The 576,716-nt window shown below is 35.0% G+C and overlaps 19 protein-coding genes and 1 long non-coding RNA gene across 57 annotated transcripts in view; 8 read left to right on the top strand and 12 right to left on the bottom strand.

The window, feature by feature from the left end:
• The window catches only part of LOC128868709 (protein Atossa), a 251,576-nt gene extending 65,920 nt beyond the window's left edge, over window positions 1-185,656 (bottom strand). The window contains exons 1-4 of one of the 3 annotated variants that reach the window (XM_054111130.1): window positions 185,497-185,656; window positions 184,243-184,906; window positions 120,795-120,870; window positions 23,739-23,804 (exon numbers count right to left, since the gene is read on the bottom strand). The gene's annotated coding sequence lies outside the window, so the exon portion shown is untranslated. Of the gene's footprint in view, window positions 1-23,738; window positions 23,805-32,713; window positions 32,892-34,745; window positions 34,820-120,794; window positions 120,871-184,242 lie in introns of those variants that run through there. The other 2 variants (XM_054111129.1, XM_054111131.1) reach the window with 2 other exon arrangements.
• LOC128868711 (putative nuclease HARBI1) lies at window positions 108,879-110,596 on the bottom strand. The gene is made up of 4 exons (XM_054111134.1): window positions 110,275-110,596; window positions 109,921-110,214; window positions 109,747-109,862; window positions 108,879-109,686 (listed from the first exon to the last, which is right to left on the bottom strand). Exons 1-4 carry the CDS (start codon window positions 110,378-110,380, stop codon window positions 108,931-108,933), a joined length of 1,272 nt encoding a protein of 423 aa, XP_053967109.1. The 5' UTR covers window positions 110,381-110,596; the 3' UTR covers window positions 108,879-108,930.
• Window positions 116,564-118,202, bottom strand: LOC128868712 (tigger transposable element-derived protein 4-like). The gene is made up of 2 exons (XM_054111135.1): window positions 116,694-118,202; window positions 116,564-116,636 (listed from the first exon to the last, which is right to left on the bottom strand). The coding sequence occupies exon 1, from the start codon at window positions 117,799-117,801 to the stop codon at window positions 116,851-116,853; it is 951 nt and encodes a 316-aa protein (XP_053967110.1). The 5' UTR covers window positions 117,802-118,202; the 3' UTR covers window positions 116,564-116,636; window positions 116,694-116,850.
• LOC128868710 (UDP-glycosyltransferase UGT5-like) lies at window positions 156,022-161,474 on the top strand. Of its 2 annotated transcripts, none has more exons than XM_054111133.1 (6): window positions 156,022-156,173; window positions 156,832-157,103; window positions 159,066-159,283; window positions 159,412-159,564; window positions 159,633-160,271; window positions 160,341-161,474. In XM_054111133.1, the coding sequence occupies exons 2-6, from the start codon at window positions 156,834-156,836 to the stop codon at window positions 160,615-160,617; spliced, it is 1,557 nt and encodes a 518-aa protein (XP_053967108.1). In that variant the 5' UTR covers window positions 156,022-156,173; window positions 156,832-156,833; the 3' UTR covers window positions 160,618-161,474. The 2 variants fall into 2 exon arrangements, with proteins under 2 accessions (XP_053967108.1, XP_053967107.1); XM_054111132.1 differs by having other exon boundaries at window positions 156,022-156,180.
• On the bottom strand, window positions 180,081-180,673 carry LOC128867078 (uncharacterized). Its single transcript, XM_054108174.1, has 2 exons — window positions 180,290-180,673; window positions 180,081-180,227 (listed from the first exon to the last, which is right to left on the bottom strand). Exons 1-2 carry the CDS (start codon window positions 180,671-180,673, stop codon window positions 180,207-180,209), a joined length of 405 nt encoding a protein of 134 aa, XP_053964149.1. The 3' UTR covers window positions 180,081-180,206.
• Window positions 185,657-206,610: 20,954 nt separating the features above from the next.
• LOC128866930 (F-box/LRR-repeat protein 20) lies at window positions 206,611-351,843 on the bottom strand. The gene is made up of 11 exons (XM_054107983.1): window positions 349,812-351,843; window positions 303,259-303,511; window positions 294,811-296,260; window positions 277,708-277,824; window positions 224,543-224,626; window positions 224,348-224,442; window positions 224,071-224,248; window positions 214,269-214,457; window positions 213,895-214,188; window positions 213,601-213,813; window positions 206,611-211,731 (listed from the first exon to the last, which is right to left on the bottom strand). The coding sequence occupies exons 3-11, from the start codon at window positions 295,951-295,953 to the stop codon at window positions 211,624-211,626; spliced, it is 2,421 nt and encodes an 806-aa protein (XP_053963958.1). The 5' UTR covers window positions 295,954-296,260; window positions 303,259-303,511; window positions 349,812-351,843; the 3' UTR covers window positions 206,611-211,623.
• Window positions 351,844-354,143: 2,300 nt separating this feature from the next.
• Window positions 354,144-357,334, top strand: LOC128867688 (myosin-2 essential light chain). Of its 2 annotated transcripts, XM_054109131.1 has the most exons (3): window positions 354,144-354,254; window positions 354,317-354,344; window positions 356,478-357,334. In XM_054109131.1, exons 1-3 carry the CDS (start codon window positions 354,252-354,254, stop codon window positions 356,888-356,890), a joined length of 444 nt encoding a protein of 147 aa, XP_053965106.1. In that variant the 5' UTR covers window positions 354,144-354,251; the 3' UTR covers window positions 356,891-357,334. The 2 variants fall into 2 exon arrangements, with proteins under 2 accessions (XP_053965106.1, XP_053965105.1); XM_054109130.1 differs by lacking the exons at window positions 354,144-354,254; window positions 354,317-354,344 and adding an exon at window positions 356,228-356,389.
• Window positions 357,335-361,705: 4,371 nt separating this feature from the next.
• On the bottom strand, window positions 361,706-368,115 carry LOC128867590 (alanine--glyoxylate aminotransferase). Its single transcript, XM_054108957.1, has 3 exons — window positions 367,534-368,115; window positions 362,036-362,898; window positions 361,706-361,965 (listed from the first exon to the last, which is right to left on the bottom strand). Exons 1-3 carry the CDS (start codon window positions 367,681-367,683, stop codon window positions 361,803-361,805), a joined length of 1,176 nt encoding a protein of 391 aa, XP_053964932.1. The 5' UTR covers window positions 367,684-368,115; the 3' UTR covers window positions 361,706-361,802.
• Window positions 368,116-393,196: 25,081 nt separating this feature from the next.
• Window positions 393,197-395,415, top strand: LOC128868188 (NADPH:adrenodoxin oxidoreductase, mitochondrial). The gene is made up of 5 exons (XM_054110011.1): window positions 393,197-393,509; window positions 393,992-394,364; window positions 394,437-394,608; window positions 394,684-395,004; window positions 395,087-395,415. Exons 1-5 carry the CDS (start codon window positions 393,283-393,285, stop codon window positions 395,413-395,415), a joined length of 1,422 nt encoding a protein of 473 aa, XP_053965986.1. The 5' UTR covers window positions 393,197-393,282.
• A 267-nt stretch (window positions 395,416-395,682) lies between these two features.
• On the top strand, window positions 395,683-397,364 carry LOC128868190 (UPF0605 protein GA14893). Its single transcript, XM_054110013.1, has 4 exons — window positions 395,683-395,773; window positions 395,837-396,251; window positions 396,320-396,482; window positions 396,940-397,364. Exons 1-4 carry the CDS (start codon window positions 395,733-395,735, stop codon window positions 397,245-397,247), a joined length of 927 nt encoding a protein of 308 aa, XP_053965988.1. The 5' UTR covers window positions 395,683-395,732; the 3' UTR covers window positions 397,248-397,364.
• LOC128868191 (uncharacterized) lies at window positions 397,301-399,674 on the bottom strand. Of its 2 annotated transcripts, XM_054110015.1 has the most exons (5): window positions 399,334-399,674; window positions 398,633-398,778; window positions 398,262-398,564; window positions 398,014-398,189; window positions 397,301-397,529 (listed from the first exon to the last, which is right to left on the bottom strand). In XM_054110015.1, the coding sequence occupies exons 1-5, from the start codon at window positions 399,356-399,358 to the stop codon at window positions 397,409-397,411; spliced, it is 771 nt and encodes a 256-aa protein (XP_053965990.1). In that variant the 5' UTR covers window positions 399,359-399,674; the 3' UTR covers window positions 397,301-397,408. The 2 variants fall into 2 exon arrangements, with proteins under 2 accessions (XP_053965990.1, XP_053965991.1); XM_054110016.1 differs by lacking the exon at window positions 398,633-398,778 and having other exon boundaries at window positions 397,303-397,529; window positions 399,334-399,673.
• Window positions 398,964-406,763, top strand: LOC128868184 (uncharacterized). Of its 17 annotated transcripts, none has more exons than XM_054109996.1 (12): window positions 398,964-399,360; window positions 400,950-401,004; window positions 402,743-402,865; window positions 403,047-404,223; window positions 404,283-404,648; window positions 404,707-404,917; window positions 404,993-405,162; window positions 405,225-405,365; window positions 405,574-405,741; window positions 405,811-406,043; window positions 406,108-406,242; window positions 406,305-406,763. In XM_054109996.1, the coding sequence occupies exons 4-12, from the start codon at window positions 403,087-403,089 to the stop codon at window positions 406,627-406,629; spliced, it is 2,886 nt and encodes a 961-aa protein (XP_053965971.1). In that variant the 5' UTR covers window positions 398,964-399,360; window positions 400,950-401,004; window positions 402,743-402,865; window positions 403,047-403,086; the 3' UTR covers window positions 406,630-406,763. The 17 variants fall into 17 exon arrangements, with proteins under 17 accessions (XP_053965971.1, XP_053965973.1, XP_053965980.1 ...); XM_054109998.1 differs by having other exon boundaries at window positions 398,964-399,386; XM_054110009.1 differs by lacking the exons at window positions 398,964-399,360; window positions 400,950-401,004 and adding an exon at window positions 402,370-402,617 and having other exon boundaries at window positions 402,676-402,865; window positions 403,047-403,492; window positions 403,559-404,223.
• A 1,788-nt stretch (window positions 406,764-408,551) lies between these two features.
• LOC128868189 (putative serine/threonine-protein kinase STE20-like) lies at window positions 408,552-411,768 on the bottom strand. The gene is made up of 4 exons (XM_054110012.1): window positions 411,320-411,768; window positions 410,823-411,260; window positions 410,507-410,746; window positions 408,552-410,413 (listed from the first exon to the last, which is right to left on the bottom strand). The coding sequence occupies exons 1-4, from the start codon at window positions 411,633-411,635 to the stop codon at window positions 410,340-410,342; spliced, it is 1,068 nt and encodes a 355-aa protein (XP_053965987.1). The 5' UTR covers window positions 411,636-411,768; the 3' UTR covers window positions 408,552-410,339.
• A 68-nt stretch (window positions 411,769-411,836) lies between these two features.
• LOC128868186 (N6-adenosine-methyltransferase MT-A70-like protein) lies at window positions 411,837-414,545 on the top strand. Its single transcript, XM_054110010.1, has 7 exons — window positions 411,837-412,160; window positions 412,219-412,527; window positions 412,581-412,708; window positions 412,774-413,366; window positions 413,427-413,650; window positions 413,736-413,859; window positions 413,926-414,545. The coding sequence occupies exons 1-7, from the start codon at window positions 411,998-412,000 to the stop codon at window positions 414,374-414,376; spliced, it is 1,992 nt and encodes a 663-aa protein (XP_053965985.1). The 5' UTR covers window positions 411,837-411,997; the 3' UTR covers window positions 414,377-414,545.
• Window positions 414,546-419,493: 4,948 nt separating this feature from the next.
• Window positions 419,494-429,641, bottom strand: LOC128866716 (mitochondrial Rho GTPase). 7 transcript variants are annotated; one of them, XM_054107645.1, is made up of 9 exons: window positions 429,474-429,489; window positions 429,321-429,408; window positions 428,168-428,560; window positions 427,873-428,084; window positions 427,658-427,810; window positions 426,599-427,450; window positions 426,180-426,529; window positions 423,442-423,504; window positions 419,494-420,720 (listed from the first exon to the last, which is right to left on the bottom strand). In XM_054107645.1, exons 3-9 carry the CDS (start codon window positions 428,364-428,366, stop codon window positions 420,582-420,584), a joined length of 1,968 nt encoding a protein of 655 aa, XP_053963620.1. In that variant the 5' UTR covers window positions 428,367-428,560; window positions 429,321-429,408; window positions 429,474-429,489; the 3' UTR covers window positions 419,494-420,581. The 7 variants fall into 7 exon arrangements, with proteins under 7 accessions (XP_053963620.1, XP_053963617.1, XP_053963623.1 ...); XM_054107642.1 differs by lacking the exons at window positions 429,321-429,408; window positions 429,474-429,489 and adding an exon at window positions 429,572-429,641; XM_054107648.1 differs by lacking the exons at window positions 429,321-429,408; window positions 429,474-429,489 and adding an exon at window positions 429,572-429,641 and having other exon boundaries at window positions 423,466-423,504.
• Window positions 429,642-432,529: 2,888 nt separating this feature from the next.
• LOC128866717 (D-aspartate oxidase) lies at window positions 432,530-438,442 on the top strand. 2 transcript variants are annotated; one of them, XM_054107651.1, is made up of 6 exons: window positions 432,530-432,596; window positions 435,076-435,381; window positions 435,435-435,558; window positions 435,813-435,958; window positions 437,760-438,150; window positions 438,226-438,442. In XM_054107651.1, the coding sequence occupies exons 2-6, from the start codon at window positions 435,194-435,196 to the stop codon at window positions 438,385-438,387; spliced, it is 1,011 nt and encodes a 336-aa protein (XP_053963626.1). In that variant the 5' UTR covers window positions 432,530-432,596; window positions 435,076-435,193; the 3' UTR covers window positions 438,388-438,442. The 2 variants fall into 2 exon arrangements, with proteins under 2 accessions (XP_053963626.1, XP_053963625.1); XM_054107650.1 differs by having other exon boundaries at window positions 432,565-432,611.
• A 593-nt stretch (window positions 438,443-439,035) lies between these two features.
• LOC128866718 (ubiquitin-conjugating enzyme E2 W) lies at window positions 439,036-522,578 on the top strand. 7 transcript variants are annotated; one of them, XM_054107656.1, is made up of 6 exons: window positions 455,601-455,708; window positions 503,060-503,367; window positions 516,682-516,773; window positions 516,852-516,954; window positions 517,022-517,253; window positions 520,548-522,578. In XM_054107656.1, exons 2-6 carry the CDS (start codon window positions 503,236-503,238, stop codon window positions 520,559-520,561), a joined length of 573 nt encoding a protein of 190 aa, XP_053963631.1. In that variant the 5' UTR covers window positions 455,601-455,708; window positions 503,060-503,235; the 3' UTR covers window positions 520,562-522,578. The 7 variants fall into 7 exon arrangements, with proteins under 7 accessions (XP_053963632.1, XP_053963631.1, XP_053963629.1 ...); XM_054107654.1 differs by lacking the exon at window positions 455,601-455,708 and adding an exon at window positions 472,514-472,671; XM_054107652.1 differs by lacking the exon at window positions 455,601-455,708 and adding an exon at window positions 472,514-472,687.
• On the bottom strand, window positions 454,090-455,543 carry LOC128866719 (uncharacterized). The gene is made up of 3 exons (XR_008454950.1): window positions 455,355-455,543; window positions 454,569-454,743; window positions 454,090-454,504 (listed from the first exon to the last, which is right to left on the bottom strand). It is a non-coding gene; the product is annotated as an uncharacterized LOC128866719 (long non-coding RNA).
• A 3,308-nt stretch (window positions 522,579-525,886) lies between the features above and the next one.
• LOC128866051 (CDK-activating kinase assembly factor MAT1) lies at window positions 525,887-527,190 on the bottom strand. The gene has a single exon (XM_054106530.1). It carries the CDS (start codon window positions 527,063-527,065, stop codon window positions 526,115-526,117), a length of 951 nt encoding a protein of 316 aa, XP_053962505.1. The 5' UTR covers window positions 527,066-527,190; the 3' UTR covers window positions 525,887-526,114.
• Window positions 527,191-535,723: 8,533 nt separating this feature from the next.
• On the bottom strand, window positions 535,724-543,041 carry LOC128866979 (probable E3 ubiquitin-protein ligase RNF144A). 4 transcript variants are annotated; one of them, XR_008454975.1, is made up of 6 exons: window positions 542,882-543,041; window positions 542,538-542,770; window positions 542,201-542,404; window positions 541,798-542,048; window positions 538,844-539,318; window positions 535,724-537,009 (listed from the first exon to the last, which is right to left on the bottom strand). XR_008454975.1 is itself a non-coding variant. In XM_054108061.1 (5 exons), the coding sequence occupies exons 1-5, from the start codon at window positions 543,039-543,041 to the stop codon at window positions 539,312-539,314; spliced, it is 855 nt and encodes a 284-aa protein (XP_053964036.1). In that variant the 3' UTR covers window positions 535,724-539,311. The 4 variants fall into 4 exon arrangements, 1 of the variants encoding a protein (XP_053964036.1); XR_008454976.1 differs by having other exon boundaries at window positions 538,851-539,318; XR_008454977.1 differs by having other exon boundaries at window positions 538,886-539,318.
• Between the last annotated feature and the right edge of the window lie 33,675 nt (window positions 543,042-576,716).

Raw genomic sequence — 576,716 nt, 5'->3', positions numbered from 1 at the left:
ATTTAAAAAAATATATTTTTTCAGGTTTCACTATTTTTATTCAAAATACGGCTCTTCGCAATTGTATGTGAAAAATCACATCATCATACGAGAATTAAAATCAGCAAGGATTCGATTACTTATTTTTGCATTGAGTTTAGCAATTTCAATCCGAATGTTGTGTTTCAGCTCTGGAATTGTTGTTGGCTTATTCACATATGTAGATTTTACTTTGCAATAAACTGTAGTCTGGACTGCCAGTTCTTTTTCTATCCTCGATAGTACCCGTTTCCGGACATTTTTCACCAACTCATTCGGACGATTGTTTCCACAAAAAATTAGAATTTTGTTCTTAAAGATCGGCCATTTTCATAAAAAGTTTCAATAATTTTACCGCAGTTATTCTATCGCGTAAAATTATACATCTGTTTACTTGGCAAATTATGAGTGAGGTGGTGTGATTTCACAAATGATGCAAAATGGATTAATAAAAACAGGAGAAAAAAATTAGACCCATACTTTAGTTCGTTTCACGCTTTTTTATGGAGATATTTTGTCATCAGTGCCACTAACGGCTTTTTCATACTACTCATGGAACATAGCCATTAAACACAAACAATTTTCAGCCAACACTGCGTTTGAAGTTTTTTTTCATTCAGCGATACCTGCGTATCAATCAACCCATAAAAGGCCGCGGCACACTCGAGCTCTGCGTCGCCTTTACTGTGGCCGAATTCACGGACCTGAGTGGAGTAAAATTCGGATCCTTCTGGTACACAGAAATTTGTATACCCAAGGTGGCGCAAAATTAATCATTCAATTTTGTTTTTGAATAACTTTATTACTAAATAATAAAAAATGATTTTGAGCGATGTAAATCTTTATTTTGAGCTTTAAGTGATCCATTGCTTGTCTGTTTGTTTAATGCAGCTGTCTAGTTCACAAGTTCAAATATGATTAAAATGACCTTTGGACCTTAGGGATTGCCACATGGCTTTAAAAGACATCCATCCACGAAGAGCCGGTCTACATCTTCCGGAACTTTAACACCTTGAATGCTATTATCGAAAGTTAGGCACCACTTACCACGAAGATGGTGGCAGCCGGTTCCCGACCAAGGGCTGCCGCCCCAGTAAACTAGCCCTGCCTATTGAACAGTCTCTTAGTCTATCAAGATGGTGTAACGCCTTTCTAAAATTACGTTACTAACACAACTGCGCGCTTTGGATATTGTAGTAGATTATGCTACAAGTACAGTAAGCACTAGCTAAACCGACTACTTTATTAATCCTTAATCCAACTCATTGAATTTACGAAATAAGCTAAATTTACAATACTTAGTAATGATACTACAACAACAAACATCACAACAATATCTTTAGTTGGTTTGACGTATTATGCATATATGCATGTATGTCCACTTATAGATAAATGATTACATATGCAAAGGGGCACGCCAAGCACTAAATGCACTGGAGTATGAATGATTGCCTATGAAGGAGGGTTTAATTAAATTCTAATTTTTATAGGAGAAAAAACAAACAACAACCAGTATATATGTACATATGTATGTATATACACAAATGCAATGCATTCGCCAGAAGCAAGTATTTCATCGAATTAATACCTCACACCACACCTCGCACCCTGTTGATCATTCACTGAAACAACATTAGCTATCGCATGCAATTTGCTTTCTTTGAATCGAATGACAAACTGCGCAAAATACTGGATGAATATACTTATCAATATGTACAGGACCACATACATAGGAACATAATATGCAGAGCAAGTATACATACCTAGGTATTAAAATATACCTAAGAAGTAGTCTAAGACTACACAAACAAGGATACACTATAAATTACAGAGCTTTTATTAATTAGACCAGAGGTTCCCAAGCTTTTTTGTGCTGCGACAAACTTTACAGAATTATTTGTTTCGACGGTATGAAAATATACGAGTATTAACATCTGAATGTTGCTACAGCGGACGTTAAGATGATTTTGACATTTGAACAGAACTCTTAAAGATTTCAAAATTATTGTTACATTATTATTACAGGCGTTTTCACTTCGCTAATCGTTAGCAGGAGGCGAATAGATGAAGCAACTGATATAAATAAATAAACATACATATGTTGGTATAAATGGAAAAGAGCTGCCAAAAACTACATTCGTTTGGAAACACTTAACGCGTATTAATCAGACCGAGTTCCAGGGAAATATTTGTTGTTTTTCCAACTCGTTACTTGTGATGTTCGTGCATCAAAACCCTTTATGTTCTAGTTCTCTTCAATGATGTTGTTGACTGTAGACCAAACTGAACAATTGCCCTTCGTGAACAGGACGGACAACACCAAGAGAGAATTCGCAAAGCTAAATCAACAACAGTTTCCCTGTATAAATGCGATCAAATGAAACTCTCTTGAAAGAGAGTTGGCAGCATTGAAAATAGTGAGTCAGTATTATGAGGTACAACTACGCTCGTTAATGTGGATCTTGTTAGATAAATTTTCTATTGCTTTCACATGCAAGTGTTTTGTCAATCACAGCAGAGCCCAAACATAGCGAACAGAGAAGAGGCGAATCTCAGGCGCTTTATAAATCAGTTCTTTATATTATAATTGGAGCGCTAATGTTGCCCTTTGCGGCTGTGCAAAATTTTTATTATTAATTTAGAAAAAATAACAGTAAAATCCATCCAAATTGATTTGTGACCAGTATTTTTAATAGGTTACTGCAAATGCAGAAGTATGCGTTCCATACAAGTCACGGCACAGCAAAAGGCAAAAGCTTAGAGACTTTCAATGCTGCGGTACGGAGTGCTAGATATTCTCAGCAAATAATGCTCCAAAGTTAAGCCGAGTCGTAGAGCAATTGTATCAATAGTTCCAATAGAACTTATTTGCTCCATTGCTGTATGTGTAGATGGAAACGGTCTTACCAACGACGGGTCACTCATCCATTAATATCGACAGAGATCTTATGCTGCTCGCTGTCAACTAATAAACTGTATCATTATTATAAGGGAATTTAGCACTACGGCCTGAAAGATCTTGTGTGCCCTCTTCATGGATTCAGTGACTTTCTCTGAGAAATTAATAAACTTTCAGTCATTCGAAAGAAGAACACTTCAGTTTGGCCTGGTTTGGGATTGAGATTACTCGAGAATGTTCCTCACAGAATTTTACGCTTTTAACTACCGTCTTATCTTGACACAGAGCTAAGCATTATTTGTTAGCTTCAATCTTTAGAGCGCTGCCGGAATTTAATAATCTCACCAGAGTTGAAGTTGAATTTTCAACATATTCAGGTTTAAATCGTTTTATTCTTAGGCAAAGCTATCAAATGATTTCTAATATAATCTTTAAGAATTAGGCTAAGCTTAACTTATTCAATAGGTAACTTTGTACTCTAGTCTGTAAGGCTTTCTGAAATAAAGTTGAAATGAAATGAAAAATGGGTACTTCATGCGAAAAGTGCAAATTCGATCCCAGAACAGAACAGATTTTTCTTGCAAGAAGTATTTCAAAGTAGGAAAGAGGTAAATATTTCTTTCAGTTTCCTCTTCTATTTCCCGTTTTGACAATATCAACTTATCGTATTCCCCTTAAGCAATTTGTTAATAAATTTTCGCTAAAGATAATATTGTTGTTGTAGGCCCTCTCTGCATGATAACATTTTTAAAATATACGCCAAGCATCCTTGACCAGTTAGGGAACCCCTGAGTTTGACAATGTAAGACTCACAGCTAGCATATAATATATGTAAGTATGTATGTGTGTTGATAAGTACGAAGCAAGAATGAAAAGTGCATTTATCTAATATATTATAAATTAATAGAAAATAGAAGCAGTGAGGAAACTAAGTACATTTACGCAACTAAGAGGAATTATTATAAATTACTATGAGATATATATAAGTGGAATTGCATGCGTCGCCGTATTGATCTAATAATGTAAAAGGTGATTCTAGCAGACAAGCACTTATAGGATGAGACATAACTTTATACTACTTATATATTTTGCTTATTAGTAGAGATTTGCATTTGTATTATAACAATGTAAAAACTCAATTTTGCAGAATTTTGAGTTGTGCCACTTATGAAGAATATGTGATGTATGTGTAAATTGAATGAGAGTAAAAAACAGCAAAGGTTTACAAGTAATTTATAATTTTTCTGCCCAAGAAACAGACCAACCAATTCATGTGTAAAATAGGTCGCTGAGTTTCCAAATTCACTTATTTTTCATCATGTGGTTTACGAGATATCGCCAACTAAAGGCTAGATTAAAGAATTCGATTCTATGTTGGTCACTTAACAAATTTTACTTAACAAGGTCAATGGAAAAATTAATACTTTTGTTCTCATGCGCATAATTTTTATATTTAATGAAGAATTTTTCCCCCATTTATATCTTAAACTAACATATCGCACCCTAAATACAAAAGGGTCACAACTCAAAATGTACTTCTGCTCAAATATGAACGAGACGTTATCAATAAAACGGTCCGCGGATGACATATGGCAAAAATAAATTTTTTGTTTTTTGGTAGGACTGTTATAAGCTTACATGGCAAATTTCAGCGTGATATGTCACATAGTTTGTTTTCTGTGCTACTGTAAACAAGTCAAGCTCGAGTGTGGAAAATTTTGAGTTGTGACCCTTTTGTATTTAGGGTGCGATATGTTTTGGGAAATGATTTTCAAAAATCGTTTTCTCATATATTTATTTCATATAATATAAGCCGAAAATTTTCATATTTTCGCTTCACTTTGTAAATATCTGGAAAACTTTTGATTTTAATGAAACTTGAAGCAGGAACCAAAGATGGCTAATTTCATTACCTTTAATTAAATATGTCACTCGTTTTTATCAGTTAACGGATTTGTGATCTAGATTTTTTTCTACACGTGTATTTTCGGACTCAGCGAACTATTTGGTTAATTTGACTTCAAACTAGTGTTCAACTAGTCGACAATCGTGGACAACTCTCAATGCAAAACACACAGAATCTCTGCTAAGCCAAAATAAGCGTCGTCCTAGTACGCCGATTTCTGTTATAACCGGGCACAGCCTAATAGGCTGTCCAGACGAGATTTACTATTCTATGTAGAAAATTTATTTTATTTATTAGAAAATCTCAGCTCGGTAGAAATCAGAGACCTTCTAAAGGCTCTGAACTGTTCACATTGGTTTTAGGAAAAATAAGGACATGTTCCACACGCGAAATCAAAATGGGATATGAGCCTGAGTGTGTCACTTAATGGACAACCGCCACAACCTAACCTAAAATTTAAGCAAATTTTAATTTTTCTTCATTTCCTATGATAGTCGGTGGCATCGTTACCAAAACTATCGGGATTTATATCCGGGCAAGGACTACTACTTCAGCGGCATTCCTCAAATAACAACAAAAACGATCATTTTTTTCTCAAACACTAGTACACTGCCATTTATTTAAAAATCAAACGCATTTTAAAAGTTTGAGTTTCATGAGTTTCAGGCATGTGATACTATGTTAGTATTATCAGCCTTATCGTGAATTCTATATGAAAAATAAATTTTAATACGAATTGTATTGTATAGCAATTTATGGAAATATTTGCTCACATGATACGATAAGGCCGATTATTTGCAAAGATAGTTTAAAAACTTTTCCTAAAATAGACATTATAAATTTATCTGACATTTCCGCTTCGTTGTGCCTTTTCTTTAAAATGTAAAACTACATTCATATGTACATACGGATTTCCAAGTAGACATTCAAGGATAATTCTAAGCCAAACACACTTCATATCGCTTGCCTTCGCCTACGAGCTGATAATGTCATAAGGACACGCCCTTGATAGCTGAACTAGCTACCCAACCAGTACCTTTCACTGTCATCCATCACACACACATACACCTCCCCATCCACGCGACCGCCTCGTTGAAGGACATACACGCGCTGAGTGACCTTGAAGTATTTTTTTCTCTTTTTCTTCTCTTTATTTGTTCGTAAAAATGCATAGGGCGATTATTTTTGTAGGCTCATTGTGCACACCTTGCACTTTGGGGCGCATTTTTTTATTATTGACTTTTATTGTTAAACTGCTGCAGTAAGCACAGCAATAGAAAGAAAGTGTGGGGAAAAGTGGCGCAGAGAAAAAGTGGAAAAGTAAAGCAAAGAAATATGAAAAAATGGAAACACCCGCATTATTATTATATTTTTTATGAAAAAGCAAACAAGCAGAAGTGCGCTTATAATTAAAAATGAGGTAAACAGTGGAATTATTAAGAAACAATGAGTGCATGTGTGCATGTAAATGTGCATCCATACATACATATATCGATAATGAATATGTTGCACATGTCAGCCCAACCCTACTCATGGTCAATCGTTAAAAAAGTAAAAAATTATATTAAAAAAAAGGTAAAGGAAAAGCAAAAACGGCAGCCAATGTCTGCTTCCGCCAATGTTGCACGTTTAACCGACGCATTCATCGGCTGCAGTCATGTTTGCGCAAATAGTGCATACGCAAGCATTGAGCTTTCAAGTGCATATTTTAGCATGCGGTTAATATTAAATGGGAAATAAAATAATAAATAAATAAATAAACACAAATGTATGCAGATAAACACCTGTGCATACAAGGTGGCGCAAAATTAATCATCCAATTTTGTTTTGATCAACTTTTTACTAACTAAAAAATTTGATTCTGAGTGGTGAAAATCTTTATTTTGATCTTTACGCGCTCCATTGCCTGTTTGTTTGTATAGTGCACTTGTCTAGTCTAAAAGTGTCAAATATACAATGTAACCTCTTTTAGATGGAAACTTCCCTTGAGCCGGCATTTTTTCCTATACAAATTACCGTCTCATGAGTGGACATCTCTTTTTGGCGGACATCTTTTCGACTGACGCTAAGTGCGCACTCAAGGGAGGTTTCACTGTATGCATATAAGAGCAGTAATTCTATTCACAGTCCTATATCTGTTTGAATGTATAACCCACATGTAGAATACGAAACTAGTCAGAAAAAAAACTAGTCTGCAACTAGAATTGAAAAAGTACGAAATTGAAGTAGTACGAAAAACACCAGATTTGTAGCGATTACAAAACTTTATTTGACTTCAACCTCATAATTCATTGACATGACCATTAAATTGAGTGCATATTCAATTAAGAATATTTTAAGTATTTCGCCCTATGCTCTACACAGGAATAAAAGAATCAAATATACTTATATATATGTATATGGTCGCTTTGCCAACAAAAACATATTTAATATTATTGGAAAAGATAAAAAAAAAAATTTTATTAACTGTACCATAAATCTTTGGCTTTTGATAACCTGCAGTGAAAACTGCTTTGATTTAATCTTCGGAATGATACCAATTTTGAAGTATTTATGTATTGCTTTTTCCTTTCTATCAATATGTAGAACATTTAAGACTAATAAATATTTAATAATATTTAATTTAATCTAATATTTTAAATTATATTATAAATATAATTGGCGCTTACACCCATTTTGGGCGTTTGACCGAGCTCCTCCTCCTATTTGTGGTGTGCGACTTGATTATGTTCCACAAATAATTATAGAATGGCAAATATATTATATTAAATTATACTTAATAAGAAGGTTGCTATTGTGTATTCATGAATTTATTTTATTTTTTAGTTACCCTTTGAAACTTAAATAAGTGGTTTTGGCCCAGAATTGGACTAGTATTTTTTTGTCTATTTTGAACGAATATGAGACTGGTTGTATATTTCTGATAGAAATTCGAAAATTGACATCTCGTAGAACATTGCCATGTAAAGAATACCATTTGCTTGCATCAAAAAAAATACAGTTGCTTGACTAGTTGGATCTGCGACACATACACCCATACATTTGACTACAGTGTAGTTAACTCACGTAGCATACCTGCTCGTTGCCTCACGCACTCGCCGCTCACACACTTTATGCTATTTTTTTCGATCAATCTACCTGCTGTTTATCTGTACATTTATTTGTTTCATGTTTTACACGTTTTTTTTCTGCGAAGGTAACTATGTACGTGCAAAGTTCAAACCACTTCCGTGCAGGTACTGCAGTATATTTTTTCTTATTCCCTTCCCACATCAACACTTGCTGGCATAATACATCATCGCCGTAGTTGCAGTGGAGCTGATGACTATTACCTTCAATTGTACCAATAACCCACACACTTATTTATAGCCAAATGCATCATTTGTGTGTTTGTAAGCGCGAGTTAAAGGGTAATAGCGACTTATATAAAAGTAAAAAGAAGTTTCTCAGTTTCAGCTTAGTCATATAATGATCAACAAAAACAATTATTATTCGCATAGAAATAAAGTGTTGTTTTATATGTATGTATGGCGGTATATCGCTATTTTTAAACCTGAATATGGATGGTGCAACGCAAGTTTTCCAAAATATTTCATATACACTTACTTTGATCCTTAAGGTAATTTCTTACTCGAGTGGGTTAATAAGTGCCGGAAAATTAGAGCAAATGTGATTGCCTCATCCAACCCAATCGGGCTTATCGTGAATTCCATGTGAACAAATTGTTCTCATAAACGTTAGAGCGACAATGGACCTAGCTAGGTCATAGCCATGTACAATTTGCCAGTTTCTTATGCTGAAAAGGGAAGCTCAGCGAACTAGTCATTGCTCTAAATTGACAAGAAGCAAAGTGGTGCAATACGAGTGAGTTTCCCTACAAGGCGCTGACGTAGAACTTTAAGTAAGATAAAAAAAAGAGCTTTTCAAAAGCATGAAAAGTGGAAGAGTGCATTTAACAAAGTAATTATTTTTCGAAATAAAAGTCAAAACTGTCACACTCACACACTTTGCTATCTCATTGAAAGTCTAAAGAGCTTAGCTTTATCACTTTGCATATTTTTTCTATTCAACGCCTCTGGCATTAACAGCAACGACTTCTTATTTGTAGTTCAAGGTTAGCTTTGTTGCAGTGGGAATAAGCGCCCATAAAAAAAGCATAGTACATACGTACATACATATATGCATAATACGTTCTGCTGAGATATATGTACATACCAATGTATCTGCATGTGATTCCCAATTCTAATTCACTCTCATAATAATTGTGTTTCCAACATTACTTACATAAATATTTTGGAATAAGCGAAATTATTTCATATCCCAAAATATTTATTTATAGTCAACTTGCGCACCAAACCAAGGCCAACTGGTGCCATTCACATTGATTGCGACTATGCTCCCAGCAATTATGATGATGAGGCAGCAGGGAGAGCTGCTAATACACTTTCAAAATGGAACTTAATTATGCCGATGACCGTTAATTTGTATGTGATTCGCAAGTCGGAGTTGCCAGCACAAGACTACACAAATGCATGTAAGATTTTTCTCTGAAAATTTATACGAACTGTGGTGTATGGCATGCAGTCGGAGAAAAAGTTGTGAAAAAAATGTTTTTAAAAAATATCTGATTGGCAATTATTTTTCATATTATTAGCAAATACTTGCCCTAAGCGCTATGAATTCGTAACCCACCATATACAAATTTAGATTCTTTCAGGTTTTACTGTTTTTATTCAAAATAGGGCTCTTAAAAAAAATACATGTAGGTAAAATTCGCCAAACAGGCAATGCCGAGATATAAATATTGAAGGTTGTTCAGCAGCACTTTGCACTACAACAGCTATACTCTCTCAACAAAGTTCTGCCAGTTCTTTTCCTTTTCTCGACAGAATTAGTTTCTTGGAATTTCTTCACCATTCTTTGAATTGTCAGCAACGAATTTTGGGATATGTTTTTCTTGAAGATCGACACTCTTCATAATAAATTTCAATCATTCTAACGCATTAAATTGTACATCTGTCTACTTGACAAATGTCAAAGCTGACATAAAAAAGGTACCGTCCAGAAATTATTCACTACTGACATCTAGGCGTCACTTTTGAAAGACTCTTTATACACATACATCATACAACATGCAAATACAGAAATAAGTACAGTCATTATAAAATACATAAAAGAACAAAATTTCAAAAATTTAAATTTTAATGAAGTTATCAAGCATTGAAAGACAAAAATCATGAAGGCGAAAAAACCATTATTTAAAAGAATATGTAAGAAATATTGCACTTTTGAAACATAAAGCAAAAAGTGGGCGACAAACAAATTAACAAAAATAACTTAGAAAATTAGTTTTTTTCCGTAAAATATCACAAATTAAAGAGATCAAAATTCAATTATCTTCTTCTCCTCATTCGGGAAGTTGAAAATTCATTGTCCCCCCACGCAGCCTCGAGCTCGCTTATTCTTTACTTTTGACTTTTTCTTGCTGAAAAAACAGTATTACAATAAAATGTATTAGCTTAAACACCAACCTTGCACTAACTAACTTTAATATTTACCCTTCTCATTCTTATTTTTCTGTCTCTCTTATTTGAATATAATTTCCTGCATTTATTTAAATTAATTGTTTCTGGCAGCCCACCATTTCGTCCATCAGCTGTTCATTAGCATAGAGATTAACAGCGCTGGCAAGCACTTACATGACTTTTTGGGCGCACTCTCACATAAAATGAGAGAGTTTCGCATCTAGTCATCTATGCCCAAGATTTCGTTACATATACAGTGTCGGACAAAACATATTGGACTGATACCTATTAGTGAAGCTATTTCTTTTTACTCTTGCAAATATTATTTTAAATAAGAAAAAATATCACAGAAATGAAAAGCAACCAGTTGTTATGTGAAAACATAAAAAATATTCTCTAAGATAAGACTGTTGCATTATTTGCGAAAAAGGCAAACATATACAATATCAAGTGCGATAAAACATATTGGACTCGTCTCAGTTTATCGAAGTAGGCGACCAAAATTCCGTTATTTTTTTGCTACTGTACAAGCCATGTATACTAAGATATTTTTTTTTATTGTGATCAATGTGAGCGTTGGAATAAGAGTCAATAGTAGTTTCCTATTGAAAATTCTATAATGCTGTCCTTTTATTAAAAAAACGTGCTAATGGCGGGAAAAAAACATTCAGTTCAATTGAAAAAACTAATTATAAACGACTACAAGCTCGGTTTATCGCAAAAGGATATTTGTCAAAAGTTCGCAATGAAAAAATCAACAGTTAGTTTCATTACAAAAAAATTCCCAGAAACTGGAAGTGTTGAAACTCTTCACCGTGGAGGACGACCCAAAGGTACTATACAGCACGAAGACTCGAAAACATTGATAGAATTTAAGAAAAAACCAGAGAAGTCGGCAGCAAGTATAGTTAAAGAGCTGAGCTTAAAGATTAGCAGCCGAACTGTACAACGCAGAGCATCTGTAGGTGGACTGAACAGTTATAGAGCAGCAAAAAAGCTATTTATTTCCAAAAAAATTCGGCTAAAGCGGTTGAAATTCGCTCGGGAGCACATTAACTGGTCATTGAAACGACCAACCTGAAATACTCAGTCGGAATGAGAAGAGTTCGCCGGCCAAAAAATAAACGTTTAGATCCTCGATACTGCAAAGGTACGGTTAAGCATGGCGGAGGTGGTATTATGGTGTGGGGTTGTTTTTCCATTTAATAGATGGAATTATGGATAGGTTTGTATACCAAAATATACTAGAGAGCGTGATGCTTCCCCATGATGAGTGGAATAAGCCACTTTCGTGGTCGTTCCAACAAGATAACGATCCAAAGCACACCCCGAAGTTGGTAGCAAATTGGATCGCATGGGAAAAAATCAATGTGCTCGAGTGGTCAGCACAATCTCCGGACCTCAATCCAATTGAGTACTTTTGGGAGATACTCAATAGGATAGAAAGGCAAGGAGTAAATGGGGACAAAAAGAAGATATTTGAAGCTGCCAAACAAGCCTGGTTGAATATTCCACTCGACGTTATCAACAATCTAATAGCTTCCATGCCAAAAAGATGTAGTGAAGTTATAAAAAATAATGGTTATGCTATAAAATATTAGTTAATTATTGTTGTATTGTTCCAATATGTTTTGTCGCTCTGAATATCGCATATGCTTTGTTTTGAGTGCATATAATTTTATGAAGTAAACTATTTGTTAAGTTTTTTTTTATGCTTTCAAGAAATAAATAGTTCGTCTTAATTTCTGGATATTTAATTTATATTTAAAATAAGATTTCACGTTAGGAAAATGTACATACATCGAAGTATGAATGCGTTCAATATGTTTTGTCCGACACTGCAGATGTTTTAAACTTTGCTCAAAACTTTTGCTTCCAAGTAAACATTTTTTTATATATTTATATATTTTTTTCAATATGTGAATGCAGTGTTGAAATATGGTAGCGCAAAATTAATAATCCATCAACTTCAAAGAATTCTAATGAAGACAGTGGACAGCCAATAGCAGCTCAAGGTTAAGCAGCTAGCGTTTTTGCCCTCCTCTTCATCTCAGCATGCCTGTTTTGCTTTTCGTTAGGCCCTTTTTTGTTTGCTTTTGCCACAAAAGCAATTTTGATTTTCAAATTTTAGCATTCTTCGCTCGTACCGTCAGTAAAAGCAAACAAAATATCACTGTAAGTGTGTGTGTATTAGATGTAAACTTGTTAGAAACTGCGTCAAATAAAACATTTCATGTAGGCGAAGTCTCACACCAACACATACACTTACATGTACTGTGCGATCTCTGTCATTATCGTTGTGTTTGGCTTGCCTGTCTCGTCGATCAGCTGTTAGAGCGACGCGCTCACTGCGCTGCCTGTATCTGTCCATATACTCGCTATCAAAGCTTCTACTTTTACTGCTTTGTTTGCTTCTCTATTGTTTGTTGCTTATTTTTTATTACCCGTTTAGTGGGTTTGGTTCTTTCTCCTACCCACCCCCCCGCTATTCCGTCGCCTGTTATTCTATTCTAACTGGCTGTCACTTGCGTTGCGCAGTCATTAAATAGAAGAAAAACAGGCATACCGCTGCTACAGCTGTGTGGGACTGACGTTGCCCTAACAGCTGATCGCCACGGGCACACAGAAATATTTAGTACCCTCATTTGTTTTTGCATACCTGTATACGTATGTATGTACGCATATGTATATACAAAAAGCTACAAATTCAGCACATCCAATGTGGGAGAATGCATTTGTATAATCGATATTTGCTGGCAAAATATATTTCACGTTTTACTATAGATTTTTGGTACACACGATTAGCTTGGGGCTATTACATTTAAAATGCGCGATTTTTTCTTATTATATTTTCTTCTGGGCTGACAGGCTCAGCTCAAAACAGAAACCCTCAACCCTCTTAATGACTACACAGTGTATAAAAATATTTATTTTTGCTTCCTTGATTCAGCCAATAATTCATGGATTTTTATTTCGTTCATATCCGGAAACCAGCGATAAAGTCTGAAATACCTAGCTTTAGAATTTTAATGATATCTTGGGTATGTTTTCTCATTATCGGTCTACAACCTTATCGGTCTTCACTTTCTAACGTGAAATGAACCATAAAACGTAGTGAAACGAAAAAAAACACTTTCGACCCATGAAACAAACTTTAAAATGTTTGTTTATAAAAAAAAGGAATTTCTATAATTTCTCAAATTTATTCATTCTTATTTTGCCAGAAAAACAAACTTCGGCCTAATTCACAAAAGACCTGACAAAGAGAAAGAAGCTAACTCACTCTCGCAAAGACACTCTCAGTCATAAGTATTTTGCGTAAGGGAACTCTGTTCCAGCAAATCCTATAAAAACTGCAAATTTGTCCAGTAGAGAAACAAAACAAACAAAACTAATGTATTGTAAAAAGCTGCAAGATAATTAGATGTAGTCAAGATGTCAAAATGTAATGTGTAATAATTATCATTATTTAGTCAAAATACTCCGCAACTTCTGATTTGATCTATTGTGCTTGACTGAGGGTATATAATTAAGACTTCTGATGAATCTGAGCACCTGCTCAGGTTTTTTGTTCCATATAACTAGTGAACTTACAGTCGCACCACTTAGAAGTGTACGTCGTCTTCGTCTCGCAAGAGCTGCATATTAGCAAAGAATATAACCTGAAGATCCATTCACCAGTTGATAAAAACGGCAGACGCTTGTTTCTACAAATTATAGTTCCCTGAAATACGAATTTAAGAATCTATTTGATGCTCTTCTCGAGGTAAGAATAAACTATTTTGAATGCCACTGTCTTGGACTTTTCGTTCAGTGTCGCGTGAATCCTCTGTTTTTAAGTCAACTTTAGCGAGTCTACAAAAGGATTCTGGTCCGTGGAATAACTCTAATTAAGAAGAATCTTAACAGGGGAGCCTGATTTAGAGGCTTCAAAAAATCGATTTTATTGTTTTTGCATAAATGTCTTCCCAAACTATACAAGAATGGGTCTCAAAATTTTAGAAGCAAATTCAAAATATTTTCGCAGTTACAGAAGAAATTGTGAGCAAGCGTCGAGCAGGTTACGAGCGGATTTTTTATATATTGTACAAAAACTTTGACGCGCGATTTCTCGGTTTTTTATTTTTACGATTTTTCCTAATTGGCGAGAAAGATAGGGAAAAAATTAAACGACCTATCGAAACGAGATAACATTGATTGTATTCGGAATTAAATTCTCTTCTACTTGAACCTAAAAAACCCTAAGAAAGTTATGATTAACGCACTTTTTAAACAATCTAAAATGAATTTGTTTTTCCGAAAAAAATGAATTTTTGTTTTAATTAGCGAAAAATTGTTGAATTTCCCACTTTTTGTTTAATTTTCTTGGTTTAACTAGAAGTTATACTATACTAAAATAAAAATTTGTTTGGGTTTTTGGTTTCAGATGAAAATTGCGACCTGCATCTTTCCCGTCGCACGACACATGCCACACACGAGGCGCCTCGGCAAAATGTTTGTACCAAGCAAAATATGACATATATTTTAATGAAAAACTGTTGAGAAGACTGCTGAAATATATAACAATAACACCTGAAAGTTTCGTTTCAATCGAATATTTCTTTCCTTCCCAAAAAAATCCACGAAAAAATTGATTTTTTGAAGCCTCTAAAGTAGGCTCCCCCCTTAAGAAAAAAAGGAGCCCGAAGAGAATTTAGAATCGAATCGTCATTCAAATGGTGAGCTTTTTTTCGATCTATTCTGTTACTCTGTGAATTTTTTATCGATGTTAAAATGCAAAATGTACAAAACTTTACATAGGCAAGCTCACGCGGTGATATGATTTAAAATTTATTTAAAAATCGGTTACAACTAATTCGCCCAAGGAGTGCATAGCTTTGTTGTCGAGAAAAATTTAGCCAAAACATAGTTTTCTTGACGCATAACACAATAATTTTACAACTAATTTCAAATAATATTTAGACACTTGTCAGGTATCTAGGCAGGTCTGGCATAGAATGGACGGAAACAGAACAAGGACCACGTTTCCACGACAGTCGGTTCTACGTTACCGAAACGACTCGGATTTATATCCGGCCAAGGACTGTTACTCCAGAAGCATTCCCCGTATTTAAGTATGGGGAATGTTTATGCTGCTACAACAACAATAACAACAAGATCTTCCTTACCAATCTCGACAGACCTTTCCGGTTAAAGCCACCAGGAAACTATCTAATCGGAACACATGGGGAAACATATGGAGTTTCTTTCTAATGACTTCCGTCGCAGCTGAAGGAACAAAGTGGAGGTGGAAAGCATTGACACTGATATCTTAAACTCTCACTTCTTTGAAAATGTGGCAAAGTTAGAATCCGCAACAACCCACAAAATTTGCTCATTTATTAGAAAAACGTAATGTTTAAATTGAGGATTTGAAAAGGAACTTATAGAAGCTGAAATAGTTCTATCACAATGGGCCTAGGAGGACTCTCTACACTCTTATGGAGAGTGGCAACCCCATTCAATGGTAAGTGTGGTATTATCGTATATCCGAAAGTTTTTAACGGTTAAATGTTCAGAGGGCTTGACATCACAATTATTTTAACTGTAAAAAAATACAAAATTAAGCTCCATAAATATGGCGACCTCGGTAGTCTAGCGTAAGTACACTAGCCTGCCATCTCAGAGGTTGTGGGTTCAAATCCCACGTAAAGCACGGTCCTGGCACCTTCCACATTTACTGAGTCTTGTCGAGGCCCTATGCTCCCGAGAGGAGTGAACAAGGAAAACAAAATATGTTCTTAGCCATTTGAGCTATACGACATAGCGAATTTTTGAATTGTTTATACAAGGTGGCGCTTAATTAATCATGAAATTAAATTTTTGAATACAATTTTTACTAAATGAAAAAAAAACCGATTTTGAGTGATTCTAATCCTTATTTTGACGTTTACGCGCTTCATTGCTTGCCGGTTTATATACTACAGCTGTCTAGTTCTAAAGTATCAAATATATAATATAATTGATGTACGACGCCATTTGCAAAAAGTATAAATCTTACAAGAGGGTGATTAATTTTGTGCCACCTTGTATGTGGAAGAGACAATTATTTAGATACTAAAATTAAATGAAAATCATGTGATACTACGTCTTAGATATTATTATATCCCATTTTATCTTTCCTAACCAATAAAGTAGGCTCTGCTAACTGAGCCGTTAAACTATTCCTACTTAGAAGCGCTCTTTAACGATATTGCTTTCCTCAAGATAGATACATTTGCAAGATCTGAAACTGCGGCTTACAAAACGCAAAAAAACAAAAACAAAACATATGCAACTATGCACTTCGATCATCTCAATTAATTACCTTATCGAAGCAGATAAAAAATTGCATTACAAATTCACAACATTTTAAAGCCACTTTAAACGCGAAACTCCAATTCGCTCTGCAAAAAAATGCTGAAAGTTAAATGACAGATAAATATTGTACAATATTAAAAGCTTAGTGGCGCGTGTTGCATTTGATATAAATTATATGACAATGTCGAGGCGACCTTCACACACAAAAAAAGCAAACACGCAAATGCAACAAAACGTGTTTCAAAAGGTTAAACGAGAAAAACAAATATTTCCATGGAACAAGAGCAATGAATGTTTCCAAAGGCGATTAACAATTCTCACAGTGTAACGACGAAGCGATGTAATGAATGTGAGAATTGAGCGCTGAAAATTCATACACTTTGATGCACATACATACATACATATAAATGCGTAATAAAAGTAATACTTAGCATGAATGTATAATAAGTTGTAATGATTTGAGTTGCCTTTGAACGAATTAACCGAATTAACTGTGGTTTGCGTACTCAAATACCGAGTACTTGAACAATTGTAAGTATGATTTGCTACGCTGTCTGTCTATACTGCTCATGTGCAGCATTTTATATATTTAAAGGGTTTTCCAATAACAGGTGTTATTTAGATTAGATTAGACATGATTAACAATTTTTTATGGCCGGAATTGGATGGTATTGATCTGGACTACGTTTATTTGCAACAAGACGGCGCTACGTGCCACACAAGCAACGAAACCATTAATCTTTTACGGGAAAAGTTTCCGGACCGTGTTATCTCTCGAAGAGGTGATAACAATTGGCCACCGAGATCTTGTGATTTAACACCTTGTGACTTTTTTCTTTGCGGCCACGTGAAAGAGATGGTCTACGCCAACAGCCCAGGGTCGATTTAAAACCTCAAAGGTGGAGTTCGTGAGGCTATCGAGGACATAGGGCAGCCACTTTGCCTTTCAGTTATGGAAAATTTCATTAAAAGGATATGTAATCATGGTCGTGGTGGTTATTTGCCTGATATTATTTTCCACTTTTAACGGCATACCTTCCTCTTTATAATGAAATAAACATCCGATCATTTATATTAAAAAATAGCTTTTTTTTTAATATCAAAATAACACCTCTTATTGGAAAACCCTTATATACATCAAATGTGTGCTTTGTAAGTATACTTATAAGTACCTATGTGTAAAAGTGATTGCATTTTTCCGATTACACAATGGAAGTTTATCTAAATCGCATACCTATTTAGACAGACGTCTACTGTTGGTTACTTTTGCTGCTCATTTGTTGTTATACTGCCAGCCAATGTACGCGGGCGTTAAGAAAATTTTGTAAATATCTCGTCTGACTATTTGTAAGATAAATTGTAGTTCTTCATTGAATTTCGTATTTTTTATGCATACACAGACAACTTTTATTTTTCTTCACATGTAGATATGTATGCCTGTTTAAACTCTACTCATGTAGTTGTGTGCAAGTGTGTGCCAATTCTGTCAAATGATTTATGCCTTATGTGGAGATACGCCACTAACTGGGTGTATTGGCCCTACCAGAGCAGTGTAGACGACCTTCGCACAAGCTTAAGAATAGAACAAAAGAGAACACCAAAAATGAGCAAAATCCGAAAAGGTACAACAGGAAATTCTTTGGCACATGCAAAGAAATCAATACATATGTACATGTGGATATACTAATGTATGTATGTATGTATGTCTGTATGTATGTAAGTATACATGTACCCGTATATGCATGATGTGAGTGTTGATTTCAATTTCGAGAAACGAGTGTTTGCTGATGAGATTGTTAATGAATGATATAAATTAGCCATTCCATATATCAATTTAATTAAATTGAATAGACCATTGAGGGGTTTTATTAATACAAGAATAAAATAAATAAAACCATTGCCAAATGAATGCAAAAAGTACACAAAATCAGATAAAAATAAAGAGTACAAGAAGGTGGAAAAAATAAATCTTAATTAAATATAACAAAATAAAAAAATATGCATACATATAAAAGAATAAAAAATAATTGAAAAAATTAAACAATACTTGAATATAAAATAAAATAAAACAAACTAAAATAAAATAAGTTTTATTTATTTGAATAAAGTAGAAGAAAAAATAAATGCAGCGAAAATAAAGCATAACAAAATAAAACGAAAAAAGAAAAAAAATATAAAAAAATAAATATAAAATAAATTCATCAATTCCTTTTGTTTCGAGTAGAACATAGGATCTCAAAATAAATTAAGTCAATTCAAATAATATTAAATCAAATAGAATTATATAAAATAAAATAAAACAAAACAAATAAAATAATACGAAATAAAGTAAAAGAAATAAACAATAAATAAATACATAAAAAGAAACAAAATAAAATGAAGAAATAAGTAAAATAATACATATGAAATGTAGTAAAAAAATAAAATCAATGAAACAACTAACTTAAATTGAATAACGCAAAAGCAACATCCAATGAGGCGTCACTTGAAGTGTTTGAGAGAAAGATTTTGCAGAAAATTGTTGGACCTGTGCACCCTGGCGACGGCGAATATCGCAGGCGATGGAACGATGAAGTGTATGAGCTTTATAACGCCATAGACATAGCACTGCGAATAAAGATCCAGCGGCTGCGTTGGCTGGGTTATGTCGTCTGAATATAAATAAACGCTGTGGCTCTTGAACAATGACTTTGCATGTAGCCAGATCTTATAAAAAATAGTTTTAAAGCCTTGTAAAAGTAAAAATGTCTCAGACGAAGGATTTTAAGAGTTCTAAAAAAACCATAGAATACTCGCGAGAGTTTGCCTTGATTATTTTCCTAAATACATATATTCTTCTGCAATATTAGGTAGGTAGGCAGGTATAGTGTTTGTCGGTTGACACACCTAGGCCTGTTGTAGGCTGTCCCCTCCCCTCTACATTGTCCTCATTGAACCAACCTGTAGCTTTAATATATCTAACAAGACTTGTTATTTTTATATTGGCTACTTCTACCAATTTATTCAGGGAACTTTTTCCACCCGCATAGAAAGTGTTCTGTAGTCTCTTATTCTTCAATGTCGTTACAGCTTTTGCAATAGTCGTTATAGGGCGCTAAAACACCATATGTCATGATAGGCCATACCACTGCTGTATATAGCCAGTGTACTGTTCTTGGGGTTAGATCCCATTTTGCCCCCACAATTCTTTTGCATGTATAGGATGATGTGGCTGATTTTTTTAGTCTATCATTAATCGTTTGTTTCCACGAGAGCTTCCTATCTAATACTAGTTCGCCTCTTCCCCAATTGGCAGTGTGATTCCCTCAAAGGTAGGGGGGTTTAGAACAGGTATCCTGTATTTCCTGGTGAACATGATTAGTTCTGCTTTGTTGGGATAAGCATTCTGCATTATGTTGCAGAGGGTATCTGGGAATTTCCCTCTTATTAATATTGCAACATCGTCTGTGTAGTTCACTACGTGTAACCTCCTTTCCTCTAGATTCTTTAACAATTGAATCATTGCAAGAATCTACAGCAGAGGAAAAAGGACACCGCTCTGAGGGGTGCCCTCTTGACGGATCTGCGTATCGTCGGGAGGCCCAACGTCGAAATTACGAACCTGCCTGTCTGCAGTGCTAAAATCGTTGCTAATTTATACATATGTATGTAGAGGGTGCTCCCTAGCAGCGGACTTTAGAATGGAAAAGAGCGTACTACACCATATATAACATGGAATTAGAACAACACTTCCGAAGACGATAAAAGTAGCGCACAATTAAAAGAAAGTAATGTTTTAAGGATTGATTGTGTTCGGACAATCTGAAAGTGCTGTCGATCACAATACCAAAGTACCTAAAGCATTCGCCATTTCAATGTTGAAACAATTTGCACTTTATTTGTGGTTGGAATTGTAAGTAACCTCAGAGATGTTGAAAAGACAATTGTTTCTATGGAGACAGTGTCTTCTACAACCTAAAGAATGAAAAATAATATCTGCTTTTAGTGGATCCTTCTTCGGTAAAATTAAAAAAAAAAAAAAAACATAGGCTTTGTTTTCCCGCTAATAATCAGTTTATGTATGTTCTGCAAACCAAATGCTCATTAGTTGTACATCATGATTCATCTCAACTACCAGCTCAAAGTTATAATAAGTGCTATAGTTGATTGGACACATCATCCGCAAAAGCGGTAACCTTACCCACGAAGGTAGTGAGTGAGAAAATCGATCTTATATATATTAAAAATAGTATAGGACTAAGAACAGAGCTTTTGTAGGTCACCTAGGTGAATAGACCTAATAGCACTGAGCTTACCAGACATTTTGACTTTTTGAGCTATTTTCGATAAACAAGATTTGAACCAAATGTGAATAAATAACCGAAATCCCAAGGCGTATAGCTTTTCTGCAAAAATTTGTCTATCGATCATATCAAATGCCTTTGTGATATAACAAATAAGGCATAATTCTTAGCAGAGTAAACTTTAAATATTTGGAAGCTTATGTTTGTATATGTATACGTATTACACATAGTTGTAGTTGTAACATGTGTATGTAGCTTAAGTACTCCATGCGCCAGAGCATAAGAATTTCTATGCTACGCCCTAATGCCTCTGACCACAAAACAAAAAAAGCAAAAAAGCAACAAAAAAACAACAATAGTTAAACCGAATACTAAATAAAAGCAAACATAATAAGAAAACTGAAAAACATTTGAACACGAACGCGTGCGCGCGGCAATGAGGAAATTGCCAAGTTTTTATTAAAGCTACTGGGCGCTTGTGGCATTACGTCATTTAATTGGCAGCAGTGAATGAGCCAACAACAACGCGCGCATCCCGAACTATTCTCCTCCTCGCTCACACACACACACACACACACACACACATCAATTTGTATAATGTATATATGTAAGTACCAATGTATATAAATTTATCACGCCCTCATAACGTGCCCTCCACAACGAATACTAAATGCGGAGTAGAACACAAAGTTTGCATGCGCCTTAGTTCTATTTTGTTTTATAAACAAAAAGCAACAAAAATAAAAGAGAAATCAGCTGTGAACCTTACATACAGTACGCATGAATGAATGGAAATATATATAAAAATACGACATATTATATAAATAAATACATACAAACATAGATATTTAATGAAAGAGAACTAAATCAACAGCCGTGAATGTCTTTTTTGGCAGCAATACCAAAAGCCAAAGAAAGCTCAATAAAAATATATTTTTAAGGTGAAATTTACACATATCCTCATATGTTCATATGTATGTATGTATATACTGCATATGAATGTAAGTAAATAAATATCGTAAATTCATCATTTATGAAATTCATCATCATATGCGTGTAATATTAAGGTATGTACAGTGAGTCAATAAAGTTTAAGTACACACATCAGTCAGATAAAAAAATTCATATGTTTCATTCAATTTACATAAAAATTTATTAGAGCTTGTATATTTCACATTGTAAATAAAGTAAGGAACATAAAATCATTCTTTTCAATTCATTACATACTAGCTTTAAAAAATAATAAACAAAAAACTTTGCACTATCGTGATTTCACATAAAAAAAGTTTAAGTACACTTTATAAATAATATAAAAAAAGAACAAAAACAAAAAACGTGGAATAAATTAATATTTTGTTGGTCCTCCACCTGCATCGATAACAGCTTGTAAGCGTCTACGCATGCTTCTCACTAACCGTTTAGAGTCATTTTCTGCGATTTTGCCCCACTCCTCTGATAACGCATTTTTAAGCGATCCCTTTGAGGTTATATTATGTTTCCGAATTCTTTTTTCTAACAAATCCCAGACATGTTTAATGGGATTTAGGTCCGATGATTGTGGGGGAGTATGCAGTTGTTTGCAGTTGTAAAGGAGCCATTCCTTAACTAAATATGACGTGTGCTTGGGGTCGTTATCCTGCTGAAAATGAAATGTATTTTCATCGAGCCCCAATTGCGTTGCACTTTGCTTAAGGTTGCTGCGTAAAATGCTTAGATATGAATGCTTATCCATAGTAGTTTCAATAAAGACCATTTTACCCACACCAGCTGCCGCCATACACCACCAAATCATTATGTTACCGCCACCGTGTTTGACAGTCGGTATTAAATTTTTTATCTGCATCTCCTCATTAGGCTTTCTCCATACTTTTGTCGCTCCATCCGGTCCATAAATATTATATTTAGATTAATCGCTAAATAATACGTTATCCCAAAAGGAATCTGGCTTTTCTAAGTGCTCCTTTGCAAAATCCAAACGTTTTTTTTATTAATAGATGATATTAGAGGTTTTCTACGTGGAACTCTTTCATTGTAACCTGCTTTATGAAGTACATTTCTAATGGCCTGAGAATTGACGCTTGTTGCAGTTCCTTGTAGCAATTCATCACGTATTTTTGGAGCAGATTTTTTGGGATCAGCTTTGATGGCATTCAAAATATATCTCTCTTCCCGTTCGGAAATTTTTTTTGGGCGACCAGAACGTGGTTTTTTTTACACATTTCCATTGCTGTTGTGAAAGTTAATAATATTTTGTACGCTAGAATGTGTTTTTCCAACAATTCTTCCAATTTCACGCAATGATTTTTTTTCCAAATACAATTTGATGATCAGTTTTCTTATTTCCATCGATATTTCTTTACCTTTTCCCATTTCGTCCACTTTGAACTAGCGCCTGTATCCAAATGTACAAATTATCAATAATAAAATGCTTCAAACGCATTTCTACACTTGTTTGCTAAAACCCAAACAAATTTAAATCCGTTATTTTTACAAAAACAACAACGCAACAATACATATTTGCGTGTTGTACTTAAACTTTTTTTGCGTAATTTTAGCGCTCATTGGGGTTATTTTACGTATGCATCTAAAATGTATAACGGGAACAACAAAAAAACCGGTTTTCATGACAACAATGTACTCTTTTAATGATACAAAGATATTGCATAAAGTTTTTTTTACATAACTATGATAATTCTTAGTGTTTGAAAGAAATAACAAGGTGTACTTAAACTTTATTGACTCACTGTATGTATGTAGGTCTCGCTTACCCGTTAGATGTTGTTAATGCAAAACGCCATGTTGTATGGAAATTTGCTCCAAAATTATAAATAAAACTGCAACGAGAAGAAGAAATCAAATAAATTCATTTTCATTCATTAGCGCGAAGTGTGAAAAATCAAATATTGCATTGAAAATCGATTAATGCAGAAATACAGTTATAGTTAAAATAGTGTAAGCAAATGGATTTTAGCGTTTCTACTAAATCAACTCGTAGATATGAGAAAATTTTCTAATTTTTGGGGTTTCTTATACTCCCAAGTTGTCAAAACCTAGACACATTTGACAAGTGAACGAAAAACACGGAATTTAGGATTTCAAAAATTACAACAGTAGTTGAGAAAGAGATATTTGAGCAGAGGCTTCATTTTATCAGAGGTTTATTTTTTTTAGTAGTCCTTTATTTTTTGACCCACTCAGTGATAACTGTCTAAAGGCCTTAAATCTTATTATCAGAAAAGGGGGTTTTTGGAAACATCAATTGAATTCAGGCTTATACTTTAATTTTTTTATGAAATTAAGTACTTTGAAAGGAGTCATGCTCCCTATTTTAGATGTAATTATATGTAACTATTACTTATGGTCTGAAGAGCCCATCTTACCAAGTCGATATCTATAACTTAATACTTGTCAAGCAACCTCTTAGAGTTGTTAGACCCTCTTAGTGACCTTCAAATCTACATCGGGACCAGCGCTGCGAACGGCAAGCTAAGGTGTCGATGTATGTATGTTTGCATGTATTTGTAGATTAGATATGTCGAAGAATGACTACATACGTAACCCCTAGGTGTTGTTTGATTTCATTTTAATTCAAAAACCAGACTCTTTGCCATTAAACCTTTTTGCACAGAACCCATCGAAATATTACGCCAATATAAAAGCCTATTGGTTCAGAACCTTTGCAATTTTCTAAAAGCCATTTATTTTTCTTGAAAACTTTGCTTATTTTAAGGGGACAGATACCTGTAAAATTTCGAAAAAAAATTTTTTGTTTCATAAAATGGTAATCCTTTAAGATATGTGAAAAAATGTTTAGACCGTAAATTTAAGTATTTCTTATATTATAGATCGCCAACCGTGACGACTCTATTCTTTCATTGAATTTTCATGTATCCAAACTTTATACGCGTTTTTCTCAAAACTATATTTTTCGAATTGACGTAACGATAACTCGAAAAGTTATTGACCGCTCTCCCTGAAATTTTGCACACATCTTTTTTATGATATCACTATCACTGTGATATCACTATTCTATGTAAATTTACAAGTTTGGAAAATTGTTCGAAAAAATAATTTTTTCGAAGCAAAAATAGTAGGAAAATTCGACCCAAAATTCATTTTTTTTAAGCATTTTATTCCGCGATTGGCCGTTTGCAGGTATCTGTCCCCTTAAACAATAAATTATCGTTTTTCCACTAGAAAATTAGGGTGTAAGTTTTTAGAAAATGCCAATTTGTTAATTTTCAAAATAAAAACTTTTATGAAGTAGATACGACGTTTCCACGACAAGGTTCTACACGTTATCGGATCAACACGGTAGCAGCATTCCCCAAAAATGCATGGGGAATGTTTAATGCTGGTATAACAACATTAAATACTAGATTTACTAAGGAACTTTCTTTGTTTGATAGATTTCTACCGTCAGCCCAATGCACTGCATATGAGCAGGTCCAACAAAGTTGCCTATAAATTGGGCCAAAACTACTTTTTTTTTAAGTCAAGAGATGTCACGCTAAAACTTTAACAACATTATACAGGTGGCTCAAACTTAGTCATCCAATTTTGTTTTTGAATCAAGTTTTCATACTTAGTAAAAAAATGATTATGAGTGAGGAAATCTTTATTTGGAACTTTGCGCACTCCATTGCTTGTCTGTTTGCATACTGGAACTGTCTAGTTCGGAAACGTCAAATATGTTTGACGTACGACGCCATTTGCAAAAATTATAAATCTTCCGATGGGGTGATTAATTTTGCACCACGGCTTACAATAACTTCGTGTTATTAGCTTTTTAAAATAAATCAAATTAAAGGCAAAAAATGTTACAAAAAATAGTGATTTGTTCATGCCACTTACTACTACTAACCTCTTAACACGCATCAGTTACTGGCAAAAAATGACAACTTAACGAAACAACATAAAAAAAATAAAATAAAACAAAAAAAAAACAAATAAAAAATAAACGAAAAATTTAATAATATATAAGTAATAAAAAACGGAAAAGTTAGAGAAGTCTGTATATTTGTAGAAAACAAATCAGTGGAAAAATATATACAAAATATTATATAAAAAATATTCATAGTGTACCACATATTTCACTCAAAATAAGCGATGTTGTGATCAAAATGGCACAAGGGACTGATGCGTGTTAAAGAAATAAACCAGAAATTTCACATGAAAACCTATCATAAACAAACTCAAACCCCCAACAGTGAAAAAATCAACGTAACAGTAGGTACATACACACAAACCAATGTCAATCATACGTGCATACATACATATGTGCACATACATATAACTGCAAGCCAATACGATCTCAACATACAAAATGTTATCTATCACTGCGCAAAAGACGGCATGGCAAAAGGGTGTTGGGCAAAGACCAGCCGTAAAGAGAGAACACACCTAACAAAACAGAGAAACCAGAAGGAAGACCGAGAGCAAAAACGATGGCAAGTAAAAGCAAACAAATTGCAAAGTAAAACCAGAAATCAGAAATCAGAATCATAAACAAAATATGTAAACGCAAACACACGCATACAAAGGTCTGGATTTTATAATAAACGTGAAAAGCATTAAAAAACAAAATACACACAAAAGTTAAACAGACGGCACAGAGAGGCAAATAGCCAAAACAAGTCAAGCAAAATGTAAACTGAAAGACAAGGAAAAGCAAGATACAAACAAAAAAAGAAAACTTTGCGAGGGTAGGCAAATACAAAACGAGTCTTTCAAGTCAAGAGCCGTCATACATACTCATACCCACTAGCCACATACAGATTTGGTATATTTGTATGCTACATTAGCAGTTGCCCAGACCAACCGAAACTTATGTATGTAGGAATAAATATATACATACATATGTGTGTACATCTGCGTAAATTTGTAGACCGACTCACACCTCAACCATGGACGACGAATGTGTGTCAATTATTTCGAATTTTCCACTTAAAACTGCCTTCTCATACTTGGTGGCCGAACAGGCAGACAGGCAGATAGATTTGTATGTATGTAAGTAGTTGGCTGATGTTAAGAGTAAAAGGATGGATAGGCCTATCGGAGCGCGAATGTAAGGGCATAAACAAATGAAGTGTGATATATGTATGAACAAAGGCAATTTGATAAGACCTTTGAAGACCAGTACGAATAATTTGAAGTTATTAGCTGATAATTGTAAGGACCATTAAAGGCTTAAATCGGCAATCTAGAGGGACTTTGAATTGGGGAACATGCATTCAAATGACATTGTTCTTATGTTTAGGACACTTGTACAGGGTGGTTCAACTAGCGTCTGGAAATTAAACTATAGACTCGTTTTACTTTAATCGCTAAAATAACATTGGGAATATATCAGAAATTTAATTTATGATTACACATTTATGAAATGGGTCGCTTTTGAGTTGAGTTGAGGAGCTGAGCAAAGTTGGTAAATATTAAACTACAATAATCAGCCGGAACAGTGATATTAATTGGCCGCCTGCAATTTGCTTGCGTTAGACTATTTTTCTGGAGCGATAATAGGGGCAACCTGTTACGTCTACCATGCAAACATGAACGACCCGGATTTATATCCGTCGCGCTGGACTATCGTTCCAGCAACATTCCTCAAACACCATATAATACTACTCCCCTATCTCGACGTTAGCGATTTTGAAGTTTTTAAAATTTAAATTTTGTACTCAGATAAGAAAAATTGAGTATAGCTAAGCACGACAAGAACTCTAAACTGGTTTTATCTCTACAAGCGTGCTAATGCTCATAGAGATTACTTCTTCAGGACAGAGAGATCTACGCTATTAGGACAGCTTGTAGTACTACCCGGCAAAACAAAGGATTGCCAGTTTAATATTGTCTAAACACTCGTTATTACGTTAGCGAAACGGGAATATTTTATGTTGTTACAGCAACAATAACTACAGGGTTTCCTCCTATTCGACGGACCCATCTGGCAACCCTGTATCTTTTGACAGAGACGTCAGATCGCTTAATGACATACCGCGTTGGAAGCGTCAGTCCAAGCAGATTTTTATCATGGAACAGTACACGCCACGCGAGCGCTTCCAAATTGTTGAAATTTACATTCAACAAAAGAAGTCAATTGTGAAAACTTAACGTGCGTATAAAAAATTAAATAATGTGAAAAGTGCACCTTCTAAGAACACCATTAAACGTTTTTATGAAAGGTGTTCGACTGGTGATGCTCTTTCTAATCCAAAGAGGCCAAATCAAAACCGACCAAGGCGATCGCATGAGAATATTGCATTTGTACGGGCCAGTGTTGAGACGTCGCCAAGGACATCCCAAATTATTGTTGCCTGCGGACAAGCCTCGTCGATTGGAATGGGCCCAAAGAGTCATCGAAATGGCTGAAGATGACGAGCAATTTCAGCCGAAATAGTAGCTAAAACTATGGGAAATGCTGCAAAACGGGCACAATACGCGGTACAGGCTCAAGGCGGCCATTTGAGAGATATCATATTCAAAAAGTGATGTCAACAAATCTACTTGAACCAAATAAAATGATTAAAAATTGTGTTTTTCTTTGATTTAAAAAAAAAAAACACATGGGTCCGTCGAATATGGGCAATCCAGTATTGATACTTCAACAGCGTTCTCCAAAACTTATTGGCAGTATTTGTACTACCACAGTAACAGAGCAATGAGCGAAAGTGATTTTTTACCCCACATCCAAACCTATAGTATGTTAAAAAAGCTCTGTTAAAACAGAAACGTTAGGTGGAACCGCAAATTTCCACTGTTAAAACATATCTGCCTTATCGAATTTCTTGTCTGCACTGTCTTAATATCAGCTGTCATTCCGTAGTTTGCCAATTCAGTTTTAATTTTACCGCGCCATTTGCATTACTTCCTATGGTTCCAAAGAGGAACAAAGGACCACCACCATACAATTTTGAAAATGAAATGCAAAGGCAGCAAAAAGGGACCAAGTCACATTTAGTGGAAGGTGTAGATGCTTCGTTAGACAAAACATTTTCCATCTCAAAATCACGATTTAAATACTTATCGTCCTCCCCATACTCTACATTTCAATTATCTACAGAAAATATTTTTGTTTAAGACAATGACTGTAAAAAGATAATTGTTTGCAACTTTTCGCCAGCTGCTGATAATAAAATCTGAATACAAAGCTACAAAGCATAATTGCTCTCAAAGCAGTCGTATATATTTTCAGGTCGCCTACAGAAGGAAAAACAGGACGAAGAGGAAACATAGAAGTAGAAACAAACAAAAATAAAGTTAAATGGACTGTATTTTTTCTTTTCCTTTGATATCTATCTTTTTTTTTGCTTTCTGTTGTTTTATTACTCATTGGTCAGAATGTGCTTTGTACTCTCTATTATCAAAGCAAATAATACATACAAACTGTATACCAAACCTATACATATAAATATGTATTTTTATGCCTATAGCTGACCATTATTGTTATCAGCGAAAAAGCATAGAAAAGATAAAGGAAAAAAGAATGCTAAACAAAAATGTACGTAAAAGATTTTTACAAAATAATACAGCAGCTGTTCGGATGGAAAACTTGATGAGCATAGAAGAAAGAGTAGGCTATTGAAGGAGAGTAGCTTGGAATGGAGTAAATAATAATAATGACATGGAGCAGAAGTAATTATTGTATGTGGTGCGCGTGCGAAAGGTCAAAAAAGGAAAAGCGAAAAAGGAAGCATTCAAAGCTTGAAAATTTAATGTGGCCAGAACGCTTTTAACGAACAGAAAATGTTGGGGATTACAAGTAAGATGGGTGCAATAAGTAATTAAAGCGCATAAGTAATGTCGAAACGAGCACACTTAAAAAGGGTTAGAAGTGTTGTGTAACCTGATTGGGGATGTGTGGTGAATGAGAGAATGGCAAAAATATGAAATAAAGAAAGGAAAGATTTGAAGGTTAACTATCGGTAGCAGCACCTCATATTTAAAAAATTGCAATTAAAAATAAAAACAGGCGATAGATAGGTAAGACGGTTCCCCTGACCGTTGGTTCTACGTTACCGAAACGATACGTACTCATGTCCTATCCCATAAATTTATAGGGAATGTTTTATGCTATTACAACAAGAAATCCACCAACAACACCTTTATTGTTAGGTAGTTAGAGCGTATTTTTGACAAAAAAAAGTAGTTTCAAGAAATATAATACTACTACAGTATGGCCAAAACTAAAGCAAAGCACGCCCCTTGCAGGATTTCTAATAATGCCAAATAATTCGATAAAAACCATTAATTATATTAATAAAACAAAGCAAAAATTGTTCAACACTTTTAATATAATATAAAAAACTAAAATTGAAAATATCCACAGTACTCAAAAATTAAATGGTCAAAACTCAAGCACCCCCAATTTTTTTTTTACCGCTCGGTTTTGTTGTTAGTTAGTTGAATTCTCTTCTTAACGGTGCTTAAAACTGCATGTGAGTAGCTGTGATATAGTTTTTCCAAGAATTTGGGAATTTAGTATTGTAGAACAGCCAGAAGAAAGACACATACGCTCAATCCAACCTAGCTTAATCCGGAGTTTAATAAGGGAACTGAGTCTGAATGAGGTACTGTGATGAGTAGAGGGCGCAAAAGACCATGACGCCGAAGTGCTAATCTCATAAAGCATATATCTATAGTAGAACAGTGCATACGAGTAACGCAATGAATTAAAAATAAAATAACAAGTCAATATTTTTCCCTTTTTGATTTTTAACTTCGGGCATGAAACATCGAAAATTTGAAAAATTCCGTTTTTCAAAGTATATTCATATGAAACATTTAAATCAAATAAAAAAAATCCCATTGCCGTTTGAAAGTGTCATAAAACCATGGTCTCTATATTTGTGGAAAAAAATCAATTCACACACATTGAATTGCAGGATAAACGCACACTTGTGAAGGTTGCATTATGTTCTATGTTCTTTTTTTGTAAGCTTCTTGCATAGAAAGAACCTCTGACATTAGAAGAACTGATTTGGCAAGTCTTTTTTGTTTCTTGTTCACTCCTCTCGAGAGCATAGGGCCTCGACAAGACATTTGCCTTGCGTGGGTTACGTTAATCTATTTGATTTGATAAGTCCTACTACCTTTTAATTTAGCAATAGTTGGGCTTTAAAGTAGTGGAAATGTATTTAAAAAATCAGTATTTTGGAAAAAATGATAACGAGAACGTTTAGTCACAAGCGCCACTAAAATATGGTATAGTACTAAAAAAAATATTCGTTGATGAATATCATGTGATTGGACGCCTTCGGACAATTTTTCTCAGACTGATTGAAGTAATTTTTAACTCTTTCATCTCCAATGGCATAAAAATGTTACCACAAATTAACTAATTTATTTGTCAAAAGCGAAAACTCAGCAAAATTTGGACATCTAATAAAAAAAATCAAGACTCTTAGATACAACATAAAAAAAAATGCAGAGAAGGCATAATAAGAATCAAGCAAGAAACGGAAGTAGAAAAGAGATTAAGTTCGAAAGATGAACAAAAAAAAAATAGAAATGTGAAATTAAAAAGAACATATCATCTTTCTGCACCAAAACTTTTCACGACTCTCAAAAATACATAGCTTTCAAGTACATATCCATGCCCATACGATCCAAAGAATTCTTTGTATTTTTAAATCGACTTGATTGAACTAATAACTCGGAAAAGTACTGCATTCGTGCAAAAAACACTAAAACTCAACTTGAACCGACTCGAAAGGCTATTACTGTTAAAACAACAACAACAAACTAAAGGCCAGGATTTATCGTGTGGAGCACCACAACTGTTTACACAACTGTAGCTGTATATGTATGTGTTAATTAATTATTAATTGGTTTAGTCCTTTGATTATTCTGAGTATTATTTGTACGGGCGATCTGATGGCAGGCACTAAGGTGAAGAATTATTTGGTAAAACAAAGCATTTAAAACACAGAGGAGCATCAGACATGGTTTGGTGATATAAAATTGGGCCCCTTCACATTTTGATGTAAAATATAAAAAATTAAATACTTTAAATTTTGTTATTAAATACTTTAAATTTTATCACGACAAGCACAGATAGCTCAAATGGCTGTGGGTAAGAAGTTGGCTGCTATATTTGGCAATTATAGCCCTACAGTGAAAGAGACCCCAACGAGAAGCTCAAGAACGTTCCCATGACAGTCGGTTCTGCGTAATCGGAACGACCCGGATTTATATCCGGCCAAGGACTGTCACTTCAGCAACATTCCTCGTAAATGCGCGGGGAATGTTTATGCTGCTACAACAACAACAAGAGAAGGTCAAGAACACACTTCAGGAAATTTGAGAAAAAAGGCGTACCTCTGAATGTTGGTCGAAGTTTAGTGCAAAGTATTCCAAAAAGACTGTAGGATGTTGAAAAATAAAAAGTACATTCAACAAGGTACTAAACTAAATTAAGTATGTCAACCAAACACAACATGAGTACATCTTTGGCTGACTTTCATTTCAAGGTTACCTTTCACATCACGAATTCTGTTTTTGTTGTTAATTCTTGTCTTATAATTTACTTTATACAAAAACTAACACTTTTGAGGAAAAAACTTTAGTCACGATACTCAAAAATTACATAGAAGTTAAAATATAATCTACAAACATTTGTCCGTCTTTGAGTGAGCGGCCAGGTTTGGCCAAGACCTGCCAAGATTGCACTTATATGTGTTAGTTAAATGTTTTGCATCGAAGTACTGCTTTAAAAAAAAGTAGTGTAACAAATAAATATACACACCGGTGATTGATGTTGTTGTTGTAAGAAATTTGTTTTAACACACAATTTTTAAAATATATACTTTTAATTTATTTCACTTTCGTATTAAAGCAAATTTAACAGCTGCCATTAAACACGCAGATATGATTTTGTTGTTGTTGCTTGCGCACATATGATCGTAATTGGCGATTTGTGTTTTCTATTGCATCACATGAAAAAAATTGATAAACAGGTATATACATAAGTACGTACAAATTTTCGAAAAAAAAACGAAAATCACGAACACAGAACGCTTTAAAAATAAACTCTCAAATATTGTTGAACGTTTAGGCGAAACAAGTACACTCTTCAAATATGTATGTGATCGCATTGAAGGGTACTACAAAGTATTTTCAATTGTTTCTGTTGCAGCAGAGATTTAAGTTTGCTATTTCCCCAAGTACTTTGACAAGTCTTGATTTTTATGTTGTACGAAGTTTTGTAATTTAGTAATTTATAGGATTTATTGGCACCTGAAATGATTTTTTGATTGTTGTAGTTGTTTTTATAGTAATTGAAACACCTTTGAGTACTTCTTAATCTAAACTTTTCCTTCGATTTTTGACACAAGTAAATTTCCATTAGTTTTTTGCTTGCAAAGCCAACTTCGTAGGAGACAACACAACTCGACTGTCTCAAAGTATGTATGTACGTATGTATGTAAGTAACCGAACGGCTGACTGAATTCACTGTCAGATGAGCGAACTGCCAGATAGGTCAGCTGTTGAATATTTTATTTGAATTTTACTCCACTATAAATATTTTTTCGATCAAAGCCAACACGCGACTGAACGTCTAAACGTCAACTGATGTTTGAACTGCCACAAAGCGAATGCTTCTGCTCTATGTGCACAATTTGTAGCCAAGCAAACTGGCAAATTGACGAACGAGCGGCGAGCGACGAATAGTGAGCTATTGGCAAACTTGACTGACCGTCAGGCTAAAAATGACAGCGGAAAGGCAGACAAATCACAAGAAACATATGTATACTGTACACTCACGAACTCACGAACGCTTGCACACACGTTCGCGTGTCGTTAAATTTTACACAAACAAAACTGGTCTACCCGTATGCTGCTGATCGCGCTGCTGCCCGCTAAGTCCTAGGCGAAGCTGTTGAGTGTTGGTTTACAAATTAGTGGTGTATGCGTTAATGGCGATTTTCAATGTTTTCAGCAATTTTATTATAATTTTTTTTATGGTTTCAAAATGACTTTTCACTCATTTAGGCATTTATACATAAAACTCAGCTGCAATGCTTGGGACACACCCCCCTCAAGAACGAATAGAAGTATGCCTCTCACTCAACACACATGTATATACATACACACAAATACGGTGCTGCACTGCTCTATCGACTTTACTTCACTGCACTGCACTTTATTGCTCTTAGGTATTACTGCTACCGTTGCTAGTGTTCACTGAACTAAAATTTGCTTGCCAACTGAAATTGTGTCGCACTAAATTGCGATTAAATTTTTCTACGTTTTCAACGATTTCCTTCCAAACGTATCAAAATCAAAATTGAGAAAATGTATCTGCCACACGTAACCAACTAAAACTCGCTCACTCACTCAATTGTCTAAGAGTTGTGTGTTGTTTGGTGGCGTATTACTTTTTGCGTTTGTGAATTTGCTGTTGTTGTATGGCCAAGTTAGCAGTAAGGGGGTGCAAGTGGAGTAGAGAAGATGGCGAATAAATGAATTCACGTAGCAAAATTATTGTAGAAGATGAGCTGCTGCTGTGCAGGCACTTTTTTAAATCCAGCAATCAACCGACCGTCGAACTGATTGTATATCTGTCTGTCTTTTGTACGAATTTTGTATGTGTGCTGGCTGATGTATGAATTCTCAACAGCAAACTCCTAGCGCTGTACAAAAGACTCTTCCTGCTGATACTGCACACAAACACACCTCCACTCACTCCGATCTCCTATTCCGATTCCAACTCTGCACTTCTCCTACAACACAACACAACACAAAAAGCACTGCACTGCACTGTTCTGTTCACTCACTGCAAACACTGCTATTGCTTTTCCACTACTCTGTTCAATGATGTTGTCACTTGCGGTGTTTCTGTTCGACTGAATTCCAAACGCAACGAATTGACTTTCTAAACAGCTGAGCGTACCCAGAGCCAAAGCAAGTAGGAACATTTACTTATATGTTCATATATTTATAAATGAATGTACATGAAAACGACGCAATAAATGTATATAACACTTGAAAATATATATGTGCAGACAAGTAGAAAAGTAAATCCAAACGCAATTACAATAACAAATAAGCCAATAAGCGACCGTAGGTTTTGTGGAAATCTTTTCATACAACTCGCAGACGCAGAGAGACTTGCTTTGTAAGAGATATGCTATATAAGAGGATTGAGAGCGAAAGAGGGAGCCACTCTCTATGAGTACAACAGTAAATCGTAAAATCAGGTAAATAATAAAAGATGACATTTTGAGATGACAGTGGCGCGGAACAGCTTACAAATATGAGAAATCTTTGAACATGTTAAAACATTATAAAAATGTTAGAACATAATAAAAATTGTATATGGAATTAACAAATTAGTTTAACTTATTCAGATATATTCAAATATTTTGCAATGCTATTCTATAACAGAGTTGTAACCAATAGTACAGAGAAACTAAAATAAGAAAGAAAATGTGAAAAAGTTAATCCTTTTATTTGTGGTAAGGTCTCAGAGGATTTTTCCAACATCCTATTCGTATTCCAAAGAAAGTGTGCTAGAGTGAAAACTGAGCTACAACTGATTATGAGAGGGAATTAGTGAGTAAGCCTGATATGTATGTATGCATAACAAGCCTACTTATTTTTTCTTTAAGCTGCTTTGCCATGCCATTTATCAGATATGTATATCTTTACGCGATGTAGAGAATACAGAAGGTGTCGCCTTTTGAAATTGTTTTTGATTCTTTGATTTCCACTCATTTTCATGTATTCTCCCTTTTCTCTTTGTTTGTTTATTTTCTATCACAGCATATGAGAATGCGTAAACTTGAATTCCATCATTCTTGCCCAAAAACCATAGAAAAAATACTATATATAATACTAATATAAATATCTATACTATATTCACAAGCCTGTCGTAAGTATCGCATTGTTGAATGTCATACACTTTAAACAGCTAAGAATATATTTAGTGAATTCGTAAAGCGCCGTGCAAGTAATATAATGAAATTTCAGGCAGTTAGAAGATAGTTGGCTGAGATTTCAAATTCTCTAAAATTATTATCTATTTAACTATTAAACACTTTAATATACAAGACAATGTGACACCAACGACAGCTTTTAATCCATAAAATTGATTTTTTCCGCAAAAGCATATGCATATGTACTACATATATATAGCTCAACCTGGGGGCTAACTATCTGGCTGGCGGAATAGTTGCAGTATTTATCTGAACAGAGTCAAAACAAATACACAAACTTTAACTAATCTTGGAAGTCCAAGAAGGATCTAGTGAATCAAACCTCTTCTTGATTGATTATTATTATTAGGATACTAGAGATCTATTGTGCTAAGCCAGCTGAGGTACCCTACATTTTAAGGGGTTTTTTTTAGCACATTGTAAATTTTATTGTTCCATAATTTATATGATATACGGCTACACCTATTCTGCTGAGTGAAAATCCTCTGCCTGGCGTTAGGAATTGTTTCGCTTGTCGCTGACAGATAGAATTTCGCACCACTATCTGCGAAATTCCTTAATTTGACTCTTTGCCAGTCTATATAAAGGGTCTATACCCATTCGAGGCATGTTTGCCCCTTTTTTAGCTAGATTGTTGTTGGCTATTTCATTTCATTTCCCTAGTGTTCAAGAACCCAACCTAATAATACTGTGTTGATGTTCTTTAACATGTTGAGTAATCTCAATAAGTTATATATGTACTATTTTTGAGGTGATTATATTGATAGAAGGACTTTCCAGGACAGAAAATATGTATGTAAATGTGGGCTCTCCCGCATACATATTTCAATGGCATGTATCATATATCTGCCTGGAAGAATGTTGAGTAAAAACCCATTGGAATCGATTGCTGAAATTTGGGTCCACGGGTTCCCGCCCCTGTTCAGCTATCTTTCTAATTTCGACCCATTACTAAACAAAATCTGGAATCCAGGTTTAAGGTGATACAATTATTTTCCCAGCCGTACGTTCATGAATAAGAACTTGAAAGTTCCAGAAGGAATTGGTTTTGGGAAATCATGTATCAACCCTAAAAGAATAGGAGTTTGTCGGCAGTCTTCTAAGGCCTTTAAATGCCTTTTCATATCTCGACATTTTAGATCGGAAAAGCCGGAACAAACGAACATCTGATATCGAGTTCCCATTTCAATTGACCGAAAAAACAGCAAATATACCACAGAACATAATAATAATATCTGAAAAATAATAAGTCAGCAGTTATATATTCGACTATTTAAAGCAGAATTAGTGCAAAAGTTGCGAACGACGCAATTCGAGTCGACGAAGAAACAATAACCCCATTTAACAAGTATCCAAATAAAACACAGCATATCTATGGGTAAAGAACATAAGAGAGCAAATATAAGAAAACTGAGCAGAAGAGAGATCAAAAACCTAGAGCAATAAATAACCCAACTACATATACACTCATATACATATGTATAGGTAGCAAATCAAAATCACACAACGGAATAATAAGGAAATGCAAGCAACATGTTGCTCAGTAGCAACGAAAAGCCAGTCCGAGAGAGAGAGAGCCCGAGAGACTGATAGACTGATAGACAGTAAGGGGTAAGTATACACATCTAAGTGCATATACATACATGTTGATAAGCTACATATATTGCGTGGCAGGAGGTTTTGATAGATAAGCCAACAAGGCAGGCACGATGTACCCAAATGAAATAAACACAAATCATATGGTTTCTTCACACATATACACATGTATACGATATGTGGATGGTGACGTTATGCATATAGATATTACTTTAAGGTTTTTAGTGCGAAATCGAAAGCTAATTTATTTGTTGAAGACCATCGATTTTTAACGATTTATTTTACTTTTTTCCTTTGTAATCTAAGCGAGATTACTGCTTGAAGACACTGTAGTAGCGACAATGAAATCAGAGTAAAGGGGTTACGAACAAAGGCAAAGTCAGCAAGTCACATACATATCTCTCTCAATTTATATAAAACTTAAACTTGAAGAGCAAGTTTTCCTCAATCAATGGCAGTGCTACCATTTGGATGCGTTTATTTCATAAACTCATATAAATATCACGTACAATTTTTGACTAGATCTTTACACACATGATACTAGATCTGCATACATGTATTTGCACTAGTGCAATATCTGTATCTTTGTTTTTAACTTGTATAATTTTTCTTCATTTCGTATTTGATGTGTTATAGTTTGTTCATGGTATATGTGTAAATAGTGGCTATAAAGGGTCAAGGACCCTAGTTACGCCAAAATATAACAACAAAAACGCAACTTTGAAAAAATGCAAAAAAGCGTTGCGATCAAAAATCAACTTATCTGCATAAAAATCAAAAAACATCAGAAAAGGAGCGAGCTACAAGCTACAACAAATAAATTCTATATAATAATAAAAGAAATATGCGAAAATATTAATGATTATTTTTATCCTAGGCTACTTTGTTTAATACGTCACATGTCATAGTTTGGGTCATATAATTGCGCCATTTATTTCTAGCAATCATTTAAAGAAAAAAAAACTTTATTGGTTTCTGTAAAGCAGTGATGAAACACTTTCATATAAAATATAAACAAATTCTAACAATTTAAAGGCGTTGAATTAAATTCCACGACACATTGCGTCAACATTTGTTTTTAGTTAAATGAATTTAAATTTTGACGACCGATGGAAACCCATAAACCACGGATAGATTCATTCAGATTTTTCAGTGTGAATGCCTCACATTACAAATAATATGATACAGAGTTCTGCGCCAAATATTCGAGGACGTGTACAATCAAGGCTGTATCGCTGGAAAAGCTGGTTAGAAAAACCGAAAATTTGCATTTGTTATTGGCATTCTAAGCAGCTCAATGGGTCTCAATGATTACCAAATGAAGCATTTCGAAGAGTTCGTTAATCAAACTTAACCCAACATGTTCATAGTCTTAAAAAATTAGTACGAACATGTATGTATGTATATGCATTAGTTTTTTCATTAAAACGGCAATGCTGTTTAGATGGCAAAGTCTGAGTAATCAGAGAGAACTTTGTATCACTAAGAGAGAGACTGCGAGAGCAAGACAAACCAAAATAGTATCATATGTTGACATTGCTTTTGCTTTTGCTTTTACATTAATTTTGCCTTTTACTTTTCTAACTGCATTAGTGGTGGTATGTAATGTTTGTTGAACGACAACAATTTTTCACCCCGCACAGCTGATTCGTTCGGTTGATTAGTGTGCGAGTCAGCAACAAAAATAACATCTACAAATGAACAAGCAAACGGATGGTTGGATAGATAGACTTACGGAAAACCAGTCACGCAGTTTGATGGTTTTTTTGTTCTTTTTGTTTTTGTTACCGAGTTTTCAAATGTTACCCGTTATGGCAAAGTCCAGCTGTGCTTTGGCCATGTACCTGCAAATGTATGTACATGTACATATGTACGTATGTACATGCCTTCAAATGTAAGAAAGTCCACGAACTTCTTTTATACTATATGTGTGCACACATACACACACATTGCTTGAGTACCTCGGCTTGTGGAATAATTTTATCACTTTTATGCGACTCAACACAACAACCAAGTACGCATGTGCTCAACCATTTGTTGTATGTATATACAAACAACTTTTAAGGCAGAGTCAGCAGAGTGCTAAACAGAAAATTGTTGACAGAGACGACTTCGACGTCGACGTTGGCAGCTCAGTAGTTCGGATTACACAGCTGATGCGACTGAAAAACAAAGGAACAAAATTCAAAAGCAAAAAAAAATTGTATATACGAAAAATAAATAATTTTGTACATTTAGGGTGAACCAATGACGAGAATCGTTTTAAGAAATTTGTTACAACAAAAACGTCATGCAATATTTTTTAATTGAGCGAAAGTTAAATGACTGCCTCGGTCTACCCTGTATTAGTCCATCCTGTTGATTATTGCTGGTTTCTGATCCAAAGTCTAAAGTAAAGATTTCAATATTTTCAAACTTTGTTCAAGTGCAACGAATTACTTCTGAGTTTCTGTCACTTTTTTGTGGGCTAAATAGCGACTAGTGCCATAGTAGCAAGTGATTTAAAAAGTAATCAACTCATGGTACACCCTTTATTAAAGGAAAGAAGCAAATGTACTTATAACTTGTAAATAAAGCTCCAAAATGCACAGCCAAGTGCATCGAAATACAAATACAATATGAAGTTTTACCTCGCCATTGCATCTACTCGCTTTAACTAATGTATAAAGGAGCGTAATTCAGAGAGCGAAACAGAGCTATAATTACTTATATATGTATGGTAGGTATGTATATCCATTTAGAAACATTCCACATATTTTAGTATGTAAATACCGATAAATAGTGAAAAAAGTAATAATTTGAGAAAATAATGAAAGTTTGGATGAAAATTTTCTTGCCAACACTGAATGCTTTCACTCGCGTGCTGGTTTCCAAATTCGAGTTTTTTATACGTACGTACACATGGATGAATGTCCATATGAGTATATGGGTACGTACATACCTCCCTAAATAAGGGTCCATGAATTTTGTGCTAATATGTATGCAAGTGCTGATGTGTAGGTAAATAAAACCATGTAAATGTGATATAGACTGAAGGGTTTAATTATGTGGTGTGTATGGGTCAACAAAGGCAGTGCGTTTGCAAAGTTGCGTGTTAATGACCTGTATAAAGTCGTGGCTTGAGTGAATCAAGACGACAAGACAAAGGACAAAAGAAACCAACTTATACACTGGTTAACAAAAGACGGGCACACATTTTTTACATATGAAGTTGTGTAGCAACTGTATGGATTAATGGGTATATCGTACGCATATAGCACAGCAAAGAGAGAATAGAGCAAACAATTCTTGTCAAAGGGATGCACAAGATAAAATTGTTCCAAACAAATAATACGTTGTTTCATTACTTAATGCGAAGTCTTAAAAAATGGTTCATCTTATAGATTGGCCTTAAATTTATACCTTGCGACGCTTCTTTATTAATAGTTTTTGAGTGTGGGGCCATTTACTTTGCGCAAATATGGCAAAATTCATCATTACGCATAGTCACTCCTTATAACCGGACAACTTCACTAGCCGGACAAATTTCGTGCACACAGATTTTGCACTAATTTTTCTATACAGATATCATCCCAATAGCCGCATACTCCAATAAGCGGACGTGGACACTATGTTTCAAAACCATTGAGATAAAAAAACCTTTTGCTTCTTTATATTTTTGTTTTTTTCTACACGCCTTTGTACAGAGCCTTCCCGATTTGAATCCAGAAGATGGCATTCCACTAACAATCTATGGTAAATTTAAGAGGTTACGTGGGTTTCGTCGGGTAAAAAAGGCCTATTTTCAATCATTTTTTCTATGTAAAAAATTATTTATTTAATTCAAACTTTTTTCTGCCCTATAGATACATATTTAAAGAATAATTTCTGAAATTTTCAAAAAAAAAAAATTAAAACTCCTCCATTGTGACATCACTTCCGGTGATACCTCGAAAAAAGGTGCGTACGCGTTGTCAGCGTAACTACTGACAGGATCATCAAAAATGAAAAAACAAAAATAAGTGTTTTAGTTAAGACCATGAGCTCGTTCTTGAACGAAGGAAAGAAAAAAAAGTAAAAATTTCAATTTTGGCAGACATTTTTCCAAAAAAAAATGAAAATTTCGGTAAAATTTGCTTGACATTTTTTTTTTTTTTAAATAGTTGTAATTGAAAAAAAAAAACAAAGCACGAGTAAATTGTATCTCGAACACCTGTGTAAAAATTTCATCAAGATCGGTTGAGTAGCAAAAAAAAAAAAAAATAGATTTTTTGAACCCACGAAACCCATGTAACCTCTTAAGAAGAAATCGATTTGGCGCATGGCGCATCGACGGCTTTCCACAAATTGATTTATATGTTTGCACCAAAGACAACAATACAGAAATTTAATTTGAAGAACAAAGCAATATTATGACCTTACATGCTGACTTATTTAGGAGACTTTCTTGAACGATATAAGGAGTTACTCTAAAACTATCTCACTTTGACTCTTCAGGCGTAGTCTATAAACTGTAGTTTTTCAGTACAATAAAAAAATGGGATCTATAAGGGATGTGTTATCCGTGCTGAGAGCATGAGAGGCTGCAAAGGGCACGCATCATTTTCATTTTCCGAATTCTAATATATTTAAAACATAATTTCAGTGAAATATTAAGATTCCTTAAGTTATTTGTGCAAAAAATACGCTTTGGACGTTCGACAACTAATTTTTTTCACGATATATTCGTAACCTCATCTTGTGATACTTCAAATAAATTGATAAAGTGTGTAGATATGTATGTACCCACATACTCAATCAATTCTACTTTCAACAGAAGGGCAAGCTAATAAATGTATCTGTACAAACAACAAGTAAACTCTGTTGCTCAAGGCCTTTTTCATTGCTCTAGCAACACAAAAATCAAATAAAAGTGCAAAAGCAAAACAAAGTGGAATAAAAATGTAGAAGAGCGCCCAGAGAAGTGCATGAAAATCACTCCAAATGTATTGCGCATTAGTGTGGGTATGTTACGCGCAGGCCCTCTCATTTTCACACACACGCACACATTCACACCTATACATACCTACAAACTAAGTGATTAAAGCTTATTTATAAATTGTTTGCCTCAATCAGCTGTTTTGATAATTCATTTCAGACATTACGAAACTGACGGACGTATGACGTTGACAAGAACTTGAGACAGAGAGAGGGAGAGAGAGAGGGATGAAGAGAAGTCATAGCTAAAGAGAGATAGGGCGAGGAAATTGCACATTGAATATTGTGTAAATATTACACATTTTATAAAAAAGTCATTTTATAAGGGGATATAATGAAATATAAGTGCAGACCTCAGAAAAGTAAAAAACAAAAAAAAAAAATAAATTTCAGTTACACAATGCATAATAAGCAAAGTAAACGAAAGGTGACAACGAAAAAATTTTTCGCAATGAACAAATGGGCATTCAGCAATATGTTTGTCAGAGTTTATGAATTGTTTATCTTTATGTCCATATGTATTTATGTATATATGTATGCATGTGTGCCGATATGCGCACTTATTAAATTGTATACATACTATATATACAGTAAGCAAAATCCTTATTCACACGCCCTTAATTAAAAATTAGAAAACTAAATCATTTTTTGTACGTTATCTTGTAGAGATGGTCTCAAATCCGAGTTTCCTTTTTAACAGTTTGAGTGTCTGTTTTGATAGTAACCACAGTGCAATGGCGTCTCTTTTGGCCGATTTCAAGTTTAAAATCTACTTCCTAAAGTTTTCTAAAGTTGAAATATGTTCGAGAACCGTGTAAAACTAATTATCAGGTCAGTCCACAAGTTCGTGCGTCTTTTAAAGGTGGTTTTAAAATAAATAAAAAAGATATATTTTCCTTCATTATTTACAATGCCTTCCCAACGTTTACGCAAATTTTAAATTCCCTGCTCAAAAAATTGTTTGTTCTTGGAGCCAAAATACGCTTCGATATCCCTTTTTATATCGCCTTTTGAGGAGTAGTTCTTGTTACTCATATGGGATTGAAGTCCACGGAAAAGGTGATAATCACAAGGTGCAATATCCGGAGAGTATGGTGGATGCGGCATTAGCTCCCATCCGAGCTCGTTCAGCTGGCCTAATATTTGCCTTGCGGTAGGAGGTCTTGCGTTGTCGTGGTGAAACAAAACTTTGCGTCCATTCACTAAAGACAGTCGATTTTTTTAAGTGCCTCATTCAGTTTTGTTAGCTGATGGGAATAATAATCAGCAGTTATCGTCTGGTTTGCTTCCAGAAGTTCATAATAATCAATACCGGTCATATTCCACTAAATAGACAGGATAATCTTCTTGGGGTGAAGGACATCTCTAGGGGTTGGTTCTGGTGTTTCATCTTTATCTAACCATTGGCGTTTGCGAACAGGATTATTGTAAAGGACCCATTTTTCATCACCAATAGCGATACGGTTCAAAAAACTTTCATTTTCCAGCCGTTGCAGCAGCTGAGAACAGACATTCACTCTCTGCTGAAGGTTACCGACGGAAACTCTATGCGGAACCCATTTTCCAAGCTTTGAAACCTTTCCCAACTGAACCAGGTGCCTGTGAACTGTTCCATGCGATGATTTTAACCTCGGAGCTATCATATCGGCTGTCAAATTTGGCTCAGCTTCCACGAGTTTGAGCAAGGCGTCGGAGTTAAAGACTTCAGGACGACCAGCGCGCGGGACATCCTCTACGTCGCAGTTACCACTACGGAATTTTGAAAACCACTTTTGCGCAGTCCTTACACTCACGGTATTTCCTCCGTGAACAGTGTTTATTTCTGCGTTCGAAGATTCCATTTTATTTTTAAACAACACGTGCTTCTATCCGCGATTAAAATCACTTGTTGAATGCCCAATATATCAAAGAAAATATAAATATGTAGTTCCGTTATATTCCGCGAATTTTTTGTATGCAAAAATCGTACAAAAGTGAAATTATGGATAAAATACGCACGAACTTAGGGACTGACCTGATACATATGTACATATTGAATTAATTATTAAAATAACGGGTGGGCCATATAGCATTTGCTTTTTGAACCACCTATTCTTTTGAGAATGGTAACACAAATGACATGTCAAATGTGTTCATAATTTACTTAAAGGTTTGACATTTACGAAATGCGACGCTATACGCTTGAACAAAATTGGGAAATATTGAAAACCTATTTCCAAAGTGGTGAGTCTTCTTCTTCTTTTCTGATTTGGGGCTCAGAAAATCCACACGTTACTGTAGAGAAGCAAATGTATCCACAACGAGTCACTGTTTGGTGCGGTTTTTGGTCTGGCGGCATCGTCGGGCCATTTTTTTTTCGAAAATGAGCAAGGAGCAGTAAATGGCGAGTATTACCGTGCCATGCTCAACGAGTTTTTGTTTCCAAAAATTGAAGAGTATGACATGGACGACATTCGGTTTCAATAGGACGGTGCAACTTGTCACACTGCCAAAGTTACACTCGAACTTTTGGCTACCGTTTTTGAATTCCGATATCAATTGGCCGCCTCGGAGCTGTGATTTAAGCCCGTTGGACAATTTTTTGTGGCCGTTAAGGACAAATGCTATGCGAACCATCCAGAGACGATTGATGCTTTAAAACACGAAATCGAAGTTGCCATTCATGAAATTGGAGCCCAAACAATCGAAAATGTGCTTAAAAATTGGGTTGATCGAATGGCCTACTGTAAAGCCAGTCGTGGCAGTCATTTGAACGATATTATTTTTCATTCATAAATGACAATGTTCAATCTTCAAAATAAAAAGAAAAAGTTCGAAAAAATATTGATTAGTTTTTTTTTATAGCCGATTCAAAAGACAAATTTTACATGGCCCACCCTATATATGCTACCGATTACCAATGCAATTTAGATTTTCCACTACAAAGTAAATAATAATAAAATATACAATATATTAGTAAATTTATTGGCTTTTGATTGGAGATTGGAGGTATTTTAAATTTTATAAATTTATTTCCATATTTTATGACTTCGTGACGGTTTTGTCGATTTCAAATGTTATTAGACTACAGTATTTAAATTGTATGCTTCAAGATGGAGTTGCATCGCTTTGACGACCCACTTTCGGCCAGTTAATTGGAGGTCAAATTTATGTCATGCCCCATAAACGCTGAAAACATTTTTCTATACCTACACACATAAATACATCTATTAGATTACAAGCAAAAACTGGCATGAGTTGGAGCACACGAACACACATACATATGTATGTACAAACATATACATATGTATATATTTTGCATGTTCACTCTCCATTGCATGGCATGAAAGTAATTTAAAACTTGAAAGGCTTATCAGAGGGCAACTAGAGTGAGTACCATGCACCCGAAAATATGTAAAGCAAATGATTTTCTTTTCAACTTAGTATGAGTATATGTATGTATGTAGTTATATATGCACATAGAAATGTATGCATATGGAAATATATATTCAGACAGTCATACATATATTTTATACCTATGCATAGACATGGAAAGTAGGCTTCAAAGCAAGTGGATTGGGCGTTGTTGGTTATATTTTTCTACACGCTGAGACGACAATCTACAAACGAGCTGGGGGTTTTACATACAACATACTATATACACTTACATACATACATACATACATACATATGTAACCATATCACAGTGGAATTGAGTAGAGGTAGCGCCGCAGCACTGCTTTTATTGATTATATGAATTTTACATGCAAATACGCTGAGCTTAATAGTGTTTATATACATACATACATATGTGTGTATGCAGTTACATAGAGGTCTGAGGGAAACCACAGTGTAGATGATATTATGGAAATGGGGAAATCTCTAACATTTATGGAAAAATTGCAATGAAATAAATTTACTAAATATATACACATATACAAGGCCATACATAGAAACATGAAAACATACATATGTATGTACACTTGGGCGGTAAGTTATACCAGTTTCAAGATTTCATATTAGAAACTATTTTTGTGACTCGAGTCTACAGGGTCCGGCACTCGAGGTGTAACCAACTTCAGACCGCTCGCGCAGCTGATGCACAGACATCAACTGGCTATTGGTTGGCTAAATGACAGTTCAAAGTATTGTTGACAAGCGCGCGGAAGCATTTTGCCGTGAGTAAATGCGAAAAAAGCAAATCAGTAATGGATTTCAAACCTAATAGTGTGATTGCATTATATTTGGCTGGAAAATCACAACCAGCGATTGTTCGTGAGCTCGAGCACCTTAAAGTAAATAAAGCTTTTGTTTATCGCACCATTACCCGTTACAATGAATCCGAATGCATCCCGAAAACGTCATGGAGGTGGTCATCAAAAATCTGCAACGTCACGTGAAAAGGTTCAAAAAGTGAAGAAGCGACTTGAGTGAAATCTCCGAGGAAGCGTCAATCAAATATCGAAAGAACTGAAAATATCTGACCGTAGCATCCGCCACATACTGAAAAATTATCTCAAAGTCAAGCCTGTAAGATCCAAAAGGCTCATGATCTCACACCAAAGCAGCACCAAGTCAGACTTGAGAGAGCGAAGGAGTTGCTTCGCTTGGTCGAAAGCGGTCAATTTCCCAACATTGTGTTTTCTGACGAGACAATTTTTCAAATTGAGCAGTTCGTGAACTCGCAAAACGATAGGGTTTCTTTGACCGACCGTTCATACGAGAATTTGAGTCATCGATTGGCCACCAGGAGGCAGCACCCGCTACAGGCAATGGTTTGGGCCGTTGTAACCGCAAAAGGGCACTCAATCGTTTCCATCGAGCCTGGAGTCAAGGTAAATGCGAAAATTACCGGGAAAGTATTCTGGAGGTTGCTTTGAAGCCGTGGACAGACAAACATTTCGGTGGCAGACAATGGACGTTTGAACAGGACTCGAGACCATCTCACAAAGCTCGAGTGAACCAAGAATCGCTAAAAACAACGGTCCGAATTTCATAACGTCCACACAATGGCTTTTAAATTCAGCAGACGCTAATCCGATGGATTATTCTCTTTGGGCCATTTTTGAGAGCAAGGTCCGAACCAAAAGATTTACCAGTCTCGAGGCGCTGAAAAAAAGTCACAAAAAAAGTCGGGCAGCTTGCGATTCGTTTCTGGACCGTCTCAAGGCCATAGTTAAGGCTAAACGTGGTCATATCGAGCAGAAGTAAATTGATTTTTAATTTTTTATTATTTTCACACATTTTTTACCTTGAATTGCATAAAAGTAATTTCCCAAACTAAATGTATGGCTTTTTAATTGGTTACACTTCGAGTGCCGGACCTTATGGTATGCCTTAAGGTTCACGTACTCATGGCACATACAGCTGCGAATACGCAAATAGCAGTACCAAAAAATATATAAGATTTAAACATAAAAAAAAATATTTCAATTTATAATGTGATTAGAAAGTTTTTATTATTATTTTGAAATATTAGAGTGTTTCAGGTCATTCACCGGAATGCCCTTCAGGATGCCTTTCGGATGACCTCTACGGACCCAAAACGTTTTCCTTTCATGACCAAATACAATTTTCCGGATAGGTAGAAGACACAGGGAGCCATATCAGGTGAGTACGGTGAGTGATTAAAGGTTAAAATGCGATTTCTAGTCAAACAATTTGTCACAAGAGTGGATCGATGTGATGGTGCATTAACATGCAATAAGTGCTAGCTTCCTCCTTCGCAGTATTCAGGTCGAATTCGACGAATGCGTTGCAACAAACGCTTCAAAACGCCAAGATAGAAAATTTCATTGACGATATTATTGGCTCACAAGCTTACTTGCGATGATATTGCACCAAATTATCCATCAAAACTAAATATGGGAGAATTTCTGACAAAAGCACAAATTATTTCGTTATAATGTTTATCATGTTCACCTTGTTTTGCATCCTTGCCAGTATTATCTATTATCGAAACTGCATTTGGCGAAGAGAGGAAAACGTCATGAATCGATTGAAGTGCCGTCTCGTGCCCATAGATGAGAATCAACTTGAATTTCGGCATGACCCAAAAACAAAGTTTGAGAATTGTTTTGAGAATTGGAAAGAACATGCATAACTGTATATCGATCCTGCTTATTATGTATATATGTATGTAGGTAGGAGTTGTTTTGCGCAGCGTCAAGTTGGCGAGATGGCGATCTTTAGTTTGAGCCACGGAACGAGAAAAAATTTGTAAAAATATGAGTTTACTTGGACAGCCGCTTTTATATACCATATGTACATACATGGTACGTACATATATTCATATACATACATACATAGTGTATATTATATATTACAATACTATCGAAAGTATGAACTTAGGGCCGCTCCTATCTCAGGGTTCTAATATACGAAAAAATATGACAAAACAATTTCACAACAATTTTGAACTAAAAATAACAATTCTCCAAACAATTTCATTTCAAAAGCATATTTAATTCAAAAAAAGTAAAAAAAGTTATAAAAATATAAAAAAGATACAACAATATTTCACTTAGAAAGTCTGTACCGAAATCTTCAAGACTCAATAAATCACAAAATTTAAAAACTTTTTTAAATTCTTAAGCATACAAATAAACCAATTTTTAGAGGAATTGATAACAATGTCCAAAATACTCGGATCACTTCACATGAAATTGTTTATCGTTTAAAAAATACATCCGTTATTTCTAAAGTCGTATTTTAACTTACTGCTTGTGTTATTTTTATGCGCTTCTATTTTGTATAAAATTAGCATTTTATATCAACTTTGCTTTACTCATTTATTTTTAAAATTATGTACAAGGTGGCGCACAAAGCATCACCCGATTGTCTTTTGCTGTAATTCTAAAAATAATTAAAAATGTTATTGGTTTAAAGCATTATTTTTTTTTTATTATTATTATTATTTTTATTATTAAGAAGGAATTTAGCACTGTGACCTGAAATATCTATTGTGCCCCTTTTTATCAGCCCAACTTCCTCAATAAATTTTATCATTTGTCTTATTTTATTGAGTTGGATTTCATTTTCTGGTAAAATATGTTTGTGCCGCTTATGCATGAGTGCTGCTCACGATTCCACCATATGTTTAGCGGTTTCATCTTCCTCCCTACAAAATCTGCAAGTTCCATTGGAGTATATTCTCAGGTTAGTTAAATGATAATTCAAACTAGAATGAATTTCTGAAGTGATTCTAAATTTATTCTTGTTTAATTCCATACGACCTTTAAACCGGTTTCGTTTAAAGCGAAAAATTAATCGCTCAATTGTGTTTTTGATTATCTTTTTATTAAATGAAAAAGCATGATTCTGGTTCAAATAGAGCGATACTTTTTGCACCACCTTGTATTTCTATTGCTATTTCGATTAATTTATTCATTTATTATTATTTCTTTATGTATGTATATCTATAGTAAATATGTTTTGTGCTTTTTCTGCTGCGCATTTTTATGTAGTCTTTTTTCAACCTCTTCTCCTCATATTTTTGCCTTTGCTTCTTCTTCGTTTTTTATGTTTTAAAATACTCCATTTGTACGGAAACGTGTTTTATGAATTTATAAACACATTTTTTCGCCAATTTTGTTGCTTTTGCCCCCATCATTTCTCACTATTTTCAGTTACTTTTGGTTTCATGGCTATTGTTGCCGCTTATGTTGTTGCTGTTTGCAGTTTGCTGTTGGCTCTCTGTTATTGTTTACTGTTTGCTGTTGTAGTGCTTTTGCCGAAGCATAAACACGTTATTCACGCATACACGCATACGTATGTATGTCTGTATAGTGAGCGAGTGTTTCACTTGCCTTCATTCACGTGTCACACGCAGCGCTCAGACAGCAACAAAAGCAAACGTAATGAAAAAACATAAACCAAAAAACAAAACAACAAAAACAAAAAAAAAACAAAAAAAGCGGTAGCGCTACAAGTGCGTAGAAGTTCAACTCGCATGCCAAATTGAAATACTATACAGTCACATGTACAAATACACATCGTGTATGTGCGCTTCAAATAGACATGAAGGTGTGCACGCTTTTGACTGACAGAGCGCCCTTTTCGGACATTTTTAGCGGCGTATAATTTTAATAACCCATTTTATACAATAAAGTGGCCGAAATTTCCGTAATTAAAACGAGTTTTCCTTGTTTTTTTTTATAAAGATTTCGTTGCTACAATGTCGTTTCTTGCTGCTATGCACTGAAAGCTGCGAGTGTACCTTAAATACTTCAATTAAATTAAAAGATTAATGGATTTCTTATTTCAAGGAAAATTAAAACAAAAAAACGATCGTTTACTTTTTTTTTTCAAACAGTCCAAACTTGAGACATCATGTTAGGCGTTTTTTAATAGGTGTAACTTCAAGTAGCCAAACCAGGCGGATTTATCATTAAAAAAACAAAAGTAAAAAAAAATCGTGAGGTATTTAATGCCAATACTCATGTGCAAGAGCTTAAATCAATAAAATAAATTTTAATATGAAAACAAATTCTTGAGAAAAAAGTGAATTAACTTTTTAAGTGTACAGGTGGTACAAAATTAATCACCCTTTCGGAAGATTTATAATTTTTGCAGATAACGTCGCACATCAATCATATTTCACACTTCTAAAGTAGTCAGCTGCAGTATACAAACAGACACGAAAGGAGCGCGTAAAGGTCCGAATAAAGATTTCCATCACTCAAAATCGTTTAGTTTTATTTAGTAAAAAAGCTATTCACAAACAAAATTGGATGACGATTTATATTATATTATACAATAACGAAATGAAAATAAATACCCACTGTTATGTTGACTGATAGCGGAATTGCGGTTCGCCAATGTCACCACTTTCTGTAACCTTTCCATTGCGAACTGCGTGATAAACTCATCAGGTTTCAACAGCCCCGAATATACCACATTTAGCTGGTCCCATCATACGCACTACACAACAAGAGTTTCCAGCTATGAATATATGGTTTTCCTGACGATGTTGATGCATATCCATGGGCCGCTTACAACTTTTCATCGCCAGTTATAAAAGTCATTGCGAAAATCGGTTTTTGTTTTGCCTCTCTATTCCCTTGTTTTCAAATTAAGTCCAAATCTTTCGAAGGATTGCAAATATATTTTTGAGTCACGCCTAAAGAATCTGCAAGTTCTTATTGCGTCTAGCATTTATTCCTATCCAGTACCACCAATAATTCCGCCTCTGATATCGGTTGATATGCTGTTTGTTTCCTGTTTCACCAATAAAAGCCACCACACTAAGTAGGTCCCCCGGGTTACCTCAACAGCCGATGTTTTTGAACTCAAGGCAAATTAAACAAAATTAGCTTAAACGTCAACGTTTTCGCACAAGGAAACTAAAAAAATTATATAACGATTATAAAAACTTACAAGTGCAATGATGAATAGTTGCTTAGAGAGGTTTTGGTTTATCATGTGATGCGTATTTAGCTCCAAAAGCATCTGCTAAGAAACGCTTTTATGACATTCATATCTCTATTTGATTCAGGTGCAGTACGCCACATTTTTACCGAATTCGACAGGGCATGTCAGTCCTTTCAGCAGAGAGGATATTTTGCTCTTCGTCTGCCGCAAAGGATGGTGGATTTCTATTCACCATGGTCTGTCGCCACCTGCAGGCACCGTATCGAACACTGTCAGGGTTGAGTCCCTTGTTTTCATTTCTACGACATGACTGTGTCAGCGGGGCCTCTGGATCTACATATCGACCTACATATGTTCGCGGCACTATATGTATGTATCTATGTATGTATGTATGCATGTACGTTGCGGGAAATCTACTACAGCTCCTTAAGCTCATTGTGTCATCGTCTGCAATTATCGGCGTAAAGATACTTAAATCCTACATACAGTTCATTTCTATCGAATAGAAAAAAAACGTAACTTGTTGAATGATTTCATATTTTTTCATATTTTGGCTTGTGTTCGTAAACATTTCGCTTTTTACAGTTGATCAAAAGTAGGCCTTTGCAAAACGTCCCCGATTTTTTATTTTTCGTTTCTTTATACTCTTTCTTTTGACTTTCTGTAGCGAATTTTAAACAGATCAAGCGAAACCTCAACATTCAACTACATAAATGAAGTAGTACTTTTAAAAGAAGAAAAAAAAACAAAACAAAAAAATTCAAAAATGGCACATACATATGTATGTACATATATATGCACACACATACAAATGTGTGATGTGCGTAAGCTTAACAGAACGATGGCTAAATAAATATTATTTGTACGTAAGTATGTTTATCTGTGGTCAATATTTTCAACACAATTAATAGTAGCGATTGGCAATAAACGCAAAAAGTATTTTTTTTCTAGTTTTCTTTTTTCCTCCTTTTTTGGTTTTTGCTATCTAATCTCTTCTCTATACGATTTAAGGTTTTTTGTCGTTAAACGCCAACGGCTGCAGCTAACCTTAATTGAGTTCAACATTTTTTTAACTTTTTGCCTTTGTTTTGTTGAAAGTGTGAATTTTTTTTATTAAAAAAAAAAAAAAAAAAAAAATTCTTATTCCACAAATTTTTGCATAATCTTTAATGACCTATTTAAAGTTTCTTTTCTTTTTAAAGGAATTTCTAAAAAAGAAATTTACTGTCAGAATTTAACAATCAATCTTCAATCAATCAACATTTTACGCACATCAATTTAATTCTTTAAATTTATACCATTTACATGCAAAATCACTTAATACGAGAGCGCTCAATCTTACCATTTTGTGAAATTCTTCAATGTAATCAGGGGGGCCCGAAATGACTTTCGGGACTAAATATTACTCACCAAAAATGCACACCAATTTTCTAATCACTTTTGCCTCCCAGCAGTGAATATCTCTAAAAGGAGCTGTTTAAATTTTCAACAGCTTCTTCAAGCGTTGAAAAATGTTGACCTTGCATTTTATTTTTGTTATTCGGGAGGAAAAGAAATCATTAGGTGCCAATCAAGGCTGTAAGGCGAATGACCCATTAATTCGATCTTTTAGGTGCGCAAAACTTTCTTGTGAGAGTCTATTCGTAAGAGCTCGCATTATCTTGGTGAATAAGGATTCGTCTTCGGCGGTTGATTTTCCTTAATTTTCCGAAAATATCTGCAAGCAAGTGATGGTGTACCACTCCGCATTTACTGTTTTAAGTCTCTCTACGTGGTACGGTTGGGAATTTTTTGAAAAAAAAAAACAACTAGGCGACCATTTGCTTTGAGGTGCTTTTTTCACGAAAATTTTTTGTTGGATTAAGCTCATCTAGGAAAAATCATACTATCGATTATTGTTTCGTTTCGAACTCATATTTATAGCTGCAAGATTCGCCGTCTGTTACGATACGTCTAGTCTATGACGTGCTTTAAACTAGGGACGTGCAGCAGCGTGGCACGCTCGCAGCAGAGCGTGCTAGCAAAGTGCTAGATGGGGGGGCGACAAACTTACATCAGAAGGGTAAGCAATAGGTGTGTACGTATATTAATCACTTCTGAGCAACGCATATGTGTTTGTAAAAAAGAGAGTGAAGCTTTGCCAATAGCAAAGTTACCAGATAAGGGGACTTCATTCCATGTTAAGTTATTTCGAAGTGTTGATCGTTCATATTAAATAATAAAATGCTTTTGGTTTTTTTTTTATTTGAAACGCTTCTTTGAATATTAACATCATCTTTGCAAATTTCTATTTTATTTACTTTTATAATTTTTGTAACCAAGAAGCATAGGCGATTTTATAATCAAGAAGTTTGAACATTCGCATGTCAAAGTTTCATAGTTGCTAAACTATGTGGAGATAAATTTGTACTGACAAACCGGTGTATATTTTTCTGAATGAAAAAATTGTCTTCGTTTACATATAAGTATGTATGTAGTTAATATATATCGTATGTTTTTATGTTAGTGCATTTTTTTTTAAAGAATGCTGGTCACAACAGCGAACAGTAATCTTATTTAAACAATGGATGTTATACATTTTATTTTGTTAAAAAGGACAATTTATACATGTTTTTATTAAAAAAATAAGTGATTTTTTCAAAAAACATTGAGGAAATTATCATAGCAGAGTGGGTATTCTTGGTGAGTACTTAGTTGCTCTCAAATTCAAATCACACGCATATGGCAATGCGCACAGTATGACAAAGTACACAAAAATGATTAGAGAAATTTGTTTGCATCCGCGCATGGATTTCGCACCATCGGTGGCAACGCAAACCACTTTTCGCCATGATACACCCATACGTACATTCATTAACACATTGAAATAAATCTTCACCTTTAGTCATCCCTGTCATTGGAATAATGTCCAAAAGTTCTTCACATATATTTAGGTGGGCATCAACTCCTCGGATAAAAATCGCTAATTGGGCTATGTCGCTAATATGGGCACACGTTTTTCACATACAAGGCATTGTGATTCTCCGTCTACATATTTGCATAAAAAAGTTACACTCCACTTCGGATTCAAATTTAACAATGTTCTTTTATTTGAGGTCATGCTGAACCAAATGTTTTATATTTAATATTTTATTTAACTTTGTTTATCTAAATTAAAAGTTAAAACCGAGTAATATATTACACATTAGAAATAAATTTATGTTTTTGTCGGCAGTTGAACACTGTGCACTTTGTTTTGACGTTCGCCGTTTCAAATTTTTAAATAGAATTTTCAACACTTTCACTGCATCCACACCATACAAATACACTTAATATTAGTGGTTTTTTATGCGACAATAATATGTAACTCACGGTCTCAAAAAATATCGTCGAAAAATGAAGAAATCACGAAAAAACTGATTTTATTTATGAAATGTCAAAACTTATGAGTAAGAGTTGCCGCAGTTGTTAAATGTGGGAATCAATTTTGGGCATTGTTGATTTTATTATTCATAATTTATATACATAAGTATATACTCTTGGTTGTTTATTTTTATTTGCAGTTGTGCATATCAGAGTGTATTGAATTTAGATGGGCGAAATTAGTTATCAATCACGTCCACTTTTTATGAAAAATAAGAGAAAAAATGGTATCATTCAGTAGCTAAAAATTCTGAAACATTCGAAAAACTTCGGTAGCTGAAGAGAGTTTGCAGTTTTATAAAGTAATTTGCTAAAATAATTGATTTTCTGGATTTCTTAGCTCAATTTAAACAAATATATCCGATCTCAAAAACCATTTAAGTAATCATAAGATAAGTGTGAATAATTTACAGATTCGTCAGTATATGCAGTGATCAATATTATTGAAGATTTAACTGGCATTGCTTTCCAATATGTAAGATTTTAATTTAATCTCAAATTAAATATTTTCAGACGTCTTAATTTTCTTTACATCTAGCAATTAAAAAACAGTATTGTTGTTCATTATCTTAATTCATTATTATAATAGAAAGTGTAATATGTATTAAATTTAGTTATTGAAGAAAAATGTACCAAAAAACCTATTTTTTAGAAATTTGTTGATATGAAGTTAAAAGTTGTCATCCCTGGTAAGAATTCATGAATAATTGCTCTCTCATTCAGGATACAAACACAGACACAACTCGCTCAATTTTTCTGTTTCTTCCCTGTGCTTTGTTATCCCCCTTCACCTAGCACTTTTACGCACGCAGAAGCACACGCTGCTGCACAGTGCAAATGTGCTGAGTTTGCCCATCACTACTTTAAACCAAAGCAACTGAATTTCTTCAGCATTTCTTTACATGAATCCACACGGGCCCTTATTTTATTATTTTATATACATACATAAATTTTATTTCATATTTTATATTCAAAATATGCGCCGAAAATTGTAACAAAATCATTGACTGAAAATTTTCACGAGTAAATTCCAACTTTTGGGCGAGATGAATTTCTCAACTCACTGAGATAAGAACAAATAAATATCTTGAACGAAAATGTTATATGTAAGTGTATGCCAAAAATATCAAACTTTTCGATATAAATATTGAATTACAGCTGAATAAACGTAGTGTTGCAAAGGCGACCCTGATAAACGTTTTATTTCTTTCTTCAAAGTATGAAACAAATGCCTAACCAGCAAGAAGACCAATTTACAGAATTTTCGAAATTAGATATTTTTCTCTCAAAAAAAGTTGTTCGAATTGCGAAAGATGTACAAGGGTCATAGGGTCATTTGAAAAGTCCGTCCAAAAATAAAAACTACTTAATTGTTTAGGGTAAACCATTTTTATTTCCTACGCTTTAACATAGTTTGCGCAGTCTGCAGTGGCCTCCCGTGGTCTCACGTGAGCATTCTCAGATTATCCTTGGACAGGGTTATAAGTTTTTTAAACCTCTTTTGATTGTACCCTCCCAGTTAGAACCTCCCTTAGCCTAGCTCTTCACTTCTGAGCTTCTCCTCTCTTGCCAATGCGTCCGCTACTTTGTTTCCAGTTACACCCCTGAGTCCTGGAACCCAAATTAGCCGATTGCAAATTGTAGATTTCAAGTAGATTAAGTTTCTCGATACACTCAAGTACCAGTGAGAATTCGAACTCACAGGACGATAGAGCCATGAGTGCCGCCTTACTGTGACTAAGAGTTTATCTCTGCATATAGACAAATTACATACATCTCCGCTTGGAAGATGATTGGAAAACTGCCCATTGGCACAGATCGTTTAGTTCTGGGTCCATAAATCTCAGCGTAGGGCATAACCTTCTGGGGTCTTCGAACTATCTGCGTACCAGTGCAAATGTAGGTCTACTTCAGTTCAACTTATTGTTTAGTTTAATTCTGAACTTATTTTCAAATTTTATCACCTTAGTGATATCATCTCTGGGTAGCTGGGTGAGTGAGTTTTTCCTCTACCAAAACTTTCCCTAGTAATGTTCAGCAGTGTATGCTTGGTTAATTGCTGAATGACTATATGGAACTGTGTTAGCTCGAGCATCAAATTCAACGCAGCTGTAGGACAAGTCCGAATCGCTCCTGTGATGCACACGCATCTCACTGTCCAGAGAGTGACTCTCGATGCCCAAGCGACCGCTCCATATGTCACCATTGGTCTTGTCCATCCATCTCGTATTCTTGGGTTACAGCCTTAAAATTTTCCTCCTAGACGTTTGCAGATCATGAGAGCGTTTGTTGACTTGGACAGGGTCAGAAATTAGAATATGAGAATTAAACGTGTTCAAAGGATTGAACAAAGGTTAGGTTAGGTTAGGTTGACCTGTCCATCACATAGACCTATTGGTAATTAGTGATACCAGATGGAACTAGACCCTTACGTTTCTTTGTAGTAGGCTTCTTGTAATCAGCCTGCGTCTTTTGTCTATCTAAGTAAGCTCTGAAGTTCTAACACCGAGAGACATTCTAACCTCTCATATTGTAGAGCTCCTAAACATTTCATTCTGGTTCTAGCTAATGCAGGGCAAGAACACAGAAGGTGTTCAAGAGTTTCCCTCTCTTCTAGTTCATTGAAAAATGTGCAGCTACCATTGTTTGTGATTCATATCTCGTATGCGTGGGCCGCTAACAAATTTTGGCCAGTCAGCATACCTATCATAGTTCTGCTTTCCTTTCTAGACAGGGTTAGTACGAATCTGGCGTATTTATCTGCATTCTGTATACATATACATGATTTTCTGCAAGTGGCTAGATTATTCCACCTCCTGTCTATCCGTGTTTTCATGTCCTTGCATACCGTATTTAAAGGTCTCAGTATGTCGTTTTCTTGTTCGAAGGGTTTATATATAAACAGCGCTTTTGGCCATCTCATGTACAATTTCGATTCCTGCAATGCCCTTATGTCCGAGTACTCTATAGATGCGTAACCGTCTGTCTACGGCTAATCTCTCTATGGCTTCCCTGCTTTTTAGAACATTTTTATATGAAATTTCTAATGAGTTTATTGCTTTTATCTCAGCTTGGCTGTCAACGTATATATTTATTTTGGAGTTGCTTGATGTCTTTGCGAATGCTATTTCCGCAGCCTTACCTACCGCAAAGACTTCTGCTTGAAAGATACTACAGTGGCAGCTTAAATGGCTGCCTGATGCCTGGCTCTGTGCAATAGATCCCTCCCCCTACTCCGTCTAACTTTTTCGAGCCATCAGTAAATATATTAAGAGTACTTGGATTAGGTTTCATTTGTTTTTTCCATCCCTCTTCTTCTATTGTTGTTCGGAATTTCTTCCCCAATTGCATTTCAGAGTCATATAGTCCATATAATCCAATAGAAGTGTAACCGACTGTCTGCGGCTAATCTCTCTGTGGTTTCCCTGCTTTTTAGAACATTTTTAGATGAATTTTCATATGATTTTACTGCCTCTGTTGGCAACGTATATATTTATGTTGAAATTGCTCGATGTCTTTGCTAGTTTTCTACCGCAAAGACTCCTGCTTGAAAAATCATGCAGTGGTCAGGGAGCTTAATTGGCCGCTTGATGTCTACTCTGCGCAATAAATATCTGCAACTACTCCGTCCATCATTTTCGAGCCGTCAGTAAATATATTAAGCATATTGGCACTAGGGTTGCGTACTTCTTTTCCACCCTTCTTCTTCTAAGGATTGGACAAAGCTTTAATTAAAAGTATTTGTGCACGGTGTTGTCACCTAGACCTGTGTTCAAAATAATAAGAGCGGGACGAACTATCAAGTTTCAAATTTTTTTTATACTTAATTGTTTTCTTTATTTTTTATTAAATTATACTGCATTTCACTCAAAGCCCCACATTTTTTACCAAATTCACAAAAATTTAACAAATAAAAATAAAAAATGAACCAAAAGTTCCAACTCTTTATAAAAAAAATGCTGGGTATTTTATAGCACAGTGCAAGTTTGAAGTGGCTCGTCGTTCTATTTTCAAATTTTGTTTTTCACTGATTTCATTACACTAAAATTGAGTGGGTTCTGATTAATTGGAAATTTTGATGTATTTTTTAAGAAAATAAAAAAATTTATTATAAACTTTAATTTCAACTACACCAATGCTGTTTTATATTCACTGTCTCTCTCAGCCAAGTTTGTCCTGAATTTGTAAAAATACTTTACACCCAATTTTCTCTATAAAAGAATTTCTTTTTTGACTACGACCAAAAATTTCAAAATTTTCTTCATTTATATTATAAAATTTATAGCGAAGTAAATGAGCATATTGCCGTTATTTTTGGCTTTTTTCGTGGCGTAAAAGTAAAGCAACTAAAATGAAATGGATGAAAGCGCCAATTGGGTGGAAAATTACAAAGACAAAGAGCTAAATATTTACGTATGTATGTATGTAAATACATCCCAATGCATGTTCAGCTATGTAATATAATACAAAAACAAGAAACAAAAAAGCAATCATTGTATAAAGGATAAATATAAAAAAGAAACCAATGCGGAAACTCAGAACCCGACAGTTTAAGGTCGATTTTTTCTCTATTCAATGTCTGCTTGATAATTGTTTCTACAAATGAGATAATCTCATCGTTTTCCGTGGGGAATTTTTTACGAGAAGCTTTTCAAGGTGCAAATGCATGAAGAGCTGCATGCATAGAATCCACGTTTTAGGGATGAGTTACATGGACGGATCAAAAAATATATGAAAAGTGATAGTCAAATAAGGCTTTTCAGTATATCGCTATTCTTTTCTTCTAAAATAGAAAAAATTAGAATTGTGATTCCAAGTTTTTCAAATTCGCTAGATGAATATTAGTTCTTAAGCAGTTTATGTATATATTTTTCTGAGGAGATATCACTGCTCGACGTGTTTCAAAAAGATGTTTTAAATGCGGAAAATCGGCTGGCAAATGACATCTCCGCATGGGCAGCTGACTCACGAAACAGATAATATACATACCTACATGCAAATATATAATTACATATGTATGTATGTGCATATTTGCTCAGCGAAAATGACACTCTCAAGATGTTGCAACATCAAGCCAAATGAGGAAATGCGCAATGCGTGCATTGGCATTAGAAATATTGTAAAAATGTTGAATAAGTATAAACATGTGCGTATGTATGTATTAGTGGTGTCAATATTAGCTGTAATTGCTAATCTCGGAATTTCGGGATTCATCTCGAGATAAAACTTTCGTAGCTTCAGTTAAAATGTAAAAAGCTTTTTGGTTTTTGCTAAAAACTAAAAGAATTTTAACATGCATATAAATGCACATTAGGGTGGGTTGACTTGTTTGGAATGATTTTCTTCGAAATCGTTAATAACAGTTTCGGATGGTATATTAAATTATAAGAAAAAAGCACATTTGAGCATAGCTGCCCATTTGAGCATAGCTCGTATTTAATGGACCTGGTTCACCTGGCAGGCTCCAACTTTTTCGACGCTTAGGGTTACAATAACAGATATATTATGATGGTTTCAGATGGTTTAAGGATCCGCCAGTGATGGTTTTAGATGGTTTAAGGAGTTCATAATAAAGGGTTTTCCAATAAGAGGTGTTATTACCGTAAAAGATCAATGGTTTCGATACTTGTGTGGCACGTAGCGCCGTCTTGTTGAAAATAAACGTTGTTCAGATCAATACCATCCAATTCCGGCCATAAAAAATCGTTAATCATCTCTCGATAGCGGAATCCATTCACCGTAACTGTTGCTCCAGCTTCATTTTCGAAAAAGTAAGGTCCAATGACTCCACCGGACCATAAACCGCACCAAATAGTCACACGTTGAGGATTTTCTGAGCCCCAGATCCGACAATTTTGCTTGTTGACGAAGCCACCGAGGTGGAAATGGGACTCATCACTCAAGATGATTTTTCGATGGAATTCCGGATCATTTTCATACATTTCAACGACCCAATCAGCAAAGACACGTCGTTGTTAATGATCGGCCGGCTTGAGTTCTTGTGTTAACTGGACTTTATAAGTCTTAAGACCCAAATCTTTATGCAAAATACGGTGTAATGACGTTTGTGGAATGCCTAATTTCAAAGAACGACGAGGAATGGACAATCGTGGGTTTTCTTCAACACTTTCGGCTACAACAGCAATATTTTCGGCTGTTCTTGAGCGACGTGCTCGGGTTTTATTCTTCACATCACTAACTTAACAGTTCGAATTTGTTCACCGATTTCTGTGTATTGCGGTCCGACAAGGTGCTTCACGATGACCTAAAAATTTTCGAGTTTTACGAACCATCTCTGCCAATTTTCACCATTTTTATAGTAAATTTTAATAATTGCAGTGCGTTGTTTTAGCATGTATCGTTCCATATTCATTAATGGCGTAGTTTCTTCTTGTCAAATATCAAAAAATGACAGCTTCAAAAGTGGCATCTACATCTACCGAAATAGCGGGCTATTAAAAACAACACCTGTTATTGGAAAACCCTTTAGATGGTACCCTTCTAATCTCACCAGATGCACAACATAACCTTTGAAGCATGAATATTTTTTTCACTGTCGATGGACCCGGTTCACCTGGCAGGCTCCAATTTTTTTGACGCTTAGGGTTACCATAATAGATACATTTTTCTCTCAGATACGATGTGATGCAGAAGACCGTTTCTCTTTCTGCGTGCAAACGTTTACCGACGGTTGATCAGTCAACATCTAACTCTTTAGACATATCATCAAGGGTTCGACATGTGTCTTCAACCAATAATTGTTGTAGTTGAGTATCTTCGAATTTTTTCGGTGCCCGTTGGCGATCTTTACCACTCACGTCGAAATTGCCACTTTGGAAGTGTCGAAATCACTCTTTACAAGTTGATGGATGATTTGATGGAGCTCGATTACCGTAAAGACTGATCAATATACGATACGCTTCAGCTGCACTTTTCTTTAAAAGGTAATAATGAAGCATGACTTCCCGGAAACGCTGTTTTTTCGGGAGGAACGTAGACATTTTTGACGTCAGATAAAGGATTTTTACGCTTCAAACGAATGTCAACTACTGCGATTTAGACCTTACATATACACCTTCAAATCGCCAGTATATTAATAGAGCGAGCACAAAAATAGTATCAGCAGCGACATCTCTCTTACGAGGCCGGAAACTTATTCCCATACCCAAGAAACCTCAATTATTTTACGTTTTTCCCCCTGATTTTAGTTTGATTTCTTCTTCTTCTTAATAGGAGCGATAACCGATCACGCGATTTTGGCCGAGTTTAACAAAGCGCGCCAGTCCTTTCTTTCTCGTGCTAACCGGCGCCAATTGGACACACCAAGTGAAGCCAAGTCCTTCTCCACCTGATCTTTACAACGGAGAGGAGGCATTCCTCTTCCTCTGCTACCACCAGTTGGTACCGCATCGAATACTTTCAAAGCCGGAGCGTTTGTATCCATTCGGACGACATGACCCAGCCAACATAGCCGCTGGATCTTTATTCGCTCCGCTATGTCTATGTCGTCGTAAAGCTCATACAGCTTATCGTTCCATCGTCTGCGATATTCGCTGTTGCCAACGTGCAAAGCTCCAAAAATCTTACACAGAGTCTTTCTCTCGAACACTCCAAGCGTCGCTTCATCGGATGTTCTTATTGTGCACGCTTCTGCGCCATATAATAGGACGGGAATGATTAGAGCCTTATAGAGTGTTAGTTTTGTTTCTACGTTTCAAGGCTGACATTGTTATCGGTGTTAACCTGGTTTCTAAATATACGAAATCTTTTACAACCTCGAAATTATAACTGTCTACAGTGACGTGGGTTCCGATACGCGAGTGCGCCGACTGTTTGTTTGAAGACGGGAGGTACTTCGTTTGTCCTCGTTCACCACCAGACCCGTTCGCTTTGCCTCTTTATCCAGTTTTGAAAAGGCAGAACTAAAAGCGAAGTTATTAAGACCAATGATGTCAATATGATCGGCATCCGCAAACAATTGTAAGATCTTATAAAAAATTGTGCCTGAGCGATTAAGTTCTGCGGCTCGTATGCTCTTCTCCAATATCAGGTTAAAGAAGTCACACGACAGCGAGTCACCCTGTCTGAAACCTCGTTTGGTATCAAACGGCTCGAAGAGCTCCTTCCCAATTCTGACGGCGCTGCTGGTGTTGAGCATTTTTTAAATAGTATTTAATTAATTGTAGGTATGCTTCCCAAGGGCAACCCCATTTACGTTATTCGCTATTCAATTACTATTGTATTAAATTATTTTGTTTACACGTTTTGACAGTTTTTCGTCTTGTTCTATTTCTTTAAATTTTTTTCCAAGGCGAGTGATGATTTCAAATTTTATAAAGGTTTACTTTCGTCCAGAGCCGCTACTGCTTTTTCTGAAGATGGAATTCCCCGTAACACAATTTGAGCTGAAATTTCAATTTTTTCGTTACAGGGAAAAAATATGAAACTATTTCGGGATTTCCAAAACTTTACAAACGCCCAAATCCCGTTTGCCCAGAAACTCAGGATTGCCACACCTAGTATGTAAATATGTATGTATGTGTGTACATGAAAAAAGAAAATGCAATTTCATAATTGAATAGGAAAAATGCAAAACAAAACAGAAAAACGCAACGCCAATCAATGGAAAATTGTTAAAAGTATAAACAAAATTGTTGAAAATGAAGGAAAATGAGATTGAACTCGACGGCATAAAACAAAGAAAGAAAATCGCAATTAACTCAATATATTGGGAGGCGAAACACAGTAGCGATGCTACAACGATCCACTGGCAGCCATGTAATTGAACAACACACACCCAGTGCTTGTCGGCACGCCCGCTTATATTGCGCATATCGGGGCGGCAATGAAATCGAGATTGTTACGCCGATCAACACCAAACCGTGTACATACAAACAACTATTGGCTAAACAATGTGGGCTTGGGCGAGGACAAAACCAAGAAAAATAGAGCTAATTAAAATAAGATGATTAAAATATGAAACATTTTTTTTCATTTATAAATAAATTTCTAGCTACATACCTATTATCTTTGTAAATATGTATCTTTGTTTATATAGAAGAAGGCCAGTCTATTTTTTGTTATATAATTTTACAATTTCATTTTCCAAATTGGTTGTGGCACATTTTTGAGTAGGAAACCCTTATTTAGGTATTAGAAGTATTTATTAACCAAATTAAGCAAATTGCTTGCGTGGGACTCGGTCAAAAGAGCTGACTAGGCCAAAGCAGCAACAAAATACAGTAGAAATAAAAGTATCACTTTTTATGGTAGCTCATCTCCTATTCTTCTTCTCTTTTAACCTATGAAGATTCCTGCTCCGCCTAGGCCAAAGCAGAGAAATGAGCTGTATAACCTTCAATGAATATGAATATGCAAAGTTACCATCGAGTTATGCCATCAGTTCCGTGTCTTCATACTTTTTCGGTTTCCCAAAACGTTTCTTGTGTTTCCCACGAAAACCACTATCTTGAAATCAGTTCAGTTCAGAATGATCTATCAGTTGGAGCATAATCCTTCATAAGCAATCGCTGATCTACAGCCTACCTTTTTTAAATTTAAACTGATTTTTAAGTTGTATGGAAGACCCTGGGGTTAGGCCGATTTTTCAGTTAAATTTTAAGCTATGCAATTTCGAAATGAGATGAATAAAAAAATTGAATATGAATCATGTAAGGGAAGATGAACTCACGATCATACATATGTCAAAGATAATTATGTCAATTCTAAATCATTAAATTTCTTTCGGATCAAAGAAAGGTTATACCGAAAGCAGCTTTAATAAATATGAGTTCACAACAGCCCAACAGGGACGTCAATGCAGCCTTCCCCAGTCCAGATGTGCAAGCAAAAGAGGTTGGTCTAGAAGGGAATCAGAACAAAACAAAGTACGTTTGGACGAAATTACAAGGACATACAAGAATGTATACTTAAGAATGACTACAAGTAATCAAAAACAACGACAGCCTTGACATCAAGCAAGTCGTTTTTCACTTTAACATACTGCAAAAAACCCTAGAAGTATTCCAGTAAACTATGCCATGAGAGCTCGGACACTGTTCGCATGGGTCATGGACACCGAAATAGTTGGGATGGTAAAAGGTGCGAGCTTTATAATGACATGGGCGTTGTAAGACAATGCAATTAGTGCGTTGGATTGACCAAACCATACCTGTGGATAGTGATGCTTCGAAAAACAGACCTTTCGGTAAACAACCGATTGGATAGGAAGCAATAATGACAGCGCTTACAAAAAGCGTGACAAAATTGCTTGTTTAAGGTAAATATCAATAATAAGCGCAACTTCGTAAGAAAAAAAGGCAACACGCAAAGCTTTTTCATCCCAAACCAGCAGGGGGTTGTATTCTGCAGGCTATGAATGTGTGCAAGGAGACATACAATTTATTAATCAGATTATTGACCAGGCTTATATTATGGATTTCTGTAAAACTTGTAAAGAGTTAAGTCATATTTATACGAGGTAAAGATGGTAGGTATTCGAATTGTGCAGACCTTCGATGCTCCATTTTTTGTGAGCTGTTGGTAGACATTTCCCCAACAAAAGTTAACAAGGGATGCCAATACTAGCGGGAAACGTTGATCATGTGATTCCAGTGTTTTGAACGCACTAAACCGGCGTTTTGATACCATTATGAGACCTCCAACAGGCAGATATCTACAACCAGCTAGAGCTGTTGATATAACGGAGAAGACTGTTGGCATTTAGGTTGGCGCACTGCCGCAGGCTGTCGAAGAAAGGAGTACTCAGTGACCTTAATCGTCTAGCTGCCAAACCCGGACATTTACAGAGAAAGTGCTCAACAGTATCCTTGTCTGAAAGGTCCCCACAGCTTTTGCAATGGGGGTTAAATGGTAACCCTAGATTTTCCGCTTGTTTGCCGATTGTACAGTGATCTGTAAACACAGCTACGAGTTTGGAATTTGAATGGCGAGGATTCCAAACGACTTTCTGAGTCCTTCGTATATTGTACTGGGGCAAAGGGTTTTCGAAATAGCACATGAAGAAATGGAGCTCCATCTTTTCTTCGCTTACCGGAGAAATAATTTGTGCAGTTCCCCTTTAACAACTTTCAGGGGGATATCGATGACCGGGTAGAACGCCTCTGAGGCCAATTCAGTCCCCTTTCTGGCAAGCTCATCAGAAAACTCATTTCCCTCTATGTTACAATGTCCTGGAACCAAGATTAGAGAAATGCTACCTGCACACCCAAGAGATTTTATCTCCTCTTTACAGGAGTTTACTAATTTCGCAGTTTAAAGAGATAGATAAATTGGCTGATTTAGAGAAAAGCCCTGCTCCGACTCCCGATTCCATCTTGCAACCGTCAGTGAAGACAGAGCTACAAGGATCGATACAGATTTTCCCCACGCACCAATCCTGCCTATTTGGAAAGGTTGCCTTACCACGATCCTCAAATTCTAGTTTGCGGATAGAGAGATCTGTTCGAAGTTCAGAGAAATACGGTGTTAACTGCCAGAAAATGCTACCATGTCCCTTGGGAGATTGCCTCCAGAGGCCAACCTCCTTTAATTTGATTGCACTTTGAGCTGCGATGGAAATAACGGAAAAGTCGATGGGATGTAAGGAGGCAAGTTTTATATGCTCCGGTGATGCCAATGCATGCAGTCCTTTTCACCCTTCTCAGTTTAGTGATATTATAGCTCTTCCGAAGAGCTTCCCACCAAACCAGGCATCCGTACGTTAAAATTGGCAAAACCACTGCGTTGTACATCCACAGCACGACCTGTGGTTTAGTCCCCATTTTTTACCGAACATAGATTTGCAGGAGTAGAAGGCTATACTGGCCTTCTTTACCCAAGTATCACTCCAAGATACCTTACTCCCGATGAAAGCGAGAGAACGTGGTTATTTAATTTGGGAAGTCGAAAGGGTGGAGGTTTATATTTTCTGGTAAATATAGCAAGAGCTCCGTTTTGTCAGAGTTGACTCGGAGGCCCAGCGACTGAGTACAGCCAGTGACCTTTCCAAAATCTCAGCCATGACTGAGGGAAACCGTCCCGGTCAATAGGACCTAGTCATCGGCGTATGCTACTATCTTACCCCTACCCTTATTTAGCATTATCAGAACTTCGACAATAGCAACTAGCCAAAGTAGGGGCGAAAAGACACCACCCTGCGGCGTCCCACTGTGAACGAATCTAGTGACTTTAGCCGCTCTTGCCACCGCATTAACTTCCCTGTAGCCAAGCAGGGACGAGATCCAGAGACAGATAGGTCTTTCCACCTCTAGTCTATCTAACACAGTGACAATTGATTTCGCCCTGATGTTATTAAAAGCCTATGAAGGCCGCCAAAGTGAATTGGTTGCCTTCTAAAAATTTTTCCACAGACCCTACGACCTCGTGTAAGGCTGATTCCGTGGATTTCCCTTTGAAATACAATAAAAACTTTTAAAATTTAAGAAACATTTATTATAAGAATCTCATCATTTTGTAGTGTGTTTTGATCTCGGTGCAACTTAGGTTAAGATTCTCCATTTTGATTGGCAGCTGCCTTCTCCAGGTATGAGCTGGTATATCCTGTACGGCTGCTGCCTTGTGGGTTCCATATAATGGCTCTTCTAGCAATTTCGTCGGGTGATTTACGTAGCGTATGACTAATCCAATTCCCCTTACGCTTTTACAATTTCTGTATTGATCGGTTGCTGTTGTGTTAAGTGCCACAGGTTGTCATTTGCCCCAGCTTACACACAAGTAAATACTTTGTTTACATTTGATTTATAAATTTTTTTAAATATGAATATATTGTGAATAAAAATAATAAATAAATAAATATGAATAAGAATAAATAAATGTATGCGTTGATTTACAAATACAAAGGCTACTCGTGCGTCGGTGTGCTTTCGCTATAGAAAAAATGGATAATGGAATCTGTTTTCTTTTTCGGCCAAAGCAACATCGTAGGCATACTCAGCGATTGTTCTCACCAAAACCTGGCTACGGCGGTCACTTGCTGAATTTTAGTGTGGGTTTTCTGGCTTTAATAGCGTAACTTTTGCTATTCAACATCACTTGGAAGTTATTTTCCTATGATGGTTTGGTTGTCTTTTAAAACACTTCCATTTCCCTCTTTTTCAGCAACTAAGTGGATTATTGAAGTTCTTTGCTTGCTTCCTTTTTTCTGCTAGAACTTTCGGTCTGCCTTCCCCGTCTGCCAATCCCTCAAGTTGCTCCCACTGCAGGCAATTTGGTTTGCCTTCTTCTCTTCTTTTTGAAATATATTTTCTAATCCCACATCTTCCGTTGACATCACCGCAGCTGACTGCAACTACTTTCTTATAATCTAAATATAAGGCAGAGTACGCTTCTAAGAGTACGCTACTCATCACAAATCGGTAAGTTGCCAATCATTGCAGTTCAAATGAGTACCGACACTGAACAAAGTGAAGTGAAATACAAAAATTTGATTCTTATCAATTGGCGATAACATCGTGTTGCTTCTCATCAAAGATTAAGAGTGCTGCAGGTGGCTAAACTACGAGCAGCTGGGGCTATGGTACATCAGCTACGACCGGATACCCTCGGTTGTATTTGGATGGAGATGGATGAAATAAAGACCGCATCACTCGAAGAGCTCGAGACAACACCAAAAAACGACCAGAGGTGGTCACAATAATAACACAACGACATTTTGCAAAGTTTTGACTAATTATTTATTTATTAAATTTTTTTTTTTGGTAAAAATGTTGGTTACAATAAAACCCATATACCTCAAAGTTTCACACTTTGTACAACATTTTATAATTTCTAAAAATGCTTATCAAAACCTCAAACTTTTTAGCCAGAATCTATAGAAGAAGTGAATTATTTTCTTCAATATAACGAATGCACGAAATTTTTTATTAGAAGAATGGGAAGAAGTGCTCGCTCAAGTATATTATTTGCAGCTTAATGAATGATTACTTTGAAGGGGAGATAATAGATATTGATAAGTAAATAAATAGTTTTCGGTAAAAGCAAGAAAGCCAGTTGGTGTTATTTTTTTAACAAACCTCTAGCCTTGCCGGGCCAGCTCAAGCATTTCTGGGCGAAATGAGCTCGCAAACATTTTTTCATGCACACTTTTACGCTTTTGTTACACTGTACGTGTATAGCTTCTCAACAGGGTAACAGGGTCTGGTGGAAGTAGCTATTTCGTCGTACCTTCAACTACTGGTGGGTTTGTGCAAATTACACAAAAGTGTGAGTCTGTCAGAAACGCATTTCGCGTGTACAACGCAAATGCAAACAAATAGTATGTATGTATGTATATGTGCATACAGCTGAGGACAAAATAAAAGTAGCTCGACCAGATGATAACCAAAACGGGAAATGCAATGTGGCGCAAAATTAATCATTGAATTTTGTTTTTGAACAACTTTTTTAGTAAATATTGTACAAAAATAGGATTTTATGTGATGGAAGTCTTCATTTTAAGCTTTACGCGTTCCATTGCTTGTCGCTCTGTATACTCCAGCTGTCCATTTCACAAGTGTCAAATATGATTGACGTACGACGCCTTTTGCCAAAATTATAAATCTTCCATAGGGTGATTAAATTTATGCTACCTTTAACCAGTATTAAAGTAAAAATGAAGTTTTAAAAGAAATTTTGACTAGCCGTCTGACGAATCGTCACGACTGATGGTATACAGTGGAACTCATAAGAAAGCACGGCATAAAAAGTGTGGCACTGAACGTTTGCTAATTATAAGAGCTACTATTTTTTCTGTTTACCCGCAACTGTACGTGCTTATTCAGCCTTAATTATATGTATGTATGTAAATATTTTTAGATTTATTTACTTTTTTTCTATCTAACTAATTTTGCTTTATTTTCTCAATATTTAGTGAAAGTAGAAATTTAATAGTCTAACCGCACAGCAGCAGCAATTGACAACATGCAAACAGGCAACAAGCTGGATTCAGCTTTCAATATGCAACATAAAGGTGGCATTTACATACATACATACATACATAAATATGTGGCTATATGACTATGCGGCTATGCGGCTATGTGGCTATGTGCATATGTAGATTATAATAACTAAATATTGCAGCTGCTGTCGATAGCTGTGGCCTGTGGCATGCAGCACCAGCCGAACGAAAACAAAATTGTCGGAAAAACTAAATTAGCCACTGTTTGCCTCACTTTCTTTCTTTTTCAGTCATGCCTTACTATTTTTCCTTTTGTGCCATTTTTTGTTGAATTCATCTCTCTCTCCTTGCACGGCAACACGTGGAAATGTTAGCCACGCAGATTGACACTGCTGTGCTTTGGATTTTATTACTTCTGACCTGTAGTTAAACTTTTATGTAATTGTCATTTTTCACTCTAACTAACTGTGCAATAACGAGCCAAATTGGCACTGTTGAACTGTTTATTAATGCAAATTTGAAAATGCTGAAAATACAATACATAGCCAACGCCATAAATCGTCTTAACATTTTTGGAAATACTTAAATATCAACAAACAAGAGAAAAAGCGAAAGGTTTTTCAGCAATTTTCTATAATAAGGTTGCCATCAGAGGAAACGAAGCCTGTCAAATTGAAGAATTTTGGAAAATATCTGGTGCTGTTTTTGAAAGCAAATATTTATTTCGAGAAAGTGGCTTACAGATCAACTTTCTGTAAACCTAGTTTGGCTGTTCACACAATCAACGTGTTCCCCTTTTTAATTAGCCCTACTAGCCTGGAAATGAGGTCACAACACCAACTCGACACAAATCGCGATAAATAGGTTTAAAATTAAAAAAATTAATCTTGAGATAATTCATTTTTATTTAAGAAATTTTAAGTCTACTTCAAAATGACATCACTATGATTTGTAAGATCACAATCAAAGATTAAGAACGTGAAAATAAATACTCCATGAAATGAAAAAGGCGAGTCCAGAAACACTCAGACTAAAAAGCCCATTGTATTCAAAGCTCTGGAAAGTAAAAGAGTTGATAGTCAAGGAGGAAAGGAGAGAAGAGACAGAGAAAAAGAGATAGGATAGAATAAAGACAGATACAGAGATAGCTCGTGCTGTGAGAATTTCCCGGATTCTTTGGCAAATCTGAAAATATCCTTCAGTTTGAGAGAACGAATTTCGCTCTCATGACATCGGAACACAAAATTCGTAGCCTTGCTCTAGCAAAGGCAGGACACTCACAAAGAAAATGTTCAGTGCTATCCGGCTCCTCTAAGCAAGACAGGCAAATCGGGTTCTCAATGATTCCAATAGTAATTACATGCTGAGCTCATGAGTTGTGTCCTGTATTAATATCGACCATCAACGGAACGTCTTTTTCACCAAGTTTTCTGTTCGGGCTTGTCACAAAACACTTTGCAGTTTTTCAGCGTTCTAGACCGAACTATCTCTCTTTATGTAAATTGCATACATAATCGCTGATCCCATCCACGATTCCTGTAGAACAGATTTCGACTATTGGCACTGATCCCTGTGGGATATCGGCTGATCCGCAGTTTGCACATTCATCGGCAATTTCATTTCCTTGAAAACCGGCGTGCCCTGGAACCCATATAAGTACAAGCTTATTCCGTCTTATAACAGGATTAAGCTTCTTCTTACATTCTTAGACAATCTTTAAGGTTTGCTTTGCGTTCTCCAGGGCCTTCAGTGCAGCATGACGGTCAGTAAGGACTACAATCTATTTCCCGCTCCATCTCCTCTCAATTATCCATTCTGCTACTTTCAGAATGGCAAAAATTTCCATTTGTAAAACAGTTGCTGGGTATTAAGTAAATGGGTTTCAAGTGAAGCATTAATAAATATGCATTCTTATGAAAAATAAATTGATGCCGATGAAGGTTATTGCGAATACAATGCGAAAAAAAAGAAAGAGTTTTCCGAACAGAAAGCCACACATTTTTTTTTGAAAAGCTTGCAGAAAGTTCTGATGGTTGTGAGAATATAGAAAATATTCCTCCATTAAATTTCATTATAATAAAGTGCTAGTTTGAGGTCGCTTAAAATGTTCGATGATTTTTGATGTTTTTTTTCGCCGTTGTTGCGCATTTTCTTCATATAAAGTTGAAATTTTGATGAAAATTTTTCAACAACACGACAAAGTGGCGGCTCAATTTTCATTCATCGTACACGAATTTTGGGCGAAACAAAAGATTTGAAACCGATATCGTCTTTTGCATTCCTTCTTTATTTCCCAAAATGAAGTCGCACTTAAAGGAATCATGTGGCGGCATAGAGGAGGGTAAAGAGGCTGTTACGGTGGTGATGAACGGGTTAACTGCGGAGGATTAACAAGATGTATACAGGGGCTCTACTGGATCTAAGTTCGAGTAAGAATGGACTTCCAATGGGGATGTTAGAAGTTCAACAATATACACACATATGTATGTATGTACACGCATGCTCGAAAATGTACACTCTCAAAACTACATATGCAGATGTAAATTGTTCGCAATATTCTGATTTTCCAACTTAGTGCCGAAATATAGAAAAAAAGCTTTGTATACGAAACTAAATGAAATAAATTTACAACATAATCGCGCCTCATTATAAACTACGATGGATGCGGTTAAAGACAGCCAAATGAAAATAAAAATTGAAGAAAATGAGGAAGAGATCAGCAAATAAACATTGGGAATTGGGTTAAAATGCATATCGTAACGCATATGGAAAAATCAAAAACGAAACCGATCGTGCTAATGAGATCATATGCCAACGTATGTGTATATGTGTGCGCATGTGTGTGCATATGTGTTTAAATTTAAACGACTTACATCTTTGCATTGGCAGTTTTTTTTGGTTTGCTTTATATTTCTAATAAACATCAGTGAAGCAGCTGCCGCTCGTTTACTAAATGTTTACTTTGGAACCGACCCAAAAAGCATATTTGAAAGACTGACACATATATGTATGTATGTATGTATGTATGTATGTAATTTCATTACAAGCAGCCTACAGGTAAATTTCCTGATACCGAACTGATGTATGATACTTCCAGGGGATCTAAAACTATGATTAGTTGGGGCTTTCGGTGCAATGAATTATTTTTTTCATTGACTGTGTGTCCAATAATTAGAAAAAAAATGATTTTGTGTGATGGAAATCTTTACTTTTTAACTGCAGCTGTCTAGTTCACAAATCTCAAATATGATTGGGGTACAACGCCGTTTGCATTGTTCGCATATCTCGATATCGCATTCATTGAATTGTATTTTCGAAGCAAAATGACCCAATGACACTACCAGTTACCGTCCCAACCAGTAACTTAAAAGGAATGAAAAGGCTACTCAAAATGTTGCCGTAGCTTTTCCTAAGCACAAATGCCTAAATTCTGTTTATTTACGTACCCTTTCAAATGGACAAGAACTTCGTCTCGGAATATGATTTCATATAATTCAGTAAAAACCTTTCTCTTGAATGGGATTAGCGAATTGTCGACGCTGCCGATGGTCGTAAGCATTCCAGGGCTAATGGCGCTCACACTCACCAACGTAAACGAATGCCCGTATGCCCATATCAACTGGCACGATGAAACAACGATCCACGATACTACGGAACGGAACTGTGGGGAGAATTCATTTACATGGGGCTCGCATTACTTTCATCGTGTCAGCTGATACGGGCGTACGTTTATGATGGTGAGTGTGAGCACCATAAAGACTTAATTTTGATCTTTCTTCATGTTTCTTATTAAAGTAGAGAAATTTTCAAATGAACGGTCGGGGCCAGCGGACGTACACCTCGCGACAAAATGATAGCACATCAACATTGAACCAATTTGAACTATTGCTTTTTTTTCGAGTGTTCATGTACGACATTTTTTACAATAAATGGAAAAAATACGCAACACCGTCAAGAACGAAAATTATCAATAAAGAACCGGATTTTTCAGCAACTTAAAATGTTCATTTTATTATAAGTAGGATCTTAAATATTGGTTCCTGCTTCTGGCTAGAGCATGTGCAAAAAAGGTGTTGAATTGCTTCCAACTCCTCCTCATTTCTGCAGCTACGACAGAAATCATGCATGTAAACGACTAATCTCCTTGCATGATTTCCTATGAGACAATGACCTGTGACGGCCCCTACTAAGGTCCTAATTTGAAGTCTACTCAATTTTATAATATTCATGGACAGACGTAGATTTAGCCATGTTTGCCTAGCAATTTCACAGGTATTGAGACTAATCCATCTTTGATATACAGAGTTGATTAGTGCGTCCTTAACAAGAAGCCATAAACTGCACACGAAATTTTTTTCCAGAAATTCAACTTCATGGAATTAGGAGTAAAAGTTTACGGAATTTTTCTAATTTTTGTACAATATAAAATTTGAAAATTGGATTAATATGGTGTTTGTTAGGCAGTGAATTGTGTCTTTATTCAAACATACTGAGTATACAAAAAACGAGTCCAAACTGGCTAAAATGTTGCCAAGCTATCATTTTGTCGCAGGGTGTATGTATATCTTGTACCGTACTCAAATTTATTGAGTAACTGGTCATGGTGCAGAACGAAATTGGTATTATAAACTCCTGTAAGGAGGAGATCAAATCTCTTGGAGATGGAGCTCCATTTCTTCATGTGCTATTTCGAAAATCCTTTGGCCCCAGTACAATATACGAAAGACTCAGAAAGTCGTTTGCATTCCTCGCCATTCAATTTCCAAACTCGTAGCAGTGTTTATCGGTCATTGGACGATCGGCACAAACGCGAAAAACTAGGGTTACCATTTAACCCCCATTGCAGAAGCTGTGGGGACCTTTCATCCATTATATCAAAAGCTCTGGCTGGCTGTAGATATCGGCCTGTTGGAAGTCTCAAAATGGTATCTAAACGCGCTTCAGTGTTACTTGAGAAGTGTCGGACTGGCACTTCAACCATTTCACCACCTACCCAGACATTTACAATGTTTAAAAATATCCATAATGTTACGAAATATGTTAAGGGAAATCGAACTCATTTTATTAAATATTAGATTTTCTATATTACTTGACATCTATTCAAAGCGACGCCAACGAACTGCGACAACTGTTAAAACAAAGTACTACTAAATAAGAAATTGAAACTTGTAGGACCCTGCAAATGTATGCACAAGTATGCGCATACATATATGCACGCTTTTGTATTGAGAATTTTATTAAAATGCACTAAAGTTATGGTGTTGAAATTTTTAGTTCGAAAGAAGTCCATAAAACTCACACAAATAATGAGCTGCGAAGAAATACAAAAGTTGCAAAAGTTTTCACGACAATGTTTATGAGCCAAGGGAACATATTAAAGTCTTATTTGTATGTATGTATGTATTTTTCTGATTCAAAAATGAGTCAAATTTGATAACTAGGAACACCTTAAAATGCGTATACTTATATGGGCGTCTGGGCGTATGTTTGTAAGCTTCAAATTAGTGAATGCCTATTTATAGGCAAATTTCTTCGTGTTTGATGTGTTTTTGTTTTTCTTGACAAGCCTTATCGCAGATAGTAAAATTTTAATACCTTGCTGTGACCCAAATTTTTTGAATCAGAAAGTAAACAGCCAACAACCTTGAGAAAGTGGATTTACGCATATTTAATTATGTTAATAATATCCAATAATTACATTTGTACATTTGGCGCATACTTAAGCAGGAGATACAACTAAAATAAAATTTCAAAAACTGGATATAGAGTCTGTCTAATAGAAGCATGACTGGCAAATTCAAACTTAGAGTTCCATTATAAAAATAACTGTTAAATAGACGTTTCCTTTATGCGTTGTGTCATTCGTTACTTTTGTGAGAAATTGAGGAAGCGTAGGTTGTTTTTACAAAATAAGTTGCACGCATGAAACACGATTTGAAGCAGTGTTGCTATGTACACACCCTAGAGGTCGAAAAATGTGACGTGCATCTGCAATAAAATGTTTGAAGATGTCGAAGATGTGCATAAACAAATCGATATGTTCACGACAAAAAAAAAAAATACCACTCAAAAACAAGATCAGAAGATCATTAACTTGTTTGTGACAAAGTCGTACTTATCGTTGAGAGAAGCTGAGTGTTAATGTAACCAAAGTGTAATAAGAAGTCAACGATCCCAAGCATTGAAGTCGAGTTTCACTCTAGAATTCTTCTGAAATTGTAATTTTGGATTGGCCTTCACAGTCGCCTGATGCCAATCCTATTGAAAATGTTTTGGCAATAGTTAAGCAAAAACTTAAAGGAAAACAAATTCGACTGATTTAGAGCTGATTACTTTCACAACTTGCGCAGAAATTAACACAAAGTATGACTCGACGATATAAAGCCATTATAGCCAACGGAGGTGACTATACATTTTATTGAATATATTGTACTTAATAAATATTATAAGTCCACTGGTCAAATAGAATTCCGTCTGTTCTACATGCGCATGCTTGGTGAAAGGCTAAGAGGACGGCCGCGGAAACGGTGGTTAGACGACATTGTGGACGATTTCAGAAGCATAGGAGTGACCAACTCTCGTAGTCTGGCTATGGATCGAGATGCATGGAGAAGAATTGTGGAGGAAGCTAAGGCTCACAACGAGCTGTAATGCTATGAATGATGATGATTGGTCAAATGGTTTCCAATTTATCGCGGTCACACTTCAATAAGGCAGACTGTAAATCTCCTGTTTTAATTTCTCCTTCCAAATGTGCAAACAAATAATACTATATGCTTTATTTAAAAAAAAAGATATATATATATATATATTTACTATTTCGTAGGGACCTTGAAAAACCCAGAAAATTAAAAAAATGACTTAAACAAAAACAAAAAATTTAGAGTATTGTCTGGATATAGTGAGCACTGAACTTTTTTACAAGGAGTAGGGGAGGGGGCCCAGTTGTGACGCGGGTTTTGAAAAAAATTAAAATTTTTTCCTCAGTTCCGCAAATTGAAAAATGAAGAAGTTTAACATTTAACTATTAACCAAACGCAACTTTTCTCCAAAGAAAGTATGTTTATTTGAGTTACTCAAAAAATTTTGGAACAAATTTTTTCAGGATAACTTTTTTTAGGACAAAAAAAAAAGTGGCCAAGTTGTGACGCACCTCAAGAAATTTACTGGAAATGAGAAAATATGAAAGGAATGTCACACCAATTGTTGTGATTTAATGATTTATTTATTTTGAAGGCTTTCAATGGCAAAAATAATGAAAAATACAAAAGAAAATGTCCTTCAATGGCCATAAATGACAACGATTTTTATTCATCATCGTCATCTAAATATTCCTAGTCGTCGTCCACGTCACTTTCGCAGTGTTTGCAAGTGAAATAACTTGCCTGCATGTTGGCGCACTTCAAATGAACTGGACGCTTGCATACGTTGCAATTGATCGAGTTGGCAGTTGGTTTTTTTTAAACAACAACAAAAATGTAGGAATTCGGCAGTTCTATATGATCGTAGTGCAAAAAAAAGGTGCGTCATTACTGGGCCACCCGCTGAGTCACAACCGGGTCACGATGCTATTTTGTGTATGACAAGCAAGTTTTTTATAGACACCACATAATCACATAAATCCATATAGAATCACAAAATATACGGCAAATACAATATTTTGATGCATTACACTCGCCTTTTCACTGTTAATTTCACAAAATTTTGGTACTTTGAAAAAAATCAAAATAACTTTTTCGCACGATTTTCAACACGATGTTTGGTGCTTGTATACACAATGCGACTACTAACGTTGGTGTCTGCACAAAAACTGCTGAACGTCAAACGAACATGATTGGCAGGGCTCAAACTGTCATTTTCATACCGCATGTCAAAAATATTTAGCTGCGTCACAACTGGGCCTGCGTCACAACTGGGCCCCCTCCCCTACTCTAAATAAAAAAAATGAATAAAATACGCTAAATAAATCGAAATGAAAGCAGGTATTCCCCTAAATTGTAATTTGGTTGTTGATTCGACTGCTTCTTTGGTTTTTTTTGTCGAATGCAAACAATTTAGAGGTGGAAATGTGCTGTTTTACGAATATTTAATAGGTTCAGAATGCTAGTGTCAACTTGTCTTCAAGGAAATTCCTTTTCTTAAAGGAAATATTTGAAATCATTGAAAAAATTGGAAAGCCCGTCAGCTTTGGCAAAAAGTATTTGGGGTAGGTAAATCAGCAACTTCTGAAATAAACAAAAAGAGACGTAATACTATCTCTCACCTGACAATTTTAGCATCTAAGAGGAAGACTCTTAGAAAAAACGAATATTTGTTCTAATGATTTTTTGCATTTATGTATGTTTACAAACGCGTTTGGTTGTTTTCATTATGGTTTTTGTTTTTTATGCCTATGGAAGTTTTGTTCGTAGTGTAGATGTTGGTGGCGATGGTGTAAGTCGTGATATTGTTGGGGGTGCTGTTGCTGGAAGTACAGTTGTAGGTGGAGTTGTTTTGGGTATGGGAATAAGTTTCCGTCCTTTCTTAGCCAAAGTTACGAATTATTCAAACAATTAAATAATACACGATATTATGTGAAGTTTGTGTCATTGGAAGCTACAACTTTACTCCATCTTTCAGGCGGCATACGGATTCCTCTGACGAAAAATTCGAGTTCTTTTGACTTGATCCACTCATTGAGCCAGTTTGCGGTGCTCTAGTAAGAAGTGAACCGCTCTCCAATAAGGATTGATCGGAGAGCGGAACAGATGGTAATCCGAACGTGCAATGTCTGGGGAATACGGCAGGTGGGTCAAGATTTCCCAATTAAGTCCCTCTAAATATTTCTGGACCGATTTAGCAACGTATGGTCTGACGTTGTCATGTAGCAAAATCTGTTTGGTCTACCGTCTCATTCCGGCCACTTTTATTTGAGAGCTCGATTCAAACGTATTAGCAGCAGTTGGTAACGATCGCCAGTGATATTTTAGAACTTCTTTTGATCCCGCCAGATGCACAACATAACTTTGAAGCATGAATATTTTTTTTCGCTGTGGATTGACCTGGTTCACCTGAAGCATGGCTTCCAGCAAATGCTGTTTTTTCGGTCGAATGTTTGACATCAGATAAAAACGGATATTTACCCCACATACACACCTTCAAATCACCAGTATATTACTAGAGCGAACACAAAAATAGTATCAGCAGCGACACCTCTTTTACGAGGGCGGCAACTTATTCCCATATCAATGTATTAATAAATGACGAATTCGTAACCGAACTCATCCGGGCTCATACTCTCCGTTTTCTTATCAGATCCACTTTTTTGCGGAGGTCTATATTGTATATGGGTATTATACATTAACCACTTCTTCTTACTTCGCACTGAATGAGAGTTTCTCGGCTCTGAACACGAGTACAGGAGTGTCTCCTGCCAGGCTTAACTTGGCTTAGCCTCCAATTCTCTAACTAGTATCTAAAACTGTATGTTAGTATTTTTTTTATACTGAAATAAGCACTATTCAATACTACAAGACAAATATTTCTTGAAATTTCTTTGTTATATTCCATTTTTTGAAGAGTCCTTGACAACAATGACAAAATTATTTTCGTTTCAATTTGACATAACTCTTCGTTGTTTTGCCTACTATTCGTTATAGGAAATGTTATTTATGTTATTTTCTTACTTTATAGCCACCTACGAATCAACTGTTTTCGCATAGTTTTGTAATCGAATTTTGGAATCCAAGCAGACGAATAATACGACTTTGACTCGAAGTGAACATACGCTTCGCAATCGAGAAATACGGCGTTAGTTGAATATAACCAGACACGACGGTATATTTATTACTTTTTTTTTATTTTTGGCCTAAGAAATTCTTAATAACAAGAACGTATATTGATATGTTGGTTTTAAATGTTTTTGAAATTGGTTAAACAATTTATTCCTGATATTTAATAACTTTTTTTCTTACCTAAAAAATTAAAGTTTTTTCCATCCTACCTTATAAAAGTTCAAAAAACAAACTGACTTTCTTTTTTCTCTGACTTTCTTTCTTGAGAGCAAGCCCCTGTGAATAGGCTCAATTTTTCACTTAAAGGGATGCAAGTGCGGGGTTCCCCACTTATAGGTACATACATACATATGTTTGTAATTGATATACCGTTTTCACGCTCTCGAACTCATAAACGATGTAAATCTAACATGAACTTTAACATATTATTTTTCCTCCCCTCAATATTCATACTCAACAAAGTTATCAATTATTAAACAAAGAAACACTTGGCTGTTTATTAGTTCATCGCTTTAACAATTCTATTATTATTACCTCCAGCGATCTGAAGAGCTTCAAGTTTGTTTAAGCAGATCTCTTAAATTTATTAAGCAACGAATGGAAAATAAATGTAATTTAAGGAGACACAAATACATACATACATATATATACATATAAATATGTACTTGTATTCATATTCATGTGAATTAGCACGCTTTACTGGCAAGCGAAGCGAATGAGCGGTAAGCGCAATGACATCAAATAAACCGAAGCTCCGCTCCAATACGTCAGCCCAGTATGGCTGTAGCTGCTGGGGGCGAAGCTCGTCAGAGTGCCGTCATTAATGCTGTCATTTCATTGCCGTTGGTGCCTCTGTGAATGACCGAATGCCGTGCGTTGTTGTGTCGTGTCATGTCACATGATGTAATTGAGCGTGTGACGACGAATTTTACTTCCCTAAACCAATGTTAAGTATACATACATACATATATAAATATATATTTGCATGTACTTATTTGAGGATGTGCACATATGGTAGTATATATGTATGTATATAGAATATATTACTATATGTACATATGTACTTACAAATAGTATATAATTTATATTGGCTCTGTTAGAAGTACCCGTAATACCCGCTACTTTCCGCCTTTACTACTGAATAAGTAGTGAACTTCTTGTATGTACATATGTATGTACCCATATATTCATATTTGTCAGAAACAAACCCATGTAATGACTGTTACACACCTCCGCAATCAGATGATGTATCTCTGCCTTTGTACAGTCAGCGGCAAAACGATAGCAACTGAACATTTTTACTAGTTTTGACTTCGTTTTTTTTTGTTGTTTGGTGAATGTTCATAGTGTTTTCTTTCTAAAACTATAGCTCATTGTTTTACAAAAACCACATAAATCCAAATGACAAATTTCATACAAAAATTGCAAAAATTCCACACATTTTTCATCACAGTTTTTAATTAGAATGTATAGAAAAAATGTTGGTATGCAGTTTTATAACCTATAAAATTTGAGTACAATAAGTGTAAGCTTGAAGTTGCTAAAAACCCCGTTGATTTTTTATAATATATTCCTTGATAGGTGAAAATGTTAAGGTGCTATCGTTGTGTCGCGGGCTGTACATATTCTGTGTTTTTCATAGTAGATTTAAGCTGTGCACAAACGGACAAAAAATCCAAACAATCGGTGGAAATTTCAACAGATTGATGCGTGCGTGTGGCGCAGTAGGCAAACCGATCGAACATTGACGATTTTCCCTTCGGACTTTGCAATCGGGCGCGTACCCAAACCTCACGATTTTTCTCATTTCTTTTGAAATTTTGAAGTGTGCACAGGAGCGGACAAATGACAACATGTATAGATATACAGTTAGAGTTTTCAAAAAATCGATTTTGACGTGATAACGTCTTATAATTCGATTTAGCCGGCTGCCGGCTTACTCATTTGTCGTTACCTTGCTCATTGCCGTTACCTTGAATGAACTGCAAGCGAAAGCGCGGAACGAACGACAAAGCAAACAAAGCAAATGAACGGCAACGTTCGACATCTTGCTCTCTCCTACTTAAGTGAGCGTATATATGTATGTATATGCGCATTTGTATATAAATTCACATATTTGTATTTGCATATGCCTTCTTCCTGTGTGCATGGTAATGAACCATATCTCTGTTGAGAATAGGACGATGATAGAAATAGTAGGAAATGAAAGGGAGTGTTTCGAGTGTAAAGTGTCTTGAAAAAGGCAAATCGATGATGGTGCCACTTAGTGTTTTTGACTTATTAACGTCTGATGCACAATCGAAATTGAAGATATCTTTCATGAATTTGATAAATGTTTCGTCATTTTTCACGTTTGTGTAAATGTAACTTGACCTATTCCATTGCAATTCCATTTATCTCCTCCTCTTTATCCATACAAAATATCTATCAAACAAATAAAATTAAAGTTTTGTTTTGAAAATTGCAACCATTCCATCAATATTTTCTTATGACGTTGTCACGTTAAACTATCGTCAGTAAACCGACTTTACAGACAACCTCTTTTTTTATATTATTTTCTTAATGTACATACATATATTTAAGAATACACACAGAAAATGTAATATCGTTCCGGTGAATATTTTCGAAGTTACACGCAAATTTAAAAAGGCGTTTCAGAGTGCTTGAAAGTACAACGCGTTAAGTTAAACGCGCTTTTCTCAAAATGGTATTTTCAAAGTCGGTGACCAACATTACTCGAAAACGGCTAAATCGATATTTTAGTAATTAATCGAAGCTTTTTCTCACCGATAAATATTTTTTTTATTAACAATTTAAGGGGGAAATTTGGGTCAAAAATCGATTTTTGTTTTTGTGAAATCGCCATGGTCAAAAACATTCTTTTTGCTCTCCTCTTTGGGTGCTTGGCCGAGCTCCTCCTCCTATTTGTGGTGTGCGTCTTGATGTTGCTCCACAAATGGACGGACCTACAGATTTAAGCCGACTTCGAACGGCAGATATTTTTATGAGGAGCTTTTTCATGGCAGAAATACACTCGGAGGTTTGCCATTGCCTGCCGAGGGGAAACCGCTATTAGAAAAACTGTTTTTCTTAATTTTGGTGTTTCACCGAGACTCGAACCTACGTTCTCCCGTTGAATTCCGAATGGTAGTCACGCACGGCGGCCACCGTGTTTTTCGATTAATTACTATATTTAACATTACTTTAACGAAATCTGTTTGGGTTTCAAATTTCAGAGAAACTAGTTCAGAGATGTTTTGAGAGGAGCTCCCGGAGATCAGCTGTAGCTCCTTTCCAAATAAATATTTTTGCTAATACTAATTCTTAAAATACAGTTAAAAGATAACATAACATGTGTACAAATTTTTAGATCAATAAATTTAAAAGTTTTCTCACAAAAAATTTTGGAAAATTCGATTTTTTTCGGCCTTCTAACTGTAGCCTTACTTAGCCTTAAGGGGTTATACGCAGTTATGAAGCAAATAAAAGACGGGTTGTCAAGGATTTATCCTGAAGAAACTTCAGAATATTTTAATTTGAAAATTTTTGGCGGTTATAAAATCATCCTTCAAGAACGTAACAAAATTTTTTATTTATGAAAATGTTGATTATAGAGCGCGCTGCAGGCGATTTCTGGAACCTCCTTTAAAAAAAGACGATTTACGGTGTACATCGTAACTCAGGATTGGATTATCTGAAATCAAAAAACCAAACAAATTTTGTTAATATATGTATTAGATTATCTAGTAATTAATCGTTCGGCTAATCAAAATAGTGAATTTTCACAAAATGGCAGCTTTTAAAAGAAATGATTTCGATTTTTATGTTAAAATTTGGTCGTAAATTGATTATAAAATGGAAAATAAGTATCAGATTTACAAAAGGAACTATTAATTACTAGAAAATCTTTAAAGATTGAGTTAAAACGGTTGACCGATCAAACAAGCCGTTTTCGAGATATCGTGTACACCGACTTGAAAAATGCCGTTTTGAAAAAAACACGTTTAAAGTTTCAATACCGGTTGACATCTCTACCGAGGCATCTCTACATATTTATGTAGGTATAACTCCGAAAGTATAGCTTAGATCTACTTCAAATTTCGTGCGTATATACATATATGTATGTATGTACATTACAAAAATGCAATAAAAAAAATCGATTTTTTTGAAAGTCATAACTGCGTATAACCCCTTAAGCAACACATTCAGGAGGCACTTATCTACTGGTGCCTTTCGTAATTATTCATAATTATTCCTCTAATAAATAAATAATTTATTAAGGAATTCAAAGATCTGTTAAAATAAGAGCATTCAATATAAAGACAGAAATATAAAATTCAAATCGTGGAAAATTTTATTAGACAAATATAAAGAAGTCAACAAATCCACACGCGTATGGCAAAATGAGTTTCAACCGATTGTTTGGATTAGTTTTCCGTCTGTGCCCAGTTTTACACTGACAACGATAGACTATGTTGTTGTTGTTTTAACCAAATTATTTGTTCACTTGAGTAAAACACTTGTTTTCGTATCACGCTTGAATGGTCTGTTCTTATGTACATGCATACATACATACAAATGTACATATATATGTACATGTAAACATTTGCTGTTATTAAGACTTAATCGCTTAAACAAACATTTCTCATTCACTCTTACTGATTACAATATAAATAAATATAAATATTATGCATAATTTTCTGTCAGACAACACAAAAATTTACAGTTAGCCATTTACAAGTGTTAAGAGATAGTCAGCAAAAAAAATTTAAGGGGATGGGAAGTTGTTAAATTGCCTTGACTGAATCCAGGACCTACAATACATAACTCAAAAGTCATGGAATATAAGCCAATAAGTTTTATTAACTGATTCAAGCTTTGTGATTCTGGTAAGACTTGACCAAATATAGACAAAGCCATGCTACTGACGAAATCAAATCTAGTTAAGGAATGATTTCATTCACAAATAATAAATAAAAATAGTTAAGTAAATTCTAAGTATCACCATGCAGGGCTGAACAAGTCCAAACATATTTTAAGAATACCAAAAGATAAACATATTGTAAGAAAAACAAGAGATAAATATGTTTTTCCTAAACAGGAAACAAAGAAACTACTATACATGTCGTGTACCTGAAACAGTAAGTTGATGTATAAGTATAAATACGACTGTCAAATGCATTGGCAGTCAGTCCAGTATTAAGAAAGTGTTAAGAACTACCCTAAAATTAAATTCATAAAAATAAATGTTTATATTTTTCCAAAGACAAGCAAGTCTTTAACTATCTTCCAAGTCTTTAACTAGCTCTGGGCAGCGTTAATAAAGTTTTGGGTGTGTCTTCCATTCACATATGTATGTATGTATATTATGTATGTATATATATGTACATACATATGTATAACAATGCAAATTAAAATATTCAATAAACAAACAAGCAAGTTATATCTGAGGATTTGAACCTGATCTGTCATACTTTATCGATAGATTTATGTACATATTTATCAAAGAAGTTGCTTCTCAGAGTGCACTAAAGGTGAGGGAACTTTGATATTGACTTTGGCTCTGAAAGGATATGTGAGTGGTTCCATGTCAAGTGATACAAATATTTAGGGCATTTCCTTGAATTCTTCTGATAATAAGTTTATATGTAAGCTTAAGTAGAATAAGGGAGTCGTATAAGCTTCCAGATCACAGCAGTGCATTCCAAGCTGAGCTTTTCGCAATTGGAAAGGCAGCAGTACTAGCTTGTGATACTATTGGGACAAACTCCATGGTTAACTTTTACTTAGTCAGGCAGCCTTTGAAGCAATTACATCGTTTAGTATAACGTCCAAGATCGTTCTTCAGAGCACGGAAACAGTAGAAAGGTTGACAGCGAATTGTAATGTTTCTATTGAGTCCCAAGCCATAAGATAGGGAACGAGATAGTAGACGATATATAGAAAAATGAGGTGTCTCTACCTTCGGATTCTATTAATGAAAGACCAAGGTCAATACGAACATTATACAACGAACTAAATGAAAACTGTAAAAAAATGCAGGACAAGATGGGAGAGTTTGCCCACTTGCAGCAATGCTAAGATCAAGTGTAAACATGATGATCACAGTCATACTGGATTTATAATATCACTAACGAGAAGGGTTTGTAGAACTAGGAACGCTTAAAATATCTGGGCACCATAGTTTGATTGCTTGGAAGATATCTCAGCAGTGGGTTGGAAATTTCACCTTAAATTCGCAATAGAAACAGGCGCCATGCCGGTGAGGTATTTCAGAACGCATAGCTAATGAATTACCAGTCACCGGTCTATGCGTGACTGCAAGTCGATCAGTTCAACCTAACCTATGTAAGTAGAATAAACTGAAAAAAAAAAATTGAAAAAATTATAATTTTGGTATGTATAAAGATTTTTAAACTGAAATATCTGCGGTTCTTTTTAACATTAATTTTCCTCCGTTTTGATTCTTTAGGATAAATTACTTTTTCAAAAAAAAAAATACATTGTATTTTTGTTAAAAATTGCAGGCAAAGTTTTTTTTATAATTTTTGAAAAAACACATAAAAAAAGTGGTTTCGAGACAAACGCTAAAAAAGAATCATAATAATTGTTAAATCTTTACTTATCAAATATTCCTTCGAATATTATTTGTAGGATGCTGTTGTTTTAAGTAAAATAATAAAAAAATCGAAAAATAAACATTTTACTGTGGAAAACCAATACATTTTCACACCTCAGTGTATGTATGTGTGCATGTATTACAAGGATTTGCTGCTTAGTGAAAACAAAGACAATTTTAAGTAAATTTGCATGAGATTTGCAAGAAAATTCAATATTTGCATTTCTTAAACTCAAAACTACTCAGAAATTGTAAAATCTAAAGCAGAAAGTGCGAAATGTTTACTCTGCAAGTGCAAACCAAAAGTATGTTTACATTCAAGTAGACATCAGGAACATTACCCTCGCATACATATGTACATATGTGCGTATATATATACATACAGAAATTGCTTGCTGCTGCAACTTTATTTACAAAAGATGGATTTATCGCTGAAAAACAAATAACCTACAAAGATATGCGTGACTAAGTAAAACTCCCAGCAGACGCAAAATTAAAGACACTAAAGACAGATACTAGGAGAACGCCGCTATAAATACTACAAACTTGTATATGTAGGTATGTATGTATGTACTTGCGGATGTGCAAGCAATTGAGTGCGAACTGCAAAAAACAAACTCCATGAAGGTAGACAAAATTGTGTGACTACAAAAGTTGCAATGGAGTCGATGTATGTATGTAGACACAACCAACTGTGAGGTGCTAATGTTGGGACAAAGGCAATGAACATTTTCTATAGACAGCAGACACAAAGGAAATGCAGTTAGTACAGTTCTTGCTGTAGGGCATAGAATGCTGAAGGCCACCACAAAAGTTGCTGACGAGATGTCAGATCGACGACGCTGGAAATGAAGTGTTGGTCAAGGGATAGATGACGGCTTTCGTTCTTTTTTTGCTGTGCGTCTACTGAAGGTACATATAAAGATAAAGCGAAGGACAATGCAATGAGTTGATTAGATGTTTCTACATACATATATACATATGTATGTATGTACATGTGTATGTAAATACTTCGAAAACACAATATTTGCTAGGTCGCGTACACGATACTGACGCTTAGTTGAACGTACAGCTGTGGACGAGGAGTTGTAGAAACTACAAAGTGGCAGACAACAAAAGATTTTTAGATTTGTATTTTTTTTGGCTGGAGCACAGCTGACTTCGATGCACAACGATTCGATGAGCTGGACGACAAAGGAAATGCGTACAGCGAGATTGTAATGGATGGTAGCTAGATGCGTTTCATATGTGCATACGTATGTATGTGTGAACGGTTGTTAATGACCCCCAAAACGTTTGTTTGTCGGCGCGCACAGGTCAAAAATCCTAGGCGGAACTCCTAAGGGTATGTACATATGTATGTAGCTACAAGATGTGCAGTAACTATTTACATATTTACGTGCGTATGTATGTACATACATACATACATATATATTTATGCATACCTACATTCATATGTACATCTGTGCATATATACAGTACGAGTCATTCATATTCGGGTTGTATTGACATGAAAATTCATATTGACAAAAAATATTTTAAGTGCTTCATATCGGGTGTTTTTTTAACAACTTGAGAATTTAAAATTATAACACAAAACAGAAACTTTGTTGAAATCTATTATTTATTATTATAATTTCGCAGATAATTTCATAGAATTTATTTTTTAAATATGATATCCGGCATATGCCCGGCCGCGTCTAAGAGTTACTTGGTCCATTCGGTCAATTCAATTTTTGACTACCTTTTCCAATAAATCTGGTCGTATGACGTCAATGGTGGCTTGCATTTTGACTTCCAGTGCTTCACGAGCTGCTGGTTTGTCGGCATAAACCAATGACTTTCCATACCCCATAAAAAGGATGAGGATGCCAGAACCCCTTCTGGAAAGAAAGTTGACGCCAAATTGATTTTGCAATAAATTGATTTTTAAACGAGCTGTATGACAAAACGAAGTGCTCTATGAACTTCACGAACATACATATGTATAAATTTTTTTCATATGAAATTTCCACAGTTTGGAGGCGTTTTCTGGCATTAAACGGTTCATGATAACTTGCCAAATCTTAGTATAGAATTCTGCCCGCTCGTCTCACACATACGTTTCATTCTATAGGGTGCACACGGTATTTGAGGACAAGTGTATACAGTGGCTCACAGCTTATTTCATGCAGTTTCAGTTTATGAATTTAAATTATTGCAGAATGAAAAATATTCGCAATTTAAAAAAAATGTAATGTCAATATTTAGTTAAATGATCTGCTAACATATAGAGCAGAATTCGTGGAAATATAGGCCCACTCACACTACGGGATGAAGTGCACCCACAATGCGGTATCTTTGCTCACAACTTATTTCATACAAGCACCTGTTTATGTTGAGGGGGCAGCTAGTCGCTTGGTTAACGGTATTTTGAATTTCTAGTTTATGTCACTAGTGCACAGTTATTGTTATATGCAATTTTTAGTATGTTTGTGACCGCCAAGTGGACAATATAAAAATATTTAAAAAATGGGCCGACGTACTACGATTGAACAGCGAAAACTGGTCATCAAGCATTTTCAAAGCGGAAAGTCGCAGCGACAAATTACGGAAATAATTTGTTTGAGTAGTGCTACAGTACAAAGTATCTTTGAACGCTTCGTCATGAAAATCGGGTGCAAAATAAAGGCCAATGTGCCCTAAATAAATTTTTGACGAACGTGATGAGCGTTTAATTGTTCGAAAAATAAAAGAAAACCCAATGCTACCGGCTTCAAAACTGCTAAACGATATTCAGCAGGAAGTGGGCAAATCATGTTGCGTCGAAACAGTGCGAAGGGTACTAAGTGAAAGGGACTTTAATGGCCGAGTAGCACGAAAGAAGCCATTCATAATTAAAAAAAAAATCAATTGAGCCGAGTTGCCTTCGCCAGAGAGCTCGAAATTAAAGATTTTGATTTCTGGAAAACAGTAATATTTTCTGACGAGCCCTAATTTAACATAATCGGTTCAGATAGAATGCCTTACGTCTGGCGGAAACCTAATACAGAGCACCACAAAAGCAACAAAACCGATTGTGAAACATGGTGGCGGCAGTGTAATGGCATGGGCATGTATGCCAGCAGCCGGAGTAGGAAATTTAGTGTTTGTCGATGGTATTATGGACAAAACAATGTACCTCAATATTCCCAAAGATATTCTATTCCAAAGTGCTGCGAAACTTGGAATACCTCAAGATTTCCGTTTCTACTAGGACAATGACCCAATGGCGGAAATCGTGCAGACATGGCTCATATGGAACTGTCCACATTTAATGCAACCATCGGCTCAATCACCTGACATGAACGTCATCGATAATCGCAGAAGTCAGTTAATGTCGGAGCAAATATGAAAATAATGAGTTATCTGAGCGAAACGCCGTCTAAACAAAATTAAACATCCTGAAGCGCCTGAGATGTTATGATTTTTATGCCTACCAAACTCAAAAGTTAAGTTTCCAGCTTCTGTATGCCTCTTAAAAAAATCAGGTATAGTTAGTTATTTTACTAAATCCAACTTTTTTCGCGAGGGCTGTAGCTTTCGCGACGTAAAGTTAAAAATTTACATTTTATGGTTAAGCTTTTTTCCACCTCTTTCACGACTTACTTACATATTCAAATAATTGCTCGAATAATGACAAAAAAAGATATGTGAACTAAGTGTCATAAAAAATGTCGATCCTACTAGATTCCGTTATGATTTAACTGTAGTTGATCGCCACACAAGTGTCCGGATTTCCGTCTTTGCTACTGTAAATCATTCTTTTTCCAGGCAATATGTTCCTAAAGATCTGTGGCGTGTTTCCTTGCTTAGCGAGAAACTTAACCACGGCACGGAAATCAATTTTCTTCGTAGTTGACGTTTCCTGCCCGATTGTTTTTTCATCCAGCGATATCTCTAAGGTTGCTTAACTAATTTCACTGAAGCTTAATTCTATTTATATTTCTGTTGAGTCGCTAAAGTAAAGCAAAGTCCCGCCTCAATTCTCCCACCCCAATAGTCTGCGAATCTTTTGACCTCCGGTCGCATAGAAATAAAATACTTTTCTCATAAAAGGACATACATTTTTTGAAATCCTCTTCCTCGAATTCTCTTTGCCGTTAAATTAAATGTGCTTTATTATAAAAAAAAACGTTTAAAACGCCTACCGCAGATTTTATTTTTAATTTCATAAGAAGTTGTATGTATGGCAGTTTGATGATTTATGCGGCCAGCCACAGAATCTTTTTTGTTCATGCAACGCATTTTGGTTCGCCCACTAAAGTGCCGGCGGTTACTTTACTTGATTGGTGGTGTATTATCGGTGACTCTTTGGACTATATTAATGGTTGAGGAGCTGCTTTCTTTCATCTCTTCCATTCACTCCATTTATGCTGCCTCATTGAGCGGTTTTACCACGCTTTATAACACACAAGTAAAGCGGATTTTTTTCACAGGGGAAAGTTGTGCAAAAATTGTATTGACTTTCACATAGGCAGACAGACAGCCAGACGCACAGACGGACAGCAATAGAATGTACCACAGTGTTGATGAAAGCGTAGCCAACTACAAAAGATGCTCAATCTTAAAACTGAGCTGAGTAAGAGCAAACGCAAAAGAAAACGACAATAGCATAAAAGGGAAGGCGAGTGGGGACGAGAATGATGACAGTATCCAAACCAAAACCCTACACGCATGGGCCAATAATCACTTACAATGGTCACTTAACGACAGACAGATGGGAAATTTCACGACACAAAGAAAGCAGCTACCCAAAGACACTGAGCTCTGCTGGATGCGCTTGTAAAGCTGCTGTGGTTGGTGTTTGGACATTTGTTACTACCCACTCCATGTGTTCTGTTAGCGAAAGACGTTCGAATTCTTTGTCAATGTTGAACTCTTAGTTTCGCCTCTTTGTTCTTTTCCGCAGTTGCTTAAATTATTCATGTAGCTGTGAAGTTCTTTATCTTTCGAGATTTTTTTGATAAAGAAAATAGTTGCTTACTGAATTTAAAGGAAATCTTCCAATGATCCTTCAGTCAGAGCTTATTTCTACCATGAAAAAGCCCCTCAAAAAACATCTGCCGGTCGGAGGGCATAAAACTAACAGGTTCCTCCATTTATGTAAGAACATCAAGACGCACAACATAGATTGGAGGAGGAGCTTCCACCAAAAGCTAAATGTATCAATTATATCCATATTATGGACATAGTTAATTCAAAACTTTATCAGACAGCCCTTTTTAGCTCTTAGCGAAAAAGTCGTATCCTTAAACTAAAAAAAAATGAACATACAAGCGAAACAAATATTTTATCAAAACAATCTCTAAAATTGAGTATTTCGAAAACGGTTAAAATTAGGGCATTTTGTCAAGAAATAAAAAATATTTATCTTAAGTATTTAGAACCATGGTGAAACGAATTCAGAAGCTGTGGCCAACATCAGACCGTTGACAGGCTCTCAGCGAATTTGAAAGAATCAGCTGATTGGCTGACATGACCGGGGTATGGCTGCGGTATTTGTAGGAAAACAAAAACTGAGATTGTGTTGGTTATATACGAAAACATCAAATCAGCCTTCACTCATAGTACGTCGTTGCCGTCGTTCGGTGTGAAATGGGCGGACAGCCGAAGCTACTCTCACAATTTTGCTTCGTATGGTCAAACTTTGTAATCTATCATCCTTGGTAATCTATCATCCTTGTTTAAGACGACTTTTCGGTAACTTTGTATATACGTACATATATAAGGAGAAAAATCCATGACAGGATAATCGGCATATACCACCGCTTCATCGATTTTAAAGCCGCTTTCGGCAACGGCCACACTACACTTTTCGGAAAGTTTTTGAAATACTGAATCCGGATCTATACTCAGAATAACTCCAGAACTTAGATTTTCAAGGTACTATAGCTTAAAGTGCAAAAATTGTTATATTTGAAAAGACATGCAAAATTAGTCATCCAATTTTGCTTTTGAATAAGTGTTATTCAATATGAAAAATGATTTTGAGTGATGGGAGCCTTTCTTTTAACCTTTACGCGCGCCATTGCTTGCCGGTTTCTACACTGCAGCTGTCTCAGCACCGACGTACCACGCCATTTGCAAAATTATAAATCTTATGATAGGATGATTAATTTTGCGCCACCATGTGTAAAGATTTGTTTACACACGAATGTAGACTTAAAAAGGATATATTATTCTGCCTTAAAAAAATATCACCCGATTTTACATAACCTCAAATATACCCAACACCTCCATTTATTACACTTTTAAACCAGTACACCTCGAAAAATGTCGCGCAAAAGTCAATCTGCCATCAAGTTCATCATCAGCACCATAAGCGTCCACGAAAAATTATAGTCTAGTTCTTGGTTTTGAAAGCCAATTAAATTTTGAGGCTAGTGTTATTATTTCCGTGCCGGAATTTTCAGAGAAATAATAACGACTCACCCACAAGAATTCGTCAACTCAATTAACTGGTAATTTAAGCAGCAGAAAAATCTAATTGATTATTCAAAGGTCAATGATTTTTTACTGCCCAGGAAATGATTAATCAAGAACCATCTCTTTCTCAACAATTTAAAAATAAAAATACTGTGCTTTCTTCTTCTCCTTACTAAGTGAGGAAATGTTGCTTATTTTAACACTTGCGGCAGAAAAAAAAAATCCACCACAAATGAGCTTCTTTTATTTTGCTTATTCAAGTGGGCTCACTCGTCTTGCTTTTTGCGCCATTTAAATTCAACATTTCGTCATAAATCAGCGTAATCAGCTTTAAATGCCTGTCGCGTAGGTTATGAAAGTAATGGATTTTGCAGAATCAAATACATACATGCATATATATGTATGTGCGTACGTGCATATGGACATACATATATACATTTTTCCAGTAGATTCTTGGACTTATTTTGAGGCTGTGCTTTTTAATATTTATTTCAACTCTAAACATATAAATATAGGTAAATTGTATGATTCCTCCGAATGTTTCAACGATTGATGAATCCATTACGTTTTATGTGGACGCATTGAAATTCAAGCAAGGAATTGCATTAACGTTCAAAGTTACCTTAATCTATAACACGCCCAAGTAACTTAAAGCGAAACTCGTGCACTAAACTAATAACAATTTATTTCCTTATACAGGGTTTGATTGAAAAGTAATGAGCCTTCCCGCGCCGAGCGTCTGCCAAGCGATCAACCGAATCGGCTGGTGGGGGAAAATGATCGTTGGACCTTCCCCTTCCACTAGAAACTGGTCCCAGTTCGCTGGCAACAGCGGTGCAGTCAACATCGCTCCGCGCGTGAAAGCTGTTTTAAAAGTGTGTTAGGATTTTGCAGTGGCGAAAATGCAGCGATCGTTGGAGCAACGTTACTCGATCAAATTTTGCGTAAAGCTAAACAAAACGAGTACCGAAACCATTGGGCTACTCAAGGAGGCACAAGTCGTTCAAGGAAGGCCGGGAGGACGTCGAAGACGACCAGCGATCTGGAAGGCCTTCGACGACGCAAACAGACGAAGATGTGAACCGCCTTCCTCTGCACCTCTGCATTGGTCAAGATGGGGGTTCCGGTGCTTCTCCAACCTCCCTACAGCCCAGACCTTTCCCCTTCGGACTTCTTCTTGTTCCCGCGCCTGAAAAGAAAGCTGAAGGGGAGGCGTTTCGACTCCATCGAGGCGATCGAAAAAACTGTGACAGCCGAATTGAACGCGATTCCGGCGAATGAGTTTAAAAAATGTTTCCTGCAGTGGAAGGACCGCTACCAGCGGTGTATTGACGCTCAAGGGTCCTATTTTGAAGAATATTAGTTGTATAAGTCAAATAATAATAATTTAATAAAACTGCTTAAAAAAAATAAGGCTCATTACTTTTCAATCAAACCCTGTAAGTTGGAAACAAACGAGAATTCGAACAAATAAATATTATATGATATTTATATGATTTTATTACACTACTTACTAACATACTTCGATAATGGACTGAAACAAATTTTGGTATATAAATTTATAAAATATCAGCGAAATATGACCACTCTCAAAATCAAATAAAACTCATACAGTTGCAATCTGTTGTATAATCTCTGTTCTATTGGCAGTTCAGATTGACAGGAGCTTGAACTAAGAACTCACAATGTACAGAAGGCTCGCAGCGATTTTATGTTAAAAGGAGTACTCAATTCTCAAAAGAAGCTCTACCGAAGTACTCGATTCTTAACAGTTCTCACAATTACCATTTGGAAGACCTAGACAGCTGGAGTATACAAACAGATAAGCAATGCAGCTCGTGAAGGTAAAAATAAATAATTCCATCACTCAAAATCATTCTATTTTATTTAATAAAAAAGTTATTCAAAAACAAACTCGGATGATTAATTTTGCGCCACCTGTTATAACTAGGAAAATATGGTTTTATTGGTCACTCAAAAAATATTCAAAGTGAAAAAAATTCGATTTCATGGATTTTCAAAGCGAACACCTCATCGTTCCCATGACAGTCGGTTCTACGTAACCGGAACGACCCGGATTTATATTCGGCCAAGGACTGTCACTTCAGCAGCATTCCCATAGAGAATGTTTATGCTGCTAGAACAACAACAGAACAACTCATATTTATTAAATCTATGAAAGCATTCTATTGCCAGCAATCGTCTTGAGCTTTTAATTTGTATGAATTTCCATATCAAAAAAGTGGTAAAAAGCAAAAAATCAACAGAAGTTAAATGATCTTAATACTTAAAAAAGCGCGTGTCTCGCAACGTCACCGCCACGAGAGTTTAGAATAAGAAGCCAACAAGAATCTGCTCCAGACGATGTTAAAAAACCTAAAAACTTCTGGCAAAAGTTTCAAATTTTTGCCGTTAAACTGACCAACGGATCTGAATGGCAGCATAACATAAAGGCAGCAAAATTCATACGCATGCACATGTATACATGTATTTATAGAGATACGTATGTATGTATTGTAAGCTCCTTCAAAAGTAAAAATACCTAAAACTAAAAACAATACAAACAATAGTGCGCAGAATCTTTAAAAAGTAAGTTAAACTAATAACAGAGAGCAAATAAAATCATTAAAAAATGGTCTGCGTAAACACAAAAAAGTCAGTTGCGCAGCACCAAAACAAAAGCGTGAAAGATGTGCGCTGCTCCTGCTCTTGGCGCTCGCTCGCTTCCTCAGTCTGGTTCATATGTAGTCGGAGCGGCGGCCACAGCCAATTTGAGTCAGTTTGTGCAAAGCCATTCAACCTAACCGAAAGGTCAGTGTGCTCAATGCAACAAAAACAAAAACAGAAATGTTAAGCTGCTCCTGCTGACGTCGCGGTCGCTGCTATCATCACTCAACACAGTTGTCAGGAATACTGTAAACATGTCGCACGCCAAAAGCAATTTTTGTTTTTTTTGGACTTTTTGTGTGATTTCTGATTTTCGCTTTGCAAATAAGACAAAATCAAATGAGGCAATAAAAAATTATTTGCATATCCACAACTCTTTTGATTGAATGGAAATGTGTAATGTATGTACATATGTATACATAGTACATACATACATATTATATTTAAGTACATACATATGTATACACTAAAAAACTACTAAAAACTGGATTTGAGTCACAAAAAGCGCCAATCAAAATATGAACGGGATACTAATTGAAGCAAACACTTTTGATAATTAATCACAAAACTTGATTAAAAAATGTTGGTCCTAAAGAAAGAAAAATATACTCTCCAGGATATAAGTTTAAAATTAGGATTAGATAACCTAAAACCAACAAACATCGTGAAAATCTATGTCTTTAATTTCACTGTTGACCAAAATGTCATTTCCAGTGGCATTTTCAAAGAAAAATGGAGCAATGATGCTATCGCTCTAAAATCTGCACCAAATTCTCACTCCCTGGGGATACATTGTCTTCTCGACGATCACTTGCGAGGTTTTTAATCTGCATTAGGATTTTTAATATAACCGCAAAGATGGAAATGCGTCAGAAATGACGATTTTGACTTATTTTCAATAAACGCACATTGACTTAGGAAATGAGTTCGTAATATTTTCCTACAGTATTGGAAATAATTCATCGTTAAGCCATTCATATCGTTCGCCGGAGATGTGACACTAAATTTCTGACAAGATTTCCAGCGGGAATGAGAAGTAGCTGTCCTGTAACACATAAGTAAAAAAACCGCTGCTGTAAAGGTAATATCAACGAAATTTGTCCAAAAAAAAAATTCGGGGGAAGCTCCAAAGGATGGTTATTTGATAGCTCAGCGTGCTGTCACAAAGCCACTTCCTTCACATTTTCAAAATTATTTTTTCAGGTGAGCCCAAATTTAACCGTTTTGATTCGACCTGTTCGCCATTCCGTTACACAAGTTCATACGCATATAATCTACAATTACCTTTCCTTTTTAAGTGCTATACAGTTGACCCTAATAGGTCGAACAGTGAGTGTCATGCTTGCGAAAATTTTCAGCCGATAAATTGGAGTGCCCTTTTCATAGGCAAATGATCTTATCCGCGATTCGGCGTCCAGTTATCGTGTCAAATTGGTAAGTATGCATAGGGTTTTCTGATAGGGACAGGTCAATGTTGGCAGATCGATTGACGGCCATTTTTTTTAAGCAACATCTACCAAATCTATTGTTTAGCCATAACAAGTTCCACAATGCGCAGATACAAATTTATTATGAACGATTTGAAGGTACCCTTAATTCTCGCGGAGCTGTCATGGTTGAATTCCCATTTTTTTAGTGGGGTTCTTCTGAACTCCTAAGTGATTGTCAGTAACCTGGAATCGACTATTGTCCTCAAAGTCAACATAAGCCAGACCATTGCTAAAATTCAGTCTAATCTATTCAGCCGAATCATTCAAAAATGTATCTTCCAAATCCGCGCCATTCCCACGCGCCGCTTGTTGTATTCCATTTCGACCCGCACTTATTCGAAAACCCTGTATAATCTTAAAGCTTTTCTACAAAAACAGCATAAACCAAAAATATTCTGAAAAATTTTTTTCGAACCATCTTTTCAAAAAAGTATCAAAACATTTGCATGTGAAATAGAAATTTGCTAAATTTTTTATTATTTTTAGTTAAATGCATGTAAATAAAACTAATACATTTGTATATTCGATTTTAAAAGCCAAAGTGCTTTACGGCAACGTAATTCTTCGGTAAACAAAATAAACACAAAATATTTTTATTTGCTTCCTTCAAAATATAAAGAAATAAAAATATTAAATTTTTTATAAATAAACAAAATAGGCTATTGAGCTTTTTTCAGACCCACATCAAGAGGGCCGTCGAACTTTAAGTTTGACTGGTAAAAAATGTGGTATGCACACAAGTATGTACATACATGCATATGTACATAAAAATAATATACATACGTATGGGCAGGCACATATGCACGTACAAATATAAACGAGTATATTTTAAGACAGATGGAAATATTTTTACAAGCAATTAGGCAATCTGCACAAATAGGCTTACGAGCATTCATACATATGTGTGTACATATATAAATAAATAAAAAATAAACAATTCGCGTATACCTTCTGTTAGGTGTTTGGCAGAGCTCAAATGGAGGGACCTACAGTTTTAAGCCGACTCCGAACGGCAAATATTTTTATGAGGAGCTTTGTCATAGCAGAAATACACTCAGATATTCGCCATTGGTTGCCTAGTAGAAAATACTTTTTTCAGCAGTTTGGTGTTTCATGCACGGAGATTTGATCCTACGCACATCCGAATGGTAGCCACGCACCAACCTGATTCGGCTACGTCGGCCGCTAAACATATGTGTCTTTATGCATATAGGTATTATATACATTAGGGTAGGTAAAATTATTCGAAAGAAAATTTTTCGGTATTTGCGGATTCTATAGATAATTCTAAGAGAAAGTATAGAATAAACTTGGTATTGCTTTTGGTACTGTGGACTATCCTAGTTTTCTTCGATTGTTACATTCGTCTAAAACAAAGTAGTGGTTTTCAAAAGGTGACACCTTCTGTATTCTCTACAACGTACGGGTATTGCTATATGGTTTTCGAATTCTACGGGGGTTATCTTTTAACAGGGTATCCTTTGCAACACTACATGTGATGAGGTGCAATTAGGTATTTGTCGAAGAGTTCAGTATTTTTGGAACAACATCAAGACGCACACCACAAACAGGATGAGGAGCTCGGCCAAACACCCAAAAAGGTACACCCTTTAAATATATATATAATAGTATTTTTGGCATAGATTTACATATAACGTTTTTTCAGTGAGTTGAAAAAGTCATCTCGTCCAAACTATGGAATTAACTCATGACAATTTTCGTGCGATAACTTATTACGATTTTCGACGTGGATTATAGAGATAGGAGTGCATAGACCAACTAACTTTGTCACTTCGACTTAGTCATTATAAAATGTTGGTACAACTAGTTCCAACGTGACCGTCAATCCTTGCTAAATGAATTTCGTGAAGGCCGTCCAAAAACGGTTGTTGTGCCCAAACTGTCAATGATATCGCACATTCAATATTCACTATAGAAACTAAAATCATTAAATTCTGAGTTGTAGACAACCATTTTTTATTAGACGTTTTCGGAACAATAAAGCTTTGATTCTTTTCGCTAATAAAAAATGGAAACGAAGGCTTAAACGTGAAAAACCTCTAAATTTAAACTAATAAATTAACAAAAATCAGTTAAAAGTATGAATTGCATTTTACTGGGGATTAACATAAATTATTTGTTGTAACAAAACTCCACAAAAATTGCTCGCTAGTATATGTATGTAATGCTATACTAGTTGCAATGAAAATACTAAAAACAAGATGTTTTTGGAGAATCACCAGCCGCCGAAAACGAATAATTTTTCACCAAGACAATGTGAACCTTCACGCATCGGCTCATACAATAAAGCTTTTGAGCACTCAAAAGTTCGAATAAATGGAGCATCCGCCTTACAGATATGACTATTAATAAAAGTCCAAAGAAGTATTTTTCCGAGAGTAAATGCGAAAAAAGAAAATCAAAAATGGATTTCAAACGTAATGGTGTCATTGCGTTATATTTGGCTGGGAAATCACAACCAGCGATTGTTCGTGAGCTCGAGCACTTCAAAGTAGACCAAGATTTTGTTTATCGCACCATCACTCGTTACAATGAATCCGAATGCATCCCGAAAACGTCATGGAGGCAGTGTTGCCAATTTAGCGACTTTGTCGCTAGAATTGGCGACTTTTGCTTGAGTCTTGGCGACAAAAAAAAAGTTTTGACGACAAAAATGATTTAGCGACTTATCTGGCGACTTTCGGAGAGCAAATCAAAACCGTTTTGGGCAATAGATACTTTTCTGTCAACTTGATTACCCGTGAATGCCCTTTACCTTCCATACTCTAGCGTAACAATTCACTGACTATAGATAAAATAACGCACTACCTATTGGTTGAGAATTTTGATTTTCAATCCGTCGCCATTTTTTTTCAAATGAAAATTTTCGAAATTCCGTACTTACAACGATAACTACATTTATACAAATTAACAAGCAATTTCAATTTTTAATTCCAGATGATCCGGTTTTGAGTAATCGATGCGACCATGGAGGAGGAAATGATCCACGAGAATGTTTATAACTTTTTTTTTAATTAATATTTTCCATAAAAATTTAGGATGACAGTCTTTAATGGACACTTAACAAAATAAAAAAAATCCGATCCACAAATTCCTTCATTTTTCCCCTAAAAAAATCACTTATTTCTTTGGCTGTCACAGTGGTGACAGCGTAGCTTTTATATGCCACTTTTTCTTTACTATGCTTAAATATATTTTATAAATCCATTTCAAGACTTTAATTAATAATAATATAGTAAATTGTTGTATGATTTGCCTGGTTTTATTATAAAAACGTAATAGTTAATATTATCAATTTTATAAATTTTCAAATTTCCATTTGAAGCCTGTACTGGATCAACTTCGTAAATAACTTTTTCAACATTTCTTGAATCACTCATGCTTTCCAATGATATTTTAAAGACACAAATGTTTTTCAGACACAAATTAACAAAGCGTTAGAAAATTTTGTAGATTTATCGAATCATAATAAAAAAACCAGTATTTCAGGAGATTGAAACTAACTTCCGTTGATCTCAAATTTCAGTAGAGTTGGTATTACTGGTTTAATTATTATTCATCTAAAAATTTTAAGTCCGCAGCTCGCCTCTTGTGCACCTCTCAGAATGAAATTTAGGATCCGCCCCTGATGGAGTTAGCGACTTTCTAGCGACTTTTGATATTGGCCCTAGCGACTAAGATTTATTGGCGTTGGCAACAGTGCATGGAGGTGGTCATCAAAAGACTGCAACGTCACATGAAGTGGTTCAAGAAGAAGAAGAAGCGACTTGAGCAAAATCCACGACGAAGTGCCAATCAAATGGCAAAAGAACTGAAAATATCTGACCGTAGCATCCGCCGCATACTGAAAAATGATCTTAAAACCAAGCCTTACAAAATCTAAAAGGCGCTTGATCTCACACCAAAGCAGCAACAAGTCAGACTTGAGAGAGCGAAGTAGTTGCTTCGCTTGGCCAAAAGCGGTCAATTTTCGAACATTGAGTTTTCTGACGAGAAAATTTTTCAAGTAGAGCAATTCGAAAACTCCTAAAACGATAGAGCTTATTATACGAGAATTTGAGTCATCGATTGGCCACCAGGAGGCAGCACCCGCCGTAGGTAATGGTTTGGGCCGCTGTAACCGCAGATGGGCGATCTCAAATCGCTTTTATTGAGCCTGGCCATAAGGTAAGTGCGCTATATTATCGGGAAAGTATTCTGCAGGTTACTTTGAAGCCGTGACAGAAAAACATATCGGTGACAGGCCATGAACGTTTTAACAGTTCTCGGCACCGTATCTCAAAGCTCGAGTGAACCAAGTTCAGCAGACGCGAGATCAAGATCTAAGCTAAAAGATGTACCAGTTTCGACGCGTTGAAAAAAGCCATTGTCCGCGAGTGGGGCAAAATACCTGCAAGTCACATTCCGGCAGCTTGCGATTCGTTTCTGGGCCGTCTCAAGGTCATAGTCATGGCAAAAGGTGATAATATCGAGCAAAAGTAAATTAATTCTTAATTTTATATTTATTTCACAGCTTTTTTACTTTAAAGTGAATATAAGTAATTTTTCAAACTAAATTTATAGCCTTTTTAATTGGTTACACTTCGAGTGCCGAACCCTGTTCCCTGTACCCTTGAGTGGCAAAAGTGCTTTGAAAATTGGTTCAGGCGAATGCAGAAATGTATTCCAAGGAGAATATTTTGAAAAACACTAAACCAATTTTCATTATTATTTTGCCGGGTTTTCATCACTGACCGCAAAATGTAAAATACCACCCTTATATTTTGTTATTCTCGCTATATTTTCTGGTTCGTGATTCTTGTACCTCGGTTAATTACTGCGCCGTTAACACGCATCTTATTTTCGTTCTGAACTACCCACATATACTTGAAGATAAATATATATAGCATATTACAAAAATATCAATCCAACATCAATGTGCTTTCGTTATTAATTTCCCGCACTAAATACACAAAATAATATTTTTTTCTAATATGCACTGGTATGTATTTTTATTTGACTAAAATGATAAATCTATAAATTAATATATTGTATTATGTAAATATACGATATATATTTATATGTACAATATATATGTACATATGTATGTATGTGAATAGCTTTTCCAACCTGAATACCCTGGGGAAATAATGGGCATCTTTATTTTTAACTTTCAAAATACAGAGAGATGAGAGATGTACACTTGTGTTCCAAATAATACACTTCTAATATTCTACTATGTATAGTACATTAGGATGGAAAGCATTTGAAAAACGTTTTGCTTTTTCTTCTATATTAGCAACAGCAGCCTGGCCATTCGAAAACGAAGATTTGGGGGCATTACTTACTAAAGACTCGCACCAAGTAAACCTTACTGAATAGTTGAGAGTAACTTCTTCTTCTTCTTCTTCTTAATTGGCGCGATAACCGCTTACGCGATTTTAGCCGAGTTTAACAAAGCGCGCCAGTCGTTTCTTTCTCGTGTTAACCGGCGCCAATTGGACACACCAAGTGAAGCCAACTCCTTCTCCACCTGATCTTTCCAACGCAGAGGAGGCCGCCCTCTTCCTCTGCTACCACCAGCTGGTACCGCACCGAATACTTTCAAAGCCGGAGCGTTTGTATCCATTCGGACGACATGACCCAGCCAACGTAGCCGCTGGATCTTTATTCGCTGCGCTATGTCTATGTCGTCGTAAAGCTCATACTGCTCATCGTTCCATCGTCTGCGATATTCGCCGTTGCCAACGTGCAAAGGTCCAAAAATCTTACGCAGAATCTTTCTCTCAAACACTCCAAGTGCTGTCTCATCGAATGTTGTTATTGTCCACGCTTCTGTGCCATACGTTAGGACGGGCATGATGAGAGTCTTGTGGAGTGTTAGTTTTGTTCGTCGAGAGAGGACTTTACTGCTCAGTTGCCTACTTAGTCCAAAGTAGCACTTGTTGGCAAGAGAGATTCTACGTTGGATTTCAAGGCTGACATTGTTATCGGTGTTAATGCTGGTTCCTAAATAAACGAAGACTTAGATATGTGAAGTAGCCAAATATTTATGGTGCGAAGGTGATTTTATCACGGGCTAATTGCATCTTCAACAATTGATTCTTTAGTGGGAATGATTTGTAAAAAAACGCAAATTTTTCCATCAGGACAACATTCGGCCTCTGAATTTCCCTTTCATGTGCAAATATATTTTTTGGAATACATCAAGGCATCAAGAATTGGTTTAATTCGACATATTTCGATATCACAAAAGATGTATTTTGATCACAAAAGATGAATGGTTTGTTTTGTTTAGCAATATATTAGCCAGCTACCAGAGAGCTGACATAAAATTACTTCGAAAAATGCACTCAGTGACGTTTAGTGGATATAAAGCCATATTTTTCCATTCTTGAGTGCTTTTTTCTTCCAAATTCACAGGCTACATAGTGGCACCTGCACCTAACATGCCTCGCGAAGAATGGCTGTAAACTAATGTAAGCTGTACTTTTAACTGGAATCATGAAAATATTGATTAATTATCTTAAGAATATAAATATAAAATAAGAAAAAATTAAGATAAAATTCCGCAGTTGAAGCTTGGACGAAGATATTGTATCATGACTGTCATTAGGCTGGATGTCTCAGCGTTCCCTAAAATAGCGTTGCCAAATATTTATTAAATATTCCAAAAATTTCATTGGACTATCTCAATTCTCTGTTACTAACGCACCATTCACGCATTAAGAAAATATACTAATTCTCGCCAACATGCAATCAGTGAGTCAACAATTGTGTATGTTGCTTAAATAAACATTCACTTTACAATTATGATAAAAGGAATTAGCGAACAAAAGATTGATAAAGACATTTGTGTAGAAAAATTATGGTAACAGATGTGAAAAGTTACATCAACAAATTATCATTGACACAAAATGGTGAATTATATCTGAAAGTACATTAACAAAAGCAAGAAAAACACAAAGTACATATGTATAAGAAAGCTCACACTCAATGGGACAACAAAGAGCATTCAGCAACAGCTGACAAAGTGATGCAGCAACTAATGCTATTTCAACGACGCCGAGAAAAAGACACAAAAAAACAAAAAATAATCATCATCGTCGAAAGCCAAAACAAGTCAACGCACCGCAAAGCAAAGACAGGAATTTGCTCAGCCATAAACTGGGGTAAAGGTGTAATGGCCTCAATTGACGCTACTAGTGGCGGTGGTACGTAGCGTTAAGCGGCCATCACTCAGCCAGCAAGCGGATGTGTTAGGAGCATAGTGGGGAAGCGTAGGCAAATAAATGAAACACAACAACAATAATAGAAGCCTCAGTAGCACTAACCTACACAGAATGGGGATCAATTTTTTGCGGGCATGGCCTAAGCCAGAAGGAAACGGATGAAGAGAAAATTGTTAAGTGAAGAGATTGGAGTGTAGATTAGAACGAGTGAGTCCACCTGGTTGATTTAACAGCAAAGTAATTGGCTCTAAGTAGATAGTTTGGTTGGTTTGGTGAGACAATCGATAAATGAAATCCGAAACTAAGAAATAAATGAGTGCGATTGATTGATTATAATTATTCCTACATTTAACAAATTCTAACAGTTATATTGGTTAGTCTAATAGTTTGTTAAATCGATACAAGTAGTACAGTGTTACAATCTGCTAGTAATGTATTATTTTCAATATTCATAAATACATATTAGAGTGTCTTACCCATAAAAACGGCCCTTTCTCCACCGCAAATTAAAGTTATATTTTAAAATTTCCATTTTTCTCATAAGCTGGACCGATTTAAAAATATCTCCAAAAATAGAGTTTTTTATTAATAACACTACTTTTTAAAAATAAAAATTCCACAAAGTGAAAAGTGTTAACTCAAAAATTAAAAGAAAATATTTAAAAACTTTATCAACGGTATCAAAATAGTGAAGTTTTTGATCCTATTTTTGACTTTTTGAAAAATGGGTTTAAAGAAAAATTTCGACCACTTCGTCTTCTTAAAATTAACCGATTTGCGTCAAAATAACATTTTTTTATAAACATTTTGCACAATTTCATAACCTCTCTTTATAAACTCTTTTATAAATCAGTCACCTGAAACTTACACTCATTATACTAAAATCCAATGGGCTATAAAACTCCATATGGGGATAAATTCTAAAAATGCTGGTTAAAATTTTTATTGTGTACAAAGTTGAAAATTTTGCGTTATATGATTTTTATTGTATTATAAATTATATTAAAAACAAAAAAAAACAAAAAAATTGTGGTGGCCCAAATTAATAGTGGTTAGAGCAAGAACATATAGAGGGGTTAAACTAGGGAATGGAGATGATCTGAATATGTAAACAAATGCACATATAAGGCGAAGTAAATAAAAAACAAAACAGCTGATTTTACTCATTGGCATTACCAGCCTTGAAAACACTTTTTTTACCGGCAACCTTGCAATAGCTCGCAGCCAACAAATTATATTCAAAGGCAACTTTTAGTGTTTAACCGATCAGTTAGAACACTGAGCTGCATTGCCACTAACTATTAGGTCGCTCAGAAGGTTTCATTGTCTTATGTTCCAAAGCTTTTAACGGTAAAATAAATATTTTGAAGACTTGAAACCGCAACCAACTATTTTTTAATAGTCCGAAAATTGATAATATATCTTTTACGGTACCTTGCGAACTCCCTAAAAACATATTCTTAGCCGTTTAAAGTCCACGATTATTGTAAGTCGTCACTTGTGACATTATTGTGAATACTCTACATATACATACATACGTACAGATATCCTTTAACATATCAACACTGGCTACGCCAGCTTGATCTTGGTTCTCTGTTTGACTTTGAAATCCCCCTTTTGGAAAAATCTGTGCCAATTGGTTGACACGATTCAACTTTTACAAGTCAACTGAAATAAATACTTCAAAGAGTTTAAGTTTTTTTCAAATTTCAAAATTTCACTAAATAGTCGAAATTCGAAAACAGTTAGTTTTGTGTCAAACGATAGCGACACATTTTCGAAGTATTTTTTGTAAATTCAAGCCAATCTATTCATAGTTTTTTGAGTTATTATATACATATGTAGTCAGTCAGTTGTAAAAACGTCGGAATGTTCATGATTGTGTGAATCGAACGGCGACTTATAGTTTTTGAAGGCTATACGCGAACTAATGCGTATTCCAGGAAATACTTGTCAAGGTATGCTTCTAAAATTTTCTCGAATCGAAAAAAATTCCGTTTTCTAAACTTTAAGGTAGAAGACCTCTCTAAGAAAGAGGGGATACATAATTATCGATTGTGGCACTAGTCTTGAACTATCGAAAAAAGTATGCACACCACACTGGGTAAAGTCATCGAATTTATTTACGAATTATCGAGCCAATGGACACTTTCAATGACATACGCCATTTGCTTAAATGGAAGAGAAAACTAACCATGTAGTCACAATTTCAAATTCACTATATATATATGAATGTATGCATGTGTATGCATGAAATTTCTATTTGCTTGCTTGTTTTCTTCGTACTGCTTGTCCTTTGTACTTTGGTTATCGATACCAGTAACCACAACAATAATCGTACAACCTCATGTGCATATTCGTATTATACGTAAATACATATAATCATGAGTGCACAAAAACTTAGCCGGAGAATCTGTCGAGATCGATAATATGCCATTTACGGTCAGTTAGCTTACTGATAATGCACGTACATATGTAGCTACCACAGGATTAGGCTCCGATTCGATGGCCACTCTGGATATGAAACATTAAATTATGGAAAGTATTTTTTTTCAGTACAAGTTTCTCCCGAATGTATTTCTGCTATGGTAAAACTTCGCAAGAAACAAACAAGAAATAGCAAAAAACCATCTGCCTTTCAGAGGCGGACTCCAGACTTATATCATAAAATTGAGGGAAGCTCAACCACATACACAAATAAATATATATTTGCTCATGCAAATAAATTGAGAGAAAATTTATTTTATTTTATTTATTTCTAAACATTTGTACAATAATAAATTATTTAACAAATAACTGCTTAGACCCCATTTACACGATGTCTCCACTGGAAGGGAAACATTTTGTTCGGGGGTGAAGGACGGCCGCGGAAGAGAGAAGGGAATTTGTCTCCTGTACTGGCGACACGCTTTGTGCTTCTTATTCGTATTTCCAATTGTGAAGTTGGCTGCAAAACAATTTTTGACAGTTGCTTCATTCGTTTTCTTGTTTTGTGGTAGAAAGTGCTTTAATATAAACCTATTTTCAAAATGGAGTGCAAGTGGAGCCGTATAAATATAGAAAAGTTAATTGTGTATATTCAGGAAAATGCTTGTTTATACAGCATAAGATGTACTGACTATATGAACCGAGCCAAAAAAGCTATGGCATTTGCAGAAATCCAAAAAAAAATGGCAACAGAAATGGTTGGAGTTACACAAAACGACATCCAAAAAAAATGGAAAAACCTCCGTAGCCAATATATGAGGGAGCTACGGTTGATAAAAAATTCGAAGAAAAGTGGAAGCGGCATCAATGAGGTGTACCAAACAAAGCTTTGGTGCTTTGATCAGCTCTCATTTTTAGAAGGCCATGTAGCCACTAGACAGAGCCAAGACAATATTGAGGTAATATTAAAATGCAATGCAATACAAATTGCGGTATCGTCAGACGTATACTATATAACTGATATGAAAGAATAATTAACTTACGTCTCAATTTTTTTTTTTTTTCAGATGCCTTCTTCTTCAACTACCTCAACGTATACGGGTGCAGAAAATAGTAGCTCGAGCGTTAGCGACGAGCCATCGAAAAAACCAAAAAAGGTACATAACATTACGATTAATAAAAAAATATATCATATAATTGTTTTTTTTTTTATAGAAAAGTAAGCAGTATAATCAAATGCATCAGGAGTTCTCTCAATTTGAACAAATGATGCATAAAAAGAAGAGCTCCCGAAAATACGCCTGGTTGGGCACTTTGGTTGCTAATAAAATGGAGGAAATAGACAACGACAAACAACACAGCGCTGCTTTGGAAGTACAGACGGTTTTGCAAAGATTTATTGATGAATCCAATCAGCGCACTCCTCCATCATTAGCAACTGCATCATCATCAGGCAAGGACTTATTGCAGCTGTCTATGCAAGGAGTTTTTGACGAGGATGATTTTTGCTAGCAAAGTAGGTATAATTCATAAAACCTATGAGACATGTTTATGTTAACTTCCACTTTTTTCCGTTTCTAGATACTTGACCGCCAAAAAAGGGAGACTGCATTAAAAGCCACCAAATATGGAAACCAAAGGATTTGATTAATATTTTAAGTGAAGTATTTTTACATGAAGTATATTTTTTTTATTTTTTTTTTAATGAAACCAAAGTGCCTATTAAATATAAGACTGTGTAATATATTTAGGTTAAGACAAAAGGATTTAATTAATATTTTAAGTGAAGTATTTATACATGAAGTATATTTTTTTTATTTTTTTTTTAATGAAACCAAAGTGCCTATTAAATATAAGACTGTGTAATATATTTAGGTTAAGACAAAAGGATTTAATTAATTTTTTAAGTAAAGTATTTATACATGAAGTATATTTTATTTAATTTTTTTTTTTAATGAAGTACAAAATCTTACATACCAATATACATTTAAAAAAATTTAAAATCCAAATGAATTTAAAAAAAGGAACTAAAAAATATGAGACTGTGTTATAGGTCATAATTAATAATATAAAATTATAATAATAAATTATATTTTATTTCATTTTTTTTAATGAAGCACAAAAGCTTATATACCTATATACATTTACGTTAATAAAAATAAAAGAAATTATTTATTATTTAACCAATCCAGTTTGCCTTCTTCATTGAAATATTTAAGAAATTTTTGACGAACATTCTCCGCTTCGCCTTTTCTCGGATTATATAATATATTCGATCCAGTTGGGCAGTTATTGTTTACAGTTTCTACATTTCCGCTACCATCAGTGTATGTTTCGCCATTTTCAATTAGATAATTATGTAAAGTACAGCACGTTAGTACAATTTTCTCTACAGTGGCCACATTTAGATTTATAGGAGCAAGAAAAACGCGAAATCGGTTCGACAAAATTCCAAATGCATGTTCCACTACATGCCTTGCCCGGGAGAGTCTTCGATTGAACATTTGTTTTTCTTGACATTGCGTGTGGTAAGGATATGGCTTCATTAAATGCACCTGCAGAGGAAATGCATCGTCTCCGACTACAACATACGGAACGCTTCGATTGTTTCCAATTAAAGCTGCTTTTGGTATTTCTTTCTCATCTTGAAGAACAGTACTTAATTTGCTTTGTAGAAAAACTCCAGCATCATTACTGCGACCGTTGCAACCCACGTCAACGAAAATAAATTTACAATTAGCATCCACCAGGGCTAATAAAATTATGCTGTTAGTGCCTTTGTAATTATAATAAAAAGCTCCGTCAGTGCGTGAGGGACGGAAAGTTATATGCTTTCCATCTAATGCGCCAATGCAATTGGGGAATTGCCACTTAACCGCGAATTCTGTTGCTATAGCCTCCCATTCAGATTTGCTGCTCGGAAACTGCGAAAAAATTTGTTATTAATTGCGAAATATTTATTATAATATAAAATGTATCCATACCTTTAAATATGACGATTTTAATTTGTTAAACAAAGCACTGCATACCTCGGGAACTATCTTGCAAATTGAGGATTTGGATATTCGCGTCTGGTAATCCAAACTGACGTAAGACTCCCCTGAAAATAAATAACTTCTTATAACAATACTACATATATCACCATCTCTTTAACTCACCAGTGCTGAGAAACCGCAGCGTCATTGCCAATTTTTCTGCTGCGGGAATCGCGCTTCTCATTGAAGTATCAGAACGTTGAATATCATCTGCAATTAGCGATAGCAAGTAATGAAATTGGCCATTTGACATCCGTAGAAAATTCTTATAGCTCTGCTCATCGTGCACCAGCAACTCTTTGTTTAAAAAAGCGAACGAGCTGTGATCGCATCTTTTTTTTCGCCATTCTTTTACCCATTGCCGCTTGGTCCTCTTGATAGGTAACAATGAAACTTTTTTGCCCAAATTTGCTAATCCTAATTGGAGTATACTTTAACAATTTAATGCGCACATTTTACAAGCATGTAGATGCTTACCTAAAAGTATTTCTTCTTTATCGCTGTCGTCAGAGTCTAATTCCGCAGCCTCACCAATGCATTCCCATATGCTTTTAATCAGTTCACTTTTTTCTTCGTAATCCATATTTAATCGCAATAAACTAATATATTTCTTCACAATATAAAATTCAAACAAATCACGGCTATACGAATGAGAGAAACGTCAAAATATGCTAACGATTGTTGCCGAAAACATTTCTGCCCGTGTGCCCGCGAATGAGACATGAAAAGAGAATTTCCAGTGTTTCCCTTCCAGTGGAGACATCGTGTAAATGGGGTGTTAGCAGCGCTAGCAACAAATTCCTTCGGTTGCCTCTAAATTAATAGTAGGTTTATAATAGATTAGTGATTGAATATTATATTCGTCTTAACAGATCAGTCTCTTTCAGAAACTTATACAGCTTATTAATGTTTCCAGTGGTTGTCTCTCTCAGAAGATTGAGAGGGTCGATTGCGCCAAAGATTTCGTGTCGGAGTGTGTCAATGTTTTAACATTCTACCAATATGTGTATTATCGAGCCATACTCATGGCAAAATGGGTATTTGCTAGGAAGGGCACGTAGAAAAATATGCCCATGTGTTAAAATGGTGTGTCCGAGACGTAGACGGATGAAAGACTTTATCTTTGGAATAAGAATGTCAGTGGGAAGACTGAGTTTTGTTCTGAATGGATTGATATCAGAATAGTGATGTTTGTAAGTTTTCCAGTCGTCAATTATCTGTCTGTATCTCTCCCTTGCAATTGCAGCGAAGATATATTTTTTTGTTGTGTAAGTGAACATTGCAGATGGAGTCATCGCAGCGCTTTTGGCGGTAGTGTCAGCATTCTCGTTGCCTTTGATTCCCACGTGTCCAGGAGTCCACATCAGTCTGATTTTTCTGGGAGAGGCTAATAGTGTATTGCGGATAATATTTATTTCATTTTCATCATTGAGTTGAGATTCAATACCTTCAATGTATGAGGGAAAAGGAATAGGTAATACACACCAAAACTCGCCAACGATCTAAGAAAAATTCCTGAGGGCAAAGAAAGAGAACAAAGGAACTCGCTCATAAGGGCATCTAAGCTGTATTTGGGTGTATTTTCCTCAGAAGTATATATAACTATTTCTCAAATAAAGCACACAAATGCATGCTTGAATTTGCCGATATTTTTGCTTTTCAAATTTTATGGCATTTAGTGTTTACAAATAATTTCAGCCGGCTAGTCTAAGTTTATTCTGGTTTATCAGCATCGGTTTATGAGTATCGGCGTAAACCAGTGCCTTCAATAGCTCACATGACCTAGACGGTCAAGTAGCAGACTTATTTCTTGAGCTGATTCGGCCACAAAAAATTCATCCCACTAAAACGATGGTTGCATGCGCTGTATGGCTTTTGGAAATGGCATTTTTTTGACCATTGAAGTTGATGGTAACGTGGGCTCGATCTTCAGTTTTCAAAGAGAGTGGGCCACTAAAGTCAATGAACTAAAAATGAGCCCCATGACTAACTGCAGTTGATATGATGGTCAAAGTGATCTGCGAATATTTTCTACTGCATAATAATTTTCGTAATAACGATTTTTAAACACTGTACGAATATGAACTGCCAGAATATGAACCGAAAATTGCACAGAAAACTCAAATGGGGGCTGGTAGCGAATTGTAATTGTAGACACGATATGAGCATCAAAGTAAATCCTTATGTTTGTATGTATGTATGTAATACATATGCAACGAGTATTTTCAGTACCAGAGAGTGAAGCACGCTGAGTGCTGAAATAATTGAATTCATGAAACCAAATTCCGCCTGTGAAATGGGAAATGCGAAATAAGGACAAACGAATTGCTAGCTGCATATATATGCATGTATGTGGATTAGGGCGGCTCAATTTGTTTTCCAAAAAAAAGAATCAACTTTACTTCGGCGATTCAAGTATTCTACTGGCAACTCTGAACAAAAAAATCCATGGAAGCAGAACTCTAAAATGGATTTCGAGCTTCCTTAATTTTTAATTTCACTTATTAATCCCTAATCAACTTTTTGAATTGTTTTAAATTTGTTTGGAAGAAAATATATGTACGTAGCTTTTGGGTGCGAGAAACTAATTTTTGTTGTTAATTTGCACTAAGCCCTCCGCTAGAGTGTAAAACATGGCAAAGTTGATTCAATTTGAACATTTTTAAAGAAAAAACAACGATTTCCATACTTTCAAATAAAAGAACTATTTGTTGCAATTTTTATATTTCTAATTATTAAAAAATATTTAAAAGCATAAAAGTATTTTATAATAAATAAGCTACAGCAGTAGAATGTTCTAGAGATAATTCTATTCATCACATTTTTCACTATAATATTACGTTGTATGAACGGCAGCCGCCGTAGCCGAATGCGTTGGTGCGTGACTACCATTCGGAATTCAGAGAGGACGTAGGTTCGAATCTCGGTGAAAGATCAAAATGAAGAAAACGGTTGTTTTCTAATATCGGTCGCCCCTCGGCAGGCAATGGCAAACCTGCGAGTCTATTTCTGCCATGAAAAAGCTGCTCGTAAAAAATATCTGATGTTCCCTCCATTTGTGGAACAACACCAAGACGCACGCCACAAATAGGAGGAGGATCTCGACCAAACACCCAAAAAAAAAGGGTGTAAGCGCCAATTATATATATATATATATGAATATGTATTTTTATTTTTTCAGGCTTGATCAAGTAGAGAAAAACTTCAAACAACGAACTTTCAATTGATCCTCAAAACCTGGGTTCAGGGTCAAAAACCACTTTTTCAAAAGATGAAACATATATAGGATGTTTTTGTAGCTGCATGAGAACTATCGATATCGATAGCCAGTTTGGTAGCTGAGAATGGCAAACTGTGTTGACATTTCTGTTCAGTAAGGTTTCGCAAGTCATCATGAATTGTTTAACGCCAGAAACAAATTACTTTGATTAAATATAAAATAAATCTGTTCGCGTATTGTTGAAAAAGTCGTCAAAATGGCAATTCGACAGTTGCAGTATAATCCAAGTTGGCGTAAAATTGATCATCCAATTTTGTTTTTGAATAACTTTATTAATAAACAAAACATATGGTTTAGAGCCATGGAAATCTTTATTCTGACCTTTTCGGCCTCCTGTGCTAGTCCGTTTATATACTGCAGCTATCTTGTTCACAAGTGAAATATGATTGACGTACGACACCATTTGTAAAAATTATAAATCTCCCGGTAGGGTCACGGAAACAAAGTAGAGGAAAAATTTGGCGCCCCCTAATGAACATACCTATGTTCAGTTTACATACAATTATGTACATACAGACATGTGTTTCCGAACTGTTGAAATACATATACAGTTTCTAATTTGTTGTGAACAGTCAGTCAGGCTACATTTAGGCACTAAATTTTGCAAATGAATTATCCTAGTTTCCTTTGGATTTATTCTGATTGATTGATAAAAACTCTCTAGTCACCTCTATTTTATATATTTAACAAAAGTACCAAGAAACTATTTTTATTAAAAAAAGTATTATATAAAAATAAAACTGTTTACTTTTCTCATGGTATTAAATATGTGAATATTACAATATTAATTTGGTATATACTACTATTACAATGATTTCGAAATAGGAACAGAATAATACCTCTTGGAGATGTGGCACTTATCACCTTTGATTATTCCCTACGGAGTGAAAAATCTAATTTAAATTCCTGTTAATCAATTTTAGTAATTTTTTAAACTTTAGTTTATTGCCTACAACTCCTACTAATACATTTTTTTCTGGGGCCAATAGATTTCGAGATAAAAGTTCCTGAAAAAAGATGACGCAAGTTTTATTAGCGATAGCGTTACGTCTATGGTCTCAAAAGATATGACCACATGCCTATAAGCTACCCTGGGTTTTGTGCACATTCTCTTTTAAAGAAGTTATCGAAAATCTCCGTACATTTACACGACGGGTTTTTTGGGGCTTTTCTTGCGTGTTTTTTGACATTTAAGCTGACAATTTTCTTTGGTCATTCTCTTGAATATTGGTGCACCCAGGGTCACTATGTAAGTTGGATCTAGGTTATGTTAGGTTATGTTAGGGTTCCAGACCACAGAAATATACCAGGGAACTGTAGGGCAGACCAACTTGCAAGAGAAGGTACCTGTATGCCAAACATAAGCAATTTTATGGAGATACCTCTCGCAACTTGTCAGTTCTGCAAATCAAAGATGGATTAGCGTTAACACCTGTGAAATTGCTAGGCAATCATGGTCAAGGCTAAATTTACGTCTGTCTAAGAGTTTTATAAAATTGAGTAGGCTTCAAATCAGGATCTTAGTAGGGGCTTTCCCAGGACATTGTCTCATAGGCAATCATGCAAGGAGATTAGGCGTTTACACGCCTGATTTCTGTCGTAGCTGCAGAAATGAGGAGGAGTTGGTAACAATTCATCACCTTTTTTGCATATGCTCAACTCTAGCCAGAAGCAGGCACCGATTTTTAAATTCCCACTTCTTAACGAATATAGATAATCTATACACTTTAGGTATCTAGAACCTTTTACGCTTTGTCAAAAAATGAGGATGGTTCAATATGGAGAGGGAAATGTAGCCCAGCCCCCGCGGGTCATAACGGACCCATTTCGTGGTCTAAGTGGCATCGTTGTCTCTATGGGCGATGCGGTTGCCTAACCTAACCTAACCTAAGTTGGATCTAACAGTAACCGATTTTTTGCAAATAAGATTAGTTTTTTAAAAATATTTTCCATAAAAAAGCACTTCAGTTGATAAAAAGTTGAAAAGGCCTGCATAAAAATGTTTAAAAATTAGATCAACGGAATTTAAATCAAAAATTTTGAATGAATATAAATAGAAGACGTCAAGTGAAATTTTTTGGAAAAGGCCTCTAACGGCCTTTCAAACATAAAGGGTATTTCAAAAGTGACGCTTAGATGCCAGTAGTGAATCATTTTTATACGGTACCATTTTATATCACCTTTGATATTTGTCAAGTAGACAGTCGATAGAACAACGTGTTAAAATTATTCAAAGGTATTGTGAAAATGATCGATCTTTAATATCGATCTTCATATCGCGAAATTCGTGATCTTTTTGGTGGAAATAATCGTCTGAACGAGTCACCCATTCAAAGGTTGGTGAAAAAAAAAGATACTGGTTCTGTAGAGAATAGAAAAAGGACTGGCGGATCAAAAACGGGGCGTTCTATCGAGAATATTGCTGCTGTAGCTCAAAGTGTTGCTGAACAAACTCCAACATAGATATCTCGACGTTCTCAACATTTCTTTGTGGGAAAACGAAATTCTAGGGCGCAACGTGTTTAATTATCTGGCAACTGGAAATTTTATATTTATGTATATTATAAGCTAATGGAATTCAAAACTCTCAAATGCCTTTAAAAGAAATTAGAATTTATGAGATCTAATAGACATCAACGTCTGATTTTCCCCAAATATTCTTACTTGTCTTCATCAGGGCTATTCTTCATTTATGCTGATACTCAATGTTGGCTCAGAAATTCAATTCCTGAATCGGTCAAGGTTGTGAAGGGTAGGAGTGAGTAGTAGTAATTTTTACTATCACCAGGTACCTATGTATGGTAATCCTCATCCTATTTATGTGTCTGACTATTCCTATATTCATCTCTAAGTTTATTTTAATTTCAATTAAAAAGTATGCATACATACATATGCAGTTAAATGTACTGTTATTATTCTCTAAATTATTAGTTATAAGTTTGCATTATATACAAAATAATTGATTTTGAATTGTATAACTTCCAACCCGTTGATGCAGAAAAGCTGTAAAAGGCTTACATATACAGCCTTATTTTTTAATAAATAAAATAAAAAAATAACTTGTAAAAATATTAAATTTCCCAAACCCGTTTCGAACACTTCAAATACAATTTATTACTACAAAAAAAATGGCTGCAACAAAATTTCAAATTGAAATTGAAAGCTCGCGAACAGATGGACTATCCCTTATGTGACTGAGAAAACTGTGATGAAACTTACGGGACTAAAAAAAATACAGTCGAACTTCCATATAGTGAATTCGCACGGGACCTGAAAATCACTTCACTATATAGAAACTTCATTATAAAGAAACATTGATTTTTTATGTAATTTTATTTAAAATAATCAGTGAGTTTGGTTTGAATTACAGTCTTCCATTTTTCATTTTCAATAAAAGCTTCCAAATCATGTAGAGAGTTGAAAACATTAATCGGCACGTCACTCCTCATTTCCACAAAGGCTCTAATTACGCTAATAGATGAAGCAGCTTGTATCAACGTAGGTAATGCCTCCTCAGTTTCTGCCAATTCTTCAACGGTCAAATCGTGTTCATCGTTATCTGAAATAATATTTACATATTAAATTTTTGTTTGACTATAAAAAGATAAATGCTTACCAGGTTCAGCTGGAACTCCGCGACTTTCAAAAATGCTGTTGAGAATATCTTCTTCGGATGGTTTGTCCCAAGTCTGCACACCATTATCAACATTTACGTAGTCATCAAACGATGCTTCGATATTTGCTACTTTTTTAAATGAAGACTGTAAAGCAGCCTAATCCGATATTGAAAGAAGGTCCTCTTCATCCCAATGCTCAAATGGAATCTGCATAACATCTTTTGAAAATCCAGCCTTTTTAAAACAGTTGGCAACTGTTTCTGGTTTAACATAGACATTCCATATATTGCTAAGATTTCGAACTGCTTGCAGCAAGTCTATGGCCATAACAGAATTTCCCTCATCCACTTGAGTCAGTATATTCGTTAAAATTCGTTTTCTGTAATGTTGTTTCATGTTGTAGATAATGCCTTGGTCCATTGGTTGCAGTAACGAAGTCATGTTGGGAGGAAAATAAGCGATATGAATGTGTCTCAACTTGTCTCTCACATCTTTAGGGTGGGCAGTGCAGTTATCAACAAAAAACAACACCTTTCTGTTTTGATCACAAAATTTTTTGTCGAGTTTTACAATCCATTTCGTAGAAATCTCACTGGTCATCCATGCTTTTTTGTTAAACTCATAATCGACACCTAAAGATTTTATTCCCTTGAAGTACCTCGGATTTTTGGCCTTTCCGATTACCAGCAATTTTAGCTTTTCTGATCCAGTCATATTGCTTCCCACCAGGACAGTTATTCTCTCCTTGCTTTGCTTCCCACCAAAGCATTTTTCATTTTTGAATGCCAGTGTTTTAGTTGGCAAGCATTTGAAAAACAAAGCAGTCTCGTCGGCATTAAAAATGTCGTTAATGTTGTAATTTTCAATTAATTTCGGTAAGACGTTCGTTACCCATTCATCACGGTTTTCTATGTTGGCGTCAGCACTTTCCCCACATAATGTCTTTTGAATAACGCCATGCCGACTTTTGAACTTGTCTAACCAACCTGTACTTGCCTCAAATTCGTGGTGTCCTAGTGCTTCCGCAAAATCTTTGGCCTTTTGCTTCAATAATGGTCCAGATAAAGGGAGATTCTTACCACGTGCAACGAGTAACCATTTCAGCATTGCTTCGTCAATATCCTCAAAATGACAAGGTCGAAGTCTTTTGCGTTTGGTATTTACTGCCAAATCCTCCGCATTTTTTAAAATCACTTCCTTATTTTTTAAAATATTTGATTAAGTGCTGGGAAGAACTCCGAATTCATTGGCAATATCTTTTTTTTTTCTTTCCTTCATTAACTTTGTTAATCATTAATAACTTTTTTTCAAGCGAAATGCTGCTTCGATGCATCATTTTAATTTCAATCACTGAATAAAACTGTAATAGCTCAGCTCTTTCTGTTTTAATTTCCACATCTAACTGTAATTTTTTGCAACAGAAAACTTTTGAAAAAATTCACTATATGGAGACAAAAACTTAGTTCGCTTGAATTTCCAGCTGTAAAATTTGTTCATTATATAGAAAACTTCACTATATAGAAATTCATTATAAGGAGACAAAAATACACCGAAAGTAGAACGAAAAAGCAGTGTCTTCGAAACCAGTTCATTATAAGGAGAGCTTCATTATATGGAAGTTCACTGTAGAGAAGTTCGACTGTATTAAATTTCACAGATTCAGTGGGCGTGTTATCGCACTGCAGTTGGCAGGTATTTCCTGCTCTTGCCGTACCGAAAGGTTTGTTGCGTGACTACCCTTCGGTAGTGCCCAGATTGGAAACCTCGGGCATGAGACACCCAACGATAAACAGTTTTTTCTAATAGCAGCCGCCACTCGGCAGGCAATGACAAACCTCCGAATGTATTTCTGCACGAAAAAGCTCCTCATAAAAAACCATCTGCCTTTCGGAGGCGGCATAAAACTGTAGATCCCTCCATTGGTGGAAAACCATCAAGACGCATACCACAAATAGGAGGAGGCACCCAAATACCAATTATATATATAAAAGGACACTTTTGTTGTGTTCCTTTTTTGATACGTTACCAAAGGAGTACTCTTCTCTGCGTGGAAACATCGAATAAGGGAAGTATTTAGTTCGGCAGAGGTACATTCATAGGTACTATATATTTATAGAAGTTTTAAATATTAACGAATTTATATTAATATCTGGCCCCAAAAAAAACCCACACACTTTATAAATAGAAATAGCCGGTGTATATTTTCTAAGGAATATTTCTTAGGAATCAATATATTCGCCTTCTGTTTCGATGCACGATTTCGCACGGTTTTCCAAGGCCCAGTCTTCTTCAGGGCTGTTATTTGGTATGGCAAAAACAGTGGTTTTAATCACGATGGAGAGAACTAAGAAGGTGTAGCCAACATCAGATCATTAACCGACTCTCAGCGATTTTGAGGGAATCAGCTGATTTTTTAACGTAACATGGGATGTGCCAGTGGTTTGTTTACGACAAAACTGAGATTGTGTTGGTGATACATATATGAAGAAAACAGCACAACCTTCCTTATTCATGATATTTATCTTGTCTATTCTAATTAAAATGTAATTTTGTAAAATATACATTTTTTAAAACTTAGTTGAATATTTCACTCAATTTTATTTAGCTTTGCTTTTTTTAACATATGGCCACATTGGCCGCGATTGCGGTTATTGTTGATGTTCTTCTCCTTTCAGCAGTCAAATCGCTCTCTCGCTACTGCAGTGTTGCCTAGCTTTGGATATAAAAACGCACTAAAATGCCCATTCAAAGTAAATAAAATACCAATTTAAAAAAAAATAAAATTTTTAATTACTTAAAGAACTTTGTATGCGTGATAAATTGTCTTTACAATGTGCTTTTTTTAAAATAAATGTGTTATACTTATGTAGAATTTAATTTATGAGTGTTTTTTTGTTAAGCGAGTCTATTTTGTTAAGGGAACGACTTATTTGCTATATTTGAGGTTATGAAACTAACTAGACAAGGTACTCTTTTTGTAAAAATGTCAGTATGGTTTCTTTAGTATTTTCTGGTATTTTGTAGCTTAGTTTTACAATGAATACACCTCTTAATACCCTGACCGGAAGAAACGATTACACCTCTATGGTTTTAATTCGCATTCAGTAAATTCAAACGCTTTTTAAAATGTGTAAAAAGGTTTTCATTTGTGGAACAACATCAAGACGCACACCACAAATAGGAGGAGGAGCTCGGCCAAACACCTAACGGAAGTGTACGCGCCAATTATTTATTTATTTTGTAAAAACGTTTTCAATGTTAAGAAGAGTTGAAAGAAGAAGATTTATTTTTTTTGCATAACCTTAAAAGGAGCAAAAAATTAAATTTGAGCTTTCAAAATATCAAATTTTATAAGAATCAACAAATTTGCATTAGCACTAAAATCTTCTCAGAGTCACCTTTTTAATCTTCTTTTGTTTGATAATACAGTTTTTATAACTTAAAGTTTCGGTAGCTTTAAATTAAAATAAAGAAACAAACACCAAACTTGACAAATTTGGCATTTTGGGTATAAAAAAGCATTAAATTTATTGCGAGGAGCAAATGGTTGGCAACACTGCACAACTCAGCTAATGTGACGTCAGGCACTGTCTGATGGACTCAATCTTGTTTCTATCATTCTTGATAAACGCCTGCATTAGTTTATTGGACGTCTGGGTGGTTTATTATAATGCAGAATTCAAGCAAGGAAGCCGTGCCTGCTTAGAAGTGGCATTTGAATATCAAATGTTTTTTGTATATAAAAAATAAACAGATGACAAGGAATAAATGTTGCAGAAAAAAGAACTAGCCATGTCTCCGAAACCGTTAGTTTGCGGACCCATGTTTATTAACATTTTTTTGCTTCTTTTGGTCTATATTATTATCTCCTGAAATGATTTAGATTACTTTATTAACACCCTGTATTACTGGCACGACCCATGTTTATATCCGCCCAAGGAGTGGCACATTCCCTCAAAACGCCTCTTTTACGCTGTTACGTAATCCCTTTATTTTGTATTAACTGGTTGTGAATTAGTAATTTTACATACATAAATACATTGAAATTTCCATTATTTGGATTTTATCCCACAAATCGTGCATTCGTCATCTCAAATTACCTAAGAAAAATTTCCTGCTGCATCCATCTCGCTCACTTGGCTTGCTTCGGTCAGTCGCTCGACGCGTCAGTAAAGTCTAAAAATAATGAAATTTAAAAATATGTTTTACAAAAGTAAACCAACGCATTTTAAATGAGAATGGCGCAAGCACAGTGGATATACCAATGAAAAATTAAAAATAAAAATAAGACATGAAGAAATCAGCGAGGCAGATGGAAAAGAGGCAAATATGCGAAAAAGAGTACGGAATAGAAATTGAAATTGCAGTACATGAGCAATATTGTTGCTAATACTTTTCCATTTTTTTGTTTTCATTTGAGTTTTTTCTCATTTTCTTTTTTAGATTTGCTGTTTTTTTATTGAATATCGAAGTCGGCTAAAATAATAACAAACTCATTAAAACAAAAAAACATGTGAAGGAAACGCAATAATGAAAACAAACTGAATAATGAACTCAAGTACAATGATCCGATAAGCAACAACAACAAATGAAAACAATAATAGCAATAACAGTCAGGAGGGTAAAATCTGAGGGAGGCAGTGGTGGCAGAGACTCCTCAGCACGCGAACAGCGAGCGGGCAACAACGTGCAGCCTGGTGCAGCAGACATACATCTGTAAATACATATGTATGCGCATATATGTGCATATATAAATGTAGTGAGTCAGTGCAGGATGATGGTGGCAAGCGATGGAAGTGATGGCAACCGCTGCAGACGGAAATGTGAAGGTGCATCGGCGATTGGACGGACAGATACATATATACATATAGTAGGCATACATACACACAATTGTATACACACGCTCAGACACATACATACATACATGCAAATAAATTTCATAGCCACGTTGCACGCTTCTTTGGTCAACTTGCAGCTCATCCGTGGCCAGTGGTAGAGTTGCTGAAGCATTGCAATCGGCAGGAGAGGCGTAACAGAAATGTTAACGTGACAAGTTGGAATGCAAACAGAAACAGCAAAAATAAAGGAAGTAGAAGTAAACGAAAGCAAAGAAAGAAGAGGAGAATGAAATCAAAAATCGAAATAGAAACAAAAAAACTAAAACTTTTGCCACATGCGGCACAAGTGGACCTTCGCTTGCTCCTTTCGTTTCTACATACATATGCACATACATAAATGCTATCTGCGCAGGCAGCATGCTGCATATACGTACATACATACATACATATTTACATATGTAGGTGATGAATATCTCCTGCAACGCATCGTTGCTGATCGAAAAGTGGCTATAAGAATCATTTAGTTATCGGCGACTCTGAGAAAAATAATTGACCTCATGTCGGATTTCAATCCAAAACGAGGCATCCAGAAAATGATCGCAAATCAGCGTGAATGAGTATGTACATACATATTTATATGTACATTGTAAGTACATTAGGGTGCCTCACCAAAAAAAGTTGCGGATCTTCCATCGGAATTATAAAATGCATTATATTTTAAAGCTTCTGCCAAACTATTTCCGAAAAATACTAAGTTTTACGCAAGTTACACCGATGTGAAAATAATAATAATCGTGTTTTCATAAATAAAATTATTTTTTAAAACTACTACATTTTTCCCAAAAAACACCTCACATGATGAAAATAAAAAAAACCTGCATAAAACTGTTTAAAAATTGTATCAACGGAATCAAAGTCAAAATTTGTTGGAGATATGACTTCAATCCATGATTCAATTATTAAAGGTTTGCTCACTAGTGACATTCGATTTTTGACACTCCCTTACAAAAGGTTGTATTTAAGAAGGTGAATAAAGGGGAACAAATTAAATACTTTTTGGTAAAAATGGTAGCAAAAAAGTTTTTTTTTACTTTAATGGAAGCAAACAACGAACGGTTTAAAAAATAAATTTTAATTAATTTTTGAATTTACATAATGGTACAAATAGAAGCCATTAGCGGAAATTGCCAAATCTGATATTAAAACAAGAAACTATTTCACTAAAACCAAGATTTTATTTTGTGAATTAATTTTTAAATTTAAAACCGATAGCGAAGTTGTAAAGTTTCGCCAATATGAAACTATTTCATTAAAAATAAATAAATAATTGGCGGGTTCAATTCTGTCAGGGGTTTGGCCGAGATCCTCCTCCTATTTGTGACATGCGTCTTGATGTTGTTCCACAAATGGAGAGACCTACAGTTTTAAGCTGAATCCGAACGGCAGTACTACGCTAAGCCTCTTCTGGACACTTCATCCATCCATTGAAAACAAGTTCCGTCAATATCAACTTTCTTATAATCAGGTCTCAAATGTTATCGATTCCGTCGGCACTATCCCATTATTCTCCCTGTCGTAGCTCTTTGGGAAATGCTCTTTTCAAAACATGAATTCCTTCTAAATCACCACATAATAAGAAATAAAGCTTTTTAAATTCTCCTTTTATCGATCTCGGATTGCCTCAATTACACTACCATGTCCTGACTTAAGCGGCATGTATTCCATGTCATACTACCATAGTCCTTGACATACCGATAAAAACTCTTTAGCGGGTTGTTGCTCGTAAGCAGACTATTTTGAAAATGAAATGTTTTTGTATAAATTTTACTTTTCCTCCGCTTTTACTCAAAATTTCTAGAGCTAGCAACCCAGTGTCCTTTTATTATTGAATCATGACTTCAATCATACTGTATCTGTGTGAGTACCTGGATATATATATATATATATATATAACGCAGATACAGTATATACAGGGTTGGCCATATTAAACTGACCCATGTGATTATTAAAAAAATATGGAAAAAGAAACATTTTTTTGTGTTTCATTGTGAAAAACATTTAATTTAGTTCAAGGAGATTCGTTTACATCACTTTTTGAATATGATATCGCGCAAGTGGTCGCCCTTAGCTCGTATAGCGTAATGTGCCCGTTTTTCGGCGTTTTCCATAGTTTTGGCCAGCGTCTCGGCCGATATGGCGGCTATTTCCCGTCGCATATTGGCCTTAAGTGCGCCTAGTGTCTTTGGCTTGTTGACGTAAACCTTAGATTTCAAATAGCCCCAAAGAAAAAAGTCCGGTGGCGTCAAATCCGGTGATCGTGGCGGCCAGTCAAAATCGCCGCTGTTTGATATCAAACGGCCAGGGAACAAAGTCTTCAATAAGTTGACGGTGGCTCGTGCTGTGTGTGGTGGTGCGCCATCTTGCTGAAACCAGAAGTGCTCCATACCATTTTCACGAACAATCGGCATCACAAAATCGGTTATCATGGCCCGATAACGCTCTTGATTGACGGTCAATGGTTGGTGTTGACCATTTTCAAAGAAGAACGGCCCAATGACCATATCAGCGCAAATGCCACACCAGACTGTAACTTTTTGGTCGTGGAGAGGTACCTCTTCAATAATTTGAGGGTTTTCAGTGGCGTAGGAACGGCAATTTTGCTTATTTACGGTTCCGTTCAAGGAGAAATGGGCCTCATCACTCATAATGATTTGATGCCAAAAATCCTCATCAGTTTGGGCCATTCGGACGAAAAAATTGGCATATTCCAAGCGACGAGGCTTATCGGCCGGCAACAGTTGTTGATTTAGTTGTATTTTGTACCGGAATATCCCCAAATCCAAACGAATGATACGTCGTAGAGTGGTCCGAGGGATGTCCAACTGAGCAGAACGACGATTACCTGACGTTCGCGGCGATGACTCGATACTGGCTCGTACGGCCGCGATATTTTCGTTAGATCGTCTTGGCCGCTTTTTATTTGGACGTCGGGTATTAGCCACAGTGCCGGAAGACAAAAATCTTTTGTGCATTTGCTGGATTGCGTTCTTTGACGGCGCACTTTTCACTTTATTTTTTTTTCTCCACGCACGTTGCGTTTTTACAATCGAGAAGGAATTTTTAATGTACAGCTGAACAATTTCAGCGCGTTCTATTGGGGTGTACAGTTTCATGGTATAAATCTCCTTCGACTGACGCTTCCAACGCGGTATGTCATTAGCTGATCTGAAATTACAGTAAAAAGTTATAGGGTTACTCAATGGGTCAGTTTAATATGGCCAACCCTGTATATATTATATAATAATTGGCGCGTACACCCTTTTCGGGTGTTTGGCCGAGCTCCTCCTCCTATTTGTGGTGTGCGTCTTGATGTTGTTCCACAAATGGAGGGACCTACAGTTTCAAGCCGACTTCGAACAGCAGATATTTTTTATGAGGAGCTTTTTCATGGCAGAAATACACTCGGAGGTTTGCCATTGCCTACCGAGGGACGACCGCTATTAGAAAAATGCTTTTCTTATTTTTGGTGTTTCACCGAGATTCGAACCTACGTTATGTGAATTCTGTATGGTAGTCACGCACCAACACATTCGGCTACCGCGGCCATAAACCTGGGATAGTTTACCTAAAAATATAGTTTCTTTCATTAGCATTTATGTCGCGAATGAACAGAACTAAATTGTGATCAGATTAGAGGTACTTTTTCCAATACATAGAGTCCTTTTTGAAAGATCACGCGTGACTACTGTCAAATTTAATACATCATTTGTTTCAGTATTCATTAACATAACAGTGAATGGCGAACGCTAAGGTGACATGATAAACGACTTTTTGATACCGAAAATTGAAGCTCATGATCTCCACAATATTTGGTTCTAGCAAGACGGCGCTACTTACCATAAAGCCCGTGAAATAATGGCTTTACTGCGTCGTCGTTTCGGTCAATTTATTTCTCGTCTCGGACCAAATGATTGGCCACCAAGACCGTGTGAGATCACACCTTTGGACTTTTATTTGTTGAAGGTATGCAAGGTCTAAATACTTTGTGGATAAACCAGCTTAGATTGAGGTATTGCAAGTCAACATTTCTAAAGTTATCAACGAGATACCGTCCGAAGTCCTTCATCTAGTCATTCAAAAGTAGGGTTTACGGATGCTGAATTACGGCGCAACATTTGGAAGGGATTATCTTAAAAAAATAAATGCCATGAATGGTTCTTCACAAAAATAATAAAGATTGCCCAATTAATTTGAATATTCGTTGTTTTATTTCAATTTAAAATCCAATACCTCTAAATTGATTATCCAATTTTAAGTCACTTTTTTATTTTATTGTTTGTAGACTTTTTCGTTGTTCGTATAAAGCTTTTGCGTGAGAAGAAGCCTAGTAAAATTTTTTGGAAAATCATTTCCTGAACAAGTTTAACCCTTAAACGGCCTTCCAAACATGAAAGGTCTTTCAAAAGGGATTCCCAGATGTCAGAAGTGAATAATTTCTAGACGGTACCTTGTTCAGCTTGATTTGATATCACGAAAGCCCCAAAATGGATGTGGGCAAATTTAATAATGATTGGTTATGTTATTGTTTAGCCATTTCTTATGTCAACCTCTTATCGGTTTCATTTAATTATGGCGCTTAAATAAAAGTTGCTTTGGAAAATTCGAATCCGGAAGTATGGCCCACAGAAAGTCCTTCTTTATATCATTAATCTACTAATCTTAAGGCTCAATGAGCTAAAATTTGGCCTGATATCACTTATCATTGTGCTGCAGACTTTTCTTTCAATACTTTATATGTAACGTTTATCGCATATTTCTCTTGTATTTTTTTATTGAATTGATTTTTCTTTAAATGTTTGGTATATCTTTATTCGAATTACTGTTTTGATTGCCAAACTGCCGACCTTGTACGAGTAGTGATAACCTGAATACGATGAGAAAATTTCAAATCGAGGCAAACCACCAGCGCACAACAGCAACAAAAACAAGATAAAAACAAATAGTAAAAGCAAAACAAAGACAAGACAAAACAAAAACCAGAACAAAAAACCAAAAAACAAAGTACAATACAAACAATAAAAATTCAGCAAAAATAAAAGTCATTCAAATCCAAAAATAAATATAGGATTAAATAAGAATCCAACAAAAAGATGTTCAACCCAGCAATAAAAACAAGTCTGCCCATACGAGTACATACATACATACACATACAGTGGATCGCAGCTCAAATGATACAGTAGTCGATGTGAAATTTAAATCGCATTATTTTCTTAATTATGTTGAAAAAACTCTATATTATAGACAGACGGATTTACTATAAGTAAAGAACCGTATTTATTTCACAAAATTTTTAATTTTTTTTGTGATAGTCTATTGTCTTAAGAGCCTGGATTCTAGTTGACATTGACTTGCCTGGATTTTATTTGTGGTCTTTCGAGCGATTTTCTGCGTTTCCTCGAATAGTTCTCCCTTTAACTCCTTTTTTCTCGAAATTTCGTATCTTCAAATTTTTTTGTCTAATAGAGCTCACACAATTTCAATAGCGTTTACATCAGGAGACTGTGACTCTTTTAGTAAAATAGTTTGAAGAATATCAAGATACGTAGTCTTGCGCGTTACCATTCATTAAACACAAAGATTCCTAAGCCGGCTGCGGACCCAAACCATTACACTTTCTCACACAGGTTATCTTTAAATTTAGTAACCATCCTTGGTTGTTTGTTGTTGTTTTTTTTTTTTGGTAGAGTAGAATTCGGTAAGATAGGTCATTTTTTTTTGGAGAGCTCTTGCTACGGTGTTTTTTCATTGATTTTGAAAAATAAGCAAGATTTTGAAAGGTTATTTATCTGCTAACATTTTGGTTATACTGACTTATGTTTGGCTAAATATTTTGGAAGCTGCATTCAATAAGACAAAGGTACTTTTTTTCGATATTTTCAAAATCGGGGGGCACGATAGGTCACTATATGTGAGGGGAAAAGAACGATGTACATGGCTTGGAAATTAGCGTTTTAACTTTTATTTATGAGTGTGAACACTGCACATGTTATAAAAGTTAGGAATTTTTCTTTAATTCATCACGCGAGCACGTAATGTTTCGAACGGAATTTTAAATTGTTTAGAGGCTGATCGAACACTAGCGCCATCTCGGACTGCCGCGATTGCGTTTTTTACGTCCTCTTCACTTTGTTTCGGCGTTTTTTGCACATAATTACGCACCATTTTGCTGCAAAAACAATTAAAATTTATTTTATTCAATTAAAAGTAGTGACCTATAATGCCCCCAGACGGCTGACCTATAGTGCCCCCAAGCCAATTTTTTTTGTTAGTGTCGATATTTTTTTTAAAAACAAAAATATCAAAAAACTAACACATTATTCGTGTTCAGCATTATTTTCTACTTAAAATAAAACTCACCTGATAAATATTTACATACATTAAATGCACTGCACCGTAGAATAAAAAAAATGCTATGTCGGAGAAAAGCTCACAAAAAACTAAACGACGCCAGAACTAGGATAACTAATCAATGGTGACGGCCGAAATGACAGTCGCCAACGTTGTTTCCCACCACGTATTCAATTCACATAAGACGAGTGACCTCTGCAAAAACAGTGCGACGAAAATCCCACCTACCTATTGTGCCCCCATACCTATCTTACCCCATTCTACTCTATTTGTAAAAGACGGTCTCGTACTCTTTACGAAGCGTGTGATGACGGATCCTGTCAGCACTGCATGTTTTCCTAATTCCTGTTTATCATCGACCGTTAAATTTCGGCCCGATAATTTGGGATTCATTCTAAGTTTTTGAAAAATATAAGTGCGGTCGGAGTCAACAAAAATTTTGTCGGGACACTTTTACCCTTATTTTCGACTCGATTTTCAAGTAAAAATCGCTCAATAATATATAGCTAAATAAAGCCACTACAGCCAAGACGTCGGAAGAGTTTCCTGCGCCGAAAAATTTCTGTATCAAACAAGACCCCATTTACACGATGTCTCCACTGGAAGGGAAACATTTTGTTCGGTGGTGAAGGACGGCCGCGGAAGAGAGAAGGGAATTTGTCTCCTGTACTGGCGACACGCTTTGTGCTTCTTATTCGTATTTCCAATCTTAAAGCAATTTTTGACAGTTGCTTCATTCGTTTTCTTCTTTCGTGGAAGAAAGTTCTAAGTTATGTGTTGGTTTTCAAGCAAACGGAAGATAACAACGATGACAAACATACAAACGCTGCTTGGGAAATGCACAATTATTTTTGCTAGTAAAGTAGTATAATTTAAAATAGTTATGGGACATGTTTATGTTGATTTCTAATTTTTCCCTGCATTTCTAGATACTCAGTTTAATTTTAAGTTAATTATTTACATATGAAGTATTTTTAATTTAATTTTTTTTATTCAAGTATAAGAATTTATAAATATATTTCAATAAAAAAACCAACAAATTATTTATTATTTAACCAGTTTGCATTTTTCATTCATATATTTAAGAAACTGTTGTCGAACGCTCTCTGCTTTACATGTAAGCGCGTGCTAGAATACATCCGAATCAGACGATGCTAAAGTATTAAATGTCAAAATGTCGCCGAAAACATTTCTGCCCGTGTGCCCGCGAATGAGACATGAAAAGAGAATTTCCAGTGTTTCCCTTCCAGTGGAGACATCGTGTAAATGGGGTGCAAGCTGTGACCAACATTTTAACGTCGTAGTTGCGATTCCACACTTCCAATGCAAATGCATATAGAAAATGAAGATATGTTGAGGGTAACATGTCAGACAGAAATGGGGTTTAAAACTTGAATTAAAACCCTTCCAGTATTTATTTTAGTTGATAAATGTTTCAATTTAAATTTCACATCGTGTACTGTATCAAACAAGCTGTGAGCCACTGTATTTGTATGTACATACAAACGCACATAACCAAGCGAAGAAGTAGAATGAAAAATGTACAAAAAATATTATAAGAAAACGCGAGCCCACAAAACGAAGCAAACATTTATAAACAATAAAAATATTATGTAGCAAAAAAGTAAACAGCAAAGCGAGATGCGACAACACAAGCAAATGAATTGCATATTCCCAGTAGAACATCGAGTGAGATCTTCAAAAGTGAGAAATAAAAGTGATCATCTTTTGACATGATTTTTGACATGACCCAGTTTTGTTGATTTTTTACTCAGCTCTTATTCGTTCTGAATCAGAAAAAGAAATACCCCCACACTTGTTCCTTAGAGTGCAACTTTCAGGGAAGGGTATTTTTAGAAAAATTTGGCCTGTTCCAGAAGTTTTTGTTTAGTAATACATAAAATTATAATCCGGATAAATGCTGCAAAAACTGTACCTATGTGTGATAAGCAAAACCAATTCGCCGAGATTTTATGGGGTATTGGTTTGTTCTAATAAAAATTTTCTTTTGAGATGCTTTGAAAGCCGACAAAATGATTATGAAAAGACTTTACATAAGTTTTTGCAGGAGCACACATAAAGAGAAAAAATTTAATAATTAATTAAGTAAATGAATTAAGAAATTTAAATTTTTGGCATCTTATTATACGAAAATTTGTAGAATTGGTATCCTACACGTTTAGGTGGTCTGCGGCATGATTCTTCTGGGAGCACTGCCCCTTTGCTCGGTTAAGAGCTTAAAATGAAGGAATAATTTCGAAGCAGTGGTCACGGTCAGACGTTTACGTTTCTATTACAGTCGGTTATACGTTACCGAAACGGCCCGGATTTATATCCGGCCAAGGACTGTCACTCCAGCAGCATTCCCCGTATGTAAGTAAGGGGAATGTTTATGATGCTACAACAACAACAACATCAGACCGTTATCCGGCTCTTGACGAATTTGACAAAATAAGCTGATTGGCTGGCGTCACCGGGGTCATAAAAGTGTTTTTTGTTTTATGAAAAAAATTGAGATTGCATTTGTGATATACAATTTTGTGCTCGTACAATTTTGTGTTTCACCATAGCAGATTTGCCAAACCTGGTAATCTACAATATCATCCTTGATTACTCCACTAAAAATAAAATGTAGGTTCTTTACTCACGTTCAAAGGGCAAACAAAATTTATGGAATAATATACAACAGAAGAATATGGAGCAATGTAGAGTAATCGTTCTGGTATACACGCAAGGGAGTAATCCGCAAAGATTCCAAGTTGTACTGGGTTATTTTACAGTACACCAAGCATGCTTTCACAGGGGGAAATAGGTAGGTTAGGTTAGATTAGCCTGCTGTGGTCTGGCAGGCTGCCTTATCCCTAGTTTTGAGCCCAATCCGTCTAAAGTTTTAGAGCCGTCTGAATAGATGTTAAAAGTCCTATGGCCAGACTTCATGCCTTTGTGACATAAGTAAGTACTAGATATGTTGATCTCGAAAATGCCAGTATCCCCGCAGATCGGGGCTTTATATTTCAATAACAGAATTTTCGTGATTTTTTTTAACAAAGTTCTAGACTAAACTAGGCACTCCAGTGTCAGGATCAATAATCATAGAGGGTATTATACTGAAAGGTGGATGGATATATGGATATGGGTTGTATGGTTTATTATGGTTTTTTTTTTTTCAAATGAGTTAAATGCTCAATCTGGTTTGGATTTATGTTAGAGAAAGGACTTCGTCACGAAAATTCCAGAGGTCGCTCAATTTGAAGAATCTTTGAGACTTTTCACCGAATATGTTATATTATACTGTTATAATTTATGTATTAATATTTTTTACACAGAACTGATGGAAATTTTTGCACACTTATCAATTTTCGCACTTACCGATTTTCTAAAATGTTCCATATTATGCCACTTCTGCAGCAAATAGGCGATATGAGCCCATGTTGTGAAGGAGAAAATGTTCACGTAGCGCTCATGCAATTTGGTCTCCTTGTACATCCGTTGCTCAATGGAATTAAGGTCTGGACTCTGTGGAGAATGTGGCAGCAATTTTTTAACGCCGGTAATTTATTACGGCGGAATGTTTTAGGACATCACAACACCTAAAACCATAACAGTGACTGGAAACTTCGTGTGCATGACAACAGGAACCTATGTAGGATAGGAACATAGCCATCTGTCATATTGGTCATTTCAGCGATTGGACTTTGTGAACATTTTTTTTTTGTCAGAAAAAGAACCAAAGCATCTCAGCCGCTTTAGCGTGTTTAACTATGTTTAACTCGCTGTTTTCGGGTTTGCTTCGATATAAACTGTCTTCTGCGCATAACGTAGGATGTACACTGGAGGTCCTCATGTACAACTCGACAGATAACTCGACTCTCACAAATAATAAGCTCCCTCGCATTGATTTTGAAGGGTCCTCGTCGATGATCGCTTCCACTTGTTGAATCAATACTGCAGATCGAACAGTATCAGAAAGTTCCTTGTATTTTTTGCGTTTTGCAACAGATTCTGATACGCTGAATTCCAAACCTTATAAGCAACTAGCGCTGCAAAAAATTACATTTGTTCATAAAAATAGCGAGTTATACAGTTTTATGGGATATAACTATACTTGTTAGCGGCGAATCTTGCGCGAGAAATAGCGTGCAGAGAAGGGGCCGGTCGAAGAAGCCTATATGCATGCCCTCAACTACCGTATGCACCCTGTATATATATTTAGCACATATGGTGTATTTTACCAGCTGTTGCTGTTTTAGCAAAGTGGAATGGTATCAACAATTAAAAGTTAACCCCAATTTTCGCAAAAACTATAAGTTTACCGGTAAGTTCATCAAAAAATATACATTTATTTTATTGCAAACCACTTCTAATTTAATAAGGAACTAATAATTTTAATGATAAACGTTTGAAGAATTTTCTTTACTATTTCCCCTGTTGCTCTTACCATTTTTCGTCTAAATGATGGTCAATTGACTTTTTTATTATAAATAAATTCCTAAATAAAACACATACATATATTTTGTTTTACAAGAACGAAGCAAATTGTATGAGGTTCCAAATGTTTGAAGCGGTATACATTTTTTGCTTATGAATTTAGCAAAACAGTTTAAGAGAAAGTTTTTATCAATTCGAATTAGTTGAGATTGATGAAATAAAAAAGGAATTTTAACTACATATGTGAAAACGACTGCGGAGCTCAAAATAACATAAATATAGAACTCCTCAAGACTAGAACAATGGCATATTTTAATCGGATCTCAAAAAATCAAATTATATTACAAAAACCATTTCATTGGTTTTTAGAAGGATGAATATTTTTATACAGAGCCACAATCTTCTCAACGCAAGCTTTAAATACAGGAGTGAATAGTTTTTTCGACCCAGTCCAATGTACTCGTATGCTATATGTACACGCCAAAAAGTTGGTATGGTTTACAGAAGATTCAAAACGTATCTCTGAAAAAAAACAAAGGCGCCTATCTTAAGACAGACTTTTGGATTTTTGCTTGATATGTAGTATAAAAGCTTTTTGTTCTGTGTTATGATGGGATTAAGTCCAAAACATAACAATCGGAATCCTTAACATATATTTTGGCTGTCACAAAGTGTGGAATACCCGAGAGTACAAATAACAATACGTTGTAAGGGCGTGATGAGTGGGCAATTATAGATGTAATTTATTGAATGTAGCACTAGTTGGAAACTAATATAAAGAGTACAAGTTTTCATCTGTCAAATTTAGTACACGTTCCGAACTTTCGAAAAAACGGATGATCTTCTACATAAGCATTTATCCGTTTTTCTGAGTATGTTTGTTACTGCTAAACTAAAAAATGGCCGAGCGATTGAGTTCAAACTCACTGGATAAGTTCGCCTTCAAGACCATTAGAAGAAAAGCGCATAATTTTCCGATAGATGGCACTGTCAGATTTGGGTTAAATTCGTAATATACATTAACTACTCAAACGGAAAATTCGCAAAATTAGCTTGATAGGTGGCGCTGGATTGGGAATATTTCTATTTCGGTACTAAATATTCGCTCCCACAACAGTCGGTCCTGTGTTACCTCCAAGACCCGGCTTTACTACCGGCCAAGGCCTGTCTAGCTAGCAGCATTCTGGAAGATTATGGGGACTACGATTGTGATATTACAAGAAATACAGCAAAGTTGAATTGAATGGTACGTTTTCTTAACGAAGTTATGCAATAGAATGCTTTTATTTAATTTTCCACTAATTTTATATCAGAGTGAACCGCAGCAACGTTCAAATATATTTACAAGACATCATCGTGTAAAATCTATCAGTTGCTTTTAAGGAAACGTCATATCATATTTTTAAATTCATAAGAAGGCCACCTGCGCCGTACTAACGAATTTTCCTGCAGGGTCATGTGGACGAGTATATGTAGGTAAGACAAATATTATCTCGAATTCGAAGTAGTGGGTATATACATATGTATACATATGTATACATACATATGTATATATGTATATTCAAGTTGAAAATATTAGCGCAATAACTGCGTCTAACTGCTCATTGGTAGCTGATAACATTGCCTTCTGCTCTTAAAGATTTCATTACTCATTTTATTAATGCAGAATGAAAGTAAACATTTCAAAATTTAACTACAAAGTAGAAATATTTCAATAGATTGATTAATTTATTATGTAACAGTAACAATTGCTGGCTTTTTATTTCATTTCGCATACTGCCACGCCCATTTTATAGACTCCTTTAAATTATGTTAAAATTAACATTCGCAGATAGCCAAAGTTTAAAACACAAAGAAATACTTGTACACTAGAGCATTCTGTGCGAAATTTTTACTTTACATTGTACATTACGTTTTGTATATCGGGACTTTATTTTATAAGATGTTTGGAAACATAACTATGGATATTTCTAAAAAAGAATGCGTTTATATTAAAAAGATTGTTCCACAATTGGATGAGCCTACTGTTTCAAGCCGACTCCAAACGGCAGATATTTTTATGAGGAGCTTTTTCATGGCAGAAATACACTCGGAGGCTTTCCATTGCCTGCCAAGGGGTGACCGCTATTAGAAAAATGTTTTTCTTAATTTTGGCCGATATTCGAACCTACGTTCTCTCTGTGAATTCCGAACGGTAGTCACGCACCAACCCATTCAGCTACGGCGGCCGCCTACACTGCTACTACTACAGCTACTACATCAAGTTAGACTTAAAAATATTCGGTAGTCCCAAGTTCTTCTACCTAAAATATATACTGATATTGACATCCCAAGCAAGTATAAACTTTCTCTGACGCGAACTAGCTTCCTCTAATTCTTCACCACCAACTGTTATACGGCTACTAATGTGTTGGCTTTCACCTACAATGACAAGCAATTATTACAATTATTGTATTTCGTTTTATGCGACTATTTGTGACGAGTGATTTCATCCTCCCTAGCGCTGCTGCTTATTTTTTCCGATTCATATGCTTGCGGTTCGTTGTTCGATTTATTGACTGAATTTGACCTTTACTTTTCACATTTTACGGATGTGTACTTACAGTATTTACTACTTGCGTGGCGTGGCTTGTCGAGTTGTCCGACTGCACTTTGCGGTGACTTCTCTCTTCCTATTCTAAGCATTTTGTTTGGTGCTTGTTATTGTTTTGCGTTGCCACCAGCTGTTTATTTATTTATTACATTGCAATTAGAATTAAAAACGAGCCGCTGGAAAACATGACTATGGCTATGGTTACGGCTATGGATCAACATTGGCGTACCGATTCAGCGAATTAGTCTCCAAAGCGTTGGCCATTTTTTTTTTTTATTTGTTGGTTATTGATGACTTGCCATTTTGCAAGTGGCACGTTTCGGCAAAAGCATACATATGTACATATGTGATTGTATGCATACATATAAACAAGCATATCTATGCACATCTATGAATATACATATGTATAAGAAGAAAATGCAGTGAAATAAAAAGTAAAAACGCGATAAGGCAAAAAATATATGTATATTCCTACATTGAGGAAACATGAGACGAGACACGTGCATTATGCAGAAAGGTAAATATTTTTTTGTAGCCATACCTTCTTCTTGAGGATGTTTGTTTAACACTCGGTACTCAGTAGAGATGGCACGTTAAACATTCCAGGTGGGAAAACAATTCTAAAACCAAGTCGGTTTCAAACCAATAATATTCATGGCTGTTGGATGTAGGTATGTACATACAATATATCCAAATACGTACATACATATGCATACTAGTGAAGCGACGTTTTTTTTAATTGTAATACTTGTTTTTTTTTTTGTTTTTATAAAAGCTTCGTGTATTCTACAACTTAAAGCTCTAAACTTTGTAAAAAATTTAGAAAAATTTTACAAATTTCAAAAAATTCTCATAAAAACTTTCAACTTTTTAATTGGAATCCTTAGAAAACCTAAAAGTATCCAGTTTTTTAGCCTATTTAATTTTAGTATAATAAGGTGTACTACGTTGAAATTCGTTGATTTTTGAAAATTTTTGTTGATAATTTCGCTTAACATCTCAGCGAAATAAAAGGTTAAAAATCAGTGAGAATTTAGAGCTACTTAAAAATGTAATGTCCCATAGAAGAGAATACCCAGAATTTTTCTAAAATCTCCAAAATTTACTAAAAAACAATTTTCTTAAGTTTTCCAAAAAAATAAAAAGTTGGAAGTTGTGATAATTTTTTTTTATAATTTGTATAACTTTTGGAGCTTTGTATTTATATGGTTTTTATTGTCGAATACACTATACTAATACACAGAGAAGAAAATTACTTACAACCAAATGCTTAAAACTTGGAATTAAAAAAATATTATATTTTAAGACTTCACCAATAAATTTTTCTGAAAAATATTTAAATTTAAGGTGAATCAGCTTGTAAAACCTCCAAAAATTTCTTTTTTTTTGGAAATAATATTAGTTTGTAAACACTTTTTTCTCTAAAACATTTCATAGCTCGATGTTTCATCTTAAAAGGCCTGCATAAAAATGTTTAAAAATTGTGCCAACAGAAAATAAGACTTTCTACGCTATTTTGGCTTGTTTTGGAAGATAGTTTGACGGAAAACTTTAATAAGTCGCCAATTTTGAGCGATTTAGATTTCTAAGATATCATTGGGAGTGTATTCTCTCACGCTTTTCACTATTTTTAAATTAAGTTATTTGCGTATAAATTTTTTCTTCGCATATATCACTATTTTTATTTCCATTTGCGGCGCAACAATTGCACTTTGCTGAAAAATACATACTCTGCGTTGAGGAATTCACGTGGGTAGTATTATACAAGGAGCGCACAATCAAACAACCTATCAGAAGGTTTATAATTTTTGCCAATGGCGTCCTTGGTCAATCATATTTGACAATTGTGAACTAGACAGCTGCAGTACTCAAACAGATAAGCGCGTGAAGGTCAAAATAGCGATCTCCATCACCAAAAATCATTTTCACTCACTTGAATTTCTGTGCTCCTACATTAATTGTAATATTTTGTTTATTTTTCTCCTAAAACACCCATAAATCAAAGTTTCAAACTTCCTTCAAATTTAAAAACAAAATTCAAAAAATGTTCATCAAAATTTCAAACTTTTTTGTGAGAAAAGCAACATTTTGAGCTTGCATTTTTATAGTCCATTGAATTTTGGCATAATAAAAAGCAAGTTTTAAATGGCTCAAAATGCATTTTGTTTTTGTTTTTTTTTTAAATATTTTTTTTTTCATCTACCCAATTTTAAATATTACCCGGCATAAATCGAGTTATCAGATGGGCACTCTGACTTCCAGAGTGAACACCAACACACTCAATATATGTCTACACAAGTAAAATATGTGTAAATTGTACTCAACGCTTTAATAAATTGAGACATGCATTGCATACAACAAAAATCTCGAAAGAAACAACAAAAAAGTTCTAAATCTATTTCCCCTCCTAAGTGGGCAAATAATGCAACTCACCATACAAAGTTTAATTAAAACAAAAGCTATTATATTAAATAATATAATTATATTGTGTAATTGTATATCTGTATGTGTAGTAAGTATTAACGGAAGAAAGCATCCACTGACGCAAAGTAAATGAAAACGTTGAGAGAAAATAGCAAAATAGCTTAAAGCAAACGGCTCGAGAGAAAGCAATAAAATCAATTGAAATGTGTGTCAGAAATCGCTGCGCAATTGAAGCCCCCCTTTGTTAATTTATACGACATTGTATATACGTATGTGGGTATACATATTTCCCAGTTAGCAAAAGAGGCGGACTGTGTGCGGAAAAATTGAAACATTTCGTAATAAATTCGAATTCCTTACGGTGACGTAAGTACCTGTTTGACAAAAGTAAGACCACGAAGACATTTCTGATGAAATCCTCTTCATAAGGTGAACACGCGTCCGACCAGTGCATCCATATCCATTTAATAACGGGGAATTATTGAGAATTTTTGACAATTCATTTGTTCCTTATTTAATTTTAATAATTTTTAAATATAACGGATGCTCCATATTTTATTTATGTATATAGAAGAAAATAACTAATACCGGCACAAAAATTAATGTGTCACTTGAAACTTGCGCTTTGGCCTAAAAAAGAGCATTATTTAAAAGTTTGAAATTTTAATGAAAATTTGTTGAAGCTTTTTTTGGAATTTGCACAAAGTTTAGAATTTGGATTTATATTCTGAAATATACATAGCTACTGGGATCCTGTGATATTTTGCAATTTTGGCTTCTTTTTATTGCAGTAAAGTAGTGGATACGCAGCACAAAGCCCAGATATTAATCTAATAGAAAATTTGTGGGCATATTTAAAGAAAAAAGTTACAAAAAACACCCATAAGCAGAGCTCAAAAATGTTATTTTCGAGGAATGGCACAAGATAACACAGGACTATAAAGTTCAAAAACTCATTTATTTTATGAGAAGCAGAGTACAAGGTGGCCACCGTAGCCGAATGGGTTGGTGCGAGACTACCATTCGGAATTCACAGAGAGAAGAGAAGAGAGTAGGTTCGAATCTCGGTGAACACCAAAATTAAGAAAAACATTTTTATAATAGCGTTCGTCCTTCCGCATGCAATGGCAAATCTCCGAGTGTATTTCTGACATGAAAAAGGTCTTCATAAAAAATATCTGTCGTTCGGAGTCGGCTTGAAACTGTAGGTCCCTTCATTTGTGGAACAACATCAAGACACACACCACAAATAGGAGGAGGAGCTCGGCCAAACACCCAAAAAGGGTTACGCGCCAATTATATATACAGGGTGGCTGATGAAAGCCGCTACCAAAAAAAAATTGAATAACTTTTTTTCTTTTTAGGTTATCTGTTCCATTTTTGTTTTAATTTGCAGATTGATCTTTAAAATTTATTAAAATGGATAACTGGGACACGCAAACAAGAATTTGGATAGTCCGCCGCTATCACGCACTGGAGTCCGTAGTTTTGGTACAGAGAGAGTACAGGCGGATGTTTGGCGGCGATCCCCCGAGCAGATGGACCATAATGAGACTGGTGAATAATTTTGCTGAGCAAGGAACAGTCGCAAGAAGGCCTTATCATCGAAACCCACCAGTTCGGACGGAGGAAACGATCGCTGCTGTAGCTGCAGCTATACAAAGCAATCCAAGGGTTTCAACAAGAAGCTTATCTGCTCAACTTGGTGTCAGCCGACAGTCTTTGCAAGCAATAATGCACAAAGATTTAGACTTATTTCCCTACAAAATTCAAATGGTTAACAAACTGAATGCAGCAGACTTGCCGATTCGCTTGGAATTTTGCCAGAAGATCCTGCAAATGGTGGAAGAAGCCCAAAACATGTTAAACTGCCTTTTCATGTCTGATGAGGCCCATTTCGATTTAAACGGCAATGTGAACAAACAAAATTGTCGAATATGGAGTACTTCTAACCCACAGATACTCCACGAGACGGAATTGCATCCTCTTCGCGTGACAGTGTGGTGTGCGGTTTCTTCACGCTGTATTGTCGGGCCTTATTTTTTTGAAGAAAATGGTCACACCGTTACGGTTACTGGAGACCGTTATTTGAAAATGCTGAAAGAATTTTTCTATCCAGAACTACGCCGAAAGAGAATTCCTTTCAACTCTGTGTGGTTTCAACAAGATGGGGCAACGTCTCACATAGCCCAGACTGTTATGACAGAGTTGCGACGAAAATTTCACAATAAACTGATTTCAAGAAACTCCGAATTTCGTTGGCCCCCCAGGTCGCCTGACCTTACTGCACCTGACTTTTTCTTGTGGGGTTTATGTAAACAAGAAGTTTATAAAACAAAGCCAACAAATTTGGATGAACTAAAACAATCCATTCGGGCAACAATTGCGGCTATTCCTGTCGCAACTCTCAAAGCAGCAATGAACAACTTTTTACTAAGATGCCGCACTTGTGTCAACGAGCATGGGGGGCATTTAAATTCAATTATTTTTAAAACTAGTTAAGCTACATTTAATAAAATTTAATGACCTTCAACTTGAAAAAAAAATAAATGAATTCCATACACTAAAAAAAAAGTTATTTGAGTTTCTTAATGTAGCAAAATTCATCAGCCACCCTGTATATATATATATATATATATAGAGTACAAGGTGTTCTATGGTAGATGCTCAGGTTAGTCATAAAAAGTATGTATCAATATTTCATTTTTTTAAACATATAACTTAAAGAGAGACAAAACATGTCAATAAGCCCCTGTGCTGAGGTTATTTAACGCGTTGCATTGTAGAAGAATACCAAAGCGGTTTAATGCAGGTCTAAACAAATATCATTTCCAATTTCGTTAGCTTTTGCATAGTGGGTAATACAAATCGATTGAGTGTAAATAAAGATAAAAATTCAACTTGTTAGCACGTACCCCTTTTCCGCATCCGTCCACACCCAATTAATTGTGTATGCAATTCGCAATCAATACAGATGACACTTCTGCCATGTTAAACAGTTGCACTTTGTTTCTATTTTAATAATAGAACGCATACCACATATTAAGGTGATCCACAAAAAAAAAAAGTCGAAGTACTGAATATTCGTACGAAATCCCCAGAATGTTTCTACATCGAAAACGAAAATACACGTATTTTTATAATTTTAAGGGGTTAAGGGTAATCAGAATTTTCAAAAAATTTAATTCTTTTTTGCATTTTCTTAAAAATATTGTGTGAAAATTTGGCAACTACTTTTCGAGTTATTCAACAATTAAGAAAGGGCGCTCGCGCGCTCCGGATCATAATACACTTTAAATGCGTTTTTCTCAAAACTAATATATGTTTTTTGAACTGGTGATCACTGTAACTTGAAAACCGCTTGGTAGATGGTAAAATTTATACTGCTTTTGAAAACATAAAAAACTCGTGCCTGATCGAAGGATTTTTTTTTTAATTTCGATTTTTTTAATCAATTAACTGTCATTTTTTTCTTCTCGAAAATCTGGAATTGGTAATTTTGAAATAATTGCGATCTGGGCAACCCAGTATTATTAAAATTAATTTCTCTTGTCCGATTAATTTTGGATGAATATCCAAGGAATTGTGATGATCACCGCAAAAGACTTCTGGACAAACGGGCTTTACACAAACAGCGATAACTTTTACAATTAATAATTTTTTTTTTTAATTTTGCTAAAGTCAAGTCGAAACATGATGTATTTATTAATGCTATGTTTTTATTTTTGTAAAATAAAGCAATTGACTAGCAAAAAAAAATTATTGAAAATCATCAATTTTTCGGGCCTCTGACTACCCCTAACCCCTTAAATAGGTTGATATATAATGGAGCCGCAGAGACTATGTATATAAAATCGCTAAAAATTGTCTATTTCAATGGCTTAACACTTTGACCGCTTTGTCAGTCGCCGGTGACTGACACTGAACTGTTCCAATGAAGCCGTGTCAATCACCGATGACTGACACTATATGACTACTTTTATCTTTTTATTTTGCGGAAAAATGCATCGAAATAAATAAAAATATTTATATTCTTAAATATCCTATTAAATAAAACCTAAAAATAAGTTTATTTTCTTTTTTGACATTTTACTAAAACCCCCATTGACGTTCAAAGTGTTAAGGATATTTCTCTTCACATGTTTTTAAATTATTTGGCAAGTATTTATCAATTAAGGGGGAGCCTCACAAAGAAGCCTCGAAAAATCGATTTTTTTGTATCTTATTTTTTACATTTTTTATAGGTTCATCCTTTCCGTTAATATCTTATAAAAAATCCAATTTAAATTTTTTGTTTCAGATCGATAAATTAAGAGTGATAAATAGAGCAGTTTGGGACCTCGCGCCGTAGGTAGCCGACAAGAAATGATCCTGAGCCGCCATTTTGGAAAAAAAAAAAATGAAAAAAAAAATTTTTTTGTACTCTCGAAAGGTTAAATAAAGTTGTGTTAGAGCTTCAAAATAATATAATTATTTTATCACCTTTAAAAATATGTTTAAAAAATAACCGATTTTGAGGCTTCTACATGAGGCTTCCCCCTTAAGTTATAGCACATATTTGTTTACAGAGCAACAAAGTAAGCCCATAAATGGGAGGAGGGGAGAGAGAAAATAGTTGTCTTTCTAAGAATATTTGTTGTTATATTTTCCAATTTTTTATTGAAGTGCATTATCGTTTGTTTATAGAAAAATATAAATTTTTAGAGATTTTACATCAAATTTGCGAAACATGTGAAACTTTAGTGGATTTGCAGCAAAACTTATTATGAACCGATTTCTTTTAAAACAATACAATTATACAATATAAGGACCACCCTAACACATGCACACATATACATATATTTAAAAAAATAAGAGACAAAGTTAAAAGTGGTAAATAAGAGGAAAACATATATTTAAAGCCAAGCATTAGATAAACTAATCACAAAAAAATTAAAACCGAAAAAAAAAATGTTTAAATAGATAAGAAAATAAATAGAATAAAATTACAAATGATGAAAAACAACTCAAATATAATACAGCAAAATAAATTAAAATAAAATAAAATATTGGGTATGGGAATAGGTTTCCGTCTTTTCTTAGCCAAAGCTACGAATTATTTAAACAATTAAATAATACACGATATTATGTGAAGTTTGTGTCATTGGAAGCTACAACTTTACTCCATCTTTCAGGCGGCATACGGATTCCTCTGACGAAAAATTCGAGTTCTTTTGACTTGATCCATTCATTGAGCCAGTTCGCGATGTTCTCGTAAGAAGTGAACCGCTCTCCAATAAGGGCTGGCTGCATTGATCGGAGAGCGGAACAGGTGGTAATCCGAAGATGCAGTGTCTGGGGTATGCGGCAGGTGGGTCAAGATTTCCCAATTCAGTCCCTCTAAATATTTCAGGACCGATTTAGCAGTGTGTGGCTTAGCGTTGTCATGCAGCAAAATCATGTCATGTCTACCGTCCCATTCCGGCCGCTTTTCTTTCAGAGCTCGATTCAAACGTATTAGCTGCAGTCGGTAACGATCACCAGTGATGGTTCCAGATGGTTTAAGGAGCTCATAATAGATGGCACCCTTCTGATTCTGAAGCATGAATCGTTTTTTTCGCTGTTGATGGACCTGGTTCACTTGACAGGTTTCAACATTTTCGACGCTTAGGGTTATCATAATAGATCAATTTTTCATCGCCAGTGACGATGCGATACAGAAAACCTTTTCTTTTCTGCCGTTCAAGAAGCATCTCATACATCACCAAACGTCTCTCGATATCCCTCAACTTCGATTGATGTGGCACCCAGTTACCTGCTTTCTGGACCATTCTGGTGCAAACGTTTACCGACGGTTGATCTGTCAACATCCAACTCTTTAGGCAAATCATCAAGGGTTCGAATCTTCGAATTTTTTCGGTGTCCCTTCGTGATCTTTATCTCTCACGTCGAAATTGCCACTTTGGAAGCGTCAAAACCACTTCTAAAAAATTGTTTTTGATGGAGCGTGATTACCGTAAATATTGATCAAAATACGACACGTTTCAGCTGCACATTTTTTAAAAGGTAATATTGAGGCATGAAGATGAACGTCGACTTTTTTGACGTCAGAGAAAAAGGAACTTTACGCTTCAAACAAATGTCAACTACAGCACTCGAGACCTCACATACACATCTTCCAATCAACAGTATATTACTAGAGCGAGCACAAAAATAGTATCAGCAGCGACACCTCTTTTACGAGGTTTTATTCCCTTACCCATTTTTTTTTTTTTTTTTTTTTTGTTTTTGTCGGGACAACTAGCAAGTGCAGCACTCAGACATTAATTGAGTCCATTGTACTACACTTGGATTCCCTTTTAATTTTCTTTAAATCTACCCGATCTCCGAAGAAATCTGAGTAGATCTTGTGGTGCCAAGGAGCCAAGATGGTCGCTTCTTAACACATCAGTGCCAAAGACCTCAAACCTGATTCGAGCGAAGGCGGGGCAGACACACAGGAAGTGGTCCGCCGTCTCATCCTCCTCTTCACAAGCTGGGCAGAGTACACTGTCTGAGATGCCCAACCTTTCCATGTGCTTTGCCCACAGAAAGTGGCCCGTCATCAGTCCAACCAGCCGTCTGCACTCCCCTCTGCTTAATGACAGAAGGGTTTGCGACAGTCGATCGGACATGACAGGTAACATCAGTTTTGTCCATCTGCAGCCTCTCTCAGCCTGCCAAGCTCGCCGTGATGGCCGCAGAGGGGAGTGGCAAAGCGGGCTCTGGGCCAAAGAAGTTGACCTCAGAGTCCATCTTAGCTAAGGAGTCAGAGGTCTCGTTACCCGCGATATCCACGTGTCCCGGGACCCATGTTAGCATCAGGCTATTATGTCTACCGACATAGTTCAGCCTGGATTTACAGGACTTCACTACCCCTGATGTGGTTTGAGGGCTGTCTAAGGCCATAAGCGCTGCTTGGCTGTCACACATATAGATCTGCCTCTCCATCATTTTTCCACAACAAAGTTCATCGCTTCTTGAACTGCATACACCTCCGCTTGAATCACAAATGCATGCATTCCAAGAGTAAAGTGCAGTTTTGTCCCGCTGGATTCCACGTAGACTCCAGAGCCGGAGCCATGCTCGGTCCTGGAGCCATCCGTAAAAATGCGAAAACAGTGTTTGCCGAGCTCATTTTCTGAGTCTCCCCACAACTGAGCCTCTGGTAGCACTGAGCCTCGATGTCCATGCCTTCTCTGTGTTCCAATGCCGGACAAGGGCCGTACCAGTTCCCACTGTGTTTCAGTCTGCAGATGGCCTTCAAGGCCTCTCCTCGGATGAAAGCATCAAGTGGTGGTAAACCAATCACAGCATCTAGTGCCGGGCCTGAAGTAGTCGGAAAAGCTCCGGTGCAACAGATGGCCACAGTGCGTTGTAGTCTCGATAAGGTCCTCCTGACTCCCACTAGGGAGAGTCTACTCATCCAGACCACTGATGCATAGGTGATAATGGGTCTTATCATAGCCGTGTAGATCCATAGGACCTTGCTAGGAGAGAGACCCCACGTTTTCTCAAAGACACCTTTGCACTGCCAGAAAGCTGTCAGCGCTTTGGATGCCTTTGTCTCAACGTGTGATTTCCATAGGAGCTTACTATCGAGGATTACTCCAAGATATTTAATTTCCTTGGATAGCTGGATTGTGACTCCTTTTAGCTTTGGCAGAACGAGTCCATCAAGCTTCCTCCTTCTGGTAAAGAGGACAATACCAGTCTTGGCGGGATTTGCCGACAGCCCGTTCGCACAGCACCAAGTGTCAATCCGATCTAGAGTTTTCTGCACTTTCCTTACCCAATAATATAAATCAAAACAATATAAAACAATTGAATGAAAAAAAGTAAAACAAAATATAATACAATAAAATGCAATTAAATAAAATAACCTAAAATATGATATAATGCAAAAAAAAAATGGGAGTAGTTAAGAGATTATATAATGTGTATACTTATAATTAAAATCCGGGATGCGCAAAATTAATTTTCCAGTTTTGTTTCTGAATAACATTTTTACTAAATAAAAATAAACAAAAATTTAGTTTTGAGTGATGAAAGTTTTTTTTTTTACCAGTACGCGCTCCCTTCCATTGCATGTATCTTTTTATACTGGAGTTATCCAGTTCAAAATTGTCAAATATGATTGACGCACGACGCCATTAGCAAAAATTAAAAATATTCCGACAGGTTAATAAATTTTGCATCAACTTCTAGAATAGAATAAACTACAATATAATTAAAATAAAAGTGCAATAAAATATATTTGAAAAATTAATACAATAAAGCAAATCGAATCAAATATAGAAGCACAAAAAAAAAAGAAAAAAAGCGAAATAAAAAATATAAAAAGTAACAAAATATAAAAATAATAAACAAACGAGAAACTAAAACCAAAAACAAAAAAACACAAAAAAAGAATTAAATGTCTTAAAATAGAAATGTGAAAGAATCTTAGAATATATCCTAGGCAGATAGTCTATTATAGCACTGACAGGCGACGGCGGATTACTAGAGCAGTTAATCTAATTAAAATTGTGGTGTTACACACGGTTGTTACACGTATTAGTTAACAGCTTATTTTTTTATTGAATAGTTTTGTCAGTAAAAGATAGATTGCAGGCAACAATTCCGGGTATTACTAAAAAAGGACCCTGATACAAAAAAACAACCATTTATTGAAAACAACTCTTAAATTTGCTATTACTGAAACTGCTCCGAAATATCAAAACAATCAATGAAATTTTGAAAGTGTTAGTGCAAACGTAGCCGAATGGGTTGGTGCGGGACTACCATCCGGAATTCAGAGAAAGAACGTAGGTTCGAATCTCGGTGACACACCAAAATTAAGAAAAACATTTTTCTAATAGCGGTCGCCCCTCGGCAGGCAATGGCAAACCTCCGAGTGTATTTCTGCCATAAAAACCTCCTCAAAAAAATACCTGCCGTTCGAAGTCGGCTTGAAACTGTAGGTCCCTCCATTTGTGGAACAACATCAAGACGCACACCACAAATAGGAGGAGGAGCTCGGCCAAACCCCCAAAAAGGGTGTAAGCGCCAATTATATATATATACTATAGTCCAGACTTACATGACATCCATACTATACCGGGAAAGAGAACGAGAAATCTGGAAAATTGCAAGTTTAATTTATATATACATATATATATAATTTATAGGGTTCTTAATTCATATTATGGAATTATGCTATAAAATAAATAGTCCTGTTTGTGCTCATCATATATGCTTGTTCTTCTTTTTAAAATTTTGGTTATTTTTCATTCACAATTATCATCGAAAATTCCCCTAAGCCGCTTAAATTATAGTAGTGGGAATTAGTTCCTCTTAATTCCTGATATATGTAGTTCCGAATTAAGTCGATAATCCCGATTAACGCCACCGTTTGCCAATGATATTAGTGAATCACAACGACATTAAATCAACCGCAAACAAACTCAGCACTGAATATATCAAATTAAATAGTAAAAACGAATATGCAAATAAAAACCACATATATTCGTAATCGAATCAACAAAACAACAATTGTAAATTGAAAACTGTTGCCGCACTGATAAACATTATCGCGCATACAAAGCAACTCCTGCCTGTTTATCGAAAAAAAAAAGAAACGCAGAACTGTCCCCCAGCGAACACAAGGGAAATCAATCAGCGATACTTCTTGTTATTGACAATTTAATCAAATTATCGGTCAGTCATTGCAATAGCTGATGTACGTACAGTGACTCAAACGCTTGATCGTTTATACTCACTGTTTCACACTAAAACAGGAGTTCGAAAATGTAAGTTAATTGAATTTCGAAAGAAGCATTTTTGTCATTTGTGCCTTTAATTATGAAAGTGGTCTAAGTCATATATTTTTTGTTTCGAGATATTTAGTGAATTGCATTTGAACGAGTTAAAAAATATTTTTATATTATGCGACATTTTAATTTATAATTTTCTTAGTCTTGATTAATAGAAATTTATTATCAATATGAAATTTTGTATGAATGTCATACGAAATCGTGGTTTTCAAAGCTCTAATTGACTTAGACGATGTCTGAATTTGGTATCCCCACAAAACTAATACGGCTATGCAAGATGACGTTGCTCAACACCAGCAGCGCCGTCAGAATTGGTAAGGATCTCTCCGAGCTTTCAGACAGGGTGACTCGCTGTCGTGTGACTTCTTTAACCTGATGTTGGAGAGCATCGTACGAGGGGGCAGAACTTAATCGCTCAGGCACAATATTTTATAAGAGCGTACAATTACTGGCGTATGCCGATGATATTGACATCATCGGCCTTAACAACCGCGCTGTTAGTTCTGCCTTCTCCAATCTGGATAAAGAGGCAAGGCGAATGGGTCTGGTGGTGAACGAGGACAAAACGAAGTACCTCCTGTTTTCAAACAAACAGTCGGCGCACTTGCGTATCGGCACCCATGTCACCTTTGACAGTTATAATTTCGAGGCTGTAAAAGACTTCGTGTATTTAGGATTAGCATTAACACCGATAACAATGTCAGCCTTGAAATCCAACGCAGAATCTCTCTTGCCTTCAAGTGCTACTTTGGACTAAGTAGGCAGCTGAGCAGTAAAGTCCTCTCTCGATGAACAAAACTAACACTCTACAAGGCTCTCATCATGCCCGTCCTAACGTATGGCGCAGAAGCGTGGACGATGACAACATCCGATGAAGCGACGCTTGGAGTGTTTGAGTGAAAGATCCTGCGGAAGATTTTTGGACCTTTGCACGTTGGCAACGGCGAATATCGCAGACGATGGAACGATGAGCTGTTTGAGCTTTACGTCGACATAGACATAGCGGAGCGAATAAAGATTCAGCGGCTACGTTGGCTTGGTCATGTCGACCTAATGGATACAAACGCTCCGGCTCTGAAAGTATTCGATGCGGTACCAGCTGGTGGTAGTAGGAAGAGGAAGGCCTCCTCTGCGTTGGAAAGATCAGGTGGAGAAGGACTTGACGTCACTTGGTGTGTCCAATTGGCGCCGGTTAGCACAACGTTAGAAACGACTGGCGCGCTTTGTTAAACTCGGCCAAAATCTCGTAAGCGGTTATCGCGCCAATTAAGACGAAGAAGAAGGCATCATGATTTCTCTAAGATGTAATTTCTCTTCCTCATTATTGCGAGCGTTGGATTTTTCCATTCAGTAAATCTAAATTATATGTAATTTCTTCCAATTTTTGACTTGGACCGCTTTAATAATTAGCATTAAATGAATTCCGTATAACGTTGAAACTACACCACCTATCTACAGGTTCGTTTTTGACGATATCGTGAAAATTACATTAAATACATATAGTTTAAGATAATGTGGATATGAAATAATTGAGAAATTTGCAATTTTGAGTTAGACCACTTTCATAATTATGGGCACATTTATTTGGAGTATACTCCATTTATTCACATACATTAATTACATTTACATCAAAAATTTTTATACCGAGAAATAAAAATTAAAAAATCATAGAACTCTTGCCAAAACAAAATTGTCGTACAAAATTGTATGTTCTTGAAATAGTATTAGACATAACTCCCATATCAGTATTTAGTGGGTTTTGTTCAGTATATTCCCGATTTCTCTAAAAGTGCTCTCCTCTTCATACAATTTCACAATCAAATGGCGTTACTCTTTAGTTATCCGTTTTCCTGACGGAGACATTGTGCAACAACAATGTTTATAACTTCTAGACTGTTTGGGAAACTAGAAAATGTAACGCTTTTTATGAAATTTAATGCGCACATTGACCGCGCGAATTTTTTTGTACTTTAGCAAAAGGGTCCTTAAAAAAGAAAAGCAGATATTTAACTAGAAGCTCTCAGAAACAGACTGATTTTATTATTTAACTTTAGGTTCAATCAAAGCTTACAAATGTGTACATATTTGCTTACTCGGTATATTTTACAATTCTACATTTAAATGTTTACTTAACATATTATATGTATTCCTCAATAATGAAATGCTTATTTCATAAAATGCTTACTTATCGGATTCGGTGAAATATTGGAAAATCAGCGGAAATAGTGTCATATTGATTTTTATGGATTTCCTTGTTATGGATTTCCTGTTGTCTAAATCATTTGACTGATAAATTCTGCAAACTTATAATTTTCTTTTACCTGTCTATGTGTATGTGCAAATCGCGTTTGAAATATAAAGGGGTATCTGTCGCATCCTATTTATATATAATTACTCTGCCATGAATTACGATTACCTTTGTCATGAATTCTCTGAGTTTTATTATTATTATTACCCAGTTCAAAAATGTTGAATGTTATTTTAATTTGTATACCTGTTTAAATTGAGTAGACTATAAATCAATAAAAAACATGTTTTTTCGAAATAAAATTAATTCGTCGTTTCTGTTGTCAAAATCTGTTTTAAAGTTGAACGCGGAGTATGTACGATTAAGTGTTTGAGCCACTGTGTGCACATATTAAATGTACGTATAATATTTACATACAGTGGTGGGCATAAAACAATTCAGATAGTAGCATTTGACATCCTTAATGTATGTCGCTTTGCAATCGAGCAATGTTGCAAATGCAACTTCTGTAAACCTTAACAATGGAATATGTTCTTAATAGCAACCATTACGTAGTCGATACGCAAGGAAAAGTAAACGGCACAGGACTAAATTATCTAACGCAATTCGTAAACAATGCCTGCCGAATCGGAAAGGTTACTTCTTCTTCTTAATTGGCGCGATAACCGCTTCCTCTGCTACCACCAGTTGGTACCGCATCGAATACTTTCAAAGCCGGAGCGTTTGTATCCATTCGGACGACATGACCCAGCCAACGTAGCCGCTGGATCTTTATTCGCTGCGCTATGTCTATGTCGTCGTAAAGCTCAAACAGCTCATCGTTCCATCGTCTGCGATATTCGCCGTTGCCAACGTGCAAAGGTACAAAAATCTTCCGCAGGATCTTTCTCTCAAACACTCCAAGCGTCACTTCATCGGATGTTGTCATCGTCGCTTCTGCTCAGCTGCCTACTTAGTCCAAAGTAGCACTTGTTGGCAGGAGAGATTCTACGTTAGATTTCAAGGCTGACATTGTTATCGGTGTTAATGCTGGTTCCTAAATAAATGAAGTCCTTTACAACCTCGATATTATAACTGTCAACAGTGACGTGGGTGCCGATACGCGAGTGCGAAGACTGTTTGTTTGAAGACAGGAGGTACTTCGTTTTGTCCTCGTTCACCACCAGACCCATTCGCTTTGCCTCTTTATCCAGTTTGGAGAAGGCAGAACTAACACTACTTATTATAAATTGATAGATTCACTTAAAATTTCTCATTCAGTGGACATTTTACTTATGGCTTTCATAAAGGCTTAGTTCTTTTGAAATTTCTTTTCTGAACACACTTTCATACTGCCGAAGATATTAGCAGAGAATTCATAGAAAATGGTGGCACCAAAATTTTTCCGAGAACAATTCGTCAAATAACTCAAAATACTGTTTTAAATGTAGTCAACGAAAATGTAGCAAAAACGTTTCCAGTGAGTCGACAAAACTGAAATTGCACTATATTTGATTAGAAGTGATTTTTTCAGACAAACTCATGCATAAGAAAAAAACGCGAAAGAAAACTTCACAACCTAGAAGTAAGTTCGGAGTACATACAATAGACAAGGTGTTAGCTAAATGGTCTGTAGGGGAGATTTTTCTAATATAATTAGCGAGTAGCTGACGCTAGGGAATGCAATAGTAATTGAAGGACATTTCATTCACAAACCAATTACCTCGTCTTTCTAGACAATTCTGTGCCTTGATCCTGTGTCAAAATGGTAAGTAAAGCCTCGACATTCTTTTAAGAGAAAATTACTTTGAAATTTTCAATAATCAGCATATTTTTCTTTTTCAAACTAAAAATAATTTATCAGAAATATGAATTTTGACAACTCAGCAGCCTGTTAATAGACTGCCCTCAACCTTTTATATAACCTGAAGTACAACAAATGAGAAAGAGGAGACTACAGACTTAGCGTGAGTTAAAATACATATAGAGAATTTTGGTATAACGAATTGGAAGAAATATTTTCCAAATTCAATTAAAACTAAAGAAAGCTCGAAAACATATTAACCAAACATTTTTTTAGAATATCTTATGTGGTCATTAATTTATAATTACATATATAATTTATCAAATGAGATATTCGTCCCTAATCATTTCCAACACCAGTAGTATATTTTTGCAACGAAAAAACTTCTCATAAAAAAAGGTGTGCCCAACATCAAACCTTAATCGGTTCTGGGAGAATTTGAAGGAATCAGCTGATTTCCTGACGTAATGACGAATATGGCAGCGGTGTGATTAGAAAAGGGGTAGCTAAAAACTGAGATTGTGTTGGTGATATACGGAAAAGTGAACGCAGCGACTACCCCCCAGTTACTCATGATGGAGAGAATAATGAGATGGCGCCTTTCATGGTGCAGTTACTTTGCTTTCAGCGAATTTGACAATGACTGACGACACAATTGGTAACCGATATGGCCAGATTATCATTTTGGTTTTTGTTATTTTAGCATTTAGCATTTTTTTGTTATTTAGTTTCGGAGATTTAGTTCTTTCCTCATGGCATTTTTCTAGCCTGTTCTAATTAAAATGTAATGTTTTTAATTTTGTAAAATATACATATTTTAAAAATTAGTTCAACAATTTACTAAATTTTATGCAGCTTTTTAACATCTGGCCACATTGCGATTGCAGTCAATACAATAAAACAATTCAAAAACACTGGATTTTATTGCTTTGAAATATTTTTCTGAGCATAAAACAGAAGAAAATGTTCCCAGAAAAAAGAAAGCACGTAAGTCTACTAGACAGATTGATAGGCTGATCGTTAGATTGTCCAAACAGGATCCCAGAAAGAGTGCTGCTGAAATCCATTGAGTAATTTTTGTTCACCTGGAAAAGCCAATAACGAAAAGAACAGTTGCGCTTCGATTGGCACGGAAGAAGGCATTGGTAACAGCATTGGTAATCGCAACGAGAACACCGAATTGAGTTTGCTCAAGAGCACATATTCTGGACTCAAAATCAGTGGCGTTATATTTTATTCAGCGAAGAAAAAAAAATAATTGAGTTGGTCTAGATGATAGGAAGTACGTACGGCGGCCGAAACGTGCAGCATTCGGCCCCAAGTTCGTCTCAAAAATCATAAGCACGGGAGAATCTCAATAATGGTGTGGGCTGTTTTTCCTCGAACGGTGTCACCCCATTTCATCGTGTTCTGGGGTATTACCTCATCGTATTGAAGGTATTGCCTAGATGCAGTCAAGTACGTTCAGTCACTTAAAAAGGTAATGCTACTTTATGCGGAAGAGAATTAACCAGTGATTTGGAAATTTCCACAAGACAATGATCTGAAGCATACTTCTCGTGCTGCACAAAAGTTTTTCGAAGACAATTCGATCACTCTTCTTGATTGCGCATTTTCGAGTGCCGACTTAAATTCAATAGAATATCTTTGGAACGACATAAAAAATGCACTCAGTGCTCAGAGTATCAAAAATTGGGATCAGGCCATGGCAGCATTGGAATCCATTTCTATTGAATGTTTTAGAAGTTTAATAATGTCAATGCAAAGGCGCTGTGCAACAGTAATAAAGCAAAAAGGATTTTCAACAAATTATTATTGTATTGATAATTTGAGATTTCGGTTGTATGTTTTATGATTTGGCTATTATTTTGCTTCGTTCTTATGTATTTGTCTATTTTTCGAAATGTATCATCTTCTGCTCATGTCTCAAAGTTATTTCACGCAAAGAACTGACATGCATTATACGCACATACCCTGCAGGAAAGTGATTAAGCACCAGCACCACCTATTTCACCCACCGCGATAATTCAATATACGTACATATGTGGTTTGGTTGATTATGTCAATAATTAATTACTCCATTTATATACAGCTCGCATTTTTTGTTTTTTTTTTGCATATACTGCGGATTGTACCAGTTACATTTTTGCTAACCAATAAAAATATTTTCCATACTTGAGCAAAACCCTGCAGAAAGTCCGAGACTTAAAAACAAAAATCACAGAAAATTAAAAAATAAGAGTTTCCGCTGACAACCTTCCGCATTTTTTCCGTAGAAAGATTATCTCAGTAGATAGAAAATTAAATAAGCTCAAAATCTGTTTATCCGAAAAATTTATAAAAAATTTTATACTTTTTTTATGTAAATTTTAATGGAGTTACGCCGACTTTTTCTAAGTGTTCCTAAGTGACTCGCACTGTTTTCGTTAGAATACGAATTATATTTTTGTATTACCAAAATTATATGCATCGGGTTACAGAAAGAAATAATAAAAATAACCTTTCTTTGCCTTCCGAGAAATCCCACTTAAGATCTCATAAATGGCACGATAATGTTTCGTCCTATCAAATATTGTAGCAGTAAAATCAGAGCGCAATATAAATATGAAATGGAAAATTTAATATTGGTTAGGAACATCGAACTACTGAAAAGGGAATCTAGAGGAGGACAATTAATTATATATAATTATTAATATGGAAAAGAAAAGGATGAATGCTAAATTCACTTGAAGCGTACCAATTTGGTGCTAATGAATTTCCCTACAGGGTAACATTGAGAATGCTTGTAGGTGTGTGCTCACACTATCGTTAGGGACAACATGCTGGCCAACTACAAGCAAATAAAATAAGAAACTAAACCAAAACAAAATTGGTGTCAAGTGCTTCCGAGATAGGCCATACAGCCACGGAATAAAGTTGATGATTGATGGGCTAACTTTTACAAATAATTCACTTTGCAAAAGAAAATTATAGAAGAGTCACTCAAGTTAGACTCTTTGGAGTGAAATGATGGTTTTTGATTGGCAGTTCTCCCCTTTGTTGGATTGAGTGGAATTGAATCTCTATTTTGTGGTAAACTAGATAGATAATATTTTCTTGAAAAGGAAAGTGCAAAGGAGGACGAAGAAAGCGAATCAGACGGCATAAAGAGAGCTTACTGCAACTGCTAACAGAAGGAGACGAAATTGTATTAGATATAATATTTTACTCTTTAAAATACCGAGTGCCTGCATGTCTCTGTCTAATTGTTTTCTTTGCGTGGTGTTTTCACCAGATCAGAGCTCTATAATTAAGGAAGATAGCCGGAAGTACACTTTTGCGACCCAAATTGGGGGACATCAGAATTCGTTTTAGAGGTATGGTTCCTTCGGCAAAGTTTGTTATTTTGATCCCTAAAATATGATTTTCACAGAGCAATGGGCGATTTTTTTATCTCCCCACAAATCGACCCGGTCTAATACACAGCAATAATCGTGCTAAAGAAAATGTTTGAAATGGAAAAAAGTGACAAAGAAGGATTCGCAAACTTATTATAGGGGGCAGATATCTCTATAAAACTACCTTTTAGCGATTTTATGAGGGAGAGGTAGAATGGGTTTTACTTTTTTTCGCAGCAGCAAAGCGACTTTAAGCTTATACCATGGTTTTTAACTAGAATTTCTAGAAAAATTCTCAGTATGCAGTTTTATACCTATGAAATTCTAGCACAGTAAGGTAGACCTTAGTTGGTAAAAAGTTCCATATAATTAAAAAAATTTCGTGCATTTGTTATATGGAGACAAAGGACAATAACGACAGGGAAAAAATTATATAAAATCATCCCCTAATCGATCTTTTGCGTGTTTGTTATCTCGGAGATGTCAATTGGTTGCCTGCCGTTCGATTCAGATCCTCAAGACGAATATCAGCCGGGCCATTCGTGCCATTCGTTCTTTTAGTTCGATTATAGTCACGTCAGATTTGGTTGACAGGATTTGCTGCTCAAGTCATCATTCGAATGAATTTATACTCCATAATTCATCGGAAGGTCTACTCTTTTTAATAAAGCAAAGATTAATGAAAAATATTTTAAGGTGTATTTCATTAAGCAAATCTTAAAAAAGGAAACCAACCCTTTACATAAAAAATTGTTTACTAACTTTTTATAAAAAAAATCCGCGCAGTTTTCATGGTGCTTACAACGTATAAAACAGAGTTCATTGAAAAATATTGAAGGGTTTTTTTTTTATTGCAGAGCCAACCGAGGCAGTTGTTTGGATGGGGTCGTACCTATCTCAAAATTAGTCGGAAATCAAGAGTCAATGAAAAATATTTATGGTTTTTTTTATTAAAATTTTCTTTTTAGTATAAATTAACCGATGAGTCATCCCTTATGTGACATTTTTTTTATAACTTTTTATACAAAACAATCCGTTTTTCATTTGTACATCCCCCTTTTTAATTAAATATCATTGGAAAATATTTGTCGAAAAGCAAATTAGTCGGAAAAATCCGCGTATTTTTCGCTTGTATATCCCCTATGAAAACAATTATGTAAAAAAATCACTTTTAGCCCAGTTGCAACTCACCGAACTAGGCAAGATAACAAAAAACATAATTTTTTTGGAGCGAAAATTATTATCCAACAACTAACAACTTTCACTAGGGTGTACGGTAAAACTGCTGACGATCGCCTAGCACGAGCACAACAGCAAAAGTATGCACATGCGAACAAACACATACACACATATGTAACTGCACATTTGCGAGCATGCTAGTGCTTTTTAGCCGGCAATGCCTTAACATATTCAGTCGTCGAAGAAAGCTGCAGCAAATCGGTTCGGTTAGAAGCAGAGTTTGGTCGCTGTTCATAGTTTATTTCCATTGTTTTCGTTTTTTAAATTGATAGTACTTTTACTAATCGCATTTGAGAACTTTGCGCAAAGTGAGTGGTGCGTATTTTCTTGTTATGATTTGTCAAAAAAGCTACAAATTAAATTAGGATGTTTATTCAGCCACTTATTTGTTATATTTGATAAGATAATTTTGTCGTATCATCAGTGATTGATGAGCGAGTGAACTAGGAATGATGAAGCAAATTTATGTGAACAAATATCAACAACAAAGTTAAGGGACCAGCCACCAAGCAATTGTAGCAAAATCGACAACATTGTGCGAAGTGAAAAATATGGCTCCTTACATACATACATACATGCAAACAGATGCACATATTTAATGAGTCGCCAAAGCCGGTATAGACGTGTTATGTGTGTGTAGTGATTTTTGCGCTACATTTATCTAAAGCATTTCTTTTGCTACTATTTACTGATCGTAACTGTCAATTGTAATCGGCGCAGCTGTATTACATCATATGGCGAATTGTGGCCATAAAAGAAATTAATGTTTTACATAATACATAGTATTGGCAATCTTTCACCTCTTAAGCACCACTTTATATTTTCGTAAATTCGTATTTTTGCGATGAAAAAATAAATTGGAATACAATATATATATATATATATATATTTAAATTTTAATTAGTTTTAAATTTGTTTTTTATTTTTCTTTTTTATTTGCATAACCGACTTTCCACTTTACTACAGAAATGGCGACGCTAACGGCTGGCCACTTGTTGCTGCTGCTTGGGCTCTGTTGTACCCTGGTGCAAGCCAGCTACCCGCTTAAGATACTCGGCCTATTTCCTCACCCCGGCATTAGCCATTTTCAATTTTTCCACCCAATTATGCGTGCATTGGCTGAGAAAGGTCACGATGTAACGGTGATAAGTCATTTTCCGGATAAAAGTCCACCGGCACGGTACAGAGATTTGCCGCTGAAAGGTCATGCAACTTTGATGAATAGTTTGGATTTGAAGGTATGTAAAAATGTATTAATAAGACGTTGTGCAGAATTTTTATTACAAACTCTTAATTTCGTACTCAAAAAATCGGTTAGCCTAATTGGCAGCACACATTATTGACCAAGTTCGGCAGTTTTGCTTTTGTTTGGGAATATTGTTTTTTTGACGATTAATATAAACCGAAAAGCGAGTTCTATGACTGGTGTGATACGAATATGTACAGACAACTGATACAGATAGACGCGCATAAAGATTTTCTGAAAGCGTTCATAGTTTGCTACGAAATTCAAAGTCGTCTCTGAGACATAATGAGCCCACTGTACGTTATGCTTTCTCTAAGTTTTGTATCCTGACTTTTTATGAGTAAAGTTATTCACAAGATAATATTTTTTCTCTTAGCAACTCGATCTGTTACCCATTTTCTGTTTTTTACGTTTGAGCTTTTTATCAACTAATGCAATTAAAAAAATCGCGTTTCCGCGACAGTTGGTTCTACGTTACCGGAACGATCCGGATGTATAACCGGCCAAAGAGTGTCACTCCAACGGTATTCCCTGTGCATGTGTAAGAGTACAACAACAAAAATTCGAACATGAATGATAGTCTAGACCAACACACTGACCAAAACTTGAAATTTTTGACTGTCATTCAAGTCCGTCATTCTGTCGTGTAAGTCCGTCACTACATAAGATGAAAAAAAAGCGACAAAGCGACACAAAAAATATATCCCAAATGGAAGTTGCAAAAATTGAGTCTATGCGACCACCAAGTTCTCCAAATGAGTTTTTATACACAAAAAAACTTCAAACACTCGCGGTTAGGGTGGGCCAATTTGTCGGGAACACTTTTTTTCGATATTTGGTTTCTACATCAAATTCTAAGAAATTGTAAAAGAAGTTATATATCTTTAATTAACCCGAAAGATACTAAAGAAGAAAAATCACACCTCCTGTTGAAAGTAAAAAGGATCTAAAACCAAAGTAATTGTCAATAAGTTATTAATTGTAAAAAAAAATAAATAATAATGTGTAGAAAAAGGTTTTTCATACAATTAAATCGGTTTTGGTTTTTTACAAATTCTTTATAAAAAAAATTGCATAATAACTTTTCCTATTACAATATTAAAAAAATATGTACATATAATTTGATTTAACCTTCATATTAACTTCGTACTAATTTAATATGCATATCTTCTTTTAATTGAAGACTATGTTTTAATATACTTTCTTTCGTTGAATGTGGAATCCGAATCTGCTAGGAACGATATCGAAATAAAAATTAGTGCGCCCTAATGTAGGTGCTAAACAATTATTAGTTCAACCAAAAACAAATTTTTCATACAGGATTTCCAGTAAATTTTTCTGTATGCAGTTATAACCAATTCCATTTTAGTATGTATGTACTTATGTAATAAGTAGCGAGTCTGAAGTGGCTAAAAATGTGTATTAATTTTTTTTGTCGAAAATGTCGCGCCTTTTCGTCAACAAAAAAAAGTATCATAGATAGTCGTGTATTGGAAAGCTGGAGTGCATGAGATGCCACTAGCGACGAATTTGTATTCGCATTTCGGCAGAAAGCTTGCGAAATTTTTAATTTCCACTCTACTAAAGCTTCATTTGCTTTCTTCTCCTTTTGCTACTGAAAATCTTTTCAAACCAGTAAAGTGCGAGCGAGTACTAAGTTTACAATTAATAGTTTTTGAAATTGGATATGTATCCACGTATTTACGGTATCCTTGTTACTAATTCATGTCTTTCTGAGAATTGTTTACAAATTTGTTGTAGTAATTGACACTATTATTATATGTAAGCTTATTTTCATTTTCTTACGAAGTCCACTACCCAATACATATATGTATACACGCACCACTCCCACATTACCATTGAACTTGCAGGCGCAGCCTTTCAGCGAAGTGAACATAAATCTTCACATCTTGAATTTTTGCTATTGTTCTAATGTTGAATTCTTTTCTTGTAGTTCTTCGAAAGCCCGCCTTTCTATAGTCATTTCGCGGAATTCTTTTTGCTTCATGAATGGGGGAAAGACGCCTGCAATCACACTTTGCGTTCCGATGCTTTGGCACAGGTGTTGCGACAACGGCAACGTTTCGATGTAATCATCATGGAGCAATTCAACAGCGATTGCATGGTGGCCGTGGCACATCAGCTGAAAGCGCCATTCATAGCGCTGAGTAGGTGAGTGAGACCGATGGAGATGTACATATGTAGTATTTCATTTGTTTTGAATAACGCCGCTAATTGCATTTTTAATAATTCAAATACATACATATTTATGCTTTCCATTGTTATTCGTAAAAATGTAGTTGCGCCATGATGCCTTGGCATTACGAGCGTATGGGTGTGCCCATTGTCACATCTTCCGTACCAGCACTTTTTATGGGACAATCAGAATCGATGAACTTCAGTGCTCGACTTGCCAATTGGTTCACCTTCCACGCTATGCGTTGGCTTTATGAGTAAGTAGCTAGCGGATCCTTGAATATTTGGATTTTTCTCTATAAATTTTTCTCTTCCCGCTTAATAGTATTTACAGCACAAGAGCCGCCGATGCAATGGTTCGTTACAAATTTGGTCATGATCTTCCCTCTGTTGCAGAATTGGCAAAAGAAACTTCATTGTACTTTGTGAATCAGCACTTTTCACTGAGCGGCGTTAAGTCACTACCACCATCCGTTATCGAACTGGGCGGTATACATATACAGAAAGCCAAACCTTTGGATCCTGAGTTGCAAAAGTTTATTGACAACGCCGAACACGGCGTGGTTTTCATCAGCTGGGGTTCCATGATACGCGCCGAGACTTTGCCAGCTGCCAAACGTGAGGCCATTTTGCGCGCTGTAAAACGTCTGAAACAGCGCGTCATTTGGAAATGGGAGAATACGACATTGGATAACAAACCAGACAATTTATACATTAGCAAATGGTTGCCACAACGCGATATACTCTGTCATCCCAATGTGAAGGTATTTATGTCGCATAGCGGATTGATGGGTACCTCAGAGGCAGCTTATTGTGGTGTCCCCATTGTAGCTACACCCATATATGGTGATCAGTTCTTGAATGCGGCGGCGATAGCACACCGTGGTATGGGTGTAATATTGCACTTTCACGCTTTCACGGAGAATTCAGTGCTCAGATCGATTAGGGAGGTGCTAAAGAAACAGTAAGTTTAACCGCATGTATGTTTAACTACATGGAAGTTTCAACATATTTCTTTTATTTTTATTTTTAGATATATGGACAACGCCAAAGCGGTATCCTTTTCCTATAAGCATCGTCCCCAAACCGCGCTTGAAACAGCCGTCTGGTGGGTGGAATATGTTGGCAAAACTGAGGGTGCTCCACTTACTAAAGCCGATGCGGTATATTTATCACGCTTTGTCTATCACTCGCTGGATGTTTATCTATTCATCGGCTTCATTTTGTTCGTTTCGGTACTAAGCTGGAGTTTTATTTGTGGCAAACTTTGCGCACGCCGCCCCAAATCAGAGAAACGAAAGACTGATTAAGCACATCGCTGAGTTTTGTGATATTTTTGTGGTTGTGTATAGAACTTCACAACGGCGAAATATGAACATTTTTAAACTATTGTAGATAAATTTTAGCGTACTAACTGTAGTCATATGCAACTTCTTGGATATAATACTAGCAATCTGCACTTGTTTCACACAGGTTTATCATAAAAAAGTTTATTATACTGAATTAAAATATAAAAAAAAAATGATTTGTTAGAACATTTTGAAACGATGACTCAAACGATTGAATTAGATGAACTCCAATATATGGTTAAAAAAACTCTCGAAAGTGACTCCTAGATGTCAGTAGTGAATAATTCCTAGAGGGTAGACTTTTTTTATGTCATCTTTGACATTTGTGAAGTAAACAGATGTACAATTTTACACAACTCATCAAATTTGAACAAAATTATTTAAACTTATCGATCTTTAAGAACAACAAATCGATAAATTAGTGATTTTTTGGTTGGTGAAAAAATTTCAAAGACTACTTCTGTCGAGGACCTCGGAAAAGGGCCTTGTTCGAGCTTCGATCACAACCGCAGTGTTGTATGATTTGTGATAGCATCACGTTCGAAGTGTCAAAAATTCGACAAATGTTTCGCGCCAATACAAATAAATCGGCATCAAAAATTTTTTGTTTGCCGAACATCAGAAAAGTATCAGTTGAGCAATTGCAACAGTGTTGCCCAAGGACTGGCAACTCAAAAACTGGACGAACAATTAGGCATTAATGAGTAGGCTGCTTGGCGGATTTTACCCATGTGCCCATTTAAATGATGCAATTTTTTACATATAATTGTTAAAAGCCGTATTTTGAATAAAAATAGTGAAACATGAAAGAATCTAAATTTTTACATCTTTTATTTTAAAACAACATCTAGGCGCGTTATATAAAAAAAAATCGAGCGTGCGTTAAATGCAGAAAATGCACAAGGCTGCCAGCAAGAAAAAAAGTCAATGCGATTTTTGAACTCGAAACTTGCACTTTATTGTACCAAAATTCTGTATACATGGATTTTATTCAAAGATTATTAGTAAAAAGTTTGATGAAAATGATATTACATGGTTTTTGTTGTAGTATAATAAAATAATCAAAAATTGTCAATGTATAGCGTACATTTTCTTTTATCGCTGACATCATATTCAAGTTACTTTTACTGACTACATAGTCCCGATGGTAACATTCAATAGGAATTTTGCCACTCTCTTTCTATCTAAAGAAGAATGGAAGAAGGGATTCTCTCTAAACAACATCGGCACTACAGTCTACACAGATGGCAGTGAAATGGATTGTGGTGATGGAGCTGGTATATAATATATTCTCACAGACTTAAAATTAAGAAATCTGTGCGTCGCCATAATACCAGCAGTGTCTTCCAGGAAGTACTGGCAATTGGGGAAGCCTGTAGGCTACTAATCGCAGATTTCTCTTTTAAGGGCAATGTCGCTATTCTTTCGGATAGCCAAGCTGCAATCCAAGCACAGGGTTCGGCTACAACAACCTTTCAAGTGGTGGAACACAGTAGGAATAGCCTTATCATCTTGAGTGAAAACCTTAAAGTTACCTTAATCTGGGTCCCGGGACATCGGAACATTTAAGGTAACCCAAAAAGCAGATGAACTGGCAAGAGGGCGATCTGACATGAATAACGCTCTTGCAGAATCGGTATTCACACCATTAGGTGCAGTCAAGTGTGCGATTTCCCTAAAATACCTCCGAATCGCAGATTGTAGATGGAAAGACCAGACGAAATGCAAAATTAGCAGAATGTTATGGCCCACCTACAACCTCAAGCAATCGTCGACATTGATAAACATGAAACGACGGGACGCCTGGAGACTAACGGCAGTCATAACTGGCTTTTGGTCTGTGCAGTTGGGTTCTGGTAATAATTTTTGTAACAAGCTGGTGTACCATCCGTGTAGGTTTAACGAACTTATCCTGATGGTCTGTTTGATAGTACGTATGCGCATGTTTCCAATCATAAAATCTAGTCGTTCTAATCTACTTGCCTGTTTCTCGGCAACACTAAGACTACTCGAGCTATTTATACAGCTGAATGAAATAATTTCTGAACCCTCAGCTCTAAATAATTTTACTTATAACACAATAGAATAGTGTATAACAAAATAGCCGGTAACCCTTCTAGCCATCTCTCCTCTGCCCTCGGCCCATACTCTTTCTAAGCTCAACAATTAGCTCTTAATGATTTTCAAGTTCAACTCACATCCCATTTACTCGCATAGGAAGCAAAGTGCAGTATTTATTATATTATAAAAAAAAGATAATTCGGATGAAACGTCACGCAAAGTGCGCACAAATGATCGCTCGCATAGAAAGTACACCAAAAATAAAATAATTCATTGGCGCGTACACTTCTGTTAGGTGTTTGGCCGAGCTCCTATTCCTGTTTGTGACGACCATTTTGATGTTGTTCAAAAGTTTTAAGGCGACTCTGAACAGCAAAAGGATTTTTATGAGGAATTTTTTCATAGCAGAAATTTTCTCGGAGGTTTGCCTTTGCCTGCCGAGGGGCGACCGGTCTTAGAAACAACTTTTTCTATCATTTTGATGTTTCGTGTGCGGAGACTCGAACCTACGCAGTCCCGAATGCTAATCACGCACCAACCCATTCGGCTATGGCATCGAAAGTGCACATAAAAAGTTTAAAAACGTAAAACACTAATTAACAAAAATTTTAAGATGCCAAATTAATTGCGGATTTTTTTTCAACTCTTGCGAGAGCCAATAGAATATGTAGATACAAGTTGTCTATGATCATAGATTTTAATCTAAAGATTTTGTATGTAAGCTTTGTATGGCTTTTGTTCGTAGCATGTGAAGCATTAGAAGAAGATTTTTGTTTTCGAATGACTCGATTACTCTAAGCATTTCATATAATATTCTAAAGGCAAAAAGTTGATAAGCTCTATATTTCTTTTCGAGAATATATATACTCGTATTGTATTTGAAAATTCTTGGCACGACTTCTAATTATATTTACAACCGTGGATAATGAAACAGATGTGCAACATTTTCCCCAGTTTTGGCTATTTTACTTTTCTATTAATTTTTAATAAAACTTTAACTCATTATATAAATGCAGCAAAACCCATATAAGTTGCTTTTTTAAACTGTTTTTTGCAACTTTTAATTAAAATTTCAAACTTTTTTTAACAGAATTTTCAGAGTAATTTTTGGCATGCAGTTTTATAGCCCATTCAATTTCAGTATAATAAAGTGCTACCGCCGTAGCCGAATGGATTGGTGCGTAACTACCATTCGGGAGTGCGTAGGTTCGAATCTGCGTGCATTAACATCAAATAATAGACAAAGTTTTTTCTAATAGCGGTCGCCCCTCGGCAGGCAATGGCATACTTCCGGGTATATTTCTGCTTTGAAAAAGCTTCTCATAAAAAACCATTTGCCGTTCGGAATCGTCCTAAACCTTTAGGACCCTCCATTTGTGGCACAACATCAAGACTCACAGCACAAATAGGAGGAGGAGCTCGGTCAAATATCTAACAGGGGTTTACGCGTTAATTATTATTTTTTTTATGCGCACGTTGCAGGTGTCTATAAATTACCGTTGATTTTTACCGCTGATTTTTGCTGACGATGCTAGCCAATTTCTTCCATATACAAGAAATTGTCGAGCGTACTTTGAAGCAATTCCTTGCAGACTAGTGTAGTTTATTCTATATATTTATCAACATCCACTAAGATAAATACTTTGCGGATATCTCTTGCATTCCAATTAATTAAGAGAAAAATATTGAATGTAACGTAAATAGGGAATTAGATAATTAATTTATAAACTAATAATTAATATGCATTTTTTCAAAGATGGGTCGTGCGCAGCATTGCACAGTTGAGGAGTGGAGTCTTGTTGTCTATCTTCAAGAACTAAACAAAATCTTATAAATTTATCCCTGAGTACCTTGGACGGTTCAAAATTTTTGTTGTATATGCCCTTAAACCAAAAAATCTGCAGTATGACGTGGTGGCAAAAAGAAAACTACTTGTATTTCTGATAATTAATTTGTTACTCTTACCAAGAGGGATCCTCTTAAGTCATCAAAGGCCATTGCAGCCGCCTAACATAGGTGGTCCGCAAGGAGAGAGGAGACTACTCATATCGACTGTGATGGACTCTATCGTATTATATGCGGCGCCGATATGGGCTGAGGCTAAACATAGCCATATGCGTGAGGTAGTTCGCACCCACAGAAGCAGCGCACTACGTACTGCATGCGCTTATAGACCGGTATCAGACGACGCAATATACGTTGTTGCTAGCAAGGTACAAGTTGATATTCATGCAATGGAGTTGTATGATACAACATGAACCTACTAAGTAGGATAGCTCGTAAAGTTCCTCTGATGAAACAAGCAAATTTAAGGAGGAAAAAAATTCTGCTCACGAGCACAAGTCATGGTGTGGGCCAGAGGGTATGAAAAAATGGTATAACAAACTTTCGAGCGATGAAAATAAAATAAATTTATATGGAAATGGCATGTCCAGTGGGACATTTGCGACATTTCTTCAAAGAAATAATCGTCCAGATATGTGGCAAGGCTTCTTTAAAGTGCAGCTAATCACAGAGTTTTATTACCGACTCGCTTTCGTTAAAAAAGCAGAAAAATGTACGAACATTTTACACCGAATTTTCTTATTGATTCGACGCTGATTTCAAACGAGGATTTCAACAGATTTTAGCAAAGACAGAGCCCTACGACCCCATATGTATGGAAGTCTTTTAGTTCATAAATTTTACAAATTTTAAATATACAAAATTAAATTATTTAATAATTTAATTTTCATACCACTCCCGAAGACTTTCTGGCAGACGTTCTCACAGCAGTCGGTTCTACGTGACAAGAACGGGCTGGATTATATCGGGCCAAGGACACGTACATGTATGGGTAATATTTATGCTGCTACAACAATTAAAAGAAGAACTTTCTGGCAGTGGGCCTTGAATAATCAGTCAGTGCGGTGACTGGATATCTGGGTATTGGATTCTTGGAGTGTTATTACATTAGGTAAACTTATTCCTTTTGAATTATTCCCAAATAAATAGTGTTTCTTATTTATACCAATTACTTTTCGGGTCCACCCTACATAAATTCGAAACGGCATAATTTTGGTATGAAAATGCAATAAACAAATATTGAATAACAATTGCATATGTATGTATGTACATATGATACATCATAGGTGGGAAAATACTATATAAACAATGATATAAAAACTCGACTACTTTAAAAACCTATTGTTTAATAATGCAAGAAAAACTAATAAATCAACATTCAATGACGAAGTAAAAAAGGAAACACTAAATAAATAAACAAAAAATCGCCAAATAAGCACGAACTAAGTGTGAAGCCGAAACCGCCAATTAAAATATTAAATAATTAACTACAATGGCATTGTAAGTAATTGAGGAAGAAGAAGAGCTTTGATGTAATTGAATGCAATTAATTCAGTAGCAATCAAAGTTAATTAAATTTAAGCTTAAACCGAGGGAGGAGACTTGTAAACCACAAAAACCAAAAACACAAAAACACAAAAAAAAAACAAAAAACAAAAAAAAAATAAAAATTAAAAGGAAAACACAAAAATGCAAAAACCACAGTTGGCAGCAATGAAAAACGAATGCGCTGTAAAATTCGATTTGTCCGCAAGCCTTTAACACTAGAAAGACTGAAAGTTAGTATATACCTATATTGCCCAAATGCAGCCAAAATGGCTGAATTATGAAAAAATGACTAATTTGTAAAGAAATTTGTTTAAAGGTAATTTTTAATATTTTTTATATTATTTAGTACAATACATATTAACAAAAAAAAATTTACTTCACTTGGAAAAAAAAAAAATTTATTAATTTTTATTTGTACAGGGTGACTGATGAAAGCCGCTACCAAAAAAAAATTGAATAACTTTTTTTCTTTTTAAGTTATCTGTTCCATTTTTGTTTTAATTTGCAGATTGATCTTTAAAATTTATTAAAATGGATAACTGGGACACGCAAACAAGAATTTGGATAGTCCGCCGCTATCACGCACTGGGGTCCGTAGTTTTGGTACAGAGAGAGTACAGGCGGATGTTTGGCGGCGATCCCCCGAGCAGATGGACCATAATGAGACTGGTGAATAATTTTGCTGAGCAAGGAACAGTCGCAAGAAGGCCTTATCATCGAAACCCACCAGTTCGGACGGAGGAAACGATCGCTGCTGTAGCTGCAGCTATACAAAGCAATCCAAGGGTTTCAACAAGAAGCTTATCTGCTCAACTTGGTGTCAGCCGACAGTCTTTGCAAACAATAATGCACAAAGATTTAGACGTATTTCCCTACAAAATTCAAATGGTTAACAAACTGAATGCAGCAGACTTGCCGATTCGCTTGGAATTTTGCCAGAAGATCCTGCAAATGGTGGAAGAAGACCAAAACATGTTAAACTGCCTTTTCATGTCTGATGAGGCTCATTTCGATTTAAACGGCAATGTTAGCAAACAAAATTGTCGAATATGGAGTACTTCTAACCCACAGATACTCCACGAGACGGAATTGCATCCTCTTCGCGTGACAGTGTGGTGTGCGGTTTCTTCACGCTGTATTGTCGGGCCTTATTTTTTTGAAGAAAATGGTCACACCGTTACGGTTACTGGAGACCGTTATTTGAAAATGCTGAAAGAATTTTTCTATCCAGAACTACGCCGAAAGAGAATTCCTTTCAACTCTGTGTGGTTTCAACAAGATGGGGCAACGTCTCACATAGCCCAGACTGTTATGACAGAGTTGCGACGAAAATTTCCCAATAAACTGATTTCAAGAAACTCCGAATTTCGTTGGCCCCCCAGGTCGCCTGACCTTACTGCACCTGACTTTTTCTTGTGGGGTTTATGTAAGCAAGAAGTTTATAAAACAAAGCCAACAAATTTGGATGAACTAAAACAATCCATTCGGGCAACAATTGCGGCTATTCCTGTCGCAACTCTCAAAGCAGCAATGAACAACTTTTTACTAAGATGCCGCACTTGTGTCAACGAGCATGGGGGCATTTAAATTCAATTATTTTTAAAACTAGTTAAGCTACATTTAATAAAATTTAATGACCTTCAACTTGAAAAAAAATAAATGAATTCCATACACTAAAAACAAAGTTATTTGAGTTTCTTAATGTAGCAAAATTCATCAGCCACCCTGTACATTTTATGCAAATCAAGGTGGAAATCTTTTTATGTGTACATCTTCCGCACACATATTTTTGACATTTTGCCCATATACAATATTATTTGTTTTGTTGTTGTGTCAAAGTCGTATTTGACAAATAATGCAACCCATTATGCATTTGATGATTTTGCAGTTGATCTTTTTGGGTCTTCATGCTCTGATGAATTTTTCTCTCTTGCAGCTCTGTATTCAGTGGAAAACTGTTCTGCCAATTGAAACAAGAACTCTTTTTCTTGTATTTGTATTCCTGTCGTTTCTTTGTAAAGGATCCAAGCATTTATTGCAACCAAATCTAAAATATTGAAAAATATTTGGAGGGGCCATCTACGAGAACTAGATTTTACTGTGTATTTTCTGGTCATTTGATCTATCATATCAAATCCACATTTTGTGCTGTTATAAAATTGTATAGATTCCGGTAACATTTTTTTATTACTTTTATCAATTTACACAAATTTATGCTTAGAACTTAGAACAGCTACTCTTTTATTTAGTTTGTGTAAGTGTAAGAACACAATTCTCTGATTTATATAGCAGAGTGGAAAAACGAGACATCTTATCCTTCCTTTGTTTGGCTGCTTTGGGTAGTTCTCTTTTGTTTGCTCTAATATTTCCAACTAGAGTTGTTTTTTTGGCCAATCATTTTGTCGCGTGTGACAAGCTAGTGAAAAAGTTATCGGTCGTGATATTTCTTCCACAGTTTGTACATATATGGCCCGACAAGTTTCAGCATTGACGATGGTCGTTGTTCATCTTTCCCCAAATAAGGAAAACCATTTAAAATATATTTGCTACTAACATCTGATGCAAGCCAGAATTTGATGCTAAATTTGTTGGGTTTATCAGGCATATACTGGATAAACCTGCACCTGGCTTTTGACGGAAATAATTGCTCGTCAACTGTTATATTTTGCCCTGGTTGATAGCAAGTTTGACTATTTTCAATGAACTTGTCCCATATTTCCGAAACCAAGGCAAATTTATTTGTTTGTAGGCGTCTACTTCTTTCGCTTCTTCTGTCAAACCGAATAAATCATAGGATTTGCTTGAACTTTTCTCTGGCCATAGTTTTTCTAACGTGACAACGTCATAAGAAAATATTGATAGAATGGTTGCAATTTTCAAAACAAAATTTTAATTTTATTTGTTTGATAGATATTTTGTATGGATATAGAGAAGGAGGTAAATGGAATCGCAATGGAATAGGTCAAGTTACATTTACACAAACGTGAAAAATGACAAAACATTTATCAAATTCATGAAAGATATCTTCAATTTCGATTGTGCATCAGACGTTAATAAGTCAAAAACACTAAGAGGCACTATCATCGATTTGCTTTTTTCAAGACACTTTACACTCGAAACACTCCCTTTCATTTCCTACTATTTCTATCATCGTCCTATTCTCAACAGAGATATGGTTCATTACCATGCACACAGGAAGAAGGCATATGCAAATACAAATATGTGAATTTATATACCTACATATGCGCATATACATACATATATGCTCACTCAAGTAGGAGAGAGCAAGATGTCGAACGTTGCCGTTCGTTTGCTTTGTTCGTTCCGCGCTTTCGCTTGCAGTTCATTCAAGGTAACGACAAATGAGCAAGGTAACTACAAATAAGCAAGGTAACGACAAATGAGCAAGGTAACACTAATGAGCAAGGTAACGACACATTTTTTCGTGCGTGCAGCCGGCTAAATCGATTTATAAGACGTTATCACGTCAAAATCGGGACCCCACTTTGCTGACCATAAATAAGTCAGCTTTAAATTTTTTTGCTTCGTAAGCTCCACGAGCATATAAAATCCCAATAAATGCAAATCCCGGTAATGATGTTGTCCAATCGTTCCTCGAATTTCGGCGGCCTTCTTCTTCTGTGCACTTTTTTATACTATGATTGATAATATAGTTATCTGTTATCAACGAGAATGCACTGATAGGATTATCTGCCATAATGTTCCTTTTTGCGTAGCCTGTTGGGCCTTTTACAGCCTTGAAAATACAAGCAGATGGTAACCTTCCAGGAATACCACATTCGTGAAATTTTGACCACACAGTACCATCGGCAGCTGTTTCAATCTCCTGAAAGATATTTTCAGTTTTTTCATCAAAGTCTGCACTATTTAACACCCTACACCTTTTCCTGGGCATATTGATGACACTTTTATTTTCATCGTTGGTGATCGACTCTTCATCACTATCGTCAGTGTCAGATGTTTCACTTTGAATATAATCCGCTTCATCTTCAGATGATAGTTCAGAATTTTTTGCATCTGACTCTATATCGGAGCACTCATCACTTATGTTTGTTAGCTTTTCCAATAACTCACTTCTATTCGACATTTCTTTCATGAATTTAGGGAACAAAAGAAATAAAATAAACAATTTCTTAGAACAAGTATTCGAATAACAAGTACTACTTTAGCTTATTGAGCAACTGCAACTTATCAAGAATACTGCCAAATCGATAAATTATCATGTGGCAGCAACCGAAAAATGCTCTAACGGTAAAATGAAAACTGTTATTTCAGTACAGAGCCGGACTGGTCATATAAGAAATTTACTCAATTCAATAAGAGCCATTTGATTATTTAAAATTGTCTAACTAGTCATAATAACTGCTTTTGGGCAATATAGGTATAACACATATGAATATAATGGAAATGAAGGAGGGGGAGGTAACTACAATTATTAATAAACGAATTTATATGTTGTACAAAAAGTCACAAAATTCTAAGGAATTGTGTCATTATATAAGTACAGTGCACTCGCGATAACTCGAACTAATTAAAACAGGCGCTGTTCGATTTATCGAATTTGTTCGACTTATCAATTGAGTGTGCTATGTTAAAAAAACAGTCATCGATAACGATTTTTCGATCGATTGTTGAAAATGGAAGCCAGTAGAAAATTTCTGTAGTATAGTTTCGTTATACGAATTACATTTTGGTCCATTGGCTGGATCAATGGTGTCACATTCGGCGGCATAAACATAGTTAAAATTAAACCATCCTCGGACTTTAATTCGATTTCTTTGGGATGTGATGGGGCATTATCAATTAGAAGAAGAGCCTTCTCAGGTAGTCCCCATCTTTCAAATTTTTTCTTACCTAAATATTAAAGTCATTTAACTTGGTTAAAACAATTGTTTTAATTAATCTGGATTTTACCTGCGGCACGAACGAATTATGAAACCAGTCTTTGAAAATCGCCGAAGTCATCCAGGCTGATTTGGAATTTTTGTACTCCACCGGACAGTTAAAATTTTTGAAAACTCGAGGATTTCTTGCTTTGTCAATAACGAGAAGTTTAAGCTTATGGTTGCCGGTAGTTAGTGCAAGCCATAAATTGCCTTATCTTTCTTTTTTATAAGACTTATGGTGGACTTGGCTACCCCATATTCCTTCGCTAGAGAAGTAACACTACGTCCACGTTTAATTTTGTTAAGGACTTCAGCCCTCTCTTTTAATGTTAAACACTTCAACCTTTTACGATCCATTACTCACGTGCACTGATATACTACAAATGACAAATTTAAAGCAATTTGGTCAATGCAAGATGTTGTTCCCAGAAAACTAACGGGATATTAACGCCGAAATATTCATATGGACAATACTCTAGTATACATATAATTTATATACATATACTATTACATATGTATCTATGTACAAAATATACATGTTTGAAAAGAATGTGTGTACAAATAAATTTGTTTTTTTGTTCGAGTTATAGCGCTTTTTTATTGTTCGAGTTACAAAGAAGTCAATAGGGGAAAAATGTGTTCGAGTTAGCACGTCGTTCGACTTAGCGGCTATTCGAGTTACCGCGAGTGCACTGTAATTGTTTTTCTAGTTGAAACTAAAAAGGCAGTCAGAATGACTTTCTTGGGCAATCTAAAATTATTTGTTAGCAACAAAGTTGCAGCAACATTATTAATGCAGCATTCCATGCAACTTGTTTAAGTGTAGAATATCATTAAAATGCAAAACCAAATGACACTATTAAATACACATTCACATTTCATCCATACAATGAAGGCCTAACATCTACTAAGCGAAAGAATTATGAAAAATCCATGCAAATTTTCAGCCATTTTAGACTTAAACTTTAAACTAAAATTTAAAGGGCTATAAAACAGCGAACACAACTTTTTTAATTCTGATTAAAAAGTTTGAAAATTTGCACAATTTTTATAATCTTGTTGTAAAATGGCCCGGATTTATATCCGATCATGGACTGTCACTCCAACAGCATTCCCCATATGTAACTATGCTGCTACAACAACAACAAAAGTCCATCGATTCTTACCAAAACTTACGTCAAAAACTATTCAAACCATTGCAGAAATGTGGGGCGAAAGCAACCAAGCTATGTCTTAAAACAAAATTATGAAAATCAAAAAACAACTGAAATAGTCAAAACTGGTCAAAATAACGTGTAAATCGAAAATTGACCAACATTTTTGTCAACTTGCAAACGGTTGCGTGTGTGTGGCAAATTTGACGATTTTTCTCATTTCATTTGAAATTTTGAAGTGTGCACATGAGCGGACAAATGGCAACATTTAGCAGACCTGCAGCCAAATTGATCGCATTTTCTTCCTCTTATTTTCTTCCCTTCTTTTCATGCACAAATAAATACCACACAATATAAACATTTTGGATTTGTTTTCCGTTTGTGGCCCACATAAGTAGCAAGTTTCAAACATAAAACTTCAAAATTCTCCGTAGGTCATTTCGCAAAAATGCACTCCACATGCTGCCAAACTGTTAACTAGTGCGCCTTGAAATATGCAACCATGACAATTTTCGCAACTGATGCATTAAGAAATATTTTCTGCACCCTATGGTGAACGATGTAGAGAATACAAAGGTGTCGCCCTCCACAGAGTTGCTACTTTGTTCTTGGCGAATTTACGAGAATCGGCTGTTTTTAGTGGCGTTAACACAGAAAATAAACAAACATTTGTGTGCAAGTTACTTGCTCATAAATATCCAATGAATATTTTGAGTTTTAAATTAACAAAACAAACAAAGAGTTTAAAACAAATAAAGTAACGAGTGTTAAACTGTGATGGCTCGAAAGATAATATGGACTCCAAATGCAGTTTGTCTTTATTTTCACACGCTTTCACTTATTTTTCCTCTTTCATTCTTTTGTTTTGATTCTGTACTGATGTCACGGCCTTGGATCGCGCAATATTGTATTCTAGGATTCTTGGTGTTTCACTTTGTTGATAGTGTTACCAGTGCACCAGAATACCGATTACGGGGAACGTTAATCACTTTTGGCAATGTAATATTTAAAATATTTCAAATATTATGCAGAATAGACTTTTAAGACGAATTTTAATAGGCCTATCAAACTATGCCTAGGCAAAAACAAGTTTCTACACCTCAAAAGCCTATTATAATTTATTTAGAGAATCGAAATGTTTCTATTCATAAAATAGCACATCAAAGACTAATACTTACACTTTCATAAGAGCTGAGTATGGCGAGTTTTCAAAAAAACGACCGTGCATTTCTTATCAATTAGTAGAGGTACGACCACTCTTTTAAGAAAAAAACCTTCAAGGTTCGAGTAGCAGAAACTTAAACAGATTTACAGAAGTCGTTTTTGTTAAATATTTCGACCGCCACACTTTCTGCAATAGTTTGGAAAAAAGGAATATCAAACAATTCAAGAAATTCATGAAAAAATTGCTACTGTGAAGTCTTCGGCCTATATTAAATACGAGGTGTGTTCAAAAAATAAGCGGAAGCTTTCAAATTTCGCGGGCTACGTACATTCGACTTTCGATTATTATTATATTTTATGTTGGTACACTCATCTCGAAGATAAGTTCATGGTTTTAGCAATATGGCATGTTTAATTTATTTGTGAGAGGCATAAATAAGGCAAGTGTTTTCCGTGTTCGGCGATTTTCTGCTATCGAAAAAAATGGATCAAAGAAGTTGCATCAAACTTTGTGAGAAAAATGAAATTAAGTGCTTAAAAAACTTAAAATGTTGACAGTGACATACGGTGAGAGTACTCTGAGTCGAACAAATGTTTACAAGTGATGTCACCTTTTCACAGAATGTTGAGAAGATGTGAAGAGCCTTCAAAAGTTTAGATAATATTTCCATCCATTTATCGAATCGCGTTCAAAAAGAGATGGTTGTTGTTATAACAGCACAAAATATTCTCCGTAAATTGTTGGGGGAATGCTGCTGAAGAGACGGCCATTGGTTGTTGTTGCTGTTGTTGTAGCAGTGATACAAGCTTTGTCAGAATAGTGTGTATCACCGGTTATCTTCGTCTAACTCATCTAAAGGTAGACCAGGAAACATGCTGTTTTGACAGGTTGGGTCCAGAGGGAGAGGGGTGTGTGAAAAGGTGGTTAGTGTCGTGCGGCGTGCCTTCACATGCCGGACACAAGTAGGAGTTTAACCTGCTATAATATCTAGAACGTAATTGTGCCAGTGTTACGCGGGTCTCGCGGGGAAGCTGGAGCTCTACATCTGCTGTAGGTGGTGGTTGGACTCCGATTGCGGTAATCGGAGGTCGGGAGCATAGGAAGGTGGTGACGGTATCCCGATGAATGTCGTATATTGTCTGTCTATACACATTTCTCTTCGTTTTGTCCTGGATCTCGTCGGCGTAATTGAGGAGGTGTCTCCTGACGTGCCTGGGAGGCGGCTCTGGCTTAAGCAGGTGTCTACAAGGCTAAAACCTTCGGTAGCATCCTAACAAGAACCACTTGCTGAACAGTTTGTTGTGCTCAATTACAGGAAGCATCTCCTTGGTCGAGTCGTTCCCATAACATATGTACGTATAGAGCCCACTGACTAAAATAAGAAGATAATGCTTATTGATTCATCTTTAATAAATTTTATAAAATTCCTTTATTAACAAACTTTCGGAGATACTCTTAAGAGTATTTAGGACAGGATACAATTTTTTTTTATTTACAAATATGCTCAAGTGGTGCTTTTCTTAGTTTTGTGAAGGTTTCATATGAAATGGCAGCAACATTGAAGGGTAACTATTGCAGCAACAATGTCATAATGCCCCCCCATACAACTCATATAAGCCTTCACATTTCCATGCACATGCATGTTTGCCATTATTGTTCCTACATAGCAACAACCACTTCCGTTCTTTATGCTCATGTGCACTTTATTGGCATTGCAAGTGGGCTTCCTTCCCTATTCGATGGCCTACACATTACGAGGGCACCTTATTGTACGAGCAGTAGCCGGATGGCACACGAGTACACGCACGCACTCATTACTCGCTTTCGATATACATACATACATACATAATTTGCATTTTATTTCAACATAAAGGGTGTTTTTTGTAGAGGTTAGGTTTTCAAGATGAAATAAAACGTATATAATTTAATGTTATGGCCAAGAATTTAGCTTTATTATAAAGATAAGGGTTTGCCATTATGTTTTAAAAATGATTTCGGGCAAGTGGCCGCCGCGGCTGGCTCGAATAAATTCCAGCCGAGAGGCCCAATTTTCGACCACTTTTTGCAGCAATTGGGGCCGTATGTCAGCAATAACGCGCCGAATATTCTCTTCCAAGACGTCAATCGTCTCGGGCTTATCTGCGTAGACAAGCGACTTCACATAGCCCCACAAGAAATAGTCGCACGATCTTGGAGGCAACGCCACAGGTCCACGGCGCGAGATAATGCGCTCACCAAAAGTTTCCTTCAATAAATCGATTGTTGCGTTGGCTGTATGGCATGTAGCGCCGTCTTGTTGGAACCAAAGGTCGTCCACATCAACATCGTCCAATTCAGGCACGAAAAAGTCATTAATCATGGCTCTATAGCGCTCTCCATTGACTGTAACATTATGGCCGGCTTCATTTTTAAAGAAATATGGACCAATGATTCCCTCTGCCCATAGAGCACACCAAACAGTGACTTTTTGAGGATGTAACGGCGTCTCAGCAATGGCTTGTGGATTATGTTCACTCCAAATGCGACAATTTTGCTTATTGACATACCCATTCAAAATTTTCTCGTGATGCGTCGCGCGAACCGAACCATTATTTTCGTAATAAATTTGCATGATTTGCAAACGTTGTTCAGGTGTAAGTCTATTCATTATGAAATGGCAAACCAAACTGAGCATAAATCAAGTGACAGCTGACAAAAAGACCATCTACGAAAAAAGTAGTGCCAACTTGAAAACCTAACCTCTAAAAAAAAAAAACCCTTTACATACATACATAGGATGTATAACGAAATGAGTAATAAAATTTCTAACAGAAACTTAACTTAGAAGAAAATCGCTAACAGTCTCATTTTCACCCGAAAACATACCTTTTTTCAAAAGTCTGCCACTTTGTTATTTTTCAAAACAATTTCCCCATTATAGCACCTGCCAGAATGACAAGCCTACAGAATAATAATCAGTTTAACTTTTTCGTTTCAGATGTCTTGAAGAGCCAAAATCCTGTTGACAAGCCACCTATTTTTTTTTTTAAGACACTTACTTTGGTGCCACACTACTACAAGAACTTTGTAAAAAAACTGTTTTTGCATACTATTTGATATCAATAATAACATACTATAAAATCAAAACGATCCCATTTTATTTTCTCAAAAAAAAAAAAAAATCCTAATGAGTATTTGATCTTAAGTCATATTAAATGAGAGTTTTGTCTCAGTACTCCAGTTATTTCTCTCCAGGCAGGAGAATTGCCTATAAATATAAAATATAATCAAAGAGAGTTATACTTCCACAAGCTTTCAAACTACGGGAACAGCATTGGATTTTTTTCAGTCTTGTATGTATATACTTTATATTGAATCTTTCCACAGAAACTTACAAAAGGTATCGAATATTTGGCGTGCTTTCTTGCGTTATTGGTGATTTCTGTTATACGGCAACCAGAGCTTAACATTATTTATTTATTTATTTAACAAACGCCAATCGGCAATATACATACAAATAAAAAGAGGGTACAGAAACAGAATTTATAGAGGGCTGGTTAGTAATACAATGATAAAGAAAATGGGCCAGACGGTTCTTGAGAAAAATCTATAGGATGATATTTTTGGCATTTCGCAGAAAAGTATCGTAGGTTCCACCATAGAAGTCGAGAACACCATGAAGTGAGTTGACACTGATGGCTATTCTATTGCACGGGCCGTGATAGACGTAGCTTTTGTAAGTAGCGACTGTTTTCAGTAGACGACTATTCCTAAGAGTGAGACCAGCCGGGGCAAGCTCGAAGGAGCTGCGTACTTCCGGGGCATCAATAATACCATTTACCATTTTATAGAAGAACGCCAGATCAGTTATGCGTCGGCGAGCCCGCAGACTGTTGATGTTGTACCGAATGTAGATATCTTCTGTAGTTGAAGCGGTTGATGATGAATGTCGGAAGGCTAAGGTCTTGCAGAGCTTACGCTGCACTCTTTCAAGTCTAGTAATGCCTGCTTCAGTGTATGGAGACCAGATTATGGATCCGTACTCCAGTATTGGAAGAACTTGAGTTTTGAAAAGACAAATCAGGGAGTAGGGATTCTTGAAGTCCTTACTATTCCTAGTTATAAAACCGAGTATCTTAAAAGCTCTCTGAGTTATTCCGTCTATATGCTTGTGGAAAGTTAGTTTTGTGTCAATCGTGACACCGAGGTCTTTGATGTCATCCACCTCCCTTATTTTATCACCATTGAGTGTGTACACTGCAGGTAAGGGAGTGCGCGATCTCGAGAAGCACATCACAGCACACTTTTTAAAGTTGAGATCCAGTTTGTTCCTTGCACACCAGCCAGAGAGATTATCGACGTCCTGTTGTAGTAGATGACTATCCAGCACACTAGTGATTGATCGATAAACTTTAAGATCGTCTGCAAAGAGTAGGTATTCCGAGTTGAAGTCGTTACCAATATCATTCACGAATATGCTGAAAAGAATCGGACCGAGGTGAGAACCTTGCGGAACACCCGAGTTAGCCACATATTCATCGGATAGGTGGCCATCCACTTTGACCTGCAGGTGCCTACCAGCTAGATATGACCTAAGCCAGTCTAACGCTTTGCCGCAGATTCCATATTTCCTGAGCTTGTATAGCAAGATGTCATGGTCAACTCGATCGAACGCTTTTCTGAAGTCAGTATAGATGCTATGAACACAGGTGTTGGTATTCAGTGAGTTCAGTAGATAGTTGGTGTAGGCGAAAAGGTTAGTTGACGTTGAACGGCTACTAATAAAACCATGCTGTCTTGTGGTAATGATTGGATCAAAAGCAGCAGAGAGTTTTGGTAGGATCAGCTTTTCAAAAAGTTTAGCCAAGGCCGACTGAATGCAGATTGGCCGATAATTCGTGACTGTATTCTTTGGACCTTCTTTATGAATGGGGCTGATGTACGAGAGTTTCCAGTCTGTAGGAAAAACACCACACTGCAGAGACGATTGGAAAATGTGTGTCAGCGGTTCACAGAGGCCATTGGCGCAGTTCTTAAGAAAGGCATTCGGTAGGCCATCAGGTCCCGCACCTTTACTAGGATCTACGGAGTTCAGTTGCTTGAAGACATTGTCAAAGGTAACCTCAAAGTCATTTAGGTTTACCGATTGCGTGTAAGGGTGTGAGTGTGCTAGGGTTACGCTATCGTCAGACACCGGTGCATATATGCTTTTAAAGAACTGTGCAAATAAGTTACTGATCTCTACGCCACTTGATGCTGATTGATTATCCCAGACCATGGATGCTGGAATGTCACTGTTTCCTCGCTTCTTATCCTTGATATACTTCCAGAACGCCTTGGTATCACCTTTCAGTGACCCTTCTACCCTATCAACATACGCATTATAACACTTGTTGCAGAGATTTTTGCACTCTTGCCTCAGGTTACTAAAGAGTGTGTAGTTTCGCCTGGTTTTCTGTTTTTTATACTGTGCGTGCGCTGCTTTTTTCAGGATGATTTTCTCAGTTAATTCCCTAGAAAACCAAGGGGGAGATCTACTGGGTTTGCTGAAGTAAACCGGCACGAATTGGGTAACACCTTCCTGAATAATGTTGTAGAGCCAACGCAGTTTATCATCAACAGATTTTTGCTGGTATAAATCTGTCCAATTGGTTCTCATAAAAAAGACATTCAAGCTGACATAGTCCGCCTTCTTGAAAGCATAGTTAGGGATACCGACCGGTGTTAAGCTAGGCTGGAAGTTGAGCTGACAGGCTAGGGCCGGGTGATACTTGTCCTCAGGAACCAGAGCAACAGTTCCATACGGGATTGTGTCAGTGTTGCTGAAGCAATAGTCGAGTAAGTTTCCCTGCTCATTGAATACACGATTGCATTGCTTGCATCCGGATGTAGAGTAGCTGTCGTATAACAATCTCGTGCATTCATTTCTGGGTGAGCTACTTGCCATGTTGAAGTCACCAAGGACCAATAGACTGGCATTCTGGAAGCTATCGGAAAGAAAAGAAATAGCAGATAAGTGCGTGTGATAGGCTTCGTACGTGGTATGTGGCGGTATATAGACACAGCCTAAAATAAGATTGCCATTGTTAATCTTAATTTTAATAAAGAGTTCCTCAATATTGTTTTCCTTGATTTGAATCGATTCTACTTGAATGTGCCGTTTTGTAGCTATGAGCACACCTCCACCACGCTGACAACCACTCGTTGCCTGGTTACGATCTCTGCGATAGATGTTGTAAGTGGGGTCCAGTACTTCACCGTCATGTATAGCGGGCTGTAGCCAGGTTTCGGTGATGCAGATGATATCGTAGTGACTAATTGACGTGGCTTTGAGAAATTCACAGAGTTTTGTGCGTAGACCGCGAACATTCTGGTAGTAGACGGTGAGATTTGTCACTTTCCTCCTCCTCTCTGATCGAACGAAAATTCTTTGTTACTATTTTCGGTATGCCATTCACATATTTTATTGTCTTGCTCAAATCACCATTCTTCTCAAGGGAGGCAAGGTCAGAGCGTAAGCTCTTCAGATATTCCTGCTGTGTTGGAGTGAGATCCGGTTTGAAAGATATCGTGGTGTTACCATCAGCTGGCTTACCTTTGAGTAAGGTGATTGCATCCGTTGCAGTTGGGGTCACTACAAGTAGTGGACGGGAACGACCTGGTGTGTGTCGTCCCAGTCTACGAAGTTTTAGGCCAGTTGAGTCACAAGATAACTCTGGTGGCAGGATAGATGACAGACTTGATCTATCATCCTCCAACCGCTCCTTTCCAGTTGCTTTAGATGATTCAGGGACGTTGAACGCAATGACATTAGCCTCGCGGCGTTTACGTTCGCTCAGCTCTACGAAAACTGCTTCATTGGATGCCGGTAAGCTCACATGGGAGTTAATCTTATTCTCGACTAACGTTAACCTGTCATCAATTTTTGAGCATTTATTGGAGAGGTTAACATTTTGTTGGGACAGCTTACTAACCTCTGCTCTGATGTCTACCAGATTGCTTGTAATTTCGGACCTAAAGGCCTCAAATTTTTGCTCATACTGCTTGGTGAAACGCACAAAGTGTTTATCCAGCAGACTATCGAGATTGCCCATCGGATCCCGTTTGTCGTCCTCCTCTAATAGATCGTCGAACGTGCGGACGCTAACCTCACTTTCGCACGGATAGCAATGCCAGGCTGCTTCACCTTTCTTAATACGGTTTGCCAGATTCCTAAAATCAGCGGTTGAGAGATTGGTACATTTATGATGAAACCAGAGACGACAATCTGTGCATTGAATACTAGATGTTCCCTCGCGGACAATTACAGAGCACTTGCCACAGTATGCCACTTCTACGTTTAACTTTTTTGGTCCCATAATTACAGGAACAGAGTGTAGAAGAATAGATGCAGGTGTTAGTTACGACAGGTAGCACACAGAATCACATTAATTACAGAGTTGCGGATAATACTGCACAATTTATCAATTATTTATAATAAAAACACTGAGTAGCCGAAAACACGTGTTTACACGTCAGCAAACGAAGATTTGTGAGATTTAAACTAAAAAAACGAATGCCGAATGCTTCAGATCATTATCACGCTGAAACCAGAAATCAACCCCAATCTCCAACTGTTGAAAGCTTTGCATCATGCTAGTCTTTAAAATATTTAAATAAGAAAATTGATCTATTGTTGACTCTACAAAAACAAGTTTGCCAACTCCTTGCGCCGCCATACATCCGCAGACCATCACACCTCACCCGCCATGCTTCACAATTGGTACAAGATTTTCTTTTTCGAGCGCAGTGCCTACCACTCTTACGCCACACTAGTTTTCTTCCTTTCATGCCAAATATGCAATATTTACTTTCATTCGAAAATAAAACACGTTCCCAAAATTCTGAAGCTTGTTAACATATTCATTTACAAAATCCATGCGTTTTTTTCTGTTGGTTTCGGATATGTACGGTTTTCTACGTGCTACACGACCGCGATACCCATCTTTTTTAAGTATTTTACGTACAGTATCGTCGTGCACATGCTTGCTAAAGGAATTTGAAATGTTTTTACACATTTGAGAAGCCGAGGATTATTTTTCACTGATTGCAATACGATTCGTTTCTCACGTATCGTCAGCTTGCTTGAACCAGTTGTATTGCAAGTGTGTACGACATACTGCACAGAAGAGTGACTTCTTCTTATGATTTGCCCAATTTTGCAGAAAGATTTGCCTTCATTTCTAAGTTACAGGATAATTTTTCTCTCGTCAACACTAATTTCCTTAGTTTTGAGGGTCATCACTATTTCTTATACATAAAAAGTTAAAAATAACTACAAAGTAATGTAGTCACAGCAAAATCAATTACAAACTAAAATAAAACCGTTATTGGGTATGAATATGCCACTGCGTATAGAAACTTTTTCTGCTTCGATGAAGTGAAGTTTTTTGTTTTTGTTTTGGAAAATTTAATTATTAAAGATGTACAGTACTATCTCGATAATCCGGACACGCGGTAGTCCGGTCACATCTATAATCCGGACAACTGCATAATTCGGACAGTTTAACATTTTTTACTCTATAATCCGGACATTTTTCAAATTTGCTTCGCAATATGTACATACATATGTATTTTAATTTTTAGTTTGCTTTGTGAGTTTTTCGTAAAATAGCGGTACTTTAACAACAATATATGTATACGAAATGCAACAACATAATTAAATCACGCGTTGTGTTTATTCTTTAGTGACAAACTGAATTGAGTGGACATTATTATTATGAGCAGTGGAAAATTTAATAAAAGGGCTCATAAAACCCTTACTCTTCAGAAAAAATGTGAAATTTTAGATCTCCTTGATAAAGGAAAATCATTAAGATGGTTTGAAACAGAATTTGGTGTCAACAAATCTACTGTTTTTGACATAAAAAAGAAACGTGATGCCATTAGAAAATTCGCGACTAAATGTGAAATGAAATAGTACATACTATATTAAATAAAAAAAATGTTTGATTATGTACAGATGTACATATTATTATGTAAGTATGAAATTAAAAAATATTGAAAAAAATTTAATAAAACTATTTATGTACATACATATATCTGAATTGCGTTATGTTCATTTCAAAAAAACAACGTTTAGTTGAAAAACAAAAATCATCTATAATCCGGGCACCCCCATAATCCGGACGACCCCTAACATTAAGGGTGTCCGGATTATCGAGATAGTACTGTACTTAGAAAAAAATGTACAGAAATTGTAGAATAATTACTGACTAAACATTTCTCATAAAAGTTTAAAATGTTTTAGTTTTTTTTATAATGATTTTCCTAAAATGCTGCTTTCATTTCTTTGTGTCCGGATACTTTTTCTGGCAAGTGTATGTAAGTTAGTGATAACAAATTAAAGTTCCATTAAAATAAATATGTATATATGTACATATTCTCAGAAGACCTATGTTAATTGAAGTATGAATTTTGGATATTGTCTTTGCCATATCTTTCCATTTTGTGTTTCGAGACATGAACAAACTTAATGCTCTCGTTTACCCAGCAAGTTAGTATTACCTGCTAACTTTTTAGCAAAATTATTAATTTCTATGAGCATTTTTTATTTTATTTTATTTAGAATTTGCTCCAGAATTTTTCCAAGAGGACATCACGTATTTATTAAGTAGCTCAAGATGGCCTTCAATTATTGCTTCATGTTGTATTATATTATTACGCTAGGGCACATTGAACGGAGCAGATTGCAGAAACCGCTGCTTTCATTATCACACTTTGAAAAAAGAAACTTATTTTAGTTTGTCAACAATTGGTAGGCTTTAAGAAAACTATCCTAGAGTTACGTCAATTGTAAGGATACTCTCCATTTGCCAGTAGTGAAGACACTTGAAGTCCGCGCTACTAATTAACATGAAACAATCTACTCTACTCTACAAAGACTGAAGAGGTGGTCCGCAAATTGTCTGTGTGGTCAACATTCTTTAGTAAGAATTCGAATTCAAATGTCTGCTGGCCAAAACTAAAGCATCACCCTTACAGGATTTCTCGTAAGTCCTAATAGTTCAATAAAAATTACGTGGTTGCATATTTTTGTAACAGCTTTTTCTTATTAATTCGGTACTAATAAAACATAACCAACCACTTCATTTTTGAGAACTATGGATGTTTTAAATTTTAGTAAAAGTGTTGAATATTTTTTAATTAATATTTATTTTATTAAATTATTTCACCATCTGAATGCAGAAAATTTCACAAACAACACACGAATAATCGCATAAGTATGACGTCACGCACACAGCATTCTGTCAAATTCACTGCGAGCGGAACAACGATACCGTGATGGTCACTACCTTTATATTTTGTACACCTTGGTGAAAAAATGTGTACGAGTACTTTGAGATACAAAAAACCTTACATAGCATTTAACAAGCGGTCGACGGGTCGGAGATAAACTAAGACCGAAAGTGGAGACTACAAATACAGTATAAACTTATGTGCGGTGACAGTTTACTCAATACGTCATCATCATGGTAATTTAATTTTCCGCTTTGCACAGGTTCAACAAATAAAATGAACGTGGCAACCGTATTCGTAATCGTAAACAAACAAATATCAACAAATTCGAATTGACGTCCACAGCTGATTTCCGCAATTCGCCTGAGTTACTCTCAGCATGAGAGAGAGTCACCGTTGGAAAAAGAAATAGAAAACACAACAATTCACTTCATTGGCACGCAGCGAAATCTAAATGTAGTGGGCGAATTAAGAGAAGACGAAAACATATGTTCTGTTTAAACGGCAAACTGCTTGGCCAATTGCAGTTTTTTGTTTATATTTTCAAGTTATATAATTTAATGTAAGATTACACATAATAATGAATAAACAGCAGTGTAATTTTTTTTCATTAATATTTCATAAAATTATGCATAACTAGCGCACTTACCAAACACAAAAATTAAACGATATTCCAACATAACTGCTTTAAAAATTGCACAAACATATTCGATGAACTTTGGAAAATTTCCGTAGCTTATAAACACGCAGTGCTCCACCTCCGGTATGGATTAAACGAACGCTAATGTATGGAGCTTATATCACTGCAGCGTTAAGCTGATACCTTGTAATTAATATTAATTTTTTAGGCCACAAGGGATTTTTTTTTTAATTATTCTATGTATTCAAATCACAAATATATAAGGCGCTCTTTTTTACACTGCAGGAATTGCAAAAACTAATGAACACAACGTAATTGCCAACAGAATCTTCCTTTAAACTTGAACTCAAATTATTGGCAAATTAGTATGAATATGCAAAGCGTTTTTGAATATTTAAATTGGAAAAATTGGTTTTCCGTTAACTCAAGTCGTTATATTTGGGAAGCAAATGAACAGCGCTCAAAATCACTTTCAAATGATACTTTTTTGTTTTTTCTTGATACTGAGTGGCGCTCTAATAACGTTTGTTATTATTTTGGTTCAAATGTTTCTTTTTCTTTATTCCAATTAACTACTCTCTTGCAATGCACAGCTGTTCTCTGCAGCTGTTTATGGTTTGTTGCTTTGTTTTCCTTTTTTCTTGCTATTTCGTTGTTGCTGTAGCTGCTGCTGCTAAACATCAAACACAAAAATGGTGGCGAACGTAGGCGAATATGAGAAAAGAAATGAAAATTGCAGCACATCGATTTTTCACAGTCGATTTACCGAAAATTGCATTAATAGTCAAATATCTATAATGAAGGCAATATAGATGTTTCCTTAAAAAGAAAAATATTACATTGCCATTGCCCGTAATTATGCTGCCCCGTGCATCGATGCATACCGGTTTGCCAGCACGGCCAATTGACCGAAACTTCTTTTCGATTGGGTTTTCTTTAAATTATTCTAAACCGATTTTTACTGTAAATAGCGGCTAAACAACTTTACATTATTTCACTTAATAACTTTCTAACGGCTTTCTTTTTGAATTCCATGTATATTATTTAGGTTCTCTTCGGCACTGCAAAGCAATTTACACACCCGATTCTATAGTGCCAAGTTGGCATTCATTTATTATTATTGTAAATTTGCAATTGATGAAAGCAAGGCTACGACAAATCAATAAATGTTTTAATATAAAAAGAATATGTACATCTAATCAGCCCACAATGGCTTAATGACTTAAACGAATCGCAGTGAGGTCGGGCTACTTTTCCACTGACCTAACTCAAACTCTAACAACTTATTCACAACTGCACACAATTTATCCTGCAATCTATAGTTCTTTTGACGTTATTGTATTATTGTAAATTTTATTTATTTGCCGTTTAAACACATTTGACCACTTTCCTAACGCCCGACCGACCGACGTCACTTCCAATATCTATGCCACCAGCAAATCTTCTCAATTCGGTTGCAGCCAATTGCAGCCGGCGAACTATGGTATGCAAAAATCAATTCAATCTGTACTGGCAATGCCTTTAAGAAGGAGTAAAGGTAAGGTGAGAAACTAGATTTTTACAAAGTTGCCATATTTATTTAGAACTTTAATAAAAAAAAAAATGTTATATTTTAGGGATAAAATATTCAATCTTATCATGAGCTTCGCCCAGAAAATAAATCACGGGGAATTTTCTCATTGGACCGAAAGGAGTATATGTATTAGGTATTTATCCGAAATAAATTCACTTCGAATTATTTGTATATAAGAATATCAACTCTGATAGCTACTTGAAAAGCTGCAAATTATTAAAAGTACGTTCACATATGCATTAATTACCAATAAATCCACAAAATTAATCTAATCGTCACATGTAGCAGATAACCTGCAAAATTGACAATCAGCTGTTAATACTATTGTGAAAGGTTTAATTTGAAATGAATAATGAAATTATATTGGTAGAATATTTCGGTGTTTTCGGTTTGTTTAAGGGGTTACATGGGTTTCGTCGGGTAAAAAAGGCCTATTTTCAATATTTTTTTCTAAGTAAAAAATTATTTATTTAATTCAAACTTTTTTCTGTCTTATAGATACAAATTTAAAGAATAATTTCTGAAATTTAAAAAAAAAATAATTAAAACTCCTCCATTGTGACGTCATTTCCGGGGACCCCTCGAAAAAAGGTGCATCCGCGTTGTCAGCATTTCATCAAAATTGCATCAAATTTGATTAACATTTTTTTTTTTTTTAAATAGTTGTAATTAAGGAAAAAAAAATTCTTCGTCCAAGCACAAGTTGTATCTCGAACACCTGTGTAAAATTTCATCAAGATCGGTTGAGTAGTTTTCGAGAAAATTTGACAACCGACTTTGAAAAGACGGTTCCGAGAAAAACGCGTTTAAAGTTTTGAGGAACAATATACCTGACTTGGAGCGCACACCTTCCAAAGGCTGTATCTCCGAAATTTTTTTCGGATCGACTTGAAAAATTAGGATAATGTTCTTGAGATGTTGTAGAAATTAATAAGCCAAAAAAATATTGATTTTTTGAACCCACGAAACCCATGTAACTCTTAATTACTATTAACGATATGAAGAAAAGACAAGAAGAAGGAATAGCTAGTTTAATTGCGCAAATTGCGGCTGCTAATAATAAGCAGTTGGAGGAAATCCATAATCGACGTTTACAGGGGTTTCAAAAAATTATGGCAGCAATACGCATTCGAAATTCGATATTAAATTTCTTATAAGTAATAAGAGGACAAACGTTTTTTTTCTCTTAAATGAATCCATAGTTAATAATACCTAACAAACATTTTATTAGAATTATGTTTACAAACCTGTTTTCTTTGCCGACATCCATTTTATTTAGTTTTTATCTATTGCATAGAAAATACAGGGATGCATGTCAAAAAGTATGGTTATTATCTAGGATTATTTTATAATCTCAGATTTTGGAAGAAAAATTTTGTATGGAAAATCCCGCTTTTTAATGACGGATTGGGAGTTAAGCGCGAAAAAGTAGATCATCCATTTATATGTGAACGTATTATAAGTGAAAATTTAGATAAAATGTAAAATGCTTTCAATCGCAATGCGAATTTCGCTTGAGGGAAAAGAAAATGTAGGGCTGAGATTGGCTATACATACATATGTAACGTGGGCAATTTTAGGCAAACTATAATGTCTTATTTAGTGAAACTTGGTGGAGATGTTAGGGAGTGGTTCAGGAAAAACCTTTATAGCTCCTAATTATTCCAGAAATAATAGTTTGGTAGTAGCCTTCAAAGTGCCCTCAAGAACTTTACTATAGTTTGGCACATTATAATATTTAAAATTATTTATTATTTATATTTTTCTACAATAAATTTCACTGAAATTCACAAAATGTACACTCACGCGCGTGTTTTTACTTATTTTTATACTTGTATTTGAAATATTTCAATGAAAATTTAATGCAAATGCATTTACCCATATCATCACTTTCCAATCTTAAACGCCAATGAGAATTAATTGGAACTGACAACAGTTAGTGTTGCCGGATACCTGCAAATGAAAATAAAATATGAACAAAAATGAAGTATTTCCGTTCAGTGTTGATGATTGGGATGGGGTTTATTGAGCCTCCTTACTACACACACGCATATGACGTTTTAATTTTGGGTTCAATGGTTTTAACGTGGAAAGGAGTTCTTGCAAAAATACTGTGGATTGCGTAGCCGTTGGACTGATGAATGTTATTTTTTTGTCGCGAAAAAAAGTTCTAAGCAAAAATTCTACAAATTTACAAAAACTCTTCTAGTCGACGTTCCTGTAAAATTCAATTTTATATGTTTATATTTTCGAAAATGTTTCTCAATTCTTAACTAAAGTAAAAAATACTGCAGATTTACAAACTGAACGTGTCTGCATGCGAACTTCGTTCTTATTTCAGATGTCTGGCAACACCAACTTTTCGCTAAATTACACAACTTTAACAATGAATTACTTAAAAACTATAAGCCTCCGGAGGGTACGGTTTGCAATTTTAAGATGGGGATACACCCCTCTATTCCCCCACTACAACCTTTTTTCAAAGCATGTTACATTTTACTAAATTTAATCCCAAATGGATAACCCCTTGGAGCTACCTGAAACTTTGTAAGCCTAATACAATTTATTGTTTGTGTATATACTAAACAAATTCAATATTCTCATTTTATGACAAATTTATAAATAAAAATATGATATTCCTCAAACGCTTAACTGGACGTTTTGTTGTAGTTTTCTACGGAAGTTGTTTACCAGAAGAGTGCCGATAAATATTTTGAAGTGGGTTCCCCCTAATCAGCTCTATGTTATGCCTCTTCTTGAGGTTTTACTGAAAGGTACTGAGGTTTAAATGAAAACTTAAAACCAAGTGAACTGTTATAGTGAATATGGGTGCTATTTTCGCCCGAAATTTTGTGTTGTCGATAAGAGAATTTATGTTCGAAAATCAGACATCTCCGGGTGAAATTCATATAAAGCGATAAGTGGAAACTAAAATATTTCGGGCGAAAGTGAAACCAGATTGTTGATAAATGAGAAATCGAAAACGTGACTGTTACTCTTCTCCAGTGAAACTCATGATAAGGCTGATTATAAATTAAAAATATTACAGTTTTCTCAAACGAATGCTGGACTGTTTTACATGGAAGAGAACTTCCAACACCGCCAGCAAAAAAATTTGTGTGGTTTTGGAGCCGTTTGAAACTCAATTACACCAAAATTCATTGGGGTATAAAACTGCACACCCGGATATTTTCTAAAAATTCTAATTTCAAATTTGGATGAAAATTTTAATTTGTTATAAAATTTGCATAAAGCAAATAAGAATGTAAGAGAATTAACTATATTTTCACAAATAAATTATTAATTAAAAACTTCCTTATTATTCCTAATCCTTATTAATTAAGCTTTTAATTAATAATTAAATATGAACAAATAAATTGAAAAAAGTCTTTGATAAGTCACTGTGCACAGAGAACGTCTAAGAAAAATAAGGGGCAACTAATGTAAATTTAAATTAAATTAATAAATCCTTAGAATTATTTGATTGCCTTTTATTTATTCTCTCCTTCATTTCTATTTTCATTGCCTAGATGACCTTAAATACATATGCGTAATTTCGCTGCTTCGCTTCAATCCAGATGGAAACGCTTTAATTGTAGCAATAATGCTTGCGAAAAATAATGGCAATTCTTTAACATTCGTTTTTTCGTCGGAATTATAGTCAATTTCATTATTATTCATTCATTCTTTGCTATTTATTATTGCAATTTTTAATAGCTTCCTTTATCGCCACTTGTATATTTTATTGGGGTAAGAAACCTCCGAGGGCGATATGAGTTCTTCTTTGAACTGTACCGTTTCTGTTGTGAAATTATTTACGCTTTGTGAACCAGCGAAAACAGAAAATAATGCGATTCTAGTTGATTAAAAAAAATTTCATAAAACATGCAAACCTATAATTCTAAAGATATATGAAAAATATTACAAAATTTTGAATATGAGATAAAAAGTGGGTAACAAAATCGAATTTTCAAAAGAACAAAATCAGATTACTTTTAACTTTTTACATGCTGGAAAAAAAAGTTTATGGAATGCCACATAAAATTATCAGAATTTATTAATCTCCTTCTCTTGACTTGGAAAGTTGAAAACTCATCGTCCCCTGACGCATCCTCGAACCCACATCAAATCTAAATAAATTAGGTTAAATTGTACAAAAATAAATATGTGTAAAATCAGATAACACGCTGCAGAAACATTATCGAGCGTAGCAAAATACTTCTATAACTCGAATCAGCATTATCAAAGAAATGTTCCGTTGCTGTTTATAACCTCTTCCCATTTCTCAACCAATTTGTTAAATATTAAATATAAAATAAAATAATATGAAAGGAAATAAAAAAAATAAAATAAAACTAAATTCCTAAAAAAATAGATTATATACAATAAAATTAAATACTAACCCTTAAGGGTGGGCTAGAAATTTCAAAAAATAGATTTTAGTATCTTAAAGTATAGTATCTTCAGAATATACTATGAAATTTCCATGCGAAAATAAACAATATCATAGCTTATACTGCCCATTAACTAGATAGAGAGCGGTCCGCGCGCTCCCATACCTCAAACTTTAAACTCATTTATCTCGAAACGACTTTTTACGGTCTGGTGTTGTCAAAGACAAAAAAAAACTATTCAATCGAATTTGTTGAAATTTCAATATGTTGTTCACAACATCAATGGCTTTCGCCCCTACTACAATCATATTATTTCAATTATTTCGTATTTTTTTGATTAAAAAACTGAAAAAGCCGATTTTTAGAGTATCAAATTCAAAAGCGCGCCATTTTGTCAGTTTTTTTATCTATTACGGGACATAGCTACATTCGTACTGATTGTTAATTTTTTTTTTTGGTTTTTGTGTTTCAGATAGAAGATCCAAAATGAGCAACATCGACCAGGTCCAATTTTTCGGGAGGGTCAACTTCAGCGCCATTTTTAAAATGATTAAAATTAAAAAGCAAAATCTTTTATGTAATAGAAGTTAAATAAAAAACCTAAAAAATTTAAATATCGTGAAAAAACTTCTGAAAATTCCCAAAATTTTCGAGCTCTAGACCACCAATTTTTCGAGCTGTAGGGACCCTTTTAGTGTGAAAAAAATATCTCTTATAACTAGTTTTGTTTATTTTTATTAAATGCTATTAAATATTAAATATAAAATAAAATAACATAATGTAAAATAATAGAGAAAAACATATTAAAAAGAAAACAGTAGTAGTAAGAGGTATTAAATAAAAAGAAAAGATTTAATATAGAGAAAATAAAAAAAAGTAATATAAATTAAACAAAAAAAATATTGAATGTAAAACATAAATTAAAATAACATAATATAAAATAATGTAAAACGAAATAAAATTAAGTAAAACTAAATAAAAAAAGATTATGTATAATTAAAAACTAGCCCCTAAGTAGGAAAAACCCCTTATAATTAGTTTCGTTTATTTTCTTTATTTATGCACTTAAAACCTTCTTTTTTTTTTTTTTTTGTTTGTTTTTGCAACGGGGTTTATTTGGTTATTAAGTACTACAATTCGTACATTTCTCCCGTCTGCTACCTTGCAAATCGCCTGCTCGATCTCGTTTTCATTTGTTTGCTTATTTTAGTTCTCAATAATATTAATTTCATATTTCAAGATATTATATATATATATATAATATTTATTTATTTTGTTGTTGTATATAAAAAGCTTGTGTAAATAATTTTATTTGTTTTTTATTTTTTTGTTTTTCAATTTCATAACTTAATTCTTTTCTTTCACGTTTTTCGTAAAGTTTTTGTTGGGATTTTTAAACATTTGTGTTTTTGTTTGTTTTTGTTTTCTATCGTGAATTTGGATTATTACGAATACCAAGAAAAGGAAATCAACAGTTCTTTGGGTGTTTTGTTTTTTGCTTAAATATTTTGTTTTGGTCTCTTTAAGTGGGCGTGTTTACTTGGTGTACGAACGTGTTTTTTATATATATTATAATATTTTCCTTTCTAAATTTTACGAATACGAATAACTTAATTAATGCCGTTCACGCTTATTGCGAATCTAAATTTTTAAGTTATAATACACGTATTGTTGTAATTACTAATACTTTTTCTTTCTTGCGTATGCTTGATTTTTATAAACTTTGCTTTGATACTTAATACACATTTATGAAACGTAAATTAAGCTAAGAATAAACGATTAAATTACAGTACCGTTTACAGTTGCCATTATGCACCCCTAGACCTTCTATTCTTTCTTTCCTTCTTTGCGATTTTCTGAACTCTTCTAAATCTCCCATACGTATCCTTTCTTGACTTTATCGGTTACTGAATGTGGCTCGTGTTTTTAATAGTTTTTTTTTTTTATTTTAATCTGTTGTTCTGTTTTTTCGGTATAATTATTTTCGTTAAAATGTATATATATGTATGTATAGTATTTTTAAAATGTTTTGTGGTTTGATGAGTTTCTTATGTGTCGATAGTTGTCTTACAACTGATTGCAAACTATTTTTTGTAAAAATTTTACGAGTATAGTAATATGTACTCTTAACAATTTATTTTTTGTTTTGAAACTTTTCTGCATATATTTTTCTAAATGATTTTTAATTGTCGAAAAAATTGTCCTTTTGCACTTTTTGAGTTGTTTCCAAACGGTAACGGAATTTGTTTATACTTTTGTGACTAACTGGTTCGGAGAATAAAATTTTTTGATTATTGAATATACTTTTAATTTATATACCATAAATATCGATAAAATTTAAAAAAATTGTTTCATGTAAGCTAAAACCACAATATAAAAAAAAAAAAAATTAGATTATTAAAAAAATAAAACTAATTATAAATAACATAGAAAAACAAAAGTTTTTAAAAAAGGTAGACGGGTGTAGGTTATGTTAGGATAAATGGCTGCCCACGCAAAGGTTCACTTGGAAAAAAAATCAAACGCGTGCAGTGTGATGGCATGCAGAGGAAAAACAGAGAGAGAAGAACCGAGCATGGACAAAAGCGATGTAGGGGCTTTGAACTGGAAGATAACGACCAAACGATGGCTAATTACATTTCCTTTAACCGCTTCAAGCTGCTGATGAAATTTACCAGGCGTGTGATATATAAATCTACTATACCTACAGGTGTAACATAAAGTGAAAAGGTACGGAGATGATTTTACCGCATACTCCAGACTCTAGGTCTAGAACGTGCAGAACTGCAAAGGGTTTTGTGACAAGTCCGAAAAGAAAACTGCGAAACTTTATACTAAAACTTGGAAGGAAAGACGTTCGGTTGATGGTCGGCATTATTAAAGTACACATCCCATGGGGTCAGAATATGACCACCATTGGAATCATTGAGGACCCGATGTGCCTGTCTCATTTAACTAAATTAAATTACTTTGGATCAATGAATTTTAATTTAAGTTGAGCAAAATAAAATCAGAGCAAAAAAAAAAAAAATAAATAAATAAATTAAATGAAAAAAATAAAATTGAAGCAAAAAAAAAAATAATTAATAAAGAAATAAATAAAATAAAATAGAATAAATTATTTATATTATTAAATTATTTATATTATAAATAAAATAAAATACAATAAAATAGAATAAATTATTTCCTCGCCATGTATCGACCCCCAACAAGAAATTTCCGAACGTCGATACATGGCAAGGCAATAGAAGGTAGGTGCCGAAGGTGCGGAATTTACGGTGAAACAATCGACCATGTACTAATTGCTGGATGTAGCGCACTTGCCCCCCGTGAATATGTCATGAGACATAACAACATAGCAAAGATCCTCCGCCAACGACTTGCTATAAAACACGGTCTCTTACAAGAAGAAGTCTTGTATTTTAAATATAAACCAAAGGCAATATTGGAAAATGCAAATTTTTAACTGTACTGGGACAGATTTATTTGCACAGACCAAACCGCAGCTGCCAACAAACCTGACATTATCTTGTTCGACAAGATAAATAAAACAATCGAAGTAATCGATATAGCGGTGCCCCTTAAGGGGGTAGTATGGTTAATTCGGTGTAAAACAAGCATATTTTTCGAAATTTTTTTTGTCGACACAGTTGATTTATTCAAAATTTTAAAATTACTTCATTATAAAGTCATATTTAAAGAATATTGTGTGAAATTTTCATTGATTTTTATGAAGAAATGAGTTGGTGGCAGCGAATCTTCGCGGACGTCTCATAAAAAAGTTTTATTGCGGTGTCCCTCAGAACTCATTACTGGATAAACTAAAATCAAAAAACCAAATTGATTTCATCAGCTAATAAAGTTTCGCAGGTAACAACGCCGATTTTTTTTTTTTTTTTTTTTTTAAATTTTTTAAAGCGCTTTGAAGTCAAAACACCGATTTTTCATAAAAAAAACTTGAAAACTTTGTTGTTTTAAAATATGACAAAATTTAAAAAAAAAAAAACTCGACGTCATTACCTCGTGAATAAAGTAAAGAAACAAAAAAACCAAATTTGAAAAGAATCGGTGCAGTAGATATGAATCTACAGTGGACACCGACCGTAAAAAAGGCAAGTGTGAGAAAAACGCGTTTAAAGATTTTCGGCAGCGTGAAATCCGGTTGGAGAGGTAGATACTTAATCCTTTGTGTCTTTGTCAATTTTACTCTAATGCACTTCAAACTTTCACACAATAATCTTAAGATGTTATAGAATAATTTAAAAAAAAAAAAAAAAAATGAAAAAAAAAAAAATACCATACTACCCCCTTAATCGCAACATCCAAAGCACATACTCCACTAAAATATCGAAGTATGCAGCTTTGGCCATAGAACTTAAACGGATGTAGAAAGCGAGGAAAATGAAAATAATGACAATAATTATATAATATCTTCCACTGGATTAGTGCCTAAGCATCTAATCAAAAATTTGAAGAAGTATGACTTCCAACACCTTTTAGAAGACATGCAGAAGTCGACCATACTGGAAACATGTGCAATAGATCGTAGATTTTTAAATATTTAGGCAATAGCAATCGCATGAGCGTAGAACTTGGACTACGCTCCACCAGAGCACAATCCATCGGCAATAGCCGACATGAATTAAGCTCAAATAAAATAAAAAATAAAACAAGAAAAATACAAAAAAAAGGATACAAATAAATGCACAAAAAGTAAAATATATAGAAATATTCAAATTCCGGAATAAGACAATTAAAAACAAACAAAAATAAATAAATAAATCAATAAATGATACACAAAATTATTATTATTATTATTTATAGGAGATATATACAATATAACCCTAACTTAATTAGCACACTGGCTACTAGGGCCTTTAGTGCTACAGAAATTGAATGAAATACAATAAAAAATGTACACAAAAATCAATAAATAAAATAAAAAAATATAAAAAATATGAAATAAATTAAATTCAATTCTGGAACAAATTTAAACAGTAAACCAATCAATAGAAAAAATTAATAAAATAATAATAAAAAACAAAGTAAAATAAACATACTGGAAAAAATTAAAAAAGAAAGCAAATAAAATTAAAAAAAATAATGATAATAATAAAAGATACAAACAGTAAAATATAGTGAAATAAAAAATTAGAAGAATAAAATAAAATAATTTAAAAAAATAGTATAGGAAAATATTATAAAGTATGAAAAAGATAAAGTCCAATTAAATGATACAAAATGAAAGTAAATCATGTTAAAATAGTATAGATTACATTACTAGTATTTTATAACAAATTATAGAATACGATGACAAATTAAATTAAATTAAAAGAAAAAAATTGAGATGAATTAAATTGAAATTAAAATTGAAGTAAATCCAATAAATCCCCAGGATATGACAACGGAATCACAGGAAGGATTCTAAAGGAGTTACCTGACAAAGCCACTCTCTGCTTAAGAAATATATTTAACTCAGCATTACGAATGAAGTATTTTCCACTGCCTTGGAAGGTTGCTGAAATCATCGCAATACCTAAAACAAATAAAGACGCCTCTGAAGCTTCTTCATACAGACCCATTAGTTTATTACCATCATTATCCAAACTTTTTGAGAAGCTTATACTTGACCGCCTTGACCCCATACTACAGGCGCGAAACTTATTTCCTTCACACCAATTCGGATTTCGTAGAAAACATTCAACAATAGAACAGGTACATAGAGTAACAAATAAAATATTGTCAGAAATTGATAAAAGAAATATGGTACATACCTTGCTGTGTATCTTGATGTAGCGAAAGCTTTCGACAGCGTGTGGCACAAGGGTTTAATATTTAAACTTAAACAGTATCTTCCACTCGACTACTATTTGTTAATGAAAAGCTATTTAGCCAATAGATACTTTTACGTGAAATATAGAGACAAATACTCTAACATTCAACTCATGGAAGCCGGTGTACCTCAGGGCAATGTAGTAGGGCCTGTACTATATGTGCTGTACACAGCTGATATTCCCCTGCCTGCAAGTATCGACATGATAGCAACTTTTGCAGATGACACTGTCCTATTGGCAACTCATAAAACCTTAGAAGCAGCAACAAACAAGTTACAACAGATTTTGAACAAAACACTAACATGGTTTAATGCTTGGGGTATACAAATCAATAGTGCCAAAACAATTCATATAGTTTATTCTAACAAGAAAGTAGGACACAAGAGTCTGACAATACACAATTCACAAATCCCGATAGACACCAAAGCAAGATTCCTTGGAATGACTATTGACTCTAAACTTCTCTGGAAAGAACATATCACGTTGAAAAGAAATGAGGTAAAAAACAGATTCCGACAACTATGCCGGCATAGAAATCTGGGGAACTGCAAGCGAAAATAACATTAACATTATTCAACGACTACAATCAAAAATACTCAGAACTATAACCAATGCCCCTTGGTACGTCCCAAACGAAGATATTCATCGCGACCTCAACATCGATACAGTAGCAAGAAATCATCCGCAAACGCACCACAAATCATAGTGTCCGTTTAATGAACCATATAAATACTGACATGCGACAACTCCCATCAGCAGAAAGCTATGTACATACATACACTTGTAAACTCACATAAGAACTTAACCAAAATGTAGTATTGATAATGATTAATGTTATGAAATCCAAGCTGTAGAAAGAATTAGTTAGTGTCATACGACAGGTGTAATTAATAAAGGGGGCAAAAAACAAAAAAACAATTAAATTAAACTGCCTAATGCGCTTAACTTCTTGTACTTTTGTAGCAGTTGTTTTTTTATTTTTTTTTTTTTTGTCTCGTTCGTAGATATATGTATGTAAGAAAGTGTGTATGTAAGTTTGTATGTATTATAGGAAAATAGATAAACATTCTTGTTTGCCAACTCTTATTTACTTACTCAACGCAAATCAGCACATATTTTATTTGAAGATTTGATTATTACCTTTTTTCTAACCACTTAACGACACTTAACATATCAACACTAATTTCTTCGCTACATACATACATATTTGACTATTTTTTTTCACAATATAATTGTTTTTACATAAAATTCTGTAGTTGTTTTTTGTTTTTTTGTTAGGTGATTTAAAAAGTTTTCAAGAAAATATGCCTCTGCTGTACTCTTTTATTTGTTTTTTTTTTTTTTTTTGTATTTGAATATATATACATAACTGTTTCGGTTATACTGTTTCATTTGTTTAGGTGCTAATTTTGTCTTGACGAGTATTGTAATAGGTTTTTCTTGTATGTTTGTTTCTCTATTCTTACTTGCCTTGAGCAAACTTACTCTTACTTATTGTTTTTAATTTTTAATAAAGTTCAGAACTTTGATGTAAAATAACGTGCGACTGATCACACATTTGTTCTATATAAGTTTATAACACAACCGGCCAAGTTCGCGGTTTGATCAGATGCAATGCTTTTCGAAGTCATGTACATTAGGATGCCTCGCACTCCATACAAAAAAAAAGGGTGATGTTTTTTCAACGGAATTACAAAATGTATTATATTTTAAGGCTTGCGCCAAACATTTCGTAAGAATATTCAAATTACATATGTATGCTGAACCGATTTGAAAATACCAAAAATATCGCAGTTTTCATAAATAAAACTAGTTTTGAAAATTATTTTTTCCAAAAAAATCAATTCAAATAATAAAAGTGTTTATGTTTAAAAGGTCTGCACGAAAATGTTGAAAATTGTATCAATGGAATCAGAATAATGAGTTTTCTGGAGCTGGTTTTGTCTTTTTTTGGAAGATTAGTTTTGACGTGATAACGTCTTATAATTCGAAGTAGCCGGCTGCACGCACCAAAAAATGCGTCGTTATCTTGCTCATACGTCGTTACCTTGCTTGAACTGCAAGCGAAAGCGCGGAACGAACGACAAAGAGCACAATCGGCTCCCGCGTTCGGCAACGTTCGACATCTGGCTCTCTTCTACTTGAGTGAGCATATATATGTATGTATATGCGCATATGTTTATAAATTCACATATTTGTATTTGCATATGCCTTCTTCCTGTGTGCATGGCAATGAACCATTTCTCTGTTGAGAATAGGGCGATGATAGGAAAAGTAGGAAATGAATGGGACTGTTTCGAGTGTAAAGTGTCTTGAAAAAAGCAAATCGATGATGGTTCTTCTTAGTGTTTTTGACTTATTAACGTCTGATGTACAATCGAAATTGAACATATCTTTCATGAATTTGATAAATGTTTTGTCATTTTTCACGTTTGTGTAAATGTAACTTGACCTATTCCATTGCGATTCCATTTACCCCCTTCTCTATACTCATACAAAATATCTATCAAACAAATAAAATTAAAATTTTGTTTTGAAAAATGCAACCATTCCATCAGTATTTTCTTATGACGTTGCCACGTTAAACTATCGTCAGCAAACCGACTTTACAGACAACCTCTTTTCTTAAAAAAAAGCTTGAATAACTAAGACTAATCTTGACCGATTTAGACTTCTAAGGCATCATTTGAAAAGTATTTTCATTTTATTTAATTTCTAGGAAAATTGCGGCATTCACTTCCAAAAATTTGTGATTTTTAGCAAATATTAGCACACCTTCGTGTTTCACGATTGACGGTCTATAATATAAATTTTTTGACATATTCTTAAAGGATTATATTAACATTTTATGAAAAAAAAGTTTTTTTTTGAAATTTTATAGGTATCTGTCCCCTTAAACTCTTCTAGGTAATGTTTTAGTAAAACAATTTTTTACAACTTATTTTATTTATAAAAAAAAAATCGATTTTTGGACGTATCTTCAAACTGGTTCGGCTCACGTAAGTCTTAATATTTTTGTGTAATATTTTGGAAGATGTCTTAAAATATAATGAATTAAATTTTTCCAGTGGAGAAGCCACAGTTTGTTTTTTGTGAGGCACGCTGATATACATACATATAACGATGCCATACATCCCCACACATGTATGTATGTGCATATGTAGTGGTACGCCGGTTAATGTCAAGCTTTTAACTTCCACAAATCTCTTTCCACTTTTTGTGGCTTAATTTTGTACCATTAAATTAAATTGCCACTCAACATACATACATACAGACAATCAAATTTGACTGCATTATTTTCCGATTGTTCCATTGTTCCTTTTTTTTTAAATTTATTGTTGTTTGTGCAGTTTGTAGTTAAGGTTTTCGATGTGGTATTGTTTTGAGTGTGGAAACTGAAAGTATATGTTTATGTACTTGCATTATTGTTTTTGCTTAGCCTACACACATCATCATCGAACAGATTCTTGCTAATTGTCGTTAAGCATTTGTCAGTGTTTTATGCTTAGATCTTCACGAAATTTGCGATTATTTCTTCCATTTCAATGTCTTTAAATATTTGCTGTATCGTTTTCATTTTCATCTCCATTTCCTTTTCCTCATCTTAACTTTCTATTCCACGCCTTTCGCAATATTGCGTTTATGCTTTCATCATTACTTTGAAAATTTCACTTATTTTATTGTTTATTACACTTAGCTTTTATTTTATAACATCACAGACTAAATACAAAAAAGTGGCTGCTTCGCTTATTTTTGTTTTTGTATTTTTTTTTTTTTGGTTTTTTAAAAGTTATCATTAATTTATTAATTATTACATATAATACGCTTTCTTACTTTTCCTTGCATCAGCCATAGATGAAGCCGGTATTTACAGATTTTTTTACATACATCCGCTGGATTTGCAAGTGAATAGAATATAGTAAAAAAAGAATTTAAAGATTTGTCAAAAGTAAAAACTAAATTTCATAAAAATAATTAATTAAGAAATTGAAAAATTTAATTTGTTTATAAACTTATAAAAAAATACCAACCTGGAACTCTCAATATGCTCCTTATTTCCGATTTGTATAATTTTTTTCTGCTAAAAATTCAAAAAAACAAAAATATTTAAATAATTATAAGCACAAACCAAAAGAATACATACTATTCCGTATTTCGTTAATGTTCTTACTACTCCCATTTCTCGGCAACGAATACGTCCAGCTTTTAAGAAATGAGTTTTAGTGCCCATAGCTATTAGAGATGGGCATTGGACTTGAAGACTAGACTAACCCTCCCCACGACAGTTGCAGCAGCACTCCTCGTACATGTATTCCTCACACATTATGCGGCTACCGCAACAACAACTAACAAAAGCCCCGGTATAAATTAAGTGAGTACCAAAATGGGGTTTGTTTTATTTAAAATTTGTTTGCGGGACATTCCCAACAATTCCGAAACATTTTGATATTCAGCGCGTTATGTTCATGCATGAATTTATAAAATGTCTAAGCCGCAGCAGCGAGTTTGAATGTTTTTAAATTTAAAATGAGATTCTACATACAATGCGAAAAATATTAATCCTCCGATGCTAGCGCTGCACTACTTTCAGTTTGTATAATAATTTTATTGTTATGTAAACCTTTATAAAATAAAATAAAATAAAAAAATAAAAAATTAATCCTTCAAAACAAGTAATACATAAATGGTTCATTCCAAGGCACATTGAACGGGTAGTAGCAGTAGAGCAAAAACGAGAGTAATGCATTTTGATTTGTGGTTTTGGTACCTAGAAGTTGAAAATCTATAAATACAAATGGCGGTTTAGGATAAATTAAACAACATTTTATAATTTAGAGACCAAATAAATAGAGAAAAAATCATATCAACTACTCCTACGACTCGTTCAATGTGCCTTGGTTCATACTTAAAAATGTATGGTTTCCAAATTTTGTATTTGTAAATTTTATATATTCATATGAAAACGCTTTACAGTTTTTTTTTCTTTTTAATTAAAAATTGAATTAAATTTGAAAATTAATTTTAAAAAATAATATTTTCTAATACATCTTGTACATATGTATGTACAGTTGCGCACACGAAGATAGTAGTAGCCAAAAAATATTAGATTTCTGCAAAATATTTTTAGTCTATGATGTAATTAGAGAGTTTTTATTATTATTTTGAAATATTATTTGTATCGTTTCAAGGAGTAATTCGCCAACAAAAACTCTCTCTTATCACCAAAAAAGGAGTAAACCGCAATAAATTATTTTTTTTGTTAAAGTTTGAGGAAAATAAATAATTTTGGTAATCCTGTAGATTCTTTTTCATTAGAACAAACAGTTGCCGACGAGTTTGGGTACATCGAGCATTTCGAGCGATAATTCAAAAGAGTAAACTGAGCACATATCATCAAACTAATTCTATCACCAAAAACCCAATCTTTTTTTATAACAAAAGATAGAAATTCAGGGTTAACATTAAAATAATTAAAATAGCAGTGGTCATATTAGCAACGCATTCTGACCAAGTTTATAAAAAAAATTTAAAAAAAAAAACTGCACTGAGGATCATCTATTCAACGATCGACTTGTAGGGAAGTTTTTCGTTTTCCTACTCTTTTTTCCGGCTTTTCCACAAATTCGTTTGCATTTGAAATCATTTTTGCTAAAGATGAACGATTATTTTGTGTTAATGTGTAAGATCTTCTATTTGCTCTTAATTTCAGAATCTGTTTAAGTTGTTCTGTGGTGCAGTGTTTCGCTCGACCCACTATAGTCAAAACATAAGAAACATAAGAATGACACTTACCAAAATTTAAAAAATATATATACAAATAAATAATACAAAACGTAGTCTCGTGTAATTCTGTGCAAAATTTTATTAACATTCTTTGTATAACAGTAAAAAACGGGCATGCAAAAATTAAAAAGTAAATCAGTGTCATCAGCGATCCTGCTGTTGCAACAACATTAAAGAGATTTCTCATTAATTTTTGGGATGAGCCAGTGAAATGACGCTTCCTGGCCGAATATAAATCGGGATCGTTTCAGTAACTTGATTTTCGTGCAAACATCCTTAAACCAATTATTAAAGCCACTCTATAGAATGCACCGCCGTCTTGTAGGTGCTACTTGTCATCGGTATCCATGTCATAGAGTTTGCATCAAAGTAAATCCGCACTAAAATTTGATTTTCTCATTTGGTGCTGATATCGTACCAAATTCGATCATTTTGCTTCATAGTATTTTCAGCCTACTGCACATTCTTAAAGTGAATAGACATAGGAGATTATGTGATCGTTACATTTTTGTTATATAATGTGTTCAGCAGCTCCATGCAAATAACAACGGGCAACATTTTTACGGAATAGTTTAATCCTCTAACTCCTCAAGAGATGGGAATTTGTTGTTTCTTTTACGGGAAAGCGCAGAAAATGCACATTTCAGAGGATTAAAGTGGGTTAAAATGTACCACAGAAATATTTACCATACAAATTTGCTATAAATCTCTTATACAACAAAGTTCAAATTTAACTTAGACGGCAGAAATAAGTCAATTTTTACAATGTACATTAACGGACTGGAGGATTTGATACACTTTGCTACAAACTGTAAACTTCCACTGTAAGTTGCCATACACCAGTGAATAATCCATAATGTCAACGACAGAGAGGAGTTAGTTCAATTCCATATTCATGTTTATTAAATACTCTTTTGTTTATTTCAAATATATAACCACCATAATATAATCAATTTTACTATTGGTGCTATAATCTAGCAAATTTTGAATGCGCCCTTTGAAATATCGTGAATAAACTGAATAATCAAACAAACCGTAATGTTTTCAAAAAAAAATTAACAAAAAAAAAACAAATTTACTATAATTTTTACAGACACTAAAAGCTCAGTTAGGCGAGGATGCATTAATTTAAATTTAATAAGAATTTTTTTTTTTGCCGACATTTAACTTTTTTCATATAATATACATATATACATATGATATTTATCTCTCTGCTTGTTTGACAGTTCGCCGCTTATGATGACACATTAAATAATTTTTTGAAAAATTATTATTTTCTTTTTCAAGGATTATTAAAACGAACACTTGGCGAGTAGTCTAATTCCTCACCGCATCCCCCAATTTGCGTAAGATAGTAACTTAAAAATCTAAAATCTACAGGGTTTTAACACTCGAATGATGGCGCAAACTCAAACGAAACAAAAAATATTAAAATTTTTATTAAAAAATATTAAGATTTTAAATAAAATATTTTTAAGGTTTTTTAATGTGCTGAACTTAATTATGAAGGAGAACAACATGGCGACAGTTTTTTTGTTTAAATTCTTGCCGAAAATGCACACTTCTGTATGCGTGGCTGCAGATTATGAACTAAATTTAGATTTAAAAATCCAAAATGGTGAAGAGTTTAAAAACTGAATGCACCACTGACGCAACCTCTAGGCTGGTGTTCAAATATTCAAGTTTGTCATTACACCTCAGAGTCGGGCCCGATTTAAATTTTTATGTTAATTAAAAATTATATTTGAAGCTGCTTCAATCCCTAAGACTTTCAAAAAACGCACCAATTTATCACGTCTGCTACTTTCAAAAATTAAAATAAATCAATAATGATCGTGTTTAAAATTTTTCAGCAAATATCAAAAAAAAAAGAAAAATTATTGTAAAATAAATAAATAACTCACATTTATATTATATAATTTTTCCGAGTTTTTTGAAATGCTAAAAAAATATAAATTATTTAAATAAAATTAAAAAAAAAAAAAAATGAAATTAGTTAAATAAAATATAAATTTAATTTTTTTTTTCAAACTCAAAAAAATATAAATTATTTAAATAAAATTTAATAAAAAAAAAAAAGTTAAACAAAATATAAATTAAATCTTTTTTTTCAAACTCGAAAAAATTTTGCCGCATAACAGATACCAGGTAACGTAAAATATAAAAGTTCAAAAATAAGGGTTATCGGCAACATATTTCTTACCAACAAGTGTTATGAGACAACTTGATTTTTTATTTAAAAATGTGGGCAACTTTTTTTAGATCCGAAATTTTAAACATTATTTTTGGTAACTGGTTTTGGTTGATCACTTACGCAACTTTCCATATAGGAAGTAGGTTGTGTAGACTAACTACAACTTAAGCATTTTAAGTTTATGCTCTTCATAAAATTAAGCTACTACAATTTTTTACTTGTCGAAAAGAAGAAAATATGGAAATGTTCATTATTGTATGATTTCTTTAAATTTGCCAAATTGTATGCACATACAGACGTGGCATGCGAACGCGAATTTTAGGCCACTTTAAACTTGCACAATATTATATTGGCGCTTTTGATTCGTCACTTCTCTGCTCACCATCTCTGGGCTCTACTCACTTCACGAAAAATTTGCATGTGAAAGCAACAACAAAGTTATCGAGCAAAATTCGTCACTAGCGAGTATGGTTATATCCCATAAAACTGGTATAACTCGCTATTTTTAATTGTTAGTTTTAGCCTACAGTCAACAACAGCATTGAGCAGAACGAGAACGCAAAGGGTGCGAGCATCCCAAGTGACGAGTTGAGGCACTACTTGTTTCCCTGTAGCAAATGAACGCCGTCTTACGAATACTCATTCAGTGCTTCCAAAGAAATGTGATTTTTGGCAGCTCTCTTCCAGTGCTATCAAAATATGTTTATTTATATCGATTGCTTCAGCTATTCGCCACTTGCTAACGCTTGGCGAAACGAAGAGGCCTATTGTTAAAATTGAATGGGCTATAAAACTGCGTACGCAGAATAAAAAAAAATACGTTCTGATTAAAGTGTTTGAAATTTTGATGAACATTTTTTTGATTTTTTTAAACTTTTGTACACAGTGTCACACTTTTAGTCACATGGTTTTTGTTGTAGTACAACCGATTGTATATTTTTATAAAAGCACAAAGAAAAAAATAAATAAATAGTAAAAACTTGGCAAAAAAAAAACAAAAATGTCGCGGTGATATCATTGTCGCCACGTCTGTATGCAGATGCATGTACGCTTGTAGATAATTTCATAAAAATCAGTTCAAATATGCCGCAGTGCCATGAATATTCTTGTCATAACAATTGCTATTCTTAAAGACTGGATACTTAAAAATTCCAATAACACTCACAAATACTTTATAAAATGACATCTCGCCACTTATAAAGTATTTTAAAGGAATTTAGTTTTTTTGGAAAAAAAAACTTATGCGTAAAACTTAATCACCCTCAACCTATGTATTATCCCTCCTGTACATGTGTATGTCAATACATACATACGTATAGGTGTATGCACACTTATATGCCACAATCATAGCATAGATGTAGTAGCGAATTTTAGCAGATATTAGTTGTTGATTTTTTTCGTTTAAATTTTTTTTATTTGTTTTGTAGTATTTCGCATTTTGTTTGTTTCGTAGCTACATTTCTATGTATAGTATATTTCATAGTTTTCATACGCACTGCAATTAATTAATTACATAATTCCTTCATTAATATTAATTATATAGCATAGTATTAATTTTAAATAGTATCGTTTAATATTAATATTAATATTTGTTTACTTTATATTCAATATTTATTAATATTAAATATTATTAGTTTAAAAATTTAAAAGCATTTATCACACATCTACTTACTTAAACATTAAGATTAGTTTTGTTTGCTTATTTTCTGTTTTGCTTCTGTTTGTGTTTCCACCTTTCATTCTAATTTTCACATCTTTTATTTTGTATTTATTGTATTTTTGTTTATTTATTTATCGCTATTTACGTTTGCTTTGTATATTTTAGTATATTTTGAGTTTTTTGTTTCTGCTATGTTTTGTTTTGTTTGTAATTGTATTGTATTTTTTGTTGTTTCATCTTGCTATGGGACCCTAAGTTTGTTTGTTTTTAATCTAATTTTCAAATCATGAAATTGATTTTATTACTTTCAGTTGTAAGTCATTTTATTTTGTTTGTATACATATATATACGTATATATGTGTGTGTGTCGGCCTTTTTATGAAAACGTACGCATGCTTTTCACACAATTCCATACATTGTGTTTCTCATCACACTTTTCCAAAGGGTTTAGTTGTTGTTGTTTTAGCAAATTAGCAAATAATATTGTATTTTGTATTTAGCTGCTGGCTTTCGCACTAAACATCATTGTGAAGTGTGAGTATGTAGATGATATGATAAAAAAAAATTTAAATATTAAAAGAAAAAATTACAAAAAAAAAAAAAAAAAAAAAGTGAAAATTGCAAAAAAAATAAATAAATAATCAACCACCTAAACCTTTATTTATGAAAAAATTGTTTTTCCTAACATATTCTTGTTGCAAATTTAATCTCTATTCCACAAATATGTCAAGCATCAAGGGATATTAAGCGCCAGACGTTGCTTATGTGCATGTATGTATGCATTTGTATATAAGTATGTGTGAGAGTGCACGAAAATAGCGCATTTGCTTATAAAATTTTTTTATTTTTTTTTATAGACTTTTATGACAAAAAATGAAATTTTCACTAAACGTTAACGAAACATGAAGGTTTGTTAAACTTACAGCATTTATTAAAGATCGTTTTGGAAAGTAGCTTTCTTTACAAGTAGTTTACTCATTATATCTAAAAATCATCAATTTGATGATTATTTATGTAATTCGACATCTAGAAATGAAAAATACAAAATATGATCTAGCTCATGAATCAATTATTAAAGGTTTGCTCACTAGTAACATTCGAATTTTGACACTCCCTTACAAAAGGTTGTATTTAAGAAGGTGCATAAAAAGGAAAAAATTAAATCCAAACTGCGAACGATTTAAAAAATAAATTTTAATTAATATTTGAATGTCAATAATGGTAGATTAGCGGAAATTGCCGAGTCTAATATTAAAACAAGAAATTATTTCACATAATCCAAGTTTTTATTTTGTGAATAAATTTTTAAATTTAAAACCAATCGCAAAGTTTCGCCAATAGGAAACTATTTTGTTAAAAATAAATAAATAATTGGCACGTAGGTGTTTCGCAGAGATCCTCCTCCTATTTGTAACGCGCGTTCCACAACTGGAAGGCCCTACAGTTTTATGCCGATTCCGGTAGATGGTTTTTTATGAGAAACTCTTTCATACTGGTACAAGCACAGCCTCCTCTGGACACTTCATCCATCCATAGGAAGGTGGGCTCATTGGAAACAAGTTCTGTCAACTTTTTTATAATGAGGTCTGCAATGTAATCGATTGCGTCGGGACTATTCAATAATTCTCCCTGCTGTAACTCTTTAGCAAACGCTAGCTCTTTGCAAAACATGAGTTCCGTTTAAATCACCACATCATAATAAATAAAGCTTTGTAAATTCTCCATCTCAATCTCGGCTTGCATCAAATACTCTATCATGTCCTGACTTAAGCGGTATGTATTCCATGTCATACTACCATAGTCCTGAACATACCGATGAAAACTCTTGAGCGAGTTGTTGCTCGTAAGCAGTCCATTTTGAAAATAAAATGTTTTTTCTACAAATTTTACTTCTCCTCCACTTTTAGTCAAAATTTCTAGAGCTAGCAACCCAGTGTCTTGCTAAGGGAGCCGATTTGTCAAGAGGGAATGAGAAAGCTGCTTACTGAGCAAACCTTTTATTATTGAATCATGGATCTAGCTTGTTGTTGCTTTAAAAGCATAAAAGAATCTGGAAATTTTTTTTTTGTTTTTTGGAAATTTATAAAATCAATCAATTTAATTTGAATTCGCGCAATAACTATAAGCTCTGCTTTTTTATGCTTAGAGTTGCCTGGAGTTTTATTTTTCACGTGGCCTGTTTTTTGCACCATCATCCGCGTGCGATTCCAACTGCGAGAGCTTTAGTTTTCGCTCAATGGCGAGTTTTCTTCGGCCTCTCCATTAGCAATACGTTAAAGCTCTAAAATTTTATTATTTGGTATGCGAGAGTTTTATTTTTAACGCGAGCGCGAGTGTTAAAAGAGAATAAGGCCTCATTTTTTTTTTGCACTTCAGTTCTCTTTTTAGATTTATACTCGTATATGTATAATCTTTAGGGTTTATTGCACGGTTCAGGACAGTTTATTTTCAACCGATCGCGAGTATGTTTAGGTCATAAATTAAATCATGGCTTAATAATTTTTTTTCAGCGCCGTAAGGGCTAATTGTAGCCATAAAACATTCGATTATATGATAGCAACTCATCCATCTCTAACGGTCGAAAATAAGTGAATATTATAAAAAAAAAGGATATACATATATGTATATATATAGAGAATTACGATTGAAAGTGCTTGATTTTAATCACAATGATATCTGCGACAATAATTTAAAATGGTTTGCAACTCTTTAAATTTTTCAAAAATTTAAATTTGATATAAGTAAAGACATTATTATAACCACATGTTACCCCTTATTTAACGAAAAATTTGATGTAAATTGTGAAAATCTTAAAAACATGCGAACTCTATGTGAAAATGTAACATTTTTTCTTCTCAAGATGAATTTTGCATGTGAAAACATTCTCACGCACTTTTCGAACAAAGCAAAATTCACTATAAGAAGGAATATAAATTTGCGCAGTTTTTCATGGGGAAGAATTATCATTCATATGGAGTTCATAAAAAGGTTGTATTAAATCAAAAACATGGATTCATCTCTTGTTACAAATAAAAGACCAAGTGGAACTGCCTTTGATTTGAGCTGCTTGAAAATTAAAGTTACACCCAAAGTGGTAGTCAAATAGCAGCATACTCATAGAAATTGAACAATTAACAAATTTAAGCTCGTGCGAAATATTCCAAGTCCAGATTTGTAAATAAAAAATAAACTTATATACTTTTAGTAAAATTTAGATCAGTTGCGATCCCCATAGGCATAAGTCATAGTGTAATAATACAAATTTTGCCAGGCAGTAATGGCATTCGCTTTCAGTACGCAGACTTGGCAGTTATACAGTAATTGTAAAAAAACAAAATTAAACGACTGCTGTGATGTTCGAAAATCTAAATTGAAAAGCTCATATTATCAAAAATCATTTGGAATGTATTTAGCTCAATTAATACAAAATAAAGAAACCCTCAGAACTTTATTTAATATATAAAGTTAAAATCAGAAATGAAAATACGGAAACTTCAAATATGCGTACATCAAACTGGCTGGCCCATTTTGTATGTATGTATTGTTACACTATGGCAAGGCGATTCTATTAAAGGTGATAGCAGTAGTTCAATTAATTTGAAAAATCAAAAACGAAATGACGAATAGCCGTTCAATTTCAAAGTACCCCACGTTTTTTTCCGTGACATTCTAATGTGCAAAACATTGTTGTTGGTCTAGTGCCATCTTCAATAGATTCGCCTTGCACTATGGTATAAGCATAAACATCAGGTATTTGCTTTTATTTTAATATATAAAAAATTATTAAATTTCTAAAAATTATATTCCGGTTTTCAAGTAAATTTTTAATACGAAAATCTACACAAAATTATAAACTATGACAAAACTAAAAACCGGTTTAAACGTAGGAGGGTCGTTTGAAAAGTTCATTCAAAGTCAGAGAGATGGCACTCATGGCGCGTATCGAGGTTATGCTTAGTTAGTAGCATCTCTCGGAAGAACACACACCAAGTTTCAGCGAGATCGGTCCATTTATTTGTGTTTGGCATTCGTTTAAATCGAGGAAGTCGAGTGATTTTCCTTTTCCACCACGACAACACACCAGCTCACGCCTCAGCAGTTGTGGCCGCACAATTAATGGAAATAGGGTTCCAACTCGTTTCACATCCTACCAGGCTTGATTCCCTCCTATCCCTCGGACTACTATTTGTTCCCCAATTTGCAGAAATGTCTGGCGGGAATAAGATTTTATTCAAATATGGAAGTGTTTGCAGAAACGAATGGCTATTTTTCAGACTTGGACAAATCCGATTAATCGGAGGGGATCAAGAAACTATTGTAGAACAGCGTTGAACGAAGTGTATAAGCCTAAAAGGAGACTAGTATGTTGAACAATAAAAAAGTTTTAACCCAAACAATTAAGCAGTTTTTATTTTTGCACGGACTTTTCAAAATACCCCCCTGTAAGTAAGATAATTTCTAAATTAAATTAGTTAAATGAGTCCTTCCCGAAACTCTCACATAGGTTTGTGGGTGCTACATATATGATATATGCAAATGTGTATGAAATTTTAGTTATATGTATGTGTATGTATGTATATATGTATATATACATTTTGTCTCATACTCATCGCAAGAGCGATTCAAATTTATGTAATTTCAATATGTGTATGTATGTATGCTTATGTGTATGTATATATGTATGTATGGATTAGTGCCTTTACGCAATTTTTTTTATGTAAAACCTATAAACATTAGCTCTTTACATTCAAATGTATGTATATGTAGTTATGTACATAAAATTTCGCTTTAAACTAAAACATGTAACGAAAATGTGTAAAAAATATAATAAAAAAAAACAGAAATAACACAAAATGATATATTTATGTATGTATAAATACAGGCAAAATCGCATAAAATCACAAACATTTCCCTACACCTCACCAACTCCAACCGCATTTAGCTTCTCAATTTTCAATCAAGGAATATTGCTCTATTTTCTAATACTCACTACTTTTATTTTTGTATGCGCAGCAGAAATAAAAATATTTGTATGTAGTTAAATGTGTAAAATTGTAATTAGTAATGGAAAGCGTCAAACGCCAAAGCTTCTTAATTTCTTCTTTTTTTTGTTTTGTTGTTGGTTTTTGTCAGTAGCCAATGATTTTTACCTTAAAATTTCAATCAATTATCAATTAACTACATACATATGTATGTATTTGAGTTTTCACTTTAAATGTTTAAGTCTTTTTCGATTTTAATTTCGCTTTGTGCATTATATTTTGATTTTAGAATTTCGTTAAAATCCCCAACTTTTCCGCATTTCCAAAATATTTCGCCTACCTTTGCCTTTGCCTTATCAGATTTTCAAAGTTGGCATGTCTTGCAAACTAAGAGAGTTTGTTTCAATTATTTTTAAATTAATTACTTGTATGTATGTATATCTACGTCTAATCATTGCTGCATTCAATACGCACACATTCATTTAAATGCGTTGTTTACATTTCTTTGCTTTTGTTTTTTTTTTGTGTATATATGTATATATCTTTCCAAGCCTTGCCTTTCGTTTATTACATCAATTTCGTTTACAAATTTTTATTTAACATTTTTCATTTCGTTAATACATTTTTTGCTTTGCTTTGCTTTGCTTTGTTTTGTCTTTGCTTGGCTTGCTTTTGCTTTGCCTTTGCCTTTCGCACACAAATCTTTCTTGCAATTTTAGTGGCGTTTTTGCTTTTTTTATTGTGATACTTGTTATAGTTCTTCTTCTTGTTGTTTTTGTTGTATGTTGCCATTTTAGCATTTTTAGTTAATTTTCAAAAAACATAGTAAATCATTGAGAAGAGATACATGAGTGTTAGCGATGTCATAATGATCGTCAGAACAATTAGAAACGTACTAGTAAATATATACAAACATCAGTCAGTAGGGCCCTTGCACAAGAATTTCCTGGCGAAGCCGATGGCCGAATCTCAGAGAATCTCACAACAGCGACAATACCGTGGGCGATGTCCAGTGGTGACTGGTGGCGGTGTTACTGGTGCAAAATAGGCGTGTACCTTAATATTTGGTAGATGATTCTAGAAGGTGAGAAAAAAAACCAAAAGCAATGAAATTAGGAAATAATCTACATATATAAAAGAATATACCATATAGAACATACAGGTTGTTAAAAAATAATGTAAACTATTTAAGGAAAGAATGTACATAGAAAGTGTGGCCAACATCAGACCATTAACCGCCTCTCAGCAAATTTGAAGGAATCAGCTGATTTACTGACGCTATTTTGGGATGCGATAGCGGTTTGTTTACGACAAAACTGTTATTGTACTGGTGATATACAAAAACAAATCAACAGAGTCTGCGCTCATGTTACTTCGTTGCCGTCTGGACACAACTCATTAGACGAGCGTAATAGCCTAGACAGATGGTGGCGTTAATCGGTGTTAACGATTTAATCCGGAATTATCAGGAATTAAGTGCAACTAATGCAGATTGCCATCTAGACTTAATTCTCATTTTTTTCGGAATTTTCGATGGCAACATTGCCGAACAATGACAGTTAATATCTAATGAGAATGAAAAATAATCAGACTTTTTAAAATGAAAATCAAGAAAGACTGTGTGCAATTGAAGTTTGCACTAACACGTTCGAAATTTCAATAATTGCTTTGATATTGCGGAGCAGTTTGAGAAATAGCAATTCAAGATATTGTATTTTTTAATAAATTATTTTTTTTTACTATCAGGGTAGTTAATTTTCGGCTGCGATCCATCTTTTACTGACAAAACTATACGATAAACAAATCAGCTGTTCACTAATCCGCACAACAACCGTCTGTCACACTACCATTTTAAACGCGCCGGTAAACCCAATTAACTCTGCCATCTGTCTAGTCTATAAGAGTATGTGTGAAATGAGCGGGCAAAATTCAGAAATTTTACCATGAAAATTGAAACCTATTGCTTCTAGCACTAATATTATAATGTTTACCCTTGTTGTGTTAGGATTGTATAAACTGAATATATAAAAAAAATTCTGCCGCCGAGTCCCCGATGACGTGACAGCGAACGCTACTCCAACAATTTAGCTTCAGATAGACAAACCTTGTAATTTATCAACCTTGGCTAATAAAAGGTGGCGCAAAATTATTCACATTAACGTAAGATTTTTAATTTAATTAAATTTTAAAAGAATTTAATGCAAATCGCATCGTACGTTCATCATATTTGATACTTATAAACTAGACAGATGCAGTATACAAACAATCAAGAAATGAAGCGCATAGAGGTCAAAATAAAGATTTCTATCACTGAAAAAAAAAAACTAATGATGATTAATTTTGTGCCACCTATCCAAATATGCCTTCTCATATATACTCTGTGCCAAAATATTAAAGACATAAGGTAAAAGTCCCCAGCAGTGGCTAAATAACAATATTCATAGCCGCAGATAATTGGACTACAGTTTGTGATCAGAATTGGAGAATATGGCTTGTCGAAGACCTCCCAGAAATTTGGAGAGTCTCAAATAATCTTTGGTTCGAGCGGCGACATCAATATTCATGGGAACTGTGCGTGCTGCAATAGCTGAATGGCCTAATTACTTAGAGGCTGGTGTAAAATCAAATGGTGATCATTTTGAATGACAATTAAAATTTTGTTTTTTAATTTTTATGTGATTAAATAAAATTAACTTCATTTTAAAAGTATTATAATTTCATATCTACAACGAACTTAACTTGTAACAGAACTTATGACAGGGCTAGGTGAATGTCTATATCTATCTCGATTATTGTATGCTGTTACGTACAACCGCCACGTGAACAAACCTATAAAACTCTTGTATTCAAATGCGCGCGGTTATAGATATACATATTTTTTTGAATAGTTTTACGTCAACTTTTATTTTTTTTCTTTGTTTTCACTCACAAAAATTTTGCACGCACCTTTAATTTTCGTATTGCTGCTCTCGATATCATTTGGCAGTCAAATAGCTCGATTCTTTGTAAATTGTGACAAGATACTAAATGCTCTAATGTACGATCGGTGATTAATGGACAATTATCCAATTCGAGGACGGATAAACTTTCAGCTGCACAACTACCAGCCGCCAGCTGACGTATGCCATCGTCTGTGATAAGCTCACAATGCGACAAGGTCTGAGCAAATATAAATTTAAAATTATTAATATAAAGAACTTGTAGGCACTTCAAATACAACTTCTTCAAATTTGTGCATACCAGTTTCTCTAAACTGGGACAACCTGTAGCCAGATGCGCCAGCGTCGAGTCTGTTATCTGATTGCACTCCTCCAAGTCCATGCGTTCTAAATATTTGCAATTCTTGCCCAATGCCTGAAAACCGATATCAGTAAAGTTACGACAGCCGGATGCTTCGAGTGTGTTCAGCAGCGGATTGTTCTGCGAGAGAGCCATGAGCGAGTGATCAGTGAGTTCGGCACATTTCGAAACGCAAAGCTTCTGCATTTTAGGACAATTCGCTGCGATCTGTCGTATCGAGGCATCGGTGACTGACTGTAAAGTAAAAATACGATAAGTTTACATTTTTAATTTGATTAATTAACTTCTAATTTGGTTTAATATTTGGTTTTTACCTCGCAGCTATGTAAATTGAGCACCATTAGGTCGTGACAGAATCTGGCCAGGCAGGTGATGGCATTGTCGTTGACCTGTTTACAACCTTTGCTGCAGAATTTGCGCAGCCTTTTACAGCCACGCGCCAAGGCCTCAACGCCATTCTCTGAGATTAAATGACACCAAGAAATGTTGATTTCAAGTAAGTTCTGAAAGAAAAATTCATCGGCGTTAATAAAATTATATAAAATGCAAAATATCTGCATAATAAAGAAGGGGGGAAAATTACTGTGCTAGTAAAATATAGTCATAAGGCATACGAGTTGTAGCATAGATGCAGTACGCACGCGCCGAACGCCTGCACTTCCCAACTGATTAGCGAGAACTCTTTTCTCTCGAATGCGGTACGTCTCGCTCCTGCAAGCAAATCAATATAGCCATAGACCTCGGTTGCATTAGAATTGTTATGTTTTTTCACTTCGCATCGCAGCAAGAATGTAAGTAATTCCGTAAGTAAGAAGTTTTTGGTCAAATATGGCATTCCAGAGTTAGATCATTTGCGTTATCTTGCGCCGATTCTTAAATGTTTCTCCGAGTCTGTTGGAACCGAAGGGAAAGTGGCATGGCAAAGGAAAAAGCTGTCAAGAAGCGCCTTCCACCACTGTTTCAGTTAATAAAGATTTGAATTGGACATGGGCCAGAACAGTTCATACACTTATTATTGTTACGGTGAACTACAAAGCTCGTATGAGACTTCTATATTTATAGTACGAAAATATATCAGAAAGCAGTTTACACATAAGGCATTTTAGTGACTAAATTGCTATAGAATATCGGTAAATTATTGTCCCCCGGAATTTATATATATATATATATATATGTAGTATACAATTGGCGCGTACACCCTTTTTGGGTATTTGGCCGATCTCCTCCTCCTATTTGTGGCGTGCGTCTTGATGTTGTTCCACAAATGGAGGGACCTAATGTTTCAAGCCGATTCCCCGGAATTTAGTTTGCAATAAATTGAATGTTACGTTGTCCGTGCGGGTTTCCTGAAACCATCTACCTTCAGTATCCATACCATCAACAATAGCTGAAAAAAAAAACATTATCAACATACACCTATGAATGTATACCGAAAGAGACGCTAATGCACTCAGGCAGCTGCCAAAGGCAAACACTGGTATGAAAGAAATTCGAACTTGAAATACCCTGTATGTATTGTATGAAACCAAACCAAACTTAAACGTTGTATGCATACACGTAAAATGCCTCCTTCAATATATCACGCCCAAAGCCTGTTAGCCCAAAAGTATGCAACACCTCTGATAAATTGCTCTGGTCGCAAAAGGAAAACAATAAAGGAAATCAGCTGTTTTTGCACAGCGAGAGACATTGCAACAGCACAAAGCACAGAATGACAAGGAAAAACGGAAAATACAATTTTACAGGAAAAGTAAAGAAAAACCAACAATGCAAACGAATTGCATACCCGGAGGCGTACAATCGAACCAGCACAAAAAAAAAACAAATGCCAAAGTATGAATGCAGAAAAATTCATTATTGATCCCAACAGACACATACTAATGCCACGCTTGCGGATATCGAGAAACAAATAGAGCTGGTCATCAGCAGCACTACCACTAGCGGGTATCACTGACATCGCTGTCAGCGACGTTGGCACACAACCAAAGTTTCACTTTATTTGTCACCATGAGTGGGAGCAATGGATTGCATTGTTATATATGTGCATACCTACATACATATATTTGGGATGATGGCTGTTGGTTGGCTCCGTAGTCGGTTGGTTGGTTAGTTGTTTGGTCTATTGGCCTTGAACGCTAACAGGCAACGAAGGGAAAGTAGGTGAATGTAATAGCGGAAGAGGTCGCGAATAGCGCAACAGCGGGGTGTCTGCATACCTACATACTACAATATATTTGCACATATGCGCATATACCATTAAATATATATGTATATATATGCCCATATATTAGTAGCATTTTAAAAACAGCAACAGAAAAATTCCAAGAATAGCAACAACTGTTGATACACAAGGCAGCTGATAACCCTTCGTTTCCAAAGTGGGAAAAATAAAAATAAAATTGAAATACAAGTGGAAAGATAGAGGAAAGGAAAGAAAACTAAAGGAGAACAAGGCAACACATACTTTTATCTGCCCATATTAATGTATACCTATGTATGTAGAACTAAAACAAAAAAGCAAGTATGAAAGTGAAAATCTTTTCATAATCTTTGTATATATATAGAAATATACATATATACATACATACATAGCAATATATGCAAGCGGTTATACGAGTATATAATGAAATATGGCACTTATGTGCATAGCGAGACCATGGGTCTGGAAAATGTGGGACAACTATGTGTACATACATATACACGTAAAGCAATGGCTACAGCCACTCGTCTGTGCATAAGTATGCACAGAACCAACCTACACGAAGGACATTGAAATGGTGCTATTGCGTATTCATAGCACCTTCCTCGACTTGATGGCACTCTTCTACTACAATACAACCTAGTCTATTACCAAGACGACAAAATGTGACACGAGTTGATTGCATTATAAAACAGATATTCTTCGAATGGAGCGTGTGAGAAAATTCGAAACCATTTAGAATATTGATAGACAACGAATGCAGATAACGATGCGATGGCATAACCAAAAGAAGGAGTGGAAGAACTCTTGGGAGAGTGTGTGCACATATACATATGCATATACGAGTACATGTACATACGTGTGCAAGTAGGCACAATGCATGCAATAAAAATCATATGTGCCCAAAAGTAAGTAACACCGTGCATATGTCGGTAAAAAGTCAACAAGTTGAAGAAGCGTTGGAAAGAAAAAAAATGATTGCATACTTGTAGGCGTTTGTGCAAGTAAAATGAAATAAACAGCGTTCAATTTGAAATTTCGAAGGGGTAATTTTACAAGTTTCAGGGAGTGTGGCGATAAAAAATTTTTTTTTTGACACAATGAAAGATTAGTCACAGCCGTTTGTACTGTTAGTTATGGATTCTATGTACTGAAGAAATATAGTACATAATGTTTTCCTATGTACATACATACGTATGTATGTATTTGTGTGGCACTGTAGTTTTAGTGTACTTATCGATGAACTAAATAATGGTGTATATAAACTCAACATGGTTCAGCTCGAAAGTGGGCCAATGCAATGAAAGCAGGAAATTATCATTCACATTTACATGCCTTATATGCATACATACATACATACATATTCACAAATTCTATACATACTTAACACTTGAACTACATATGTATATGGAAGCGCGGTTGCATAAGCAAGGTTATTTGGTAGTATTTACACACATACATATGTAAGCTTAGGCATATAAATTAAAATTAAACACCAAAAATTAAATAGAAAATAATATATTTTAAAATAACAATTTAATAAAATAAAATAAATTAAAGTGAATTAGTCATTAAATTGCAATTGAACGAAACGGAGAGCGAAAAGCGTCTTTTAAAAGAAAAAGGGAGGCAGAAAGACGCGAGTACGCAGAGATTGAGATGCAGACTCTCTCGGTAGAGCCCGGTTTCGAAACCCACTGTGGACACGAAACACTGAAATGTTGGAAGCAAGTTTTTATGTAGTAGCGGCAATTAGGCAATGGCAAGTCTCCGATGCCTGAACGAAATCGCGGAAACCAAATTGTACATAATTAGTTGATACACTATCGGCACCATAAGCACCATTCACAATTTCAGTGGTCTGGCTTGCATTTTCGCATGTTCGCCTTTATCAAAGAAAAACTTTAAAATGTACCGATTTTTGTCTTTGTTGACTTCCATTGTTAGCAACCTGTAACTCACAACTAAATGGAACATAAAAAAAACAGGAAAAGACTTTGTTTAGTGTGAAATGTCACCTTTACAACGAGCATAAACTTAAAATTATTTGATCGATACTTTGCGAGATTACGAGAAACTAATATATGGTAATCAAATGATCGAGGCTGGATACTGCATAGAAGGGACTGAAAATTTGGTAATGCACGCCCAAAGTATACTTTAGATATGGAGTAAACTCTTTTCTACGTTGTGCAATGGAAAACCTGCATCTTACAAAGAAAAAGAACCCTGACTCATGTCTCTTCACCTGAGCAAGACATTGTACAAGAAGACTCCTGACTAAAATATGATATCTCTCCACTCGACCAAAACAAGGCGAGAGTAGCAAGAAGGCGCCTTAAGAACAAAAAGGCCGCTGGAGTTGACGGTATACCTGTTAAGCTGAGTGGTGCGCTTATTACCACATATTAAGCGTAATTTGACGTGATTTGGCTACATATCCGAAGATTAGAATATGAGATGCTCTACCCAATCCATAACGAAATGAATAAAGCTTTCTAAATACCGCGCAAAAGATAGAAGCCAATCAGCAACAGTTTGTCAAATCTATATTAGCAAAAAATCTTGGACAAGCAAATCACCAAGTGTTCCATGGTTCGTCGATTTTAGAACCAATTTTGACAACACGAAATGAAGCTGCCTGTACGACGCCTTGTCTAGCGTTCCCACGACAGTCGGTTCTTCGTAACCAGAACTACCCGGATTTGTATCCGGCCAAGGACTGTCACTTGAGCAGCAATCCCCGTACATGTATGGGGAATGTTTATGCTGCTACAAGAACAACAACAACGCCTTGTGTAATTATAAACTTAACTTACAATTAACTCTGCTATACAAACTGACGTTGCGCACAACCTGCAGCTTCTTTTTAAACGGCAAGGATCTTGCCGAGCCGTTTGAGATCAAATGAAGTTTTCGGTAAGGCGATTTTTTACCCGCGACTTCTTGAAAATTGATGTTGGTGAGTCCAGTCAATCTGCTGGCTTAAGAATTAGACTTATTGACATAATTGGCCTAAATACAAGGACCGTTATCTTGTCTTTCTGGAGCTTTGAGAAGGTCTTTTCTTACCTAAGACCATAGCACATAGGAGAATATGACCAATGTGACCTCTGATGTGATCTACTTGTATTATATTTGCTAGCAAGCGTATAATTCGAGCCTTCCAATGAATATCAGGATTTTGTCAGGCTTTTTTTCATACCACCAATGAATTTATAGTCACAGCAACTGGGTGGATGAGTATTATCCGTCGAAAAATAATTATTTCTAATAGGTTCTATTTCGTGCTTGGTTAAACTTTTTTTTTTAAATAAATAAATATACACATAAAGCGTTTTTCAATAGGTGCGCTTCAACTTTTTTCCGATAGGGAGGGCGAACGACGCAATCTTTTTTATTTTTCGCTTGTCATTTGTGAACTTCATTAGTATACATTTCATCACGGAACGCTACACACTTGAGCAACGATTGCAAATCGTGCAAATTTTTTATAAAAATAATCGTGCAAATTTTTTATGAAAATTTATAAATTTTCCAAAAAATCATCTTCAGTGATGAAGCTCACTTTTGGCTCAATGGCTTTGTCAACAAGCAAAATATGCGTTACTGGGCAGAAAGCAATCCACACGTGATTCATGAGGCACCGTTGCATCCCGAAAAAATCACTGTTTGGAGCGGTTTACATGCCGGCGGCGTAATTGGCCCATATTTTTTCGTTGACGTGAACGATCGCCACGTTACTGTGAATGGAAACCGATACCGCGACATGATAAACGATTATTTTTGGCCGCAATTGAATGGTATGGACTTAGACGGCATGTGGTTTCAACAGGACGGGGCCACAAGCCACACAGCACACGCTACAATTGATTTGTTAAAGAGTAAGTTCGATGAGCGCATTATTTCCAGAAATGGACCGGTCGAATGGCCGCCGCGCTCGTGTGACTTGACGCCTCTAGACTATTTTCTTTGGGGTTATGTGAAGTCATTGGTCTACAGTAACAAGCCGGCGACGATTTGTGAGCTCAGAGCCAATATTGAACGCTAAATTGCTGGAATGTTGGCCGATTTATGCAAAAAAGTGGTCGAAAATTGAGTTCAACAATTGGACTTTGTAAAACGTGCACGCGGTGGTCATGCAAAAGAAATCGAATTTCATACTTAAATGTATATGTTCAAACTCGATAATAAAAAAAAAAATTAGTTAAAAAAGTCATACCGTTTGTGTTTTATTCAAAAAAAAAGTTGAAGCGCTCTTACTGAAAAACGCTTTACAATGTATAAAGTATACACATATATATATAGTAAATAGTATAAGCTAAAAATGTTCAGAAATATTTAAATTTTCCATTGCCGAGTACATATGCATGTATATCATGCGGCTAGCGCTCTCAGAGACTGACTGGAACATGTTTTACCAAAGCAAATCAACAAGCCTGAGAAGGAGAAAAAAACAGTTTTAAATAAAAGCACTTGAAAAACTATTTCCAAAATCCCACAAAATTTGGCCACACATGAACACCCACAAATTGTAATATGTGTATATGTATGTATGTGCAGCACACAAGCAAACTTTTTAACTCACATACATACGTAGATTGGAATTTTTGTACATATGTACGCAAGTATTCAGACTGCTCCACAAACTGGCATAAACTCATAAAAAGCTGATGGAAAGCGTAGGCAGCAGAGTCCAACAAAAATAGCAACATATAACAACACATACATAATTATATATAAATAAATGTATATGTATAAATGGCAAACGAAGGAAAATGAAAATATACCCACACACGCGTACATGCACACACACACAAAATGTGTGCAATTGCAGCGCGGGTTGAGCGGCGATAAAAATTAGCAAAAGCGCCTTAAAGTAGGCCAAAAATAGTATATGTATACGGCATGCGAAATGTCTGAGAATGCGAAATACTGGGTCTATATGTACTTATGTTTGCATGTGTATGTGTGTTATGTGAATTTTTGTGCACTTTTTGGTGTATAAATACCAACAAATTTAGTACACTCTGCTGGCATCGTATAATATCTGAATATACTATATCCATCTATCTGAATATGTATGCCAAGTACTAATGAGTAGAGGTTAACAGTGGTGGTGTGTGCGAGTGAGTGGTCATGTACAAGTGCGCTCTTCTTGGCCTCAATTTATTTGTTTATTACGAAACTGAATGGGCAAGGACATGCAGCAAATGTCTACATAAACAGAGAGGATTGCGTGAGAAGCACGGATGCTTCTTTCACAACAGAGCGAAGGGAAAAGAGAAAACTAAAACTATTTTTGAGAGTACTCGTATATGTATGCAAAAGAGAGTTGAAAATATGATTAATGTGTATTAGCAGACCTCTTTGAGTGCTCGACAATAAAATGAAACATGAGAGAGAAGGGGAGAGAAATATTTTTGCTGTGTCTGCACAACTGCTGCCGAATGCGTGAATGCAAAATATTCTGAGCTTGGCAACAGTTTTAACATTTCTCAGTTCTGGTGGAAAAGGGTTCGGAAGTAAAAAACTGCAAAAAACAAACATGGAATATTATGCCAAAAATAGATTTCAATACATTTGAGGCTAAAAGTTTAGCATTAGGAAAGAGAATGCTACGTATTTGCACAGAATGTGAGAAGAGTTGAAAATAACAGGATGCAAAATACTGGCTGTAGAATAAAATTTAATCAATGAATGTTGGAAAAAATGCAGAATGGGAGCAAAATGTGAATGAAATTCCACCAAATACTGTTAGACTAAATATGTACAGGCACAAAAAAATAAAAAAGGTGAAAGAAGATGGTTTGGGCAGTTTACTTATTCGAGAAGATTAGAATGAAGGCTTCGGCATTGATTAAAAATCTGATATATAAAAATTTAACCATTTGTTTGTGAACGGTAAACGGTAAAAGTAGCCTGCCGATTTGTTAAACTTCACAGGATAAATTTAGCATTTTCCGATCGGTGGCGCTGTGACCAATAATATATACATATATATGGCATTTACACCCTTTTTGGGTATTTGGCCAAGCTCCTCCTCCTATTTGTGGTGTGCATTTTGATGTTGTTCCACAAATGGCGGGATCTATGATTTAAGTCGACTCCAAACGGCAGAATTTTTTTTTATGAGGAGCTTTTTCATGCAGAAATACACTCGGAGGTTTGTCATTGCCTGCCTAGAAGCGACCCCAATAGAAAACACTTTTCCTTTATTTTGGCCTTTCACCGAGATTCGACCCTACGTTGTTCCCTCTGAATTCCGAATTTGGCTACGGCGGCTGTCAATCAACCATATTATGGTCCGATTTGACTTTAATTCGTAATATACACATAAAATATATTAGCTACATTGAGGTAATTCTTTTATTTTAAAATTTAGTCGATAGGTGGTGCTGTGGTCGAGATATCTCTAAAATCGTATTAAAGGGTAACCCATAGGCTAGTTTCTTTCAAAAAACACCATTAAATCTTTTTCAATGATTTTTGATTTTTGATTTTTGCTGTACTAGAAAGAATAAATCTCTCTTTCCAACAAGTACTACTTTGGACTAAGTAGGCAATTGAATATGTAGTAAAGTTCTCTCTCGACGAACAAAACTCTACAAGGCTCTCATCATGCCCGTCCTAACGTATGGCACAGAAGCTTGGACGGTGACAATAACCGATGAGGCGTCACTTGGAGTGTTTGAGAGAAAGATTCTGAGGAAGATTTTTAGACCTTCGCACGTTAGCGATACGAATATCGCAGGCCGTGGAACAATGAGCTGTATGAGAATTTCGACGATATAGACATAGCGCAGTGAATAAAGATTCAGCAGCTAAGTTGGCTGAGTCATGTCGTCCGAATAAATACAAACGCTCCGGCTCTGAAAGTATTCGAGGCGGTACCAGCTCGTGGTAACAGAGGAAGAGGAAAGCCTCTTCTGAGTTGGAATGATCAAGTAGAGAAGGATTTGACTTCACCTGGTGTATCCAACTGGCGCCGGTTAGCACGAGAAAGAAACGTCTCGCGCGCTTTGTTAAACTCGGCCAAAATTGTGTAAGCGGTTATCGCGCCAATCAAGAAGAAGAAATCCTTCATTTGATGTGGAATATAACTTCCCTGTGATGCCTGCCTCGACGATTTCTGTCCCTATCTGACGAAAGGCGCATTGGCTATTGTCATAAAGGTTAAGATCGTTTCTGGATTCGTCCGCATAACATCTTTAAAAAACAGTCCACACAAAAGAATCGAATGAACTTAAATTAAGCGAAGCTCAGAGGCGGCTAACTGACATCTGCAAGATTGCTGGCAACATTACGTTCAAGTTCAGATCTCCAATTTCGGTCCATAAACAGACTGTGTACGCATTGGCTTTCTCGAAACTATTTTTCAATAAACGCACTGTTTGGGCACCCATTTTCAAAGTAAATTTGTTTTTATATAAGGCAATAAATTGCTTGCTTTTCTCAAAATAGTTAATCCATTAATCATAGACATAGCTTGAGCAACCATCTTAGTAATGGTTGGATAAAATACTACATTTTTCTATGATAGATCAGAATTTATTAACCTTAAATCAAAACCTGTTAAGGCCACATACTTTGTTTTGCAGAAAAATTCCATAGATACAATCTGCGGGTTCTCCGGATTTTTATAGTTTAACCTTCGTATAAAACAAAACTCAATTTCAACTTCAATTAAAAAAACAAAAACTCAACCCTTATACGCACAAAGGCTTTAGCTTTACTGAATTAACAGAAGCGAGAGGTACTGTAAATGAAAGAGAAGGCTGCTCGCTAAAGTCAACTTGCTGTCGATATCGTTTGGGCGTGCGGAGTTCAGTCTTGTTATTTAATTTTAATTTACTTAATAGCCACACCACGTATATTAATTATCGCTAATTACTCCAAAAATTATATCTACTTACCGGACATCCATCCGATACATATTTTAAGCTATCATCAGTTATATTAGAGCACGATTGCAAATTGATTGCTGCTAATCTTGCACAGTTTTTGCTTATTGACTGTGTCGATATATCGGTGATCTTCTTGCATTCGGATAAGTCCAAGTTTTCTATGTTGGGGCAGTGAAACGCTAATGTTCTGAAAGAATTTGTAAAGGTCAATTGGTGGAATAAAGAGAAAACCATTCGAAAAGTTTTTTCTCAAAAACAGTTTTAATATCAATGCTTTTCTTATTACCTTATTGATTTATCAACAACTGATTGACAGCCGCGCAATGAAAGAAATTTCAAAAAGCCCCCACATCGTTGGGATATATTTTCAATAACTGGACCCTGAATGAGTACATGAAAATTTATACATTTTTTTATGTTTGAATTTTAAAAGTTTATGAATTCATTGGTGAGTAGGTTTTCCCTGATGACTTTGACTCACCTCGATGTCACGTTGAAAATCAAATAAATTGATCTTCTGCCAACTTGATCCATCCAAGGCTAGCACATTCCAATATCTGCAGACCTTTAATTATAAAAAAGAAAGACAGGTGATTAAATTTATATTGACGGCATCTGTACATGTTCGTTTATACATAAATATTCATATGTGGGAATAATGTTCCACAAGGTGGCGCAAAATTAATCACCCCATTGAATAATCTATAATTTTGGCAAATGGCGTCGTACATCGATCATATGTGTTTGACACTTGTGAAGTAGACAGCTGCACTATACAAATAGACAAGCAATGGAGCGCATCAAAATAAAGATTTTCAGCATTCAAAATTTTATTTAGTAAAAAAAACAATTTCAAAAACAATATCAATGATTAATTTTTGCGCCACCTTGTCAACAGTACAATAACACCCATTTTTTGAATGAGAAAATTATCATCTAATCCGTTCTTTAACACGTTCCCTGTCCGCTGAGCCCCATATGGTTCAGTAAACGTGCGCCTGATAAGCACTGATACGTTCCTGAGCCATATGTGCGTCAGGGGGTATATGCACCACAAGTGTTTCATGAACGTGAAGAAGCAAAAATGTCCCTCTACGCTCATGGACCATATGTGTTTCAGGTAGAAATACCCTACATCCGTTTTTTGTTTTTTAATTATTATTATTACTTAAGCTATCCTATGACTACAAAAAAACAAATTATTTAAAAAACCCTGTTGGACTTGTCGGTCAATTTTGCATTTCTATATTGGGACAGGGAACGTGTTAAGGATCAAGTGTAAATCACAAGGACTTGAAGTCAGATAAAGAACACTTCGAGGAAATTAAAAATTTGGTGCTCAAAAATCGCTAGTTGACTTTTTAGAGACCTTACTTTGGAGACCATACTTATCTCGCGTTAGCTTCAAGAGTCCGTTTCTTCTGTCTAGCCTGTCTGTTTAGCTGCCGCTGACCTCATAGACGGATGCTTCCTAAAACGTTCTAATTGTAGCAGCCCATATGTAGACGGGAAATTCTGTTAGAGAGACTGCTCTTGGTCAGATCTAAATCCCGGTCGTACCGGTAATGTAGAACCGAGTGAGCCAAAGAGGCACAAGTTGTGTTAGTTGCAAGTTAACCCCGCCATAGTAGCTTCTCCTTTTCCTTTCTCCTTTTGTATGCACACTATTAACTCGTTCCTCCGTCATGCCTGCGATCACAATTGCTCCGGCTCCGTCCGAAGTGGTTTTTTTATGCGCTTATCCCTCTCAGTGTGCTAAGTATGTACAAATTTGACCTTAAATGGTCTTCTATACGCTTTTATATCCAAATATTTCGCCCATTCTGGAGCTGCATACAGCAGAGTGGATGTGATGACCTTATCTCGTACATTTGCTACTTTTAGGTCCACTCACATTTCGAAGCATTCTAGAGAATGCACCGTAATTTCTGGATGCTTTCTGAGTTATATTCTGCCATTGGCTTAAAATTGAGTCGACCCTCAATTATAGCAACCAGATACTTTATGTGACGTGACGATTTAAATTTATATTTGCCTATGATGAGATAAGAAGGTATCTCTAGTTTCTTACGGAGAACCGCTTCCATTTTCTCCGCTGGAATTGGCAAAACCACGGTATCCAGCCAATTTGTTATCGTTGCAATAGCAGTATTTTCTTTGGATTCATTATCGGGTACCAATTTCACTACAATCACCAAGTCATCAACAAAACCTACGATATGTATATCTGATCTGGTTTAAGCTCAATAGACTGCATGAGCATATCTTCTTAATATTATTTATATACATCCTTTATTGTATGTATGATTGATCAAACTCGTCCTCCTATATGCGGTGTGCGTCTGGATGTTTTTTTTTCTACAAATAGATGAACCTACAGTTTAAACCCGCCTCCATTGAGGTGCTTTTTCATGCCGAAAATACACTCGGAGATGTACCATCCGAGGGACGACCGCTCGCTCTTGATATAACTACAGTCTGTTACATAAGAGCGTGGTCACTGTTAAATAATAACAACAATTGATATTTCGAAAATTCGCAAATTTATTGATAATTTGGTCGTCAATACTCAACGCAAATACCTCAGTAGCAAGTCCAATCTCATACATTGTCAATTATGGCCTGGCCTGATCTAAATTACATGGCTTGCGTCTGCGAAGCTGCATTTTCATGAGAGCACACACATTTTCTATGGGATTCGCATCCGGTGACTGAGATGGCCAATCTAAAGTGACAACTCCGTTTCGCGCCTTCCACTCGCTGCACGCTCGACTCCGATGTTTCGGATCGTTGTCCTCTTGAAGGATCCACCTTTCATTTTTCTTGATATACCATTGCTTAGCAGATAGTAACAAAGCCTTTTGATATATTTTATTCATTTTTTCGGCATTTAAATTCTTGGTAAATAAGAGCAAAGTTCCAAAATCTTTGTTTCAGAAACATCCCGAATCATGGACCTTCATGGGGTGTTTAACAGACCATTGAAGCATCCTACTGGTGGAGGGTGTCCAGGCGTGTTTGATGCTTGGAAATGCCCAGAAGGAGGATTCATCAGAAAATGCGAATCGTTCCGTAAGATACATAAGTCAACACCTTTTGCTTTCAATTTCACAGCAGCTCCACGTAAAGTCAAAGTTAGATCTTTCGAGAACAATGCGAGAATTTTTTTTTCGTCCTTTTTTGAGACTTTGCTTGCACTTCCGCGATCAAGAAAATCATCAACGTTACCGACCTTTTTATAGCGATTTATCCACTTGCTAACGAACTGCTTCGACTTTCCCATATATTTCGCAGCAGCAGTTTGCGTTAATTTGGGTACTTTTTCATGCAACCAGCACTCATTTCAAAAAACCACTCAATTGAAGACCAAATTTGACAGACAGCTGACTTTTTACAAAAAGCATGAAGGACTGAGGTGCCCTCTATGTCATAGAAAAAGAAACAGGACGCTCTTATTTTTTATCTACGTGTAACAGTGACCACGCTCTTATGTAACAGACTGTAAGGAGATTAAAACCTAATCTCTGCACGCTTTGAAGCCCATACCAAACTTCGACTTGCTTATATCAAATGGAATAGTATCCACTTAACTGGAACAAAGAAACATTTTATTTGAACTTTATATTAGTAGACCAAACAAACAGTACTCGCCAATAGTGTGAAAGTTCAACTTCTATCTTTTACGTCCAAAGTTCATTGTCAAGGACCAAATTTAAACTGATTTTTGCGCTGTCACTAAATTTCACGCGCTAGCATCGATACCCATCCACTTATAGTATATATTTCTATGTATGATACAAATGTAAGAAAATAAACAGACGAACATCATGGGTGAATGTGCCCATATTTAAATTGAACTTGAAAACTGTGCCAAAATGTTATCTGCACATTTGCAAATATACAAACAAGCTGATAACTTACACATGTTTGCCATTGAAGTGTCTGATGAAAATTATAGCACGCCTACATAGACTAATTTTAGAAATAAATAAATAAGTATACACATAGATGTAATCAGGAAGAATATTAGCAGTTGTTTTATGTAAACCTTCAAGGCTTTCGAGCTCAACTTATACTATTTAAATTTTGATCAGTGACAAATTCGAATATGGACGAATACAATTCAATTCGAAGTGGCGCTAAATTAATAGCTCTTTCGGAAGACTTATAATTTTTGCAAATCACGTCGTACGTCAGTCAAATTTGACACTTTGAACTAGACAAAGATTTCCATCACTCAAAATCATTTTTTTTTTAGTAAAAAGGTTGTTGCTCAAAAACAAAATTGGATAGTTAATTTTGAGCCACCTTGTATCATGAAATATTCATCAAAATTTAAATAGTATAAGTTGAGCTCGAAAGCCTTGAAGGTTTACATAAAACAAGTTGAGTATGACATGTGAAAATAATATTAGTCTATGTCATGTTGTGGAATTTTTTGAAATTTGCCATTTGTGAGAAATTTAGAAAGCGAACGTCGCTTTTAAAAAATGATTCCAGCGTATGAAAAACGATTTGAAGCAGAGTTATATGTACACACCCAAAAGGTCCAAAAATCTCACGTGCATCTGCCGCAAACTACTTGAAGAAGTTGAAGACGTTCATAAATAAATTGGTGCAACGACATACCGAAATTAAAAACGTTGACGACTTCTCCAAAGGCGGGGTCCACAAAAAATGTCTCTCCAAAGCAAGATCAGAAGATCATTGATTTGCTTGTGAGAAAAAAAGAACCTATCGTTGCGTAAAGCTGAAGCAGTTTTAAGGAAAAGTGTTGTTATTAATGTATCCAAATACACGATTCAAGGACGTTTACATGACGAAGACCTCAAATTGCGGAGTACATTGGAAAAATCGCTGCTCTCATTATTACACTTAAAAAAAAAAAAACGTTCATGGTCAAATTCTGAACGGAATTGTGCAAAAGTAATATTCACGGATGAATCTTTCTTTTGGACAAATACTAGTAGTTGCATTCGTCAAATCTAGTGCACTGCTGATAATCGACAACTTCAGCAAACTGTTAAACGTCCAGTTAAAGTTAATGCTTGAGGACTACTTCTCCAAAGAAAGATTTAGTTGTTTATTTGTGTTTACCGCCGATTTGAATGCAGCTTTGATAAATACAATTTAACAAAAAGCATTAATACCGTCGGCTGCGAAGATGATTGGAAGAACTAACCAACTTTGTATTTTACAAAAACATAACGATCAAAGGTTTGTATAACGAAAATAGTAAATATTGGATTGATCTTGACAGTCGCCTAATACCAACCCTTTTGAAAATACTCGGGCAATAGTTAAGCAAAAAATCATAGGAAAACAAATATGGACCATCAAACAGCTATCATATTAAGGCCAATTTGGCTGATTTGGACCCGACACAAACTATGCGAAAAAACTGGCCGCCGTATCCGAATGGATTGGTGCGCAATTACCATTCGGAAGTGTTCGAACATCCCTGCATGAAACACCAAATGATACAAAAGTTTTTTCTAATAGTGGTGGCCCATCGGCAGGGGGCGTATTTCTGCCATGAAAAAGCTCTTCGAGAATTTCGAAAAACTGTCTGGCTTAGATGTCAACAACCTAATAAGGCTCCTGAGCCGCACAGACTGGGTATAGCCATGCTGTAAATAACCGTTAAACAAGTTGCTAACGAGGATGTGACAACAAAATCGTGCGGAAGCGCTAGTTGTTGGATTCTGAACGAATCACCACTTAAACCAACCAGCCAACCAACCAAGCTCCTCATAAAAAATGCTCTGCCGTTCGGAGTCGGCTTAAGACTGTAGGCCCCCCTCTTGCGGAACAACATCCAGACGCATTTTGACGCATGAATTTTATTGAATATATTCCGTATAATAAATATTCGAAGCCCATACAATGCAGTTTGTTAGAATCGAATTGGTCAAATAGTTTCTAAGCTATGCCGGTCACGCTTCTATTACACAGACTGTATATAGATTTTAAATACAGGGTGAACGATATGAAGTGTTACCAACTTCACACTGCTTGTATCTGTAAAACAGCTCATGAGATCAACGTCAAAATTGCTCTAATGACAGTTCAATATATTTTGTATAAGCCATCAAAAGCATTTGCGTCTCAGTTTTGTTGAATTTTTTTTTTTCTGTGATGGAATTCAAACGTAATAGAGTGATTGCGTTATATTTGGCTGGAAAATCACAACCAGCCATTATTCGTGAGCTCAGTCACCTCAAAGTGAATTAAATGTTTGTGTATCGCACTATAAAACGTTACAATGATACTGGTAGCATTGCAAAACGCTATGGAAGTGGACCAAAAAAAAAACCGCAACGCCAGAAATGGTTCGGTAAGTGAAGACTCGACTTGAACGAAATCCACGTCGAAGTGGAAGACAAAAGGGCCAAAGAACTGAAAATATCGCAAGACAGCATTCGACGCATATTGAAAACTGAGCTCAAGGTAAAGGCTTACAAGTTCCAAAAAGCACACGATCTTTCACCACAGCAAGAAAAAGTTCGGTGCGAAAGAGCAAAGGACCTGTTGTTGCGATTGCACGAACGTGGCGAATTTCCTAACATTGTGTTTTCTGATAAAAAAAATGTCCCAATTGAGCAGTTCATAAACACTCAAAACGATCGTGCTTACTTGAACGAACGCTCATAGGAGAATTTGAGTCTACGTATGACAACTCGAAGCAATTTTCCATCGCAAGTAATGGTTTGGGCCGCTGATGGACGCTCTCCAATCGTTTTTATCGAGTCTAGTGTCAAAGTGAATGCGAATTATTATCGGGAAAATGTTTTAGAAGCTGCTTTAGAGCCGTGGATACGCAAGCATTTCGGTCGTAGACCATGGACTTTTCAACAGGACTCGGCAACGTCTCATAAAGCTCGTGTGAACCAAGAATGGTTCAAAAATTATGTTCCACACTTCATTTCGTCCACACAATGGCTTTCGAATTCGCCAGACGCAAATCCGATGGACTATTCCATCTGATCCATTTTGGAGAGCAAGAAAAAAGCGTTGAAAAAAGCGATTATACGAGAATGGGCCAAAATACCACAAGATCACATTCGTGCAGCATGCAACTCATTTTTTGACCGTTTGAAGGCTATAGTCAAGGCAAAAGGTGGTCATATCGAGCTAAAGTGAATATATGTTAAAATTGTAATCATTTTTGAACAATTTTGTCTTTCAAATTAATAAAAACTAATTTCACACAAAACAGTTATGGTGTTTTGAATAGGTAACACTTAATATCGTTCACCCTGTATATTGTAGATAGGTGAATTATAGATAGATTTTGACTTCGAGGGGGTGACGCGCATAAAAACTAAACCGGTTTCCCCGGGAAGTTGCAGAGACAGAGTAGTGCCAAAACAAAAACCAAACACCAAATTAGATACAATTTCTATGTAAAATCGATCGCTGAGTTCGATTTTTTTTCATGTATCGGTCGAGATATCGGTCAATACAGTAATAAGTATTGGAGGATTTTTCATAAACAAAAAGTCGCACAACTCTTGGGAACCAAATACATCCCGAAAAGATTATTGTTTGTTGTGGTTTGCATTACAGAGGTATAAATGGCCATAATTTTGAAAACTGAAAATGAGACCAAAAAGGGCCATCTATAATGAGTAACCGAGTCAACGCAAAAAATGGGTCTATCAATGTAAAAAGACTCTTTTAAACTACATTTTATGTGGGATACATTAGGTTATTGGCCTATGCCGATAAACCAGCTACAATAGACTACTTATATAAGCTAGTTATTATCGGGTCATGATACCCGAATGACGAATGAATCCACATACAAATCGATTTAACCGTATCCTTCTCTAGTATTTTCATGTTAAATATTCTCTTTCATATTACATGCAACTAGTTAAGCAATTCCTAATTTAATTTTATCTGGTTAATGAAGTGATAAAATCGATTAGAGGGTAAGGAAGAATGAAGCCCACAGCGGGGGAAAAATACCATGCAAAGATTCTATTTAATTCGCTATTAATTAATTAATTAGAAGATGTTCGGAAAAAGTTCTACAGCGGTATAAATAGGCAACCAAAATTCAAGGCAAGAATTTATTTGTTTGTATGTACGTGGTGCACATTGAGGCGCTCAAGGATATTCGGCTGTTGCCGAAACAACCAATAGCTGGTGTAAAGGCTGATGAAAGCAATAATATAATTACAACATAATTACTTAATGAAATATTTATTGACTGTCACATTGCTTAAGCGATATGGCGGACAAATAAACAGGAGGGCTCAAATAGTTGAAATAGTTTTTTTTTTATTGAGGATTTACGGAATCTGAGTGCATGCACCTACGAATATTAATATTAAATTAAATGCAATACATTTACTTATTTTTAGGCTTGTGCAGCAATGTTTCAAGGTTTATTTGTGCGTCACAGATACGAATTTTTGAGCCGTTGTTGTGAAGTATCACGTGCTAAAATACATCATTCCGCGTGGAAGATAAGTCAATAAATGCTTAAATAAACAATATTTCAATGAAGACTTCTTCTCATCTTTTTATGAAGCCATAGAATGCACCAGAAAATATGGCACACTGTCTATAACTAAGTGCAAATTTGTTTAAGGCCAAAGCCACTTAATTAGCGGCAAGTAGTTATTACTGAGCATTAAAATGCCTTTTTGTGTTTTTTAATCGGGCAATCTGTCTACGTCCTGCAGTTTTCCGCCGCCCCCGAACGGCAAATGGTTTTTATGAGGAGCTTCTTCATTTCCGAAATACACTCGGAGCTTTGTTACTGCCTCTCGGTAGGCAGGGTGACCGTTATTAGAAAAAACTTTCTCTGGTAGCCATGCACGAACATATTCGACTACGGCAACCACAATTTAATAGCTCTATATTATCTTTCACCATTTGTTTATCGCTTTCTGCTCAGCGACGACAACTAAAAATTAAAACAAGTTTTGTGTGTTCTCGGCTTATTAGAAAAAGTGAAGGGATTATTGGCATCGGTGATGGATCCTACTCCGCACAGAGGGCATACATAAATGTTTACATACAGACTGGTTCACTTGATTAGAGGCAATCATTTTTATAGAATAAAATGGTTAGTAAGGCAACCGTATTTGATCTAGTAATACAAGGGTTTCTGATAATTCAAGTGAAGTTTGTACTTTGCCTACCTAAAAATCCAACTCATCATTACTTAAAGGATTGGGCAAGCAGTCAATCGAAAGAGAAACTATAAGAAACAGAGTATTTAAAAGGAATAACTAAACTTAAATATAAATTTCACGAAATTTGTAATTTTTAAAAATCAAATCATATTAATTCCAACAACAAATTTAAGCATAAGAAATAATTGATTGTTATAATTTCACTCATAATAAAATATTTGCGAAAGTTTAAATGATCAATTTTTATTTGCTTTTCCAACTCGTCCAAAACGGATGAATTTCGCCTCGAATCAGACTAGACTTTTTTTGTATCCATTAAAAAATAGTTATTAACTCCCATATAACTGAAATTTTTATTTATTCTCACAAATACCAGTTGGAGTGGAATGGAGTTGTGGATGGAAATTCCACGCCCCTTTGGAAGGAGAATGTAGCTCGTACATTTTCTATACATCCGGCCCAAAAATGTACCACCTGAGCAGCAGAGAAGATGTTCTGTACTAGCCTTATCTTTTAAAGAAGATATACACAGTAGATCGTCGACGACAGTATGCCATCGCCATGAATTGTATCTCGTAATTAGTCCTATCAGTGCTCCTTTCTTACTCCACTTCTGTGTGAGAAGGAATTTTGCAATCTCCCTCTCAGGAATTTTCAAGAAGTACTTGATTGTTTAACAGGTGTCAGTACTACACTAACTTCTCTCATAAGCTTTATTAATGGAACATGCTATGACTGGCCCTAAAAATGGATTCGATCCAAATGGAATCTCCGAAGAAGCACGGTTTGCTAATTTATCAACCAGTTCGTCGCCTTGAACACCACAGTACGCCGGTATTCACATAAGTTAAAGCTCATTGTCCCTTGCAATAGAGTTTAGCCTCAACTTACATTTCTAGATTATTTTTGAAGAGGTGCGAACGATTTCTAAGGCTTTTTCCGCAGCTTAGCTGTCACTGTAGAACCTGATTATAAGGCCTCGCCGCCTTTCGCTAATTGTCAAGTCGGCTACTTTAAGTATTCCAAAGACTTCCGATAGAAAAAATCGTTGTCATTGTGGCTAAAGCAGTAAAATATCTGCAGCTATTATCCAAATGCCACGCAGCTCTAGAACCTTTTTCAATCTTGAAGCCGTCACTTCCAATTGGAAACAGATGGAAGAGAAACTACTTCAGTTCCAGTGCAAACTTGTAGTCAGATAGTTCAGAATTAGTATAGGTATTTGACTGCATTGCTGCTTCAGTGTTCAATAAATTTTGCGGTTCGATAAGAGAGGTCGCATTTCATTGCATTTCAATCTGTGAATTCATTTTTTGTTTACAAGCTATTTAGTATCGACGTGTCTCAGTATTTTCTGCAATGGAAAAAAAACCAAGTATTGTGCAGTGATTTAAAAGCAAAGGAAATTTATGAACGAATGTTGAAAGTGTGCAAGGGCTTTTCACTATCAATTAGTGCAGTAAAAAGATGGGGTGTTGAATTTAAACGAGGTCATACAAGCCTTGAAGACGATTCACGTCCAGGACGGCCAAAAACAGCAACAACACGCGAAATCGTGAAAAAATAGAGAATATCATATTGAAAAATCGTCGAGTGATTGAAAGAGATTTAATAGAATAGGCATCTCATTGGGCAAAGTAAGCAATATTTTAACTGAAGTATTGGGTTTCAGAAAGCTTGCGACCACAGTGGGTGCCGCATTCGTAAACAACAGAACAAAAATATATTCGAATACGACTTTCTCAGCAACATTTGGAGCTTTTTCGAAACAATAAAGTGGATCTTGTGCGTCGAGTCATAACTATGGATGAGACTTGAGTCTATTACCATTATCTCAAATCAAAACAAGAGGCTAAAGAGTGGTGTGAACCTGGTTTTTCGGCTCCGAAACGAGTTCGTGTCCAGAAATCGATCAAAAAGGTGTCAGCATCAGTTTTTTGGGATGCGAAAGGAATTTTGTTTGTAGATTACTTGCAAACTGGTAAACAATAAATTCCGAATATTTTGGTAACCTTTTAGACCAGTTGAAAGAAAAAATTTGTGAAAAAGACTTATTCTTCTTTTCATCTTTATTTAGGATTATTTTCCTGTTTCTAACAAAAGCTTATACACATATTAATATGCAATACAAAAGCCAGTGTTATTAATGATCGGACCCAGTTTGTAAAAGAAAAAAGGAATATTTTTCATGATGACATGACTGACAATGGCTAAAATCGATGAATTACAGTTCGAATTATAGGAGCATTCACCGTATTCCCCAGATTTGGCTCCTAGCGACTTCCAGTCGTAAATAAATTCATGCGTGGAAAGCGTTTTTCATCAAATGATGAGGTGATAACAGCTTTGGCAGCGTATTTTGCAGGCTTCCAGACTCTAACTTGGAATCTAATTGGAACAAGTGTATTGATATTCAGGGAGACTATACTGAGTAATAAAGTGTGTTTTTTTATCGAACCGCAAAACTTAATTAACGTCCTAGTACACGGCATGAGACTTCCATGCGAATCTAAGCGGCTCCACAGGGCAACTCGGGCTCTTTGCCTGCTAGTTAATGAATACACCTTAGATTATCGATCCTCTTACTGCGGCTTCCTTACTTTTGAACCGAGAGTAATCAATTAACTTAGCACATCATAACTGTGTGTTCTGTTTTTTTTTTGTTTTTTTCGCTGACAGAAGCAGAAACACTCCAATCATCCATTGGAAAGAGTCTCGATAACCCCTCTATCTGAAAAATATGTCCTTTGATTACACTATAAGTATGTATTAATACGCATTATCTGTATTCCATATTCCAGAATTGTTTAATAATAAGTGTGTGTGTGTGTGTTTTTTTTGTTTTTTTTTGTTTTTTTTTAATTCCGTCTTCATAGGTATACCAGGTGGGTACGATGAATAAACAATTAATAAGTAAAAAACAATTCATTTTAACTACGTCAAAGATCAACAATCTCTAATAAATGGATCCGTTTTAATAAACTTCAAGAATTTATTAAATTTTTCAAAACAAAAATAACAGTAAAATAGAATGCCATAAAAACACTAAAAATAGAAAAATGTACTTATTTGGCGTTTTTCGCGTTTTATACTGTAAGATCAAAAGTGTCAAACAATAAAATGCGAGCCATAAGTACCGTAATAAAAGTTAATACAAACAACAAGACAGTCACAGTTTTACTATCTCAGTATGGTTTCGAATAGCGACGAACTTTTGACCCAACAGTTAAAGAATAAAAAAAATTGTACAAATTGGGGGCATTCAACTGAATTGTACAAGAGTGCAAGAAACGAAGAAATAATGAATATTTTTGGAGAAAAACGTTCAAAATTACAAAACTTAAGATGACGATGGTGACGACGACAGCTGCTCCTGTCACTCAGCAATTACATGTGCTAAGGAGCCAACGGTGCACACGATCGCCAGTAAATTGCTTTGCAATTGCATTTGCAACTCAAATAAAATGACAACCATTTATGCATAAAGGTGCACAGTATACATAGGTCATGCATACTTACATACATAGTTGTGAGAAAGTATAAACAAGCACACATACTTTATTGGGCATAAATAATACATGGAGACAAGACTCCTGAAGCGCCACTATACATTTCATTCCGTACTACACATTTTTTGACTATCTACGAACTAGTGTATAATGGATGCTTAGTAGGACAGTTGGTGTTTAGTTTTCGATCAGCAACGTAAATGGCTCATGCTGTGGCTGCGAAAGCCGAAGAGTAAAAAAGCAAAGCCTCGTGAGTTGACTTTAGGTTCTGACACATTAGGATGGGTAAGTTCCACAAGCTTTGGAGCATGATGTGGTTTTTCGAATTTATGAACATAAATTGTGGTAAGGCTTTGAAATTTACAATAATAAATTACTATTCCTCTTTTTTTAAACTATAGATAATGGAACTTAAGTTATAAAATTCAGGCACATATAAAAAAGAGCTTTATAGCGTTTTTGAATGAAATAATCCACTGGAATCAAGAACGAGTGGTTATAAATGCAAGGAGTATAACAAAGTTTCATAACCATAGCGCGGAAACTTATAAAGTTTTTACAATTTTTTGCTTCTTAGTTAACTTTAATATTTTTTTTTAAATAAAGTTCATTTTACTACGACAATCATACAAATCCCAGTTACAAACATTTTGCAAGTAAAAAAACAAAATTAATAAATTTTCTTCATAATTTCAAACCTTGTCGCCGTAGCCGAATGGGTTGGTGTATGACTACCATTCGGAATTCACAGAGAGAACGTAGGTTCGAATCTCGAAATTTCGAAACACCAAAATTAAGAAAAACAGTTTTCTAATAGCGGTCGCCCCTCGGCAGGCAATGGCAAGCCTCTGAGTGCATTTCTGCTATGAAAAAAGCTCCTCATAAAAATATCTGCCGTTCGGAATCGGCTTGGAGATGCAGGTCCCTTCATTTGTGTGAATAAGAAATAAATATATTGTCAAAAATTTGCCCATAAGTTCCTGTTATACAGTTATAAAACGCACTGAACGATCAGAATGGCGATGGGTATCGATTTATTCGTATCTTTCCATCTGTCGATCTGTCCATCCAACCGACCGTTCACACGTGGATCTAGTGAGAGATGTGGGATATTATCGAATCTTGATAAATATGTTGGCCTTGGCTCAAAGTAGACTAGCATTTAAAATTATCGAAATCCCGCTCTAACCACGTCCACCGTCCATAGAATGGTAATTTTTAAGTTATCAAAAGTGTAAAATGTGTGTAACTAGTGAAGAAAATGTATTGAAATCAACGAAAGATAAAAAAATTGTTGGAAAGTGGGTGCGGAATCGACTACATTCAATTTAATATTTTTACTTATGTAAAGCTTGTGTTTCCCCGAATTTAGACTTTTCTATAATCTTTGCTGCCAACACAATTTATTGAAATGAAATGGCGAAACCAATCGAACCAGTTGAGAAAGTGTTCCAAAGCTTTGATAGAGATAAGGGATAATTGTCATTTCGTAGATTATCACCACCATATAAGCCATGTAAAAGTAGAGCAGTGGAATAAAGTAGCTGGCAGAAAACAGATGAGAACCAATACAATGCTATAACAAACTAGTACTCCGCTTACACTGTGGAACAAATTCAGGTTAGCAAAAATTAGGTCCATTCTGAGAGTGGCGGGTGAAAATAGAGGCGAAATTAGAAAACCCGTATCGCGCCGTTTTTTTATGTTAGTTTGAATTTTTTTTTAATCGGCCTTCGAAGTTCGAAATCGGAGCAAAATTGTTTATATGGTTTTTTGGCTATAACTCGTCGACTAATTGATATTTTTTCAATCTGTAAAAGCCAAATTATTGCTACAGACCTGTGCAACAATTACAATTTTTGAAAAAATTGATTTCGAAAATTTTTGTGGTACTTATGAAACAATATACTGAAAATCGGCATTTGACTGCAAACTTCGAAGGCCGATTAATAAAAAATTCGAACTAACATAAAAAAAACGGCGCGATACGGGTCTTCTAATTTCGCCTCTATTTTCACCCGCCACTCTCAGAATGGACCTAATTTTTGCTAACCTGAATTTGTTCCACAGAGTTATTCTAAACTAGTTCGATTTACTGCATAGCAGTACACATACATGTGTACAAAATACAAGTGTGAGTGTGTGCGTGTTTATAGACAGCGGTAGTTAGTCCAGCAAAAGGGCAGGCGGCGGTAAGTCAACAGCCAACGGCTGTCTCCAGGAGTCATTGCAATCGAAGCCAAGTCAAGCTAAGCTAAGTAAGATCAGTAGCAGCTGCTCGAACAATTGCGCCAATGAGTCAGAGAGGCAAGCGCACAGCGCGACATGCAGTCCATACAAATGTTTGCGTGCTGTGAAAAGTCACCAACCACAGCAAAAAAAAAAAAAAAAAAACTTATTTATTCACTTTGAATACGCTTTTGCGTCTTCCGCATTCAATTTGCGTATTCCAACGGTTGCTAGCAAAGTCAAAATTGCATTAATCAAAACAACAACAAAAGAAGAAGAAAACATTAAAATGAAAACAATTTTGTCCTTCAGCAGCCGAACAATTTATTCTAAAGTTCAATACACCGCTGAATATAGCAATTTAAAAATTTTCTTTTTGAAAAAAGCATTAACCAAATACACCATTATATGAGTCGGTGGTCTGCGGCTCGTCATTCTTCCACCACCATCAGCTTCACGCAAATTATAAGCATTGATTGGATTTCACTGATCTCATTCATCCGTCAGTAAGTTGTTGTTCGTGCGCATAACTTGCGTAAATTTCAACATTTAACGATGAAGAATCAGTTGTTAAATGAAAGAACCCGACCAACTGATGGCTAAGACTCTGTGTATAATAAAGGACGGCGCATATACGCAAGAAAAATTTTAAAATTTAGCCTTAAATTTAATCTCTTAGCTGAACTGGAAAACGAATATTGTGGACCTAGAAGTGACTTTTTGGAAAATTTGGCACATCACCCCGACAAAACGAGAGCATATCAACATTTCGAACAGCTTTATCTATTTTTTTTTTTGTGTGTTTTTAACATTCATTATTTTTTTTATACACGTATAACTCATTGACTAACAAAACGCATATAAATGCGGGTTTCAAACTGTATTTAAAAATTAGAAAAATTCCATCAATTTTACATGCTAATTACACGGGTTCCGATTAAAATTTCTAGAAACATTATGCATATTTATAGACCATTAGATTTTAGTAAAAGTGCAAGTTTGAAGCTGCTGAAGAATTCCGTTGATTTTTTTAAATTTGTTTTTCTTTTTTTTCTCCAACAGAAAATGTCTTGCATTTGTCATATGAAGAAACTGAGCAACAACGCATAAAAAATGTATACAAATGATACCTCAGAAGTCTAAATCAAGTTTTCCTCAAACCGGTATTTCACAAAAAAAAGGAAAAATTATGTTCATTCCGTTGATATAATTTTTAAGGTTTTTTGTGTAGATCTTTTAAGTGGCTATTTTGTCGAAGAAAATATTTTTAAAAACTATTTTTATTTATAAGAAATCCATTTTTGGAGGTACTTTCAAATAGGCTCAGCTCTCGTAAAACTTAATATTTTTTCGAAATATTTTAGCGCAAGTCTCGAAATATAATACCATAATGTATGTAGGTATATCCGAACTGAAATATAAATCCACAAGTCCTTCCTCTATCGAGCTATGGCTGGCTAGAAAATTTGATATGTTTTCTAGAAATAAACATTTATATACGCGCGGAACCAAGACACAGCGTGGTATTAGGGCAAGTATTTTTGCGAATTTCCTAGAGTAAGATTAATTGCCCTAGGCAACTGAGCAGTAAAGTCCTCTCTCGACGAACAAAACTAACACTCTACAATACTCTCATCATGCCCGTCCTAACGTATTGCGCAGAAGCTTGGACGATGACAACATCCGATGAAGCGACGCTTGGAGTGTTCGAGAGAAAGATTCTGAGGAAGAGGAAGGCCTTCTCTGCGTTGGAAAGATCAGGTGGAGAAGGACTTGGCTTCACTTGGTGTGTCCAATTGGCGCTGGTTAGCACGAGAAAGAAACGACTGGCGCGCTTTGTTAAACTCGTTCAAAATTGCGTAAGCGGTTATCGTGCCAATTAAGAAGAAGAAGATTAATTGCCCTCTGTCTTAGATTGCAAGTTTTTCCAGGCAGCAAAATTTTCTATAGCCAAAATTGACTTTTATCGTAACTCACATTATTCTAATTTTTCTCATTTCATTACTTATTTGATCTATTCGGATACTGGCGCCTATTACCCAGATTTTTTGCACACAGAATCCCAGAGATTGGCGTCTGTAATCAGCTATCTCTAAACTTAATTTGGTTCCCTTTTCATCGAAACATCCTGCGAAACGGTGTTGATAATAAGATTACCAACCAGATAGAGTTCTTTGATAATCGCAAGTTCGTTTACTTGCACCGCCTTTTAATATTTCCATCACGAAGTTAAAGAGCAGAAATAACGGAAAAATTAGCGTTAAAACTTAGAAAATTAAATGCATCCTTACATATACCTTTCAGACAAATAACTAAATTACATACCTGACAGAATTTTAAAATTTGTGGCCAATTCAACTTTTTTTTACGAGCTTAAAACATAACAGTATACACCACAGCGGTAATAGCGGTCGCCCCTCGGCAGGCAACGGCAAACCTCCGAGTGTATTTCTGCCATGAAAAAGATGCTCATAAAAAATATCTGCCGATCGGGGTCGGCTTAAAACTATAGGTCCGTCCATTTGTGGAACTACATCAAGACGCACGCCACAAATAGGAGAAAGATGGTAAATCTGCATAAGAAAATGCATGTAGATGTTCAGCAATTCTATGTAAAAAACAAGGGGGAACATTTTTGGGGAACAGTTTAACCCTCAGACTCCTGGTGCGTTTTGTCATTTTTGTTGAAAAGGGCAAAAGAGTCGAAATGGAACTTTTTGCACATTCTTAGGTATAGTAAAACAGCATAGAAAACTATGGATACCCTTACATTTTAGAATTATGTATAATGGCACAGCAGTTCTATACAAAAATTCCTCAATAAATGGGTCTTCTTGATCCTTTTCACAGGAAGGGGCCAAAAATGCTCATAGCAGAGAGTGGGTTAAATATACCACAAAGTTCTACTATAAGTATCTTAATAACTCAAAGCTAAAAATTGAACTTAAACACCAGAAATAAGTTGAAACGGAAAATGTGTAGGTGGGAAATGTGTGGGTTGATTTCATTAGCGTGTGTTAAGAAAATAGCTTTCAATATACTTATGAAGGGGTTCTTTAATGATCGAAATAACGAATTACAGATATAAGGAGAAAGAAACGCACAATCGATAAATATCGGCTACACTTTTCGATGTTACATACAAATGAATATATAACAAATTCAAGCAACACGTAAAATGTATGCATCATTTTGCTGGTCCAGGCATATACATATAATATACATACATACATTTAAAAATACAAGTAATCCACCCACAGTGCCGCTTTTCCCATTATACATATCTCATCTGTCCAGCTACTTTCTTCGCTTCATTAGTTACATTCGCAAATAAACGAGCAATCAAAGCTAATAAATTTTCTCAATTTAAACTGTGCCGTCTGACTTTTGCCCACTCATTTTAATGCTTGTTAAAAACATCTACACACATTTTAAGTACCTATACTTCTTATTTTGCAACTCATTGTTTAACGTATTATCAATCGTTAGCGGCGATCGACTGTATTATTTATGGTAAAGGGTGTTTTTTTTAGAGGTTAGGTTTTCAAGTTGGCACTACTTTTTTCGTAGATGGTCTTTTTGACAGCTGTCACTTGATTTATGCTCAGTTTGGTGTGCCATTTCATAATGAATAGACTTACACCTGATCAAGCGCGTCGCACGTTCGGTGAATGGGCCCAAAACGAGATGGCCACCGATTCCGATTTTCACAAGAAAATGTTGTTCAGCGATGAAGCTCACTTTTGGTTGAATGGGTATGTCAATAAGCAAAATTGTCGCATTTGGAGTGAACATAATCCACAAGCCATTGCTGAGACGCCGTTACATCCTCAAAAAGTCACTGTTTGGTGTGCTCTATGGGCAGAGGGAATCATTGGTCCATATTTCTTTAAAAATGAAGCCGGCCATAATGTTACAGTCAATGGAGAGCGCTATAGAGCCATGATTAATGACTTTTTCGTGCCTGAATTGGACGATGTTGATGTGGATGACCTTTGGTTCCAACAAGACGGCGCTACATGCCATACAGCCAACGCAACAATCGATTTATTGAAGGAAACTTTTGGTGAGCGCATTATCTCGCGCCGTGGACCTGTGGTGTGGCCTCCAAGATCGTGCGATATAACACCGCTGGACTATTTCTTGTGGGGCTATGTGAAGTCGCTTGTCTACGCAGATAAGCCCGAGACGATTGACGTCTTGGAAGAGAATATTCGGCGCATTATTGCTGACATACGGCCCCAATTGCTGCAAAAAGTGGTCGAAAATTGGGCCTCTCGGCTGGAATTTATTCGAGCCAGCCGCGGCGGCCACTTGCCCGAAATCATTTTTAAAACATAATGGCAAACCCTTATCTTTATAATAAAGCTAAATTCTTGGCCATAACATTAAATTAATAACGTTTTATTTCATCTTGAAAACCTAACCTCTAAAAAAAACACCCTTTATTTACAGAAAAATTGTAAATAAACAACTTTGAGCACATCGCTGACTTAAATGAATTCGATATTTCACCACCACTTTTTAATTTGTAGTTAAATTAGAAATTAAACAAATTCGCAAAAATAGAAGTCAGGCGAATTCATATAAGGTGATGTTGCTTGAGCAGCTGATTTGTTCTGTTTTTTTATTTCGTTTTGGTGGTGTGAAAGTCAAAGTGATCTGTTTTGTAATTACTCCAACACTCCTTGTATGAATTCGGTTTGGTAGTAGTAGACGAATTGAGGATTTTTTTCTGCCAACCGCATACTAAAACTAACAGAAAAATACAAAGGGATTCAGGTTAGCTATAAATTGTACTTCCTATTTTTTAATTTGACGTGTAGAAGCGAAACAATAGCGTTTCCGTTTGTACAATGAGGCAAATATTGAAGGAAATCAGTCTTCGAAAACCTCTTCTGACTGAAGTCCGATTAGTATGGGCAAACGAAAATATGAATCGTGCACGGATGAATTACCTTTTGTTGTATTGAATTCCTCGAGGAAAGTTTGTATTGGTAAAGGCACAAAATTTGTTCAACGTACTATTAAACATCCACATGCTTTTCTGGAAAAGGATTCGGTACTTAGACTGTCTTTACACAAAATCTAAAGGTAAAGTAAATGATTGTTAAAGTCTGCGAAAAATCTTTATGGACCGAATGTAGTGGATTGGATTATTCAAGAAGATAATGGCTCCAAACTCTAGAGTCAACTTTGCACATCTTGGAAAGCAGAATGAGGTATACAACAGCTTGATTGGCCTTCGCAAAGTCCGGATGAAAACAAAGAATTGGGGGAAAAAGATGACTACAACAAAGCAACTTCAGATAACGTTAAAAACCATTTGCAGAATTCTTTCTCCTTCTTTACTTATTTATTTTTCAAGAAGTCAAGAAAATATAATTTCAGATTGACTACTACAAATAAAGAATAATGAAAATATTTGCATACATAATTCAATTACAAACCTATATCTAACTAAACTAAAAAATATTGTTCAATAGTAGTGCAATTATTTCTTAGAAACATAGAAATCTAGAAAGTTTGAATTGGAGATCTCATTAAAATCTCGAAAAGCACGTTCAATAGAAGCATTTCGAGCATAATTTATATTGAACTTATTTAAACGCAAGGGAAGAGCGTTACGAAGAATTCTAGGAGGTGTTAGAAAATTAATACTTTGCAGCAGAAATGGGCAATCAATGTCACCTTTAGTAACATTGAAAATAAACGAAAGAGCAAGAATTGATATTCTACTTTCTATAGACTTAGAGTTGATTAATAGCAAACGTCTTGTGAAGCTATTATATGTAGGGAGCATTGAGGGCGGACGGCCTTATATAGGTATATAAGACGGCATATAGTTATTAAAGCAAAAAAAGTCAAGATTTTAGAAACTTCTTTAAAATTTTATGGATGAATATGTTTTGTGAAACACTGTAGAGTTTCGTTCCCACGACGGTCGGTTCCAGCAGCAGCATTCCCCGTACAAGTATGAAGAATGTTTATGCTGCTAAAACAACAACAAAATTTGATTTTTTCATTTTTTCATACATTTTTTTAACTTATAGATAGACAAATATAATTTTTTAGATCAATTTAAAACTAAAAATTTGTGTCCTTGACTGGAGAAAAAAGTTGAAAAACTGTTTTTAATTTTCCATCTTACTCCATACATTTACATATATACATATAAGTGCATCCGATTGCGCGGATTGCTATAGATTATCACTAACTAACGTAAGTGAGTAGCTTTTTACTTATTTACTTTCAAACCATAGGCTTTCGAGACAATTTTGAGGCATTTTATTCTCAATAGAAAACGAAAACCTAAACAGTACTACTCTGTTTCAAATACATATGTATAGTATTGTACATACATACATACATCTAAACTCAATTCCAGGTTTCGCTCAACAACTAAACTTTTTATAAAAGTCACCTATCAAACATTTATACACACATACACACTGCGCAGTTCATAAAAGTTGGAACAAAATAATAATACTATATATTTACATACATTTTATAGGTGTCTAAGTGCACAAAAATAGTACGTCCGAGTACTCGAATATGCACAATAAAGTTAAATCACTGGCTGTCTATAACTCACCTAAGAGCCTAGTGGAGCAATTGCACATGCGCTTGCAACTAAATATGTGCATATTTATTCCAAGCACTTAGGGATGCAAAAATTGCCAACGTTTTCGGTTATAAAAATAGCAACATTCAATGAACTCTGAACTCGCCTCGAGTGCATAGTATGTAGCAGTGATTGTATGCAAAATAATGGAACAGCATGGGGGAACGTAAGCGGCAACTGTGTAGCAACAATCAAGACAGCTGGTAAAATAGTTTATTTCCTAGCTGCTCTTTCCTGCTGCGCTGCCTCGAGCGTAATGAATGACCTTAATTTGTAATTCAATACGCAAAGCGGGCTAGCTAAAGCATAGGCTGGGATAGATACAAACAAATATGCATACATACATATATACTCGTATATATACGTATATATGTATATATACACAGCAAGTGAGATGCGACCAACGGCACGAAGCCATGATAACCGTCACCAAGTTAAAGCTATAAGTGCAATGGGAGCGGTGAGTGGGGAATAGAAAAAAATTATCAAGCAACCAAGAAGCGCATTGTAAAGATGTCGGTGACGCAGGCGGAATAGGTTGTGTGTAAAGAGAACGAGAGAATATATGTACAATACATGTAAGTAAAAGTGAAGGCAATGCAGTCTTCTAGAGAATGTCAGGCAAGCTGAATTCACACTTCACAATTTTATTACAAGTGTAGATGCGATAGAGCGAATGCTAAAGATGCCTGAAGCTTGTTGAGTGTCGTGATAATGGACGAGTACATATGTACATACATACATATGCACGCAGATAGAGAGCACAGAATTTGCATACATAGGAACTGTAGACAGTTAGCAGTACATGCTGTTGACAGCATACTTGACAAATATTTAGTTACATACTTGAAAAATGGCATACCTGTATATTTCCAGAACGTATGTATTTATGCATATGTAGAGTAGTGGGTGCGGGGCGTATGAGTAATGCACTAAAGATGAAGTAGTACTAAAAGGCGGAGTGAGTGTGGAGTTATAATGCAATTCAACATTAATATAAAATCATTTTAACGGCTAACTGTCAGACAAGATCAAACAAGGCCACATCCATATTAGGAATGCCAATTCTAGAATTGCGGTCCTTTTTTTAGATCCCGAACCCGAATACTTTTTAAATACCAAATTGAAAAAAGGGGGAAAAAAATTGTAAAATTGTTATAAATTTTTTTAATCAATTTAACTGCAATAAAAGATTTTCAATTTCCACGAAACTTTTTTTAATTTACTTACACCTTATGGTGTAAATTGATTTGAATTAAAATCTGCATCACGAGTATTTACAAATAAATGAACTCCTTCTGACGAACTGTGTAAGCTTTTATTGTTTAGAAATTTTTATAAATCAAGCTAAACGCATCATTTCCTAGTGCATTTGAACTTTCAAGAGTATCTCGTATTTGCACTCTCATTTACGATGTATGCGCTCTTAAGTCATACGGTTTTTAAAAACGATTTAAAGGGTGTATTACTTTAAGATTTGTCTGTATTTATAACTAAGTAATTTTTAAAACCTGCCATGAAAAAGCTCCTCATAAAAATATCTGCCGTTCGGAGTCGGCTTGAAACTGTAGGTCCCTCCATTTGTGGACGCACACCACAAATAGGAGGAGGAGCTCGGCCAAACCCCCAAAAAGGGTGTACGCGCCAATTATATATATATAATTTTTAAAACCAGCTGACCTTAAACTTTAAATGGCTTTATTTCGTGGAATGTTTAAATGATTTCAGTTATTGAATGTTTACGCATTTAAAAGAGTTATGTTCCAAGGCCAGTCCCGGGATTAATCTTAAAATATCCCGATATCACGGGATCAAGGGATCCAATGAGATCCCTAATCCATACATACTAATACTATACATACTCATGTAATCATGCCAATACATTTTCGCTACAAACTTGCTTGCCTATGAGATTGTCTCGCCCATCCATTTACATATTTTTCGATTGCTTAGTAAGTACTTCGTCTGCCTGTAATCGAATTTCATATTTGAATGCCATAACATGCACTTCACTATGTATATCTCTTTGTACTCAAGCGAATACTAGTTGAGTGGCAGCTCTATCTGTAGCTGGAGTCGTTGCGGTGGCATGCAAATCGACTTGAGCTGCTTTCCTTCAATTGAAGACGAGCGCTGATTAAATTGTATGCGCCGCAGCACGCCAAGGAAAAAAGTTGGTCGCATCCAAAATGAGCAGCTAATGAAATTCGTTTGACTTTTTTATTCATATTAACCTGAGTATTCAATAAAGTTGTCAATTTCCTGCGTGAAGGAAACGGCGTTTAAAGGACGTTTTGAAGACAAAATCGAAACTTTAAGTGAAAAATACAGAATTTTTAACAGAAATTAGCATTACCCAATTTTTAAAATACACCTAAGCATTCAATAGTAAGTTCGGAATAGATATTTGTACAGCTGTGTGCAAACAATAAAATATTTGTCCTAGTAATGTCAATATTAAAAAAAAGTAATTTATACCTTTATAATATAACCCCCAGTTAATTTAAAAAATATTCGAATGTTAAAATAAGCGAAGACGATTTACTCGTTTTCCAAAAGTACATCGAGTGCTCCTCATTTATATTTATTACGAAATTGTGAATGTTTTAAAAGTTCTTAAATAAATTTTCAACTTTTGCAGTGTCACTGTAAATTTGAGGATTTTGATCTATCGTTTGAAGTTTTCTTTCGAAGGTGAAAGGAGTTTTGGCTGCTATCTAACTTTAATATGAAAATACTGTTATATAGAGCTTAATTAACATCCTACAATATGTCAACAAATGTGCCTTTCAAACTTTTACAAAGTTTATATAAGTGCAAGTTAAGGCAGAACCTCAGCCCGAGGTAAGGTAAGAGCCCATTGCTATAGAGTTTGGTATCAGGTTCATATAGGCTCGCGTCCATACTAATGTACATTTCTAGAAATGTTCCCGGTGTGGGAATTTGCCTAAGAAACTATATTTCTTTAGTCCTCGATTCAAACAAACACAGTGCATATGATTTTCTCGCTTGCGCTTCTCGATATACGAGTATATCCGCTTTCCATTACTTTTGACGATTCGATGTAGAAATATATATACATATATATTTTTTTTTAAACTCAAGCTGGTTAATTCGGTGTAAAACAAGCATATTTTTCGAAATTTTTTTTGTCGACACAGTTGATTTATTCAAAATTTTAAAATTACTTCATTATAAAGCCATATTTAAAGAATATTGTGTGAAATTTTCATTGATTTTTATGAAGAAATGAGTTGGTGGCAGCGAATCTTCGCGGACGTCTCATAAAAAAGTTTTATTGCAGAACTCATTACTGGATCAACTAAAATCAAAAAACCAAATTGATTTCATCAGCTAATAAAGTTTCGCAGGTAACAACGTCGATTTTTTTTTTTTTTTTTTTTTTTTTAATTTTTTAAAGCGCTTTGAAGTCAAAACACCGATTTTTCATAAAAAAAACTTGAAAACTTTGTTGTTTTAAAATATGACAAAATTTAAAAAAAAAAAAAACTCGACGTCATTACCTCGTGAATAAAGTAAAGAAACAAAAAAACCAAATTTGAAAAGAATCGGTGCAGTAGATATGAATCTGCAGTGGACACCGACCGTAAAAAAGGCAAGTGTGAGAAAAACGCATTTAAAGATTTTCGGCAGCGTGAAATCCGGTTGGAGAGGTAGATACTTAATCCTTTGTGTCTTTGTCAATTTTACTCTAATGCACTTCAAACTTTCACACAATAATCTTAAGATGTTATAGAATAATTAAAAAAAAAAAAAAAAAATGAAAAAAAAAAAAATACCATACTACCCCCTTAAGTCTACTATATTTATATCACTAAAAAGTTTTGTCTTCAAAATAGGCAGAAACAGCCAATTTAACTTCATCATCAAGCATTTTGTTTTAATCTAAGATCCTTTCTAATTGCTGGAAATACATAAGTAACACCATAGGGCAATAGAGGGTGGTTAAATTTCTTGAAGGCTTGCTTGTGTTGGGCAGTTACCGCAATCCATTTCGATCTCCAATTCATTTTCTTCTTCTTCGTAATTGACGCGACAAGCGCTTTAGTGCTTTTGGACTTAAGTTCGGCTGATCGTTTTTTCTACATGCTAATCTGTGGCTGTTGGACATACCAAGTGAAGCCAAATACGTCTACTCTGCTATCACCAGTAGGTGATATCGCATCGAATACCTTCAGAGCTGGAGCATTTACATCTATTCGGACAAGATTATACAGACTATAAGACACTATGGCAATAAAATGGCTTTGCCAAAAAAAGAGCAGTAAGAATAATCGTAGATGATACTCCAACTATTTCTCTTTCACATGTGTGCTCAAACAGGTTATGCCTGCTAAATGAGGACATATCGATTTCAAGCTCCTGAATGAATTATTCTATTGGGTTGGAGAACATAGAGTTTTTATACTTTATTTTATTTTACAACGATTTGTTTGCTGTTTGGCAATGTGTAAGTATTCATTCGATAGAACTCTTTCTGCTCTACAAAGCTATGTTAATTGTATTTTTAAGCTTTTTAATTTTTTATTAGTTTTGGGGCTTAGAAATGGAATGACCCGGAGGCAAATATGAACATTGTCGACACCTGCTCTTCTTTGCTTTTCATCGAGGTCAAAAAGCTACCTGCGACGAGTATGGAGAAGATATCATAGGCGAGTCTACAGCACGGAAGTGGTTTGCAAAGTTCGAAAATGGCGGCTTTGACGTCGATGACACGTCCCGCAGTGGAAGGCCAGAATTCGATGAAGAACGTCTCAAATCACTTTAGAAGAAGAACAGTCTCAAACTCATAAAACGATTCTTAATCGCCTTCATTCAATGGGATTTACCGAAAAATTGGGAAGCTAAGTGTCTTACGAGCTCAACGAAAAACAACACAAAAAAACAGAGTTGCCTTCGAATTTCTTTTCAGCATCTCGCCCGCCATCGAGCAAATCGTGCTCACAAACAGCGCTTCTTGTACCGAATCGTCACGGGAGATGAGAAATGGTGCCTATATATCAATATGAATCAAAAGATGGAGTGAGTGGCTCCAAGAGATACGCCAAGGTCGAAAGTCAAGCCGGATCTTCATCCAAAGAAGATCATGTTGGTGGGACTGAGAGAGAATGATGCACTGGGAAATGGGCAAAAATAATGCCACGGTCAACAAGGAACTCTACATTGCCCAGCTACACCGCATGAATGAGACTATTCGACTGAAAAGACCTGATCGACATGGTCAAATCATACTACTTCACGACAACGCCAGGCCCCATGTTGCACAAGTCGTCAAAGCCGCACTCCAAGAGCTCGAATAGGAGGTCCTTTAGCATCCGCGGTATTCTCCGGAGTTTGCACCGACCGATTACCATATTTTCTACTTCCCGTCAAACTAAATGAAGGGTGTTACCTTCGATAACAAAGAGGTGCTTAAAAACTGGCGCAACAACTTCTTTGACACCAGACCCGGCGATTTTTGGCGGAGCGGCATCAACAAATTGGTCGAGAGTTGGGAAGAGGTTATAAACAGAAACGGCGAATATATAATTGATTAACTTATTGATTTAGTTATTGTTTCTTGTTTATATAAAAATCTTCGGTAAAACCGCTACGAACTTATTCCCCGATGTGAACTGGCACTTGTGGCACAAGAAAAATTTACCTAGGTATCTCCTTAATTTTTTCAAGAGATCTTGCTAAGTTGTTTATTTTACCAACTTCTTCGTTTGTTCCAGCAATGGATGGCAGTTAATGGATTGCATTACATTGGTTTGACATGAATTCTGAGCACATCAAAAACTAATAAAACAAAAATCAAAAAACAAAAAACAACAAAGGCTGCTAAGCAACGCATGTTCACACGTTCATCGACATATCGACATATCGCCTGTCTGTCTGTTTTTTACTTAACTGTCTACAAGCGCATGCAATTAAATGCAAGACTGGCATTGTCTTCGGAAGACAAATGGATAAGTGGAGGTGCACATGGAGGTTCACACGAATTATTTTGCGTACTTGGTGCATATGTAGTAGTATGTAACTAATAGTGTAAAAAAAAAAACTTAATATTGCTTTCCTTTTTCTGTAAACCGACTGTCTCGAAATTAAAAGATATCGATTGTCTATCATTCACAGGCACCGCTCCGCTGGAGAGCTGGAACAGCAGGTACTTTAAGTATTCATAAATTGGCAAATTCTTTACTCAATGCTTTGAAGGGGAAAATAAAAGCATACAAAGTAGAAGGCAAGTTTAGGATGAAGACACGAGACGCATTTGGGGTTGTGCTTCTCAAGAAAAGTGAATTCTAAAATAACAAAGAACTGAGTAGATGAAATAAAACAAAGAAGCAACAACAATAAACAGTGCATTTATTACTCCAACAAGAAGATGGAGAAAAACTTAAGTATGAAATTTCTTAAATCTGCATGTACAGTCAAACCTGTTATGCACAAATTTATTAATTTTATTTATTTTTTTTTTTTTTTCAAAAATATTTACAAGCGATAACTTTTCACAAGGTTTTGAAGAACCATTTATTGTCTCGTGATGGATAGGGAGCGTGTAAAGCAGCCTCTCTTATAAGATATGCAAAGCGTTGTGAAACAGCGAAAAAACAACAAACAGCAAATTAAATGTAATAAAAAGAAATTATTTTAATTTAAACATGATTTTAACATAAGAAACTAACAATTATGAAATACATAAAAGTTCTACGAAATAGCGATGAGTTCAAACAAACAAAAAAAAAAAAGCCAAACATTTTTTGGCTTCTTATTTTAAACATAAATTTACTCCAAAAGCTCTAACTAAAAACCATAAATTTTGAAAACGTGCATCTTGATTTGCTTCGTACTGTTGTTGTTGTTGTAGCAGTAAGAGAAGCCCCGTCAGTGTAGAGTATATCACCAGTCATCTTCGTCTGGCTCTTCTAAAGGTAGGCCCAGGAAACATACTGTTCAGACAGGTTGGGTCCAGAGGGAGAGAGGTGTAAGAAGAGTGGGTTTTAAAGGGCATGTGAAAAGGTGGTTAGTGTCGTACGGGGTGCCTTCACATGCCGGACATAAGTTTGGTATGTCGGGGCCAATTCTGGATAAGTAGGAGTGGAGTTTAACCTGCTACAAAATCCAGAAGGTAATAGTGCCAGCGGGTCTCGCGGGGAAGCTGGAGCTCAGCATCTGATGTAGGTTGTGGTTGGACTCCGATTACGGCATTCGGAAGTCGGGAGCTTAAGAAGGTGGTGACGGTATCCCGATTAATGTTGTATATTGTCTGTCTAAACACTGTCTGGTCCAGTAGGTGTATATTTGTTTTGTCCTGGATCTCGTCGGCGTAGTGTAGTAGGTGTCTCCTGACGTGCCTGGGAGGCGGCTCTGGCTCAAGCAGGTGTATGCAAAGATAAAACCTACGGTAGCACCCTAGCAGGAACTGTCTGCTGAGCAGTTTGTTATGCTCCCTAACAGGTAGCATATTGACCTCGTTGTGAAGGTGTTGTATTGGGAACATCAGGAAACTAGCCCTGTCTAGTGAAAAGTCTTGATTCGTACTCATTTTTGTAGCTTGGAGAAATTATAGTTCATTTACTTTTAGTAGAAATGCATGCAGTTTATGTGGAGAAATAGGCAGCACGGTAAGGGGGTAAAAAATAATAAAAAACAATGGGTTTTTAGGAATTTCAAACTTGCACTTTATTATAGAATTTGATAAGCTATAAACTGCATACGCAAAATATTACCAGAAGTTCAATTCCGTGGAATTGCGACGAAAAGTTTGTGGAATTTTTGTACAAAGTTTGAAACTTGGATTTATATAGATTTCGTTAAACCGTGAGCTATACTTGTATGAACATTACAACAACAACAAAAAAAACACAAAAAAAAACAAACAAATCAAAACTGGTCAAAATGTAATGTCCTATGTATTTATATATTCCTTACCAAGAGCTTTGGGTCCTTCACCAGCTGCTAGCCGATTTAATATTGTACTTATCGTTTTAGTTGTTACTTTTACCGTCCTTCACACTTTTTTCTTTTGGTTCAGATTTTTCATTTGAAGAGAGTATTTTAAGTTAAGAGTCATAGAAAGCTATACTTATATAAAAAATAATCTAATATACACATGTTTGATTTTACTAATATATAAAACGAATTCTACCTTTATTGTATATGTATGCATGCACCTCGAAGGTCTATAATTTACCCGAATTATTATATATTGTAATGTGTACAAAAAGTCGAATGGAAAACAAACACCCCTAAAATTTACCAAAAAGAATCGAACGAAAGCAGGCTTGAATGTATACAAGTAACGGGTGATATTTTTGCTATTATCTTTTTAAACAGTTGGTTTAAACGGCTGACGCACGTTTCGTGTTTTGTTTCACTGTCAAACATCTTCAGTTTGGTCTATAATTTAACCATGAACCACGAACAACGCTTGCAAATCATTGAATTTTATTATAAAAATGCGTATTCTGTTACGCAGGATTTTTGGTGAATGGGCTCTTGGAAAGTTGGCAAAAGATCCATTTTATCGAAAAATTGTGTTCAGCGACGAAGCTCATTTTTGGATCAATGGGTACGTAAATAAGCAGAATTGTCGATTTTGGAGTGAAGATCAGCCAGAAGAATTGCAAGAGCAACCAATGTATCCAGAAAAGGTCACAGTTTGGTGCGGTTTATGGGCTGGAGGTATCATTGGACCGTACTTCTTCAAAGATGCTGCGAATCATAACGTAACTGTGAATGGTGAGCGCTACCGTGAAATGATATCCAACTTTTTTTTGCCCAAAATGCAAGAGCTTGACTTGCATGACATGTGGTTTTAGCAAGACGGTGCCACATGCCACACAGCACGCATAACAATGGGCTTGTTGAGAGGCGAGTTCGGTGAACATCTTATTTCACCTTGTGGACCTGTCAATTGGCCACCCAGATCGTGCGATATAACGCCTTTATATTATTTTTTGTGGGGATATGTTAAAGGTCATGTCCATTTAGACAAGCCTGCTTCAATTAACGCATTGGAAGACAACATTAAAGCATTTATATGTGAGATACCGGCCGAAACATTGGAGAGAGTATGCCAAAATTGGACTAAGCGGATAGACCATTTGAAGCGCAGTCGCGGTCAACATTTGCATGAAATAATCTTCAAACATTAAATTATATGGACTGTACTATCGATTTAAATAAAAATTTAATGCATTTTTCTGAATTTTACGTGTGTTTTTTAAAAAACTTTCTTATAGCTCTTAAAAAATCACCCTTTAGTTGGAACATTTATTGGCACTTAGCACGCCAGCCAAGAGCAAGAACAACAAATTTAACAAGAAAATTTTGAAACTCGAGTTAGTTAAATACTGTTTTTTTTTTGTTTTTTCCCCCTCCTTTTTGCTAAGTTATCTACTTTCATCAGCCGTAAAGGCGACGCAAAGCGTCATGGAGTGGTTGGAAGCGAAACACTTTTGCTAAGGAGTCGCCGAGACAAAGTGGCGAAATTGCACAGACGGCGCCGACACGTCAATGTTGTTGGATGGATAGCTAGATGGATGGATGGCTGCAAGCATAGTAAGGAGAAGAAGGAAAGGGATATGTAGCGATAGTGTTCTGAAATGCAGAAATGAAGGTGGCTCTGGATAGTTTTGCATTGCAGATACATACATATGCATGTATGTGTGCAGTGTAAGTGCAAGTATGTAGTTATCTTGTGAACGCAGCAACTCAGCGCCAGAGAAGCTGTTCAATTGTTGATTTCTTTGTCTGGCAAGCCACACGCAGTGGATGCAATTTCATGAACAACAAAACCAATAAACATGAACGATGCATACACGTATTCATATATATATGTACATCTATGTATAGTTGCATTTAATGAAATTGCAGTAAGTGTTTGAGGTTTTCCATTTAGTAGAACATTTTGAGCAATACAGAATACAAATTTAGAATACAGCACCTTAATATTTTTGAAATATAATTTTTTTCATACAAATAAAGCTCATTTTATAATAAAAATCATATTAATTTCATTATTCAAAAGTTTTCACAAGATTTATACAAATTGGACAAATTTCAAAAGTTTTAGTCATAATAAAAAAAAAAAATTGGTTACGCAGTTTTATAGCCCGCAAGTTTGAAACGACTCAAATTCTGATAATTTTTTTCCTTGACGGTCTCGCGCATTTTCTGTATATAAAAAAATTCAATCGGAATTATAGAATTTATGATATTTTAAGACTTCCGCCAAACTTTAAAATACATCGAAAAAAAATATTAAAAAAATTGTTTGCAAAAAATAATATCAGATGATAAAGAGTTTAAGCTGGAAAGGTCTGCGTATGTATATTTAAAAATTGTATGAACAGAATCAACATTTCCGATATTTGAAAAATTCCAGTTTTCCTTAAAACCATCTTCTAAATAAAATAAAAGATAGCATACAAAATCTCATTACTTTGGCTAAAAATTTCAGATTTTGTATGAAGACTTTTTCCGCTTAAACTCTTCTATTATCTCAGGTTATTTTTTAGAAATACCTGGGCATTAAATAAACGGTATTTAATAAATCTGTTGAAGAACAGAATTCAGACAGGAAACATGACGATATCCAATTTTTGTTTTAATGTTATTAACTTTTAAAGAAAAACTTAAGCTAATTTATAACGAAAAATGTTTGAAAGCTATTGTTCAAACTTAATTTAAATAGGGTTGTCTGTCACATAGTGCTTTTGTATATAACAATAAATTATTATTTATATAATTCTGTAGATACATAAATAAAGCCGTTTAATTAATTACAATAAATTTAAAATATCTTTAATAAAAAACAGCTGCACCGAAATTCCGTCATTATTCTTTACTAGTGGCTTTTTAGTAACTGATAGGCAGTACTGCATTTAGTGACTGCTGTTGTTGTTGTTGTTGTTCTTGTATCAGCATAAACATTCCCCATACATGGACGTGGAATGCCGCTGGAGTGACAATCCTTGGTCGGATATAAATCCCGGCCGTTCCGGCAACGTAGAACCGACCGTCGTGGGAACGTGACTGCTGCCTGAGGCGCTAGTTAGAGTTTTCATTTGAATAGTTTGATTTAAGGGTGATGCAGAACTTTGACAAAAATTGTTTGCGATATGTTACTTTTTTCACGCATTTGGTACTACTAAATATATTTCAAAAATCAACAATGTATGATGATTTCCATATATTTTTTGGTATAATTAATCAATTAACGAAATATTTCAAGAAGACGAAAGCCACATTAGTGCCAGAGCTTCAGCTTTTAAGTACAGCAATTATTTGAAAATGATGCTAATTTTAACCAAATAAACCAATGAAATAAAATACATCCGTACATTTTTAATGCAGTCTGCTGTTTTGCTCACTCAATAAATACGAAAATACGTTTATCTAAAATAATTGCTTTAATAAGGCTGCCGAAGACTTGGACCACCTTAAACTACTTCTAGTATTGTATGTGTATGTGTACATAAATGCATACGCTTCAACTCCAGCTTTTAGTGCAATATCATCAGTGACGCCAAGTGAAATTTTGTTCATTTATTTTACGGCTTTCTTATTATGGAATACAGCATATGCTTGTATATGTCTAAATGCGTGCGTCGTTCAGAATTTATGAGCGTTTAATTATTTTAATTAAACTTGATTTGCGTCGGTGCGTGTGTGCGTGTTTATGCATCACATCACTCTTATTGCCCGTTCAGGATGGTCCACACAGCTACACAGCCACTCAGCCACACATACTTTTTCATACTCACACCCACAAAGAACATTTGAAGCATGTTTCCCTTCAACTGATACATTTTGGCGAAAATGGAAAATGCGAAGAAAAACATAAGCTCATAATCTTCACAATTTCGAAAGTTATTCGTGTTGCAAGTGCATTCACCTTATGCCCGACGTACAAGTACTAAGTATATGCATGCTTTTGCATATTTTCGGGTTGGGATCGCCACCAATTGGTTTCAGGTTGTTTACATTTGGGATATTTCATTCGTTGAGTCGGTGGAAAAGCATTTCTTTTGTCTTTGACTAACCTTGTTGAGGTCACAGACGAGCATTTCGCTTGTTATTGCAAATTCTGTGAAGCGTTAAACATGTGCCAGTCAACATTCAACCAGTATTATAAAATTCCAAAAAAAAAAAAAAAAAAAACAATGAAATAAAATTTCAATTGAATGAAAGAGAAAATATGCTTAGCACTCGTCTAGGTAAACAACAAAAATACATACTTTTTCAAAGCATTGAAATTGATTAGTCCTTGAGCAAAGTAACTAAAAGTAATTGGCAAACGTGTTATGAAATAAATATGGCAGCATTACGCGAAAAAAAAAATTAATTGAGAATATGAGAGCCGTCGTTAATTAAAACTAATTAAAATTGACGTGTGGAGTAACTGCTAGGTATTCATACAGCTTGTCTAAGCTAAAAGTGGATCAAGTCAAAATTTGGTTTCATTTTCCGAGTAAAAGTTGTCATTCGCATTCACATAAGTGGTGTATAAGCTTGATCTCAAAGACTCAGTTAGAACTCACATAAGTAAACAAACGTTTAAGAGCGAATTTAGCTAATTTTATAAATATAAAGCGCAGTTTTTGCTTCCTTGAAAAATTGTGGCTAAGCTTAAGCTTAAGCTCCTTTTTATGTTCATTAGAGACTTCTTCTCTTCTACTGACTGTGGGTCTGACTAAGCAGGAATTGCATTGATTTTGTAGTGAGAGTTTATAGTTTAAGTCATAAGTTATAGCATTTCGCACAGGACGGGCACTCTTGAACGGTCTGCTTTCATTCAGGTCCTTTTAATAGAAGAATTATTATTATTATTATAAATATTATTTCATAGGATGTGATTTACAACTTATGGTAACACTTTTATAGCACTCATTGTAGAAATAGAAGTACAAAATTCTTATATATATATACTAATGAATTTTAGGATAAAATATTTTCTTGCGGATTTGTTTCGAATTTGAGCCAAATCGGACCATAAATGCGATATTTAGAGATATCTCGACCTCAGCGCCACCTATCCAGTCAATTAAAGAACAAATTTCAAATTTGAGTAAAGTAGGACCATAAATACGATTTGCAGCGCCACCGATCGGTAGGTCTTACTATTTTCTTTTTATTGGCATGAAGACAAATTTATGCACACCTGTAACAAAATACCCGGAAAAATGGATAAATTTGTATATATAAGATGCTGAATATTAGATTCCTTTGGAGAATGTGATTTAGCCTTGAGAATCTTTGAATTTAAAATCATTCTAATGTCGTCGAAGAGCTCCGACTGATCAACCTTCTTTGTCTGTGGTACTAGCGAGCTTAAAGTCATATAGAAAACTGCTCTAAACAATAAAGGGCAATTGGTTCATGCATCGGGCACAATGATATAAAGGGTCCGACACTCGAAGTGTAATCAACTTCAGACCGCTCGGGCGCTTTTAGTTGGCTAAATAACAGTCCAGAGTATTATTTACAAGCGCGCGGTAACATTTTGCTGAGAGTAAACGCGAAAAAAGAAAATCAGTAATGGATTTTAAGCAAACTAGTGTGATTGCATTATATTTGGCTGGAAAATTACACCAGCGACTGTTTGCGAGCTCGAGCATCTTAACGTAAATAAAGCTATTGTTTATCGCACCATTACCCGTTACAATGATCCTGGTAGCATGGCGCAACGTCATGGAGGTGGTCATCAAAAGACTACAACGTCACATGAAATGGTTCAAAAAGTGCGGAAGCGACTTGAGCGAAATCCCTGCCAAAGTGCCAATCAAACGGCGAAAGAACTGAAAATATCTGACCGTAGCATCCGCTGCATACTCAAAAATGATCTCAAAGTCAAGCCTTACAAGATCCAAAAGGTGCTTGATCTCACATCAAAGCAGCAATAAGTCAGACTTGAGAGAGTTAGGGTTTCTTTGACCAAACTTTCATACGAGAATTTGAGTCATCGATTGGCTACCAGGAGGTACCACCCGCTACAGGTAATGGTATGAGCCGCTCTTTTCATCGTTTTCATCGAGCCTGGCGTCAAGGTAAATGCGAAATATTATCGGGAAATATTCTGTATTCTGGAGATTGCTTTGTAGCAGTAGGCAGACAAACATTTCGGTGGCAGACCATGGACGTTTCAATAGGATTCGGCACCGTCTCACAAAGCCCGAGTGAACCAAGAATAGCTGAAAAACAATATTCCGAACTTCATAACGTCCACACAATGGCTATAAAATTCACCAGACGCGAATCCGATGGATTATTCTCTTTGGGCAATTTTGGAGAGCAAGGTCCGAACTAAAAGATTCACTAATCTCGAGGCGCTGAAAAAAGCCATTGTCCACGAGTGGGCCAAAATACGTGCAAGTCACATTCGGGTAGCTTGCAATCGTTTCTGGACCGTCGAAGGCCATAGTCAAAGCAAAAAGTGGTCCCTATGTGGAAACGATAGAAAAATTCGGGTATAGAAGTTCACGGCCGACTTAATGTAATCTGAGCTGGCTTCCAAATTAGCTTTGATTCCCTTTAGCCCTCCTCTTTCGATTTCTGTTATTGATTGAATTTTACATGTTGAACTCCATTTGCTTAAGGACTTCCTTTGTAGCCACGCAACAATATGGAATTCCGCTCTACTTGAGATGTGTACAGCTCCCAATAAACCGAGGCATGCGAGCCTTTGTAGCTTTCCCCTTACTTTCTAATGACCTCTACTACTCTACCTCTGCCTCTACTAATTACTTCTAGGCAAGTTTTTAAGCGTTTAGAGTTCAATAAGCCTAATGTATGAAAAAACTCAACTGAAGAAAAAATGATGTTTCCATAAATATTTGGAAATTTGTATGCTCCCCCACGACGGTGCGTGCATTTAATAATTTATACTAAATTGCTATCTATGTAGATTAGAAGAGAAAAATAACGTAAAAACTCTATAAGGAACGAAATTTAGAGTAAAGGCAGAAAAAGTTCATACGATAATAAAAATACCTCATGCATCAACCCCAAACAGTTCGAAACATTAGCTTTTTACATTTGTATTTGTACACAGAACCCCTGTGAGTACAGCTCAGCTGTTGAATGAAGTATCCACATCTTACAAGTGCGAGTTTAAGCAGAGTATGGGCACCTTTTACAGTTCCGCCTGGAAATTTCATTGACCTACCAGAACCACTACACAATTATGAACGACGAGCGACGCACAATCAAAAACGCGTCGAACGCAGCAAGCAACAACTACAATGGCAACGCCTCGATGGATAAGCGTATCAGCATAAGTGAGGGTGAGCATTCATCCGCATGGGCATATAAAATAAAGTCAACGTGTTGCTAAAGTTCCACGACCTCCGCAACATAAAAAACAGCAGCAACATTATCCACACCCGCACAATAAAAGCACAAACATTGTCTGAGCAATGTACTGAAGTGACGATTAGTCAACGACCGAAACCTAACTAAATATGCGAGGAGTGCGCAGCAACGTGAGCAGATTCCTGAGTGTTTGTGAATCCGTAAAATATGGGAAGCCTCGAGAATTCAAGAGCCATACCATCAAATGAAAACATCAAATACATAACAGGGTTACATGGTTCGATGGAAGGACAGGATGTTAGGCTAATAGCTGGATTTGCATAGATGGTGAATGGCTTACGGACACAAATACACACACATTTGCCAGTATGCGTGTTTAGTATATCCGTATACGTATGGAAGTAACGAATTGATGTTAAAGCGTAAATGGGAATCTCACAATTTTCGCACTAACTGGAAATAAGCATACTGAGCATAGAGTTAGGAAGGATCTAGAGATAGATTTGCGTTCCACTTCATTGGAATAGAATCAACTCAGAATAAGGCTTAGATGAGATCTGTGCGTTGAAAGAAAGACAATTGCAGCGAGCTGCGATTAAATTGAAAACCAAATGATACCATAAGAGTATTACGAACTTGTATTAAACTGGGCTTAATTTGGGATAAACAGTACTACAATCACGAGTTAGATTCGAATATATTGTATCCATAAATTGCTTCAAACAATTAAGCACAATACTAGGCCAGACTGGACTAAAACAGAATGAACGGGCAGGATTTGATTGTTAATGACTAACCTCTACTGGATCCAACTGGACCGAATTATCTTGAATCACACGAAATTAGATTGGAATATATTACTGCCCTTGAATCGAAAAGCGGAATATACAGTATTGAATCGACTTGACTTAACTCGACTCGACTTGATTCAACCAAAATGGAAAGGATGGAAATGAGTCGTACTAGTCGGACTATATTGGAAAGGATTACCTCAGTCTAAAATAAACTTGAATAGACCGAGAGACTTGTCATAGACCAAACTGACTAAACCGAAGGAGGAGTGAACGGAACTAGACCTACTGGACCAAAATGGAATGATATGAAATGGATTAGATTAGATTGGGATCGACTAAACAGACTAAATCAAACTGGATGGAAGTGAAAAGAGCAGGACTAGATTAAACCGAGGTGAACAGAGCTAAGCAATTTAGAATGGGTTGCCTCAGTCTAAACTAAATATGACTAAACCAAGAGAATTGTCATAAATCAAAAGAGCTGTATAATGAACTAGAGTGTTTAGCCATAGACCGTACAGGACCAACACGGAAGATCCTGAAATGGATTGGATTGAGATTTAGAAGAAAAAAACTAAATCAAACTGGATTGGATTGCTCTGAACCAGTACTGATACTGATTAGGCTAGAGGGTGGACTAGAATAAAGACTACAGACTATGTAGAATTAGACTTGACTAAACTGTATCCAAATCGAACTAGTTTAAACCGGGTTGCGCAATAGTAGGAGATTAAACAAAACTGAACAGATTAGAAAAGGTTTGGAATGCATCGTACTAGATTAGGCTGTTGGGTTTCAGTAGAAGCTAGACTGGACCACCCTCTCAGAGTAAATTTGGCTAGACTGACTCAGATTAAACTGGACTCAATTCGTCTGACTAAACCAAAAAGCACCAGATCGAATTGATATGGACTGGATGAGAGTAAGAATTATAGGACTGGACGAATCTAAAATTGACTACACTAATCGACTAGGAATGTATTGTATTGAACTCCCGCCATAATCTACTAAAATGGTTTACTCGAACTGATGGGATTATAGTAGGCTATTTTAAAGTAGACTGGACTGGACTAAACTGAAACCGAAATAGGATTCTTTAGGTTATATAAAACGGATTTGGGATTTATTAAAGTAAGCTAGAAATGTACTGTAAAATGTACGAACGTGGATAGATTGAACTTAAGCGCACCATTTTTTGGTGGATTGCTTCGTGGACTAGATTCGACAGACTTACGATGCTAGAACTATACCAGACTAGATTAGCCTGAAGCAGACTTCGTTACACAGACCGGCTCGGATTATTCCAGTCTAGTCTGGACTTTAATGATGCGGGCTGCACTGCACTACACTAGGTTGAATCTATTCATTCATTATTGGGCACATCTTAAAAAAACTAAAGAGATCCAAAATGAATTGAAATTTTTAAATTTTGATCGACTAGAGGAGCCACAGGATCCTTCATTTAACAGGTATTTATGCATACAACTACTTTTACAAATAAAGGCATTCAATTAATGGTATTACAAGATTTAGCCATCCACATACGCTTCGAACGATTATTGGGCTCTTTGGATTCACAGCTGAATCAGCAGGACTGACTACGATATTTCATCCATCCAAGCAAGAAATGAAGTAACTTGAACAATTCAAACATTTACTGCATGAACCTGTGAACAATACTTTGTTGTCTACTTAAGATGTTGGAAGCCAGCCCTTTTTTGCTTTTGTTGGATTTTACGAGTTTCGCTTTTAAACGCAGTCTGACTGGCGGCAGATATATACTAAAAATGTTTTACAATTCCGTCACTATGGACGCACATTTATTTTTACGATCGCTACAGCATCTCTTTTCTCGACACATCTCTCCAATGAAGAAGTGCATGAAGAGAAAGGGTAGTGTAATGTTGATGGCTGATGGTGGGCTGAGCTTGAAGTTGAAGAATAGCAAACGTGAGTTATATTTTTGCTTTCTCAGCAGCTTGTTTGTTAATTTAAAATTTTGCAACTCTAAATCGATAAACATTAAAGCTTTCCTACTGCAACACACACACACACACACAAGACCGACAACACAGCTCTCCACACATTGCTGCTGCCTGCTGCGCCCCACAAATGACTCAGGGCAATGAATGTCCTTCATTGCTTGTTTGGTTGGTTGATTTTGCTGCATTTCCTTTGTTCTTTCAACGACAGTGAAATTCTTGGCAATTCATACCAGACAGCAAAAGGAGACGAACAAATGAAAACGACGACAATGAAACCAAAAGCAGCAGAAAATGAAAATTAAATGGTAAAACAAAAAACTAATAAAAAAAATAATAAGTTTTTTTCGTATTTATTTACATGCTGTTGGCAAGGATTATCACAAAAAGCGCACTGTTTGGAAAAATAAATACTTTAAAATGATTCATGCTTGGCATGGCGAGCATTACAAAGCTCGTTGCAAAGTCGCCGCCATGGATGATGGTTTTTAGTGGCGATGGTTGTGGTGATGGTACTTGTGCTGGTGCTGCTGCTTTAATAGACCGCAGTTGGACGCCAGCTTGGTTTCTTTGTGTCTGGCGCATTTGGCTGCAATTTTATCACCATCGTCTTTTGCAACAAAAGTGTTGCTGCTTTAAATTTAATGATTCTCAAACATGTTTATGTTCGCAAAGCGCATTAGTCTAATGGAAGCAGGATGTTTGTTTAAAAATTTTCACTTAGAAAATGATGAGTAATGTAGTAGAGGTTGCTGTGGTCATGCGAATGAAAAGCGATTTGAGACTGAGGTTGGATGTGTTGAGCTTTTGAAAACCCTATTCTAAAGGTGGTTATGGCAGTTCAATGTACTTTGTGTTGATTGCTAAGGAAAAAGGATAGTGCCTTTATAGAAGTGAAATAGTAATGGGTGGCTCACCCATTTGATGATTTTTTTCTTTTACTAAATCACATCTTCTATGATACTGATTTACATATATATTTAAATGTATATATAATTGGCGCTTACACCCTTTTTGGGTGCTTAGTCGAGCTTCTCCTCCTATTTGTGGTGTGCGTCTTGATGTTGTTCCACAAATGGAGGGACCTACGGTTTTCAGCCGACTCCGAACGGCAGATATTCACGGAGATTTGAACCTACGTTCTCTCCGATTTCTGAATGGTTGTCACGCACCAACCCATTCGTCTACGGCGGACGCTGATTTACAATATATACAGGGTGGACGATATGAAGTGTTACCAACTTCACACAGCTTGTATCTGTAAAACAGCTCATGAGATCAACGTCAAAATTGCTCTAATGACAGTTCAACATATTGTTTATAAGCCATCAAAATCATTTGCGTCTTAGTTTTGTTGAATTCTTTTTTTTCTGTGATGGAATTCAAACGTAATAGAGTGATTGCGTTATATTTGGCTGGAAAATCACAACCAGCCATTATTCGTGAGCTCAGTCACCTCAAAGTGAATTAACTGTTTGTGTATCGCACTATAAAACGTTATAATGATACTGGTAGCATTGCAAAACGCTATGGAGGTGGACCAAAAAAAAAACCGCAACGCCAGAAATGGTTCGGTAAGTGAAGACTCGACTTGAACGAAATCCATGTCGAAGTGGAAGACAAAATGGCCAAAGAACTGAAAATTTCGCAAGACAGCATTCGACGAATATTGAAAAATGAGCTCAAGGTCAAGGCTTACAAGTTCCAAAAAGCACACTATCATTCAACCCAGCAAAACAAAGTTCAGTGCGAAAGAGCAAAGTTGTTGCGCTTGCACGAACGTGGCGAATTTCCTAACATTGTGTTTTCTGATGAAAAAAATGTCCCAATTGAGCAGTTCATAAACACTCAAAACGATCGTGTTTACTTGATCGAACGCTCATACGAGAATTTGAGCCTACGTATGGCCACTCGAAGCAATTTCCCCTCGCAAGTAATGGTTTGGGCCGCAGTGACCGCTGATGGACTGTGACTTATTATCGGGAAAATGTTTTAGAAGCTGCTTTAGAGCCGTGGGCACGCAAACATTTCGGTCGTAGACCATGGACGTTTCAACAGGACTCGGCACCGTCTCATAAAGCTCGTGCCAACCAAGAATGGTTAAAAAATCATGTTTCACACTTCATTTCGTCCACACAATGGCTTTCGAATTCGCCAGACGCAAATCGATGGACTATTCCATCTGGTCCATTTTGGGGAGCAAGGTGAGGAGTAAAAAATATGGCAGCATGGATGCGCTGAAAAAAGCGATTATACGAGAATGGGCCAAAATACCTCAAGATCACATTCGTGCAGCATGCCACTCATTTTTTGACCGTTTGAAGGCTGGCTATAGTCAAGGTAAAAGGTGGTCATATAGAGCTAGAGTGAATATATGTTAAAATTGTAATCATTTATGAACAATTTTGTCTTTGAAATCAATAAAAACTAGTTTTACGCAAAAAAGTTATGGTGTTTTGAATAGGTAACACTTCATATCGTTCACCCTGTAGACTCCAAGCATATTTGTTCAGTAGTCAGTAAGAATCTGTTGTTCAATTGATGGCATGATTAGATACATGTATGAAATATGAAATTTGCGAGAATAGGAATCCATATCCCATAACGAATATGTGAGTATCTTATTGCTGCTATGGGACGACCCATTCTTTTCATTTCCTTCATTAATTCAATTTTTTTCTGATATTGCCCCATAAACTCATAATTTTTTTTGTTTGAATCAACTGCAAATCTTTTGTCGCCAGATAAACTTAAATGCTTTTAATAAGCATAAATATCTACATACATACTTAGGCGTTCATTGAATTATGTATGAGTGCGCGATTACTACATTATGAATTATGCAGATACTGCATTTTTACTTAATAATAAATTCTGTGTCTATATGAAGGTGTGAGCTTTCAATCAACAACTGAATCGCACAATTAGCATGCATTTTAGCACATGGATAAGTATGTATGTATGTATGTAAACAACATGTACGTATTATAAATATCACAGCCATTCGCGGCAAGAGAAAAACTTTATCAGAAACTGACCTTGCAAGCGAATAGAAGAATGCGAGCAAAACCTAAAAAGAACAAACCTACAACGCAGCAAGAATTGCACTTGCAAATTCATCAAACTAACTACATGCAAATATGTATTTAATATATGTGTACATATATATACAAGCGCTTGGAAGCCGTGCGAACAAGAGTGTTGAAATCACTCACATCCATATACATACATACCTACATATGTAACTAACTATACATTTATATATATATGGTGCATTACATATGCTTGTGTTCGAAATAATAGCAGTGCACATACTCGTATGTTATTGCATAGTTTTGACTACTTATCCATTTCTTATTAAACATTTTTATTTTGTTTATCCAATTAATGCTACAAAAAAATCACACACCTTAAAGTGCACTTTGTACAGAAATTTAAATAAATTCAACATATTTTCATCAAAAATTCAAAAGTTAATTTCTAAAAATTCTGAGTATTCAGGGCTCGAATCGTCACTTCCTTGTTCGCATCGGTAATCTTGCACACCAAAATTACGTGTTACATATGTACATATATCTCGTATCGTATAATCTGAATGGGATGATGACATACGAATGGAAACAGTTCGTAATGTCTTTTCAATCCACAAATGTTTTTAAGTTCCGACTTTTTTCCATTTAAGTTCAAGTGATGGCGAATGACGTGAAAAATAGTAAGGAGGCAGTTGAGTGATCGTAGTAAGCCATTGTCTTTGCCGCATACAGGGTAAGCATTTCATAATTTAATTCTGTTTATATTGCGTATTCTCTTAATTTTTATATAAAAGGGTTGCAATTTTAATGAAAAGTGGTTGAATTTATATCGTATTACATTTTATTTTATTTTCTGTTGTAGAAAAGAAAAATAAATACAAAACATTAGTAAATAGTTAAAACTTTGCAATATGTCAGGCTGCTATTATTGTGAACGTAGGTGTACATAGGTCTGTGTATCCCCACACATACATACATATATGGGGTATGTGAGTATATGGAATGCTCGTGCGAACCTTTGCGGCATGTAATTATTATTTAATAATCATAAAACTGACAACTAAGTAAGTATTCAAAAACAAAAAAAATCAATCGCTTTGCTCATTAATATGCATTTGCATTGACTAAGCGCAGTCATAAGAAGAAAAGGCAGCAGCAAAAATATTATGTAACAACGCTTGACGTCGCAAAGCATTAAAAATGACGTTATGGATTATGGGTGGAATAATGTGTTTGCTTTTTTTTAATTTTTGCTTCGACCAGTTAAAGGCTACAAAAGTTTCGAAGTTTGCTGGGTTTATAGAAAACTTTTCCTACGTTGAAAGGTAAAGGAAATCAATACAAATGACGGGGGAAACGCACTTTCTACCCGAACACTTATACAGGGTTGGCCATATTAAACTGACCCATGTGATTATTAAAAAAATATGGAAAAAGAAACATTTTTTTGTGTTTCATTGTGAAAAACATTTAATTTAGTTCAAGGAGATTCGTTTACATCACTTTTTGAATATGATATCGCGCAAGTGGTCGCCCTTAGCTCGTATAGCGTAATGTGCCCGTTTTTCGGCGTTTTCCATAGTTTTGGCCAGCGTCTCGGCCGATATGGCGGCTATTTCCCGTCGGATATTGGCCTTAAGTGCGCCTAGTGTCTTTGGCTTGTTGACGTAAACCTTAGATTTCAAATAGCCCCAAAGAAAAAAGTCCGGTGGCGTCAAATCCGGTGATCGTGGCGGCCAGTCAAAATCGCCGCTTTTTGATATCAAACGGCCAGGGAACAAAGTCTTCAATAAGTTGACGGTGGCTCGTGCTGTGTGTGGTGGTGCGCCATCTTGCTGAAACCAGAAGTGTTCCATACCATTTTCACGAACAATCGGCATCACAAAATCGGTTATCATGGCCCGATAACGCTCTTGATTGACGGTCAATGGTTGGTGTTGACCATTTTCAAAGAAGAACGGCCCAATGACCATATCAGCGCAAATGCCACACCAGACTGTAACTTTTTGGTCGTGGAGAGGTACCTCTTCAATAATTTGAGGGTTTTCAGTGGCGTAGAAACGGCAATTTTGCTTTTTTACGGTTCCGTTCAAGGAGAAATGGACCTTATCACTCATAATGATTTGATGACGTTGCGTTTTTACAATCGAGAAGGAATTTTGAATGTACAGCTGTACATTGTTTACATTACAGGGTGTACTGTTTCATGGTATAAATCTCCTTCGACTGACGCTTCCAACGCGGTATGTCATTAGCTGATCTGAAATTACAGTAAAAAGTTATAGGGTTACTCAATGGGTCAGTTTAATATGGCCAACCCTGTACATATTTACCTACATGCATGTATATGTGCGCATGCGATATATGTATGTATGAATTTACATATATGTAGAAAGGATGTCATTCCAGGAATCCCGAAATGAGCTCGTATTAATTTCGAAATCCCGAAAAAATTGAAATATCGAATTGAAGGAAATAAGAACTTGTTTATTACAAAATTTTACAATTATAATACAAGCATTTCTATTTTTCTTTTCCTATTACGGTAGTTTGGTGAAAAGCTCTAGGGTGAGAGTACAATACCAAATTACTCGGCAGAATACAAAGATCAGCATGTGCAATAACGGTCGGTGCAATCAGATCATGTCCTAGAGAGGCTCTCAATGCCCTGACACACGTTATTCCAATAGACCTACATATTAAGAAGACGGCAACCATGAGTGCATTTAGGTTAAACGAAGCGGGTCGCTGGAGAGAAAAAACTTATGGACATGCTAGTCTATTATTGCGACAAACTCAGTTAATCTCGGTGAGAACTGACTACATCGTCCCGACGGTAACTTTCAATAGGATTTTTGCCATACTCTTTCCATCTAAGAAAGAATGGAATAAGGGATTCTCTCTAAACAACTTCGATACCACAGTCTATACAGATGGCAGTAAAATGGATTGTGGTGTTGGAGCTGGTATATATTCTCATAGACTTGGAATTGAAAAATCTCTGCAATTCCCTAATACCAGCAGCGTCTTCCAAGAGGAAGTACTAGCAATTGGGGAAGCCTGTGGGTTACTAATCGCAGATTTCTCTTTTAAGGGCAATATCGCTATTCTTTCGGATAGCCAAGCTGCAATCCAGACCCTGGACGCGACTATAACAACCTCCAAAGTGGTGGAGCAAAGTAGGAATAGCCTCACCAACTTGAGTGAAACCCATAAAGTAACCTTAATTTGGGTCCCGGGACACCGGAACATAGAAGGTAACGAAAAAGCTGATGAACTGGCAAGAGGGGGATCTGCCATGAATAGCGTTCTTGCAGTACCAGTATTCACTCCATTAGGTGCGGTCAAGAATGGAATTTCCCTAAAATACCTTCGAATTGCAGATTGTAGATGGAGAGACCAGACGAAATGAAAAATCAGCAGAACGTTATGGCCCACATACAACCTCAAGCAATCGTCGACATTGATAAAAATGAAACGACGGGACACCTGTAGACTCACGGCAGTCATAACTGGCTTCTGGTCTATCGGAGAACAAGCCGCCAAAATGGGCATCCCTCACAACACATACTGTCATAGTTGTAAACAACCGGAGAAAAAAGAAACCATCTTCCATTTCCTCTGTGAATGCCCTGCCCTATGGAAGGACAGAACGTTAACCCTGGGCAAACCGCTGTTCGAGAGTCTCGAGCACCTATCTGGCTTAGACGTCAACAACCTAATAAGGTTCCTAAACCGCACAGACTGGATATAGTCCTGCTGTAAATAACTGTTAAACAATTTGGCAACGAGGTTGTGGCAACAAAATGGTGCGGAAGCGCTAGTTGGATTCTGGATGAATCACCACTCTAACCAACCAACCAACGATAAGAAGACTCCGCCTTAAATGCTTTACTGTTCTTACATTTAAATTCAATCTCAAATCAATTTGTTTTTCATTTTTGAACGTAATTGTAGTTATATACGATTATAAAAATTAATAGCTATTATTTGGAATATTTTGGTTGTTAAGTAAAAAAAGACGAATTTCAAGTATGTTCGCGATCGATTAAATTTTAGCGATCGATAACAGTTCCGACGGAGATCTCAAAGAAATCGAACTTAAGTATTGTATAAATACAAAGTGAAATATTAATCTTCAAACTGAAAGTGTGCTGTTGCTATGTGTCGCAGTTCTCTTCGAGGAATTTTTCGTGCCCGATTAGGGATACAGTTGTATCGGGCCGGTTACCTCAAGAACGACAACAGTGGACACAACTTATTCGCCGTTGAGGCGGTGATTCATCGTGTGTGTTTCTGCCATGAAAAAGCTCCTCATAAGAAAATATTTGCCGTTCGGAGTCGGCTTAAAAACTGTAGGTCTTTCCATTTGTGGAAGCGCACGCCAATTATATATATTTATATATACATATAATCAATTTAATGGATTTTACTTTTTCGTACAGATGACAACCCTCTTTAACAAAAAAGAAATAATTGAAACATTTTCGAAGTAAGATTTATCAAACCTCTATCGTTTGACTTCCATATTGTTATATTTCTTTTATCTTATTGATAAACTTTAATTTAATTTTTCAAAAACGTGGCAGCCCCCAAACAAATATTTTTCAAAAATACCCCTTTTAGACCCTTTCTATTGGGCACCCGCATTGCAATATTTGATCAATCCTGTTAGTTTAATTTATATCTTTAAACGGGTAGCGGCCGCCGTAGCCGAATGGGTTGGTGCGTGACTACCATTCGGAATTCACAGAGAGAACGTTGGTTCGAATCTTGGTGAAACACCAAAAATTAAGAAAAACATTTTTCTAATAGCGGTCGCCCCTCGGCAGGCAATGACAAACCTCCGAGTGTATTTCTGCCATGAAAAATTTCCTCATAAAAATATCTGCCGTTCGGTGTCGGCTTGAAACTGTAGGTCCCTCCATTTGTGGAACAACATCAAGACGCACACCACAAATAGGAGGAGGAGCTTGGCCAAACACCCAAAAAGGGTGTACGCACCAATTATATATATATATAAACGGGTGGAAACTTGTCAGAAGTATGAAATATACTTTACGACTTATTCTCATGCCTACCAAATACACACAAAAAATTTCATAAAAATCGGTCGAGCCATTTCAGCGGACCGTGACTACAAACCCAGTGACATGAGATTTTTGTTCTTATATTAGAAAATTATAATTTTATTTATGGAGAGATCTATAAGTACAGCTTTTGCCGCCTCCGAACGACAGATGCTTTTTTATGAGCAGTTCTTTACTGGCAGAAATATACTCGGAGGTTTGTATTTCTATGTCGAGAGGCGACCGCTACTAGAAAAAACCGTTGCTATAATTTCGTTGATTTATATATATACAACAGCTTTCGAACCAGGGCAGTGCCGGCATCACCTTAAGTATATCACGCAATCCTGGGATCAAAATTTCCTGCAAATGTTTGCACCCTTATTTACCATCCGCCAGGTAAAACTTCTTTTCAACTGGTTAATACATATACCAGGTCTTTAATGATTTCAGACATTCTACAGACAGGTACATAAATATGGATATTATCAGGTTACAGAAGGACCTCATATCAAATAGAAACAGACACATTTCTATTATTCTTCTTAATCCATTTCTTCTCTTTCTACTAAATAAACTACCTCCAACAAATAATTCTTTTACTCCAACGTCTCCGGAATTGTCTTTTTACCGTAGTTGTGGGACCATTTCGATTGAGTTTTTAGCCAACTCGTCACAAGCAAAGAATGCAGAGTGAGAAGAAGCTGCAAAAAAGTGCAAAAAATGTATGATTCTAAAATGGAGGGGTCACTTTTAAAGGATTACTTTTAGTAGGTACCTTTAGAAGTACCAACGAAATATACGAGAGTACTTTTCACGTGTTTTGTTTTTGTAAAATTTCTCGAAATTACGAGCTAGTTACCGAGGTAGCGAGCCCGATAAAAACGAAAAGCAAGTCGGCCTTGCACAACTTTTCAGTATTGATTCTGATTTCATCGACGTGAATTTGCATCCACTTTCATGTGTTTGAAAGAAAAGTGTAGTTTACTAGGCCCCACTTAAGAGCAAATGAGCCTAAATTTTAGTGAGCTTTAATTAAAATAAGAGCAATTATTGTAAAATCCATTTTCCACCTGTGGTAGTGGTGGTACTAACATCACTAGTTCTGAAACTAGTGCGTTGTACCAACCCAACCACCAATTATATAGGGTGTTGATGTAAATAAATTGAAATACTATTTCTTAGTAAATAATCGTAAGTACAAATACATATGTTACATACATATATGTATTAAGCAAACGTACACGCACTTTAGTGAAATTATCTGAAATCGCTTCATGCAAATGCTCGATGTGCGTTGTTGAATCAACAAAATTATGTATAAACTGGAATTGCGCAGATTATTTACTTTATTTTCCTTTGTTTAACTTTAAATAATGAAAATTTCTGCGTAACTCCTATTTTATGATATAACTGCAGTAGGTGTAAGTGAAGGGAATTGGTGTCAATGAAAAATAACCAATTGCACGCAGTTAATTCGTGAAAAATTTACATTATACCTACATCTCTTACTTTAAGGCTTCCTGGAAAACGTACACAGGCACGCAATAAATATTTACGATTTAGCATCGAGAATCCATTTGATTTATTTTCTTTAATTGAATGTAATGCAAACAGATCATAATCTTCGAACGATACAAAGAAAGAGATTTTAAAATTTGAAAGAGCTTTTAAATTTTTTTTAAATGATTTTAATAAAGAAAATTTTGAATAAAAATAAAAACAAAAATAAAAGAAAACGAAGAAATTAGACACTAGTCAAACCCAACTATTGCCCTATTCCAGCCTAGCCGATAGAAACAATGATGGGGGCTTCTTCTAAATGCCTCAAATTTACTAACTCTAACACATTTTCGCAATTGTGTAAAAAATGTGTTGGATATTGGAAGAAATGCAAAAAACCATCAACAAAAAACATCAACGTGATTTTTCTGACCTTCAAACTTTCACTTTATTGTACTAAAATTGAGTGAGCTTAAAAACTGCATACTCAGAAGTGTTCTAAAAACTCTGATTAAAAAGTAGAAACATTTTATGAAAATTGCATGAATTTTTTTTGAATTTCGTATGAAGCTTGCAACTTAAGGATGTGGATTTTGTTAAGAATTTAACTATATTTTTATTAAAAATTGATTAAAAGTGAATTTAAGAAAATAAATGTCAAAACGTATAGTAACAAAGGATTCGTCGACGTGTTTCTCCCGTTCAAATCATACCAGGTAGTATGGCAATTTCGGGATGTAATGCGATCGCGAAGGTCTTTGTAAAACATTTGTTTACTTGGGCACCTTCTTTAACGGACATTCCAATCAAAAAATGCCCATTTATACTGCATCGAACTTAAATTGGAGGAACCTAAAAAGATGAAACTGAAAAGTAACAATTTTTTAAGTCAATGAAAACCTAGCGATCGTAGGAACTTTAGGTCATTTATATCTATAATTTATAGACCCTAAAAAAGGTTATAACTATCTCCGAAATAATTTCATATTTAGTTTTCTACTCTATTACAATTGTTCGATACACTTTGATCTCACTTTGTTATTTATTTGTGGCTTTTACAGTGAGTTGAAAAATTCATTTCGTCACAAAGATGGAATTAACTAGTGAAAATTTTAGTGGGATTATTTATTACCATTTACTTCGTCTTTTAGCGTTAAAGCACCACACTTAGCGACTGCGAAGGGCTGATATGAGTGGTACGTCGACTCTTGCCGGATGAATATCGTGAAGGTCGTACAAAAATGATTGTTGTGCCAGAAAAAATCGATGTCGACATGTCGCGACATAGAAGCATTCTTGTGGCCAGCATACATTCAGTATTGCATGAACATTTGCTCAACAAGAATTTTTTTCTCGTTGGATATCGCATAATTTGCCAATAGGCAAAAAAATTACTAGGGTCGATTAGTTGAAAGAAATGTTGACGAAATTCAAATCCAGCGACGGTGGTCCAAAGCACGTACACATATGACATGGCTAAAGGTGGGTCATTCGCCTTACAGCCCTGTTTTAGTACCTAATGATTCCTTTTTGTTTTCGATCATCAAAACATTAAAAATAAAAAGCAAAACCAACGTTTTTCAACGCCTGAAGAAGCTGTTGAAAACAGGTCGCCTTTGGAGGTATCCCTACTTCTGAGTAGCAAAAGTGCTTTGAAAACTGATTCAAGCGAATGCAGAAGTGTATTGACTTCCAAGGAGAATATTTTGAAAAACAGTGAAGCCATTTTCATTATTAATTTACTGTGTTCTCATTACTGGGTGCAAACTATAAAAGGAGCCCTCATAAAATGATGCGATAACAAAACATACAGAAATGCAAATTAAAATAGGGAATAATAAAAATATCGAAATCTAAAGCAAACTGATATTTCCAAGTACATGAAAAGTGCAAACAAACAAAACTGCCAACAGATACTTAACAAATATTTCACAAATCGCACAAACGTGATTTGAATGTGAATTTCGAGATAAAAAAGGTATGCTGTTTTGTAATTCTAGTTTTCTCAGCGGCGATTCAAATCAAGTAAAGTAAAAAATGTCTATACATATTTATGTTTTTTTTTAATGCACTTTTTCTCCTTTTTTGCACATATACCGGAAATAATAAATATTTGTTAAAGTGTAATATATTTTTTATGAACCGCACAGCGAGACACTGGGACGTGGCTTAATGAAATTCCTTATTAAGCGATATAAAAAGTAGTCTAATTTAGGTGGTGGCAAACAGAAGGACAGAAATGGAGAAATGAAGCGGGAAAGAAAAAGTACTAACCAAAGCATAAAAAATTTAATTATAAATTACTCGAACTTAAAGGAATTTTGACAGAGTTCTGTAAATAATTTTTGTGTTTTTTTTTTCATTTTGTTATATTTTGCTTGACTTGACTTTGACTTGATTCAAATAATTTTAGAACAAAATGTCAATACTTTACAAATATTTACACCAATAACGTTCGAAGGCATTTTTAGTAACTAAGCAATCAGTTCTTTTCTAAACAAGATTTACCATACAGCAACCGTGGCAACTTTGTTTGGGTACGTCCAAACACGTAAAATCTGAAATCATGAAACTTTGCCAAACATAAATCTCAAATCCATCGGCATGGATGAAAGAGTGCCTCATTGAATTTAAGCATGCTTGTGGGTTAGCAGACTCCAAAGTAAAATTTGTATTCCATCTTGAGTCCAAATTTATATTTTTGCTCTGATATCGAAGGAATTTTGTGATATACTTATTAGGCCGGGTCGATTTGTGGGGAGGCAAAAAAATCGCCCATTGCTCTGTGAAAATCATATTCTAGGGATCAAAATAAGAAACTTTGCCGAAGGAACCATACCACTAAAACGAATTCTGATGTCCCCCAATTTGGGTCGAACTTTTAGGGTATTTTGTGGGGAGGCAACAAAAATCGCCCATTGCTCTGTGAAAATCATATTCTAGGGATCAAAATAAGAAACTTTGCCGAAGGAACCATACCACTAAAACGAATTCTGATGTCCCCCAATTTGGGTCGAACTTTTAGTGTCTTTTGTGGGGAGGCAAAAAAATCGCCCATTGCTCTTTGAAAATCATATTCTAGGGATCAAAATAAGAAACTTTGCCGAAGGAACCATACCTCTAAAACGAATTCCCCAATTTCCCCCAATGTCCCCCAATTTCGGTCGAACTTTTTAGTTTCTTTTCTCATGTAAAGGCCAAAAATGGTGATATTTTGAAATGATTGTATGCGGAACCCCCCAGGGGAGTTCCAGGAGGTGTGCCACTGGCGTGGGTGGATCGGCCGTCTAAAGTTAGTGGGGGCCGGTCATACATTTGGACTCGATTGGAGCACTCTAAATGGGTCAAAGTGTAATTTTTCGTTCGACCCAAATTGGGGGACATCAGAATTCGTTTTAGAGGTATGGTTCCTTCGGCAAAGTTTCTTATTTTGATCCCTAGAATACGATTTTCACAGAGCAATGAGCGATTTTCAAATCGACCCGCCCTAATACTTATAATACTTACTTAAAAACAAAAGTTACATACGGGCTGAAAAGTCCTAGGCCTAACATATAGATGGGACTAGTTTTATTGCATCCACCTCTTTTTCAGGTAGTACTAACTTTATAAAGACAGCTGTTAAATTTCATGATATTCTATTCATTAGTTCATGAATTATTGTGTTAAGAGTGACGCCACTTTTGTTATTTTCACAAAAATGGACCAAAAAGATGTTCATGTTTTTATTTTCCACTGCTTCTTGATGGAAAAAAATATCGTTCAAGCAAAGCAATGACTAGAAAAGTGTTCCGCTCCATCACAAACAACAATAAAATGATGGTTTGCTGGTTAGTGGCGGTAACACCAGAAAACTTAAAAAAAAATCCACAAAACCGTTTTGAATGATAGAAAAGTGAAGTTACGTAAGTTTGCTGTCATCTTAAAGATATAAAAAAACGTGTTGGCTTTATATGGCATGAGCATTTGACTATGAGAAAGCTCTGTTCAAAGTGGGTGCGGCGTTTCCTCAGTGTTGACCAAAAATAAGAACGTGTTGGATGATGGCAAAACATTGACATAACTACATGAATTTCGAATTGCTTCCACATCCACCGTATTCGCCAGATTTGGCTCCCAGGCTACTGGCTGTTCGCAGACTTAAAGAGATGCTCGCTTGTAAGAATTTTCGCTCGAATGAAGAAGTTATCGCTGAAACTAAGGCCTATTTTGAGACAAAAGATACAAAAGTGGTATTGTAATGTACGAAAGCCGCTGGAATGATTGCGTTGTGCTTTCTTTCTTTCTTGCGTGTTTTCTTTGTTACGCTCGGGACTTTTCAGCCCAGGTGTTATCATACAGCTTTAAAATCTTCTTCTACGTTTATATATCTTTTGCTTCCATTTTTATAAATAAAAAAATATGAAAATATGTTCTTCGCAACTTACCTGTGCACATCTGCATAAAGACACCACATCCAAATAGGAGAAAATACGTAAAAGAATTTCTTTTGGCAGTTGTTTTATAGGTTCATCATCCGTATCCGATGAACTGAGGAATGTTTGCTGCAAATAAAAACAAAGAAAAAAATACAATTTCTAACAAATCTAGTGCCAACGGATAAGCTCATTAATAAAATGTTTATTTGCATATAAAATATGTATGCATATTTGTGTGTATACATACATATGTATGGATTGTGAAGAAAGTCTAGGTGCTTTGAGTCAACTAAAAATTATTGTGAGTGATGAAGGAAATGTTGGGAATGATGTAAAATTAATTTTAAAATCTCAACTAGAGAAACCGGTTTAAAAATATAAACAGACATAATTTTATTTATAGATTAGCAAATTAACAAACTATTTCTTGGCATAGGTTCTGTGGTACGATTTCTGGTATGCGAAAATGGTTACACAATAAAACTAAATTATTATAAAATAAATATTTGTTTATTAAAAACAAGCGTAACAAAAACCCTAAAGGAAACAATAAAAAATAAAATAAAATATAATACATCAAAAAAAAATGCAATTCAACAATTATATTAAATAAACTAAAATAAAAGAAACAAAAATAAATAATAAAATGAACAATAATAAAATAAAAATGTATATGTATTTGTTCAATATTAAATAAAGTTAAATAAATATATTAGAATAAAAAATATCTGCTCAATAAATAATTAATATAAAATATAACCAAATGCATTACTTTATTAATAAAATTAAATTAAAACTAAATATTAAAAAAAAATTAAGTGTAATACAACTGAAATAAAAGAAAATAAACTCAAATTAAATAAAGTAATCTACAATAAATTTTATTATAATATATAATACAAATTAAAAACAAAAATGTTAGGTCAATAAATAAATAATATTAAAACAAACTGAATTAAATAATAAAAAAAATGAATTATAATAGCGTAAAGCAAATAAAAAATAAAATACGTCAAAACTAAAAATATTATGTATTTGTTCAATAAACTAAATTAATAAATATGTTAAAATAAGATAAAAAAAAACAATTTCAATAAAATAAACTTACATAAATATACCAAATATAAATTAAATAATTTATAAAAAATAAAATGAAGTATAAAAAACTAAATAAAAGGCATTCAAAAAAAACATAAATTAATTAAATTAAATAAATCAAATTAAATAAAGTAGCCTAAAATAATATAAATAAAACACTAAAACATATTAAGGTAGTAGTCTGGTCAAATACTCATTTGTTATAGATATTTTTTAGGATTTTGTTTTTTAAGAAAATAAAATGCGATCGTTTTGATTTTATAGTATGTTATTATTGGCATCACTATTTTCGTTTCTTTTCAGCCCTAACTTTCCATACTACAGTCTGATTTCCACCCGAAAAACATACCTTTTTTCAAAAGTCCGCCATTTTGTTATTTTTCAAAAAAATGTTCCTATTGTAGCACCTGCCAGAATGACAAGCCTACAGAATAATAATCAGTTTAACTTTTTCGTTTCAGATGTCCCGAAGAGCCAAAATCCTGTTGACAAGACGCTTACTTTGGTGCCACACTACTACAAAAAAATATGTAAAAAAAAAATGTTTTTGTATCAGGTCAGTACACAAGTTCGTGGGTATTTTACCCATAATTTCACTTTTGTATGAAGATGCAAAGCGTCCTAAATCTCATCTGGAGAACTTCGTATGAGTTTCAAACTATCTGAAAGAGATTTAACTTATAATATAACTTCCTATGGCAGCATGCAATATAATTCAAGAATTATTTATATAAAAAATAGCAAAAGCGAGAACTAGTCATGGATCTAAATTCACGAAAAGCGTACCAGTTCGTTACTACTAAATTTACTTGCCTTTCATAATACCTAAGTGACCACACATTCAGCAAGTAGTTAATTGCGTAAGATTAAAAAAAAAACCACAAAGGCAGTCTATATGTCTATCGACAAACACCTCTTTTGCAATGACCTTGAATAGGGCTTTAGCATTGCGCTAACATCAACAACAATAATAACAGTAATAACAGCAAAATTGACGGCTAAAGACAGCCAACCGAGTATATGTATATATGGATATCGATTTACACACACTTTTATTACTCTTTCTCCACACAAAGTAATCGGCCCAATGTCCATTTATTGGTGATTACACACACATATATCCATATTGACAGATATCAAATGTGTTCCCCTCCACATCACCACCACCACAACAGGTGAATAAAAGGAACTATTAATTAAGCTAGCAAAACTCAAAAGCAAAACAAAACGAGCAAATAAATAAAAATAAATCATTCCGTACGCTTTTTCATAAGCTGCTTTCAATTTTTTTCGTGTTAGACTAAAACGTCATAAGAAAAGGAAATAGCAAAAAAAAGGGGTGATATGCCGCAACAATTGCTTGTTTGCTGTTGCTTTGTTTGGCAACAACAAGAACCGCAATTGCAAATTACGTATAAAGTGAAAGGTAAATATCCATTTACTGCTGGCCTTATCAGCCACAAAGACAGCACGGCACAACCTAAGGCAAACAAATTCGCAAAAGTACTAATAACAACAACAACGAGAATTATACAAACTGAGCATTTCCTGTGCAAACCTGTCAACAATAAAAACATGTTACGACTAGACGAATAGAGGAAGAAACTGTAGAAAAGCCTTTGAGTACTTGAAAATCCAACTAACTCGAATTTGTGAGAGAGAAGAGCGAGAAGCATGCAAAATATGAACTGTAAGCAGGAAAATTGGTTGTATTCAAGTTGGAAAATTCGAATGTTTCTTATTGCTAAAATTGTTTCCTCTTCCTTTTTCTCGTCAAATTATAGGTTAGCAGATATAATCAGAAAACTCAAAGTCTACATAAATAAATTGAGGCATTCACAGAATGCTCAGAATGAATTATAAAAACAAATACATGTATTTAGATGTTGAATTACAATTAAAAGGAAAATATATAATTTTTAAGCTTTCTAAAAAATTAGAAAAAAAAATGTAACTGACAATTTTGCTATACAAGCAATTTAAAAAGTGTATTGACTTTTCTAAAATAAAATAAATAAACCTTTTTCTAAAAAAAATTTAGTGACTTTTCAAAAACATACTAAATTACTTTCTTAAAAAATAAGTACCAATTTAAAAAATTTTTATTTTTATAGCAAACATTAAAAAAAAAACTGGGGCGAAATAACGCCATCTATGTCTTCAGATCTGTTTGAAGTATAATAACACAAAAAGGAAATAAACCATAAGTTCTGAGCATCCACATGTGGAATAGAATGTCCAATTTTCCTGGATGCGATAGACAAAAATCAGACCACCTGTTTTGCTAGGTACAGCACCCTTCTTTGTCTTTACTGGCCTTAACCTTACGGGGCCGAATGTCAATAAATAAGAAAAGATGTGAAAAAAGTGCTTTTCAAAAATGGCAAAGAAATATTTTCCGAAAACATTTTAACAAAAAAATAAAAAATTTAAAAAAGTATATTTTACTCTATAAATTCACGATTTTTTTATGTTAAAAAGAACTGAAGATATTTCACTTCAAAGAGCTCTTTATAAAAATTTTCAATATTGAATAAATCTCAAAAATATCAAATTTCTCAACACGTTTTCAGTGTACTTCTTATTATACTCAGGTTTCCAAATAAACCAATTTTTGCAACAATACCCTTAATATTTGGGCCACTTGACCTGCAATCGCTCTGCTGTTCTGTTCCACCGATTTGATATGGCACCCTGTGATTATTATCTATTCTCGAAACTATCATACATTTGGCAATGATATTGACATATTTTCTCACCGCTGAATCCCTTTCTTGTAGCAGAACACATATGTTATATTTATTTGTTGTAAAATCGGTAAAACGTTTACCGAAACAATTGAATTGATGAAAAGAATTTATGGCGCTGATTGCCTATCTTGTGCTAGTGCTCATGAACGGTTTACACATTTCAGAAATGGTTGTGAGGACATAAATGACAATGAAATGCGGGCCGCCCAAAATCAGTAATCACCGAAAACTCCATCGAAATGGTTTGTAAATTTATCAAAAATGTAACGATGATCGTTGATATTCATGGAATCGGAGTTGAATATTTCCACAACATCGATTTATCGCATTTTAACTGATCATTTGGGCTTACGAAAGGTCTGTGCACGTTTCATTCTGCAAAAGTTAACTGAGGACCAAAAATTTCTCAGAATTCAGCATTCTAAAGACCTCATTAAAGAGGTGAGAAAAGACGAGAACTTCCTTAACAACATTGTAACTGGTGATAAAACATGGTGTTTCCAACACGAACTTGAAACTAAGCGTCAAAGTGCCGAATGGAAGACCCCAGACGAGCCACCACCTAAAAAATCGCGTTTTTAGAAGTAAAAAATCAAGTCGATGCTCATTTGCTTTTACGATTCTAAGCGAATTGTCCACAAAGTGTTCGTGCCAACGGCCCAAACCGTCATTGCAATTTTCTATCTCGGCGTTTTGAAGCGTTTGTTGCATCGCATTCGTCGAATTCGCTCTGAATACCGCGAAGGAGGAAGCTGGCGCTTATTGCATGATTATGCACTTATGATTATGAGCTCATTGCTCCACTCTTGTGACTGATTTTTTGACTAGAAACCGCATTTTAACCATCAATCATCGGCTCCCTGTGACTTCTACCTATTCGGAAAATTGTATTTGGTCATGAAAGGAAAACGTTTTGTGTCCGTAGATGCCAACCAAAAGACTAGTACCGACATCCTGAAGGACATTCTGGCCAATGACCTGAAACACTCTTTAGATCGCGCAAAACAGAGTATCGAGGACAGATGGGACTATTTTGAATAAATAAACTGGAAGTTATCAGCACAAAGCTCCTGCCGTTTCTATTTTAGCTCAGTTTTGTTTATTTCGGACTTTACCTTGTAGTTAAAACACTCCAGTGGCAGGCCAAAAAAGCTCATATCAAGGATGGAAAGGTCCATAGTGAAACAAATTCACGAAAAATTGCAGTGCGGCCTTAGATTGTCATTACTATCACAAGCTAACGCTAACAAACTACTTTCCCTTGCTCTAACTCACGTTGCGCACTCAGTGAAATATTACAATAGGATAATGTTTTTTTTGTGGGGAGACAAAAATTATGTTATATAATCTCAACAGGACCCAAACAGAGTTTAGATAAAGTTCCAAACAGCCCTAAAAAATAATAACATTATTCCCACACTGAAATTTGGGAAGCCTAGTATAATGGTATGGGGCTGTATTTGTAGAAAAGGTATTGGTGTCATTAAAATTATAGAAGAAAACATAACAAAACGAATTTATTTAGACATTTTACGTAACAATTTCAAACCAAGTGTGCAAAAATTTGGGCTCATTGAAATTATCAAATTATGCCAAGATATGATCCCATGCACATGTCTTACATATGCAGGTTTTCGTTGCTACATAATTGCTCAACCCAATTAAAAATTTATGGTCGCACTTGAAAAAGAAAGTGACACAAAGGTGTCCTACAAACAAAAAACAACTTGATACGGCGCATCAAAGAGTAAAGGGGAAAAGATGCTACACGAATTACGAAATACAAAACTTCTTACACCAATGTTCAGGAGGTTATAATCGATAATAAATAAAATACCTCTTACAAATAAAAATACCACGTACATATATTTTCAAATTTACTTTAAAGCAATTGATTTCAATCGTAGTGCGGTATTGTATAATTCATAAAAAAATAGAATAATAACAAAAACTCCGAAACATTTGCATAGAATTGAAAAAAATAGCTTTAGTAGCAGTGTAGCCATTTCTACTGCAGGCAAAATTCTTATTAGTACACTTAGTATACGTTGAATTTGTAAACAATTTGTTGGTATTTACCGTTATTTTCGAAACGATTGTGTTAAACATTCAATGTTTAACCTTGGGCAGTTGCGTTTTAGTAGCCATTTGTTGAAGTTCGCGGAGTTAGTTTGCAATGTCGCCTAAAGTAAGTGAATTATCAAACGAAACTAGGAGATTAATAAATATGAACAAAAACGCAAAGTCTTTACGCGAAATTGCGAGAACATTGCAGAAAAGTGTGTCTACAATACAAAACGTAGTCAAAATTTATAGACAGTGGAAGGATTGACAAAAAGCTTCGAAATGTGAACAGGGCAAAGCTTGGACAGAGGCACAATACTTATTTGAAACGCCTTATCAGGAAAGATCCCACCGTCAGTGGAGTTTCACTAGCTGCAGAACTAGAAAAATACTTTTCTATCAAAGTTAAACCTCAAACAGTGCGCAATTATCTAAAAAAATTGGGACCTATAAGCAGAACTGCGGTTAGAAAACCGTATGTAAGCTCAGTCAATAGAAGAAAGCGTGTTATATTCGCCAGGCAATATTTAAACAAAAATATGCGGTTTTGGAAAAGGGTAATTTTTTCGGACGAGTGTAAATTTAATATAAAAATGTCCGATGGACGCATACAAATTTGGAGAGAGTGTAATACTAGCCTTCAAAAACGAAATCTGCAGCCTTCTTTCAAGCACCGTGGTGGTTCTCTGATGGTATGGGGATGTTTCGGGGCAAACGGAGTAGGAAAATTGCATTTTATTGATGGAATTATGACTGCGAGGCAATATATTGATATTTTAAAAAAGAATCTACGCAAAAGTGCCAAAAAATTGGGTTACAAAAAAAATGTATATTCCAACAATATAACGACCCTAAGCATACGGCGTTGGATACAAGGTTATGGATCCTTTATAACTGTCCAAATTATCTCAAAACACCACCATAAAGCTCGGATATTAATCCCATAGAAAATTTATGGTCGATTTTCAAAAAGCAACTGAAACATCATCAAATAAGGAACCGAGAACATTTAAAAAAAAGTCCTCAAATCAGAGTGGAAGAAGATTTCTCCAAATCTCACAAAAAAATTGGTGGAATCTATGCCGAAGAGATTGTCTGCTGTTCTAAGGCAACGAGGGTATCCTACATAATATTAATTTTCTGGACTATCTTTTATTTACTCTTTAAATCTTTAAAAATACATGTGTACTAATACGAATTTTGCTTTTGAGAAAAGTGTTAATTTCTTTCTTTCTTATTTTTTTCTTGCATTTCAATACACTTTGTAAGCGGTTTTGTTATTTGGCCTTATTTTAGTTAATTATCTATAAAATAAAACGGTTTCAAGAATTTGTTTTAAAATTAATTTGAAAATATACGTGGTTTTTTTTATTTATAAGGGGGTGTACTAATACGAATTTTGCATACTGTATGTACATTTATTTAATCTTTTATTTTATTGATATCTCAAACGAATTTTGAGACAGTGCCGAATATAACATATCTTTTTCCAATCACCTTAAATTAATTTTTTTTTCATAAATAGAGGAAAAAGGCAATAAATTTGATTTTTTTTTAAATAAATAAATAAATACGTGCATTTCACTTTCCAAATCCGCTTCAAACATTTTTGCTTGTCAAATGTTTTCATATGAAAATATTTATGAGACAAATTGTATGTAGATTGCTCGTTTGGCACGCACCTTAGAAAAGCGTACATAAAACCAAAAAGCGAATCAAAACGAATATTAATCACAAAATACACACTACTTATTTCTATTTCCAAAAAGTTCGGTTTTTAATGGAAAAATACTTTTTTTTTTTGTGTAGTAGAGTGTTACATTTTCTGATCCCCTCTCTAATATTTGAACGTTTTAACAATTTCTAAAAATATCTATGTTGTATACTTATGTATCCGATTTTCGGCTTTCAACAGTTATCAAATCTGATTATTTTTTTTTAGAAAAATTCTCTATTTAAAGTATTTTTTATTTATGAGGGATTTACTCACTCTCAAAAAGTGATAATTAAATTTCACAAGCAGTTCATTGCACTTCGGTGACAGCTTGCGTTTGAATGTGATAAGACGAACTTCAAGAGGCATTAAGGGAAAGGAGAAAAGTCGATAGCAATAGTAGAAAAGCAAATATTATAGAAGAGTTGTGATCAAAAAAGAAAAACAGCCAGTGGAGTGCGAGTGAATTGACTTTGAATTTTCATTCCTATAGTATTTAATTTGTTTTTCGGCGCAAGTGATGTGGTGCGAATGACGAAACGGAGTTGCTACTACGCAGTGCTGATTTCATAAGCTATCATATCGCTTTTATTTATAATATTTATCTGGTGTTTTGTGTTTTTTTTTTTTTGTTTCGTGTAGGCATTACGATTGCGGTCAAGGAAGTTTAACAGCAAATCTGCATGCAAACACTCACATATATTTGTGCGTATAAGTGTGCGTATAAGTGCATATGAATACAATTTACAAAGGTATGTTCATATGTAGTCTATACAGCGACTTTCTTTGTTTGCCAAGATTTTATTTCGCAAATATTTGCAATTTCACTTTACTTTGGCTGGTAACTGAGCGAAACAAAGAAAATTTTACAGAAGTAAGTGATGGAGTGCAGGGTGAAAGTGGCAAAGAGTAAGTAAGCAAATATTTTGTTTGCATGAAAGGGACTTTTGTTTGTTTTTTATTCGTATTTTGAAGTTCTTACGGCGCTGCAAATATTTTCTTGAAATTTTGTGTTTTTCTATGTGCGCGTCAAATTCTATGCCTTGCATATTAGCTCTCATATTTCCTAAAATTTGTATACATATATTTCCATTAAAAAGAGGAAGTAGAACGCATAAAAACACATTTTTGTTGTACAAAAAGTCAGCAATTTTAACTTTCCATACGGAAATCCTAAATATACTGAGGCTTCAAAATGTGCTGTTTTGAGTTATATGACTCGGAAAGGCAATTCCGTGTAAAAACAGCGATAACAGTCGATTTCTGTATTTTCCTTTTCAAGCAAAAGAATAGTTCCGCTTAATAGAGCTCCAATAAACTCACTAGCCTGCCTCTTTGCTGGCACTCCATGTATCCACTGTGATCAGGTACCCAAGTTGGTGGTTATTGCTGTTGTAGCAGCATATGCACATACATATGTAAATGTACATTCCCCGTACATTTATAAATAATGCTGCTGGAGTGACAGTCCTTGACAGGATATACCTTCTGCTCAAATATGAACGAGACGTTATCATTAAAACGGTCCGCGGATGACATATGGCAAAAATAAATTTTTTGTTTTTTGGTAGGACTGTTATAAGCTTACATGGCAAATTTCAGCGTGATATGTCACATAGTTTGTTTTCTGTGCTACTGTGAACAAGTCAAGCTCGAGTGTGTTCTTCGAATTTAACGATGGAAATTCAAGTTGAACAAAGAACTTGTTTGAAATTTTGTTATTCCAACAAAATTTCGGCTTCAGACGCCTTACAAATGTTGCAGACAACCTATGGAGACTCGGCTCTATTGCGTGCACGTGTTTTCCAGTGGTACAAATCGTTCAAAGAGGGCCGTACATCGGTTGAAAACTTGCCTCATGAACGTCGTCCAGCAACATCAATAAACGACGAAAACATCGGAAAAGTAAAGGAAATTGTGCTTGAAAATCGCACAAATCGCAAAATCGGTTAACGCTGAATATTATTTAGACGTTTTAAAGCGTTTGCGCGAGAACATTCGTCTTAAAAGGAAGGAATTGTGGGACAACAAGTCATGGTTATTGCATCACGATAATGCACCAGCTCACACATGACGTCTTGTGCGCGATTATTTGAACAAAAATAATGTTAATATCGTTCCGCAAGCACCGTATTCGCCTGATATGGCTCCATGTGACTTTTTCCTGTTTCCCAAGCTCAAGTTGCCGCTCCGTGGAAAACATTTTGAGACAATTGAAGTCATAAAAGAGAATTCGAAGAACACACTCGAGCTTGACTTGTTTACAGTAGCACAGAAAACAAACTATGTGACATATCACGCTGAAATTTGCCATGTAAGCTTATAACAGTCCTACCAAAAAACAAAAAATTTATTTTTGCCATATGTCATCCGCGGACCGTTTTATTGATAACGTCTCGTCTCGCTCATATTTGAGCAGAAGGTAAGCCTGGGTCGTCCCAGTAACGTAGAACCGACTGTCATGGGAACGCTTGGAGACAACTTTAAAAGCGTTCAGGACAACGAAAACTCCTGTGGCATAGCAGCGCGACATATGGCAATGTTTTGACTATTTTTTTTTTCTTTTATCGATTTTTCCGATATCAGTACACCATATAGGAGGAGTACCTATGAAATAACAAGACTGACAGACACCGTAAAGCAATCTTTTTCATACATATTTATCGTACTTTAATAAACCGTTAAAAGCCACATGGAAATCTAATACGGGGATGTTATACTTGACTAGAAACTTCTCTTGATTAACAATACAAAATGAGACGACACATTGTTCTAGAGTATAACCAATAGCTTATCCATTGTAGGTATTCGGATTGGTATTTTCGTTAATCTTTCACGAAACTCAGTTATTTTAATGTTGGATTTTAATGAAATTAATAGAAGGTCAGATGAAATCGGATTACCAATTTTTTCGACATCTCATCAGCAATATTCTCGCATTCTCAAAGTCTTCCCGGCCACCTTGTAATCGCTTAAGTCACTCAGAAAGCACTCGTTAAAGGATCTTTGCTTTGCATATCTTTTAATTGTGTAAGTCTCAGTTACAATTTGTCCTGGTTTCATGTAAAACCTCACAACAATTTCTTATTCTATTATTACTCTTAGCAATGGTGAACTAGTCGATCAGGCACCAGACACAGGCAGAGTTCCTGAACATGACTTCTGATTGAGGTCGAAATATCGACAATTAAACAAAAGCTACTCGTATAATTAAATTTATGGTTTTATTGTTAAATCGACCTTGAGCTCACCAACTTTAAAACGAATGAAAGCTTTGGCTACACACATTTGTTAGCGGAAGCGAGAGGGATAGCAATCGAAAGGGAAGGTTTCAAGCGAAACAGCTGACGGTCGTTGGCGTTTGGCATTTACGTACAACTTCTAAAACAGCGCCAGTTTTTTTATTTAACAGCCTCACGTTGTCCACTAGGGTTTACGGTATTTCTTCTGCCAATGAGTTAGAAGAGTTAAAAAAAAAACTTGCTAAGTATAAATTAAAAAATAAGTATTGACTGGCATTTCAACGAAGATTTACGGTTTTTTGTTTTGAATTGTTTTCTGAAAGGAAAGTGCTAATACAAATCCAAAACAACCCTCCACACAGTGTAAACCTCTGCGAAAATTTCCATCATTCCAAGATAGCTAACGAACATTACGGCGTTTGGAATTCCCTTCGCATCAAATATAAGTAAATAAGTACAAGCAAGCCTATGGGAAAGTTGATCTGCATTTACCTGTGCCTTCATTTCACCCATTCTTTCCACTTGCTATCTGAACAGCCAAACAAAACATTTCACTCGTGCACCTAGTTGTTGGTGTCAGCGAAGTTGTCACATGCCGGTAGCATATTAAACTCTCCCACATTGTCGCCTATCACCTTCCGTGCAACTCCCAGATAGAAACATACTAGGGGAGGTCAAAAAGTTTGCGGTGAAACGGTTACAGACGACAAATTTTGTTTTATTTAGCACTACTTGGCAAACAAATTTTAGATAAATGTATTAATCTTGAGGTAACGCTGAATAAAGATGAAAATCAGGGAAAAAAGCATCTATCAAAGAGAAAATTAAAAAAAAATCCTTTATGGAGAAAATTTACCAGAATGCAAATTATCACAGATCGTTATGAAAGGCATGCCAACTGAAGGCACTTTTGGCAAGGAAAAAATAATAGTTTATAACTATCATAGTATATATATTCAAGCTCAGAGAGTCAGTTGGCGGTGATTAAGGCTCAGGCAGCCGGATTGAAGTGACGTTAACAAACATTATTGAAGAAGTGGAGGTACGTATTAAGGAAGATGTACGGTTGAATTAAACGTATATCGCCGAAATGGTTGAATTTTTATCTCGGACTATTTGGAACGTTCACTCTGACCATTTTGGTATGGCATTAGAGCACTGAATGTTCACGGCTAACAATGCACCCTTGCACGATAACTCTCGTTTGCCGATAGTGATGACTATCCAACACAATTGAGGCTTCAAAAAACTTAAGGAGCGTACACGAATAAATTTACTGCTTTCATTTTTTGAATAAATATACTTCTAGACTTACTAAACAAGTAGGTTACGATTTTCTACAAAATATAAATATCAAAGTCATGGCAAAGAGAGTAACTAAAAACAGAAGAAAGAAGATATTTTTGCAGAGCGGGTAAAAGCTTCTGGAAGAAAAAGTGGCCCAGTGGACAAAAATCGTGCGACATCAGTGAGAGCCCATTTGAAGAGCACTCCAAACGCCACTATGCGGGAAACAGCTAAAAAATGATCCAAATGGGCAACTTATTCTATGTTCAACAATGTAAAAATGATGCCCATTTCAGGCATAAAAAGCTCTGAACAGAAGGAAAAAGAAGAAAATATTCGAGCCTGCCGATTATAACATACGAACTGTTTGACTGAGGCATAATGACGACAAAACATGCATATTTAGGTAGGTACCGGGGTCGTGGAAAGCAAAGAGGAAGTGAACCAGAAGTCTAGAAGGGAAGACAGAAGTGAAATTATGTGTTACAATGGGTTCGATAAATCAGGAAGTGTACTTAAATGAATGCTTAGAGAAACGTCGATTCTACGTCGGTTCTACTTAACCGGATTGACGTTCCCATGAAAGTCGGTTCTACTTAACCGGAACGACCCGGATTTATATCCGGCCAAGGACTGTCACTTCAGCAGCATTCCACATATAGGTATGTATGTATGGGGAAATTTGAAATTTGTCAAGCAGCATAGGGCCATAAATCTGAAATCTATCCCTATCCATAACATTATTTTTATTCCATTTCATTTCACTTCTCTAGCTGTGCTCTCCAAATGTGCGCTGGACGACCATCTTGGCGTGATCCCTGCGGGTTCCATTCGATGGCTTGCCTCGTGGTATCTTGTGGAGCGCCTTCAAATAATTATTTATTTCCAAAAAGGAAAGAGCTTCGTACAAAAAACATTTAGTCATATATACAATTTAAAAAAATGGTATTGAAAATAAAAAAATATTATTTCATGTTCAATTTACCATTTCCTTCTCTTCATTCCGCGTACCTTTTGACCTCCCCTCGTAAGTAAAAGTCTTAGTCTTTTAAGGTTTGAGCCTGCTATAGCACAGCTACTTCTCGGCTGGTTTTACCATAGTATTTGTTTGTTTATTTATTTACTGTGGAAGCCTCCCCTTTTAACAGAAATCTTTATTATTTGTTTTTAAAGTAAACTTTTACTCCTGGCTTTCCATTTTTTCACCCACATATTGATTTACAATTAAAGTCATTAACTCTTTGTAGTCGCGTGCTTTGTTTTGCTTTTCCTTCCCTGATTTTTTTTTTTTTTTTAGTTATTGTAGCTTTCTATTATTTGTATTGTTATTGTTGCTTCTGCCCATGCAAGTATCTGCTGTTTATGCAAAGTACCCTCAATTTTACGAGCACATATTGATTTATAGCACATTCACCATTAACGGTGCCGTTGCAAACAACAACAGGTTTTCCATACGCCTCTCAAATTCAACGTCTAAATGAATGGTGAGCAGAAGCCTAGGCAAATAGGCGAGTGGAGGAGTGAAAAACTTCAAGGCAAGCCAGCTGTATTGTTGGCTTCTTGACTCGTACAACCTTAATTATATGTAAGTTGATTTATTAGAACAGTATGCACAAATCGGGTTATTACCTCTTTAAGGAAGCAATTTACGGGATTTGGCGTAAAGCTTATGAGAAGAAAAGAATGTAATGTTGATTCATTATTTAACTTGTTGACTTTCGATAATTGTCGTATGAGATAATTTATGGATTAGTAACAGAGAACATTGAAGTTGCTGATAATTTATGGGCAGTATCATTTAGTTAATATGAAATTCGCATTGAGTATTTCCAAATACAACATGGAACATCACTTCGTCTATTATTACAAGCAACGACAAAAACATCAAATTGAATTATAGCCCAAGCTTAGCTTAAGGTACTTGACCACCTTGGAAAGCTAAAAAGTACAACATATTCAATAATTTTTTTTTTCATGTTCTGTATAATATATTAAAATAAATTTTTTTTTTAATTTTTATTTAGAGCTTATATAATACAAAAAAAATTGATTTATTAAAATTTCTTTTTTTAACATATATCCAGGAGGCGCCAAAGTCGAGGCCTGAAGAAAATCATGTCTTGCGGCGGACAGTTAATCTTAGAAATGGTAATTCTAAAACAAAAGAGAGAAACAAAATTTTCAAAAGGAAGGTTCCTTGCGTGAGAATTTACCACAAACTGACAAAAAAAAAAATAATAAAAAAATGGCGGATGTTTGAAAAAAAGTTAAGAAAACACCCCTGTTTTTCACAATGTTATGCTTAAAAAGCAATACTTTATTAACTTTTTTTGTGCAAAATGTGGTAAATTGGCATACAAAACATCTTAACAAATAAAACAAGACCAAAATCATTAAAATCGGCTAAGCAGTTTCGGAGATAAAGTGTCCGCCATTCGAAAAAAAGTAATTTCTGGAAAAACGCGTTTAAAGTTAAAACTTGCTATTTTCTTTCAGCTGAGTCAGCAAGTAATGAGTGCAGGATGCGCCTGCACATTTTCACTGATTTCACTTTGTTAGAATTCGAATCTAAAAAAACAGTTTCAGGTGATGATTTTTAAAAGTATAAGGATTGAAAAAATGTAAAAAAAAAAATTTAATTTTTTGAAACTTATAAGGTGGTCAAGTACCTTAACTCTTTCAGACCCCGAAGTAACCATAATGATGTTGGCTGTCTTGGGGACACAAAATCAACAAGGATTGGTTTATCGATAATCGTATATGGTATTATAGAATTGTTGACTTTTTGGATTTAGAAGGCGTGAGCCCCAATATGAATGAACCTCTACGAATTCCATTAATTTATTGTATACTGCAGCTGTCTAGTTCGAAATTGTCAAATATGATTGACGTACGACATCATTTGTAATTTTTTTTGTTTTTGGTAAATAACTATATTTTTATATCTATAAAAAATAACTATATTTTTCTATCTATAAAATAAAAAAATATATATAAAGATATATTTTTTTCTATAATATACAAATATAATTACAAAAAAATAAAATAAAAAAAAAATAAAATAAAAAAAAAATAAAAAATAAAAAAAAATAAAATAAAGCAAAATAAAAATAAAAAGCAAATAAAAAAAGAATAAAAAATAGCTTGTCAAAACTTTGCAATATGTCGCGTTGCTATTATTGTGTTTTTGTACCACCTACTGTGAGCGTCAAAAAAGTGTACACCACATAATGATAAGTTTTAAGTATTTCCATAATTATTTATTTTGTAATTTCCATGTTTTTATATAAAAATATACTCCGCACTACAACAAAAACCATTTAGAGCAAAGTTTTGATTTTTGTAGAAAGTTTGTCAAAATTTGGTAACTTCTCATCACAATTACTTACCTTTACCATACTCAGAATCTTTAGAACTCGCGTTGATTTTGGAAAATCGTTTCTGTTGACGGTGTTAGGTGGTTTTTTCCATATAAAAAAATATGGAGTAGGCTTTAAATGGAGAAAGTGCACAAGACCGCGAACAAAAAAAAACTCAAAAATCAGTGTATCACTATAATTTTCTAAAAATTCTGAGCAAAAAGTTTGAAATATTGATGGAAATTTGCCGAATTTTCACAAATTTTATAAAAAGTTCAAAACTTTGCTTTATATGGTTCATCAACAAATAATTGATATTACAAAATAAAAAATTAATTGTAAAAACTTATCAATATGAGGTGTACACTTTCTTTTGACGTTGGCTGTATGTGAGAAGTGATCATTAAATAGATTTTGACCACTCATGAAAATTGCCACAATTTAGTTAAGATACCAGCCTTTTTCGATAAATTCTCTTACACATATGTACATACATACATAGTGCCATCAATATAATGTGTATAAGTAGTATATATATGTATATGCATATATATCTAAATATGTGTCTATGTAAGGCTATGGCCGACGAATGATGTGCAATCGCTTACAACGAACTCTTGCAGCAAATGGGCGTAAAGTGTGAACTCAAGCGTAAAAACGAATGAGTAGTTGGGTAGTTGAACAACAACAATGCAATAGATGGAAGAAACCCGATAACACAAAGTGAAAATAAATAAAGCAATGCGCATTGCACTACATGAGAACATAAAACAAATGTAGAGGCATACATGTAAACAGCTTATATGTGTGTGCGTGTATTTACATATATATGTAAATATGTAAGCGGATACATATACCAATTAGCATATGCACCTGTGTTCACAATAACAGCAGCGAGATATATTGCAAAGTTTTGATTATTTTTTAATTAAATTGTTTGCATTATTATTTTATAAAAAATACAATTCATTCTACAGGAAAAATCGTACCTAAAGTCTCAAATTATGTACATAGCTTTTTAATCATTATTTCTAGAAAATAATTTTAGAAAATTTTTTAAATGGATCTTGAGTATGCAGTCTTAAATCCCTTTGAATTTTGATACCAGCTTGAAGTAGCTTAAAAAAGCATTGATTTTTGAATTTATTTTTTTTTTTTTGTTCGAGCGTTCCTTATTTGAAATGAAATACTTAACACCGTCAACAAAAAGAATAATCCACAATCAACGCAAATTTGGCAATAGTGGCAAAATGTCGTACCGAAACTGAATGGAATACAAAACTGTATACTCATAATTTTTCTAAAAATTCAGACTAAAAAGTTTGAAATTTGGATTAAGTTGACTTTTTACAATTTTTAAAAAATTTGAAACCATGACTTATATGGATTTAGTAGTAGTAAGAACTACGAATAGTTAAAATAAATAAAAATGATAAAATAAAATAACAAAATAAAATGAAAAGCAATATAATCAAATAGTTAAAACTTTTCAATATGCCGCGCTGCTATTATTGTGAACATAAGTGTATGTAAATTCACATATGACTTATAAATAGTAAATGTTAGATAGCAAAGCATATTGATAAATTCATATTTACTGGCACTTCCTCATCCATCGAGTCCTCTTCGTCCATTTTGATGATGGCGCTGCTCTCGCCAGCAACTGCACTCACGCTGCTACCCGTTGTTGCTGCTGTTGTGTTAACAGTTTGCAATAATAATGCTTTTGTATGGCCGCGCAAATAGCTACTGCTGCTGCTGTTGCTGCTACCGCTACCACTATTACCTCTACCACAGCCGGCGCTGTAAACAATCGCTGCTGCAGTTGCTGCTGCTGCTACAGCCGCCGGTGCACTGCCACTTAAAAAGTAATTATTACCGCCGGCTATGGTGAAACCGTCAGCAATGGTCAATGCCACAGCACTACTGCTGGCCGTCGAATTGGCGTACGAGGCTGTTGGCGATGATGCCGATGTCGAATTCGAAGATACGGACGCAGTTGCGCTAGCTGCTAAGTGAGCGTTTACGTTTGCTGTCGGCGCAGAGGCGGTAGCTGAAACTGAGGATGATGCAGACGTTGATGATGATGAAGACGTATTCGAAGTGGCCGAACGCCAAATACTACCACCAAGACCACCAATTAAACGTCGGCCACTGCCAACAATGCCGCCAACACTATTGCCAACCAACAAGCCAAGGCCACTGCTGCCGCCGGTGCTGTTGTGACTATTGTGATTGTTGTTATTACCGTTGCTGCTGTTGCTGCTGCCGCTTGAGCTATTGCTGTGATTGTGTAATAAGCTCAAATTGAGGCCGCGTTTGGCGCTGCTACTATTATTGTTGTCAGTCTGTGTGGCGTTGCGAGAAGCACGCGTTGGATTTAGTGGCGCTGCACTGCCTGCGCTGACGCTACTGCTACTACCGCTATGACTACAAGCGCTACTGGCTTGGCCACTTGTGCTCGAACTACTACTGCTGCTGCTGCTCGGATAGAGCAACTCTGCACTACCGCCGCCGCCACCACCGCCTCCGCCACCAATACTAATGCTGCTGCCGCCGACGCTGCTACTACTGGCGATACTAATGCTGCCTGCCACGCTGCTCGCCCCAATACTCTCACTGCCACCACCACCGACGATGTTATCAACACCAAGACTGCCGTTACCACTGCCGCTGCCGCTGCCAACGCCAACGCCAACTCCACTGCTGCTATTCAAAATTGTATTATTTTTGATGAACATTTAAGGCCGACGACGGTTGCCGCGCTATGCTGAGGCGTTGAAGGAGATGTATGTCGAATCCGTTTTTTTTTTTTTTTTGTTAAATTTTTTTTTTTATTATTCGCTTGTTTGTTTGGCTCAAAGTTGAATGCGCGTAAACAACAGTTAGTAGACGGCGAAGAAATTAAATTTGAAACTGTTAATGGGGTGAGCGTCTTTTTCGGCCTTCTCAAAAATTGCGTTTTAGCACTGCTAATTTAGATTTTTCTCAATTTTTGTTTTTTTTTTTTATTTGCTATAATTTTCTTCGTACGCTTTGCAAATGTTGCTAGTAAAAAGATAGCAAATAATCACTAAAATATAAAATTATCTTTACAAAATGCTGTTTTATTTTTATTTGCTACTACGGCTGCTGCTCTTTGTTCTTCGCCAACACGCTCACAATGCACGCGACATATCCGGCACTTTTGACACAATTATCTGCTTCTGCGCGTAAGCAAGTTTAATTTTACGTTGGAGCGAAAAAAAAATAAATGCAATTATTCTAAAAAAAAACGATAAACACCAACACAAGCAAATATAAACGAGTTCTTCGTTCGCATCGTCGGTTTGTTGATCTGTTGTCCGTTTGTAGGCACAGCCACTTTATTTGTAAATTTGTATTTATGTACATAATGTATGTATGTATGTATGTGGATCATTGGAAACGCCAAAATTGCGCGGCGTCTGACAGCGAACGCCTCTGAGTTGACCGACGTTTGCACGCAGATTTTATGACATTTTAGCGTTGGCTGATTTTTAAGCTAAGACAAGGCGTCTGCCGTTACATCAATGCATACAAACACAGACTGACAAATGTTAACAGGTAAATGAGGACGAATGGGGGCAAACAAAGGAAACACATAACAAGACAAGAATTACCAAAAATCAACAGTAAATGTGAGATATATTTTAATATGCAAAAAAAAAAAGGTGCAAAATATAGATGTAGTTGTAGGGGCGCTTAGAATTATAATAGGTGAGGCTTATTATGAAAACAAAAAACGATATCACTGCGCCCAAGTCACCGCAGTCAATATCTGTGAACATTTAGCCTATCAACCTTTTTCAATTAGTCGATCAATATATCAACGCAATGCATAGCATTTCATTACAAATTTTTTACTTTCAATATGAAATGTCCAATTTTCACCCCAAGTGAGGTTCAGTGTTGTTCAGCTTTGTGAAATAAAACCGTTGTTGGGAAGTGCAGGAAGCCAATCTGAGCTTTGGGATAAGCTCACTTATGGTTTTATTTATTAGAGTGGAATGGCTATATGTGAGTAGGTATATTTTTGAACAGAATAGCTTATTTATTGTTTTCACGCATACGGTTTTTATAGTTACAATGACTCACAGCTTATTTGATGCAGCAAAAAAAAAAATATATTAAAATATCAAATATATTTTATGGTATTTCCAATACAGAAAAAAATCTTATATTTTTTATTGTGAAATAACATGTTTTATTTAATAACAAAAAATGCTTCTTCTTAAAAAAGATATGGCAAATTAAAATAATTCAGTTACAGTTTTGAGGTCACAGCACCAATTTAAAAGTATTCTAAAAAAGTATTCCACATTAATATTTCGATTTCATGATTACGGCTAATACTTAGTGGGGTATACCTTTGGATTCAGAACAGCTTTTAATCGGGAATTCATAGATTCTACAAGTTTTGCTGTATACTCGGAACTAATTTGATCTTATCTTTATCAGGTTTCTTATTTTATTTTCCAGCACTGACCACAAATTATCAATAACGTTGAGATCTGGACTCCGTGCAGGTGTCTGTATGTAGGCAGTTCCAGATAAGCCAAATTTTTACAATACCAGACGTATGACGTAGAACCTAAACGTATCCCTAATGCCCATTTTATCCGCACTTTTTACTAAATTATCTTTTAGCAGATCCAGATACGTCTAGTTATTCATGTTTCCTTCGATAAATGTTAAATTTCCGACGCCTGAATAGGACACGCAACCCCATACCATCTCAGTGCCCCCGCCGTGTTTAACTGTAGAGCGCACATTACATGGTTGAAACACGGTGATTGGTTTTCTCCAAACACAGAACCTCCCATCAGATCTGAAAAGGTTAAATTTGCTTTCATCCGCAAAAACATCGGACTTCCAGAACGAAATGTCTCAGTTCAAATGTTGTCTGAAAACTCTATTCTTTATTTTCTATTACGAGCATTAATCAACGACTTATTTCGGGCAGTCCTTCCATTAAAATTTTCTTCGCGCAGAACTCTACGAACAGTTTCAGGGTTACAGATCTTGCCTAAGTATTTTTCGACTTCGTTCGTTAATTTTGGACCGCTTAAATCGGGGTTTTCTTTAACTTTGCGAACAATCCACACTCTTGTCTGCATCATTAAATATTTTATTTGGCGCAGATCTGCCCTTATCTTTTATTTTCTATCCTGTTTTCGTTGCGAAACCTTTCTATAATGTGCTGGACAGTTGAGGAACTAAAAACAACAATTTCTGCAATTTTTCGTTGGCCTTTGCTCTTTTTATAATGACGAATAACGTCTTCCCTTTTTTCAAGTGAGATCCGTTTTTACATTTTAAAAAAATTAATTTTTTCAGATTTTCTTTACAACAATTTTTTGAAAATGACTTAAGACGCTAAGCTAAACAGAAACAATACATTTCACCGTTATTACATTCTTAGAGAAAATATATATAAAATACGTTGCATCATTTAAGCTGTGAGCATATTTTGATGATAAACTATTTGGTTCTATATTTTTACAGCAAGCTTTGTTATGGTTATTGTTCTTTCTGTAGCAGTAAATAGTACGCACATATCTCATTACAAGTCGTATACATTTTTTTTTATTAAATTTAATAAACATCGAGTCATTGGCCCCTATTATGAGTTAGACTCGATCTTCGATATTCGCTGGTTGTCGAAGATCGAAAATCGAATGTCAATTTGGTATTATGAGCGGTGCAACTCTATCGAAATTTTCGTTGTTTACCAAATTTAGAGTCGAATGCAATTTTGCTTTCGATTGTGTAGCGTATTGTGGGAAAATTAGTTAAAATGTAAGTTGTTTGCGATTATTTATTATTTTATAGAAACCAAATAATAAACATATACTAATTTTGTTAATTTTATGCAGGTCGAAAGTCGTGAGTACCAAAAAGCAATTAGAAAGGCTGATCGCATTAATGGAAGAGAATCCACAATTCGTAAAAGGGATTTACACAAAAGTTCAAGCAGCAAAAAAATGGGAGGAGTTTACAACGGAGCTGAATTGATTGGGACCACCAGTTAGAACGGCAGCAAAAAGGATTAAGGTTGATAATGGTTTTTTTGTGATGTTTGTAGAAATACATTTTTATTTTCCCTTGGCAGGTATGGGCTGCTGAATCACGAATATTTGAATAAGGAAAAGTTATAACAAAAATAAAAAAAAAACTATGGAGTAAAAGTTTTTATTTAATACTTTTTAGTTTTTTCCATAATATTCTAAGAATTTAATTTCTTATGTTTTCTGCTTCTCCCTTATTTGACTCCACTTCAATATTTCCAGCATCATCGTTGAGGGTCTCATCGGATAACTCTTCAGCCGGAAGTTGAACATTGTAAAGCAGACAAATGTTGTGCAAAGGTGCACACACACAAATAATTTGTTGCTTTGTTTTTTTTTTTGAGAATAGTGGAGAGCTCTTGCCTGCAACAAACATCTTTAAGACTCTAATTGTTCTCTCAATGATACTTCTCGCTTTAGCATGTTGTTTGTTGTATGTCCTTTGTGGAGACCCTTCCTCAGAGTTTTTGAACGCCGCCATTAAATATGGTTTTAGAGCGTATCTAGCATCGCCTGAGACAGACAAAAATTATTAAAAACGGAATTTTAATTGGTGTTTATAGCATACCGAGGAGCCAAGTATTGCGACGGCCATTGAGATGCTGCTCCTCTAAATGCGCTTTCAATGGCGACATGTTGAAAGAAATAGAATCATGAGTATTTTGGATTTTTCGCATCTATATAAGTTATTTTCATTCTATGATCACAAACCTAAAATTTACATTATTCACACTGAGATGAATCGTCGAACCACAACTCCGTTGTACTCATTTTCACAAAAAATACTTTTTTAACTTTTAAAAACGTTGTTAACTAAGAATTTCAATACAACCGCTTTTTCTTTTATTTTGATTTGCTGTATCAGCTGAGAAAAAATTATCTATTGTAAATGCGTCGAGCGATCGAAATTCACAATAGTCCTATTCTTCAGCGAATGAGTACCATAATACCAAATGAAAATTCGTTCGATCAGCACCTTCGACTACAGTCGAAGATCGAATGTTGCTCATAATAAGGGCCATTTTCTTTTTTCTAAAAAAGTACTGCCTGCATCAAGTAAGTCACTGTATAATTATTTCATAAGTCTGTTGAACATTGGAGAAATCCCATTAGACGAGATCATTTTTGGTATTTGCAATGAAAAACAGTGTCTCTATGTGACCATTTCATAGTTATATTGGGGGGATATTCCGGAAGCGCAAAAGGAGTAGCTGCAAAGTCCTATTATACAGAATTGAAAATTAAGGCGGAATAACTAGCGCTGGTGAAGAGATATTGCCCAATTATGTTCTTTAATTAGCTGTGAAACAGTTACTGTAACTTGGCATCCACCGTACTTTGCGCACTATCATCAAAGGATCCAAGTCTGTGGTAATGAAGTCAAAAGAATATGACTGAACTCTTCGAAAATTTGTAGTGCATAATTCCTAGGGTACTACAAACGATACATATTTTGTCCATCAGTCCGTAAGCAAAGGATCATTGATCTGAATTGAGATTACAGATTACTTTTAGGAATAATCATTTCTGAACACTATTTTACAGTGTTTTATTGCGTAGGAAGCATATTGGTCATTTCATACGGAACGATTCTATAAGTATACATATATGTAAATGTATACACATTTATTATTTATTGTTATATGGTTTTCTGAAAGCTCATAGATATTTTTGCTGCTTAAGTTGATGGTATAAAAAATTGGAGATATGCTTTATGTGAGATTCGGCGAAAGTATACCTGAATTGTAAAAGGAAAAATGGAAAAACTTAGATGAGAACTAAATTCGATTATGGTAGGGTTTATTACATCTGTTCCAAAATGTTTAATTAGCTTAAATTCATTTGGTTTAAAACTATCTGATTATCTTTAGTTAAATTTTGTATTTAATGCAATTCATTTCAATTTATTTTAATTCAGTTTAATTCGATTCAATTGAACTCAATTCAATTCTTTTACCTACTTTATTTTATTTTCGTGTTTATTTATTTTTTAATTTTATTTTATTTTGCTAATTTATTTATTCTTTTTATTTTTTTTTAATTTGATTTTATTTTATTTTAATATTATTTTGTTTTCATTTTTTTTATTCCATTTCAGTTTACTTTATTTTATTTATTTCATTTTATGTAATTTTTTATAAACATTTTATTTTATTTTTTCTAATTTTTTTATTTTTATTTTAACTTTAAATTTTTTTGCTTTTTTTCATTTCATTGCACCTAATTCTAAATTTATTATATTTTAAGTTTAATTTATTTTCTTTATTTTGCCTTATTTCCTTTCATTTCAATTTATTCTACTTTATTTTTTTCCATCACTTTATTTCTATTTTACTTTATTCATTATTATATATTTTATTTTCAAATAAATCAAGACTATTTGTGGTGTGCGTCTTGATGTTGTTCCACAAATGGAGGGGCCTACAGTTTAAAGCCAACTCCGTACGGAAAATAGTCTTTTATAAAACTTTTTCTTCATTTTGGTGTTCCATGCACGGAGATTCGCACCTATAGCAGTCACGCACTAACCCATTCGGTTACGGCGGTGGTGGTCATTTAATTTTAATTTATATTATTTCATTTTGTTTTAGTTTTTATTTTATTTTATTTAAATTCTTTCATTCCTTTTTACATTAACCTTTTTAATTTTTTTATTTAATTTCATTTGATTCCACTCTTTCATTATTTTCATTATTTTTGTATCTTAATAAAATTTATTGCGTTCTAGTTAATTTCAATTTTAATTTAATTTTATTTTATTTGAATTTTATTTTAATTTAAATTTTGTATCATTTACTTCATTTATTTTTATTTATTTATGTTATTTCATCTTATTTTTATTAACATGTTTTTTTTTTATTTTTCTTTCATTTTACTTAATTTTAAATTTATTTTATTTTAATTTATAATTCAAATGTTATCTTTTATTTTACTTTATTTCCTTCCAATTCATTTCAGTTTTTTGTATCTTATTTAAATTATATTTCTTCCTTCATTTCATTTAACTATTTTTTATTTTTTTTCTTTTAACTAAATTTTTTTATTCACTTTCCATTTTATTTCATTTCATTTTAGTTTTAAATTTATAATTTATTTTTTTGTTTCATTTTACTTACATTCTTATTTTTTTATTTTGTTTGCATTTTATTTAATTTAATTTGCCTTTTAAAGGAATAATTTTTTATTGTTTTTTATATCTTACTTAATTTCATTCCATTTTAGTCTAAATTTCAATAAAAAATTTTGAATTTTATTCTTATTTTATTGGTTTTTATATGCATTTGATTCATTTTGTTTTTGCTCTTCTTATTTCATTTATATGAAGATTTAATTTTTTTCTTATATGTAATTTCATTTAATTGCAATTTTTTAATTTCATTTATTTTATTGTTTTTGTTTTAATTTTTTTTATTTTATTTTATTTTATTTCATTTTTTTATTTTATCTTTTTATTTTATTTCATTTATTTATTTATTTATTTATTAATTTTTTTATTTCATTTCATTTATTTAACTTCATTTCACTTAATTTTATTTTTATATTTTTAATTTATTTAAATTCTTTTCTTTATAGAAATATTGCTTAGTTTTATTTTATTTTTTATATGCCTTTGATTTATGTTTGTTTTGGTTTTTCTTCACTTCATTTTATTTTTATATTTATTTATTTTATTTTGTTTCATTCGATTAACTTTTTATATAATTTTATTTTTTTCGTTTTAATGCTTTTTTTATTAAATTTTTTTTTTTGCGTTGCTTTATTTAATAATTTTGTTTTAAGCCCTTTAATTGTTTTATTTATTTTACATATATAATTTATTTCATTCACGTATTTCTTATTTTATTGCTTTTTCAGGTATACCATTCCATCGTAATTGGTTTTACTTTCTATACTCTCTTCCAATGTTTTGAACTACCCTTATTTACGAGGTTTTACTCATACTAATTTTTTTCATACTAGTGATTACACCAAAAACTTGTTCACTGCCGTTGCCATGGATGCCAGCTTTTTTATTATATTAGAATTTTGTTTATATTTGTAATTAGTAATTTTTTTTTACGCAAACGATGCTAGCTAGCTGTTATGTTCTTTACTTATTGCTCAGTCAGCTGTTGCGGTGACGCGCGGGCCATACACGACGTATACGTAACAAAATAGTTAAAGGTTGTTGTCGTTGCCGTTGTCGTCGCCGCGGTTGCGTCGAAAGTCACTGAAAAACATCGCAGTTCGCATCGCAGTATGTAAGCACAAAAAGAAACAATGAGAAGAGAGAAAGAGAAAAGTACAAATACAATTTAGATATAAATGTTTGTACGTTTGCACAATGCAGTTAACAACAACAGTGAGAAAACAACGAAATAAAGTAAGTAACCATCAACATATATGCATTTTTATATACAAATACGAATAAGTGCATTTTTGCTAATATTGCAAAAGAATAATTGATGAGTTAAACAAAAACGCAGATGGGAGATGAAATGCGATTGTAGTGGATAATGTACATTGACCTCCACAGATGTTCGCATGAATGTTATTTATATTTGTGCAAAAATGTATGTATGTATGCACAGTACGAGTATGTATGCAGATGAATATGTCGATATGAGTATTGCAAAAGTGTGCTAGAGTGGTGAGAGAAAGAGGCGCGACTGCTAGTTGATGACTTTTCTAGTGAATTTTATTTCAAAACATTCGAGCAGTATAGGGTTTGAGAGAGATTATGAAATTCACTCGCAAAGCTGGTTAAGAAATTGAATGAGATTGAAGTGACCTTCCTATTGAGTTATTTCAAGGTCATCGACTTGAAACTAGTTTTAAATTGTCTGTACTCATATAAAGATAGAACTAATTTAGGTAGAACGAATATACTCATACATACACACGTATGAATCCACGAAATACCCATCACATACATACACATCACTTTATCTGTTTGTAATCTTTCAAAATCTTAACTTTAATTGTTGGCGTAAAATAGTAACAAAAAAACATCATATGAAACGATATTTTTGTACATTTTTCGGATACGAAATTAATATGAGATCATTTATACCCCAGTTTTTAATTCTGCACACATATTTCATAAATATGTTTGTACAGCCATACCTTAATTGCTATGAACGTCGAAGTTTCATTAGTTTACAAAATTTTTGAACCATTTATCAATTGAGCTTGGAGTAGGCTTTTAAACTATTGACAGTGATGAAGGTGAATATGACAACGCAACAAAAGTGCTAACGATAGAGTCGTCGAGGCAAACAAAGTACTTTTGAATTTATGGTAATGACAAAAAATTTTGTTTTCATGCTACTCCTAAATATTTATTCCTTGGCCAAAAAGCAGTGTCCTAAAATTGTTTCATTTTTATTTTATTTTATTTTATTGTTTTTCAATGTTTACCTGTGCCGCCGACGCTTAGAAATTTACTAACGAATTTGCATAGGAAAAAATGCACTTCTGCTTAGTATAAACTGTTTACAGATCGATATTACTTAATCTCTTGCTTTAACTTCATTTCACAAACGTCCAAAAAAAGTATGCCAATTGCCTTATTTGAAAAAAAAACTTTAACTATTTTTTGTAGTCACCTTGAAGCACCCCAAAGTTTAAAAATTATGAAGACAAAAATATTAATCTCGTTTTTTTATTATTGGTATCAAATTTAAAATATCATACCAAAAAACAGAAATACAAAAATGTAGGCAACTTTCGTTTTGGCCATAGAACCAATTTTGTGGTAGCGGGAAGAACAAAAGTTTGTTTTGCTTTTAAGGACTGTCCTAATGTGCACATATGCATATGTAAGTATATATTTATGACTTTGCGTTAATTAGTGAGGAGGTTCGGTGTGCGTACATATGTATGTATGTTAGCAAACTCGATCGATTCCTACGTTGACTAGTTACTAACTAGTTACAAATAGGCCATATAAAACACATTTGTAATTTTTTCAATGTAATGAGAACTCAAATAGGTCTCTCAACATAACGGCAGATATTGGCAAAAAATAGGTCAGAGAAATTGAAAAAATATCTTTACTATAACAGATTTCAGCAGCATAGTTATTAGTTAATGTAGAGTAATTATGCACATACAATTGCCTTCGACCAAACGGCGCAACATTTTATGGCCGGACGAGTCGAAGATTGTCTTGTATGGTGGAAAGGGTTCGCGCCAATATGTAAGACGTCCACCTAACACCGAATACCAGCCAAAGTATACAACAAAAACAATAAAGCATGGTGGTACTAGCATTAGGGTCTGGGCATGCTTTTCTTGGCTAGGCGTGGGACCCATTCATTGGGTTAAGGAATTGATGACTGGCGCTTCATATGTTGTTATACTCAAGGGCATCATGCTGCCATATGCCAAAGTCGAAATGCCGCTTGTTTGTACGTTCCAGCAAAACAACGACCCCAAACACACGTGCAAAGTTGTTAAAAGATGGTTTGAGGAGAGTCAGATCAACGTAATGGGTTGAAAATTTGTGGGTTGATATCAAGGAGGCAGTAGCCCAACGCAAGCCAAAATCTAACGCGCAACTATAGGAAGCTGTAAAGAGCGCATGGGAGTCGATTTCGATTGAAGGATGCCAAAAACTTGTTGACTCAATGCAACGCCGTTGTACAGCAATTCTAAAGAATAAGGGTCATGCAACAAAATACTAATTTAAATACTAAACAAAAAAAATAATAAAAATTAAAATAAAATCATCATCATATAAAAGTTTTGTCAAAATTCATCAAAACACACACCGCAAATAGGAGGAGGAGCTCAGGCAAAAACCTAACAGAAGTGTACGCGCCAATTATTTATTGATTTATTTATAAGCATGTTTCTGAAGTCGGTGGAGACTGCAATTCAAGAACGATCCGATCAAAATTATTACAGAGTTTTGAAGCTGTTTTTGTTTTTCTTAGTTAAAAACTTCGATTTTCGGCAAGAATAAATTATAAGTTTTCTTGATGTTAGATGAATCAGTACAAAGTTATAATGAAACGCCGCGAAATTGCACGATATGTGAGAAGGGGTTCAGCAAAGAGAGTTACAACATCATCCAAAATTATTATTTAAATTGGTAAAGTCAAAGTGACTCATTATGAATAACACTTGAATTATTAGCTTTATAAAATAGATTAAATTTTTGTGGAAAAAATGTATCAAAAGCATCAAATTGTCCATGCCTCTGACTACTCCTAACCCCATAATGCATGCCAAACTTAATTTTAATATTCATATCGTCCCCTTTCTGTGTTAACCTAGTAGCTACAAAATCATAATTTTCAGTAAATCGATAAAAATGTTTAGAGTTACTTAACTTCTATGAAAAGTTATAACTTATTTGATACGATACTTCTAGTTGATATAAGGTTTTTGAATTCGAACATGTAGATACGAGAAAAATCGAAACGCTCTGAAAAAAATTCTATAATCATTATGAACATTGTACAGGAGTAAGGAGTCTTTTTCACTAAAAATCTCAATTTCGAAAAAATGAAGTTACGAGGTTAACACAGAAACGGGACGATATATAAAGCGGTCAAGAGATTTCAGGAATTTAGCTCCGTTCCCAACATCATAAAGATCACTCAGATGGTCTAGCAAGTGTTCATCAGTAATCGGTGACTGAACTGCCTGTTGCCCTTTATCGACAGTGATTTGCACATAACAGGCGGCTGCCTGTTAACGAAATTTTTTTTTATTTGCAGATAAATTTTAAAACGAAGTTAGAAAAAACGGCTCATCCTTAAAATGAACATTTATAATCTTTTTTTACATTATATTTGTTATTATTTGCATTATTATTATAAGTCTTTTTTATATGGAGAAAATGCGCAACATCCGCGAGGAAAAAAATTATAAAAAATCAATGAGATTTTTCGGCAACTGCAAACTTTCACTTTGTTTCTAAAATTTAATAAGCTATAAAATTGCATACTAAAGATCTTTCTATAAATTCGAATTTAAAATAGTGGAATTGAAATGAAAAGTGTGTGGAATATTTCTATTTTCTGTATAAAATGTAAAATTTGTATTTATAGGGTTTCAGAGGCATCCTGAGCAGTAATTTTGCGTTCCTCTTCCTAATAAGAGATATCGCGAATCTATAGATAAACAATCTACTAAAGCTTGCGGATTAGTGCAACCTGAGTAGGATATGAACATCTTTTAGAGTGCGTTTAATAACTATAACACAGAGAGCTATTGAGATGTTTTGACAGTTTATTTATTTCATTTCATATTTATTTCCAATATTTTTGTTATGAAAATATAGTTCATTCTACTGCAAAACCCATATAAATCCAAATTTCAAACTTCGAACAAAAAACACCTAGTAGCCCATTCAATTTTGATATAAGAAAATGTAAATTTGAAGTGCCTCCCAAATCACCTTGATTAAAACAAAAACATAATTTTTGAGCCACTTCAAATTTACACTTTGTCATATCAAAATGCATTGAATTTTTAATAGAATTTCTTTTTTTAGTTTTTGACAAATTTTAATCTTGGATTTATATGTTTTTGTAGGAGAATGAACTATAATATCATAAAGGAATTAGTAAAATTAAACACCTAAGAAGCAAATAATTTGTTGAAACTTGTCAAAAAGTCCCTGTATGTAGTTATTAAACTCGGAAATATTCCAGATTTTGACATTTTTCAATTACTTCTATCAAAGGTGTGTATCTTGTTCTCCGAACAGTAGGCTTGTTTCTAATTAGTCTTGCTACTCAAAGCTATTTTTTCCTACCAAAATAGATTTAAAATAGGTTATTTAGTAAACTTAAGAAAATACATGGTGTAAATCAAATGAATCCATTTGCTTGTGGCATCAACTTCTTAAGTCACTTACTTATCGCCACTTATGAGGTTGGCTACTTTACTCTGCACTATAAATTTTTCCTGAACAATAAAATATGTATGTACATATGTACATATGTTATGTAGCTGCAAGATGACGCGGCAGACAAAAAGAGGTCAAAGATGTCACTCGAACGCTATCAAAACAATAAATTACACGAATGTATAGCGTATTGTAGTGGTGGGACTAAATTTGAATGCATTTAAGGTAAGGTGATCGGTTTGATTTTTCAAAACCGACTTTAATACACTTTTATAGCTTTTCGAGTATTCATTTTTCTCAATTGATACACGGAATTTACATATAAAGGGTTTTTCAATTGGCGCGGGTCGATTTTGGCGCCCTGTGACAGCCATTTTGTTTTGGTGACATCTGTCAAATCTTTTGTTTATTATTCAGTTGTTTGTGCCAAATCATCATGGCAAGTTACACGATTGAACAACACGTTCAAATGATAAAACTTTATTATCAAAATGAGTGTTCATTAACGCAAACGTTGCGCGCATTGCGCCCATTTTTCGGTAGACGTGGTGGCCCTTCCAATTTGTTATGGCCCATATTGAACCATATGCACCTAGACGACATGTGGTTCCAGCAGGACGGCGCTACGTGCCACACAGCAAACGCCATTTTATTCCATTTCAACATATACTCGCCCTTTTTGAAAAACCCTATATTTTATAAAAAATTTCTCGATCTCAGCACCACCAACTCAAATGTTTAGCTACAAAAACACGAACTACAGCTAGTTTAACGCTACCCCCGGAAGGCAAATATTTCTATGGAAGGCCTCTTACATAGCAAAAATGCAATTTAAAGAAGAAAGGTTTCTATAATTTTTGATGTTTAACATACTCGTAACAGGAAATTTAAGGCAAAACAACAATAGCGCCTGTTAAGCAAACTTCAAAGTTACCGATACGTCTGCTATTTGTATCGGGCCAAGGATTGTCAATCAGCAAAATTGTTAAAATTTTTATAATGTAACAACCACAATGACGGCCCCCTTTATATTATTATTGCAACCTAAGTACTATATTTTCAATGCTTCTGATTTCAATTTTCTTTTCTCAAAACAAATTTTTTTTTTTTAATATAGGGCATAATTGACTACCCTAATATACATACATAAATACGTGCATTAGTGTTGACAAACTCAAAAATCTTATTCTACAAGCATTAACAGTTTATTTTTAGGACAGCACGAATGGAAGAGCTGATAAAAATGCGTAAACGACCACGAAGAAGATGTTGATTCAGTCATGGGTTCAATGATTTCGTAATTTTATGTGAGTTTAGAAATTCTACCGAAAATTGTGTAAAATGCATAACTCACTATGGCAGGCAAGCAAGTCTTTCAACAAAGTGCATCAATTTGGTAGTGATAAAAAATTGCTCAAACATTAAAAACTACAACATATTTGCGAACAAATGAAAAGGGAGAATTGGTATAAACAAAATTTTCATTGTATGTATTTTTTTTTTTCGTTAAGGCCACTGCTCTGATCACTTTCACAAGCGAAACAGCAATGTAATCAAAAGAAAAATTGTGTAAAAGTGTAAACAAATTCAAAAACAGTGCATGTGTATGTGTACATACAGTGCCAGGCAATAAAGTTCAGACAAATGTGGAGTATCTGATTTTTATATCAAATTGCGTCAAAAGAAAATCATTTTCGAATGGTCCAGTACTCAGAATGAAATGATAGAGAGATTTTCGTTTGCTTAGCGCCACTTGGCGACTCAATACAACTATGTACTTACATATATAACATACACATATACACGTATAGTAATAAAACTTTCAGCCGAAACGGATAACCGGCCGGATAAAGAACCAATCGGAAAATAAGTGTCGTGAAGAGGTGACGTCTCCAATTAAAATTTCATATTAACTAATCGGTTTTAAGAATATTGAATGTCTCTCGCGAGTTATAAGGCCTCTTCTATTCACCACTTCTTTGCTCGCTATCTTTATGCTCGACTAACTTGACGAAAAATTTGCGTACGAATGCAACAACAAAGTTATAGAGTAAGATTCGGCGCTAGCGAGTATGGTTATGCCTCATAAAACTGGTATAACTCACTATTTTCACAAGCAAATGTAATTTTAGGCACCTCTATTCCAGCGTTGCGAAGATTTGTTGTTGTTCTTGTTATTGTAGCAGCATAAACATTCGCCATACATCCACGGGTAATGCTGCTGGAGTGACAGTCCTTGACAGGATATAAATCAGGGTCGTTCCACTAAGGTAAAACGGACTGGCATGGGAAGATTTTCTCATTTATACCAGTTGCTGCTACTATTCACCACTTGCTAACGCTTGGCGAATCGAAGAGCCGTATAGTGCACGAGTTTTAGCTTTTCTCTTTTCAACGTGCCCTGGTGTGGTGTATGTATGTATACAAATAATTTCCTTTTGAAACGATTGTCAAAATTTTTATCACCAGCACTGTATATACACTAATGCATGTCCCTATCACAAATTCACCACTTCAAGCAAAACCAAGCCGCAGCACAGAAACAAGCAACTACTTTTGGAATGAGGTTAATGCTGATAGCGCGCCGATCTCATAAATTTATGTATTTTATTATTTCTTGAAATCGAGTATTCATATATATTACATATGTGCCTTAATGTAAGTGGCTACGCGATTCTTCTCATGCAACATAATTTTTTGTTTGAAAAACAAACAAAACAAAAAACAACAATATTAAAAACAATTTTTGTCAAAATTTGATTCGGAATGATGTAGAGAAAAGAAAGCAGTGGAATATTTTATGGATTATTTAAAAAATCTGTTTGTCTCTCACAGAACGGATGTTCCGAACTAAACGGGTCTATCACAGATAGGTTAAGGAATTTTCTGCGCAGGTTCAATGCTACCTTTTATACTGAAAACTTACTCGCTGCAATATTTGCCTTTCGAAAAATATTAGCCCGCTAGATGACATTGTAATCGAACTAAAGAGTGATACAAAAAAAACCCTATTGGAAGATTTATAATTTTTGCAAATTGCGCCGTACGTCCATCATAAAGGGTTTTTCAATAAGGGCGGGTAGTTGTTGAAATAAGGGCGGGTAGATGTTATTGTGTAGCACGTAGCGCCGTCCTGCTGCAACCACATGTCGTCTAGGTCCATATGGTTCAATATGGGCCATAATATTATAAATTGGTTTTCATCGTTGTGTAGCGCTCGCTGTTGACGGTGCCCGCCTCACCAACGTCGTTTTCAAAAAAGTACGGACCAATGACGCCGCCGGCCCAAAATCCACACCAAACGGTAACTTTTTGAGGATGCATTATCACCTGGTGAACCTCGTGTGGATTGGTGTCGTCCCATATACGGCAATTTTGTTTGTTAACACAGCCATTCATCCAAAAAAGCGCCTCCTCACTAAAGATGATTTTTCGCCCAAAACTGTGATTCTCTTCCAAACGATTCGAAGCCCAGTCAGCGAACAAACGGCGTTGTCAATGGTAATCAACTTTGAGCTCCTGGGTCAGTTGGATCTTGTACGGGTGTAGGCCCAAGTCCCGACGCAAAATTCGCCAAGTTGAGGTCTGCGAAAGGCCAAGATCTTGTGCACGGCGAGGAATAGACTGCCTCGGGTTCAGCTGTACACTTTCACGGACCGCGGCAATGTTCTCGGCTGATCTTGCGTTCCTTGAACGTACGGGTGTTGGCTGATTGTTTACTGACCCGGTCGTTTCAAATTTGGCCACCAAACGTTGAAGAGTCGACTTTGAAGGGCCACCACGTCTACCGAAAAATGAGCGCAATGCACGCAACGTTTGCGTTAATGAACACTCATTTTGATAATAAAGTTTTATTATTTGAACGTGCTGTTCAATCGTGTAACTTGCCATGATGATTTGGCATAAACAACTAAATAATAAACAAAAGATTTAACAGATGTCATCAAAACAAAATGGCTGCCACAGGGCGCCAAAATCGACCCGCGCCAATTGAAAACCCCTTTATTTTACACTTGTGAACTAGGCTGCTGCAATATAGTATATTACAAACAGTTTCCATCACATAAAATCATTTTTTTATTTAATAAAAGAGTTATTCAAACCCCAAATTGGATGATTTTTTACGCTGACTTTTTATTTTAAAAACTAAATTTATGATTTTTTCGTTTAAAATTCAGAATATGTATTGTATTATTGAGGAATTCTTGATGATGACAAATACCTGGTATTTCCATATGTATGTATGTATGTATGTATGTATATGTATTCAGGGTTTGGGGAAAATATATTAATTTGAAGTATTGTCAGAAAACATCAAACAAATTCATCAAAGCACATTACTTTAACGTCGACACACTTTTGTTAGCAGCTTCCCCACGACCCAAAGGATCCCTGACAGACCGGTTCAACGTTGGCAACGGCGAGTATCACAGGTGATGGAACAATTAGTTGTATGAGTCTTACGGCGACATAGACATACCATAGCGCAGCGAATAAAACTGCAGTGGCTCCGCTAGCTAAGTTATGTCGTCGGAAAGGATACAAACACACCACCAGCAGAGGAGGAGGACGGTCTTAGTCACGTTTTCTATGTCGTAAAAATGTGCTACTTCTTGATCAAACCCTGCTACTTCTTGATCAAACCCTGCTACTTCTTGATCAAACCCAATATCTTTGGATGCATCTACATATATACAATTTTTAATATTTTCGTAGATCTATTCCGTTTGTTCACAAAAAAGTGTAGAACAGCTGCTCTTTTTAAATATTTAGTCTAGTTTATCTTGTCTTTATAACTCATCCAAATGGCAATTAATGGTAACAGAAATTATTTTGTGTCTACTTGAACTCATTTGTATTTAAAAATGTATCCAATCGAATAAAACAGCGCATACCTCTTATTGTCATTATTATTTTGAGTGTTGATATATTTTAATTAAAATAAAATAATAATTTAACAACAAAATCTCTGTTATAATTCTTGTATATTATGCTCAGACATTCGAAAATTAATTGCTTTGTACATTTTTATTGATTCATTCAAAACGACTCGTTATGACAAACCAAATTTGTTGATTTCAGTTAGCGGCGCTTTGTAATTAAAAATATTTTGTGATGAAATAAGCAAACAACACAAGAAATTTATTAAGAGCAAGCAAAGATCTGGCGTGCGCGGCTGTGTCGCTAAAGCGAGTTTTTTTCTAAATACATATGTACATACAGACATACACATACATATATGTTACATATATTAATCACGTGTTTGTGTTTAAAAATAAATTGAGCTTGTGAAAAATACGAATTTCACAGATTTAATCCGCAGACGACTTTTAGTGATTAGGCCTTGAGCTTTGTTTGCTGTCGTTAATGAATTCAAGACGGCCACAATTCAAATGCCATTTTTATGCGGGTGATATGAATTCTTGGACTAAAAATACCCGCTTTCAATTTGCCCGTTAATTTCATCGATCATTTTGAACAATAAATTTTTTATCTAAAGCATCTTCAGTTTCATTCCACAAACGAAGTGAATTTATGTTGCGGAGAAGAATTATAGGCGCACTAACTTTGGGTAATAATATCTGTAGAGTGGCTGGCATTCCCATTAGGTTACAGTGGTTGCCACCCTCCATGAAAATGTAAAGGAGCCCAATTAGGCTGGAGATCCATTCTGATACCACTTGTTTAGGCATAAGTCTCTCCCTCTAATTCTCGTTATAGTGAAACCACTTTGTTTCTCTGATAAATTATCAAAAATTGTCGATGGTTGCAGATTTCAAGTCTGTCAGTCATCCAAAGAAGTAAGGATTTAGTCAGTGATATCGGGTTCTGGTGAGAGCAGGACAGTGGCAGAGAAAGTGTCCAACACTCTCCAACTCCTCCTATTGTTGTTGTCGCAGCATAAACATTCCCCATACACATAGAGGGAATGCTGCTTAAGTGACAGTCCTTTGGGGGATATAAATTCGGGCCGTTCCGATTACGTAGAACCGACTGTCGTGGGAACGTCACTCGTTCTCCTCCTCGTTCTTATAGCTGCAACAGACGTTATTACAGGGAAACCCCCCATTCGCTTCATGTGCAGTGCCCAGTGATGATGCCAACCACTGTATTAATATAAGGCCGGTGAAGATTGATGAGAAACCTAGTTCTGTGTTCACACCGGTGAAGATTGATGAGAAACCTAGTTCTGTGTTCACACCTTCTAGCTGTCAAATTACCTCACATGTAGGCCCGTGTCCCATCTATTGTTGGCCTGCGCGGTGTAGACCAACCTGATCCAGAGCTTGCTTGAGGATAATTGAATGCCCACATACTGGACAGAGTTGACTGATTCAAGATCAGTTCCCTTCTTAGCTCGTTTGCGATGCAAATTCCAGGAACGTCTCTGTGCCCCTTTAGAAATAATTTACATTTAATTACCGCTTTGGTAGAAGTATTGTTGCGCTATACAGATTTTATAACAGCTTTACTGTCGGAGTAGATAGTGATCGGGGTCCCTGGCCCATAATGCACCCTCTTTTTTAGATATTAACTTGAAAAATACTACAGTTGTCAGGTAGCCGTAGGCTTACTTATTATTTAGACCGTCTCTTATTTCCCATCACGGCCAATAATCGACGAGGAATATTTTTAACGAGATTCTTCATAGTGCCAGTAGGAAATTTTTTCCATGCGCTAAGGACGGGGGAATCTCCTTAAGTTCATCGACATTTTAATGGGCGTTTTTCCGCACCGCACAAGTTGTCTATCAAGGCACAAGTATGGGTTTAAGACTGACCATGACAAAACTGTCTTTGTAGAGTTTGACGTGGGAATAGGAGCGTTGTCCTGTTTGAATATGATTTATTTATCTTCGTAATGCATTATAAGCGGAAGAAGGTATTGAAACAGTTTGTCTTAGTAAGCCAGGGCATCCACTCTACAATACACAAAAGCAATTTCCGACCGGGACACATTTTTTAATGCTGTCCAGACCGGCACAGATCCTGCTCCTTCTTGCGCTCGTTTTGGCATCATATCGTAAATTCACACGCATAGTTATGGAATTCTCATTATGAAACTAGCAGCGAGTACTGAGATAAAATGTATTAAAAAAATTAAAAACAAATATTTATTTTATCCTAAGAAATAAAAAACAAAACTTAAAAAAATTAAAAAACTAACTATTTTTTTTTTAAATTACATAAAAAACGTAAACACAATGAAAAAAACAAAACTGACAAAAATTTAATCAAGAAAAAAGTAATTTATAAAAAATTAAAAAAAAAAATTATTAAAAATAAAACAAAAAAGCAAAATATTAATATAAAAAAATATAAAAAACGTAAAACAAATTATAAAAACATATAAAAAAATAGTCAAAAATTAAAAAAAAAAATTAAAAAATGTTATGAAAATGTTAAAAATCACCAAAGATATTTCACTTTAAAAATTCTAAACCAACGAAAAAACTCATTCTACTCAGGCCTACAAATTAACAAATTAAAGAAGAAATATATGCCAAAAGTCCAAAATACTTTGCTCACTTGAAATGATAAATATCCTAGGATTTCTTTACAAAGGAACTTTTTTCTTTCGACGGGAAATAACAAGATGAGAAAGAAATTGCAGAAGATGTTGAAACCTTTAACACTTTAATACAGAATTCAAGGGATCCCAAATATAATTTCCAATCCATAATGGACAGTGAGTAATAAAAAAATAAAGACAAATAAATAAATACCATCACCCGTGACACTTCTAAATGCTCGAGAATTTGCAAATAATTTACGAACCATATAATGTTGATGCCATCAATCAAGCGTGCGGGAGCCAACTAATTGAAGTTAATAATAAGACATAAGATCACACATCAGCAACAGACTACAGACAATAATAATAATAATGACACTGGTAAGTGCATGACAAAATTAACTACCCAGTCACACAAATCGGCGGCAAACGAAAGAAAAGAGCAATCAACCGAGCAACCAATGACCGATACCAACAGCAAACGACCACAGTCCCGGTCAGTGGACTCTTACGACTCGTGGAGCCGGTGCGTTACTGCAACCATTTTGGGCGTGACACGCTTTCTGGACGTGCAATCATTGCTCCAGCAATCAATGTGGAAAGCGAGCAATAGACGAGCTACATAGCCAACCACACACATACATACATTCATGTGTACAAGTGCATATAAGGGAACTAAGAACATAAATACATAAATAAGAGGCCAATCGCAGCGCCTTAAAGTGTTATTACCCTCAATTGCTAGAAAGATTGAACTTGAAAGTAGATACCATGAGCGAAGATAAAGTGAGCACATACATACATAGATAACGCAAGAATGGTGTGCGGTACACAGACACAAAGGCAGCAGACAAATTGGAAATAGAGATGAATATGTCCGAGAACTCATCCATATCCATTAGAGCGGTAGCCTGCACCTGTTATTAGACTAACGCCTGTGGATATGTGATGAATGTACATAAATATGTTTGCATACCTATATTTGTGCGTATACCTGCATGTATGTGTTGCTGTTAAGGAGATATTTCAAGTCTGTCTACCGCCTGAAATTTCATTATAGTCGTTGTTGGTGGTTTTGCTTCTTTTTTATTTTTTGGTGATTTCAATAGCTTCGCTGGAACATGCCACAATAAAGTAAGCGAAAAACAACAAATAAGTGCAAGTACGTTATGGATATTTATTGATGTACAATTATTAGCTTCTGCTTAAAAAATCTAACCATCGAAATTTGTCAATAAAACGAAATCAGTTATATACCACTGTACAACACATAAAAAATAACAAGGTTCCGACAATGAATTTTGGTCGCGAGGACGAAAAAAAAATATACATCTATAAGTTAACATCTGAATTATTTTAAGAGAGTCAAAGTGAAAGCATATTCTTAAAATTCACTAAAAAATAAAATAAATAATTGGCGTGTACACTTCTATTAGGTGTTTGGCCGAGCTCCTCCTCCTATTTGTGGTGTGCGTCTTGATGTTGTTGCACAAATGGAGGGACCTACAGTTTCAAGCCGACTCCGAACGGCAGATATTTTTATGAGGAGCTTTTTCATGGCAGAAATACACTCGGAGGTTTTGCCATTGCCTGCCGAGGGGCGACCGCTATTAGAAAAATGTTTTTATTAATTTTGCTTTCACCGAGATTCGAACCAACGACCTCTCTGTGAATTCCGAATGGTAATCACGCACCAACCCATTCGGCTACGGCGGCCGCCGCTGTTTTATGTAAAAAGCAACGGGGAACATTTTAACTCTCTAACTCCTCAAGAGATGGGATCTTTTTGCCATTTTTGTGAACAAGTGCAAACAATGCTCGCTCATAACTGAGGGATATAACGGGTTAAAATGTGCAACAAAACTATTTGTCACAGAATTCTATTATTAGTCTCTTAATACACCAAAGCTCGAAATTCAACTTCAATCCCAGAAATAAGTCAAAGCAGAAAATATGTAAAGGCTAATTGCGTAAATGTGTATTGAAATAATTGTTTTGGTAAAATTTTAATAGATATGCATACATATGTATACAGTCTGTGTCAGAAGAAACGAAACGATTTGTTTCTTGTAACTTCAAGATATATTTCGTTCTGCTTTTCGCTGCGTAATAGTCCCACTCAAGGGCTACGACGCCAGTGCTAACTCAGGTTAGTGTCGTTCGAAACTTTCCCGTAAACGCAACCAAACAAAAATGAGTGAGAAGTACGCGAAGTGTTTTGAGGTGATATTTTTATGCACGCATTCGAAAGGGCCGAAATTATCATACGCCGCGACTGCAAAAGTAATTAAAAAATCACAAAAGTTTGTTGTGGTGTGGAACCAGCCGTATAAGGTGTACAAAAATGTTGATGTCTTTTCCGAGCGCGGCTTGAAGCGAGTGACGTGGTGGCTTGAAGCGTGAGAGTGGTCGTCCAACCTTTTAAGCGGGACCCTTCTTTGTAACTACGCCAAGCATGATCGGTTCTTGCTAAAAAGGGAATAGATGTGAGTATCAACACCATCGAACGCCGACTGAAGGAGGCGAACATATCCTACCATCCTACATCATCAAAACCACTGCTCTCAGAAAAACACATTGAGAAACAACAAAACAAGAAAATGGCGCCACAGTATTGGACTGGCCTTCCCAGTCTCCAGACGCCAACACCATTGAAAAAGTGTGGGCAACTATGAAAACACATCTCGCCGGAAGGCAAGTCCATGATTTAAAGCAACTCGTGCGTCAAGTTCGCTGGTTCAAAGCATGAAGAAATGCCAGGCTATACTCGACAACGATGAAAACTACACGGCTTATTGAATAATTGCGGCGCGTAGTTTTATACATACTTTCATGTAAAAATGTTTAAATATATATCTTTTATACTTCGTGAATAATCGCGGTTACTTTTTTCTCACACAGACTGTATATATATAGATAATGTCACTTATGGCCGAGCTCCTCCTCGTATTTGTGGTGTGCATTTTGTTGTTGCTCCCCAGATGGAGGGACCTACAGTTTTAAGCCCACTCCGAACGGCAGTTATTTTTTATGAGGAGCGTAAATTACAGTACACATTTTGGGTTTTGATTTCTTTTCTAGGTAGGCCCAGGAAACATGCAGTTTCGACAGGTTGGGTCCAGAGGGAGAAGGGTGTTAGATGAGTGGGTTTTAAAGGGCATATGAAAAGGTGGTTAGTGTCGTGCGGGGTGCCTTTACATGCCTGGACATAAGTTTGGTTTGTCGTGGTTAATTCTGGATAAGTAGGAGTTTAACCTTCTACAATATCCAGAACGTAATTGTGCCAGTGTTACGCAGGTCTCACGGGGACGCTGGAGCTCTTCATCTGCAAGGGGTGGTGGTTGGACTCCGACTAAGGCATTCATTGGGCGGGAGCTTATGAAGGTGGTAACAGTCTCCCTGTGAATGTCGTTTAATGTCTGTCTAAACACTGTCTGGTCCAGTAAGTGTCTGTTTGTTTTGTCTTGGATCTCGTCGGCGTAGTGTAGGTAGTAGTAGGTGTCTCCTGACATGCCTGGGAGGCGGCTCCGGCTGAAGCAGGTGTCTGCAAGGATGAAACCCATGGTAGCACCCTAGCAGGAACTGTTTGCTGAGCAGTTTGTTATGCTCCTTAACAGGTAGCATATTGGCCTCGTTGTGAAGGTGTTGTAGTGGGGACTTCAGGAGGCAGCCCGTCGCTGTCCGAATGGCAGTGTTTTGGAATGTCTGGAGCTTTATCCACTGCGTGTCACTGGTTCCAGGCGACCAGACAGGCGCAGCATAGTTTAAAACCGGCCGGTCAATTGCCTTAAATGTCGATACCAACAATTCTTTGTCTTTGCCACAAGTGCTGCCGGCAAGCGATTTAGGGACCTTGTTGCGATTTTGAACTTTAGTGGCAATTGCGGTTGTGTGCGCAGAGAAGGAGAGCAAACTGTCGAAGGTTACACCCAAAATTTTAGGATTGTTTACCGTCGGAATTGGTGTGTCATCGACTTTTACCTTGAGGGGCAATTTGACCTCCTTTGTCCAGGTGGTTAAGAGGGTCGCAGTGGACTTAGTGGGGGAAAGTTGAAGATTCCTCGGAGTGACAACGAGAGAAAGGTCGGTGAGATAGTTGTTGTTAACTTTGGAACCCAGGCCATCGATGTCATTGCCCGACGCCATTATCGTGTAGTCGAGGGAGACTCCCTCTGCTGGCTGGGGGAGTTTCGAGATGGAGAAGTTGAAGGGTGAAAGGTAGTGTCCTGCGGAACACCTTGCTTAATCTTATTCTGTTTAGATGTATGGTCACGAAAAATCACTGACGAGTGACGACCGCTCAGATAGTTGGCGGACAACCTCTTCAGCCCTGGCGGGAATGTCGACTGGTAAATGTCATCTAGTAGCGTGGAATGGCTGACTGTGTCGAAAGCCTTCTTCAAGTCCAACGCTACCTTGACAGTCCTCTCGCACGGACGGTGAGTGCATTATCTAAGTCATCGTTATGGGTGGTGAAACTTACCAGAATGCAAGCGTTATAAATGCTCCAATGATTTTTTTTTTTTTGGTTTTTTGTTCGACCACCCTCGCTCACCCTTCAGCCAATCTTGATTCGATTCCTAATGAGAAGCACGAAACATGGCCTAAGAAAATAAATAATGAAAAACACTTTGTGCGCCTTAAAATAAAAAAGAGGTGCGCAACCTAAAGACGATAACAACGCCCCAGCATATTATTCTCTGAATTGTTAATAAATATTTATTTCTGTTAAGCCTCTTGAAGTGGTTGATAAGTGTATCGCTGCAGATAATAGTTTCGCAAATAAGCGAAGTACTATAGTAAAAAAAATTCGTCAATTGGTTGACAACAGTCAAATTTAAATTCAGCACTAAAAAAATTAGCAATGAAGTTACTTCGTATATTTTGCTAGTTGCGTACAATTCAAGCCAATTGAATCCAATGCGAGTTATCAATTTAGCAATTTTCAAAATTGTTTCTAATATTCATGCCAACAATAGCAATAACAGCACGCACAAATGAAGAATGAAGCGTTGAGAGGCATCAATAAAATATTTATTAAATGTCTATTGTTTTGTTGCTTCCTTTTAGTAAATAAAATCGTTGAAACATAATGACAACAATTAACAAGTCGAATCATAAGTAAAATTGAAAATAAATGAACAAAATGAAGCACTTTTAATGAAATGACATAAGCAAGTCGTAAACTTGTAAAAAAATTAAGAAATTCTCAAAACAACGCAATGAAACTCAGAAAAACATCAGCATCAAATCAAGAACCATAAAAAGAAGTATTTGCATATTGCGTCTGAAAATATCGATACACGAACGATGAAAATGGACATAACACTATACTACAAAATCAAACATTTTACCAGCGAACAAGGTTCCGGTAAAAGATTCTGATAGAGGAGGCAGAAACAAAAAAAATATAAGTGCACAATTAGTAGTTGTTGTTGTTGTTATAGAAGCATAAACATTCTCCATACATATACTGCTGAAGTGACAATCCTTGGCTGGATATAAATCCAGGTCGTTCCGGTTACGTAGAGCGGACTGTCGTGGGAACGCCGACTCTCTTGGCAACGCAAGTGACCAAAATCCCCGTTTTTTGCAGATTCCTATGGTAAATCGACATAGGAAACCACGTTATCGGCCAACGGAGTCCGGTAGAAAAGACAAAAACATATTTGTGTATATGGGATTTGAAAGCTTACCTTTGAAATTTTTTAGGGGGTCATTATATATACAGGGTTTGATTGAAAAGTAATGAGCCTTATTTTGTTTAAGCAGTTTTATTAAACCTTTTGGCTTATACAACTAATATTCTTCAAAATAGGACCCTTGAGCGTCAATACATCGCTGATAGCGGTCCTTCCATTGCAGGAAACATTTTTTAAACTCATCCGCCGGAAGCGCGTTCAATTCGGCTGTCACAGTTTTTTGGATCGCCTCGATGGAGTCGAAACGCCTCCCCTTCAGCTTTCTTTTCAGGCGCGGGAACAAGAAGAAGTCCGGAGGGGACAGGTCTGGGCTGTAGGGAGGGTGGGGAAGCACCGGAAGCCCCATCTTGGCCAATACAGAGGTGCAGAAGAAGGCGGTGTGCGCCGGCGCATTGATGACCTTTCAAATCGCTGGTCGTCTTCGACGTCCTCCCGGCCTTCCTTGAACGACTTGTGCCAACGTTTTACCTGGGCACTGGACAGAGATTGGTCCCCGTAAGCCTTCTTGAGTAGCCCAATGGTTTCGGTACTCGTTTTGTTTAGCTTTACGCAAAATTTGATCGAGTAACGTTGCTCCAACGATCGCTGCATTTTCGCCACTGCAAAATCCTAACACACTTTTAAAACAGCTTTCACGCGCGGAGCGATGTTGACTGCACCGTTGTTGCCAGCGAACTGGGACCGGTTTCTAGTGGAAGGGGAAGGTGCAACGATCATTTTCCCCCACCAGCTGATTCGATTGATCGATTGGCAGATTTAATTCTAAGAATATTTGCATATACGTTTTTTGTTGGCACCAGTGTTATGGTTTTTTTGTCTCGTACAGCCACGTACTAGAAAAATGAAAGTTTTTGATGTTTTTTTAAAGAAATTTTCTGTTGAAAAATGTTTCTTATAATTGACAAAATTAATAATTTTTCCGATATGTGATTGAAAATCCTCGAAAAGATTTGTTTGTACATTACTCAAAGTTTACAACAATGTTCAACGAACAGTGTACGGTTAAACAACGCAACATTGACGATTTTTTCGGCTTTTCGCAGTTCCCTCAATCGTCTTTGCTACACACGTGACTAGACGCTCTTTGCACCACTGAACGCCAGTACTTTCTTTGCTCGGCGCTTGCTGAGATTCATCTATCCAGCTGAAAACACAAGTAGCCCAGAACCCGCACTCTGCCGGCACACATAGAAACCACCGCAAGAGTATCCTGCGTCTAGCCAGCTCGTACAGCCATTCAATTACATTCTAAGACCCTCTAACCAAGCGATCAAAATGGAAGTCAATATATTTTACGACGAATCTCCTACGCCAGTGAGCCTAGGGATATCAGAATAAATACATATTTAGTTACCTTTTTGAGGGTTATTACTCTAGATAGCCAAGCGCTGCCTAAACTTTAACTTTACGGTGAAAGGTTCATTATACTATAGAACAGGGCAACTTATAAGGCAAAGTCAAATCATATACGCACCGCAATTTAAAAATCTTAAGAATTCGCCATAGCTCAGAAGAAAAGAGACTGTTCGCTAGTTGCGGCAGCTATAATTCTACATATTAACTTGTGACCTTCCTTCTTGTTGTCTTCCTCACGCATCATCAACATTTCTACATATGTATGCGTATGTGTGTACGAGTGTGCATGTAAACACCTAATGTTTACTAAGTAAAATTCATGCATGTTGATACCCAGACACCAGACATCAGTCGGTGGTTGAATAGATTTACGAGTATTTGTATTGAGTTCAATGCCATGCTTAACTGTTTTTCGCCATAGTTTCACATTACTTTATTTAACAATTGTAATATTAGTTTACATACATACATACATGCATGTGTAATACGTATTATTACACCAACTTTTTGTGATGTTTCTCATTTCATTCCCTATGCATACACACTCACGTGCAAGTATTTCTTTGGCTTTTGCCGGCATTTGTGCTACAGGTTCTTTGTTAACGCTTGCATTGCTTTCTTAGCTCTAACGCCTTAGCAATTCTACTCACATACCAGTTCATTTCAGAACAAAGCTCCCCCATCCCGCCTCTTTCGCTTAAGACTCCGCTTCAAAGACGTACAAGCTTATAACTACTTTTTTGTTGTTGTTGTGCCGTTTATGTTAGCATATTGGGCTGTGTTCGTTGCCGTTTTTGTTGGTGCTCGCTCATATATGGATTCTTGGTTATTAACATGAAATTATAGACTTGACATGTTTCATTCCAAATTGAATGAGTGGCTGAGTGAGTGACGGACGACTGGTTGATGAAAGGCGGTGGTGGTGGTGGTGGTGGTGCTGCTCGTGCCGCTGGTACTGCTAAAGGTGGCATTGCCGGTGCCAACAGTGACAATCAGCTTTTGTAGAAGCTGAGAATTCCCGTACAGAAGCTAAAGGAATGTCAACTATGAAAATACGTTAAACTGGCGATCAAAGTTATTTAGTTGCCTGTACATATGTATGTATGTATGTATGTATATGTTTACATATGTATGTACATTTAAGTAGGTAATTATATAGCGCGTTTGAGTACACGGAAGCGTCTTTCTGTACCTGCTTTTGGGCAAAAAAGAAATATTTGAGAAATCTATACATAGACACTAATCAAAGGCTCTATTGCGGACATCACAAGCCCCAATTCGTCGTTAATTCTAAGGGTGAGTTTATGTTGGAGCTGCGATAATAGCAGAGGGAAAATTGTAAATGGGTATAATGTATATGTATGTGTTTATGTTGGAACAGAGCTTGATTGAGTTCACTCTAGTCGCTCTGATCCATATGGCCACTGAAGTCTTTATACGTGAAATTTCCTTTAAGGGGTTAGGGATAGTCAGAATTTTCAAAAAATTAAATTTTTTTTTGCATTTTCTTAAAGTATAATATAATACGTTAAAAATGTTGTGTAAAAATTTGAAGTGAATCAAACAAATACTTTTCGAGTTAAACAACAATTAAAAAAGGGCGCTCGGGCGAGTAGCTAACGTAGCTGCGTTGAAAGTGGCAGATAAGCGCGCTAACGATAACTCTCGAGAAGGTAGAATGCTACGTAGGCAACAGCAAATCGGTATTTCGGAAGCTGCTATGATGGCTGCAGAACTCTTACATATATGACCCAAGAATAGATGACACAGTGTAAGTAATTAAATAATTCGTATAACTCTACATAAATCAATAGCAAAACTTTAAATGCGTTTTTCTCAAAACTATGTTTTTTGAACTAGTGATCACTGTAACTTAAAAGCCGCTTGATAGATTTCAATAAAATGTATACTGCTTTTGAAAAACATAAAAAATTCGTGTCTGATCGAAGGATTTTTATTTTTTCAATAATTTGGTTTTTTTTTAACAATTAATTGTTGGTTTTTTTCTCGAAATTCTGAAAAATATTTCCTGAGGCCGCCATATTGTTAATTTAGAAAAAAAAAACTTCCATCAGGCACAAGATAATCTATTAATAAAAGTAATTTCTCTTGCCCGATTGATTTTAGATGAATCTTCAAGGACTTGTGATGATCACAGCAAGGGGCTTCTGGAGAAATAGGGTCCACACAAACAGCGATAACTTTTAAAATTATTAATTTTGTTTTTTGAAATTTCGCTAAAGTCAAGTCGAAACATGATGTATTAATGTTATGTTTTTATTTTTGAAAAAAAAAGCAATTGAGTTGCAAATCATAATTTTTTCGGGAGTTTGACTATCCCTTAAAACTTCATACAGAATTTATAAAATTATTGAAAAAATTAAGTTTTTAAATTTTCTTTTTTTATATATTTTTTTTTATTTTTGTACTTTTTTAATTTTTTCCATTTAAAATTTGTTTTTTTATTTTTTAATTTGTTTTTTTTTCTATTTGTTTTTTTTTCAACTTTTTTCTTTCTATTTTTTTATTTTCTTCTATTTGTTTTTTTTTTCAACTTTTTTCTTTCTATTTTTTTTATTTTTTTCTATTTGTTTTTTTTTCAACTTTTTTCTTTCTATATTTTTTTTTTCTATTTTTTATTTTTTCTATTTTTTATTTTTTTCTATTTTTTATTTTTTTCTATTTTTTATTTTTTTCTATTTTTTATTTTTTTCCATTTTTTTATTTTTATCTACTTTTTTTCTATTTTTTTATTTTTATATATTTTTTTTCTATTTTTTTATTTTTATCTATTTTATTTCTATTTTTTTTATTTTTATCTAATTTTTTTCTATTGCTCAGGAATTGTTGAACGACGTCAACCATCAGCCAGATCAGCCAGTGGGTATATGGTTATGACATCGAAACCAAAGCCCAATCGTCACAAAGGAAGAGTCCAGGAGAGCAAAGAGTAGATAGCAGAAAATCGCCGAATACACAAGCAAACTAAACAAGCTACATTGCTGAAGCCGCTCTTCGAGACGAGTGTACCAACATAAAAAAACATAATCGAAAGTCGAATGTACGTAGCCCGCGAAATTTGTAACCTTCACCTTATTTTTTTAACAAACCACGTATATCGACAAAAGCACCACCTGGCGGACTCATTTTTTGCAAAGCTATTTTGTCTAATGTAACTAATACATATACGTTCAAAATAGTGCAAGTCCTTTAGCAGAAGAAGAATTACGAACACACGCGCACTAAATTTTATATATGTACTATACAGTGATGAATATGATATCTGCCCACTACAAAAGTGCTATGCAATAGTTTACAAATGAAACGCTCATGAGCTGAGGACTGTAGCAATGAAATACTACAACAAAGCGGAGGGTGACAAGCGCTGGCACATTGGATACGATGACAACTCAATGCACTTGTCAAAACAAATGCAGAAAACAGAAAAAAAAGATTGCAATAGACCACAATAGATTGCGGTGGGAGAGTCAGTCAGGCAAGCATACATTCAATACACAGCAATTGAAAACAATAAAGCGCAAAAAAATATCATTTGTCGTAAAATGCATGCGATAGACGAACAGATAAAGCGTGGAATAGTTATTGAACGTTTTATGGTAATATCACGCTGATGTTGAAGTAAATTATTGCGAATGTTTTATGCTTAATAGGGTGATCGATTACTTTTAGAATAATAGAATAATTTTTATTTTTGAATAATTACAGTATGAAACTCTGGTGGATATGTTTGTATATATTTATTCGGTATATAAATATTTGGTGCTTACTCCCTTTGTAGGTGTTTGGCCGAGCTTCTGCTCTTATTTCTGGCATGCGTCTTGATGTTGTTCCACAAATGAAGATACCTACAGTTTTAAGCCGACTCCGAACGACTTTTTTATGAGGAGCTTTTTCATGGCAGAAATATAGTCGGAGGTTTGCCATTGCCCGGCGAGGGACGACCGCTATTAGAAAAAACCTTTGGTGCTTCACGGAGATTCGAACCTACGTTCTCCAAATTTCGAATGGTCGCCACGCATTAACCCATTCGGCTAGGGGGCCGCCTCCGGTGTATGCTTTTTCTTAATTTTTCGGCTCCTAAACATCCTGCCGATCGGTGATTGATTGATTTTGTTTCACAATTATGAAGCCATCCGGTGGGTTCTTAGCTATACTTCAAGCAGTGGTCGAGATATTCCGAAAAGTCGTTTATTTTCGAAGTTCAGATATTTATGATATGCTTAGGTTAAATGCAGAATATGTATTAGTTTCGCGAGAGAAAATACCTCTACAAGAGTCACTAGTACGAGTGTTGCCTTGTAATAGGGTCACCTTTGCAACACTACCTGCCATGAAGTGTAATTCGATATTTTTATCGAAAAGCTTAGTATTTTTAGCACAAACTTACATATAACATTTTCACTTACGAGCATTTTTTTTCAGTGAGTGAAAAAATTCATCTCACCCAAAAGATTGAATTAACACGTGATAGAGCGATAATTTGTTATTGCGATTTTCAACGCGGATTATCAATACAAGAGTGCATTAGTCAACTTACTTCCGGGTTTTGCCATTAAAGCACCGCACATAGCCACTATGAAACGCTGGTACAAGGAGTTGCTGGCCGCCGACCCTTGCAGGATGAATTTCGTGAAGGCCGTTCAAAACAGTTGTTGTGCCAGCAGCAATCGATGCTGTGCGTTCCCTAACATATCGTCAGATCGGGACATCTTTGGGTCCAAAAAGTATATTCTCGGTGAATACCGCATGATTTGACAATTGCCAAAAAAAAAAGGACTCGTGTCGATTGGTGTACAGAAATGTTGAAGGAATTCAGCCGCTGTGATCTAAACGACATACCCTATGATCAGAAAGTGCCGGGAATGTTTAAATAAAACAAAATAGAGTTAAATTTCAGAAAAATGTATTTTATCTCCTTCAAAATATGACCCGTTTGCAGCAACACACATGTGACAACGTTTAACCCAGTCTTCCATGCACCCCTTATAGGCCGACGATGGAATGGTCTTCAGCTCCTTGGTCGCATTCACTTTGATCTTCTCTATCGACTGAAATCTTCTTCCTCGAAGTGGTAACTCCAACTTGAGAAACAAAAAGAAGTCGCACAGGGCCATATCAGGTGAATACGGTACCTTCACGATGGTATTTACTTAGTGTTTGGTCAAATAATCCAGCACAATTTGAGCTCGGTGCGATGGTGCGTATCATCATGCAAAATCCAAGAATTGTTTGCCCACATTTACGACCGTTTGCGACGTACAGCATCTCTCAAATGCTTCAAAACGGAAAAATAATATTCTTTATTGATTGTCTGGCCCGATGGAAGGTAGTCATGGTGCACTACGCCTTGGCAATCGATGAAAACAGTCAACACCACCTTCCCGGTATTTTTTGATCATAGGGTATATGACCCCGCAACAGGTGAAGAATCTTAGATCTTGCATATGGGCCCAAAACAAAATTGCAATCGAAAATATGAGGATTTCAAGCTTTTGTTGTCCAGCCGCTGAAGACGAATAATCCTTCACCAAAACAATGCGAGTTGTCATGTATCGGCTAATACAAGAGAGTTTTTGCCACCTAATAATTTCTTTTTGTTCCCGAACATCGAAACATCAAAAATAAAATGCGAAGTCAACGTCTTCCAACTCCTGAAGAAGTAGCAAGAGGTATCCACTTCTGAGTGGCAAAAGTGCTATGAAAATTGGTTCAACCGAATGCAGAAGTGTTTTGACTGCCAAGGATAATATTTTGAAAATCAATAAAGCCATTTTCATTAGTATTTTAAAGTGTTCTCATTATTGAGAGCAAACTATGAAAAGCAACCCTTTAAAAATAGGTGAAAAAAAATATTTTGGCATATCTCGATAAACCGTGAACGTCATTCAACTCACAAATTCTGTTGCGATCAGATATTTTCAATTGAATGACTGGGATAAACTTACACTGATGTTTTTATGTCCTGTTGCGAGCGAACCGAAAGCTGTTAAATGAAATTTTTTATTCCAAGCCCTCAGTTGTAGCGGCGGAAAATTACGAAATTCCGAATTTTCACAGATCCAGAACTTTAGTAGTAGAACTTGATTGTTTTTTAAGACTCTCGAGCAAATTGAGCTAATTTTCGTAAAATCCAAATTTTTTATTTAAAATCTTTTAAAAGATACCCAATTCCTGCAGCTGCTCAAAAACAAAAAACCCACAAAGCTAAAATGGTAGCTCTAGCTTGAAAAACTCACACTAAGAAAACATAGACACTTTCTCTTGCGGTGGATCTATTACCACTTTAACCAAACTTGGGCAAAAAATAGCAAAAATACTTGAACACGAAAAAATGTTTGATCACCCTAATAAATACTTTGTGTCGATGAGATGCGAGGAGCTTCATCTGTAATATCTGAATAAATTTAGATATATCTAGTATAAGCACACGCTTTGTTTCGATATCTGCAAGTTGCGATCGAGCGAAACTAAGTACGAGTATGCGCAGGCATTCATATGTAAACATGTATGAGTATAAATCTCCGATTGAAAAAAAATTTAAATATCTGAATACTAATAACGAGTATTTTCACCCACTTGCACACCCTCTACTTATCAGCTCTAACTTGAACGCGTCTAGTCGATTTGACGCCACAGTCGAATTGGTGACGTTCAATGACTGAGCGACTTAGGAAATCGAGAACAGAAAGAAAGTAGTAATTTCTCAAGTGAATAATAAATATGCAGCTATCGCTACGTATAAATATGTATTATAAGTATTTGTACTTGTGTTAGTCAGTGCCGCCAGCCGGAGTCCAAACCATCAATGATCATAAACATATGAATTTGGTCGAAATTATCAAATACACGTATTGTATATCCAATCGAATTGTATAGCAGCAATGTTTAGTAAGATGAGTCAAAAAAGCAGGCGAGACATTATCGTGGCAAATCAACACAAAGTCTGATTGCGTAAATTCTGGCTTTTCCAGTGAGTGGATGAACGGGCGTGCAGCAATGGACGAGTAGAAAGAAGGCAAACAGCATGCGAATGCCACTTAGTAAGGAGACGTCAAGAAAGGTAAATGAACTTCAGTTGAAATCTTGCAAAACTACTGTCTAACACACACACACACACACATGCGCTCACACACAAACATACACACTTTAAATGCTGAATACTTAAACAAATTTATATACACTTACGTATATACTTATTCATACATATATGTATAGCTCGAATTGGTAGTAGGTAGTATTTCTGAAGTAGAAGGGAACTTTATGTGCACGTCGCGCTTTTCGTATGACTAATGCATTCAAAGTAAAAGCGGTAAGCAGCAGGCGATCTTCGGCAGCTTGTGAACATAATTACAAATAAGAATGGGAGTAATGACACGCCAAATAAAGAAATTGTTTGCATTTATTGCTAATTTATCCTCAAATTTATCCAATTACAGCTAGGTTTTGTTAAGGGAATTAGCCAACAAATTTAGTCTGCTTGAAAAAGAAAAGTTATTAACTTGATTTTACGCACATAGTCGTTCCGCCACGAACCGCCAAATTGACGCCAGTATAGGAAGCTGGTGAATGCCTGCGATCGAGAGTAGTCACGAATAAAAACATTTTCATATTTTCAGATAGCCAAGGAGGCCTGAAGGCCTGAAGGCGCTTCACTCTCTCACAAACAACTCCAAAACTGTGTAGGACTATCATTTACCCATTAAAGGGAATGAGATAGCAGTCGAGCTTGCAACAAAATGCAGTTTCATTACACTTTCAGTCCGCCTAAAAGTAGGTGGGTCTGCCGATCGCCATCTGTAAGCTCATTACCGGCTAGCAGGCCAAATTAGTGAGCGAAAATGCTAAGTGGGCCGAAAACAACGTCCGTAAAAGCTGCTCTGGAAAGAGTCTGGGAAGCGAGTGCAAGTTCATGAGTTCAAAAGTTTCGTAAGATCTGAGTGATACCACTGAGTTAAATACAAGGCAGGCAATTGCTGAGATACATTAACTCCACACGTTGATTGGACCCAGACCATCACGGCTGTAGTACATACATATGTATTAGCTGTACTATTAGGAAATTCATTTTAAGCGCGACGGAGGCACCAACATAGCGCCATTGATACAGTTTATGCAAAATAAACGACTCTGTTCTGCGAAATACTAGTACACTTTCAAATTATACAAGCAGAGAAAGACCAAGTTAAAGAGTTCATTCAACAATATTTTTAGTTTATAATTCTCATACGTTTTATGATATTTGTGATAGAGATGAACGTTGAAGAGAGCTTAAAATCTAATCCATGATATACCTATTAATTAGTAATGTTCGAAGGATATTTGTTTAGCTACTGAGTTTAAAAACCCTTCAAAACTTTTGTAAAATAAATCTTTTGAAAATCTCTCCACTTAGAGCTCGTCAGCAGTGCCTTTTTATACATGGAATACGAGAGCTAAAACTAAATAAATTCAGTCTATTAAGAGCTAATATTTTTAAAATTTTTTCGCTAACATTTTTATTACTAACATTTCCTAGCGTGATGCAATAACTCCTGCGCTAAAAATCTCTGAAAATTTCAAGATATCTAAAAAATTGAAAAAAAAAAAAAAATTAAATTAACAAATCGTCAAAACTTTGTAATAGCTGGCCGCCTGCTTTATTGTGACCACCACTGTACATATCAGTAAATAAATTAAAAATTTTTTGAACATAAATTATTAGAACGGCATACATAGTTCACTTCACTTCTTAAATATTTTTAGAAACTATTAGCAAACATTTAATGCAATGCAAATATATACAAAAATCGTAATAATTACCGGCATAGATCGAGCGACTCCAAGAGTGAGAAAAAAAAAACAGGGGACGCCATGTAAAATGAATTTGAATTAAATTATAAGTACATACAATACAAAAATTCAGCTATGTGGAATATAGGAGTAATGGAATAGTGGAGTAGTAGAACATTTAGAAAATCTGAAGCATTGAAATTCTTAAGTTGTGGAGCAGCGTGTCGCGGTCGACTGAACAGCAACTCCTTCGCAGTAATGGCGATTTGTATGCAAGGCACGTAAAGTGGAAGAAGAATTACCATGAAAATTTAAGTGCTAGTAGGTGAGTACAAAAAAAAGTAGCATAATGGTGAGCCACAAGTTGTTTGTGCGCCTAATGTAAATGCAAGCAGCCATAAAGATGGCAATTTTTCGCAGACTTTATGTACAGGAATGTTGCATGGCTGGGCATTGGTGGTGCTACGCTGATGGTAAGCTAATACAAAGTGCAACAATAATTTAATAGAACGAATGTAAGTAAAAATTACAATGGAAATGTGCACAATTTTATAGGGGAAAGACTAGAAGAATGGGGCTGATTGCAGTGATAGGCCAGTTCAACTTAAAAAATTTAAAAGTTTAAACAGGCACATCAGCTTAAGAACAGACTCGGCTTTAAGTCTCAGTTCAAGCTGTTAATAGTGAGCATACGAAAAAAAAACGATATTCACCTTTTTATAACAGCCGATATATTTGAGCGAGCATTTGTGAACCACCGCGACTTTTTCTTATTGAACGCAGCAAAAAAAAGAATGCGAACTGAATTAGAGTGTTTAGATAGAGGGGTGTAGAATATACGCGTGGTTTAAGATAATAAAAAAAAATTATTATAAAAAAAATTATTATAAAAACAAATTATTATAAAAACAAATTATTATAAAAAAATTATTAAAAAAAACAATATTATAGAAAAAATTATTATAAAAAAAAATTATTATAAAAAAAAATTATTATAAAAAAAATTATTATAAAAAAAAGTACAACATTATAAAAAAATGTATTATAAATCAATTTATTATAAAAAAAAAATATTATAAAAAAAAAATTATTATAAAAAAAAAAACTAATATAAAAAAAAAATTATAGCCGGATGATCTACATCTTTGATAATTCCACTCAACTTTTCGGTCATTCCAAAACCCATTCATGAAGCTCGCGAAATATTTCGATGCTACTGATGAATGTTTTAGTTCATGAACAAATTTTTATTATAAAAATAAGAGCACGTATTTTGTATGGAAGAAAAAGCGTGGCACCTCAGCGAAAAAGATTGTAAAAAATCAACGGTATTTTGTAGTCACTTGTATACCAAAATTCAAAGGACTATAACTGCAAGCCTAGACAATTTCTTAAAATGCTGGTTAAAAAGTTCAAAGCCTCAATGAAATTTTAAAAAATTTTGTAAAAAGTTCGCAACTTTGCGTTATATGGTTTTTGTTGTAACATAGACTACATTTTTATAAAAAAAGTAATGGTATGTTTATAGTTTTGCTAGGGAATGTAAATAAAAGGAAATTAAATTAATACTGGCCATAGTGCGCACTATTTTTGTAGTGCCATTAGAGCAAAATTGCACCATCATTGCTTCTCCACCTGATGGCGTTCCACTCAACGAAATTTCTTGTTTAAATCCTTTGTCATGCCAATATTATTTAAACCAATTGAATAAATTTCCATCGCTGAACAGGACTGTTGACCACTCTTCGCACTACTGTACTCGTATATGCTCTTCGGCAAAGCTCAGTAGGTGGGCTTTATAAACGTCAATTAGTGGGTTTTTTTAAGACGTTTTGTAAAGACGACGCGGGCTTATGGCTTTAGTATTTGTCCAACAAATCTCTCTTTATTGCCAAATTTGCTTTCCTCACAACTTCTGCGACATAACTTTTTTTTTTAGTAGCCAACCCAATTACCTCTTTTTTGCCTTGGGGTTATTTTTGCGTTTCTGCCAAATTTTATGTGTTTAAAAGCGCAATTTAAAAAAAATAATCGAACAGGGTCTCAGATCTTTCCAGTTTAATGGTAATTTCTCTGATAAATAGCCCAGATTCATTAAAAGCTTTAAGGGGGGAGCCTGGTTTATAAGGTCAAAAAAATCAATTTTTTTTTTTTCGTTTTAAGCGATTCCTAATATATTTCAGAATATTCACACAAAGTTACAGAGCCTAATTCTCAATATTTCCGTAGATACAAAGCCAAAGGTAGGCGAGCGTTAGGTAGTTACGCTGTGACCGGACAGCTATAGTACAAACTTTATCTTCTTTTTTCGACTTTTCATTTTTATGATTCCTTTGAATTGGCGTACATGAATAAAAAAACTAATGAACCTTTTGAAATGAATCATAGCTTGTTCCCTTCAGTATTAAATTCTCTTCTATTTGAACTAACAAAATAGATAAAAAAAAAATTTTCAAGATTTTTATACCAAGTTGAAGTGAATTTTTTTTTTATAGAAAGGCATTTTGTTCTTTAAAACCTCCAAAAAGTTAAAATTTTGGAATTTCTCTCAGTTTTCTTAGTTCATCTAGAATAAAAAATCATGATAATTAGAAATCCATTTGAATTTTTTGCTTTAGATAATAATTACGAGCTGTATCTTGTACGCCAGTTGGAAACTCCAACGTTGCAGCGCTCTACTAACTTCTATGCTCAACATTTTTTTCAACTTATTTTAATACTTTTAAATGTTCATTAAAAGATAGAAAAAACTTTGCAGTGCTAAATTATTTTTTTCCTTAAAAAAAAAAATCGCAACGAGATGCAATTTTTAGACCTCATAAACCAGGCTCCCCCCTTAATATATTCTTTTCCTCCGGTAACAACCGCGGATCTAAGAAAAATAGCCGCCCATTTGCGTATTGCCTCCCACTTTGTCTATTATTCATATTCAAAAACGGTGTATTACACCAGTTGACATGATAAATGAACATCGATACAAATTTATTTTCGAGGTAAATTTGGGTAGTTAGACATTAAAATAACGTAAGTTTTTTCGAAGAAGCGTTTGTGATTTTTTTTTTCGAAAATTGTATTTTTTTAAGCATTTTAACATTAACAGTACCTACAAATTTACTTTCATAGCTTGTAAATTAGTGTTATATGTATGTATGTATGTATTTTATGGGCATTAAAAAAGTTCATGCATGGGTTTTAATCAGTTCAAAGTCTTTTTTACGGTAAAAAATTAAACAATATACATATCTACTCTTTGTCAATATATGCATGTGTATGTAATAAAGAATCTATGAATGCTCCAGTAAATATAACTACTATATACACACACATCCATACATATTGAAATAGATACAGATCAAGAGCAGAGCAAGTACGAGTACAATAAAATGAGCTGGGGGCAGTAAATAAAGGCGATAACTCGGAATGCAAAAGCAATAAATGCAAATAAAAATCTAAAGTAAACGAGTGAGAGGCACGGATGTAACTGTAAATAACGAGTAATCACGATATTACGAGCTGTGGCTCGCACAATTGCAGAGTGATAAACAAACAAATGGCATAAAACAACAAGAATAACAAACAACACGAAGATTATTTAAAAGACAATTCTAATTTTGTTTTATTATCTTTTATGTATTGTGAAATGTAATACATATACATACATGCATGTATGCATGTAATTGTCAATTTCTTTTAAAATGGCAGCAAGAGGTGGACACAGGTCAAGTGTGCGCAAATTGGCCTAACGAGGTTGAAAAATATGCATACAGTTTTGTATTTCCATGGCACATTTGATAATAAACAGGAACAATGTAAAATACAAGGTGGTGTAAAATTAATCAGCCTATCGGAAGATTTATGATTTTTGCAAATGGCGTCGTACGCCAGTAATATTTGGCACTTGCTGTTGTTGTAGCATAAACACTCCCCATACCTATTATATATGTATATGGAGAATGCTGCTGAAGTGACAGAACTTGGCCAAATATAAATCCGGGTCGATCCGAACGTAGAACCGACTATCGTGGGCGGAAAACTGTCATGAGATGATAAGATCATTTCCCGATTTATAAGCTTCCATGAAAATATTTCTCCGCTAATTTGCGAGAGTAGACTTATCAGAAATGAAAAAACTTGTGTTTGTACTCACTTGGATCTGTAAAACCATAGAATTTTTTTTGCATCTAAAAAAGAACCCATTACAAAATTATAGTTGTCGTTCACATATGTATAAAATATATAAAACATACAAATATACGTTCATATAAACATACAATTCATACAAATGCTTTATATACTCGTAAAAATCCGTATGCTGTCTGGTAATTTTAATTGTAGGCAATGACAAGCGAGAGATAATTTGCTTTATCATTGCATGTCTGATTTTAAGAATAGACAATAATTCACGCAAATAAATTTGATATTGTTAAATAATTGCAAAGTTTATTTCCGTAACAAAAATGCAAAATCTAAAAGTCAAATAGCATTCTTTAAGAAAGGCACAAATACATATATGAATACATACATATTTATAACATATGTTAAATAAATAAAAATATAAATATAAAAAAATTGTGTTTCAAAAATACTGTTACACAGCACAATAAACAATTTTTTTTTTAGTATTATTAGGTGCGCAACTAAGTTCCCGCTGTGTGTCAATAGATGCCGTCAACAGTATGTGCTAGTCGATTCTAACATAGTAACCTAAACCTCATAAACCAAGCTTAGACATATGGTAAGCAAACTGCTTCGGCACATTAGTGATTTTGTTTTGGTGTCATATACTTTTGGTTTTGTGAAAATGTCTGATTCTGTGCCGAATAATCGTCATTTTCGGGAAGTGTTGATTTTCCTCTTTCATTCGGAAAAGACGGCGCCTGAAGCGCTTCGAGAGCTACAAAAAGTTTATGGAGATGCTGCTTTAAGTGAAACAACGTGCCGAGATCGGTTCCGTCGCTTCAAAGACGGTTATTTTAATGTTGACAACTGTCCGCGTGAAGGAAGGCCAAAAACCTTCGAAAACGCTGAATTGGAGGCGTTGCTCAATGAGGATCCCTGTCAAACGCAAGAAGAGCTTGCCTCAGTATTAGGAGTTACCCGCCAATCCATTTTCAAGTGATTGCATTGCATGCTTTGGGAATGATTCCGAAACAGGGAACTTGGGTTCCTTATGAGTTAAAACCAAGGGATGTTGAACGTCGTTTTTTCGCTGTATCGCCTGTGAACAACTGCTCCAGCGGCAAAAAAGGAAGGGTTTTCTTCATCGCATCGTGACGGGTGATGAAAAATTGAATCATTACGGCAATCCAAAGAAAAGAAAGTCATGGGGACTGTCCGGTCATGCTTCCACGTCGTCGCCTCGGCCGAATATTCACGCTGCGAAGGTTATGCTATGTATTTGGTGGGACGAAGTTGGTATTATTTATTATGAACTGTTAAAACCAAGCGATCGGGTATGGGGATCGGTATCGACTTCAATTTATGCAATTGAGCGGAGCACTGCGCGAGAAGCTGCCGCAATACGCGGAGAGGCATGAAAAAGTGATTCTACAGCATGACAACGCTCGGCCTCACGTTGCCAAACCCATTAAAACCTACCTGGAAACACTGAAATGGGATATTCTTCAGATATTGCGCCGTCCAATTATCACCTGTTCCGATCAATGGCACATGGTCCAGCTGACCAGCAGTTCCATTCATATGAAGACATCAAAAAATGGTTTGATCTGTGGATAGCCTCAAACAGTTTTACTGCGACGGTATACGAGATCTACCAGAAAAATGGGAAAAAGTAGTAGCCAACGATGGGCAGCATTTTCAATGATACACTTGTAACCATTTTTTCAGAATAAAGTTGTATTTTCATCAAAAAAACCGCGAAACTTAGTTGCGCTCCTAATATTTTTTGTTTTGGTTATGACTTCTACCAGCAAACGATCGGTACATTCTTCAAATACGGATTGCTTGCTTTCAAACTTGAAATCTCTCTACATACATATGTACGTACGTACAGTACGTGCCAGTTTGTTAGTAAAGACAAAATTGTTTTCAAACAATTAACGTGTCTGCGAAACGAATTATTGTATTATTTTAAGATTCTCATTAAGGTGATTTGTCGTTCGGAAATCCAATTTTTTAAAGCATGAAATGCACTTTTGTATTGCCAGCACACTTCTATTTTTTACAATTCATTCCTTTCACGGAGACACGAGCATTTTTTTATCATTAACTATTTATTGGCAGATTTATTTGGTATTTTCGAGCAAAAATTTGAATAAAACAATAGGTACTTTGCTATGAGTATGCATTTGTGCTATGTATGTAGTGCAGCTCAATATTCAAATTTGAAACAAGTAAGCTTTTTTAAACCACAACAATTCATATTGTTAAATTTTTTAAATTTAATTTATTTTTAATTAATTTGCTATATAATTAATATATAATATAATATTGAAATTTTTTGCATGTCATTTATATATTTCACATAAAATGCATAATTTTTTTTTGTACTCAAAATATTTTCTCATATTATTTGTTTGCGTGTTATTTTATTTATTATATATTTATGGTTATGTCATTTATTTAACTTTTTCGTATTTTTTATACAAATATTTTTTATATCATAAATTTAAAACATTTTTTTTATTTTACAATGATTTTTACATTTTTAATTTTCTTAGTTTATTTATATTTTTTAGATTATTGATTTTTTTATTTATTTTTTTTTTTAATTATTTTTCTAAATATTGTTTTTATTTTGTTTATATTTTTTATGTTATATTTCTTTATTTTTTTTTTACTTTTATAAGTTTTTAAAATACTTTTTTTTATTTATATTTCTTATATTACTGGTTTCTTAAACATTTTTTTAATAATAAACCTCTATTTCCTTAGCTTAGATTTTGATAAAATATATTTTGTGTTAATTCTTTTTATATTTCATATTAATTTGGTTATATTATTTGCATCTTTTATATTATTGCTCTTTTTCAATGTTTTCTTATTTTATTTATGTTTTAAAAGTACTTATTTTTTTAATTTTTCTTTTCAATTACATTTTTTATATATTGTTGATTCTTTTAATATTTTTTTATTTTCCCCCCCTTTTTATATTAATGATTTTTCCTTATTTTATTAATAATTCTTTTAAATATTTTCTTTTTCAATTATAAGTTATGTATTATTTATTTATTATTTTTTATATATTTATTTTCAATTTTATTTCCTTTTCATGTTAATAATTTTTTTTTTTTTAATTTTCTTATTTTAATAATACTTCTTTAAATTTATGTTTTGTTTTTCATTTTATTTCCCTTTATTTAATTTTTTTTTTAATTTTCTCATTTTATTTAAATTTTTTTATAATAATTTTTTTTTAATATTTTTTAGTATATTTAGTTTTGTTTGTTTTGGCAAACCTGACAAAATTTTGATTCATGCTGGCTCAATTTTAGCGCGTTTTTAGAGCGCAGCAACAAATATAACGCATATTTCCAAATTGAATTTATTTATACTTTTTAATGTCGCGCATACGCCATGGAGTAATTGGATGGCAAACAATTGACGCGTTTAAGAGATGCTACACGCGACACGCTGAAACATATTATGAAATATTTTATGTATATATACATATATGTATATCGAAGTATCGAAAGTAAAGCCACGCGAAAGATGTGCGCATAGAGACAAATACATATGCACATATGTATGTATAAAGCAAGTCAGAAAGACGCAAGGCAGCACGCTTAACAGCAACAAACAGTGTCAGACAAATAAGAAAACACTAATATTAATTACATAGTAAACCGGGAGTAAACCAGCAAGATTATAAAAAAATAAAAGAAGTAAGAAAAACATTTAATTTGATAATATATGAAAAAACGAAAATACACGCCACGTGCTGACCAAAACTTCCATGCCACGCCTTCTTACTTATATACGTATGATATTTACGAGAACTCGCTATTTCGATTGTTGACTATCCTTACTGCTGTCACTTAGCTTGTCCACGCCGTCTCTTTATTTATTTCAATTTATTTTCGTCATCTCATTCAATTAAATAAATAAATTCACTTCATTTCATGCACACACCAATTTGAAGTGGACACAGCAAGAAAAAACGAGCGTCTGTATGTAAATGTGTATATAAATACACACATAACAGGCAAGTATGCATATTTGTATCAGACATATTTACGTTCACACAAACCAAAGCTTACACGCTGTGTGAGCAGAAGCTAAGAAAGACACGAAATACCTAAATGAACTAAAAAAAAGAAATTTTGAAAAATGCTAAATGTTCAGAAAAAACTGCTTATTAAAAGTCAGCAAATTTATGCAAAATTCATTTTGTAAACTTAGTTTTGTTTGAGACAATTTTAAGAATAAAATTTAAAAAACCTTCAAATAACTAAATGTTATAAACATAGCAGGTGTTTTTTATGACCCAGACAAAGACGTTATCTAGAGAATTATTATATGATAAATGCTTAATCTAGCATCGAGAGGGTTAACCTGGCCCACTGCCTACATGCTATGTATTTTCAATACATTTCACTCTTTACATATAGTACAAACACATTTACATTCGATTTCCATACCAACTTCTTTTGTTATTGCTTTTACAATGCTTCGTTTGCTGCCCAACCCTTTACTTGAAAATAAATGGCATGAAATAAAAACAAAACAGTCATATGCAGGAAACAACAGCGAAATGCAGTTAGCAGCAACATAACACAGCAATAGTAACAGAAACAACTATACAAACAAGTATAAATAATTCAATAGGTGTGTTCAGTGGGAATGTTCGATAGTTCTGCAGGCAGCTGCTCGTTTAGTCGGTGGGTCGGTCTGCCGCTCAATCCGTATGAAAAGCTGTTGGAAACAGCTGATATTGAAAAAGTGAATAGCAGAGAATGTATTGTAAAAAGGTATAGAGAAACACAGAAGCAAAGTTAGAAGAGCGAAAAACAAATGTATGTATATAAATATATATATGTACATAGCAGCAAAAATGCAGAAAACAAGATTTAGTTAAGTCTACGAAGAAAGGTAATAGCAAAATAGATAGGACACAACAACAAACCATCCAACTAGTAATAACAACAAAAGTAGTTAGCAACAGCTGATGGTCGCAAGATGGAAGAAAACTAAAGAATAAGTTAAACGTGAAATAAGCATTTCAAACATAAGTAAATAAAGCAAAGAATGGTTTATTCTGGTAGCGCATGGGAGGAAAAAGCAGCAATCTCAGTTGCGCAAGCTGAGATCATGAGAAAAGTTAATAATGCTTATTGTTAGTATTAATGAAAGAAACAATAGACAATTAAAATATATTCGAAAGGTCACTTCATTATTTTCTTAAAACAATAACTCGGTTTTGTTTTGTTACACGGGTATGATATTAGATAAAGGAGATAGGCAGCCCTAAGGTCTAACATCCTGCCCTCCTACTAATCATTTAAAAGCTAAATAATTCCAGCAAAAAATTTGCTATTTTTTCCCATATAACGAATGCACAATATTTTTTTTTTTTTTTTGGAAGAAATTTCGCAACACTTCAACGAAAAACACTATCAACTCGATTGAAATTTACATTTTATCATACTAAAATTTAAGGAGCTATAGAATTGATCCAGAATTTTTCTAAAAAAATTTGAACTTTTAATGAAGATTAGCAGCATTTTTATAAAATTTGTACAAAGTTTGAAACCTTAAAAACAAATTGCGACAAAAAGACAGTTATAATTTGTGCATGTGGTGAGCACTTTCATTTGACGTTGACAGTAATTAGTACATATGTCTACAAACGGAAAGTCTCTTCCCTTCTTAAAAGCCGACAAAAAATATCTTAGGGAAAGACTCGATGGGTTTTTTGTTGTAATTTTTTCTCGTGGTATTTTACCCCCGTTACCGGAGGCCGTAGCCAATGGGTTCGAAACCTCGTGCATGAAAAACCAAAATGATACATATGTATATATGTATATATACATATATACGTATTTTTTTACCATAGGTCCCTTAACACATAATCACTTTTATGTCAATTTGTGAAACCATTTATTTATTATACTAACATTTCTGTGAACTTTTTCAAATTCAAGATTAGTAATTTCAATTTAGAAATTATGATCTTCTAGCATGTTTGATAACCCTGTCATCTAAACACTTTTGATAATTAAATCAGAACAAGCAGTATACGATTTTTTAATAAGGTTAAAATATGGTATTTTATACTTAAAAACAAACGCTCGCTTATATTAACTAGCGATGTCGAAACTTTATTCAAGATTTACTAAATTAATACCTAATATCTGAGCCAGTGGTCACAACTTGGGCAGTGTTTATGCAAATTTTCGGTTGTAATAATTGTTTCTCCGATTGACATCTGCAAAAGTTATATTTGTTTTAATTTTATATCAATTTAAAATATAAATGTGCTATAAATGAATATATTTCCCCAACATAAAGCATTTTTTTACCGTCAAACTAATCAGTCTTATCGCTAACTCGATGCAAATAAAACATTCCCATAAATTACAAAATTTCCAAAATTCGTATTGTAATTTATGGGAGTACATATAGTTCGCGATAAGGTTGAATAGCTAGCCAAAATAATGTGTATATGAAATTAGTTTCTGGCCTGGAAATCCCCTTTCAAGCCAATAGAAAAAACAAACTAAGTCTTTGGTTATAGAAAAAAAATTTAAAAATAAAAAACATACTGATGAAAATGGCAATATGAAGCATACAAATTCACAACATATACTAAAATGTATTTTTTTTAAGTCGAAAATTTCATTTTCAAAATAAATTTACAAGCGTCAAGTCAGCAGAGCGCGCGAACAACAGCCATTTTTTAGTCATCATTTTCCATAAATCTTTGTGTGTTCTTTTTTCACTTCACATGCGTGCTTACGTGAATCTTCGTGTGAAAAAAATGGGACAAGCTTACTTTGAAAAATCGAAATTTCCAAGCGCAACACATAGCCACGAACTTTGTTGATTACTTTGCACTTTTACATATTTATTGGATACGCTTAAGAGAAAATAAAAAAGCAACACAATTTAGCATTTCTCCTGCTGTCATTTAACCTTTTACGTTATTCTCACAATTTTTAATCTCACATTCTTTATGCATTAACACTTATTTTTTATAATTTCCATTTTAGTTTAAATAGTTTCACATCTTTCCAATTTTATTTAGTACGTCGACTTACATAGCCATGGGACACACATAAAATGTTCCTCAACAGAAGCCACAAAGACACAAATAGAAGAAAACTTAAATACAAACACAGGCAGTAAACCAAGGCGAATCTATAGATACGCCTTGCAGTAAACCTTTGTGATACCTGCTGTTTCTACTGATGTGAGATACACACCAAAATTCATATTAAATGCTTTGCTTTAGTGCTTTAGTGCGAGATTTTCCTACATTAATCGTCGTCACATAGTACAATGCCTACACACACGACAGAAGAATACATACGAGAAGAAAACGCGACCGACTGATTGCCTATACACGTACCATTGCACCATATACCAAACGTTTAATGAGAATGTGTACTGTGGGGCAAGATGTTGGTGCGTTGATTTAATGCAAAACATAAGCCACCAAAACGACTACAACGATCACGACAATACGACAGATGGGACGACAATGAGGCAGCGATGCCCATAATGCGATTGCTTTGCTAGGTGCATTGGCTATTGACTACTCAGGCTCTGTACAAATGAGTTACCAGAGAGACGTTTATCTTGCTGTGCAGCAACAGCTAGGCTACGATTGGGCTGGGTGTAAATAGTTTTGAGTAATCAACTATTCGCTTTATACGGCAACGACAACAGCTGTTTCTTAAACAGAATAGCAGCGAATGTTAAGAGCGCGCAAATATATAATATTATCTGGCAAATCCAAATGATATGTTAAAAATGCGAAACCCAAGCAACGTGAAAAATATATTAGCCATTGTGAAAAAGTTTCACCCAAAATGTTAGCACAAATTAGCAGCGAAAATTCGTCAGCAGTGTTAAACTTGCAACAGAGTGTGGGAGAAAACATGTTAGACTACAGTTTTTAGTTTCAGTAATAACAAACAACAGCGCATTGCAGGCAAAAAAATGTGTTTGCACTCGTATGCGACGTACTTTGGCTCCACTTTAGCACGACGCTCTCACACTATGCTTCTTGAGCAACATTAACATTCAATATACAAACATATGTATATGTATTGTAGATATATATGTATTATGTACTTAGATAAACAATAACAGCGTCAAGGTAGCAACAATAAAACAGGGTAATGAAATAATTTCCACCACTACTCTTCAGCATCGTGAGAGTTTCAAGAGTTGTTCTAGCCTCGGGAAAAAACTAAGTACGTTTCCTATGTTGTCGTTGTGATATTATATATGTATCTTTTCCTCTCACTGAAATTACATTTAAGTAAATTCCATTTCTCTAAAACGGCAAAGCAACTAATCATTTTTATGCTTACAATGTAATTACTGCTGATTACACAACTGCTCATTGTTGTCATCACAAATACCTGAATGTCAAAAGTACTCAGAGTATTGTTGGATATTCTCTAAGGGATATCAATACTTTTTATGGGTTTAGTTTTCAGCTAAGTACAAATAAACACTCTCTTTTTGAGAAACTAGAATTTACATGCATCCTTTTTTCACATTCACGCCAGTTGTGATACTTTTTAGTTATATTATTCTACTTTCAAACAAGGTGAAGTATTTACGTAATGTAAAACTTTAGATTATCTTAAGAGGCAATAATTGTAAAAACAGTAGTTTTTTGTTAAATTTAAACAGCACTGAAATAAAAGTAATATTTTTTCCAAAGTGCATATGATTCAATTAAGCTGATTAATTTGTATGTGAAAGGTTACCGGAAAATACCTATAATCGTAGATTCCATTTCATTTATGCAGATTGAATTCAAGCGCAGTCAGCTGCACTTTTTTAAGCAATTCAAAATTAAATCGTTCAATCAAGTGATACTTTTTCTCTGCTTGATATTTTCAGTGCTGCGGCGGTCTTTCCTTTCCTCTGCCCCCCCCCCCCCCCCCCCCCCCAGCAGATTCCTTATCGATTTCTTTTAAAGTTGGACAATTTGTACTCTACTTCCCGCTTCGACATTTAAACAAAAGCTTTCATCCAAGTAATATATGTATTAAAATTTTATATAGATATATATGTATAAACAATCGGAGATTACACCCTTGTGGGGGCACCTCCTACTTATGGAGTGCGTCTTGTTATGTTTCCATAAATGGCGCAACCTACAGTTTTATGTCGTCTTTGAACCTTAGATGGTTTTTTTATAAGGAGCTTTTCCATGGCATAATTACACTCGGGGAATTTGCCATCGCAATCGGAGGTTGGTTTCAGAAATACATGAATTTACTCAAAAATGGCGGAGACAAACATTCAGATTTCTTTGAAGATCAACCCTTTTACCTATATTGACAAATCTTTAGTTCACTGTACCTTTTTCAGTATGATTTCAGAGAGCGTCAATTGGATTTTAAACTGGTCAATTGGAATTAAAAAGGGTTAATTAGATTTTAGAATAGTCGCTTGGATTTTTTGATGATTAATACACTATGCATAGACTTGATTTTGATTAATTTTAAATATTGCTGAATATTATTGTACACTAATTTATTTAATATGCCCATACAACGTTCGTTTGAAAATTAATATTTAAATTAATTGCATTGAAATGAAACCCAATTTACGATTGTTTGACTGTTCTATTGTAAAATTCAATTGAATCTTTTTAACATCCAAGTGAACCTTTATAAACTACAACTGGTAATGGTGTAGTTATCAAAATATTATTTTTGTACGTTGTTAAAATTGCCTTCGTATGCAAAACTAGCATAGTTGGCGTGCAAATTCCCATCAATCTTGGCCTTTTGAAATTCAGATGTCTATTATTCATCTAGGCTATCAAAATATTACTTGGGTATAGTACCAGGAGAAATAATAGAGGTAAATATATGTAAATATTTTTCTTAAACGGCTTAAAACCATTTGTGGAACAAGATCAACACGCACGCCACAAATAGAAACACCAGCACGACCAAACACCCAAAAAGTGTGTAAGCGCTTATTATATACGTATATTTTTTCTTAAGTACATGTTCACTCACCCTGTTCAGTGCACAATCTATAAACAAAAACTTTTTAAATGTGGGTAGGGAATGTAGGTATTATATACCGGTGAGTGGAAGCGACCTACACGTGCACAGCTGAGTTTTGTTTTGACGCAAACTGCTCCACACACTACATACATACGCAAGCGTGTACAATAGAATGTATATTCAGTATGATGAGAGCACAATAACACAAATTATAAAGAGAATATTATGACGACAGCGGAATACGAGCAAAGTCTGCGTCTATAAATGTACACTAAAGAGTGTGAGATGAGAGTCAATAAAATATTAAGTATTTTTGATGCTCACAAACAAAGTATGTATTTTAAAGTACCAACAATGTATGTACATAGGTACATATATAGTTAAATTTTACAAGCTACAGAAACCGAAAATGAATAGAGAGGCAGCACAGTGAAAAAATAAATCTAATTTGTTCGCGAGGTAAATTTTAACAGAGAAAGAGCAAATTAACAGCACTTAAATCAGTAATATGCACTATTGTAGAAATAGTTTGAGACACTCTACACCATCAGCTTTACAAAAGATGCATGAGTTTTGAATTGTCAATAGGCCCACAGATGTTAATGCAATAGTAAATTGAATGCCAATTTCTCGCTGGAATTCGAAATTGCGGAATTCGCACATCTTTCATAATAAGTTTGACCATTGCCACCAATGAAAAAAATTAGTTTTGTTTATACTCAAATGTCCTCAAGGAGGTCATAAAGAAAAACAAGGATGAATAAATACAACTGATTGTGGGAACAAAATCTGGAAATGTTATGTACATATGTATTTGTTGAGAAAGCTCGGCTCAAAAGTAACTGGAATACAAAAAATGTATTCGCAATTAGTTTGGGCCTGAAAGGCTACTAAAGCCAGATTGCCTACCATCTCTCCAAAATTGTATGCCATCCGTACCACAAAGAAGTAGGGTTGGATTTTTTCATTTTGCTAAAATCTGCTAAATTAAAAAAAAAAACATCCGGGTTAACTACTCCGCAGTGTTTATATTCCACAGTTTATGTTCCACATATTTAGAGCAATTCATTAGCGTCAATAACAACTTAAGTAAGTAGTTTATTATGCTACAATTACATGTGCAGATGAGTTGTAGTTTATTTTTCACAAACATAGAATAATGCAATCACAATCGGCATCTCACCCACTCATCTTAATTGGCTTATAACAGCAGCAACAAAACATACCAAATACACCGGTATGGACCAACCAAAAGCGGATCAACACCAACGGAGCATCAAATGCAGAGTCTTCGTACTAGTAACAGCTCACATGATAGACAGACTGCTGGCGCTTCGACTAGGCGCGATGAAGTGCATCACACTTGCATATCGCGTGTACATTTGCTGGTTGCTCCAGTTTTTCACTCCAATAAGAAAAACCCAACAATCAACAGATTAATGCATAATTTGCACACAAAGGAAGGAAAAGGAAATTAACGAAAGAATTTATTAAAACCATCATTCGTTAGGAAATGTTAATAAAAAAAAAACACAGTTTGAAGATTTCACACAATGCAAATTAAACGAGGTCAAGCAAACATGCAAAGATTTCTATGAAGAAAGAGTTGCAAATCTTTTAGATTAATTGGCGTATCGGCTACATGAGCCATAAAAATTATATTTGCTATTTTAATTTTTTCCCCTTTAATAGGCTGAAATTGGATTTGGTTCATTTACAAGCCATGTTGAAGCGAGTAATTAACCGAACTGTTGGAAAGGTAACTTTAAGAGAGATAATGCAAAAAGAATTCAAAAAGTTATTTTCAACTGGCGTACTTTTTTAATATGATGGATATCCCATCCACTCGGCCATTGCTGAGATAGCCAAGTGAGCTACATGAATATTTAACTTAGTTTATTTTATGTTTTATAACCCCATATGTATTATTTAGGGTGTTTTTTTTTTCATTTTATAGAATTTTCAGTAGGGATATCTACTAAAATTGTTGACCAAGGAAACACACTAGTCACTTGAACTAGAGACACGCCTTCTGATATCCCCACCACAACATCTTCACAGCGAGGCTAATATGATCTCAGTTGGGCAGCATAGTATCTATAATGCCCAGCAAGCAATTTCGGCTGGGAAGCTACTGCTACAACAACCTAGCAAATACAGTTGTGTTTGCGATAATTATCAAAAACTCTGTTTTTGGTGTTTGCGTATGCAAGACTCTATCAAGTAGAGGGAATTGAGAAAGAGCAAAGTAACGTCTCAGGTATTGCCGCCTTCTGTTGTAAACAGACCACTGTCAATTCACTTATTACATCAACAAATCAGTGGATCCCTTCAAAATCACCTAGACCGGTTAACGGTCTGATGTTGACCATACCTCTGCATTCTGTACATTATGCTTGTAATTTATCATTCAAGTTATCAACTGTTTGCCCAGCCTTTTCCAACGGATACTATAACCTTGCCCTCAAAATCAGATATTACTTTGCTCTGTCTCAACTTCCCCTACTTTACTAGAGTTTTGCATCGTTGTCGTCTGAACAATGACTGTTTGAAAAAGCGCAAGAATACATGTGAAATGAACGGGCACAATTGTGCTGTTAAGTCCCCTATAACGTAGAAGCCAAAGTTACTCTGACAATTTTGCTTCGGATTGGTAAATCCCTCAGTGCACTTTAAAGGATAACATTTATCCAATTTGTACCTCTAGTACTATAATTAGCGAACTTTTACTATACGAAACGAAGAAACCTCCTTAAATGAGAATAAAGGAGGCACCCAAATTTTGGATTCGTCGCTACTCTCTCAATTTCAGTCTACGCTTGATCACTTCGTTGAAGAATTTGAAGGATGCCAAGATCGCATAGCCCTTACTAAGGTCCAACTGTTGCAGGAACTGAAAAAAATTTAACCTTAGTTTGCGGCATACGCTTGGTGAATGTTCTGAAGTCAATGCCTTACCTTAATAAGTATTAAAAATTTTAATTTGTAACACCCTTCGGAAATGGAATTCAAAGCAGTTATTCTTAGTATGGGACGAATCAATGACAAGTAGATTCCACTAAAACTTTAAAAGTCATGGTCATTGCGTACAGATTCTAAGACATTTGGGATTTTATGTTACGAAACAAAATGTATGTTGACAGAAAATTATCAACATTCTTGAGTAAAAAAAAAAACTTTAGATTATTCTGGAAAGGAAATATAAAAATAAACATAAAAGCCGATAATTATAAATAATAAATACAAAACTTAATATCAAAAAATTGTAATAAAAAATAATTACACTATTTTGGCTAAATTAAAATTAATTAATGATTTTTTTTCACATAATTATGGATTTATTATTTGCAGCGAAAGCAGCATTAAAATAAAAAATAATCTATATTAAACCATATTAACCATGAAATAATAATTCCTGTGTACGAATGTATATATGTACATATAGCAGTTGGAATAAATGAAAACTATTACCAAAAAACATTATAGATTTTCAAAATTGTTTGCCAAATATTGCAAATACATATTTTTATAAGCCGAATGAAATGTAATCAAAATCAGTTTCTCAATATTATATTGTTAAAAACAAAAAAAAAAAATGCATTACTTTGAAAAATTAAAAAGAACGAAATGTAAATTTTTATATCAGCAATCAGTAAAAAAAAAAACTCGAATCTATACTTAAAACCTATGTACTTTTAAGACGAAATTAAATTTGTTGTATTTTTAAGAATATTTCTTGAATACTTTAAACTTTTTATCAGCATCCACAACTAAGGAAGACTAAACAACAAACAAATGTAATACTATTGATTAAAAATTAAAAGAAACATAAAACAATTATTAAAATTTAAAAAAATATTTTTTCCTTGACCCTTTTATAAATCCAACAGCGCACGATGCACATATGTACTTACATATTTGCGCATTTCCAGATTCTATCTATGATTAATACTGGTGCACGAGTACAATGGGTTTTTGAAAATGTCTTATAGAGGAAATGCGTAAAGGAATGGATTTGTGAAGTGAAATAAAAGTGTAAATAAAAGTATGTTGAAATAAAAAAATTAAGTATTTTTATACATATTTATGCAACTATACTAATATGCCTGAATATGGAAATTGAAAAATTGAACTTACGTCGTTGCGTTGCATGCGAAACCCGGATACAGAATTGATGGCAATGCTGGTCATTTTTGCTACTCTTTGATGATTTTGTAAATTGTTGCAGATTTGTTGCTACCTGAGCGTAAAAAATTCTGCACGAACCCTCCAATAAGGCCACCGACGCCACAAGCACCTTTCAGTGGACAACAACAGCAGAGAGAGAATGTTGCAAGGCGACAAAATTGCACGTTATAAACGCATTGATGGCACCAAACAAAATTAAATAAAATGTTGAGCAAATATTTAGAGCTTGTTTGTAGGTGTCTTTAATAATCTCTACTTTAGCACGATATTTGCAGATTAATAACTTTTTTATTACCAATGCGGGAGCTGACGACTTGGTTGAGTACAAATCAAAGTAAAAAAAAAAGAATTATATAAAAAATCACAATATTTGATGGGTATGACTTTCAGGCCACTTTTTCGTTGCTTATCTTTCTTTGTTTTGTTGCTGCGTTTTCTCTCACATTAAATGCGTAGTTGGAAAAAGTTGCGCGACCTTTTCATATCAGTCAATTATTCATTAATGTGAAACTGCTACCCGATATGCACGAAATTCTTTTAGAGACGTTCTCGGTTGTTATGTATATTTATCCGAATAGTTGGTACTTCTCACCTACAAACTGCCACCGGAGCTACAGCACCTTTGCCGATTAGCTTAAATGAATGTGTTGGTGTATCTCAGTTGCTTTGACCCCCCGCACTTTGTGCCAATGCACTCCATATAACCCTCAAGCGAGAAAAGTTATAATAAAACTTTTTCTAACGATCCGTTTTTAAATACGTCTATGGCTTGTTGGTTTCATTATGTTATTATCCAACATCGAATGCTTGTTAATTTTTATCAGCTGGTTTTACAGTTGAAGAAAAAGCAAAATGCAAGAAGCTTCGATTTTCTGCTCTTCGTTATCATCGAATTTGTTTTTTTCTCTTTCTATTTTTCTTCTATCCCCTCAATGTTTTCTATGCTTTACAATCTTTTCCGCTCTGCTTTTATTATTATTCACTTACATTTGCTTATTGCATTGCCTGTAAAATATACTAAAAGTGCATGATTGATTTTTCTGTTTTTCAGCTGCCTTGCACTTTCTTTGTTATTGTATTATTTTCTGTGCTGACAACAGCGACGTCAAAGTACTGAGCACCAACTCAAAGCAATGACGAACATATTTTTATTCACAATTTTAGCTAGTTGAAAAATCTTCACAATTTATATTATCGCTGGTGAATTTTGTATTTAGATGTTTGAACTTCCGGATATGATTTCTTTGCCTTTTCAATTAGCGAAAATCCTGCAGCAATAAGAATCGACCACAATACACACACTTACAAGGAGGTTCGCGAAATACACATACGCTCACACAATATCACACACACCGATGAACGCAATTAACACATTCGCGACAACAAATTTTGTCAATTTGCGCTTCTAAATTAAAGCACCTTGCAATTTATTACCTTTTTTCGAATTTGCACAATCTATCACACATTATAAGGGAAATTGAAAACTCTGACACACTCCCGATCTTTTACCAAATAATTTTCAATAATAATTTTCCAATATCTGATTAAATATATTCTATTTTTTTAACTCTCTGCTGATCTTCTGAGTGCAGAATGAATGCGGAGTAGATACGTCGAATAGCGAACGAATGTTGTCAACGACGACTCACAGCAAATTGAATTGCTTCCGAGCTGATCCAATCGTTTGCAGTGAATAAAATTCCTCTGCTGATTCTGTTTTTCACTTTTTCTTTTGCCTTTGCCTTTGCCTTTCCCTTCAATTGAAAGTTGCCCAACGAAGTGTTAAGAGCGTGTTTAAAGACGGAATATATATTTATATATGCAAACGTATGTCGTGATTTTGCGCAAGAATCAAAATCAAACACAAGCACCAAATAACTTTAGTTAAACACAGTTTATGGTATTCATTAATTCCTTATGCGTAGTTGCATTCATTCTTATTCGAACGAGTTGGCTGTCTGCACAGCTGCTTGCAATTCTATCAATTTTGTTTTCTTTTTTCTATCTTATTTCCTTATCCTTGTATTCTTTTATTTTTGTAAGTTTTACTTTTGTTCTTCATATTTATCACGCTTTGCACATTCCGCGCAGGGTTGTATGTAAGAGACTAATTATAATCTTAGCCGAATGAATCGGTATAGGCTTTGGGTGAAAACATGTGCCTGACGTGTATATAAAATGTTAAGAGTCGCGACAATGTAATAGCCCAACCCGAATAAAAAAGTTCAATCAATTCTGACGAAATATTTAAATAACGTTATATTTAAAACGCTGAGAAAGTGGTACAGTATATAAACAATTAGAAGAGTCGTTATCGTGTTATCGATAACTATGGACGTTCACGTAGCATTTGAATTAATATTTCTCTGTTTCTATTAGTGATTAGTTATCATATGCGATACATCACCGAAAATCGCTAGTGGAGCGCACTCATCGCGAAGATAGGCATTAAGGCGGATCCACTATTTGTGTCAATTAATTTTGAAAACTTATACGATGAAAGGCTTACGTAAAGAAATATCTCCACGATAATTTTCACTAAACGCTAACAGAAACACCGGTTAACCCAATAAACCGGAGAGAGCAGAAATGAGGTCATAAGAACGAAAAAGAGTTAATTATAAACAAGATTACAGAAAATTTGCATTATTCGCTAAACACTATTTTTTATTACTAATAAAAGGTTTTCTAAGAAAATTATTTTTATAAAACCCCTTTCCCACTGAATTACTAAATAACACATTATCAAGGTACCAAACATGACACTTTCTTAGGTAATAGATGTACACATAATTCTTTTTTTACACGATGGATCCATGTCTAAAAAATTGGTGTAAAAAGAGAATTAGGTGGAATTAAAATAATAAAATTCTTTTTAGAGTTCACTTAGGAATTTATTTCTAATTCAATAAATATATTACAAGAAAGAAATTACTAAACGGCGAGAGCAAAATCTACCGAGTTTCAGGCAGAGACTTTTCCTGAGATTAATTTTAACGTACGAAGCGTCGACAAATTTTACTTTATTTGCTATATTAAATTCAGGAAAAATTCATAAAATATTCAAAATTGTGTTATAACCAAACAGTCCGTGTAATAAAAAGGACTTCTTTTCTTTTTAACTCATGTTAATTCAAATTTGTGTACAAAGAGAGTTGGTGCACCACGATTCGATAATAATTGGTAACCAAACTTTTATGTTATTAAAACCACATTGTCATAATTGTGAGTATAAGAACATCTTTTAATTAAAGCTAACTTTTACTTAAAATAAAAGATCTTGATGTTGTGCCACAAATCGAGGGACTCACGACATTAGGTCTCCACCGAACGGCATAATGTTTTTATTATCAACTTTTTCCTGTTAGATATACACCCGGAGGTAAGGCCTTTTCTATAATTTGGTGTATCACACAATTGATACAGTGAAAAGTATATAAAAACCAAACGCTCGTACAATTTGCTATGTACGATTTCGTTTTATAGGAATGAATTGTAGTAGAAAGGACCATATTGAAATTATGCACAACTCTTGTTCAAAAACATTATTAAAATTATAAATTTCGTTCACCTAATTTTACTGCTTAAACTTGCTTTTTATTTGATTATAAAATAATTTAAATGGTACCATTCATAGTTTTAGTCCTTATAAGATTTATATAACTTCTTTGTAACTACGGACTGTAGTGTGTTCAAATAAGAAAATTAAAAATTCACCTCATTTATATAAATTTAGATCTAAGAGAGAAAATGAAATGAAAGAACGAAGGCTCAAATGATGGTTATCTATTAGCTATTATGAGACTTGTGCAGCTTATGAAAATAAAGACGAAATTATTATATAATTAAAGTAACTAGTACCTATAAAATGGCGGCCGCCGTAGCCGAATGGGTTGGTGCGTGACTACCATTCGGAATTCACAGAGAGAACGTAGGTTCGAATCTCGGTAAAACACCAAAAATTAAGAAAAACATTTTTATAATAGCGGTCGCCCCTCGGCAGGCAATGGCAAACCTCCGAGTGTATTTCTGCCATGAAAAAGCTCCTCATAGTCGGCTTGAAACTGAAACAACATCAAGCCGCACACCACAAATAGGAGGAGGAGTTCGGCCAAACACCCGAAAAGGGTATACGCGCCAATTATAAATATATATATATACATACACTTATAAAAATCAATATGTCGGGTGTGAATATCCCTAATATTTTTTTTATACATTACTTGGATAATAAAACATATGGCATTTTGATTTTCGCCAACTAACTGGCAACACCACGTTCGTCCGTCGCTGACACATTCCAAAAAAGAACTTAAATCAGATTTGACGTGTATAAAGTTTTCTGCAGTTTTTTTAGATTTTCCACTTTCTTCTTTAAAGAACATTAAAATGGTAAATTTTACTGGAATTTTACTATTCAACAGGCAATTTAAATGAAATTTATTATATTTCAGACCAACTTCAGTGAAGATCAATTAGCTGGTGAGTATGATAGTAAAACTAAAGGTCTCGCATCGGAATGTAGAATAAATCAACTGTAGTGGGCTTGTTTTAAAGATTGGATAGATCGGGAATAAACAAACCCTTATACAATTAATCTATAAAATCTGCTTTGCATCTATATAATGTGCAATTACTTGTGCTACAATGACCACTTTTAAAGATTATCGTTGCCGTTGTACCTGATGACTCACTTTTCTTTGGGCGAGTAACTGCTTTACATACCAAAGTACTTAACCAGCACAAAGCATACAAATAAAACTCTAAAAGATATCACTACAGTATATTGGCGTACCGTTTATATGTCAATAAGTGCCAAGCGATGACTCTATCAATAAGTGGACACCATTTTGATTTGACGTGAATAAGTAAACGCAAGACGTAGACGGAGCATCTGTTCAAAAATTTGCCAACACATATAATTTGCTTTGTATTACTCAATATTGCTGCCTAATCAAATAATTTATTACAATTCGCTGAAAGAATTTATCATTTTATTGATGTGCTATTGGTGATAATATTAACGAGCAGCATTCTACGTATACAACTGCCTGGCTAACACTGGAATGAAATCAAATTGCTATTCGTGCTGCTTATTTATATGTGCGACCACTTATATACATACGTCAAGGCATTGCCGTTTTCATGCCTTATTGGGCGATTTCTAACGCAATATTCATTGCTTTCAATGATTTTATGGTCAAGTTGATCATCTTTTGTTGCATGCAACAACTTATTGCTACTGGAAATTACTGCTGAATGCTTGGCTTTTACATAAGCAAATTTGTATGCATCTAATTGAGTTTTTGAAGATATCGTATATAAATTGGTTATACGACAGATTACTTATACAAATCTACACACCGTTGGCACAAGTAAAATGTTATTAAAAAACTAAATCATCCACTGTAGGGTATCAATAGATAATCCGTTAAATAACCTATGAAAACATATTTCTTTAAACATTTTAAAACTTTTACGTAAAGTTAGCAGTTTAAGTTCCATCAGGTGTTTTCTTATCGCTAATGTTGCTGATAAACACATTTTGTACAAAATGTATTGGATTAAGCACATTGCGCTAAAGTATAAATTATTTAAAATAAATAATAAATTAGGATTTCTTATCGACTTGCCTCACTTCAATAAGCAATCAGCAGAACAATAACAAGGTGATCTCAAAAGGCATGCAGAATGCTGACAAGTGTGATGATATAAAATTCATTGTTTCTGTTACATTGCCTCTTGTTTGCTTCCCAGTCTGTTGGCCTTATTAACCATTCAAACATCGTGTACAATAAATGATCAGTACGAAGTGTCAATATGATAGAAAACATATAGTAATAAATTTATAAAAAACTGAACCTCGAATTTAAGTATGTAAGTTTATATACGATGGTGCTTACCAATGTATGTGTGCCATCTTCCAATTGTTTACTCACATCACTATTAAGGTAGTTACAACATTTATGACGACTTTTGTAGGAGAATGGGTGTAGTCAGCGACGTCGATCTGCAACAAAAAAGGCTCTGTTCGTTGAAAAAACATGTATTACCATATATGGATAAAATTACAAAACTGCAATGATAGCAAATGACGATACAGGGTGCGAGTGTATTATTTAAAAGTTTCAAAAAAATCAAAGCGCAACTTAATATTATATTAATATTTGGATAGATAGTTACATACATATATTATTTAAAATTATATTTATTAGATCAACAAATCATTATATGAAGAATCTAGCTTTTGGTATTGTAACTTGATTTTTTGATATACGCGCCCATCACCTGCCCCTATACAAGCACTCAAGTTCACCTTCAATGTTTTTGCGGTGGCACTTCACCAAACCACTTTTGCGTATTTCAGTCGTTGGTTGCGCGTAACATGCAACACAGTGGTTTGCTATTGTTGAGTTTTATTGATTATATATAGAAAATTAATTTACTACACATACGTGAAATTAAGTGACCGTTCGCAATGTATATCTACGAGCCACCAACTAAAAACTCATTTACCACAGTGGAAGGTTATGCCAGGCACTTTAAATTTTTATTTGGTTTCTGTGCTTCTCCTCTTGTTGGTTAAATTAATTTCGAATTTTCCTTACATTGCAGAATTCCAAGAAGCCTTCAATCTTTTCGACAATCGAGGTGATGGCAAAATCCAATTGAGTCAAGTAGGTGAGTGTCTGCGTGCACTAGGTCAAAATCCCACAGAATCGGATGTGAAAAAATGCACTCACCAATTGAAGCCGGACGAGCGCATCAGTTTCGAAGTTTTCCTACCCATCTACCAGGCGATCTCGAAGGCGCGTTCTGGTGATACTGCTGATGATTTTATTGAAGGTCTGCGTCATTTTGACAAGGATGCAAGCGGTTTCATTTCCTCAGCCGAATTGAGACATCTTTTAACTACGTTGGGTGAGAAATTGACCGATGAAGAGGTTGAACAACTAATGACTAATCAAGAGGACACACAGGGCAATGTGAACTATGAAGAATTTGTGCGTATGGTCATGAATGGTTAAGTGAAAATATTGTTCGCTTAGCAGTGACCGGCATTTAAGTAAATAATAAAGAAAAAAAAGAAAAACGTCTATAATTTCCCTAACATGCCTACCTGTTTCCATATTAATGAACCCAATATACCTAAATCGCTAAATAACAAAAAAGTAATTAAAAGTAAATATTTATATGATACAGAAAGTATTCCATGCGCATATGCAAGTACATATATACATACATATGTAGAGAATTTTTATTGAATAAAAGTATTGTATTGCTGTTAAAGCGCAACGCAGTTGATAATATTATATATGTATGTATATTTATATGTTGCGCGCGTCAATGCAACATTTGCATATTCCCCACTAACGCAAAGTTGCAAAAATATAATATTTAAACTTATAATGGCGTATTATTTACATATGTTTGTATAAAAATAAAAATATTGAATGTTTTTTGTACACAAATTTTTTAATGATCTTTTAATCTGTATGGGGAATGTAAATAATTATTATAGTTATATATTTATCACATTGGCAGAAAACGAATTTTTGCAAAAAATTATTCTTTTTTACTTATTCCGTGTGTTCATTCAGTGCAAATGTTTGTTCAGGAAGATTTTTGTTTAAGGCAATAAGCACACAGAAATGGGTGCGGCAGGTTTAGAGTTAAAGTTAACAAAATCTGTATCTGGATCTGTACAATGGTGATAACTTAAGTAGAGCGAAAAAAAATACTGGCTATAATAAATAATTCCGTAGGAGTGAAAAAATTTCACATATAAATGTTTTGTTTTTTAAATTTCATTTCGTGAGACTGTAATTGAGGAAACGACGTAAATGTAAATATTTTGCAACCATCTAACGGTAATTTGAGGCAGGGCCTGCCCAGTAACATCAATTTTTACAATAAACGAGAAACATTTCGTTTTTATTTTTTGTATCAATAACGTGAATGTTACGAGCCTAATAAAAAAACATAAAACAGAATTCGTTTCGTTAATTATTAAAAAAAAGAATAATTAATAGAATAGAAAGAATAAAAAAAGAAATGTGTTTGTTTTGTTTGGTTGGGTTGGGCCGTAACGGTTTTCCACTATCTCTACAAAAACCAATGTGAACCGTTGAGAAACTTTGAAAAGTTCCTGATTTCCACCTAACTCATTAAGGGATTAGGGGTAGTCAGAGGCCCGAAAAAATGATGATTTTCAATAATTTGTTTTTTGATAGTCAACTGCTTTATTTTACAAAAATAAAAACATAGCATTAATACATCATGTTTCAACTTGACTTAAGCAAAATTTCAAACAAAAAAAAATAATACAATAATTGTAAAAGTTATCGCTGTTTGTGTGGGGAAATTAGATTTATTAATAGATAATCTTGTGCCTGAGCGAAGCTTTTTTTTTTTAATTTTAAAAAAATTTATTTCAAAATTAACAATATGGCGGCCTCAGGAAATATTTTTCAGATTTTCGAGAAAAAAACCGACAATAATTGTTAAAAATAAATCGAAATTTAAAAAAAAAGTGCGAGTAGCGTAGTATACATAACCGAAGTGAAACTTTCAAGGCAGACAAAGAAAGAGGGAGAGATCCGAGGGAGAATGAGAGAGAGAAAGCTTATACATCTAAATAAATTCACAACATTTGCAGAGAATACAAATAGGCAAAATTTACAAAAAAAACAGCAGCTGAGCGTATTGAAGCTTAAATTATGACAATGAGCAATTGTTTTTGTATTCTAGCTTTAAAGTATAACTTACGTGTAGGTGTGTAAGTATATATGTCTATAATAATAAAGTAGTCATCGAACTTTGAAATTATTTTTATACAAACGATATATGTACACACACATAAGTATGTATGTATATAAACACATACCAACAACTAGAAACTATCTATTGGAAGTTTTCGAAATCGCACAATCAATTGAATTTCCCAATTTCCCACCATATATATAATACCCGCAAGAACATGCATACACACATACATAATTAAATAAAAATTTGCCTTTTCTCAATAACACCAACATGCAGATTACGAGTACTATTCAAATAATCTCCCTAAGGATGTGCTTCTTTCTCACTCCCTTGTACACTTAGTATTCACTTATACACATATACATACATAGTTATATACATATTTATATAAGTTATACTAGTTCATCACTAAATATATATAAGGTATAGCTCTCTCTCTCCTCTTCCTCTGCGTTATATCTTTTTTCTCTCTCGCGGAACGAAAATGCTCAAAACGTTGCATGACCTTGAAATTTTACTCTCCATTCTCGCTGCTCGTCCATCGACGCCTAAGAAGTTTCACTTCAAAAATTCTTTTATCAGGTACGAGTTTTTTTGTGCTTTTCAAAAGCAGTATACATTTTATTGAAATCTACCAAGAACTTTTTAAGTTACAGTGATCACTTGTTCAAAAAACATAGTTTTGAGAAAAACGCATTTACAGTTTTGCTATTAATTTATGTAGAGTTATACGAATTATTTAATTACTTACACTGTGCCATTGTACATTAAAAGAACCATGGCACACGTACAAAGAATGGCCAGTCTTTGCATCTGCGGGGCCCTCAGAACCACACCCACAGATGCACTAAATATCATGCTTAACATTTTACCAATAGAGCAGTACGGTAAGCAAACAGCTGCCAAAGCAACTCTCAGGCTAAGAGAAATCGGCCTACTCAGAACGAACCAAAGAGGACACTCCTCAATTTTAGCACAATTCCCCTGCATTCCCAACACAACGGATTTCTGTAGGACCAAGGACATCAATTTGTATAAATCCTTCGTCACAGTATTTCCTTCCAAAGAGGAATGGGATAACGGGCTCATTGTTAAGATAAATGAAGTAAACATCTACACAGATGGCTCAAAACTGGATAACAAAGTAGGGGGAGGGGTCTACTCCGACAAACTCGGAGTATGCCAATCATTCCGCTTACCTGATCATTGCAGTGTGTTTCAGGCGGAAGTCACTGCCATAAAAGAGGGGCTTAAAGAAATAAAAACGGGAGTATTATCCACAAATGAAGTCTTCATTTACTCGGACAGTCAAGCAGCAATAAAAGCGCTGGAATCAAAGACACACTCGTCAAAAACAGTTCTAGAATGTTTTAAACTACTAGATGACGTATCTAAGTGCTACAAGGTGCACCTTATCTGGGTACCAGGCCACAGGGACATTCCAGGAAATTGTAAGGCGGATGAACTTGCAAGAGCCGGTACAACGCTCGATCTCGAACCGGATAAGGCGCTGATACCCATGCCTATAGCCACTTGTAAATTACTTATAGACAGGGAAACCATCAAAAAGGTAAATACAATCTGGCAAAACCTCACAACATGCGAACTAAGCAGACAGACATGGCCGAACTGGAACAGCGGTCGATCGAAGATCTTGCTAAGATTCAACAGGGAATCTATAAGAAAAATGATAGGTGTATTAACAGGTCATTGTTTAATAGGCAGCCACGCTAGAAGGTTAGGACTACCTTACTTCGATTTCTGTAGAAGCTGTCTAAATACAGAAGAAGAGGAAACAGTCAGACACCTTTTATGTGAGTGTGAAAGCCTAGCTAGGAGAAGGCTGCGCACCCTCGATACAGCATTTCTAACCGATGTAGCGGATATAGCCCATCTAAAACTAACGAAGCTCTGCTCGTTTATTAAAGCAACCGGATGGTTTGAAAGGGAACACGTAGAGTAAGGATAAGCTCCAGTGGTATCACAATGGACCTGCCGAAGGTCTAAGTGTGTCTTGCGACACCCACCCTACCTACCTACCTACACTGTGCCATCCATTCCTGGGCCATACGAGCTCTGCAGCCGTCATAGCAGCTTTCAAAATATCGATTTGCTGTTGCCTACGTAGCATTCTACCTTCTCGAGAGTTATCGTTAGTGCGCTTATCTGCCACTTTCATACGTCGGTTGCTTGCAGCTGCTGCTAGCTACTTGCTCTCGAAAGCTCCGGAGCGCCGATCGCCCTTTGTTAATTTTTGAATAACTCGAAAAGTATTTTTCTGATTCACTTCAAATTTTCACACAATATTTTTAAGATCTTATACTTTAAACTACCCCTAACCGCTTAAAAAATTGTCTACCTAAAATATTGAATGTGCATCTGGATAGAGCAGGACAGTGGCGTAGAAGGTGCAGAATCATATCTTTCTCCATCGCTCATTCTTTGGGCGTGTCTGCCTATTAGGCAGTAGCCCGTTTCAACGGAAATCGGTACAATTCTCATTATAAGACGCAAAATGCAATGTACTATATAATACGCAATTCCTTTCTTAAATAAAGAAACGAAATTTGGTTTATTGTCTTGTATTAAATATTTGACAAATAATAAAAATAATTATTGAAAACTTGAAAAGCTAGGAATGAATAATTTGGTGCTGATACTATGTAATTATTCACAGAAAACCAGAAAAAAGTTCGTTTGCCCTGTGTAAACATTCGAGAGATGAAAATCAAATTCTGTGAGAATCTATAGGTGCGTAGAAATTCTTAGAACTCGCCAACAAGTAAAATTCTTTCAATTAACATTAAGATAGTAAGTAAGGGTTCACAATCAGTATTATTATTATTATAATTATTTTTGATATATTTTCACGAGTGGGTTGCTTGATGGCATCGATATCATTTTCAGTAATAAAATAATACAATTTGTTTGTATTTTGTACAATACAAAATCTATTTTCTACTGAATAAACTTATTCATTTATTGGTACGATTAGTTTTTAAAATAATTTTTTGTGAAACAATATTTTTGCATAATTATCACCGAGATCGATTAGTTGCGAATTTATTTTTTCTCTCTTCAATTAATCTCGGTGGGTATACAGTTTATATGTACATACATATGTATGTATGTGTTTGTGTAGGTTTGTGAAAGCATAAAATCTGACATAAAAAATTAAATTTTCGATTTTTCCTTCAATTTCGCGCTTTGTATGGCTTCATGCATAATATTGAGCACCAGATCGACACGCTCGAATGTGGCATTCTCCCCCATTAAGCCAATACGGAACACTTGTTCGACAGTGGGTCCCAAGCCGCCGCTTATCTCTAAGTTGTATCTGTAAAATTTACAAAATTTATTAATTTAGTTCACTTTTACATATAACCTAAATTATGATTCCCACTCACTTTCTCATCGCATATTCAGAAACTTTATGCCAGTCCACACCGACTGGTATTTTAATTGTGTTCACTGTGGGCAAGCGGTCATTGGCATTGGGCACGAACATCTCCAATCCTATATCCTGTACACCACATTGCAGCCGATGTGAACACTCCTGATGGCGATGTATCACACGTTTTCGTCCCAATGCGCAAAATTGGGCCAATGCCTCGCGTAAACCATACAATAGCGTCGACGAGATGGTGTGATGATAGATGCGTGGCATATCAAAGCAATTCCAATATTGTCCCACAAGGAGCGCATCAAAGTAGTAGGACTTGACATACGATTTGCGTGCTTTAATACGTGCGATGGCACGGTCGCTAAATGAGACAGGTGTTATGCCGGGTGGGGCACCAAGCGTTTTCTGTGAGCCCGTATATGCCATATCTACTTTCCAACTATCCATAAGAAATTCTGTGCCACCCAGTGAGGCAACTGTGTCAACCACAAATAGGCAATTATATTTCTGACAAAGTTCACCGATTTCCTTCAAATGAGGTTGCAGTATACCCGTAGAAGAATCACCTTGAGCAATGAAGAAGACTTGTGGTTTGTGCCCCTCAAAAGCGAATTCGATTTCTTTGAAGGTAAGTGAGCGCCCGAAACGTGCCTCCACATACCGCACGTCACCATTTACACGCTTAACCATTTGAGCAGCGCGATGTCCCCACAAACCGGTGCAGCCTAGGAGTACAATATCGCCATCTTCAACGAGATTCACTAAAGCGGTTTCCATGCCGGCATGTCCAGAGCCGCTGATGCACATTGTGGCCTCGTTTTTTGTTTGGAAAAGGTATTTGATACCCGCCTTGATTTCGTCCATGATCTGAAAAGAGATATGACATTGATTGTAGTGTTAAGAATATTATACAGAAATATGGTACAAAGATCGGTTAACGAGGTATTTAAATTTCAGCCCGAAATATTTCATGATGCTACCGAATCTAACACATAATATAATGAAGTGGTATCCTGCTTCTCAACTCTCTAGAAATAAAATATCGGGGATCATAGGATATTTGTCGGAGGATTGCACACACCGGAATTGTACAAAAAAGTAAGTAGAAGGGCACGTGACGGTGACGGAATGCCTTTTTAAAGCATATTGAGTTGCTTGGAAGACAAAACCTGAATTTTATCGCCACGGTAAAAACCTTAGAAATGTTGGACTTGAGACCTTGAGGACTTGAACATTGCTTATGGATCCGTTCAGGACATTGTAGTTATTAATTTGGGATTGCGGCGTGAATGGGTTTGGACCTGAATTTCACGCAAAAAAGGGACCCCGTTGATATTGCCAAAAACATGATTTCAAAGGCTGAATCCGACCCAACATTCATCAAGCGCATACTGGAGACGAGACGTGGGATTATGAACCAAGACTAAACAAACCTCTACGTTTTCAATTAAAAAAAGGGATGCTCAACTGTATTGTACACCACGCTTTTTTCCAGAAGGTCAGCCGGTTAATAAGCAGCATTATTTGGACGTTATGAGGCTTTTTCGTGAAGAAATTCACCAAAAAAGAAAAAATTTGTTGGAAAACAACTCGTGGATATTGTACGACGATAACGCATCGCCGCACAGTGCCATCATTATTCGTGAATTGTTTACCAAGAATGAAACGAATACCATCCAATAGCCATTGGACTCACTTGATATGACTCCCTGCGATTTTTTTCTATTTGATCGAGTAAAAAACAACACGGAGAACACGTTTTAACAGCCGAAAGGAAGTAATGGAAAAAGCGAAGACGGTTCTGATGACTATACCGATTTTAAAGTTTCAGAAATGCTTCGAGAGCTGGATCAAACGCTGGCATGAGTGCGTTGCAGTTGATGGGGACTACTTTGAAGGCGATACTATCACTTTTGAGAAATAAACTTGTATCTTCAATCTTGTTTTAAAGTGGCATAGGTATGCCGCTTTTGTCTTTGTATAATAAAATTATTCCTTCCCACGAAGATTATATAATATTTGGAGATTCATATCGAATTCCATATCGAGATCAATTCTAGAATACCTGATGTGCGTTTAAAAATACTTCATATACAATCCATAAAATATTCTTAGACTTTGCACCAATCGATCAGATTAATGGCATCATTATCACTTTTATTACTGTTATTGTTGAAGGCGTAATGCGCAATAGCGCAGACAAAAATGTATTGTGAGGCATCACAGATGGGGATCAAAAGTCAGTTGGAGCAAGCAGATATGGGTGGGTAAGTTATCAGGGATTAAGTGTTATGAAGCCGAACGAACGAGTCTGTCAGAAATGCAAGTTCATATATATTTTTTATACTTATGTACAGATAAAAGCCTTCTGTTGTAATCAAGTTTCTTGTTATTAGTGCTACTCTTAAGGAAGTTGCTTAACTGGTTCAGAACTGGTTGAAAACACACACTCACTTTTTTTCTCTTGTTATTAGCGAGGCATTATTGTATGGCTCATCAGATGAGATGTGGTACGAAGGCTAGCTTCTTGTGATCGATGATTGGGCAGACGCGCGAAGGTTAAAGCGAGTGTTAAATATGGGAAAGAATCAAATCTTTCAATGTTGGCTAAGTCTGATGAGCCCAAATAGGGTACAAATTGGTACAAATATATATTTACATATAACCAATGTGTGTTTATATCCAAATTATAATACCTTTGGGCACAAGTGTGGTGCTACAAGAAGGCACCGAATATGCTATGGTTCACCGAGAAAACCCTACTTTTTCTCGGTTGCCAACTTTATTCGATACAGAGTGGTCCATATAGCATTTAGAATTGGAACTATCGATTTTTTGTCTTTGACAGACATTTCAAAATAGCTCAGACATTTCAAAATAGCTCAGTTTTCACTTGAACGAATTTGGAACATTTTTAAAAGATTCGACAGCCTTCGTAAATCGAATAACTAACAGAAACTGTGATGTCGATTGACCGTCTAAAAGCTGCGATTAAACTTCGTTATCCGGATTTAAAATATAAAGTCGGTATTGCCCTCGGTGAGATAAGTGCTGAAACTCGTGAATATGTACTGAAATCTTGGCATGGACTACTCAAACTGCAACCGGATTCAGAAGTCGATTTAGATTTTGTTCCACATTTAATATACAGGATTACTCTTTCTATTCACCAGATTTTGGACAATGGTTGTTCTTGCTATAGCAATAGTTGGCACTCCACGATGAAATACAGACATTTTGTCGAAATCCAGGCTACTCCTACAGCATTTAAATTGCTTATAAATTAGGCCAACACTATTTGGAATCACTGAGTAGCATAGGGCTATACGAATTCTGTCGCCGATTGGCTTCGCGTTTTGCAGCAGAATGTGTGGTTATTCGACAATGATGTAGAGCGCCTCCTAAAGGTGTAGATACATATTGATATTTCACAATCATAGAACATTCCGCTCCTCTGATGTATTTTGTTAGGATGAACAGACGGTATAAGGTGAGTTGTGTGGTCTCCACCAGTCGGAATGCCGAACTATTTTTACAGTTTACTCGGAAAATATTCAGAAGTCTATGCTAAATTGTGCGTCTAATTAATTAGTTAGTTTATACGAATGAGTATGGATGAAACGGAACAAGGTGGTTGGGTTTTAGCCTCTGGCTCCAACTCTGGAGCGGTGTAGGGTCTCAAGTGGTAATAGCTTCGGTTTAGGGTCTAATCGGAGACTTAATCTAATATATATAATATTTATTTTCAACAAGACGGCGCTACGTGCCACACAAGCAACGAAAGTTTTCGGACCATGTTATCTCTCGAAGAGGTGATCACAATGGGCCACCGAGATCTTGTGATTTAACACCTTGTGACTTTTTTCTTTGGGGCCACGTGAAAGAGAAGGTCTACGCTAATAGCCCAGGGTCGATTAAAGAACTCAAAGATGGAATTCGTGAGGCTATCGAGGACATAGGACAGCCATTTTGCATATAATAATAAATAATAAACTTCCGATCATTTATATTAAAAAATAGTATTTGTCTTTGAATATCAAGATAACACCTCTTATTGGAAAACCTTACACCCTTTTTTGGGCGTTTGGCTGAGCTCCTCCTCCTATTTGTCGCGTGCGGCTTGATGTTGTTCCACAAATGGAGGAACCTACAGTTTCAAGCCGACTCCGAACGGCAGATATTTTTATGAGGAGCTTTTTCATGACAGAAATACACTCGGAGGTTTGCCATTGCCTGCCGAGGGGCGACCGCTATTAGAAAAATGTTTTTCTTAATTTTTGGTGTTTCACCGAGATTCGAACCTACGTTCTCTCTGTGAATTCCGAATGGTAGTCACGCACCAACACATTCGGCCACGGCCGCCAACGCGTACAACCATTACCATTGCCATTAATATACCATTCAAGTTATGATTACATAGTTAATTTACAAAATGAATTTTTATATCCACTCCAATAAAATTTTCTGATTAAAATTCTGTGAAACATTTTAGCCTAACTGACCTTTAACCTAACTGACCCTTTTAACGAACTTTCATTTTACCTGTTTTAGATAGAGTTAAAATTGTCTCTATAGGTAGGAGATAGAGGGTTAAAATGTTCTACAAAAAACAACTTCTACTCTTCTGAAAGTAGAAAATATATTTGAAGTCGTTTTATACATAATATTTTTGATGAACTCTTCACACTGTCGCCCAAAAATTTGAAAACTTTAACCCTCCTTGAAAAAACTCACATTCTCATGGCTGGTACTGTCTTCGGCAAAATTTATACTGGAGGTATCTAATTTTATAATGAAATATTCGTGTTGAGTAACAAGTGTTCTCTTAAATCCTGTCCTCCCTGATGCGACATAGGGCCTCTACAAAACGCTTCCAACGGTCACGATCCTTCGCGATCTCTGCAGTCTTAAGTTCTTGTTCGAGAGTGCAAGTCAACTGTGCACCCAGGGCGCCCTTTTCTACTGTCTTCGGGTTGCAATCGAGAGATTCTTATTTCTGTGTAAGTGTGGCTAACCACCTCCACTTTCTCTGCTTTATTTCAGTCTGGAGGGGTAACTGCTTACAATTCACCCGGAGCTCTCTGTTGTTGATGGTTCTGGGCCAACAAATCCGCAATACGTGTTAAACATTTGTTGACAAAAACTTACATCTTATTTACGAGCAAGTCTGTCATGAGTCAGGTCTCACAGCCATACAAAAGGACCGATTTTACATTTGAGTTGAAAGTGTTGGACTTTTCTTTTCGTAGGTGGAACATTCATACTGCATGTCCCAGAGCCGGTAAACGGTTAAAAACTCTTTTAATGGTTGTTTTTTTTCAGCCCATAGATAAGCATGAGGTGGAACAGACATGTGGAAAAGGCAAACGCAACACCTTGGCGGACGAGAGAACGAATAAACATGGCTAAGTCGAGCTCTATCAAATTATTTACAGTTATCTCGATTGTATAACTCTATTTGAAACCGTTGAAAACATCAAACATATGAACAAACATACATACCTCAAAACATTCCGGATGCATATGTCCCAAAATGGGATTACTCAACGAATCGAGTACACGTTGCGAGCAATTCGATGGACCGGGCCCCATTAACGTTTTATTCGGCACATAGAGTGAGTGCTTCAAGGACTCGGGCGCAGGCAATTCCATTTGAATAAATTTATAATATATTTAATTTTTTTCTTTTCGAGAGTTTTCCTTAAAATTGAGCGACTCGCGACACTTTTTATGTCATTCACAGCACCAATAAATGATTATTAATAAATTTTCCCTTGCAAGCAAACTTTTATATAGACTAGAGTGGTGGTATTGGGAATGTATAAGTATACATGCACTCAGACCATTTGAGGTTGGCTAGTGACCACAGTTTATTATCACAGTTATGTATTTACAATATCAAGTGACTTAACTCGAAGAAAACCACAATTTTTAGTTCAGAAATACTAAGTTTTTGTATTCACTTTTTTCATTTGTTTACTTTATTTCTGTTTTTTTCTTATTATTCGTGGGATTTTATATTTAACGAAACCACAAAATTGTTTACTATCAGCAGTCGACTGGCTGGGAATGAAGCTGCTTTTCGGGGTTCGCAGGCATCTTATAGTCTTCCCTTATCTCTTAGAGCTCATTTAAACGTGCCCACAGAAAAACTAAATAAAATAATTCATACTAAATAGACTCAACTTTATGCACATTCATATGTATTTATAGTTCGAAATACCCACACATATACTTTGCTATAGTTAACATACATATACATATGGGCATATGTACGTATTGGGGTATAGAAAATAAGTATAACTGACAAGGAAATAATCCGTGTTATCTGTATCATACAGATTACATTAATAATTGAAATTTTGAAAAATATTTCATAAGTACATCTATATACACATACAGTGGCTCACAGAAGTATTTTGCATAATAGCGCGTATGTACAAATTTAAGATTTTGTATGTACTAAGTATCCGAAAATAAAAATGTTAATACTTACACGCATTATTGAGCACTGTCTTAGCAATTGGGCTACACATCATGCACAAAAATTGTACCGCTAGGTGCATATAACAAAAAACGTGCGTAGCAATGAAAATGTGTGCTCACAAAAGTATTTTGCTTATTGTTTATAGATACCGTTACTGGACGCAGTTCAGTTACTTTTTCTGTTTTCGCTGAAGTTGTGGCTACAAGTGCGTATTATAATCAATTTTATTTGTAATTGAGTTCATTTCGTTTGTAATTGTGGTACTGTGCATATCGGAAATGCCAAAGGGTAAAGAACTAACTACAGCTGAAAAAAAAATTATTTTACATCTCCATAATGAAGGAAAATCTACGAAATATATTTGCAATATGTTTAGTCGATGCCGCCAAACGATAGAAAATGTAATAAAACGGTGTAAAGAACGCGGTAATTTAGAAAATTTAACCCGTTTTGGTCGACCAAAGTTGCTAACTGAGAGAGAAGAACGCCAAATATTGAAAGAAAATCGCAAAAACCCACATTTATCAGCCCCAAAAATCAATGACAAAATAAAATCAACCTTTCAGATTGAAGTATCCGATGAGACAGTGCGCAGAGCCCTCAGAAGCAGCAATATTCACGGTCGTGCAGCAAGGAAAAAACCACTGATTTCACAAGTCAATAAAGCAAAGCGGCTTTTATTCGCCAACACCTATAAAACCAAAAGTTTTGAGTTTTGGAAAACCGTCATATTTAGTGATGAAAGCAAATACAACATTTTTGGTCCGGACGGACGTCGTATGGTATGGCGGAAGCCAAATGAAGAGCTGCGATTAAAAAATGTAAAATCCACTGTTAAGCACGGTGGAGGTTCCGTCATGGTGTGGGGTTGTATGTCGGCCCAAGGAGTCGGAAAGCTGGTGTTTATAGATGGAACGATGGATAAACATCTTTATTTGTCTATTCTCAAAGACAACTTACATTCCAGTGCAGAAAAAATGGGAATGTCGTCTAACCACTTTTTGTTTCAACACGACAACGACCCCAAGCATACAGCTCATGATGTCAAAATGTGGATACTTTTTAATACAAAACATTTGCCAACACCTCCCCAAAGTCCCGATATCAACCCCCATAGAAAATCTCGAAGAAAGAGTGCGAGAACACAAAATTTCGTCAAAAAGTGACCTTAAAGATGTTTTACTCCAAGAATGGGAAAAAATACCTCTTGACTTTTGTCGCAAGTTACTAGAATCTATGCCAAGGCGCTTGGAAGCAGTTTCCAAAAATAATGGTTATCATACGAAATATTGAATTAATAGAAATTAGTATATTTGTACACCACCTAGTCAAAAGCAAAATACTTTTGTGAGCAATGAATTCTATTTTATTTTACTTTTTTTACGTTTACATTGGAACATATTTTTCTTTTAAAGTTTTAATACATTGTTTATGTAGATATAAGGTTTATGTTTAAGAATTTATGAAATAATTAACAAATGAATTTAAAAAATATACAGGAATTGAAGCGTGAACTTATTTGTCTTCTCATGCAAAATACTTTTGTGAGTCACTGTACATATGTATATACTCCATGTGTGCGCCTGCATCACCTACAGTCATTTACTGGTAAATATGCATTTCTTAACTTTCGAATTCGCAATCGCAGATAAGCTTCCAAAATAATGTTAAGAAGGGCAAACCATTTGTTCTACATACTCAGTGTTTGCATTAACTATGTAGAACAGATGAGTAGTGGTAGAGCAGATAGCGCAAAACGCGCGATCAACCGTTTTGATTCGCTGCAAGTTACGTTTCGTTAGTGCTAGTCGCTCAGAGCGATAGTCAAGAAAATTGTAAGTGCTCTCTGTAGTTGGAGTCGTAGCATAGAACTTGGAGTCGCCCGGAATGCTACTTGAGAAATTATTCATTTCAATTTTTATCAACTACCGCTACTGCTCTCGCTTCTATTGCTTTGATATTACTCCCATGCCTGCTGTTTAAACTTGTTCGTTTTTTTTATATGACCGAAAAATTAGGTATGCAGGTTTTAGGTATAGTAGAATACAACTATTGGTGACAAAGGCAAACAAATCATAGCTGTTAATTCTACAAAAATAAAAAATATGGAAAAATTAAACCAATCATCATGCGCTGCTCCTTGGCTTTTGTCTTCTAAATTTGTACACTGGGCCTACTGCAAATAGGTGGAGAGAAGTTGGAGCTTGGTAAAGGGTTTTCCAATAACAGGTGTTATCTATCGCAGTCGAGAGATGATTAACGATTTTTTATGGCCGGAATTCGATGGTATTGATCTGGACAACGTTTATTTTCAACAAGACGGCGCGTAGCGTAACGAAGAGGTGATCACAATTGGCCACCGAGATCTTGTGGTTTAACACCTTGTGACCTTTTTCTTTGGGGCCACGTGAAAGAGAAGGTCTACGCCAACAGCCCAGTGCCGATTCAAGACCTCAAAGATAGAATTTGTGAGGCTATCGAGGACATAGGGCAGCCACTTTGCAATTCGATTATGGAAAATTGCATGAAAAGGATATTGTCCTGTAAGCGTGGTCATGGTGGTCATTTTCCTGATGTTATTTTCCACTATTAACGGCATACCTTCCTCTTTTTAATGAAATAAACATCCGATCGTTTATATTAAAAAATAGTACTCTTTTTTTTAATTATAAAAATAACACCTCTTATTGGAAAACCCTTTATTTGTCAAAGATTAATGTTCCACACCAACTCTCCAAAAGACATATGGAACTGTAAAGTTATAGTTTGGCTAAGCGTTCAGTTCAGTTCTTAATTAAAATGTCATTCAACTGCCCCGAACAGGAATGTTGGTTTGGCACCTGAGGTAGGACAACGATAGCAATTGCGCGCACGCATGTTGTTGGTGTATGTGAACAAAAAATTGATCTCTGTTCATCGATGGTAGCAAAACAGGAAGAAAAAGGTCGCCGTTAATGTAATAAAGAAAATCTCTTTGACGGAAATCACAAAATAAATTTCTATGATTATTTTTAAGAATATTTTAAAATACTGTAGACCCAGTGAAGATTGGCATCTTTATTTTTTAGACACCCGGAAAAATTTTGACAAAATATTCTAAATCAAAATGCGAAATGCTTAAATTTATATAGGTGAGAACCCACGGTGGAGAGAATACGGAAGGTGTGTCCAACATGAAACCGTTAACCGGCTTGTAGCGATTTTGAAGGCATCAGCGGATTTGCTAACGTAACAAGGGATGTGACAACGTTTAGTTTACAATAGAAATCGGCAAAAACTGAGTTTGTGTTGGCCATGTATGAAAAAATCCGGCAAACAAAGCAGCATCACTATCTGACTGTCTGAGAACTGCTATATGAAGAAACAAGCACTGAGAACCGAAAACAAACTAAGAATCTATACGACCAATTCTCACGTATGCTGCGGAGACAAGGGCAGACACGGCTGTAACGCAAAAAGACATGGCAGCGGTTGAAATGAAAACACTGCACGCATTAACTGGCTACACCATGTACAAACGAAAAACAAACGAAGAGATTATAAAATTTGGCAACATAGCAGAAATAACGAGATGGGTGCGAACTCAAAGAAAGGCATGGAGAGATCACATCCATAGAATATCGAATGGATGCCTGGCGAAAAAGCATTAGACGGCAAAGTTACTAGACGCAGACTACCTGGAAGACCGCCAAAACGCTGGAAGTCGGAATCTACTGATACGCAAAACTAAACATATATATATATATAATTGGCGCGTACACCCTTTTTGGGTGTTTGGCCGAGCTCCTCCTCCTATATGTTGTGTGCGTCTTGATGTTGTTCCACTAATGGAGGGACCTACAGTTTCAAGCCGACTCCGAACGGAAGATATTTTTAAGAGGAGCTTTTTCATGGCAGAAATACACTCGGAGGTTTGCCATTGCCTGCCAAGGGGCGACCGCTATTAGAAAAATGTTTTTCTTAATTTTGGTGTTTCACCGAGATTCGAACCGACGTTCTCTCTGTGAATTGCGAATGGTAGTCACGTACCAACCCATTCGGCTACGGCGGACGCTGCATAATAAAATATATGCATATAATATAATATAATATAAAATTCCCATAACTGTTTTTATAAACAGGATCGAACCCTAAATAAACGACGATGAAGAAGAAGCACAAGTTAAACAGAATTTCGTGCACTACCATTGTTCAACTTTTACGGGATTTACTGTATTGTAGAGCGAAGATTCCCACAGATAATTTGCATTTTTTACTACGTTTATTTCATTTTTGTGATAACCTTGAAGAATGCAAGTTCAAAAATCCTGAATCAATGTATCACATATTAGCACACGCCTATAACTCTGTTTGATTAAGACTAAATAGATTAATATACGTGTATGTATGTGTATGTGTAGATTTCTAACCCATTTAAACGAAATTCGTACAGGGGTGGGTATACATAATTTAATTGTAGTAGTGGCGTAACATTCTTTTTTTAGATCTTCATATTATTGGTGCGTGACTACCATTCGGAATTCAAAGAGAGAACGTCGGTGCCAATCACGGTGAAAGATCAAAATAAGGACAAACATTTTTCTTATAGCGGTCGCCCCTCGGCAGACAATGGCAAACTTCCGAGTGTATTTCTGCAATGAAAAAGCTTCTCATAAAAATATCTGCCGTTCGGAGTCGGCTTGAAACTGTAGGTCCCTCCATTTGTGGAACAACATCAAGACGCACACCACAAATAGGAAGAGGCGATCGGCCAAACGCCCAAGAGGGTGTACGCGCAAATTATAAATAATAAAAAATGAAACAACGGTTATTTAAAATTAATCTTCTTTTTTTTCCAACTACGACTACTAATACTTGGCTGACTACATTACACATTAAGTATCTTCTTTTTAGCGGGGAAGTACCTCCATGAAATATTGCGCAGTCATCACATTGGATGTAAAAAATGCTTTCAATTCGGCAAAATGGTCTAACATACTGCTAGCCCTAAAGCTTTTGAAAGTGCCATGCCACGAAATATTCTCACAGGAGGCGATTAAGTAGTATCTCCGGGTCATGCTCAAGGCGAGGCTAAGCTTCAACGCATTCAGAAAAATCCTGCCTAACATACATAGGTGGCCCGCAAGGAGAGAGGAGTCGACTCATATCGACTGTGATGGACTCTATCGAACTATATGCAGCGCCAATATGGGCTGAGGCTAAACATAGCCATATGCGAGAGGCGGTTCGCACATACAGACGTAGCGCATGCGCTTATAGAACGGTATCAGACGACGCAATATACGTTGTTGCTAGAAAGATACAAGTTGATATTCATGAAATGGAGTTGTATCGCCTATATGGAGTAAAAGGAGTCAAACCGACGATAGCAGAAAAGGCGGTAGAAAGAACGCAATCGATGGTCGAATGGCAAGAAGATGGAATGAGTCATCCAAAGGCCGGTGGACTTACAAACTCATACCAAACCTCGAAGAGTGGATTAATCGGAAGCATGGCGATAAGTAGTCAATAATCAAGTAGTCCTAACTCAGATACTCACCGAACACGCCTGCTTCCTTGAATATCTACACCGTTTCCAGCTGGCCGACAGCTCTTTTTGCCCAAGTTGCTCGAATACAGTCGAGAGCGCAGAACATGTGGCCTTTCACTGCAAACGTTTCAGTGAAGAACGAGCAATGTTGGCGAAGGCATTCGAACACCCGCCATTCCACACAAGATTTGTCCAGGATATGTGCTCGACCATCACTAAAGGAGACGCCGCAAAAACAGTCGCGGCTACAGTCGTGACGAGGCTCAACCGCATTGACTGGGAGAAGAAAGCCCAGAAACGACAGCAGCAGTTGCAACTGCAGCAACAACAGCGGCAGCAGCAGTAGAAGCAGAAAGATAAATTAAGTATTTAATACTATTAAAATATTTAATTAGTTAGGTAGCAAGGCGAGCTAGATTATTTCTAATTTAATGTATTTAATTCAGCTAAGTCATAGTTCGACGGTTTTGAAAAAAAAGAGGTTGTCTGTTAAGTCGGTTTACTGACGATAGTTTAACGTGACAACGTCATAAGAAAATACTGATGGAATGGTTGCAATTTTCAAAACAAAATTTTAATTTTAGTTGTTTGATAGATATTTTGTATGGATATAGAGAAGGAGGATTTACACAAACGTGAAAAATGACGAAACATTTATCAAATTCATGAAAGATATCTTCAATTTCGATTGTGCAAGTTAGCGCATTGCACACTTGCAAAGCTAAAACAGAGATTTGATGATTCCCTTGAATCACTCCCACGCTACTGGCTGTTCGTAATTAGATCGCACAGCTTACTCCTACGCCTGCCCGTCTTTTGGATTTTGCAAATAAACAAATCTTACAGCGGTCAAGCTGATCATCAATTTACGTACGTGACTTTTGGCAGCTTGAGGAATGCAGCCGAGAATGCATTCGTACCAACATACAAACAAAGCTGCCGGCGCAACTACACCAACACAAACTCAATAGCTACACCGCAAGTAGGGATTTAGGGTAGATTGTAAGAATATAGTTTTTAGTTGAGATTGGAGTTTAATAAAGAACGGTCGAAAGTTGAGATTGGAGTTTAATAAAGAACGGTCGAAAGTTGAGATTGGAGTTTAATAAAGAACGGCAAAAATTAGAAAAGTGGCGCCCAACTAGCAGGACAACTGAACCCAACTAGCAGAATAACTGAACCCAACTAGCAGAACAACCGAGCCCAACTAGCAGGACAACTGAACCCAACTGGCAGAATAACCGAGCCCAACTAGCAGGACAACTAAACCCAACTGGCAGAACAACTGAATCTAACAACGAAGGATACAATCAACTATTTGTGGAAACGAAGGAAACCTGCACGGCAGAAATGATTGCAATACGTGAAATAATAATACTGTAAGTAATTGTTCGGTTTTGATCCAGTGCAATTAAAGAAAAGTTATATAAAGTTTTTGTAAAGCGAAATACCTTCGGCTCTTTCTTACCTTTTTTTTAAAAAAAAAAAAAAAAAAAAAAAAAAAAAAAGCAAAACAAAATTAACATGAGTGTAACTAGGGAACAGGTAATAGAAATTTTAAGACAACAAAATGAGCAAAATAAAAAAGAATTAAAAGCCCAGTTGGATGAAGTGATGCAAACTCTTCGGCGCTTAGAGCCGCCATCCGCGGAGAGTTACATTCCCGTGGAAATAAATCCAACTGTGGTCGGGGGCAACACAAATATGGATTTAATAAAATCTATACAAGAATTTAAGGGGGATACTGCTTCTTATCCGGCCTGGCGTTCCGCAGCAGAATTCGCCATTGGCTACTACAAAGAGGGTTCAGAGCAATATTATGTTGCCATGGGGATATTTAGAAACAAGATAGTAGGCCCCGCAAATGCAACGCTCGCTTCCTTCTCAACTGTTTTAAATTTTAAAGCTATAATAGCTAGATTGGACAAAGCATACGCGGACAAAAGACCGCTACATGTTTTGGAAACAGAGCTCAGCGTTCTGAGGCAGGGCAGTTTGTCAATCTGCCAATATTATGATACGGTAGACAAGCAATTAGCACTCATAACAAATAAAAATATAATGACTCATTCAAACAATACGCAGCTTGCCGCCGCGCTCAATGATAGAGCTAGAGAAAACGCATTAAGAGTTTTTATTTCTGGCCTAAAGCGGCCGTTATGCGACATTCTATTTTCTGCCAATCCTAAAGATTTGCCTTCTGCACTGGCTACTGCCCAGGAGTTAGCGAACAACCGCATGCGTTATGATTTCGCCAGAACATTTGCGGTTAACAACGTAGCAACTACCACTAGCCCAAAATACCACAATAACTATCCTGGCAATCCCCAAATGCTCAAGGACACCCCTACTCCAATGGATGTAGACCGCGGATCCTCCGCATTCCGACGTACAAAACAGTCCAACCAGAGTTATAGGAAGGGAAATGCCGTGGGAGGGCACCCCAAAAGGGATGCTAATCAATACGTGAATAAACGGGAGCACAGAAGGGGAGATTCAGTAAATTCACGGAAGCCGAAAGTGCAACGGACCAACCATTTGGAGACAACCCCAGAGGTGGATCCACAAAAGAAAATTACTGTGGACCGTGACAGTGATTCGGATGTCGAGATCGCTTCCAATTTCGCGATGGAAGACGAGGTTAATTTTTTAGTATAAGGTCGCTCCTACCTTACATTACCAAGAAGGCGTCGGAGGGGCAGGAGCTTAGGTTACTGATTGATACAGGAACTTCAAAAAACTATATCAAAAATTTGAGCTTCCTAAAGGGAATTATCCCTGTGGAGAGACAGTTTACGGTCAAAACTATAAACGGATGTAATCTCATAGAAAAAAAATGTAAGGTTTTCGTTTTGGGGAAAGTCTCAACTTTCTTCATTCTTCCTAATATAAAGGGCTTCGATGGTATAGTGGGATACGATTTCCTTAAGGAGATAGAATCTAAAATTGATACGACATCCGGATACTTATATTACGAGGGTGGTAAGGAAAAATTAAATAACGTCAAATGTGAGCAAGTTAACTCCATATATTTGGACAAGGACTCGGTCCCAGCTCTTGTGAAAAACGAGTTTGACTCTATGATTAAAAAGAATTTTAAGGCCTTTGCCGAACCTAACCGCGCTTTGCCATTTAATACTAAGGTCAAAGCTAAAATTCGTACCACTTCCTCGGAACCAATTTACACCCGATCTTATCCATACCCGGTTTCGGCGGCAGGATTCATTAATAAGGAAATAGAAATACTGTTGAAAGAAGGAATTATCCGAAAATCTAATTCGGCGTATAACTCTCCGGTCCATGTAGTGAATAAAAAAGGCCTGGATGAATATGGTAAACAAAAGCTCCGCATGGTAATCGACTTTCGAAAATTAAACGAAAAAACGATTGCGGATAAATATCCTATACCAGATATTTCTACCATATTGGCAAACCTGGGCAGTTCCAGATTTTTTACTACTTTAGATCTAAAGTCTGGATTCCACCAGATAATCCTTGAGGAGAAGGACCGCGAAAAAACAGCCTTCAGCATTAACAATGGCAAATACGAATTTAATAGATTGCCATTCGGGTTAAAAAATGCGCCCAGTATCTTTCAACGGGCTATTGATGACGTCTTGAGAGACGACATTGGCCAAAGTTGCCAAGTTTATATGGATGATATAATCATCTTTTCAAGGGACGAAAAGTCTCATATTCAACATGTCGATAAGGTACTGGGGAAGTTGGAAAGGGCCGGTATGCGAGTTTCAGCAGAAAAGACTAAATTCTTTAAAGATAAGGTTGAGTTTCTTGGCTTTATTGTCTCTCGAAGGGGGATAAAAACATGTCCAAATAAGGTCAAGGACATAATCGACTATAGGAAGCCGGAAACACTTCGAGCATTACGCTCTTTCTTGGGTCTGTCAGGTTATTATAGAAGGTTTATAAGGGATTATGCGTCTATCGTCAAACCATTAACAAAGTATCTTCGGGGGGAGAATGGCCATGTGTCATCCCACAAGTCCAAACACACTAAAATAGTCCTTGATGACGAGGCCATTCAAGCATTTAAAAGGGTAAAAAGCATTTTGGCATCGGAAGATGTTTTGCTGTTTTATCCGGATTATGACAAAACATTCGAACTAACAACAGACGCTTCCTCTAGCGCTTTAGGCGCGGTCCTCTCCCAGAATGGTCGGCCCATTACAATGATTTCAAGAACATTATCAAAAACAGAGGAGAATTATGCAACCAACGAGCGTGAGCTCTTGGCTATAGTGTGGGCCCTTAAAAACCTTCGACATTACTTATACGGTATTAAAGACATCGTAATATTCACAGACCACCAGCCTTTAACTTTCGCTATTTCGAACAAAAATCCTAATACAAAAATGAAGCGATGGCGTGCGTTCATAGAAGAATTTTCGCCTAAATTTGTTTATAAACCCGGCAGAGACAACGTCGTAGCAGACGCTCTGTCCCGTCAGTTTTTGAATAATATGACTGATACAGATGCTACAGCACATAGCGAGTCATCGCTCTCAAACACAATTAAAACTATCCAGTATCCAGTAAACCAATTCAAAAGACAATTCATTTTGACGAAGGGGGATCATTATCACCAAAGTACAAAAATAATTTTTCAGAAAAAAATTCGTTATACTATAAATTACGACACAATAGTAAATTTGTTGCATAATCTTAAGAAACTCGTAAACCCTAGCGTTACAAACGCTCTTTGTTGCGATCTTCCGACACTATCAGAGATCCAGGGACCTCTTGTCGAAGCATTCCCGGGGGTTAAATTTATTCATACAGAAAAATTTGTAATCGATCTAACGAATCCGAACGATCAACAGGAAGCAATAGCAACGGAGCATGCCCGTGCCCATCGATCTCTGTCCGAGAATTTTAAGCAAATTCTATCAGAATACTACTTTCCCGACATGAGGAAAATGCTCAGGTCAGCTGTATCAAATTGCAAGATCTGTCTGGAAAATAAATACCAAAGAAAACCACCAAATCCGGAAATTGGGAAAACTCCAATCCCAGAGCACCCAGGAGAAATTCTCCACTTAGACATTTTAATTACTGGAAAGCAGCTATTCTTAACTGCTGTTGATAGGTTTTCAAAGTTTGCAATTGTTAAACCTGTTATTTCAAGATGTACCATTGATATAAAAGAAGCTTTATTAGAGGTATTAGGTATGTTCCAAAACACTAAAACAATTGTCACAGATAACGAAAGAGCGTTTACTTCAAATTTAATTAGAAGCATGCTACGCGATCATTTCTCCATAGAACAGTTTTTCGTACCCACCTTACATAGCGAAAGCAACGGACAGGTCGAAAAGTTTCATTCAACCCTTTCGGAAATAGCCAGATGCGTGAAGGCACAGCAGCAGATGAGCGAGGTTAAAGATCTGATTTTGCTTGCTGCTTACAAGTACAACAGAACAATTCACTCGGTTGTAGATTCGAAACCAATCGAAATTTTGCAGAACTGCCCAGCGGAGAAATTTGGGGAAATTAGAGATAAATTAATAAGAGCCCAGAATTTAGTATTGAATAGATTGAATGAGAAAAGAATAACCAAAACATATCAGCCTGGTGAAAGGGTGTTTCTTCGACGAAATAAGCGATTGGGAAATAAATTTGAGAAGGTGTTCGTGGAAAAAATAGTAGAAAGAGATTTAGGTACAACAGTACAGATAGAAGGCAGGAAAATTCATAAAAGTAATTTACGATAAAATCAATTTCAGATTGCCGCTTGCCCTAGTCTTCGTCACTAGAGCCAATTTAATTGACTACACCTCCTCACAAGTTATCACCATCCCTCGGGGAAATGTGGCTATTTATAATGAATTCATTTACCTCGTGCACGCCACCAACCTAACAGATTATCGCCAGATAGCTTACGAAAGCCGATGGTTCACATCAAAATCAAAAAATCAGGTAGTGAACGAAAATATTTTGAAACAGCAAGGTGAGGAAATACTACACATAATTCGCACTTTGGAAATACCTAAGAGAATTGCAAGGTCAATAGATTTTCTGGGGTCCGCCCTGAAATTTATAGCCGGTACCCCGGACCACGAAGATTTTGAACTGCTCTTGACAAAGGAAAGCATACTAATAGAAAACAACAATAGGCAGATTAGAATTAACTCCGATTTACAAAATAGAATTAACGAAATTACCAACCTAATCAATACACTTCGCGGAAATCAAACGGATTGGATATTAAAAGACGAGGAAACATTGCTCTGTGAAAATTTGGTAAGAAGAAATAACCATATAATCAGCCAACTAAACAGACTAGCACTCTCCATTGTGTTGGCAAAAAGTAATATCATAAATCCACTTATTTTGGATGACGAAGAGATGGATCAAGCGTTCAATTCCGAACAATTACCCTTTAGTTTAAGTAATTTACTTTTAGTATCTAAGGTAAAAATTTTGCAAAGTTCTGATGTTATTTACTATATTCTTAAGGTTCCTAAGGTTACAAATTTCTGTCAATTCCTAAAAATCTATCCTGTAGTCCATAATAATAGTATCGTAAAGCTAGAGACCACGCTTGCGGCAAAATGTAGCGATACGTTTCAACCACTCGAGAACTGCAATGACACTCTGGTAGCTAAAGTGTGCAAACCGGCTCACTCAGATTGCTTGGGTCAGATGCTAAATAATAACACAGCTAATTGTTCATCAGAATCGGCATATCACATACCATCAGTTCAAAAAATAGAAGAGGGCATCATTATTCTTAACAACGTGCAACCAACGACAATATTTGATCAACGAAAATTGGAAATAAGGGGAACGTATCTGCTTCTTTTTCGTGACTCTATCACCATAAATGATACAACTTACGTGGTAAAAAGAGAACCGACTTATATCCAACCACATCCTCCAAAAACCGTATCCATTAATTACTTGGAACACCATACGAGTTTGTCCCTACCATATTTGCACCAAATTTATATCGACAACATCTCTCGCATTCACGAATTGAAGGAGGGTATATCTGTTCATCGTAATTTGTTCTGGACGATTTTTTCTTTTCCTCCATTATTATTGATCGCAATAGCAATTTTTTTCATCCACCGCAGAAACAAATTAGCAAGTAATAAAGTAAAAACTCAGAGGGCAGTAGAGGAAATTTTGGCACGAGTCGAGGACGGCTCGTCTTAAGAGGGGGAGAAGTTAGCGCATTGCACACTTGCAAAGCTAAAACAGAGATTTGATGATTCCCTTGAATCACTCCCACGCTACTGGCTGTTCGTAATTAGATCGCACAGCTTACTCCTACGCCTGCCCGTCTTTTGGATTTTGCAAATAAACAAATCTTACAGCGGTCAAGCTGATCATCAATTTACGTACGTGACTTTTGGCAGCTTGAGGAATGCAGCTGAGAATGCATTCGTACCAACATACAAACAAAGCTGCCGGCGCAACTACACCAACACAAACTCAATAGCTACACCGCAAGTAGGGATTTAGGGTAGATTGTAAGAATATAGTTTTTAGTTGAGATTGGAGTTTAATAAAGAACGGTCGAAAGTTGAGATTGGAGTTTAATAAAGAACGGTCGAAAGTTGAGATTGGAGTTTAATAAAGAACGGCAAAAATTAGAAAAGTTGCATCAGACGTTAATAAGTCAACAACACTAAGAGGCAACATCATCGTTTGCCTTTTTTAAGACACATTACGCTCGAAACACCCCTTTCCTACTTTTCCTATCATCTTCCTATTCTCAATAGGGAAATGGTTCAATAACATGCACACAGGAAGAACATATGCCTTCTTCAAATAAAAGTATGTGAATTTATATACAAATGCGCATATACATTCTATACATATATATGCTCGCTCAATTAGGAGAGAGCCAGATGTCGAACGTTGCCGAATGCGGGGGCCGATTGTGCTCTTTGTCGTTCGTTCCGCGCTTTCGCTTGCAGTCCAAGCAAGGTAACGACGATTGAGCAAGGTAACGACACATTTTTTCGCTCGTGCAGTCGGCTAAATCGAATTATAAGACGTTATCACATCAAAAAACAACAACCTTATAAATGTGGTAATGTAGGCTATTCGTTTATTATTCAGTTTTTGTACCTTTGCTAGCAGGTGGACAGTGGAGATTAACTGTTTTAGACAAACCGACGACAGATACCGACGCTTGAGTCAAACACTCACAGCAGTACCAAACTGAAGACAAGACAATAGTTTGTGAGTATCGGACTATTGCACATTCCCCGATGTTTCATTCCCTCCGCAATCCCCTGAAAAGTGGGAGGAGTGAATACTATCGATGGCGTAAAGTCTACATACGCCCACAGGAGCGGAACCTGGACGCAGAAACATGTTGTGTCAATTGATATAAACCGGCTTCACCTTGAAGATATGCTAACGCGGTCCCAGGGTGGAAATCAGCCGAGGAGGAGGAATGTTATAGTGTTAGTGGGAGCATGCCCCGCATACCATTGGTGTGACGGTGTTTTTGACATTTGATGATGTTTTTTACATTTGAAGCTCAAAAAATGACAAGAATCAATAAGAACGGGACGCATATATTGCAGATGCATTTGCTTATAGAAATTCAATATTCAACTTTTAATTTAGAAATTGGATCAACGGAATAATTTAATAAAATATATCTTGATCATAAGCTCATAGCGGCCACCCATTTCCGAAATATCACATTCATTATTAAATAACGTTAGATTATGGCAATGGCCAAATGCTTATTTTATTCTCATCCGCTTTAGGCAGCATTTATTTCTGTTTATCAGCATGTGCCTTCGTTAGCGTCATATGAGACTTATTTGTGCATATGGCTGTATATACATCTATACATATACATATAGTATATATATACATATCTGTATATAAAACAATTTTAAGTGCATTCGTTCTAACTGCGGATGAAGATCATTGAAGATGACTTTTCAACTAATTTTGCTATCGAAAATTTGTACTTTTTGTGCAAAACTTAATTATTTAACATAATTAATTAATTAAAACTGAATTATTATCAGAAAGCATAGTCCTGCAAGTCCCTTGACCGATGTACAGATTACGCGAATTACAAGCGAAGAGATATATGTACATACATATGTAATATCAGCAAAGTATGCAACAGTGAAAATCTCCTAAATCTATATACATACACAATTTTGTCAAGAATAGTAGGCGTAGAGGGAGCATTCTCGTTTTATTAAATTTTTCAAATATAGGAAATTGAATTAAAATTAAATTAAAAAAATGTGTAAAACGACGAAAAGCAATACGAGTACAAATACTCATAAAAGCAACCACAACTACAACGATTTAGATGCTAACAATGATATGTCGGATGAATTGAGCGCGTACAGCTCGGAGGAAGACGAGGTGACATCACGAAAATCGCGAAAAATACAGCCAACTGATGCTGCGGATTACGAGGATGGGGGCGGAATGTAAAAATGTAAATTAATTTGTGTGCAAGTAAATTACAAGTGATATTTTCATATTTGAGCCGTAAGCCCTGGCAGCTAGTGCTCCTTTTTTTATTGTAAAATAATAATTTATTGTTATTTTCCATATATTAAATTAATTAATTATATACATACATATATAAAAATGAAATGATGTTCGTTTGTACGCATTTTTTTGGGCCGATACGAGGCCAATTTTATTCGTTCTTTTTTCATATTATAGGGATCCACTAGGGGAAGGTTTTTAGCAAAAAAAAATTTCTTTAAATATTTTCTTCATATAAAAAAAAGAAAAAATCAAAATATTGTACAAAACAAAACTTGCTCGATTCTTAGATTAAAGTAAGTTTCGAATCGACATTCATTTTATGTGTACAACTTTTTTTGAATTTTTCGTTATTGTGTACAGAAATTTCAAATGATTCGAATGAAAATTTTTTTTTTATTTTTTATTTCTTCCATAAAATATTACACCTGTCGTTAGACAATAAGTAATTTGATTTACAAAAAGATGGAATGAGAGTGATATTGAAGGGCCAATGCCCCGAAGCTCATTTAGAAGAAATATATACATATTATTTAAAAACAAGTGGTTAACAAACAATGACATATACGATTAGTTGACAATTGATTACAAGGATTTTGCAAGATCTGTTGGTGTTTGACGGTTAAGCCGACTTTGGGTAGATTTTTCTTTATTTGGTAGTCTTCTCATCATAGGATTTGTATGCGCTAATAGTCTATTTATGTGTCTTCTGCTAGCGCTTTGTATTGTTTCATCAATAGTATCGATGTCAAGGTCGCGATGAATATCTGCGTCGGGTATGTACCAAGATGCATTAGTTAAGGTCCTAAGGATTTATGAAAATAATGTTTCAATTCAATTGAGCAATGCTTTCTTTGACCAATTCTATATGGAAATGAATGCGTTTGCAAACGATGTTTTCGGCTATGAACAAATGTTGGAATCGAATGAAAAAGGAAAGAAACGCGAAATGATAAAAAAAATTCTTGGAAAATTTAAAATGAATGGTGCTTCATTGGAAAAATACAAAGGTAATAAGAACATACACAAGATGAAGTTAGAATTCCAATTTTTAGATTTATTTTGTTTATTTTTAATTTTTTCAGAAGTACACCACACAACAACTCATTCCAACTCTGATTTTGAAATCTTTTTGGAATTAGTGATCGATAATTTTGTCACTATAATGGTCAATGGAAATTTGCGTGTATCAGACCCTGCATATTATTTATCATATCAACTTTTTATGGAACATATGGACCAAATGAACACAAAAAAATAATTTAGTTTTGTTTTGATTTTTTGCAACATTTTGGTTTTCAGTTAATACAATAAAAACAATACTGTTTTTTCGTGAACACAAAATTCTAAATTTATTACGTTGTTTGTTTAGAATTTTTTTAGAAAAAAAGTAAATTTTTTGGTTTTGAGGAAATTTGTTTATTGTTGCTATTTGTGAAAGCGTAGATATTTGTAAGTATTTGACTATAATCCTAAAAGTTAATGGAATACCACTATGACACATAGAAAACATTTTTTCAAAGGGGTGTTTTTCGAAAATTATAAAAAAAATTGTTTTCAAAAATTTTGAAGAAATAAAGTAAAATAAAAAAATTTCGAAAGCATGAAATTTTTTCAAAACCAAATTTTCCTCAAAAAGATAAAAGAAATTTCTTCGAAGAGGTGTTTTTCTAAAATTACAAAAAAAAAAAATTCAAAAATTTTAAACAAATAAAATAAAATAAAACTTTTTCAAGGGTATGAAATTTTTTCAAAACAAAATTTTCTGAAAACCAAAAAAAATTAAAAAAAAAAAATGGTGTTTTCAAAGCATTTCATATTCCACTATTAATAGAGAATACATTTTTTCGAGGGGGTGTTTTTCAAAGCGGAAAAAAGTCTTTTTTAACAAATCAATTTAAACTTTTACAAAAGTATGAAATTTTTTCCAGAGCAAAATTTTCTCAAAAAAGTTAAATTTAAAAAAAATAGTTTTTTCAAAATATTTAATTTTCAGCAATTAACTGCGAAGAAATTTGTTAGAGCGAAGTGTTTTTCAAAACTTCAAAAAACACTTTTTAACCAAAAAAAATAAACCTTTTTTCAAAAACAACAGGAATGATAACATTGCCTAACAATTTCTGCACTTTTGCAAAGTCTAAAGAGGCATTGATACAGAGTGTATTTCCAAACATAGTTCAACATTACAAAAACCATGATTGACTCAGCGAAAGAGCAATTTTAGCTGGGAAAAATAAGGACGTCAATGATATAAATTCAGCTATTTTAGATCAAATACCTGGTGACATAGTTACGTATAAGTCAATGGACACTATTACTGATCAAGATGAGGTCGTAAATTATCCAACTGAATTCTTAAACTCACTCGATTTGCCAAGCTTACCACCTCATAATTTACGATTAAAAATTGGAGCACCGATTATTATGCTACGCAATAGTAATGTGCCCCGACTTTGCAACGGTACCAGACTCGCTGTGAAGAAGCTAATGGGTAACGTTATCGAAGCAACAATTTTGAAAGGGAAGTACAAAGGAGAAGACATTTTGATACTCTGAATTCCACTGATTCCGGCGGATTTACCATTCGATTTCAAACGTTTGCAGTTCCCTATTCGCCTTGCCTTCGCTATGAGAATTAATAAGGCGCAAGGACAGTCTCTACAAATGTGCGGTATTAATTTAGAATACCCAATTTTTTCTCATGGACAATTGTATGTAGCTTGCTCACGAGTTGGCAAACCATCGTCATTATTCACGCGAAAGATGAAAAAACCAAAAACGTTGTCTACCAAAAAGTGTTACAATAAAGATCGAATGAAATTGTATCAAAGAATTTGCTTTGTTTCGTATTAATTTTATTCTCTTTCAGCAAATCATTGAATTTATCGTCTAGCGAAGCGGGCGAGTTTACGCTAGTATTATATAAAATCTTTCCAAGCTGTGAATTGTAGCGTTAGAAATGCGGCACACTGCCAGTTGTGTTTGCTTTTTGATATTTCTTTTATTGTACCGTTGCGGTTTGAAACGCGAGTACTTTCGTACTCTTGTATTTTTAGTATAGGATTTTTGTATTTCGTGCAATTGTGCAATAGCGCTAACCATAGACTTTTACCCCTTAACCATTATTTTCAAATTTGCTAGAAATGCTTTGCTTCTTTTCCAATAGTGCCCGAACTAAATCGGGGCTTATGCGGGCAATTTTCCACAGAACTCGCCTTTAAATTTAGTACAACATATAGTACTCATACGAGAGGAATTTTTTTGTTTAATTTGAAGGGCAGAGAAAGCACCCCTTTGACAAGCCTGAAGTCTACGTCATAGCGGCCAATTGAAATGATTTTTGACTATTTGTACGAGTGAGAAAATTGAAGAAAAAAACTTGAGCATTTAAATTGTAATAAACCTAATGGCAGCCCCGGTCTCCTCGAAATAATGGCGGTAGAGAAATGAGAGCTCAGTTGATTCCGTTTAAAGAAAGGAAGTTTTTTTTTCCAAAATTCACTGTTATCTGTATGCTACCGAATGATCTGCTTCTATTTTTTGTATTATAGCCCAACAATTTTCATAACTTTCTTTTTAAGTAATGTAAACTGCCTTTTTAAAATAATAAATTATAAGTACTAATTTGTATACCCTTAACGTTCATCCGATAAGTTAGGAATAAAAAAAAGAGTCCGACGCAAGGCACATTGAGGTCAAAACAACAAACAAGGTACGTATTCGATGGCTTCCAGGACACATGGGAAGTACTGTGCAGACAAATTAGCCAGGAAAGGGGAGACTCATTCATATGCCCAGAGGCACTTTACGGCCTAAGAAAGGGTAACTAATGCCCTATTATTCTGGAAGTAGTGGAAAGGCAATGAAGATCATACTGTGACAATCTACTGGGTTTATAGCAATCAACTCAATCTGCAAACAATTTTGGCTCAACTGTTCAAATGCGTACTCATATTGATTCTTTTTTTTGTTAGGTTGGGTCAAAAATGCCTTCGCACTATATAGTAACCATCGTTACTACGTGTGTGGTGATTCCACTAAAAATATCCCATCTTTTTTCTTGAATTTTACCCTCAATCTCATGGCTGCTTCCGCATTGCTTCGAGGTAGAGGTCCAAGACGGCGTCCTAAAAATTGCATATTCACATATCGATGCCGCTGGTACTGCTGGCGCTAATGCTGCTGATTTTGTTGCTAAAACAGAGGGAAAACTAAATCAACAACGTCGTACCCAAACCCGTATTGTTGGGACTAATGATTGAGAAGATTCTGCGTAAGATTTTTGGACCTTTGCACGTTGGCAACGGCGAATATCGCAGGCGATGGAACGATGAGCTGTATGAGCTTTACGACGACATAGACATAGCGCAGCGAATAAAGATCCAGCGGCTTCGTTGGCTGGGTCATGTCGTCCGAATGGATACAAACGCTCCGGCTTTAAAAGTATTCGATGCGGTACCAGCTGGTGGTAGCAGAGGAAGAGGAAGGCCTCCTCTGCGTTGGAAAGATCAGGTGGAGAAGGACTTGGCTTCACTTGGTGTGTCCAATTGGCGCCGGTTAGCACGAGAAAGAAACGACTGGCGCGCTTTGTTAAGTTCGGCCAAAATCGCGTAAGCGGTTATCGCGCCAATTAAGAAGAAGAATGATTGAGGTGAGCTTAAGGGTGGTCTAGAAATTTCAAAAAATTGATGTTTTGTTTTTTCGATGTTTCGAAAGTATAGTATCTTAAGAAATGAAATTTTCATGTGGAAATTCCCAATATTATAGCTTCTACAGCCCATTTAACTAGGTAGAGAGTGGCCTGCGCGCTCCTGTACCTCAAACCTAAAACTCATTTAACTCGAAACGACTTTTTTCGGCCTGGTGTTGTCACAAAAAAAAAACTATTCAACCGAATCGTCTGATATTTTAATATGTTGTTCACAACATCAATAGCTATCGCTGGTACTAGAATTATATTATTGTTTCAATTATTTCGTAGTTTTTTGATTAAAAAACTGAAAAAAACCTTTTTTTAGAGTGTCAAATTCAATACCGCGCCATTTTGTCAATTTTTTATTATTCTAGTATCGGGGCATAGCCACAGTCCTACTAATTAATATTTTTTTTTTGGTTTTTGTGTTTTTATCAGATAAAGGTAGCTGTAAAACACAAACTAACTGACGCAGCACGTTCAAATTTTGACAGGAGTCAACTGACAGATGCCTGTTGACAGCAGTATTTCTTTTTCAGTAAAGAGGTCAGAAATACAAAAAGTCGCGGACTTATTGACCCGCCCTCGTATTCAAATCAAAAAAAATGTTTATGGCCAGCTAAGGTTTCCATTTATCCTCCATTTCGTATTTTAGTTTTTTCAAAAGGACATGAACCAACTACACAAACTTATGTAGTTAGCCTCATCTTCACAGCCTCCATCAAAGAATATAAAGATCTACTATCAGAATACATCTGGGTTTTGAGGCGAATGTGAAGCTGCTCGTATTCTTAGCTCTCTTTTGGAACACAATGTTTTCGTCATAATTGAGTCTTTGTTCAACACCAATTTTTCCGACGCTGAATTTTTTCATATGAGGATTTTCAATATGTTCCGTAAAGACAAAGATGCTGTCAAAACTGGACATAGTAGAAGTTGTGGCGGGCAATATTCAAACCATAACTATTCCTCTGTAGGATGATGTTACGCTCCTCCATGAAATTTGTGTGCATTTGCTTAGTGCACAACAAAGAGCTGCGACGGATACCTAGATTTTGTTTTGTTTGTAATATATGATCAGTGGTTTATGTTCAGTAATAAGTAATGAGCCCCTCGAGACCTTCGCGTATGAATTAGTTTAACAGCGATCATTGGGTGGTAATTTTTCTAGTTGTGCTATGCATTGCGGGTTTGAACAGTGCCCATTAAGTATGAGATTTATAATTATAGTTATCGTGAGATAGCAGATACAATAGTATGCCTTTCTGAACAAATTATAAGTGGTACTTACCATTTTTTATGCCGTCGAAAGGACAAAAGCTCTGTTTGGAATGTGGTTGCTGATGTCCTAACGCCGGATGGTACTGTAGCGACAGGTTTTATTTAATTCCGCACTTGCTGTAAAGTTCTGAAGTATACCAGAAGCCAAACATCTAATTTGAATCGCCACAAGTTGTGCAAAAATATAACGAATCGCAAATTTTGAACCTGTAAGAGCATTGCACGAAAATAAGGTCATTGAGAAATGAACGTTTAGGGTCGTTAAAGATAGCCAGCCCTTTTCGGCAGTAAATGGTACAGACTCGCCGTCACCACAGCCAAGGTTGGAAATATTTTGTTTGCCTTTACTATGTCATGTTATACATGCTTTAGTTGAACAAGTGCTAGTTGTAGTATTAACCTTTGCGTGCATACCTAACAAGCCTCCGCCACGACGCATACACAAAAATACAAATCACCAACTACACAAATTCGAAAATAGAGTGATGCGTCTCGTACATGCCTGCATAGCGGCGACGGTTGTGTTTATTTGTTTGTTCCAAATTTAGAGGATGATACACGAGACTACTCGATGCCGGTCTCTCACACGGTTTCCTTTACCCCCGCTTAGTAAGAGTGTATATAAAACTCACGTCGAAAATGTGAATGCCTTCATCGGAGGCCATCGGACCCTATGTTGGAGACGAAGCTCTTCAGCTGGCTCATGAGAACAGCACATTTACATCCTGGATATTCGTAACATGACAACGACAATGACAATTGATGAGAAACCCGCTCTAAAAAAGGTTTAATGCACTGCTGCAACAATAACCTATAACCTTTGTGCATGGCTCGTCTCGAGCCAAAAATCTTAATAAAAAAACTGGGAAATAAAATCGAATGTTCTCTCACTTTGCACGCGCATTACAAGTAATAAAATAAAAATAGTAATTAAGAAATTTCTAAAAAAAAAATGAACGGAAAATTATCTATAAGTAACTAGCATTTCGATATACACCCAAACCCACGGTTCATTAACAAATTTTTTTACACAAAATTTTCATTCTTGCACAAATCACAAAAATGTAAAAATCTCTAAAAGAAAATATTTTTCTAAACAAACCGTAATTCCTAAAAAAGTATCTTACATATTAAGTAAAAAAATTCGTGTAAGATTATTTAAAGATACATGTACATATAAATATATACATATGTTTCTTCAAAATCGACGGAATATGTAGGTATACATATATTACTATCCAAGTCCGACTGTGCGTTAAAATTTCAGCGTAACCGTTAGGCCGCAAAATTACTCATTAAATTTTGTTTTTGAATAATTTTTTACTGAAAATATTTATTTGACCTTTTTGTACTCCATTGCTTGTCTGTTTGCATACTGCAGCTGTGCGAACTAGACAAGTATAACTAATGTACAGTTAGTAACATAAATAAGTATACAGGAGCCTGATTTATGGAATTGTTTGACGCTAAGGAAAGCTCCTTAATATGTAATCAAAATATTTTAGACATGGAAATTGTGTATTGGGATAAGTTTTCATATGCGCCTTAATTTAGATGTAAATTTTAGGTACCGTTATCCACGCTTTGCTTTGTCTTTGATGCCAGCGAAATTTATGTCACAAAAGTTAGTATACAGCAAACGATTGCTCAGTTAGCATAACATTTATTTTTACGCATTGATTTAAAAGTTAAAACTATTAAAAGGAAATAATTAAAGTGAGCATAAAAATTTAGGGAAGTACGTGTTGTATTAATTTTTGCGACATTTTTAGTAATGGCACCAAGAGGAAAAGAGTTTTCTGATGATTTAAAAAAACTGATTATAAAATATCATAAGGGACATAAATCATTGCGAGAAATCGGACGTTTGATAGATAGGAGTTTTGTTACAGTTCAAAAGATTGTGAATAAATATAAAAGTGCGGGAAGCACTACTAATAAAGAGCGTTGTGGGCGTCCGCCGCTGCTAAGTCCCAGAGAAAAAAGTTTAGTCGTACGGAAAATCAGGACAAACCCCAAAATAAGTGCCCCCAAATTGAAATCTGAAGTTGAAAATGAGACTGGAAAACTATTTAGCACCCAAACTATTCGCCGGGTTTTTCATAGTGCTAGTTATCATGGGCTCAATGTTAGGAAAAAGTCCTTCGTGAGTAGTGTCAATCGGAGTAAACGGATTTTATTCGCAAAAGATCATGAAAAATATGACCAAACGTTTTGGAACCAAGTCATATTTTCTGATGAGTGTAAGTTAAGTATCTGTGGATCGGATGGCCGTGAAAAAGTTTGGAGAAAAGTTAACGCGGAATTGGATCCAAACAATATGATCACACTGTGAAGCATGGAGGGGGCTCTGTGATGGTTTGGGTATATATGGCAGCGAACAGGTTTGGAAACTTGGAATTTATCGAAAATATTATGGACCGATATGGTTTAAATATTTTGAAAAATAATTTAAAAGAAAGCGCTACGAAATTAGACCTTGGAGGAACGTTTATCTTCCAGCAGGATAATGACACCAAGCATACATCCAATATTGTACGAGAATGGCTGTTATACAATGTGCGAAAACAGCTGACAACACCGTCACAGTCCCCGGATACCAACCCAATCGAACATTTATGGGAACACTTAAAGCGGCAAATACGTAAACATCCGATTAGAAATAAGAAACAACTGAAAAACGTCCTTCAAGAAAAATGGAATAAAATACCACCAGCTGTAACTGAAAGCTTGGTGAAATCAATGCCATCACGACTTAAAGCGATTGTAAAGTCTAATGGTTATCCTACTAAATACTAGGATTTTATTTTAATTATGATTTTGATTTCCCAAATTAATAATATGATGAACTGTATACTTACTTTTGAGTTATGAATTTTTATAAAGTTTAATATAAAAAGCTATAATTTTGTTCCTTTTTAAAATTTTGTCATTATTTGGATTAAATATGATTTTTGTATTTCATTAATGTAAATAAAACACACTTTTGCTATAACTTAGGTTGTTTGAAGGAATTGATTGGGGGAAAATTGAAAACGTGTCCGGTGTATACTTACTTCTGTTACTAACTGTATGACACAATTTGCAAAAAATATAAATTCTAACCCCATTGATTAATTTTACGTCCCCCTGTGTAAACAACTTGAAAATGCAAAATGCAGTCGCTAATTACATACTTTGTTACAACGAAAAAACCAACAGAAGCCCTAAATAATTTGATAAGACCCGACAGATAGGCTGTGCATACCCGACACAGTATCTGGCATATCTCCTGACGAGAGCATTTTTGGTGCAGTGATGTCAATTATTCATCATGACTTTTATTCCTAACTTCAATTTGAGTTTTTATATGGTTTGTACTTATGGAGTGAATTTTTTTACTGTACACTAATTTTACGTTTTTTGTAATCAAAATGAATTGTTTTTTTTTTATAAACAGTAATGTTATATGGATTTCATTACTATTTCTTTTGCACGGTTTTTGGGAAAACATTTAGAGTCTTTTTTTACACGACTTTTTAAATTGCAAACATTTTTGACACAATTTATTTTGTACCCCTTTTAAGGAAATATATCTACTAATTGACAGTTTGTACAAACAAATTTAATACCATTTTAAAAAACAGCTCCAACACCCTGGCGCAGAATTGCAGAAGCACTTTCACAATCAGCTGTGCCATAATTCCATTCATAAAAAGTAAATTTTTCCAGCATTCATATTTTGTGAAACTCGTGGATAACTAAATCAGCAAAATGCTGATACCCAGAAGACTTTTGGGGTTAGAAAACGTAAAGAAATTGTGGTTGAACGCTAATAAGAATGGATTCAGCAGCACAGCCGGTTCTAGTGCAAAAAAACGAATTTGCATAGTTGGTGCCGGTCCAGCAGGTTTTTATGCTGCACAGTATATACTAAAACATCTGAGCGGCAGTGCTGTGGACATAATCGAAAAATTGCCAGTTCCATTCGGTTTAGTACGGTAAGATGAACATTCAACATTAAGTAAAATTAACTATAATCGCTTTTATATTTGCTAAGTTCAAATTAAAACTGGTTTGACAGCGGAGAACTTACATGTTCTCTAAAGCTTACTGGCTTCCTTCATAAGCGAATGATGCAGACAACCCCTTATCAATTACCAGAAGTTTTTTGAGCTCCATTATTAATTTTTAACAATTTTTTTTCAGTTTGCGTGTACATTTGTCAGTTTAAATAGATCCGAATAATATCATATTGGTCATTCTGGTAACTTAAAACTAGTTGTTGCAGGATTAGTGAGCGTTCATTGATTTGCTCAGTTGTTTTTGCCACACTCATTCTATTCAAGTTTTCTCTTAATATGAGTAGTAGGAACTTGCATACTTTGTGAAAGAGGTTCACTACGGGATAGGGAGCATAGTCTCATTTAATCTGGCTACAACGCTTTTTGTATTCTATAATCTACACATTTTGTTGTTACAGTTATGGCGTTGCACCCGATCATCCCGAAGTGAAGAATGTAATCAATACCTTTACAAAAACCGCTGAGCACAAACACTTCAACTTTTATGGTAACGTGGCACTAGGCAAAGATGTAAGTTTGCATGATTTACGTGAACGTTATCACGCTGTTCTGCTTACGTATGGAGCGGACCAGGATCGTCAGTTGAACATACCTAATGAGAATAAACCAAATGTGCTGTCCGCACGAAAGTTTGTGGCCTGGTACAATGGCCTTCCCGGAGCACATAATCTAAATCCCGATTTGAGCGGAGAAAATGTGGCAATTTTGGGCCAAGGCAACGTAGCTGTGGATGTGGCGCGTATGTTGCTCAGTCCAATAGATACATTGCAAGTTAGTAAATTTGTATATACGTTACTTTATGTTTATCGGCCGAATTACTATATTTATTTATTTTAATCATAGAAAACAGACACCACTGAGCATGCACTGGAGGCGCTCTCGCGCAGCAGAGTCAAGCAAGTTTATTTGGTTGGCCGACGAGGTCCTTTACAGGCCGCATTCACCATAAAAGAACTGCGAGAAATGTTGAAATTACCGAATGTACAAACGTTGTGGAAACCCGATGATTTCACAGGCAAGTTCTAATTTGAGTTTAAAATGCGCAAATAAGTAGGTACATTGTAAATATATATGTATGTGTGTTTTATAGATGTTCCCGCTGAATTACCGAACCTGCAACGACCACGCAAACGACTCACTGAACTTATGTTGAAAAGTTTGTCAGAACAACCTGCCATTAGCAGCAGCAAAAAGTTTTTCTTGCCTATATTTTTGCGTGCACCCAGAGCTATTGGCGAGAATGAAATCGAATTAACTGTTACACAGCTACAGAATAACGTGGCTGTGCTGACTGACAAAACTGAACGCCTTCCTGCTGATTTGCTACTTCGCAGCATAGGCTACAAATCCACATGTGTCGATGGTGGCATTTGCTTCGATGAGCGCAAGGGATGTGTGTACAATGAAAACGGTATGTATTCATATAAATAAAAGTATTATGGAAATATTTCTATTTACATAAATATTTATACAATCCTTGTATTTTCGGTTAGGTCGCGTATTAAAAGACGATGTTAGTAAAACCGTGGATAAAGGTCTTTATGTGGCCGGTTGGTTGGGTACAGGTCCTTCAGGTGTAATTTTAACGACTATGAATGGTGCTTTTGCCGTTGCTAAAGCAATATGCGATGATATTTTGTCGAGTGAGTTGAGCATTGCCGAAGCTAAACCCGGCTTGGATTTTAACAAATTTCAACGCGTTGTTACATGGTCTCATTGGCAGCGCATAGATCAAGCTGAAACTCAAGCGGGACAGGTATTGGGCAAACCACGCGAAAAGTTTGTGGATGTGGAAGAAATGCTGAAGGTGGCAGGGCTTTAATTAATAAGATATACAAATTTATTATATGGTAAAGGGAAAAAGGTAGGCTATAAGTGAAAAGGTGAATGTCAAAAGTTATTTTTTGTATATTTATTTTTCTAATGTTTTGCATTTTAATACAAAATGATAGAAAATGTTTAACTAAAGTGAAAAAATTGTATTGTAAAATAATAAAGGAAAAAATATATATGGAATGTGGAAAATTTGTGCAAAATTTTCAAGTGCAAAAATTGGTAACAAAACTTATATTGGGGGGAAAACTTAGAAATTCGCAATAATTTACAAAAAGGAAATAAAAACCGACACAAGTCTTCATTATGGATTTGACTATTTCTCCGGAACCGCATTTCATTCCGGGGTAAGTTTTCTTCTAATTGCTTCTAAGGCCTAACATTACCTATTTCACCAAAATTATTTCCAGCTACACTGGGCACTGCCCACAATTTCGTTTTCGCGCTGGCAAAACCTATGGTAAATTAACACATAAACTGCTCATTGATCCCTGTGTTATACACGCGCCTGAACTAATTGTAACGCCCTCAAATCGGCCACCAATTTCGTTGGAGTGTCCTACCGCACATGAGACCGAGCTGCTGAACAAACGTGAAAAGTTTGTAGATCCGGTTTATCGCCATCCTATCATACCCGGCTATGACGGCTTTGTACCCAATCTCGCATCCAAATTTGGCAAGCGATATATTGCGGCCGCCACAGCTGGCATGGCCGAGCACGAGTTATTAATGGATCAATTGCGCTGCGAGCACAGAAATCTTCTACATCGTGATCTTTTAGGCAGTGGTTTGGGTATGTTTGAAAGGAAACTGAATGAGCGTTTGGTGAGGGAACAGAAGGAATCTATTTGAAATTTACCAATGAACCAATCTTTGCATAATTGTTATTTTAGCTTCCCTATACTCATTACCGTTCACCATTAATACCGGTCAATGGACGTGCAAAAGCCTTTAAAAAACTGGACTGTAGTTTTGTGGAAAAGAAAGAGCCTTACTCCAAGTTTACGGTGCCACATTTTATGGAAAATAACGACGAGGAGAAATATATTGTTAATGGTAGGTTTTTGGGCACGTGCTGAATTAGACCAAATATTGTGGGTATTTAGCTCGTCTAGCGTTAATTACAGCATATAATAGTTGGCTTCTACCTTAAAGTTCTTTCATTTCCCACCTGTTGCTGTTTATTTAATTGGTTGCTATGGCCCACATTTTATCAAATGACATATTTCAGAAGCAATTTTTTCGATTGAAGTACTAGAAAATTCCAATTAAATACTAGAGATAATTACATAGCTGCAATCTTCATTCAGAACATTATCGATCTAACGGCTCGTTTAAATTTCTATCAAATTTGTGTAAACGTGTAAAGATTAAAATTTTCTGTTGTTTTTGGTTTAAGAATGCATAGAAATGTCATATTCTACGCGTAACTGCCAATTTTATAATAAATTGTTACAAATCCTTTACTATAAAAAAATTACATACATTAATATATGCTATTTACATTTTCCAGGTTACGGTGGTCACATACCGATGGCGTTGACGCGTTTTGGCGAAACTAGCAAAAAGTTGACCAATAGCGCTTTGTGTGAATTCACAAACAATTACCATCACAGACGAAGTGCTGAATGGTGCCCACAAGAGAATGCCGGTATTGCTAGTTCGTGCTCGAATACTGGACACTTTGTCATTTATCATCGCACAATTGGCATGGTTCCTAGCTATGCAGGACATGTGCCTGGTGAAGCGTTCACATTTGGGCGCACCTTTGGAGATGCGACCGTAGATGCGAAACATTGGTTAGCTTTGCATAAAGATTAGTTAATATGAAGTACAAAATTATGTACATATGTGTGTTTGTACTCAAAGAAATTTTTATGATAACCCCCTTTAATATATGAATCTTCGTGTGTTTTAAATCCAGTAATTTGTATTTTTAAAATTAAATGTGATTATGTAAGTCTATATAAGTTGTAGCTTTCTTATTCGTGTAGGTCCAGTTTCTTTTGCAAATCAGCAATTTCTTTTAACAATTTATTGGTATCCTCCTGATGTTTGAGCCGTTTTTCCTTTAATGCATCTTTGAGCCGTTGATGTGTAGTGCTGTTTAACATAAGAGCAAATTTACTATATTTAGAAGACGCCAGCTTTAGTGGTTTTCAAAAAAATGTGTTTGGCATTTTTTAATACCGCGTGAGAAGTTATAGTATCAATACATAATAAACTAACAAATGGGAAGCAAAATTATGACATTTTTTTTAAATTACTGGAATAAACTAAAACACCGGCATACATACAACATATCGTTGAGGAAATGCACATAACCTTTTTTACTTTTTCTAGGCCACCTGAGTATTAAAATACCGAATTAGCTAATACAAAAATAATTTTGTTCATGACTGTACAGTTCCATAAGACAACGGAACATTTTTTATAGCTTATGTGCATTTTGATAGCGACATATAACAGTGCTTTAGAACTCTAAGAAACAATTTAGAAAATATTAAAACGCTTATTGCTACAACTGCAATATTACATGTTTTCTTATCTACCCTGCTTGTTCAACAAAACTTTTTTAGTTACTTACTTCTGTTCCAATTTTAATGAATTTAACATTTTCACTTCAACCTTCAACGCTTTTATCTTTCCTTCTAAGAGTGAATTTTTATTTTTGGTGGCCTCTTCAAAAGCACTGAGTTCATTCTTCAAACTTTCAAGAGCAGTTTTCAGCGTTTGTAATTTCGCCTCCAGCTCAATTTCAGACTATAAAGATATAAGTTAACTTCTCGTTATTTTTTATTATGGGTATTACATATATTAAAATCAGTAAATTACCATATCAGTCAGCTTATCGGTTCCGAGCATAATTTCCATTTTCTGTTTCAATGTGTCACGCCAATCTACATAATCCCTTTGGAAATTTCGCAACACTTCATCGTCTCGTTGCCCAGTCATTTTAAACCTCTCAAGTTCACCTTGCATTCGTTGTCTAAAGTGCTGTGATAAAATCTCACCGTCCACATTACCAGTTGTCAATGTAAATATTTCTCTAAGGCATCTGTCTTTTCTTTTTTGCAAATCTTTATTTGAAGCTTTCAATTTTTCGCAAGATGCTTCAACCTCGGACACTTCATTCATCTATTAAAGAATAAAATGCTAATATTATAACCTTTACAATGAGGAAGTTTGTATAACACTTTGTTTACCAGCTGAACAATAAACTGCTCTAAAAAAGCCACCAGTAGTGGATTTTCCACTAAATCGTCGTCATTTTCGGCAATTTCGATTTTCGGAAAATCCATTTTAAAATTGTATGCACTTAATTGAATTTTAAATCCAACAAACAGTTCTTCTAACGGAAGCGGAAACAAAATGGTGAACACGTAACTGTTTACTACTTGTAAGTAAGTGCTGACAAAATTATCGAGTGCTGCCACCAGATATGTAGATATGTACTAATAAATATTTAGCTTCCCCGCAAAGAGATGATGTATATATGTTTATATGTATAAAAAGGAAAAGTAGATACAACGAAAGAAAAGGAAAGCAAGCGTACCGCATAACGAAATCGGAATGTGAGTGAACGAATATAGAAATTTCAACACTAGTTTGTGTTCAACAATATAGACGAAATGCAGTTAGAATAACAATCAGAGGACAAATTTCGGCCGAAAATTTGTGAAATAAAACTAAGAATGTAGTGAAATGAAAAGCGGTTCGTAAATATATAAAAAGTGAATGGTTCGCACTTCATCAAAGACCGACGAGTCTTAACTTTACAACGAAAAAAGTATTTAATTACAGATGAAAAAAACGCAAGAAGAAATTCAGCAAAGTGCGTTTTTATCTGTACCTGCTGCAATTGGTCAAATTAGGTGGAGTGAATAAAGTAAAATAGAATACAAACCAGAGTGTGCGTGCCAGTGTTGCATATGTAAGCATACAAGCAGTGTAATAGCGGTAAATAATCATCCGCAAAAAATTTTATTTGTGGCAATTGCCAAAATAGTACGCAAAAGTACAGCATACAGTTTGATAATTAGAATTTAGCTATATTTTATTTCGCTATAAAAAGTGAAAATGTCGGTATAATCATGATTAAGTACTTGAACATACAAATGAGTGCGTGTGGGAGTTTGTATGTGTAACAAGCGGTTGTATACACTTGTTGTCTCACTTATGCGGGCACTTGTTTACGTTTGCATTGCCATTGGACATTGCAAAATGCCAAGAGGTGAATTCACTAAGAAGATACTCTCGCAAATATAATAGGCAAGAGAAATTTTAATATATAGGTGGCAAAAGGGAATGCAAAACACAAATGAGTGTGTGGTTGAAATGAAAATCGTTAAAATGCGTGGAACGAAAAAATGCAAAGAGAAGACGAACTAAGAAATATTTACAATTGGAACAGGAGGGTTGCTGTGAAGTCATTGGCAATGGCATTAAATTATATAATATAAGTACGTTCACATATGCAGTAATTAGCAAGAAATCCCCGTAATTAATCTACCCCTATCTATCTACAAAATGGACAATCAACTGTCGAAAGGTTTTTTTTTTCATAGAAATTGCTTTGGTGGAATATTTTGGAATTTTGGTTTGTAATAAACCATTGGAGGAAACAGTTGTTACCGTAAAAAACAGTTGGAGGTAATCCGTAAACAACGTAATTACATTCTGTAATAAGTAATAAGAGGACAAAGCGTTTATGGGCACACGCTTTTTTATGTAATATGAATGCATCATTAATCATATTTAAAAAAGAGGTTGTCTGTAAAGTCGGTTTACTCACGATAGTTTAACGTGACAACGTCATAAGAAAATATTGATGGAATGGTTGCAATTTTCAAAACAAAATTTTAATTTTATTTGTTTGATAGATATTTTGTATGGATATAGAGGAGGAGGTAAATAGAATTGCAATGGAATAGGTCAAGTTACATTTACATAAACGTGAAATATGACGAAACATATATCAAATTCATGAAATATATCTTCAATTTCGATTGTGCATCAGACGTTAATAAGTCAACAACACTAAGAGGCACCATCATCGATTTGCCTTTTTCAAGACACTACACTCGAAACACTCCCTTTCATTTCCTACTTTTTCTATCATCGTCCTATTCTCAACAGAGAAATGGTTCATTACCATGCACACAGCAAGAAGGCATATGCAAATACAAGTATGCGCTCTCGCTTGCAGTTCATTCAAGGTAACGGCAATAAGCAAGGTAACGACAAATGAGCAAGGTAACGACAAATGAGAAAGGTAACACTAATGAGCAAGGTAACGAAACATTTTTTCGTGCGTGCAGCTGGCTAAATCGAATTATAAGACGTTATCACGTCAAAAAATTGTATTCGAATTATGTCTACAATCCTGTTTACTTTGCCGGCATCCACTTTATTTAGTTTTTCTTTGACGTTTCTCTTCACATCCATAAAAATAATTATCGATAACATAGGGTTGCATATAAAAAAGTATAATAATAATCTAGTATCATTTTATAATCTCAGATTTCGGGAAAGAAATTTTATATGGGTAATCTCGCTTTTCAATACGGATTGGGAGGTAAGCACGAAAAAGATAATCTACTTATATGTATGTGAACGTATTATATACTCCTAAAACTGCTGCAAACTTAATATTTTTATATCATATTATTAAATATGGTAAATTTTGTGCGTAATAATCCAGTTTAAGGTGACATGGCAAAATTGATCTAAACCAAAATGATTTTTGCCCGTTAAAATGTTATTAACAGAAAACAGTTTTATATTGTTGCTCTTTTCAAACTTCGCTTTCTCTTTATGCAAGGAAATATATTTATATTATATTTTTTAGAAAAACCCGATAAATATTAGCATTAACTTAAATATATTGCTAATAAAATTGTATACAATGTTTGCCTGAGGAATGAAAAATTAATTAAAGATGCTTAGTAATGCTAATATTTAATGTAGTGATAGGTAAAATATAAGGTGTTAGAAACTCAATTGCTTAATATTAAAAAATTAAATAAATAATTGGCGTGTACACTTCTGTTAGGTGTTTGGCCGAGCTCCTCCTCCTATTTGTGGTGTGCGTCTTGATGTTGTTCCACAAATGGCTTAATATTGCATTATTTATATATTTCATATAAAATAATATTTTATCAGAGATATACGGGCGAATCAATATACTAAAATATTATTTTTTAAAAACAAGCGGCGCTGCCGAAAATTTGGAATAAAAAATCGTGCGACTCAATGTTCACTAAAAAATATTTTATCAGACAGATACAGGCAATCAACACATTACCAAGCATCATTTAGCTAGTTTTTCGTTCGGCACACGAACATTGTATACATTTGTATTAATAATATATTTAAATTATCGGCAATATTAATGATTTTTTTTGGTAAATGTGTAAGAGTCAAACTTCACCACCTCTAAATGTATTTACTTTCGGTTATTTAGTGATCGAAAAGAGCAACATTATAAACGTGTTTTTTTTTTTAATATCTTTTGTACAGAGAAACAAAATCGTTTCGCTTTTACAGCGTTTTAATAACCAATACCCATACGTTTCCTTGATATATTACTTTTTTTTTAACATTCGTTGAAATAAATTGTTTTATTCGGTTTTAGTTAGTACAAAGAGACTACTATCCTTCCGAATGCAACCGTATGTATAGGCAAAGTGAAAACAAAGCACGGAAAGTTTATTGTATGTCGTACTTCGCTTGCTTCACTACAATTCTACGTCGTTGCAGTGAAAATTTTTGATTCCTTCATATCCTGGAAGTTATACTAATGTATATTAAAAAATCACCTATTAAAAACATGTGAATGTGAATTCATCTTGAAACAAGTAATAAAAACATTAATATGTAAAATTTACCGTGCTGAAAAATTAGAGGTATAAAAAACAATTGAAAATTTTTTCTGATCAAGGAGAACCGCATATGCGGTAAAGACCATGATTCCATCTCGCTTGTGTAAACGTTAAATTTGGTCCACGTATCTCGCGTAGAATCGTATCTGATAAGCGAGCGTAAGTGCGACTGTGAAAGTGTGATATGCGAATTGATAATAAGTAAAAAGTGAGAAGAGAGAGGAACGCAGTTGGAAGACGAAGGCGCCAAAACCAAATAAAAGTGTACACAAAATGAACATAACAAAACTAAACCAGCAAAATAATCGTAAGAAGTTATTTTACATAACATAGTAGAGATATTAGTGAATAGAATATGATTATAGATTTCAAAGTTACTTTTTCATATCCGATGCATCAATTTCCTACTGCTATCTTTCCTTTTACAAATAGAATAACTGGAAAATAGTCGAAAATATGTAATTGTTACGAATGTGGTGATGTAAACAGTGAATAAATAAGAAACAATACTACAGCAACATAATAAAGTAGCCCCGAAAAGCAAAACATAAGCAGGTGAGAACCGATAGTCCTCAAACCCTAGTGTGTAAACAAAACGTGATGTAAACGCTATCATTCAATTATTGCATACTGTTATGAATTTAAAAAAAAAAAAAAAAAAAAAAAAAATGTTTCTGATCTCTTTTAAAGTTTAATAAAATCATGTACGATTAAATGAATTTTTTTGCCGTTTTAGATCAAATATTCCTCGTTGAGATCTTATAAAAGTGCATAAAATGGAAGTAGAAAATAGGCCCGTGGAACCGCCTAAATGTAGTGGCGATGCAGGAATGTCCAATCTATCTGCATCACCCACTGGTATTCCGGAAATTGAATCTGTCGAAAACAGCAATAAATATCAAAATAGTAAATCCACAAATAATAAGTTTGAACTGACCGCCGAAAATGCGAAAAAAATACAAAATAATCCAGCTACCGTATCCAATGCGAATACTACCGATAAAAGTGGAAACACATTAGATGCTTCCCTGAATCCAGAAGTAGCGTTATCTAAAGTTGTAAATGCTTGTGCTACTACTGAGACTATTAGTGAAAATGATAAAAGCTCCACATCAACTAATAAATTAGACGGAACGCAGCTATCAACTACTCTAAAAAAAGCTCTTGTAGATGATAACGATGGTACTACTACCATAGAGTCGTATTCAGAAAACAATTCTAAAGATAATAATTCGTCACTACCTTTAGATGATTCACAGGATGACGATGAAGACGATGAGAGCCAGAGAGAAGTAGCGTCCACTGCTGATGATGATATTGATAATAGTCTTTCACCTTCAACACAGTCTCAAACACCGCCACCTAAACAACAAGTAACAGCAAAGGCAACAAATGCGTCGGTCGTTGCGGCAATGGGTGTTGCAGCATCAATTGTTGTGGCTGATGCGGGTATTAGCGCTGCCATCCCAGACACAATTCTCTCACCACCCAAGTCAGAAACACAAACGGATGACGCTAATACGGCAACTTCGTCCTCATCCCCAGCATCGGACTCCCAACTTTCTCCGATGACTGCATCTGTCTCGGCAACGACGCTAACACCCACGAAACAAACAGAAGCGTCTGATATTGCCACCACTGTTGACACTGGTAAATTAAATATCGCTAGATCAAAGTCATCAAAACCAGCCACTAAGAGAGTTGCTTCGTCTAAATTACCTAGTGATGATGGCGATAGTAGCATTGGTGGTAAACGCGTTGTACAACCCATTAATGTGGTCGCCAACGGAACTATACCCAAATCTAGTGGGAAACCACAGATGTCAGCCATGAATAAAAAATTGAAAGAGAAAACTGCACGCGCTCCAAGGCAGCGCAAGCAAAAATCAACCGTGCCGATATATGAAAGCGAGGTATTATAGTTTAATTTTGTTATTTTTCAGTTCCTTATATTTTTTCTTTTAATTTTTAGATAAGCGACAATAAAACAGGTATTAAATTATGCATAAAGAAATCAGATTCGTCAGGCAATTTGGCTGCCTCTACAGGTGCCTTAACGCCGCCCGTGACTGGAAAGTCAACATCAACGCCTGCAACAACTAATGCACCGAAGCAGACGAGAAAACGCTCACGTAAATCGAAATCGAAGGCGAAGGTTGATAGCGAGGAAAGTGAATTTGAGGTGACATCGGTTAAGCGAGGAAAGAATAGGGCCGGCAATTCAGAACGTCAAAAGAAAGTATCATTTACTGGCATCGAGGAACAAGGTGAAAAACACCGCGCGACTATCGAACAAGGCGACTGGGGTGCCCGTATACCGCCGGAACTACTTTTTAAGGTATGAATTCAACCAATCATTTTGAAGAACTCATTTGCATATTATTTTAATTGTGCAGATTTTCGAAATTCTAATCGACCGAGAAGGTTGTTTACCAACACTTTGTCGTCTTGCACGCGTTTGCACATTATGGCGGAACGTTTCGTTAACACCATCATTGTGGAAAAGTATGGATTTATCCACATGGATAAAGGACAAGTATCGTACAGAGCTGAAGCTAAAATGGTTCGTAGACAATCGCTGCAGCGAATGTACAGAATTGAATGTTGGTAAGTATTCAAGAGACGATCCTGCACTTTTTTTTACATTGAAGATATTTCTTTAATTGAACGTGCTTTTTGTAGCTAATTGGAAAATGTCAGATATAAACTGTTTTTTAAACAAATTGGCGGTTGGATGTCCGAATTTAATAAGCATTACTTTGTCTGGTTGGAAAGATTTCACTTCGGGTCAATTGGCTTATCTAACAGAAAATATGCAAAAACTGCAGCGGTTAGATTTAAGCTCCATCAACGTAAGTTGGAAATGATAACAACTTAATGAGTAATTATTAAATTAAAAACTTTTGCCCCTTAGGTGGAAATGAATGCGAGTAAGAGCGCAGTTGGCCCGCAATCTCTTTGTATTGCATTGCGAACAATGAATAGTCGCTTAACGCATCTATATTTGGCACATAATCGATTGGCAGGAATCCCCCAGATAGTCTCAACATTGGCTGTAAGAACAACAGATTAATTTTTTGTTTATAAACAACTTAACCTTATAATATGTAACGTCCGTATTAATTTAAAAGGGCAAAAACATATGTATAAGTCAGAAAGGTTTTTTAGTAATCATACACTACTAAACAATTGGTGGCGGAAATCACCTTAGTTATTAGAAGGTAGTCATTCATGTTAATAAATATTTTCAATTTATTCGGCAGACACATTGCCCCAACTTGGTGAACTTAGATCTCTCCAATGTTAACACCCAAGCGACTTCACACGGAATTTTTCATATTGAGAAGCTCCAGCACGGTTGTCCCAAATTAAAAGTGTTACGCGTCACCAATTCACATATAACATGGAGTAATGCAACTTTACAGGAAACGGTAAGCCTAAAATGTGTAGCATTAAATGTGATTTTATAAATTTTCTTTCATATTAATATCAACTAAAAGATGGATTCACCTGGCTTCCCCGAACTTGAGGAACTTTCCGTAGCAGCTTTAACTGATGAATGCCGTGTCTTTGGTGATGACCACTTGCAGCGCATATTGAAAACTAGCTCCAAACTGAAACTCTTGGATGTACGCGGTTGCGCACGCCTCACACACGAAAGTCTCATACGTCTACCTGCGTGGGATATCAAGCATTTATTTTTGTCTTTCTGCTCAGTGACGCGCGATGTTGGGTAAGCTTTTTGATAAATTTCACTCTTAGTAGAATTATATTAATATTATTGGTTATTTCTATAGGTCTGGCCTCGAACTTATCGCTTCGAAATGGGCACACAGTCTCATAGAATTAGACTTAGCTTGGGCGAATGTGCAACAACCGTTAGATAACGCATTACGTGCATTGGCGGAAAAGGGTAGTGAATCCCCTTTAGCGTAGGTTCAATGCAATATATGTAATAGTGGCAATAATACCAATAGCATTATTTTAATTTCAGGCATTTGAATCTCTGTGGTTCATCGGTTTCAGATGAGGCAGTTAAGGAAATCCTTGCAAATTGTGCGCACATGAGTTCAATAAATTTGTCATCATGTCGTGGTCTGCCGCGTGGCGTCAAACGTCTCATGCAAGGTCAACAAGAATTACAAGAGTTGCGTGAAGTGCTCAAGGTGCAAATGAAAGTTAAGTTACCAGCTCAAATAAAGCTAGAGCAAGAAGAAGAGGAGCGACGGCAGCGTGCGCAACAATGTGGTGCTTCTGCTGATGGTGATAATGGTGGTGGCGTTGGTGGTGAAGGTGATGGCGGTGGTGGAAATATTTAATCCAATTGATATTAAGACGATTAATTTTTATTGGTAAAACAAAAAAGCTCACAAAACAAACAAAAAAAAAAAAACTTACATCATTATACAAAAAATCATTTATTAATACAAAGAGGATAAATTCGTAGCTTAAATTCGAAACACGAACGCAATTGTGAAATTTTAAATAAAATTAGATTTTAGAAAGGACGGTGACTATGTTGAGTTTATTCTAAACACATGTGAATGTCTGCCTCAAAAATGCAAGCCGGCGCGATTCCATTGTATTACTTCCTTCGAGACGGCCTACGATGTGTAAGTTTTTCTGGTGCTGGTGGCAGAAAGGCACTGATTAAATTTATTGCATTTTAGCATTAAATCCGAAGTAAAAAAATTCTTTTATAACTTCCAAATTAAACAAAAATTGTGTTATCATTAAATTACTTGGATTTATTTTAATTCTTAACTTATATGTGTACAATATATATAAAATACATATATGTACAATATTAAATATATATTGTATATTTTAAGTAATGCTTTAAGTCAGATCAAATCGCTGCACCGCTTGCTTATTGTATTTTTTTTTATTTCTATTTTTTTTTTTTGATGTATGATTTTATACTACACCATGCAATACACTCACTAAGACTCTGAAATCCCCGTTAGCATTAACTTAGTTGTATGTAATTTTGACACAAATTTCGATGAAAACTTTTAAACTTGGTTTAGACGTTAAATTTGTAAAAAAGAAAATGGTAATGCTTACTTTTTTAAAGGTGTTAAAACTTTTTTTTTTTTTAATTGGAATGAAAATTAAAAAACATGCAAGAGCACTTTTTAAAAGAAAAATCAATTTAATATTGTTTAATATAATAAAACAATACAGTCGAAAATATCGATTCATTTAATGTCGATATTCGAACTGTGTGAAATCAGTCAGTTGTATTCTACATACATATATTTAAACTTCAATCATACTATTATACATAATTTTAATTATTTTATATATACATATAAAAATGTTTGCAATTGAAAAAGTTTAATAATAAATGAAATCAATAAACAGAAAATGTTTACAAAATCTGAACTGAAATGATTTTTTGTTTTGTAGGAAATTGTTTAAGCAACGTAACACAATGGATTGAGTTGCATTTTTTTAACGCAACGTTAAAGGCAGCAACAATAAATTCAAGTTTTATTTAAACACAAATTTAGTATGAAAACGGTAAATTTGTTGCTGCAGATTCGATTTTTATCATGCTTTGGTAAAAAACATACTTCACTTTACTCAAAGAGAGATTTCACTAAAAGGAAACATTTTTAAACAACAAAAGATCTGGTTTTTTGTTAAGTGAATAGGAATAAGATATGTTGAGTAGGCGCTCAGATAAAAACGTATAAAATGATAACTCACTTTTACTATTAAATATGAAAATAGTTGATCATTTAACGGATTTCTCATAATAAACGGGGATGCGTAACTAATGCTGAAAAATATTTAGTTATTACGCAATTAGCTCAATATTTGTTTTTGGACTGTACTCCCAGTTTCTTTTAGAGCGGAATGTTTCTATTTATCATGAAATTTTGCAATTAAATACAGAATAAAAATACCACAAAGAAATTACTGGTTCATGTTAGAATAAATCGTTGAAAAATATATACATATATCTTATAAAATAGAATTAGTTTGCTTTTACGAGCTTAACATCCATCCGCCAAATAAAATAATATTTTTGAGGTTTTCAATTAATTAATTAATGGTATGCTATATTTTATTAACTATGAAAAATCATATTTTTATTGAGCTGAGAACGTTGTAGGCAGAGAAAAATAAAAGAAAATGCAATTAAGCCACAAAAACACCAACAATTCTTGAATTTGTAAATAAATAATTAAAATTACGCAAATAGTGCAATTTGCAAAATTAAATCCACGTATTGCTTTTCTAATTTTCTCACTTTGTTGTACACAACCAATAAATATATAAATAATGAAAATTGTTAACAATAATACTATTGAATAAGCAATTAAGAATGAAAAATACATAATATTTAATTGAAATAAAAGAGACATTTTAAATACAGATCTTGTTTATTTTTATTAAAAGTTATGTGTAGCTGGACTTTGGTACTTTGATATGTACTTGTGAGGTAATATTTTAAACAATGAGCCATCGCGGCCACTAGCAAAACTGACAGTAAATGGAAATTAATTAAAATCATATTTAATATAATTTTTTATAAATATTAATAATATACAGGGTCCGGCACTCGAAGTGTAACCAATTAAAAAGGCATAAATTTGTTTGAAAAATTACTTTTATTAACTTTAAAGTAAAACATGTGTGAAAATAATACAAAATTAAGAATCGATTTACTTTGCTCGATATGACAACCTTTTGCCTTGTCTATGGCCTTGCGACGGTCCAGAAACGAATCGCAAGCTGCCCGAATGTGACTTGCAGGTATTTTGGCACACTCGCGGACAATGGCTTTTTCAGCGCCTCGAGACTGGTGAACCTTTAAGTTCTGACCTTGCTCTGCAAAATGGCCTAAAGAACAATCCATCGGATTCGCGTCTGGAGAATTTAGCTATTCTTGGTTCACTGGAGCTTTGTGAGACGGTACCGAGTCCTGTTGAAACGTCCATGGTCTGCCACCAAAGCCACGGCTTCGAAGCAACCTCCAGAATACTTTCCCGATAATATTTCCCATTTACCTTGACGCCAGGCTTCATGAAAACGATTGGAGCGCGCCCATCTGCTGTTACAGCGGCTCAAACCATTACCTGTGGCGGGTGCTGCCTTCTGGTGACCAATCGCTGACTCAAATTATCGTGTGAAAGGTCGGTCAAATAAACCCTATCGTTTTGGGAGTTTACGAATTGCTCAATTTGAAAATTTTTCTCGTCAGAAAACCCAATGCTCGAAAATTGACCGCTTTTTGCCAAGCGAAGTAACTCCTTCGCTCTCTCAAGTCGGACTTCTTGCTGCTTTGGTGTGAGATCATGCCCCTTATGGATTTTGTAAGGTTTGACTTTGAGATAATTTTTCAGAATGCGGCAGATGCTACGGTCAGATATTTGATATGATTGGCATTTCGTCGGAGATTTCGCTCAAGTCGCTTCTTCACTTTCTTAACCATTTCTTGTGACGTTGCAGTCTTTTGATGACCACCTCCATGCCGTTTTGGGATGCTACCAGTAACATTGTAACGAGTAATGGTGTGATAAACAAAAACTTTATTTACTTTAAGATGCTCGGACTAACGAACAATCGCTGGTTGTAATTTTCCAGCCAAATATAATGTCATCTCACTATTCCGTTTGAAATCCTTTACTGATATTTTTTCGCATTTACTCTCGGCAAAATGCTTCCGCGCGCTTGTAAACAATACTCTGGACTGTCATTTAGCCAACTAATAGACAGCTGATGTTCGTGTATCAGCTGCGCGAGCGATCCGAAGTTGGTTACACTTCGAGTGCCGGACCCTGTAATATGCTGTAAGTACGCATCGTCTATTTACCAAATTTAGAAACGTTTTATTTGATAGTCTTTCATATTCTCTCTTAGAGGCATTGCGTAAGTACATATAATTGAATTTTGGATTTATCATGGCTTTAAAAACTAAATACAAACTATAGATACTTTGTAATTGTGTTCATACATATGTATGTATGAGTATGTATGCATGCTAATATGGCTTTCATGAAATATAGTAGTTTTATTAAAAGTCCCAGTCCCAATCATTGCTGTTTACGTTCATTTCGCTCAAGTCGGTGCAAAGGCCGAGACTTTCATCTAGAAACACAAATATAAAGAATTGACTCAAACTGGATATGTATATGTATATACATATGCACTTAGATTTGTAAGCATTTCGAAAACACATACCACGCAATTGCGAATAGTCTTTCGTTTCTAAGCCGAAACGCTGCAACTGATCAAAAATGCTTGTGTGTCGACATTGTTTGAAAAATGAGTGATTCAGGAGCTGTAGCGCCGTCCAACGACTGGATGGTCTTTTTTCCATACAAATTTCTGTCATTTGATGGAACTCATCAGAAAAAACGCGCTGACAGTAGATTTGTTGCGCCTGCCTAATTGAATCTGAAGCAGTGCTAGCAACTATTTCTGTAAAAATGCAATGCAAACAAAAATTAAAAAATAGAATTTTAAATAAAAATCACCATATCAGATACAAGCTTACCAATCATTTCCTCACTGGCAGGGCATGTTGATCGATCCAATAATGTTGGCACATTGCCGCGCACTTTTTCGGTGAACATGAAAGTTGGTTGCGCGTCAGCAAACGGCTCTACTCCATTAGCTAGTTCGCAACATGTTATACCAATCGAATAAATATCAGCTTTTTCTGTGTAGCCGATTATATTCTGTTCGAGCACTTCCGGTGCTAACCAGTTAAGACTACGTGCGCTGCAGGGAGCTAGCTGATGTAATGCGTTGATACGTTCTCCATGCGCCACAATGCTCGTACATTCACGGAAACCAGCTAGCACAGCTTTTGTTTGGGTGAGCAATATGTGACTGGCACGAATGGAGCGGTGGATGTAACCGCGCCGATGTAGATACTCGAGCCCAGATAGAACATCTCGCATTATTAGCGCAACAAATATTTCGGGAAATCCTAGTGCAAGGCGCAAAATAAGTAAAACCAGTGTCTCTAAATTATCGTTAGCCACTTACCTGCACGGAAGCAATTGGCGATTGTGTCCTTGCAACTACCAAAACCCATTAGTGGCGCTATCTGGAACAGCTCATTTCCATATACAAATGAGGTATAGAATGTGTGTATGTTGGGATGATTGAACTGACGCATGATAAGTAGCTCATCACGGACCAGTAAGCTCTCTTCTTTGGTGGCCTTATCCATGCGATACTTCTTAACGGCGATATGTTGTCCGTTGGGTAAATACTGTGCCAGGTACACTGTGCCAATGCCATTGAAGCAACGTGACAGTTCCACTTTCAAATCGTAATCCTTTGGATTAAAACCAAACATTGCGTTGTCAACTTTTCTGTACTTTTCGCGCACAAGACTTTAGCCAATTAAGTAATTCCTTGCCCTTTGCAATTCTTATTTTGTGTTTTTTGTTTTTGTAAATGGGCTTGATGCTTTCATCGGAAAAGAGCAAAAAAACATACATTTTTGTTATTGTGTCTCTTTTCTTCTTCTTGTCTAAAAGAAAATAATTACGCATACTGTGAATACTCAAATTTGCAGAAGAAGAAACCGATCTGCATCAATTGTTTTCTTTCTACACATCTAGCAGTTTATATTTTTGTCAATTCATAAACATTTAGCTGCTAGGTGACTATTTCATATTTTTAAAAGAGGTTTTTGTGTTGTGTTTCGGTTGTACGATGGCAGATGCATGGGATGAAATCAAAGCAGTAAAGACCAAACGTAATACACTGCGAGAAAAGTTGGAAAAACGAAAGAAAGAACGTGCCGGCTTGCTGTCTTCGTCGCCAAATAGCGTCGTTGATACAGCTAAGGATTCATCTAACCCACCAATAGAATTAGGTATGAAGCAAAAATTTACATTAGTGGAGTACGTAACTACTAATCTTCATTCACTCAGAGGCAGATGCTGAAGCTGAGAAGGCGGTTTTGCAGGCTCTCTCTTCCACCACACTTGTGCTTCCCATTATTTCCACACAATTAATAGAAAAAGTTGCAATATTTTTGGATAAAACACCTGCACAGCAAGTAATCAATTACACTCTGAACAAATTAGCCGAACAAGGCGCTATTAACATTAAGAGTGTGACAATTGGAAAAGATGTGGGCTGCGAAGTAATTTCAGTAGAAAATAATATAGTGTTAGATTTATATAAAGAATTAGTTAACGATGGCTATGTGGGTATGAAAGAAGAGTTAAAACGTAAATGTAAGTGTCTACTAAAACTCTATAAGTCCCTGGCTCATGAATTTATTATACAGTTGATACAAATGATGATGAGAACGAGGACTGTAACCTTAATAAGGTGTTGAAAACTGAAGTCAATGTCGGTCCAATTGCGCGCAAAGATACTGCCGGGAGTGTAGCGGATGCATCTGATGATATAATGGTTTGTATATAATAACTGCATGCCTCTTTTTTATGTTACCCAAAATCTCTAAATCAAATCTATAGTCGCTTCTCTCAATGCCATCAACACGTGAGAAGCAAAGTAAACAAGTTGGTGAAGAAATACTGGAGTTGCTAACTAAACCCACTGCCAAGGAACGCTCCGTTGCCGAAAAATTCAAATCGCATGGTGGCGCTCAAGTGATGGAATTTTGTCCGCATGGCACCAAGGTTGAATGTCTCAAGGCGCAACAAGCCACTGCAGAAATGGCTGCGAAAAAGAAACGAGACCGCAAACTAGAAAATGCTGTTGCGAGGAAAACCAGTAGAGATACAGATGAGTCAAATGCAGTAAATAATATCGAAGAAACTGCGATTCAGGCCGATGCAAACTCGACATCAGATAGTAATGGCAAATCCAGCCCAAAGGAGGCAGAAGTCGATTCTAAGGCGATTGATTCGGGTACAGAAGATGGCGAAATTGTTTCGGAAAATATTAGGGAAGGTGAAGCTGACTCTCAACAATCATCGGAGGAATCAATAGAGACGTTAGATACGTGTACCAAATTGCATTTTAAAAAAATCATACAATCACATACCGACGAATCTCTTGGTGACTGCAGTTTCCTAAATACTTGCTTTCACATGGCTACATGCAAGTAAGTGCAGCGTTTACTAAGCAGAGAATTTTAATCCAATTTATAAACTTTTTTTCCCAGGTATGTTCATTACGAAGTTGATACGATACCGAATATCAACACTAACAAGCCAGTTGATGTTAAAACTAAACTTTGTATTAAACGAAGCATTGACCCTAGCGTGACTTTATATCCACCGCAATGGATACAGTGTGACTTGCGTTATCTGGACATGACGGTCCTAGGAAAATTTGCCGTAGTAATGGCTGATCCACCATGGGATATACACATGGAATTGCCTTACGGTGAGTGAAAAATTGTAATTAATGAAATAATGTATGTATATATGTATATGTACATTTTGCGTTTCTTATTGTAATGCAATAATAGGTACAATGTCAGACGATGAGATGCGTCAGTTGGGCGTACCAGCGCTGCAGGATGATGGGCTTATATTTTTATGGGTTACTGGTCGGGCTATGGAATTAGGACGGGAATGCCTAAAGCTTTGGGGGTGAGTTCCAGGTTGTTATAGTCATATACATTTTTTTAAATAAACTTCTTTCTTCCTGTTCTCAAGTTACGAAAGAGTAGACGAACTCATCTGGGTAAAAACAAATCAATTGCAACGAATTATACGTACAGGACGTACCGGCCATTGGTTAAATCACGGCAAAGAACATTGTCTGGTTGGCATGAAGGGCAATCCGAAGAATTTAAATCGTGGGCTCGATTGTGATGTAATTGTAGCGGAGGTGCGCGCCACTTCGCATAAGCCTGATGAAATATATGGCATCATTGAACGCCTCAGCCCAGGTACACGTAAAATTGAACTATTTGGACGCCCACACAATGTGCAACCGAATTGGATTACTTTGGGCAATCAATTAGACGGTATTCGGTTAGTTGATCCAGAATTAATAACACAGTTTCAAAAAAGGTATCCCGATGGAAATTGTATGTCACCAGCGGCAGCTGCTGGAGCGACTGGTCCAGCAACCACTAATCCAGCAAGTGCAGCGAAAAATTAATTCTGCTATTCATTTCGGTTCACATTCGGTTAATATGTATTAGCAGCCATGAATATCAATTAACAAAATAAAAATATGAATAAGTAAATGTATGTACGTATTACGTAGTAAGAAAAAAAAAAAACAGCATTAAACTACAATGGTCAATTGAAACATTTGATTTAAGTTACATACCTCACGCTCGTTTTTTTAATTCTTTCTTTTTATAAATTTTGTGTATATGTATAAGAATAGTCTGTACTAATTTGAACATATATATTACTGCATATATTGACATTAGTTTAACTGGAATACAGTGAATAAAAATGCTAAAAGTAAGTGCAGTAGAGCTTAACTCGTTTTGGCGTGATGACAACGCTGTGAGTATATAAGAACAAAAACTATGTAAGCACTAGGTGCTCCACATATCTGGCGATTTTCTCTCAAGACTGCGACATTAAGTATATTAGCGAATGATAGTAAGTCAAAGCTGGTTGGTTTGATCCCTATTGTATATACGAAATTTATATAAATTAGATATTGTAATTGTTTCCCTACAGACACTGACACAACTCTTTGAAACAAAAGATTTTTTCACAAAAATATCGTCGTTCAATGCCCAGTTGAGATATACATATGTACATATTTATTTACATACATACGAGGTGTGTTCAAAACATAAGGTAAATTTTCAAATTTCGCGGGCTACGTACATTCGACTGTCGATTCTTATTTTTTATGTTGGTACACTCGTCTCGAAGATATGTTCACGATTTTAGCAATGTAGCATGTTTAGTTTGTTTGTGAGTGGCACAAATGTGGCAAGTGACAAAAAAAAAAACAATGGATCAAAGAAGTTGCACCAAAAAATAGAGTTAGAAGCTCAAAAGCACTTGGACTCTGAGTCAAAAAAATGTTTACAAGTGGTACAAGCTTTTAACAGAAGGTCGAGAAAATGTTAATGACGACGCTCGCTTTGGACCCCCAGCACATCAATAGCCGATGAAAATGTTGAGAAAGTTGTTATGGTGAATTGTCGCATCACAGTTGCTGAGGATGGCGGCATATTGGTTGGCTCATACCATGCAATCTTTTCGGAAAATTTGAAAACGATGATCCAGATTTGCTTAAAAGGGTCATAACTGGTGACGAATCATGGGTATATGGTTAAGACAGAGAAGCCAAAGCCAATCGTCCCGATGGAAGAGACCAGGAGAGCCAAGAGTCGATAGCAGAATATCGCCGAATACACAAGCAAACTAAACAAGCTACATTGCTGAAGCCGCTCTTCGAGACGAGTGTACCAACATAAAAAAACATAATCGAAAGTCGAATGTACGTAACCACCGAAATTTAAATGATGTATACTTTAAAAAATATATTCATAGTTGGGCCGGACCTGTGTATAAATCCTAATGTTTTTGCTTTTGTCACAGCATAAATATTCCCTACAAATATTTCGTAAATGTGATTGGAGTGTTACGAGGCTTGCTATTTATAGGCGTGGCCTAAGAATGCGGTTAGGCAGTTACAAACGGTTTTATTGTTCAAAACAAAAACATTCTTCACGACGATCAACACACTTTTGCATTCGTTTGAATAAATTTTCGACGCACTTTGTCCAGTCGCGTTTTTTAAATTGTATCGGAGCCAACGCGAACACACCTGCTTTACCACAAAATGATCATGCAAAACCTTATTGATGATCGTCATACTGATGCCCAAGGATGCCTCAACCTCACGGCACGTGGCATGACAATCTTGATAATATCGCATACAGCATTGATATTTTCTGGCGCAACAACTACTTTTGAACAACGTTCCTTGTTGTTGTAGCAGCAATAATAAGCCCTGTCAATGTAGTGTAAATCACCGGTTGTCTTCGTGTAGGTAGGCGGGTCTCACGGGGGAGCTGGAGTTCTTCATCTGCTGTAGGCATTCGGGGGTCTGGAGCTTAAGAAGGTGGTAAGTGTCTGCCGATGAATGTCGTTTATTGTCTGTCTAAACAATGTCCGGTCCAGTAGTTGTCGGTCCGTTTTGTCCTGGATCTCGTTGGCGTAATTGAAGAGGTGCCTCCTGACGTGCCTAGGAGACAGATCTGGCAGAAACTGTTTGCTGAGCAGTTTGTTATGCTCCTTTGCTGGGAGCATCTGTACCTCGTTGTGAAGGTGTTGAAGCGGTGACATCAGGATTCAACCCGTCGCTGTCCGAATAGCAGTGTTTTGGTAAGTCTGAAGCTTTATCCACTGCGTGTCACTAGTTCCAAGTGACCAGAAGAAGCGAGAAAAGTAGGCGAGGTAGTCGTTTACCTTGGCGCACAGGCCATCAATGTCACTGCCCGACGTCATTTTCGTGCAGTCGTCAGCGTATGAGACCAGGGAGACTCCATATGGTTGCTGGGGGAGCTTCGATATATAGAAGTTGAACATCAAGGGTGAAAGGACATTACCCTGCGGATCACCTTGCTTTATCTTCCTCTGTTTGGATGTATGGTCTCTAAAAGTCACTGACGAGTGGCGGACCACCTCTTCAGCGACAGCGAGTGCCGACTGTAAAATGTCATCTAGTAACGTGGAATGGCTGACAGTATCGAAATCTTTCTTCAAGTCCAACGCTACTAGGACAGTCCTCCCGCAGGGGCGGTTTTGGTTAAGCCCGTGTTTTATCTGGGCGTTTGTGACGGTGAATGCTGTAGTGATACTGTGTACTCGTCGGAAGCCATGCTGATGTGTGGCTGGGGCCAGGTGTTTCGTGAAGAGTGAGAGTACGAGGGCCTTACGTGTCCTCATAACTGGGGAAAGAAGAGTTATCGGCCGATAAGATTCTCCTTGGTTGGCGGGTTCCCCAGGTTTGAGTAGTGGGACCATTCTCCCTGCTTTCCACTTGTCAGGGATATTGAGAATGGCCGAGGACAGATTGAAAGCCCTTGTGAGAAACCCTACTCTCAATGAACCCAGGTGTTTCAGCATCAGCATATTTAGTCCGTCAGGTGCAATGTCTTATGATTTGGTTTTGTTGATGACCCCCTGAACCTCATCACAAGAGAAAGTAAGTGGCGCACTGTTGTTCGTTAGTTTGTGCAGCCATATGGTGGCACGACGTTTGTATCTTTCGACGGGAGGATGCAGTGTGAATAGCCGGCTAAAATAGCTCGCACATCTCTTCGGGTCCGACGAAGTGTAACCGTTGAAGCTGATGTCCACCTTGTCGTTGTGCCTCGTCGGGTTCGACAAGGACCTTACGGTGGACCAGAGCTTACTCAAACCCACCCTGAAGTTACAGGTCTTCAGGTGCTCAACCCATTTGGTCCACTTGTGTTAATTTACCAGCTGCCGGATCTCCGAATTGGGATCCCTTATGCGGGGATCCCCGGGTTCGACCTGGCGTAGGTGGTCACGTTCGGTTAGTAAACTGGCTGTTTGGGCTGGGAAATTAGTATGTATGTCCTTGAGCCTTCCAGCAGTGATGAAGCGAGCCGCAGTAGCTGTGAGCTCCTTGCAGAATGCGCGTTCGCCCGCGCGCACATCTGTGGGGATGGGAAGAGCAGCGAAGGTGTTCTGCCTCTAAACATGTCGAATGTCGCCCTACTGGTGAAGCTAATAGTACAGTAGAAGCTGCTTCGAATGGAGGTGAATACATTTTTTAAACAAATTGGTACCAACAAAAAATCGAAAACACGATTTATGTCCGATAGCTAACATGGCGGATATCAAGTGAAACTACCTTCTAAAAATTATTGTACCATGGTTATTATAATAATAATTATTAAAGAGCACGAATTAGAGAGTACAGAAGAACCCGAATAGGGTTACTTGTTTTTTTTTGCGGATTTGTCAATTGAATGATGTCAGTACAGAAAATAAAATAACTTTCGTGTGCAAGTGTATGCTATTCAACTAAGCTTATTCTTCCTCTTCTTTTTGTTTGTTTTCTGTACTGGCGCTACGGCAAACGCAGAGAAAGTTAATGTAAGTTCTCTCGACAAAGCGTTTATGGACACACGAAATTTTCTCTTATTGGGATGCATAGTTCATAATATTTAACAAAAATTTTATTAGAATTATGTCTACAATTCTATATTTTTTGACCGTTCATTTTACATTCGCAAAAATAATTATCTATAACACAGAAAATCTAAGGTTGTATGTGAAAAAATTTGGTAATATGTTAATCTAGAATTATTTTATAATCTCGGATTTCGAAGAGAAATTTTGTATGGGTAATCTCGTATTTTATTAATATATAATTACGGATTGGGGGTTAAGCACGAAAAAGTAGATAATCTACTTATATGTGAACGTATTATTAAATTGTTTAGGAAAGGGGTTAAATTTTAATTAATAACTATGATCGTAGGGTATGTTACAAAGCCATATACATGCGCAGAATAAGCTGTACAAATTTAAAATTTTTTCTGAATCATACCAACCAGGTTATGAAACGTTGTTTCGAGAAAAACACGTTTAAAGTGTACAAGGCTAGTTAAATACGCCAAATGCACGTGCTAAGTGTTTGGAACTTTTACCTTGTTTTGCGATTTCCGAGCTTATTCGATATTTTTTTTACCACAATAACGTTTTAACCAATAATTCTACAAGTGTTTACTATAAGACATTCCATTTTTTAGAAAATCATTTTATTAAAAATTTCCTTTGGTATCAAACCTTAAGAAATAGCGGCTATAAAAATCAAACCAAAAATTTTTTACTACTCACTTTACTTCCGATATTGTTCAAGCGCCAAATGCGTAATGTAAACTTCTTTAACGGAAATGATGAATGACGGTTGATAGAAAAGTGTTGAGCAGTACAAATATTCTCCATACATATACAGGGAATGTTGCTGAAGAGACAGTCCTTGGCCGTATATAAATCCGGGTCGTTCCGGTTACGTAGAACCGACTGTCGTGGGAACGAGGTAGTTAGTGTCGTGCGGGATGTCTTCACATGCAGGAGCTTGTCGTTTGGGGCGCTGCAAAATTTACATATCTGAAGATTCTGCTTGTACTGCAAAAATAGTTCGCGCATCTTGATGCATTTTCGAAGAGACCCTGACATTATATCAAGCCCATCTCCATTTCCACAAATAAATTAAATCGTTTTTGCTTCCCAATTAGATTTATTATTTAGAAGAATTAATTTGTTGAACTCATGAAGCCGATTATTTTATTTTTTTTCTTTATATAAAGTTCATTTAAATAAAATTATAGTACATGTGTGTATGTATGTATGTATGTATATGTGTTTACGAGTAATTTGTATGTGCAAGAATTACTAAAAAAATAATTAAGCACACACAAATCGTGAAGAGTACTTAGATTAAAAAATGCCCATATAAATTGTCCCCGACTGGCCGAATTTTAATTGGCTTTACCTCAATGCACAAATTATCCAATTAGTTCTATGTATCACTTCTCTTATGATTTACAAAAATAATGTATGTAGTTATTCATGTGGTTCTTCTTATAGATTATACTATATTTGTATGTATATATGTACGTACGTATTTATACACTTTTGTGTTTATAAGATTATATACTAATTGGTATTGCTATCCGATTGATTTTCAAATTGTTTTCGTCGTCATTTACTTCAATGTTAAAATAATTTTATTACTATTTATAATATTACAAGGATGTAATGTATTCATGTCAGAGATACATAAATTAAATGGCTACATCTATGAAATATGCGCATTATGTAATTCGATATTGAGCGCATTGAATTCATTTTAAGTTGTTAGTGTAAAATTGTATTTACAAACAAGAACATGTTACTTACGAAATGTGCATACGCTCATTTACATAAATAATTTCAAATTCCTTTAAATATATATTGTATTTTTTAAATCCAACTCAATTTTCAACAAATTTCTTTCGCCAAAAATCCTAAAATATAGATGGCAATTAATTTTTTAAATTTCCACTACTTACAATTTGTTAAGTCACAAACAATATGTTACTTATTGTTTACAATGAAATTTTAACTATTTCCACATATTGAGAGATGAAAAATAAAGGCCCATTTACAGAAAGTTATGAGAGATGGAGCGCGTTTGCCATAGAATCTTATCAAATTAGAATATTGAAATTTTCGACTGGAACCGATATGCGATATAACTTGTTTTGTGTACAATATGCTTTTTATATGCGCGTGTGTATGTGTGTCTCAAGTGAAATCCAGTAATGCTGCCGCAATGCATTGCTCACTCAATTGAAGTTGCTTCATTAGTATCGCACATGAGAGCCAGCGCTTTGCAGCGCTTTGAGTACAACAATGCCTAACACTGTGGCAGCGGCAACGCCCAGTCCGGCTTTCCACCAAAGCGTTGGATCCTCTGTCATTAAACCAAACTGACGCAGATGTCTGGTTTTGAGTGGAATATTAGCGCGCACGTAGAGAAATATAAAAAAACTATTAGTTTAATTGCATTATAAAATACATAAAAATAGTTGCAAACATGCATATAAGTTTAAGGTTCTACAACTAAAGCGAATAGGGGGAGAAACTAAACTAAACCTTATGTATTTACAATATAAATGAAAGACTTTGATGAAATATTTTCACAACTACTACAAGCATCCTTAAACAAATGTGCTTTTAGGAGAATATTTCTATATACAACTAAAAATGCAAGAATATTTGAGCTAAAAGAAGGGAGCAGGGTGGGTTCCAGGAAGTGTGAAAGTGCAGGTGTGAAAGAGAAAGTTTATAATAAATGCATTCAGATTATGACTTGTTTGACTGATCGATTGATTGTATTTCAACATTCACAATTAATAACTAATTTTTTACCAACATGGCTTAAGATTTATGGTACCCAACAAGACACAATAAAAAAAATTATTTGAGTTTTGTGCCGGTCCAATATTTGCTGCGGAAACAAAAATGGTTGCCTCACTGGTAAAAATTATAATTCGTAATTGTCAATAACTTCAAAATGCTTCAGATTTACATTTCTGGAGATTCTGCTTGTATTGCAAAAACAGTTTGCGCATCTTGGTGCATTTCCGAAGAGACCCAGAGATTCTATCATGATCATGAAGTTTTTTCGGATGTGTACCGCGAATTCTAAAATATCATGCAGACCTCTACAGGTAATTTAAACTGGTTTTGCTTTCCAATTAGATTTATTATTTATAAGAGTTAATCGCTTGAACTGCTGAAGCCGGTTATTATATTTTTTCTTCAAATAAAATTATAGTACAAGTTTATAGGGCATTTTTTTAAATATTTAATAATAAATAAATAAAAAAATAAATAAAAGGTCATTCAAAGGAAAAAAACGACAATTATTTCAAAATTATTCTATTCGTTTCGAAAGATTATAAATATTTCATGAACTTTCATAAAAAAAAAATTTAAAACAAGAAATTAAAATTTATAGATAAAACTCTGTTAAATAATATTGTTAGATTAATTTAGGTGGTTTGCCTGATGATCTAAAGTTTTTAACGGTCAACGCCAATGGGTTGGAGGACTTAAAACCCTTTAACTGTCTTTATTAATGAACTTTTATTATATGTACATATTTTGAGAAAGCGTCTAAAGTCGCCATTTCGGTAGAAGGTTAAAATGCACTACAAAAAGCTCTTCATTAAATTATACTTTCATATAAATGATATGCTTTTTGAATACGAGTCAAATCGGACCAAAAACACAGTTTAAACAAATATTTAAACTCCAGCGCCACCTAGCGAGTAAATAAAAATAAACTTGTAAACCATTTTTGGCATACATGTAACAATTCATCGAAATTTCATCGGAATCGGATTAGTGGTTTCAGAGTCCAGAGGGAATACACAAACATACAAACATCTTCTTTTATGTAGTGGTTCGAGACTATTAATTTGTACCCCTATTATTTGTCCTCGAATACGACCCGTTGCAAGACTGTAAAATACACTACTACTTTTTTTTAAACATAGTTGATGCCTCAACAAAAGCCAAATAACACAAAGTTTCAAACTTTGTAAAAAATTTCATCAAAACTTTCAAATTTTTTTTAAATTTTCTGGGTAAGAAGTTTTATAGTTCAACAAAGCGCAAGATTCAAAGGACTACAAAATCTCGTTGATTTTTGCTATTTTTTTCGATGAAATGCCACGCCTTTCTTTCATACAAAGTAAATGCTGAATTTTTTGGCTTTATATAGGGCTTGTTCAAGTTGCACTCACAACCGCTATGTTGCACGATTTTTTCAAAAACCACGTTCGATATGAAACTTTGGAAACTGTGGCAAAAGTATAGCGTTCTAACTATCAGAAATTCGGCCATTATTATCGTAAATCGGCATCATAAAAATATTGCTTCATTCTTTTCTTTGTCATTTTCAATAGTAGATAACCATCATGATTTCGATATCAAGGAAAGTATTTATACAAAACTGCAACGTTAATATTTATAATTATGAAAATAATAGATATTCTCATAAGAACATGAAAAATAGGTATTTATAAAAAAAATATTACAATAGTTCACAGCATGACAGGGAAGCTGTTAAGATACTCAACCGAAATTGTTGTTATGTTTAAAAATTAATAAACTAGAAAAGGAAGATCAGTATTTCAAAATCGTGCATTCGGAATACATTATTTTAAACCTCTTTCTTTGTGTGAATTAGGTACGCATTTGGATGGATGAATTAAATGCACAAACATCAAATATGTATTTTCCAAAAAACAAGCACAAATGCCAAAAATGTTGTACAAAAATTAAGTAAATGCAACGCAAACAATACAAATTAAGTATATGTATCTACACTAGAATGTATATGAAAAAAAAAAAATTAAAAAATATTCCTTGACCATTACCCAATAGTACTAAATACAATTACAAAAACTAGTGATTAAATTTTCAATAAATAAATTTTACCAACTAGCAAGTGAATAACAAAAAATATCTACATTATGATGCTAATAAATATTGTCTTTTTTCGTTTCTTGCTATACGCTATGAATATTTTACTATGGTGTATTGCTTTTTACAAAATATTTGCTCGTAAAAAGAGAAAAAACAACGTATGGATAGTACGATATTAGTTGCTCGTTCGGCTGTTTAAATGGCATTAAGAAGATTCACACTTACGCTGATTCCCACAGCTGTACCAACCTGTGCTTGTAAAAGAGTATCCACGCGGCCTGAAAGCGTCTGCAATTCATTGAGCGCAAAAATGTTGTAAAAATTCGGTAGCAAATTTAGATAATTTTGATAGATTTGTTTAAACGTTTTTATTTTTTTGTTTGTTTGTTTTTGTGCAAGAATCCCCAGCCAAAGCGCAGCCAACCAAATCAAAGTCGAGGGGAGTGGTGAAGAAGTGTATGCGCGCATGTGGAATGGCATACGCGAGATAAACGGATTTATTTTTTGGTTTTATTTATTTTTTAGTTGATGCAGCAGTTAGAAGATAAAGGAAAAAATATTAAATTTAATTTCAATTATTAAAAGTGATTTTAAGTTTTTCTCTATAAATTTAATTTTGTGGAGAAAGTGTAGTAGAAAACGAAGAAGTTAATAGAAAAGTACAAATACATAAAAGATAAAGAGTAAAAGTTCATCCAAATTCATAGTTAAAGGACAGTTGATTTTAAAATGGAGTATCAACCGTTTGATAAATACTCGCATAATATAAATAAATCAAGACAAAACATTTAGTAAATATTCAATCTATGCTAATAAGCTAATATTTATAATTTTATTGTTATATCATTTGTGCGTGACTACCGTTTTGTGGTCACGAGTTCGAAACCTACAGATATACAATATAAATATTTTCCTAAACCTATAGGCTCCTTCATTTGTAGAACAACATCAAGACGCACACGACAAATTGGAGAAGAAGGTCGGTCAAACGCCTAATGAAGTTGTGTGCGCCAATCGACTACTTTTGTGCTCACATAATAAAGTCACTTTATCATTTTTACAATATACGTAATGTTTTTCACAAATTTCACAGAATTTCATGTTACGAAATCTGTTATATGGAAGGAAGTTGTCAACATCATGTGTAAATTTTACTATAAAACTGCAAGCCCAGAAGTTTGATAAAGAATTTGATTAAAAGTTTGAAATTTTTGATGACAAATTTGAAATTTGTTAAAATTCTTAGAAAGTTTGGAACTTCGATTTACAAGAGTTTTGTTAGGTAATGAACTATATTTTTATGAAAATTAACAAATAAAATTAAAAATGAAAAATATTGCGAATATTGTAAAAGGATAAAGTGACTTAAGTGAGCACCAAATGCAAATGAATATATCGGGAGTTTTTTAGCTGCATGAGAGCTATCGATATCGATATCTATGGTTCGAATGCTGAGAATAGCAAACTGTGTTACGTTTTTGTTCAGTAAGGTTTGGCAAGTCATCAAGAACAACGCTTCCAAATTGTAGAAATTTACTTTGAAAGCAAAAAAAAAAAAAAAGTAAAATTATGATAAATAAATATGTCCCCGAAGGTCACAGAGCACTGGCGGCATTATCGGTCCTTATTTCTTTCGAAATGAGGATACGGTGAATGACAGGCGCTATCGAGTCATGCTAACTGAATTTTGGTTTCCAAAACATCGACATTTGATTCGAACAAGATGACGCAATTTGCCATACAACGCGTTTAACAATCGGTTTATTGCAATATTCAAGCCGCCAGTGACGCCATACGACCAGATTTATTGGAAAAAGTAGTCAAAAATTGGATTGAGCGAATGGACCTTTTATCTCGTAACAGCGGTGGACATATGCCGGATATCAAAAAATAAATGCCATGAAATTATCTACTAGATTATAATAAAAAAATGCATTCCTGCAATTTTTCTGTTTTGTTTTATCATTTTAAGTTATCAGGCTCTTAAAAAACATCCGATACAAACATATCTTCTAAGTATACCTGAATACAACAATAATTATAACGTAAACGTTATCTTCCAAATATTTAAATATCATCGATATGCTGGGTATTTGCAAGTTTTATTGAAACTGTTCATGAAATCGTTAAAGATTAGCAAAAATCATCAATGAAATTTATAGTGAATAGAATTTTAACACTTCAAGTACATCAATTAAATGCATTTTGAAAAAAAATCGTTCAAAATTTGTACAAAGATTTCAACATTTAAAGGCAATTTTGAGGGAGAATGAAAAGCACGAGCGGTGCAAGGGCAAAAAATATTTTCCGGAAATTTTGTAGGTGGAGAAGGCTTGTACTGAAGTCCTGAAGGAAATCGAGGAAATCAAACTTCTGCAAATCATCATATTGACTTAGATTATTTTGAATAGATTAAAAACGTATTTGCTCTTATGCATAAAAAGTCCAGTTTACTTTGGAACGTACCTTGCCTTTTGCATACGCATTTATAACTAATGAATCCCTTTAAAACTTTGATTATGCAGTAGATATTTACAGAACTTAAGAACTAACTCATAAAAGCTTTAGCTCTAATCAATAAATAAATATCAATTACGTACAGTTGCGCTACGCTACATTTATGATTGTTTAGCGTCAAAGAGAAGATTTTAATAAGACAAAACACCCATTAATAGGGTGTGCTAAAAACTACTAGAGTCGAGTAACACAATGGGACGATACAACGGACGATTTTCTTTAGATAAGCAGAAAACATTTAGTAATGATCTAAGGCGTGTATGAGAAATAGGGCACCACCGTTTTTGAGTTAGTGCAAACTACAGTATCTGCACCATACATTTAACCATCCTAACGCATTTGTATGACGAATACCAAAATGTATCGATAAGAAATGTACCTTAGCCAATTCGTTTATATGTATGTTAACTGTTAGTTGTGTTATCTATTGGATATGTGTTACTCACGGAAAGGCCGCCATGGTTGCTAACTTTGTATAAACCTCTTTTTTATTGCTCTTCAAACTAAACAGATGTGGTGGTAATAGTTTGTATTTTGTACAAAACTCTGTTGGCTGTAGCAAATAGTCTTGTCGCCGTTCATCTAAATCACCTTTGGTGCCTACAATCATCACTGGAATTTTGCTTTCCGCATAATATTTGATATAAATGCGAGCAATGTACTCGAATGAACGCGGGTTGGATGAGTCGTATACGAGACAGGCGACATCACAGTTTACCTCTTGCGGCTGCAGTGGATCCAATGCGTGCTTTACATCGATATCACGCAAAATAAGATGTTTTTCTTGACCATAAACCTACAAAGTCAAAAGAATTTATATTTTTATTTTCATTTGTTATAAAACATATGTATGTATATATTTTACCTGAACTGTGTTGATGCAATGCACCACATTCGTCTTGAATTCTTTTCCAATCAGACTTTTCATATCATCCACCAGGAAGCCACGGCACAGTCCGGTCTTACCTGCGCCTTTTGGACCAATTACATGACACATATAAACTGAACGACTGCTTTGTCGTTTTGCCAAATCAATGCGTCGTTCGCGCGTCACATGTATCGCAGCCAATTGACTATCGTTTTCATGCACATTGAAACCCAAATAGGCTAAGTACTCCAGTGTTTTTAACACATCGACAAGAGTCATTAGGGTCCAGCGACAAAGCCAACCGTGCAGCGTCACCCAACCTTGATCGTTGGTAGGACACGATTTACGTATATCTGTTGAATAGGACCACGGCGCAGACGGACAAGTGCTGAAGACCATTTTGTGCTCCTCCGGTGACAGAGCGCCATCGCCGTCTTTGTCGTACCTTTCGAATAATGCTATAAGGAATTGCTGGCCACGATGTGATAGCTCTGTGCTGCTGCCTGGTGGTATTTTCAATGTGGGACGTAAATAATCTTTACACATTTCCAATTGTTCGTTGTAGCCAAAGCGACGCAACACCGCCCAAGTGGTTTCATTGCGTCCACGCTGTATAAATAAGCAATGCAGAAAGAGAAAGCCCTTGAGTGTGACTGCATCGTGGAAGATGCCATCTGGAATATTCTTTTGTATGACAGCTTTGACTTCGTCTAGTATTTGTGGTTGTAGGGGTGTATTGAAACAGCGACGTTGAAATAAATTCAATTCGTAGTCGTTGAGCAAATTATCACCGTCGATGTCACAAATTTTGAAAATTCGAACAAGAGATTTTTTGCAACCTGGTGTAAGCTGAATAAAATACAAACGAAAAATAGTGGTTTTAATTTTTCTAACCAATGCTTGTTTATAATCAATTTCGGAAGGGGTAAGGAAGTATAAATTTACTAACATTTCCTCTAACAAATTATGTTTCAAATTAAATATAATTATATAAAATGTTGAAAGTTTTCATAATCTCTCTAAAGCTTTTTTAATCATGTTTAATACTTTACTTACATCTTGCTCCTCCATTATATACAGCGGAGAGGTTGGGTGCAAAACAGCCTTTTGTGCATAGTAGAACATTTCGGAAATGTTGTGCAGCGTTTTGGCAGAACATTCGACACAGCTCTCTACTTCCGGAAAATCTTCCATTACCGTCAATACACTCTATAATTAAAATTAAACTAGTTTTATAACTTTCATTTCAATCGCTAAAGAAAAATTCTTACATCAATGGTTGAGTATTCTATAAGATCGACTTTGTTGCCCACAAGCACAATCGGCTTACGTTGTTGGTCTGGTCCTATTGCATTGCGTACTAAAGGCAGCCAGTGTGATGTTATGCGGTCAAGTGAATCTTCGTCTTCCACGCTATAGACAATACATACAACATGCGCTTTGAGTATCTCTTCGTTTAGTGTTTCATCTGTTTGTTCAGTGCCTAGTAAACAAAAACACGACATATTTATTGTTTTTACAAAAACTGGATTATACACTGGCATACTTATTTGCGGATCTACTTACTTGAATAGTCCACAATGTTCGTAGGCACCTGTTCAGGTGTTACATTTGCGGGTATTGTTATTTCTTCAGCCTTTGGGGGCACATCCTCAGGGAATTCTTCACTTACAAGCGAGAGTATGAGTGATGTTTTACCCACCCCCGCATCGCCGACTAACAATATGCGAACATTTTTTCGCTGAGCGGCACTGTATTGGACCATTATTGCTGTATGATAGATTAGGTTTTCTGGCAGGAAAAGGGCTAGGACTTGCAGTCTAATTTTTTATTACCGCTGTTTAAATAGAATTCACTTTTTTTTTTTTTTAATTTTGTATAATTAGTGTCAACTAAGATACCAAACTATATACACCACTTTGTAGACCGCGCATTTATGCTAGACTTGAGCGAAGCTCTCTGAAAGTGAAATGAGGAAATTGCATACAAAAATGTTAATTAATAAAACAAAATGTAACTAACTAAAATTTTCCTGTAAGACGTAATAATGAATGAAACATATTTATAATATTGCAAAACTCCACGCAAATGGCTGCCCTATTGATATCTAAAACTTTTTTCACTACATATATCATTCAGCATTCTTATCAAAGCCATAATTGGCTTCAAAAACATCACCGATGGAACTCAGTACGAACTACAGCTACCTGACACAGTTTAATTATAACACTTTCAACATGTTATTGTATAAGTACTCGCACATACTAGTAAGCAGCTTATAGATTCTTGTTTAGTTTTGTTACACTATTGTAGGTTTTTAGTTCAGCAGTGCTATAAACTCTTACAGCGGTGAAATTTGGTTCATATCTCTTTTTATATTAGAGAATATCAAAATGTATTATAAAATCTAGTTTATGACCCTTAACCTTTTATAAAAACTTGGTACATTGGGCAAAATCAATAATTCAAGCATATGCAATTTATTGCAATAAACCATTAAACAAAAACTATGTGATTATCTGCACGTATTAACACTCAATTAAAATCTATGTAAGCCACGCACTGTAGGGGGTCAATGGCGTTTATAGAGGAAACACACAGGCATAGAAGTCTGGCGTCACTTTGATTCGATTTGCCACAGAAAATAAATATTTCTTCGCAGGAGGCTTTTTGCGCCGTCTTGCAGTTTATTTTCCCTTATAAATCTGCCTCTACATACACAGCGGCATGAAATTGCAACCACCATCAACAAGAGTTTCCTGCGTCTCAACTTCCGTATAGGCTTATTTTCGCAAGTCGGTGTTGATCTAAAATAGTCACATGCTTGCAGAATTAAATTACTTCTTTAATTATATAACTATTCAATTTTTACTTAATAACACGCCAAATAGTAATACATCATATAATAAACTGTTTTTCACACTGAAATAATTATATAAACCCGACGAATATAAATTATTGCACACAAACCTCCACTTCATGAGATGAAAATCCGTTGCCTGTGGAGATAGTGAAGACGTATGTTCAGTGAATTGTAGGCCAGTGCTACCATACTTTTTTCCGAAATTGTCGAAAATTAGGTTTGTTCGGCTAGTTTTCCACAAATAAAGGGTTTTCCAATAACAAGTGTTATCTGTCGCTATCGAGAGATGATTAAGGAGTTTTTATGGCCGGAATTGGATGGTATTGATCTGGACAACGTTTATTTTTAACAAGACGGCACTACGAGCCACACAAGCAACGAAACCATTGATATTTTACGGGAAAAGTTTCCGGACGTGTTATCTCCCGAAGAGGTAAGGACAAATGGCTATTTTGACTTTTTTCTCTGAGGCCACGTGAAAGAAAAAATCTACCCCAACAGCCCAGGATCGATTCAAGACCTCAAAGATGGAATTTGTGAGGCTATCGAGGGCATAGGGCTGGCACTTTGCAATTCGGCTATGGGAATTTTAAAGAAAAGGATATTGTCCTGTAAGCGTGGTCGTGGTGGTCATTTGCCTGATGTTATTTTCCACTATTAACGGCATACCTTCCTCTTTATAATGAATTAAACTTCCGATCACTTATATAAAAAAATAGCATTTTTCTTTGAATATCAAAATAACACCTCTTATTTGAAAACCCTTTACTAATCGCTCGCAATATTTTCCTCTTTGTTTTTCGAAAATAGTGAATGAACCGAAAACCGGTAGAAACTTGGATGTTTCTTGATAGTTCGCATACAATACTAAAAATTAAAGTGAAATAAAACTGAATAAGACAAATTTACCATTCAAAAAGCAGGGCATAATGTAGATAGATTTACTTACATCTTCCATATCTTAATTCTTTATAGTTTCCAAAGCTAATTTAAATTTTCGGATTTGCTTAAATTATAACCACCTGTGTTTGATCAACTGTTTCTCCAGCAAATTATTTGGTGCTGTTAAAAATTATTGCAACAGAAACTATTAGCTTCTCCTGAAAATGAAATAGCCTTTACGTTCTTAATTTCCCTTACTTTGTCGGAGGTTTGTAACGTACGCAACACAAAAAGTTAATACATACTTTTAAATACAGGTATCCCTCGTATAACGCGATAGTTACGTTCCAGAAGAATTGCGCGTTATGTAATTCCGCGTTATCTAAAACATAGTTATCATATAAATTTGGGGGTTATGTTCCAATAGGTTTTTTTTTAAATCAAATACATACAAAATAACAGATGCCCATATATTTCAACTCAATACTAAAGTTCAGACTTTCTTATACAATTAAAAACACAAAACAAAAAAATTTAAAAACAAACTAAAACAAATTAAAGGTTTATTAAAAACTTTATTGTTATTCTTCAAACTTCATATGGTAATTAATCTGTTTCACTGTCTTCAAATATCTTTGCACGTGGTCGTTTTGGGGGAGCAATAGCTTCATCAGAAGATATTTCTTCAACATAGTTTTCGCTATTGGATAAGAAACTAGTTGTGGGACCTTGTGGTTCTTCTACTGGTTTTATAATTGCAAAATCTGTTATCAGTTTTTGGTTGGTGGTTTTTTTAAGCTCCTTTTCAACTTCGTAACAATTCGTAAGGTGCTAGATTAATATCTATTCTATCTATCTAAGGCAAAAAAGGGTAATTCCCGGTTTACATTAAAAATACATTACATATTATAAATATGTGGTACGCAAATTAGTGTTACCAGATTTTATAATTATGTATTTTCCCCTTCGCATTATATAAGCCTAAATTTCGCGTTGTACTGAAACCTAATTTTTCCAAATCGCGTTATATCGAAACCGCGTTGTATAAGACCGCGTTATACAAGGGATACCTGTAATGTTGAAATTATGTAATTGTAGAGGGTTGTTCACTTTCTTGTGTTTACAAGCAACTTATTTACTCCCATTCTCTTTTTTATTACTTTTCCTGTTCACATTAACTAAATCTAACTTTTCATATTTGTTCAATATCTATTTTGACACGCTAGTTTTAGTTTTCTCACACATTTCATCAATATTTACATTACGGCAATAAATATAAATTTTCAACTGGTATTGTTAATTATTTATCAAAATGCTCACTGCGTTGTAATAGATTTATAAATGGAAAAATGATTTTAAATTGAGGTCTTATAATAAGTTCACATATGCATTAATCACCTATAAATCCACCAAATGAATCTACCCGTTCACATAAGGCAAAATTTACAATCAGCTGTCAATGCTACTTTGTGATGTTTTTCTTCATAGAAATTATTTTGGTGGAATATTTCGGTGTTTTTGGTTTCTTTAATTATTATTAACGATATGAAGAAAATACAAGGAGAAGGAATAGCTAATTTAATTCCGCAATTAATTGGCTGCGAATAATAAACAGTTGGAGGAAATCCGTATCCGACGTTTACTGAGGTAGCAAAAAATTATGGCAGCAGTGCGCACGGGATATTCCATATTACATTTTATACATTTTATATAAGTAATAAGAGGACAATACGTTTATGGACAATCGGTTTTTCCTGTAAAACGAATCCCTAATCAATAATATCATATTTAACAATAATTTTATTGGAATTATGTTTACAGACCAGTTTTCTTTGCCGGCATCCATTTCATTTAGTTTTTATTTTGATGTTTCTCCATACATTCGTAATAATAATTATCGATAACACAGAAAACACAGGGTTGTATGTCGAAAAGTATTGTTATTATCTAGGATTAATTTATAACCATATATTTTGGGAGAGAAATTTTGTATGGGAAATCGCGCTTTTTAATTACGGATTTTGAGTTAAGCGCGAAAAAGTAAATAAAATACGAATAAAACTACGACAAAGCTTGCGTAAAAAACTACCGTTTTGTGTTAATGTTGTAAGGCTGGTAAGGCTGGAAAAGGTGACCAGCTGTTTGGCTTATTTACGCAGTTACCTTTGGTTTAGTTTATGTTTATCTACAGTGTTACGAATATTAAGTTTACTGTCTTACCGATATACTGAAGAGAGTTTATTCATTTGGGTGAACATAGAACATGTACCTTATATTAATTTGATGGATTTTTAGAAATCTTCTTAATTTCATTTAACAGTGAACAAATCACGATTGATTCTCGAATTTCTATATTGTTCTAGTTCAATTTGTGTTTCAATGCTTTTTATTGTTGATAGGAAAAAACGGAAAGACAAAAGAAGTTGAAAAAGAGGTTGTCTGTAAAGTCGGTGTACTGACGATAGTTTAACGTGACAACGTCATAAGAAAATACTCATGAAATGGTTGCCTTTTTCAAAACAAAATTTTAATTTTAGTTGTTTGATAGATATTTTGTATGGATATAGAGAAGGAGGTAAATGGAATCGCAATGAAATTGATCAAGTTACATTTACACAAACGTGAAAAATTACGAAACATTTATCAAATTCATGAAAGATATGTTCAATTTCGATTGTGCATCAGTCGTTAATAAGTCAACACCACTAAGAGGCACCATCATTGATTGGTCTTTTTCAAGACACATTACACTCGAAACACTCCCTTTCATTTCCTATCATCGTCCTATTCTCAACAGAGAAATGGTTCACTACCATGCACACAGGAAGAACGCGAATGCAAATACAATTATGTGAATTCGTATACATATGCACATATACATACATATATATGCTCACTCAAGTAGGAGAGAGTCAGATGTCGAGCGTTGCCGAATGTGGAGGCCGATTGTGCTCTTTGTCGTTCGTTCCGCGCTCTCGCTTGCAGTTCAAGCAAGGTAACGACGAATGAGCAAGATAACGACGCATGAGCACGATAACGACGAATGAGCAAGATAACAACGATTGAGCAAGATAACGACGAATGAGCAAGACAACGACGATTGAGCGAGATAACAACGCATTTTTTCTTGCGTGCAGCCGGCTAAATCGAATTATAAGACGTTATCACGTGAAAATAATTAGTACCATAGAAAAAGATGAATGAAAAGCAAAATTGATTTCTTCGAAAAACTGTTCATTAAATATTGTATATATTATTATTTGTTTATTTTTATTTTGTTAATAACTAGAAATTAGTCCGCAAAGTTTTACTACTACTTTAAATTACACGTACCAAATGACTTTTCTAGTACAACAATTTTAAATGTAATATATACCACAATTTCGGATTTGGACGAAAACTACCCATATAAAATTGATTCAAATGGTTAGGCACATTACAGGGCGAATTGACTAATGGAGGTGGCCCCATTAAAAAACAGTTACGTTATTTTTCGCGATTTGGACAAGTCAGACGACAGCTCCCTTCGTAATACAAAACAAGCAAAAGTAGGAGAAATTGCATGTTTGTGGAAATTTTGTAAATGACTTGGTAATATTGTGATTTGTGTAAATTGGCAAAACACAAATTGTGATAGGTCTATAACGTATGAGCGTTTATTTTATCAATACTGGGTCCATAAGAGTACTGGGCATGATGAAAAGAATAATGAGATGGCGCCTATCGTTGTACCGTTTCTTTGCTCTTAGTAAATTTGACAATGAGCTACGTCGTTTTAGCACTAGTATGGCCAGATTACCATTTTCGTAACTTGATTTAATATTTTTTTGTTTAGTCTCGGAGTTTTAGTTCTTTCTTCATGAAATTTTTCTAGCCTGTTCTAATTAAAAGTAATGTTTATAATTTTGTAAAATATAACTTTTTTAAAACTTAGTTCAATAATTCACTCAGTTTTATTTATCTTTACTTGTTTTAACATCTCGTCGCATTACCCTTGATTGCAGTTGTTGTTGGTGTTCTTCGGCTTTCAGCAGTCAAATCTCTATCTCGCTACCGCAGTGTTGCCTAGCTTTAGATATAAAAATGCACTAAAATGCCCATTTAAAGAAAATAAAATACCAAATTATTATTGAAAATGCGCCTTTTTTTTAAATAAATGTGTAATGGATATGTATAATTTAATTTATGTGTGAGTGACCTTTTTTAACATTCTTTTGTTTAATAATACAGTTTTTCTAACTTACACTTTCGGTAGCTTTAAATTAAAAACAAAACGAAACAAACGTCAAACTGAACAACTTTCGCATTTTGGGTATAAAAAAGCACTAAATTTATAGTGAAGAGCAAATGGGTGGGCAACACTGCAGAACTTGGCAAATGTGACGTCACGCACTCTCTGATGGGCGCAATCTTGTTTCTATCATTCTTGAGTACTGGGAAGAGCGACAGAGTCTATTATTATTGAATCACATGTACAAACACAAAGAGAAAGTAATGCAGCTAACACGGTTCTACGAGAGCTTTCAAAAATCCTGCGATACTACGATATGGAAGGGAAGTAATTTTTCATTTACATGGAGCTCTCATTAGTTTGATCGTAACAGCTGACAGGGACTGCGTTTACGTCGGTGACTGTTTTCAGCATTATGCATCAAATTCTAGATAATTGAGACAATAAATGACGTCATTGGAAATTCATACAACAAAGTTGTATTATCTTTCCTTTTAGTTGCTGATAATAAATGAAGCTGTTTGCACTGGGTGTAGCTAATCGATCGCTTAGTATTTGTTAAAAGCACTATTGCTTCAGTTTATTTTACTAAATTAAATAAACCGAGTTATTTAAAATGCATTTTGGCATCCTGGGTAGTGGCGTTGTAGGTCTCACAACAGCTTTGGAATTGCAACAAAATTATCCAAACGCGCAAATAACAATTCTTGCTGATCGATTCAATGAAGACACAACCAGTCATGTAGCAGCTGGTATTTTTAGACCTGGCCCTAGCTTTGCGGGACCAACCGCGGAGATCACACAGTAATATTTGGAAAATTTTAGAAATACTATTTCTCATGTATTGTTTTTCATAGGCAATGGATCGTCGAAGCGTTCCACTACTGGGATGACATACGCCGCTCCAAGGAGGCACCACTTGCTGGCGTCTGCCAACTCTCAGGTTACATTTACTCTTCCATCTCACCGAAGATCGTGAGGGTATGTTACCTATGATGGAAAGTTTATATCATTGGATTAATTAATAAAGAATCAATTGGGCAAAGTAAAATTTTGGCAAGATTATGAAAATTTTGTTGTTTATTTTTATCTCTTATCAGTGTTATCACGCATTTTTAAGTGTGCAGCTAACGCAAATTTACTTTGTTTGCCTTTAAATGCCTTTCTTGTTGTATATCACATGTGATTGTTTTATAATTGTATAGTAATTAATCATTTATTTTTGATTTGTTTAGAATCATTTGATCGAGCAACTACTCCCAGTTTATCGCCAGGCCACCGAAGAGGAGTTAAAACTGTGTCAAGGTGATTGGAAATTTGGTTCCTTCTTTACAACGTGCTTAACCGAATGCAGACTATTCCTGCCCTATGCAACCAAAAAGTGAGTGTTTTGTAAATATTCATTTCAAGTCAATAAATTTTCGTTAAATTAACTTTCAAGATTATAAGTTATGCGTTAAAGGATGCTAGAGCTTTAGATACCCTGGAATCGCGCAAGTAGTTCTATACTCGCCTCTCGACTTTTGTTCATTGCTTAACTGCTCAAATGTTTGTTCGAAATTTTCAAGCTTTTGAACACATTGAACAGCTAAACAAATTTGTTAAATGTGTTTATTGGCATTTCTTTAGCTTTCCACTGTGTGTGAATAATTTGTGAAACTTAAAAAGTGCTGACAAAAAGTCAAAATAACTAAATGAGGCATTGCTCACATTATTCAAAAAGACTTGATATACCCGAGCTCACGCTCAAAAATTTTCAATTAAAAAGCATCGAATGCGTTTGTGGGGTTTCGTTGCTCATACGCCCGGGTTGTTTGAAAATGTGCGTAAGCTCTAAAGGATACATCAAATAATATGTTAAAAGCACTTCCAGCCCTTGAAGCGATAATGAAAGAACTCCAGATCGTATTTGTAGATGAAAATTGTCAAAATTATCAGCTTTTGTAAACAAACGTTAATTTTTCAGGCTAATAGAAACAAGAAAGATAATAGAAAAGAGAAGAGAAAGAAAGTACACAAAACTGTAAACACAACTCTAAAATTAAGGCAGCTAATAGCAGCTGAGAAGCGGTATTTTTGTATTGAGGCGAATTCAAACAATGTTATTATAACATTTCAATTGTTTTCCTTTCTTTCATTCAAAGCAGCACGAAATATACGCATACACTTTGTTTTTGCTACCATCTGTCTGAATTCTAGATGAGGGTAGAAATTTCAAAAGTAAGACAGATGGGCTAAGCACATAGGGCTGTAGTTCCGGTGGTCTAGAGCTCGAAAATGAAGGGTATTTCCAGGATTTTTTTTTTACAATAAATAATTAATTTTTAATTTAATTTTTTAGACTTTTAATTCAACTTTTCTTACATACAAAAATGAAAAAAAAAAAAAATGTAATAATTTAAAAAAATTGCGCTGAAGTTCACCCTCACGAAAAATTGGACCTGGACGGTGTTGTCCATTTTGGCTCTTCTATTTATCTGAAACGCAAAATCCTAAAAAAAGTATTAATCAGCATTACTGTAGCTATGCCCTGCTACTAGAATAAAAAAAAAATTGACAAAATGGTTGTGAACAGCATATTAAAATTTCAGACAATTCGGTTGAATAGTTTTTTTTTGACAACACCAGGCCGAAAAAAGTCGTTTCGAGATAAATGCGTGTAAAGTTTGAGGTACAGAAGGACGCGGGCCCCTCTCTATCTAGTTAATGGGCTGTAGAAGCTATAATATTTTGAATTTCCGTATGAATATTTCACAGTATATTACAATATAATTTCGAAGTATTGAAAAAACAAAACGAGTTTTTTGATGTTTCTAGACCATCGGGTCCCCTTATGTAAAAATCCTTCAATTTACTATTTGTAATTACAATTTACTAATGTGACTTCGATTTCGTTCGAGAGCCATATAAAAATAAGCTACTAAAAGTTTTGCTAAACAAATCATACTCTCAGACGAAAGATATTTCTATTTGAATAAACGAAATTTTTGTTTTCGTCGTGGAAAAATCCATAAGAGTAGCCCATCCCATTCAGGTATTAAGGTATTGAAAATTTCTTCAAGGGAATCATATATACATATGTGCAAAATTAATCATCAAAATTTGATTTTAAATATCTAAAAATATTTTGAGTAATCATAAATCCTTAAAATTCCATCTTCTGCTAACACTATTTTCAATAGATTTATTGCCGCCGGTGGTCAAGTGACGCGCCAATACGTCAGCTCCTTCTCTGACGTCGCATATCAAAACTTCGACGTTCTCTTCAATTGCACAGGTTTGGGTGCCAAAGATTTGTGCGACGATACACAAGTCGTTCCAATACGTGGTCAGGTCTTGAAAGTGCGTGCACCCTGGATCAAATTGGCCTTCTACGGTGACTATGACACTTACATTTTGCCCGGCTTCGAGACCGTTACTCTGGGCGGTTGCCGTCAATATGAAAGCTACAATTTGAATGTTTGCAAATATGATTCTATGGCCATTAAGGAGCGTTGCTATGGCATGCTGCCGAGCTTGAAACGAGCCCAAGTGGTGCGAGAATGTGTGGGACTACGACCATATCGCGGTGTGGTGAGTTTTTATCGAATATCATTTAGCAAATGTCTTCTGATTTCTTGTTTTTTGTGATGTTTTCTTATTGTGTAGGTGCGGGTCGAAAGCGAAATAATCCGTTTAGCTAATGGACGCACCCAAAAAGTGGTGCACAATTATGGCCATGGTGGCTATGGTGTCACTACAGCACCAGGGACAGCTAAGTATGCTATGAAAATTGTGCGTGATCTTTTAGCTGGCAATAGTAAATTGTAAAAAAATTATTTCTTCTTCACCTTTGGAAATAAACAATTGTAATAAATTAAAAAAATAGTGGAATTAATTCTTCGTTTCAAATTGTGAATTTCCAAGTGTGAAAATTGACAAAAGCGAATATAGATCCAGCGGCTTCGTTGGCTGGGTCATGTCGTTTGAGTGGATACAAACGATCCGGCTCTGAAAATATTCGATGCGGTACTAGCTGGCGGTAGCAAAGGAAGAGAAAGGCCTCCCCTGTGTTGTTTTCAACTGTGTTTACCTTACACTCACTCAAGAAAATACCATACTACCCGTTACGCGCAATATATTTCTGCAGTTGTATGCTATCAGACGCCTGATGGCGCCATAATCAATTTCCACATTGTTCCTCGTTCCGGTGTATTTTCGCTCAAGTATTGTTTTAAAACTTAACTCTACAGTTTCAATATATTTTTTTATTTATTCGACTTAATATATAATATAATATTAGCTGCCAATAACCCATTTATGAAAATATGTATATGAATATATTAAAAAAAATCCCCCATTGAAAATCACCAAATAATTACTGTACTCATTTAAATCGATAACAAATCATTTACAGGTTATCGGGAACACTTGCTCACATTTCTTGACAATCCAAAAGCGAATTTGATAAAAGTGCAAATATAACAAGCTGTCAAATGGGAAATTTTTCGTGATTGTCAACAACTAAAATATACTTAAAAAATTTAGTAAGAATACAAAATAAAAATAGGAAAAAATTATTTAAAAAAACGTTCGTGGAGCCACAAATATAAGCCAGTAGTGTAGCAGTCAGAAAACATATATCCAAAACGTGAAAAAATGTCGTCTATGTCGCCATCGGAGGTAAGTTCCGATCGAATGTCTCAGGATATTTTAAGTTTGCGTTGTTGTGTGTATTTTGTATTGGTGATTTCATATACATTCCACACCACATTCAGTTGCTGACAAAGCAGCTGGCAGCTGGACAAAGTCTGTTTAAAAACAGTGATGAAGGCTATTCGGTTGTATTAGATATCGAAGCGCTCAGTTAAGAGATGTAGCTGAAAAATCCCATAGTCTGGGGTTTCAAAAGAAAATTGTATCATGCTTCATCAGCGTTGCAGTCACCTACACTCCGTTCATTAAAAAAAGAGTCGTAAATGCGGTGTTAAGTCATAGAAAGTTCTTTTGAATGATTGCTTTCGCGTATGCATATCAAAATTTATTATATGTACATATGTATACACATTTATAAATATATGTTAAAATTAAGTTAGGGTTATATTTTATATATCGTCAACAAGAAATAATATTAAAACTGGCGTTCACACCCTTTTTGTTGCGCGTTTGGCCGAGCTCCTCCTATTTGTTTGGTGCATGTTGATGTTCTTCCACAAATGGAGGTGACCTGGCATAAAACTGCCGCCTCCAAACGGCAGATAGTTTTTTTTTTGAAGAAATTTTTCGTGACAGAAATTCACTCAGAGGTTTACCACCTGTCGAGAAGCGAGTGCTATGAAAGAGATCTTTTTCTATAATTTTGGTCTTTCATGCGCGGAGTTTAAAACCCAGGTACTACGGAGCGGAAGTCACTCATCAATAGTCGACTACGGCGGTCGTGAACTGCTACAACAACAGCAACAACAACAACAAAGACGACCGCTTTCCCACGATAGTCGGCTCTACGTTACCGAAAAGACCAAAGGTTAGGCTTCTTCATCTGTTCAATTTGCTAGATTTCTGATTTTAAAAGAAGCCTCAATTCGATTGATGTCGGATATTAGTTTTTGTTAATATACAATTTGGAAATGTTGGCAAAATGAATAAATAGAGATTAATATTGTGCATAAAACTCTCTATTGTAAGGTTGCTAATCTCACTTCCTGCTCTTTTGCAAGCATGTGTTTCTTTTTAGTTTTCACGTTTTCTTTGTTGCCGAATGAATGACCGGCATTCAGCTTATCTCTTAATAGTGTCGGTGGTTTCTTAAAGCGCAATTGATTGCTAATCATATAAAATAAAAACTTTATTTTGATATGGTTCAGTGGATGCGTGCATGCTCCTCAATGCGCTGGCATTATTTGTATTCAGTATGGCGGTGTCATAAAACAAATTTTGTAGGCATATATTTGAACACGACAATTATGTATGTATGTTAGTTACATATAAAATACTAATCAAATTTAATGTAACATACTTATATAGCACTGCAATATGTAATATGTGTTGTATTTTCAGTGATACAAAATATAATACATAATGCCTAATAATAACATAATATGTGTCGCTCCAAAGACAGTCGCGTTTGAATGTTAATTCAGCAGAAAGGGGTTATAAGTATACATATGTATGTACGCGTTTTCATTTCATGTCATTTGATTTGATTTAATAAGTCTATGGTTGTAAGTCCTACAGACTACAGGTACAAAATGTCTTAAATATAATATGTAAGGCTTAAAAGTAATTTGATTCCAGCTTAGATAAAAAATTATAGATCTAGGAAGAGCGAAATCAATATCGAGACTATTAAAATTTCTATTAATTTCATTACGTGATCTAGTAACAGGTCTATAATTGAAATAATTTGATGTAAACATTTTAACATGTAACAGAAAAGGAATATGCCAATCACTTTGAACAATATTGAAGCTTTTTTGCTCCAGTAGTCTGGATAATCTATGATACTACAGACAATGTCATAGATAAACCTCAGCGAGTGTATTATACGCTTTGAGAAAGTGATTTTATGAGTAAGAGCAGATATTGCAGAGCAAACCGGTCGAAGCTGCGTTGAACTCTTTCGATCCTTTGGGAGTAAACAGTTTGGCCGAGTATAAATTGGATGCATATTCCGCCGCCGAATGGGTTGGTGCGTGATTACCATTCGGAATTCACAGAGAGGTCGTTGGTTCGAATCTCGGTGAAAGCAAAATTAATAAAAACATTTTTCTAATAGCGGTCGCCCCTCGGCAGGCAATGGCAAACCTCCGAAAAAGCTCCTCATAAAAATGTCTGCCGTTCGGAGTCGGCTTGAAACTGTAGGTCCCTCCATTTGTGGAACAACATCAAGACGCACACCACACATAGGAGGAGGAGCTCGGCCAAACACCTAACAGAAGTGTACGCGCCAATTATTTATTTATTTATTTTTTTATTCCAAATTTAATCTCATTAATAAAAAGCATAAATAATAACGGACTGTCCTTTCCATGACAGTCGGCTCTACGTTACCGGAACCACCCGGACCCATATATATTACATATGTATGGGGAATGTTTAGGCTGCTACAACAACAACAACAACAACGGACTAAGAATGCTGCTCCGTGACACACCAGAGATGGCAATTAGGGGGTGTGAATTGATATTACCCATTTCGACATAAGAATTTCGGTTAGAATGGTAGGGCCTTAACCTTAACTTTTCGAACTTCAACAACATTATACTATGCAAAACAATGTTGAAAATATGATGAAATGCAAAATTTTTGTAACATAATAAGGATTTCACTCTACATTTTTGGATAATGCTGTTGTGGTGATAGTATGAATCCAGATTGTTCCGGTAACTTAGACCTGACTATCTCGCGAAAGATGTATCTATTCGGCTTACATAAGTATTATTTTAAATGAAAAGGAAAATTATGTTACTATCATAATATGTATTTTTAAGATATCCGTACGTTAAACTAAATCTTAGTACGTAATAAAATAGATTTAAGTTTGTTAAATTTATATTTCTTAAGTTTATATTCGAAAACATGTAGCTCAAAAATTTATAAGTTTACCTTATCTGATCTATCTTATGCCATCTTACGTCTATAGCTGATAACTTTCTCACGCTATACAAACTGCGTTTCGTAGTAAATGATTATTTCGTGTTATTTTTTTCTGTCTAAAATTAATACATACGACAAAATTTGCACACGTTAATACTTGCTTATACATTTAATTTACAATACAAATTTTATGATTCCATTAATGGCCATACATGTATACATATGTACATATAGCGCCATCCCTATTGTGTACGCTAACATTTCATCTGATCACGTCTGTACATCTACGAGGTGTGCTCAAAAAGTATCGCGAATTTTGTGTTTTTTCAAAAGTGGTTTATTTATTCATTTATATCTATTTTGTCCCCTTCAAAGTAATCCCTTGAGATATTATGCACTTGTGCAATGTTTTTTCCAATCTTCGAAGCACTTCAAAAAATCTTTTTATTTTTATCTTGTTTAGCTCCTCCTTCGATGCCGTCTTTATCTCGTCAATCTTAGCGTAGCGTCGTCCTTTCATGGGCCTCTTCAGTTTCGGGAACAAGAAAAAGTTACAAGGAGCCAGATCTGGGGAATACGGTGGCTGTAGCATCATTAGTGTTTTGTTTTTGGCCAAAAAGTCGCGCACAAGCAGCGATGTGTGAGCAGGGGCGTTGTCGTGATGCAAGAGCCAATTTTTCTTCTTTCACAAATCCGGGCGTTTCTGGCGGATTGCTTTGCGCAAATTGCGAATAACTGGCAGGTAATATTCCTTATTGACCGTTTCACCCTGTGGCAAGAGCTCTTAATGCACAACGCCCCTGCAATCGAAGAAAACGGTAAGCAAAACTTTGACATTCGACTGAACTTGGCGCGCTTTTTTCGGTCTTGGTTCGTGCGCCAGCTTCTATTGAGATGATTGAGCTTTGGTTTCCACGTCATAACCATAAACCCACGATTCATCCCCAGTTATGACCCTCTGGAGCAAATTTGGGTCGTCGCGTTGGGTCGACAGAGTTCAACATCTCATTAGCAATGTTCATGCGATGCTGCTTTTGGTCGAAATTGAGCAGTTTTGGTACGAATTTTGCGGCGACTCGTCTCATGCCCAAATCATTGAAAAAAATCGATATGTCAAGGTCCTCAGCAACTTCACCGTTAGGGTGATTCGACGATTGACCAATACCATTTTCTTCACTTCATCAATTTTTTCGTCTGTTGTTGAAGTGCTCGGGTGTCCGGCACGCTTTTTGTCGTTCACATCTTCTCGGTCTTGTGAGAACATTTTGTACCACCGATAAACGTTGCTTTGGTCCAAAGAAGCTTCTCCGTATGACACAGTCAACATTCGGAATGCATCCGCGCACTTAATATCGTTTTTCACACAAAATTTGATACAGGTTCTTTGATCCATCTTTTTGAATAGGTAAAAATCGAAGACAAGCCGAAACATGTGCAAGCAAAGGAACTGTCAACAATTAACTGAACATTCAAAATGGCCGATCTCGACGGCATGAGTGAGAGACATGAGTAGCAACATATCGCCACAAACAAAAATCGAAATTCGAATATACGTAACCTGCGAAAATGTAAAATACTTTTTGAACACACCTCGTATATGCAACATTCATTGGATTCGTACTGCTCAATTGATAATTTAAATTTTGCCGTTTTTTGTTTCACTTGGAAATCTTTGTTTACATGTTCTGAATGCTTAGTAACACAAAAGCTTAATAGAATGTTATCAATATAAGCGCTTTGGTATTTGCATTCAATTTGAAAAAAATGCTGTTTTCTTCAATTTTAGTTTTTCTGGGGTTAATATTGGAAACCAGCGCTGATAACTTTACAATATACTTACATACAATATACTGAAATGTTCATTTTTAGTAAATTTTTAACAATAATTTTAATTTAATTTGATTATCAGTTATACAACTGCTGCTGGTGGGCAAAATTGATTAGAAAAAAATGCGCATAATTTTTTCTAAGCTTACGTGAAGGTCACACACGAGTTTTAGAAAAGAAATTAAATTATAATAATAGCCTGTAGCGAAATTAACTAAAATGTCAATGAGTTTAATAGAATTGACTGTAATGGTAATACAAAACAAAATAAAATAATAAGTGCATAAAATATGTATATACCTATGTATAGTATAAAAACAATGAAAAGTATTAAAAAAAAGCTAATTGAAATATATACTTAGTTCTGCCATAAGTTCTGTTACAAGTTAGGTCCGTTATAGATATGATATTATAATATTATACTTTTTTAATGAAGTTAGTTTTATTTAATCATGTAAATATTAAAAAAAATTTAAATTTTCATTCGAAGTGGTCACCACCATTTGATTTTACACAAACCTTCAAACGATTGAGCCATTCAGCTATTGCAGCACGCACGGTTTCCATGGATATTAACACTAAACCTACCGATATTTTATGTATTCCTATTCCTACCAATGTGGGTCAAATGACCCGCCTTTAAAATATTATATATATTATTAAGATCACATATATTTCTCGGTAAAACAATTAGCAAGAGAAGAGTAAATCTCGAAAAATACATTCGATGTATATTATTTTTTAATAAAAGTCGTGAAGGCAAACAACGATTTAATAATGTTATTTCTAAGAACTTCTGACACGAAGTTTAAAATCGGTCATTTGACCCGTCCATGGTAGGTTTAGTGTTAACGTCGCTGCTTTAACTAAAGATTGTTTGAGACTCTCCAAATTTCTGTGAGGTCCTCGAAAGGCCATGTTCTCCAATTCTGACCACACGCTGTAGTCCAATGGATTCATATCTGGACTTCCAGACGCCCGATCTTCTGCGGCTATGAACCCAGGAATATGGTTTTTAGCCATTGCTGGTTGGTTTTTGCCTTATGGGCTGGAGAATCTTGCTGCAAAATCCAACGCTCTTCATTGAAGAGAGTACTGCGCAGCTACTTCATCACGCCTTCTAAGACATTCTCCTGGTACACTTCTGCCCCGGTTGTAATCCCTTTTTCGCAGAAATGAGGAGATGTAACGCCTTTACAAGACACTCCCCACCGAACCATTACGGAGGCTGGATGGTGGCCACGCTGAACCCTTGGAAAAGTCTTAGCAAAGATTTTGTCAATTTGCTTATTAAAAACTTTTTCAAACAGTGGAAATTTTCTCATCTGTGAAAAGAATATTTTCATGGCCATTGACCGCGTGCCACCGATGAAGGTTTTTGAATCTGTTTAGTCTAATTTTCTTCAAGGGGCCTACAGTTTTAACCCGACTTCGAACGGCAGATATTTTTTATGAGGACCTTTTTCATGGCGGAGGTTCATCATTGCATGTTTCACGGAGATTCGAATCAACGTACTTCGAATTCCGAATGATAGCAACGCACCAACATATTCGGCTACGGCGGCCGCTCCCACAGATTGTCATACCATTTGATTTTATTTTTTAGTCCAACACGATGCAGGGAAGAATGTAAATTTTTTTTCATAAATTTATATTTCTCATAATTTACACCTGTTTTTATAATAATAACATTCCGACATATTGCAAAGTTTCGAATATTTACATTCTGTCAAAAAAGTACCGGGAGTTGTTCAATAAAACGGAAAATAATTGTTTAATCATCAAAATTAATTTTGTCGCCTTCAAAATATGCTCCATTCGAAACAATACACATATGGCAACGATTAGTCCAGTCATAAAAGTACATTTTAAACGAGATCTTCTTCAGCTCTTTCAGCGAATTCTCCTTAATGGTCTCTATCGACTCAAAGCGGTGTCCGCGGAGTGGAAATTTAAGTTTTGCGATAAGGAAAAACTCGCAGTCGATGGTATTTTCGAGTTTTTGGCCAAAAAAGTGTTAACAATATGAGGTTTGTGAGACGGTGCGTTATCATGGTGCAAGATCCATGAGATTTCTTTCCACAAATCGGGTCGTTTCCTACGCACATTTTCTCTCAAGTGTCGCATCACTTCCAAATAATATTCTTTATTTATCGTAGAACCATTTGGAATGAATTCCGAGTGCACAACACCATGAGTTCGCAAAGAAACCGAGTAGCATGACTTTCACTTTTGACCAACTTCGACGTGATTTTTTGGGTTTCGGCTCATGTGGATAATGTCGCTCAGCCGCCCGTTGACTAGTTTGTATGATGCGCTGGATAAACGTTGGGTCCGAATTCACTTTCTCAAGCATGTCTTCAGCCACCTTCTTCCGATGACTTTTTTGAAAGAAATTCAACTCTCTTAAATCGAGTCGAGCAGCCCCGCGTCTCATGCCCAATTGATGGTGTAAAATGTTGCGAATTTATTCGTGAGACACGCTAAGGTCACGAGCTACCTTCCTCAAACTTAAATGATGGTTTTCCAGCACCATTTCCTTGACTTTGTCGACGTTTTCATCCGTTGAAGACTGCAAAAGCAAAAGCCTTATACCACTCGTAGTCCCGTGTTTTTGATAAATCACACTCGCCATAGGCTTTCTGCAACATTTTCAAAGATGTTGATATAATCACGTTCAAAACTCAAAATTTACTACGAATTCTTTGATTGATATTTTTATCCACAGTGAAAATCGCAGAGCACACCTGCGGTTGACTGATATAATTAAATGCCAAAAACAAGCTAATTGACAGATCACGCTCAAACTCGGCGATACCATAGAGGAGAGTTGTGCCAAGGTGGGCAGGTAGGTGAATTGGTTGAAGTGCCAGTCTGGCACCCCTCAAGTAGCACTGAAGCGCAGCAAGCCAGCAAGAGCTGTTGATATAATGAAGAAGATTTATGGGACTTAGGTTGCCGCACTGCCCCAGGCGGACATTTACAGAGAAATTGCTCAATAGTCTCCTTCTCTGAAAGGTTCCCACAGCTTCTGCATTGGGGGTTAAATGGTAACCCTAGCTTTTCCGCGTGTGTGCCGATCGCCCAGTGATCGACAAACACAGCTACGAGTTTGGAAATTGAATGGCGAGGAGTATAAAGGACTTTCTGAGAATTTGATCTCCTCCTTACAGGAATTTATAATACTAATTTCGTTCTGCACCATGGCGTCGTCAGAGCCTTGATCGCGGCTTGACTATCGGAGAAAATGTTAATATCTCCCTCCCTCTCTTGTACTAATATTCCAGCAAAATGAATTTAGACATATGTGTATTGCGCGCTTTTTAAATGAATAATTCCTGATATTTTTTTTGACAGAATGTATTTATATTTTATTTTTTCTTATTTTACAATATAAAAGTATGTTTATACTACAAAAAAAAATCATAAAACTTTGTAAAAAAAATTAACAAATTTTCATCAAAAATTTAAATTTTTTATCAGAATTTTGCCTTTTCTCCATATAAGCAATCGTTATATGCACGAAAATGCTTAACACTGTCAACAAAAAATACCAAAAATCAATGCGAATTCTGAGCCACTTTAAAGCAGTTTAAGCACAATATTATGTGGTGGTTACGTTAGTTAGGTTAGGTTTGGCAGCCGCATCGCACATAGATACAACGATGCCTCTTAGACCACGAAATGGGTTCGTTGTGAGCCGTGGGGGCTGGGCTACATTTCCCTCTCCACATTGAACCATCCTGAGCTTTTGACAAAGCGTAAAAGGTTGTTGATACCTAAAGTGTATAGATTATCTATATTCGTTAAGAAGTGGGAATTTAAAAATTGGTTCCTGCATCTGGCTAGAGCTGGGCATGTGCAAAAAAGGTGTTGAATTGCTTCCAACTCCTCCTCATTTCTGCAGCTACGACAGAAATCATGCGTGTAAACGCCTAATCTTGCATGATTTCCTATGAGACAATGTCCTGTGAGGGCCCCTACTAAGGTCCTGATTTGAAGTCTGCTCAGTTTTATAATACTCTTGGACAGACGTAAATTTAGCCTTGACCATGTTTGCCTAGCAATTTCACAGGTGGTAACGCTAATCCATCTTTGATTTGTGAAACTGATTAGTGCGTCCTTAATGAGAAGCTTATAAATTGCGAGAGGCATCTCCATAAAATTGCTTATGTCTGGCATACCGGTACCTTCTCTTGCAAGTTGATCTGCCCTACAGTTCCCTGGTATATCTGTGTGGCCTGGAATCCAGCATAAGATTATACGATATTGCTTGACCATGTCATTTAGAGATTGGCGACAACGTAAGACACTCCATGATGTTATTTGGTTGATGATTTTTTGTTTATCTTTAGCCATTTCAAGGCTTCATGAATAGCGTTTATTTCCGCTTGAAAAACACTACAGTGATCCGGTAGTTTAAAGGATTCACTAATTGAAAGCTCTTCGCAAAATAACCCTGATCCTACACCGGTGTCCATTTTAGATCCGTCCGTGTAGATCTTAACGGGTGTGTTAGGTGTTGGATCTTCTAGAAGGAATTTTCATTAGAAAATTCCTTTCGAAGCAAAGAATGGGAGGGTGATAATCACAGTCACTGGGTATATCCGTGTAGGAGTCTAAGATGGTTGAATGTCCATGTGAGACAGTACTCCATTGTGAGCTTGCTTTGAGCCTTAAAGCGGAGCAGGCCGCTGAGTATTTGCAGAAGAGATCTAGGGGTGGCACTACCCAAAGCCATGGATGCCGTGGTTTTCATGACGCCACATATTGCTAATTCCGCTGATCTCTGCACCTTATTCAATAAATTAGAATAGGTTTTTTTCTGCATAGCACACCACCAGAAAACATTTCCATATAGAAAAATGGGTCTGACGAGTATGTAGTTGTTACAATAACTACATTATGGAGCAAAAGTGAGCACAAAAAAGATATTTAAAAAGATTAAGCAGAAATTTTAATACCGCTTTTAAGTTTTTAGCATTATTTATTTTTTATATTACTATACTTAGGTGTAGGAACTTGATTACATTATACTTATAAACTTAACATTATATTCTATATTATTAATTAATAAAAACCAAAAAAGGACATGTGTTCAGTTTTGCACTCGCTTCGAAATTCAAATTTAAATATACATAGTTAAAATTTTAATAACTCCTTATTCCTCCTTTTACCTTTATTGTTGCACTCACACGTTTCGGCATGCTTGCTATTAAGTTTTGACACGTTTCTACCGGTATTTCCGGAACGGTCCTACTCCGAAATAGGAAAAACATCCCCAGACCATCAGTGATCCGCCGCCATGTTTAACCGTTTCTATTACCTGATGATTCTGGGTGGATCTTCCTGTGTCAGCCCAAAAATATCGTATGCCATCTGAGTTAATCCGATTAATTTTGCATTCATCAGACCACATCACTCGTTTCCAGTCTTCTATAGTCCAATGCGGATGAGCTAAGGCAAATGACATTCGAGCCTTTCGGTTTTTGACAGAAAGTTTTGGCTTTTTGGCGGCAAAACATCCAACTTTTTTTAGTGCCCGACGCGCGATCCAAGCAGTAGCCTGATTTCCTATGCTTTCAGCAGCTGTTTTTGGTGTTTTGGTTTTTCCAGCCATTAAACTTCTGGCCATGTGCCTTGCATCTTGGTCAGATGGGATACGAAGGCGGCCATTTTTTGCACTTGGCCCTTTCAAATTTTTATTTTTTTTAATTTTCATCACCATAGCTTGAGATATCCGTAGCTCAGAAGCAATTTGTCTCGTTTTTTTTTTGCCTTCTAAAATTAATTCTCCAGCTTTTACCACTTTTTCATTATTAATTTTTCGCATTTTTCACAAAATATAAATTTTACTCACAAAATGAACCTTAACGAATGAAAACCACAACGCAACAGAAAAATAAAGGAAGTAACGAATACAAATCTATTGAAATAAATAAACTTGGTATTGTTATTAACGGTTAACTTCCAAATCATAAGGGGAAATAGAGTGAGGGCAAAAGTGATTACATGTTGCTCTTAAATGCTCGCTGCTTGCAAACTCTTCTGTTATACTACAATATAATTGTTGTTTTTGTTTCCTAGTATTTTGTAACACACTAATTCCAAAAAAGGTGGTACCAGTTTTAATAAAAAACCATGCATAGCGCTGAAATTGATTATAATACAGCTAAATTGTAATTTTGTGATCACTTTTGCTCCATAGTGTACATGCCCAGAATTTTTCTAAAAGTTCTGACAAAAACCTTGATGAAAAATTATTGTTTTTTTTAATTTGTTTGAAAAGTTTGAAACTTATATATATTAGTTATATGGTTTTTATTTTAAATATCCATTATTTAAAAAAAAGAATAAAACAAATTAAACAATCTAAAATCAAATAAAAATAAATAAATAAAATAAATAGTGAAATATAGAAAAAATTAATAAAAAATACATAAATAGTGAAAACTGTATAAGATATCGCGCTGCTATTACTGTGCACATAATTGTACTTAGATATTCACCACCAAATGGATAAACAGTAAACATGTACTATTTGCAAACTGTAATATTAAAGCAAACTTGTTTTATTTTATATCAAAAAAAAAAAACAAAGAAGAAAAACACATACATATCTGCAATTATATATTAGACAAAGCTCAATTTTCTTAAATGAATTTTCCTGGTCTTTCAAAATACACCCACATTAACAGAAGCTTGGTTTACTTACATATAATATTTCATTCGGTGTGCATATAAAAAGTTTGTAAAAGTAAATTTGTCAGACGCTCATACAAAATAGTTATACATACACATGTATACATATACATATACATACATGTAGTCACATATATCGTACATTCTACATATATCAGACGAACTCGATAACCGCAACTATTAGCAATCGCGGGAATTACATTTATTTTGGGTGTTATACATAATATTTTATTTTCATAACGGTTGTTTGCAACAATCTAACGAAATCGAAATAGCGTTATGTATAGCGAAATGTTTAGAATGAGCCAATTGAGTGGAAATTTAAGTATTTGAACGCAACTTGGTACTTAGACTAACATTGGCTCAATGTAAGGCGAAATTGAAAATGAGCAAAGTCAGGTCAATATACATAACTTTAATTTTAAAATTTGCAAGACTTGCAACGAATAAAATTTTCTAAACTTTACTTCAGGTAATCATATCACAAGTAGGAATGCGATAAGAACAGAATTTTGGAAAGTGGCCTACTCCAAAATAAAAAAAGAGGGTTCTTGGAGGTTAGTTTTGCCCTAGCGAGATTCTGCTGCACTTGTTTTTACTAAGGATTTTTTCAACAGTGGTCTTAAGATTATAAAATTAAATACAATATTTATAGAGTTCCAATATCACCGAATTGCGCCTATCAAGGATTTAGATTATTGACTTCGTACTGTATATGTACATCCACATTCATACATACATACATGTGTGTGTATATTGACGAAAACATTTGTATGTATATAAAAAGCAAAAAATTAAAAAAAACTTGTTTATGCAACATTTCTGGGACAAGTAAATTGGCTGCTCCTCCGTTAGCGTGCCGCATGCAATTTTTGTTTACATTTCTCATTTACGTTACGTATATATGTATGTACATACGAGTGTATGCATTTTCTATTCGCAAGCTTTTCCGAGTGCGTTGCGAAAATAGCGCCCTCACAATACAGGGAGGGAATATGTGGGTACTATTAAATTTCTACCAGGTAGCAAACTTGCGCAACATTACAGCATTAAGCCACACACGGAAATGTGGACAGTTGACAAACCATTCATCAGCACTGCTGCTGAATAGAGTGGCAAGACAGGTATTAATTTTAAATCCAGTAGATGTGCCTTGATTCACAAGAAAAATATTCTCTAACCGAAAAACAAAAGATTTTGGTTGTTGTTGATATTTTTCATTGCAAGCTACAACGCTTCCGATTTTCGTTATATCACAACGAGTGAATGAAATGACAAAGCAATGCAAATAGACTATGTTGCAAAGAGCCTTCAGTTGGTTTTACGCGCCATAGTGTTGCTAAATTGAATTAAGGTGCTTTCCGTATACAAACCAACTTTTATATAGAATGCAATAATGTACAACATTTTTCTGGTCTTCTAACAGAATTGCTTTTCCCGACTTAGCACTTTCCCCTATTGCAGACGAAGTGCTTCAAGTTCCCCGAGAGTCCCGCGTAACCTTGGCACAATTACGTTCTAAATACTGTAGCAAGTTAAACTCTAAACCTATCCAGAATTGACCCCGACGTACTAAACTTATGTTCGGCATGTGAAGGCACCTTTTCGCATGCCAAAACTTCAAGGTTCAAGGACGAAATGCAATATTTAAACTGTCAATTGTTCATAACTGTACCTTAAGAAGTCATCTAAAAAAATATGTTAAATTAACATTTTTCTATGAAAAATCACGTTTTATTGACCTAAAAGCAAAACCTGCCAATGCAAACGTACATAAATGTGGAATGCTCGTTAGTGGCATCAACCATACGCCACGTTGTTCCACAAGCCAAATCTAAATAATGCTCACTACTTCGCAAAACCGATTAATTATTTATGGACCGTGGATCATTTATCGCCATAGAAATTTGTTCGTTTGTTTCGACGCTTTCTGATGACTCAGCTGACTTAGCTGAACTGACTAGCTTCGTGACAGCGTCCAGTCAGCTTGAGTTGGAGCTTATAACAATTTTTTTTTTAATTATTCTTTCCACATTTGGCCTACACGTCCGTGACCGGCTAGACGGCTGGTCAGCACGCTGTCAAATTGTTCTCTTAGCCAGTTAACTAGCCGGTTATACAACTTAGTAACCAGTTGGTTGTATTTTTCTCTCACGCTGTAATTTTACAGTGCAACAAACTATTTGTGAGACGAGAAAAACATACCTGACGCACTTACCGATTAAAATGTATGGGGCTCATCATTTTACTAATTGTAAAATGTTTATTAAAATTCTTATTTGAAAGGATAGTATCCTCCGTACATATACACCGTAACAGAAAAGCCGTAACCGTAACGAGTTACATAGTCTATTGGATCAGTCCGATTTTTTGACTTTTTTTCCAATAAATCTGGCCGTATGGCGTCAGTGGTGGCTTGAATATTTCAATAAACCGATTGTTAAGCGCGCTGTATTATGGCAAATTGCGTCATCTTGTTGAGATCAAATGTCGTCGATGTGTAGCTGATTAATTTTGGGGACAAAAATTCACTCAGAATGTCTCGATAGCGCTCGCTATACCCCGCTTCGGCAGAGGCTACGTATTTTCTCATTTCGAAATAAATAAGAACCGATGATGCTGCCAGTGCTCTGCGCGAATAGATTTTTTTGTTCAAATAAATTTCCATAATTTGGAAGCGTTAAACCACAGTTATCGATAGTTCTTATGCAGCTAGAAAAAAAATAGATTGGTGTACTTTAGCTTTCGACCGATACGATACTACGATGAAGGCAATCGTTTTTGTGTTAAACTCATATGCCAGAGAGTTTGTCATGACCATCTATCAAAAAAATATACACCATTTTTTTCTTTTTTCCTTGAGCGCATTCCACATACTTCAATAGAGTCATAACAATTTCGTATTTAAGGGGGGAAGTCCATGTAGAAGCCTCAAAATCGGCCATTTTTTAAACATATTTTTAAAGGTGGTAAAATAATTATACTATGTTGAAGCTTTAACACAACTTTATTTAACCTTTCGAGAGTACAAACATTTTTTTTCATTTTTTTCCAAAATGGCGGCTTAGGATCATACCTTGTCGGCTGCCTACGGCGCGAGGTCTCAAACTGCTCTATTTATTACGCTTAATCTATCGATCTGAAACAAAAAATGAAATTGGTTTTTTTTATAACATATTAACGGAAAGGAGGAACCTATAAAATTAAAAAAAACTATAAAATTAATTATAAAATAAGCCTTTGACAAAAAGTCAGAATTTAGGGCTATTTTATTGACATTTTTAACCGCTCACTACATAGTTAATGGGTTATAGAAGCTATAATATTGGGAATTTCCGCATGAAAATTTCACAGTATATTCTTAAGATACTATACTTTCGAAATATCGAAAAAATTTTACATGGACTTCCCCCCTTAAATAAAATACAGAGTAATTGAGATATCGAGCTAAAATTTATTCTAGGTTTTAAATTTAATTCCACACTGTTCATATCACCAATTGCAGCATTCAATTCCTTGATGTCAAGCTTGGACCACTCTTCTACGCATGCCGACTGAAATATGGATCATTTCGATATCGCCCTTTTCGGTCTTCTAATGCTGTTTGGCTCCTCATTTCTTGAGTTAATTTGATCTTGCAAGAGTGTAAACCAAAACCTTAACACTAAATTAACCACAATTTGGACTGAGAGAAAGATTTCTAATTCCTCTAAGTGTCCTTAGAGTTGCATTCATTGACTCGAAATTTCGGTGTGTAGTTAATTTTTTTAATCTCCATAGGTTGATCGTTCGTGCATGTCTTTTAAGCTTTAACTAAACATATCTGGAGAGATTTTTTTCAAATTTTTTTATTTTAATAATATTTTATCATTTTAATAATATTTTACCAGTAGTTTCATCCAAAATTCATGATTTCTCAACGAATTGGCCGGACACGAACGACCCATCGGCATGAGATTAAATATATCCTCCTTCCTGAAGAGCTCATTGGAAATACGTCTACTGCTGCTAAGATCTTTGAAAACGTTTATTAAATGCCTTCCTCACTCTTGACATCACGGCCTAATTCCAATTTAGAAAACGTTTAGTTTGGTTATAATTTATTAAATTATAGTCTTATTTTGTATTATTTATTTTATTTTATTTTTTATTACATTTTGCTTTTAGTAAAATTTTTATTTTACTTTACTTTTTTAATTCACTCGGCATGTAATCATTAATTTTTTATTTTATTATTTTACTTGTTCTTCTATTTTTCTTTATCTCTCTATTTCGTTTTTGTTTTTAATAATTTAGTTCAGTTTAATTAAATTTATTAAATTTATGGCATTTTATTCCGTTAAGACTTTGTTTTATTTTATATTTTCTTCTATTTTATTTTTGTAATTTTTTTTAAATTTATTTTACTTTTTTTATTCGTACATATGTACGTCTTGATTATATTTTCTATTTTTTATTTAATATATATTCTTTGGGTTTTTGCTTTTGATGTTTCATTTACTTTTGTTTATTCTATTTTGATTTATTTTTCTATTGTTTTGATATGAAATTAATTCTGTTTAATTAAATTTATTTATTTTATTGCACTATACAATAATTTGTATTTTTATTTTTTTTTTAGCTTAATTTGATTAAATTTTGTTTGTAATTCCCTAATTACTCTACAGTCTTACCCCACTGTGCTGCCATGCCGCTTGCTAATGTTTGATATTGTTTCTTACCCGTCACTGCCGGTTGTTGCTAGCGTTTTTGTCGTAATTGTGTTGGCATGTAGCTGAATGAACTTGTTGTTGAGGCAAGCTGTGGCGGTTGAATAGTTTACACTATTGGCATCAGATGTGTTTGGCACGTGAATTCGCAAAGTTTACTGAAATATATTGCAATAATAATAAAAACTAAAAAATTAAAAGAAGTTATTTGAAACACAATAATATGAGTTTAAAAGTTTCAGAAAATATTTTTGGTGTTAAAGTGCTAATTTAGTTTTTAAGTATTGTTTTTCTAACAATGAAAGAATTCTGAGAAAGGTAAAAATAAATTAGTGATGAATTTTAATTTTTATTCAAATTAAATTTGCTGTAAATTAAGTCGCAAACACTGAAGGCTAAGCAACGAATGTGAAGTAGGAAAAAAATGTGTTTTTCAAGTGTTTTAATACAGTTTATTGGTGGATTAGTGGAAAAGTGATTTCAATTTCTTAAATTGTTTTTCTTGATGAAAAGCAGATAGTTACACTTATTTTTATTAAACACATATGTATGTATATATATATATATATACAGTCGAACTTCCATATAGTGAATTCGCACGGGACCTGAAAATCACTTCACTATATAGAAACTTCATTATAAAGAAACATTGATTTTTTATGTAATTTTATTTAAAATAATCAGTGAGTTTGGTTTGAGTTACAGTCTTCCATTTTTCATTTTCAATAAAAGCTTCCAAATCATGTAGAGAGTTGAAAACATTAATCGGCACGTCACTCCTCATTTCCACAAAGGTTCTAATTACGCTAATGGATGAAGTAGCTTGTATCAACGTAGGTAATGCCTCCTCAGTTTCTGCCAATTCTTCAACGGTCAAATCGTGTGCATCGTTATCTGAAATAATATTTACATATTAAATTTTTGTTTGACTATAAAAAGATAAATGCTTACCAGGATCAGCTGGAACTCCGCGACTTTCAAAAATGCTGTTGAGAATATCTTCTTCGGGTGGGTTGTCCGAAGTCTGCACACCATTATCAACATTTACGTAGTCATCAAACGATGCTTCGATATTTGCTACTTTTTTAAATGAAGACTGTAAAGCAGCCAAATCCGATATTGAAAGAAGGTCCTCTTCATCCCAATGCTCAAATGGAATCTGCATAGCATCTTTTGAAAATCCAGCCTTTTTAAAACAGTTGGCAATTGTTTCTGGTTTAACATAGACATTCCATACATTGCTAAGATTTCGAACTGTTTGCAGCAAGTCTATAGCCATAACAGAATTTCCCTCATCCACTTGAGTCAATATATTCGTTAAAATTTCTTTTTCTGTAATGTTGTTTCATGTTGTAATTAATGCCTTGGTCCATTGGTTGCAGTAACGAAGTCATGTTGGGAGGAAATTAAGCGAGATGAATGTTTCTCAACTTGTCTCTTACATCTTTAGGGTGGGCAGTGCAGTTATCAACAAAAAACAACAAGGTTTTCTATGTTGGCGTCAGCACTTTCCCCACATAATGTCTTCTGAATAACGCCATGCCGACTTTTGAACTTGTCTAACCAACCTGTACTTGCCTCAAATTCGTGGTGTCCTAGTGCTTCCGCAAAATCTTTGGCCTTTTGCTTCAATAATGGTCCAGATAAAGGGAGATTCTTACCACGTGCAACGAGTAACCATTTCAGCATGCTTCGTCAATATCCTCAAAATGACAAGGTCGAAGTCTTATGCGTTTGGTATTTACTGCCAAATCCTCCGCATTTTTTAAAATCACTTCCTTATTTTTTAAAATATTTGATAAAGTGCTGGGAAGAACTCCGAATTCATTGGCAATATCTTTTTTTTTCTTTCCTTCATTAACTTTGTTAATCATTAATAACTTTTTTTGAAGCAAAATGCTGCTTCGATGCGTCATTTTAACTTCAATCACTGAATAAAACTGTAATAGCTCAGCTCTTTCTGTTTTAATTTTGGGATTCCCCTCATTACAGTTTGTCCACATCTAACTGTAATTTTTTGCAACAGAAAACTTTTGAAAAAATTCACTATATGGAGACAAAAACTTAGGACGCTTGAATTTCCAGCTGTAAAATTTGTTCATTATATAGAAAACTTCACTATATAGAAATTCATTATAAGGAGACAAAAATACACCGAAAGTAGAACGAAAAAGCAGTGTCTTCGAAACCAGTTCATTATAAGGAGAGCTTCATTATATGGAAGTTCACTGTAGAGAAGTTCGACTGTATATATATGTTATATATTTTTTTATACTACTGCTGAGCTTCTTAGCGAGTGACTTACTTTTCACATTGTTTTTATTGTGTTCTACATAATTTTATTCATCTCGCTACTATATAATACGGAAATGCCAAGCGCTTTTTTAAATTGTGTCACATTTTATGAAAATTTCGCAACATGGTGTTTTTTGCTTTACGCTTCTGTTGTACATCATATGTTATAGAAGTTGTTTCTGTTTTACCACATAAGGTACTTTCTATTTTGACTTTATAAAACTCTATTGCAAAGGCTGGTTAAATCGCCACATTCAAAAAAACATCGGTTCTGATTTCTCTTCCCAGCAGCTGCGGTAAAGAATGATAACAATTTTACATAGGAACTGTGTTTTCAAAAATCATTAGACTAAACTTTTCTGTATAGTATACTTTGAAATAAATATAAAATAATAGTAGTTAATTTTTTATGAAATCTCCGTTATGTAATTAATATTCAAAACTTTACTTAAGACGTTTCGGATTGTCCGATTTGGGTGAAATATGTTGTATAATTTGTTGCCATTTTAACAATAGCTTCATATTGCCTCTCTTATAGAAGGCTTGGTCTTTATTGGCGAAAAACTCTAGTAATCGATACTAATCGATTTTCACAATCTCCTCTTGATACCAATTTCTAATCACTCGGGAAGTTTTGCAATTAGAGAAAAAGGTTCATGCAACACAAAACCTCTTCTGTTAGCCAATTCTGGCCGTTCTTAGTACATCTCTAGCTTCAAACAGTCCAGTTGTTGGCAGTAGAGCTCTGAATTTAGTGTTTGGCCATACTGAGTTTATTCATAATAAATGATTCTTTCCAAGTTCCAAAAATAGGCAGTAGAACCTTTCTGGCCGATAGTCCTGGTTTGGCCATCGTTTGAACTGCTTCATCACGCTTTGACCACGATCATTTTCGTACAATATTGTCGTATGTGACCCATTTCTCATCCCCAGTCACCATCTGTTTAATAAATGAGTCGATTTCATTCCGCAGATGGAAATTCGATTCCTTATGTTTTTGGTGTTAAGTGATGTGGCACCCAAACACCGAGCTTCTTTTTGAATGCAGCTTTGCGTAAATGGGTTAAAACTGTTTTATGGTCGATCTTTAGCTCCTGGGCGATGCTAAGACTGCTAACATGCCGGTTAACTTCGATTATTTCTGTGATTTTATCGATATTATCGTCATTTTCTTTAACATCAAAAATGCATAAACGGAATCGACGAAACCAAAATTGCTCGTAATTAGTTGTTACAGTATCGACACCATGAACACCATTCACAATTTCCGCCATTTTCGCCTTTATCAAAGATAAACCGTAAAAAGTACTGATTTTTCGCGTTGTTGATGACTGCCATTGTTAACACCCTGTAACTCAAAACTGAATGGAACGAACAAAAATAGCAAAATATTTTTTTTAGTGTGAAATGTCACCTTGACAAGGAGCATAAACTTTAAATTGTTTGATTGAAATTGAAAATAATGTATTTCTTTATCCCCAAACTAATGTGTATCGCGGTAATAAGAATCAAATCTCCTACCCGGCAAAAGGGGAGGAAGGCTTCATGCTATACAATTTGCCTGTCGCACATGCGTACTGCTTCTATAGCGGCATCTGCGTTGTTATTTAATATACACACATCAATTAACCCAGCCCAAAATAGGTGGGCTCCCCCCTAAAGTTTGCTTAAGCCTCTGTCAGGAAAATGGCAGGCCCTATAGATTTATCAGCAATAGAAATACTATAATATATTCGATATAATAAAGTAATGAAGTATCTCAACACGTGTTTGTGTTAGTTTGGATGATTTTTAAACCTTTTTAAATTTTCTCAAGCGCAGTCTTTAAGCTGTTTATGCCCGACCTATTCGTTTGTGCAATCACTCACTTAGGCCTTTCGTCTACTTCGGAATTCTATTTATACGAGACTATCTCTACATGCCATAAAAAAGCTTCTCATAAAAAACCATCTGCTGTTCGGAGGCGGCATAAAATTGTAGGGCTCTCCATTTGTGGAAAAACATCAAGACGCGCGCCACAAATTGGAGGAGGAGCTCGGCCAAACACCAAATAAAGGGTGAAAGCGCCAATTATATATGTTAGATATATATATCTCGGTATGTAAGTTCATTTCTGTATGGCTTTGGTTTTATAATTACGAAATTATGAATTTTACAGAAGTCATGAAATCGAGAAAAAAGAAATTTCACATGAATCATAAGAAATCAACGCAAAATCAAATTTCAAGAATATCATAATATATTGTCTATAAAATATGGTTTGCTGCTTCCAATGCGCCAGCCTATATGGCTCATTTGAATCCGTCTAAACTTTTTACCTGTTACTCATCACTGGCATTTTTGCTAGTTGCTTGAATTTAAAAATAAAAAGTATTTATTTCAAATTATTGCAAATATATACCTACATGTATGTATATATGTATATACTCTTAAATATTTATATTATTTAGTTCGTTATTATTTATATCATATATTATATAAATTAGCCGCACCGGCATTACTTTTGCTTGTTGTTAATCGTACACCCATGCGTACATGCATACATTCATACATTCGTACAGCCATACATACATATTTATTCGGACTTTGGCCACGCGCCAAAATAATTAACAAAAACGTATGAGAGCAATAAATTTATATTCAAAAAAAAAAAAGACAGTTTTATTAACTGCGTACATACTTACATAGATATTACACGCATATACAGTGGCGAGCATAACTGGGTGCATGATGATTTGTTTTTTGATTTTTACAATGTGTTTCGAGTTAAATTTTATTGTTACTATTTTTTTATATTGTCCATGCTCTAACCAAAGCCATATAGATATGCAAGTCAGACTTTCAAACCCTATACGAAATTTAGAAACACTCAACAAATTTTCATCTAAAATTCAAACTTTTTAATTTAAATTTTTACAAACATTTTTTAAGCCGCTAAAAAATTGCGCTGAGTTTTAATAATTTTATTTTCTGCCGGCGTTTTGAAATTTATTCTTTATCAAATGTGAATTTCTTGTTTAAGGCCGGCTGAAAATAAAACAAAAAAAATTAAATTAAATTTAAAAGGAATCCACTCCAGTTTTTATAAGCTGCCCTTGTTATAGAAAAAATTGCACCAAATGTATTCAAAAGTAACGCTTTTTTTAGCCGCTTATGGCTTGCACTCGCAATTTTTTCTAAAAATTGAGATTAAAAATTTGATTTTTGTTTTAATTTTTCTTAATTTCGTATAAAGTTTGAAAGTTTGATTTACATTCATACATACATATATGATTTTAGTTAAGCCATGAACAATATTAAGAAACGAATTTTAATTTGAAAGGCATTCTGAATCATTCACAATCATTACTCACTCAGTTATGCTCGCCACTGTATGTATGTATGTATATGTATGTAAATAAATTTGATCTAAACAGGCACTTCTTGTTCGAACCGCTCTCCAGGTTTATGTTAACCATATGTATATTAAACGTAAATATTGTATTTTTATTTTATTTTTGCATTTTTAAATGTATGCCAGTGTATAAATCACCGGAACATTAGACGCGTTTTGCGTAAATTTTTTGTTGAATTTATTTCAAAATTTTTTTATTTATATTTTTGCCAACCGTTTGAGACGTATACGCGAAAAAATGGGAAAGATTGCCTATAATAAATAGTATAAATTTGTATTTTGTATGAATACAAATATGAGTTCGCGTGCTCGACATGCCAAGCCAGCAAATAAGCATTTGGGCCTTACTAAATAACTTTATTTCAAATCTAAAAAACGTTCAGAAGCTACAAAAATTCTTTTGGTAACTTAGAACAAATTTTGGAAATGTAATTGAAACTTAGTATGCATGAAGTGGTATAGTAAAACTCTCGACGACTTCTGTATACCTTTTGAATATACGAGGTGTGTTTATTAAATAAAAATACTGACGATGTAAAAAATCAGATAAAATAATAGGGTGCGCGCGCTCCTGTACCTCAAACTTTAAACTCATTTATTTCGAAACGACTTTTTTCGGCCTGGTGTTTAAAACAAAAAAAAACTATTCAACCGAATCGTCTGAAATTTGAATATGCTGTTAACAATATGGCTATGGCTATCGTCGGAACTAAAAGCATAATTTTATTTAAATAATTTCCTATTTTTTACACTAAAAAAGTAGTGAAAAAGAACTGATTTTACGAACTTTTTTGTCAAAAGCGCGCTATTTTATCAATTTTTGATATTTTCAATTTGTTCTAGTTCCGACCATAATTTCACTTTTTCTGATTAGGGGGCGTCCATAAATTACGTGAGGTGTTTTTTTCAATTTTCTGACCCTCCCTCCCCCCCTGGTGAGATGTCGTGAGATTTTATTCAACCCCCTCCCCCATCCCCCAATCTCACGTGAGATTTTTCAAAATGTGGGTTTCTTATGTAAACGCGTTGGATTGTTATTGTAAAAAGAAAAAAAATTTGCTTCGTGCTTTTATTTACGACTAGTTAAGACTAGTAATAAATATTGCTAAGAGTTATAAGTGTAATAAAAATTTAACAATAGAAGACTTAAATCGTAACTACTGCGATTAAAAAAAGAATATCTACTCTAATTCAGTCCATGGAGAATCATGGGCGGTTTCAAGAGAGACTATTGGGACCAACATGTTCATATGATTTTCAGTAAAATCATGTGCTCCTTCAACTTCGTTCTAATCTAGCCACTCTAAGCCGTTGACGCTTGCGCACAGTAACTCATTAGCTCGTCTTGTGATAATCCGTGAGGGTCGCGCTTTGCGGAACATACGCGCTTACTTAGCTGGTGCAATGTGAGCTGCTCTCCTGTGCTCTGCAGCTCGTGTGATAGATGCGAAGTAAATACCGCATGTACTGCAGCATATTTTCTCTAAATCATCACGTATACTTGGGCAATAGAGATCAATAGGCGTGCTGATGAAGGCATTCAGCGGTTGAATCGGTACGCGTATTAGAAATGGAGCAAATGATTTTCAGTCATGTTCTTTAAAGTCCGGAATTGTCAAACGTCAACCTGAGTGATAGGGCGTTCGGCTCATAGTGGCGCGAAAACAACCGACGGGCTACACTGTACCGCAAATTCAGATTAAATTGAGCTATTTGGTATAAAACAAATATGGTGGTTTGACAGTAGTAATGTATAACGTCGAAGTATGAATGAAATTATTTTCTTTCGAACGAATTAGTGAATGATCTTAATCATACTACGATTACGCTTGAGATTAAATCTTAAGCATGTACAATTTTTTTGTTTCAATCAGAAAAAAAATTGCGTGATATTTGCCGAGACCCCCCCTCTCTCCAACGTAAGATTAGATGAGATTTGACTCGACCCCCTCCCCCCCTTAAACATCTCACGTAATTTATGGACGCCCCCTTAAGAATCTTCTTGAATTTTGTGTTTCAGTTGAGAAGAAGTCTCGAAATCACCTACGCCGTCCGGGTTCGATTTTTCGAGCGGCATTATAATAATAAATATTGTTTTTAAAATAAAAAAATTTTTTGCATGCTCAATAGATGTAGTAATAAACACGAAACGTTGAAATCTCGTATTTTTAATGGCAAAAACAAAAAAAAAAATTGTGAAATTCGTGCTCTAGACCACTGGGTCCTCTTAAATTTTGTACCAGGTTTGATTTTATACCAACAGTTTTATATATAGTATACAATAACTTTTGTGGTACTATGAATCACATTTGATACACCCTTTGCTGGAAGAATGTCATATTCAAAAACAACAAAAAACATCAGTTTTAATTTAAAAAAATTAAAAATAAAAATTAAATTAAAATATGTACTGTGGTGTTGCAGTTTTTCATCTGCTGTAAATATATTTCCCATACAAACATTTAATTTTTTAAATCTAAGCATTAAGTCTTTTACTTTTTAAAAGCAATAATTCGAAAAAGTGATGGTCCAGATTTTAACTTACATATTTCCAGGCGTCGTAGCCGAATGGATTGGTGCGCGACTACCATTCGGACGCGCACAGGTTCGAAACCGCGGACACGAAACACCAATTGATAGAAAAGTGTTTACTAATAGCGGTCGCTCCTCGGAAGGCTATGATAAGCCTCTGAGTTTCTTTTTGCCATGAAAAAGCTTCTTATAAAAAACTAAGCAGGTGTAGGTCCCTTTCTGAAAAAACATCAAAATGCAGTCCGCAAATAGGGGGAGGAGCTCGGGTAAATACTGAAAAAATGGGGTAAGCGCCAATTATATTGTGATATATTATATACATATGTATATACAATATCACAAAAAACAGTCAAATTTAAACTTCGTTTTTTTTTACTGAAAAATATCAGTGGAAAAATATTGACTCTTTTGACAAAAAACAACAGCCACGGCCCCTAATTATAAATATTTATTTTTACTTTTTATCTCTAAACTTAAGGTAACACCTTTCGTAGGTTAATGGCTTGAACTTCTTTTCTCCTTTGGAATCGTCACAATATTTACAAGTAGAATTGTTTCCATTCTATCCAATTTCAAATATGATTATTCTCGCATAAATTTCGCCAATTCTAACCAGTCTTACTACAGTAGTCGCTTTCAGCAGGCTAGATTTGCTGATTTCCGATTTTTTTTATTGAAACTGTTTCCGGGTTGTTCCGGTAACGTAGAACCGACTGTCATGGGAGCGAATCGTTCTTGGTCATAATACCTAAACAGAATAGTTTGAAAACAACTTGATTTATGTATAATTTACGTTTCTCAACCCAGTTACTATTCCACAATTAAATGAATTTTTGGTGCTTAAAATTAGATACACCATAATGGGTCTACTTTGACATAAAATCAGAGCACGAAGTGCTTTCGCTGACATGCTATTCATTCGCGTGATTTTAAAGTTGACTTCTTTTTTTGACCTCATTCTACTAATAGTGCAATTACTTTTTAAATCTCCGACCGACATCTTTTTATGAATGTAACCGTTTGTTATGAAAAAAAAACGAAATTACTTTGTTCTACATATTTTTTGTTCATTAAATTTCCTATTAAAAAAAACGTTAACTCATATGTGAAGCAGTGCCGCTAAAAGTGAACATTGAACCATTTTTGTAAACAAACTAAACGAGTACAGGTAAAACGACCCGTTTTGTATGAATAATAAAAGAGGCAACAACTCAAGCCAAGTAAATACATTTACGCCACTGACAGCTGTTTTTGCTAGCTTAGTCTGCTAACTAAAGCGAAATGAGCGCAAAAGCAACTTGGCTAGCGTTCGAATGAAAAATTTGGATTGTCTACTTTTATACTTTATTTACGAATACATACCTAAATGTTGTGTTTTTTACCCAGCTGTTAGCTGTTGGCTAATAATGTAATAACATATTGGTTGGCAAAATGAGCGCGCCTGCACGTGTTACCGAGTTATTTCACTTAAATTTACAGTTTGTCAAGAAGGTGTGTTCACCTTTTCTTTGTGAAAACATTTTTGGTTTATGAAATTATTTTTTAATGGAATTTAATATAAGACCTATTCGAAGCGTTAACAAGTGGCGAATAGATGCAGTAACTGGTATCAATAAACGTTCGTTGGTAGCACTAGAAAGGAGCTGACAAAAATTACATTTGTTTGAAAGCACTTAATTACTATTAATAAGACCGCGTTAATATAGGGAAATATTTGTTGCTTCAACTCGTGCTCTGTCAACAGCTTTTGTGTTTTCGTTCTTCTCAATACTGTTGACTTGAGACTAAAAACTAACAATTGCAAGGAGTGTGAACCCGACGGCGACCATCAAAAAAGAATTCGCAATCTCCCTGTATGAACGCGGTCTAATGAAATTGTCTTAAAAAAGAGTTGTTAGCAATGAAAATGAGTAATACCAGTTTTATGAAGTATAACCATTCTCGCTAGCGGCCAATCTTACTCGATGTTGCTTTGTTGTTGCTTTCATATGCAAATTTTTCGTCAAGTGAGCAGAGCCCAGATATAGCGAGCATAAAAGTAGCGAATTGAAGCCGTCTATAATCTATTATGTATGTTACCTAAAATAATACAGAGTTCCTGATCTGACATCTGGAATTTAAATTCTTTCGCCTATAAATTAAATACGTGTTAAAATTTTTCAATTAATTGGCTTTTTTTATTCGAAAGAATACACCTTTCTATTAGGCCAATGGCAACTTCGACTCGATATGTTTCAACTCGTGCATCATCTCTGAACGGTTGGCGCAATATTTATACTTAACAGCAGCTCATAAAAACAAATAGTCCGAGACCCGTTTTCTCGATTGCCTGTTAAGGTGAACATGATAAATAGGCATTTAAATTTGCTGACATGATAAATTCGATTTCATTTCCTCAACAACAGGTTAAATACTTATTTAACACTAGAAAAGACGGGGCTGCGCTGAAGAAAAGTGTAAAAGAACTGTTAACATCAGATGTTTGAAAATAAACAAATGGTAAATATTGTGGTTTGTAAGACAACGGTTTGAACAATAACATTGAGACCATAAATGGATCCACAATAAAAGAAAAAAAAATCAAAAACTTCACTGCAGAAAAAGCAGTGAATCCTTTAGATTTGGTGGAGTAACATAAAGAGGTGATTGAGAGTAATATTTCCTCATACTAAGCTTTTCCTGAAGCGCATAAGTATAAAAATCATGTAAATTTTCCATCAATGAAAATAATTTAAACTAGCCAATCAGCTTTTTTATGTTTGCAAACAAAATAGATGGCTTTGTCGAAACGACAAACGTTAACCAATGAATATATTGTTTAATCTGTCGACCGCTTATAGTACGTATGCACATAGCAGACAGTTCAGCAAACGAAAATTTGTTTAAAAAGAAAACACATTTTAATGTAAAGTCGAGAAAACGTCCTTAATACAGGTTTTTTTCATCCATAACTTTGTTTTTCGAGACAAAAAAAAAACGAATTATAAAATTATTCAAATTTTTATTGTATTAGGAAGAGTATGGCTTGGAAATTATAAACGGAAAATCACATCGTAGAAATTTCCATATCGACCACCGTTTTATCAAAATTTTCAATCTGTTTTTGGCAAATTCATTCTACAATCGATTCGATTAGTTATTTATAGACTATATCTTTAGCATATCTTTACAAAAAATAGTTCAGTAGTGTTAAATCGCATGATTGGGGCTGTCAATTAACAGTGCATCATCATCATCATTCCTTCGTCTCTGTTGCAGAGCATAGGGCCAAAGTAAAATGTTTCCATTTTGTGCGATTCCCGGATATATTTTTCACTTGCTATCAGGTCATTGTTTTGTCCCCGGCTTTGTATTCCTCTTCGATGCAGCGTCGCCAAGAGCCCCTAGGTCTGCCTCTTTTGCGCTGTTCTTGGGCGTTCCAGTCCAGCGGTTGTCTGCTAATTTTAGTGCCACCTTTCCGTAGGGTATGACCAAGCCATCTCCATTTACGTTCTCTTATTTATTATTATTCTTTTGTTGAAATTTTGTTTGCCATAAATTCATTGTTTCAGTGGCTGCGTGAGATGTACAACGGCCCTGTTGAAATCACGTGTCAGTGATATCCATGTCATCAATAAGAGACCGAAATTCAGTAATTAAAATTTCTCGTTAGCGTAATCTATTGCCCATAACAGCATTTTCGACAAATAAAATTCTCCAATCTCGCCTCCAGACCGCCCTAAACAGTGAACGATCCGGTCGACGTGGCTTTGGCGCATTATGCACCGAACCAGTCGATTCAAATTCATTGACCAAATTCTTAGTAACGGCCCCAGAAAGACGATTATGTGGTCACGAACTTTTCGAAATGTAACTTTAACGGATTCACCATTTTCATGAAGGATTTTTATTATTTTAATACGATTTTCGAGCGAAATTTAATTGATTGTAACAAATACCAAAGCTTCTACTGTATGCATGTAGAAAAATCAAATGCCAAAACTGTCATGATTTTAGAAATAATTGAATTATAAAGTTCCTTTTGAAAAACTTTGTTGATTCACATCGCAGCTTCTAAGCGGCCAATAGACAACACCGTCTCGGCTGATTATTCGATTTTTCATATTCGATTTTCATATTTGCACACTTCATTAAAGCGACCTATTTTATAAATGTCTAATCACAAATTAAATTTCCAATACATTACGCATGGTATTGTAGCCGTTAAAGTAAAAAAAAAAAAATCGATAGTTCGATTTCCCAACTCTTAAGGACCATCCTGTATTAAATATAGCGAGTCAAATTTTCAAAATTTTCAAAAACAAAAACAACATAAATTTTAAAATTTTTTATAATACACTTTTGTCAGATTTTCTTTCTCTACTGCAAAAACCTTTATATAATATTTTAGACCCAACAAAATTCGCTGTTTTAAAACAGCCTTCCTCACGATATTTAATCTTTTTACTAGTCACGAAATTCCATAAGTAACTACGTTAAATAAAATATATTAATTTTAACAAATCAAAAACTTATTTGTGCAGCGAGCTAAAAAAAAAACACTATTTCATTATTAAAACTGCGCCACGATGATACCAAAATTTCTAACATAAATGTTTATGTCAAATTATTTGCTCATTGGTAGTCAGGAGAGTGTATGTTTATTTGGTTCCATACAGATCCATCCATCCTCCCTTGGGAGCATCAGCAGCCAATTCATTCAACGATTTATTACCTACATATTTTGCTTTGTCATTACGCTATTGTTTTTATTTTTTACTATTTTTTGTCTTTTTTTTGGCGCAGAAATTATTCAAGCTCGTGTAGCTCATTTATAGAATACAGAAAATGAGACTACAGAAGGTATCTGGCACAGCTGCTTCATACTCGTACAAATATTACCTACTTTCGATTCTTTGCTCGTTTCAAGCCAACTCCACTAGCTTAACGAAAAATGTAATAAAGTAATAAGTAATTAAAAAGCAATAATAAATTAAGCGAGCTGTTGAAGAATTTGTTTATTAGTCTATTATGTAAATTTTTAGGATTTTATTGATTTTATGGATACCGTAGAGTTCCGAAATTTAATAAAGTGTAGAGTTTGTTGTATTAAAAATATATTAGCGCTTTATTTTTTGAAATTATATTACTGTTTGTTTTGATTAAAGCGTGATCTTAAAAAAAATTAAACCTAGAGCTCCATACGAGTCCTTTCAGACGTTGCCGCGTAGAAGGTGTGCCCCAACGTTAAATTTGTGCAACTATGTGAAAACACCTCAACAGGCGAAATCGGAAGCGCCCAGAATGTCTGAAAGTTCTCAAATTGTATACTTTTTACAGGTGTTTTAGGCGTTGGTGACAAACGGACGTTTCGACAGTAGTTCTGGTTCGAGTGAATACGACAACGGTGTAATCGATAAATTTTCCTACACTGCTAATAAGCTTTGCATACAATTAGACAATCAAATTAACATAAAGTCCTCTGCTCCATGGGAGGTAACGGACACGATGATGATGAAATGAACCAAAACTTTTGTTATTGAGCTAATATTTACTTGAAGAAGGTCTACAATGCAATAAATAAATTAAAATTGCTTGAATAGGAAGTTTTATACACATCGAATTCTTTATTCTTTTAGTCGATAAATTACAATACTTTTTTGGAAATTCTACACTTTTCCATTTAAGTCTTAGTCGCTTCAGTATTTTACTTCACATTTAAGTGTTAACAATGGAAAGAAGATTAATATTATTATTAAATATAAATGAAAAATGGCAGATGATAGATATTTATAACAATAAAAAAATAAATTGCTGTAACGCAAACAAATTTTCGCTGCACAACGTAAATATTACGATGAAATTTCACGCCTGAAAATTATCGTATGCAGTTGCCTCCTTAAAGCCACAATGTCCGAAAGGACTTGTGTGGAGTTCCAACTCGAGAATGTTATATAATGATTTCACCATAGCATACTTTTGAGTTTGCTGCCTCCAATGTGTTTAAGCGCAAACAGCAGTCGAATCACTTGTCAAATCCCTTACAAATATCATGTTTCAAATTCATTCAAAACCCAACTTTCACAGCGTATTTGTGTTGGGTTTGCATGTACTTTAATATGAGTTCTTAAATCGTTTACGTGATTTTTCCTTTTTTGTTATTGCATTCTTACTGAAACATGACAACAATGCTTTGCAGCTTGTCAACATCGAGACAATATGATTGGTTGCCGGCGTCTAAAGTTCAGATACACTTACACATTCATAGATATACCTACGTAAACAAATGAATTACTGTTTAAACACAAATTCCATCAAACTCGGATTGGAGACAGTTGCTAATTCTCTCAAAGCCAAAGCCTGCGAACCCATCGCTTTTAAGCATTTAATAATGTTTGTTCTTATTGTAAAACACTGTATATGTATTGGTAGATATTTTAAAAATTTTCAAAACATACATTCCGGCAGGAGGCTTTCAAAGCAAAGGAATTACATAAAATTTTGAGCGATTTGTGGTGAGGGGTAGGATGGATGCTCGTCTTTTACGTTTGTTAAGATGCGACTTCATATTCAAATCAGTGCGAAAAACGTCAAATAAAGATTATCTTATTTATGGTAAAGTCTATATATGCGTCTATAACTGGCTGTTTAAAATATAACTGAGGATATAAACACCACGATTTGCGAAGTTAACAAAATTCGTGCAACAATCTTGGAAACTGTGAATTGTTACAAAAGCGCTCAAAATGTTGGTCGATTACCAGTAACAGTATCGCCCTTAGACAAAATATTAATTATCAAATATTGCCTTGATCAAAACTTCTGACATATCTTACGACTTTGTCTTAGCCCGGTTGCTTGCGAAGTGCTAGTTAAAGCCAAATGATGTGGTTGCCTATAATTTTTGGCTGATACTTTTTCGCACTCTAAAAACACAATTCCCAGCCATATTCAAACTCAGCTGTTTTATGAAAAAGGTGTTGCATACACTTAATGCCCAGCAAATGTTGCAAATAAAGTTTTTCTCAAGCAGGGGGATTTTTGCGATGGAAATTTGACTAATAGCATAAAAACCCGATTTTAATCGCCTAGTCCCGTGATTTTCGGGACTTCCCTAGTACAAACTGAAATAAAAACTTGATTACTCACCAATTTTTTTACATTTTCCGTATTTTTTTTATTTTTTATATTTTTTTGTGCATCGAGTTTGCCTTACTGGCACTTCTTGAAGTGGTTGGTATAAATTAGTGATAACACTAGAAATCCCATTTTTTTCAATTATGTTTTCCTCGCATTTTTGCTGTCAAAGTTGCGATGATCTGTTCTGAATATTTTTTTATCATAACCCTTTTTTCTTTTATCTTGTTTCCTTTTGCCCCATTAACTGTACTTAAATGCCAGCGGTTTGCTGGTGAAAAGATGTAATTTGGAAGTGGTTACTCGATTTGGCCTCTTCTACACCTTAACAACTTGTGTAGAGAGAACTTCTACACTATCGTTGGAAAATTGATGCAATAGCACACTGCGCATGACTTCTGTAGGAACTCATAGGAGAGAGAGTAATAATGATGATTTTGAGTGCACAACTACACTTCTGTTTTTTTCTTCATACAATTTAATAACTTATTTTAAAAATGCCTTTACATTCGAGTATATGCTTCGTTGTCCACTAGTTTTCCGCACCAGAATTGAATTTAGGAGGCCCCAATTAAGTAAGATTAACATCATAACCTTTGCTCAAACAAAAATTCAAAGTTCGAGCACAGTGTGATATTTATTTGATAGAAATACAATTAAAAATAATTGCAACATATTTTAATAATTATTATAGTAATAATAGACGGGCGCACATACATGTGTTCATGCCCGAAAGGCAGAGGGTTTTTATGAAAACATTTTTCATGGCAAAAATATGTGAGTCATGCATAGATACGTTTGGCCCTACGAATATATTCTGTCTTAAATGTACATTCGTACTTTACTTGGCTAACCAATTTTCTATGATTGACCTTAACGACCTTGACATCTTTTCGTAAATATAATTACTTTTATTTTTAAATTTACAGAGAACTAGTTCCTGATTTTGCTATGCCATGACCGCAGTTTGCAGCTAGGGTTATATCCTATCATTCATAAGCAAAAGTTTTGTATTTGGTCGTAAAAACACTAACCTTAAGAATTTTCTCTATATCCAGTCTTTAAGAGTTTGCAATCACACTTGTTTTGGGACATTTGTTATAGCTGTGGTATGTTCAACTATTTTACTTTGTAACTCGGTTCTATGTTACTTTGATTTAGCAGAACTCTCTTAATAGTTTTCCATACCAATTCTGATCATCAAATCAATTCTGATTTATGAACATGAAATAATTTTTTCTCGCTGACATTATGGTATCATACCCAAATACTTACTTCCTGGTCTATACATACATATGCACAAATGCACATATGCACATACATGCATGTAAATGGTTATTAATAAATCATCTTTTCATTATATTCTTCTTAAGCAATTAAGAACTGATGTAATTTGCATTTTTATAATACAAACAAATCGAGTAAAGCCAACAAAAGCAATTTCAAACATCAGTGATTCATCAGAAATTCCCGATAATACTTGGCTCTTAATTTCAAGCCAATTATAGTACTTCTATGTACTTAAATGCCAACTAACCAGTTCGGTGGACCAACCATTCAAGCAATATGACATGACAGATTCTTTCCTGTCACGGGATACTCGTACATACATACCTATTATATTGTTGGATACAAATGTCAATAAAAACAAAATCCTAACAAAATTGCAAACCATTGCACTTGGCTCTCAAGCAATGCGCTCTCACCTGAGTTACGGCGAATCGGCTGGCGAATGGGTTAGAGAAAGAACATCGACCGTCGGCCATCGGTTAATGCACTGAAAATCTCTGAAAAATGCAGTGTTGAGTGTGTGAAGAAGCATTGCAGTAGTGCAAATGTTGTGGCCGCGTGTTTGTAATCTCGACAACGCCGACAAGTGCAAAATTTAAAAAATATTTTTTGCGCATATTTATAAAAGAAAAAATATACATTCTTACATATATGGTGGGCACGCATATATGTATGTATGTGTGTTAAAATAAATTATTATTTATAAATAAACTTGTAATAGATTTTTTTTATTGTGAGTTTTGTAAGTCAGAAATGAAAATGAAAAAGTCAATATAACTGCTTAGCCGCTGACCGGTTTCGCCGGCTACATGTTCATAACACGCTTACAAATATTATACATATATGCACATATACTCGTATTAATAGTTTATATGTAATTTGCGGTTTTTTGGTTTTGTTTTTATTTTCTGCTCTGTGTGCATGCGCGTATCGCGTGCTTTCTCGTGGTTTATTTGCTAGCTCATCGTTTGGGTGCGAGACGCGATTTCGCTGTATTTTTTCCTCTAGTTTTTGTTATTGTAAATTCATATTTTCTAATATATGCACATACTCTATGCCTCAAAGCTGTAATCTCACTAATGGCGATTATTATTCTGAGAGGGAAAACAAGAACGTGAAAAAAACTTATGACGTTTCAGCAAAAAAAAAAAAAAAAAAAACAAAGGAAAAACATAAAATAGTATAAGGCGAGATTTAAAAAACTTGTATTTTAATTTATTAAATAAGTTTTTAAGTTGTATTCTTCTTATTGAAATTTTGTATAGAAGATTTTCGCATTGCTATGAGTATTTTATATGGCATATTTTAAGGCGGCCGACGTAGGTGTGGATAGTAGTAGGTGTTGGAAAAAGTATATTCTAAAAGAGGCCAGTTATCAATTCATTTATATTCAGGGCGAATGTGACAAATTTTTGCAACCAAGCGTTTTAGTACGCCTAGTATGTTCCGATGCGTACTGAGCACTTTTTGTACTCGAGTCCAGATTGGTATCGAGTATATGGTTAAATTATTTATTTGTTTTTAGTATATATATGAATCAAGCTGTAGCGGTGTGTCAATACTTGCACATTGGAGCTGGAGAAACGATTCGACCAAGTGGAGTTCCATAGTATCATTGCTATAGGTACTACAATGACCCTAGGCACAAAAGTATTCACCTCAGGGACTCCGTTGCTTGTTCAAAAAATTATAGAGTTTGCAAAAGTTTAGAGAGCATGTTAAGGCTGAATCAGTAGTGAATTGGCTGAGTACATAACGATAAGATATCGATTTTTTAACCACGATCGAGGTCTCTTGCTTAGACAAAAAGAGCCAAAAAGAATATTAAAGAATTTTCTAAATATATAGCGGCACCAATTTCCGCCTTAAAGAGTAATCCGTCAGAAGAATGGAAAAGTCTTAAAGGCACAATTTTGTTGTCGAGATATCTTTAAAACCCCACTTATGTTTTGATTTGGCTCAAATTCGAAACATATATCGGAGCTCCTCCTTTTTTTTGTGGTGTGTGTCTTGAAGTTTTTCCACAAATGGAGGTGTCTACAGTATTATGCCACCTTCGAATGGCAGATGGTTGTTTATGAGGAGCTTTGCTATTGCTCGACGGTTTGCTATTGGCCTTTCCTATCATTTGGTGTTTCATACACGCAATGGCTTTCGAACCCGGGCTCTACCAAGTGCTAATCACTCACCAACCCGCCGTACGAGGAAACGTATTTTATTCCGAAGTTAAATGAGCTGTAGCGAAGCGTGGGCGGATTTACTAGTTCTTTATAAAATAGCAAAGATTTTTCTCTATGGCAATGACGAAAGCTCACATATTGGAAAATCCATATCATTTACATGTTTAAATATTGTCTCTCAATTTGCTCACATCTACGTAGACTGTAAGTTATTTGATAGGAATTAATTTTCAAGACTCCGTTGTCAAGGAAACAATCTCGCTTCGCTTCAAGTGTTACTTGCTACAGTTGTGCTCAGCTGTTAAAATTGAAGAAAAAATTGCCTATAGGTAGGTGGGGTAGTTGGCAAGTGTACCAAGAGTAAGGTATACTTATATTAGTAGCATGTGTCGTTTTGATACCATAGTGTGGTCCACTACCTGCGAAAAATTTAGGGTAGAGAAACCATATGCAGCCATCCAGTGCTGTTGATGTAGTGGAGGAGAGAAAAGAGATCTAGGCTGGAGAATTTCCTCAGGCCATCCCCAAAGGGCACGCTAAGGAATCTAGCATCTAGAGCCGGACATTTGCAAAGAAAGTGCTCAACAGTCTGTTTCTTTGCAGGATCCCCACAGCTTCTGCAATAGAGGTTGTACGGAAGTCCAAGCTTCTCTGCATGAGTTCCGATCACCGAGTGACCAGTGAACACCTCTATGAGTTTGGTAATGGAATGGTGGGGAACTCCCACAACCTTAAGCGTCCGGTTTCTGTCGTATTGAGACCGTAGAGTTTTTGAGATAGCACAAGATGAGATAGACCTCCATATGTCTAGCGCTTTTTTGAGAAAGAAATTGTGCAGTTTCCCTTTAACAACGGCCAAGGGGACACCGTTGTCTGAGATGGGGACAGCTGAAACCGGTTCTGTCCTGGTAAGCTCATCGGCAATTTCATTTTCCTCTATATTCCTGTGCCCAGGCACTTAGATAAGAGAAATATCTTCTGCACGTTCGAGATGTTTGAGTTACTCCTTACAGGAGTTGACCAGAAGAGAGCTGCAATGCGGCGACGACAGCGCCTTGATCGCGGCTTGACTATCGGAAAAAATATTAATGTCTCCCTCCCATAAGCAATCCCTAAGCATTTTGCATGCTTGCAGATTGTGTGGAAAATGGAAAGACAAATTGCCTGGAAACTTATCTGCGTAAACCTTAAGTGGCACTCTACTTGTAGATGGCCAAACAAAAAACGGCATTTTCGCGCGCATTCTAACAAGTTTCCGTTAGGCAAATAACTGCATATATTTGTTTATCTGTTTAATACAAATCACATTTTTTATTTTATAGAGTGAAGCAAAGCCTACCGGATTAAAGGTTGTACACCATAGTTGTTTGTACTCGGAATCGAGATATTTCCAACTTTTCAATAATTGCGCCTTTCATTTTATTTGTTGCGCCTGTATTTGTTTCAACAAAAAGTGTTAAATTTTGTAATTTTCCTATGCAACTATTTTGTTATGGATATATCAGCGAAACAATGCTTCGCTTGTCTGACAAAAAGAAAACGTTTTTCATTATTATTGGTTTTAATATTTCTTAATGCTGCGGCTTTATTTTGTCAATAATTATTTTTCTTATGCATCAGCATTTTTGTATTGTGATTTTTTGCTTTCTTTTTCTGTTTTTATATTTGTTTTCAAGTAAGTGAAATACAATCAGCTGCTTGGAACATGACTTGAACGTGGTATTTTTTTACAAATCGAGACTCATAAAAATAAATGAAATTTAATAAAGAAGCGTTGCAAATCAACACACCAGTGCATGCATTGCTCTATAATTACATACACACACATGCACCTTCCCATAGAGAAATACTCAAGAACACAGGAACTGCATTCATGCGCTTATGACGTAGATATTTCGTGTCTGTCAATCCATCTCTTTTGACTTACGAATGTACATATGCAAGCGTGTGCAATAGCTCAAGTGTCATGGCTGGCAGCTGTACGTAACATGCCGACATATACTATGCTTACTTACATTTGCAGTGTACTACATACATATATGTAATTGTTGGCAAGTTTGCATACGCAGACGTCGCGCTTCTTGTAAATGCACATAAAATCGATCGCTAATTTTCTGCCATTACCGTTTTTTCTTCTTCTTTTGTTCTCTTGCGCCTTCGTCTTTTCGTTCAAGTTTAAGGTGGCATCAATGTACTGCTTCTGTACATATGGTATGCACAAACATACTCGTACTTTCGTAAACGATTTATTCCAGCAAGTTCATGGTTATAGCTGTTCATTAGTTTCTCTGCATTTTGTTAGGGATTTACTGCTATTGCAAAGCATTTTGACCTTTCCTTTTCTTTCTGCCTTTTGTTTCGAATAAATTTATTTCAATTGGTTGACTTTTGCTTTTGTTGGACTTTACTTTATATTGGTAACCCTAATGCATGGGTGCAAATGTGATTACTGCCATGTGGAAGCCAAGTGCATTGGCATTCACCTTGATCGACCATGTGCCTCGTGGCAAATTTGAAATTTGATACGTTTTTGATAATTTGCATGCCTTCTACCGCCTTACAAGAAGCAAGAAATCGTCTGCGTAAAATTTTTGACAGGGTATGCAACTTGGCCACTGTTTAAAGGATGGCATGAGCATAATTGGAATTTGAAACTCCCGTTGCAGCTTTATTATAGTTGAATGGGTTTTCTGGAGTGAGGGCTTACAATCTATAAATACGTAAATATATATTATATTGTTACTTCGTATTAGGGAAAAATAAAAATGTCCATTTTTAGCTTTTTCAATTTTTTAGTTTCTGTCTTAGAATTTTTTTTTTAATTTCAAAAAATCGCCAAGCTTCCGCGTACTGCGTATTGATGTGTGGAAAAGTTGTTTCAAACATGAATTAAAGGCTATTATTATGCCTGCCAATTGCCAAATTGAGGGTATTTGTGGCATAAAAATTTATGAATACTTTTAATGCAGCGGAGAACATTCAGAGATGCCTTTAATCCTTTGGAAATGGATGACACTTTGTAAGTGAAATTGGTGGTCCTAGGCTGGATTGGATTTACGAGTGTTGCCTTTTATTTTTGGCGCCCAATAATAAAAGTACAGAAAAATAATAATGAAAATGGCTTTATTTTTTCTCTAAATATTCTTCTTGGAAGTCAATACCCTTGTGCGTTCGTTTGAACCAATTTTCAGAGCACTCAGAAGTGGGTTCGGGAGCGAAAAGAAATCATTACATGGCATTTTTAACTTAAACTTTTGCGTTTCACCAACCTCTTCTTGCACAAAACAAACTTAGGTTCTACTTAATTTCAACTTAAGTTATGAACGTTGGCGACTTAATTTAAATCTTGGCAAATACGAATAGCTGCTTATTAGCTGCAAAACAAATTGTGAGGAAGGAAATAATTAAAATTATAAATATAAAAATAAATCGCCTTCAAGGGGTGTATTTTGATTGGAGTAGCGGCGAAGGAAGAGGCTCGAAGCATGAGGAAATAATCCCAATACCGGTTTGGTATCAATAAACAAAGTACGTGAACCATTATTAGCTTGATTAAATGTGCATTAATATAATATAGCATAACATAACCAGCAAATCAATTACGTGCAGAGTGCATTTATTTTCCGCGTGTTTTTTGACATGTTTTGGTTTCGTTTCAGATTAGAAAACCTATTTATATTTGTTTTAGGTTGATGTATAATACTAAATTTAAAAAAGAACGGAACTGTTTCGCACTGTTACAAATGTCAAAATATGTATACCAAACATTTTACTGCGATGGTACCATATTTTTGAATTAGATTATATTTAGAACTTATGTTGAACCTAAGTTGCGACCCTAAATGACTGTGTATGGCATATCTGTTAGTCCGAATTTGTCGAATTCCATCCAAAGCTAACGAGATAATTCTCTTAGAGAGAAGATTTGAAAATATTATTGTTTTTTTAGCGATAATTTTCGCAAAGTGCTAATTGCTTGACTGAACTAAATAAAATATTGGCGCGTACACTTCTGTTAGGTATTTAGCCGCGCTCTTTCTCCTATTGTTTTGTCCGTCTTGATGTTATTCCCCAAATGGAGGTGCCTACAGTTTTAAGCCGACTCCGAACGGCAAACGGTTTTTATGATGAGCTTTTTCATGGAAGAAATACACTTGAAGGCTTACCACTGCCTGCCGAAGGGCGACCGCTATTAGAAGAACTTTTATTATTATGTTCATGCTTGACGACTCATTGTAAATCAACAGTGTTTACTATATTTCATTTTATTACTAAATAAAAAAATTGAATGACTAACTCATAATTTGAATTAGTTATGGTATATACATAGGTATATGTATTATTAATATAGTTCCAACGCATGCATGGGAATAGTCACATAAATGTAAAAAGTTTTTTTTTTTCTATATAAAGCTTTCGGAAGTCTTTTATACGGAAGAAAATGGACAATACTTCAGAGAAAAAGATTGTCAAAAATCAACGAGAATTTGGAAACTTGCATTTTGTTGTGCTACTATGGAGTGGACTATAAAACTGCATACCCAGAGTATTTCCTAAACTTTGAGCAAAAAGTGGTAAATTTTGATGAATTTTGTTTTTGAAATTTGTTAAATTTTTGTTAATTGTTTACAATTGGAGCTTTGAGTGATATGAAACATTTTTTTCTATTAGAAAAAAAATGTTTCTATAATTATTGCTGTTTCATGCACTAAGATTCGGCTACGGCGGCCGCATTATCCTCGTGTTGCTTTTATTTTGAGCACAGATGTACATATGGTTGTGAGAATTTGTAGAGTAAACAATCTTATAAGGTGTGTGTAGGTTGCTATAAATTTCCGAAACCATTTACTTTGTGTCAAATTTCAGTGAAACCGAATTCACTTTCATCCAATTGGTCATCAACATTTTCGCCAATCGTCACATCGGTGGTGACTCACACCGCACCAAAATCTGCAAGGTATCGCACGAGTCTTGGCCCCCGATGGTGCAATTCCGTTTTGTGGCCGCAGTCAATGGGGGTTGCCGGCATAGCTCACCTATTAACATACCATATTTTAATGTTCATTGTTTTTTTGCCTCTCTGTATGTATGTCTGTTTTTGATTTGGCATGACTAACTTTATGCGTACTTGGCTGCTCGCTCATCATGTTTATCTGTTTATTGGTTGTTGGCCTTTTGCGAATTGTTTGGAATTTGTAGTTCAACTTTCTGTTTGCCGCACTTAACATTCCAGAGACGCTGAAAGGGCACAAACAACATGAGGTCTGCAATGTAATACATACATATGTAAGTATGTATAGGGTTATTCAATAGGTGCTCTTCAACTTTTTTCCGATAGGGAGGGCGAACGACGCAAAATTTTTTATTTTTCGCTTGTCATTTGTAAACTTCATTAGTATACATTTCCTCATGGAACGCTACACACTTGAGCAACGATTGCAAATCGTGCAGATTTTTTATGAAAATAATCGTTCTGTTGCTGCTACTTTAAGAGCATTACGGCCATTTTACGGTCCATTTAACAAGCCGTCCCGTTTTGGAGTTATGTGAAGTCATTGGTCTACAGTAACAAGCCGGCGATGATTTGTGAGCTCAGAGCCAATATTGAACGCAAAATTGCTGGAATTTCGGCCGATTTATGCAAAAGAGTGGTCTAAATTGGGTTCAACGATTGGACTTCGTAAAACGTGCACGCGGTGGTCATGCAAAAGAAATCGAATTTCATACTTAAATGTATATGTTCAAACTCGATAATAAAAAAAAAAAATTAGTGAAAAAAGTCAAACCGTTTGTGTTTTATTCAAAAAAGTTCAAAAGTTGAAGCGCTCTTACTGAAAAACCCTATACATACATATGTGTGTACATGACTCTGAGTTGACCGCAATGCACTCATTCGGAGTGTTGAAACATTTCGTAAACACCGCAAAGGACTGTTTGTTTACCTGCTGTTTCCTTACTGGTCATACGCATTTTCTTATTCATATTCATATACATATTTTTGCAATTCATTGCACCATCAATTAGCGAAAATCCAGTTACCGTTTTATTTGTACTACAACAACTATATTGAAGTGTGTAGGCCAAAGGAAAAAAAATGTGCACGAAAGTTATGCGGTGTTGCATCATTCATAATTCGTTTAAGAAATTTACTCCTGTTTTGCAAGAAAAAATTAAGTTATGTAATACATATAGGTACATGTGTGTATGTATAGGGTGGGCCAAATAAGACCTACTAATGTCCAGCAGTAGGTCCATAGTTTGCCTAGCAGTATGCGCAGTTACTCCATCTTGTTGAATCCACAAATTAGAACACTGCTCCGCCATTGGCCGCAAAAAGTGTTCAATCAATGTTCTGTAAGAAGCTCCTGAAATGGATTCCGGCGTTTCATCCTCATTTTCAAAGAAATATGGACCGATAACTTTAGTGGCCATAACACCGCACCAAACAGTACAATTAGATGGGTGCAACTGATGTTGGTGTGATGCCCTTGGATTTTCAGAGCCCCACAATCTACAGTTTTGTTTGTTGACATAACCATTTAAATGGAAATGCGCTTCATCCGACATATGCCGATATTTACGCTGCGTTAACAAGAATAGACAATAGATCGTTGACTAGAATAGAAAAACTCGATAATTTTAACGCGTTGTGTAGGGTGCCATATTAATTTCATTATAACTTACAAAAAGAGAAAAATAAATATGTCAAAAAATAAAAAAGATATTTGTGCTTAATATTAGTAAGTCTTATTTGGCCCACCCTGTACAAGGAGGCACAAAATTAATCACCCTATTCTTTGATTTATATTTTTTGCAAATGGCGTCGTACGTGAATTAGACAGCTGCAGTATACAAACATTCTCGTACAAGCAATGGAGTGCGTAAAGGTCAAAATAAAGATTTCCATCACTGAAAATCATTAGTTATTTAGTAAAAACGTTATTCAAAAACAGTTTTGCGCCACGGGTAGATTCATTTTCGGAATCTGATTTGATAATCCCTATAAGTGAGCATAATATTACTTAACTTTTTATATTATACACTTTATACTTATTTTTTTTGCAAAAAATCAAACAACAGAAATATCGAAAATTAATCAAGAATGACACTCTTTGTCTGTCAATAATGTCCGTATCTATTGATTGGAAAAATTATTAAATATTACGACTTCACGCTTAACAATGTATTTTTTTATGCAAGTATGCCAGCGTGTATGTGTGTATGTGAGGAAAGGTATTACACTCATACGAGACAGCCCATCTTTTCATTGCTTTAATGAATGCACTGCCACACTTCTATTTATAAATGAATACTTATTTATATTTTTCTTTATAAAGGGAATTTATTAATTGCAAATTGTCACACGTGCGTCTGCTGGCCATCAATAAATACATAATTTCTTACATACAGTGCATTTAAAAAGAACGTGCCTCTCTTGAGAAGTTAAAAAATAAAGTTAAATTTTAAAATTGGTAGTTAAGAAAAATATGCAACTGCAATTTTGAAGACACAAATCCGACTCTTATTTTTTGGAACATTCGTTCTTGTTCTTACCTAGTCCATTTACCATTTCTGGCATATGGATACATTTTTGCATACAAACTTATGGCAGCCGTTAAAAACTGTTCTGAAATCTAAGCAACAGTTGAAATTCATACCTAAGTAGGCTATTGAGTAGCAAGGTCTTTTCTTGGCGAACAAAAACCGGACCTATAAGCCTCTCAGATAAGGTGTCGCTTGAAGTGTTCGAAAAAGAGTGTACGCAGACGATGGAACCATGTGCTGTATGAGCTTTACAGCTGCCTAGACATAGTACAGCGAATAAAGATTTAGTGGCTTCGCTGGCAATGGCCTGTCGTCCGAAAGAACGCTACAGTTCTGACAGTATTCAATGCGGTACCATCCGGTGGTTGCAGAGGAAGAGGAGAGCCTCCATTGCTTTGGAAAAGATCAAGCAGAGAAATGCAAATTCACACGGCCCGGTGGCCGTCGCTTATTCCAGAAAGTTTACGTTGGATAAGAAAGGCCAACAAGAAGTTTTATTAGAATCAGAGTATAATTTTCCAAAGGGTTTCGACTTGTTGAATCCAAATCTGGGGTTATAATTTCAGTGGTGGCTTAGTTTTTTGTTTTTTCAATCTAAAAGTACAGCAAAAAACATTTTTCTCCTATATTTGAGGTTATGTAGTATTGCAATTTTTTTTATTTCTAAAACAAAAAAAAAAAAAACAATTCTTTTTCGAATGCAGTTGGATTTGTTCCCATATCTGTTTATTTTACTTTTAATTTCATTTTTTTAAATTTTCACTTTCTTCGTGGTTCTTTTTAGATTTTTTAATATTCAGAAATTTCTTAATATGCGACATTCATTTTAATTGGTTAAGAAATGTAAAACATAAGTGTTTACGTCGATAAAAAAATATAATAAACCTTAAACACCGTAAACACTGTAGATGTAGAGTGGCGGCCAAAATAATGCCCAGTTTTGTCATTTATTTCTGTTTCTATTTTATATCATTTTACTATTTTATTTAAATCTTTTTTTGTATAAAAATATAGTTTCATTCATTCATCATTTAAGTTAGTGATGGGCAAACTCAGCACATTTGCACTGTGCAGCAGCGTGTGCTTCTGCGTGCGTAAAAGTGCTAGGTGAAGGGGGATAACAAAGCACAGGGAAGAAACAGAAAAATTGAGCGAGTTGTGTATGTGTTTGTACCCTGAATGAGAGAGCAATTATTCATGAATTCTTACCAGGGATGACAACTTTTAACTTCATATCAACAAATTTCTAAAAAAATCGGTTTTTTGGTACATTTTTCTTCAATAACTAAATTTAATACATATTACACTTTCTATTATAATAATGAATTAAGATAATGAACAACAATAAACAAGCAATTAACCATTTCAAAAGTTCGCGTAATACTGTTTTTTAATTGCTAGATGTAAAGAAAATTAAGACCTCTGAAAATATTTAATTTGAGATTAAATTAAAATCTTACAAATTGGAAAGCAATGTCAGTTAAATCTTCAATAATATTGATCACTGCATATACTGACGAATCTGTAAATTATTCACACTTATCTTATGATTACTTAAATGGTTTTTGAGATCGGATATATTATATTTTTTAAATTGAGCTAAGAAATCCAGAAAATCAATTTTTTTAGCAAATTACTTTATAAAACTGCAAACTCTCTTCAGCTACAGAAGTTTGTCGAATGTTTCAGAATTTTTAGCTACTGAATGATACCATTTTTTCTTTTATTTTTCATAAAAAGTGGACGTGATTGATAACTATATTAATTTCGCCCATCTAAATCCAATACACTCTGATATGCACAACTGCAAATAAAAATAAACAACCAAGAGTATATACTTATGTATATAAATTATGAATAATAAAATCAACAATGCCCAAAATTAATTCCCACATTTAACAACTGCGGCAACTCTTCCTCATAAGTTTTGACATTTCATAATTAAAATCAGTTTTTTCGTGATTTCTTCATTTTTCGACGATATTTTTTGAGACCGTAAGTTACATACTATTGTCGCATAAAAAACCACTAATATTAAGTGTATTTGTATGGTGTGGATGCAGTGAAAGTGCTGAAAATTCTATTTAAAAATTTGAAACGGCGAACGTCAAAACAAAGTGCACAGTGTTCAACTGCCGACAAAAACATAAATTTATTTCTAATGTGTAATATATTATTCTGTTTTAACTTTTAACTTAGATAAGCAAAGTTAAATAAAATATTAAATATAAAACATTTGGTTCAGCATCACCTCAAATAAAAGAACATTGTTTCATTTGAATCCGAAGTGGAGTGTAACTTTTTTATGCAAATATGTAGATGGAGAATCATAATGCCTTGTATGGGAAAAACGTGTGGAGTGTGAGGTTTTTAACATAAAGAGACATTATGAGCTGCATAGGAGTGAATATGATGAATATGTAGGAGAAGAAGGGAAAAGTATATACAAATCCCTAAGTCTAAACGAAGAGCCCGATTCGATGTGCCAAATTACAGAAGGTCGGAAAAATTCAAATTATTAAAATTTTTTTTAAATTTCTTAGGAAAGCGAAGATTACGTTGTAGATGCAAAGCGTGCAACTTATGAAATCGCGTTAAACCTTGTTCGTGAGAATCGTGCATTTTCGGATGGCGAATTGGTGAAGTCTTGTATATTAAAAGCAGTAGGAATTTTGTCCCCTTATCTCGTAGAACTACTAGCAGACGAGTAGATGAAATGGCGGAAATTACAGAATCGCAGTTAAAAGAGCGTATAAAATCATTCAAAGCGATTTCATTGGCAATTGACAAAAGTACAGATATACCCGACATAGCCCAATTAGCGATTTTTATCCGAGGAGTTGATGCCCACCTAAATATATTCCAATGACTGGGACGACTAAAGGTGAAGATTTATTTCAATGTGTTAATGAATGTACTGAACGCATGGGTGTATCGTGGCGAAAAGTGGTTTGCGTTGCCACCGATGGTGCGAAATCCATGAGCGGATGCAAACAAATTTCTCTAATCACTTTTGTGTACTTTGTCATACTGTGCGCATTGCCATATGCGTGTGATTTGAATTTGAGAGCAACTAAGTACTCACCAAGAATACCCACTCTGCTATGATAATTTCCTCAATGTTTTTTGAAAAAATCCTCTATTTTTTTAATGGAAACATGTATAAATTGTCCTTTTTAACAAAATAAAATGTATAACATCCATTGTTTAAATAAAACATGGCTGGTTGAGATTACTGTTCGCTGTTGTGACCAGCATTCTTTAAAAAAAAAATGCACTAACATAAAAACATACGATATACATACATACTTAGGTATATGTAAACGAAGACAATTTTTTCATTCAGAAAAATATACACCGATTTGTCAGTACAAATTTATCTCCACATAGTTTAGCAACTATGAAACTTTGAACTGCGAATGTTCAAACTTCTTGATTATAAAATCGCCTATGCTTCTTGGTTACAAAAATTATAAAAGTAAATAAAATAGAAATTTGCAAAGATGATGTTAATATTCCAAGAAGCGTTTCCAATAAAAACCCAAAAGCATTTTATTATTTAATATGAACGATCAACCCTTCGAAATCCCTTAACATGGAATGAAGTCCCCTTATCTGGTAACTTTGCTATTGGCAAAGCTTCACTCTCTTTTTTACAAACACATATGTGTTGCTCAGAAGTGATTAATATACGTACACGCCTATTGCTTACCCTTCTGATGTAAGTTTGTCGCCCCCCCATCTAGCACTTTGCTAGCACGCTCTGCTGCGAGCGTGCCACGCTGCTGCCCGTCCCTAATTTAAGTCAAAGCTTCAAATTTATACAAAATTTAAAAAAAATTTCCATTCAGATTTTGCCGAAAATTCTGGGCATACATTTTTCTTGTCCATTTTATTTTAATACAATCTTGTGCATGTTTAAAGTGACTTAAAATTTCTTTTGAATTTTATGCCATTAACGATTGCTGAAATAGTTTTTGATTGCGTTTTGTTTTATATTTTTATATATTTACACTGAAGAGCAAAACTGTAACAAAATGTAATACTTTCTATTTCAACACATTTTTTTTAGACATGTTTTAACAAATCAAATATTTTTTTTGCATAACTTTATTGGCATGTATGTACTCTCTCTCTCAAACCGGTTTGGTGTCAATGCAACAACAACAACACTAGTAGCAAGCAATAATGCAAATAAAGACAAATGTTACAGTTTTGAACTCAACCCATTTTTTATTTTTTACAATAAATAAAATAAATATTAATAAGATGTCCAATATCCTTTGGATTTTTTCAGCTCGTGGATACGATTGGGCATACTTCGTGTATACCTCAAGACAAAGTCAGTCGGAATAGCATCCCATACATCGCGTGTTCGCTCCCACAGCTCATTAACTCCACTGGGCGGACTTGAATATTCGGCAAGCTTCGATTTTACATGACTCCATAAATTTTCGATTGGGTTCATGTCCGGTGATTGTGGAGGCCACTTCAAGTTACGAAATTTTTGGCGTTGCATCCAATTTCGTACAACATGTGCGGTGTGCTTAGGGTCATTGTCTTGCTGAAAAATTACTTTTTCAGCAGCAAGACCCATACTTTCCACTACACCCGGCAGATTTTGTTGCAATATGGCCGTCTATTCGTACTAAAGGACCCACACCATTTTTGGAAATGCAGCCCCACACCATAATGGAGCCACCACCATGTTTTACTGTCTGCTTGATGTGATGTGGCTGGACTGCATTTGGGTCTTTAACCCAATACCAGGCCCGACCATCTGACTGAAATCGATTGATTTTGGTTTCATCAGACCAAATAACCTGCAATCGTTTTGAAATTTTATGAAAAAAGGTCTTTTATAATCCATTTATAAAGACGTACCTGATCCCAATCTTCAACTGTCCAGCTTTGGTGAGCCGCAACAAAATCCCGCCTCAACCGCACATGTCTTTTTGTCAGCATTGGCTTGGTTTTCTTCTCCGCTGCCTTTAGCCCCAGTTTTGACAGGCTGCGCCTGGCCGTCCACTGACTGGCATCAATATCCAGCATCTTTAGTGCTTCTTTGGGAGTGCCCGCCTTGCTGCTTGTTACCAAATTTGCCAGATGGCGGGCATCGCGGTCGCTTATCTTCCTTGGCCGGCCTCCTTTGTTACTGGGAACAGCGTCTGGTACATTTTTCCGCAGCCTTTGCACAGCCATGTGGCTCACTTCGAATTTTTTAGCTATTTTTCTTATAGACTCGCCCTTCTTCAGCAAATCAATTATTTGGCGTTGTACTTCCCAATTTAACATTTTTTCTTATTCACGGTCACGTTTATAATAATTAAAAATCCACCAAATATATAATTACGAGAAAAATAACGGAAAATTTGAAAATTAAGAGTGAGTGCAAAACTGTAACATTTGTCTTTATTTGCATTATTGCTTGCTACTAGTGTTGTTGTTGTTGCATTGACACCAAACCGGTTTGAGAGAGAGAGTACATACATGCCAATAAAGTTATGCAAAAAAAATATTTGATTTGTTAAAACATGTCTAAAAAAAAATGTGTTGAAATAGAAAGTATTACATTTTGTTACAGTTTTGCTCTTCAGTGTATATATTTATATTTTTGTATTTTTTTATATTTTTATATTTTTTGCATATTTTTATTGTTTTTTTCATATTTTTGTTTGTATAAATATTAAGCAAATTAATACTCTCAACTTTGCAATATGTTGCTGTGCTATTATTCGGATCACGTCTGTAGGTATGCATAAGCACATTGGGAGACAGGCATCTACAATTTCTGTCGGTTTGCTGTCAGCTATTGATCATTTTGTGTGGCATTGTAACTTTTGGCCTATAGCCGCAATTTTCAATTCTCTACTTGTCGTTAGTGATGATTGCACTTTTTTCAGCCTGCCTTCCTTAGGCGCAGAATCCAATGATAGCTGAATGTACAACATGCCACGCATAATATTTCTAGTTAAAATTTTCTGCATTTGTCCAGCGCAGACCAGCACTGTTGTGCATGCGTTCCAATGCTGATCGATGTTCAATCGCTTTGTCCAATTGAAAAATGCAATTGAAAGTGATTCTGACAATTTTCAACCAGGCGCCTTACACTCAATCTTTGATGGTCTAATGATGATTGGCGCTACAAATTTATTGTATCATATCGTCCCCTTAGTATAACAATAGCCTATGTGCTCATAGGCTATTATTTTTTTATTGAATTTTTGAATTCTCCATCGTCGATTTTATATGTGGTCAAAATTTGGTCAAATTCTAGTTCCACAAAGTGGGTCAAAACGTCAGTCAAAAATAATAAATATTTACAGTCATAATGAGATTTGAGTGAGAGCTACTTTCGACAAAAAGTTTGAAATTCATTTTCTCAAAACATCAAAAAATTTATAGGCTATTTTAATACTAAGGGGACGATATATGAGGTTTTACATGTAGGTATTTCGAGGTGTATTTATGTATATCAATATATGAGTTGATAGTTATTTCCTTTGTTTAGCCTTAATTGAAGCTTGTCACAATTTCTCGTTTTCAGTTTTACAGTGTTTTTCGCGCTAAACTAGAATTAATTCTCATTTATCAGAGTTGGCAAAGAGTATCTAAGGTACTTAGAATACCCCTTTAAATCTGAATTAAAAAAATTAGTATGCTAGTCGCTTTTTGTCGTCACAAATGCACTGTGTAAAAAAAAGTGTATTAAAATCTGTTCACTTTTTGTTGAGTTAAATCATTACATACATTCCAAATATAAGGAATTTTATACAGGGTGGCTGATGAATTTTGCTACATTAAGAAACTCAAATAACTTTTTTTTTAGTGTATGGAATTCATTTTTTTTTTTTCAAGTTGAAGGTCATTAAATTTTATTAAATGTAGCTTAACTAGTTTTAAAAATAATTGAATTTAAATGCCCCCATGCTCGTTGACACAAGTGCGGCATCTTAGTAAAAAGTTGTTCATTGCTGCTTTGAGAGTTGCGACAGGAATAGCCGCAATTGTTGCCCGAATGGATTGTTTTAGTTCATCCAAATTTGTTGGCTTTGTTTTATAAACTTCTTGTTTACATAAACCCCACAAGAAAAAGTCAGGTGCAGTAAGGTCAGGCGACCTGGGGGGCCAACGAAATTCGGAGTCTCTTGAAATCAGTTTATTGGGAAATTTTCGTCGCAACTCTGTCATAACAGTCTGGGCTATGTGAGACGTTGCCCCATCTTGTTGAAACCACACAGAGTTGAAAGGAATTCTCTTTCGGCGTAGTTCTGGATAGAAAAATTCTTTCAGCATTTTCAAATAACGGTCTCCAGTAACCGTAACGGTGTGACCATTTTCTTCAAAAAAATAAGGCCCGACAATACAGCGTGAAGAAACCGCACACCACACTGTCACGCGAAGAGGATGCAATTCCGTCTCGTGGAGTATCTGTGGGTTAGAAGTACTCCATATTCGACAATTTTGTTTGTTCACATTGCCGTTTAAATCGAAATGGGCCTCATCAGACATGAAAAGACTGTTTAACATGTTTTGGTCTTCTTCCACCATTTGCAGGATCTTCTGGCAACATTCCAAGCGAATCGGCAAGTCTGCTGCATTCAGTTTGTTAACCATTTGAATTTTGTAGGGAAATAAGTCTAAATCTTTGTGCATTATTGTTTGCAAAGACTGTCGGCAGACACCAAGTTGAGCAGATAAGCTTCTTGTTGAAACCCTTGGATTGCTTTGTATAGCTGCAGCTACAGCAGCGATCGTTTCCTCCGTCCGAACTGGTGGGTTTCGATGATAAGGCCTTCTTGCGACTGTTCCTTGCTCAGCAAAATTATTCACCAGTCTCATTATGGCCCATCTGCTCGGGGGATCGCCGCCAAACATCCGCCTGTACTCTCTCTGTACCAAAACTACGGACTCCAGTGCGTGATAGCGGCGAACTATCCAAATTCTTGTTTGCGTGTCCCAGTTATCCATTTTAATAAATTTTAAAGATCAATCTGCAAATTAAAACAAAAATGGAACAGATAACTTAAAAAGAAAAAAAGTTATTCAATTTTTTTTTGGTAACGGCTTTCATCAGCCACCCTGTATTATATATTAAGTATAGGACTTCATATTAAACTAAATAATTAGAATAGAAATACTTATAAAAACAAGTAAGGAAGTGATGAATTCGGTCCAGATCGAAGTTTATATATCCGTGCACATTTTAGTAAAATTTAATTTCGGCTGGCTGTTAGTGTTTGGAATCAAGCTTACAGACAAACGGGTGTTACATTAAACGGGTGAACAGAGACTTAGTTTTAACATATTAAAAGTGGGAGTGGCTTATTAAAAAAATGTTGCTTGCTTCGTATATTGTTTGGGTTAATCGTTTCATTTAGAACAGAGATATATTCGTAATGTTAACTGTTTTTTTAACTTTTTGTTATAATAAAGGACAAGACAATATTCTTACAATTCACTTGGAGCGGGAAACTTTCTATCATAGAACCGGTCCTAAGGAGTACAAGGATCAGTTTTTCTAAGGGAGAAACATATCTTGGTGTGGTGTTTGGCAGAACTCTCACGTGGAGCGCTTACAGTCTGTTACATAAGAGCGTGGTCACTGTTACACGTAGATAACAAATCAGAGCGTCCTGTTTCTACGACATAGAGGGCACCTCAGTCGTTCATGCTTTTTTTAAAAAGTCAAATTTAATCTTCATTGGAGTGGTTTTTCGAAATGAGTGCTGTTTGCATGAAAAAGGACCCAAATTAACGAAAATTGCTGCTGCGAAATATCATATATGGGAAAGTCGAAGCAGTTCTCTGGCAAGTGGATAAATCGCTATAAAAAGTCGGTAACGTTGATGATTTTCCTGATCGCGGAAGTGCAAGCAAAGTCTCAAAAAAAAAAGACGAAAAAAAGATTCTCGCATTTACGTGGAGCTCCTGTGAAATTGAAAGCAAATGGTGTTGATATATCTTATGGAATGATTCGCAGGCATTTACTTGCCAATAAACTGAAATATCGCAGTACTTTGGAAAAACCAATGCTGAGTGCAAAACACGTTGAAAAACGAGTGGAATGGGCGAAGGAAAACTTGGACCGCGATTGGAGCAACGTAATTTTTTCTGATGAATCCTCCTGCTCGGCATTTCCGAGCATCAAACACGCCTGGACAACCTCCACCAGTAGGATGCTTCAACGGACTGTTAAACACCCCGTCAAGGTCCATGTTTGGGGGTGCTTTTCAAACAAAGGTTTCGGTACTTTGTTCTTATTTACCGAGAATTTAAATGACGAAAAAATGAATAAAATATATCAAAAGGCTTTGTTACCATCTGCTAAGCAATGGTTTATCAAGAAAAACGAAAGCTGGATCCTTCAAGAGGACAACGATGTGAAACATCGGAGTCGAGCGTGTAGCGAGTGGAAGGCGCAAAACGGAGTTGTCACTTTAGATTGGTCATCTCAGTTACCGGATGCAAATCCCATAGAAAATGTGTGGGCTCTGATGAAAATGCAGCTTCGCAGACGCAAGCCACGTAATTTAGATCAACTTTCTCGACAAATTCGGAAAATTTGGAGGTCTTTTCCGGTAGAATATGCAGAAAAACTAGTGGAAAGTATGCTCCGACGGTACCAGGCCATATTTGACAATGCAGGAGATTCTACTTGCTACTGAGGTATTTGCATTGAGTATTGACGATCAAATTATCAATAAATTTGCGAATTTTCGAAAAATCAATTGTTGTTATTATTTAACAGTGACCACGCTCTTGTGTAACATACTGTATTTAAATGCCGTTACCAACAAGGGCCTTTTTTTTTGACCTTTATGAACTTCGCGAACACATTTATTTCTTCCAAAACAAATTTCCACAATTTGGGAGCGTTGTTCCAGCAGTAAACGATTCATGATGATTTGCTAAACCCTACTGAACAGAAATGTCAACACAGTTTGTCATTTCCAGCTATCTAATCGTAGTTATCGATACCGATAGCTCTAATGCAACTGAAAAAACACCCTATATATTAATATTTGCTCGAGTTAATATTTGCGCACGTAATGTTGCATGGACGGATGGACTGAATCAACTCCTTCCATCATTCCGAACCATTTGGTATATACATATATCATATGTCTCTAATTATCACAATTCCTGTATGCTTGTACATACAACCATTGAACCGTTGTATGCAATAATTTATAATACCCCTAGGCACAAGTGTGCGCGGGTATAAATGCTTCTGAGTTCGCTCTGGTGATTTTGCTATATTTTTTAATATGTCTAATAGTTGTATCATTTTCAAATTATATTGAATTGGACTTTGATATCTCCCGCTGCTGACATTTACACTGCACTCAATCAACTAATTGGTTTATTGTCTCTTCTTGGAATGCGCAATGTAGAAAATTGTAGAATTGAATAAGCTTTCCGTTAAACTAGCCTAGAAATCTTACAATTGAGCTTTGACTTCTCAGCACTCAAATTTGTTTATTATCATCACCATTCATCACAGCCTTGAACATTTTTCGTGCTGCTTTCGAATATCTTTAAAGAAAAGCAAAACACGCGTTGCTTGTTGGTAAACAATATCAAAATTTACTAATTGAATATTTTAATTATAATCGCCTATGTTTGTGTCTGTTGTTACTTCTATTATTTGTTCTTGTATTTTTTTTAACTTTTTTGTCACAGTCGATAATATTTTCTTATCAATATCTTCAATGTCTCGACCGTATCTTATCAGTTGATTTGCGCATGTTTTTTGATTGGCTTAGGGCTTACGGCTTATGGCGCAAATGTGGCTGGTAAGATAATGGACAATCTCTTAATGGTTTCAGTACAGTGACTTAATCGATAAGATTGCGGTAGACTAATAATAAGGGTGAACAAATACACTAGTGATGGAAACTATTTCAATTTGTACGATTTCGTGGTTTTTTGAGATGTCGTTATTACAATTCCGGGATCCTGGATTTGTGTCGGAATATTAATTTTTTTGCATCAACTTAATTCGAGTGTGTTTGAGAAGCTCTTCTGCCATATAATAAAAAATAAAACAATGCGTTTTGAATATATTTTTTATTTAAATTGAAACTTATTTCATATTAAATATTAGTAACATAAACGAAGACAGTACATAGTTAATTTTATGCACATTTAATAATACTTTAGCTTAGGCGGCACAAAATGTATCACTCTATCGGTAGATTTATAATGCTTGAAAATGGTGTTGCACGTCAATCATATTCGACACTTCTGAACTAGACAGCTGCAGTATACAACCTGAGCAATGAAACGCGTTAAGATCAAAATAAAGATTTTCACCATCCGAAAGTGTTTGTTGGACGTGGAAGGCCACAAATCAAACACTAAGCTGAATTTCTCGTCATCGTTTTTCTTTTGTCATCAGCCACTAAAAAGTGTCACTAAACGGAGGACGAGTCTTCAGACTTCGTTTTTTGTGAGATAAAAACTGTGCAATATGTGTAATAATACGTTATCCATACTACGTAACGTACGAACTTCATACTGTATCTCTGGTACTCCCCTTCAGTTTGGTGAGGAGATCAAAGACCTTGTTGTAATCTTCGATGCCTCTTTTTTTATTCAGCAACCCCATCAATTTTATCATATCATGTGCTTTGTTCGTTGAAATAGGTCTAATTTCACAGATACCTACACTCTGAAATTACTCAATACATCTTTTGTTCGTCCAAAGCTAGAATATGCTGCATTCATCTGGAGACCTCATCATAAATTTGCTATTGTTAGAATTAAGTGTACTGAAAAGGTTTTCCTTAAATTTGCCCTTTCTTCCCTAAAATTCTGCACTCCCATTCCTCCGTACAATTTTCGTCTGCTTTTGATTAACTAACTCGAAACGTTAAGGACTATTCCTTCTTTGTCTTTTGTGCATGACTTGGTAGAATAGTTTGCCTCGCATTACTATTAGATATATTCATTTTCGTATTCTTGCGGGAAAACATCGTTTTCATTTTCCTTTTTACTTCAAGGCCCTCAGTCCGAATTACGCAAGAAATGTCCCACTCAATGAAATTTCGAATTTTATTTTGCTTGATTTTTCTTTGTGCAAGAAGGTGTTTTCTAATTAAATATTTAGTTCTAAGTGATCGTTTTAGTCAGTAAGAACTTTTCTAGTTTATTGACTTTTTTTTTAAATGAATAAATAAATATGGTTTGAACTTTAAATGATAAAGTCAAGTCTAAACTTAATTTTATTTTTTGAGTTGACTTCTACCACAGAAGTGTTATAAACGCAAAGTGCTTTTCAATATTGCTGTTTTTGCTAAAAAGGCTATTTTTTTGTCTCCTTTTTTATGATTCGTAAGAAATTAATAGGACTATGAATAAGTTCGTTTCGGTTTTACAACAGATGGCGTAACTTGATTATTATTCCATCGATCCACATTTCCAAACATTCATTGGAGAGCTACTGTCGTAAGGCACAAACGTCAGTATAAGTTTTTTATTTGAAGCGTAAACAACAATATTTTTACCACACTTGAAAATGTCGAATTTCGTGCCAAATAATGTGTTTTTGCGGGGAATTCTTCTTCATTATTTTAATATGAAGAAAAAAGCAGCCGAAAGTCATCGTATCTTGGTGGAAGTTTATGGTGAGCATGCTCTATCTGAGCGAACGTGCCAGAAGTGGTTTGCACGCTTTAAAAGTGGTGATTTTGGCTTGGAAGACGAAGAACGCGAGGGTGCGCCGCCAAAGTTCATGGATACCGAATTGGAGGAATTGCTCGATCAAGATCCGGCTCAAACGCAAGAAGAGGTTGCAAAAACTTTGGGAGTTGATCAATCAACCATTTCCAAACGTTTAAAAGCCATGGGAATGATCCGAAAGGTAGGCCATTGGGTGCCGTATGAATTGAAGCCAAGAGACGTTGAACGCCGTTTTATGGCATGCGAACAACTGCTTCAACGGCACAAAAGAAAGGGTTTTTTGCATCGAATTGTGACTGGCGATGAAAAGTGGGTCCATTACGACAATCCAAAACGTCGGGCAACGTATGGATACCCTGGCCATGCTTCAACATCGACGTCGGCGCAGAATATTCATGGCCTGAAGGTTATGCTGTGTATCTGGTGGGACCAGCTGGGTGTTGTGTATTATGAGCTACTGAAACCGAATGAAACGATTACGGGGGATGTCTACCGACGACAATTGATGCGTTTGAGCCGAGCACTGCGAGAAAAACGGCCGCAATACGCCGATAGACACGACAAAGTTATTTTGCAACATGACAATGCTCGGCCACATGTTGCACAAGTGGTCAAAACATACTTAGAAACGCTCAAATGGGATGTCCTACCCCACCCGCCGTATAGTCCAGACCTTGCGCCATCCGATTACTATCTCTTCCGATCGATGCAACATGGCCTGGCTGACCAGCACTTCCGTAATTACGATGAAGTCAAAAAATGGATCGATTCGTGGATTGCGGCAAAACCGACCGAATTTTTCACAAAGGGAATCCGTGAATTGCCAGAAAGATGGGAAAAAGTAGTAGTAAGCGATGGACAATATTTTGAATATTAAATTTGTAACCATTTTACGTCAATAAAGTTTCAAATTTCAAAAAAAAACCGCACGAACTTATTCATAGTCCTATTAATTTTCTGAAAATTTTGTGATTATTTGTCAATAGTATTGGGTATTGGATATTAAAAAAACGGGGATCCCGGAATCTCGGGATTGACACCCTTAATATACATTCCGGTCTCTCCGGGACTAATACTTACTGGGGTCAAGCAGTCTATAGGAATGTTTTTTTTTTTTCGTTTCTTTGCAAAATTATTTCTTCTTGGTAAACTATAAGCAACTATGCTCTGTGAGGATGATAGATTTCAAGGTGCGGCTAGCACGTCATCGGGGACTCGCTGGCAGAATTCTGCCCGTTCATTTCCCACGTATTCACACACCCGTCCAACCAGTAATATGAGTGATGGTTGCGTTGATTTTTTCGTAAACAACCCCTTGTCATAACCCTCTCTCTTTCGACTCTCAGATCTTACCATATGTTTTTTCGGCTACAATTGAAAATCAAATATTCAGCAGGAGGTTCATTGCCTCGTTATGATTTATTGTTAAGGCGAAACCTCTGAGAGCAATAGGGGTAAAAAGAGAGCGTAATCGGCTGTTTATTAAATTTGCAACAGTTAGGCGTAAATATATGCGCCTAGATACTGGTTTCTGTGGCATAAATATCTCGAATACTATGCCTTGGATCTACTTATGAACATGTGTCAGAACCAGTCACTTGGCTTGATAAATCATCTTGTTTTGGTAGCTGGTGGCTTAGGTAACGGCATTTCGAGCCTGACTTGAAACAGAAGCATATTTTGACAGTTGACGGTGAACACTTTTGTTACTCCTTTCCTTGCTTGACCTTAAAGTAGTAAAAAAATGGTTTTGATATTATTCTTAACTCTTGGAAACGCGATTTTCTATTGCCGCCAATAATTTCCATCGTGGCGTGAATATAAATTAGCAACTATGATTGCCTCCAACTCAACCTTTACATATGTGAATACAATAAAAAAAAAATTTTGACTGTCGTTAGCGGAGTTGGCAATGGGTGCTAATTATAATAATAACCTAAAAAAAATTCAAATAAGTAAAAAAAAGCTAGAAAAGCTAATAAATTTTTTTGTTTGAAGAATTGGTTCAAGGTTATACATATGTACACAGCATAAGTAGATATACATATGCGACACATTTGTAATTTTTTTTCATATCTGATCCTAGACTTGGATTTGTGTGTAAAAGATACAGGGTTTCTCACAAAGGCATACTACGTTTATAGCAGTTTCCCTTAAAATCTCACCTAGCAAAAAACACTTGAGAAAGGGAAATTGTAGCAAAGTTACATAATTACATTGCTATATTATATAATTTTTGTTATCGTAACGAAAAGGTAGAAAAATCGTACAAAAATTTGTTATCCATCGCTTACTTTCTAGCTTCCGTAAATTGTTCGCGTTTAAAAAAGTCTTGACGCAGTGCAGAATAAAATGCCGTAAGATAGAGCTAGCACGTCATCTGTCTCTATCATGGCAAAGAAAAGTTACAATTTCGATCTCTCAGGAGTGGCATAAACCATGTAGAATATTTAACAGCACCAGCTAGAATCAGTGATAGTAATCACGAAAGGCTTTATTTTTCTCTTCGGGAATAAGCCGCGGTGCTTGAAATAAACGCATTTCGCCGCAAACGGATAATTCCGTGTCTTGCATTAGTCAGGCATTTAAATACTTAAATGTTCAAGGCACGGTTAGCTGTATTGTGGAGTTTTTCTACCCTATGCAAGACAAGAAATCTGGCATCGCTCAAAGCCGTAGCAAGATGTAACGTGCCGGCATTAGAAGCAAGCTATAAAATTATTTGAGGAAACGAAAATAGTTATAGGGCACTAAAAAATTATGTATAGTATGTAGTAAGTAAAGCTCACTTCATTGGTTAGGTGAGAAGACGGCTTACCGCTTAGACCACTTAGGTATGATCTGCGCAAACAGCTGTGTTCACAATAAAGCAGCGCCACATAGTGAAAAGTTAACTATTTATGAAAGTATAGTTTATACTGCACCAAAAACCATATAACTTAAAGTTTTAAACTTTGCACAAAATTTAAAAAATCAAAAAATGTTTAAACTTTTTAATCAGAATTTTTACTTATGCAGTTTTATAGCCCATCGATTTTTTATATAATAAAGTGTCAGTTTAAAGGAGCTCAAAAATCGCATTGATTTTAGCCAAAAGTTTTTTGCTGACAGTCTCGAGCAGTTTCTTCATAATGCATAACATCGTCAACAAAAAAATTATCAAAACTCAATGCAAACTTTGCGCCACTTTAAATTGCATACCCAGAAGTTTTTTTTGGAATTTGGATGAAAATTTTAAATTTTTTTAGCTTCCCATAACTTCTTCCTCATGAACGCACGAGTCGGGTAATACAGCAATAAATTTGCTATATTTTAAAACGTGATTTTCGCAAATCCATGATGCTGACTGATTGACATGATTCCGAAATATCTGTTTATGTCAAAAGATTCAGTGTCTTTGAAACAAAGTTGTAGCTGTATTTGAACGAAACCGACGTTGCTAAAAAAAAACGCAGGTGTCAAACGCCAGCGTGAAACCTTCTCTTTCGAATACATCATCTCTCACCCCTCTGAACAAACCAGTAGGCAATAAGTCAATAATATACTTCGTTTATAATATAGCGTAGAGCTGTTTTTGTTTTGTTTTTGCTTAGCCGGAAAACTATTGTGTACTTATAGAGTGAAGAAACTTATAATTCATTAAAGTGTGTGACAATGAATGCTAAACACGCGCACTTGTTTTTGAATGGTTTAAGCGTTTTCAAGATAATCGAGTAGGTGTCGACACTTCACATCAAAAGCGGATTGAAAGAATAGGGTTTCAGGCGGTCAAATTATTAATCAACTCCGTAAGAGAAATAAGGCAAAAGCACGCAGAATTGTGGAAGGATAAGCCAAGGGCTCTCCACTCAGACAATGCGTTGGCTTATTCCGCAATGCCTGCCAAAAAGTGTTTAGTCACGTTCCCACGATGGTTCATTCTACCTTACTGGAACGACCCGGTTTTATATCCGGCTAAGGATTATAACTCGAGTAGCATTCCCTAAACGTTTATATGGATCGTTTATTATAACAACAAAGAGTTTTTAGCCAAATGAAACATTCTGGATCTTAAGTCGTGTCCGTAATACCTAGTACTTAAAACTGAGCTAATAGCTGAGGGACAGCGAGCAATTGCAAACCTCTGAGTGTATTTCTGCCATGAAAAAAGCTTTTTATATGAAAAATATTATGTAAGGTCTATACCAGAAGGTGGCGCAAGATTAATAAATTAATTAATCACAGATTTATAGTTTTTGCAAATGGCGTCATATGTCAATCATATTTGACACTTGTTACCTAGACAGGTGCAGTACACAACAATGAAGTGCGTAAAGGTAAAAAGAAAGATTTCCATCACTGAAAATATAAGTATATGTTTTTTTTTTAATTAATAAGAAAGTTATTCAAAAACAAAGTTGAAAGAAATGTATAACCTGCCGGCAGATTGGCAACAAAATCGCTTGAATCACTCCGTAAACATACTATATATAGATATACAGTCTATTCTCTCCTAACCGACACCTCTCTTAAACGGATACCTCCCATAGACGTTTTCTTTCAGTACTAAAAAAATCTTAAGGGTTTTTGAAAATGTTTCCCTCTTGAGCGGACAACCCTCTCATAACAGGACGCGGACACTTGTTTTCCACCCAAAGGGTATTTTAATTCCCCATAACCGGACAGCCTGCAACATTGTTTTTACGTTTACTCTCTACCAATATTCGTACAGCTGTTGCTTATTCAATAACGGGAATCCCCTAAATACGGAGAACTTGTTTTTAATGAGTCAGCTAAAGCCCAAAGGTCTTAATATTGATAAATTGTGCTACGAATGGTTCAAGGTGTATGTGTTTGCTGTCACCTGTAATAAATTCGCCTTGGAATGGTTTGTGAAGGCACGAAGTAAAGGAATTCCTTTGTCAGGAGCAAAACTAAAGAAATTTCAGTGAGACTCAATTACGACGATTTTGTTGCATCATCCATCAAGATGATGTCCAAATTTTTACCGAAAAGGTACCATATTTGATTGAAGGATATGATTCCTGAAACTTTTATAATGCGGATGAGACTGGCTTGTGAAAAATGCACAGGTGCAAAAATGGTTAAGAATGAGCTCACGATTTTACACTACGCCAATATTGCTAGAGAAAGAGAAATTGGGAAATCTGCAAGACTTCGGGCATTTCACAAAATAAATTTGAGCAATTTACCCGTTACATGGCGTACGATCAAAAAAAGAGTTGGATGACGCTTGATTTCATGACAGATTTTCCCGTGCAGTTCGATAAAAAAAATGCAACTTCAAGAACGGAATGTCGTTCTATTTCCTGATAATGCTACTTCCCATGCTCGCGATCCAAAATTGAAAAATGTTAAAGTTATTTTTCTCCCAGCAAACACAACAGCATTTTGTCAGCGCCTTCACCAAGGCGTTATAAAAAAATATATGTTCATGTATAAATCGTAATTTTTAAAACACATTTTGATTCGGATGGCAGAGACAAATTTTGCTATGGAGTTGTCAAAATCAATCAATCAAAGCGTGGGAGCAAGTGAGTCCACAGACAATACAAAATTGTTTCATTAAAGCCGGGTTGTGTAAAACAGATAAACCCAATAACGATAGCGGCTGGACCGCAGATCAGCACTTGCTCAGTTTTCCAACGTTAGTAATCGAGTTCAGAGCGAAATCCAAGTCGACATGGAAGACTATCTTAATTTCGGTAACGAAATATTCATTAATGATGAAGATTTGGAAAATACCAATACTGAAGTGTTAACTGTTTCCCAAGAATCCTTGGCCGTCTCGTCTGAAGATGAAATAGAAAGTGAGATTGACAACAAGTTGACTTCCTATAAAGAAGCTTATTTATCTATAAGAAAACTAAACGTTTTTTCTCTAAACCACAACGACCTTAAGGGCGTTGAACTACTTATTGATCTTCAAATACTTCTTCATGTTATTGAAATTAAAGGAAAAACACGCCAAGCTAAAATTTCTGACTTTTTTAAATCAATTTGAATATTTTGTATAAGAAATTTTGTTTTTTAATTCTTGAAAAAATTTTGATGAAAATCCTTTCATCGTCCTATATGTATGTATGTATTATAACTCTTGTTTTGGAAAGAAAACTGTTTAAACATACATCTAATACACATTTTTATGAACTCTTTTTATATTTTTCTCATAAGTGGACAAATTTGTCAGTCCTTAGGTGTCCGCTGTACATAGAAAATTGTAATTTGCTAAATGTATTTTTTAGGGCTTAAAAGTCCGTTAATAAAGAAATAAACTAAAAACTATCTGCTTTTCGGAGGCGGTTTTCAACTGTAGATCCCTCCTCATCGTCTACTTTTGTTTTTAAATAACTTTTTTACTAAATAAAAAAAAAATGATATAAGCGCTCCATTGCTTGACTCTTTGTGGGAGGGAACGTGTTAAATATGGGCTTGTTTGACAAAAGTAATACAAGGTGACACAAAATGAATAATCCAACTGCTTCGTTGAATAACTTTTTTTACGCAAAAATAAAAATAATTTTGAGTGATGGTAATTTTTATTCTGACCTGTGTGCGCTCCATTACTTGTCCGTTTGTACACTGTAGTTGCCACAAGTTTACAAGTGTCGAATATGATTGGTGTACGACGCCATTTGCAAAAGATAAAAATCTTCCGATGGAGTGATTAATTTTGCGCCATATATATTATATATATCCACCGTCAGCTAATAAAAAAAATTGAATTAATAACAAAAATATCCGGCATTCACTAAATGAATAAAATGCGCAACACCGTCTGGAAAAGAATTATCAAAAATCAACGAGAATTTTGAGTCACTTCAAACTTGCACTTACTTATATAGGGTTTTTCAGTAAGAGCGCTTCAACTTTTGAACTTTTTTGAATAAAACACAAACAGTTTGACTTTTTTAACTAATTTTTTTTTTATTATCGAGTTTGAACATATACATTTAAGTATGAAATTCGATTTCTTTTGCATGGCCACCGCGTGCACGTTTTACGAAGTCCAATCGTTGAACCCAATTTTCGACCACTCTTTTTTACAAAGCGTGAAATTTTGATGAATACTTGTCGAATTTTTACAAATCTCGTACGAAGGTTGAAACTTCGATTTTTATGATATTTGTTGCAGAATGAACTATTTTTCTTTATTTAATAAAAACTAAAAGAGAGAAGTACGCAAAAATGGTCAAACTATCGCGCATCTATTTTGTTTTTTAATTTTGCACCACCTTGTATGACATTAAAATAAAATGTTTTCAGCGCCAGTCTCGCTTTTTGATAGCTACACTTCGTATATAGCGCTTAAGCGACGCATGGATAAGTGCCTAACTCGTCAAGTGAATTGCCTTTTTCAAAGGAGTGTTACCTAAATGAGACTCTCACATACCTACCGTGAAGTTTAAAACCATGCTTAGGCTACACTTTTTACTTTTCTAAACTTTTTTCAAAACCATTTGTCAGGGTCTATTTGTAATCTCATTTATAAATTCATACGAAGTGAAATGGATCGGTCTTTTTATTATTATTTTTGAATTCAAATACATATACACATATACCTACATATGTACATACATATTGGCAAGCAATTTTTTTAGTTTATTATTGTAAAACGGAACAGTGGAAAACAAACAAAAATGGGAAGGGAAACAAAAAAGGGAATATACAACAAAACACACAGGAAGGCAAATTGCAATCGCTGCAAAAATTGAGCCACATGAATCGAGCGTGTTTATATTGCTTTGTCTGGCACTGCTGATAGCGTTATTTTTCATTTCATTCCGTTTGATTTTGTTTAGCTTTTTACTCTTACTTTTTTCCTTTTTTATTTTCCATTTTTTTCGTACCTCAGGTGTTGTTAGCAACTTTCCTGAGTCGCAAACGAATATTCGTATTTTATACGTCGAAGCGTTCGCAGCGTTCTTGAGATAAAGCAATAAAAATACTATAGTGAAATATAGTAAATAAAAAGAAATATTAAATTTAGCCAGACACAGGTTGGAGTAGAAAAATAATAATTTGTTGGTGCAAAAATTAACTAAACTGTAATTTTAAGCCGAACCGCAAGTAAAATATTACCAAATAACTGAAAAAAAGAAACATTAAATAATACAAAAGAAAATATAAAAATAAATATCGCAGCGATCTGGCGTTGTCGCAACGCTAAGTGCAACTTGGTGTGACGCAGTCCGCCGTTTGTGGGGCGAAAGAAGAAAATTAATTGCAATTCGCAAGATTTGTGCAATAATTGTGATATCGCGCGCGCGTTTGGCTGTGAGTGTGTTTGTGTGTGTGCGATATATTGTAGCAGAAAATAAATCAAATTTGTAATTCAAATGCCGCTAAATTGCTTATGCATTGACTTAATTGTTTTATAAAAACTAAGAAAAAAAAAATTCAAAACATTATCTCATACAAATTCACCCAGCTACTCAGTCAGCTGGTTAAAGTCGTTACGCTCACTACATGCATATGTACATACATATAAGTCGTAGAAATTAAAATTCAAGCCACTAGTGTCGCAGCGTTTGCGCCTTAATTAACAGTTAATTGAATTATATATTTAAATGAAATGCCCACCTAAGTGACATATTTTTTCTCGATCTACTTTTACAAAATTACATCAGCGTTGCAATATTGCATAAAAAGAATAAGACTTGTGTAGACGAATTGCGTAGGCAATCTACAGCGCAGTCTTTGACATAGTCGTATAAATATACATATAAATAAAATTTGTACTGCAATCAGAAACATACATACATAAAAACTGTGCAAGTGCTATAATAAAGTGCGCAACGACAAAATGTTGAAAATATTCAAGAGCAAGAAAGACAAGTTGCCAAAATCGGAAATCATCACCTGTGAACCGCAGGTGACCAAAGAACCGCGCACGAAATGCGGTAAACCGCTGGTGTTGGACAACACACGATGGGAGGCAAGTATTGATTGAAATTGAAATGTTTTTTTAAATAAAATTTAAATTGCAAGATTATAATGGAATAATAAAAAATTATGTAATATAAATTTAGTTTCATTGAAATACAGTACGAACCGTAATTACTCGATTTTCGCATATTATACTCGTAAAGCATAGCTTATTAAACATTTTAATCTAGGTGGCATTTTGTCAACTATTCTCCAACATAAAAGCTCACTTTATCAGGTCGATTAGCACATTTTTAGTTTAAAAAAAGTTTGTTAAGCTCTTGAGCCGAAATATTATACTTAATATATTAGTTTAAGGGCCCGTACACGACACCAGCATGCTAGTCTCATCAAGAGATTGTGTCAGACGATTGCTTGTGTTGGTGCCTGTGGTGTGATTGTGCCAGTTGTCCGTGCAATATGAAAACGAGTTTGATATTTCTATGATTAAGCCAGCATGCTTGTATCATGTGTTTTTAATTTAGCTCACTGAAGAAGAATTTTTCAAATAGTAAACATAACTTTGCACGCTTTTCTTGTTTATAGATAATAGACATTAGAAGAATTGCCGTACAAATTTTGTAAAAAATTGAATATTGTATTGTACAAGCGTGCTGGTGATGAAGTGATATGTGGATCGAGTTGGATAGCACAATCACCAGCATGCTTTGGTGTCATGTATGAGCCTTTTTAGTGAAGTGAAGTGACATTTAATTACATGGGCGATAGAAGAAAGGCTTAACATGGCTGAACGGTGTTTACAGCCTTGAAACAAAATATTAGATTTTTATTCCAACCTTGCCATAGTTCAGTTACCTAGCACATTATCGGTGTCAGGGAGTTGGAAATTGAAAAAATTCAAGGACCCTTTAAAGTTGGGAATAGTTGATCGGTTCGGTTAATAAAACTCACTTTATTAGATAGATGAGGAAACGGTTCAAAGATTTTTATTATATGACTGTTTTATTTGCCAAAACTTCAACAAAATAGTACATTTTTCGCCAACCCTAACTAGCGAATTCATCTCATTTGTAAGGTGTGAAAAAGTCATAATGTATTAATGAAAATAAATTTGATTTTCATTGCAATACAGTACGAAATATAATTCCCAGATTTTTCGTACACTATACAACATAACTTGTATATTATAAGGACCCAGATTTATATCCGGCTACGGACCATCACTCCAGCAGCATTCCTCAAACATTTATGGGGAATTTTTATGCCGTTACAACAACAACAAGCCACCCGTAAATTATAATATTGACTTCGTGGAACTAGAGACTAAAAAAAACTTGTTGTTTCATAAAAAAATTGTTTCACAAAATAATTTTCGTTGCTTATTTTTTTTCTTTACTGAGTGTAACAATTTCATGATCTCAATTTTAATTAAGGAATTCGTTAGTACGGTATAAAAAATTGCATATAATACCTAAAAAGTTTGGTCTAAATACAAGGTTATTATAAGTTGATCGTTTTGGCACTCTATCACTCACCTTTGACTGAAATGCGTTAGTAGCAGCAACTTTGAACAACAAAAAAACAATCCCTAATTATGGTGCCACACCTAAATACATCATACCAAACTTGTCACTATTGGCGATGTGTTGACTTCGGGAAAATCATGTGTAGGTTCCCTAATCTCTAATTGTGGTAGTTTCATTTGTCAACATAACCCCTGAAAGGAAAGCGCCTTGTCAGAAAAGATAATCTTTAGACTAAATGAGTTGTTCTATGACCCTAACCCATTACTCATTTACCCTTAATTGCATTATTTTGGCCTCATCTTCTTTGTACTGGACTTACCGGTTCAAAATAAGTTTGCAATGGTGGCCCTGTTGCTCTAACGTAAACCAGTTCATCTTAGTCAACGGGAGAGAGTCAAAATAATTAGTAGAAAAGACTAGTCCAGTGTTAAATCAACTTGTAATTTTAAAAGGTTTTCGTATTAGGACCATCCTGATACATGGTGGTGGCGCAAAATTAGTCACCCCATCGGAGGGTTTATAATTTTTGAAAATGGCGTCGTATGTCAATCATACTTGGCACTCAAATAAAGATTTCCATCACTCAAAATAATTTATTTTATTTAGTAAAAACTTTATTCAAAAACAATATTGGAAGATTAGTTTTGCGCCACTCAATAAGAGTGAATAACCGATAGGCGACCGCACCTTAAACCTGCAACTTAAAATTATTATTTTTAATGGCAGACACATTAGGAAGAGCTATCGAAAATGAGTCATAGACCATAAATTGGAGAAAATCTCAACCCAAATTTGGTCGAATTTGTTTTATTATTTAAGAAATTTTCGCTTTTTGTAAACGAGCGACAAATTTTAATAATTTCTATTATTTATTACTATTGAAAAAGTAGCTAACATAGTAAGCACTGCAAAGGAAATCCGAATATATGATTTTTGAATTTGCCTATTTTTCTTTTGTTACATATTTTTAGTAGTTAGTCGTTTATAATAAACCTTTGAAGTAACACGCAACGTTTGATTTTCGGCTCTGTTGATAACATTTAATTTTGGAAAACAGTTCTTGCAATATGATGTGACATTTAGACTTACTTTCAAATATACAACTTTTAGTCCCACAGAAGAAGCTATGCGATGTAAAAGCCTCTTGGTCTCTGTGGTCTTATGAAGATTTTTATGAATTTCGGTCATAAACAATAAGCGAAAAATCTCTTGAATCAAATCGCTTAAACAAGATAATAAAATAAGTAAGAATATTATTCTACGTTGAAATTTGTGAGAATCTCTATTAAGTGATTTCCGGAAGCGTAATAGTTCTGTGAAATATTTCAGTAAAAAGAATAAAAACCCCTGTTGCAGATATTTATATCCACAATACATTTGATTTACAACAGCTCTTAGCTTTATTTACATGTTTTTCTCTATCTTCTGTATTGTTAGAATTCCTAAGAACTCGGAATGGCTAATAGAAAATTACTCATGCAATGCCGTCACTGTTAAATACTTACAATGGCGAGCATAACTGAGTGAATTATGTTTGTTTTGCAATATTTAGGATGTGCTTCGAGTTAGAATTTATTCGTTATTTTTTTTTTTGCATATTTTTCAACTTTATGTGAAATTAAGAAAAGTTTAACAAATTTTTATCACAATTTTGAACTTTTTATTTTGAAGTTTTTTTTTAGAAAATTTTCGTAAATGTGTTTCATGAAACTTTTGTGAAATAAGTACAGGGTTAAGTGGATAAAAAATCGCTTGGATTTTTAATAATTTTTTTTCCGATCGCTATTTTCACTTTACTGCGTATAAAAATGAATTTCTTGCGCAAAAACCGTCAGCGAATTTTATTTAAGTCAACTCGATTTTTTAGCTATTGAAAACTTGCACTTTATGCCAAAATTCAATGGGCTATACTAGTGATGGGCAAACTTAGCACATTTGCACTGTGCAGCAGCGTGTGCTTCTGCGTGCGTAAAAGTGCTAGGTAAAGGGGGATAACAAAGCACAGGGAAGAAACAGAAAAATTGAGCGAGTTGTGTATGTGTTTGTACCCTGAATGAGAGAGCAATTATTCATGAATTCTTACCAGGGATGCCAACTTTTAACTTCATATCAACAAATTTCTAAAAAATCAGGTTTTTTTTGGTACATTTTTCTTCAATAACTAAATTTAATACATATTACACTTTCTATTATAATAATGAATTAAGATAATGAACAACAATAAACAAGCAATTAAACATTTCAAAAGTTCGCGTAATACTGTTTTTTAATTGCTAGATGTAAAGAAGATTAAGGCCTCTGAAAATATTTCATTTGAGACTAAATTAAAATCTTACATATTGGAAAGCAATGACAGTTAAATCTTCAATAACATTGATCACTGCATATACTGACGAATCTGTAAATTATTCACACTTATCTTATGATTACTTAAGTGGCTTTTGAGATCGGATATATTTTTTTAAATTGAGCTAAGAAATCCAGAAAATCAATTTTTTTAGCAAATTACTTTATAAAACTGCAAACTCTCTTCAGCTACCGAAGTTTGTCGAATGTTTCAGAATTTTTAGCTACTGAATGATACCATTTTTTCTTTTATTTTTCATAAAAAGATTGATTGATAACTAATTTTGCCCATCTAAATCCAATACACTCTGATATGCAGAACTGCAAATAAAAATACACAACCAAGAGTATATACTTATGTATATAAATTATAAATAATAAAATCAACAATGCCCAAAATTAATTCCCACATTTAACAACTGCGGCAACTCTTACTCATAAGTTTTGACATTTCATAAATAAAATCAGTTTTTTCGTGATTTCTTCATTTTTCGACGATATTTTTTGAGACCGTAAGTTACATATTGTTGTCGCATAAAAAACCACTAATATTAAGTGTATTTGTATGGTGTGGATGCAGTGAAAGTGCTGAAAATTCTATTTAAAAATTTGAAACGGCGAACGTCAAAACAAAGTGCACAGTGTTCATCTGCCGACAAAAACATAAATTTATTTCTAATGTGTAATATATTACTCTGTTTTAACTTTTAATTTATATAAACAAAGTTAAATAACCGTGACCTCAAATAAAAGAACATTGTTAAATTTGAATCCGAAGTGGAGTGTAACTTTTTATGCAAATATGTAGACGGAGAATCACAATGCCTTGTATGTGAAAAACGTGTGGTGTGTAAGGTTTTTAACATAAAGAGACATTATGAGCTGCACAGGAGTGATTATGATGAATATGTAGGAAAAGAAAGGAAAAGTATATACAAATCCTTAAGTCTAAACGAAGAGCCCGATTCGATGTGCCAAATTACAGAAGGTCGGAAAAATTCAAATTATTAAAATTTTTTTATTGTAATTTCTTAGGAAAGCGAAGATTACGTTGTAGATGCAAAGCGTGCAACTTATGAAATCGCGTTAAACCTTGTTCGTGAGAATCGTGCATTTTCGGATGGCGAATTGGTGAAGTTTTGTATATTAAAAGCAGTAGGAATTTTGTCCCCTTATCTAGTAGAACTATAAGCAGACGAGTAGATGAAATGACGGAAATTACAGAATCGCAGTTAAAAGAGCGTATAAAATCATTCACAGCGATTTCATTGGCAATTGACAAAAGTACAGATATATCCGACATATCCCAATTAGCAATTTTTATCCGAGGAGTTGATGCCCACCTAAATATAATATATGTGAAGAACTTTTGGACATTATTCCAGTGACAGGGACGACTAAAGGTGAAGATTTATTTCAATGTGTTAATGAGTGTACTGAACGTATGGGTGTATCATGACGAAAAGTGGTTTGCGTTGCCACCGATGGCGCGAAATCCATGAGCGGATGCAAACAAATTTCTCTAATCATTTTTGTGTACTTTGTCATACTGTGCGCATTGCCATATGCGTGTGATTTGAATTTGAGAGCAACTAAGTACTCACGAAGAATACCCACTCTGCTAGGATAATTTCCTCAATGTTTTTTGAAAAAATCCTCTATTTTTTTTAATGGAAACATGTATAAATTGTCCTTTTTAACAAAATAAAATGTATAACATCCATTGTTTAAATAAAACATGGCTGGTTGAGATTACTGTTCGCTGTTGTGACCAGCATTCTTCAAAAAAAAATGCACTAATATAAAAACATACGATATACATACATACTTATATGTAAACGAAGACAATTTTTTCATTCAGAAAAATATACACCGATTTGTCAGTACAAATTTATCTCCACATACAATAGTTTAGCAACTATGAAACTTTGACATGCGAATATTCAAACTTCTTGATTATAAAATCGCCTATGCTTCTTGGTTACAAAAATTATAAAAGTAAATAAAATAGAAATTTGCAAAGATGATGTTAATATTCAAAGAAGCGTTTCCAATAAAAAAAAACCAAAAGTATTTTATTATTTAATATGAACGATCAACACTTCGAAATCCCTTAACATGGAATGAAGTCCCCTTATCTGGTAACTTTGTTATTGGCAAAGCTTCACTCTCTGTTTTACAAACACATATGCGTTGCTCAGAAGTGATTAATATACGTACACGCCTATTGCTTACCCTTCTAATGTAAGTTTGTCGCCCCCCCATCTAGCACTTTGCTAGCACGCTCTGCTGCGAGCGTGCCACGCTGCTGCCCGTCCCTAGGCTATACAACTGCATATTCGAAGGTTGGTTTTTAATTCAGATTCAAAAGTTAGAAATATATAGAAGAAAATCGGTTAAACTTTTCAAAAATTTTTATAAATCGTGAAAGTTTGAATTGAAGAATGAACAGTAGTAAAAAAAAAATAAAAAAAAAACCATTATGCTCGCTACTGTACATATATACATTATATCTACATAACACTTTTGCTGCATTATCATATTTTTATTTAATTTAAATTTGAGTTGATGACGAGTTATCGTTACTGATATTCACCCTCTATGCCAAAAAAATTATGTTAACTTTTAGAAATAAAAGCTACTTATGGCGTAATGTTTTAGAAAGTTTTTGAATCCAATATAAGTAGCTGAATATCAAACCAGTGTGGAAAATGCCGGATCAGAAGATAGATTAATAAATAATATTTGCCACAAAATACACCTTGGCAACTTACTTTTTTTAAACAGCCCAAGTTTTTTGAGTACAGGGCGTGAGTGATTGTCTCAAATATCTCCTCTTAGGTGTTTTGGTATGCATCTTGATGCTGTCTTTCTAATGAAGGGATTATTTCCTACAATTTTATGCCGCCTCTGAAAGGTAAATGCTATATTTGTGAGAACCCTTTCGACGACAGAAATGCTCCCGAAGATTTCGTACTATCGTTATTAGAAAAAACTCTATCATTTGATGATCTTCGTGAATCGGGAGAGGCTACGCACGTTTACTTTAGTACAGCGTATGACCCAATCTTAGACATAGATAAGTAATTGAAAACCCTAATTCTTATGAATTTTTTTTGTGTAATAAATATAAATTTTAAATAGAAAAGTTCTGCGTTCTGAAAACTCAAAAGCTCAAGTTCAACTGTATCACCCTGTATGTTATTACATTTTGGTCAAAGTATCGTCCTTCAAGCTGTCTCTAGAATCACTGATTTTTTTGTGTCGATCTGCGCATAAATGGGTTTCTTATTTGAAAGGAAGAATTTAGTAGAAAACTTTTTCTCCGAAGACTAAGCTATCTCGGTTTTGGTTTTGGTTTTGTAAGATAAAAGTAGTGAAATGAGACACAAGTGCTATTTATAGTAACTAAAAATAAGTACTCTTAATTTTTTTTAAAGATATCTAATATTTCTTTTTATCTATTTTTAAGTTGTTTGTATTTTTCTTATATTATAAAAATACTATATTTATATATATATATATTCTACTTATACATACATACATACATCGATTTGTATCTCAGTAATGACGCATAAACCGATCCTTGTCAGTCAAGTTGATGGAATCTTACGTGTCATTTCCTTGTCCTTGATTAAATACCACTTATATTCTTCTAGTGGGCATTGTTGTAGCCATTTCATTTAACAAATAAATAAATTTCCATTATCTTATCATTTATTCTCTGATAATAAAGTTTTCTGACTAAGCAGTCATCAATTATTTTTGTTTTTGAGAATATCTTAAAACAGTAATACTCTCTATTTACATTGCATTTATTAATTAAATGTTTTCAAATTGAATTATATCGCCCATGAAAGTAAATATTCTATACAAACAGACACTTCATATATAGTACATGTGTGTTTATTTGCACTATGCTTATTTATGTGATTACTACTTGTATTTAACTCTTCTGTGGGCACCTGGTAGACTAGCCAGACTAATTTCAATTTTGATTAAATTTTTGTTAGAGCTAATGATAAACTACTGAATTCATATTCCATGACATCCTCAACTCACACTTTCTACAAAGAAGAAATTTAAATTACACCGTATAATTCAAGGCGCATTTATTGAAAGTGGTGACACTAGACCAACAACAATATTTTGTACGTTTGATTGTCACGGCAAGGTATCGGCGCGAAGTAGAAAACAAAAAATTAATTCGCCTTGCTTTATTCTGTGCTGACAGCTACATGGACACAGCGAAAGTAAAAAAAACAAATCAGCTGATTTACCAACACCACCTTTAATAGATTCGCCTTGGTATAATTTTATTTTTGAACCAGAAAAGCGGCCATATAATTCTGAAAATATGTACATAATGAGTGGCTTACTTCTGTAGTGGGTCAAAGTTTCCAAATTTTTATTATAGATAGAAAGCTATATTACCTATAAAAACTGATTAAGTCATTTCCTTACAGAAATATTGCCAATGTTCTATATCAGGTATGCCCAACGCCAATGCATGCCTTTTTTGCGAATAAGTAAATGTTCACAGCGAGTTATTTTGGGAAAATGAATTTTATTCTTCGAACATAAGCTCAAAGCTAAAACTATGGCCCATTAATCAATAACTTATTACCTAAGAATATAAGTTCTAATGCTTTACAGTTTTTGAAGTATCGCGCCCCCTTGCAGTTTACTTCCAACATCATCGCACTCTTCACAATTGTCCAAATATATTTTTTTTAAGTAATTACTAATTTATTGTTAGCAACTGCTTAGTTGAGATTTCCCCAACGACATGATTTCTTATTAACAGTTGTTATTATTTTACATGGCATTGCATTAACATCGGTATCGCGCAAATATAATTTACATAAACAAAATGTTTTTAACATAACATTAGATTAACATTATACCTATCACGCGCACGTAACAGGCGCAAGCATTGCAGATTATTTTTGTGCAACATAGTAATACTCCCAGGCACTGTCAACAGGAACCTATTTTTTTAAGAAATTGTCCGAAAAGTCCCTTCAGGTATACTAAAATACTTATCAGATGAATTTATTGGTGGTTACCAAATACATAAAAGCCGTCAATATAAGCGTTTTTTCGTAATTCACAGAAATACTTGTCTACCTTCTGAATTTTATGGTTGCTTTTCTGTTGTGCCAAAAACAAATATGTTGTTATTTTACTTATTGTATTATACGATGAACAATGATGTCCATGTATTTCGGTCAATATTCGAAATTCTCAATATCGAAGTCAAATTTGTAATTTCTAGAAGTGTCAAAAAGAAATGTTTTTGTGCATTTATTTGTGAATGTTTCACTTTATTGTGATTTCACGTTATTTTTGATTTGTTTGCCTAATATGGAGGGGCAACAGCAGAACTTCGAAGATGGGTTGATCCAAGTCTGCGGGCTTCGACGTAGTGGTAAATATTTAGTAGTTCTAAGAGAAAATAGCAAACGCCAATGATTTTTGCGCACCTGGATGATTAACTCCTTGAGCGGAAATGACGAGTCCAGCTCGTCAGAGACTTTCCTGAACAAACTGACAATAAACATTGTATGTACTATAGTATATAACAATAAACATTCATACAAATATTATTTTTAATAATAACAAATTATTTAGCAACAAAACCGTAAGTTTCTATATAAATCCCTCCTCTTAACACTAGTCTTAAGTGTTTCATTTCCAAAGAGCAATTAGCTTAAAGGAGGTTGACCTCTGGAGGCAGTCTTTCAAGGAACATAGTATCATTTTCGAGCAGTTAACACCGTATTACTCCGAACTTCGAACAGATCTCTCTATCCGCAAAATAGAGTTTGGGGGTCGCGCCAGGGCAATCTTTCCAAATAGGCAGGATTGGATCGAGTCGAAAATCTGCACCGAAGCTTGCACCTTTGTCTTCACTGACGGTTCCAAGATGGAATCGTGAGTCGGAGCAGGGGTTTTCTCTAAATCAACCAATTTATCTATCTCCTTTAAACTGCCGAGCACTGCTAGTGTTTTTAAAGCAGAAGTCTTTGGGATCCTGCAGGCATGTAAAATGCTTAGGGAACGCGGGAGCGAGGGAGATATTAAAATTTTCTCCGATAGTCATGCCGTGTGCAGGTAACATTTCTCTGATCTGTATTCCAAGATATAGGAACATAGAGGGAAATGAAATTGCTTCTTGAAGAGCTTGCCAGGAAGGGGACTGAATCGGCCTCAGAGACCTCCTACCCGGTCATCGGCATCCCCCTGACGGTTGTTAAAAGGGAACTGCACAAATTATTTCTCAGGAATGCACAGAAAAGATGAACTCCATTTCCTCATGTGCTATTTCGAAAACCCTTTGGCCGCATTACAATATGCGGAGGACTCAGAAAGTCCTTTGGACTCCTCGCCATTCAATTTCCAAACTCGTAGCTGTGTTTACCGGTCACTGGGCGATCGGCACACACGCGGAAAAGCTAGAGTTAGCATTTAGCCGCCACTGCAGAAGCTGGGGGGCCTTTCTCTGTAAATGCCTGGGTTTGGCAGCTGGACGATTAAGATCACTCCTTGGTGCTTCTTGGGTGCTCCTTTCTTCGATAGCTCGGGGCAGTGCACCAACCTAAATCCTATCAATATTCTCCATTATATCAACAACTCTGGCTGGCTATAGATATCTGCCTGTTGGAGGTCTCATAATGATATCAAAACAGCGTTTTAGTGCTACTTGAGTACTTCCAGACTGGCACTTCAACCATTTCACCTACCTCCATTTCAATTGAAATTTTTTCGAGGAAAATGGCTTCAATAATATTTGTCAATAGAAATGAAAAGAAAAGCAACGGTCTTGTGTGATTCTTACAATCGGGTCAACCCAACAAAACTACCTAAAGTGAGGAAAAGCCTCAAGTGGAAAGTAAGCTTTTTGCTTACCGATGTATGGAAAACATTTAGTCTTCCGATTTTCCGGCCAATGATGTCATACAAGATGTCATCGATATCGATGTCAGAACATCGATGGCCAACCGACACAGCTGCACAAACAACTGGCATTGGCTTAATTTTCACCACCATTTTGCAACGATACTGCATATTATCACATGACACAATTGAAGTCGATGAGCAATACGTGTTTCCTTGCACGCTTTTTGTTTTTTCCTCTTTTTGCAGCTAACACATGCACACATTTTTATGTACCTCCAGCCTCATAAACTTACTATTCACACAAACATATTAAAAAAATACCCTAATATTTAATTATTACCCTTTTTCCTCTACGGTTTGTCCCGACGGTACGTAGGTGGTTCAACTACAACGTTTATAGTGAGTGCCCACCGCAGGGTTAATGCAGTGCCAAAAAAAAAACTTATCTTATCGAAAATTGGACTCTATAAAATCTAATTGACGTAGTTGCGTCAAATGCCATATATGTTTGTATGTATGTACATATGTAAATAACTTAATATACTTTTATCAGATTATTATTTCCCTCTACTTTTTCACTATTTGTGTTTCGCTTAATAAAATTTTATACGTGTAACCCTTACTGTTTCGAAATAAGTAAGAATTTCACAAATTTACTGCTGCAAAAATTTCCCAAGTTCTGCCCATAAATGTTAGGTAGTTATTATGAGTAGAGGCGCACTTAGCCCCCTTTTTTCGCTTGAATGAAGTTTAGAATATTACATCGGTCGACACGATTCTTGGGTCTGGCTTCTGAATGTCAAATTTTGGTTTCTTTTGCGTTACGAGAAGGAAAAAACAATTGTTTTAATTTAAATTTGCTTTTTTAGAAACCAGAGAAATTTTTCCATTTTTTAGGAAAAATTACCGTTTTTTCATTACTTTGTTATAAATTACAAACAACAATTTTTTTGCTGAACATCGGAGTCTTTTTAATTCAAGAACGATGATTAATAGCAATAAAATTAAAGTAGAATAATGAAAAAATTAAATTCGATAGCGATTATTCTTAGTGATTTTCTTATGTTTGTATGGACTGTTTCATATTAAACCCCTTATCGACGTAAAACAGACAAAAGCGAACTTGAAAAGCTAAGAATGGATAATTTGCTGCTTCTCGATGCCTATCATTCACATTTTTTAATTGAAACCAGAAAAAAGTATTTTTTTGTCAATTTGAAATCACTTTCGGAGATAACAGTAATGCGTCTTAGCCAGAGGGGTGCATTGGCAGACGTTATATTTAGCAATCTTTTCATCAATCAATTTCATATTTCTCATTACGGCTGCGATGAAAGTCGTTGAAGTGAAAGCTTTTCCTTTTGCAATGTAAACCAAGGCACATTAAACAGGAGCAAATACAACAAACAAGAGCAATGTATTATATAATATTTGTTTGCTTTTGGTCTCTAAAATGCCGACATCTATAAGCAAAGATGACAGTTAAGAGTAATTTAAACAGAATTTTACAATTTAGAGACCAAATAAATAGAAAAAATAAAAATAAAATTACACCGGCCACTGGACTTATGGAGAGAAGAGGCGGTTCAAATTCAGAAATGTATGTAGATTGTTGGACTCAAATTTCTTTTCATCAAGAGCCAGAAAAATCTGGCCATCCTATGTATGGGTTCCAGCCAATGAAATTTAGTTGTTGTAGCTGTCTTTGTTATTGTTGTAAGTCATAAGACGTTCCCTATAAATTGTCTGGCAATGCGATGTACAAGTAACATACCTTGGTAAGATATAAATGTTTGCAAGAAGATAATACACGGCCACATTTTGAGCAGAGCTCCCTCAGAGTAAAGTGGTTCACTTACATACTTTCTATTTTGGATAAATGATGACACAAAGGTGCATCATATAGAAGAGGTTTTTTTTTTATTTTTTGTAGCAATATCGTCTCATCAATGGGCCGGCCTGAGCGCTGATCGCCTTTTTTACATATACAAGACCACTTATAAATTATTCTTTTGCCTGGTCGAGAGTCCCGTAAACGTATGACATCTGCTCCATAATAATCTACGAAGGTTTCCTTTCCTTAGTAAAAAAAACCTATTGCCAACCAATTTGCTGTATAGCTGTCCTAGTGCTCAGAGTTTTGGAGAGTTTTTTTAACTTAACGCTTCTCCAGCGCTAATTTGCAAATAAATCAAGAAAATAATAAATAAATTGTTCCTTTCTTTTTATTGCTTTTACATTTAAAGTTTTTTACAATTTTTGTTAGGTATAAATAATTTCAGCGTTAAGATTAGATTTGTCAATTAAATGTTTAATTCACTTTGGCGATACGATCGTTCGACAAATATCTGCTTCTAAATCCTTTTATATTAAAGTGATCAAAGGCCATAACTTCCTGTCGGTCATATCGGGTAACTGAAGGTTAAATGCGCGAACTTCAAAGCAAATATTTGCCCTATCATATTATTATCAGTTTTCGCCATAGAAAATATTTGCAATTTATGCCTTTGTGATCAACAGTGAAGGTGCATTTATTTTTGTCGTTATTTTAATCGCTTGTCTTTGTTCTATCTCCTTTTTACTTACAGAGAAGACTACACAAAGAGTTGATGTCGCTGATAAAGGAACCGCCACCGGGTGTTACCGTTGATACCGATAGTATAGGACAAAACTTATCAGAGTGAGTTGCAAAAGACCAATTTTAAAACTAAAAAATACTTACATAATTTTCTTGTGTTTATTTTTTTTTCTCTCTTAGGTGGAAAATAAATATTGCTGGTTTCGAAGGTACACTGTACGAGGGTGAAAATTTTCAGCTGCTATTCAAATTCAACAATAAATACCCCTTTGATTCGCCAGAGGTAAGTTCATGTCACGATTACACAAGTTTATATACTCAGTTACATGATTTGCCTTTTGCTATTTCAGGTAACGTTTATTGGCAATAATATACCCGTACATCCGCACGTCTACTCCAATGGACATATCTGCCTTTCTATATTGACAGAGGATTGGTCGCCAGCGCTTTCAGTACAATCCGTCTGTCTGAGCATAGCATCGATGCTAAGTAGTTGTCGCGAAAAGAAGCGTCCACCAGATAACACACTCTACGTGAAGACCTGCAATAAGAATCCAAAAAAGACTAAATGGTGGTATCATGGTGAGTTTGAATTAAAATTTAATCGTCAATAAGTTGTAAGGTGCGGTGTAGTCACCGATAGTCATCGTCTCGCTCATCTAACGATAGGCCCAGGAAGCGTGCTGTTTCGACGGGTTAATCCCAGAGAGAGATGTCTATTGTGGCGCAAGGGTTAGGAGTAGGATTTTTGCTTATAGATAACTACTATATGTAGGAGTTTTTTTAAGAGCTTGGGAACTTAAAATGATAATACAGTTGAGTTTTTTTTTAAACAAAAGGGCAATATGAGGGCAATATTCGAAGGAACCAATACAGGGGACTAGCTTTTGTTCGCATTGCGATGTGTGTTGTACATAGGACTTGCTGTAAGATAGTATGCCTAAGAACTGGTGGTTCCAAATATTGCTATATTTGGTATCAAGCAGAAACTCTTAGATCAGCAAGGTGTTCTGCACGTTTCTCAATAGTTCTTTGAAATTTGTTCAGATTCCTATCTGTGTTTGATTTGACAATATTTAATTGAAAAATAATACAATATTAAAATGAAAAGAAAAGTTATCGAAGGTGAAGGGAGAAGCCAAGATGTGAGGATTGTTTTTAACTGAAAATTGTATATTCCCACGATAGTTGGTTCCACGTTACCGGAACGCTCCGGATTTATATCCGGCCAACGACGGTCACACCAGCACCATTCTTCCAATTTTTATCGTTAATCATTTTGCTAGCCCAGCAACAATAAAAATTGATTGTGTTACGATCTATTTGTTTTTTTTATTTATTCATTTAATCAACAAACAAGAGGCTTACAGACTATTACATAGGTAGATACAAATTAAGACCTTATGACAAGAGTCTGATAAGTAACTTCTTAAAAGTAGACTTAGAATAAGAGAAATCAAATACTAAGGAAGAAGAAAATGCATTCAGTTCAGCTAGCGTCCTTCTAAAAGGAGGATTCATTCCATAAACAGTTTTAGCAATACCCATAAAAAGAGTTCATTACAACGGAAATTGCGTGAGGGAACATTAAAATTAATTTTATTGAGCAGATACGGATACAAAACACATCGATAACAGAACATGCCTAGACTCTAAGGACATTAGATTTATTAATAAGCAAGGATACCGATAAGACGGAATGGGATCAACGAGCGCAAAGCAAAACGCACAAAAGCTCTCTGAACAGATACTAATCTATAAATATAGACTGCATGAAACGGTCTCCAAAGGAATACCGCGTATTCTAGTCTGGACCGAACTAAGGACGAGTACAACAGTTTGAGAGTATAGGGATCAGAAAACGAAGAACTATTTCGACGAAAAAAGGCTAACATTGTGAACTATTTACAAAGAATAAAGTTTATATGGGTGGTAAAGTTGAGCTTGGAGTGACAATAAACACCCAGGTCCTTTAATTCACTAATTGACTTTCGCAGCAAGTTCGAGATGTAGTAAGCTGTTGGAACAACTTAAAAAAAACTTTCGAATACGAAGTATAGTGACATTTATTAATGTTTACGAACAAAAGATTACGCACACACCAACTATATAATTTATTCAACTCACACTGGAGAATGGATGAATCTTTTGGACATTTAATTTCATAATAGATTTGTAGATCATCCGCGTATAGAAGAAAATTACACAATGTATAACAGGAAGAAATATCGTTAATGAAGAGGACAAATAGAAACGGGCCTAGGACACTACCTTGGGGAACACCAGACGAAGAAATAAAAGAATAAGGCGGTACATTATCAAGTCGAACAGTGCCTATTATTGAGATAGGAAATTAACCACTTAAGAAATTGAGAGTGAAAGCCGAAACGCTCAAGTTTAGCTATTAATATTGGGTGAGATACCCTATCAAAAGTCTTAGAGAAATCTGTATAGATCGCATCCATTTGGAAGCCTCTTTGAAATGTTTCCAAACAGTCCTCCGTAAAGACAGCTAAATTCGTTAATGTAGATCTGCCCGGAATAGTCCCATGTTGATTTGGATATAACAAAGAAGTTACTTAACAGCAAAGTATATTTTGCCTTTGACTATATACTCAAATAATTTCGAAACTGTAGATAGTGTGGAAATCGGCCTATAACTTTCATTATTATTATTATTGCCGCTTTGAAGGATAGGCGTAATGAAAGTTAATTTCCAGTCTTCAATGAAAACTCCTGCGGAAAGTGACGTGTTGAAAAAATCTATTACCATAATATACAACGTTGCGCAAAATTAATCACACTATCGTAAGATTTATAATTTTTGTACGTCATTCATATTTAACACTTATGAACTAGACAGCTACAGTGTACAAACAGAAAAGCAATGGAGCGCGTGCACCTTGTACTTATAATCAACAGCGTTTCGATATTGATGCGTTTGGTGAGAATTTGTTTGAATTTTAGTAAAGCGAAACAAATAAGAGGTTCACAGAATTAACTGTTTAATAATTTTGAAAGCATTTTAAAAATAAATAAATAATTGGCACGTGCACTTCTGTTAGGTGTTTGGCCGAGCTCCTCCACCTATTTGTGGCGTGCGTTTTGATGTTGTTCCACAAATGGAGGGACCTACAGTTTTAAGCCGACTCCGAACGGCAGATATTTTTTATGAGATATTTTGTCATTGCCTGCCGTCGGGCGACCGCTATTAGAAAAAAACGTTTTCTTCATTTTTGCTGTTTCATACACGGATAATCGAATCTATACACTTCAAATGGTAGTTAAGAAAAGCTTTTTATATATAATATAATATCGCACTTGTTACGTTAAAGCGTAACAACTCAAAATGAAAAGGAAAAGAGTAACAACTCAAAAATTTGTTATTTTAGCGCAACTACTAAACAAATAAGAATGAAACAACCGTTATATTGTTTTTAATGATATTTTCGTGCAATTATATATTTTTCCCCTTGTAATACCTATATTATTAATATTTACGGAAACAGTTTTTCGTCTCTACTGAAAATGTTCAGATTTTGAGTTGTTACGCTTTAACGTAACAAGTGCGATATATATAATTGGCGCGTGCACCCTTTTTGGGTGTTTGGCCGAGCTCCTCCTCCTATTTGTGTCGTGCGTCTTGATATTGTTCTACAAATGGAAGGAACCTACAGTTTCAAGCCGATTCCGAACGGCAGATATTTTTTATGAGGAGCTTTTTCATGGCAGAGAGCTTTTACTGTACCTTAATATTGCAGCCAAAAATGTCAATAAATTAATTTGCTTAGAACTATTTATTTTTACAACCAATTTTTTTTGAGTTTCTGATTTCTATTTTACTTACTTCTCCTTCTCTTACTAATTTTCTTACAGATGATTCAGTCTAGTGGAAGTCGTTTGCCGCTGCCGACCGGTATAAATATAAGCTGTTCGCTGCATTGACAAACTCATTGCTGGTACTTAGAATGGAATTACAACAACAAATTACGCAAATATACACTGAGAGTAAATTGTCTGTGAAAAAAATACGTCGACGCGTAAAGTTCAAACGTAAACGCGCATCCGCAATTTATCATACATATTAAATATTAACTAAACAGCTATAAATTGCAAACAAACAAAAACAAAAATCAACAAAACAAAGTAATAGCCACAAACAACACCAATTGGGAAATTGCCGCTTGGGCAAAGTGAGACGTTTGAGCTGAAAGCACTTTGTGAACGTGAATGTGCGTAGGCGTATACGTAAACGTAAAGAAAGAAATACCGTATTTTAAATTTAAATATATATTTTAGTTATTATAACATAACATAACTTTATCTTGACAAGCCAATAACAGCAAGAGATGCAAAAACTAAATACATATACATACATACATACATATACACATATAATAAAGCGTAAGTAACCTTTTGGAACTTAAGGTTGCATTAGACACATACCCTATACATATATACATACATACATACAACCTTTCTGCAAAAAAATATAAAAAATACGAGCATGAATACGACGACATAAACTAGAAAAAGTGACTAAATTTTCGAGAATATTAAAATAGAATACTTGAAATGCGATAATTGTATGAATGTTTAGACTACATTGAATGAAAAGACATTTTTAGTACATAACCTGTAAATCCAAAACGAAAATTATAAGTGGTAAATTTGCATGGAAATTTAGTTTTAATTTAATAAGCTCTTAAATATTTTTTCTTCATTATCCAATATGAATTTGGCGCTGTAAACTGTGGCTTAAGATTTTTGTTTTGCATAAATCTTTATTTTTTATGTTTTGGCTTTTCATAAAAAAATATATATATTAAAGTAATTATTGTAAATGCGAAAAAAAAACACAAATTAAAATAGAAATAGAAATCAGGCATTATAACAAATCATGTAAAAATATCGAAAAATAAACTGTTAAAAATGATGCAAACCGCTTTGGAAACGACGCAGCGAAACATTCCATTCTGTGTTTGTTGAAAGTGCAATAAACAAGAAATAAAAAACAAAAACACCACCTTATTTTACAAACACAGATTGATTTAAAAACAGTTAAACAAATGAATTTTAGCAAGAAATGTTTGCTGTTTGCTCGCATCATTTGATAGAGGAAAAGAATAAGAAAACAATTCACTGCAATGCACTATTTATAACATGAAATGGAAATTTGTTTTGAAATTTTAATTTTTTCCTAACAACCCTCCTCAATAGCTTTGTGTACTGTACGCTTTAGTAATATGTGTATGCCCGAACTTTTTTTACTCATTTATTTTTATTTTTATTATAATTATTATTTTCGCAAAATTTGTAATATATGTACCTTGGCTAATGTACATATGTTTTTTTTGTTTGTTTTGTAATCTTAGCTTCTAGACCTAACACCTTGGTGCAATTCTTCTGTATTATTCGTATAAAACTAAGATTAGCTTGTCACTGTACTGTTGCCATTTCAGTACACTTGTGATTTCCGTGTCTAAATGATTTGCATATGAAATATGCGTATATACATACTTACATACATATACATAGAATATTAATTACGATTTCCTTATAAATTTAGTAATTGCCAATTTTTTTAACGTACACTTTAAATGATCTTAAAATATAAATATATGTATGTATTTACTTGTAGATTGCGGTATATTGCCGTTATATGGTAATTTTACTTCTTACCCCCACTTAATTATAACGCTGTAATATTTTGTTTTGTCCATAATGTGTACGTTTATTTTTTTGTTTAATATATTGTAGTTAAGTTGATTTATATAAGTGTAAGTCAAGTTTGAGGTAAATTAAAAATGCAAAATGTAACACATATTTGAAACAATCTTAATAATACTTGTAAATGCGTGTCATTGTCAAGTATTCAATAAAAACAAAACTTATGATTACAAATTATACCCAGTCTTTTGATTTCTTAACATTTCAGACGAAGTGCAAACTAATCCCTGCGAAGATTTACATATGTACATATATGCACACGCATAGACAATAAAATTGGTGTACGTTATTGTTGCTTTTGTTGCAGCATAAACATTGTGACAAGCGAACACAAGAAGGAGAAATTACATGTTTGTGCAAATTCAGTGAATTCATAGTACCTGATTTGTAAGATTTAAACTAATCAAACTAATGAAAACGAAGGGCCTTGTATTAAATTGTGAAAGCATACATTAATATAAGTCCTCCAGGTGCAGTTTGTTTGCGTTTTTATGCGGAAGACATCTTGGCAAGAAAGGATGTGTGTGTGCGTATAATTTCTTGTGCGTTGGTTGTTTCCATTGGTTTCGCCTACTCTTCTTCTTCAAAAACAAGTAATTCCCCTTCCTTTTGCTTGTTTACTCATGGGCTCTTACGACACGGCGAATTCCGAAGGCGCAATCGTGTATTGTATCATTCTTGTTCCCCACACATTTAAGCGCAATGCTGCTGAAGTGACAGTCCTTGTCCGGATATAAATTCGGGTCGTTCCGGTTACGTAAAATCGACTGCCGTGGGAACGAATAAGAGCATGTCATTTTGACCAGTTTTGGCTAGTTTGTTTTGGTTTATTTAGAGTCTATAATTTTTTTGTATTAAAGTTTAACTTCTTATACAACAAAAACCAAGTAAAGCGTTCTTTTAAATTTTGTGCGAAAATTATCAAATTCTGTAAATTTTCACAAAAAGTTAAAACTTTTTAATCAGATGCTTTAGAAAACTTTTTGTATGTAGTTAAATAGTTCATTAAATTTTAGTACAATACGGTGCAAGTCACAAGTGGCTACAAAGTATGGTTGTTTTTTGATAATTGTTTTCTGCTGAGGGCACCAGTCAAGAGTATATACCCTATGATCAAAAAGTACCGGAAATGTTTAATTTAAATGAACCGCGCACGTAGGAACCGGTCCATATTTTTTCTTATGTTGGTAGGACTGTAAACCACACATCTGTCACTATTTATGCGTTTTGAAGCGTTTGAGAGATGCTGTACGTCACAAACGGACGGAAATGTGGGCAAACAGTTCTTAGATGTTCATGATTATAACGCACCATCGCACCGAACGCAAATTGTGCTAGACTATTTGACCAAACACCAAGTAAATACCACCGCGCATATCCTTTGTAAGAGGCTTTGCCGATATCCTGCTCCAATTTGTGTTATGCGCCTTGATTTTGTTAATCTGTGTACGTGAAATTGTTGAACAGAGAAATTTTGGTATAAAAAACCTTCAACTCTTACACGTTTATAACTATTCCAAGATAGTAGAAAGGATTTTGTAAGTTTGTTCATATTTATTTTGGTCTAATTTAGCATTAAAGTAAAAGGGGTGCAAAATTAATATTTAAATTTTGTTTTTCAATAACTTTTTTATTATATAGAAAAATATGATTTTGAGTGATGGAAATCTTCATCTTGACCTTGCTTGATTGTCTCTTTGTATACTGGAGCTGTCTATATAATTCACAAATGTCAAATATGATAGACGTACGACTCTATTTGCAAAAATTATAAATCTTTCGGTAGGGTGATTAATTTTGCACCACCTTGTAGAACACAAAAGAAAATATGAGTATATTTTACTGTTTTTTTAAGTGCATTCAAATTAAAAAATATAATTATAAAAATGGTTTAGTTTTCTTCAGTATTACAGCAACAGTTGAAAATTATGTGGGGACATATGAGTTTCTGATGCATGAAAGAGCTAGTCCCCTAACCGATTTAAACCGTTCTCCTTAAAAAAAAATAATTCAGTACTATTTCCATTTTGCCTTACCTCATTTTTCTATCATTTCACTCCCAGTGCTTAGATTTTTTTCAACTAAAAGTCGTCTATTTGCTTTTACCATTTTTTTGTAACCTCGTTGAACACCATCCAAAATGTTGGGCAGTGAATCCAGTAACCGTAGAATTCAAAATCGTGAACACAAACCTGGGATGGATGGCGCTATAATCTCACGCATCAGTGCTAGACTATACTTTGGAATTGCCTAGTTATATAAACTTTAACAAAAAATTAAATATTTTTTTTTACAAAAATGTTTTTAAGCGTGTTTCATCGTATAAAATAAAAATAATAGTATAAAAATGTTAAAAATAGCCAAAGATATTTGACTTTGCAAAACCAAATACCCCAATTTTCAACATTGAATAAATCTCAAATTATTAGATTTTTTTAATATTCAATTTACTTCTATATACTCAAGACTATAATTAAACCAATTTTCAGAAATATATAAGACCATCTCCAAAATACCTGGATCACTTGACATGGCGTTCCTCAGATATCTTAGCATTCAGAAAGATCAGAACCAACACCACTCACCTTTTCACATGTCTATATATGTATATATATATATATATGTATATACATCTCTCATCTGAGACCAGAACCACTTTGGACACATTTTAGGAGATTGCGCTCTCTGTTGAACTTATACTGGAGAACTCGCATGTGTGAGATGAATAAAAAACAGTCAGTTCAGTGACAGAAAAGTGATTCAACACCACAACGATAACACCAAGACCTTGGGTAAAGGTTTATTAAGACTGACTACAACAACAGCCATTCTTCAGATAAAACTATTCCCAAGAAATGTCAGAAAATTTTGGAAAGGGATTCTAGAACTGAATTGCACTTATGAAATGGTAATTTCACGACTATTGTGGGAACATAAAAGTGATAGTCGTAACCTAAACCAATAAATTCGATAACACAATGTTCTGGGCCAAATATACCTCATTAGGTTAACATTCTTGATAACTGAATTTATTTACAACATACGGAAAGAGTCCGAATTTTTATTCGCTCAAGGACTGTCACCTAAGTAGCACTTCCTAAAAATGTATCTATTATGCTGTTACAATAACAACGGCTTTATTTGGAATAAAAATTTTAGTGACATTCGAGAATTGCGATTCTTAGTTTTTGTTTATTAGAACAAATACTTTTTTATGTATCTAAAAGCATCATTTTTGTATCCAATTTTCTTTTTAATTACTGTTTTAAACATACTTTCAATATACATACATACATATCAATTTTAAATATGTACCAGAGAATCAAACCTATGAACCACTTTTCCGACGAATAGATTGAAGCAAATACGTAAACGAGAATCAGCCATATCCATCGAGAGCGAATTGTGAACATATTAGAAGCGCTGAATTGTCTGCTCTTTAAACCAATTTTCAATAGCAATTTCTTGGTAATAAAAATTAAATATTATATTCAGTTTAATTTTACAGTTTTTTTTTATTTAAATTATATATTTCTCGGCAGGTATTCAAGGAAACATTGGATTGTAGCGAGTTTTGTAAGTCTATTATAAATTACTTTAATATCTATAGCAAGCATTTACACACATTTAAGCTTTGCTTTTCTATCATTAATATTAATCTAATTGCTGCTTAGCGTCTTCATATCGTTTACACCTCCGTTTTCGGCTTCTTGTCAATTAGCCGAAGGCGCTCCATGGTAAAGACCCATCATTGCCTCTTGCAACGCTCGCTGACAAGCCATATACGCTTTATAGCCACCGGCACGCTCAGCGGTATTCTCAGGCCGTACGTGTACAATGAAGCCCTTGGTCTCTATATCATTGCTGGGCGGTGCAGCTGGTCCTTCCATGTATAGTGTCGGAGCAATGTGCACATACAGTGGCCCCTCTTCCGCCTTTGGCAATGGCAGGAACATTTGATCGCTGGAACGTCCAAATTGTATGCCCGTCGAGAATTGCGAAGCAGGCTTGGGTGGTGGCACCTTCTTTTCTTCTTCGCGCAACTTTTCCACTTTTTCAGCAAATTCATTTACAATTTCTGTCGCATCTTTCCCACTGCTCATCAATTCGTCAATGAGAGCTTCCTTCTCACGTGCTTTTTTCTTCTTATGTTCTGTCTCTAGTTCGGCTAATTCCTGGCGACGCGCTTCTTCTTGTGCCCGCTCTAACTCTAACATCTCTTCCAATTCGTATTCTTCGCGCCCCATACGCGTTTTGTTACGCTGTATAATATCACGATTCTCACGGCGAAATGCTTCAATACGTTTGTTTGTGCCAATAATATCAATATTGTTGCAGAGATTGTAGATAATAGTTTCAATTTCTTCCAAATAGTCATTGTACTCTTGTAGTGTTGCGAAATCGTCTTCTTTTTTATTGTAATCCCGTAGCACACGTTTTCTTATGTCAACCTCTTTCTCAACCATGGGATCCTCGAAGAGTTGAACACGGAAATTGTTACGACGCAATGGTACCAGACATTCTGGGCATGATCCTGAACCTTTTAGAAAAAGCAGATCAACGCAGGACTCGCAGAGTGTATGGCCACAAACGTTTACCATCAATTTAAGTGATGGGTTCCGATATTTAGTTGTTTTGCAACGCGGACAAGCCTGATCCTCCATGTTGCAACGAGCTTATCTTTATGCAACTATATCAAAAATCACGGTAATCGTGTTTTGTTGTCCTGCAATGTGCCGGTATTTTTCCAATTTGATTGTGCAGAAAACAAATGCAAAGGTAAAGAAGAATGAAAGCAATACAAAGCGAATCAGCTGTTGGTGACGTTAAATATGTGCGCATGCAAATCACCCTGTGACGAGATTTATCGATAGCAAAGAATAAAAGATATTCATTAAAGTACGTTCACAAATGCAGTGATTAGCAATAAATCCACAAAGTTAATATACCCGTTCACATTTTACTAGCTGAAAAATTAATAATCTGCTGTTAAGACTTTTTGAAAGGTTTTTCTTAATAAAAATTGGTTTGGTGGAATATTTTATTTTTTCTGGTTTGTTTAATTATTAGTAACGATTCGAAGAAAAGTCAAATAGAACAATAGTTAATTTACTTGCGCTATTTGCTGGCAATTGTGGCATCAATACGCATACGAAATTTGATATTACATTTTATAATAAGCAACAACAGGCCAAACGTCTATAGGCACAGGCTTTTTTCTGTAACATTAATAAATAATTAATAACATCTACCAAAAATTATATTCGAATTATGCCTATTCTTGCCTTATCTTTTCTCTGCCTGCAACCATTTTATTGAGTTTTTAATTTACGTTTCTCTTTACATTTACAATAATAATTATTGATAACACACAAAACACAGGGTTGTATAGCAAAAAGTTATTTATAATCTGGATTCTTTTATAAACTCGGAGTTCGGGAAAGAAATTTTGTATGGGAAATCTCGCTTTCTAATTACGGATTGGCTGCAATTAGTGGTGCCGTAGCCATAACGCCATAGCCATAGTCATAACCAAAGCCATACGCGTAACCATAACTGTCGATTAGTCTTGCCGTAACCATAAACTGCTGGTATTGAAGTAGAATTAATGACAGTATTTGCATTTTGTCTTAAAAATAAGGAAAAGCTACGGATAAGTGAATACATTTTCGTAGTCCACTTAAATTTGTATCGCAAATATCAAAACAAATGTATTCAAAAGTATTTCACAGTTGCTTACGGCTAGGGGGAAAACCAAAATTCAATAGATACTTACGGCTACGGTTATGGTTTTGGTTCACAGTGACGCCATGTGTGAACAGAACAGGTGATCGCTATGGTTACGGCCACGGCTACGGTACGGCACCATTAATTACAACTTTGAGCTCGAAAAAGTCGAACTTTGTATTAGGAAAAAGTTGACTACCAATTGAATATATTATATTACATTCTTTTTGGGTGTTTGGCCCCGCTCCTCCTCCTGCGTCTTGGTGTTGTTTCACAAATGGAGAGACCTACAGATTTTCAAGCCAGCTCCGAACGGCAGACGGTTTTTTATGAGGAGCATTTTCAAAACTTTTTCTTCATTTTGGTGTTTCACGAAGATTCGAACCTACATTCTCTCCGAATTTCGAATGTTAGTCCAGCCCCAACTCATTCGACCAATTGAATAAGTAATCTTTAATAGCCTAGACAGTTATCTTAGTCCAATGTTTAAAAAAAACAAAAATACAATTTAATTTAAAAATGACCAAGGGAATAGAAAAAAAATCTGTTGTAAGCAAAAAAGTGTAAACAAACCTTTACAATTACGTTAATTTAGCACCTATTTCTGACAATTGAAGGCGAAGTAGTAATATTGCGACATCGCAACAATCTGCATTCTCTCAACCGAGTACCAGCCCCATGTTCATGTAATTTGAATTTTCCACCATATGCATATAACTATTAGGTTAATTAAAAAGTTTTGCATGTTTTTCGCTAGATATTATCAGTGAAGCCGCATGACACTAACCACTCATTCCCATGGCAGCCGGTTCCACGCACCAGAATGACTCGGGGTTTCCCCGACCAAAGGCTGCCCCCCCAATACACTAGCCCTGTATAGTGTGCTGAAGCTGACCTCTCGTCTATCGTCCCTGGAACAGTTCTATGCAGCACAGCTGCTCCTAACACTTCTTTTCAGGGCTGGCATTGAGCATAACCCTGGGGCCGAAGTTTATTTTTACTGCGTTTGTCAAAGACGGCCTTAGGCAGGGCCGTGGAGAGAGTATTCGAGCCCCGGGGGAAACTTGAGATGCGGGCCCCTTCAATTTTTTTTTTATTTATCAAAATGCGTATTATGTTATAGTGAGCCTCGAGTCCGGGCCCCTCTGAAAACTCCGGACCCGGGGGAAAAAGTACCCGATCTCCCTCCCTCTCGTCGGGCCTGGCCTTAGGGCATATACGGTTTATGGCCACATATTGCTTCCGCCATCAGGGGCCCTAAGCCTCCACGGCTTTACATACTCATAAAGGGTGGTCAGATCAGGTGTCAAACCAAATACATAATTTTTTCAGTATTCATTGACATTTCATCATGGAAAGACTTATGCCTCAACAACGATTACAAATTGAAAATTGACGCTCCGTGAAAAGTGTTCACCGCGCGTTCAGGCTAACTTAAGGTGTTCAAAGATGGGGCTCATTTTTGGCTTGATGGCTACGTCAATAAGCAAAATTGCTGCATTTGGGCTGAAGGGCAACTCGAATCTATTCAAGAACAGCCATTACATCTATTAAAAATAATCGTTTGGTGCGGCCTATGCGCTGGAGGCATTATCGGCCCATATTTCTTCAAAGACGAGGCTGGCGCCAACGTAACAGTGATGACGACTGCTATCGCGCCATGATAAATGACTTTTTGGTGCCAGAAATTGAAGCCCACAACATTTGGTTCCAACCAGACGGCGCTACTTACTATACAGCCCGTGAAACAAAGACGTTACTGCGTCGTTGTTGTTGTTGTAGCAGAAACGTTTTCCCATCAGTCTTTGTCCGGATATTAATCCGAGTCGTTTAGGTTACGTAGAGTCGACTGTCGTGCGTTGTCGTTTCGGTGAAAAATTTATCTCTCTTCTCGAACCAATGGATTGGTCACCAAGATTGTGTAATATTACACCATTGGACTTTTATTTGTGGGGTATGTAAAGTCTAAATGCTTTGTGGATAAACCAGCTTCGATTGAGGCATTGGAAGCCAACATTACTAAAGTTATTCACGCGAATTGGACCGAAGTTCTCCAGCGAGTCATTCAAAATTGGTGTTTATGAATGGCCGAATTACGGCGCAGTTGGTAACATTGGAACATTTGAAAGGGATTATCTTTAAGGGGTTAGGGGTAGTCAGAATTTTCAACAACTTTTTTTTTTTTTGTATTTTCTTAAAATATAATATCTTAAAAATATTCTGTGAAAATTTGAAGGAAATCCGACAAATACTTGTCGGGTTATTCAACAATTAATAAAGAGCGCTCGGGCGCTCCGGAGCGTTCGAACACTGTAACTTAAAAGCCGTTTGATAGATTTCAATAAATATTATACTACTTTCCAAAAAACATAAAAAACTTGTGCTTGATCGAAGGATTTTTTTTTCAAAATTTCGTTTTTTTTAAACAATTAATTGTCGGTTTTTTTCTAGAAAATCTGAGGCTGCCATATTTTTAATTTTGAAAAAAAAAGCTTCTATCAGGCACAAGATTATCTATTAACAAAACTAATTTCTCTAGTCCGATTGATTTTAGATGAATCTCCAAGGCCTTGTGATGATCACCGCAAGAGACTTCTGGAGAAACGGGCTCCACACAAACAGCGATAACTTTTACAATTATACATTTTTTTTTGAAATTTTTGCTAAAATCAATTCGAAGCATGATGTATTAATGCTATGTTTTTATTTTTGTAAAATTGATGCAGTTGATTAGCAAACAAAACTATTGAAAATCATCATTTTTTCTGGCCCCCTTTTCTGACCCTAACCCCTTAAAAAATAAATGTCATTAATGGTTCTACAAAACATAGTAAATATTACCTAATCAATTTGAATTTTCGTTATTTCATTTTAATTTAAAATCCGATACCTCTAAATTGATCACCCTTCAGTTACTCAAAAGCATAACCGGATGATTCACTTTGGCCCACTTTGTATGTGATATTTACGGTTTGCAAAGCAAATACATACGACGTTCCAAGTCGTTGTTGTTGTTGAGTATTTCCACTGAAATAATACTAATTAGTGAGCACCACCGATTTACTACCACCGTCATCGTATAAGTTTTTTTTTTTTTCTAAGTCAAATCCATTTAGTGAGGTCCAAGTATAGCAGCAAATTCTTTATCTCGATGTCTGAGATTTCATTAATTTGCTGCAGGAAAGGCTTACCAAAGGATCGCAGTCATGCCCTACCTAGCCCTTCTGCTTGACAGCTCCTGCAGATAGGATTGAAGGGTAGATTGAGTCTAGCTGCATGATCCCCTACTTTCCAATGGCCTGTAAGGGTTGCAGTGAAGCGTGAGATGTTTGGCCGGGAGCATCCTAACAGATCATTCGTCCTTTGGATTTTGTATGACGGCCATGTGTTTTTTGTTGCAATACATGTAGTTAGTTGCTTCCATCTTCTTTCGGATAAGGCATGATAGTGTGAAGCAATGGATGCTTTTAATGTGTGCAGTGGGGTGGAGACTGCCACCGCCTCTGCTATTTCTAGTGTCGAGCCTTTTCTTGCTAGCTTTTCCGCTATCTCCAAGACCTACTCGAATAAAAATGCAAACAAACACAGTTTTTCACATTTTTCGTGTACTCTCTTTATTTTAAATTTCAATTTTATTATTATATAGATTTATACATGTGTATATTTAATTTGTTTTAAATACATTTACAGTTTCTAAATAGGTATTTCTGTTATCAAGATCGATCAATTGAATAATCAACAATCAATCGGCATTAGTTTTTAATAGTTGCTGAAATTTTCGCATACAATAATGATCATTAATAATTAATTAAATGTATGTATATATAATTTTATTAATAATATGTATATATAAATGTGTCGATTATAAAACACAAATACAAATTAAGCATTTGCTTACACACAAAACTTTATTTCGGAGTCGAATGCTAAAAACTTAAACGGCGACTCAAACGACAAACAGGCATACACATACATAGTTAATCATATGCACACCTACACGTATACACCGATCAGGTAAATACTTCTGCACTATACCATTTACATACACGCATACATATTTTTAATTAAGTGTACATTTTAATTTTATTGGTATGCAATACGAATTGATTACGCAATAGATAACTACATGCAAACATACTCGAATACATATAAATATATACGTTTTTCATATACAATTCAAATACATTTAGAAATGGTATTTAGTGCTAATAATAATAGTGTCTTGTATATAACAGATTGTGTACAATATGCTTGTATATGGGCGTGGCTAGCTACAATTTTGTTCAAATAAACTAAATGCTAGTCTAAATATGCTAGAGTATATGTATGTAAGTAAGTATAATAATTTTTCTTTTTTTTCAATTTAAGTGAAAACGTTTTTATTTACTAATTTAATTTAGTTATATTTTCTCGTTTAGTTGCGTGAATATACATATACATATATATTATTTTACAATTTAATGCTATTATGCACTAATAAAGTTTGTGGCTTAAAAAAAAAATCAAAAGCTGAATAAAACAAAGATTGCGTTTCTGTGATTATTAAGCATAGACTTGTAATACTTTGCAGTTAACAGTTAGAGAAGTAGAAGTGATTACTTGAGTTATATAATTTTTGATTTTTTTTATAGACAGTTATACGTACATATGTATGTACATATACATATACATATATATATATATATACAGTAGTTAAAAAAAGATTTATATTAAGTAAAACTGTTTCTGTTTTTCTTATACAAAAAAAGACTATTTTCAAATTTAATCATCTTTTACATATTTAATCATATTTAATATAAATACTTCTTAGTTCATTTAACAATTAAAAGCTAACAATTTTTTAGAGTCAAGAAAAATTGGTGCTTTCTATACAGTTGTGTAACATTCAAATGCTTTCAGCAAACAAAACGAACAATCAATTGCGATTTCAACTCGCATGTTGTGCATACACGGACACACACACGGGTGTATGTATGTATGACGTAAAATATGGTTTACGCATTGGCAGGGCCATATTTAACGAAATTTCTCTCAAGCTGCATTGTACTAAGGGTTTTCTGAGCTCACCTCTACTACATAACTAGGCTTTCTACGATTTTCGCATGTTTTCTTTTTTCTAATTTATTTTATACATATTTTACAAATTTTTAAACATGTTTCATTCGCAAAGCAAATGATTATCGTTTTTTTCGCGTTATCGATTTCTAAGAAATAATACAATAATAAAAAATAAAAAAATATCCATTACAAATCGAATCACTGTAAATATCACAATTTAGTTAACGCATAATGCATACTCAGCATACCATACACACGTACACATACAAGTCTATACACATACATATGCACTTAGTAGTTATGTATTACTTTATTGCTTCTTATCCTTTTAGTCTGCTGCGCTTCAGAATTGTCGTTGAGGTGAAAAAGCAATTTGCTTGAGAAATCCTTATACGGTTACCATAGTAAGAGCAGCAACAACAAGAGTAACAACTTAATTTATTCAATATAAAACTATGATTCAAGCAGTGTATGCGCTGTGGTATTCACAAATAACTCTAAATATTTTTAAGCGTTTGATAAAACAACTTATTTGACTTAAGTGATTTTAGATCAACAAGGCTTTTTCTTTCGTAAAAAAAAGAGGAAAATTTCATGCAAAATTTATTAATATATTTCTGGAGCTGTGAAAACGCTGTAAAAATAAAAAGAATATACTAAAATAAAGCAATTAGGTTCTTCACTAATAAAAAGTACTAAGTCGATTAAGGTTGTTTTCACATATTCAACTTTCAAAAAGTATGCATATTTGTAGTCATCTTACTCGAATTTCTTTCCACATCGACCGTCGCAATAGTAATATTTAATATTAATTTGAAAATTCACATTTTCGTCTCAATTACTGTAACAAATATAGGCTGACTTATTTAAGGCCTTGAATTATTTCGATTTAATTCGATTTATGCTTATTTGCCAGATGTTTCCGCAGTCATACTCGCTCCTAATGAGCCATACATACATATAAATATACCCTAAGATCAAAAAGTACCGGGAAGGTGATGTTGACTGTTGTCTTCGATTGTCAAGGCGTAGTGCATCATAAGTACCTTCCATCGGGCCAGACAGTCAATAAAGAATATTATTTATCCGTTTTGAAGCGTTTGAGAGACGCTGTACATCGCAAACGGGCGTAAATGTGGGCAAACAATTCTTGGATTTTGCATGATGATAACGCGCCATCGCACCGAGCCCAAATTATGCTGCATTATTTGACCAAACACTAAGTAAATACCATCGTGCAAGCGCCGTATTCACCTGATATGGCCCCGTGCGACTTTTTGTTTCCCAAGTTAAAGTTACCACTTCGTGAAAGGAGATTTCAGTCGATAGAGAAGATCAAAGTGAATGCGACCAAGGAGCTGAAGATCATCCCATCGTCGGCCTACCAGAGGTGCATGGAGAACTGGGTTAAACGTTGGCACATGTGTATTGCTTCAGACGGGTCATATTTTAAAGGAGATAAAATAAATTTGCCTGAAATTTAACTCTGTTTTGTTTTACTCAAACATTCCCGGTACTTTCTGATAATAGGGTGGGTGTGTGGTAGAATGCAATATATGTTTTGATTACTCAAACTTAAAAATGTTCGGCTAAAATTCAATTTCATATTTCTAGCACTGCATAAATAACCATATCACTAGGACTTTTTAACAATTTCTGACGATTTATTTGTTTCTCGTTTAATGTTGTTAGTTTTTTTATTAAAATATAGTTTATTCTACTAAAAAAATCATATAAATCCAAAGTTTCAAGCCTTGCGCAAATTAATAAAAAAAAAAATTCCAAAAATTTTCATAAAATTTTCACACAATCAGAATAAAAAAAAAAATTGGTGTATGCAGTTTCATAAACCATTTAATTTGGGTATAAACAGTGTGAGTTTTAAGTAGCTCAAATATCGCTTTGATTTTTCACAATTTCTTTTGCTTACAGGGTGTTTTCTTCCATACAAAAAACAAAATGTGGATTATTCGTTATATGGAGAAACCAGCAAAACAAAAAATTCTAAATTGTATTTAAAATTTTTACTTCATTATACTAAAACGGAATCGCCTATAAAATTTTATACTCGAAATTTTTCCAAAAATTTTGATTAAAAAGTATGAAATTTTTATAAATATTTTTCGATTTTGTTTTTTTAACTTGCACCACAAACTTGAAACTTGGACTTGTACCTATATTTTCACAAAAAAATTATTGAAATTAAATAAGAAACAAATAAATTGGTAAAACTTATCAATAAGCCCTAGTACTATAGTTATCGAACGTAGTGTATTTTAATTGCAATTTGAAAAACAAAATGCTGAACCGAACTCATTTGGCAAATGGAGCGCTATATTTTCCTCAAACAAAACAATAAAAAACGGGGAGAAAGAAAAAGAAACAAAAAAAAAAATAATAATAATAATAAAAAAAAAGAAACTAAAAAAAAGTAAGCAAAAAAATAACATAAAATGAATGTTAAGCGCGCAGCATACTTCATATAAAAATCTGCCGTTAGCTATTTACGTATATTTTTTTCTTGTTTCCTACAATAATTCAGTACGTCACCAGTAGACATAAAATCAATTTTTCAAAATATCCAATTCTTTCTCTTTCAAATTGATTATCAAATATTAAATCCTCCAGAATGACACAACTAAAAATTTTCCAAAATCAATTTTTTGCAGTTTTACTCTTCATATTATTCAAATCCGCTATAGAGCAGAATAGTACTTCTGTTCTTCTTTGTTGAAATTTTTCTTTTGTTGGTTGTCTCTCCTTTGAGGAATATGTGTGCTATGTTCATGCATGTATGTATGTATGTATGTACATACAATCAATAGCAAGCTCCCACAATAAATCGAGTTAAGTGATTTACTGAGTGCCAGTGAAGCAGCTTTAACTCTTTAACGGTCTCCGACCTAGAAAAATTATCATAACTTGAACAAATAAGTACGCATTACTTTCTGCCTGGATAAACATTTTTTAATAAGCTTTAAGAAACTCGAAAATATTAATTCACTTTATTTGTTTATAATTTGTTTAATGGTCAGTTTTTTTACACACCTCAAGAAAATGACACAGTTTCAAAAACAAGTTCCATTTGATACTCGTAATGACTTCGTTTTTAAAAATCCTTATTACGAATTTCTATTAAAATTAACAACCTGAGAAGGCCTGTTACAAAACGGTAGTAGTTTTTTTTTAATTCAATATTTTCAGTTAAAAATGTATCCATGTACACTTAAGAGTCTTCAAAGACGCTGAATTCTAATGTATGCTCACAATTAACAAATTTGAAATCCGAGTCCGATTCTGACATTCGTTGGCTAAAATTAGACAAACAAATAAAAAAAAAAAACTAACTGCCATCTTAAATTTTTCAACTTCAACCACCGATTTGAATTCAGCTCAATAACAAACCTCAATAAATATTTTACATTTGGTACGCTCCATTGTAGAGTTTGCGAAACCGTTAAAGGGTTAAAGCATTCCGAAAGTTTTTATAAAATATTCAAGACTAATTTTTTCACTCTTCGATATTAAGTTGAGAGATTGAGGTGGAAAACATAAAACAAAGAAAAAAGGAAAAACCTGTCGTTTCACGCCACCTTTGAACCGTAGATGGTGTTTTTAATGTGGAACTATTTCATGACGCAAGTACACTCGCAGGTTTGGTATTGCCCGCCGTGGGGTGGCCGCTATTACAACAAATTTTTCCATAATTTTTTGGTATTTTTCTACGGAGGTTCGAACCAACGCACTTCCGAATGGTAGTCACGCACGAACTCATACGGTTACGGCGGTCGCTTCCCCTTCATTAGGCTTTGTAATTTCAAAGCTGAAAAAATGTATAAAAAATAAAAAATAACTGAACTAAATTTATTTATAGCATTGAGTCAAACGTAAATTAAATAAAATTTAAGAACATTTAACAGAACATTTTTAAGAATTTTCAAACTGTTAAGAAAATTTGCGAGTATAGTTTAACAAGCTCAAAAACAATGCTTTCGATGATGATAAAAAATAGGCTTCGAACAACGGATATCCAAAAGTCTCAAACATGCGCGCAAACGAAAAAATTTGACTTTAACGAGACAAAACTGAGACTTACATAAATCGCTTGTTTGTTGGAAGACAAAAGTTCTTTTATAATATACTTCTAAGAAGAAAAAAAGAAATGCAGAAATACCCGCCAGCTTTTATGATGTGCAAGAAGATGTACGTCCATATCTACCGTTTAGCGGTATCTGATTAGATGAAAATATGTCCTCTTAAATATGTACTTAGGGAGGCATAGGAAATTGAAAACTTTGAAGTCGTTTTTTCGAATTTTTGAGCTTTTGAGCGCTTCACTTTCTTCCAACAAACGAGCGATATGCACTTATACAATATACATGTATATACATATAAATGCACACATACGTGTATATACATCAGGGTGCATCATGAAAATAAGTTTCGCAATTATAAAATCTATTCAAACTTCCATCAAAATATTTTTTACGATTTGCGAACCGACGAATCGATATTTTTTTATAAATACAATTAGTTTATAGAAAATAGTTTTCCAAAAAATCACCTCAGATGATAGAAGAGTTTATGCTTAACAAGTCTGCATAAAAATGTTTAAAAATATTATCGGTGGAACAAAAATAATGAGATTTTTGGAAATGTAATCGGTTTTGGATATAGTGAAGACTGAAATTTTTACAAGGAGTACTCTAAATAGTGAACAATAGAAAATTTCTAAATAGTGAACATAATTTTGAAAGTAACTCAGGGGATTCCCTTAAATTTTAATTAGGATGTTGATTACTAGAAAAGCTGATGTTATTTGACTTAGCGTTCGATTTTTTCTTTTTTGTCTAGTGTCGTTTAGGGGTGGAAACGTTTATAAAAGCTTTTTAATGCTAATAAATTGATTGTGCCATTACATCTTCAAAGAAATTCATTTCGTTAAAGAACAAAATCTGAAATTATTAAAAAAATCGAAAAAGGCGTTTGTATTTCATCTTTAAAAAAAATATTTAGAGTAGCTAAATCAACAATTACGGAAATGAAAAAAGAAAGACGTAATATTTGACATGTTCTGCAATTTACTTCCAAGTGAATTCCATTAAAATTTTTTGGCAACCATCCGATTATCTCACACCACACAATTTTAGCAACTAAGAGTAAAACTCTTAGAAAAGGGGTGTATCTATTATACAGATATCGTGCATTGTACATACACACATTTGTGTTTTGAACAAATAAGACAAGTTTTTTAACCAAAAATGTTAACCTTAATATATTGAACAACTTGGATACTGTGAACAGGCCTTGCAATAATTATTTCACTATATACATACACGACTACACTTTCAAATTGCTCGAGCCCATGTAAGGCTCAGTATTTTTCCGACATGTTTTGGCTGAAGTCTTGAAATGTAATTAATTTCATAATTCCATTGGAAAAGCAAGCAGTATCGATGTTTTTTTGTACCAAGAGTGATGCACTCTAATGTACATATATTATATAACACATACTTATATAAAGTACACATTTATCATAGTACCAAGTGCACTCATATTACATTTTTTTCTTTTAATCAGGTATTTGAATTACATACATATATACATACATGCATACAAATTTACACTCATGTACAAGTGTATATATTTATACATACTATATACCCGTTAGCTATGCATCTAACTTCGCACATACATACATGACAGCAATTTGTATAGATCATTTTGTTTTTCTTTTGACATTTCTTTCATAACATTGTTTTCCACTGCAGCATTTTGTGTAACATAGCATTTTAATATTCTTATTTTTCTTGCGTGGTTTGGCCTGGATTTCGGTTTGCAATTTGCAATTCATTATGATTTCTAAACAAATAACATTTTAAAGCCGGTTATTGTTTCTTTGCGTATTTTTTTGCATTTCATTGGTTATTAATAAATACATTTATATATACTCGTACATATGGTATTAATATTTTCCAGATTATATTTTCATAGTCAAATAAATTGGTAAAAGTAATTTTTTTACTTTATGTTTTTCAAATTTGACTGTATTTTATTTGTTCGTTTTCCTTTAAAAGTGGTTCAATTTTTTGTCCAAATTCCTATTTACGGTTCTTTGGCTCCTTCTAAAGACTGAAAAGATAGAAAAAGAGATATTAATAATTAAAACAAAAACAACGAACAAAAAAAAAAAACAAAAAAAGGTAAATCGAGAGAATAGAAAAAAGTGATCGACTACTTTTGTATCAGTCGAAAAAGAAAATAAATTTTAATATATAATATTGATGCAATATAATAAATATCTAATCTCTAGATCCTTGGATTGAAAGAGCGAGATCCCGAAAATTCCGGAATTTTAAAAATCGAAAAAATTTACATCCCTAGTACATAGGTGATTAAATAAAAATTAATATCTTGACCCCATTTCCACTTAGCGAGTCGGTTTTTGGGAAAAATTATTTTTTCTTAGACAAGGTAGGTATGTTCATCACCCCAAACAATGAGTCTTTCCAGCTCGCGGAATGTAGACGGGGCCGGATTTGCTTCGCTATTGCGATTAATGCCCCCTATTATGAGTTATTCAATGGAAGTAGCGATTAAAGCTGCCGAAATGGAGGCAAAATCCTCTGACGCTGAACGCAGCTCAACCTCAAAGCTAAACTATGCATCCGCCATGCATGGAATGCTCGTACAATCTAAATCAGATGACAGTTATTGAACAGGGGCGCTAGATGGCTGGAGGGTGAGAAGTTGGACAAACAACGAGCTTCCCTTTCTGGCCGGCTTGCACTGTTCCCTAACCAATAAGTAATAGTATAACACATCGGTCAATAGTCCCGGGCCTGACCTCTAGATGGCGCCTCTAATAGCATATCGATTTTGTTATTTAATAGTGCTAACCTCCCAAGGTATACTGTCAAAGTTTCAAGACATTCGGTGTCTTATTTAGCAAGTTACAGTGCTTTAAGTGACGCTACTTTTGCTATTTTTAAAAGCAATGAATTCAAAGCACTTTCGTGTGTTGATTTATCATTGTTTCTTATGAAAAAAAATTCCGTTGAAGCAAAGCAATGGCTTGATAAACATTATCCGGACTCTGCTCCATCAGAGCATCAAAAGACAGTGCGTTCACTGTTTTGTACGAACATTTGGGTATGAAAAAGCTGTTGTCGAAATGGTTTAAGAAAAAATTTTAATAACTGACTTGGGAAGACTAAGAAATTACTTTTCTATACATCCCGGACTTTTCGAAAAAATAGATTTTATTAATTCCTCAGCTAAATGCCAAGCAGTGATATTATCCGCTTTCGATTCGCCATGCGTTAGCGAGCGATAATAAAATTAGCCATTACCAGCCACCAATATCAATTCCAAAAACCGACCGAAGTTGAGTTTGTTGAAAAAGTTGTGTTTTTTAGCTGCATGATAACTATCGATAGCGATAACTATGATTTTACTGCTGAGAGTGGCAAACTGTGTAGACATTTTGTTCAGTAAGGTTTGGCAAGGGATCATGAATCGTTTAACGCCAAAACAACCCATCCAAATTGCGCAAATTTACTTTGTAAAAAATAGATCTATCTGTTCGCGAAGTTTATAGAGTGAAGTATTGAGGAAGACGATATATATATGTAGGTATATATATTAAATTGGTGACCTGTTGAAGAAGAAGAAGCTCTTCCACAAACGGAGGGACCTACAGTTTTAAGCTGACTCCGAACGGCAGATATTCTTTATGAGGATCATTTTCTATCAGTTTGGTAGGTTCGAGGATTCGAACCCACACACTAATCCATTCGACTAACTACCGTGGTCTGGGCTTATGTGCCTATAAAATATAGCGTATGCAAGAATTGAAGCCAAATGACCAATATTTGCTGATTGGGCCCTTTTAGATTTATTATTCAGATTTATTAGAAAAAGTAGTCAAAAATTGGATCGATCGAATGTAAGCGGCGAACATATGCCGGATATCATATTCAAAAAATAAATACTCGTACATTAAATTATCTACCAGATTATATCAAAAAAAGTTAATTTTAAGTTCTCAAGTTCTTAAGAAACACCTGATACATATGTTTCTGCTGATAAATTTTCCATTTCATCGGGGCAAAAGGGTACAAAATACCAGATTCCATAAAAAATTATTTCGCTTGCTTACAAAAAGTTCAATAATATGTTCTCAGATCATATATTTTCACGATGGATAATTCTAACTGACTTAAATTTCTCCAGGACAAAATTCAGCTTATCTCTTGCATCGAACTGTCACTTTGCACCCTCAATTTTTGAGCGAAGTATAATTTTTTGGTGTTAAAAACGCCTACTTGGAAAAAATAGGAATAATTTTTACAAATTTTTGCGTTATTAAACACGATTAAAGTTACTAAAAATTCTCATCTAACAAGTATAGATGGAGCACCGAGTAGTTTATATACAATATATTCAAATAATTAAATTTAATTCTTATTTTTTAATATTATATTATATCAAATTATTCATTGCTCTTATTCTTTTTCATCTGCTGCACCTGAACAATGGCCACTTCATTAACAAAGCCTCACCCAACTGTGATCCCTTGTTTCAAATACATTTCTGCGACTATCCTTACCTTTGTAACGCTGTCGCCTCGTCCAGCTCGGCATCGCCTTCATCAATTCTAGCACCACTGCAACTACGACATTTACAACATATAATACAGGGTGCTGCCAAAAGGAGTAGCGGTGACGCTACCAACAACAATATACCGAAACCGGCAAAAATGCCAATAACTTGCGCTCTATGCCACACCACAGACGCACGGGAATGTCCAAGTTTGTTCTTGCATGGCCCACGGTCGTAGTGACGCAAGAGAAAGTCGTCCTGCAAAGTAGAAAAAAATTAAATACATAGTTCCACAACTACAAGCAACTAATAATGCTTATTTGCACTATCAACTTGGGCCATTTGAAAAATTTATGCACTCTTTCTAAAAGTGCCCTTATCAATATTTAAATTCTATTGCAGGTACTCACATCCAAACTAGCCAGACAATACCAGCAGAAGACGTGCTTGCAACGTTTACACATCATCTGCGCACAGCCCTCATCCTTTTCAATGGGCACAGCACACATGGGACAACACTTGATGAGGTCGTTGTCGAAGGGTATACCAATGTCATCCTGACCGTCCGCCACCAACCGACGACTATTCTCCTCACAAGTCATATTGGGATGCCACTGTACGTGCCGCATCAATGAAATGGTAAATAGTAAAAGGTAAAAATAACAAATTACGAATTACAAATGAACAAAAGGACATTAGCTAAGCATTGTGAAGCAGATAGTAGCTGTGCGGAGAGCATGCACTTACCGCTTTCTTGCAGGCCGAGCAAAATTCATCCTTACACGATGGGCACTGAACGGCGCAAAGATTCTGTTGTGTGCCATGGCTGTCAGTGAAAGCTGCTGTGGGGATGCCGCCGCCACCACCACTACCAGTTGAGGTGGATGGTGTGGCATCGGAATGTGGACCGGTGCCGACAAGGCAAACGGTTTCGCAGCCGGCACGCGGGCACCAGGTGCGCGTCTTATCCATTTCGATTTCTGGCAAATGGCGAGATAGGAGAAAAAGATGAATTTTTTATCTTTATTGTTAGTACCTTTGCTTTGAGGCATATGGAGGAAGGCAAGCCAACAAGCCGAAGTACAACTTACCTTTATTGAGTCGATATCGATGGTGCTTCTTCATCAAATTAGTCGTCGTAAGATTCGCGATTTCGGGTAGTGTCATAATGCCTTGCGCCGGACATTGGGCATCCGGACACGAGATCTCGTAGGCGCCTTCAGTTATTTCAAAGTCCACATAAGCCTTCATGCACTGCAAAGAAAGAATGGAAAAGTATGTAAGTGAGTAAACCAGTGGGTAGTAGAGTGAGCTTTCAAAGTTTTGGCAAATTAATATAGTATTGTCATAAAACTAGCAACAATAACAAAAATAACAACAATAGGCGAAATTGAATTTCAAAGTGGCGTCTGCAATTATGGCTCAGTGCTGGCCATTAAAATTTTAGAAGTTTTATGTTTCTATGGAAATAAAAGCAATAAGAACAAAAACAAAATCTGTGGGCGCAAATAAACTAATATACTAATTGCAGCACTGCAAAGGATACAGTTGAGTAGTATCCTTTAGGCATGCCTGCTGTATGCCACATACGATAAAAGTAATTTCACAACTTTTGCCGAGTGGAAACAGAAAAAAAATATTTAGCAAAACTTGCAGCATAAAAAATTCACAACCGGATATTTTAGTATCCGCTGGGAAAACTTCAGCAACTTCTGTAGAGCAATAACGACATGCTTGCTACAGGCTACAGGCGCAAGAGCAGAGCGAGAGAGAGAAGTAGAGTAGGGAAAGGAGTGCTGCTAGAAAAGATTTGGGAGCGGCTTGGAAAAGAAACAAAAGACAGTTTTTCAATTGCTGGCTGCCAGCAGTAATGGCACTGCCCAAAATTTCAAATGCAGTTTCGGCAAACTATTTACAACATTAAAAAACAACAAACAATAAATATACGAGATACAACCATAAAACGATGCCGCAGATAAACAATGTAACCGGGTTTTTGTATAAACAAACATTTCTTGAGGAAATCTCATTTGCCTGATGATACTTACTTATGAAGCCGGAATCAAAAACAGCAAAGTTTATCACGCGAGACGTACAAAAATATTTTAAGTTTATTAAAGTACTGGCCTCTGATATTTACATTTTTCTCCATTTCAGGTAACAATGCCGAATATTGGTTACTCAGCAGGAAAAAATGCTTATAATTATGAAAGAGAAAGTCTCCAGGAAAATAAATGGGCGAAAATGTTGATAAAATCACGGAAATCGTGGAGTCAGAAGAACATGTGGCCACTTGTTTCATTGCACAGGAACTGAAGATAAGCAAAATAACCGGCTGAAACTAAATTCATAAAGGTGAAGTATGGATGCAACAAAAAATTTATGTAAAATAACCTTTTGAAACGATTTGATGTTTGTGTCGCCAGCCAAAGTGCAAATGTACACAAATCTTCCACAGAATCTTTCTCTCAAATACTCCAAGGGCTGCCTCTTAGGATTTTGTCATCGCCCAAGCGGCTGCCCAATATAACAGCATAATGAAAGGCTTACAAAGTTTGATTTTTGCTAAGGCTGATTCCCAACTAAACGAAGTCTCTAATTACTTCTTGCCGATATGCGAGTGTGTTGATATTAACAGTCAATGAAAAATACCTCAGATACGAGAATAACAACTAAAAGGGATGAGGTGGCATCGTGGAGATCTGGCCAAATCGATTGCCAATCCGGATTACTGGTTAAGCATATTTTGCTGTATCTTTGGTTGACTTGAAAGAGTATCATTCAACAAAGCAGCTCTCATTGAGCCGAACACTCTATTCGGACATTAATTCTCATTAAATGACCAAGTAAATTCAAGCAGAAGCGGCTAGAATTGGTGAAAAAGAAAGACGTTGTATTCAACAAGATAACGCTGAGCCGTTCAAATTTTTAAAAACGCGTCTAAAGAACTGAGATTTGAGAACATAGTTCGGAAGTGCTGTATAAATAGTCTACACTTAATACCAAGTGATTATCACTTTTTCATGCAATTGAAAATCCTCCTGTTGCCTCAAATTGGCATTTGAAAATGAGCTAGGCACAATTTGTATCCAATAGGGACAATGACTTACCACCTTCCTTAACTCCCGCAGTTCAACCACCACGCATCGCAGACGAAGAACTTCAGCTGCCTTGTGCGATGCGCGTAACTTTGGCTCAACGATGCACTGGACATTGTAGCAGGTCAATCCAGAACCCGACATACATGTCCAGTATGTGAAGGCACCCCCACCGATCCTAACCACTTATTCATATGCCACTTAAACGCGCTCACCTAAAACCTCTTTGAATCCGACTCGTCGAAACAGCGTGTTCTCTAGGCCTACCGTTAGATGAGATAGAGGATGACGACCGGTAGTACTACACCGTACTGATGAATTGCTACAACAACAAAAATGACTACTTCAATTGCATTATGAGGAAAAGGTTTTCAAAATCTACAACGTAATGTACACAAATTAGCACATATTTGATCTAAGTTGGATTAACCGATATACTTTAATTTTCATGTCGAAATATAGGAGAAAAATGGTATTAGTTATTTAATTGAACTAACGTAAATTTTTTTAGAAGTTTTAATTAAAAACTGTGGAATTTTGACTAAAACTTGGATTAACATGGTTTTTATTAGAGAATGATCTATACTTTTCTAAAAAATTATGAACATTAAAAAATAGAAATAGTCAAAATGTAAGCAAAGTATTGGGAACTTGTTTGGAGGATCTTTATTCAGTTTTTCACCTGAATTTTATTCAAAATTAGTCTTCTATGATAATTAAAAAATATTAAAAAAACACACACACAAATGTTTGACTGCAAACATTAATATAAATGAGGGAATTGCAATATTTTGCCTCTGCTTTACTATTCTTAAAAACCAGATTAACCACTCAAGCCGCCGAATAACTGAACTTCCGCCACGTACCTACAATATATCCACTATAAAAATAAATTTTAAATACTTGCTTATTTTGGTCACTTAAAATCAGTTGCAATGGTTGAAAGTTTTAACCAAACAATGACAACAACTGCACATTGCTGCAAACCACACACACACACACACACGCATAACTACAAGAGAGATCGCTCGTACGTATGTTTGAACTCAGCGCTGCTGAGCCAGGTTTGCTCGACCATCATTCTTAACTCCTTCTACATCTCTTCTCCTCTGTTGCTCTACCACGACACTCCATCAGTCAGTAGGTGGCAAGCGACAGTAACAAAAATAAAATAGGAAGTGCATTAAATGTGTCTGCTCGCACAGAGATTAGAATGAATCAGTGAAATTTAAAAAGTCGGCACACAACATGGCTGATAAAGTTGCAACACAATACCAAAGCAGTACTGGCAGCGTTAGCGGTGGCAAGTGTTTACTTTTGTCGGTGGTTGTTGTGTGAATTAAGTTTTACTTTGCCATTATTTTGTTATTTTGTGTAACTTATTTTATTTTTGGTGCAAAGTTTGTCTACATTTCGGTGGGAGTTGAATAAGTTTCATGCGAGTGAATACTGGTTGAGTAATATCCGTCTGTGTGTGGCATTTTCGAATACACGTACCGTGTTAAAAAGATAGTTCTTTCTGCGAATGTAGTATGTGGTTATATTTTTGAGCAATCAAATGCAATTGTTTTGGCTATAAGTAAAGTGTGTGTGTTTTTTTAGTATTGACTACTGCTTCGAAATTATTTAGAAATATCAAAGTTAGCGGTATTCCGATTTTCCGAAAATGCGTGAATGCTTAATAATGTGTAAGAAGTATTTGCGGGCCATACGATTCTCAAAAATCTACGAAATTTTCAAAGATACAAGGCGTAAATGTCTAGCCGTGGGTTTATTTTAAATAATTGTGCAATATTTCGGTAATATTTGAAACGATTTTTTTCATAATTACAGGATTGTCAGGGGATTTATGAGCTTTTAAAAAGAAATAAAGTTATCAAATAAGAAAAAAAAAATAATAACAAATAATTTAAAAATAAATAAAAAAATTCTGTAAATTAAAAATTAATAAAGTTTTTTTTTAATTATAAAAAATAATTTAAATTTAAAATTTTAAGTTTTAGCAAATTTGTTTTTTACAATAATTTTTATAATTTCCATTTGAATTGCATACCTATCAGTTTCATGAATTGTCAATTTTCAAACTCCTAATACTTTTCTGCATTTAACAAAAACCAAAAAGAATAATAAGTAAATAGGTTTAAAATTTAAAACAAGTTTTCTTAAATTTTTTAAATTAGTTTTTCACTCCTTTGGGTATCCGTCAATTGCAAACTTTCAAACTCTTAAAGCTTTCTGTGTTTAACAAAAAAAAAAAATATTATTGACAGTCGACGGATACAGAATATTTAGTCAGAGAATTTTTATGACTTTACAATAATAATTAAAAAGTTTCAAAATTTTTCAAAAATTTTGTCAAAAAATATAAACATTTGTTTGGATTAGTTTTTCATCACTTTCACTATCAAACTCTACTTTGACTATTCAAACTCCTTATACTTTTCTAATATAGAATATTTAGTCAGCGAATTTTTATGGGATCGTAAAAATTTGTAACCAGTTTAAAAATATCCAAAATTTGTGCCAACAAAATTTTTAAATCTTTGAAATTAGACTACTTTAAAAAAAAAAAATTTAAAAAAGAACATAATCCGATAATTGCTTCAGAAAACTATGAATATATCGTATAAAGTAATCCATACTTCCATGCGGAATGTTTTTTTGAATATACAGTTCCGAATTCTTCTCAAATTGGTCAAGATTTGTTTGAGGTAGGAGTCTGCTCGACTTAAAAAATGTAGTTGCAAAAAAAAAAAATATGTGTAGAAAAATTTAATTGCGAAGAACTGCGCCAAAACTTAAAGTAGAATTGTGTGTGGACAATAATGTTTTCAGTGACAGCGCCTAAAAGCTTAAAAATCATATTAAACAATTTATTGAATAACTAAGTTTCTATATTTCTGTATTGCATGTAATGGAAATGTATTGGACTAAAGAAAAAATAATCTTCAAACTCCCCTACTGCGTGTGTGAGTACAAGCATATGCATGTGTAAGTATGTTTGTTTGTATGTATGTATGTAATCCAATGCCAGTCCGATTACATGAACCATTAACAAGTTAGCAATTGAGAGTTATAAACTTACGTAAAACCACTAAGATTAAAACTAAGAACTGTGAGAAATATAATCAGATATGAAGGTGAAAATATAAGGGATTATGAAAAGAAAAATTAGGGGGAAAAGCGTATTGGACAAAGCAAGCTATAAAGAAAGCATTAACTGGCGAGCTGCAAGTTAGTAGTGTTGCCCTAAAACCTATGTAAACATATATACATACCTACATAAATACTTTAATGCTTCTATGTGCAATAGGGTGCCACACCAAAAAAAGTCGAGATTTTTAAATGGAATTATAAAATTTATTAAATTGCAAGACTTCCGCTAAAATATTTCGAAAAAAATTAAGATTTAGGTGAGCAGTTGAACCGTTTTGAAGCCATCCAGAAAAGGAGTTTTTTATAAATAAAATTATTTTTAAAAATATTTTTTGCAAAAAATCAGCTCAGATAACAGAAGATAAAATGTCTGCATAGAAATGTTTAAAAGTTTTATTAACAATGAAATTTTTGAAACGTAAATCTTAATACTTTTTCGAAATACTTTAGCAGAACTTTTACAATAAATTGTGTATTTCGGTGGAAAAACAGTACCGTTTTTTCTTTGTACGATCAATGATGCAACCTAAGGTACATATTAGCTACCCTATGCATATGTACGTTTCTACTAGTTTGTTTTGCAGATCAAGTAAGTATTTCGACTACTGTCTGAGCGATTCCTGCCTGAGCCCTGATTCTGCTCCAGCGAAGCGCACGTTTGCAAATCCAGCGAAGCGTCGTTACGTACATTAGAATGCTGTTTTTCACTGATCGACGGATACTAATTAGAAAACAACTCGAAAAGTTATATGAATCTCATAATGAAACCTGCCAGGATGGCAATATTAGTCTTAGCTATTAATAGGACGAATAAGAAAGAAATTTGAAGGGAATCTTTTTTTAATTACAAACAAAAAATCTGTTTTTCAAGAGTTTAGAGTTAAATTCTATATTAGGTTTTCAAGAGTTAAATTCTATATAAATATAATTAGTTTCCAAAAAAACTTTTTAAAGCATATTTTACACAAAAATTTAAAATAGAACTTACAAAATTGTCAAAAAGAATGGAAGATATTTCACGTTAATGAAAAAAATATGAAGAGTTTTTTTTGCAAAAAAAAATTTTCTAAAAAATCTTTACCGAAAAAAACTATTTTTTTTTCAAAAACAGATTGTTTTTAAAAAATATGCTTTACTAAAAAATTGAAAAAAAAATTATAAAAATTTAAATGTTATTTCATTTTAAAAAGCCCTACCAAAACTTTCAACAATGAATAAATCTGAAAATGAATAAATTTTTTTCAGTTTACTTCTTATTATACTCAAGCCTACAATTAAACTAATATTTAGATGAATTGGCGACTAAAGTGCCATTTCGATCACTTGATATGGAACCGGCTCCACTTTTCAACGCTAGAAATTAGTGTTTTTAACATAGATTGCCAGCCTTTACATAACAAGTAACTTGTTCGTTGACTCATGCTTTCATACCAGTTAATATACTAGCACAAAAACAGAAACATACTCCATCTGCATTTAAGCTACAACTCCATATAAAGCATTCTAAGCGCTATGGATTTCAGCGCTTCAGTTTTTAAGAATTCGCAGCTCAATTGGTGTGGAATTTTAGCTTTATATTCGGCGAGTCCCCATTTTGGGCATTCCTAGCAGTAATAGAAGAATATTCATTTCGCATACACTTCTTATTGGCCATTCTACAACTGGTAGATTTCTAGTTAGTCTCGAACTAGTGTGTGAGTTTTTATAGCCATATATACCTATGTATGTATGTAATGGTCGCAGTGATGCTAAGTGTCATTCAGCTTAGTCCCTCACAGCATGCAAGACATCGGCGGAGACAATGCTAGCTTACGACCACTGGTCACTCCCTAAGTGTGCTGGCCACTGAGGCAATCAGTAAATCCTGACTGGTGAATGTCGTTTGGCACGTAACATGCGCCTTACTGCTCAGCCATGTGTTGCTTGAGTTGAGCCACTTTCTTGTTGTTGTAATATACCAAAAGCGTGCCCGTATGCTCCACTTTACGCTCGCTGACCGATTTTGTAGCATAAAGCAAGGCGATTGTCCCATTTATGTATGCACATACAGAAAAGCTGCATACATATGTATGTAGATAGAAGAGTGTAGGATATAATTTTTGTTTTGACTTGCTTCTACGCTTTTTTTATCATCAATGGTCGGTGCTTTTAGTTGTCCTTGCTGAGTGAGGCACGTTGCATGTTAGAATACATGCATGTACGTTTTTTCGTTTTTACTCTATTTTCTTATGTTCTTTCTTTCTTGTTTTCTCAGCTTAACTGCTGCTTCAACATGTGACTTGCATGCCGATGCATACAGTTTTCCTTCGGTAAATGTTTTTTATGCGCATACATACATACATTCATATTTTTGTATACATAAGCACATAGTGCTACCCGCTGGCGCGAAAGCAAAGCAATGATGGACATATGGCACATACCTCAACATATACACGCCATACCCTATTATACATTCTTATTTTGATGCTTTTATTGAAGAAAGCCTGTAAATTCACCCTTTTCTCAATTTGCACGCACACGCTTCGTTGGGTGATCAACTGAGCTTAGGGAGAAATGTTTTAAAGAAAATAATAGTTGAAAAGCCAGAAAAGAACGCTCCTACGAACTAGTTGACGTACTGTTTGCAATTTCCATTTGTGGAAATACAAATACATATCTACGTATAATTTTACTCCTAACAACACTAACGAGTTATTATCGTTGTTTTGTTTGCACTTGTCGTTTGCTGTTGTTTTGCTTTTTGTTTGGTTGGCATTTGTATGCTACTCTATCCTACCGTCCTTATGAATACTAAACAAAATACTTGTCATGCATGCTTTCGGTATTTGCGTCCACTCTGTCTTACCCAAGCACTCCATTAACTTGTGTTTGTAAATATGCGTATGTGTATGCATGTATGTGTGTGCGCAAGCGAACTTTGCTTACATTGCCCTAGTCATCTCTATTCAGCCAGTAGCCTTATTCTCTACACACATATTTATTCATATATGTACATACGAATATAGCATTACTTATGTTCGGCACGTTCCTTCACATTCTATTGGAGTTACGCATATTTTCTGAGTGAAAAAGTATAACATTTATTTATTTATTGATTCGAGTGACTAGCGGCTTATTGTATGAGATTTTTTGCTCTGGGGGAAAACATTTTTTTTTCACAAAAAAGCTGCATCGCCCAGTTATGCATGTTTTAGCATAATTTACTTCAATCTAGCAGGAATTTTATTTGACAAATGATACATTTTATTATATTATGTTGCTATTAGGAGATTTGCGAGAAAAGTTTTATAGATTTTGTATATTAGAAATAGTGTAATAAGAAGAGTCATATATGTATGTAAGTCTGTAAAGTATACAGGGTGTACCACCTAGTTTGAAAGTTCTAACAGATATGATTATGAATAGCAAACAATATTCGATTTAATGGCCTCCTTGCCAGTATAACCGAGGATCTAAATCTGTCAATTCAACGGCAATATCTGCCTGCCCTTAGCTGAAGGCCACTGCTGCTATAGCTTAGACTTAGATGTAGCTTATAATTTTAAATTCTGAGTTATTACATATAGGTATAATAATAATAAAAATAATCTGCCCGTCCACAACATGTAAGATTTTGAGCGAATATCTTATCCCACACAAATGTACATACGTCCACTTATGTACATTGAATGGACCAACAAAATTTGTTTGTCTTGCTACCGCCAAAATTGTTCTATGATCAAAAAAATTAGACACTTATTTTTTTTTTTTATTATTTAATATTTCAATCGGAATCGGCTTAAGGCTGTAGGTTCCTCTATTCGTGGAACAATATCAAGACGCACACCATAAATAGGAAGAGGAGCTCGGCTAAATAGCCAAAAGGCAGCAAGTGCCAATTATTTACAAGTATATAAATGGGTAATTTGGGTAAAAAGAAATAAATTATTTTCTCGGTAGATGACTCTAGTGATCGATATCTTGCAAAGTATCGATCAAAAAATTTAAAATTTAAGCTCGCTGTCACGATGACATTTCACACTAAAAAAATTCTTTTGTTGTTTTTCGTTTATTCCATTTCATTGTGAGTTACAGAGTGTACGCGAAAATTCAGTACTTTTTACAGTTTTTCTTTGATAAAGGCGAAAATGGGGCCTGGTTTGATGGAATTGTGAATGGTATTTATGGTGCCGATTCTGTAACAGCTAATTACGTGCAATTCTGGTTTCGTCGATTCCGTTTAGGCACTTTTGATGTTAAAGAAAATTACGATACTGTCGACAAAATCACAAAAATAAAAGAAATTGACCGGCATTGTTGTTAGTACTCGTAGCATCGCTCAGGAGCTAAAGGTCGACCATAAACCAATTTTAAGCCATTTGCGCAAAAATCTTACGCAAAAATATTGGATTTCTTTTTCCCCAAACTAATATAACTTGATAGGGCTATTCCCCAGGCCAAAAACGTCCGATAAAGTGTAGCCTGATTTTTGGTTCTGCAGAGCAATCAAATCTTGTGTATTTAGCACATGGATATGCTTGGAAGCTGGAGTGGAATGGTAATACAAAAATGGTTGTACTACATATTTAGCCCACTATTTTACGTGCAATGATATATAAGTAAGAGAAAAGTGCCATTTCAACCATAAAACTAACATACATACATATGTAATGACAGCTCAGGCTAAGACAACCAAGCGAGCTGTTTTTTGTATGCGTAAAACCGTCAGGAAAAAAATTGTTATACCAAAATTTAAAGAACTATAGAATTACGTACCCAAATATTTGGGTTCAATTTTTCAATTTTTATAAATTTTGTACAAACTTGAATTTAATAATAATAAAATAGATACATAAATAGTTAAAAATTGTCAAAAAGTGCTGATTACATAATTAAGCAATGGAGTAGATGCGTGTTTCTGTACACCTAAATGTACATATAAAATTTATTTGACCACCTATTGGAGACATTGAATTACCACGAAAGTCTAGTCTTACTCTCTCTATCGTAGCCCAAATAAGTATGCAACATAAATTTGTATACATTTAATCGGACCTATTCAACATTAAATGCCAATGAAATACATGCGCTTATATCCTTTGTGTCACACACACATATAAATATGTACATATATACACCCATATTTATTCTTGTGTCATACGATACCGCAAGCACATATGATGAAAAGAAAAAATTACACACATGCATATGAATTAACAAAGCCAAAACAAATTAATTAATAAACGTGAGCAGAAAATGAAAGAAGGCCTAGCCTGGGGTGACGAAGATGAAAATGGTTAAAATAAACCACAGGAAATACTTATTTATGTATGCACGTAGTATGTGTGTGTTTAATAATTTCTTTTCAACAATTTCGTGTAGCTGGGTGCTAAAAGTAGGGGAGTATGACAGAATATTTTTGAGATACATTTCATTTTGCCTTTTTTCGTTATTATGGAAACGATTCACAGGCGACGGTTCCATTGTGACAACCTCGCAATAAAATGCAGCTATAAAAGTTTAAGCATTTAATAAATGTGCAACGCAATGTTCAACATTAAAAGTGGTAATCATTTTTGGTATGAGTAGGCGTGTACATTACATACGTACACTCACAACCTACTGACTCAGCTCATGCCCTGCATAATATTGTGCGTGATCTCAAAAACGAGTCCCCATGGGGTACAAATGGGTATTATTCTCAGATTTCGAATCACTTCTTCGAAGTTTGAAAGTAACAAGGCTGAGAAGAAAACGTAAATAACCACGCCACCTACACATGACGACAATAGCATAACGTGAGGACTACAGCTTGAGATTCTAAAGGCTTTGGTTCGAGTTAGTCATCGAGCATGTGCATTTTTTAGATCAAATGTATGAACGAAGTTAATTGTAATATTTGAAACAAAACAAAAAAATATTAAAATTTGCATAGCATTTAGAGCGAAAATATAATAAATACATTTTTTTCGACTCTGTGAAGATTTGAGCTCCGGACCCCAAGTGTGGTAGATCAATGCTAAAACTCACCCACTATTGCGTTGATAACAGAAGAGTGAGGCATAGATATAAATTTTGAACTTTAAGCTCGACTAGTTCAGGTACAAAATCATACAATAAGCCCCTTCATAGGACCTGCGGGGAAGAGTCTAGTCCGTATACAGAGATTAAAAGTATTACTAGTCGCATGCTCCTTTCCGACTCATCCCAACACATCAAGGACAAGTCGCATTTTAGGCAGGGTATATTTATACGGGTTCATATATATGCGCTTGTGTTTTGTGTAAGGATTTGTCGTACGTGCTCGAATAAATAATTTGTTTTCCCAACGTAAACATCTATGTATGCCATTTATTTAGTGCATTTTTTTATACATACAATACATTCATAAATTTGTTTTTGATGGAATTGTTTTCAGTCATCGCATTGTGCTTTTACACAAACAAATGCAAATTTTACAAGAATAGGCAATCAGTTGCGGGTTTACTTACAATAATATTAAGACGAACATTAGGGGGTTCTTATGTTTAACTTTCGAGCTGAATTTATGCTTATATGCATCACTTTTCATACAAAAAAAAATTGTTACTTTTTTCCATCGCAATTATAACATTTTTTATATCTGAAGACTTAATTGGCGCGTGCATCCTTTTTGGGTGTTTGGCGGAGCTCCTCCTCCTATTTGCGGTGTGCGTCTTGCTGTTGTTCCACAAATGGAGGGACCTACAGTTTCAAGCCGATTCCGAACGACAGATATTTGTTTTTTATAAGGCGCTGTTTCAAGACAGAAATACATTCGGAGGTTTGCCATTGCCTGCCGAGGGGCGACCGCTATAAGAATGAACTTTTTTTTCATTTTGGTCTTTCACTAAGATTCTCTTAATTACGAATGGTGGTCCCGTACCAAACCATTCGGTTACGGCGGCCGTCAAATTTTTTAAATATAAGCTTAAAATCTTGTATCAGGTGAGAAGATTTTTTGTTTGCAAATTAATTTTTTTAAAACTAAAAGACATACAAAAAAATAGGTACTGTTTTTCCATCGGAATTGTAACATTTCTTATATTTTGAGATTTATGCCAAAATACTGGAGCTGGAGCGATTTGAAAGTTCCTCCAAAGATATCAATATTTTGGTTCCGCTGATACAATTTCGAAATATTTTTATGCAAACCTTTTAAGCTTAAACTATTCTATCAGCTGAGAAAATTTTTTGGAAATTTTTTTATTTAAAAAAATTTAATTTGAAAACTAATATTATGCATTCAAAACCCTTAATATTTTTCACAATTATTTTGCCTTAAGTCTTAAAATATGGTATTATATAATGACTTTTTAAGTCTGTTGGAAAATCAGCAACTTTTTTGGTGAGGCACACTATAGTGTATGCAACAATTTAGGTTCCCTGCAACGCACCATGGCTCATTAACTTTAAGCACTATTGACAAATTGTTGAAAAAAAAGTTTTTCATTCGAAAGTTGTAATAAGTTGATAAACGAAGTAAAGTGCAAATAATAGATTTGCTTAGAAACTTACGAATTTTTTTAGTGACATAGAACAGGTCCGGTAAAAACCATAACAATATAAAGTACCCTAAAAGCCACACACCCAAATGACCGAATATTTTAATACTACTTGGTAAACAGTTATTCATACATGCACCCTACCCTAAACCCAAACTCCCTTTAATATGCATACAAACCAATTTGTAAACGAATTAATGGATATGTCTTGTTTGTAAAAGGGTTTGAAAACGAAGCAAGCAGCGAGGCAAATTACATAAATAGCAGCAGTTACTTTGCAGCCATTTGACATTTCCGCCGCTGTTTGACAAACATACTTGAAAATTATTGCCTCCTCCTGCACACAAAGGCACGCACCCTGTCATGAAATTGAGGCAGTCAATTCAGATGAGTTAAAGCACTGAATATTTGTGTGAACATTGAATAGAAACAGTAGCAGAAAAGGAGCATACAAATATTCAATGCCTTCAACAATTTGATATCTTAGTTTCAGTTTTGCCATAACACAAAAAAAAATGGCAAAGCTCAGATCATGGATTTTTGTCAAGAGGCTAAAAAAAATATTTTTCCTTCTTTTGGAAAATTGGCATAGGAAACTACGTGGTCCTTACATTTTACATATATGATGTGTTCAGAAGTTTTATGTTTGAAACAACGCAGAACATTTTTGTGGAACATTTAACCCCCTAACTCTTCAATAATGAGTATTCTTGGTCCCTTTTGCAGGGGCAAAAATACTCATACCAAAAAGATGTAACTGATTAAAAAGTACCACAAAACTATTTGTCATATAATTCTACTATAAGTCTCTTAACACAAGAAGTGTCAAAATTCAATTTCAACGCCAGAAATAAGTGAAAATGGAAAATTTTAGAAAAAATTAGTTCAATAAATGTTGAGATCAATTAAGAGATGGGTCCCAAGGGTTTATATATGTTCTTATATTGGGTGTTCTTGGATGAGCTCATTCTCTTATTTATGGTATGCGTCTTGATGTTGTTCCACAAATGGAGGGACCTACAGTTTTAAGCCGACTCGGAACGGCAAACGGTTTTTTGTAAGGAGCTTTTCCATTTCAGAAATACCCTCAAAGGTTTGCAATTGACTGCCGAGAGGTGACCGCTATTAGAAAATATTTTCCCATCATTTTGCTATTCCATGCACGGAGACTCGAACCTACGCACTCCCGCATAGTAGTCACACACCAATCCATTCGGCTACCGCGGCCGCTCAAGGATTTAAGCCCCTTCAAAAACATTATTGTATGTACGCGCACATGTACATATATTGTGGTGCGTTTGTCTCCACTTAACTGACTGGACTCATGACGACCTTTTTATTGCTTGTTGCCTATTGAAGACGAAAGGCTAAAGCAAAATTTACATTTTTTCTAGCGGACGAGTTTGTGATGGTTGTTCGCATGCAGAAATGTATTTATTCAGCACACCATAAACAAGTTAAGAAGTAAAAATGTTCCTAACTGGAAATGTTGTGCTTACGGTGATATCTGTGTAGCTAAGCTATTGAAATTGAAAAACAAAAATCTATGATGTCGCACTCACATTTGTACGCTCTCCGGCTCTATTGCTGTACTGCTGTCGCTACTATGCAGGTTGTAGCTGTATTCCTTCTACAACTTAAAAGTGTTTCATACCTCAATCACCTGGTTACTAATCTTGCTTTTAAAACCATACAATCAGGACTTCAAAGCGTGAGAGTACATAACCGACAGGCACCAAGTAACGCCTTTTTTGCTTGGCCGGTCGCAGAGAAAAACTTGGTTTCCGCACCTTGCGCATTTATAACTCAATAACTTGGTAGACTATAAGCCGCGAAACAAACCGCATATCTTCCCACTTCCTTACACATATATGCATGTGCAGACCAATATTTAGACAACCTGCAAGGATGTACCTTCCAGAACGACTGTCAAGCAAACATTTTTGAGTCGTTTTCCAAAAAATAATATTTTTGGAAAATTCGTTATCAAGAGAAGTGGATTGATGTTTGAAAATAAACATTTGGTTTACTTGCTATCCAACGTATTTTTTGCACTAATTCAGGACTAGTATAGTTTCTCTTAAAAATAGTGGGTAAAACATCGTCAAAGTTCGAAAAAGTGAAAAAATTGTGTTTGCAGGAAAAATATACACATACATACATATGCATGTATATGTTAAGTTTAATAACCATAAATACTGTTAGAATGGTCCAACTTTCTTCAAAAATCGGTAAAAAATTTTAAAATTGGTTTATAATCGACAAAATTATAGGCTCACAAGTACGCAAAGCGCAAGTGAAGATTTTGGGGGAGTTTGGCAGATTTCATACTATACATAATTCGATTCTTTTTAATACAAGAAGACCTACAATAAAAATAACATTATTTTTGTATAAAAAACAGATATTTTTGTGTGTCGCATCAGCTGTCATAATATTGACAAAGGTAGATACTTTCCAACTGTGCTATGCAAAACATTTCTTTAAGTCTTATTATGAATGCCAGTCTTGGCCTTGATATATGTACATATGTAGGTATGTATGTTTTCCATGCCAGCTTTTTGCGTATTCTCAGTGCCATATTTGTCTGTTGGGTTTTACATATGCACATACATACATACACGTATTTATACACATACACATACATATGACTTCCATATATATTTTTCTCCCTTTCGTTGTAGGCAATAAAATTACGATTCCTCCGAAAATTTTATTTGTTTTCTCGTAGAAAACGAGAAATATTTTCATTACGTTTCCATTGTTTTCCATCTCTTGTCTGGTTTGTTTGCTTTGGTGTTCGCCTATCTTGTTGCCATTGCTGTTATTGCAATTACCTTCAGCTATTATTTTGTTTTACCCATTGTTTTCAAAGCAAGGTTGCCACAAAAAATCGAATCCTCAAATTGGTCAAAAGAGAGAAGAGGTATTACAAGATAGATGGCAATCATATTTTACAATTACCAGGAAGGTGGCCACCACCTTGACCATGGAATCATGCAGTAGACAATATTCTGACATCAACTTCTGAGGACATTCGCTTTTTGTGGAAAAAATATGTACTTTACTATGCATGTTATTTGTTATATGTTATATGTTCGAATGATACTCAACACTAAAAGAGGAGTTCTAGGAAACCAAATTTAAGTGCAGACCATTCATCTAAGTTGAATGTGGCCAGATTAAATAGTTTACTTAGTATATCGGTTGCTCATTTTTATCTGTAAATTGTGTGAAGAAAACAGGTATAATAATAAGAAGAAGAAGTATTTTAAGTTTGGCTGAAAAATTAACATTTCTGAAAAAGAAAATTTCCTCATATGAGAATCATAAGACCAACATGCAATTGTGGAAAAGTCCACTCAATAACATTCAAGCCTGAGTCCTATGTACATCCGAAAAGAAATACTGCTTTTATATGCGGAGTAGCTAAAAAAATACACTGGAATGCATATACAAGAGTAGTTTCTCGGCTAAAATTATTTTCATGCCTGTGTAATGGGAATGTTTGCTTTTTGTTTAGGTTTGTCGGGTTCAAAAAATCGAATTTCTTTTTTTACATTTTTCGGAAGGAAAACATCTTAAAAATATACTATAAAAATTTCAGACAGAAATTTTAAATTAAAAAAAAAAATCGGAAAATGCCCATCAACATGCAAACTGTGTACGCAAAATTTAAAATTAAAAAAAAAATTCCGTATGCAGTTTTATAACTCATTCAATTTTAGTACAACAAAGTACAATTGATTATTGATAATTTTTTACCCTGACGGTGTAGTGCATTTTGGCCATAAAAAAACAACAAAAATTATGGTGTGCATTCGTTATTGTTTTCATTATAGAATGAAACATGTTTTTATAGAAAAAGGATAAAAAATGTAAAAAAAAAAAACAATTTGAAAAAAAAAAAAAATTAAAAATGCACTACGCATTCGTTCTATGCAGAAAATGCGCATCACTGGCAAGGAAAAAAAATATCAAAAGTCAACGAGAATTTAGAGCTAACTCAAACTTGCACTTTACTTTGCTAAAGCTAAATAGGCTATAAAACTACGTACTCAAAACTTTATATTCTTTAACTTCTAAATAAAAAGTGTGAAAATTTGGTGGCCAATTGATGAATATTTAAAAATTTTTCATGAGTGAAACTTGGTTTTCGTTATAGAATGTAAATGTAGAATGTATTTTTATAAAAAAAAAATGGAGAATTATTTTGAAGTAAAGTTATATATTTTTATTAAAAAAAAAAATATTTTAATTAATGCGAAAAAAAAAATTATAAAAACTATCAATATGTGGTCAGCGTCCCTTTATGCTAATAATTTAAGACATTTTTGAATTGAGAAAGTCAAAATTTTTCAATTGAGAAAGTCAGATTCATCGATTTTCATAAAAGGCAGAGATGTATACTCGTAGTACTTAAAAATATTTAGCGAACACTTGCTTCTCTCTTTAATCCAAATGTATTTAAAACAATTCAATTGGAGATGAGTCAAGGAAAAGTTTGGCTTCAGAAATTGTTTTAAAGAAGTTTCTATTACATTTGGGCAAAGAAAGTAACAAATATCGCTTAAAGTTTTAAATGAATATAGTGTAATTTTCAAAAAGCAACGTATAAAAAACAGAAGCAATTCTGCATTATATAAATATTTTAAATATAAACATTTCAAATTAGGCAGGAAAGGAAGGAAGAATTTAATAAAGACAGGCTAAACAAGAAACAAGCCTTAATTGACAAGTGCAGAAAGAGTAAAAAAGCGAAGTATTAAGAAAATGTTAAAATTCAAAAATTTCAAAAAGTAAACATTCTAGCAGTCGTTAAAAAATAGGCAACTTTGACAAATTTTGTGCCTGCCACAGCCACAGAACAGTATTTTTTGGCAAAGCTTTATTAAAAAGTTAAATATTTATGATTTTCTGCAGAAATGTTGAACGTTCGGCAGAGAAGGTGTAAGTAGCTACAGCGGTTGTGTTGCACAGCAGGACTTTTTCAAACAATCGGCGAGGAGCAAGTGGGCGGCACATTTGCGCCAGTTTCTTATTTTCTTTGCTTAAATTTTCTTGGCTTATCGGAGTAAGTGGGCGTGTGTGCACTTGACAGTTAATTAGGCTAATATTTGGATAATTAAATCAGCTCATAATAAAAATGACGGGCGTGAAGGTCTTGGAAAGTTATTAGGACAATGAAAGTCAGCATGAAATGTGTGCTGGAATGCTGAAATACGGAATTGAAATGTAAGAAAAGAAAAGTTACGTAAAATGATTATAAAATTATGTAAAAATGAAATAAAATGACGGACCAATAAAAATGTATGTAGACATTGAAGTGTTTGATAAAATAATGGAATTTTGTATGAAAATATGAGTTTCAATTATTTATAAAGCACAGGCTTGCCACATTTATAATAAATCATTTACTAATAACCCCAAATCGCTTAGGTCTAAAATTTTTATGCACAAGTACGCATAGCTCAGCCATATTCAAAGCTGTATTTCAAAGTTGAAAAAGTGTTTGTTTTACTAAAATGATGCTCACGAGGCACCAAACGCTCCGTTCTGCGGTGAGGTAAGATCATGGAAACACTCTACAACCTGCCACCAGAGAGGTAGGGAGATGTTGATATCCTACCAAATATGCTGCAGGTGATTTTGGTGCTTCATCCCTCACTGAATAGAGTGATACTCTGACTAGTGGTTTGGGTTATGAGCATTCGGTACCACTTTAGGCTGGATACTTTACTTGTTTCAAATATCGCAATATCAAAGTACCAAGTACTGCCTAAATATAGGTAAAAAGTATAGCGTATATTTAAGTATCGAGTGTAAAATTAATCATTGAACGCATTTGTTTGAATTTCATAAAGGGAAATGCACAGGAATTATGTAAAAAATCCTCCTCACTACCTCAGACACGAAAAAAGTAATTTTTCCCGCTTTGGAGCAGACCCTTTTGCGAGAGACATAATATTTCAAACTTTTATCACATATTTTACACGCTGCAAGTTTAGTGGAGTCAACTTTGTCGAAGTTTTTCCAAGCAGAATATGTATGTATTTATATTGGAGGCCTAGCAAAAGCTCAACTTTCAAAAGCAATTACAAACGGAAGTTACAAGAAAGGTAACCACGAAAAATAATGGTAACTTAAAAATTGAATGGCATGAATTTATGATGTATCGTAGTTATAGTGTTGCCATATAGCAAATATTGCAAAAAAGTATCGATACTAAATACAAAACTCGAAAAAACATCAAGTAAAAGTATTACTTTCTTCTAGTAAAGTACTACTTCTTCTTTCTTGAGTATGTACTTGTCAGTACGGGTATCGAGTAATCACGACAAACAGGCCCCCATCCGAAGTTATCATTGTGTAAAAATTTTAATAAACCTCTTCGTCTCCACCTGAAACACTAATGATATCATGCGGACTATATTAAGAATCAGATAAATTGAATTTCTTAAAAACCATTCATTTTCTTCATTGAATTTCTTCACTAAACTCCACAAAACCTTGTGGAATTTACAGAAGTAGTTTGAAAAATTATGATAGTTAAATGATTAAACGAACAAAGCTTAATTTGTATATAAAGTGGCGCAAAAATAATCATCAATTTTTGTTTTTGAATATCTTTTTTAGTAAATACAAACAAAAAAAAAGAAAAATGATTTTGCTCCATTGCTTATCTGTAGCTGTCTATGCAGTTCACAAGAGTCAAATATGATTGACGTACAACGTCATTTGGAAAAATTATAAATCTTCCGATAGGGTGATTAATTTTGGGCCACCTTGTATATACATATACTTATCTGTACAGTAGCGGGCACTGAAACACAGAAAAACCCACAAAATTTTCATTGTATTTTTGCACACCTGAGCCTATGACGAAATAAGTTTTAAGAATAGATACAAGGGGTCCTTCAAAAGTGATGCCTAGATGTTAGTAGTGAATAATTCCTAGACGATACCTGTTTTGAATGGCATTTTTTAAATAGACAGATATACAATTTTACACGATAGAAGAACGCGTTCAAATTATTAAAACCTAATATGGAAATGGTTTAAGATTTAATAACAACATATCGCAAAACTCGTGATTTTTTAGTGAAAATAATCAGAATGAGTCGACAACTTAAAGGGGGATGAAAAAATACCCTTTATATACACCTGTGTTCAAATAATAGCGAAGAATTACCAAGTTTCGCTATTTGTTTTTTGTACTTAATGTTTTTTATTCAATCGCGTAAATATTGGACAATTTTTATTGCATGCTCGGAAATCTTGTATATGAAAGAAAATACTCAATGTCTAAGGGGGAAAAAATTGTCAAAAATTACCGTGAATTTGGAGTTACTTGAAACTTGCACTTAGTTATAGCAATATTGAATGAGCTATAAAACTGCATACCTAGAATTAATAAGTTGGAAATTTTACTGCATTTTTTTATTTGTTAAATTTGTGTGAATTTTTTCCATCCTTTTTGTTGTAGAATGCACCATACTTTATAAAAATAATAAAAAAAGTAAAATTTGGTACTTCATTGCGCTCCTACTAGTTTGAACACATGTGTGCATAAACTTAGCAGTTTTAATATAAATAAAAAAGAATTATATAGAGCGTTTATCATATTCTTTAATTTTTTTATTATTCGGAATTTTCCCCTTTTTTACGACTTAAAAAAAGATATGAAAAAATAAATTTTTGAATATTATTGGATACTGACTAGTCACGTTTGATAGTTTATAGGGTGCTAAATTCAATTCGGGCTTAGGCCACAAATCAATTGAATTTTCCATAGCTTTCTGGTTTCACTGACAATGTTTTCTCCACTATCAATCTCTAATTATGATGTGGTATACAACTTCTGAGATTGGATCTATTAAGTCCCTTTTTAGTAAAAAAAAATCACATGCGCCAGCTATATAAAATTTTGTATCTCTCGAAGTTACCATTCTTCCGCTACTTGTGGCATTTAATTTGCTTTGTTCTTTCCTCTCCCAAATGAATTTATTTAATTGGTAATTTTTCAAACATAACCTAAAGCTTTAAGTGCTACAATATATGTATATAGTACACCACGGTCATACAATTTTTGCGGCATCCCATGAAAACCCGGTGCCGGTATTGCTTTAGCGCCCGTAACGGTGGCAGTACCAGATTTGATCCGCGCTTGACGTATGCTAATCCATGCAGATGAATTTCACTCGTAGTACAATTATTTCAAAGATCTCAGATACGTATATGTGTATAGGTAAATGCAAATGTAGATACATATGTATATTGCGCACACCACCTAGCGTTCTGAGTACATACATACTATCATGAATTCGTGTGTACTTCACTATTCTGTGCCGCAGACGCAACCTCAGCCTTACTGGGTGGTATCTTTGACCTTCTTCTCGTTTTGTCCTTTCGCCATAGTCAAATAGACAAACCAGTGTTGGTGCTCGACAGGTAGAAAAGGTGAAATATGTTAACAGTCAAGTCGGCACAGCTGGTAGGTCAAAGAGTCTACGACGAAGACGACCAAGCTCGGTTAAGGCAGCCAAATCGGCTTAATTAAAAGCGCTAAGGCGTATAGGTGCGCTTCAAGCGGGCTAAAGTGAAGATGGTGAAATGTGAAGAGTAAGGTAGAGGTAGAGCAGCAAGTTAAGAGCCAAAAGAAAGTTGAATAAGCGGAAAGCGTAGACTAAGACGATTGTGGTGTATGCTGTAGTTTTTTCTTTACAATCACACTGGCGAGCTTAACTGGATGCAAGGTAATTTGTTTGAAATATTTACAGTGTTTTTCGAGCTAAAAAGTCTTTGCAAATTTTAAGGTAAGTCAAACATTCAAATTTTACACAAAATTTAGAAAAATTCAACAAGTTTTCATTTGAATTTGTAACTGCTTAGTTTTATTTTTTTTTAATTTTTTGGGTAGCTCCTGAAATGTAACTATTTAGATTTATATTTTTTTCGCTAACCAAATTTTATTCCATATTAGAATGAATTTCTTGTATAAACAGTGCGCAAAATCGTTTACAGAGAATTAATGCCAGTTTTTATAACTTGCACTTGTTATATCTTCTTTTTCTTGTTATTCTTTGTTTTAGCATCAGATCCTGTTATTCAATAATTAATACAATTTAACATTCAGCGTGTACCGTTCATATTCGTCGTACATGATTTTTCCACTCTCTTCAGCGTCTTCGACTCCATCTGACAATGTCTTGTATATCGCATATTTCTCTGACTTTTTCGTTGATTACCAGGTCTATGGGTGTGACATTTCCACCTTTTTCATAGCCTGCTTAGTACCGGATGATCACATGTTTTGTAAATACCCTCCTCCCAGTGCCGGATTTACACAAAATGCCGCCCTGTGCACCATGAAGAATGCCGCCCTAATTTTTTAAATTTGTGTGTGCGTATTTGTATTGTAGTACAGAAAATCGTCGTTACACAATAAACAGGTGTAACAAAACAAATTTTGGGTAGTTTTATCCATCAATTAACAGACTATAGAATAATATTTGATATATTTCAACCTTTAATGTTGAGCAAAATTTTTATTGTTTAATTATAAATTAAGTGCCAAGAAAATGTAATAAATAGCATAAAATATAGTAGTGCATCTTAAAAAATAGAATCCAATTGAAACTATAGAACAGCATACTTGCTTAAACATATTATCAATCTTTATTAGATGAGCAAAAAAAAGGAATGATTGCTTTTATGAGATCAAGTTTTGACACATCACCTTAAATGCGAATACGTCTGACTTTTCGTACTGCAAACTGATGTATTAAATTGTCACAATTCAAGCGTTCAAGTAAATCAGACTCAATGCACAGTAGAGCCAGACTATTCAGACGGTTTTCAGACTTATTGAACGCAAATGATTTTTTACTCTATTCAGACATGAAAATGAACATTCTGCACTGCAGTTTGTTGACGCTAATGTATTAAATATTCGATATGCTATCTCCACATTTGGAAACTCAGAATATAACTCGTTCGTCCGCAGAAGAATCAGAAGATCAGATGGCTAGTTACGTTCTATTTTTCGTTCAGAACAGTACGCGTGAAAATGAATCATTTCGTCAGTGAATGAAATCTCAAGGTCTGAAGTATAAGCTTTTCTCAAATATTCCGATCTTTCACGAAGCTCTTTGAAATTCAAACCTCCAAAATTAGTAATCATTGAAAATTTCTCGTATAACCTTTCATACACATGTGGGCAAAAAGTAAGTAAAGTACAACCAAATTGTAAAATGAAAAATTTTTATTTATAATCCCCTCTCGATGAAATACACTTATGCCAAAGCATAAATCGATGGTCGTCCGGAGCGCTCCAAGTCTCGACCCTCTTTGAAGTCTTTGTACCACTTATAAACATTTTTCTGCGACATGGTCGAATCACCAAAAGCCTTCTGCAACATGCTAAACGTTTCCGCAGCCGAAATTTCATTCCGCAAACAAAATTTGATGGCACTTCTCTGCTCAATCAAATCAGACGTTGTAAAAATCGAAAAATGCACTCTTGGTCGTTTGGTAAACACAAGCGTAAATATATTACTGATAATGACATTCGCATGAAAGTTGGCCCAGATGTTACTAACAGTGCTGCCAACTTATGAAAAAAATAGCTAGAGCGAAATTTTAATCCCGCGAAGTTTGACAAATAAATTCACCTTACTTTTTGCCCTCTTTGCCCTGCTTGGCTTGTCTTTCTCAATTCTGAATCAACGTTGTCTAGTATTATATTGAAGGTATTTACTCGAAAATTATCGCTTCCTGTCAATTGAACTTCCCCATCTCTTGATTCGTCAGCTTGTAACTTTCTTCTTCTTTTTCTCGAAACAGTCGTCTGATATTCTTGACTCTCTGACATGTCCAACGATTCTTTTTCATAAACTTCAAATTGCATTCTTGTATCTGCTACTACTTTTATTAGTCCACGATAGTCATTAACTACATTAGTAATGTTGATTTCAACTTTCTGTAATCTTTTACTAACCGCGTGGAGTCGTGATAGTAAAAAATGCCAAAGAATGTGCATGAATGTTATCTCAAGTCTCTCTAATTGAATCCTCAGTACTCTAGCTTTTTGTCTCGTTATAGCATTCTCAGTTACATCTTGCGCCACATTTGCGCTAACCGGACTCTCTCCAACTTCGAAATATTTTTGTTATTGCGAATAAAATCAATTTGTATGCCCTAGAGAAGTCAATGAATAAAATCGCTCCTATGCCTGGCGGGTATTGTGGGCCGCGTACTATATAACAATAGATAACGATTATTTTTGTGTGCACGATTAATTAACGTTCAGAAATAAACTTTTCTATTCTTACAATTATTTCTCGCATAGATGAATGTCTAAACTTTCACTAACTGTTAGAAACTAATCCGAGATCAGGTTCTTATTTTCTCCATAAGCGTTTTCCCTAAGGTGGCCCCTAATATCCGCCGCTCCTCGAGTATAATTTTTTTTTTTTTTCAATATTCTTCTCCTAGTTTTGCCGCCCTTCTAGAATCTGCCGCCCTGTGCGCAGGCACCGTTGGCACTTAGTGTAAATCCGCCACTGCCTCCTCCCTTTAAGGCTTAGGTGCTTATTTCGCCATATGGCATCACGCAGGCATGCAGCAATTCGAGCTGTTTTATTCATTTACTCGGCGCATAATTTTTTAAAAGAAGTTATTATAGCACTTAAGTAGTTGAATTTCATTGTCTGTTATATACTTTCCCCTTAGACTGCTGTTCTTTCGAAAGCATGCTGCAGGTCGTTTTCGTTATCTGATAAAATTACTGCACTGACGGCATAGCAGACTATCTTAACTTCACTACCAACCCAATAAGTATCCACTCGCATGGGTTGATTTTACAACTATATTATTTCTTTCATAATAAGATTGGACATAAGCTGTCTCCTTGTCCTATTATTGATTCCACCGATATTGGCAATGATATGAAAAATATGGAGAAAAGACCGAAAGGGCCATCAGCACAAAAAAAAAAAATATTACTTGTACTTGTTTTACTTTCATGCGCATAGCGAACAGTTTCCTAAGAATTCAGACTAAAAAGCTTAAAATATAGACGAAAATTTGCTGAATTTTTTTAAATTTTGTGGTGTGCGTCTTGATGTTGTTCCACAAATGGAGGGACTTACAGTTTCAAGCCGTCTCCAAACGGCAGATATTTTTATGAGGAGCTTTTCCATGGCAGAAATACCCTCGGAGATTTGCCATTGGCTGCCGAGGGGCGATCGCTATTAGAAAAATGTTTTTCTTAATTTTGGTGTTTCACCGAGATTCGAACCTACGTTCTCTCTGTGAATTCCGAACGGTAGTCACGCACCAACCTATTCGGCTAGATTTGCGAAATTTATTTACTAGTATTTTTTTCTTTTTAATTTTTTTATAACAATATATTTTATTCTTCAATAAAAAAAAAAATATTCAAAGTTTTGAACTGTTCAGAATTTTAAAATACTAAAGAAATTTTCATTACAATTTTGAACTTCTTATTCGGAATCTGTAGAAAAATTCTGAGTATGCAATTTTATAGCTCGTTGAATTTTGGTATTATAAAGTGCATGAAGTGCATATAAAAATAAATTTCGAACATAAATTACGTGAAAGAAAATGCATAGCACCGTTAATAAAAAACCAAAAAATATTCAAAATCAACACGAACTTCCAGCCTATGGAATGGATTTGTTGATTTTTTTAATGATTCACAAAATTTGAAACTTTAGGCTATATACTTTTTGTTGTAGTACAAACTTTTTTTTGTAATTGGTATAAAAAAATGAAAATTAAATAATAAATCATTTCGTAATATATCGCGCTACTATTATTTTGAGCACAGGTGTACTGCTATATTCAAATTGAGGGCACTTAAAGGTGTGCACAGATGTTGATAGCGGCAGCAGTTAGAGGCATCCGACTTTTCTCTTTTTTAAATGCGGTTTAATTGCTGCAATAATTTAGCATTTAACTTTGATGCAACTGTCATTCCACTTGTTACAGCGGCTTCTTGACTGTTTTGCAAAACAAAAGTAGAACAAAAACAAACCAGTTACAACACACAAACGCACGATGCTTGTCCTTGACCAAAGAAAAATAAACAGAGTAAAGAAATTGTCGTAAAGCTCTTAAGAATACATGAGAGTATGAACGAAGCCTAGCGACGACTTAGTTGCTACCCCCCGATAAATGGGTGTGAGTGAATTAAGAGCGTTTAACGTTTCGTTTTTGTGTTCATGACAAGGTTTTTACGGCCATACACATACATTTATATGTTTATTTGCAGGATAATACTTGTGTTTTTTCTTTGTCAGTTTGTCACCTAGCGCATTAATTGCGGCTTTGAGATACATGGAATTAATTTGTATTGATACGTTTAATTAGCAAATATAGTACATAGTTATTGTTGTCTGTGGTAAAAGCTGCAATGGAAGTCTCATTTAATTTTATTGCTCAATTGAGGCCAATTGTCTTAGAAAAATTGGCGGTATGGACTGTCTGCAAGTAATTAAATTCATTTGTAATTTTTTATTTCTTTTTTGTGTGCCAGTAGCGTTTGAAATATATCGAAAAACGACTTCGTATAATTTCTTACTTAATACTAATATCTGAGAGGCTTTCTAAACGACATATTTGTGTCAACAATAAAGAGTTACAAGCTGCGATCACGGCCATGTCGTCACTATGTTGCAGCTCTCTTCTGGTCAAAAACTCTTAGGAGGAGATCAAATGTATCGAATGTGCAGGGAACATTTATCTTATTTGGGTTCCAGGGCATAGGAAATTAAGGGGAATGAAATTGCCGATGAGCTTGTCAGGAGGGGTCGACCAGTTCCAGGTTTCCCCATCTCAGACATCGGTGTCCCCTTGGCCGTTGTTAAAGGGAAACTGCACTTCTTAAAAAAGCGCAAGACATATGGAGTTCTATCTAATCATGTGCTTTCTCAAAAACATTTTGACCTCAGTACGACAGAAGCAGGACGATTTAAGTACAAGTCATTCAATTTCCAGACTAATAGCCGTGGTCAGAGCTCACTGGGTGATTGGAACTCATGCGGAGAAGCTTGGACGTCCGTACAACCCCCATTGCAGAAGTCGTAATAGCGTGGATTTGTGCGTGACTACCATTTCGTTGGTCTAGGTTTGAAGCCTTCAGTGGTCACGACCCATCAGATGATGAAGTCACAACAACCGTAAAGACTAACGGAAAAAATAATAGAATTCCGACATTTAGACCAGTTTTGATAAGTTTTGTTTTTTTTTCAATTTTTGTATTATACATTTTTTGTAAAGATATAGCCCATTTTGGCACAAAATTTTATCAAAAATTTAACAAAAACTTTGGATACGCAGTTTTATATTTCATGAAATTTTAGTACCATTAAGTTTGAAGTAGCCTAAAATTCTTGTTGATAATTGAGCCCCTGAGGGTGTTGCGCATTTTCTCCTGTAATGAATTGATGAGATTTTTTTAAGTTTGAAATTTTTATTTAAGTGATATTTGTTGCAAAGTAAGTAATGTTAAAAAAAATAATTCAAAATTCAAAAAATAAAAGAAAAGTAGTCAAAACTGGTCAATATATCACGAGTATTTAAAGAAAGTATCGGGTTCAGTACTCAATTGATAAACTTAACTCTCTCCGAGTACTGAGCTAAACAACAGGTGCAATACCTTACTTTAAAATAATAAAATATTTTCGGCATAATTTGTGGTTGTTTAGATGAAAACATTTCAAAATAAATCCTTTCCAAATCCTAACATAAAACTTAGAAAGAGTTAAATTTCCTTGAGCAATTATTTTTTTCAAATTCGTTAATGCTTTGTTTTTGTTTTTTGTTTTTTTGATTTGGTAGTGTATTTTCAAAGCGTCATAACTTTAGAAGCCTTTGGGACACCATATCAGAAAATATCCGTTTAAAAGGTGATTTTTCAATAATATTATCGATTTTAGTTTAGTCGAAAAATATTTGGAAATATGGAAATACATTTTGAAAATTAAAAAGTTGAGTATTTCAAAATATTATTTTGTGGAAAAAATTATAAAGGTAATCAAACTGAAATACTGTACGGAACACAAAAAATGATGTGAATTTTCGGACGCAACGACCGATTTTACATAGGAATTGGATAACTTGGTTCTTGGAGTTGTTTTTTTGCTGCCAACTAGTGTAATATGGAAAATATTTCATATAAAAAATCGTATTGGCACAATCACGGGAACAAGAAAAAAGCACTTGCAGTGATTTGATAAGAAAAACAGTTGACTAGCACCATAGATAATCAAGAAGTGTAGAGGCAGATATATTCGACATAGTTCGCCAACGGCATCAGCGCTACATACTTCTTGTTGTTGTTGAGAGTTTAGGCAATGGCATATTCGATGAAATAATGAGTTCCTATAAGCAGCTGTATATATGAGTATGCATATATATATGTATATATAATATATAAAATGTATACAAAAATTGAAAAAATCAAGTAATATACGGAACGGATGGAGGAAATAAAAAAGTAAATGGAGGAGAAATAAAAAATAAAAAACGCTTTCTAGTCTTAAAAGAATTGGATAGCTAAAGGAGATTACAAGCCCAGATTTATAATTAGGATTAGTTTATAGGAGTATTTATCGAAGTCACTAAAACTGAGAAAAAAAGCATGTAAACAAATTGCGTTCTCTTATTTATTTGGCAAGAGGCTGTATACGTAAGTTGATTTGACGCCTTGAGTAAGCACTTTTAAATTCTTACATAACTTAAGTTAAATTTACGTCTAGAGTAATTACACCATGTGAAATCGTATATGGCAAAGGCACGTTGCTTACATCTCATGATTAAGCACATTGTTGCTCATAAAAGTTAGAATGCACTCATGCAATATCTGAGTCTCAAACCGCTTGTAATAAATTGTACTTAGAGACAAAATGCGCGAATGTCCCGCCCTACATTTCCGATTCTCATCGAACTACAGAAACGATTGGTTATTTTAGCAAACCAAAAAGGCCTGCACTGCGGAAATTTGTTGTCACATTATAATTTAATGACCCCCTGTTCCACACTCACAAAGCGTCAATTGCAGCTTGTCAATTTGCTTATCTAAATATTATATAACCCTGCATATACGCCTCATTGACCATTTTCTGTGGCATCGTTTGACTTTGACATTTGCAATATTTATGCAAATGTATGTATGTACTTGGCCATATCGAAAGAAAAAACGCACACACACATATGCATACACATAAATGAATACACAAAACTTTGTCCATTTTGTTTGACGGAAATGAGATTTTACACTAATACCCCAGCAATATGCCGGATGTGTGCTTGTGTGTGTATACGCAAAGTAGCATATGCTACAGTGCACAATCAACGCGCTCAAATACATACACATACACACACATACATCGATATTAATGCCACAAAACATTTTCGATTAAAACGCGCATTTCCGTTGCCATCTGTTAGCCGTCGCTGCTGCGGACTCCATCACTGCACTACCACTACCACAACTGACGTCGCGTTCCATTTCATTAAATTCGAATAACACAGCAGTAGCAGGAAGAGATGAACCGCAGCTAACCATTGAATCATCCGTTCCTGCAAGTACCACCTATCTACAGTCATTCAACTCAATTGCATTGGTATTCGTAAGCATTTGTAAGTGTATGTGTATGCCAGTCTAACTTCACTTCCGTTTCCGGCTGTCAGATATTTTAGAATTTCATTGAAATTCAATTGATCGGAGCCGTACAAATGCAAGAGTAAGCATTCGATGCATTGAATGAGGGAATGGTTGATTGTGTGAATGCGAAAATGGAGGTGCTTATGTATGATTGTGTTGGGTGTACTGATGAATGCGATATGTGCTAGTGTAAGTGTTGTATGCTGGGATGGCGAAATGTAATAGAGAACTGTGTGAGTTTTTGTTTTAAATTATCGGCAAAATACAATTTCATTCAATTTCAGCGGTTATTTGTGCAGGTACGAGGAGTGAGTGAAGTACTCGAGTGAAATGAAGGAAGTATATTGCAGAAGAGGAGATAAGGGAAGGCGAAAAGAAAAGATGTTATCGCGCTATGGAATGAATAACGTTTAAGCGTATTGTGCTTGTTTGGGTTGTAGGATTATATTTTAAAGGAATTTTTGCAGTACATAATTTAAAGCCTTATTTTAAAGAGATGATTAAATGTTTACCTTTCAAAGTACTGTCTGCCGTTTGCTATCATTTTTTTTCAATGGAAATTACACGAATTCCCCACAAGTAAGATCTCTCGACCCATAAATCGACTAATTTCTTTATTTCTCCATAGGAGTGAAAACATTGTCTATACAGAGCATGTGCTTTCGATCCAAGTAAATGAGAGTTGGAAGGAGCAGTGTTGTGAGATGAGGCCTACCATTTCAGTACTACCAAGTGTGTATTCGCTCTTTTTGCGACTTGCGGCTCATTGCACATACTTCTGAATCATATCCAGGCGACTTGAAACATTTTTTAAATATATAGTTGTATCACTTCCAACGATTCTGGTACTATTTTTTCTCTTCAAATGAATCTTTATTTAGATACATATGTATATAGTTCTGATATCTTTGAAAATTCTTCTTCTACCGCCATGCCGGCCAACGACATTATAGTAATCGCTCTTAAAGTGCTCTTAGAGCGATTCCATGACAAGTGGTTCAAGTATTTTGGACATACATACATACTTGTAAATTTTTCTGAAACTTTGTGTACTTGTAGGATTGACTACGAGTATAATAAAAAGTAAACTGAGAAAATTAAAAAAAAAATTAATAATTTGAGACTTTTTCAATGCTGTAAATTTTGGTACTTAAGCTTTTAAAGTAAAATATCTTCTATTATTTTTAACATAAGAGTCTTTTTAATATTTTTTTAGCAAAATATTTGATTGTAAAAAAAAATTGAATTTTTGAATATTTTCAAAATTTTGAAGTTTTGATTTTTTTTTAGTAATTTTTGAAAATACCGCCTTCTGAGATTTGTTTCTTATTTTTTCCGTTAATAGCTAAAACTATGCTCAGTAGTAGTCCATAATTTCATAGTGAGATTATCATAATTTTTCACGTTATATTCAAATATGCACAGCGAAAAGCCAGTAGAAAATGCCGGAAAGTAAAAAAAAAAGTTTTTATTAAAAAACATTATACAAGTTTTAAAAATGAATAAATCCAAAATTTATTTCGAAGAGGATTTTTCAAAAATTACAATAGAAATTTTTTTTCTCAAAACTTTTGAGCGAAGAAGCTATTTTTTCCAAAACAGATATTTTTTAAATGTTTTACCGAAAAATAAAAAAAAAACTATTAATGAAAAACGCTACCAAAATTTTCAACATTGAATAACTCTCAACATTAAAAACTGTTTTCCCAAAATTAATTCCTTTTACTTCTTATTATACGCAAGCCTACAACTAGACCAATTTTCACAGAAATTGATGACGGTGCACAAAATACTTGAATTACTTGACTTTAAATTGCTCTGGATGAGTTCGTAATTACAGTCTGACCTTAAGAATTTAAGAGAATTCGATGAGTTTTTACACAAATGTTAAATGTTATTTCTCTTTAAAAAACACTACCATAATTATCAACAATGAATAAATCCGAAAGCTTTTGCAAGAAGATTTTTTCCCAAAAATTACAATAAATGCATTCTTTTCTTAAAGCTTTCGAACGAAAAACATTTTTTTATCCAAAAAAAAGATTTTTGTAATTACATGTTTTGCCGAAAAATTAAAAACAAAAATTATTTATAAAAATGTGACATGTTATTTCATTAAAAAATCGGTACTAAAGTTTTCAACATTAAAGAAATTTCAAATTAAAAAATTTTTTTTTGTAATATTATTTTCGTTTACTTCTTATTATACGTAAAACTACAACATAAACTCACAACGGTGCCCAAAATACTTGGATCACTTGACTTGAAATTGCTTCCATACCACTAATGATGAGTTCCTAATTACAATCTCATCGTAAGAATTTAAGGGAATTCGATGAGCCCAGGTGAAGATTTCTGTGAAAGGAAGCGGGAACGCAAATATCCAGAGTTTGGTATAAAAACTAACACTTTTGACAGAGTAGAAATTTATAAAGAAATACTGACTTGAATTTAGGTGCGCAACTAAGCTCTCGCTGTTTTTTTTGATGAAAATACAACTTTATTCTGAAAAAATGGTTACAAGTGAATCATTGAAAATATTGCCCATCGTTGCCTACTACTTTTTCCCATCTTTCTGGTAGATCTCGTATACCGTCGCAGTAAAACTGTTTGAGGCTATCCACGGATCAAGCCATTTTTTGATGTCTTCATATGAATGGAACTGCTGGTCAGCTGGACCATGTGCCATTGATCGGAACAGGTGATAATTGGACGGCGCAATATCTGAAGAATATCCCATTTCAGTGTTTCCAGGTAGGTTTTAATGGGTTTGGCAACGTGAGCCCGAGCGTTGTCTTGCTGTAGAATCACTTTTTCATGCCTCTCCGCGTATTGCGGTCGCTTCTCGCGCAGTGCTCGGCTCAATCGCATCGATTGAAGACGATACCGCTGCTCAGTGATGGTTTCGCTTAATTCATGTTAGATTCATAATAAATAACATCAACTTGCTCCCAACAAATACATAGCATAACCTTCGCAGCGTGAATATTCGGACGAGGCGACAACGTAGAAGCATGACCGGGCAGTGCCCATGACTTTCTTTTCTTTGGATTGCTGTAATGAATCTATTTTTCGTCACGTATTACGATGCGATGAAGAAAACCCTTCATTTTTGCCGCTGGAGCAGTTGTTCACAAGCTATACAGCGAAAAAAACGACGTTTAACATCCCTTGGTTTTCACTCATAAGGAACCCAAGTCCCCTGTTTCTGAATCATTCTTAAAGCATGCAATCGCTACGAAATGGATTGGCGGGTAACTCCTAATACTGCATTTGACACGGATCCTCATTGAGCAATGCCTCCAATTCAGCGTCTTCGAAGGTTTTTGGCCTTCCTTCACGCGGACGGTCGTCAACATTAAAATTACCGTCTTTGAAGTGACGGAACCAATCTCGGCACGTTGTTTCACTTAAGGCAGCATCTCCATAAACTTTTTATAGCTCTCAAAGCGCTTCAGCCGCCGTTTATTTTTCGAATGAAAGAGGAAAATGCACACTTTCCGCAAATGACGATTCTTCGGCACAAAATCAGACATTTTCACGAAACCAAAAGTATATGATACCAAAACAAAATCACTAATTTGTCGAAGCAGTTTGTTTACCATATGTCTAAGCTTGATTTATGACGTTTACGTTATCTTAGAATCGAGTAGCACAAATTGCTGGCGGCATCTATTGACAAACAGCGGGAACTTAGTTGCGCACCTAATATTATTTATGAATGACGAGAAAACAATTGATTTATTGTCATTCGTTATTCGAATACATTTTGCCTAACTCTGTTGCTGTTTCATGTTTTGGATCTGTTCGCTGCGACAAGCGCCTGCCAATGCTGCCAACCATCTACCGAAAAAGGGCGAAAGCACAGTTGTACTCCTATAATGTATTCGCACTTTTATTTATTTATTTAAATTTCGCTAAATTTCATTAAAGTCGCTTGAACATAATGATTGAGAACTTTTTGAAAAAAAATACACTTTTGTGATTAAAAGTAAAACCGCTTCAATTCGCTAATTCTTTAAAGCAAAAGCTAAACTCTTTCAACAAAAGTTTTTCAATGCCCATTTATAACCATTTGCTTAGTGACAGTTTTGATTTATACAACTTTCGTCATCATTTCCTTTATTCTATTTGTCTTTACATATTCAAGTCATAACGCATTCATAAATTTATCTGCGGCACGATATTTGTGGCGTGGCAGTTTCCATACTGAATAAGATAAAAATATATGTTTTTAGGTTAACAGCATGACAACATAAATAATAAAAATAAAAGCATGTACATGTAATAAAATAAAAAGGGGAAAGCAATCATCACATTGCCATAAGACATTACTTTCATATTTTTCTATTTTTATATATAAATATATATACTCGTACATATACATGCACATATGTATGTGTGCGTATTGAATGCTTCATTTACCCTTTACTCTAACTTCCTTTTTCACTATTTCCTGCATCAACTCTCCAGCCTC

Source organism: Anastrepha ludens, chromosome 6 (genome assembly GCF_028408465.1).
Source record: "Anastrepha ludens isolate Willacy chromosome 6, idAnaLude1.1, whole genome shotgun sequence".
In the NCBI taxonomy this organism is placed as follows: Eukaryota; Metazoa; Arthropoda; class Insecta; order Diptera; family Tephritidae; genus Anastrepha; species Anastrepha ludens.
The sequence above is the reverse complement of the archived record's forward strand: the minus strand, read 5'-3'. Positions and strand labels throughout refer to the sequence as shown.

What these genes read in the sequence shown, in the direction of transcription:
- LOC128868189 (XM_054110012.1), bottom strand. Translation starts at nt 411,635, where the DNA reads ATGTTTGGTTTTAATCCAAAGGATTACGATTTGAAAGTGGAACTGTCA. An exon ending in CGCCAATTGCTTCCGTGCAG is followed by an intron (nt 411,261 to 411,319) that starts GTAAGTGGCTAA and finishes GCCTTGCACTAG; the next exon opens with GATTTCCCGAAATATTTGTT. An exon ending in TGCCAGTGAGGAAATGATTG is followed by an intron (nt 410,747 to 410,822) that starts GTAAGCTTGTAT and finishes GCATTTTTACAG; the next exon opens with AAATAGTTGCTAGCACTGCT.
- LOC128867590 (XM_054108957.1), bottom strand. Translation starts at nt 367,683, where the DNA reads ATGGAATTGCCTGCGCCCGAGTCCTTGAAGCACTCACTCTATGTGCCG. An exon ending in TGCATCCGGAATGTTTTGAG is followed by an intron (nt 362,899 to 367,533) that starts GTATGTATGTTT and finishes ATCTCTTTTCAG; the next exon opens with ATCATGGACGAAATCAAGGC. An exon ending in TCTGAATATGCGATGAGAAA is followed by an intron (nt 361,966 to 362,035) that starts GTGAGTGGGAAT and finishes TAAATTTTACAG; the next exon opens with ATACAACTTAGAGATAAGCG.
- LOC128866716 (XM_054107642.1), bottom strand. Translation starts at nt 428,366, where the DNA reads ATGGTCCAATACAGTGCCGCTCAGCGAAAAAATGTTCGCATATTGTTA. An exon ending in GAACATTGTGGACTATTCAA is followed by an intron (nt 428,085 to 428,167) that starts GTAAGTAGATCC and finishes TTTGTTTACTAG; the next exon opens with GCACTGAACAAACAGATGAA. An exon ending in ATTGCATCAACACAGTTCAG is followed by an intron (nt 426,530 to 426,598) that starts GTAAAATATATA and finishes TTGACTTTGTAG; the next exon opens with GTTTATGGTCAAGAAAAACA.
- LOC128868712 (XM_054111135.1), bottom strand. Translation starts at nt 117,801, where the DNA reads ATGCTGAAATGGTTACTCGTTGCACGTGGTAAGAATCTCCCTTTATCT.
- LOC128866718 (XM_054107656.1), top strand. Translation starts at nt 503,236, where the DNA reads ATGTTGAAAATATTCAAGAGCAAGAAAGACAAGTTGCCAAAATCGGAA. An exon ending in TGGACAACACACGATGGGAG is followed by an intron (nt 503,368 to 516,681) that starts GCAAGTATTGAT and finishes TTTTACTTACAG; the next exon opens with AGAAGACTACACAAAGAGTT. An exon ending in ATAGGACAAAACTTATCAGA is followed by an intron (nt 516,774 to 516,851) that starts GTGAGTTGCAAA and finishes TTTCTCTCTTAG; the next exon opens with GTGGAAAATAAATATTGCTG.
- LOC128866930 (XM_054107983.1), bottom strand. Translation starts at nt 295,953, where the DNA reads ATGTTCATCAAAAATAATACAATTTTGAATAGCAGCAGTGGAGTTGGC. An exon ending in ATTTTCAACGTGACATCGAG is followed by an intron (nt 224,443 to 224,542) that starts GTGAGTCAAAGT and finishes GTACTCATTCAG; the next exon opens with GGTCCAGTTATTGAAAATAT. An exon ending in GTCCCAGTTTAGAGAAACTG is followed by an intron (nt 213,814 to 213,894) that starts GTATGCACAAAT and finishes ATATTTGCTCAG; the next exon opens with ACCTTGTCGCATTGTGAGCT.
- LOC128868710 (XM_054111133.1), top strand. Translation starts at nt 156,834, where the DNA reads ATGGCGACGCTAACGGCTGGCCACTTGTTGCTGCTGCTTGGGCTCTGT. An exon ending in TGAATAGTTTGGATTTGAAG is followed by an intron (nt 157,104 to 159,065) that starts GTATGTAAAAAT and finishes CTTTTCTTGTAG; the next exon opens with TTCTTCGAAAGCCCGCCTTT. An exon ending in CCATTCATAGCGCTGAGTAG is followed by an intron (nt 159,284 to 159,411) that starts GTGAGTGAGACC and finishes GTAAAAATGTAG; the next exon opens with TTGCGCCATGATGCCTTGGC.
- LOC128868711 (XM_054111134.1), bottom strand. Translation starts at nt 110,380, where the DNA reads ATGGATTACGAAGAAAAAAGTGAACTGATTAAAAGCATATGGGAATGC. An exon ending in TAAAGAAGAAATACTTTTAG is followed by an intron (nt 110,215 to 110,274) that starts GTAAGCATCTAC and finishes TACTCCAATTAG; the next exon opens with GATTAGCAAATTTGGGCAAA. An exon ending in GCTGCGGTTTCTCAGCACTG is followed by an intron (nt 109,863 to 109,920) that starts GTGAGTTAAAGA and finishes ATTTATTTTCAG; the next exon opens with GGGAGTCTTACGTCAGTTTG.
- LOC128866051 (XM_054106530.1), bottom strand. Translation starts at nt 527,065, where the DNA reads ATGGAGGATCAGGCTTGTCCGCGTTGCAAAACAACTAAATATCGGAAC.
- LOC128867078 (XM_054108174.1), bottom strand. Translation starts at nt 180,673, where the DNA reads ATGGGACCAAAAAAGTTAAACGTAGAAGTGGCATACTGTGGCAAGTGC. An exon ending in TGGTAGACATCAGAGCAGAG is followed by an intron (nt 180,228 to 180,289) that starts GTTAGTAAGCTG and finishes AATTGATGACAG; the next exon opens with GTTAACGTTAGTCGAGAATA.
- LOC128868190 (XM_054110013.1), top strand. Translation starts at nt 395,733, where the DNA reads ATGGATTTGACTATTTCTCCGGAACCGCATTTCATTCCGGG. An exon ending in GAACCGCATTTCATTCCGGG is followed by an intron (nt 395,774 to 395,836) that starts GTAAGTTTTCTT and finishes AATTATTTCCAG; the next exon opens with CTACACTGGGCACTGCCCAC. An exon ending in GGAGAAATATATTGTTAATG is followed by an intron (nt 396,483 to 396,939) that starts GTAGGTTTTTGG and finishes TACATTTTCCAG; the next exon opens with GTTACGGTGGTCACATACCG.
- LOC128868191 (XM_054110015.1), bottom strand. Translation starts at nt 399,358, where the DNA reads ATGCAACACTGGCACGCACACTCTG. An exon ending in CCGATAAGCTGACTGATATG is followed by an intron (nt 398,190 to 398,261) that starts GTAATTTACTGA and finishes ATATCTTTATAG; the next exon opens with TCTGAAATTGAGCTGGAGGC. An exon ending in TCATTAAAATTGGAACAGAA is followed by an intron (nt 397,530 to 398,013) that starts GTAAGTAACTAA and finishes TATGTTAAACAG; the next exon opens with CACTACACATCAACGGCTCA.
- LOC128866979 (XM_054108061.1), bottom strand. Translation starts at nt 543,041, where the DNA reads ATGAAGGCTTATGTGGACTTTGAAATAACTGAAGGCGCCTACGAGATC. An exon ending in GCTCGGCCTGCAAGAAAGCG is followed by an intron (nt 542,405 to 542,537) that starts GTAAGTGCATGC and finishes CGGCACGTACAG; the next exon opens with TGGCATCCCAATATGACTTG. An exon ending in ATTGTCTGGCTAGTTTGGAT is followed by an intron (nt 542,049 to 542,200) that starts GTGAGTACCTGC and finishes TCTACTTTGCAG; the next exon opens with GACGACTTTCTCTTGCGTCA.
- LOC128868188 (XM_054110011.1), top strand. Translation starts at nt 393,283, where the DNA reads ATGCTGATACCCAGAAGACTTTTGGGGTTAGAAAACGTAAAGAAATTG. An exon ending in GTTCCATTCGGTTTAGTACG is followed by an intron (nt 393,510 to 393,991) that starts GTAAGATGAACA and finishes TTGTTGTTACAG; the next exon opens with TTATGGCGTTGCACCCGATC. An exon ending in GAAACCCGATGATTTCACAG is followed by an intron (nt 394,609 to 394,683) that starts GCAAGTTCTAAT and finishes TGTGTTTTATAG; the next exon opens with ATGTTCCCGCTGAATTACCG.
- LOC128868186 (XM_054110010.1), top strand. Translation starts at nt 411,998, where the DNA reads ATGGCAGATGCATGGGATGAAATCAAAGCAGTAAAGACCAAACGTAAT. An exon ending in TTTCACATGGCTACATGCAA is followed by an intron (nt 413,367 to 413,426) that starts GTAAGTGCAGCG and finishes TTTTTTTCCCAG; the next exon opens with GTATGTTCATTACGAAGTTG. An exon ending in ACACATGGAATTGCCTTACG is followed by an intron (nt 413,651 to 413,735) that starts GTGAGTGAAAAA and finishes ATGCAATAATAG; the next exon opens with GTACAATGTCAGACGATGAG.
- LOC128868184 (XM_054110005.1), top strand. Translation starts at nt 403,087, where the DNA reads ATGGAAGTAGAAAATAGGCCCGTGGAACCGCCTAAATGTAGTGGCGAT. An exon ending in AGATAGTCTCAACATTGGCT is followed by an intron (nt 405,366 to 405,573) that starts GTAAGAACAACA and finishes TTTATTCGGCAG; the next exon opens with ACACATTGCCCCAACTTGGT. An exon ending in TCAGTGACGCGCGATGTTGG is followed by an intron (nt 406,044 to 406,107) that starts GTAAGCTTTTTG and finishes TTATTTCTATAG; the next exon opens with GTCTGGCCTCGAACTTATCG.
- LOC128867688 (XM_054109130.1), top strand. Translation starts at nt 356,341, where the DNA reads ATGTATATCTACGAGCCACCAACTAAAAACTCATTTACCACAGTGGAA. An exon ending in CTCATTTACCACAGTGGAAG is followed by an intron (nt 356,390 to 356,477) that starts GTTATGCCAGGC and finishes CTTACATTGCAG; the next exon opens with AATTCCAAGAAGCCTTCAAT.
- LOC128866717 (XM_054107651.1), top strand. Translation starts at nt 435,194, where the DNA reads ATGCATTTTGGCATCCTGGGTAGTGGCGTTGTAGGTCTCACAACAGCT. An exon ending in CCAACCGCGGAGATCACACA is followed by an intron (nt 435,382 to 435,434) that starts GTAATATTTGGA and finishes TGTTTTTCATAG; the next exon opens with GCAATGGATCGTCGAAGCGT. An exon ending in TCTCACCGAAGATCGTGAGG is followed by an intron (nt 435,559 to 435,812) that starts GTATGTTACCTA and finishes TGATTTGTTTAG; the next exon opens with AATCATTTGATCGAGCAACT.